Raw genomic sequence first — 554,795 nt, 5'->3', positions numbered from 1 at the left:
CGGCAGCCAGGGACATCCTGGCTTCTTCCAGAGGCAGCTGCCCCATCCTGAGTTCCCTGCCCTCACCCCATCCCAGCAGCCTTTGCCTGGGCTTCGGCCAGCTCCCCAGCCACAGACCCAATCCCCTCATGACTGAAACAGGCCTGATGCAGGTGGACAGGTCTTTTAAGAAACACCTGGAACCACAAGCCTGGCAGTGGGGGTGGAGGGCCCTGCTTTCCAGTAATGCACTGGTGTCCTTTGAGTCAGCTGCCCTGTGCAGGTGACATCGCTTGCCGCCCATACTCACCACCACCCACAGCCCAGCCAAGGTCACGCTAATGCAGTTTCTGCCGGCAGAGTTTGGCAAAAGCAGAGCGTCCATAAAATCTGGTAATGAGACAGGTGGTCACAGGGAGTTAGTCTGCAGTAACAAACTCCACCTGGCAAAGGAGAGGGTGCCACAGTACAGGGCCCACCTTCTCCTGCAACCCATCCCCATGTCTGCCCACTCTCAGCCGGTCGGGGGCGGGGGGCGGGGGGCGGAGCACTCACCGGAGACATCAGTTTCTCATCTCTCTGCTGCCACCTTGTGGCCACATATGAAAGTACTGTCTTCCCCACCCCAAACACACACACACACACACACCTTTCAGTCTTTCCTAAGTCTCCTTGGACCACCCTAGTCAGTCACTGGAAATGCTTATTTAAAATTCAGTTTCCTAGGCTCCATCCCCAAAGAATCCCAATTTAGTAAGATGGCAGAGATAGGGTGCCAGGAATCTGCTTTATTTAAGAAACTCCCCATGTTTCCTTACGGGGTAGGAAGCACTTTTTCTGCCTTACACACTGCTTCCTCACACCGATCCAGCAAAGCAGTTACCTTCGTCCAGAATGTATGAAAGAGGACTCCAGGTCAGGTCCAAGGTCACGTTACTGAGTCCAAGCGCCTTCTGCTCACCTCATGACAGGCCAATAAATCAAGTGACAAATTGTTGGGGCAAGGAATAGCAACTTTATTTGGAAAGCCAGTAGACCAAAAAGATGGTGGACTAGTGTCTCAATGAACTATCTTCCCTGAGTCAGAATTCAGGCTTCTTTTATGCTAAAAGGTGAGGAGGTAGTCCTGGTTCCTGCCAGACTCTGGAGGGGATATGTTAATTTCCTCCCCCCTGGACTTCCCTGGTGGTGCAGTGGTTGGGAGTCCACCTGCCAATGCAGGGCACACGGGTTCAAGCTCTGGTCGGGGAAGATCCAACATGCCGCGGAGCAGCTAAGCCTGTGGGTCACAACTGCTGAAGCCCATGCACCTGGAGCCCGTGCTCCGCAACAAGAGAAGCCACCGCCGTGAGAGGCCCGTGCACCGCAACGAAGAGTAGTCCCCACTCGCTGCAACTGGGGAAAGCCCGTGTGCAGCAACGAAGACCCAACACACAGCCAAGAAAACAAAAAATTTCTTCCTTCCTGCAGCCACTTATAGGTGGACCCTGTCAGGATGTTTCCCGTGAGCTAAACAAAGGTATTTTAGCTTAATGCTCATTACCTGGGAGGCAGGGTTCCCAGAGATGGGCCATTATGTATGATTTAAACAAAGGTATTTTAGCTTCATGCTCATTACCTGGGAGGCAGGGTTCCCAGAGATGGGCCATTATGTATGATTTAAGCTTATAGGCAACATTCTTTTAGTAATTAATGTAATAGAACACAAAGGTTCTTCCCTACTGTCAATGATCCATTCCACAATCCTGTGGGAAAAAGGACAAAGACCGCTCTACTACCTGCTGGACACGGGTGACAAAGAGGTGATTATGGGATGGAACTGATCAGCCTTGGACAGGGACTCCTTAAAATCTTTAGTCAGTTGTACAATTCCCTTTCCTTTTTTATCTACAACTGTTTGAACCTGATGAAACCCCTTAGCCCTTTGTTGTCTAATTTGCAATTTAATTGGGGGTATTGGTTCCAGTTCCCAATACTTATCTATTAATTAACTTGGTGCCAGAATTACACTAAATTCCTGTGCTATTTGGACAAAATTAAACAAATAGGTTGACCCTTCTTCAGCTACAATGAAATTTTTTAAAGTATTAAGATTATAAAGAGCAACCTTAAGTCATCTAAGGGTTCACAAACCCATTACTCTCTAGGCGTCTCAGAAATTGGGTCATGGGCTTCCTTGGTGGCTCAGTGGTTCAGAATCTGCCTGTACCGCAAAAAAAAAAAAAAAAAAAAAAAGGGGGAATGGGGCTTCCCTGGTAGTGCAGTGGTTAAGAATCCGCCTGCCAATGCAGGGTACACGGGTTCGAGCCCTGGTCCGGGAAGATCCCACATGCTGCAGAGCAACTAAGCCCGAGCACCACAACTACTGAAGCCCGTGCTTCACAACAAGAGAAGCCACCACAATGACAAGCCCGCGCACCACAACGAAGAGTTGCCCCCGCTCTCTGCAACTAGAGAAAGACCGCACGCAGCAACGAAGACCCAACGCAGCCAAAAATAAAATAAATAAATTTATATATTAAAAAAATCCTGTGTTAGTTCCTGGGGCACAGGGACCTGGTGTGGTATCACGATCTAAGATGCGACCCAATTGGGGCCAGGAGGCACTCCTGGGGCAGGGCAATTTCCCTTATGCTGTTATCCCATAGGGGCCTGAATGCAAACGGCCAGCAGACTGGGCTTCTACAGATGCAGAGTCCTTTCTCCCCCCTCAGACTTGTTCACAGGGAGGACCCGCTGTATGAAAGGAGAATGGTCGTTAATCAGGCCAGGGAAGCAACTCCACCTAACAGACCCACGAGGTACACCTGAAGCCCACTGGACCCTGATGAGAGAGGAATGCCCTTATCAGAGCACTACCATGAGTGCATCTTGGCAAGGCTTTGAAAAGGGGAATCCAAGCAAGATTTTGAACGAAATTCAGCAAAAACCAAATGAAGATTTATCAGGCCTACAGATGTTACACTGATGCAGATCCTGAGGCCCCTGAAAATACTGGAATGGTAAATTTGATCTTCATTGGGCAAAGCGCCCCAGACATAACAAAATTACGAAAGTTAGATGGTAAATTTGGAACAAACCCTTCTCCGTTGGTAGATCTTGCTTTTAAAGGGTTCAACAACAGAGAACAACAGAAGAAAGAAGATGCAAAAGACAACGCCATTTTTCTGTCAGTGGCACTCGCCAGAAGGTGAGTGACCCAAAGAGAGGTCAGCCACCATTGGGAAAGGGACAAATGCACTTATTGTAAGGAGGAAAGGTACTGGAAAAAAAGGTTGCCATAGGCTAAATAGGAAGGAAACCAATAAAAGTCAGGAGGCTCTCAGATGGTAGAAAGAGAGGAACACCCTGATGAACAAAGAGGCCCGGCGGGGGGGCTCCCTTGGACTTGAGGTGCCCAATTCCAATTTCCCCACAGGAGCACCAGGTAAAATTGACAGTGGGGAATGAGCTGATTAACTTTGTTACAGGTGCAACATACTCTGGTAAACATCAAGGTGGCACAGAAAACATCTCAATCCATCCCAGTCACAGGAGTCCTTGGAGGGGCACAAAATTGCTCATTCTTACAACCTTTAGAATGCCAGGTAGGGAACCTTACCCCGAAATAGTTTCTTATAGATGCCAGAGTATCCAGTCCATCTTCTGGGGCAAGATCTCCTGTGTAGAAAAGGACAAAGAAGGGCCAAAGCGTGGGGTTTCAGACCTCCCCAGATGGGGACTCAGCACAGAGGAACCTGGCAAACAGACTTCACTCAAATCCTCGAGCTGCAGGAAATTTCAGATAACCTGCTAGTATGAGTGGACACTTTGTCACGATGGGTGGAAGCATAGCCCACCTGGACAGAAAAAGCCTCAGGAGTGTTTAAAGCCCTCCTTAAGGAAATAATCTCCCAACTTGGATTAAGGCATTACAAATTAATTGGAAAATATATTTATCCTGGAGACCACAACTAATAGGAAAAACCAAGGAAATGAACGATACATTAAAAAGGAGCATGGCTAAAATACGTCGAGAGACTAATTTAACTCGGGATAAGGCCTTGCCAGTTGCCCTGCAACTCTGGGATCAGAGTGGCTCCCAGAAGCAGGCTTAAATTAAGCCCCTTTGAAATGCTGTACAGTAGGCCATTCAAGGTGTCTGCCCAGACAGGAGAATCTGCAAATGCTCTAAAAGACCCAGCAATTGCCAATTATATTAAAACTTTGGGCACTATACTAACCTCTGTTCATGAGTTTGCCTCCAGCAGGTCTGCCTACCCAACGTAGCCTTAGCCTTACATCCGTTTTGACCTGGGACCGAGTCTTCCTTAAAACCTGGAGAGAACCAGGGCCTGAACTTCAGCTGACTGCAAGGTGAATAGGACCACACATAGTATTACTTACCACACACTTGTCTGTAAAGTTAGCTGGGGTAAAGCCATGGATGCATCGTCACACTCGGATTAAAGCAGCACCACTGTCATCAAAAAATGACCCAATTTCTTTTTTTAATTTGTATTTAAAGTAACTCCTTTATTTATTTATTTATTTTGCGGTATGTGGGCCTCTCACTGTTGTGGCCTCTCCCGTTGCGGAGCACAGGCTCCGGATGCGCAGGCTCAGCGGCCATGGCTCACGGGCCCAGCCGCTCCACGGCAATGTGGGATCTTCCCGGACCGGGGCATGAACCCGCGTCCCCTACATCGGCAGGCGGACTCTCAACCACTGCGCCACCAGGGAAGCCCTATTTATTTATTTTTGACTGTGTTGGGTCTTCGTTGCTGTGCGTGGGCTTTCTCTAGTTGTGGCGAGCGGGGGCCACTCTTCATCGCGGTGCGCGGGCCTCTCACTATCGCAGCCTCTCGTTGCAGAGCACAGGCTCCACACGCGCAGGCTCAGCCGCCATGACTCACGGGCCCAGCCGCTCCGCGGCATGTGGGATCTTCCCGGACCGGGGCACGAACCCGTGTCCCCTGCATCGGCAGGCGGACTCTCAACCACTGCGCCACCAGGGAAGCCCCCCATTTTTTAAAGACATAAATACAAAACAAACAGCGCAGGGACTTCCCTGGTGGTCCAGTGGTTAAGACTCTGCACTCCCAGTGCAGGGGGCCCGGGTTCAATCCCTGGTCGGGGAACCTGCATGGGGCAACTAAGATCCAGCGCAGCCAAAAACAACAACAACAACAACAACAACAGAAACCCCAAAAAACAAAAACACCCAGCACACACAAACCAGCACATCCAAAGAAACGAGCCAGTTCACAAATCGGGTAAAAGTCCACCAACTATTCCCTCTCATCCTCTTTCCAACATGGTACCCCACTCAAATACAAAACAAATTAACTCATTCTAGAGAAAAAAATCCCCAAACAGAGAGGAAATAAAGTTTCCAGCTTTACACACTGGAGTGACTTACCCTACAGTATGGAGCCCATTGGCTCCCAGATGTTGATTCCTTTGTTCCAACTGCCAAGAGCTGGGACAGCCAGTGCAGCTTCCGGGAACTTTAAAAGGAACATCCTCAGGACAAGCGGTCCTAGCAGCTGCTAGGGCCTTACCCAAAAATTCCCCAAGCAGAGCTGGCTGGCTTATACTGCTTGCCATACGACAGGCCAACAGATCGAGGAACAGGTTGCTGGGGCAGGGAATCGTGACTTTATTCAGAAAGCTGGCAGACTGAGAAGATGGCGGACCAGCGTCCCACTGAACCATCTTCCCCGAGTTAGAATTCAGGCTCCTTTTATACTAAGAGGAGGGGATAAAATCCTGGTTCTGGTCAGACTCCAGAAGGGATTTATTCCTTGCGGCAGCTATTCACAGGTGGGCCTGGTCAGGAAGTTTCCTTGTTAGCGAAACAAAGGTATTTTAGCTTCATGCTCATTACCTGGGAGGCAGGGTTCCCAGAGATGGACCATTATGTATGATTTAAACAAAGGTATTTTAGCTTCATGCTCATTACCTGGGGAGGCAGGGTTCCCAGAGATGGGCCATTATGTATGATTTAAGCTTATAGGCAACATTCCTTTAGTGACTAACTTGTAAGAGAATACAAAGTTTCTTCTCCCTATTACAGTCACACAAGTAGATTGGCAACAATGCATGAGACTTACTAATAAGCACCTACTGTATAGCGCAGGGAACTCTACTCAGTACTCTGTAATGACCTATATGGGAAAAGAATCTTAAAAAGAGTGGATACATGTATAGGTATAACTGATTCACTTTGCCGTACACCTGAAACTAACAACATTGTAAATCAACTATACTCTGATAAAAATTTTAAAAAAAAGAAAGCATAGAGATTATCCTGATATTTACACTGAAAAAACAAAAACAAGAAACAAAAACAAAAAAATGCATGAGAATTATAATCAGCTTTTTTTTCTTCCTTTCTTTCTTTTTTCTTTTTCTGGCCATGCCTCGCGGCTTGTGAGATCTCAGTTCGCCAACGGCAGTGAAAGCCTGGAATCCTAACCACTATACCACCGGAGAGCTCCCTGTAATCAGCTTTACTGATCACGGATACCTGTGTTCGTTTCACAGGTCGCAAAACACTTTCAGGTCCACCATTCTGGGATCTCCTTCTTCTACTTCTGAGCTCCTTCATAACCACCCCCCTGTTACAAGCAAGAACACTGAATGTCCACACAGCGTGTCCATTTCGCCACATGTCCTTGAAGCCTTGGCTCCCACTGTTAACTGCCTTTTCATTACTTGTTTTCCACTTCAGACGCCCAGAAAGAATCTCCTTGGCCAAGGTCACCTCCCTGCACATGGCTGATACGGGTACTGAATCTAAAATCTGTGCTGCTGCTTATTCCACAGCCTCTCGGTGAGGGCTGGGCCAAGGCTTGTTGTGATAAATACAGATATGTATTTAAACATTAATAGGCAACTACAACGTTCCCTGCACAGGGCCAGATGCTCTGATTAAACAGATGAATAAGCCATGTCCCCAAGGAGGAGGGAGAGACCTCACAGGGTGAAAAGCAGAAACCACGGAGGCTGTAGGTAGGGTCCCGTGTCACTTAGCTTCTTTGCATTGCAAGAGTCCGATCCACCAGCTAGGTTTCCTGTAGGTTTCCACATGGACTGGGACAACATGGACCAACATCAGAGACCAAGGCAGCCCTGGGGACCCACCAGTCCTGCCTCTGCTCTGTCTGCTCTGGGCTCCTCTCACACCTGCCTTTTCTCTCTACTTTGTATATCCTCTTTCTACTGTGTGGTCTCCGCTTTCTCGTGGCTTCTGCGTCATTTCATCTAAGGTTTTGGCCACAAATTGACCTCGGCTTTTCTCTTCAGGTGCAGCCAATTCAGCCTTTGCTGCCCAACGCCATGAGGCTTCGGGTGCAGGCATGGAAAGGTGCTGGGGTGGGCCTAAGACACCCCGTTTACCGAGGGTGATGTATGTGGCCACTGGACCAGTGCCTTCCATCCCTTACCAACCCAGCCCGCCTCCTACACGTTTAGCTCCCAAAACACCCTGTCATGATTCCATTCTCACTGCCACAACTGAAGATGCACTATATCCTTCCCGGCAGGAATGATACGTGATATCTTGCTGCCAAAAGTGATGGTGGCAGGGGCCCTTCAGAAAAGCTCTCAACCTCCGAGTCCAGTGTCGTCAGATTTACATACAGTTTCCTCCAGGTGTGATTTCTGTCCATTCCCCAAACTACGGGCTAAATCCTCAGTTTAATCACCATCACTACATCATGTATAAACGATACATCACACACACACACACACACACACATCACATCATATAAGATACGATAATGGGAGAAAACCACACTTGGACCAACAACCTGCATGTCAGAGTAGTCTGGGGTGGAGGTACAGTGAGTAGAAATCCTCGTCCCTGATGCCCAAACCCAGGTACCGCAGCCTGGGTCGCTGGCCCCAGGCATCTATCACGTTCTACAGGAGAGCGCTTTGCTGCAGTCCTCGGCCAGGTCTGTAACTCGTGGGTGGAGGTCTTGCTCAGACCAGTGACTCCTGTGGGCATTTCTTGCAGAGTCAGCACATCAGAAAATCTGGGGAGTCTCCAGAAGGGGCTCTGACCTATCCCCCGCCCCTCCCCCACCCCACAGTTGTCCCTTCCTGCCGGTGCTGGGCCCAGAGCTGAGCCAGCATCTTTGCCGTGTTTGCTCAGGATGACCATTGCCTGAGGGCCTGAGACGCCGACACTGGTGGAGTCAAGCACCTGATCTAGGCCCGGGTTCTGTGCGTTATAATGAAAATTCCACAGAACCTCGGTGGGCTGCCTGGCACTTCTGTTTCTGGGGACGCCTTGACTTCCAAGCTGGAGCCAAAGATCTCAGCTCAACAGGAAGCCACTTCCTTCACCTCCTGGCTCTTGGCGGGTAACTCGGAACAGCTGCGCTGCCCCCGGCTGCCAGGCCTGCCGGCTGGGTTCCTTAGCCATCAGCACCTCACAGGGGAAACGTCCCCAAGCTGGCCTGCCGAGGCCCCGCCACAGGCAACAGAGGGGCTCCTCTTTCTTTCATGAACAGGGAGAGTGGGTCTGGCTGAGCCAGGACAGGGCAGTGACTTCTAGGCCGTCTCCCTCACTGGGACCTAAGCTCTTGGATCGCTGAGACTTTGCTGGGTTCCTGTGTTCACGGCACATAGCACAGAGCCCAGGACATAACAGGCTCCATAAACGTTTACTGGATGAATGAGTAAAAATAAATGAATGTGTAATCTTCCCAGCACCCTCCCTTCTACTGAGAAGTGTTCTTCTCAAACAATGTGACCCCAGAGGAACTGCCAGGTACTTAGAGACACCTCCCCCGCCTGGCCCGAGTCATGGGTCCAGGCCAGGACACCTGACCCCAGCCAGACTAAAGAAAGTCCTTCCTGGGAATTTCGTTAAACAGGAACTCAGGAAGTCAGTCTCTCCCTGCTGTAGGAGATCCAAGATGTGAAATTCAGATGCATGAGGCAGCCACGTTCATTCCTTGCATTTTACGTGGAGTAAGAGAGAATGTGGCTGATACTCAAAGACGAGTAGAGACAAGAAAGGGCCTCCGGCATCCCAGCCCCTGGTTCCAGAAATTCCTGAGGCCCAGGTGTGCTTGTCTCCTCCTGCAGGCTGGTTGCCCAACGATTCCTTTGATTGAATGAGGTACCTCAGTATCTTTCCAGTAAATCCCACTTTTCTTGGCTTAAAAATATTAAGATTTAAGAAAAATAAACTGAGGGACTTCCCCGGTGGTGCAGCGGTAAAGACTCCACGCTCCCAATGCAGGTGGCCCGGGTTCAATCCCTGGTCAGGGAACTGGGTCCCACATGCCTACAGATTCTGCATGCCACAACTAAAAAGACCCTGCATTCCACAACGAAGATCCCGCACACAGCAACAAATAGCCCGTGTGCCACAACTAAGACCCAGCGCAACCAATTAAATAAATAAATAAATAATTTTAAAATTTATTAAAAAAAAGAAAGCAAAACAGGTATAAAAGAAAACAAAAATGCCCAGGAAAAACCTCTCTGACAATAAAAAAGCAATACATGCCAACGCTAGAAAAATGCAAGAGTCCAGAAAGAAGCAGTGAAAATCAAAAACTTTCCTCTTCCCAAAGGTTAATAGCTTCCTGTAAATCAAATTCTCCAAGACCAAAGTCAAGCATATGTGTGTGAATATATGTATGTATATATACATACATACATGTTTACTTATTTATTTCACATATACAAGAAGCATCAGAGTATGTTTACTATTTTGTAGCTTTTTCTCACTCAGCGTATTGTAGAGATTGGCTTGTATCATCACACACAAGTCTTCCCCATTCTCCTTAACCGCCGCAGTGTTCTACTGCATGCATGTACCATACATAATTTATGCAGTTCCCAATGGATAGACATTTAAGAAGCTAACCATTTTGGGTTTTGCAATCACATACTATGCAACCATATGCATGCATTTATCTTTGGCAGACCTTTATCCAAAGGGTAAATTTCTAGCAGTGAAATTGCTAGAGCAAAGAGTTCATGCATTAGAAAAAAGCAACTACTGATGCCTTTTCCCATGTTGTTCTCCAAAAAGCATGCACACACTTACATTCACACCGACACAACATGAGGATACCTGTTTCCTCATACCCTCCCCAGGACAGCCTATTACCAAACGTAAAATTTTTTGCCAAACCAACAGGTGAACATTGCTGTCTCATTATTTTGATTTACATGTCTTGATTAAGAAAACTGAGGGTTTTTTCAGCAGTTATCTTGGCCATCTATATGTATATATTAAAAAAAACCCTGCTCATTCATATCAATGAACAAAATAATATTTATTCTAGTATATGAGAATCTGAAATATAATGAAGATAAAATATTACACCAATGTTGAAAACTAGGGGATTTTCCTGGAGGTCCAGTGGTTAAGACTCCATGCGTCCACTGCAGGGGGCGCAGGTTTGATCCCTGGTTGGGGAACTAAGATCCCACATGCCACGGTGTGGCCAAAAAAAAATTTTGTTTTTTGAAAACTAGGTTAATCAAATAAATGCTTTGGGACAACTGGAGAACCAGTCATCAAAATAGCCACCAGACCCTCATCTTTTCTACCAGGTGGATCAGATATTTGAATGTAAATTAAAGCCAAGAAAGTCCTAGAATGAAACAAGGATTGATGTATTCATCATCCTGGAGAGAAGGTCTTTCTTCCCTTCCCTGGAGCCCAAAATCAGAGGCCATAAAGAAAAAGAAAAAAAATGCAGAAAGCTTCTGTAGGGTCAAAAAAATCAAAGGCAAGCAAATAACAAAGTGGGAGAAAATACCTGCAACCAGTGACATCTCCTTTATTAATAAAGTGCTCATAGAAGCCCTTAAAAAGCTGACAAGATGGTGAACTCACTTGGGCTGTTGGCTCTGTTCTCAAATGTAGACGCTCTGCTATAAAACTGTGAGAAACCCCCGGGGAGAGAGGAGGTGGCTGGTCCTGGTGTCGGAGGGAACTGGCAGCCAGAGTGGAAGGGTGGCTGGCTCCATTGGAGAGAGATGAAAAGGGTAAAGAGTCATAATAAATACCTTCAAAAAGGGAGGGCGGAAATGAAGGGGTAGGGGAAAGAGAGGGAGAAAGAGAGGAAGAGGAGGGAGGCAGCACAGCTGTCCCCTTGGGGGACCCTTGAGAAGCTGGGGACGCTGAGCGCACCCAGGGCGCCCAGAGGCCCAGGGTGAAGGGTTTGCTCTCCCAGGGCAGCGCTCTCTGTACCGACTTGGGTAAAGAAGAAAAAAGTCCTTGGGACTTGGTACAGGAAAGAAAGTTCATACTCGTCATCTTGTTAAATGATATCTCCAATCAACTTTTTAGAAATTAATTAACGTTTGGCTGCATTGGGTCTTCGTTGCTGCGCGCGGGCTTTCTCTAGTTGCATTGAGCCAGGAACTCTTCATTGCGGTGCGCGGGCTTCTCATTGCGGTGGCTTCTCTTGTTGTGGAGCACGGGCTCTAGGCATGCAGGCTTCAGTAGTTGTGGCACACGGGCTTCAGTATTTGTGGCTCATGGGGTCTAGAGCACAGGCTCGGTAGTTGTGGCACACGGGCTTAGTTGCTCCGCGGCATGTGGGATCTTCCCAGACCAGGGCTCGAACCCGTGTCCCCTGCATTGGCAGGCGGATTCCTAACCACTGCACGACCAGGGAAGTCCCTCCAATCAACTTTTCACTTCAGGACAGAAGACAAGAAAATGAATCAGGAAGGAAAGTCTCAGTATCAGCCAGGAACCGAGAGCACCTTCACGGGAAATTTCTACACCTCGCGGGCCTGGCTTCAGAGGTGATGCCACCGTAGATGCGTAGATGTGCCACCGGGATTCCGCCAGTTTTGAAGGCCCAGGAGAAAATGATTCAAAGTCAGAGAAAAACAGCTAATAACTCTCAGTTCCTGACAGCCTGATGAAATGGGACTCCTCAAGCCAAGAGGATGCAAAAGGCAATTATAAATGAAGTGTGTTAGATCCAGTGGTTCATGCTCCTAAACTCTCACTATTAACACTCTTAGTATTTATACTATTAATATTAAAAGTAGTGGCGGGACTTCCCTGGTGGTGCAGTGGTTAAGAATCCTCCTGCCAATTCAGGGGACATGGGTTCGAGCCTTGGTCGGGGAAGATCCCACGTGCCGCGGAGCAACTAAGCCCGTGCGCCACAACTGCTGAACCTACGTGCCTAGAGCCGGTGCTCCACAGCAAGAGAAGCCACTGCAATGAGAAGCCTGTGCACCACAACAAAGAGTAGCCTCAACTCGCGGCAACTAGAGAAAGCCTGTGCGCAGCAACAAGACCCAAAGCTGCCCAAAATAAATAAATTTATAAAAGCATGCATTTCCTACCTGACCCAGGAATTCCATTCCTAGGACTTTATCTGAGAGAGAGAAAAGCTTATGTCTGCCAAAGATTTGCACACAAACCAGATCAAGCGTTGCTTGGCTGCGAGGACCAATAGGAAGGGGCACAAGGGAATAGATGAAAATGTTGTCTTTTTTTTTTTCTGCGGTACGCGGGCCTCTCACTGCTGTGGCCTCTCCCGTTGCGGAGCAACAGGCTCCGGACGCGCAGGCTCAGCGGCCATGGCTCACGGGCACAGCCGCTCCGCGGCATGTGGGATCTTCGCGGACCGGGGCATGAACCCGTGTCCCCTGCATCAGCAGGCGGACTCCCAACCACTGCGCCACCAGGGAAGCCCGAAAATGTTGTCTATCTTGATGGGGTGGTGATTACACGGATGGACACATTTGTCAAAACTCATGAAACTGTACACCTCAGATCTGTGTATTTCTCTGCATATATAAATTATTTCTCAATTTTAAAAGGTTATTAGGGAATTCCCTAGCGGTCCAGTGTTTAGGACTCCGCGCCTTCACCACCAAGGGCCTGGGGAACTAAGATCCCACAAGCCACGTGGTGTAGCCAAAAAAAAAAAAAAATTAAAAAGGTTACTAGTTTAAAAAATTAAAGTAAGACATTGTTTAAATGCACAACAGAGGACTACTTATAGAGCACAGACCTCGGTATTATAATTCTAAAAGGCCATTTTAAATACAGTCAGCCCTCTGTATACATGGACACAGTACCTGTGGATACAGAGGGCTGACTGTATATACCCCCAAACGGGGGAAATATCAGTAAACTGAAGCAGAACGAAGAAGTGATAAAGAATAGCTAGTGATGATATGGTGAGAGATCTCTTCTCCCAGCGAACCCACACCCAGGTAGCTTTATGGATGAGTTCTATCAAACTTTCAAGGAACAGATCATCTGTATTTTATATAATTTGTTCTGGAAAATAGAAAAAGAAGGCAAGCCAACGAGTTTTATGAAATTTTTACTCCAGCTAAGGATAGACAAGAAAATAAAAATATAGGCTTCACTCACTTAGGAACATTAAATGTGAAAATCCTATATAAAATACAGGCCAACCAAATCCAAAGTTTATTGGAAAAGAGATTATCCAAACTGATTAAGTCAAGTTTGCCCTGGGAATGCCAGGATGATGTGCCACTCCACATTCTTCCTCCCTGACAGAACCCCATCTTGCTGGGAATAGCATGTGTGCCCCAGACCCCAGGGCTGAGTCACCATTAGTCACAGCCATTCCCAGCTCCCCTGCCAGACACTCAGAATGCAAACCTCTCTTGCAGCCAGAAGCACCGTGATCCGTTTCTGACTAATGACACCAGGACAAGTCAGCTGGGGGAGCAGGAGTCTGTGAAACTTTAACCTTTCTGGTGAAAGGACAGTCACTTATGGTTAGGCAGTTTTGTGCTTCTTTTCCTGCACTTTCCCTTTCACCACCAGATTTATGCCTTTGAATGTGGTAGCCAGCTTGCACTCATGAGGTGACTAGCATGAGGACAAAAAGCCAGTGTGCTGAGGATGGCAAAATAGAACGATGGACCCCTTCTACTGGATGACACCATCAAGCTGCTGGACCAACCTGAGATGGTCCATCTCCAGACTGCTTGTTAAGAAGTTACTGCCCTTTGGGAATTCCCTGGCAGTTCAGTGGTTAGGACTCCGCACTTTCACTGCCAAGGGCCCGGGTTCAATCCCTGGTTGGGAACCCTCAAGCCACAATGAGCGGCCAAAATAAAGAAATAAAATTTAAAAAAAAATTAGAAGAAGTTACTGCCCTTAGGTTTTAAGATACAATTACTGGTATTCTGTTACATGCAGCTGAGACCATTTCTACCGATTCAAATGGTTTATCATCAGAAAATCTACCACTATTATTAATTACATTAGTGGAATAAAGGAGAAAGAGCACATGATTGCATAATTTGAAATAGGAAAAGCTCAGAGTGCAATGCCTGATTTTTTTCTTTCTGTACGTGGGCCTCTCACTGTTGTGGCCTCTCCCATTGTGGAGCACAGGCTCCGGATGCGCAGGCTCAGCGGCCATGGCTCATGGGCCCAGCCGCGCCGCAGCATGTGGGATCTTCCCGGACCGGGGCAAGAACCCGTGTCCCCTGCATTGGCAGGCGGACTCCCAACCACTGCGGCACCAGGGAAGCCTAATTTTAATCTTTAAAACTTCAGAAAACTAGGAATAGAAACAACTTATCTACGTTGAAAGACCATATATTAAAAACGTGTAGGGGGACTTCCCTGGTGGCGCAGTGGTTAAGAATCTGCCTGCTGGGCTTCCCTGGTGGCGCAGTGGTTGAGAGTCTGCCTGCCAATGCAGGAGACACGGGTTCGAGCCCTGGTCCGGGAAGATCCCACATGCTGCGAAACAACTGAGCCTGTGCGCCACAACTGCCGAGTTTGCGCTCTACAACCCACAGGCCACAACTACTGAAGCCCATGTGCCGTAACTACTGAAGCCCGAGCGCCTGGAGGCCGTGCTCCGCAACAGGAGAGGCCACCACAATGAGAGGCCTGAGCGCCACAGCAAAGAGTAGCCCCCGCTCGTCGCAACTGGAGGGAGCCCGCGTGCAGTGGCCAGGACCCAATGCAGCCAGAGATAAATGAATAAAATAAATAAACTTAAAAAAAAATAATCTGCCTGCCAATGCAGGGGACACGGGTTTGAGCCCTGGTCTGGGAAGATCCCATATGCCGCAGAGCAACTAAGCCCGTGCACCACAACTACTGAGCCTGCACTCTAGAGCCTGCAAGCCACAAGTACAGAGCCTGCATGCTGCAACTACTGAAGCCCACACGCCTAGTGCCTGTGCTCCACAACAAGAGAAGCCACCGCAATGAGAAGCCCATGCACCACAACGAAGAGCAGCCCCTGCTCTCCGCAACTAGAGGAAGTCTGTGCACAGCAATAAAGACCCAACGCAGCCAAAAATAAACTGATTAATTAATTTAAAAAACCAAACCTATAGGGGACTTCCCTGGTGGTCCAGTGGTTAAAATTCCATGCTTCCAATGCAGGGGGCATGGGTTCAATCCTTGGTTGGGGAACTAAGACCCCCCACATGCCTTGTGGCATGGCCAAACAAAACAAAACAACCCTATAATTAACATATTTAATGATTCCCTCCCTGTAAACCTGGGTATAAGATGGGATTGCCACTACTGCAACATTGGGGGTCCTGACCCATGTGCTAAGATAAGAAAAAGAAATAAGCAGTATAGAGACAGGAAAGGTAAAGGTAAACCTGTTGTCACCTGTGATGGTATGATCACCTATGTAGAAAATCTATCAGAAACAATAAGCAAACTATTCGAACCAATAGGAGAGTCAGGGATTTTGATGGCTACAGGAAAAATTTAATACTAATAGCTATCCATTACAATTTTAATCAACTAGGAATTATAGAAAACAAAATATCATTCATAACAGTAATAAGATATATAAAGTATTCAGAACTTAATTAAGAATGTCCTTTACATTTACATAAAGCGTTTTTGGAAAAAAATTGAAACTGTTAAAGGACATGAAGTTTCGGTATAAATAGATCAACTATTTGTTTGGATGGGTCAACTCAATATTATAAAGATGTTAATTCTCCCTAAAATAATATACGTTATATTTTCAGGAACTTGACAAACTTATTCCAAAACGTATATGACAGTATAGAGGTACATGAATAGCCACATTGGTTTTGAAAAAGAAGAGAAAAGATGAGTGAATCACCCTGCCAAAGAGTAAAACATATCATGAAAGCCATAGCAAACAAACAACAGCAAACACACACACACACAGTTGGTGTTGCTCAGTAACTGACAAGAGGAGGAAACTGACCAGAGAGTGAAGAAACAGCCCATGTGCCTATGGAAGCTTGATATAGGATAAAGGTCGGATGATGTCAGTGGGATCAAGGTAGGTTAGCGGATAGGGTACGTAGCCACCTCATGCTACGGAGGAAAAAAGAAAAAAAAAAAGCTGTATCCCTACCTCATACCATATACAAAAGTAAACTCCAGAGAGATTAAGGACTTTAAAACATACGGTAAAACTACAAAGCTAACAGAAGAAAATGTAGGAGAGTATCTTTGTGACCTTGAGGTGGAATCTTCTTAAACAAAATACCAAACCCACAAACCATAAAGGGAAACATGGATGGATTTGAATACATTAAAATTGAGAATCTCTGTTCAGGAGCCTGGGGTTTCTTTGGGCCTGAGCCACTCATCTCCTTGCATGGTCCTGCAATAAACCTTTCCCTGCTCCAAAAAAAAAAATAATTTCTGTTCAGACACACAGACATAGAGAACAGACTTGTGGTTGCAGGTGGTCGGGGGAATGGATGGATTGGGAGTTTGGGATTAGCAAACGCAAACTGTTGCATAGAGAATGGATGAACAACAAGGTCCTACTGGGGATTTTCCTGGAGGTCCAGTTGTTAAGAATCCGCCTTCTACTGCAAGGGACACAGGTTCGATCCCTGGTGGAAGAACTAAGATCCCGCATGCCTCTGGACAACTAAGCCCATGTGCCGCAACTACTGAGCCTGTGCAATCTGGAGCCCAGGCGCCACAACTAGAGAGAAGTCCACACGCCGCAACAAAGAGCCCACTGGCCGCAACAAAAGATCCTGCATGATGCAACTAAGACCCGACACAGCCAAATAAATAAATAAATAAATAAATAAAAGAGGTCCTACTGTATAGCACAGGGAACTATATTCAGTATACCGTGATAAACCATAATTGAAAAAAATATGAAAAAGAATGCATATATATAGATACAAAACTGAATTACTTTGCTGTACAGAAATTAACACAACATCCTATATCAACTATACTTCAATAAAATACATTTTTTAAATAAATAAATAAGAAGAGAGTTTCTGTTCAACAAAGGACATCACAGACCCTACCCACTGTTTTCTGCCTCCTCTGCTTACATTCATTCACTATTCGATAAATATTTATTAAACACTATGCCAGGCACTGGAGCTACAACAGTGAACAAAATACACAACAGTGAACATGATCCCTGCAGAAATGTGGCTGGACTGGCATTGTTGAGTGACAGAGCAGGGCCAGTACATTCTCCAAAAACGGCTTCTTTTCAGCAAAATGTGCAGGTAGTATTTTGGCAGGATCATTGTTAAGACTATAATAAAAAGACACTAGAGGAAGCAAATAAAAGTGAGGTATGAGACACAGAGAGACAAGCCAAGGCGGTGTCTTATTTGATGTGGTCATTCCCTTCAATCCATGCAGTAGTTTCTACCCGCTAGACCACGGGCCATGTTTCTGAGTGCCTGCTGTCCCAAAGCTTGCCGTCTAGAGGGGTAGACAGACATTAAAACAAAGTATCATCATAGCTTTGGCAGGGTTGCAGGGAACTTACATGCAGTAACAATCCAGTCTAGGGAGCTCAAAGAACAATTACCCATCCCTCCCAGAAATGATCCAGAGCTAGAGCCACCAAACCACCATAGCCCCCCTGACGGAGCACTCACGCTTAGAGTCCGAGAGGCCCCAGGGGCTGGCCCAGCTAGTGGCTTTACCATACAAACACTGGATAGAAATATTCCATTCCACCTGCTGAAACTCAGGTCCAGTTCCATGAAACCCCACTTCTTTCTTCCTTTCTTCCTCCCTCCCTCCCTCCTTCCTTCCTTCCTTTTGTTCGGCTGAGCCAGGTCTTAGTTGCAGCACACAGGATCTTCGTTGCGGCATGTGGACTTCTTAGTTGCAGCACGTGGACTCCTTAGTTGTAACATGCAAACTCTTAACTTGCAGCATGCACGCGGGATCTAGTTCCCCAACCAGGGATCGAACCGGGCCCCGTGCATTGAGAGTGCAGAGTCTTACCCACTGGACCACCAGGGAAGTCCCGAAACCACACTTCTGATTCTAATTTTTGTTTTAGTTGGGTTCTTTTGGTTACAAGGAAAAGGAATGAAGTTGAATCATTCAACCTTCACAACCTTCACATTTTTCAACCTTCACAGCCATAACTGATTCGTGCAATGGGTGATCCTGGCTAAAGTTTGATTAGGAACCCAATATTTACATGCTGTCAAAGTACCTCCCCACAAAAATGCTTCTTAGTTACAAAAGGAAAAATAGTATCTTGATAATGGAGACTGGGTGGATTCCCCTTCACCAAGCTCTCAAGGTTTTAACATCACCAGTAATGGGTCAAATTGATATAACATATCTCCTGAAATAATTCAATGAGAAAGACACACCACTCTTGTAATATTCCTGCCAGAAAAACAACCCAAATCTAATCGTGAGAAACATCAGATAAATTGAGGGAAACTCTACATAACTGAGGGATATTCTGTATAAGTACTGGATGACAGTTTTCAAAAATGCCAAAGTCATGAAAAATAAAAACAGGTTAAGGAACTAAAGGAAACTAAGAGATATGGTCCTGGATTGGATCCTGGACTGGGGAAAAAAGCTATAAAGGACGTATTTCAGACAATTGGCAAGATGGGAAAATGAACTATGTATTGGATACTAGTATTGTATCAATATTAAATTTCTTGAAATTAATAACTATACTGCAGTTATGTAAGAAAATGTCCTTGTTTTTAGGAAATATGTTAAAATATTAGTGGTAAAGGACATGATGTCTCCAACTTACTCTCAAATGGTTCAGGAAAAAACACATAAGATGGGCTTCCCTGGTGGTGCAGTGGTTGAGAGTCCGCCTGCCGATGCAGAGGACACGGGTTAGTGCCCCGGTCCGGGAAGATCCCACATGCGGCTGGCCCGTGAGCCATGGCCGCTGAGCCTGCGCGTCTGGAGCCTGTGCTCCGCAATGGGAGAGGCCACAACAGTGAGAGGCCCGCGTACCGCAAAAACAAAACAAAACAAAACAAAAACAAAAAACACGTAAGAGAGAAAAAGTGATAAAGCGAACGAGACAAAATGTTAACAAATGGTGAGTCCCAGCCAAGTTGATACATAAAATTAACCATCACAATTTACATGTGATGTTTATTGTCAACTGCAATAAACTTAGAAGTTTGCAATAAAAAGTTAGCCAAATCCACCTGAGAGCTTTCTGTTCCTGGGATGATGGAATAGATTTACTTTTTCCTATTCCACCTGCTGAGTAACAACTAGACATTATATATAAAGCAAACATCAAGAGACAAAGATGGAGAGAGGAAGGCAGAAAGGCTAGGGACCTCAGGATCCACGGAATAGCACGAAGATGGTGAGTTCCCTGGGTTTTCTTTTTGCCTCGAATGTCCCAGACTTGGAGGTAAAGAAATCAGCAACCTGGAATCACCACAGACACAGCCCCAACAAAAGTCTGCTCTCTCTAGCCAAAGGGGCAGGAAAGGGGCAGCCTAATAAGACAGAAAACTTCGAAAATAACCACTCGATTCCAGCCAAATATTACAGAAAAACTTCGGCCCCACCCACACCCAGACCAGCAAAGACCAAGTGATGAGCATAGATTTCCACCCTCCCCAGGCTTGCCATGAGGCACCCCAACATCTCTGCCAGGGTGGTTTCTAAGAAGGCCAAGGAGGGTGAGGGGACTTTCACCCCAGCCCGCTGGTAATGTGGCCTCTCACACCCAGGGTCCATGGAGACTATGTGGGAGCCTGGACTTCATCCAGACTGGCAGTCACAAGGCATCCCTGCTGGGGTGGTGTTCGAGGAGTCCTCCTGGAGAGAAAACTTTCACTCATTTCTGCAGTACTGAGGCCGTTCTCACCCAAGGGGCAGTGGAGACCACATGGGGAACTAGAACTCCCACCCTCATCCATGAGATGTCAACAGAGGCTGAATGGGAAACTTGAACTTCTGCCTCCACCTGGCAGTAAAAGTAAAAAGGCAGCAACACCCTTTTCCCTGCCAGAGCAGCGGCAGAAAAAGCCAGCTGAAACAGAAGGGTTAAATAAGATCCAGCGTCTCATAAAATAACTTTAAGATGTCCATGTTTCATTAAAACTTAGTCATCATGGGGCTTACCTGGTGGTGCAGTGGTTAGGAGTCCGCCTGCCAATGCAGAGGACACGGGTTCGAGCCCTGGTCCGGGAAGATCCCACATGCTGCGGAGCAACTAAGCCCATGTGCCACTACTACCGAGCCTGCGCTCTAGAGCCCGTGAGCCACAGCTACTGAAGCCCGAGTACCTAGAGCCCGTGCTCTGCAACAAGAGAAGCCACCGCAATGAGAAGCCCGCGCACTGCAACAAAGAGTGGTCCCCACTCGCTGCAACTAGAGAAGGCCTGCATGCAGCAACGAAGACCCAACGCAGCCAAAAATAAATAAATAAAAATTTATTTAAAAAAAATTTAGTCATCATACCAAAAACTGGGAAAAGCTCAAACTGAATGAAAAAAGCCAATCCGTAACTGCCACCACACAAAGGACAGAGATGTTAGGACTATCTGAAAAATACTTTAAAGCAGCCACGATAAAATGCTTTAACAAGAAATTATGTATATGCTTGAAACAAATGAAAAAATAGAAAGCTTCAGCAAAGAAACAGAAGATCTAGAGAAGAACCAAATGGAAATTTTAGAGCTGAAAAATATAATAACTGAAACGAAAGGTCAGGGAACAGGCTCAACAATAGAATGGAGGGGACAGAGAAAAGAATCAGTGAGCTGAAAGATTGAATAATAGAAATCACCCATTCTGAATAACAGAGAGAAACAAGACTAAAAAAACATAGTCTCCCATGGGAGCTGTGGGACTATAACAAAAGATCTACTATTGTGTCAACAGAGCCCCAGAAACAGAGGAGAAAGAGGATGAGGCTGAAACAGAGGAGAAAGAGGATGAGGCTGAAACAGTTCTCAAAGAAATAATAGCTGAAAACTACCCAAATTTGGCAAGAAACATAAACTTACACATGTAAGAAGCTGAGCAAACCCCAAACAGGATAAAGTCAAAGAATAACCCAAAGATAAAGCCCCCCCAAATAAACATGCAACTACCACATGACCCAGAAATTGCATTCCTGAGCAATTTTTCCCAGGGAAATGAAGACTTACGTTCACACCCAAATCTGCACATTAATGTTTATAGCAGATCTATTTGTAATAAGCCAATAGCTGGAATCGGTCCACACGTCCTTCCATTGGTAAACAGATAAACTGCAGAACATACATACTAGGGAAGACTACTCAGAAATAAAAAGAAATGGACTCCTGACGCACACAACAGCCTGTACGAATCTCCAGAGAATTATGCTGCGTGGAAAGAAAAAGTTCCAAAAGGTTATATACTGTATGATCCCATTTATATAACATTCTTGAAACGACAAGATTATAGCAATGAAGAACAGATTAGTAGTTGTCAGGGGGTAAGGAGGGGTGGGGAGGTAGAAAGGAAGAGGGTAAGGCTATCAAAGAGCAACACGAGGAAGCCTTATGGTGACGGAAATGTTCTGATAGAACAATGTCAGTATCATGGTTGTGATATTGTATGTACTACAGTTTTTAAAAAATATTTATTTATTTGGCTGTGCCGGGTCTTAGTCGCGGCATGCAGGATCTTTAGTTGCGGCATGTGGGATCTAGTTCCCTGAAGGGGGATCGAACCGGGGCCCCCTGCCTTGGGAGCACAGAGTATTAGCCACTGGACCACCAGGGAAGTCCCTGTACTACAGTTTTGCAAGATATTACCATTAGGGAAAATTGGGTAACGAGTACACGGAATCTCTGTCTTATTTCTTACAACTGCATGTGAATCAATAATTATCTCAAAACAAAAAGTTTAATTTTTAAAAGTCTACCTGAAATTTAAAAAAATATCTTTGTAAGTAATTCTACTTTTAAAAAAAGAAAAGAAAAAATAGAAAATACAATCTGTAAGCCCATTATGTTGCAAGTAACAATTCCAATACCAATCAGTTTAAGGAATAAATAAGAGGAGTTTTGGCTCACTGAACTTCAAAATTGGTTTGACACAGCATTTCAATGATGCCAAGGAGATTGTTTTTTCATTATACCTCTCCTGACATTAGCTTCATCCTAAGGCCAGATCCCCTTGTGATCACAAGATGTGTGCCAACAGCTCACCTGGGGTTACATATTTCCTTGTCTACAGCCAGAGAAAGTATGCATACCTCAAGCATCCAACAGAAGTCTTGGGCTTCGTTATGAAAGGACCAACTTACTTCCTGTGTCTGTGCTTGGACCAATCATTCTGACCATGGACTACCCTGACCAGCTTGTATCAGGGTCCTTGTCAAAGGGGAGGAAGTCTAGTGACTGACTTAGGTTCACTCATGCAGCTGGGATAGAGTCATTCGCACGAAAAATTCTAAGGATGGGGAAGGAGTAATTTCTCAAAAGAAAAAAGAAGAGGAAAAGCTGAATGGGTCTCGAGTAGACCTCCAGCTAACGACTTCTGCTCAAACTGTTTAAAAATGAACCACAACCAGAGCCCTGAATTGGATTTCTTGGGATGCATGCAACAGAAATCAACTCTACCTAACTTAATCCAACACAGACTTCTTGGAAAGATGCAGAAGCTCACGGGGTACAAGTGAACACTGGAAATCCAGGACTGCTCAGGGATTAGGCAGCTGAGGAGTTAGTAGCACAAACTATTCTACAGCTTTTCCTGAGCACTCTGTTGAAATGAATCAAGTCCAGTTCTATTTTCTCTTCTTTTATCACCTCATTCACCATTTGAAATCCTAGGAGAGGGAGTATGGTTGTCCATGATTAGGTCACATCTCTGGGCTGAACTCAGGTGGTAACTGGAAGGGTCTAGTGGAAGGAACTTCCAAGGACACTTTGGTTTCCAAAGCAAGAGGCCAGAATACCTACACCCATCAAGTTTGCACTAATCTGGGGAGGTGTAATCTCTTAAAAGGAAATGGGGGTCCTCTTATTTTAGAGGAATAGATGCTGGATATAAAAATTGCAAATGTTCATCTTGGGTATTAGATGATAAAAAATGTGAGATGGCACAAAGCAGCACTCAAATGAAAAGTATAAATTAAGTGAATTTACCTGAAAAGCAAGAAAGATTGAAAATAAGTCAACGAAGATTTCAACTCAAGAAGGTAGAAAGAGAACATGAAAATAAGCTCATCAGAAACTAACAAAATGTTGTAAATCAACTATACTTCAATAAAATAAATTTTAGGGACTTCCCTGGTAGTCCAGTGGTTAGGACTCTGTGCTCCCAATGCAGGGGGCCCAGGTTCTATCCCTGGTCGGGGAACTATATCCCACACGCCGCAACTAAGAGCCTGCATGCTGCAACTAAAAAAAAAGGTCCCACATTCCCACATGCCACAATGAAGATTCCATGTGCCAAAGCTAAGACCCGGTGCGGCCAAGTAAATAAATAAATAAACAAAAATATTGTTTAAAAAGACAATCCTTTAAAAATAAATTGGTTAAAAAAAGAAAATAAGCTCAAAGTATGAGAAATTATTAAAGATAAAATAGACACCTGTCATCAAATAAAAAACCCCAACAATTGACTAGTAAAATAATAAATCTGGTTCTTTAGTCCAATAAAATAGACCAATCTTTGGCAAGTCTGGTGAATAAAGAAAGAAGGGCAGGGAGGAAGACAGAAAAGAGAAAGAGCAAAAATACAAATAAACAACATTAGGGGTCATAACTACAGATATGGAGATTTTAACAAATGATAGAAGTACAAAATGCTCAAACTTGCAATAATAAATTGAACTGCCACATGAACTAGATATTTTATTAGAAAAATATCAGTTACCAAAATTGACTCAAGATGTAGAAACTTCAATAGACAAACAATCAGAGTAGGAATTGGAAAGGTATTCAAGGAGCTTTCCCCCAAATGTCATCAGGTCCAGACGGTTTCATAGATGAATTCCACCAAAACTGCATGGAAAATCCCTATGATCTCTAACTTTTCCAGAGGCTCTAAAAATTTCCAATTTATTTTACAAGGCCAGTATAACTCTGACAACAAAATAAAAGAACAGAATAAGACAAAGCCCCCTATAAAGAAATCTATGGGCCACTCCTATTTTCTAACTTCGATGTAAAAGTTCTAACTAAAATGTGAGCAAACCAACCTATAATTATATTTAAAGAATAATTCATAATGGCCAAGTAGGGTTACTCCCAAACATTCAAACATGTAATATTAGCAACAATTCAGGATGTCGACATGTGAAGAAAATAAAACATTAGGACCATTTCAGTAGGTCCCAAAGTATATGACTCTCTTCTCTATGTCTGCAAAATCCTTCAACTTAGAAATCTCTGGAGAAGCAGAACCTGCCTCCTATTACAGAAGCTGAAAATGCCAGATACTTGCTTTCCCAGACTCCCTTGCAGCTGGGTCACAGGTACAAGACCAATCAGACTCACACCCAGACTCTGAATCAGGAGTGAGTATCACAACGGGGTAGGGATGATGCAGGATTCTCTCTGTGCAGCCGGGAGGTTGTGGTAACACTGAGTTCCTGGCTCAGCAGCTGCAGTGGAGCAAGCTTCAGCAACCTGGTCTTGCAGCAGGAGCAGAGATTTGCTCACCAGACTGGTTCTGCAGCCTGGTTCTGGGCACTGCTCCTAGCTACACAGTCCCACGTCTGGTTCTGCAGCCCTCACTGAGAAGTCTGTGAAGTAGCCAACATATTTTTATTTTTATTTTGGCCGCACCACGCGGCATGCAGGATCTTAGTTCCCTGACCACTGTCCCCTGCAGTGGAAGCGTGGAGTCTTAACCACTGGACTGCCAGGGAAGTCCAAAATGTATTTTTAATAAATTCCTTTTCAGCCTAAATTAGGCAGAACATTTCCTGTTACTTACAACTAAAAATCCTAATTGGTGCCAAAGCAGCAAAAAAACCAACCGCCTTAGGGGCCTTACTCCAGGTCAGGACCTCTGTGTATGCAGCTCTCCCCCTCACTTCTTGCTGCTTAGTGCCTCATTTCCTCCATGTTTTCAAGTACTTTTTGCAGCCGGCAAATTATATACATGGCAAGTCTATGGATTAACTGCATCTGGCTCAAGTGTCCACCCCTTGTCCAGTCAGCAGATAGGAGCAGGCTCATGCGGCTGCATGGTGCCCCTTCTAGGGACAGTTGATAGGACATTTTCATCATTGGAAGGGGCCATGGACCAACAGATATGATGGCTGACTTTCTGAAACAGGCACCTTACCTGGTCTTGGGAAATCCTGAAAGGCTTTCCAGAGGAAGAAATTCTGGGCTGGAACCTTCCAGATAAGTAAGAGTTAGGCAGAAGGGGATAAGGGGTGAGAAGAAGGGTCCAGGCACAAGAAAGAGAATAACCTAGAGTGAAGGGTGGAGTGTTAAGAGATGGGGCTGGACAGGTGAGCAAGGGTCAGATCACGCAGGACCCCGTAGGCCATGTTAGGGACGTTAGACTCCCTCCTGAGGGCTACAAGGAGCCATTGGTGACTTTCAGGCAGTGGAAGGATATGAGCAAATCTGCATTTCTGAACGACCACTTAGATGGGGAGAAGGAGGGGAGTTAGAAAGTTGGGAGAGCATTGGGGAGGCTGCTGCAGTGAAGTAGTGGAGAGAACATGGCACCCTGGACAAGGAATGGTGGCAGGGGGGATGGGAAGGGGTGGGTTTGAGGGGCATCAGGAGGTAAAATCAGGGACTTCCCTGGCGGTCCAGTGGTTAAGACTCCACGCTCCCAATGCAGGGGGCCTGGGTTCAATCCCTGGACAGAACTAGATCCCGCATGCCACAATGAAGATCCCACATGAGGCAACGAAGATCCCGTGTGCTGCAAATAAGACCCGGCGTAGCCAAATAAATAAACTAATTCATTAAAAAAAAAGAATTCTTAAAAAAAAAAAAAAGGAGGTAAAATCAGCTGGACCTGGTAGCAGGTTGCACGTGGGAGTGGAGGGGGGGAGTTAAAGATGACTATCAGGGATGTTTGTTCTGGCTGAAAGGCTATAGATAAATGAGTGGATGACAGAACCGCTCACCAGGCTGGACAACGCAGGAGGATTAGCTCTTTGGAGACAGATGATGAGCTCAGTTTTGAACATATTGCTTCAGGGCCTTTGGGAGAGCCAAGAAATCCAAAAGGCAGTGGGACATATGTGTTCGGGTCTCAGGAGAGGGGCCTGGGCTAGAGACAAAGGTTTGAGAGTCACTGGGGGACAGGTGGTGGTCGAAGGCAAGGGAATGGACGAGGAGACTCTCAGGTGTTCGTGCAGCATAAGAGAAGAGGAGGGCCAAAGACCGAATTCTGGGGGCATGTTAATTTTTCATGAAGGGCAGGGGAAGAAGAATCCACAAAGGACATTGAGAAGGGTCAGCCAGAGAGGCAAGAGGAAAACCAAGAAAAACTTACTCTCAGATAAACAACAGGGTCCTACTGTGTAGCAGAAGGAACTGTATTCAACACCCTGGGATAAACCATAATGGAAAGGAACATGAAAAAGAATGTGTATATGTGTATAACTGAGTCACTTTGCGGTAACAGCAGAAATGAACACAACATTGTAAATCAATTATACTTCAATAAAAAATAAGCTTAAAAATAAATTTAAAAAGAAAAACCTAAAAAAGGAAAAAATTACTGTCATGAGTCCCAAAGTGGGAGTGGCCACAGGTGTTCAGGCTTCGGAAAACAAGATCAGGTGGGGAGTGCCCAGTGGACGGAGAGGCTTGGGGGGTCAATGGCGACCATGGTAAGAACTGAGTCCATGGAGTGGGGGTGGGGGAGAAACAGCCTAGAGTGGGATGAGGAGGGAGGGGGAGGTGAGGGTAAAAGTTAGGCAGTTCGAAGAATGCCACTGTGGGACTTCCCTGGTGGTCCAGTGGTTAAGACTGCACTCCCAATGCAGAGGGCACAAGTTCGGGGAAGATCCCGCATGCCGTGTGGTGTGGCCAAAACAAAGAAAAAAAAGAAGAAAAAAGAATGCAGCTGTGAAGCGGAAATGACAGGGGCAGCTGGAGAGGTTTTTTTAAAAGCTGGAAGAGAGTGGTGGCTGGAGTCCACCCCCAATCTCCTGGTGTAGGAGGACAGTAGGCAAGAGCAGGACCAAAAGGAGGGCTTGGGGAAAGTTGTGGAAGGAGGTGATAAAGGCCTGTGTCCGGGAGCGAGACCGTTCCCCGGGTCCCAGGAGCCCCTATCAGGCTGGCATTTCCTCCCCATCTCCACCCCCTTCCTGCCGCTGACCAGGCCCTCCCTGGAGCTGGAAGAGAGAAGGCCCAAGTCACACCCTGGAAGAAGCTCTGTGGCTCCGGAGGTCTTTCTGCTGGCCTGTAAGCTGGGGCCGGGGGAGGAGGGGGCCTGAGGGACGGATACCAGCCAAGGACCTGGAGCTAGCAGTTTAGGCTTCAGGGGGCAAGGGGAGGAAAAGGGAGTGGAAGGGGGGAGGTGTGGGAGCTGAGTTTCTGGAAGGGATCTTGGAGGCTGCAGTGGGGGCTAGGGCCTGGAGGAATACTGCCGGGGGGCGGAGGGGTGCCCACTCTCAAGCCCCCCTTGCCCACAGGTCCCCATGCCTCTCTTCCTCTTGCTGCTCCTGCTGCCAAGCCCTTCGCACTCCCACCCCATCTGTGGCATCAGCAAAGTGGCCAGCGAGGTGGAAATGAACTGTGAAAATAAGGGGCTGAAGGCGCCGCCTCCAGATCTGCAAGCAGAAACCAACATCCTCCGCCTGGGTGGGAACCCCCTGGGCACCTTCTCCACGGTGTCCATGGTGAGTCTGACTCACCTCACTCAGCTGCACCTGGAGAAGAGCCAGCTGACCAGCCTGCAGACTGACGCGACACTGCCCCGGCTGGAGACCCTGATTATATCCCACAATACACTGAGAAGCCTGCCCTTGTTGGGACGGGCGCTGCCAGCACTCTATACCCTGGACGTCTCCTTCAACGAGCTGGCCTCATTGTCTCCTGATGCCCTGGATGGCCTGAGCCACCTCCATGAGCTCTACTTGCGTGGCAACAAGCTGAAGACTCTGCCCCCCGGGCTCCTGCAGCCCACGCCCAAGCTGAAGAAGCTCAACCTGGCTGAAAACGGGTTGAGTGAGCTGCCCCCTGGGTTCCTGGATGGGTTGGAGGAACTTGACACCCTCTACCTCCAGCGGAACTTGCTGCGCACGATACCAAAGGGCTTCTTTGGGGACCTCCTCCTGCCTTTTGCTTTTTTCCACGACAACACCTGGTTCTGTGACTGCGGGATCCTCTATTTCAGCCACTGGCTGCAGGACAATGCCAACAACGTGTACATATGGAAGGAGGGTGTGGACGCCAAGGCCATGACCCCCAACGTGACGAGCGTGGGGTGTGTCAATTTGCCCAACACGTTTGTCTACACCTACTCAGGGGAGGGCTGCCACACCCCTGGCGACAGGGACAGCATAGACTACGATGTCTACGAAGAGGATGACAAGGTGCCTACCACAAGGGCTGCGGGCAGCTTCTCTACCCACACCAGTGCCCACACCACCCACTGGGGCCTGCTTTACTCACTGCCGACTGCTCCGCTAGGCCCCCAAGTGTCCTCCTTGCCTCCAACTAAGGAACAGACCACGTTCCGAATTTCTACAGGACCCATCACATTCTCCAAAACTCTAAAACCCACCCCAGAGCCCACAAGCCCGAGCACCCCAGAGCCCACAAGCCCGAGCACCCCAGAGCCCAGAGCCCCGAGCACCCCAGAGCCCAGAGCCCCGAGCACCCCAGAGCCCAGAGCCCCGAGCACCCCAGAGCCCACAGCCCCGAGCACCCCAGAGCCCACAGCCCCGAGCACCCCAGAGCCCACAGCCCTGAGCACCCCAGAGCCCACAAGCAAGACCTCAGAACCCACCGTATCCTTAACCTCCACTGAACCCACTTCACTTCCCACTATCTTAGAATCCACCACAGCCACCATCTCTGAATTTGTCAACCTCCTGAAGGCCCAGGGGGTGGCTCAGTGGAATGTGGAGAGTTCCAGAAACGACCCTTTTCTCAACTCTGACTTTTGCTGCCTCTTCCTGGGCTTCTATATCTTGGGTCTCCTCTGGCTCCTGTTTGCCTCTGTGGTCCTCATCCTGCTGCTGTTCTGGGTCCAGCACGTGAAACCACAGGCCCTGGCCACAGTCACACACACCTCGCATCTAGAGCTGCAGAGGGGAAGGCAAGTGACAGTGGCCCGGGCCTGGCTGCTTTTCCTCCAAGGCTCGCTCCCCACTTTCCGCTCTAGCCTCTTCCTGTGGGTGCGGCCTAATGGCCGTGTGGGGCCTCTGCTGGCAGGACGGCGGCCCTCAGCCCTGAGCATGGGTCGTGGTCAGGACCTGCTGGGGACAGTGGCTGTTAGGTACTCTGGCCACAGCCTCTGAGGGGGGCGGTGGTTTGGGGACCTCGAGAGAGACTCTGATGGGCTTTCCTATTGGGATCTAGCTGGGGGCGGGTGGGTACAGAGTAGAGGGTCGGGGGAGGGCTTCGTTACTGCTTCTTTGTCAGGAGCCTCCTCTGCACACCCCGGGCACACAATCCCAGACCCAGCATATCTGGAGAGGTAGTGAGATGGAGAAGTTGGGTGGGTCACAGAACAAAGAGAGCTCCTAATGCTGCATGGACGGCGGGGTTCCCAGACCACTACACTAGGTTATTACCATCACTTTGGGGAAGTTTTAGGAAAAAGCAAACAACAAACAGAATATAGCACAGTTCTCACATGTATCCGTGTATTGAAGGAAACTTGGGAAGAGATGTCACGATGTGAGCCCTGATTGTCTCTGGGTGGTATAAATACGGGTGGTTTTATTTTCTATTTCTCTGCTTAGCATTTTCTGGTTTTCCACCATCATATATTATTTGTATCATAAAAATAATTTAAAAATAGAATGTTCGTTCTTTTGGAGAGGGAAACGAGGCTGGGGCACCATCACCAGCATTCCCAAGGCCCCAGCTGCCCCACCCTAGTTGCACTGCTCACCCCCAAAAGCTCTAGTCTTGGCCTGCACTTCCCCTGCCTGGGCCGCCTTTTCCCTCCTCCAAGGGTAACCACCCACCAGGCCAACCACAAGCAAGTTCCAGCTCAAGATCCAGAAGTTTCCTGGGAGCTCAGTGGTACTACTGAGGCTATCTGCCTGCAACCTGCAGTACTAGGACAGGTGGGTGCCTCCTGGCACCTGTGGCCTCAGAAACGCAGCTCTCCTGCTTTGCCCAGGGCAGCAGGACAGGGGAGGGGAGGGCCTGGCAGTGAGTACCATCTTGGTGGGTTTTACTGAACTACTCTCAGTTTCCTGCTGTCAAGCCAGGAGGAAGGCAGATGGAGCCCAGTTCTCTCCCCTGGTGCCATGAATTCTGCCATTCACCTGACCACGTTGGGCAGAGCTTTCTCTCCTGCCTCCAGCCCAAGCCAGCACTTAGGGCCCAGAGAATGGGAGTGAGGGCTGAGCCTTTCTGGCTCCATGGAGACCCCTTCCTCCAGATGGTGCAGGAAGAATCCTCCTAACCTGAAACCCTGACCGCATCTTTCTCCTGCTCTGGACTATTTCCGATAGAGGACAACTCCTGAGCTTGGCGATCGAGGATTTCCGTGCACCAACCCACCTAACAGTGCAGCTTCCCCTCCCACAGCAGACACTTCACAGCCTGTGCTCCAGCTATTACAAACTTTGCAGAGATCACCTGCTCCCCCGCGTTTCTCCTCTAAGCCTTTGCTCTCAGTGGGCCAGGAGTGCTGCCCCGCCCCACTTCCCTGGCCAGTTGGGTACTGTGCACTGTCTCCCCTCGCCCAGGCTGGCCCGGGTGCCCCACATCCCCCTGCAGCGGTCTGTTGCTGACTCCCAGTTTCCCTGTGTCATCCTCCCGTCTGGACTTGGCACTCCTTAAGGACAAGGTCCAGGCTTCAAGTGTCTCAAAGCGGCCCCTGTGGCCCAAGCCAGCATGTGCATGGAGAGGGTAAGAAAAGAGGCAGAGGTGGGAGGGCCCGGCTGCACCGCCAGGCTGCTGAGCTCAACTTCTTCTACTGACGAGGTTCTGCCAAGGTGACAGTTCCCACCTGCCGTCTGCCTGTCCCCTGGCCTGCCTGTCCCCTGTCCTGGCTCAGGAGAAACCTTCAGGCCTCGTGCCGCCCAGCCCTCCTTCCAATTGACCTTCCTATGCCCTTTTATGCCCCAAGAGGTTCCTAAGCTCCATGAGGGCAGGGCCTGGGAGTCACACATCTCCTAAAGAAATGGAGAAGGCAGTCACTCTCCCCAGCGTACAGCCCACATCAAGCCTCCAGGCTCTGGGGGCCCGGCTCCATGCCCACTCTGCCCCCGACAGGTCAGCTTTCCCCTCTCAGACTCTATTCCCTCCCTCTTCAGGCTGTAGAAACAGTCACCAGACCCCAGAGATTTTTCCTGGGGATTACATGAGATGACCTGGGCGTCTGTTGTATTCTTGAACGAGGGGCTAGGAAGCAACACACAGGGCCTGGAGCTTGGGTTTTTCTCACCCTTTAGCTGCTGCAACACGACTGACTTACATAACATTTGCATAAAAACAGCGGGTACTTTTTCTTTAATAACTTTTTTTAAAAACTCCAGTTCCTGTTCTCCAGGGGCATCCGCTTCTTTGTCCAGTCTCCTCCCCCTCCTGTGCCCACAGCTCTCCAGATTTGGGGGTGGTGTCATCAATCCAATTTATTGATTACGTCCTCAGTGAGGTGGAGGAAGGAAGGGCCATGTCCTCCCACTGCAGACCTTTGATCATCTTGACAGCTTCGGCTCTCTCCTGTCCCCTCAGCTCTGCCTTGGTTTCCCCACTGAGAAGGGGGGGCCTTCTGCTGTACTATGTGCCCTGAAACTAATACCCAAGAGGAGACCAGGAATCTGCAGGGAGCTTCCCACCTCTGTGCAGGGCACAGGCAGGGACAGAGAGATCATGATGATTAGGGCAAGGAGGGCGAGCTGGAGCAGGGGCAGGACAGACCACAAGTCCCTTATCACAGAGGAGGGAACCATACTGTGGAGGGAAAATAAATAGCGGGGCCCAGGGCAGCAGAGTCTAGGTCCCCCGGGGGGCACACTGACTGTAGGAGCAGCAGGCGAGTGGGAGCCCCGGCACAGCAGCTCCAGGCCCCTCGCTCGCCTCAGCCACTGAGGAAGAGACGCTTGTAGGCCTTGTTCATCTGCTCCAAGAAGATGAAAGTGAGGACAGTGTGGGGACCCAGGCGGGCATAGTATGGTGTAAAGCCCTTCCACAGACTGAAGAAGCCCTCGTAGCGGACGACCTTCACCAGCACATCCTAGACAGCCAGGCAGGCACGGCACTGAGGTTGGGACCTGGCCTCTGGGACCCTCTTCCTCTTACCCAGCTATCCCCCACCCCCACTCCCAGGGCATCCAATCCGGCAGCCCAAGCCCCTAGCCCTTCTTCCTCACCAGCCCGTTCTTGTATTCCGGCTTCCCGTCAATCATTCGCATGTTCTGGATCCTGAAGGAGAGGAGGCAGGGGCATGAGAGACATAAAGAGGGCTCTCCCGTCCTTCTCCAGGCCCAGGTCTGCATACTCACCGGGTCTTGACAATGTCCACAGGCATAGAGGCAGCAGTGGTGACCAGGCCACTGATCATGCTGGCACAGAAGTGGCACAGGATGTTGTCAGAGAAGTAGCCTGGAGGAGGCAGAGCAGGGGGTGGCAGTCAGCTCAGAGCTGGCCCAGGCTAGGCTGGGAGCTGAGGCCCCAGCTCTGGGTCTCACCTGAGTCCAGTAAAAACTGCTTGGACTGGGAGTAGGAGGCGAGCTGGGCAGCATTGACGACGACGGCCCGAGCCATGGTAGGGATGCAGCCCTGGGGTGGGGGGGATGGGGGAGAAGTCAGAAATGCCCAAGACCTGACCCCACATCCCCAGTCTCCAGCCCCTTCACTCACCCTCCATAGTGTAGGGACGCCCTCTTCCCGGGCAATTCGAATCAGGGCATTAAACACGTTTTTGTAGCCACGGCGCTGGTCAGCTGGAAGCCTGGTGGGAAGGTAGGGAGAGGCCAAGTTTGGGATAGACCACCCTGCTCCCACAGGAGCAAAGAAATGGAGGCCAGCATGCTGTGAACAGGTGAATGCTGTGCTCATCTAGAATAAGAAATCAGTTCTTTCATTCTAGATTCCAGGGAATGGGGCTGGGGACAGGCTCAGACCTGGAACTCACCGGCCGTCAGCGGTCATGCGGATAAGAGCCACCTCAGCTGGTGTTCCCACAAAGGCACCAGTTGCACCTGCAGTCATGCCAATCAGGGCCTTCAGCAGAAAGCCAGGGGGTGTACCATCAGCCCCAGTCAGGCGCTCAAATAGCACAGTATAGATACCAAGGCGAGTAGTGGTATAGGTGGCCTGGCGCAGCAGGCCAGCTGACAGCCTGGGGAGCGAAGGAGTCAGTGCATCAAGCCAAAGTCTAGAGCTGTCAACCCACACGCTACCCCCATCCTTTGGCCCCAGTACCCGGTGTAAATGCCCCTCAGCCCTTCTGCCCTCAGAATGCTGGTGAGAGCATGGAAGCTGGTTTTGTACTCTCGTGTCTTGGCTCCTTCCCCACTCAGCTGCATCCGGTTCTTCACTAGGTCCAGGGGCTGCACAAAAACTGTAGCTCCCATCCTGGGGGAAGACAGGGGTGGAGTCAAGAGCTAGGTGTCCCAGATCTACCAAAGCCCCCTGGAGCCCGGCAACAAGAGATCACAAAGGGCAGGGCCTGCCATGCGATTGACTACATGTTCAGGAGGCTGGTGGGCATGTGTACAAGAGTCTCTGCGTGTACCAAGAGCAATGGATCTGAAAAGTCCAGGGGTCCAGTAGGTGCCATGCAATGAGTGTTCCATGCAGCTCCCAGGGTGTCAAGCAGTGACCGAGAGATTGCATGCAGTCCGACCCAAGGAGGAGAGGTGGGCATTCATGACCTGGGACTCCACGTAGTCCAGCAGGAGCCATGCAATGACCTGAAACCCCAAACAGCCCCGCAGAGCCAAGCAATGGGTTGGGAAACTCTGGTGGCCCGGTGGGGGCCGTGTATGCAGCCCAGAAGGGGCCCTGCGATGGGTGAAAAGATCCTAGCAGCCCATCAAGGACCTCGTAATACGATGGGGACAGCAATGACCCCGTGTCACCTCGGTTCACTGCAACACACCCAAAGAACAGGGCCCGGTTCCTGGCACCCGTCCCTGCCTCCTCCTGTCCCATCCCTGGGGCCTGAGCTTACCCGGCCAGGCCCCCAAACAGGAACTTGACGGACTTAGGGGAGGTACGGGGCTTCCCGTTCACCCCACTAGCCCCGGGACTCGCCGTCGCCGCCATCGCCACTCAATGGCCCTCGGCTCCCGGACCCGTGCGCGCGCGGCCCCGCTCGCGCCCAAGGTGACACCGCGCGCGCAACAGGGGCGAGGGCGCGCGCGCACGCCCCGGCGCTCAGGGCCAGCGCCAGCTGGAAGTTGGCGCAGGCGCAGGCGCGAGCGCAAAGGCGTCCGGGAGTAAGGCGGAGCTGAAGGAGGAGCTTCAAGAATGGGTGAGGGGACGGGGTGCAGCTATTTAGGCAGCAAGAGCATAGGTGCAATTTTTATCGAATTGGAGTCGCGGGAAAATCGAGAGGAGGGTATTTGAAGATCTCGCGAGATCGAGTGAGTTAGACTAGCCAGAGTTAGGCGGTTTCTCGCGATAGATACAGGAAGCTGTCAGCAGGTGGGAAGGAGTGTCTCGCGAGACTTGAAGGTGCGGCGGCGGCCAGAGAGAGGAAGAGAGGTTTGTAAACCGGGCAGCTGAGGGATCCCGGGCACTAGCGCGGAGAAGCGACTAAGTCGTCTTCTGGGGCCTCGGTGCTCCTTTCATCTCCACAGGCACTCTCTCCACCTCTAACCTTTCTTTTAATCGGCCTTTTAGGACCGGAAGTCCTTCGTCTTGAGCGTCCATTGCTGGAAGCGGCCTGACTGTCTTTGCCGGAAATCCTCTTCCAGGGGATGGAAAGACGGCCCACCTGGCCGGAAGTCCCACCTCCTTGAGCTCCCCCACCCTTCCAGAAGTTTTTCTGTCACCTGTGCTTGCCTCCGTTCCCTTTCCCCGTATTATTCCTGTACCAGAAAGGGATATTTTTGGTGTCTCCCTCCCAGCTCCATTAAACGGGTTGGCTGTCTCAATCCCCGAGTCGGGGGTCCTTCCCCGCGCCCCCATGTAGCTGGGAAGTGGGACCTGGGGGTGGTTGGACCCCTGGGATCCTGAAGGAGGGCAAGAGAGGGCGCAGAACTCCGTTTCTGCTCCTGTTATCGGGACGCGGCCTCCTCCGCCTCTCCCCTCCCGCTGCCATGCACCCTGCGGCCTTCCCGCTTCCTGTGGTTGTGGCCACTGTGCTGTGGGGAGCGGCCCCCACCCGGGGGCTCATTCGAGCGGTGAGTCTGAGGGGACGTTAGGGGAAGGGCGCTGAAGGGAGAGGTTGCAGGCTGAAGGACAAACATGGACTCTTTTGTCCGCAGATCTCGGACCACAATGCCAGCATGGACTTTGCAGACCTCCCAGCTCTCTTTGGGGCTGCCTTGAGCCAGGAGGGACTTCAGGTGATTTTCTTCCCTCTTTCCTGTTTCCCTGAATTCTCCCTGCTGGGTAGGGGTTGAGGAGCCTTTCTTGGGGGAAGCTGGAGGTAGGAAGAGAGTCAAGTTAGGAACTAAGTGCAAGAACACATCTAGTGTGGTGGAATCCAGAATCTGAAGGGAGAATACAAAGTCTACTTCTAGAACTCTGAGCCTTAGAAGTGAGACTGAAAATGGACTAAGATAAAAGGCAGGACGAGTGGTGCCTATCAATAGGGTCTCTAGAGCCAGTTACTGGTTTTATGACCTTGGGCAAATTACCTGAGCCTTTGTTTGTTTTACTGTAAAATGGGATAATAATAGAAGTTATCAGATGTATTATTGTGAGAATTAGATAAGCAGTTTTGTAGTAGTTTTTCACAAAGACTGCCACATAGCAAGAACTCAGTTGGGCCATAGATATCAGTATAGTTGTTTGTGAGATGAGTAATTGGAAAATTAAAGGAGGTGTTAAAAAAAATTCAACTGAGTAAATTTCAAAGCTCTTACTGGCTTTTATTTAATGACCCATGAATCAGGCAGCATTCCACCTAGCAGATAGAAAGGATCTCTGAAAACTATACAAAATGAAAGACTTATAGCCAGAAGGGGGTTGGGCAAGGAAGTTATACTAGCAAAGATTTGATTGTCTTTGCTAGTAGCAAAGATCTCCTTTCTTTAGGGGACTGCAGGGGTCTACCAGGCAGATTACCTCACTAGTGCTGACCAAGTAATTCCAGATACAGTGGTTTAAGATTCCATTCCTGGGGGAGGCTAAAATTATAATTAAGTATTGAGTTTGGTGACATGGGAGTCAGCACAAGTAACTCCATTTGTGTTTGGTCTTGTGTTTTTTTTAAACAGGGGAATATGTTCCCTAAGAGTATGTATTAGAGCAGGGAATGTGAAACAACTTGAGAAAGTGACGTGGATGAATGGAGAATTGAATTACAATCAGTGGGAAACTGGAAGGCAAAACAATTAGCTAGGAATGTGGAGTATATATTAGCTCATCTGGGAAAGGGAGAGGGATGATGGAGGGTGTGGGAAAGGGATGTTGTTTGATGTGATTGCATCTTCAGGAGGCTAAGAGAAGAGGTAGATGTCCGACTTTGGTGGGATGCTCAGACCCCAGGAATGAGCTCAGACCCCAGTGGGCTCAGACCCCACTGACCTGTGGGGGCCATTGTCCTTGGTGGGACCTGTGGGGAGCAGCACCTAGGGAGATGAAATCCAGCTGTTGTTTGCTTCTCTTCTCCAGGGCTTCCTTGTGGAGGCTCACCCAGACAATGCCTGCAGTCCCATTGCCCCACCACCCCCAGCCCCGGTCAACGGGTCAGTCTTTATTGCACTGCTTCGAAGATTCGACTGCAACTTTGACCTCAAGGTTGCTGAATGTGGAGTGGGAGCTGGGAGGCTGAGGGTAAAAAAGGCACCAGGAATGAAAGGTGGCAAGGCCCATGATGGCTCCTTATCTGCCTTGTCTCCCTAGGTCCTAAATGCTCAGAAGGCTGGGTATGGTGCAGCTGTGGTACACAATGTGAATTCCAATGAACTTCTGAATATGGTGTGGAATAGTGGTAAGGTTGGAGGATCTGGACAGCTGGGTTTTCAGTAGAGCTTAGACTGAGAGATGGCGGGAGGGCTGAAGCCTTAGGGAAAAGAAATCAGTCCTTTAGGTGGAATGGGGCAAGAGAGTCAAATGCCAGAGTTACCAAAGGATTCATGTGGAAGGTTGGGTCCCCAGTGTAATGCCCTAATCCCTGCAGAGGAAATCCAGCAGCAGATCTGGATCCCGTCTGTGTTTATTGGGGAGAGAAGCTCCGAGTACCTGCGTGCCCTCTTTGTCTACGAGAAGGGGTAGGACGTGTCCCTCCTTCCCACTCTTCCTTCAGCACTTCCATGCCAACCTGGAGTCCAAGCCCGTGTCCCAACCATCCAGCCTCAGGCCCATCATGCTCTGCCTCTTGGTACTTTCTTCCCATCCCCTTCCCCCTCCGTGGGCCCTGTCCAGAGCCAGTTACTTTGTCCCTCTTCCTTTGTCCCTTTGCCTTTCCTGCCCCTCTGATATTCGTCTTCCTTTTCCCAGGGCTCGGGTGCTTCTGGTCCCAGACAATAGCTTCCCCTTGGGCTATTACCTCATCCCTTTCACAGGGATCGTGGGACTGCTGGTTTTGGCCATGGGAGCAGTGATGGTGAGTAGTTCAGGGACCAAGACGGGAAGAGCTGAGGCCTCTAAAGCCAGACTGGCTCTGGGGTTGCAAGATAGGGCTGGTTTGTATGGGATTGTCCAGATTTGTTCTCTAAGACTGATCCATCCACCCCCCCCCCCCCCCCGCTTTCACCAGATAGTTCGTTGTATCCAGCACAGGAAACGGCTCCAGAGGAATCGACTGACCAAAGAGCAACTGAAACAGATTCCTACACATGACTATCAGAAGGGTGAGGAGGGTGGAGGAGAGCAGGCCTTTCCCACTATTTCCCTGGTTCTGAAGGAGCTGGAGCCCAGGAGAAAAGAAGCAGAGATGGCAGAGAGGTGTCAGCTTGAGATACCACCTTTGCTCCTCTTTTTACGCATACGTAAAATGAGGACAGGACAGGATTAGAGCAGGAAATGGAAAGCAAAAATGATTAAATGTAATAGTTGGGGTTGGAGGGGGGTGGAGGACCTTGCTCATAAGAGAGAAGGTGGAGAAAGCAGAAAAATGGAAGGAGTGGGGAAGATTCCGCCAGAGAAGGCAGACACAGGTAAGGAGGGGCTGGGTCTTAGGCACTGGAGCCTCCAGTGCCCATATAAGGCTATGGCAGAAGCGCTGCCCCATTTCTGCTCCTCCCACCCCCTCTCTCTCCAGCCTCACACCTCCCCCAAAAAAACCACTTCCCTTCTTACCTCTGTTTCTTTTTATTTGTTCTAACCCCGGATTCCTCACGTTCTACCCTGCTCGTCTCAGCTCTTCCACTGGCTCTGTAGAACCAGAGAAAATAACTTTTGCAGGGTTTAGCTCCACCACAGGCCTCTCACAGTGAGTTCTTGTGGGCCCTGGTCCAGGATGGCTCAGTAAAAGAACTCCGTTCTTCTTCCACCAGGAGACCAGTATGATGTGTGTGCCATCTGCCTGGATGAATATGAGGATGGGGACAAGCTGAGGGTGCTCCCCTGTGCTCACGGTGAGGCCCTCACTTCCTGTGCCCCCCCCCCCGCCACCAGCAGGCACCACGCGCTTCACCTCATTCCTCTTGGCAGCTTATCACATCCGCTGTGTGGACCCCTGGCTCACTCAGACCCGGAAGACCTGCCCCATCTGCAAGCAGCCTGTCCATCGGGGTCCTGGGGATGAGGAGCAGGAGGAAGAAACCCAGGGGCAAGAGGGTGACGAGGAAGGGGAGCCAAGGGACCACCCTGCTTCCGAACGGACCCCACTTCTGGGCTGCACCCCCACCCCTCCCACCTCCTTTGGTTCTTTAGCCCCAGCTCCCCTAGTCCTTCCTGGGTCTTCCACAGATCCCTCACCCTCTACCTCTGCAGCTGCCATCCTGGTCTAGTAGTCCCCTTTCTCCTCCATCTCTGATGACCTATTTGCACAGCTCCTCTTCCTCTCTACTGTCTTCTACGCTGAGGGATAGGAGACGAGGGATAGGAGTCGTTTCCACCCCAGGTTTCTCCCTTACCCAACTCTATCCTCTTGAAGAGGTTGGGGGTACAAAGGGATGGGGTTTTCATTTATTGGGTTAATAAAATTGTTTTTGTGGACTAAGGGTGAGATCATTCTCACACAGGTAAATTTCTTATCCTTTTGGGGTATTGCCCCTTTCTGCCATACATGGGCAAGGGAGTGCTGGGAGGCTAACCTGTAGTTTTTTGTTTTTTCTTTTTTTGCCGTATGCCAGCCTCTCTCGCTGTTGTGGCCTCTCCCGTTGCGGAGCGCAGGCTCAGTGACCATGGCTCACGGGCCCAGCCGCTCTGTGGCATGTGGGACCCTCCCGGACCGGGGCACGAACCCGTGTCCCCTGCATCGGCAGGCGGACTCCCAACCACTGCGCCACCAGGGAAGCCCTAACCTGTAGTCTTAAGGGCAGCCCCAATAGGTATCTGTTGTGACTCTGAGAAGGGGAGCCCCACCCACGTGTGAGGATGACTCAACTGGCCTCTGCCTTGCCCGCAGGCCTGGACCCATTCTCTTGGTCTGGATGGCTCTATTCCATTATCCACCAATTCAGTTAGCACACTGAGGACCTAGGTAGGGCTGGCCCACCTGGCCAGGTAGGCCTGAAGCAGGTTTTAATCCTGGACATGAAAGCAAGCTCAAAACCCTAGACTTTGTAGTGCCTCAACCCTTCTGCTGCTTCTGACCCCAAGCAAGGATGGAGGCAGATCACAGTGGCTGTCCTCCATCCTGACACCCAGGCTAAAACCACACAGCACCTTTTCAGTATAATCTTTTTTATTCAGGAAAAAAAAACAAAAAAAAAAGTTTTCCAACCACACACAGGAGGGGTATGGGTTGGGGGAAGGGCGTCTGTCCATCCAGCCCAGGCCCCCAGCCCATGTGGTTTTGGCAGCAATAAGGGGTGTGGGGGTAATGGCCCAAAAAATAAAAATGGTGTATGTGTGTGTGGGAAGGAGAGGGGTGCAAAAGCAGTGGGGAGTGACAGACGAGGTCAGTACTGGGAACGCCGCAGGTGGGAGGCCATTTCATGACATTTCTTGTTGATCGTACCACCGTGGATACCTTCTTTGCCCATCAGCAGGACTAGCGCTGGAGGAAAGAGAAAGGAGGCTAGGACCCAGGTGTCACAATCCCACCCCCGGCCAGCTGTTCAGCAGCTGTCCAGCCCTGGGGGCTGTAACCCAACCTCATCTCTCCCAACCCCCCCACACACAGGCAGGCTGTCAGTCACCCTGAAACAATAGGGCTTTTCAAAAGAGGAAAATCAAGCTTAAAGGCTGGAAAGGAACACAGTAAAATTTAGGGGTTAAAGGCTTGTGGACAATGTGTTGACTCCTGTGTTCAGGCTAGAAACGGCTGTGGATGAGCCTGCCACCTCCAAGTTTTAAGAAAAGAGCTCAAAACACAAGAGCTAAGTGCTGGCTTATGACTAACAGCCTACCTCCTCCAAGAAAATAAGAAGTTTCTCATGTGAAAAGGCTCAAGGCAAGAAGGAACTTAAGAGGTAATACAGTTCAACTTCTTTACATTGTAAGATGAGGAACTGAGAACTGAAGGGACAATCCAATGTCCCAGCATCCAGCAGGCTGGGAGTAGAAACCTGGTCTGGTCCCTTCATACTGGGTGATCCACACAGAAGAACCCAAAAAATTAATAGATGGAAGTATATTAGAGATTTTGGAGCTAGAGAAAGGGTAAGACTCAAACTCACTCTTGGAAGTCAGGGTGACAGTGATATTGAAGGTGGGGGCTCCGGAGGTGCTCTTGGTACGAAGATCCATGGTAAATTCCCCTTCCTGCATCAGTGAGTCCCGGATCACAGAACATTTCTGGCCCCCAAGCGTTAGCCCATTCACGAAAAAACTTGACCGGTCTTTGCCAACCAGGGTACCAACCTCAGCTGGCTGGAAGGGGAATCAAGCACCCATCAAGTTAGTCAGTACACCAAGGTTCCCACCTTCTTCTCCAAGGACCCACCTGCCTTCCATTTCTCCGGGAAGCTAAACCCCCTTGGGGGGAGATGTGTATGTTATGTGCTTTGTACACATCCGTGAAACTGGAGAGACTCAGGACTGTTGGAAGTTAGTACACAAAAATATCATGATCTTCAAACCTAGAGAACGGTAATAAGAAGGGACAACATATTCCTCTGAAGGCTTAGATGTTGTTTAATAAGGAAAGCAAACCCGGGAAATAAAGGGGGCCAAAAAGCAGTTAAGAGAATGAAGTGGAATGGAGTGGGGAGCCTTTGGATGCTCATAACTCCTTCAGGAAAAGCAGAAGCGAAGAGGGAAAGGGAGGGGGCGGGCAAAGCAGGCGAAGCAACTTTGCCCTTATTTGGTCAAAGGTTCTGCAGGAGTTGTTAGGGGCCCGGACGCCTGGGTCTCCAAGTAACCTAGAGTTTAGATCCAGGTATTTATGCTCTAAGATGAGGAAGCAGATGCCTGGGGGCTTTCCGGGAAAGTTGAAAAACTTTTGGAGGTGCCCTGGGACTAGACCCGGCAAGCCAGCCCTCGGGTCTAGATACCCCAGGGAACGTATCTCCCCCTCCCCCTTAACACCCCAAATCCCCACATCCGGTCCCCTCCCGCCCGGAAATCCCCTTCCCCCCCATTTCGAACTTCCGCTCCCCTCCCCACTTCCGGGCAGTGTGGACAGAGGAGGTGGTGATGGGGACAGCAGTAGTCGTCCCTTATTGCTTCACTTATATACTGTCCTAGAACTTCTCACAAAGTTCCCCTGCTCCAGGCCCCGCCGGATGGCGGGAAAGGAGGGCGAGGAGACTTCCGGGGCTGGCCTCACAGGCATGTTGAGTCCAACGTGCCGACTTGGGGTGGGGGGAGGTCGTGTGGCGGCCTAGCCCTCTCTTACGGAGTTGGGAGGGGCAGGGAGCTCACGGAGGACGGGCATGGGACCCAGGCCATGCGACTGGGGCTCCCTCCCCCAGAAGAAGGAACAATGGTGGAGGGGGCGCGAGCTGGCGGCTGGAAGTAGAGCTAGGGGGTCCAGGGGTCCCCAAGTCCCTTCTCAATCACAGTCCCGAGCGGAAATTGCGGTGCGTGCCCGACCCACCCTGGAGGAGGCGGAAGTGGGCCGCCGCACCGGGCGGTGCGCCCCTCCCCGCCCTGTGTCCCGGATGTAACGCCCCGTCGCGGAAAGCGGAGCGGCGGGCTGGCTGGGCGCCTCCGCCCGGGGCGTAGGACTCAGGAGGCCACGGAGGGACCCGCTCACGTGCAGCCGCCATTCGCGCCACCTCCAGGGCAAGGACCGGGTCACGGCCTTTCGCTGCCCTCCCCAGACCGCGCCCGCCACTACCCAAGTCCCTCCCTCAGGGTGCAAGCCCGGCCAGTCTCCGCGCAGGCCTCGCAGTACCGTGATGTTGACGAAGGTCTTCCCGGGGACGGCGGCCCAGACGGAGGGCGAGTCCTTATAGCCCACGATGGCCGCGTCCTGACACACCCCGTCCGCCATGAGGTTTTCGATGTAGGCGTTCCAGCCGGCCATGGCGCTGCTACTGGGGTGCTCTCGGGGCTGCTGCTGGGGCCACGGGCTGGACTCGGGCTGCCTCGGGCTGGCGGGCGGGGGAAGGCGGAGAGCTTGGGGCACGCGCTGCTGTCCGGACCGCGGCTCTGCTAGCAGTGCATCAGCCCTCGCACCGCCACTTCCTGCTCCTCCCCACCCCCCCTAGATTTTTATTTGCAAAGGGCGGTGGGGGCGGGGCCTGCTCCCCATTCCCTCCCTCTCTCTCCTCGCCTGCCCAGATAGCGAACTTTGCAAGTGCAATTTTAAAAATCCCTCCCCCTACTGCAAAATTTGCAGAGTTCAATGGAAAGCGACGCAAAAAGGATGGGGGGACGGGGGTGGGTTAGGGTTAGGGCTCCCTCCACTTCGCATAGAATATCAGTCAGACTTCGGTGTACGGAAAGGGAGTGAGCCAGAGGGAGGAAGGAAAGTGAAAAGAGAAAGAATTAGCAAACTGCAAATTTAGCAAATTAAAGAGGGTTCGGGTAACTCAGGGTTAAACGGAATGACTCCCCCTTCCCCCACCTCTGCCGGGGGGGGGTGTTGGGGGAAAGGAACGGCGGGCGGCGGCGGCGCCTGCGCCCGCGCCTGCGCCCGGGCCGGGAGGGAAAGCGCGTGGCGCGGTTAGGGTTGGCGGCTGGCTTCGCGGGCGCACGCCCGGGCGCACCGGGCGGGACGGATTTGGGCCCCCTGCGAAGGAAGGCCGGCCGGGGACGTGTCTCCCGCCGGGCGGAAGGGGCGGGGGCGAGGCGTGCGCATTACCGCTTCTGCCCCCCCCCCTTGATTTTATTTATTCAAGAAATAAGGGAGTAAAGGGAAATCTGGCAAAATACCCCGGCCGTTTTCAGAGTTGAAGGCATCCACCAGGGACACTTCTGTCCCCAGCATCTACCCGGTCGGCACAAGTGGCACTGGCTGGAGCCCACCTCGACTCCAGGGGATTATCCCTCGCGCTGGATCAACTCCAGCCTCAGGCCTCACCCCCACGTCACAGCTCCGCCCGTCCCCCGGTCAGCAGTTTGGGTCACCGGCCGTGCCCCTTGGCCCGTCTCTGCAGAGGTCACGGAGCGACCGTGGGGCGAGACGGGCGGGCTTATTTTTCAAGGCGGAAGAATACTAAGCGGTTTCAAGATTGCAACTTTTTCAAGAAGGGGAAAGTCCCTTCTACGTTAGCCCGTTAAGTTTTTTCTCCTTTTTCAGTAAAACTTATGGTAAGAACTTGTGTGCGATTAGTTCACTCACCGCCCACCGGGAAGAGGGTGGGGCAGGACCCGGCGGCCTGCTTAGGTGAACTAGCCCTTGCTGGCCGCCCGGGCAGCTGAGGGGCTTGGCCACTTCCGGTCCCTCGGGGGAGGGGCGCCTCCCGGGCGGGAAGGGGCTCTGCTCCTCTCGGGTCCTCGCCAGCGGACGTGGTGCCCTCGCGGCCACTCCGAACCCCAGGGGCATCCACGCTCCCCGAACCCGTGTTCCTCGACAGCCGCGGTGGCTGAGTCACTGGGCGGCTCGGGCGGGGCCTCATGCGGGCACGTGGCGGCGCTCCCCCCCCCCCGCCGTCTCCTGACCCTTGGCCTGCCGCACCCCCTTCCCCAGGGTGGAAATCTCCGGAGAGGGAGCGGCCAGAGATAAGGGGGGGGAAGGCGAGATGGAAGACCGAGGGTAGGGATCCTGAGGTGGGGGCTGGGAGACACACCGTGGGGCAGGCAGGGCGGGGAGGGGAGCTCGGGAGAGAGCCCGGGGCTGAGTCACTGGGCGCCGGGGCGGCGCCGGCGGGAAGGTCTTCCGAGTCGGGGGCGACGAGCAGGGAAGCCGATGACCGTCGTTCGCCGGCCGGCCGGCCGGCCGGAGCCCGGACGTACCCTCAGCTCCCGGCAAGGGCTGCAGCCAAAGTCGGGGCAGACCTCACTCCCGCCAGGCCCGCCGAGGCGGAGAGAGTCACCGAGTGCAGAGACGCATTTCCCTTCAATGCTGCTAGCCGACCACCTGACTGGCCCCCGGCGGTCAGACGCTCGGAAAGGGCCACCCCCTCCTCTCGTCCATTCATTTTTTTCACTTTTGATTCAGCATCGTTCACTGATGGGCTGGGATCACGACCTGAAGCGCCCGCGGTCGGTGGGGAAAGGGCTCCTGACTCTCCACGCAGGGCGATAAGTGCTGTCCTAGCGCTATCAGTAGGGCGTCGCGCCAACTCTGAGGGCCTGTCTAAATTCGTCAGCCTGTCCCTTCCCCCACTGCCCTTGCTGGCCGAGAGAGGGTAGGGTGGGGTGGAGCCGAGGGATGCCGCAATGGGGACCCTGAGAGGTGAGACTCTCTCACCTTCTGAGTGGGGAGTTCAATTTTAGAGCTCAGAGCTTGCCCAGAACCCCCTGCCCCTGCCCCCATTGAGGACAGAGGCAGCCCCCCGCCCTCCAAGTGAGCTGTGCACGTGTGGATGTCGTTCCTGCAGCCCCTCTTCCAGGCCCCCTCCCCAGTCCTGCAGGACTCAGGTTACCCCTGGCCTTTCCTAAAGGGCACTAGTTCCTCTTTAACCTTTGCAAAAGAGGAATATAATCCTGGGAAGAGGAGAACCCCCCCCACTCTGAAGCCCCTCCCCTGTTTCTACCCAGGAGTGGAATTAAAAATAAGGACTTTTATTGGGGAACAGAAAGGAGGGGGTAGTCATTGATCTTTTGGGAAGGGGGCAGGTGTCTAGGGCCAAAGGCTTCTGTTTTAGGCTATAGTGGGCACTTGGCTGCCAGCTGGGCTGGAGGGGGAAGATGGAGAGGGTGAGAGGCGGGGCTGGCTGGGGTACAGGGTGGCTGGAGGATAAATGCCCAGCCTGAGAGGGGGTGAGCTGACACTGTCCCAGCTGCCACCTAGACTCAGGAGCCCAGCGAAGAAATCCCAGGTCTGGTGAATCTTTCAGTCCCGGGGGATAGGGGTGGTAAAAGGTGAGGGTGCTGCCGCTTGGAGAAGGGGGGGAAATGTCAGCATTCTTTTCCTTCTGGGACTGGGGGTGCTTGAGAAGCCTGGAGGGGTTGGAGCAAGCAGGATGGGGGTGCCCAAGGACAGGGAAACAAACGAGACTGTGAAGAGAGGCAGGCAGAGACGATGGAGAAGCGTGGTTACAGTTGGAGCCAGGTGGGGGAATCTGGGGCCCCTGAGGATTTGGAGAAGGCTGAGGAGCAGGAAAATGAGGTAGACTAACAGGAGAGCATCCGAGGGCTAGGAATCCGTGGAGAACAGAGTACTTGGCCAGAGGGTGGAGGGAGAAGGCAGAAGTGCAGCTTTGCAGGAGGTGGGGTTGAGCAAGTAGTGGAGTTTTAAGAGAGGCCTCCAGATTCTTAAGACGGGAGAGTGGAATGGGAGCTGTTCTGAGTGGGGGAGGGGCTGCGCCTGCCACTTTGGTCTGTGACCTTTTTGTGGGATATTTTTAGCTCCAGCACCTGCCTTCTTGGGGCAGGAAGACTCTTAAAGGGCAAGGGATTTCGGGTTTCTTAAGGGGTCAACGGTCCGCACTCACTCACACCTCTCGCCCTGCAGCCATGGCCATGCAGAAAATCTTTGCCCGAGAAATCCTGGACTCCAGGGGCAACCCCACAGTGGAGGTGGACCTGCACACGGCCAAGGGTAACACAGGCCCATTGAATGGGTTTACCTGGGAAGACCCCAACTCCATCTGCCTTTGCCCCCCAACTCTATGCCACATCCACTCCTTTCTCTGGGATCCCCTCTCCCAGCCTGCTCCCCAGCAGGGAGCAGCACGAGTCTCTCTACGCTGCCTCCTGTCCCTGGGCTCAGAGAGGAGACAATCTGTCCTTTGGGGGGGTGAATGGGACTGACTCTCTGTGATCTTCCAATTCCTCCCACCTCAGGCCGATTCCGAGCAGCTGTGCCCAGTGGAGCTTCCACAGGTATCTATGAAGCTCTGGAACTAAGAGATGGAGACAAATCTCGCTACCTGGGGAAAGGTGAGGAAAGACCAAGGGGGTGGTTTCAGGACGTGGTATGCGATGTCTGCACAGGGTAGAGGACGGGAACCCAAAGCTCTTGAGGAGCTGGGGGCCACGGGAAGAGACCTAATTGAATAGAAGATCTGAACCCCCTGCTTCGGCCTCTAGGGGTCCTGAAGGCCGTGGAACACATCAATAAGACTCTAGGCCCCGCACTGCTGGAAAAGGCAAGTGGAGGACCCTCTCTCCCCCTCACCTGCTACCTAGTCCCAAGCAGCTCAGGCTTGGCCAACCATCCCATCTGCCCCAAATACCTGCACTTCTCTTTCCTCCAGCACATGCCCTGACTCCTGAGAAATCTAACCTCTGTTCTCCCCTCCTCAAACCTGCCCTTCCAGAAACTAAGCGTGGTGGATCAAGAAAAAGTTGACAAATTTATGATTGAGCTGGATGGGACAGAGAATAAGTGTGAGTGAAGGGCTAGGGACAGGGGATGGGATGGGCTGTGGGAGGGGCGGGGGAGAGACCGCGGACTGAGGTCTGGTTAGGATTATTTCTGTGTCTCGCATTTTGGGGCACACTGTAACTGGCTGGATTTGTATTCATCGCACAGGCATTTCCTGATGCCTGCCCTGTGCGAGGCTTGGGCCAGGCTGTGGACACAGCCGTGAAGCCGACACATTCCCCTGGGCTGGGTGTTCCCAGAGCACCTCAGGCTGTTGGGGAGAGATCTGTTAACAAACTCAGTGCCCAGTGGTTTGGAGTTCTGGATTCTTTCTGGGGTGACCAGAAGGGATGTTCTAGGAGCTGACCCTAAACCCTGTGTGAGGCGCTCTCACACTTTCTTTGTACTTGCGTCCTCCAGCCAAGTTTGGGGCCAATGCCATCCTGGGTGTGTCCCTGGCCGTGTGCAAGGCCGGAGCAGCTGAGAAGGGGGTCCCACTCTACCGACACATTGCAGATCTCGCCGGGAACCCAGACCTGATCCTCCCGGTCCCTGTGAGTGCAGCTGCCCTGCCGCATCCCACGGTGACCCCACCCAGCAGGGAGGGCATAAGCAGCCCGTGGCAAGTCCACCTTTCAGACCCAGCTCCAAAGAAATGGTTTTCTGAAATGGAACCTCTCCTGCTGCGGTCCAGCCCTCCCCCTTTCCCACAATCCAAACCTTCCCTTTAACCTCTCTCTGCCTCTTTCCCTTGATGTAACCGGGTTCCTTCACATTCCAATCCCAGGCTCAGTAACTCCAATTTCTCATTCTGCCCTGTGCCCCAACCTCAAATCAGATCGAGAGCTTCTTCATGGCAAAGATCTTGGCATTTTATTTTTGTATCTTCTTTAATACTTATCAAACCAAATTTGCTGTTTATGGAAATCCTTTGAATTTCATTGCAATAATAATGTTACCATTTATTGTTACTTACTGGCTAGATTGTATAAGAGCCTGAGCTCTGGAGACAAGCTGCTGGGTTCGAATGCTGGTTTTGTCCCTTTACTAGTTGTGTGATTTTAGGCAAGTTTATTTAATCTCTCTGTGCCTCAGTTTCCTTGGCTGTAAAGTGAGGGATAATAAATTGTACCTAGTTACAGGGTAGTTTTGAGAATGAAATGAGCCAATAAAATATACGTAAAGCACTTAGAGCAGTGCCTGGCCTGTAATAAGTGCCATATGCCATATCAGCGTTAGCTGCCACACCAGGCACAGGCGAAGAACTTTACATCCAGTTGCTCTAATTTAACACATAAGATCCTGCAGGTAAGCAGGTGGTGTCCCCATGCTATGGAAATGAGGAAGGAGTCTCTGAGGAGTAAAATTATTCATCCTAGACCATTCAGTAAGTAGGGGATCCAAGATTCCACATCGATGCCCAGGTCTAAGCACCCTCTCCCCATCTCAGGCCTTCAATGTGATCAACGGGGGCTCCCATGCTGGAAACAAGCTGGCCATGCAGGAGTTCATGATCCTGCCCGTGGGAGCCCGATCCTTCAGGGAAGCCATGCGCATCGGTGCCGAGGTCTACCACCACCTCAAGGGGGTCATCAAGGCCAAGTATGGGAAGGACGCCACCAATGTGGGTGATGAGGGCGGCTTTGCACCCAACATCCTGGAGAACAATGAAGGTCAGTGTGAGCACTCGGAGGTGCAGAACCCCTGGGTCCCCATGGAGACGGGGTGCACCGGAGCCTCAGGTCCTCTTTCCCTCCCCCAGCCCTGGAGCTGCTGAAGACCGCCATCCAGGCGGCTGGTTACCCCGACAAGGTGGTGATTGGCATGGATGTGGCGGCGTCTGAGTTCTATCGCCACGGAAAGTATGATCTTGACTTCAAGTCACCTGATGACCCCGCACGGCACATCACTGGGGAGAAGCTGGGGGAGCTGTATAAAAGCTTCATCAAGAACTATCCTGGTGAGACCCTGGGTGTTCCATCGCTCCTGCTTGAGTCTCCAGCAGCTGCCCTACACACTGGCTTCGGCATCTCCACTGCCACCAACTCAGTCTTTCCGATCCTTAGTGCCATTGCAATCTCCACCCAAACTCTTCTGACCTGTCACTCCCCTGTGAGGCCCTTCTGACCTTTAACCTGAATCTGCTCCCCTTTCCCACCAGTGGTCTCCATCGAGGACCCTTTTGACCAGGATGACTGGGCTACCTGGACCTCATTCCTCTCGGGGGTCAACATCCAGATCGTGGGGGATGACCTCACAGTCACCAACCCCAAGAGGATTAGCCAGGCCATTGAGAAGAAGGCCTGCAACTGCCTGCTGCTGAAGGTCAACCAGATCGGCTCAGTGACCGAATCCATCCAGGCGTGAGTGCCTCTGGCCCTGGGGCGTCATGGCCTCCCTCCACCCATACCCAGTCCAGCTACAGTATTGCCCACTAACTCCAAGTCTGACTTCCCCTTGGCTCCTGACCCACCCCACCCTTTCGACCTCAAGGCTTTAACTCTTGACCTCACCCCAAGAGCTTTGCCATTGTTGCCTTGCCATGCCTCATCCCCACCCCGACCCTATGCCATCCCTGTCTCCCAGATTCTGCTTCTTCCCACCAGCATTCAGGAGCCCAAATTCAAGATCAAGAATCTCCCCTTCTCTCCTGCTTCCCAAAGAACTTAGTCATCACCCTCCCCTCAAATCTCCCACTCCCCAAAACAGAAGGGAAAAGCCCCACCTAGCGCCTGGCTTTCCCACTGAGGAGGTCCCACCGGACCTTATTGAGTGTCCTCTCCACCTAGCTGCAAACTGGCTCAGTCTAACGGCTGGGGGGTGATGGTGAGCCACCGCTCTGGGGAAACCGAGGACACGTTCATCGCTGACCTCGTGGTTGGGCTCTGCACGGGACAGGTACTCGTGGCCCCCCCTCTGCCGACTGACTGAGTTTTCTTGGGATCTCTGGCCTCCTGCCCTGGAGTTGCATGCCACCACAGGCTGCTCCCTCAGGGCCAGGCCCAATCCCTCGTCCCTGGTCTCACGCAACTCCTGGAATTCCTCTTCCCTCTTCAGATCAAGACTGGTGCCCCCTGCCGCTCAGAGCGTCTGGCCAAATACAATCAGCTCATGAGGTACAGTGGGTGCAGTAGGTCTGGGTGTAAGGAGCTGAGGGCTCTTGGGTTGGAATATCACAGCCCTGACTTTGTCTGCTTTCCAGGATTGAGGAGGCTCTCGGGGACAAGGCTGTTTTTGCTGGACACAAGTTCCGTAACCCAAAGGCCAAGTGAGAAGCTGGAGGCCCCAGGGTTCCACGGGACAGATCTAGGCCTTCAAGCCCTTCCTCCTGAAATAAACACTGGTGCCAACCAAGGCAGTGGCCTGCTCGTTTGTCGGAGGGAGGGAGGAGACGCTGGTCTCTGGGCTGGATGAGACAGGAGGTGAAGAAGTAGGGGCAGGAAGGGAAAACGGACATGGAACCTGCTGGGACAAGGAGGAAGTGAGGGACTGGCCAGAGAGAAAGTTGGGCTGGATCTAGAACCACAAAGCTCACAATATGGAAGGAGGCTGGGGGAAGCAGGTGTATTATGTGAAATGCAGCTGAAGAGGAACTGACAGAACACTGAACCAGCTCCAGAGAAGGGGAGCAGGGTGGGGGGCCAAGGCCTGACATCACCATGAGGGGGAAGCTGGATCAGACCTGCCCATAAGTTGAAGTGCACGGTCTGCAGAGGCCACTGCAGTGTTAAGTCTGAGTGCTCATCCTTATGAAATCGAAGAGCTTGGTGAGGATGAGAGTGTAACCAGAGCAGCTACCATTTCCATGGAGCTTGGAGGATGTGAAACTATTCTAAATATTTGACATATACCGGCCTATGTAATCTTTGAAACAGTCCTATCAGATAGTTACCATTATTATCCCCATTTTACTGGTGAGGAAACTGAGGCACGAAAAGGTAAAATACTTTAACCAAGGTAACAGTAAGTGGCAGAGCCAGGATCCAAACCTAGGCCATTTGGCTGTAGTGACTGTGCTCTTAAAATACTATCTCATAAATTTCTACAAAAGTGCCAATATTTCGCCATCTTTGGCCTACAAAAACAATCTTATACTGTTCAATCTATAATTGTTTCTCTTCCTCTCTAGAACCCACCTTTCTCTGTTCAAACAAACCAAGACATTGGGTCAAACAGTGTTTACTGAATGTAAAGTAACCCCAGCCCCATGGGGAAGAAAATTCCAGGGAGAACAGAGAATAATACAGATTAAATACCCACCTGTACATTCACGCGCACACGCGCGCGCACACACACACACACACACACACACACACACACACACACACACACACACACACACACACACACACACACACACACACACACACACACACACACACACACACACACACACATCCAAGCTCCAACAGTGACAAATCAAACACCTGCTTCCCCCAGCCTGAGTGACAGCTGTTAGGAGGTGCTTCAGAGGTGGGGCTCCAGGATGGGTTCTAATAGCAGCAGCCTCGTCCCTCCCTGCCCTCTGCCCTGCCCCAGGGAGCTGGGGTGTCTAGGAGGTAGGTGGCAACTCTTCCCCGCTCTGCCGCAGACGCTTCTTGGCCCGGATCTCATTCATGGCCTCTTCAATGGAGCGTGTGTCCCTCTTGTTGGCCACAGGCACTGGGGGCAGAGGGGAGGGTGGGAGGGCCTAGGAGCCCTGTGCCTCAGCCTCCCTCCCCTCCCCCCATCCAGTGCTCCTCTGCCCTGCCCTCCCAGCCCCCACTGCGGCCTCACCACAGCCGTAGGTCTTGTTGGCCTGCAGCATGTGGGCCGCATCCTTGGCTGCCCCCTTCCCAATGAGGTGGCTGTACTTGTCCTTGTAGTCGCTGGCAGGGCTCACCACCACAGGTCCCTGCCGGGCTGCCTCCTCCTCCTGCCGCTGGGCCAGCTCCTAGGGGTGCCAAGGTGGGGCACCAGAGCTCAGGGCCTGACCCCAACCCCTCCCAGCTGGGGGGCTGCAGGGCCCCAGGGACTGCCAGGCATAACTCACCTTCAGCCTCCGTTTCTCCTCAGCCTTCTGGGGGTCCCACTCCTCGCCACGACGGTAGGAGTCCAGCTCTTCATCGGAGGGTGCAAACTCCTGGGAAAGAAGGAGATGATGGGGTCAAGGTTCCACATACATGTTTTATCTCATTCCTCTCCCCCAGCGTGGGGCACAGGCTGAAAAGGAGAGAGGAGACAGCGGGGAACTCAGGCCTTTTACTTTTTCTGGGGGGCAGTGCGGCGCGGCACGCAGGATCTTAGTTCCCCGACCAGGGTCGAACCCGTGCCCCCTGCAGTGGAAGCTCAGAGTCCTAACCACTGGATCACCAGGGAGGTCCCCCTTTTACCTTTTTGAAGATCATGACATAGCGACATTCGTCATCTTCCCCAAAGGAGAAGGATGTCAGGCCAGCCACTTCCACCACATCGTGTCTGGGAAGGGGGGAGCGAAGGGGAAAGACTATGTAGAGCCACGAGGGGGCCCAGCGTCCTCCTCTGGAGGGTTCTCCTGTCTGGCCCTTTCATGCCTCCTTGGTCACCCATTTCTTGCCTCCCCAGCCCAGAGACACTCACAGTATGCTCCTCTCTATCTTGTTCATCGGCTGAAACTTTTTCTTGATCTGCCCACTGTCTTGGATGAAATCTGACACCTCTTTCTCCATCTTGGTAAAGGGAAAAGTGAAGAAGGTATGAGATGATGGCCCCACCCAAATATCCCTCTCCCCCGCCAGGCCAACAGGCCTTGGCCTCCCACGCCTTTCCCAGCCGCTGTGCCACTGGCTTCTGGGTTTCACCTCTCTCAAGACAGTTTCCAAACACACTGACTCTTCAACCTTCCAATTCTAACTTATTGGAAGTCCTTTCTGAGGCTGCCTTTGATCTCTCCAGTTGTTCTCACCCTTTTACGAAACTCCACTTTCTGCTGTTTCTCTTGCTCCTGTAGTTTCTTCAGGCGGGCTGCCTGCTCTGGGGGTGAGAAATGGCAGCATGAGGCCAGGGGTGGAAGCATGGGTGAGGAGAGTTTGTAGGGCTTCAAAAGGGATCTCATGTCCACTGGGAGGGTGTCAGGCTAGGAAGGTAGGATTACTGTTTATTTGCCAAGCATTTATTGATAGTTCCTCTATACCTGGCACTGTGCTAGGACCTGGAGTACAAAGAGGATTAAGACATAGCTTTGCCCTTTAGGAGCTCACAGTTTAGTGGGAGTAACAAAGATTAGAATCATGCTCAACCCCATTTCCCAACCCACTGGGGAAACCAACTAACAAACATTTATTTAATGCCTGCGACACACCAAGAACTATAAAGCACTTGGGGTGGTAACGAGAACAAACCGAGCCCTGGCCTCAAGGAGCTTATCACATCATTGTCTGCATAGGGAAGGGGAAATTATTTAACTTCCTATATTGTGTAACACCCCCACTTTTTTTTTTTTCTTTGCGGTACATGGGCCTCTCACTGTTGTGGCCTCTCCTGCTGCGGAGCACAGGTTCCGGACGCGCAGGCCCAGCGGCCATGGCTCACGTACCCCCACTTTTTACTTCTACAGCCAAGATGAAGCTGAAATGGCCAGTCTGACACTCTTCTCCTTTGTGAGTGTAGGTGTCTGAGGTGAGCTGTAAAGGGAACTCCCTACCCTTGGGTCTCACTGTCCCCTCTTCTCTCTTCCGCCATTTCAAATTCTTTATATCCTTAAGGCCCACTTCTTCCACAGGATTGGAATTCCTTCAGCTGCACTGAACCTCTTCCCATTTTCTTAATTACTTCATGTCTTTGCACATATTGTTTCTACTGCTTGAAATGCTCTTCCTCCTCTTGCAAACTTTGAGATCCACCATGAGTCAGTTACTCACTTCCTCCTCTGGGGCCCAAGCACATTCGGTTCTGACACCCACTACAGCATGTGCTGAGAGCTAACAGAGTGTAACTCTTGTCCTCCCTACCCCACTGTGAGCTCCCAGAAGCTACAGACCCTGTTCATCTCCTTCCAGTTACTCTCTGTGGCCCCAGGGCCCCGACAGCTCAGGAGCTCCCCTCTCTCCCACCTCAAGGACTCTGACCATCAGCACACCCTATATTGGTCACTGACTGTTCTCGAACTGGCTTATGAGTCATCTCTCTGCATCTGAGGAGGTGGCGTAAGATTATGGTTAAGAACATAGACTTAAAAGTCACACATGGGTTTGAAACCCCACCACTTAGTAACAGTGTAACGGCAGGCAACTGACTAAACTCTGAACTTCAGCTTCCTAGTCTGTCAACGGCCGCTGGTGAACCCACCTAGTCAGTCATGGTGTTAAATAATTCCAGTTCCCAGGTCCCATTATGCTCCCTCCTTCCTCAGAGCTTTCAAATCTCTGCCTGGAGCACTGTGCTCCCCTCTCACTTACTGACTTACCTATTCTTCACATCTCAGCTCACTGCAGACTAGGTTAGGACCCCTAGGTAGCCCCTCTCATAAGTTATTTTTCTTTCAGAGCACTTATAAAGTTGGTTATTAAACTCCTGTGTGATCGTTTCATCAATGCGCATTTCATCGATACTCCAGACTGTGGGCTCCTTGAGGGTACCCTGGCCCCTAGCAACCATTCAGTAAATATGGATGTTAGTTCGATATTAAGCAGCACTTGAGCCCTCTGAAGGCACCCAGGCTGCCCTGGCCTCCCTCGGACGGGTGGGGAGCCGGTGTCCTCCGCAAGGTAGTCAGTCATTCTGTCAGACTCATTCACACTCCGCAAAGCGAGCAAGAGAGGCCTATACCGCCCGGCGGGCCGCGCCCTAAGCTTGCAGCCCAACTTGAGCCTCCTGCTGGGAAGTTACTCGGAGAACACAGGCGGGGAAACCATGGCCAATCGGACTGGGTAGGGGCATTCTCATCCCTCCAATCAACATTCACGACCCGCCCGGGGAGCTCGGGAATTTAAGGGTACAGATGAGAGAAAGGTTGGAGGGCGGCCCCAAGTAGGCGGGGCATAAGAGCGCCGAAAGCACCCAGCAGCCAGTTAGAGGTGCTGAGGGTAGGGTGGGCTAAGAGGAAGGTCGAACAAAACTTAATAGGTAGACCTTTAAGTTGAGGTGGCCAATAGGGGAGAAAGGACTGCGGATGGGCGTGTCCTGAATCCAATCGGAAGGGGACGAGGCTCAGGGACTCGAGCGCCGGGAGGTGGGCGGGGCCGAGCGGTCGAACTCGCCCCCCCCATCCGAAGGCGGGCCGAGGAAAACCAAGGGGTTGGGTGGGGTTGAAGGCAGCCTACCAATCAGAGCACGCCACCGGCGGACAGGCGGGCCCATCGGCGAATTGAAAACAAGGACTGCGGAAGGCCAAGGTAGAAAGAGCCAGGGGCCTGGCGCTGGGCTTCAGGTAGCCAATCATCGTCCGCTAAGAACAGCGGGCGGGATGGCACCCCTTTTAGGGACTCGGGGGGTCTCTGAAGGAGCCCGTGAGGGGTCTTTCAAGGTTGAGAAGGCGGGGTCGTCCAAAGGGGTAGGAGTGCGGTCCTGAGAACTGGGCGAAGAAAGCCGGTTGTGAATTTGGGATCCTCACCTCGGGCCTTGCGCCGAGTCTCCTGGTCACCGAGGCTGGGTGGCTTCTCCATGGAGCTCAGGATGGAGCCCAGTAGGTCCGCCATCTTGGGAGTGACTGAGAGGGGGGCGGCGCGTCTTAAAGGGAAGGGCAAAATGCCTTTAAGGCCGGAAACACGTCGGAGGCGGTAAACCACGCACCCGCCCCGGCGCGGCTTAGATCCCTGCCCAGCGCGCCCGCAGCCTCCCGCCGGCCGAGGCCCCGCCCCCCGCAGACAGAGGCCGGAGGCTGGCTGGTGCAGCGATGTTTAATGGCAATTCGTAGAAACCAAGCCCATGCACAAGTAGAAAGTGCTTGTGGAGCCGGCAGGAGGCACCCGCCGCGCCTGGAGCCACAAGCCCGGCCGTGCAGGCCTCCCTGCGGCGCCTTAAATAGATTCTTCACTATACTCTGTATGTTACATTATGTACAAGCCCCCTCCCCTCGGGGACGGGGCGGGACTCCGCAACGCGTTCCTATATACACCCCCCTTTGGCCCGGAGGTTGGTGGCCAGAGTCGGTCGGGGTGACTGGGGAAGACGGGGCCAGAAAGGGAGGAAACAGACGCAGACATGCGGAGTCGGGGTGGGGGCACGGTCAGCCCTGAAACACGAGGGGCGTGCGCGTAGCGAAGGCAGAGGTGGGACCGAGGCGGATACATTCAGAGACGCATCGAACAAATAAATAAGGCAAGTCAGGAAGGGGCCGAGGTGGGTACAGGCAGGGAGGGAGCTGTGGAGAAGGGGCAGGCAGGGCTCCGGAGGTCACAGCTGAAGATGCAGGTATGTGGGGCGTGGGTCTTCTGGAGCCAGGGACTGAAAGAGGAGGGGCACGACCCGGAGGGAAGAGGAGAAGGAGCCGGGGGTGGGAAAGGGAGTTCAGCACTTCGGAGGGGGAGGGGGTGGAGACCGAGGACGGGCTCCAAGAGAAGTGACGGGAAAGCTGCCGACAGGGGGCTCCCCCTCCCCCAGAGAGCCCTGTCCCTGTTAAGACTGCAAGAAGCGGCCCCCAGGGTGATGAGAAAGGCAGTGGAGAGGTCAGGTGGCCAGTCCGGGCTGGGGAAGCCCTTCCAGCTCCTGGTTCTGCTTCAATTCCCTCATCCTGCGGAGAAACAAGGAAGGAGTCAGAGGAGACCCGCAGATCGGGGAGGTCGGGTGGGGGAGGTGGCAGGCCCAAATCCAGTGAGGGAAAGGACAGCACCTGTGCCGGCAGCGCCGCAGGAATCTCATGATCTTCCGGGCTGCCTGGTCCTGCTTCTTGGTGAGAAAGGAGCCTCTGGTGGAAGAAAGAAAAGATGAGACCTCACAGGACACTCAGGCATCCTCTGCCCTCCGCCCCTTAGGGACCCTGGCAAGGAAAGGCAGGGGGGCAGGCTGATGAGTCGGGAGTCCACGGACAGTGGGCATGGACACAGTGGGTGGGCAGAGAGGGCCGAAGGGCCAGAGGGCTAACGCCATACTTGTTGCGGGCAGGCAGGGTGCCCGTGGGCCGGTGGGGAGGCCCGGGCCGGCGGCGGTAGGAACGGTAGTGCTGCTGGATGAGCACTGCCGCCCTGCGGCTCTGCTGAAACCGCTTCTGTTCATAGTAGCTTCGGAACTTGCTCTGGATCAGGATGGCCGCCTGGGTCATCTTCTTATAGAGTGCAAACTGCAGGAGTGAGGAGGAGGGGCAGGGGCTGAAATGGACAGAGACCCAAACCCCTGAGGGTCACCCCCAAGTTCAGTTGATGCAACTCTTATTTCTCTAATCCACACACTCATGGAAAGGCTGAATCATCACAGACAACCTCACACCCAGGTCCCACGCCTAATACCTTAAGTGCAATCCAGGTCAGCTTGTGGAGAGAGAAGGGGAGTTAGGGCTCCGGCAGCATTCTGGATGCTCTGGGCTGGAATGGGTGTGTGTGGGTGTGGGTTGGTGGGTATGCTTTCAAGAGAGGACGGTCTCACCTGCTTGTACTTCCGGTAACAGCGCTGGATCACAGCTGCTGCTACCTCCTGCTGCTCCTTCAGCCGCCGGCCCTAAGGGGAGAGAAGGAGGTCTCAGCACTTAGCTGCCCACCTAACAGACATGTGACCTAACCTTCCGACTTGCCTGGGGTCCCCGACCCTTCACCCCATCCCAGGCCTGTGTGGATGACTGTTGTCCCTCCTAAAGTCCTGGGAACCTGTAATCTCCCCACTCAAGATTGTGTAATTCATCCCCTGAAACACCCAGCCCCCTGACCTTGTACTTTCGGAAGGCTGTCTGGATGACTCGGGCTGCCTCGTACAGTTCCCGCTGCTCGTGATCCGATAGGGTCAGCAGGGCAAAATCACTCTCCATCTTGCCACTGGCGGACGCAGAGAGAAACTCTGCCCAGGAAGGTGCCGGAGGGATAGCCAGGCGACCCCGCTCAAAGGGCAGTTCGCTGCAGGGACAGGGAGAAGGGAGGCCATGGGGCCTCTGCAGTCTCTCTTCTCCCACCTGGAGACTGCTGTGAAGGCACAGCCCCAGCAACAGAGCCTGCAGAGTGACTTCAGAACTCAGCAGCCAGTGCCAATCCCCTTTTCAAAGGCCCTGGGGCCTGAGCCAGGATAGAGCTCTGGCCATGAGGAAGTTTCCTCCCTCCCTCCCATGTTCCTCTGAAGAAGGATCTGGAGGCTTTGTCCTGAGCTGGTCACCTGGGAGGGGCTGAGCTGGGGAAATGGTCCACATTCTCCAGGTAGCTGGCCAACCAGGACATGGTCTCGCTGAGCCCCACGGCCCCTGTCCGCTCCCGCATTGGGGCTCCAGCCTCAGGCAGCCCGAGAAAGTCCTCCCGTTTAATCCGCTCTGGTGTGGCTTCGATGATCTGCTTGGCCAGTGAGATCATGTCCACCTGGATGGAGGAGAAGCTGGGTGAGCCTTGAGGAGCCCTGACTACCAGCTGTTCCGGCCTGTTCCGGCCAAGGCCGTAGCGTCAGTCCACTTCCTATCTTGTTCCTCCTCTCAGCACCAGATGATGAGGCCTCAGGGACGGCTGTCCCTGCTAACCCTGTCTTTCTCCGCCAGTGTTCCAGATTCATTTACACTTCTTGAGGTCCCACTCAGGAGTACAGCCCTCTTTGTTGAGGCATGGGAAACATGGGCTAGGAAGGACATATACCACATGGGGATTCAGGAGCTGGGCAAATGAAGGGCTTACCCTTCCAGGCTGGCTGCCCACTGTCCCACCCGGCCTGCCCCATGCCAGCTCCCACAGACCTGGCCATGCCCGCCACCCCATCCCACTCTCCAAGAATCAGCTCAGAGCCTGCCAATCACACGACACCTTATTGAATGGCTCCAGCCTTGCCTTTGCTCCAGGCCTGAAGCCTGCAGCACTTCCTGCTGGCCACACATAAAGCAGCCTACCTTGTGGAGCTGTCTACATTTTTTGTACTCCAGTGCTACCCAGTTAATCCATTAGCCTCTCTAAAGCAGATATGTCCCCAGTCCTAGCAGAGGAGTACGCTGCTGCACTTGAAGATCCACTCTCTCATGTGTTCATTCATTCCACAAGACTCTCTTAGCTCTTACCCTGTGCAAGCCTCCCACCACCCCGCCCCCTTGCCCCAGGTCATTGCCAGATGCTTCCATCTTGCCAACCTCTCTGCTCCTCACTCCTCCCAACTTCCTGCCATTGCTCTCATTCCCCAAGAACCTTGTCCCTTCGTGGATCAACAAGTAACCCCTACAACCTGGCTCTAACTGAAGATATTCCCCAGAATTTTTAACCCCTGATGCCTCATGACTTCTGAGTCACAAGCTCTGACAGGAGCTAAGCAGAGGATAAACTTGCTTGTCCCTAAATGAGAGTAAATGGCCCCTTCTTCCCAAACTGCAGCCAGACTGATTCTGTTTTATGGAATGGTCGGCATCACCCCACCCCGCGCCCCACTCTACTTCGAGCCCTCATAATTCCATCGGCATAAGCGGTACCGGGATCACGTCCACAGCTGGTGGGCTGTCAGTTTCCGCTGGAGCAGCCCTACCATCTGGGGCCGGTGGGAGAGGAGGCGGTGAGGGTGGGGGCCCTTTGGGGTTGGTGGCTTCATAGTCCATGAGGAGTAGGGGGGCCTCTGGAGCACCAGAGGAGAGCTGGCCTGGGACCATCTCCATAGTAGTAATCTCAGAGGTTGGCAGAGGAGCAGGGGGAGGACTCCCATCCGGGGCACTAGAATAGGCTGATGTGACGGAGAAAGTGCCATCCGATAGCTCTGAAGGCGAGGAGACGCTGCTCAGACCTGCGAGGTGAGGGAAGGGGGTGAGGGCAGAAGGCGCCACCTGCCCCCTTGCTGCTCTTACCTCCCCATCCCCGCTGCCTCCTCTCACACTCTGTCTCCCACCCTCTGGCTTTCCCCTGGCGTGTCCTCCCACCCACAGTCCCCTCTTAAACCCTCACCAGTGTCTGGGCTGGAGGAGGGCGGCGACAGGGCAAACGGGGGCTCAGCTGAAGCTTCCTGTCTCTGCAGTTCCTCAAGGCAGCGGGCGAGGCGCACGTGACCCCGGGAATGAGCCACGGACAGGGGCAGGCGGCCCAGAGAGTCGGGAATGCTCAGTGCCTGTCTGTTCCAACGGAAAAGGAGCACGGCAGCCTCCAGGTGGCCCAGGGCACAAGCCCACATCTGAGAAGAAGAGGGTGGAGGTGGAGGTGAGGCCTGGGGCCCGTCCTCACTCCTCCCCTGTATCCCTCAGAGGATCTTCCCTTTGAAGAACCATTCCCGTTTCCCATTGCCCACGTGCACGCAGGAACCCAGCATCCTCACCAGAGGAGTGCAAGAGAAATGGTCCACGTTGAGTGGGTCAACCTCTTGCTCTAAGTCTAAGCTTCCGGTCTCCACACTCCTGGAGGGTTTGGGAAAGGGACAACAGGGTCCAGTCAGGGAGAAAGGGCGCCCGGTAGGAACTTCAGAATCGAAGGGACTGGGAAGCACTAAGGTCAGTGGGATAAGCAGTCAAAGAGATTAATGAATGTAAGGAGGTCAAGAGGTCAGCGTTGTAAGTCAGGGGACATTAAAACTCCGCCAAGTGCAAACCCTCTTCCAGCCCCTCTTCCTTTCCACAGTGACCCCAGCTCCCATGGCAGAGCTCCAGTTCCTCCTCAGTCCCTGGGCACCCCCGCGTGCACCCGCTGGCCCCGGCTCACCGCCACTGGCTCAGGGTCTCGATGAGGCGGGCGTAGCCCTGGGCAGCGGCCAGATGCAGAAGGCTCATGCCCCGGAAGGGGCTTCCATGGGCTAGACGTTCAGGACACCTCCAGGTGGAGCGTGGGATCATGCTCTCTACCAGGACTACCACCCGTGCCTCGAACCCGGGTCCCTGGCCTTCATCCTGTGGTGCACACACCCTTAGGTAGAGACGTGAGCATCCCCAGCCTGGGATGGCCTTAGCCACCCCACGCCTGTCCTCTCAGCTTCCAGTTCTGCCCTCTCCCCACACGTCCCAGTCTAGGTTCCCACCACTCGGATCTCTGATGGCCCATCAGTCCTCCCAGTTCAAGTTCCTGGGTGTCCCCCCCCCCCGGCCCACAGGCAGCTTCCTCCAGGCCAGACCTCACACCCACTTGCCCATGTTGTGCCTTCACTCTGACTCAGATCAGTGCCATATCCACAGATGACTTCCCCCACTCAGAACTCAGAGTTCCCTCCCAGCCTTCTTCCCTCCGAGACCTGGGACCCCCAGAGCACTGAGCCCCAACTCCCTGGATCCCCTCCCCCACCCTCTCCCTCACCTCCACCCTCCTTCAGGCCAGAAATAGTCTGAAGCCTGTCATGCCAAGAGGGTGCCCAGAATAGCCACTCTTGCCGCGGGGCGGGGGTGGGAGCAGGATGGCGTCAGGGACAGGGAGGAGGGCTGGCTGGGGCCGGAGAGCTAGGGGAGTCACACACTAGAGCCTATTTCTAAGGAAGACCCTCCCCCTGCTCCCTACCGTCGAGTGCCCTCCTCGTGGAGGTACCTGAATCGGAGGGGCGTCAGGACCCCGGTAGGGGGCCTGGCCAGCTGCCGCAATCTCTGCCATCCGCTTCTCCATCTGCTCCAGTCGCTCCAGGATGGACATCCGGAACTGGTTGTCTGAGAGGGAGTGGACATGGGGGCTCAGTGGGCAGAGTCTAGGGGATGCCCTGGACACCAAAACTGGACCCTGTTCCAGAGTCTGGGTGGTGAAGACACAATCATATCCTTTCCTCCTCTCCAAACAACGGCCCTTTACCCACCCACCTTCTGAATACAGCCCCCCATGACCAGTCCTCAAACTAGGGGTCTTCATACTATCCATCGACCTAGGACCTGAATCCAGAACCAAGACTGTGTCCTTCAAGACACACAGACAGTAGGACTCCCCATAGGGAATCCAGCCCTAGCTGCACCAGATCTCTCTCACACACACACACACACACACACACACACACACACACACACACACACACACACACACACACACGTTCCCAGCCTTCTCCCAGGTGACGGTTCTGTCCCTTCTTGCTCCAGACACTACCTCTGTAGTGGGCTGGGGCTCAAGGCCTCCAGGGTCCCTCCTCTCTGTTAACCACTGCCCCAAAGAGCTCAGAGACTGTGATTTGAAAAGCACCGCCCCCTCCTCCTGGCCCCCCACAGCTGTCCACAAAGAGGATAGCGGGGAGGGGAGGCGACAGAGATGGATGGTCACATCCATTCCTCCTCCTCCTCCCCCACCCCATGCACAAACGCACATGCACACATCCCAAGCTATATCTGTTCCCTCCTGAGATCACACAAGGACAAGGAGGGGAGGCAGGAGAGGGTCAGAGCCATGGGGAAACAGAGAAACCGGTGCAGGCTGGGGATGTTCTGAGATGCCAGGACAGAAGGGCATGAAGGTAGAGAGGGGACAGTGGGGAGGAGGTGGAGAGGCATGAGCAGAGACTCAGGTGTGACAGGAGAGTGTGGAAAAGATAAACAAGGAAAGGAGAGAAAGCACAAAGGAGATCTGGGGGACGTACCAAACAGGCGATAAGGAAGAGGGGAAGTGAAGACAAGGGTCCTAGGAGAAATGGAAAGAAGAGGGAGGCAGGAGACCCACAGGAGAGATGGTAAAGCACAGATTAGATAGGGACAGGAGGAGACGGAGAAAAGCAAACCTTGAGAAAGAAGCAGATGTGGAGAGAAACAATTCTGAAAGCCACAGGAGGGATAACCAGTAAAAGGGACAAACACAGTTCTGAATTTAAACAAATACACACATGTACACACATACATGTGTATGTATGTGCACCTCTGTATAAAAAAATATATTAAAGGTGCTGTATGTTACTGAGCAATGTTATAGTCAATTTTCATTTTCTACTTTGTGCTTTTCTGTAATTTCAAAATTTCCTATAATAAATGCCTATCTTTATAATTAGAGGGAAAAATGGTAAGAAAGTTTAAACACGTGTTTAGGTACATATATACACTCATGTGTATCCCATGTATGTTGCTCTACACCCTGTCGCTGCCTCTCCCATCCTCTGAGATGCAGAGGACAGGACAAACACTGGGACAAAGCTGGCTCCAAGATTTACAGGGAAGAGGAGATGAAGGAAGCTTGCTGCCTCATTCAGAAATGACCAATGAAGCAGGAGCTGGGAAGAGCAGTAAAGCAGGGGCAAGGCAGTGGCTGCCTGAGTCCTGAGGGGTCTAGGAGCACGACATGCTCAAAGGTGTGGGGTCAGAGGGCTAGGTACTCACCGTCCAGTGACAACCAGTCAAGCTGAGTACTAGGCAGTGACAGGAATCGGCGGGCTCGATACTCAAAGAGCACAGAAGCAGAGAGGGGTCCCTCCCGCCCTGCCACCTGCAAAGACACCAGCCCAACCTCATGGGCTGGGGAGGGCAAGGATCAGCGAGGGGGCTCTCTTTCCTGGGCTCTTTCTCTGACACCCTGTGTCAGGGTCACAGGTGATCATTTCACATCTACCTCCCTACTCCCCCTGCTGTGGGCCCCAGAGGCTCCTGGCTTCAGTGGCCTTGGCACTAACTGGGGAGGGATTCCTTTCATTTGAGAACTTAATACCTACTATAGGCCAGAGACCCCTTGGATTCTAGACCCTGTACTTAAGGATGTTGTTGTGCAGCACCAAGGTATAGAAGCAGAGGATCAAGAAACACCTATACTTATAAACAATTTGATGATGGTGAAATCTCTTGATTCCCCAAGATCAAGGTCCAGAGGTCATAACCCTGTTACTAAGATGCGGGAAAGGAATTAGCTGCTCACCAACAGGGCCTAATAAGAGCTCTTTCCCAGGGTCTCAAAGTTCAATGTCTATAGCCTTGAGAATGAAACCACCAGGCCCTGGCCCCAAGACCAGAAGCTGAGACTCCCAATTCCTAGCTTCTCTGGTCTCAGCCCCTCTCCTGCAATCCACCATTAAACAGGGCTGTTGAGACTGGGGGAGGACACACGCATAGACAGCAAAGCTGTCAACCTGTCACTCTAGTGGTCCTTAGGGTCCCACAGCAACATTGCTGAGTGCCGGATAAGGGGCAAAGTTGGTGGCAAAAGGGCAGAGATGAGCCTTGGCAATGACATCTAGACCGGGGCCGTCCAAAAGAACTTTTCCTCAGTGATAGAAACATTCTGCATCTGCACTGTCCAATAGGGTAGCACTAGCACATGTGGCCACTGAGCACCTAAAATATGGTTAGTGTGATGCAAGAAGTGAATTTTAGGGCTTCCCTGGTGGCACAGTGGTTAAAAATCTACCTACCAATGCAAGGGACAGGTTCGAGCCCTGGCCCGGGAAGGGCATCCCACATGCCACGGAGCAACTAAGCCCGTGCGCCACAACTACCGAGCCTGAGCTCTACAGCCCGCAAGCCACAACTACTGAGCCCACGTGCCACAACTACTGAAGCCTGCGCACCTAGAGTCCGTGCTCCACAACAAGAGAAAGCCATGACAATGAGAAGCCCGCGCACCACAACGAAGAGTAGCCCCCTCTCACCGCAACTAGAGAAAGCCCGCGCACAGCAACGAAGACCCAACACAGCCAAAGGAAAAAAAAAATTAATTAAAAAAAAAAGAAGTGAATTTTAAATTTTATTTAATTTTAATTCATTTCAATAGGCACATGTGGCTAATGGCCACCATATTGGACAGCACAGGTCTAGAAGCCAACGTCCTTCAGTCCCAAGACTGGTTGGAGGAGACCAACATCTCTCCTTTCTCATTCTCCTAAGAACTCCCTGGATTGGAGCCAGAGGGCCTGGACAGACATTAGAGACTCCTTGGGTCAAATGCCTGACCTTATAGGAGGGGAGGCCAAGGACCTAAAAAAGGAACAGACTTACCCAAGGTCACCAGTCAGCTAAGAAGTAGATTTCTTAGACCAGAACTAGACCTTCTGACACCTAAGCTCAGAGTCATCTGCCTGCTGGTGGACCACAGGGCTCAGCCTCAGGACTGGATGAGGTCTTTCCACTCTCAGGAACAACCCAACACATTTGTTCCCAGGTCTTCCTGGAAGTCCTAACTGTCCTATCTTAGTCCCTTCCCCTACCATTCCCAGTCCCCATACCGGGACAGTAGCAGCGTAAGACACCAGGCTGGACAAGTGAGGCTGGCACTGCGATGTGATCGAAGACGCAGGAGTAATGCTCGGCGGCCTCTGTCCAAGGTCCTGTGATGAGCACCTTGACCCCACCCTGCAGACGGAAGTCAGAGAGCAGTGTGACTGGAGCTCTCTCTGTTGATTATCCCTTCACTCAGTCACTCATTCATTCATTCAGACCCTGAGAGAGAGGATCTACTGTCCTCTGTACACCCCTGGGTCTGGGGTGCAGGGATTGGACAGGACCCAGTAGAGTGAACTCAACCCACTGTCCCTTCTCCCCACACTCCTGTCCTCTACCTGAATCTGCCAGAAATGGGGAACTCATTGCCTCTCCCAAGGCTACCAACCCATTTGCAGATAGCTGTCACTGGAAGGAAGTCCTTTTCTCAGGCCCCCTCTGGACCCCCACTGTAGTTCCTGCTTTCCCTCCCTGGAGCAGCAAAAAGCAGAACTTCTCCACTGCTGAACACAATCTTTCAGCTTCCCAAAGTCTGCAATCACATCCCAGTTGTATTTTCTCTTCTCCAGGCTGAGCTGTCCCAGTCCCTCCCCGGCCCCACCCCACGCCATGAAACAGTCACCAAGGAATGAAGTCCCCTGGGGCACTTGAGGGACTCACACAATCACAATTCACAGGTAGAAGGAGGAGGGAGGGAGAAAGGGTTAGTCAGAGGGCCTATGAAAACAGGAAGCGAGCTACACTCTATGAGGTTGGGAAGAGAACTAAGCAGCCGTGGGAACTGAAGGAAACTAGGTCACAGACCACAGGGTAAGAGGGATGCAGGAGGGAGGAGAGAAGCCTGAGACTCACCTCAGGGTAGGACCACTCTGGGGAGAAGTCTGTGATGGTGCTAAGAGCAGGAGAGAGCTGGGGGGCTGGGGCAGGGCCACTCGGAGCTTCGTCACTGATGAGTTCTCCCATGAGCTCAGGGAATGATGAAAGACTGAAGGGCTCCAGTTCACTGGCCCCACCAGCTCCTCCAAACAAGGCCTCTCCTCTTCCTACTCTGCCTGATGGCTCCAAGGGGGCAGGTGAGGGTGTGGGTGAAGGAGGGGGTGAAGGTACAGGTGGGGCAGCCCCCTGGGCCTTGCGCTCCTCCCCACTGTCATCATCTTGAACGAAGAAGCAGTTTCCTCTTCTCCCGCCTGCTCTGGGCTGTGGAGCGGGACCCCGAGCAGCTGCCTGGGGCTCCAGGGCAGCAGCGGGCTCTAGGGCAGGACAAGGGGTATGGGCAGCCTCTGTCTCAGGGAAGTCTGGGCTTACCCCCTGCCCTCCTCCATACGTCTGGCCCCTCTGTGGGCTGTTGAGAAAACGATCCGGGTCAAAGGCAGGGCTGGGAGGAGCTGGCGGGGCAGAGGGCTCAGAGCCTACGACTACAGCCAAGCTCATGGAAGGCCTAGGATCGGCCTGGGAAGCCAAGTGCCTGGTGGGCGTCAAGCCCCCAGTTCGCTGCTCCAGTCCCGTCAGGAGGAGGATAGCGGTGCCTCCTGTCGAAGAACCCCCTCGGGAGGTGGGAGGGCTAGGTCTGATCTCTAGGGGTTCCGCAAAGCCGGAAGAAGAGGAGGAAGAGGAAGAAGAAGATGGGGAGGTATGTGCCTTGGGGAGCTCTGGGGGAAGTGGGGCTATCAGTGGAGGGGGTTCAGGGGGATGGGGATGGGGGACAGAGGTCAGGGTTAAAGCTCGGGGCTCCACTTTGGGAGAGATGATGCGGTGTTTCGTGCTGCTGCATTTGTGGGTAAGGCTCCCAGAACCTGCAGTGGAAGGGGTGGTGGGGAGAGAAGGGATACGACACATCTTTCTCCAGCCTTCCCTTACTGGAAAGCTTTCATGCATTTCCTGAGATGTCACTAAATACCAGAGGTGTCATACTGATTATGGCCACTGGGAGGCGGCAGAAATATTTCTCCTCCCCCTCCCTCCCCCGGAGGAGCACTGCAGGAGAGGATAGAGGGCTTGGCGGAATAGCTGAGAGAAATAAGTAAAGGCATAGAAAAAGGACAAAAGAACAGAACCAAGTGGGTACCAACTAAGAATAAAGCTGAGCCTGTGTGTAAGTGGTAGTGCTGGGGTGGCCAGGAGCTGCTTTATGAAGAAAGCAAATAGAGAGCCTGGGCTGCCAGGAATCAAGTAAAAGGAACTGGGCAGTGTGCAGATGGGAAGGCCTCTGCTCATCTGGCCCATCTTTCTGGAACATGCAAAAGACACGCAAATAAGCATGCAAATCCCAGCTATCCCCCTGGTGTGAGTAAGGGCAGCACACTAGGAGGGAGGAGGGTTCCAAGGTCAGGGGTCACTAACCAAGGCCTCCACTGCAGAGACAGGCGTGAGTTCGGGGTGCAGGCTTGGTCGGGTGGGTGTCCAGGATCTGCTGCACCAGCTGCTCTACAGAGAACTCCTCTGTCCCGTTCCCACAGCTCCACTTGATGCCATAAACTAGAGGAGAGTTGACGGGAAGTGCTATGGGACCCCCATAAAATAGTCACCAGGGAATCCTGATGGCTCTTCCAAGCACCTGAGATGCTCTAAGACTTCTGGCCAGGTGAACAGAGGCCAGCAGCCTCAAGACAGCTCCCATAGCTCACAGCTGCCCTCCATATTCCAACACCTTAGATCACACCAGGGACCCTGGTACCCACCCACCCACCCAGGAAAGACCCCTCCTGGCTTGGGGGGAAATGGTCACCCCACAGACTCCTGAGTATAGAACCCTGGCCCCTTTGGGAGCTCCCTATGTCCACTTTCCCCATTGAGAGCTGTCCTAGCCCTGCTGCCTTACACATGGGCTTCAGTTGTCCCAACAGCTCCTCCCGGGACCACTTGAGCCACTCTCGACGGTCGCTGCTGATGGAACAAAAGATGGGGCTGCAGCCCTTTCCACAATCCTCCAGGGCTGGGACGTTCAGGTAGTGCACAAGGACGATGTCAGGGTTCTGAGAGCACAAGGGTACATGCAGAGTGCTATGGGGGGGGGTCCTGCCGCCCAGGGGTTCAGCCTCCTAGTCCTCACTTTCTTCCCAGGCACCCCCAACCTCACCCCCCAAGTTCTGGCTCTCTCCATCCCCAAACCCCTTTCTCTTCTTCCCAGTCTCCTTTTCCCACTCAGAACCTAGTCATCCTTCCACTTCATTCTTGCAGGCCCCCACCTCCCTCAAAGAGCCAGGTAGACTCTGTCTCCCTGAGCTCTTCCATCCTCACCTGGAGCAGCCAGTAGCAGCGCCGATGGAATGTGGGGACGATGGAAGAGTGAACGTAGCAGCCATAGAGACACTGCCAGGAGACAGGCTGGGGTGGGGGGAGGGCTAGTCTGCTCCCCAACTCTTCCTCTGTTCAGTCCCTTTGCAGGAATCCCAATCTTTCCACCAGTTCCTCTTTCACCCTCACCCACCCCCACCTATTCCCCACACCTTTCAAATCCCAGTACCCCAAGTCACCCCAGGACGGAGAGGAGGGAACAGTGGGGCCAGGGCCTTACAACAAGGACCAGATTTGCCATATGGGACCATCCAAAAATCAGAGGGCATGGCAACAACGCATCCAAGATGAGGAGCAATGATTTGAGGGAAGAGAAACCTGTGCTTAGAGGGTCAGTACTCGGACCCCTGCGGGAAATGCAAGAGAAGTAAGGGGATTGGGCATCTGTGTCCTCCAGAGGGAGGTGTGGCCTAAGTCCTGGAGAATTGGGTCACGGAGGGAAATGGGAAGCAGAGAGTAGGCTAAGCAACCACCTAGCGGATCCAAAGTGAGTGAGAAGGGAAGAGTGACTGGGAGGGTGGTAGACAGAGAATGTCACCAAGCCCTGGCAGGGCTGGAACCCAGCTAGCGGGGAGAAGGAGGACCAGGGCAGGTGAGCTGGAGGCCTCGCTTACCTCCATGCCCTGGACCTTCAGCTTCATGTGGTCCTCTCGGGTGGTCTTCCCGTCCTTCCGCTTCTTCCAGAGGTAACCATCCTTCCGGTATTTCACCTTCTTGCGGTTGTAGAGGATAATAGAGCCATTCTGAGGCCTGAGAAGGGAAGGATTGGCCTCGAGTTCTGTGTACAGAACCCAGGATCCCTGCCACTCCTCACCTTCACAAAATTTCTCACCTTGTCTTGGGTGCACAGGATAGCCACTCATCATGCTTCTCGAAGGTGATCAAGTAGGATGCAATCTCCTGCAGGAGAAGAGGCACTCAGGTGGGTGTCCCCTTTCCAAAGTCTCAGGCTGGCCTCTTGGTCTTTCCCATCTATACCTCGGGGATAACAACAGCGTCTGCTCTACAGCGTCCTTGGAGGACTGAATGAGATAACGCAGGACAAGTACTGAGCACAGTGCTTGGTTTGTAGGAAATACTTTGTAAGTGGTAGATAGTATCTTTACACAGGTGGATATGCCAAGGAGAAGCGAGCTACTACAAGATGCAGGGCTTTATACCTCTCCTATGACCCTCAAAGAGCCTAGAGAATGTCGACAGGCACAGCAAGACCCCCATTCACACTCCTCCAGCCCACCAGGCCCTGCTACGCCCTAATCCCCCAGGCTCCCTAGAAAACCTCATTTGTATTCCACCGGAGCCGCTCTGGAGGCAGCAGCGCACAGCGAGGAAGACACTCCAGCAGCTTCTTGGGTAGAAAGATCTTCAGGTGGTGGCTGTTCTCTAGAGGGGATGAGAAGGGAGGACTTAGGGCGCTGCTCCTGATATCCCTGTGATAATCCAGGGGAAAAGGGCCAAATCCAGAGCATGGGGCGGGGCAGGGTGGGAGGGTGGGATGAAATGATGACAAGGAGAGCAGGGATCCAAGAATTAGGTCACCACCACCTGGGGAGAAAAAAAGGCTGTGCCCAAACTGGGAACCTGGATTGTGAACTCACCAGCAACCTCGGTGGTGTCCTTGGTATTCATGGTGAGGGCTCCAGGGGGCAAGGTCACCCCCGGCCTGAGGGGCCGGGGGGAGGGGGAGTCTGTGCTGGGAAGGGAGAGAACAAGGTCATGGCAGAAGCCTCCACACTATCCAGGATGAGGAGGATGAGGTAGGAGACCAGGTACAGAACTGGGTCATGATATCTAAGAAAGATGAGGAAGCGAGAGGAAGGGGCTGGACTATGATGTCAGAGTACAGCCAGGGAATGAGGAGAGAGCGAACCCAGACATGGTGCCAGGAACCAACACGAGTGGGAGACACAACAGAACAGAGTAATCAGGAAGAGACCGGCAGGGTGGGGGAGGGGAGAAGGCCGGCGGGGCTGGCGTTGGGCTCTTGCGGGTCTGGGGCTACGGTGAGGTCAGGTCCTGGGGCTGGGACTCAGAGCATCCGGTTCTTGGAGGATGCTTTGGCAAATGAGAGCCTGGATGCTGGGGGGAGGGCAGGAGATCTAAGTCCGGGTGGAGAGCTAGGCCTTAGAAGACACACCCTGAGTTACTTCTCTATTTGATTTTTTCGAAGGTGAAGGGCAGATCTGACAACTGATCTTAACCTACACTCTTCCCTCCAGATTGGTCAGGGCCTGGTAGAATGTGGGCTAGACACCAGGACCCAGCTACCCACCCTCAGGACAACCCATCCTCCATCCTGAGGCTGACCGCCCTGTGCACCCCGCCGCACCTCTCTCCCCAAAGCCTCTGCCTCCCTCGGCCTCCAGGCCTACTCTAGCCCATCTACCACTCTGGCTCCAGCCTGAGCCCCCACCCTCCTGGGGGAACAGATGGAGGCTGGAGGATGCTCTCAGCGCGGGCTCCACCAGGTGTCCGGGGATGGGGAGGAGGAAGAGGCCCGTCCGAGCTCGGCTGTGAGCACTGGAGCCTGGGTTGTGGTAAGGACTCCGCCCTAGGGCGCAGGTGCGCAGTCCTGGATGGGGAGCCGGTCAGGGTGCGAAGCGGGCCCGGGGGCGGCCCCCCCACGGCGGGGCGGTGGTCCCCGGAGACGCTCCGAGGTGGGAGGGTCCCGCCTCCCTCCCGCACGGAGGGATGTCCTGCAGGAGATGCGAAGCAAAGTCCGCGGACGCGTGGCGGGCAAGGGACAGTGCGGGTGCCGGGGTGCGGGGGTCCCCGGGACGGTCCTGCCCGGCAGGTCCGCCGTGGGGCCCTGCGCCGAGCTGCGCCCCCTGGCGCGGGGAAGGAGGACGGAAGCGGGGAGTGGGGGCCAACCGGGAGAGGGCCGGTGGTCCCCGGCGCGGCGCGCAACGTCCGGGCCGGTGGAGCTGCGCCCCCTGGCGCGGGGCGGAGAGGCGGGCGAGAGGCCCCGGCTCTTACCTCCCGGGGTCCCGCGGGTGACGGCGGCAGCGGCCATTCTACCCCACACCGACCCCCCCCAGCGCCGGCTGACAGCGGCGTCCGACGTCACTGCGCACGGGGCGGGGCCTCCCAATTAAGGGGATGGGGGTCGGGACGAGAACCTGGGGTCAGCACACGTGGGGCTCTGGGTGGGGCGCTGGCTGGAGGGACTCGTCTTCCAGGGCCCCGAGCCAGGCGGAGGGACGGACTGCCGGGAAGTCCCGGAAGGGGCAGCAGCGCTGAGGGGCAGGATGCGGGGTCCCGGAGGCGGAAGCTGGGCCGATCGACGTGACCTCGGCCGGGGGAGTGGGGCGCGGGCGGCCGACAGCGCTGGGCGGGGGACTCTGGAGCCGGCAGGACTTTTTTCGGGCACAGCTCCTTGAATTTGGGGGACACAGCCCGACTTCATTTTAGCGGGGTCCTCACGAAGGTGAAAGGAGCCCTCCCGCCCCACGAGCCTCTCCATCACTACTTCGCGGAGAGAAAGACAACTCCGGGCTCAACATGCTTGCTTTTTAATAACAGAACAAAAAGAGAACACAGTGGCAGGGAGCCGGCCTGCGGGACGACAGGCCTTGGGGAGCTCCTGTGAGACGGGCGGGTAGAGATGGGAGGCCAAGGGAGCCCTGTTCGTGCCTAGTTCAGAGGATGGGAGAGGAAAGTGAGAAAGGTCAGGGAAAGGGGGAATGCCTTGATGTCAGAAATGCTGGAGATTCCAGCGCCCAGAACTAGTCGTGGGTCCTGGAGCACGCTAGCATCTTGGGCGTGGGCGGTTTCTCCTTACTCCTCAGACTGCCACTCCACCCCCCAGGGATTGTAAAGGGGTTCCCTACTGGCTGTGGCCGTGCTGAAGGAGCCCAGAGAGCTCGGCCGTCCGGAGAGACAAGACCCCTCCTGGCCCAGGGGACTCCAGGGAGACCAAAGCAGCTGTAAGGATGAGAAATTGAAGGGAAAAAAAGGAAGAATCAGAAAATAGGTCTCTCTCCAGATTTCCTAGTCCCCAAACCCAGGCACTCCCAAGTCTCTGGCTCTCGTCTACTTTATTTTTGTTCCTCTCAAATCCAGCTATCCAACGTGCCTCTTGGCTCCCGCTGTCTCTCGATGCAAGACCAGGCATCCGCATCACCCTCCACCGCCCCACCAAGTTCCTGTTCAACCATACCTGGGCCCTGCCAGGAGCGAGGAAGTGCTCCTCTTCCCGTGGAGAGTTTGCCCTCTCCTCTTCCAGACCAGGGTGTTCGGTGGAGTTGGGGAGTCCACAGCTGTCGTCGTCAAGCACCAGGGGCTCAGACGGAGCCCTAGAGCTGCCCCACTGGGCCTTCTTCAGTCTGTGGAGACTTCAGACTTAGGAAAGAGGTGCCTGGAGGCCAGGCTTCCTGTCTCTCCATTCTTCACCTTCCTGCCCTGAAATACTTCCTGCTGGGACCCAGGAGTGTTGTCATCTGACTTCCAACTCTCCACTCCCAACTTTCTGCTCCCCTCAGACTGAAGTATTTTCAGTTCAGGGGCTCAAGAGGTGACCTCTAGCTCTGCACTATCGTCCAGTTGTATGGAGTGCTTTCCTGTCTTCAGTGACCTGGTTTCCACTCCTTTCGGCTCATGTGGCTCATCCCCCATCCCTTAGTTCCCTCCTCCTTCCCATATTATAGAAATTTTGCTTCGATCTCACCAAGACCGTGGCACAAACAACCTCCACAAAATTCCCAAACAACCTCCAATTCCTTCAAAGCTCTCCACCTCTTCTTTAGTTCAAACCGTCCTGTCCCCATACCCCGTTTGGCTCCCAGAGCCCAAATGTCTCTCCTTACTCATTGATGATTCTGTGTCGCCTCCTTAGATCCTCCAGGTGATAAGTGACAGCCCTTACCCGGGCTGGGATGCCCCCAGATCCTTGCTGCATTCCCACCAAATATGGCCTCCTTCTCTTTCTTCTGCAGAGCACCTCAGGGGGTGGGAGCCCCTCAGGGGCCAGGCCAGGCTGGGAGCAACCAGTGGCTCTCTGTGCCAGAGAATGGGGAAAAGGAGCTAGAAGGCAGAACTGAGTCTCTTAGGGGAGCTGGGACTGAAATAGGGAGTCAGGGGTCTTGGGAAGCCCAGATCACAAAAACATAGCTGTGATCTGGAAAACCTGATGACTGATTCATAGGAAGGAGGGCCTGGTCAGTGCACTGGCTGGGGGACACCAGAGGGAAGGGGTAATAAGGAGAGCTGGGGCTAGGATAGCAGTGGGTGCAACTTTAACCAAGAGGTGTCAAAGGGCAGAAAGTTTGTCATACCAGCAGGGGTGGGATGTACTGTTCCTCCATCCAGGTGGGGCTGTGAAGCACAAAAAGGGGGCTAAGTACAGAGAGAACACCCCCATCCATACTGTTTCTCTAACAACCTCTCCCAACCACCTATTTGGCATTAGGAGCTAAAATGTCCATCAGCTGGTGGGGCAATTATCCCCAGACTAAAGCTTATTGCTACCATAAGGCTTTATGGTAGTTTAAAATTGTAGAGCTTCCCCTCCCTACCTCCAGTTAATCCCCATTTTCTCCATTTCTACCCACCTGGGCCTTTGACTAAGGTTCTCCCAGAAGGTGTCTCCATAGCACTGGGGCGTCAGTCTGAGGCTCTGGGAAGGCAAGCTGGGTGGTGGAGATCGGCTGACCACCCTGGAACACCTGAGGTGAGGACAAGGTAGGCTCAGGTCTGGCTCTTCCCTTACAGCATCTACTCACTCCAGGAATTTAGGAGTCTTATCTTACTACGGGACCATACAGCTGCCCAGGCTCCCTCAGGCCTTGTCCTCCCTTATCCATTTTAGCTGAGGAAGGTGGTGAGGCCTTTGATTTGAAAGGAGATTGGAGCTGGAGTGAGCATGGAGATTAGCAACTGTTTGAGCTTCAGATCTCACTGAATCTCAAATAAGTACACCTCACAACCAGGGAACATCATATTGAGCAAGCAGGGCTGTCAAAGACGAAGGCCCCGACTACATAAGTGATGCGACAGGTTCCTTTTAGTCAATGCAAGTATCCAGGAGAGCAGGACCTCTGTTCATCCCTGCTTTATCTCCCCATCTCAGAAATACTAATATCCTTTAGGTAGGGAGGGGTGTGCAAAGCTGTTTGAGAACAGTTCTCATCACTCCTAAAGCCCCCAGACTGACTGATGTCTGCTCTCCTGCTCTCTAGAAGAGTGTCCTAGGGCTTCGTCCTCGGCACTTTATCTTCTTTATCTCCATTCCTCCTTAGGTGATCTCACCCAGGCCATGACTTTATTATCTTTTTTTTTTTCGGTACGCGGGCCTCTCTCTGTTGTGGCCTCTCCCGTTGCGGAGCACAGGCTCCGGACGCGCAGGCTCAGCGGCCATGGCTCACGGGCCCAGCCGCGCCGCGGCATGTGGGATCTTCCCGGACAGGGGCATGAACCCGCATCCCCTGCATCGGCAGGCGGACTCTCAACCACTGCGCCACCAGGGAAGCCCTATTATCATCTTTTTTAATTGAAGTATAATTGATTTACAATGCTGTGCCAATCTCTGCTGCACAGCAAAGTGACTCAGTTATACACATTCTCTTTTTTAAATATTCTTTTCCATTATGGTTTATCACAGGATATTGAATATAGTTCTCTGTGCTACACAGTAGGACCTTGTTGTTTCAGGCCATGATTTTAAACCACCAATGTGCTGACAACTCCCAAATCTGCATTCCTTGCTCTGGCTCCTCCCCTAGACTCCAGACTTGCAGGTTCAACTGTCCACTCAACATCTCCTCCCTAGCCTTCCCCATCTCGCTGAAAAGCACCCCAAATGCCCAGTTGCTAGAGCCAAAAATCTGGTATGCCTTACTTCCCTCACCTCCGATATCCAATCTATCAGCAAGTTCTGTGAGTTCTACATCTAAAATACACTAAAAAAAAAGAAAAAAATCATTTTTTCTTTTGGCTGCTCCACACGGCTTGTGGGATCTCAGTTCCCCAACCAGGGATCAAACCCAGGCCCTTGGCAGTGAAAGCACGGAGTCCTAACCACTGGACTGCCCAGGAATTCCCCCATAAAATACACTTAAATTTGACTACTCCTCACTATTTCCATTCCCACCATCATATTCCAGCTTATCTTCCCCTCTCTGGACTACAGAGATAGCCTCCTCCTCCATTCCCTGCTTCCATCTGAATCCCTCAATAATCTATTCTGCACAGAATAATCTTTTCTTTTAAATTTATTTATATTGGCTGCACAAGATCTTAGTTGCAGCATGTGGGATCTTTAGTTGCGGCATGCATGCAGCATCTAGTTCCCCCACCAGGGATCGAAACCGGGCCCCCTGCATTGGGAGCACGGAGTCTTACCCACTGCAGCACCAGGAAAGTCCCAAGAATAATCTTTTAAAAATGCTTATGTGAAATGATATATGGTTTAAGATTTGCTTCAATATAGTCTGAGTAGCAGGAGGCTGAATGGGTGTATCAATAAAAAGATTATCTATGTAATGATACTTACTGCACCTGACTAAAAAGCATACTCCAGGTTCATGATTACTATTTTCTCTACTTCTGCAGTTGTTTGAAATTTTCCATAATAAAAAAGTTGAAGAAAATAAAAGGTCTGCTTATGTCATTTCCTTACTTAGAACCTTTCTACTGTCCTTAGAATAAAATTCAAACTCTTTTCAATGGCCTATAAGATCCTATAGATCCTATATGATCTGGCCTCTGCCTGTCTGACTTTACTCCACTTTTCCCTTAATCACTAAGTTTCAGTTACGCTAACCTGCTTCCTGGTCCTAGAAGACAGCAAGCTAATTTCTTTCTTGGGCTTTTTTTTTTTAAACCTACTATTCCTACTTTTGCTTCCTGGTTCTTATCAGACTGGCTCCTTCTCATTTTTCAGATCTCAATTCAAACTCACTTCCTCCTCCTCTTCCACAATCACCCTATATAAACTTGTGTCTCCAAGACAGTCTGTTTTACATTATGTTGTACGTCTATTTTATTTTCCTCGTGTACTTATTACTATTTGAAATTATATTTATTTGTATGCACTTTCTATCTCCTCCCCCTAGAAGGTAAGCTCTATGACCAGGACCCCTATGTTCTAATTGCTGAATTCTCAATGCCTAATATACAGTGCCTAGAACATTGTAGTGTTCAAAAGCAATTTGCCGAATAAATTAATAAATCACCAATCCCCTGAGACCAGGCACTGAGCTTCTTGTTCCTTATTTCCTACTCCTCTTAGGGAAGAACCCAGGCATGCAATCTTCCCTCCTCCCCACTGGGTGGAGAGGGCTCACTTGACAAACGGGATAAGGTTTTCTCCATCCTCCTGCGCTTGCATGACTGGACTGGGCTGGGTGGCTGGACTGAGTCTCCTCATTGGTGCTGGGGGGATAATGGAAAATGAATCATTCACTCATGTAATGGCTGTAGGAATGAACCTGTAGCAGGTCTAGAGATTGGAAAGAAGATGTATGGGGCCAGAAAAGAAGAAAGAGAGCTGAAAAGGTATTTCAAGTACCGAACATTTCTATTAGCTGAACATACAATTTCAAGATGGCAGACACAGGAAATGTGGATGTGGTAAAAGAGAAAAGAGAAAAATAAATGTTGTGAAGCCAAACATACAGAGTAAGTGAAATTTACAAATGGCAGTGGAGTGAATTAACTGGCAACATGGGATAATGAAACGAAAAAGGGTGACGGGTGGACTAGATAGGGCAGAGGCATTTGGGGATAGTTGGTACAGAACTGGTGGCTGGGGTCAGAGAATTCAGGGTTGGTAAATAAACCAGGTATGAGGGGTTAATAAAAGGTAAGTGTGGGGCTTCCCTGGTGGCGCAGTGGTTGAGAGTCCGCCTGCCGATGCAGGGGACGCGGGTTCGTGCCCCGGTCCGGGAAGATCCCACATGCTGCGGAGCGGCTGGGCCCGTGGGCCATGGCTGCTGAGCCTGCGCGTCCGGAGCCTGTGCTCCGCAACGGGAGAGGCCACAACAGAGAGAGGCCCGCGTACCGCAAAAAAAAAAAAAAAAAAAGGTAAGTGTGGACAGAGTGGTCAGTTGGTGACAAGGAAGGGGGAGGCAGTGGGGAATGTCTACAGGTGAAGAAGGTGAGCAGAGAGGTCAGTTATACAGAGCCAGAATTCGGGACAGCCAAAGGTGACCTGACAGCCAGTGGGGGGTTGGCAGAAAAGGCAGGTAAGAATGTTAGATGAGTTAGAAGAGTGACTGTAGGCAGCATAAATGTCAGAAAATTGGAAACTGTTGCAGGTGAATAAGTATTTATCCAAAGGCAACTAAGGATGGGCTGAGAAAGGAGTTAGGCGAAGTGAAGAATGGAGAGAGGAGTATTTAGAGCTGAGGTGGCAAATGCCGTAGTTAAAATCTGGCTGAAAGGGCAGATGGGGTCTACATTGGATGTCTTGGGCCAGAGCAGGGGAAGCTGGACTAGAGGGCAGGTGGAAGCTGAGGGGCATTCAGACCTCAGGTCATTGGGTCTAGGTGGGTGACCCAGATCTATGAGGAGAATGGGCCTAAGGAAGCTAGACAGAGGACTGGACAGTTGGCCCGGGGGCAGCCAAGGCTGTGAGGGCAACCGGAGCCTGACGAGGCAGCTGAGGACCTGAGGGGTCCGGCTGGTCTGAGGAGTTGGCCAGAGCCTGGGGGTCTTGGGGGGGTGGGTCCCTGCCTGGAGGGAAGGCCAGGCCTTAGCGGGCTCAGGGGACCCTTGGTAGGTAGACTGGGGCGTGGGGAACAGCTAAGCCCGAAGGCACAATTGGGGCCCTGAGGAGTCGATGTGGCCCCCAGGTGGTGCGCCCGCGCCTGAAGGACTGCCTGAGGACCATGGGGGGCCAGGCTGGGTAGGCAGGGGTGGCCTGGGCCTGAGAAGGCACCCAAGTCTGAGGGGACGACCCGGGCCTGCGGGGTCTGCCGAACGTGAGAGCCAGGCAAGGACCCAGCGCCCGGGTGGCCGTGCCGCCGCCGACTACATTTGGCCACGGTACCTGAGGCAGCTGCGCGGCCAGTTCTAGAACTCTACGCCGGGCCCTGAGGAGGAGCGAGGCAGCGTCGGGAGCCGAGGGCGGAGCCGGCCGGCACCGCGCGCCTGGGGCGGGGCCTGCGCCGAGCCACCTCCTGGGCGGGGCCCTGCGCGCGGGTCCGCCCCCTAAGCGCGCCTCCGACGGCGGCGACGTGCGCGGGTCCGGGTCCTGGGTCTCCTACCGGGGTCGGCCTCAACTCTTCCCGGCTTTCTGGGCGCTGGTCACCCTCCCGAGTGCCTGCGTCCTGCTCGCCCTCCCGTGTCCGCAGCTCGGTTACCCCGTCTCCGCCCGGTGGGCCCCGCAGTTCTGGGGACATTGCCCCTTTAACAGCTGTCCGGGTCGCTGCCTAGCCCTTCTCGGGACGGCGCGCGCCCGCCCGCCCAACCGCGCGCGCGCGCCCGCCGGTCCCCCGCCCCTCGCTCCCGCCCCAGCTCGTGCTGCCCGGGCGGGCGCCGGCCGCTGGCGCCGCTACTGCTGCCGCCCCCGGGGCGCGAGTCCGCCGCCCGCCGCCCGGGGACCCGGCGAGGGGCGGGGGCAGCCCCGAAGCGGCCCCGGATTGCCCCCGCTCCCGCCTCACGCTTCACGGGAAGTTTGTCCCTTTGCACTCTGCCCAGCCGCTCCGGGAGCCCCGCCGCGACGAGGTGAGAGCTGTGGGAGAGGGGGGGTGAGGGAGGGGACGCCCGCGGAGGAATGTGCCGGGCTGGGGGGCGGGGAGCCGGGGTCCCGGTTTGCACCACCCGGCGGGGGCCGGCTGGCCGCGGGAGCCGGGATCATGTGCTATTTGTCCCGCGGAGGCGCAGAGAGGTGCCAGGCCCGGGGCGGCCGTCGGTTGGTTGGACCGGAGGACACTGTCCGCATGGCCGCCCAGAAAGGCCGGGACGGGGGCCTGTGTGAAAACTTCTGGGTGAGCAAGGTGCAGGTGGCCCTAGGCCCCCTTTCGGGTCGCTCGGCCTCACCCCAGCCGCGGCTACTGTCTGTACCCCACTGACCCATTACGCTGCACCAGCCGACCCCTGTACCTCTCTCCTGGCCCATTACCCCGCCATCCACCAGCAGTGCCATCTCATTCCCTGCCCCGTTAGCCATAACGGCGTTACAATTGCGTGTCTCCATCAGTGTCCTTTCCCTCCCCTGATCAGGGTCTGGGGGTCAGGGCTGTTCTTCCTGAGACAGCCTCTGTGGTTTCAGCTACTCCCTTCCTGTCCTGGGACAGACCAGCCCTCTCACCCCTCCCATGCCCTGGCCAGAAAGGCTGGTGTGGTGAGGCCCAGCAGGACAGGGGTTTGAGGCCCTTTGGGGCCACAGAAGGAGGCTCAACACCTCTGATCTCTCTTCACAACCCTCCCACCCTGTTGTCCGTGGGTGTGGGCTGCTCAGCCTCTCCTCCCAGGGTGTGGGCACCGGGTCACCCACATTCCTGGGCTCCAGACTGGCACTTTCCCCAGGGCAGTGGATGCCATAGCATTAGCCCCAGGCTGGAGCTGGGACCTGCCTGCTTCCTCTCCCTTCTCTCCTTCTTCAGGGGGACCCTACTGCTAGCCTCCCTTCCCATAAACACAGGTATTCTGGATCCTCCAACAGAGGACCCTGGTGGTTGGTAGGATGGTTACAGGATGACCCCACCCTCTCCTGCCCATTGTCCTGGATCCTAAGGAGGAAGTGCTGGGGGCTGGTCAAGGGATTTGGGGCTTATAGGCAGGCCCTGTGGATCCCAGTTCTGGGCTGTACCTCCAGCCATTGGATTTTGCCCATCAGCAGTCTCTCCCTCTGTGTGGAGGTTATGGACCCTAGGTGGGAGCTGGTTTCTACTTCTCCCTGGCTGACCCTGTGGGGGAATTTTAGGGCAGGTCTTATGTTTGGGATTTTCTTGGATCTTGTTTCTCTTCTGGGCTTCCAATTTATGCTTTTCCCCTACCTGTTTAACATTTCTGTGTTTGCTGTCCTCTGTGTGTCCCCTTACGTTTCTTCGTAGCATGACCTCAGTCTTCTTGTCTCTCTCATTTTCTTGGTGTTGGGGACTTTCTGCCTCTCCTCTCCCCGCTTCCCACCACCCTCAGTGTCTCTGCCCATGTGTCCCTCTCTCTGAATTGCTCTCTGTCCAGCCTCTTTCTCTCTTCTCTCTCTGAACGTTCAGTGCACTTGTGAGTGACGAGGAATAAAAATATCACCGTCCCTGCCCTTGGATTCACATTGCGTTCGACCACTCCAGAGGAACAGCCATCCTCACCTTTCCTAACATTACCCCCCACCCCTTGTCCTCCAACCCTGGAACCCCAGACACACCTCTGGAGCCACGGGTGCCTCCTAACCACTCTTCCCCCACAACCAGGGTTTCCCCTACAGCCCCAGCTGGCGTGGCCAGGCCCCCAGTGTAGGATGGGGCTCCTCCTACGAGGGCCGGTGGCAGCCAGAACTGATACAGCCCCCCTGGTCTGGGGCCAGGACGCCAGGTAACTCTGGGGTGACATCCCAGGTCCCTGCCTGCTGGGAAAAGGCTGGGGAGAGAGGCAGGAACACCTCCGGGAGTCCCTGAGGAGACTGCCATTGGGGAGGAAGACCAAGGAAACAGAAACTGGGTCCTTGAGGGGCTGGGTCGCCGGGGAAGGGGGTGTGGAGAGACTGGTTCCTCGGAGAAGTTGGGAGGCAATGTCTGGGTCCCCTCCCAACATTGCCTCCCAACAGCTCTGACCTTCTCTTCTATGTGTGTCCTCCAGCTGAGGAGGGTGGGAGTATCTGGAGCCATGGCTGGCGCCTCGGTGAAAGTGGCAGTGAGGGTTCGGCCCTTCAACGCCCGTGAGACCAGCCAGGATGCCAAGTGTGTGGTCAGCATGCAGGGCAGCACCACCTGTGAGTGAGTCCCAGGGGCCCGTCTGGGCACAGGCAGGGCAGCCCGGGCCCACTGTACGGGCCAGTCCTGGCGGGCCGAACCAGGAGGAGGGCTGTGCTGGGCACGGAGCAGGTGCTAATTGTAAGGAAGGAGGCTGGGACAGGCTGGCCTTTCCGTGCTCCCAGTCCCTGGGAGGGGGAATGTTGGCCTGGAGCCCTCCATTGCCCAATCCAGGGAGGCAGCCGGGAGGGGGGCGGGTCCTGGGAAGCCAAAATTAGCTTTGGTGGCTGGAGGGGGTGGGGAGTATTAAAGGGGAGAGATGAACTAGGATAGAGGAGGGGAGTGGGATGCCCGGCTTCTGAGGGCTTGTGGGGAGTGGGCAGCGGTCGGGAGTACCTGACCTTGGCCTTCGTTCCTTTGCTTTCTCAGCCATCATCAATCCCAGACAGAGCAAGGATGCCCCCAAAAGCTTCACTTTCGATTACTCCTACTGGTCACACACTTCGGTGAGGTTGTTAGGTTGGGGGAAGAGCTAAGCAAAGAGGGACGGGGGATTCAGGTCCTGGGGAGGGAGCATTGCTGGGAAATAGGACCTCCAGGGAATTGGTTGGGAGGACCAGGACCCTTGGGTGGGGGTGGGTAGGACCCTGAACTTGTGACTAGGACCAGGAAGGGGGAGGCAGAATCCCTGGGATAATTTAGGGCTGGCAGGAGACTAGATAGGATCCTCAGGGATGATTAGGACCGTGATCGAGGTGGGGGCACACAAGACCTTTGGGCACCTAGATACCAAGGACAAAGTCATCTAGGGTTCCTGCTGTCTTTCTTGCCCCCCTTTTACCTAGGCCGAGGACCCCCAGTTTGCATCTCAGCAACAGGTGTATCGGGATATTGGAGAAGAGATGCTGCTCCATGCCTTTGAAGGCTACAACGTGTGCATCTTTGCCTATGGGCAGACGGGGGCTGGGAAATCCTACACCATGATGGGGCGGCAGGAGCCAGGGCAGCAGGGCATCGTGCCCCAGGTACACTCGGGGCCTGGCAGGGCGGCCAGGGCTGAAGCCTCTTCAGCTGCCCCTAGGGGAGTAGGCTGGGTTCTAAGCGTTGTGGAGCAGAGACCTGGCTCTCTGGTTGTTAGTAATAGGGAAGGTGATGGGGGATGAGGTTGGCTCCAACCTGGACATCAGGGCCAAGAAAGCTCAATGAGAACAGCCACACCTTTGGCGGCAGAGCGCCCAGGGTTTGAACCTTGTTTCTACCACTTGCTGCTGTCTTACCTTGTCTCGTAATTATTTGTGAGTGTAGTTCCCATGTAGGCTTGTGTACCGTAGTCAAGGTGTTTACTGTAGGAAAAGCCAGTTGTGGATAACTGAGAGTTGACCATAATCTCTCTGACTGCAGCATAGTGACCTTGCATACAGGCTCCGGGCTTGCATTTTGGCTCACTGAATACTAGCCTCTGACCCTGGGCAAATGTGAACCTCTCAGAGGTTGCTTTCCCATCTGTAAAATGGGAATGATCCCATCCCTCCCTTGGGGCTGTGGTAAGGGTTAAACAGGGTCACTTGAGACCTGGCCTGGCCTGGGTGCTGGGCGCCACAGGTGTGCCATGAACAGCAGCATCTTTGTGCTTCTCTGTGTCCCCCTCCAGCTCTGTGAGGACCTCTTCTCTCGTGTTAGTAAGAACCAGAGTGCTCAGCTATCCTATTCTGTGGAGGTAAGCCCAGGTCTTGGGAGGGGGCTGGGAGGGGAGCCACAGTGTCCCCTGGGTAGGGAGGAGGTGAGCAGAGCGATTAAGACCAAGTGCAGTCTCTGGAGTCAGGCAGCCTGGGATCTGCTCTAGGCTTTACCAGTTAGTAACTGTGGCTTTGGGCAAACGACTTCTCTCTCGGCTCCAGAGCGTTTTTATCTGAAATGATAATGATCAGGGTTCCCCTTCCTAGGGTTGTTGGAAGGCTCAGTGAGCTTGCACATGTAAAATGCTTAGCGACACATAGTAAACACTCAGCGTAGGTTACCTGTATTGTATTCAGTGGAGTCCAGGTTAAGTTTCCCATTGGGTGTGGTTGTTAGCTTTTTTACTTTTTTAAGAAATTTATTTATTAATTATTTATCTTTGGCTGCATTGGGTCTTTGTTACTGCGCGCGGCTTTCTCTAGTTGCGTCCAGCGGGAGCTATTCTTCGTTGCGGTGCACGGGCTTCTCGTTGCGGTGGCTTCTCTTGTTGAGGAGCTCGGGCTCTAGGCACGCGGGCTTCAGTAGTTGTGGCTCGTGGGCTCCAGAGCGCAGGCTCAGTAGTTGTGGCGCACGGGCTTCGTTGCTCTGTGGCATGTGGGATCTTCCTGGACCAGGGCTCGAACCCGTGTCCCCTGCATTGGCAGGCGGATTCTTAACCACTGCGCCACCAGGGAAGCCCACCTTTATTACTTTTTATTTGCTTCTCCCACTCAGGTGAGCTACATGGAGATCTACTGTGAGAGGGTACGAGACCTCTTGAACCCCAAGAGTCGGGGCTCTCTGAGGGTCCGAGAGCACCCCATCCTGGGCCCCTATGTGCAGGACCTGTCTAAATTGGCTGTGACCTCTTACGCAGACATTGCTGACCTCATGGACTGTGGAAATAAAGCGCGGTGAGGCAGGCTGATGGGGCGGAGGGCAAGGCAGACGGGGTTAGGAAGATGAGGGGCCGGACCCACTGACCATTCCCTCCCCACCAGGACTGTGGCCGCCACCAACATGAATGAGACCAGCAGCCGTTCCCACGCCGTCTTCACCATTGTCTTCACGCAGCGCTGCCACGATCAGCTCACTGGACTGGACTCAGAGAAAGTAGGCCCCCCCCCCCACCCGCTGCAACCCCATCCCACTTGGTAACAGAGACAGAGATGTGATCAGCGGGCCTTGCGTCCTCCCTCCCTGTCCCGGCTTGGTTGAGTGCCTCCTCTGAGCTTCCACAGCCCCCCGTGCTTCCCCTATCAGATCAGTGGCATAGTTTCCTTTTGCATGTTTGTTCTTCTAGCTAGGCTCCTTGGGGCAGGTCTTGGAGCCCACTGTGTGCCTTGTCCCGGCACACAGTGGGCATGTGAATATCTGTGATTGAATAAATGAAGAAAAGGACAACTAACCAAACCCTCACTGTCATCTTATGTATTCCCCTTCCGTCCCCCACTCCTGGCTTTCTCCATCCCTTGCCAACTGCCTAGTCCCCTTGCTGGGTGTTCCCTTGATATGCCTGCCCCGCACTGACCCAGTCACCTCCTGTCTCTTTCCTCTGACCCAGGTCAGTAAGATCAGTTTGGTGGACCTTGCTGGCAGTGAGCGGGCTGACTCCTCAGGGGCCCGGGGCATGCGCCTGAAGGTGAGGGGCTTGGGAGGGTCGGACAGGGCAGTGTTGGGGGCTGTGTTCAGTGGTCTCAAATCATAACTGGGACTCTGGCTGTGGGGGGAGTGGGGGAAGGGGATCGGAGTGGGAGAAGAAGGCGTCATTCCCCACGTTCCTCTTGCCAGGAAGGCGCCAACATCAATAAGTCCCTGACCACTCTAGGGAAGGTGATCTCGGCCCTTGCGGATATGGTAAGACCTGGGCGTGGGAAGAGACGGGGCTCTGGGAAAGCGGACAAAGAGGGTGGCCCACCGTAACCCCCTTCCTCCTTCTGTCCCTCAGCAATCAAAGAAGCGGAAGTCGGATTTTATCCCTTACAGGGACTCTGTGCTCACCTGGCTGCTCAAGGAGAATCTGGGTGAGGGGCTTCTCCTCTCTGTCTCTCTATGGCGACCCTGCCGCCATTCCTGCCAACCCCCTTTTGATACCAGTCCCATTGACACCCCTGGAACCTCAAATCCTCCAGTGGTCCGTTGACTTTCCCCCTGATCCCCAGGGGCATCCTTTGAAAGTGTCCTGATGCTGGGATCAAGGCCACATGCTCCCTGCCGAGCCAAGGGCCTCACTGACTTGGCTCCCCCTGACTGCTCTCTGACCTCACACCCGCCTTTGACTTCATCCTCCGCCCACTGATCGCTGATTGTCCCACAGATGTCTGATGTCTCCCTGACCTCACCCCCACTTCCTCTGACCACCAGATTTCACGATTAGCTCCACAACTCTTAGCTTTACCCTACCTTGGACAGTGACCCTATTGGACCCCTGCCTGAGCAATGAGGCCCCCCGACCCTGTGACCCAGTCTGACTTTTCTTAGGACCCTGCCCAGCTCAAGCTTTCCCCTCCTTTCATTCATAGGTGGGAATTCACGCACAGCAATGATTGCGGCCCTGAGCCCCGCGGACATCAATTACGAGGAGACTCTTAGCACCCTCAGGTGGGGCTCTAGTAGGGGTGGGGTGGGACACGAAAAGTGCCAGGAGCTCAGCGGCTGGTAGCTCAGGACCCTCCCCATGAGATAGGGTTGACCCTCAGCTCTACTGCACTATGATGAAACCTGGGAGGGAGAGGGAATCGGGCAGCAGACCAAGGTCACCCGTGTCTAGGCCTCACCGGTCCCACTCCTCCCTCCTCATCCAGGTACGCCGACCGCACCAAGCAGATTCGCTGCAATGCCATCATCAACGAGGACCCTAATGCCCGGCTGATCCGCGAGCTGCAGGAGGAGGTGGCCCGGCTGCGCGAACTGCTGATGGCCCAGGGGCTCTCCGCCTCTGCCCTGGGAGGTGGGACTCCGGGAGGGTCAGCTCAGGGAGGCTCCTTGGCCCAGCTGCTTGGCCCCTGGCCTGGGACCAGGGAGGGACCACTGCCCAGAAAGCCCAGCAAGTGCCCCTTGACTTAGATGCAGATGTGGAGAGGGGACAGGTCACGCCTTCAGGTATTACAGAGCTGGGAGGGACTGATCCTCCTGGGGAGAGGCAGGCAGGATTCAGAGGGACCTTGACAGGCTCCTGGAACTACCGAAACGACAGGAGCAGGAGTAAATGGCAAGTCATGCGTTTATGGTTTGAACAGTAAGTCATTAAGAATAGGCTGCTGGGCACCTGCCTTGACAGAAGTTCTTGTGAAACATTGGGAATTAAATTGACCGTAAGCTTAATAATAGTCAACAGTGGACTAATTTCTGAAACGTAAGGCTCAGTCTCCTTACTGTGAAATGGCATCTGTATTAGATAGTCTATGATCCGTGTTGGCTGTGTCCAGTGTGGACTGTGCATTCAGTCTTGGGGTCCATCCCATTGAGGAATTGGGGTGCTAAGGGGCACGGTGGGGAGAATAAGGGTTCTTGGGAAGAGAAGGTAGACACGATGTTCACCTCTGTACATTTGAAGGGTAGTCTTGCAAAAGAAAAAAGCAGTGTAGTCTTTCTCATCCCAGAGGGCAGAACTAGAAACAGAGCTACATGTAACATGGGGCAGATTTCAGCTAAGAAAAGTTCTCAGCTAAGAACTTTCTGATGGTACAAGTCATCCTGCAATGGAAGGAACTGGCTACCTTGTTCAGTAATGAGCTTTCCATCCCTGGAGGGGAACAAGCAGAGACTCGGTGTCCATTTGTCAAGGCTGCAGTAGGAGGGCTCCCTACTTTGTGGAGGTGGACCATGGGTCTTCTGCAGTCCTTCCAAGCTGGTCCCCTGTGAGACCTTCTCTGTTTCCGATCAGTTCCATCTTTCCTTGGCCTCCTTCTTTTACCTTCTTCTCCCTCCTAGGCCTGAAGGTGGATGAGGGGAGTCCCGGAGGTGCTCTGCCAGCTGTATCGTCTCCCTCTGCCCCAGCTTCGCCCTCGTCCCCCGCAGCACACAACGGGGAGCTGGAGCCATCGTTCTCCCCCAGTGCCGAGCCCCAGATTGGGCCTGAGGAGGCCATGGAGAGACTGCAGGTGGGAAGCTGGAGCTGGCAAGGGGTGGGGCTCTGGGGGCTGCTGGGAATCACCCCCTGGGAGGTGCTTGTCCCAGTCTGTCCTGACCCCTGCCCGTCTTGTGCCCCCAGGAGACAGAGAAGATTATAGCTGAGCTGAATGAGACCTGGGAGGAGAAGCTACGTAAGACGGAGGCCTTGAGGATGGAGAGGTGTGAGGGTGGGGCCGACAGCTGGAGCCCTTGAAGGAGTGAGGTGGGGAGGGAAGGTCAGGCCCTGCAGGGGAGGGGTTCGTGGGTACCGATGACAAGACCAATATCTGCCTCTCCTTTGCCTACAGAGAAGCGTTGCTGGCTGAGATGGGGGTGGCTGTCCGGGAAGATGGGGGAACCGTGGGCGTCTTCTCTCCGAAGAAGGTGAGTGAGGAGGCCTCAGGGACTCTGGATGCTGAAAGAAGAGGATTGGGGTGGCAGGGTCATGAGTTTTAATTCTGATCTCAGGTCTCTGAATTGTCCCTCCATCACCTCTGTCCCCACTCCTGCTTCTCCCCTCTCTGTTCTCCGGCCGTCCCTGTCTTCTGCCTCCATCTAGGGACCACAGGATGCCAGGGTCCCTGCCCTTAGGGGGATTTCAAGAGCTGCTTAGAATCTAGGTATTTATAAATAGACACCCACACACGTGCGCGTATGAGTTCACGCGTAGAACGTATCTCTGGATTCATAAGAAACTGGTTACGGTGGTTACCCCAGGGGAAAGGGAGAGGACCCTGGGAGATGGCAGGTTGGTTGGGATAGCAACTTGTCCACCGTGTACACTTCTGTATCATTTGGATTTTGTAACTTGTGTATGTGTTAGCTATTCAAAAACAAGCAAACAAATGCAAAAAACCCTAAAAAGTACGTTTCGAAAGGATAACTTGGGAAGACAAGACTGTAAAAGGAATAGAACAGTAAGTACTAACCTGTAGGATGTTGCTTGTAAACGCAGCGAGAGGCTTAAAGATGGAAGCGTCAGTGCGGCCTGGAGGTGTATGGAAACTGGTTTCCTGGAGAAGGTGGTTTGGAAAGTGGAGCCTGAAAGATGGACGGGGGGCGTGGTAGAGAGGAGCAGAGAGAACATCGGGCCGAGCAAACGTGGGGTATTGTCGGCCGAGTGGGGCGCACCAGCACCTGTCACGTGCCCGCTGTGTAGTAAGCGCTCAGTAAGGCTTTGTGGAGAGGAAGGAAGGAAAGAAGCAGGGCAGGAGTGATCAGGCTCAGTTGGAGGCAGGAATGGTATTCAAAACCTTTAGCAACCAGCACAGCACGGGGACCAACCAGTCAGAGTGGACGCTGGCTTCCGACGGCCAGCACAGCTGTAGTGGTGCACACTGGTGAAACGGTGATGCAGAGGCCAGTTTGGGCAAAGCAGGAACTTCCAGTCCCAGCCCTGGAATGGAGCCAGCCACGTCTGTCAGGGCTGTGGTATGAAGCATCATAGCATCAGGCTCTAAGTGAGATACACCTCTTCCAGGCAGTGGGTTACTGGAAGGAGACCCCTCCGATTTTCATACGGATATGGCGTCTGGGTGACTGAGCAAGCAGGGATGATTGAACAGGGATCCAGACAGAGGAGAGGGGTTTGCCTGGCCTGAGGCACGGCCAGGGGCGAGAGAGCTGTCAGTGGGTGATTGAGGGTGGCAGGCAGGGCTGAGGGGTCAGGTCCGGGGCTGGGCACCCAGGGCTTTGGGATCCCCCAGAGGCGCACATCTGGGAGGAGGGACTGCAGGGGGCTCTCGGCATGGCTTGCCAGCCACCTGGGGGTGCCAGGTACCTGTGGAGCTTCTGCCACAGCTGCAGGGCTAGGGAAAGGTAGAAAGGGATGGACAGGCTGATGGATGGGTTTTTCTTTCCTGGAGAGGCTCACACTGTGCAAGGTGCCACCTGCTAGAGCTTGGGACCAACAGGAGGGACTTCTGTTCTGTTTTGTTCTTAGTTGTTCTTGTAAAGGTGGCACGCCCCACCGGGAACGTTGACTTTGTACAGTGAGGTGCAAAGGAAATCTCCTTCCTTCCCACCCTCGGGTTCCCCTCCCAGAGGCGAGTCCTGTTGCTGGCTCCTGATGTGTTCTTCTAGAGGTAGTCTCTGCACGTACAGGCGTGTGTTATAATCATCCACGTACGCATGCACACATCGCCCCTCTTTGCCGTGGTGCTGGTTCCACACTTGACATGTTACTTTTTCACGTATCAGTGTATCGCAGTTCTGTCCGTTTTTTTTTTTTTCCCCCACAGTGTCAGAATATTCTATTGTATAGACGTAGGATAATTTTTTTTAACCAGCTTCCTACTGATGGACATTTAGGTCGTTTCCCATTCTTTGATACTATAAACAACGTTACAGAAGATAGTCTTACTAATGGTCTGCTGTCTGTAGAACATATTCCTAGAAGTGGAGATTTGGGGGCCACCAGTAGCCAGGTAGAACTTTGATCTCTTTTGCCAGCGTGCCTCCAGAGATTTTAACCATGACCACTTACACTCCCAAGAGCATCATACAAGACAGCCCGTGTTCCCTCATCCTCTTCAACTTCTTGATCTTTGCCCATCTGATTGGTAAAAAAAAGCATCTTAGGGGAGGTAACTTCGGCATTTTCTCCAGGTGGCGAGACATTCTCGTAAGTTTAAAAGTCATGTGGATTTCAGAGAGAAAGCTGTTAGGCTCACAGGAGAAACGGGTTTGGTGGGGGTGACTCCAACCTAGGAAACATCGAGTGGAGAATTGGATCCTTGGGGCAGAAGCTCCAGTTTGTCCTGGAGAGAGCCAAGGGCCTTAGGGAAAGCCCCTTCTTTCCTGAGACCTCGCCACCAGGCCTAAGGACTTCCTAAGTCAGTAATTTTCAAACCTGGCTCGGAGCTTCCTTCACAGGGAATGGGGAGGCGGGGGCAGGACTGGACTCTGGGTCCCCTGCCCCCACCTCGGCCTGAGCAGCTCTCTGCTTATCTGCTTGACGTGTTAGGCTTCTAGGTAAGGTTTCCTGTGAACAAAGGGTTCCAGGGCTGAATAAAGATTGAAAAGCACTGCCCTAAATCATGTCCCCTCTCCCGAGGGATAGATCGCTTTCTGCTTCCAGGACCCATCCGTGTTTGCCATTCCCAAGCAGGCCTGACACTGCAGTGTCGGGAGGGGCGTGGTCATCCCTCAGGAGAAGAGGAAGTGTTGCAGAGTCATCGTTGGAGAGGCCGATGCACAAATACACAACGCATCCACTGTGGACGTAGCCTTGGGCTTCCTGTTCGGGGACTCCCACAGAAAGATGGGGCCTTGACTGCTGGCTGTCTTCCCCTACACCCTGTGCTCCCCTGCCTCCGTGCCTTTGTTCAGACTCCTCTTTCACCTGAAACACTCTTCCTTGTTCATGTCCACGTCCTCCTTATCATCAGAGACCAGCTCCCATACTGCCTTTTGCATGAAGCTCCCCTGACCCCCATGAGCTCCCATTGGTCTTCATTTTATTCATTTTTGTGTATGAGCCCCTCCCAGGATACAGTGGGATGAATGAATGAATGAATGAATGAGCTAAGTGAGAGCGTGAAAAGTTCAGGAAGTCTATTATGAGGCATGTGTTTCTTACCTGCAATGGTGTTTCCACGACAAGTCTTATCTCCCCAAGTTGGCTCTGATTTCCTGACCAACGGGGCAGCAGCCTCTAGGTGTGACTCATCTCTGTCCTGCCTGGCACCACAGTGGGGTCTTGCACATAGAAAGGCCACGGTATATCCTCGCAGAACAGAGGCAGGGGATCTTGTGTTCGGGTGGAAGGCCTGGGAAGGCTTTGTGGAAGAAGTGGCGTTTGAGACAGACCTTGAGGGACCGGAAGTGAATGATTTTGACAGGTGGGGGTGGGGCCAGGAGGGAGGCTGTTGCAGGCGAGGGGATGGGCAGGGATGAGCCCGGCTTTTTGGAGTGAGTGCTCAGAGCCCACTGGGTGCGAGCACAGAAGGGGAGAGGGGGCCCCGCAAAGGGGCTTGGATAAGTGGGCTGGGGCCGTGCCGTGGAGGACGCCCAGGAGTACCGGCATGAAAAGCAGACTCAAGTCAGGCAGGCATGCGTTGCATGGGCCAGAGAGGTCTGAGCAGTCCCCTCTCGAAGTGGCAAGATATATTTTTAGGGAAGAAGTGATGAGCCCTGGGGCCAGAGGGAATACAGGGAAAGCAGAGAGAGGGCAGGTGGCTTCTAAGGTTTCGGGTCAGGGAGACTGGAGTGTCCAGGTGCCTCTGAAGAAATGGGGCCTGGGGAGGGGCCGGAAGGGTGGGGGCATCTTGTGTGCCGGGAGGGGGTGGGTCAGGCTGCCCCGAAGGCATTGGGGTGAGTGGGAGCAGGGGGTGGGAGAGCTCGCCCTCCGAGTGAGGGGTAGGGGCGCAGCGGGGAGCCTGCAGGGATGTCTGCCAAGCGCCTTCCCTCCCTCTTGGCCGCACCCCTGGTGGCTCTCCCCTGACTGCCGCCCCTTCCCCCTCAGACTCCACACCTGGTGAACCTGAATGAAGACCCCCTGATGTCTGAATGTCTGCTCTACCACATCAAAGATGGTGTCACCAGGTAGTGTTTGCTTGGGCCCATGGGGCAGCCTCTCCTTTTAGGGTGTGGTTGCAGAGGGAGGGCCACGCTGGCGACTCCCTTCTCTAATGATCTCTTGGGGACACCCCACGTGTCAGGACAGCTCCTCTGCAGCCCTGTTAGCTCCAGGCTTCCTGAGAACTTGCTGAGCCTGCCTCCACCCACCGCTTTGGAGTGGGTGACACCCCTCCTGGGACCAAACCAAACCAGCACTGGCAGGGATAGGTCCTGATCTACTGGGGCAGAGAGTGGGTGGGAGCTTGGACTGCTGCGTTCTTGGCCCCCAGCACCACTGCCTGGGCATCGCTTAGTGGGACCCTCCCTTGGGGTGGGAGAGAGAAGGGAAACATAACCCTGGCCCAATGCTGTTGAGGGCAGTACCTATATGACAGGTAACTTCACTGGCTAATGCTAATGAACCCCTGGGGCTCAGCGCCTCCAAGGTCACCTCCTGGAGTTAAAGGGATGAGGGTGCTCCTTCCTCTGCTGACACAGGCTGTTCAGCTGTCCTTGGTGATCATCATGGGAAGGATGCAGGAACCAAGGCTGAGGGCACCCACCCCACTCCAGGTTCCCTTCCCCCTTTGCTGTATAACAGTGAGGATGTGGGCTTTGGAGCCAGGCAGATCTGGGCTCACATCCCAGCTTCACCACTGCCGGGCTGCATGACCTTGGGCAAGTTACTTACCTCTCTGAGCCTCAGCTTCCTCATCTGTGAAATGGGAATAATTATACTTGGCTTACTGAGTTGGTTGAACTTGTGTTCAGAAGGGGCTTGGTATATGTATGACTGGCACATGCTCAGAAATTGTTGGCCATTGCTTCCCCAGGGTCGGCCAGGTCGATGTGGACATCAAGCTGACTGGGCAGTTCATTCGGGAGCAACACTGTCTGTTCCGGAGCATCCCTCAGCCAGACGGAGAAGGTAATGGCTAAGGGGGCGAGACTGGAGTGACCAGACAGAGAGAGACAGGTCCCTCACTGAATACCGAGCCCTGGCTCGGGCCCTGGGAGTGCAGCCGCCACGTGACAGGATGTGTCCTCGCCCTGAGAGGGGGCTTCGAACTCCTGGTCAGCAGTGGGGGCCCTGCTATCTGCACCTGCCCTCAGGGCGCAGACTCTTGTTATGAGCTGGGAGTGGTGAGGGTCCCCAAGGCAGAAACAGAAGACTGTGGCTTCAGAGGGTGAGGTTTTGGGAAGAGGAGATCCTGCCCTCTTCCTTGATTTTTTAGCCTCAAATAGCACCCTAGTCGTTTTTTATGAAAACCTGTAGGTTTTTCAGTGGGATATCTGAATTTATCTCTGAAAACCTGATTATCTATGTAGCTATGACTACGAAAGTTTCAGGCAGTTAGTCAGCCCATGTCTCCCTGTGGTTCCAAAACTTTCAGAAGTTTTTAGCTGTTTTTGGCCACAGCAGCAAAAGCTTTTAGGAATCACAAGCCCTCAGGGTGTAGGTAGTAGTCTGTCTGACAAGTAACAAAACAATGTTCGTGGTTAAGTACCACTTAGGACATATTCTGAGGTCACCGTTTTGTTCTGGTTGGGTCTTTTTTTAATGTTTATTTATTTGGTTGCATTAGGTCTTAGTTGTGGCAGGTGGGCTCCTTAGTTGTGGCACGTGGGCTCCTTAGTTGCAGCAGGTGGGCTCCTTAGTTGTGGCTCACGGGTGCCTTAGTTGCGGCTTGCTGGTTTCTTAGTTGTGGCACATGGGCTCCTTAGTTGCGGCAGGCAGGCTTCTTAGTTGTGGCTCGCCGGTTTCTTAGTTGTGGCACATGGGCTCCTTAGTTGCAGCAGGCGGGCTCCTTAGTTGTGGCTCAAGGGTTCCTTTAGTTGTGGCTCACCAGCTCCTTAGTTGTGGCACGTGGGCTCCTTAGTTGCAGCAGGCGGCTCCTTAGTTGTGGCTCACGGGCTCCTTAGTTGCGGCTCGCTGGCTCCTTAGTTGTGGCATGCAGACTCTTAGTTGCGGCACGTGGGATCTAGTTCCTGGACCAGGGATCGAACCCAGGTCCCCTGCATTGGGAGCGTGGAGTCTTAACCACTGCGCCACCAGGGAAGTCCAGGTCATTTTTTTTTTTTAATGGACTGATTTGGGTTCAGTTGTGCCCAAGTGAAGTTAAGGTCTGGGAAGTGAGTAGGGCAGGGAGGTTGGCCGTGTCACACCTGAGCTCTCCCTCACCTGGAGCCCGTGCTATGTGCCTCAGGTCTGATGCTTCTGGGGGACAGGAGACAGGGCACCCGTGGTCAGCGTGTGTCTTAAAATAAGAAAAGATGCTCTCGTGTGGCCTGCAGCTCAGGTTGAAGACCTGCCCGGTGGACTTCAGTTCCATTTTCTGGTCAGTGGATTAATGCAGTTGTTCTGGTCTCGTTCAAGTCTCTAGCAGCAGCAAACGCTTCCGGCCCTGTGGGCTGCGAGCTATTGAATCCGTTCAGCCCAGTGAGTTATTACCGAGTTCCTGTTCTGCGGTTCCCTCAAGCCATGTACTGGGGTGATACCAAAACCACACAAGGCCTGTGGAGGCAGCCCACCCTCGGGAGCTCAGGGTGTGTTTGGGGAGGTGACAGGCCCGAATAGGTTACATCACCGTGGAAGCAGCAGATGGTTCTGTGCCCCAAATGATGGGGGCTGTATAAAGGGTTAGTCCATTTGGGCCTTTAAGATTTAATACTTGACCAAAGACACCTAAGAGCAGGCAGCACGGATAGAGGTGTGAACACAGAAAAATAGTTATTACTTACCATCTACTTTGTGCCTTTGCATTTTCACATGTAGCTCACAGGTGAGGGAGCTGAGGTTCCCAGGGGTTAGGGAATTTGCCCGAGACTGCACAGCTAGAGGATGGCAGAACTGGATTGAGACGCAGCATGGCAGACTCTAGGGCCTGTGCTGTGAGTCCTGGGCTGCCTCGGTTCAGATCGCTGTGGGTTCGTGTGGGTTCTCACCTGGCCCCATTTCCCTCCATAACAACTATCCCCGCCTAACCCTGCCTTTAGATTACTTGCTCAATTACTTGTTTATCATCTTTCTTACCAAGTGGAAGTTAGCTCGGTAAGACCAGGCATTTTGGTTTTTCTCTCTCCTGTATTTCCAGGACCTAAAACAGTGCCTGGCGTATCATAGGGGTGCAATATATTTGTGGAATGGATGGATGAATTGGGGGCGTGGTGGGAAATAAGGGCGGGGATAGACTGGTACCCTTCTAGCCACCTCATCCTCTTCTCTGCCACCTTCTTGCATTGCTGGTCACCGGCGTGGTGATGCTTTAGCTGTGTCTGACATCTTCTCCATCGTTTCTGCCCCTTCATCCAAGTTTCCCTTTAGCATCAGCTCAGGAGTTACCACTTTCCCATAATCATTCCCAGTCCTCTGCCCCTAAGCCGAGTTACTCTTTGCTATTTTTGTACTCCTACAGCGTCCGTAGGCTTGTCTCTGCCTTACGTTACCATTCATTCTGGTTTCTCTGTTCCTTGTAAGGTAAATAAGAACTCTCTTTCCCACATCACTTTATTTGAGCCTTTCAGCCACTCTGTAAAGAAAGACTTTGTTACCCCATTTTATAGCTCACAGAAATCGGGTGACTTGCTTAATGTCCCTCAGCTAAGGAGTCATAGAGTCTGGGTCTTTGGAATACGGGGGCCCCTCTGTGACAACGGGGCACTGGTCCTCAAGGACAGGGAAGTGCCTCAGGCATCCTCATGTCCCAGCAAGCAGCAGGCTTGGTGATTTGTACAAGGAGCACCTTGAGAGATGTTTGGGTTGGGTTGGCTTTATCTCCTCCCCTGAAAATAGTGATATTGACTGAAGATAGTTGACTGTGGCTTGAGAAGATTAGTTAGGTCGCAGTGTGCAAGATGCATCAGACAGAAGTGGGGCTAGGAGCCTGCTGTAGGAATCCAGACCTGGCCAGTAGCAGTGTTGTTTGGGAAGGAAGGAGTGGTCATCTGGAAGGCAGAAATGACAGGGCCTGCCGACCACCTGGACCTGCGAGGCCACGCCCTCTGAGGATTCCGGGCTTGCTAAGCCGCTGCTGGGGAGGATGGCACAGGGTGAGAAGGGAGCCCCCTCAGAGGCTCCTGGGAATCGTAGCTGGGGCTCTAACCCTCCTTCTGCTCTTCCTTTCCCGTGCTGCCTGCCACCAGAGGGGCCATGGCACCCCTGACAGGTACTGGGTGGTGGGACTTGGGGGTGTATGTGTGTTTTGGGGGGAATGCAGGGTGGGAATCTGTGACCATACCCCTCCCCACCCCAGGGTCTGATCGCTCCCTCTCCTCTCTCCCTGCCTCAGTGGTGGTCACCCTGGAGCCTTGTGAAGGAGCCGAGACCTATGTCAACGGGAAACTTGTGACTGAGCCTGTGGTGCTGAAGTCAGGTAGAGGAGGGGGCAGTGAGGGTCCTGGGCCCTGGCTGTGCAAGGAGGAGCTTCTTGGGTGACTCCTGGGCAGGACCCAGAAACAAATAGGAAACAGCGTGGGAATGTGAAGACGGAACTGGGAAGGGAAGAGAGAGGGAGTCAGGTTTTGGTTTGTCTCACTGCCTCAGGGCAACAGGAAGAGGATGCCAAGCTCCTGATTTCCTTTGGCTGTCAGGGACAGGGCGGTTCCTGGGGCCAGCTAGGGGAGCCTCAGCTCCAGCCGCTCTTGGATTTGGGGTGATGGAAGAGATTGTGTTGGGGCTCCTGGGATTTGTGGGCAAGGCCCTGTGCACCTCGGGCACGCGGAGGGGTGTGCTGCCGTGGGCGAGTGAGTCCACTTCTCCATCCTCCTATCTCCAGGGAATAGGATTGTGATGGGCAAGAACCACGTTTTCCGCTTCAATCACCCGGAGCAGGCGCGGCTAGAGCGGGAGCGAGGGGTCCCCCCGCCCCCAGGACCGCCCTTCGAGCCCGTCGACTGGAACTTTGCCCAGAAGGAACTGCTGGAGCAGCAAGGCATTGATATCAAGCTGGAGATGGAGAAGAGGTGCGTGGGGAGGGTGCTTGCGCCCCAGGGCCCTGCTGACCGTCCCTCCCAGGTGCCCAGCCCCCAGCACCCTCCTGCTGTCAGACGCCCTATTGAGGTGGCTCCAGAACCTCAGAGCTCTTCCTCCCCTCCTCACCCAACCCCAGGCTGCAGGATCTGGAGAACCAGTACCGCAAAGAAAAGGAGGAGGCTGATCTTCTGTTGGAGCAGCAGCGGCTGGTGAGGGGCTGGCCAGGGGTGCGGTGGGGCAGGCAGAGGCGGGAGGTGGGCTGGTGGGCACTGGAGCAGCCGGCCTGGCAGAGCTTCAGCCTGACTCTGAGCTTGGTCACCCTGCCTGAGCCAGAGTGGGGAGTGGGCCCGGGGCTAGGGGGTAGAGGTGGCATCTAGGAGGAGACAGGAGAGAAATGTGACCCAGGGAGGAACCCATGCAGGGTTCCTCCCAGGTGACTGGGGCTTCCTGGACTCTAGCTGAACCTGTGCCACCTTTATGATTTTTACCAAATCCAAGTACCGCCCGTGTTGTTATTTACTTAAGATTGTTCTTTGGGGACTTCCCTGGTGGTCCAGTGGTTAAGACTCCATGCTCCCAATGCAGGGGGCCTGGGTTCGATCCCTGATCAGGGAACTAGATCCCGCATGCCGCAACTAAGACCCGGCGCAGCCAACCAAATAAATCAATAAATAAATATTAAAACAAAAAAAAAGATTGTTCTTTGAATGGACTTACTTTCAAATCTTTAACCGCATCCTGAGCGATATATACACACGAAACCCATACTTGGTACGGCTACAGCTAATACTCGCTTTCTCTGTGCCACACGCTCTGAGCACATTAATCTCAAAACGTATCTGTGAGGAGGTGCCGTCATTACCTCCACTGTGCAGACGAGCAGAGGTTAAGCCGTGCACCCAGCACCGAGCCGCTCTGACCACGGTGTTTCCATGTCGCTGGGACACATGGCTCTGGGGTGCCCTTAGCCCTCTCCCCGTCTGTCTTCCCTCTCTGTGACCCCAGTACGCGGACTCTGACAGCGGGGACGACTCTGACAAGCGCTCCTGCGAAGAGAGCTGGCGGCTCATCTCGTCCTTGCGTGAGCAGCTGCCGCCCACCACGGTCCAGACTATCGTCAAGCGCTGCGGCCTGCCCAGCAGCGGCAAGCGCAGGGCCCCCCGCAGGGTGTACCAGATCCCCCAGCGACGGCGGCTGCAGGGCAAAGACCCCCGCTGGGCCACCATGGCCGACCTGAAGATGCAGGCAGTGAAGGAGATCTGCTACGAGGTGGCCCTGGCCGACTTCCGCCACGGGCGGGCCGAGATCGAGGCCCTGGCTGCCCTCAAGATGCGGGAGCTGTGCCGCACCTACGGCAAGCCTGAGGGGCCCGGGGACGCCTGGAGGGCCGTGGCCCGGGATGTCTGGGACACGGTGGGCGAGGAGGAAGGCAGCGGAGGTGGAGGTGGCGGCAGTGAGGAGGGAGCCCGCGGCGCAGAGGTGGAGGACCTCCGGGCTCACATCGACAAGCTCACGGGGATCCTGCAGGAGGTGAAGCTGCAGAACAGCAGCAAGGACCGCGAGCTGCAGGCCCTGAGGGACCGCATGCTTCGCATGGAGAGGGTCATCCCCCTGACCCAGGTAGGACGGGCCCGGCCCGGCTTGTCCCCGCCTGCATCTCTCCCCTGTAGCAACCTGAACCTCCCACCTCAGAGTCCAGCCTCCTTCCTCCTCTTCCTTTAAAAAATCTTATCGAAGTTTAACACAGCATAGTTTGTGAATCACCTGCCTCACAATCACCAGGGCACTAACTGAAAACGCAGATTCCTGGGTTCTGCCCCAGACCTACTGAATCAGCATCTTTGGGGACACATCTGCATTTATAGTAAGTACCCCGGGTGGTTCTGAAATACAGTGAAGTTTGAGAACCACTGATATAAAGGGTACAGTCCTTAAGTTACCACTTAATGAGTGTTCCCATAGGTGACCACTCCTAGAACCACCCCTCTCCTGGGTGACCCTTCCTTTGGTAGCCGCTGTGCTGAGTGCTTCTCCTGTGTCACCGTGTAAACCTTCACAGTGGCCCTGCGAGTGGGAGTGTTATCACCTACCCGTTTTCCATGTATTCACTCAACAAGTAAATAGTTGAGTGTTTACTGTGTGCCAGGCATCGTGCTAGCTACTGGGGTTACTCACAACAGACAGAATTTCTGCCGCGCTCCCGCTTACCTTCTAAAGGGGGATGACAGGCAGCCAGTTATAGCAGTAGTCATGGTGTTGAAGGCTTACGGCTCCAAATGCAGCTCTTACGCCTCTCCTCACTCTCCCCTCTCCAGACCCTTGGGCTTCCTTGCTGTTCCTTGAACTTGCTGGGTGCATTCCTGCTTCAAGGCCTTTGCACCTGCTGTTCCTTCTGCCCAGAACGCCCTTCCCTCTCAGAGCCATAGAGCTTGTCCCGCAGTTCCTTTGGGTGTTCCCTAAAATGGTAACTTCTCTGTGAATCTCTTCCTGTCCTTTCACTGCATCTACCCCCACCCTGGCCTCCTGTCCTTTTCCTTGCTCTGGTCTTTTCCATGTGAATATATATTTTTATATGTGTATAAAATATATACACATATATGCATTTATATAAAATATATATAAAATATATAACATGGTACTTACATATAATGTAAATAATATATATTAAATAACTTAAATACATATATTTATATTTAACATTTCATGGAAGTACAGCTTATGTACCATACCATATATTTTTCTTATTATTTATCAACTGTGTCCGTCCACTAAAATGATGGCAGGTATTTTTCTTCCCTCTTTGTTGACTGCTGTATCCCCAGGGCACATCATTTATTCAGCAATATTTGCTGAGTGCCCACTAGGTGAGGCATGGTAGAATTTCTCAGGTAATCTTACAACGGCCCTATGTGATAGGTACTGTCATTGTTGATGTCATCTTACATGTGAGGACACTGAGGCACAGAGGCTACAAGCCGGAGATCCAGACCCACAGCTAGGAGGTGGCACACCTGGACTGCGTCGGCCACCCGACTCTGGGTCCGGGCTCCTAAACCAGTGTCCCTCCAGCTTCCTCATCTCCATGCCTCTCTCTCTCAGGACCCCGGACGTCTAGCTGCTCCAGGGCCTTCCAGCTTGTCCTCCCGAATCTGCTCGTCCTCAGGACTCCACTCTCCTCACGTGCCCCCTTTTCTCTCACCCCCTCTCCCTCCCAGGATCACGAGGATGAGAATGAAGAAGCCGGTGAGGCCACGTGGGCTCAGCCCCAAGGGTCTGAGGCAGCGGAGCAGGAAGCCCCCAGTGACCGAGCACCTCCCGCGCGGCCCTCCTCGCCGCCCTTGTCGAGCTGGGAGCGGGTGTCGAGGCTGATGGAGGAGGACCCCGCCTTCCGTCGGGGGCGCCTTCGCTGGCTCAAGCAGGAGCAGCTGCGGCTGCAGGGACTGCAGGGCTCCGGGGGCCGGGGCGGGGGGCTGCGCAGACCCCCCGCCCGCTTCGTGCCTCCTCACGACTGCAAGCTGCGCTTCCCCTTCAAGAGCAACCCCCAGCACCGCGAGTCCTGGCCGGGGGCGGGGGCCGGGGAGTCCCCAGTGCCACCCCAGCCCCCTGAGGAGCTCACCCCCTCTCTGGCCACCCCTGCCCGCAGGCCCCCAAGTCCCCGCAGGTCCCACCGTCCCCGCAGGAATTCCCTGGACGGAGGGGGCCGGTCCCGGGGAGGGGGTTCTGCACAGCCCGAACCCCAGCACTTCCAGCCCAAAAAGCACAACTATTATCCCCAGCAGCCCCAACCATACCCAGCCCAGAGGCCCCCAGGGCCCCGCTACCCCCCATACACTACGCCCCCGCGGATGAGACGGCAGCGCTCAGCCCCTGACCTCAAGGAGAGTGGGGCGGCCGTGTGAGTCCCACATCTTGGGCAGAGAGGTCCTGGCGGAGCCCCTCGCTGGGAGGAGATGCTGCTTCCCCAGAAGCCCTGGGGCAGGAGGCCCTAGAGACCAGAGAGAAGGTCCGAGTAGGTGATAGAAGATGTAGGGGTAACTGGGCCGGAGGCTGAGGGAGGAAGGAAGAGGGCACGGAGCTGCCAGGAGCGAACCAAAGTGAAGGAGAGTGACGGGAAGCTGCCTCGGGGCTGCCCCTTGTGGGGGGGGTCCCACAAACGCTGCTAGGGTGGGTGGGGGGCTGGGGTGCCGCGTAGTCGGTGTTTGACTTTCTTTTCAAGTGGGGGCAAAGGGGAGAGAACCTAGAGGGGGGTAAGGTCTCCCCGCTCCTGGCCCTGTCTGTCTGTCCGTCTGTGGTGGGTTTCTGTTTCCAGGGAGGTGTGGTGGGATCATAAGTCATTCCTCTCCCCTTTCAGGCCTCCTGCTATATTTGGGGGACCTGTCTGGCGTCTGGTTTGCCTGGGGTCCCTGAGGATGTGGGACCTTTCAATAAAGGACGGAAAACAGAGGGAGCTTGTGGCTGGTGGTCATTTGGTTTTGGTTTTCAATGGAGGTTTAGATTATATGAAAGTAAAGTGTGCAGATCTCAAGTGCGGCTCGGTGAATTTTTGCATAGGTCACCACTCAGGTCAAGGTAGAAGAATGTTTCCATCATGGTTTCTGGAATGTTCAGCATCACGTCTCCTCTTGAGTGTGTAACCCATTCCTTATATCCCTTTCATTTTTGCTTACCCAGTGTCTCCATCTCTGCCCCCAAAACTGCTGTCATTGTCCTGGAGGGAGGTGAGGGAGGGATGAGAGGGGAGGAAGAGGGAGTCTCAGCCTGGCAACGCCCAAGTGGCTGTTCCTAACAGGAAATAGAGGCATTTGGGGGACAGGGCGGTGGGGGGTGGTGTTTCTGCGTCTTTGAATCACTTAGTTATTTGAAAGTTCTCCCAAGCAGCCACGACTTCCCCAGGTTCTGTTCTGTCTTGGGTGTGTTTTACAATGAACGTGTTAATCAAGCTTACTGCACCCACCTGATTATTTCATCCCGTTCGTGTTTCCTGCCTTTTATCAGGGCGCATTCAGTATTCCAAATAGTATTTTGTCTTAAGATTGCTTTCAAGGAGGATGCTGCCTGCTTGTTTTAACGTTCTAGCTTGGAGGAGCCCGTCCATGGCAGTGCCGTATTGTACACGTTTTGCAGGTTAAATTGCAACACTGTTCTGCCTGCACCAGGCCAAACCCCAGAATCCCCATGTTTTCAACCTTAGGAACACACTTCCACCCATTTGAAAATTTGAGCTGCTTGCCCACAGCTTCCTGATGTCAGTCTTGAGGTGCAAGCAGCCAAAACCATAGACATTATCCCAGTTGCAGCCAAACCGCAGCCCTGGGCAAGGCTACAATTGTTTACTCTTGGTTTCTGCACCCTTATGCTGGCTACCTTTATTTTGGCAACTTTGAATGCCAGGTCTTCAGGGATCCGTTGACAGTGACCCAAGATTTGGAATGTAATGGATGGTTCGTCGACTGTGTTTATTTGAGCAGTTTATAATCTGGTCAAAGAGACTAAATGTGAGCAAGAAAATGATAGACTACAAAGTTCTCTGCACGTCAGAGCAAGCTGAGTGGCACAGACAGTTTGTAGGATTTGAGATGGGAGAGATAGCTCACTAATTTAAAATACAGTGGGATTATTTTCCCCTCAAGACTACCTTGTATAAATGTTTTCTACCATTTTTATCCATTTCTCTCTTCCAGCTCAATCTTTTTTTTTTTTTTTTTTTGGCTGTGTTGGGTCTTCGTTGCTGCGTGCGGGCTTTCTCTAGTTGTGGCGAGCGGGGACTACTCTTCGTTGCGGTGCAGGGGCTTCTCATTGCGGTGGCTTCTCTTATTGCAGAGCACGGGCTCTAGGTGTGCGGGCTTCAGTAATTGTGGCATGCAGACTCAGTAGTTTTGGCTTGCGAGCTCTAGAGCGCAAGCTCAGTAGTTGTGGCTCATGGATTAGTTGCTCCGCAGCATGTGGGATCTTCCCGGACCAGGGCTCGAACCCATGTCCCCTGCATTGGCAGGCGGATTCTTAACCACTGTGCTACCAGGGAAGCCCTCAGCTCAGTCTTTTAAAATGTGATGAATTTTAGATTTTATTCAGAGAATTGCCCACTAATCTCTTATCTGTTCTACACATGCTAGCATCCCTTATGCATATCAGCCTTAAAACTGTAAAGGACTCTTTTTGTCTCCATTTTTCAGATGGGAAGACTGAGGTTTGAATAGATTAATGAGTTGCCCAATGTGATACAGTTCCTAAGAGGCAAACTTAGGATTCCAGCTCAGGTCAACTTGACTGAAGCTCAGACTGTCTCATGCCTCTAGGACGATCATCTTTCCTTCTAGAAACCACGTTGCCTTCTCCTCACGTGAGTCTGCCTCTAGTTTCTGGTCTCTTCCAAAGCTGCCCTGAGAAGAAATGAGAACCACTATTTGTAAGCCTCCTCCAGGATCGTGGACAAAAGTCATGGCAGACAACCTGCCAGCTTTCTAGCTCCCTCAATTTTACCCTTGGTTTCCTTGGAAATTCAGGCCAACGGCCTCTGCCTCATTATACACATTCTCACTCCTCCCACCCACTTCTGTCTCTCTTGAAAGGCAAGAGGAGACTGTGGCATCATCTGGATAGTATGTCTCTCCTAAAGATCTGGTCACCAGATGGATGTTGTAGAAGCTGCTTCTCTCATCCCTAAACAATGCAGTGCCCCAATAGCCTCATCAATGAGGATTTCCATCTCGACTCCTCCAGGTCCTTTCTTATGCTCCCTCTGCCCCCGAACCTGGAGAAGGACTGTGTGTTCCGATAACCTGGGAAGGTCTTGCCCTGAGCTCCCGTAGCTCTTAGGCTGCAGCTGGGATCCTGCCTGATGCCCCAGGCACATGGACCAGCCTGAAAAGTTCTCATGCCTAATGAGCTAAGCTTCTTTAAAATGACCATGGAAACGGTTCTGGCTGTCCTTACGGAGTGACTTCTCAGCCAGAGAGGAGAAGCAGGGTCTCGTTCTTTAAGCCCAGGACCCCATCTCCAGAAGGTTAGGGCTGCAGTCAAACTTTGGAGCACACAGACCTGGGTTCCAGACTCATCACTAGTTAGCTGTGTTACTCTGGGTAAGTCACCCCCTCTGGGCCTCAGTTTCCTTCTTTGTAAATAGGACTAATCAGTGGGAAGATTTAATGAGATAATACAGGAAAAGGGTCTGGCACATATTGGGAGCTCAAGGTTGGTGCCTTCCCTTTTCCCTTGTTATGAACTGGAAATGAAGACTGGAAAAAGAAGAGAGGTGTCGCAAAATGAGGTCGGGTCCCCCAAAATGTCAGAGGCGTTCTCCAGCTCAACCCTCCACGATGCCCGATACCCCGTATTCACCAAAGCCTCGCCCCCAAGCCCTGTTGTTCCACTGTTGTCCGCCAGGGGGAGAAAGGGCGCACGTTCGCTTGCGGGTAGCTTTCGCTAGCGCGTTCACAGAGCCTTGAGAGAGCACGGCCTTGCGCGCTCCTGAGTCTCCGGGGGGCGTGCACGCGCAAGAGGCTGGGCGTGACGCGGCGCTAGGTTGGGCTTCGTTTTCCCGCGTGCTTGGAGCTGCCCAAGGTTGAGGCTGGGGGACTCGGGGGCCTGAGGAGAGCGGCATGGGTGTGGAGTGTAGGGCCTGGAGCTCTGCGGGCATTTCTTCTTCCGAGACCAGCTATCATCTTCGTTTTCCAGAGGGAACGACCTGACTCCCTTCAGAGTTAGTATTTTCTTCCCCATCATGGATGATCAGGAATTCCAAAGAAGGGAAAGAGAAGGGACATTCATTGGGCACCCTCTGACATAGGGACGGTGCAAGGGAAGTGGACCAACCTTAGGGGCAACGATGCCCCCATACTAGAGGAACTTTTGGATTGGGGTTTGCTTTGTTCGAAATTTGGTAAGTACAGAAAAGTAGAAGGAAGAAAATGGAAATAATCCACATTTCCTCACCACAAAGGATCTCTTGTTGTCTCCCATAAATGTACCCTAAAACGTTTGTTCAACAAGTATTTATTGAACACCCACCAGCTATGTGCTTAGCATGTTAGGTTGTGTGGGACTGCAGAGGAAAAAGAATGATGACCAGGAAACAGGATTTTCAGAAATCTGCAAATGAGTGTATGTTAGTGTCTTAAAGGGAAATTCCCATAGCAAAAGCGAGGCAGTCACCTTAGGAAGATTTCAGAGAAGAAAACCCACAGAGGGAATTCCCTGGTGGTCCAGTGGTTAGGACTATGTGCTTTAACTGCTGCGGGCATGGGTTCTATCCACTGATCTGGGAACAGATTCTGCAAGCCCTGCAGGGAGGGGTGGGGGAGGGGGGGACAAAAACAAAACAAAGCAGCAACAAAACAAAACAAACCAAACCCCCCCCCCCACACACAAGAAAACCCACAGAAGAGAGAAGCTGTGAAAATGATAAAGGCATTACAACCTGTATTTGAATTGAGTTGCACATGAGAGAATATATATGGGAAAATTATTTAGCCCAATTCTCTGATTTTTTTCTTGTAAGGTTTTTATTTGACTTTAAGTCACAAAATAATGCATGTTAATTGTATACAAAATTGTAAACACTATCAGAATTTTAATACTCATGAGGGAAATGAGGCCCAGAAATTCTAACTAACTTGCTTAGAATCCAGTAAGTCTGGGACCAGATCTCAGATTTCCAGGCTGGTACTATTTCTGTTGTATCATAATAGGCAAATGTGGTTCTGGCTTTAAATGAATTTCTCACATTATTGAGTTTCAGAGAATTCATCCTGGAGGGAAGAAGTCTACAAATTTAATCAAAGCTTGAGTTCTCAGATAATAATTAGTTCTTGGATAATTCTCACTAAGGAGATAGTCTGTAAACATAATGAATAGCTTTTGGCTATATCATAACTTGTAGTAGACAGCAGGAGCTGTATTGGAGAGTAACTAAATACATTTAATAAATATGGTAAAAAGTCAGATGGATTCTTATCCTTGTTAATTTCCAGGGCAGGGCATTCACACTTGAATTAGCTCCTGTGAAAGTTTATGCAGAACCAGGCAGGTGGCTGTCACTCCCATGATGGAGGAACCACCCAGCTTGCTTTCTCTATGATTCAGAACGTCTTGATCATTCTTCAGTCATGAAATGGGCAGGGTGTGGGATTGTGAGACCAGGATCCAGCTAGAAACCCTTACTGCACACTACATGGTAGGGGAAAGAAGGCCTTTGGAAATATCCTTTTGAAAAGATTCTAGACAGAAGATCCAGAGTCAGACCTTTGAGGGGAAATGTTTAGGATGCTATAGAGTTCTTAATTTGGTTGTACATCAGAATCACATATGAAGCTTCTTAGAAGTAAAGCTTCCGGGGCCCAACCTCACAGCCTCTCTCCTCTTTCAAATCTGTGGTTCCCAGGACACTTAGATTGAGAGCCAGTCTCCTTACCATGGCTCATGAGGCCCACAGGATCTGGTCTTCACCCACCTTTCTCACTTTATCTCTGAGTGTCTAAGCACTTTCTTTCCCCATCTTTGTGTATCATTTATGTCTCAACTGAATCGTGTTTTCTCAGAGAACCTTCTTTGATTTCCCATCATGTTACCCAGAGACACCCACACTCTCTAGTGTATTTCACCCTGTTTTATTTTCCACATAGCCTTCCTCTCTCTTTGAAAGGCTACTTTGTACTTCTTCACTTGTTTATTGTCCATCTCAGGGGTCTCTCTGGCCCACCACCTTTTTCTAAAAAAATTTATTTAATTTAATTTTTGGCTGCATTGGGTCTTCCTTGCTGCGCGCAGGCTTTCTCTAGTGGCAGTGAGCAGGGGCTACTCTTCGTTGCAGTGCGCGGGCTTCCTATTGCGGTGTCTTCTCTTGTTGCGGAGTGCGGGCTCTAGGCACACGGGCTTCAGTAGTTGCGGCACACGGGCTTCAGTAGTTGCAGCACGCAGGCTTCAGTAGTTGTGGCAGGAGGGCCCAGTAGTTGTGGCTCACGCGCTCTAGAGCGCAGGCTCAGTAGTTGAGGTGCATGGGCTTTGTTGCTCAGCGGCATGTGGGATCTTCCTGGACCAGGGCTCGAACCCGTGTCCTCTGCATTGGCAGGTGCATTCTTAACCACTGCGCCACCAGGGAAGTCCCCGCTGCTTTTTTTTGTATGGCCAGAGAGCTAAGGGCAGTTTTTACATTTTTAAATGGCTGGAAAAAATGAGAAGAATCACGACAATGTATAGACAAAGTCGCCTATGTGATAGGGGCCTTGCAGAGTGGGGAAAGGAAAATAATTAAGTGCAGATGCTTTTCTGGGAATGAGTTTGGACTAAAGAAACCTCTGTGTCTTAGAAATGAAGCTCTGTAACTGAAGAGAAGCAGATGCTAGAAAGACTACAGGAGAGGCAAGACCCACAAGATGGGGGTCAAGGAGTGGGCTTTGAACAGGTATTATCAGAAATAAGTGTGCCTGGGGACTTCCCTGGTGGCGCAGTGGTTAAGAATCCGCCTGCCAGTGCAAGGGACATGGGTTTGATCCCTGGTCCGGGAAGATCCCACATGCCACGGCACAACTAAGCCCGTGAGCCACAACTACTGAGCCCACGTGCTGCAACTACTGAAGCTCACACGCCTAGAGCCTGTGCTCCGCAACAAGATAAGTCACCGCAATAAGCCCAGGCACCACAACGAAGAGTAGCCCCGCTCGCCGCAACTAGAGAGAAAGCCCGTGTGTAGCAACGAAGACCCAAGGCAGACAAAAATTAAAAAAGAAATAAAAAAAAGAAGTTAAATGTGCCTGGGGTGCTCATGGCTTGTAGGATTATAAGAGCACCTCTTGTTTGGAGCCCAGGGAGGAATGGATACTTGAAGTAGGAAGTGGAATATTCCTTAAGGAAGAATATCACTGGGCACCTGCAGTGAGCCAAATGCAGAGACCCCGAGGTTTACAGCAAAGTGTTATTCACAAGGCAGGCGAGGAGACAGGGGAACAAATCTCAGATCCGCCTCCAGGAATGAGAGGGGTTGGAGTGTTTATGGGATAAAGAAGCAAGGCCGTCTGAGGCCTGGGGAGCGTGGGGAAAGGTGATGGGAATAAGAAAAGGCGAGGTAATCCACGTTCTGTTCTGCGCAGGTGCAGCTAAGCTACAGGGTTCTTCATGCGTCGGGTGTTGAGAAAATGGCGCCATTAGCACGTTCTGAGGGTGGAGTTAGGGGCCCGCTGACGTCAAAAGGTCACCGCGGGGACACTTGCGCATGCCCAGATGGAAGGCCCGCGGTCTCAACCAGTCTTAACCGGCTAGAGCTAAAACTGGACACAGCTGACGGGACGACAGCTCAGGCGAACTTTTTATCGTTTAGGTTACGTGAAGCTTAGAGGACATGGAAGTTTTGTAAAAACAATTAAGGTGAGCCTGATCAGTGAAGGTAGGTTACAGCGTATTATTTATTAAGGAAGTTAGCGTTTCATGGATCTGACTGAAAACCGCCCTCGGTTTCACTTGTTCACGTCTCGGGTGAGAGGGTGGACGTAAACGGAAGGAAGGTCACCGTAGGTCTCAGTGGGAAGTGCTTCAAACCTGGGATTCACCATGAATTTTCACAGAAGAGTAGAAGCTGGGGGACAAGGCATAGGAGTGGTGGCCCTGGGGAGGGGATGGGGGCGGGGGAATGACCAGGGGGAGCAGGGGTCTAACATGCCCATCTCACCTGGAGAATCCCTGTGCTTCTTGGCGGACGGCCTCACGATGCCTAAACAGCCCTAAGGCTCTTACCTGCCAGGCGGAATAGCACTTCTTTCTTTTTTTTCTAGTTTGAAAGATTTTTTTTTTTTTTTGAATAGCACTTCTTAGATAGGGAGTCAGTGAGTTAGGGGGGCGTAACACTGTTTTCATTCTGCAGCCAAGAAAGATGATGGTTCCTTGTGGTCCCTCATAATATCCAGTCCGGATGGCTGGGAGGGGCAAGTGGTAAGGATTCTCCATCCCCTGACTTTTCCTTTCCTGTAATTTCCTTACCTATTAGCCACAAAGTACAGTAAGTCCCCTACATACAAACGAGTTCTGTTCCAAGAGTGTGTTTGTAAGTCCAATTTATTCGTAAGTCCAACAGAGTTAGCCTAGGTACCCAACTAACACAATCGGCTATATAGGACTGTACTGTAATAGGTTTATAATACTTCTCACACAAATAATACATTAAAAACAAACACAAAAAATAAACCATTTTTAATCTTACAGTACAGTACCTTGAAAAGGACAGTAGTACAGTACGACAGCTGGCATTACAGGGGCTGGCATCGAGTGAACAGGCAAGAAGAGTTACTGACTGGAGGAGGGAGAGGAGGTGGGAGACGGTAGAGCTGAAGGATCGTCAGCAACAGGAGACGGAGGGCGAGCTGCAGTTTCACTCATGCCTGAACGCACGTTTGCATCTTTGAAAGTTCACAACTTGAAGGTTCATATGTAGGGGACTTACTGTACCTGGGATCCTAGACAATTGTTAGGGTTCCTATTGTGAAGACCTCACAGCAGCATTTAACATTCTAATATTGTGGGTGGGTAGGAAGGGTGGACACAAAATCCTCATCGCCTTGTGAAGACTGGCCTTGGGGTGGGCACTGTGAAGGCCCTTAATTCGTGCGCCATTGTGCGTGGGGTAAACCCTTCGTACTGATTTTGGTGATTTATCCCACGTCTGAGTCGCGTAAGAAGGAGATCATAGGTGAGTGCTGCCACCTTCCTGCTGTTTGCCTTCTGCTCCGGCAGCACAGCGCCCCCGTCCCCTCCCCTCTATCTCAGGAACACTGGCCTCAGAGGTCAGAGGAGATAAGCCAAAATCAGCCTGATCCTTAAAGAAGATGCGGCACATATATACAATGGAATATTACTCAGCCATAAAAAGAAACGAAATTGAGCTATTTGTAATGAGGTGGATGGACCTAGAGTCTGTCATACAGAGTGAAGTAAGTCAGAAAGAGAAAGACAAATACCGTATGCTAACACATATATATGGAATTATCTTGCTTATTACCTCTGCCTCAACGTGGTGGTTTTAAAGGGTCACAGTTCTTACCCCTCCCGTGTGATTGTCCCCAGTCCAGGGCCTTGTTTTGACAACTCGCCCAAGGGCAGAGCAAACCCAGCAAACAGTATAGCTTACCTTTAAGGTAGGTTTCACATCCTTCCCCCTCACCCACATAGATACTTCTGTGGAGCACACTTTCTGGAAAATAAGCCCATAGATGAGGTTTGATATCTCCCATTAGAAACTCGCAGTCTTTGGAACTCAAATCTCAAAGAGGCCTTGAGCAGCAGCATTGACTTTGGGGGACTGCAAGGAACTTTAGAGAACATTTAATCTGTCATCTTATTGTATTTATTTAAAAAAAAAACTATGGAGGGTCTACTGCTTAGGACGCATTTTCCTATGTGTTTTGGATGACACAAAAGTCATATTAAATATCTCTATCTTCCTCTCCTGCCTTCTTTCTGGAGAGCTCTCTGCCTCCCACCAAATTGTTCTTTACAGACCTCACACTCTTCTGCCTCTTTGTTTTTCCTAGAAGGTCCTCTGCCCCTGATAGCCCCCTTCGACTGGCTTCCTCCTGTCACCCAGGAGTCTCAGCTTAGCTGCTGTCATCTCAGGAAACGTCAATTCCCTCAGTCTGGGTTGGGGATCCTTTTCTTTTCCAGCTTATCCTGGACACATCTCTGTCACTACATGTACCATGTGATGATGCAATTGTGAATTTTGTCATCTCCCCTTGACTGTGGACTCTTTGAGGTTAGGGACTGAACCTGTTTATCTTTGAGTCAGACCCAGATTCTCCTTGAGCAAAGACTGGCAGGAGAGAGAAGCCATCATGAGGCTTATAAAAGGAGTATATCAAGGTGGGCGTGGCAGATATCACGAGAACAGTAACAGAGTAGCATTACATCACTATCGGCTTCTTGGCAGTAGGCCAGAGCTAGAGGTCCACCTCCAGCTGAAGGAAGTAGCCCGGGAAGGAGTCACTTCCTTCTAAACTAAAGACCTTGAGTCCTGGGGAGGTTCTATCAAGCATAGAAGCCCGAGTCATCAACAGGTGAATGCTCTGATTGACAAGGCGGTGAAGAGTAGGGGAAGGAGCCCAAGATGGGGTGTCAGGAGACCTGGTTCTAGTTCATACTTGGTTCCACATGAGAGCCCACTGGCCAAATGGGACTCCCCAACATGTCATATCTTTTTCTTGGCCTAGAACAACTTCTGTCCTTCTGCAACTGTCTTCTGGTCAGGATACTGCTCTCCTTTAAGATCCAGCTCATATCCCGTCTCCTGAGTGAAGCCTTCATCTTCCAAACCAGATATGACATGAGGGTGTCTCCTCTTTGCTCTGAAACCCTATGGAAAAATGTATATACCTCTTTTAGGAAACTTAATCTTGTTCTGCTTCACTATTTACTTATGAACTTCTCTTGTTTCTCCTACTAAATTACCCCCATTAATTTTCCCCTCCTTGAGAGCAAAGATCATATTTGTGGAGCTCCCTTATTTTATTACCTAATTTATGGTAGATGCTCAAATATTTGTCGACTGAGAGAAAGATTCCCTTTTATTCAGTAAAGAATCGTGGCCAGTGGCATGGACTCTGAGCCACTCACAAGCTGTGTGACTCTGGGCAAGTTACTTAAGCTTTCTGTGCATCAGCTTCCCCGACAGTAGATGGGAATAGTAGTACCTACTTCATGAGGCTGTGTTAAGGAGTCAGTGAGCACTTAGCCTGGAATACTGTGTTAAGCATTAGTCCAGTCCTCCTTCGAAGAGTGTCAGAGCAGGAAATGCTGTCACCAGTATGGAAACACCAACAGGTAATTTGAATTTTTCCCTCCCTGACTTAGTGACTTCTTCCCCCATCCGCAAATCTGCTGTGACCGAACCACTGGTGAGTTGTAAAATCCTCCCAGACGGCTTTACATTGTTCTAGATATTTGCATGGATTCCTTGGTTTGGGTGTACAAGTGAGTTTGGGAAAGTAAGATTCTGCATTGTGTTTTCCAGTTAATCTTATAGATTTATTTGTTAATTTGCATTTGTTTTGTTTTTACAAGAAGGAGTGCCTTTAGATAGGTTCCTGAGAACACACAGAGGTTTCTCTATTAGTGGAATTAATTAGAGATAGAGCAGTGATGTCCCAGAGGGTTAATAGTGACCAGGTCCCTGAGCAAAGTCAACGTCTTGTGATGATTAACACAGTTTACATCTTAAGTGAACAAAGACAGCTTTCTATACCAAACACTCAAACAAATGAAGATTCCTGTAACATTCACAGGCTCGAGGCTACAGACAAATGATTCTTAGAATCATGAAAACAACCCTTCTAATATTGATGGAAAAAGCTCTTCGACCCTTTAGAAAAACTAAAGGAAGGACCTACTGTATAGTACAGGGAACTATACTCAGTATTTTGTAATAACATGTAAGGGAAAAGGATCTGAAAAAGAATATATATATATATATATATATATATATAACTGAATCACTTTTTAAAAAATTAATTAGGTTGTGCCTGGTCTTAGTTGTGGCAGGCGGGCTCCTTAGTTGCAGCATGCATGTGGGATCTAGTTCCCTGACCAGGGACCAAACCCAGGCCCCCTGCATTGGGAGCGCAGAGTCTTAATCACTGCCCTACCAGGGAAGTCCTGATAACTGAGTCACTTTGCTGTACACCTGAAACGTTGTAAATAAACTGTACCTCAATTTAAAAAATAAGTAAATAAATAAAATGGGAAGATTAAAAAGAAAAAGAAAACTAAAAGATCCTGAACCCCAGTTTTTGCAGGACAGGATACAGAATAAGTAAAGATTTAACTTACATTTTGTGGTCCCTAGTATGTAAATATTTCCTCACCTATTTCTTATATTTCTGGAAAACCAAGGTTAATGGCTAGCCCAGGGCTTGCCTTTCTTAAGCACTTCTATCTACACCAAAAGTATTTGGTGTTACAGGTTTTTTAATTCCACCGGCTAAGGTTGGATTATCAGATGAAAGAGGTTGAGATGCTACAGGGAGAAGAGGTGAGATAACGTAAGTAGTGGAGTGAAAGGGAAAAGAAACATGTTGCTCTGATTGAGATTCTCTGCTGTTAAGCACGGCGAAGTCCTGCTGGCCCTCAGCCTGTTTTGCTGCCCTCCACCACAAATAACTTGTTTCAGAAGCTTTTCCTGTTGTAAGGCCTGGGTTGGAGCGGTGCTTTTCACAGTACCTGCATCTGGCACCAGGGGGAGGCCTGCAGGGAAAGGGAGCCTTTTCAAGCCCTGCTTTCTTTCAAGGAGGGGACAGACTACAGACACCCTTCTTTGGGATCTGCCCCGGCATGGACCCAAGCTTGTCTGCCTGTCCCCTGCTCCGTACAGGCTGGAGTGGGGAAAGGAGGAGGCTGCCTGGGCGAGCATTGTCCTCCTCTGCAGTAGCTTGTTTCCTTTTAAGGACATTTGTTTTGTCTCTGCTCTGACAAACAAATAATAAGATTTTCCATGGAGGACTGGACAATCAGAGGAACTTCGAGGCAGGGGGCGTGTTCCTGCTTCTGTATAGCTATGCAAGGGGGAACGGAAGGAGAAGGGGGAAGAGACCTTAGAAAGCTTAACTGCATCCTGAGCAGGTTTTATATTTCCATTAAAAGAGCACTGTAGTTTACCGTCATCACGCACTGAGTGCTCCCCTGCAGCTGAGAGGGAGTTCAGGACAGTAACCATGGAGACACGGCACTCCCAAAAGCAGCGTTCCGGTGTTGGAATGCTGAATCCAGATTGAAGAAGACTAACAGCCTCAGGAGGTTCAGAGGTTAGACTTCTTTGAGCTTCAGACGTTGGACTAAATCGTTGAGTCACTGAGGTTATGAGAGGCATAAAGAAGCAATCCCAACATATTCTCTGGTCCCATTTCTATGAACTATTCAGAACAGTTAAATTTCTAGAGACAAAGCCGACCAGTGGATGCCTAGGGCTGGGGCGAGGTATAGGATGGAGAGTGACTGCTAATGGGTACATACAAAGTTTCTTTTGGGGATGAAAAAAATGTTCCAAAATTAGGTTATGATGGTGATTGCACAACTCTGTAAAACCACTGAATTGTACACTTACAGGAGTGAAATTTACGGTATGTGAATTATATCTCAATAAAGCTATTAAATAAAAGCTTCCCTACCCTGTCCCCCAAGAAAAGCAAATTCCAAATCTAACTATAGTTAAGGAGGCACATGTCCCCACCGAGGATGGGGTTATAGATGAAATAAGATTGACTGTGAGCTGATGTTTGCTGAATGAGGGTGATGAGTACTTGGAGGTTCCTTATGTTATTCTCTCGACTTTGGTATGTGTTTGAAAATTTCAATAGTAACAAGTCAAATGAATTTTTAAAAACGAAAACACACACAGACCACCTAAAATGCTGTGAGAAATGAAAGGACAGAAAATGGGCGATGGTAAAAGCTGAATCCCACAGTTACCACCTAAAGAAGGGTTATCTCACGTCAGGGAAACATGAAGAGAGCAGGTTCTGTTGTAGGCATTGAGAACGTGGCCGACCAAAAAAATCTAGAAGGTCCATAGCTGATAATTTGCATCGTCACTAGTTTTTCTTATCTTTATTCAAGTTTTATTTTATAGATACCAAAAAATAGGCTAGAGAATGGCTGGGCAAGAGAATGCCAAAGTGAAAATAATCTGTTACCTTTTTTGAGACGAAATAAAGATTTTAAAACAATCACTCTGAAAACAGCACAGTAAAAAAAAAAAATTCATGTGAATATGAAAGGATATGTATAAGGAAAAGTAGATCTCCTTCCCATGGTGGACCTCAAGTTTTTTTTTTTTTTTTAATCTTTTTTTATTGAAGTATAGTTGATGTAGGGCCTCAAGTTTTATTCCCCAGAGACAATCGCCAAACCACCAGCAGTTCTTATAAATGCAGAATGTGTGTGTTTGTGTGTGTGCTTGTGCACATGCGCATACAGGTATACACATACACACTTACCTTTTTTCTTATATATATGAGTATATGTATATATAAGGCATACCTCGGAGATATTGTGGGTTCAGTTCCAGAACACAGCAGTAAAGCGAATATCACAATAAAGCGAGTCACATGAATTTTTCGGTTTCCCAGTGCATATAAAAGTTGTGTTTACACTATACTGTAGTTTATTTAATGTGCAATAGCATTATGACTAAAAAAAGAATATACATATCTTAATTTTAAAATACTTTATTGCTAAAAAATACTAACCATCATCTGAGCTTTCAATGAGTCATAATCTTTTTGCTGGTGGAAGGTTTAAAATATTGGGAGAATTACCAAAATGTGGCTCAGAGACACAAAGCAAGCAAATGCTCTTGGAAAAAGGTGTCAATAGACTTGCTTGAAGCAGGGTTGCTGCAAGCCTTCAATTTGTAAAAAATGCAAGCACAATAAAGAGAAGCACAATAAAATGAGGTAAACCTCTGTGTGTGTGTGTGTGTGTGTGCGCGCGTATGTATGTATGTATGTATTCTTTTGCACCTAGCTTTTTTTTCACTTAGTTTATTTTAAAGGAAACGATGGTCAAATTTTTTTTTTTTTTTTTGGCTGCACCACGCGGCACGCGGAACTTCCCCAACCAGGTATCAAACCCGTGCCCACTGCAGTGGAAGCACAGAATCTTAACCACTGGACCGCCAGGGAAGTCCCTGGTCACTTTTAAAATATCACTAAAATATCCCCCTTGCACCCCACAAGTTAGATGGTGATTTTCAGTGACCAAAGAGAAGTCTCAGACCTACAGCAAAATAAATCTCTAAGTCAGGCAAAGGACAATTCTCCCTTTGCCTTTCATGAAAGAATCATAGGCCCCCAGTAGGTCTGAAATCAGGTCTGGAGGCAGGACTGGGAGAAGAAAGAAGGAAAGACATCAAGGCGCGTGGGGCAGTCAGATCAGAGTCAGGCTCCGTGCTCTTAGTCTGACTGTCCACAGTCTTGTGTTCTCCCTGCCCAGGCACCTTTGAACCCGTGGGGAAAAGTCCTGATCCATTTCTGAGTGTTGTAGACCCTACTTCTCCTCTATTACTGCAGGAGTTTCCAAACACAACCTGAACGCTGGGGTTTGCCCTGGACCCGAAGGAAGTGCTTGGGTACCCCGGACCGTGTGTGTGCAATGTATATGAGAAGGTTACCTTTGTTGGGAAGGCTTTTCCTTCATTCTGAAATTATTTCCTCCCTTGTTTTCTTCTTTTTCTTTCTTTCTTTTTTTTTGAATAAAATGATGTTGATAGTGTTCCCCTTGCCAAATATCTTTATTGACAAAATTAAAACACAAGTATTTGTATTAGAAAAATGTTCTAAAATATATGTTGGACTCCACAATTTAGATTTCCCGGGTAGTAAAATTGAGAATAAAAATGTTGGGAAGCACCATGTTGTCATACAGTGAGCCCCTTTGTCAACACAGCCTGTCCACCCTGTTCCTACAGACTGCTCTCCTTGCCCATTCCTGTTCGTGGAAATTCTCATCATCCAGGCTCAGCTCAGAATGCCACGCCTGCAAGCACAGAGAGGTTACTAAGAGAAGAGACATACCTCAGAGATATCCCCTAGTAGTATGAGAATGACAAAGGTCGTATTACAAAATTGTGGGAAGGGGGAGAGTGGAAGGATTATTCAATAAATAAATGGGAAGTACAAGTCACCAGTAAGCATATGGAAAAAGTGCTCTCTCTGAATAGGTATCAAAGAAAGACAAAGGAGAACATATTCTATAAGTATTTTTGGTTGCTTTGAATTCAGGGAGAGTCTCAAACCCTGCTGGCATAAATTGGGAGATGAAAGAAGGATATAGTTACCAACAAAAGGAAAAGAAACACTGGGTAGGTAAAAACAGCAAGGGCCCATTGCAAAAGTTTTCAAATTCTGGTCTTTTTTTTTTTTTTTTCTGGGTAAATTCCCAGAAATACAATTATTGGGTGAAAGGGTATGGACACATTTAAGGCTCTTGTTTCTTCCCCAAATGATGCTGATTTATCCTCCCATTAGTACAGGAGAAAACCAAGCTTTGAAAATTAAAGATAAAATAACCTATGAACCAAGTGAAAAAGTGTAACAACTATGACTATATCTAAGCAAACTGTTGAGTGCTTGGGAATCTCAGGGAGTCTAGTCCTGGATTCTGGGCTTGGCTTGGACACCAAACTGAGCTGTGAGCAAAACTCCTGCTTTTTGTGTCTCATCTTGTGCAAGTACTAAAAGAGAGTCTTGGACTAGCTGATTTCAAAAGTCTCTTGCAGCATTAATATTTTATACCTCTAGGGACTTCCCTGGCGGTCCAGTGGTTAAGACTTCACTTTCCAACGCAGGGGGTGTGGGTTTGACCCCTGGTTGGGGAGCTAAGATCCCACATTACTCGTGGCCAAAACACTAAAACATAAAATAGAAGCAATATTGTAACAAATTCAATAAAGACTTTAAAAATGGTCCACATCAAAAAAAAAATCTTTAAAAAATTTTATAACTCTATAATAGCAGTTTCTATACAGCTTTCAAAGGTTTGGAGCATTTAACAGAGGAATAATAGCTGACATTGTTTCTAGGAGCCAGGACAAGTTGATACCCAGTGGAAGGAGTCCTGAGCAGGAGAAGTGCATGAAATGTCTGGTGTCAGTCTGTGGATGACCAGCCTTGTCCATTGGTACATGTAAGACCTCCTTTGGGGACCCCCACAATTACCTGGGGGAGCACTTAGCCTGGATTTGTGGGTCCACATTGTGAGGTAGAGGCAAGATCTGCTACTGAAGACAGAAGAGCAAGCATATTGATTAGGTATGTCCTAACTGTACTTTTAGTCAACAATTATTTATAAAACACTTGTTCTGTGCCAGGCACTGTCCTAGGCTCTAAATATTTAGCAGTAAGAAAAAAAGCCTTTCCCTCAATGGACATTCTCATGGAAGGAAAAAGCAATAAAGAAAGCAAATAATTGAAATAAATAGTATGTCAGATGGTGACAAATTCTATGGAGAAAAAGCAAAGAAAATGAGGGAGCTGTGGGAAAGATCACAATTTTTATTTTTAAAAATTAATTTATTTTTGGCTGCATTGGGTCTTCGTTGCTGCACGTGGGCTTTCTCTAGTTGCAGCGAATGGGGGCTGCTCCTTGCTGTGGTGCGCAGGCTTATTGCGGTGGCTTCTCTTGTTGCGGAGCACGGGCTCTAGGCACACGGGATTCAGTGTTGTGGCATGCAGGCTCAGTAGTTATGGCACGCAGTCTCGGTAGTTATGGCGCACAGGCTTAGTTGCTCTGCAGCATGTGGGATCTTCACGGACCAGGGCTCGAACCCCTGTCCCCTGCATTGGCAGGTGAATTCTTAACCACTGTGCCACCAGGGAAGTACACAATTTAAACATTTTTTAGAGCAGTTATAGGTTAACAGCAAAGTTGAGAAGAAGGTACAGAGATATCTCATGCCAAGCCTCCCACATTAACAGCATCCCCCATCAGCTTGGTACCTTTGTTACAATTGATGAACCTACATTAACACGTCATCAACATGTTCCAAAGTACATAGTTTACATGAGGGCTCACTCTTTTTTTTTTTTTTTTTTTTGAGGTACGCGGGCCTCTCACTGCTGCGGCCCCTCCCGCCGCGGAGCACAGGCCCCGGACACGCAGGCCCAGCGGCCACGGCCCACAGGCCCAGGCGCTCCACGGCACGTGGTATCCTCCCGGACCGGGGCACGAACCCGCGTCCCCCGCATCGGCAGGCGGACCCTCAACCACTGCGCCACCAGGGAAGCCCTGAGGGCTCACTCTTGGTGTTGTATATTCTGTGCATTTGGCCAAATGTATGATGACCTGTATCCACCATAGTATCATACCGACTTGATACAGGGAGGAAGGGGTATTTAATAATATCCTCCAAACTGAGAAGGAACTTTGAGACAGAAAAATGAAGCAGGCAACTCCGAAGTACAATTATGAAGTTTATTGTGGAGAACTTACATATGCGTAGGAAGGCTTGGGCAGATGGACAATCCAGAGGGTACAAGGGGATGTAAAGTGGCCAAAGCTAAAACTAGAATCTGACTACCAAGTGAGAAGCATGGCTGCACAGACTGGAACCTGGGTTTTTCCTCCCCCCGAGGGGTATCATGACCATTAACTATCTGCACCAGCAAAAGACATTCTTCCAGCTGTCATATCAGATGAAGGTAAGGGTGAAAGTTGATAGGGAACTTATCTGGCTTGGGCGCATTCTTTGTGAACACAGAAAGGCGAGGGAATAGAATTGCGGTCCTAAGATGGAGCTGACAGAATGGAGTCAGTGTGGTGTGGTTCAGCCACACAAGAGCATTTTCACTGCCGGAAAAATCCTCTGTGCTCTGCTTATTCATCCCGCCCTTCCTCCTAACCCCTGGCAACCGCTGATCTTTTTACTGCCTCCATAGTTTTGCCTTTTCCAGCCTGTCATAGAGTTGGAATCATACAGTATGTAGCCTTTTCAGATTGGCTTCTTTCACTTAATAATATGCATTTAAGTTTTCCTCATGTCTTTTCATGGCTTGATAGCTCATTTCTTCCTAGCAATAAATAATATTCCATTGTCTGGATGTGCCACAGTTTATCCATTCACCTACTGGAGGACACCTTGGTTGCTTCCAAGTTTTGGCAATTGTTGATAAATTTGTTTTAAGCACCCATGTGCAAGTTTTTGTGTGGACATAAGTTTTCAACTCCTTTGGGTAAATACTGAGAACATGATTGATGGATCATATGGTAAGGGTAGGTTTAGTTCTTCTTTGTTTTTTTGTTTTTTTTTTGTTTAGTTTTGTAAGAACTGCCAACTGCCAACTGTCTTCCAAAGTGGCTGTACCATTTTGCATTCCTATCAACAGTGAGTGAGAATTCCTTTTGCACCACATTCTTGCCAGCATTTGGTGTTGTCAGTGTTCTGGATTTGGGGCATTCTAATATGTATGTTAGTGGTATCTCATTGTTGCTTTAATTTGCATTTCTCTGATGACATATGACATGGAGCATTTTTTCATATGTTTGTCACTTGTGTATATTCTTTGGCGAGGTGTCTGCTAAGCTCTTTAGCCCATTTTTTAATCAGGTCTTATTCTTGAGTTTTAAGAGTTCTTTGTATATTTTAACAGTCCTTTATCACATATATCTTTTGATTTTCTCACATTCTGTCACTTGTTCTTTCAGTCTCTTGACAGTACCTTTCACAGAGCAGAAGATCTTAATTTTAGTAAATTCCAGATAATCAATACTTTCTTTCATGGCTCATGCCTTCAGTGTCATATCTTTAAAATCATGACCAAAGCCAAGGTCATCTAGATTTTCTCCTATGTTACCTTCTAGAAATTTTATAGTTTTGCATTTTATATTTAGGTCTGTGATCTATTTTGAGTTAATTTTTGTGAAGAGTGTAAGGTTTGTAGATTCTAGATTCATTATTTTTTACATGTGCATATCCAATTGTTTGAGCATCACTTGAAAAAAACTATATTTTCTCCATTGTATTCCTTTGCTTCTTTGTCAAAGATTGGTTGACTATATTTATATGGTTCTATCTGGGCACTCTGTTCCATTGATCTATTTGTCTATTCATTTATCAATGCCACAATGTCTTGATTACTTAGCATTATAGTAAGTCTTGAAGTCACGTGGTGTCGGTCCTCCAAATTTTTTCTTCTCCTTCAATATTTATTGGTTCTTCTGGGCCTTTTGCCTCTTTAGAATCAGCTTGTCAATCTTTATAAAATAACTTGCTGGGATTTTGATCAGGTTTGCATTGAATCTATAGATCAAGTTGAGAAGAACTGACATCTTGACTATATTGTCTTCTTATCCAGGATCATGGAATACCTCTCTGATTATTTAGTTTTTCCTTGACTTCTTTGAACAGTATGTATGCAGTTTTCCTCATACAGATCTTGTATGTATATTTTTAGATTTATATCTAAGTATTTAATTTTTGAGGTGCTAATGTAAATGGTATTGTGCTTTTAATTTCAAATTCTGCTTGTTCATTGCTGGTATATAGGAAAGTGATTGACTTTTGTATGTTAACCTTGTATCTGGCAACCTTGCAATAATAACTTATTAGTTCCAGGAGCTTTTTTTGTCAATTCTTTCAGATTTTTCTACATTAAAAGATCATGTCATCTGTGAATAAGGACAGTTTTATTTCTTCCTTCCCAAGTGGTATATGTTTTATTTCCTTTTCTTGTCTTATTGCATTAGATTTCCATTACAATGTTGAAAAGGAGTAGTGAGAGAGGACATCTTTGCCTTGTTCCTGATCTTAGTGGGAAAGCTTCAAGTTTCTCTCCATTAAGTATGATGTTAGCTGCAGGGTTGTTGTTGTTGTTTAGATATATATTTTTTAAATTAATTAATTAAATAATTTTTAAATTTTTGGCTGCACTGGGTCTTCCTTGCTGTGCACGGGCTTTCTCTAGTTGTGGTGAACGGGGACTATTCTTTGTTGTGGTGCATGGGTTTCTCACTGCGGTGGCTTCTCTTGTTGCAGAGTGTGGGCTCTAGGCGTGCAGGCTTCAGTAGTTGTGGCACGCGGGCTTCAGTAGTTGTGGCTCACAGGCTCTAGAGTGCAGACTCAGTAGTTGTGGCGCACGGGCTTAGTTGCTCTGCAGCATGTGGGATCTTCCCAGACCAGGGCTCGAACCCCTGTCCCCTGCACTGGCAGTTGGATTCTTAACCACTGCACTACCAGGGAAGTCCCAGGTATTCTTTATTAAGTAGAGGAAGTTCCCTCTATTTCTAGTTTGCTGAGGGTTTTTTTTTTTTTATCATGAATGCATGTTGGATTTTGTCAAATGCTTTTTCTGAATTTGATATTAATATGATCATGTGATTTTTCTTCCTTAACCTGCTCATGTGATGGATTATATTAATTGATTTTCAAATGTTGAACCAGATTTGCATACTGGAATAAACCCACTTAGTCATGGCATATGATTCTTTCTATACATTGTTGGATTCTATTTGCTAATATTTTGTTGAGGATTTTTGCATCTATGTTTATGAGAAAAATTGGTCTGTAGTTCTCTTTTCTTTGTCTGTTTTTGCTATTAACGTGGTTCTGGCCTCATAGAATGAGATAGGAAGTATTCCCTCTGCTTCTATCTTTTGAAAGAAATTGTGGGGAACTGGTGTAAGTTCTTCCTTAAATATTTGGTAGAATTCACCAATGAACCCAAACTACTTTCTGTTTTGGAAGGTTATTAATTATTGATTCAATTTCTTTAATAGAAACAGGCCTATTTCTGTTCTTCTTGGGTGAGTTTTGGCATATTGTGCCTTTCAAGAAATTGATTCATTTTATCTAAGTTATCAAATTTGTGGGAATAGGGTTGTACATAGTATTCCTTTCTTATCCTTTTAATATCCATAAGCTTTGTAGTGATGTCCCCTCTTTTACTTCTGTTATTAGCAGAACACTCTTTTTTTCTTAGTCAGCCTGGCTAGAGCCTTGTCAATTTTATTGATCTTTTTACTGTTTTTTATTTTTTACTTTTTAATTTTTTTTGGCTGTGCCACGTGGCATGCAGAATCATAGTACCCTGACCGGAGGTAGAACCTATGCCCCCTGCAGTGGAAGTGCAGAGCCCTAACCACTGGACCACCAGGGATTTCCCTTTATTGATCTTTTTAAAGAATCAGGGGCTTCCCTGGTGGTGCAGTGGTTAAGAATCCACCTGCCAATGCAGGGGACACGGGTTCGAGCCCTGGTCTGGGAAGATCCCACATGCCACAGATCAACTAAGCCTATGTGCAACAACTACTGGGCCTGTGCTCTAGAGCCCGCGAGCCACAACTACTGAGCCCTTGTGCCACAACTACTGAAGCCCGCATACCTAGAGCCTGTGCACCACAATGAAGAGTAGCCCCTGCTTGCCACAACTAGAGAAAAGCCCGGGTGCAGCAATGAAGACGCAAAGCAGCCAAAATAAATAAGTAAATTAATTAATTAATTAAATTAAAAAAAAGAATCAGCTTTTGTTTCATTGATTTCCTCTATTGATTTCCTGTTTTCAATTTTATTGATATCTGCTCTAATTTTTTTTTTTTTGACTGTGTTGGGCCTTTGTTGTTGCATGTGGGCTTTCTCTAGTTGTGGCCAGCGGGGGCTATTCTTCGTTGTGGTGCGTGGGCTTCTCATTGTGGTGACTTCTCTTGTTGCAGAGCATGGGCTCTAGGCACGTGGACTCAGTAGCTGTGGTGCACAGGCTTAGTTGCTTCATGGCATGTGGGATCTTCCCTGATCAGGGATTGAACCCATGTCCCCTGCACTGGCAGGTGGATTCTTAAACACTGCACCACCAGGGAAGTCCCTCTGCTCTAATTTTTAAAAAAATATTTAATTAATTAATTTATTTATGGCTGCATCAGGTCTTAGTTGCATCATTTGGGATCTTCGTTCAGCAGGCAGGCTCTTTGTTGCGGTGTGCAAGCTTCTGTCTAGTTGTGGTGCACAGGCTCCAGAGCATGTGGGCTCTGTAGTTTGTGGCACGCGGGCTTAGTTGCCCCAAGGTATGTGGGATCTTAGTTCCCCGACCAGGGATTGAACCCATGTCCCCTGCATTGGAAGGCAGATTCTTAACCACGGGACCACCAAGGAAGTCCCTCCGCTCTAATTTTTATTAGTTCGTTTCTTCTCTTACTTTAGATTTAATTTGCTCTTCTTTTTGTAGTTACCTAAGGTGGAAGCTTAGATGATTGATTTTAGATCTTCTTTTCTAATATATTCGTTCAATGCTATAAATTTCCCTCTAAGCACTGCTTTCACTGCATCCTATAAATTTTGATAAGTTGTGTTTTAATTTTCATTCAGTTCAAAATATTTTTAAAATTCTCTTGAGACTTTTTCTTTCTTTTTTTTAAAAATTTATTAATTTTATTTATTTACTTTTGGCTGTGTTGAGTCTTCGTTGCTGTGTGCAGGCTTTCTCTAGTTGCGATGAGCAGGGGCTACTCTTTGTTGCGGTGCACGGGCTTCTCATTGCAGTGGCTTCTCTTGTTGCAGAACATAGGTTCTGGACGCGTGGGCTTCAGTAGTTGTGGTGCAGGCTCAGCAGTTGTGTGCTCCGCGGCATGTGGGATTTTCCTGGACCAGGGCTTGAACCCATGTCCCCTGCATTGGCAAGCGGATTCTTAACCACTGCGCCATCAGGGAAGTCCCACCCCTAGAGTTTTTAACTCTTAAGACTTGTTCACACTCTCAGAATTGCCTCCAGTAATTCATTAATTTCAGTTGCGGCTTCCCTAGCCCAGCAATGGTTCCAGTGGAGGTTTCTGCTCCAGTATGTTTTGATTCTCTGTATTTGCCTGTCTCTCCAATTTTGGGGGGCAGTTGTTTGCCCTGTGAACTCACTTCTCTTATGGATCTTAGGAGAGTTTTTGATTTTTCAGCTTGTTTAGCTTTTTACTTGTTGTTAGGATGGAGTGGCAATTTCCAAGCTTTGTACATGTGGAACTAGAAACTGCAACAGATTACAGTTTTAAATAATGAACTCTCTTGACTTCCTTGCTCTGTCATAACCTTATCGCCCGCCTGAATTCACATCTCTTTATCTGTCTCTTTTCTAGATTCCAGGGTTTTTTCAATTTAATTTTTAAAATAACCAGTACATTTGTGTGGTACAGAAAACAAAACAAAAGGGCATCAGAATGAAATTTTTCTCCCTAGAATAAGGATCTCCATCCTTTTAGAGATAGGCTGTGCGTATACAATCAGGTTTGTGGGGTTTTCCTTCCTTTGTTTTTTTTTTGTTTTTTTTTGTTTTTTGCGGTACGAGGGCCTCTCACTGCTGTGGCCTCTCCCGTTGCGGAGCACAGGCTCCAGACGTGCAGGCTCAGCGGCCATGGCTCACGGGCCCAGCTGCTCCGTGGCATGTGGGATCTTCCCGGACTGGGGCACGAACCCGCGTCCCCTGCATCGACAGGCGGACCCTCAACCACTGCACCACCAGGGAAGCCTCCTTCCTTTGTTTTTGTTTGTGTGTTTTTGGTTACACAAATGGTAATGTTCAGTAAAGACTATTCGGAACCTTATTTTTATTTTTAAGATAGTTTCATATTGGTTTATAAAGAGCTTCCTCATTCTTAGTCGTGGCTACAAGGTATCCCATTTTATGTATGTATCATAATTTGTTTAACCACTTCCCTGTGGATCCATTTAGACTGTTTCAAACCATTTGCTATTATGAACAATGTTGCACTAAATAACTTTGTACAATTGTGATTTTACACACAATAAAGCCTATCTGTAGAACACATTCTTAGAATTGTTCAGTCAAAGGTGCATGCATTTTTCATTTGGGAAAATTTGCTCTCCCTGGAATTTATACCAGTTGGCATTCTTCCAGCAGTGAACAAGGGCTCATGTCCCCACCCCGCCTCACCAACAAAGTTTTATGAGGGTTTTGTTTTTAATCTTTACCAATGAGTTAGGTGAAAATGTGACATGAGTGGCTGAAAAATGTACACCATACTCCATATAGAGTAATTCATACTGGAGAAAAATCATATAAGCCTAATGAATACCAGAGTTTTCAAAGGGAAAATGGAATTCGTTAGGTATTATTGAATTCATAGTGGAAAAAACCTTAGGAATGTAAGGAATGTGGGGAAACTTTTTAAGGTGGCTATCTTGACTTGCTCAACATCAAGAGAATTCACAGTGGAAATACGCCATAGGAATGTAGTGAGTGTGGGGAAAGTTTCTGGAAGAGTTCATACATTGTTCATCATCAGAAAATTCATTTGAGAGAAACCCCTCTGAGTACACTGAGTGTGGAAGAACCCTCAGCTACAGCTTAGGTCTCATTGAACATCAATGAATTCACACTGGAAAAAAATCTTACGAATGTAAGGAGTGTGGGGAAACATTTAGATATAATTCAGCCCTACCAGTTCAGAGACTTCATGTTAGGAGAGAAACCTTGTAAATGTAATGACTGCAGGAAAGCCATTCCTCAGAGCCCACATCTTATTCTGCATCACTGAGTCTACTCATGAGAGAAACCCTATAATTTATTGAATGTGGTAAAACCTTTAATCAGCTCTTGAGTCTTATTCAACATCAAAGAATTCATTCTGGAGAGAAACCCTGTGAATAACATCATAAGTGCTGGAAGGCCTTTGGTTATAGTTGAAACCCGGAGAATTCATATGGGAGAGAAACTGGCTGTAATAAATGTGGAAATGTTCTCTGACCTAGGTCAAGCTTTACAGCAACATCAAAGAATTCATTTCAGGGAAGAATCCTATGAATGTAATGAATGTGAGGATACCCTCAGCTAGACTTGTACCTGAGAATCTGCTTTGTGAAAAAAAGAGATGATAAAAACTTGAGCAATTGGAATGTCTCTGTGTATTTATTTTGTGACACGAAGCTGCTAGCTGATTTCTGTATGCACTGCCTTGGTTCATGTATTTCTTATGCGAATAATGGATCAAACGGTAAACCTGGAAGTAAGTTTGTCTACAGTTCCTCTTTCTATATCATCAGAAGTGCCACATCAGTTGGAAAAGCACTGGTTGCAATTCTTGGAAATTAATGGAAACATTCTGACTTGTCATGCCATGTAAGTAGCTCAGACGTCCTTGTCAATAAGGGTCAAAGCTCCTGATAGCTCTTGTAGTAATTTCCTACCTGGAATCAGGGAAATGCAAGAAGGCCTTGAATTGAAGGGTCCTGGCAAATTTTCTCCTACCAAGTAGTTTATACTGGGAAGAAAGATTCCAGGGTGCTGTGGTAAAAGAGCCCTTATGCCTTTGAAACTGTTGAAGAGTAGAGGGGCCCTGGTAAAGATGAGACAAGTGGATACTGGCATTAAAGTTATTTTCTGGTATTTAATGTTGATTGAATTACCCATTGGGATGGTGTATATTAAAGAGGAGGAAATGAAGATGCATTCATGCTCATATGAATTAATGCTTGACTCTTTCCCAGGGCCTGGCTTCTGTGTTTCTTCTCATACCTGCCCACACAAAACTGAGGGATACAGGTTCCCGTGCAGAGACTCTTTCAAGACAAAATGTGGTACCAGGACGAGAGTGAATGCCTGGGGTACAGAATTTACAAAGGCACTTGCTCTCTTGCATGACCCTAAGAGTGATGCCACCTTAAATACTGTGGCCTTGTGCCTCACTTGCCTCAGCCTACTCCTGGCCCTGGAGGGAAGCCCTAGAACCTGGATGCGTTGGTTGGAGGGGACTGAATGGAAATCTGGATCTTGGGGGTCTTGGAACAGCTGGAGGAGAGAGAAAGGGATGGAAGGAAAAATGAAGGAAACACTTGGGAGGAAGCTAGCCAAGGGAAAGAGCTGTAGGAGTGGGCTTAGGCACAGAGCCACAGCTGGAAAAACTGGGCAGCTCTAAGACACAGATCTCACATCTCCAGAGGCACCGGTATTGGCCCTCCCTATATTCATTGACTCACTTACTGAGTGCTGCCACGCTAGACACATTGCTGTTAGAAATATGCTTTGATTGGTCTCTTTCCAAGGAGGTTTTCAGAAGCTAGCTCATGTAATGGTTCTTTATTATAAAGATGTTAGGTGGATTATTATTATTATTATTAATTTTTATGGCTTTATTGTAAAAATAGAGGGAGAACTCAGCAGATCTGGGCTGCACAAACTCTGCACATTCCCAAGATTTTCACGACTGACCCTTAACCAGCTCCTGGGGAGATAACCTTTGAGCCTGGAATATCTTGCCTGCTAAAAGTATCTTTGTATATCTGAGGCCTTGGGCCATACCAGATAGTTTATGCTAACAATGTGATGCATGGTGAACACCTGTTTTTGTATGCCTAGGGGCTTTGGGCCACATCTCGGCTGGAGACTGAACAGCTAAGGTCAGTCACATAGGCTTTCCATGCTTACATGACTGACCCCCCAACAGAAATCCTGAACTCCAGTGCTTGGGTGAGCTTCCCTGGTTGGCAACACTTTGTATGGGTTGTCACACATTGTTGCTGGGAGAATTAATGTGATTCCCCAGGAAAAGGAGAAACAAGTTTGTGTCCGCTCTCTCCTGAACTCCACCCTATGCCCTTTTCCTCTTTGCTAATTTTAATCTGCATCCTTTCCCTGTAATAAACCAGCTTTCTGAGTTTGGTGAGTCATTCTAGCAAATCATCAAATCTGAAGGTGGTCTTGGGGACTCCTAACATAGATATTCTTGTAGGAGAACCCAGGAAGAGCAGAACAGGAAGACTTCAGATTGTTTTGGATCCAAGGCAGCTTGAAGGACTTCTACTTTTTCAAAAAAATTCCCAGGGACTTCCCCGGTGGCTCAGTGGTTAATACTCCATGCTTCCACTGCAGGGGGCGCAGGATCGATCCCTGGTCTGGGAAATAAGATCCCGCATGGTGCGTTGCCAAAAAAACAAAAACAACTCAGTCACAGAACTTTATTTTTAAACCAATTATAAGTACCCAAAGATAAAGGTTCCAAAAAAAAAAAAAGCAAATCAAAAAGAGCACAAACAGCTATAGTTGTCTATATGTTGCTAAATCTAGCAGCCCAAGACGAATTCCACCAAATATCAAACAAAAGATGTCTCTGGACTAGAGGCAAGGCAACGGGCCTTGTTTGTTTTTGACTATCTGGAGGAACCCATCTGTGACTTCTCTATTTAATGGGCTTCTGGTCTTTACTCTCAAAGCATGCCTTTTCCCAGGGGAAATGACTACTACTAAATATGTAAGTACGGTGTATTATCTAATAGTCCTTACCACCATCCCAGAAAGTCTCTGTAAATATATATTTTCCAACTACTTGTTGGAAAAGTGCCTGTCCATGGTGACTCAATAAGGATTTATTGAGTGATTAGTACCTTAAACTTCACCTCCACTTGTTACTCTCTCATCTCAGAAACCTTTGGCCTTGATTAAGCCCCACTGGTTACTAGTTTGGTGACTAATTCAAACAGCTAGTGGGAGAGCCCAGCTGTTTCAACAGCAGGAGCTTTGCGGGTCTTCACTTAGTCTTCCCACTCTGGATTTTCCCTTCTCCTTCTCAGACTGCACTGAAAGAAGACTCAAATCAGTGATATTTGTTACTTTATTATTGTCCACATTGCCCCTTCTCTTTCTCAGTCTTAAAAGTTTGAGAGTTGTCTTCACATCTCTGTCACCATCTTCTCCATTCATCTTCCATTCTTTTTATCCATATATATATATATATTTTATGCTAGGTTGTTCCCCCATCTTTTGTTTGCTTATTTATTTATTTATGGCTGCATTGGGTCTTCGTTGCTGCATGCAGTCTTTATTCTCTAGTTGTGGTGAGCGGGGGCTACTCTTCGTTGAGGTGCGCAGGCTTCTCCTTGCGGTGGCTTCTCTTGTTGTGCAGTGTGGGCTCTAAGGTGCGCGGGCTTCAGTAGTTGTGACTCATGGGCTCTAGAGCGCAGGCTCAGCAGTTGTGGCACACGGGCTTAGTTGCTCCACGGCATGTGGGATCTTCCCAGACCAGAGATCGAACCTGTGTCCCCTATATTGGCAGGCGGATTCTTAACCACTGCGCCACGAGGGAAGTCCCTTATCCATATATTTTTAAAATACGAAAGTATTCTTTAAAAACAAAACCAGGGTTCTTACATGGAGTATCAGTTGGATGGTGTTTGGCTATGAGTACCAAAGACCCCAAATAAAATGGCTTACTCGTGATTTAAATTTATTTTTCTCACACATAAAAGGCCAGAGGTAGACAATTCAGAGTTCCTATGGAGCCCTCATAATCTCTTGGGATCATCCGTAGGGTGCAGCCCCAGCCTTCAGGTACAAGGTGGAGTTGCTGGCATCAAAACCATGTTGCAGGCAGGGAATGGAGGAAGGTACTTGCCATCTGTCTCAAGGAAATTTCCTACAAGCTGCCCTTCCCATTCACGTCCCACAGGCCAGGGCTTAGCCACACGTCCACACCAGCTCAAGGAGAACTAGGAATTGTACTCTTTATTGCAAGAAGCTATGCGCCCCGCTAAATCTCCGGGATTCTAGGAGGGGTGGGTGATATTGGGATAGGCAACCTCCCATCTCCGCCACAGTTGTCACGAATGTTTGTTACATTCTCCTCTTTTCTTTCTCCACCAGGGCCATTGTTTCAATGCCATATTTGCCAACAGAAATGGCTTGTCTTGTTTGGGATGCCGGTTATGATATTACTTTTATATTAAGTAATATACATACAGTAATGCATGTTTCAACATGTCCCTTGATATAGGAATAACTAGAAAGAATCTGGATGAGGGGAACGGTCTATGTTTTGAATTTTATGGGTCCATTAAAATGTTAACACCTGACTTAAGACACCACATCTATTCAAAGTGGCAGCTATGTCAGGTTGACAGGTGCTCTGAGATTCAACTTTTTCACTCATCTACTTTCCCAGGCACGGCTGGACTTGGTTTTTAGGCTTGTGGCGCCACCTGACGCCCATTGAGGACACTGCGTCTTCATCCCCGAAAATCTCTCCTTTCTTTATTTGCACCAGCAGTTGCTGCATTGGTAACTGCCATTGCATACATTCTAGTGCCTGGCATATGCTAAGTGTTTTTTGTGCATTATCTCACTTAATTCTCCCAAGAGCCCTATGTACTAATATTATCCCATTTTACAGGTGAGGTCACTGAGGTGCAAAGCTGAAGTCATTTTCCCAAGTATGCAGAGCCAGTAAGTAGAGTGCAGGGCTCTCTCTAAGTCCATGCTTTACCAGTCGTTCTCAACCCTGGAAAGCACTTTTTTTTTTTTTTTTTTTTTTTTTGCGGTACGCGGGCCTCTCACCGTTGTGGCCTCTCCCGCTGGGGAGCAGAGGCTCCGGACGCGCAGGCTCAGCGGCCATGGCTTACGGGCCCAGCCGCTCCGCGGCATGTGGAATCCTCCCAGACCGGGGCACGAACCCATGTCCCCTGCGTCGGCAGGCGGACTCTCAGCCACTGCGCCACCAGGGAAGCCCTGGAAAGCACTTTTAATATTTATTTATTTAATTTATTTGGTTGCACTGGGTCTTAGTTTCAGCAGGCTGGCTCCTTAGTTGTGGCTCGCGGGCTCCTTAGTTGCAGCATGCGGGCTCCTTAGTTGTGGTATGTGGGGTCTAGTTCCCTGACCAGCAATTGAACCCAGGCCCCCTGCACTGGGAGTGTGGAGTCTTATCCACTGAGCCACCAGGGAAGTCCCTGGAAAGCACTTTTAAATGTATCATTGTGTTAATGGATAAATACATTTTTGTGGGTTGTTAGGAAAACTTATCCAATAGTCATAACAATGTTCTGAAGGTAAATAAATGTATTTCTGGTTTCAATAACTAATCTAAAAATGAAATTTAGGAGCAGCTCCTGCATGTAGGCTGAAGGATGCCTGTATACTTATGTGTCTTGGCACATGTTCACTGAAATATTCATCATTCATTCTCTTGAGTGTGAATTTTAGCGTCCAGGCTGGCTGTGTTACTCGGATACTGAATTTAAATTGAAAGGCTGGGAATTCCCTGGCACGGGTTTGATCCCTGGTCGGGGAACCAAGATCCCACAAGCGCGCGATGCAGCCAAAAAAAAAAAATCGAAAGGATGTTCCTTAGGATTAAGGTGACTTTTTTTTTCTTTTTCTTTTTCTTTTTTTTTTTGTCCATGAGGCATGTGCGATCTTAGCTCCCTAACTAGGGATTGAACCCGAGCCCCCTACGTTGGGAACGTGGAGACTTAACCACCTTGGAATTAAAATACAGATAGCTCTGACCCCGTCCTAGGCGTTCAAAAGCACAGTCTCCTGAGGTGGGCCCCACAATATGGAATCTGTCTTCTGCTCAGTAAGGGAACTGCCTTATATCTGTGTGGTGTTATTGGATGCATTTTATGAGATGTTGAGTAATTTGAAAGCATGTGATATAAAATCCATTTAATACACAAAGAGCAAAATAAAGCCAATCCCCTCCAATTAAAACAAAATTTTGGGATTCACAATTTGAAAGCTCATGAAGGAAATTGGATACTGTTCACACTAATGAACCGGTAAACAAATGACCGCCTCCTTTGTGAGTATTATGAGAACTTGGCAGTTGTTTTGATTTGCTTCTGCACCTCCTGTGGTGATGTGGATTGAGCTGTTATTTTTAAATGTACTGCACAGCCAAGAGGAGCCTACAGAGGCATGATAAATAAAAGCAATGTGGTGTTCTGGATGGGATCCTGGCATGGGAAAAGGACGTTAGGTAAAAACTAGGGAAATATGAATAAGATATGGATGTTAGTTAATAACAGTGGCTCAACTGGTTCCTTAATTGTAACATATGTACCATTCTCAGGTAAGATGTTAATGTGGGAGGACTTCCCTGGTGGTGCACTGGTTAAGAATCTTCCTGCCAATGTGGGGACATGGGTTCAAGCCCTGGTCCAGGAAGATCCCACATGCTGTGGAGCAACTAAGCCCGTGTGCCACAACTACTGAGCCCACGTGCCTAGAGCCTGTGCTCCTCAACAAGAGAAGCCACAGCAGTGAGAAGCCCGAGCACCGCAACGAAGAGTAGCCCCTGCTCGCCGCAACTAGAGAAAAGGCCCAGTGCAGCAACGAAGACCCAACACAGCCAAAAATAAATAAATGAATAAATAAATAATACATAAAAAGATGTTAATATGGGAACTTGGGTGTGGGGCATATGGGACTCTCTGTAATACCTCTGCAATTTTTCTATAAATCTAAAACTGTTCTAAAGTTAAAAGTTTATTTAAGTGCTTCCCTGGTGGCGCAGTGGTTAAGAATCCACCTGCCGATGCAGGGGACACCGGTTGGAGCCCTGGTCCGGGAATATCCCATATGCCGCGGAGCAACTAAGTCCGTGTGCCACAACTACTGAGCCCACGCGCCACAACCACTGAAGCTCGCATGCCTAGAGACCGTGCTCCACAACAAGAGAAGCCACCGCAATGAGAAGCCTGCACACTGCAACAAAAAGTAGCCCCCGCTCGTCGCAACTAGAGAAAGCCCACGCACAGCAACGAAGATCCAACACAGCCAAAAATAAATAAATTTATATTTTAAAAAGTTTATTTAAAATAAATAAAACAAAGAAATTCCCTAGTGGTCCAGTGGTTAGGACTTGCTGCTTTCACTGTGGGGGCCTGGGTTCGATCCTTGGTCTGGGAAATAAGATACCTGCAAGCCACACAGTGCGGCCAAAAAAAAAAAAAAAAAGGTAAAACAAAGAATTACAAAGGTGGCAAAAATGTACTGTTATAATTTTAAATGTTTTTGCATTCTATAACCTCATCCTTGTACTTATTGTGTAATGGTGCTAATGTTAGCATTGAAAAATGAAAGTGAGATGTAATAAAACTCCGTAGAAAAGTTTCAAGAACTGCTATGCCACTTGATCCTATATGTTTAGGAGAGAGTACCTTGTGAAATTGTATACATCATAAACATAGCCTTAAAGCAAAACATATTCATTGATTATAGGTTTATGAGCTACGTGATGACACCAGCTCACTTTATCTTTATTCCTTTTGGGGAAATTGCCTTAAATTATGTGATGTCTCCAGAAACTAATTTCTTGCCTAAAACTGTCAGCTCTGTACTTGGTGGTTTTCTCATCAGGCATATCATGGGCAAACGTGGCACGTCTGCCCATTTTCAGATAAGGAATCCAAGAGGTTAAGTCACTTATTAAGGTCCCAGAAATGCTAAATGGCAGAGCCAGAACCGGAATCCAGGTCTTGTGATGCTTAATCCAATACTCTTTTCACCTCTCCAAAGCAGGAGCTGGGACCTAACCCTTTAAAGGGCATGCCTGCCCCTCTTCCTCCTTCCTGTCAGGAGGCCACTTTCACTCAGGTATCTACACCTGCCTGGAGCACCTGAACTCCAGAGAAGCCAACTTGGTCCCAGATCCAGGTGGCTCCCCAATAGTCTAACCAGGGATTCTTAAGTTGGGGCACTTTGGAATCCCCCTAAGGGAACTTTGCTGACGTTTCCACCTCACCTCCAGAAATTCTGAAATATTTGGTCTACAGAGCAGCCTGGGATTTTTTTTTATTCCCTAAAATTATGACATTTTGTGGTTTAATGTTGCTACCAAAGAGTAGGAAAGGATCTGCTCATTAAACCTGCTTCAAAGGAGGTCATGGAGCTTTGCATGGATGTGGTTTCTGCTGCTGATCTCAGAAGTCAGAACACCTCCCCCTTTGAAGCAAATGCCTGGCTTTAGGCAAAGCTCTTTGGCTCTCCTCCCCACAAGGTAGACGTTCTATATCTCAGGATATAAAACAGAATTCATCTGTTGGATGGTGTTAGGGTGGAAGGCTAGTCCCACAAGCTGAGGGCTGAAACAAATGTAGCCATACCTGGACATTGCGCACTGTTGTTGAGCGTGCTATTCTAAAGGAGCAGGATAGACCTTTGACTGGTCTCTGAGGGGTTGAAATGTACATTGTCTCACGTAATTTCACACTTAGGCCTTGTCAAGGGAAGGGAATCCCCCGATTTTGACGAGACCTAATATAATCATTTATGTCCCTCTCCATGAATCCCAGTCTCCTCCAGGTTCAGCCCCTTTCTTCTTTCATCCTAACAACCCACATCTCATATTAAGCGGTATTTGTTAGGATGATGGGAGGTGTGACGTATTTGCCTAATTTAAGGTTGTTTGTCCATCTCCTCCAGGGATGCTGCTTTTCCCTCTGGGCTCTGGAGACTTTCAACAGTTGCCCTCTAGTGCTGGAAACAATTCCAGATTCTTTCAACATCTTGGCACCAAAGATACTGCCTGAATCAGTGTGTCCTCCCTTGGGGTCCAGCACGGTAGGTCAAATTACATACTCAATCATGATTAAGGAAAGGTCTAGTTTGACTATCTAGAATGTATAATTTTATAAGATTGATTGTTGCTTATCCAGGGGTGGCCCTATCCAAAATTAAAGAATGAAATTAACAAAGCTTTATGGTTGATCCATCTGGTTGCTACATTTTGGTTCACTGACCCTCCTATATTCGGTAGAACTTGTGGACGCTAGGGTCAGCTAATGTTCCTTATCACCCTGTGATAAGTTACCAATCCCATGATAACTACTGATCTAGTGGGATATAAGGAGCTTTGCAAAGCCAGCTGGCTATATTTGCTCTTGTAACCAGCTTTATCCTGTGCCCCCAGTTCCTGCCATTACTCTTCTGGGTTAAGGTACTGCTCCTTGAGGCCATTGTTAAAATTCAGTTTAATCACAGAAGACTTTTCCAGGTAAACATTTCTCAGTCAACATGTACAGACTGTCTCTGCTCAGCGCTGTGCTCTGGGCAAAATCCCAGAGGGCAGGTTGGGTTTTTATCACTAGGTGGGGAGATGACAAATAGTCTTACAAGAGAATACAAGATCCAAAAGGTCAAATTAGCCCAAATGCCAGGGGTCAGGAGGACAGTGGAGGAGCGACTGAAATGAGAAGAGAGGAATCAGGGAAGTCTTTGTGGATGTGATTTTTTGGAACCGGGTCTTGAAGTAGGGAAGCCAGATAAGTAACCCAAACACCCTCATCATGCAGGATTTTATTCCAGTAGATGGGAGATACTTTGTGTACATGTAAGGCAGATGTGGATTTTTCTGGATGTCACATTTGAAATTTCCTCTCTGCAGCTGACTCTTGGTCAAAATAGTGCCAAAACAGGCCTGGACAAAACCGAGCCCCATGAAGAGATGGAGGTAGATGTGTATTCAGTGGGACTTTAGGAGGGCAGCCAGATTGGAGTGAGGAGAGTCTGAAGATGTGGGTGCTAATCTAGTCTCCCCTCGTCTTTTTTTTTTTTTAATTTATTTATTTTTGGCTGCGTTGGGTCTTCGTTGCTGAGTGCGTGTGGGCTTTCTCTAGTTGCGTGGCCAGCAGGGGCTACTCTTCGTTGCAGCGCACGGGCTTCTCATTGCAGTGGCTGCTCATTGCGGAGTAGGGGCTCGTTGCGGAGCATGGGCTCTAGGCACATGGGCTCAGTAGTTGTGGCTCACGGGCCCTAGAGCGCAGGCTCAGTAGTTGTGGCACATGGGCTTAGTTGCTGCGCGGCATGTGGGATCTTCCTGGACCAGGGCTCAAACCCATGTCCCCTGCATTGGCAGGCGGATTCTTAACCACTGTGCCACCAGGGAAGCCCCCTCCCCTCTTCTGACCTGAGTAAACCTGGACAAGTCGCTGAATCCTTTGGGTCACCATCACCTGTGAAAGACTTTTCTACAGTTGCCATAGATAGCCTAAGCTTCCAGAGACCCTGATCATGGCTAGTTTATATGAGAGGGCTTTGTAAACTGCTAGGTATTTGTAAGGTTTGGATTTATCGTTCTTTTAAACCATGCCTCAAAGCTTGTATTTTGCCCACTTGAATAAGATCTGTACACCATGATATCATATACGGATGGCATTAATGTAGTGAGGTTAAGGATCATTTGAATGACTCACTACTGCAGAGAGAGTTTGAACGAGGGAGGAAGGCAACAAGCCCGAGATAAATCTAGAGAGAAGACGTGTGGGTGTTGGCAGCAGAATTAAGCCTCAGAGACAGAGGGATCCTTTTGCTTGAGAAAGACCCTGAGGTGTCATCACAGCTATGGATTTCAGTGGCAGTGGACCCAAGGGCAGCATTGTGGGCAGGCATGTGGCGTAAGAGAAAATACACTATGAACAGCAAATAAACAGAGCATGGGAGATGGCAAATGGATTGCATTAGCCTGAGAGAAAGGTTGCATCATAGAGAAGGGATCTTGCTGAAGGACTGAATATTGCATCCAAGATTTTGTTAAAATTGAAGTATAGTTGGTTTACAGTGTTGTGTTAGTTTCCAGTGTACAGCAAAGTGATTCAGATATATATATATATATATATTCTCTTTCAAATTTGTTTCCATTATAGATTATGACAAGATACTAAATATAGTTCCCTGTGCTATACAGTAGGTCCTTTTTGTTTATTTTATATATAGCAGTATGTATCTGTGAATCCTAAACTCCTAATTTATCCCTCCCCACCCACCTTCCCCCTTTGGTAACCATAAGTTGTTTCCTGTGTCTGTGAGCCTTTCCGTTTTGTAAATAAGTTCATTTATATCATGTTTTTAGATTCCACATATAAGTGATATCATATGAGATTTGTCTTTCTCTGACTTACTTCACTTAGAATGATAATCTCGAGGTCCATCCATGTTGCTGCAAATGGCATTATTTCATTCTTTTTTATGACTGAGTAGTATTCCAATGTCTCTTATACACCACATCTTCTTTACCCATTCATCTGTTGATGGACATTTAGGTTGCTTCCATGTCTTGGCTATTGCAAATAGTGTTGCTATGAACGTTGGGGTGCATGTATCTTTTCGAGTTAGAGTTTTCATCTTTTCCGAATATCATCCATGATTTTTAGGGGTTGTATCTTGAGCTGGGAAAACAAAACCATGAAGACAGAGTGAGGAGTCATTCTGGCCTCCTTCAGGTTCACTAGTCACATTGGAAACTTATATGTCCCTGTGATGGTGGGAGACACTTGGACTTGATTTTCCTCCCATGTTGTTTCTCAAAATAGAGCCTCAGAAATATTCATGTAGGACTGCCTTGGCCTGGATGGCAAATAATTTCTACTCATATGGGAATTCAGACTACTTAGTAGCAGTTTCCTGAAGTGTTGTGATAAGCAGGCTCTAGGCAGGCTCGGTGGGCAGGGGCACTGTCAGGGCTCAGTCATGTCTTAGCCCTGGTGGCAGTGGGCTCATTATCTTGCTGACCTTGTGAAGACTCCAGAGCCCTGGGGAGGAACCTTGTACCCTGGGGCTCCTGGTTTGTCCTCTGATCACTTGCTCCCTTGTACATTCTGCTGTTGTCTATTTCCAGTGCATCCCCTCCCACCACCTCCGGCTTGCCTTCCTCAAAGCCCAGCACTGACCCCTCTGCCAGGGCAGGCTTCTCTTCTCTGTCTCTCCACCTGGCACTGAACCATGGAGCAGGTACTGGGAGAGTAAGGTTTTCAGGTGTTGCTGCATTTTATCCCATGTGAAAGGGGCCATGGTTTCACCTGAGAGAGAGACATGGACCTTACAAGGACCCTGGAGGACGCTCTTAGGTTTAGAACTTGCCCAAGAAGGATCTGCTATCTTGGCTCAGTGATAACATGACCTTGCTGGATCAGGCTCAGAATCGGTTGCCCTGAGCTCCTTGGGGTAATTGTAACTCTAGAAAAGGAAGTTGCCTTTTTGTTTTACTTCCTTGCAGCTTCATAGCTGGAGGTGCAAGGGGAACACTGAAGACTTTGTGTTTTTTTTGTCTTGCTGCAAAGCTTGAGGGATCTTAGTTCCCCCACCAGGGATCTAACCTGTGCCTCCTGCAGTGGAAGCGTGGAGTCCGAACCGCTGGACTGCCAGGGGATTCCCTGAAGACTTAACTGAGCCTCGACTCAGCTTCAGCCAGTTGCTTTAGTGTGTGGAGGTGAGATATGAATATTTCAGGTCAGCCTGTTTCTACTAAACATGGGCCCAGCACAGCCAGCACCTCTCTGGGACATGTAACAGAGTGCTGGCTCTCAAGGAACGCTCTGTCTATATGGGGGGAAAGGTATGTTTGTAGGAAATGGTTAAGTCACATAAGGCTAGATGCATTTGTGTCATGCTGAGTGAGATTTTGGTCTGTAGGATGTACTATGAGGTTGGTGCAGTTGAAAGGAAAGGAAGGCAGGATCAAGGAGAGAGGTGATAGTGATAAAAGAAGTGGATGTGGGGAGTTGGTAAGAGAAGTTTACAGGAAGAGAAAGCTATCCAAGCCAGTGTCCTTGTGTCCTGGCCCAGGGTTATTCACCTGGGAGAGAAGGGTTTTGAAAGACCTGAAAGTTTGCAGGGTTGGTGCTTTTGGTCATTTCTTCCAGAATCCTAACAATGACTTACATTCACAATGTTATTTAAATCTCAGGGGACACTGAGTGCTGTTACTAATATTTTGGTAGTAGTTTGGAATATGGTCCATAGACAATAGAAAATATAATTATGATCAGTACTTAGGTCCACATCAGAGCTGTAAACTAATCTGAGAAATGACACGGTTTTGAAGTATAAGATAGGAGAGTAGCCAGTACTGGTAGCCCTCCTTCCCACATCTTCCACGGATAGAAGGGACAAGGTCGAGCAAGAGCAGTATGGCTTTTATTTTCCATGTACCTGTCTCTGTGTGAATTCAAGAGGGCGGCCAACGTTCCTACCTGCCATTTTTTTCAAAAGGAGCAAAACTTCTCATACTTAACTGTAATAAGACTCAATTCGATGGAAGTCCTGAACCTGTTAGGAGACAGTGAAACATCAGCCCCTACCTAGTCATACACATCCTCATACACACTGGGCATGAGAATGGTATTTGTGGACCATATGCCTTGGCCTCCTTCCCTTGGTAGGTCCCCATTACTCCAGATGGCCCCTAAATTGGCTAGTGTAATGAAGCAGATGGTAGGCAGGGGAATATCCAGGAGGATACAGCCTATCTTTTTCCTGTTTAACCCACGTACAGGGGCTGATCAAATGAAGCACTGTTAATGTCTGCACCAGTGATACCCAAACTTTAGAGTGCATTAGAACTCCTGAAATGCTTGTTAAAACACAGATTGTTCAGCTCTAATTCCAGAGTTTCTCATTCAGGAGATCTGTGGGTGGGGCCTGAGAATTTGCATTTCTAACCATCATTCCAGATGCTGCTGATTCAGACACCACACTTTTTGAATCACTGACCTAAGCTATTGGTTTCCAACCTTGCTGCCTGCATATTGGAATTGCTTGGGAAATAAACAAAACAATAAAGCCCAGACTATATCTCATATCATTTTCAACAGAATCTATGTGGGTGGCACCAGACATCAATATTTTTAAAGATCCCCAGGTGAATTAGTCAGTAAGGAAACACAAAGTAAAACCACTATAAGAGGCCACTAGATCTCTATTGTAATGCTCAATTTAAAAAGAAAAAGAAAAAAAGAACTGATCAGATCAAGTGTTGGCGAGGATGTGGAGGAAAAAGACTCATACACTGCTGGTGAAAATGTAAAATGTGCATCCACTTTAGAAAATGGTTTGCTGGATTCTTTAAGAGTTAAATACGTGCTTACCATATGATACAGCCATTCCACTCCTAGGCAGCTATCCAAGAGAAATAAAAGCTTATGCATCTGTGCATATAAAGAAGTGTACATGAATGTTCTTAGCAACTTTGTAATAGCCATAAACAAGAAACCACCTGAACATTAATAAGTGAATAGATTAAAAAAATGTGGTGTATTCAAATAATTGAATACTGCTCACTAATAAAAACATACTTAAAAAAAATCTCCCCAGGTGATTCCAATGTGCAGCCAAGATTGAGAATTACTGATCTAGGTTCTTGAGACAGAAGACTGTTAATGTAGGTGTACTAGATAAATACAGTAGAACCAAATGTCTCCCATTCTTGGTCTGTGGCAGGATACTCTCGTAGTATGGACATCTTTCCTTGGGATGAATGCAGGTGGCAGTGATTGTGATGGTGGGTCATGGCTTGGACAGAGGTTCAAGCAGAATGAAGAAGGTTGAAACAGCAATCATGAAAATGGTAGACAAGCTGACTAGGGAAACAAGATGATTTCTAGGCAGAAGTGAAAGACCTCTGGGAAGTGGAGACCATACATTTATTTTGGGGTTCTTCTCCAAAATGTACGATTTTCCCCACCAGCTGTCAGCGGCCTGGGCAAGGAAAATGGACATTTCAACTGATCCAGGGTTAACAAACTTCCAATGCAGTTGCAGACAGTAGGGCAAAGGAGTTAAGGATATTGGTGTGAGAATGGCTAAAGTGATGGACCCTATAGTCTAGGGCCTAATCCCATGAACTCAAGCAAAAGCTTTCTTTTCCCCTTTCTTTCTTTTTTCTTTTTTTTCCTGATAGGTGGTGTACTAGATATATACATAATATCACTTTCTGTGAGTAGTCACTCCCTTCCCTGTTCCATAGGATTATGGTGAGGCAAACACAGAAGACTGCCCCCACAATTGAGGCAGACAAGTGACCCAGATTTGGCTAAACCTACTATCCCTTTCCCCTGAATACAATGATTAGTCCAGGGGTGAGCACCAGACCTAAACAAGGCCAATCATAGTCCTTCCCTGTAACTGATATTTGGGAGGGGTATCATAGTTTGAGGCAACATTAGATAGGATGGAAGGCTTCTCCTATGGAGTTACCTTTGAAGTGAGACCTGAATAACAAGAAGCAGAGGAAGTAACAAGCACAAAGATGCTGAGTTGAGAAGGGTCAAGCTGTTCAAGAAATAAGGAGGCTAGGGGAGAATGCCGTTCCCATTGCCGGAACCGCTGTCCCCTTCACTCTTGACCCGGGTAATTCCCGGTCAACCTTCAGATTTCAGCCCAGACATCACTCCCTCCAGTAAGCCCTCCTTGACTTCAAGAGCGGGTCTCCCTTCGCCCCCAGCAGATGACTGGCCTGTTCCTAGGATGTAGGGGTCTGTGTTTACCAGACTCGTGTAGTTCAAGGGAGGGAGTGACGGGATAAGGGATGCAGGGGGGCGCGTGATCTCTGCCCGGTGAGAAAGCAAAGCCAACTTTCAATTTCTCAAGTACAGATCAATGCTTGGGGAGCGACAGCAGCGCGCAGAGCGGCCGATCCCAGGGCGGAAGTGCGTCCTTGGAGCCTTTCTAGGAAACTCGGAGGACCTAGCTCGTCAGTGATCCTGGGGCTGAAGTGGGGCATCGCCAGGCGCGCAGGGCCACTTCAGAGAGGTGGTGTGGCAGGGCAGCGGCGAGATGGGGCTAGGGTGAGCGCGAGAACCGGCGCAAAGCAAGCCTGGAAAGGGTGAGGAGACCCCGGCCTGCCGACCACCTGTTCCTCCTGGGAGTGCGGCGCGCGTTGATTGGCTGGTGTGCCGCCCGGGTACCGGAAGTGGCTGATGCCCATAGCCAGTGAAACCCAGACAACAGCTGCGGGTTCTGAGGCAGCGGGCGGAGCAGCGCGGGGAGCCCGAGGGGAGCGTGTGTGGGGCGGTAGCTGCCTGAGGTGAGACCTCATTCTGTCCCGGCCGGGGGTGGAGGGTGCTGCGCTCCCGAACCCCTGGCCCACGAGCCCCGCGAAAACCCGACATTTAGGCCCGTGCCTGACTCGGGTTCGCTCTGTGACCTTGGACTTTATGGTCTCCCCACTCCGCACCGGGTCCCCACCGGCACATACCCTGGACGCGACCAGGGTCCGTCTCCGTCCTGGTTCCCTGCCTGTCAGCCGCGGGCACAGGAGCAGCAGGGACACCCCCTTCCGCGGGGGTGTCCTTACGTGGGGGATGATGGGAGCTGTGGTTTCCTCTGACATTTCATCCCCAAGTAAGCTGCGGGGACGAAATGGCGGGCAGTGTCATAAACTTCAGGCCTCCTGGCAGACTGTGCCCAGGGCCGGATATTGGTTTAAGAGGGTTAGTTACGGAAAGGAGACAGATTTCAGTGCAGAGTTAATAGAGCCTTTTGATTGTGGAAACCAGGAGGACAGAGGAAAAGAGGATAACAGTGCTTTAAATTAAGTGTCATCCAGATTGGCAGAAGGAACTTATTTTTACAAATAGTTATTGACGTCAGCTATGTGTCAGACACCGATCTAGGCTCTTTAGATACAAAATGAATGAACTATCCAGATAGTCCTCAAGGGTGTCACAGATTAGTTATGTAAATAAGATATTTACACAAATTCATTTAACAGATATTTAGCAGGTACCCGAAATGTGCTTGGCGCTGGGAATATCAAGATGAATAGAACATCATCCTTGTTCATGGTCTGAAGAAGGAAGCAGAGATGAAAATAGAGTAACAGTACAATGAGGTAGCTGCAACAAGGTGAAGGAGTCTTAGGGACAGAGAAGAAGACAGAGAGGACTCTCTGTGTCTGAGCTGAGTCTTGTAGATGTTTGTTAAGTGTAAAAGGTGGGCAGTAGTATTCCAGGAAGTGGGAATAACCTGTTCTCAAAGGCAGAGAAGCTTTAAAGAATAAGAAGTGTTTGAACTGCAGCACCCTGAGCATGACTGCAGCTCCCACCTGTCATTGGAGAGCATGGGACAGGAGATGGGAAGGGAGACAGGGACCTGACCAGGAAGGCATGATGAGCCATGTTAAGAAGTTTTTATTCTGTAGCCATTGGAGAGCAGTGAACAGGAAGCGACATGATAACTGTAGTACAAAGAAAGAGGTGAGTGAAATGCTGATTCAGAGGACCAAGAGATAACCTCCTTCCTGCAGGTGTAAGTGAAGACTTTGGGGAGGAGGTGATCCTTGTACTGGATACTGAGTATTTAGTAGGATCTGACCTTTCAGAAGTTAAGGGAAAGTATTTTTATGAATTAAGATGCTTTTGTCTATAAGTCACAGGATACAATTCAAGCTGGCCTAAAAAATACTAGTGTATAAGCTCTCATAATTGGAAGTCAAGAGGTAAAGTGGTTTCAGGAATGACTGAATCTAGTGGCCCTGCTGGCTCCATTTCCCCTCAATTGTCTCAGCTTGTCCTGCCTTCATCCACAGCTGGTAGTGAAATGGCAGCAGCGGTTCCAGGCAACAATATGTAGAAGTCTCTACTGTGGTTCTCTCAGGACGGCAGGAAACTATTCCCAGAAGTTCCCAGCAAACTTCCTCAGAGTATCATTGACCCAGATGAAGGCATTTGTCCATTCCTGAAACAATCCCTACTGTTCTGAAGAGTTACTGGCAAGGGGAATGGTATTAACTTAACTGGGTTAACTCATTTGGAGCTCACTCCTGGAGCTCTTGGGTGAGGTCAGATCTCCTGCAAAGAGTGCGAGGCCACTGCAAACTTTTTTGCTCAAATATCCCATAAAATAATTTGAAAAGCTTTGTGTATCCCCTTACGTGTTTGTAAGTTGACATCCAAAATGTTTCATCATTTTTTCATCATGAATTTGAATAGTTGCAAAGGATGTTACTTTTGGTATGTTATAAATTTTGACATTTCAAAATTAAACGTCATGCCAGTTGGCAGGATTCCTGCCCTTGGATCCGTATGCTCACCACATCCTTCACCCTGTCTGTAACCTCCACTCTTCCCTCCTTCCCCCACTTCATTTGTCTCCTTGTCTCACTTGGTCATCTCAACTGTGTCCTGGCTAACATCCTCAAGTCCCTCACTTTCTCATTCTTCCACCACACGTGTCCCCAGATTCCCAGCCTGCTCTGGGGCTGTCAAAAGTGTTGATGGAGAAAGTCAGGAAAGCACTCCGATGGGCTGATTTCACTCCTCTCTACACTGATGCCTCCAGCATACTTGTCTCAGCAAGAGGTTGTAAGGGTGTAACAAGAGAATGTGTGTAAGTTGCTTGGCACATAGTAAGAGCTTTCATTACTCCCCAGAAGTTTAGTGCGTCCTCACTTATCTTCTCTCCTTCTTTACCCCAACTCTGCACATGCTACATTGAGGTCAGAATGTTCTTTCTGTTCCTTTTCTTATTCCTCCTGTACTTCCTAAGTCTCTGAGGCTTTGCTCACCCCATGCTCTGCCCAGAATGCTGTTAAGTGCAGTAGTCTTCAAATGACATATATTGAGGGAGTCCACAAACATTTTCTGTAACATCTGTAAGTGCATGGATTGTTGAAAGGACATCAGTCTCTAGATCCTTGACTTAAGTCTGTACCCTTGCCTACCACCAGTGTGCTTGAGAGTGGACCTGTGGCCTATAGATTTCTCTTTTCCACCTCCTTTTTCACAATTGCTCTTTTCCTCCTTTACAGAAGAAAGACATACCTCTCACCCATGCCCTCCTTAATTTACTATAGCATATCACTCTGGGGTGGAAAAACCTCTGGAGTGCCACACAGGGGGACAATTTACTGAGGGAGTAAATGATTCTTGGACCTTTTATACCTCAAGTCCCAATCTTTGCTTTTTTAAAATTTTTTAATTCTTTCCAATCTTTGCTTTTAACAACATTTAAAAAAGACCTAATCAGGCTGTCAGCTGATAGATTATTCAATGATTTTTTACTAAAAATCACAATATGTTTTTGGCAGATAAGTTTAGAGGACTAAGTGATATTGCTATCCTAAGAGATTGCTGTAAACTCTGATTTAGGCAGTTTGGGCAAACTCAGGTCCAGTCACAGTAACTAGGGTCAGTCTGATAAGCGTAATGGAAATGTGACCTAATCAGTTGTATTATATTCCCTGTCTGCTCCCAGAAGTTTAGGGTAGGGTTGGGGGAGGGGTCAAGTTGGAGGGCAGGAGAAAAGAATGCAGAGCAAGAACTGACAGTGTTATCTGTAATCCTGCTGCTTTGCACATGTGTTGATCTGCTTGGTGGACCAGACCTTGGTAGAGATGGATGCATCAGACTGAGAGTTAGATAACTCCAGTCACTCAGACTGTCTAACACAGTGGTTCCCAAACCTGATAGGGCATCAGAATCACCTGGGCACTTGTTAAAAATACGCATTCCTTTGCCTACTCCTGGAGATTCTGACTCTGAGAGGTCTGATGTGGGACCTGGAAGTTAGTATTTTTAGAGATTTTCCAGTTGACGTTTCTTCATCTAACCTAATTCCAGGCCAAGAATCATTATTTAAGCATTGTTCATTAAAAAAAAAAAAATCTTCCTGCTGTGATTGTAAGCCAACTAAACAATTTTTAGGGTTTTATGTGGTGGCTTCTCATGTAGACAGTATGGTCCTTTTGAAGTTTTATTTCTCATGGTTAATTAATAGGTGGGTATTTGGTTTATGCATCAGTATTTTGTGAATGAGGATTTCTGAGTGCATTGAAAAAAAAAATTCCAGATCTGCAGAGTTGAAGACCCTATTCTGAACTATGGAGACCCAGTAGATGCTTGTCATCCCCCAGACTGAGGACCAAGAGTGGTCCTGCTCCTAAGATGGCACATCCATCTTATCTCTCTCCAGAAACAACTAATTTCAAATTTAGAAAAGTGAAGAAGAAATTATGTTTGGAAATAAGAAATTTGGAATAAGAAATTATGTTTGGAAATTTAAATTTATGCTATGAGTAATAGAGTGTTTCCATATGAGGACGAGGTCTAATGTGTATCTGTGCCTCTGGAAAATCAACCAAAAGGAGAATGGCTTTGGGACTTCCCTGGTGGTCCAGTGGTTAGAACTCTGTGCTTCCACTGTAGGGGGCATGGGTTTGATCTCTGGTCAGGGAACTAAGATCCTGCATGCCGCACAGTGCATCCAAAGAAAATAAAAAGGAGGATGGCATTGATTTGTGTATGAGAAGGTGTCTATTAAACAAAACAATATTTAACAAATGGCATTAATATCGTGTCACTGGTGGAATGCAAAGTAAAAGAATAGTCAGAGGGGGCAAATTTTAGTTGGGGAAGACTTTCTGGACTAGAATTTTGAACCAGGTGTTGAAGTTGGGGATAGATATACATACCTAACTTCTATGTCTTGCATCTTGTTTTACTGTGGACACGTGATTTTCCATATGGTGTGGGACAGATGTGGGTTTTATGAAGGCTGACTTTGTATGGAGCTTGATGTTGGAAAAGAAGTAACTATAGGAGAGATGCTGGTGAAAAGGAAAGGCCAGCGAGGGGGTCAGAAGTAGATAGGGACTGAAGTACCAGCTTGTAGAACTTGTTCCTGGCTGAGCATTAGAGAGAAATTTATTTAAGACAGTGCTTTCTAACTCAAATAGTACAATGGATGAAGATAGCTAAATTCTCTACAATGGATTCTTACATTTACATAGGTACACATTACCTATAATTTTCAAAAATTTCAGTGAAAAGGAGAAATGCAGTTTTTGTGTGCCTGCCCTTATTCCAGGGGAAAATTAGAGAAGGCGCTGAGTGGGGGAAAGTTGAAGAAGATTCCAGGTCATTTTTAGGGGTAGCGCAAAGAGCTTCCAACACTTCAGGATTTCAGTAGGAGATCAGGTTCCTTCCAGGTGTCAGGAAAGAGGGCTTACCAGGGCTGCACCCCTGAGTGATTAGGGAGGCCAGAGGGTATGATCCTGTGGATGACTGGAGGCTGGGCAGAGAAAAGGGGCAGTACAAAGGGCACCCCAAAATCACCCCTTTCCCCTTCCCTCACCACTTGACCCCAGTCTCTCCTGCCTCTCAGGATCTTCATTTCTTCAGTAATCTCATCTTTTCTTCCCTCTTAACCTTTCTCTCTACTGGCACCATCCTTTCTAATATAAACATGTTCAAATCTCTACCATCAGAGAAAATTCTTCTTTGACTTTCTTTGACCTTTTACACTACTGCCCATCTTGGTCCTCTCCTTTCACCCAGATTTTTTAAAAGAAGCAGCAAATTAATTAATCAGTCCACTGCTACCTGGCTTCTGCTTCTGTCATTCCATTGACTCTGTTTTTACATGTCATCTGTGACCATCTAATTGTCCCAGCAGATGTTTTCCAGTTCTTATCCTACTGGATCTATCAACTGTGTGTGACGCTTTGTAATTCCCTCTGCCATTGCCTTGGTGACTTATATGACACTTTTTCTGATTCTTCTCCTACTTCACTAACCATTCTTTCTCTTCTTGGCAGGCTTCTCTTCCTCTACCTACCCCTTTATCATTAGGGTCCTAATAGGAAACAGGTACTTCGCTCAAATTAGGATAATTTGAGAAGGGTTTATTTGCAAAGAAGTTAATATAAAAGATGTAGGTGTAGGCAGGATACTGAGGAAAGCTGGGATTGGCAATAGCAGAGTAGTCACCAGCCCTAGGCCAGAAGAGGCAAGAGGTAGGGGAGGGCCTGGAGCCCACAGAGACAACTGGGTAGGATGATTCCTTGAGAGGAGTAATGAACTTCAATTGAGGGACACCATGAACCCAAGGTGATCTCATAGGAAGGAACCAGGAGGATAAATACTCTGACCTCACTGTCCTCCCTCCTTCCAGCCTCCTGCTAGGGCTCCCCGTTGGTGGAACACAACTGGAAGCCAGAGGGCCCCTTGATGAGTGCTATATAGGTTACCTTCTGGGGCAGAGAACAGGGTGAAGAAAAGTTGAAAGATCTGGAGGGGAACATGGAAGTTAACTGGAGTACTCTTCAATGTTGGCCTTGGCTTTCTAGGTTTCTGTCTTCAGTATCTGACAGTTGTCACAACTATACTCATTATTGTCTATGCTGAGTACTCTCAAGTCTGTATCTTTAGTCCTGACTGCTCTAAGCTTTAGACCAATATATTTTGACTGATTCCTTGGTACTTCTGTATGGATGTGTTGAAACTCATCTTGTCCAAAACACGGCTCATTTATCATCTTCCCCCCTAACGTAGCTGCTCCTCAATATTCCCAACCTTGGTGGTATCACTATCCATCTAATTACACCTTCCTTACACCTATATCCAATCATACCCCAAGTCTTAGAGAATTTGTCCTTTCAAGCACTTCTCTAGTCTGTTTCCTCTTCATTCACACTACCACTATTACCCTAGTTAGATCTCATCACCCTTTGCCTTGATGACTGCATCAGACTTCTAACTGATCTCCTTTATGTCCTTGTCTGCTGCTTTCTGGTTCAGCCACTAAATGGCCACTTGTGTATATCTACCTGAAATGCTAATCTGACCATGAACTGTGTCATTCCTTGGCTTAAAAACCATTCCATGACCCTGCAATATAAGGATGAAGTCCCATAGCTGCCCCATCCCCCCTTGAGAATCACCTTCTGCAATTAACACTTTTATCGATGGGAGGATTGTGTTGCTCAGATTTGCTGTGGTGCACAGATGCACTGCTCTAGGCAAAGGGCCTCTCCTCTTCAATATTAGCTCCCGGTTGCTTAATACCTGAACAGAAGCTGGGCTCATTTCCCCAGCATTTGGATCTTCTGTGAGGGGACAGCTAAATCCTTGGGGCCATTGTACCAATTAGGAGCAAGTTTGGCTTCATAAATTAAAAAAACCATAATAGCTTAAGCAAGGAAAAAGCTTGTTTCTCTGTTAGATAAAAGAAGTCCAGAGGCAGGCGTTCCAGGGCAAGTATGGCAGCTCCACAGAGTCATCAGGGACCCAGGTGCCTTCCTGTTCTTGTCCCACTGTAAGGTATGCTGGTGAACTCATGGTCCAGGATGGCACTTCAGCTATCACTTCATGCCCCAGGCACAGCACAGAAGAGGGTGAAGAAATGTATCCCCTTACTTTTAAGGAGATATCCCAGAAGTCCCTTGTGCTGTCATTTGCATTTTACTGTCTCATTGGCCAGAAGCTAGTTACATGGCCAAATCTAGCTGTAAAGAAGTCTGAGAATATATTTCTTTAGGCAGCCTCATTGCTACAAAAATAAATTCATTATTCTGTTGCTGATGAGGTGGGGAAGAGTGGAGATTGGGATAGACAACTAAAAATCCTTGCCACAGCCTTTTAGAAGTTTTAAAAAAGTATAGGCTTTAAGATTTATAAAAGTGCTAAGAGGGGCTTCCTTGGTGGTGCAGTGGTTAAGAATCCGCCTGCCAATGCAGGGGACACGGGTTCGAGCCCTGGTCCAGGAAGATCCCACATGCCGCGGAGCAACTAAGCCGTGCACCACAACTACTGAGCCTGTGCTCTAGAGCCTGCGAGCCACAACTACTGAGCCCACGTGCCACAACTACTGAAGCCTGCACACCTAGAGCCTGTGCTCTGCAACAAGAGAAGCCACTGCATTGAGAAGGCTGCGCACCACAGCGAAGAGTAGCCCCCGCTCGCCGCAACTAGAGAAAGCCCACGCACAGCAACGAAGTCCCAGTGCAGCCAAAAATAAATTTTTAAAAAACTAAAAAAAAAAAGTGCTAAGAAAATTGTATAAAGGGACCAATTAGAATATTAGTAAGTAAAAATCAACAGCATTGCTATATGTATGTATATATATATGTGTATACACACACACACACACATACACACACACACACACACACATATATAATAACAACCAGTTAGAAAATATAAGAAAAACTCACTAAAAGAGAAGACATACAGAAACGTGATGGATATAAAAACATCAGGGTAAGTTTGGAAATGTTACAAAATTATACTAAAATTTATTTGGAAAAATAGAATAGACAGGAATATTTGAAAAAGAAGACTAACAAGTGAGCACTTTCTCTAACATATTAAAAAATTTAAAGCTACAGTAGGTTGAACAGTTTGGTGTTAGAGAGGGAATAGATCAATAGAACTGAATGGAGCCTGGAAATTGACCCAGATATATATGGAACTTTAGACTATGGTATAGGAGGCATTTCAAATTAGTAGGGAAAATTAGATATTGATACAATTTAGTAACCATCTGGAGAAAATTAAGCTAGAACCATACTTTATCCAAATATATGGGAGCCAAGGGTGGTTCCTTCTGTCCCTGTTATAGCTAAGTCACATTAACCTTTTGAATAGGTAATGTCTACAACATATACAATCCCCTATTCTCTAGAGTTGGTGAGCGCCACAGAACTGGGCTAAAGATATTTCTTCTTGCTACTCATTTCTGGTTTCTTCCTCTATAAACCCAAAGGTTATATTAGTCATTTTTGTCCCTTTCCCAACCTTTTCCATATACCATCTATTAATATGGCCACAATTTTCCTTAAATGTTTTTATTACCAACCTCAGTTTCTGCCTCAATTCACTGTTAATATTATGGAACTTTTATCAGCATCTTCTTACCATCCATTTCCTATTCTCTCCTTAAATCTTTTCCTCTGATAATTTCCCTCACTCTTCTCAGTCAGCGTCTGCTCTTTGTGTAGCATGTCCACCATAATCCTAAATCTTTCTCTTCTCTTCAACAGCGTCCTGTAATCTCACCAGATACAGAGAGTGCTTTTGGGTGCTGTCAGAACCATGTCAAGCTCCATACTCCCTAGTATTGGCTTCATTTAGCTGTGATACAGCCACTTCACAGACTTACCCTCTCTCATTTCAGATTGTGAGATGGGGACTGAGAACAAGGAGGTAATTCCCAAGGAAGAAATTTCTGAAGAATCTGAACCACATGGGGCAATATTAGAAAAACTTCCAAAGGTGGTTTATCAGGGTCACGAGTTTGGAGCAGCATGTGAAGAAGACATATTGGAGGAGCATTCCAGAGAGTCCACAGAAGAGGTTCTGGAGCAGGTGTCCCCTGAGGAGAGAGACTTTGCATCAGGGTTGATTGTCTTTAAGAAATCACCCTCAAGTGAGAAAGACCATGAGAATAATGAAAGTGAGCGAGCCTACAATCCTAGCTCAAACCTGATCACGTACCAGGGAGATACTACAGCAGAGGCAGTTAGCACATTTGCTGCTTCTGGCCAAAACTTCATAGAGAATTTAGGACCTAATAAAACACATAGAAATTCTCTGGGAGAAAAGGCTCATACATGTAAAGAATGTGGGAAAGCCTTTAATCAAAACTCACATCTTATTCAGCATATGAGAGTTCATAGTGGAGAGAAACCCTTTGAATGCAAAGAATGTGGAAAAACATTTGGAACTAACTCAAGCCTTCGAAGGCACCTGAGAATTCATGCTGGAGAGAAGCCCTTTGCTTGTAATGAATGTGGAAAGGCCTTCATTCAGAGTTCACATCTCATCCACCATCACAGAATTCATACTGGAGAGAGACCTTATAAATGTGAAGAATGTGGTAAAGCCTTCAGTCAGAATTCAGCCCTTATTCTACATCAGAGAATCCACACTGGGGAGAAACCATATGAATGTAATGAATGTGGGAAGACCTTTAGGGTTAGCTCACAGCTTATTCAGCATCAGAGAATTCATACTGAAGAAAGATATCATGAATGCAATGAGTGTGGCAAAGCCTTCAAGCATAGCTCAGGCCTCATTAGACACCAGAAAATTCATACTGGAGAAAAACCCTATCTGTGTAATGAATGTGGGAAAGGCTTCGGTCAGAGTTCTGAGCTCATCCGGCATCAAAGAATTCATACAGGAGACAAACCGTATGAATGTAATGAATGTGGGAAAACTTTTGGCCAGAACTCAGAGATTATTAGACATATTAGAATTCATACTGGTGAGAAGCCCTACGTATGTAAGGAATGCGGGAAGGCCTTTAGGGGAAACTCAGAACTTCTTAGACATGAGAGAATTCACACTGGAGAGAAACCCTATGAATGCTTTGAGTGTGGAAAGGCTTTTAGGCGGACCTCTCACCTTATTGTCCACCAGAGAATTCATACTGGAGAGAAACCTCATCAGTGTAATGAATGTGCCAGAACCTTTTGGGATAACTCTGAGCTGCTTCTCCACCAGAAAATTCACATTGGAGAGAAACCTTATGAATGTAATGAGTGTGAGAAAACATTCAGCCAGCATTCCCAACTTATCATACATCAGAGAATTCACACTGGAGAGAAGCCTTACGAGTGCCAAGAATGTCAGAAGACCTTTAGTCGGAGTTCTCACCTCCTCCGACATCAAAGTGTTCACTGTATGGAATGATCTGCAAAGCATGAAAGCCTTCTGTGGAAAAGCTAAAGTCAGACTTATTGTTCTCAGTCTGTACCCCAAGTTCTCAGATCAAATGAATGGACAGAACCTCCTCTGTCCTTTTACTGATTTTTATTTAAACAGTTGGTCAAAAAGGTTGAGGCACTTTTATGAACTATTCATTGAGAAGTTTCAGTGTACTGAGTTAAATCATAAAAGCTGTTTCAGGCCTTAATTCTCCACTATCCCTTTTTCCTTTCCTTCCTCCCTCCCCACTAGTGGATCACATAACATTAGGGGTCTTTACTGGCCATCTAGCCCAAATTGTTACTGTTCAGGAAAAATGGAGGAACATGATTCCACCACTTCCTAGGAATGACAGAGTTGACCCCTCGAATATTACCCCTGAAATGTTAAAGTCATGGCCTAGAAGACACACCTCTCTCTTTCCCACTGTTTAGCATTGGAATTTAGTAAGCTTTTATTAGCTTCAAAATCTTCCAAACTTGCTATCAAGTTCCCTTGGAAGATGGCAGCATTAATGAAGAAGCGGGAAGCTTGGGTCATTTCCCATCTCCTGCTAGGCTTCCTTAGTCATCTGAGAGGGTGCCATGATAGAGGAAACTGACAAGCAATTTATAGGATTGTAAGTGAAGGCCCTCAGAATCCAGAGGGGCTGATTAGCAAGGCCAGGGGATAAACAAGTGGGGCCAGACTACTCAGCATGGGCAGAAGCAGCTCTTTTGCAGCTCTTTCTCATTTCAGGGCCGTTCAGACTGAGTGCTCCCAAGAACTCTGGGCCTCTGCATTTACTTTGGGCCCCAGCTTGTGTTGCTGCTGACAGATCCTGTGTCAGGAAATAACAAAGAGGACTGCAGCTTCATTGTCACTAGGCACCTGGCCACGGTGATGAGCTGGTTCACCTGACTGACCAGGACCCTGCCTTGCCAAAGCACTTAAGCTCATGACCTGGGCCCCACTGCTGGGGTCCCTGGCTAATAGGCCAGGATATGACAGCCTCTTCTCAATTTGCCCTTGGCTTTGGAATTCTCTTTCTTCAGCATTTCTACATGTGTTTTCTGTGTTCTCTTACGTGTTTTTTTTTTTTTTTTCTTCAAGGAAACACATCCTCAATTTTTCATGTGTCAATGTTTCTGAGGCAGTGAATGGTAGTGGGAATTGCACTAATGGGGATCCAGCTTGCTTGGGGTCTGGTCTTAGAACTAGACCTAGAATAAGGCACTTCACCTGCTGATCCCTAATTTCCTCATCTGTAAAATGAGGGGAGTTGAACTAAGTGATCTCAAGTTTCAACTGGCCCAATAATTCCTTTTTTCTTTAAAAAAAATTTAACTTTATATATCTTCAGTGTTTTATTCTTTAATCTCTTTATTACAGTAATACTAATCACTAGTATTTATTGAATTTTTACTATGTGCCAGGCAGAGTGCCAGACAGTTTACATTTTTGTTTTCACAGCCTCCCTATGGTGTGAGTACTCTTTTTTTAAAAACAAACAAAACGGCTTTATTGAGGTATAATTTACATACCATAAAATTCACCTGTTTAAGTGTTCAGTTGAATGCTTTTTAGTTAATTTACAGAGTTGCACAACCATCAGTGATGTGGGTTCTCTTACACCAATTTGAAAGGTGAGGGGCAGGGGAGAAGTCAAGTAACTTGCCCATGATCACACAGCTGGTAAGTGCTAGAGCCAAGACTCCAGCCCTGAGCTGTGCTCCTAAGCACTGTGTTGTACTGTGAATAGGTGCATGCATTACTGCCTTATTCGAAATTCTTTGTACATTTTCTTATTCATTATTAATTACTACATGAATTTGAATATAATGGATTTAAATCATGTCCTTGGAAACATAATTGGTCATAGCCAAAACCCATCAAGTGGGTTTATTCTGTACCCCAATATGTGCCCCCACCCCCGGGCTCATGCTCTTGGCTTGAGAAAAGGGCTGTACAAGTAAAACAGTTGATGGGGACTTCCTTGGCAGTTCAGTTGTTAAGACTTTGCCTTCCAATGCAGGGGTGTGGGTTCGATCCCTGGTCGGGGCGCTAAGATCCCACATGCATCAAGTCCAAAAAACCAAAACATAAGGCAGAAGCAATATTGTAACAAATACAGTAAAGACAAAAAAAAGTCCATATCAAAACAAACAGAAAAAAGTTGATTACACAGTTTCCACATCCTTCCAGGTACCTCTGTCTCTAGTAGTTAGACGTTAGTAGAAGTTCTTTAACTCATCTCTTTCCATAGGGTGTTTACAAGTGCAGTGTGCTCTCATTCCTTTTTTCATCACTCAAGCTCAAATTGAATTATACCCAAACATATCTTTCTCATGTGAAACCTGGATGTTACTTATTCCCTTAAATTCTTATTCCTGTGTTTGAATATTTTATTTGCACATTCACCCCTTGCCAGCCCTTAATATAGAACTCAGCACCTCTTCAAACTCCCCAGAAAGGATCCCCTCACAGAAACATATCCATGAGTAATACGGACTCTACTCAAGATTCTGGTGTGTAAGAGGTGGAGAAGGGGGTTTATATCCTACTAGACATCTCGTTCTCAGCAGTCCCTTCTTTGCCAAACTGCCACTGAAGGTTTTTCTCTTTGTCCTCCCCTCTCAGGGCTGTCACCTCAGCTCCTTTTTAGGCCCTTCAGTAACAGACCGCTCATTGGAACACTAGAAGACAATTTAGTGACCAATTTTTGTTGTGCCTGATCATATTAAGGGAAGAAGTTCTCACCTCTCATTCTAAGAAGAATTTTCCAACATATATTAATTCTTTCCCAAGAGAAATTCTGGTGAGTGAAATTATTTCCACCTTTTATATACACTACACACACATCCTGTAACCTCACTACCTGCCCTTATCCACCTTACACCCAGCTAGCTCAGAAATATTTCTCTCTTTTCCTTGTTTGCCCCCTCCCCCTCAATTTTCTTAGGAGCCAAAATCTAACCATAATATAATTGACTGGTAGTCATAATCTAGTGCAAGTAGAATTCTATCAAGGAAAGAAAAGATGTGAATTTTCTTAATTTTAGACCCATTAAAAATACCAGGCCTCACAATCTCAAAAACCTACCAAAATACCCAGAAATACCCTTCAGAATTTTTGCAGACCTAACCATGTACATTTTCATCCTTCCCTAATTAAACAGTTTTACTGGTATATTAACACTTTATGTAAATAAAGTATTTCTTTACAATTTTACTGATTTGATGCCTTTCTAAGTATATTCCAAAGTACATTGTTTCATTATGGTCTTAATATGACTTTGTATGCCATTTTCCTGCCATCCTATAAATTTCACCTTAGTACCCCCAATGTGCTCTGGTAGCTTCTGGTTTTACGTAAGCTGTTCTCTGTCCTTTTATTTATTTTTTTAAAAAAATTAATTATTTTTGGCTGTGTTGGGTTCTCATTGCTGCGTGAGGGCTTTCTCCAGTTGCAGTGAGCAGGGGCTACTCTTCGTTGCGATGCGTAGGCTTCATTGCTTGGCTTCTCGTTGCGGAGCATGGGCTCTAGGTTCGTGGGCTTCAGTAGTTGTGGCATGCAGGCTCAGTAGTTGTGGCACACAGGCTTACTTGCTCCACGGCATGTGGGATCTCCCTGAACCAGGGCTCGAACCCATGTCCCCTGCATTGGCAGGCGGATTCTTAACCACTGCGCTACCAGGGAAGTCCTGTTTACTCGGTCCTTGATCTTCTGTTTTGCTTGGTGAGGTCTTTTATCTTTCATGACAGGGAAAATGTTACCTACTTTGTTTATCTAGATAGATAGTTTTTCAGGATTATCAACTTAATGTAAGGTATTCTGGATCTGGAATTTCTTGGTGTCCAGTGGTTAGGACACCGTGCTTTCACTGCTGAGGGCCCGATCCCTGGTCAGGGAACTAAGTTCCCACAAGCCTTGCGGTGCAGGGGGAAAAAAAAAAAGATATTCTGGATTTAAAAAAAATGTTACTGAGATTTCTGTGCTGGTGTTTATTATTGTTTTGTTTTGACATGTTCTCCTGTGTGACTCCTGGTCTGAGGCAGTTTCCTTAGGTTGTTAGGTACAGGGTCTTTGAGACTCAGGAAAGCTCTATCTAGAAAAATGTGCATGCAAATTCAGGGAACTCATGGACCATCTGAAACTCATCTTTGGACCTCTGTAGTCCTTTACACGGTCCTGAAATCAAACTTTTACCTATAAAACAAATTACCAAGTAACCCGCAATAACCTCTACCTCATCACATCCCTCAGCTTTGGGGATGAAGCTATGCCAAGACTATCCGCCTGGGTGAACCCCTGAAAGTGAACGGGAGTTGGAGCCTCAGTAAAATCCAGTGGGAAGCGGGACGTGGTGATTCTGGTGATAACCTGAGGAGAGGAGCCTCAATAACGGGGCCCCTGCACATTCATCAACCACCTGCTGAGCCCCTACAACGCGTTGGGACCTGTGCAACGCGCGGGGGGCTAAGCGCTAAGAGGCTGGTGGGGACTTGAGCTATGCAGGAGAGGTCAGCGCTGCGGAGTGGGGAGTAGGCGAGAAGGCTTCGATTCTCCCACGGAGCAGGAAGCCCGCCTCCTCCCTGAGAGCTGGGGAGCGGTGGCCGACGAGGCAGGCGCGGCCCCCTCCTCGAGACCCAGGACGCGAGCTCACCCCTCTGCACCCACTGGCCGTCCCTGCCACGTCCTTTTCTCCAGCCCGGGCCTCGCACTGGGGCTCGGCCGCGACTCGCATCTCTCCTGCGGTGCCGCTGACGAGAATGCTGATGTTTATTTGTACTACGCTTTGCAGACAGTGTTTTCATCGGTGGACCCAACTTTGCCGGCACCGACGAACCTCTAAGTCATCGAAATCGCTCGTCATCGAAATCGCTCGGCCACCACTGCCTCCGGGACCAAGAGGTACTGATAAGAGCCTCATCGAGCCCTGAGGCTGGGGCCGCTCTTGGAAGCCTGGGGACCCTTGTCCGTGCGCCACCTGGCGGGCGGGGGCGGGCCGGGGCGGTGCGCGGCGTGATTGGTCGAGGCCCGGGGTGCCTTTTTGCTGGTGACCGGTGGGGGCCGGAGGCTGAGGTGCGAGGGCCCCGAGAGTGGGCTACTGCGCGCTGCTGACCCCGAAGTCAAGTACTGGGGCGCCCGCCGGACGGGACCTGGGCTGGCGTCTCTCAGGCCGCCGTGATTTGTCGTTTGTGAGGACGTTTCACATCCCAGGGTGGGATCTATTCCGCCGTTCCCTGATGTTCATGGAGTCCTTGCCGCGGCCCAGGTTCTTTCGAATTTCCAACCAGGCCAATTAAGATACTTATCTAATAACTAATTATTAAAATTTAATTTAGTGGCAGTGGGAAAGGACATACTCAAGGTACAGAAGGCAGGTTTGGCTTCAGAAAGAAGGAAGAAAGCACTATCCTCTGAGGCTGCTGGAGGAACTGAGACGACAGATGTGGAGGGAATGAGCACAGGGTGGCCAGCAGAGTTGATTATTTGAGGCCTTTTGCTAAGAAGGGTGATTAAGCATTGGAGTGGGCAGATTACCCAAAACATCATCTAGAAAGGAGAAAAATGCTTCTGTGCCCCTGATCTGCTGGTTATGTCGGCATTCTCTGAGCTGGGTTGTGGTGGGGACAGGGCGGAACTTTAGTCACAGGACTATAATCCACACTCCACTCCATTGACTCCCAAGTGGGAGGAATCCCAGGAGTGCAGCGAATGTGGGAGAGGCCCGAGGGGTCTTCATGCGGTCGGGTGGAGCTGAGATTCTCTGCATCAGAGAGTTCACACTGGTGAGCAACACTGCTAATGTAATGAATTCCACCTTCAGACAGAATTCCCACCTTGGAATTCATCAGAAAACTTGTACTGGAGAGGCCCTTGGAATACCAATGCGGAAAAGCCTCTGATCAGAACTCTCACCAGTTTCAGCATCAGAGCATCCACAGTGCACAGCGATCTGGGGATTTACTCACTGTAGGACACTTTCATTCCGACCTGAAACTTTGCTCTGATCTTTCCTCTTCTCTACCGATGTCACTAGACTGGAAATGCCCTTTGTGCCAGCTAATTTTGTCCTGCTCCTTGAGGACAGGGCTACCTTGTTGTAGAAGAGCGTATCGCATTCAGCCCAGGGTTGCCACTCAAATATTAACCAATGAATGACTTAAATAAATAAGAGGCCATAAATGATGAATTGGACATTTCAAATTTAATTAACTGAATGTAGAATCATAATGCCTTTGCTGTCCTTTATTTTTCTATGCAGATCCTTTATCCCCTAAAATGATGGCCATGGCATTAAAGGTCTATATCACCCATCTAATATAAATTATATCTCTTTATGTGATATGGGGACACGTAAAATGTTAAACATTGAACCAAAACCTTTCTTTAGCTGAGGGAATTGATCCACTATACGATTTACTCAAATACAAGATAGCCACAGATTGCTTTAAACACACCTCTTCTCCTTGCAACTTTCAGCACTGAAACAAAACAAAACCCAAATCAGATACTTCACCTGTACCATCCTCAAAATCTTTCTTTCATAAGAGGCTTTGTTTACTTCTTGATCTCGTTTCTGTTTTTATACATTATTTCCATCTTCTTGGATATATTATATTTTTTTCTTCATGTGAGCTATATCTTAAATGTATTTGCTGGGATTCAGTATTCTTACTTTTGCAGCTGCTTCAGCATCATCACAGGCTTATGTTTTCTTCATATGTAGTAGTATGCTCAGGATAATCTTGAAAATTAGTTGTTCTTGTGTGTTTTGTTTTGTTTTGTTGGCTGAGCCACACAGCTTGTGGGATCTTAGTTCCCTGAGCAGGGGTTGAACCTGGGCCCTCAGCAGTGAAAGCGTGGAGTCCTAACCACTGGATGGCCAGGGAATTCCTTGAAAATTAGTTTTTAAATGACTTGTTATTGAAAGGATTAGAATCTATTGCAGGACAAACCATATGTTGGGAGCCTCACTATCTACAGCAGAACCCTGCCAGGCTGGATGTTCTGTCCGTTGAATACAGGCAACGCCTCTTTAACTCCTTTCTTTCTTTCTTCCTTCCTTTCTCCCTTCCTTCCTCCTTCCTCCTTTCTTCTTTCCTTCCTTCCTTCCTTTCTCTTTCTTTCCTTCTTTCTTTCTTCCTTCCTTCCCTCCTTCCTTCCCCTCTCTCTCTCTCTCTCTCTCTTTCCTTCCTTCATTCCTTTCTACAGAAATTTATTTTCTCACTGTTCTGGAGGCTACAAATCCCAGATTGAGATGCCAGCCAATTTGGTTCCTACTGAGAGCTCTCTTCCTGGCTGTGGGTGACCATGTTCTCATTATGTCCTCACATGGTGGAGGGAGAGGGAGGGAAAGAGGAAAGAAGGAAGAGAGGGAGAGCGGGAGAGCTTCTTTTTCTCTTAAAATGTTTTCTCAGGTACCTTGGGGAAAAGTGTCCCTTTTTTCTCTCTATGCCACGTGGACCCGTTCATTAGCTAGAAATAAATTCCAATTAAGCAAAGAAACAGCAGTAATGCAGGAAATGCAAGTGAATCAAGGAAAAAGTAGCCATTTGTTTTTAAGGCAAACAACCAAATAACCAGTGCCACCAGCCTGTAAAGACCCCAAACACACCCAGAAATCCCTTCAGAATTCATCATGGATTGTCTAATCTTGGTTATTCCCTGAATTTCAATTTCCTCATCCATAAAGTGGGGAAAATACCCACGCTTCAAGTTTGTGGGAGTATAGTACAAAATGGTATATCTGACAGTCCACTGCTTTGTGTATAGTAGGAGCCCAATAAATGCAGTTTCTTTTTCTCTTTTACCCACTTTCTTTCTCCTCTGATTTACCCCGAGTTAAAGATGCTTTCCCACAAGCGTTAGAATTCAAAGAGAATAAAAATTGCATCTTAACCACTACATTGTACTTATTTTTATTTCCTGTTTTTTTTTTCTTTCTGTGTTTTGTCTTAAATGTACATTATTTCATCTACCTTAAGGACACTAAGTAGCCCTTGTGAGTTGACATGGGAATCTAATTACCATTATAACACTGTTTCTTTGTCAGGGCCAATGTATTATGTTTGCAGGTCTACCACAGAAGATTTCTTCCTTTACAAGTGGGAATTCCATTGTGAAGTGCTTATAGGAAAAGTCAAAACTTCTTTCTACTGCTTATAAGTTTTAGTTCTTGTTTCTAAAATGAAATTCCATATCTCAGCCAATTCTGCTGCCTATGTATTTATTACTGGCTTTAAGCAATTCGATTTTGATAGTACCTTGGTGTGTCTGTCTTCACGTTTCTTCTGCTTTGTGTTTGTTGAAATTCTTGGATCTGTAGATTTATAGTTTACAGCAAATTTGGAAAGTTGTTAGCTGTTACTTCTTCAAATGTTTTTCTGCTTTCCTCTTTCTTCCCCTTGGGACTCTAATTACACATGTATTAGGTTGATTAAAGTTGTCTCACAACTTACTGATTGATGCTTTGTTCATCTATTTTTTTTAAAATGTATTTTTTAATCTCTGTATTTCATTTTGGATAGTTTCTATCCAGTACATTTTTCATCTCAGACATATCTTTCATCTCTAGAATTCAGTCTGGGTCTTGTTAATATCTCTTCTCTGTCTTTCTCCGTGCTCATGTTTTCCTTTACCTTTTTGAACATACGGAGTAAAATAGCTGCATTCAGTGTCCTTGTCTAATAATTATCATCTGTGTCATTGCTGGATCTGTTTCTATCGATTTTTTCTCCTCATTATGGATCATGTTTTCCTTTTTCTTGCATGCCTTTTTGATTGGGTGCCAGGCATTGTAAATTGTATGTTGTTGGGTACTTTTTTTTTTTTTTTTAATTCCTTTAAATATTTTTGACCTGGGAAGCCCTAAGCTAACATTTTTTAATGTAACCTGTTCCGGTCACTGGGCTAGGTGTTATTGAATTTAATCCCTATCACGACCTATGGATGGGTACTATTATTTCCCCCATTTTACAGAAGAGAAAGCTGAGACTAGGAGAGTGATTTACCCAAGGCTGAGTTATGTGTCCCACAGAATTCATGTTGAAGTCCTAATCCCCAGTACCTCAGAATGTGTCTGCATTTGGAGATAGGGTCTATAAAGAGGTAGTGAGGGCTTCCCTGGTGGCGCAGTGGTTGAGAGTCCGCCTGCCGATGCAGGGGACACGGGTTCGTGCCCCGGTCCGGGAAGATCCCACATGCCGCGGAGCGGCTGGGCCCGTGAGCCATGGCCGCTGAGCCTGTGCATCCGGAGCCTGTGCTCCGCAACGGGAGAGGCCACAACAGTGAGAGGCCCGCGTACGTAAAAAAAAAAAAAAAAGAGGTAGTGAAGTTAAAATGAGGTTATTAGGGTGGGCCCTAACCCACGATGACTGGTGCTCTTATAAGAGGAATTTAGGCCACAGATATGCAGAGAGGGAAGACCATGTGAAGACACAGGGAGATGGTGGTCATCTGCAAGCCAAAGGGAGAGACCTCAGAAGAAACCAACCCTACCAACACTTTGATCTTGGACTTCTAGCTTCCGGAATCTTAAGAAAATAAATTTCTATTGTTTCAGCCACCCAGTCTATTGTACTTTGTTCGGGCAGCCCTCATGAACTCACAGGATCACCACAGCTAGTGAGTCCTGAGCTTTGGGATCTGTACTGGCTGCCTGCCTGCAGAGCCCACCACTGCTGAACTGACCACTGCTGCTGAAAGGGTTCTCTCAACTACAGGCTGCCTATCAGCTTCCTGAGAGGGGGAACAATCTGTTTCTTCCTCTATCTCCTGCTGTGGACAAAAGACCACACTCGTTAGCAGGTACAAGTTCTTTTGTTTATTCAGCTGCGCAGCTAGGGGAACTTTCTGCTATCAGTGAATTCCAAAATGCACATGTGAGCAGGGCACTCATACATAGAAACACGAACAGATTATGATTGGACCAGTATGGCACCTTTAAATCCCAGGAGCCCCTCTTGGATACGGAACTAGTTCCTGTAATACAACCAAACTAAGTATACAGAACCTCTGCTGTTGGAATAGCTTCTTTTGCACTAACGAAGTCAGAAGAGATGGCCTCAGGTCAACATTTTGCCTACAAAATATTCTGGTTTCAGCTCTTTTCAGTGATGAATACAGGGTGCTGCAGTCAAAATGATGGCTATTTCTGGAGTGACCACCACCAAGACCAGAGCTCTAATCCATACCCTTGACGTCTTGACCACATCATCTGCCTCCCAGATCCTGCTCTGCCCTTTCAGGGACCAGGACTCTCCTTCGCCAGTCAGTCCGCAGCACCAGGCTGCAGAAGTGGGGAGATGTTCCATGGGGTGGAGCACGCTCATGGTCTTCCCAAATTTGTTCTCTCCTTCTCCAGTTTTAATTGGGCAAATTGTCACCCTGCTAGAGGTGTTTTCCAGCCTCCCTGGTAGGTAGATGTGGCTGTGTAGTTGAATCTTCACCAAAGGATTGGGTCCCCTTCTGCGACACCTGCTGAAAAGGAAATTGCCAGTCCTTGAGACCATTACTTCACTCTTCCTGGGAAATGGAATGTGGATACGGTAAGGATCCAGCATCAACCATGCAGACAAACACATCCTAATCCAGGGGACAGAGGAGCAAGGTGGGTCCCTGACGTACCTGGTGAAATTAAACTGAGCTGTCCCTTAGACCAGGGCTTGAAAAAAATTTCCTGTAAGGGGCCAGAAGTAAATATTTTAGGCTATGTGAGCCACAGTCTGTCACTTAACTCTTCTTTCCTGCTTTTTACACTTAAAAAAATGCAAAAACCATTCTTAGCTTGTGGGCTTTAAAAAAACAGGCCGCAAGATGGATTTGGCCTGTGGGCTGTTTGCTGACCACCTGCTCATGTCTGGACATTTATGTGAGAGAGAAATAAAACTTGTATCTCAGAGTCAGGGAAGGCCTCTCTCAAGAGGTGACACTTAAGTGGAGATCTAGACAAAGTAAAATGTGACTTATGTAACTATCTGGGAGGAGAGCATGGAGTTAGGGAATGGAGAATGAGGACAGAGGTCCTGAGGTGGAAAGGAGTTTATAACACGGGCCAGTTAGCAAGTAATCACCTCCTCACTCCAAGTCTGCCGTCCCCTGCCGTACTCTATGAGACTGGAGCTGGAACTGTCGACATCTCCCCTTTGCCAGCTGGCACAGTGTCAGGCTTTGCCAGTAAAGGGCACTGGAGGGACAAAGCAAAGAGGAAGGGGCTTGTCCTTCTGGTAGTTTTCCTTCTTGTCCTTACAGTGCAGCACCCGTCCTCTGGTGAGTTTGCGGGCACCTCGACCAGTGGCTTCCTGCTCTGACCTGCAGCGCCTTGATGAACTTCACCAGCCAGTGTCAATATTTAACAACTAGTTAAAAAAGAAAAGCCCTGATTTGTAGCATTCCTGATTTCCACGGCATGAATACTCTCACCATGACCAATTTCAGTGCAGGCTGGCGAAAAGAAGTGCAGAACTGGCTGTTGCAAGCCTGTACAGACCAGCTCGCACATACCCCTGGGGCAGCCACACCTGTCCAGTCAGGCCTGAATTTCACCTGTCCAGTCTTGGGCTGGGGGTGCGGGGGAGGGTTGGCTCTCCTAGGTCTGCTTCTTCCTCTGATGCTCTCCCTCAGTCCTAGAGGTAGTAGCTGTTCCCCATGCTGCTATTCCTATATTAAGATCTCGTTACCTCCTTTAACAGATAATCCCCCTTTACTAGCTAGCACTTCTTTGTATTAAACGTTTCCTGCTCAAAGAACAAGTGTGGTTTCTGTCTCATGCCTGGACACTTGTAGATGTGACCCTGTCCCAAGAGGCAGCTCAGTATGGGGCCGAGGAAGGGCCAGGACCAAAGGCCCATTCACAATAATACTAATATAGGATAGCCACTGCCTGCACAGCTGCTCTGTGCCAGGCCCAGAACCCTAATGAAGTCGGCATCTTGGCTGTTACTCGCAGCCAAAGGCATGCTAGTTGATACAGTCATCTCAAACAGAGGGCATGAGGCGATGAGCTGAAGGTGGGACTAGGTAAACATTTTTTCCTAAATCAAGAAAGACACAGGAAAAATCTTAAGGTGCTTATAACTTTTATGGAATATAGTCCTAAAACTGATCAGACAAAAGTACAATTCTGTCTGGAGACTTTCTCACCCACAGTCCATTGGGAAGGCTCTTTTCTGGCATGAACTCTCTGATGTCTGATAAGCTCAGAACTCCATCTGTAGGCCTTCCCACATTCTTTACATAGGAAAGGTTTCTCTCCACTGTGGATTCTCAGATGCTGACTTAGATATGAGCTTTGACTGAAGGCCTTCCCACACTCATTACACTCGTAGGGCTTCTCCCCTGAATGAACCCTCTGATGTTGAACAAGGTGAGCACTCCACCTGAAGGACTTCCCACACACATGACATTCGTAGGGTTTCTCTCCTGTATGAATTCTCTGATGCTGAATGAGGTTTGAGCTCTGGTTGAAAGTTTTCCCACAGTCACTGCACTTATAGGGTTTCTCTCCAGAATGGATTCTCTGGTGGATTATAAGGTGTGAGTTATAAATGAAGGCTTTACCACATTCACTGCATTCATGGTCTTTCTTCCCTGTGGGAGTTGTCTTAAGGGTGACGACCATCTGCCTGAAGCTTTTCCCCTGAGCGGGGGACTGCTTCAGCCTTTCCCCTTTGAGATTTCTCTGCTGCTGCTCTAAAGGGGCCTCAACTTCAGAGGCAGCTTCAAATGTAGAGGTGCTGGTGGTGAGTTTTTCTCTGAGCACCTGTGATTCCACGTCAGTAATGGGTGGTTCTGGCAACGACCCTTTGTCCTTGGGCTCTGCATCATCTTCTGCAACAACTGATGGAAAATGTAAATATACCTGTTCTGGATGTATAGAGAAATGACACTTGGATTAGGATTTCTGGCATGAAAATAAAAGCTTAAAAAATATTCAATATACACACACGAGAAAATTCAGAAGGAAAGTCATTTAAATATGAACACTGGTCATCTGTTGGTGATGGGATTTTGTAGGGGAGAAGGTTTCTCCTTTTTTCTCACCCCTCCCCCTTATCTGTTTTTTCTAAATTTTCCTTAACGGAACACTGCAAAAATGTTATTTGAAAAATAAATTTCAAGGCAGGACCTTCTTTTTTAGGATTTACTCTTAAAAAATATGAGCAAAAATAATATTTTCAAGAAACTGGGGAGTGATGTTGTGTGGGAAGGGGAAAATGAGAATCACAGGTTGAGGGAAAAGGGACGTTCCTAAACGCGCAAAGACCCTGCTCCTCCTGACTCCGTGACCTTCACCTCTTCCCTGTCATTCCCTGCCCCACAAATCTCTAGCCACAGAAAAGGATCCCCAAGCAGCTGGCTCCTTTACTGAAGGGACGACTGCCTTCTTGGTGCTTTCTGCCTTTCCCTTTGACCTGCTCCTTAAAAAACGAAGAGAAGAGTGCTTTGCGTTTTGGTTTTTAAAACATCTCTAATGCTTTTTGTCTTTTAATTGTAATGCTTTCTGTAGTCTAAAGAGGACAAAAAGCAATTGCTATAAGGTAATGCAAGACTTTAAAAATACATTTTTTTTTCAGGTTAAATGCTTGTGGTTAAAGAAATCTGAAACATGCTTGCTGAAAAAAAAAGTCAAACAGTAGTTAGCTTTGAAGAGAGACTTACAAAACAGAAGTAAAGGAGACAAGGAGAACTCTGCAAGAAAGGCAAGGAAGTGCTGGGAAATAAAAACATACTTATGGAGCAGACACTAAGATTAATCTCCATTTCTAGTTTTTCCCATTTTGTTGCCAACAAGAATTTGAATTTTCATAGGCTTTTGTCTGATGGTGGTGGGGTTGTGGTGTAAAATGAAGTATTTAAATAGAGTCTTCTTGATTAGCAAAATATTCATGTCACGTTCCCGATGGTTCATGAGGTTATACAGCACTCAGCAAGGCCAGTGTGTGGTCCTGAGGCTCTCCCTCTAGAGTTTGCCGTAGGAAGGAGGAGAGGATGTTTGTGGGGATGAAGGCAGGCCGGAAAGGAAGTTTTTGTGGTGAATCTGAAGGGCAGAAGTGTAGATAGAAGAGAGTATCAAATAGGGTTTTTAGGTGGGGCGTAGGTGGTAGATAAAGGTGATGACAGGCTGTGTCTCACGCAGAGTGTGTTATGGCTTAAAAAGTATGTTTTGGGAGTCATGAGAAAGTTGAAAAAGATTTCCAGGCTGGCCTGTAGCCCAGGGCAGTGGAGATGATGAGGCAGGAAGTGAATGAAGTATTTTCTGGTCCTGTTTTAGGGCCCTCTAAAGCCCGGAGATGCTGGTGAGGCTGTACAGCCAGGTTATGATTGAAATTTAATCCTTACAGCTACTACATGAGGTAGGTTATCGTTATTCCTAATTTTGTGAGTGATGAAACAGGCTACGTCTCTCACCTAAGAGGTAAGAATAGTAAGGGCAAGATGAGGATAGCCAACTCTTGACCACCTCCTCTGTGCCCTTTATACCCTCTCCTCCTCCTCTCCCTCCCCACAGAATCCTGCTCCTCACCACGCTCTGGGAAAGCCTGGGTCTCCTTAGGCTGGAGCTGGATGCTTGGTTTCTCCTGGGCTGCTCCCACAGGCTCCTTCTCCTCCCACGGCTCTTCCTGTGCAGGTCCGTGTACCGGGCCTGGGACCTGGAGGTGATCAGGCACCACTCGGTTTCTGTGGAGCCAAAGCTTCCAAGGAGACTTTGGAGAGCCTCCTCAGAGTCAGCACAGGGGTAGGAAGAGGAGCTAGAGTCTTATTCAGGACTTGAGGGCAGAAAAAACACACAGAAACACGCACTCACTGCTCTGCCTGGCCCAAAAGAGTTTTGAACTTGGCAACTCCCCCTACTGCTGCCCCTCTGTCCAGCCTGAAGGTCATTGATCTGGCTCCCACAACAGATCGTATGTTCCCCTTCCCACCTGCAGTCCTGGTTCATCAAGTCCTTTCTCTAAATCCTCCAGCACAGTCACAGCCTCCTCTCCACTCTCAGGGTGATGTCCCCGCACCCAGGACTGGAGCTTCTCCGGTAGGATGGTCAGGAATTGTTCCAGCACCAGCAACTCCAGGATCTGCTCCTTGGTGTGCCTCTCGGGCCTTAGCCACTCACAGCAGAGCACCCTTAGTCGGCTCAGGGCCTCCCGGGGACCAGGAGTCTCCTGGTAGCAGAGCTGCCTGAAGCGTTGGCGGAAGATCTCCTGACTGGGAGAGCGGTTCCCATGTTGCCTGGTCTCACACTCCCAAGACTGTTCCTCTTCCTTTGGCTCCATCATCATAATCTTCTCTTGACCCTGTGTATCCTGAAGGGCCAGAGTTTCAGCTGCTGTTAGTGATCCAGCCATCCTAGCCTGGACTGGCTCTGTAGAAGGCCCATACTAGCAGGAGTCTTTCAGGGACACCCTGTAACATAAGTAGAAATCATTCTTTTTTTTTTTCTGTACGTGGGCCTCTCACTGTTGTGGCCTCTCCCGTTGCGGAGCACAGGCGCCGGACGCGCAGGCTCAGCGGCCATGGCTCACGGGCCCAGCCGCTCCGCGGCATGTGGGATCTTCCCGGACCGGGGCACGAACCGGCGTCCCCTGCATCGGCAGGCGGACTCTCAACCACTGTGCCACCAGGGAAGTCCCGTTCTTTTTTTTTTTTTTTTTTTTTAATTCATTAACACACACTCAGAATCTACCAAGAGTCAAACCCTGTACTATACCCTTTAATACTTTTTTCTCCATTCCTCTCCAGATTCTTATTCCAGTAAGAGTCATTGCCTTTGAGATACTTACAATCTGGTAGACAGATATGTAAAGAGTTTGCTACACTAGATAATACAACTAGATAAATGCTATAGCAGGAGAAAACAGCAGGAAAAAAAAAAGTGTTCCGGGATCCCACTGGAAGAAACAAGTCTTAAGCAAAACCCAAGTTTCCAGAGCTCAGAGCTGAGAAACGTTTCAGTGCAAGGTGACTGACTCTCAGAGGTATTGAAGAGGCAGCCTCCTCCCAGATGGCCTCTCCACTCTTTCTCAAGTTTCTGTAGTGGCCACAACAAAAGAAAAATTTAAAATTCCTATGAGGCAATCTTATTCAAACGCCCAGGATCTGTAGTAGGGTCCTGAGATGCGGCTGCTATGGGCAAGACGTGGTCTCGGGTAAGGTGTCCAGCGTCAGGAAAATCTAAAGGGAAGGAGGTGGGACGCACCCAGAGGCCATTAAAGGCACACAAACAGGGGCGCTGGCCGAGGACAAAGGAAGCACGGAAGACGAGCGCAGAAGGCTGTTTCTCGGGGTGATGTTCCGGCGGCGCCAGCCCGCAGCTGAACTCCTGCGCACGGCACTGGGCAGGGGACCGCCCGATCGCCTGGGGAGGGGGCTGTCCTCCATACCAGTTACAATTCCCCACCCTTCACTTTAACCCCTGGGATCTCCAGAGAAGAGAAGAGGCGCACCGGGCCAGCCACCGCCCTCCACAACACGTGACGTAATCCGTGCAACCGGGCGCGGGAACCGTGGAGACCCGGACCCCGTTCCGCGCGGTCTGGCCTCGGCTCCTCACAGGGTTGCCTGCGGGGTGTGCTCACTGCAGAAACCGCCGCTGCCTTCCGGGACTGGCCATAGCAGCGCGGGCCAAAGAGCGACACCCGGGGCGCCGCCGCTAAGACTCACCTCGCAGGTCCCGGAGCTCCCATCTGACCACTTCTGCGTAGCGCGGTTCCAGCCCACCCGCGGGGGCAGGTGTGCGCCTGCGCACCCGCGGCCGCGACCTCTCCGGTCGCGGAGGGCTCTGGGAATCGCAGTCCTTGGACAGGGGAGCGGGGCCGGTGTGAGCGGGCCTTTTGGCTTAATGGCTGGAGGGCCTCGCTTTTCTGTTCAGTTGTAGGCCCAGGGGCCGTCCAAGCCGATTTAAACGGCAGGGAAATTCCAGCCTGTGCGTGGCCTCTTTGCAGCGTTTCCTCCTCTGCGTTCTGTTTTCTCGTTACATCTTCCCAGACCTGATTAAAGGGTCACAGCCGAGGAGGAAGTTACCCCTAGGGAGAAAATATTCCCAACCACCGGCCTATGCGTGTCCGTTAGTAAATAAAAAACAATTCCTGCGGAGGAGTAAAAAGAAATGTAAGGTTGCAGTTTACTGGGGTAGGGGAAAAAGGACTTGTTGATAGAGGAAATCACTGCCATCTTCTTTTCCAATAATGAGAGAAATATGCGTCTGATTATGAGTTCTAGGGGAGGTAACCATTATGAGAATGGAAAAGTACAGTAGAACGTCCAAATTAACAAGGGAAAAAATAGGATGCACTAGAACTTGAGCAAACTAGTAAAAATAAGAAAGAAAAGAATCCAACTGGATCAAAAGAGGAAATCAAAAGCGAAATTACAAACTCTTGAATTCTGCAGGGGGGATCAGGAAAGCCTGAGATAAGAATTTGGACAATTCATTAGCTGTTTAGGGACAGGCAATAAACAGAACACTTCGTGGTAAAATCTATAGGACCTAGAAACAGCCATGCTTGAAAATGTATAACCTTAACTACCTCACTTGTTAATGAAAATAGATATAAAACAATTTAAGTCACCTTAAGAAACTTTTTTTTTTTAAGCTAAATTTTCTTTTTTTTAAAATTAATTAATTTATTTTTGACTGTGTTGGGTCTTTGTTGCTGCTCCCGGGCTTTTTCTAGTTGCAGCGAGTGGGGGTTACTCTTCGTTGCAGTGCATGGGCTTCTTATTGCGGTGGCTTCTTTTGTTGCAGAGCACGGGCTCTAGGCGCGTGGGCTTCAGTAGTTGTGTCTCGCGGGCTCTAGAGTGCAGGCTCAGTAGTTGTGGCGCACGGGCTTAGTTGCTCCGTGGCCAGTGGGATCTTCCCGGACCAGGGCTCGAACCCGTGTCCCCTGCATTGGCAGGCAGATTCTTAACCACTGTGCCACCAGGGAAGTCCCAAGAAACTTTAAAATCATAGTAAAATAAACCCAAAGAAGCAAAGAAGAGTGAATCAGTAAAGATAAAAGCTAATTAATGGGGACTTCCCTGGTGGCACAGTGGCTAAGACTCCGCGCTCCCAATGCAGGGAGACTAGATCCCACATGCTGCAACTAAGAGTTCACAGGCTGCAACTAAAAAAAAGATCCCCCATGCTGCAACTAAGACCCAGTGCAGCCAAATAAATAAGTAAATAAATACTTTAAAAAAACATGGAAAAATTAAAAAGAAGAGATAAATTCAAATGCTAATTTCTTTGAAATAAGCAATAAAGCCGATAAACTTGTTTAAAACCTTATTAAGAAAAAGAAAAATTAACCAGAATGGGAATGAGAAATAGAACATAACCATAGAATCAGAAGAGATGAAAAGAATTAGAGACCATTTCATTAGGGTAGGACTTTAGGGTAGGATATTGGAAAACCTAGATGAAATGGATGATCTTCTGGCAAAATATAAATTACCAAAATTGTGTGCACCAGCCAAATGTATATAAAACAACCCTGACTGGGGGTGGCAGGGGGTGGCAGGGGGTGGGTAAGAAGACCCCAAGAAAGTGCTAGAGAGCAATTACATTTAGATGTAACATGAAGCACCACTTTCTGGCAAACAACTGAGTTTTAAATGGGAATCATTAAAATACTTAACTAGAGGGAATTCCCTGGAGGTCCAGTGGTTAGAACTCTGGCACTTTCACTTCCGGGCCCGGGTTTGATCTCTAGTCAGGGAACTAAGATCCCACAAGCTGCGTGGCACAGCCAAAACAACAAAAACACTCAACTAGAAACCAGTCACCAAGTTTAATTTGAAATAAATGGATACTTTGACCAAGCAAGCAAAATATAATTTAACCTGAATTTTTTTCTGCAGTGACTAGTTTATGGTTACATCTGGAATGGAAAGAAAAGAAAGGAAATTACACATACTGTGCTCCTGTGATGACTATAGTTTTCAACAACTGCCACAAAACTAGAAAATTATAAACTCGGACATTCATTCAAACATTTATTGAACAAAAATATATATGTAAATCTAGGTCTGTGTTGGAGGAGAGGGGATACAAAAACGTAGTTCCAAAAAAAAAAAAAAAAAAAAAACGTAGTTCCCTGCTTTCAAAAAGCTAAATGTGGGGCTTCCCTGGTGGCGCAGCGGTTGCGAGTCCGCCTGCCAATGCAGGGGCCGCGGGTTCGTGCCCAGGTCTGAGAAGATCCCACATGCCGCGGAGCGGCTGGGCCTGCGCGTCCGGAGCCTGTGCTCTGCAACGGGAGAGGCCACAACAGTGAGAGGCCCGCGTACCGCAAAAAAAAAAAAAAAAAAAAAAAATGGCTTCCTGTAAGCTGTGAGACTGGAGAAACAAAGGACTTTGGTTTGTTCATTCAAACAAGTCATGCTTCAGTGTTTGAATTTTTCTTACAATGAACAATGTAAAAAAAAAAAAAAGCGACAAGGCATTTTCCTTTAAAGAATTGAGTGTGTGCCAGAACCTGTCAGACACGTTGCCTGTGTTTAAAGAAAAAGTTAGTTTAAGCGGTGGGGACTCTGAATGCCGCAGGGGATCAGGAGAGCCTGAGATAAGAGTCAGGACAATGCATTAGCTGTTTAGGGACAGTAATTAGACCAGACCTCAAACTAAATGCCAAGCCAAGAACTTTTACTTTAGGTAATGGGCACCCACTGGCTACTTTCTGAATGTGAGTTTGCATGTCTGTGTGTGAGATAATAAAAGCAGTATTTCAAGAAAATCAAATAGTGGTGTGTATGATGGATTAAACAGGTGAACAGTTCTGAGGCAAGTAGAACAGCAATGGAAGACCAAGGCTCAGAGAAGCCAAGTTCACTTTCACTCTCAGGATCTCAAGGTGCTGCCAGATCTGATCCAGATTCTTTATGCTAAGAGGAAAGAAAGCACATGGGGGTACAGTCTCCTTGATCACACATCCAAAAAATGGTCATGGATACCCTTCAGAGGTAATGAGGAAAAATCATTTTACCCAAGATTCTAATAAAACTCCAGAGACAGAGAAACCAGTCCTTCCAAGCTCGTCCCCAGCTGTTCAAGGCCCTCTTCACCATAGGCTTAACTCATGCCCAACCATACAAGACATGGGCATAGTGTCACATGACTGACCAGAATTTTAGGTCTTCTAATCTCATAAACATCAGAGGTAGGGAGAAATTTCCTCCAAATCTTTATTTCATGAGAGATTCAGAAGCTGAAAGGAGAAATTATTCGTACTCTAGCTGCAGCCAAAGGACATCAACATATTTACCTGCTCTATTTTCAACATCCTCAACTGCTACATTCAAACCCATCCTGCTTCAGGGAAGAAATGGTTTGGAGGAAAGGAGCCAGCTCAAGAGGAGATTTAGTGACCAATGTCACTGGTGTGCTTGGTAAAGACAGATTTGATAGTGTGTTGGGAGAGAGACCTCAATGGGTTGAGGAAGAGAGTTAAGAATTGGAGACAATGTGGGAATCCCCTGGTGGTCCAGTGGTTAGGACTCTGTGCTTTCACTGCGGTTTTGATCCCTGGTTGGGGAACTAAGATCCTGCAAAAACTGGCTACAAAGGGAGATGATATAGGGAAAAAATGGGTTGGGGTTGAATTTTGTTTGGTTTTTAGGATGCAAGATACTTGAACATATTTGTACACAGCTGGGAAGGGGCAGTGGAGAAGAGAGGTGAAGATACAGGAAGAAGATGGGATAATGGGATGTGGTGAGGTCCCAGAGGGAGTGGAATAGAAAGCACAGACAGAAAGGTGACCCCCTAGATATGAGAAAAGGCAGTTCTATTAAGAAGGGAGCAAAGTTGGGTACAGTATATGAGAGATGTGTGAGGGAAAGGAATGGAAGCAGAAAGTTGAAAATGTTTCTGTGCAAAGGTCTCTACTTTCTTTGTGAAGAGATCACGTGCTAAGAAGGGCGGTGGGTGGGTGGTTAGATGTGCAAAGAGAGGGGGAGGTGTTTAGTGGTATTACAGACAATGGGAGAGAGTGCCGACTAGAATTGTATTAGTGTTGAGTGCCCAAAGGCCTATGTCTCCCTAGGTTTGTGATTTTCTTCCTCAACCCAGGTGCAGGCTCAGGGAAGGACAATTAGGACTGTCCATGGTAGTTTTCTTTTGGCCAGGTACACGTGACTGAAGAATGAGGCAAAAAGGATATTGGTAAAAGAGTGGCTGAAGTGTTGGACAGAGGTATCTAATAAGAAAGGGTAAAAACCAGGGAGGGACAATGGATAGAAAGGTCACTGGACTGGAGACCCGATGAGTTATAAGAACACAAAAATTAAACCATACAACAGTGCCTTGACTCCTTTGAAATAGTTCAGATGGTCGAAAGAGCCTTTCCAACTCACTACAATTTGCCTTTTATGATATGGCATGTAATTTGCTCCCTTCCATCTTTCTTTCTTCCTTCCCTTCCCTTTCCTTTCTTCCTTTCCTTCTTTCTTTCTTTCTCTCTCTCTCTCCCTCCCCCTTCCTTCCTTCCTTTCTTTCTTTGATATCTTTGTCTGGTTTTGGTGTCAGGGTTTTGTTAACTCTTCTCTAAACGTTTGATAGAATTTGCCTGTGAAGCCATCTGGTCCTGGACTTTTGTTTGTTGCCTTCTACCATGTGAAAAAGTTGAGACCTCCTTATTTTCTCTGATTATTACTGTCTCAAAACCAGTTAAGCCACCTACAGGAATTAAAGTTCACTATCATATTTGCAAGATACTTATTGATTTGACCTCTTAATACTTTCAGCTTAACGCTAGCCTCTCCAAGAAAAATCTTAATTCAACTCTATAGTGCTATATAACTTTTCTCAGATTCACTGCTAACTTTATTATTCCAAGATATAGCATCCTACAGAAGGACAAATACTGCATGATTCCACTTATACGAAGTACCTAAAATAGTCAAAGTCACAGAAGCAAAGCGTAGGATAGTGGTTGCCAGGGGTTGGGGGGAGGGAGAAATAGGGAGTTGCTGTTTGGCAGGTGCAGTTTCAGTTATGGAAGATAAGTAAGTTCTAGGGGTCTGCTGTTCAACACTGTGCCTATAGTTAAAAGACTGTGTCATACACTTAAAAATTTGTTAAGAGGGTTAATCTCATGTTGAGTGTTCTTACCACAAAAAAAATAAATAAATAAAAGAAGAAAAAAGATACAGCATCCTTGAAAATTTGTATAAATCCGCCCCACCCCCACTTTCCCCAATCCTTACCATTTACTTACACTAAGCCAAGCCCCTTCTGACTTCAAGTAGGATCAGGAAATGCAGAATCATGTAATTTTCCAGAAGGCTTTAGCCTGGGAGAATATGTTGTCTCCTTTCCTTCAAAATGCCTTAGATAATCACTGCCCATAGGAACTACTGACAAAAACATCTATCATTTGTTGTATACTATGTGTCTAGAACTTTGCTAAATGCTTAACAAAACTGTCTCATTTAATCTTCACGATAGCCCAAGGGAGGTATTGTTATCTTGATTTTACATATGAGAAAACCAAGGCTCAGAAACATAAAAAAAAATTGCCTAAGATTACATAGATTAAAAGTGACAGAACCTGGATTTCAGTATGTCAGATTCCAAAGTGCCATTATACTTTAAAATCCTACAGAAGAGATTTCATCACAACTTCTACCCTTATATGAAAGAAGGTAACTGTCCTATGATTTACTAGTCACTTCCTTTTCCTAATTAAACTAGCTGCTTCTGTATCTGATTTTACTAGGAATGGAAGAACAAGCTCAAACTCTCTAATCTACTCTATTTATTGACATTTATTCTAATGAGAAAACATCAGGACCATTTTCAGACTTTTGGATTAGACTCTGTCCCAGGAAGAGCCATTCATTCTAGAGTTCAGGATATCACACCTATCTTATATTCCCTTGGTACAGTTCATATTATGGATAAAAAGATGGGAAAAGTTATTAGATTCCTGGTGCTGCTGAAGAAGACACACAAGGACACAATTTTGTGATGATGTAGGTGCTTTACAAGCAAGTTCTTCCATTTGCAAGATTTCCCTGTGGTGTGGAACCTCTGATGATAAAGTAAGGAGTGAAAATGTAATTAAAGGCTTACCCCATCAAGGTCTTTGTGGAAAGTGTTTAGGAAGGACAAATCTGCACACAGCCTGAGGCTGAACACTCTAAACTGAATCAGATGAAAATCACTCTTAAGAAGCTTAGAATTTTCCAAGTATTATAGTTACGATGGCTAAAGGTAGACACAACAGTATTTAAAAACAAATATATATATATATATATATATAGACATTTTATCATTACTGTCTTCCTAGGATTCTGTGTGGTGTCTCTGATGCTAAGACCTGAGCTCTGACTGAAAGTTTCTCCATACTCATTACATTCATGAACTTTCTCTCCGGTGTGAATTTTCTGATGCCTAACAAGGTCTGAGCTCCATCTGAAGGCTTTTCCACATTTATTACATTCATAGGGCTTTTCTCCACTATGAATCCTGTGATGTCAAATAAGGTCTGAGCTCTGATTAAAAGTCTTGCAACATTCATTGCATTCATAGGGTTTCTTTCCACTGTGAATTCTTTGATGCTGAATAAGTTGAGAGCTCCCCCTAAACGCTTTCCCACATTCACTGCATTTATAAGGCCTCTCACCAGTATGGATTCTCTGATGTTCTATAAGGACTGAGTTCCTGCCGAAGGCCTTTCCACATTCACTGCATTCAAAAGGTTTTTCTCCAGTGTGAATTGTTTGATATCTAATAAGATCTGAGCTGCCTAGGAAGGTTTTTCCACATTCATTATATTCATAAGATTTCTTTTCCTTGTGAATTCTCTCCTGTCCATTAAGTTCTGAATCTGAACTGAAAGCTTTCTCATATTCAAGTTTTTCTCCAATATGAAGTCTCTGATGTTTAAGAGAAACTGTGCACCCACAGAAGGCTTTTCCACATTCAGGGCATTTGTAGGGTTTCTCTCCACTATGGATTCTTTGATGCTGAATAAGAAGGGAACTCTGCCGGAGGGCTTTTCCACATTCGCTGCATTCATAGGGTTTCTCCCCAGTATGAATTCTCTGGTGGTTAACAAGATGGGAGCTCTGATTGAATGCTTTCCCACAGTCATTACATTCATAGGGTTTCTCTCCACTGTGAATGCTGTGATGGATAATAAGATCTGAGCTTTGATTGAAGGCCTTCCCACATTCATTACATACATATGGCTTCCCTCCACTATGAATTCTCTGGTGCAGGATAAGATTTGAGCTTTCCCTGAAAGCTCTTCCACACTGATTACATTCATAGGGATTCTCCTTGGTATGAATTCGTGGATGTCACATGAGATTGGAGCTCAGCTAAAATCTTTGCCTTAGTCACCACCAACATAAGGCTTCCTTCCCGTGTGAATTCTCTGACGTATAACCAAGTTAGAGCTCCTGGTGAAGACCTTTCCGCATTCATTGCACTAACAGCTTCTTTTTACGGTATGGATTTTCTGATGCTGAGTAAGTCCTGACTTCTGTTTGAAGTTCTGGCCACATGCCTTGCACCTATAGGTTCTTTCCTCTGTTGAAACTCTCTGATGTGTAACAGTTGGGGTCAGATCACAAATTCTCAGTTTCTTATCAATGTCAAGCTTTCCTTTCTTAAGGGTAATGCTCACTTGGCTGAACCCCTTTTCCTCAAAAGAAGAGTGTAGCAGTCCAGCCTCTGCTGAGTTTACCTGTTGCCTCTCCAAGCTGTTCTCACTTTCCCTGGGTCCTAAGAATTTAGATCCATGGGGTATTTGTACTGGGTGTCCTGATCCTGTTTCTTCAGAAATTTCCTGCTTTAGCTTCCATTCCTCCTTCTCGGTTTTCTTTTCATTATCTGAAACATAAGTTAAAAGTGTAAATGCTGTGATGGATAATCAGATCTGAGCTTTGATTTAAGGCCTTTCCCACATTCGTTACATATATATGGCTTCCCTCCACTATGCTAGGAGAAAAGAAATTCTTATAAGGGGAAACAAATGTTCAAAGTAAAACATTTCTATGATTGGGTTATGCTTCTAGATTCTCAAAAATGGTGTTATAATCTGGGAAAGAGAAAGGCTTCTAAACCTAACTTTGGTCTCTATGGTCTATAAAAGCAGTTCCCAAACTCGGCTGATTGTCAGAAACACACGGGAGAGCTACTGAATCAGACTTTGAGTCCACATCATTCTCTCGGCAAACTGTCTTTTTCCTTTAGTACCTTAGCTCCTGGATCTTAAAATTTCCTTTATGCAAAAGACCAGCCCTGTATTAACTAGATTTCTTTAGTTCCACTTCCAAAATCTTAGAAAAGAGAATCAGTTATCCCAGTTTAGGTCAAGTGTTGACTTTGACTGTAATCGGTGGTGGTAGGGGCTAGGGGGTATCACACAGGATAAACTTGGTTGCTGGGAGCCCACCTCTGGAGGTGAGAAGGGCAGTTAGGTGGATCATGGTGAGCAACCTTGATACTTCAAGAGTTGTTTATGACATATTTTTGCCTGAGAGGTGAGACCCTTAGTTACAGTTTCATCTTCTTGGCCATTTAGTGGATATACCCAATAAATAGGGAGAAGAATGGCAAGTAGTTTTATCTCAACTGTCAACCATGAAGGACTGAAAAGTAATTGCCTCAAAGCACCACTTTAAATGCAGAGGCTGTCTCTGGGCCCAGTAAGAACACAGCACTGTGCCGGATTACATAAGTCTGTGGGGAAGTATAGAGAGTAGTGGAGGTAAAGGAAGGATGGGTGGGCTTGCTATCCCTTCAAAGGAGCGAAGTAAAGATGCCAATAGAACTTGGAAGAGATTACTCTTTAATAATAAACCAGCAAGTATCAACATATAATGGCTGAAATTATCCACATGCAGAAATAACTCAAAGAGGTAAGGAAATCCTGGAATTCCTAAGTCCAATCACAGTTACCAGGACCTGGTTTCAGAGGAGCACTGGATGGAGTATGATTATAATAATCAAGACAGGGGAACTTAATCAATTGTCTTAAACCTGACATGAAGAAACACTAGGTTTCTACATCTAGAAAAGATGGACTCAGAGAGCAAAAATGTGCCTGTGCCTCCAGCACTGGTTCAGGGGAGGGTGCTCACTCCACCTCATGGGGGTATTCTCTGTCCCCTTGGCAGACACCTGCCCTCCTCCCAAGAGCACGTAGATATACCAAGTGATCAGAGCAGGATGACATCTGCATTAATATTACCTGACAATGCCCTTGCTTTGTTTCCATGCCCACTAAGCAAACTTTTCTTTCTTTCTTTTTTTTTTTGGCTGCCTTGGATCTTTGTTGCTGCGTGTGGGCTTTTCTCTAGTTGCGGCGAGCGGGGCCTACTCTTCGTTGTGGTGTGTGGGCCTCTCATTGGGTAGCTTCTCTTGTTGCCGAGCACGGGTTCTAGGCACATGGGCTTCAGAAGCTGTGGCGTGCGGGCTCAGTAGTTGTGCCTCGCGGGCTCTAGAGCGCAGGCTCAGTAGTTGTGGCACATGGGCTTACTTGCTCTGTGGCATGTGGGATCTTCCTGGACCAGGGCTCAAACCTGTGTCCCCTGCTTTGGCAGGAGGATTTCCAACCACTGTGCCACCAGGGAAGCCCTAAGCAAACTTCTAATTAGAATTTACCTTCCTCTATAGGTTTTCCTAGATAGAAAATGTGTTGACAGCCCACTCAATTTCTGATCAGGCAGTTGTATTTTCCCCTGTTTTTTATACCACTTTCTTGTGGTTTGGGTAGGTCTATTTCCCTGGCCTGAATAATTCTGGATAGGTACACTGACAAAGTAAAATTTCTGGACCTGGATAGTGTAGGACCAGACCCTGAAATCTGGTGATCAGAGCGTAAGGCCCAGCTAAAGAGCCAGCTGGACTTCCTGAACAAAATCTATATCTCACAACCAAATGAAATGGTGAATATTTTCTCTTGGAAAACAGATTATTTCTAAATTTACAATTCTGAAACTGACATGTTTTTCTAATATTCTTGTCTCTGGTAATGCCCTGCCCCAAGCTCCTAATCTTACATTATTCTTGAATAATTTTTCCCTACTGTGCTGCATTAAATGGTGTCCCCCTAAAATTCATGTCTACCTGGCACCTATGGATGTGACCTTATTTGGATATAGGGTCTTTGAAGATGTAATCAAGTTAAGATGATGTCATTAGGGTGGGCCCTGAATCCAATATGACTGGTGTCATTATAAGAAGAGGGAGGGCTTCCCTGGTGGCGCAGTGGTTGGGAGTCTGCCTGCCGATGCAGGGGACGCGGGTTTGTGCCCTGGTCCGGGAGGATCCCACATGCCGCAGAGCGGCTTTGCCCGTGAGCCATGGCTGCTGAGCCTGCGCGTCCGGAGCCTGTGCTCCGCGGCGGGAGAGGCCGCAGCGGTGAGAGGCCCACGTACCGCAAAAAAAAAAAAAAAAAAAGGGAAATTTGGACAGAGAACCGGAAGTAAGACAACCATATGAAGATGGAGGCAGATATTAGAATTATGCTGCCACAAACCAAGGAACTCCTAGGGCTACCAGAAGTTGGAAGAGGCATGAAAGGATCCTTCCCTAGAGGCTTCAGAGGGAGCATGGCCCAGCCAACAGTTTGATTTTGGACTTGTAGCCTCCGTAACAGTGAGGGAATAAATTTCTGTTGTTTTAAGCCACTCAGTTTGTGGTAATTAGGAAACTAATACGCTTACTATGAAGTCCAGTTAATTTTCCAGAAAAAAATGTCATTCTTTCCATTCCCGTAATTTCCCCCTGGCACCACTCATGGCTTTCCAGATTTCAGTAGATTACCATAAGAGACTGGAGCATAGTCATTAGGAACATGGGCTCTGGACATAGGCTGCCTTGTCTGCCTCTACCATTTATTTGCCGTGTGACCTTCAGTTACTTAACATTTCTGTGCCTTTGTCTCCTCATCTGTCAAATGTGGACAGTAATAGCATTTAAAAGAGGTTTTGTGGGGATTAAATACATGTAAAGTGCTTAAAATGACACCTGGCAGAGTTAGCGCTCAATAAATAATGGATAGTTTAAATTTTGTTACTTGGTTAATGATCTTGACACCCAGATTTTCCCGCTTCAGTTCAGACTGGACAATGCTGTTAGTTATGCATCACTTTCGTCATGTTAATCACTGTTCAGAAACCTTTAATTCTGTTTATTACTGTACCAAATCTAACTTACTTTAGTTGAGTGCAGGAATTACTGCAAGGCATCAGGATGTCTCATTTTATTTGCTAGAGGCATTTTTGGGGGGTGGGGGTGGGAGGGACGAGCACTGGCGCAGTGAGCCTCACTTTCTAGATAATAGTTCAAAACGGAACAGAGACAGTTCTGTATCCCAGAGGGATTCAGAGGTCTGTGATGCTTGTTCCAAATCCAAGAAGCCACCAACCTGACCCTCATCCAACCCAGAAGAAACTTTGTTTTGCGAAGGTCACAAGGTCCCCATAAATAACTCTTGGAGTCACTGAAGAAGCTCCTTACCCAGCATGACCTTGTCCCCTTCAATCTCCCGCACTCGGTTCTCGCGGAGACCGCCTTGTGCGTGGACTGGCAGCGCACCCGGCCTGGCCGCATCCCGTACGGTCTCTGCTCCCGTAGATAACAGCCCTGGAGGCACTGAGCCAGGAAGGGCCATCCTCCCTACCTGGGCTGGGTGGGCCGCCCGGAGGACCTCAAAGCTGCGGGCTGGGGCTGCAAGCGGGAGACCACGGGATGAGACCGTGACTGACTGGGGCCCTGGCGGCTGGGCCAGACCGTCGGAGCCAGAGACCTGAGCCCAGGAGCCCAGCGCCGCACGCACCGCCACTACGGGGCCTCGCCGCCGGGCCACCCTCAGTGTCCCCATCACTTAATGCTACCTCTGCTGCTTCGGCCATTGTGTCCCCCCCACCCCCACCAGCAACTTGTCACGGGTGGAGCCGCGGCCAGCCAGGGGAGGCTCGGGGTCAGGCCAGCCCGCCCCTCGCCCCGCACCCCCGGGGCGCAAGAACCGGATGGCCACCAAGTCCAGTCCTCCGGTCTTCCTAGACAAGCCCGAGGAGTGGGGATGCCGCACTTCCACCCACGTGAGCTGCAGTCTCCTCCCCAGTCACTGAGCTTGCAAAGATGCAGATCCGGTCTTTGTCTAGGGTGTGCTCCGTCTAGTGTGGTGACTAGAAAGTTAAAATTACTGTGTTGTGGTGGCTGTGGCCAGTGGGAACAGGGTGGAAGCGCTCAACTCCGACTGGGTGTGTGTCAGGGAAGGCGACCGGGGAGAATGAGGTGAACGTGAAGGAGTTGGGAGACACAGTACTTCAGTGCCTAAGAAAATGGGCTTTGGAGTCAGGCAGTCCTGGGCTTGAATCCCAGTTTCTTCACTTACTAGTTTCGGGTCTCTGGGCAAATTACGTCGCCTTCTTGACCTTAATTTCCTGTGTAGAAAACGGGGATAACAGTAGTACCCACCAATTAAGACTGAGCCAAAGAATGCAAGAGGAAATTGGTGGTAAGTCCTTGTCACAGTACCCAACACGTGGGAAGTACTAAAAAAATAGTGGAGCTAGGTAAGGAGGGAGAGAGCCCTCCTAGCAGAGGGAACAGCTCGTGGAAAGGCAAGAGGGTAGTGCCTAGGTGCTTGGGGAACTGCAGATAGTTCAGGGGTAAATGTTGGGTTTAGAAAGGTGAGCACTTTGCAGAAAGGTCCCCACTGCAGTATCATGCCTCTCCTTTGTGCCAGTTCCAATGGTTGTAATTTAACTTAAGATTCTAATTAGGGCTTCCCTGGTGGCGCAGGGGTGGAGAGCCCGCCTGCCGATGCAGGGGACACGGGTTCGTGCCCCGGTCCGGGAAGATCCCACATGCCGCGGAGCGGCTAGGCCCGTGAGCCATGGCCGCTGAGCCTGCGCGTCCGGAGCCTGTGCTCTCCCCAACGGGAGAGGCCACAATGGTGAGAGGCCCGCATACCGCAAAAAAAAAAAAAAAAAAAAAAAAGATTCTAATTAATCTCTCCTCTGCTATTATAAATAAGCTCCAGGACAGAGACTGTTGTCTGTTTCTGCTCTTCATACCCCCCAGTGCTTGTGGTATATTAGAAGCTCAATAAATATTTATCGAAGGAGTGGGTGAATGGGGCCAGATCAGGACATGTGTCCCCGCTAAGGGCTGGGCTTCAGGCTTAGGTTAGTGGGAAACCACTGCAGAAGTCCGGAGAGGGGTGGCACTATCAGATTTATTCTAAAGAACGATCATTCAGGCTGCTCTGTACAGAAATGGAAGCAGGGAGGCTGTGGTAATAACACGAGATGAAGATGGTGGCTTCTTTAAGTAAGGGCATCAAAAATTAAGAAAAGTGGACTAAATTGTTACATTATTGGGTAACATTCCCTTCCTCTACTATATTCACACACTCTCTCTCCCCAGGTTGTAGCAATCTTGTTTCCTATGAAATCTTTACATGGAGCCAACGCTTAACCCACGTTCCAATCACCCCTGTTCCTCAAAGAGATTTGATGCTCTCTCAGCTTTGGTCCTGAGTTTAGTTCTTTAGCTTTTTAAGGTCTCATGAAGGTAAATTTTCATCCTTCAGGCTCTTTTCCCAAAGTTCCAGTGTAGGCTACTCCCTAACAGGTAGATCTTATTCTGTGGCACTCAGGTTTACGAATTGGACAGGAATTTTAATACTTAAGTCTGGTTATGTCATACCAATCAGAAGTATGATTAGTGGTTATACATGAATTTGAATAGCAAAAAATAAAAGAATTATTCTTTAATAAATGCAGTTTGGCAAACAAAAGCTTTTGAAACACAGGGCACAAGGGAGTAAAAAAGAGGGCTTTGGTGTTTAAAAGTCAGAAACCACTGCATTAAATTACCTTCAAGTCCATTTTCAATATCCTGCTTATCCTAAAAAACATCACTCTCACTGTACAGCACTATAAATACAGGTAAAGGAGACGGGGAAAGTCTTTTCAGAATTAATTTCCAATTCCTTTCTTTTATAAAAATAGAATGCAAATATGTTCTGGTTAGCTAAAGGTTTTGAATAGAGTCTGGGATAACTCAAAAAATTTAAGTATCTTTAATTTTTAATCCAAGTGTATCACTGAGGATAGCTATTTTGAATTCCTTTTGCATCTCAAATATACTTAAAGATATTCTGATATAAAAAGACCATTCAGTAATTTATGTGAAGTTGCTAAAGAGCTTAAACCTTTGAGGCAGGTGATGGGGGCAGGCAGGCTCCTGGACCCCTCGTGCCACACATCATCCACAGGCAGGCAGCCAGCTTTCTTTCTTTCTTTTTATTTTGGCTGCACCACACGGCCTGCGGAGATCTTAGTTCCCCAATCAGGAATCGAACCTGGGCCCAGGGCAGTGAAAGCACTGAGTCTTAACCACTGGACTGCCAGGGAATTCCCCAGGAGCCAGCTTTCAGGGATGATGTGGATGGGCTTCTCCACTTCAAGACATCCCACTACTGTTCAGGATGCCCCTCTGGGGAAGCCATAGCCCCCAGTGCTTTGAACTTTAAGGGGTCATATTCTTTTTTTTTTTTTAATAAATTTAATTATTTATTCATTTATTTTAGGCTGCGTTGGGTCTTTGTTGCTGCGCGCGGGCTTTCTCTAGTTGTGGCGAGCGGGGGCTACTCTTCGTTGTGGTGCGTAGGCTTCTCATTGCGGTGGCTTCTCTTGTTGCGGAGCACAGCTTCTAGATGCACAGGCTTCAGTAGTTGTGGCACGTGGGCTCAGTGATTGTGGCTCTTGGGCTCTAGAGCTCAGGTTCAGTAGTTGTGGCGCACAGGCTTAGTTGCTCCACAGCATGTGGGATATTCCCGGACCAGGACTCGAATCCACGTCCCCTGCATTGGCAGGCGGATTCTTAACCACTGTGCCACCAGGGAAGTCCCAGGGGGTCATATTCTTTACACCAGCCATGGGACTCCACTGTATCTTACACATTATATATTTTGCTTGTAAATACTTCATCTTCTATTTTAACATGATTGAAGCTCTAGATGTCCTTCTATGTGTCAACAGTAATTTCAGTTTTCTCATTTAAACCTCACAATTACACCATGAGGTAGATAATTTTATCACCATTTTATTAGGAAAATAAGGATCAGGGTTACATAATTTGTTCCAGGTCCTGAAGCCAATATGTCATACTGGGATTCAAACCCACATCTGTGCTCCCTTCACTACACCACGTTGCTTCTCCTGAAACAGTTCATCAAACTACAGTTTTCTATCAGACTCTGGGTTCCCCTTGGGATGCACTGCCACCACCCACATCACACTGAAGTGCTTGCTTAGGTGGCCCCAGGTGACGTGTTCTAAATATCCAAGGGCATGGTTTCTCAACCATGGTACTATTGACACTTAGGGCCAGATAATTCTTTGTTGGGGAGGACCTATTTATTGTAAGATATTTAGCAACATTCCTGGTCTTTAGATGCCAATATTTTCTTCTCAGTTGCGACAACCAAAATGTCTCTGGACATTGCCAAATGTCCTCTCGGAGGCAAAATCACCCCCGCTGAGAACCACTGATCCCCTCTGTGCATCTCACAAGCCACTCCCACTGAGGAAAGATATGAGCTCGAAATTCTTGCCTTACACTGTCCCATTCAGTAACTTTCTTATCTGCTGATTTGTGTAAGTTCATATACAATCTACCAGTAGCTCAGGGTACAAGAAATATTTGACGATTGAGTTTGATAGCACAGATATGCAATGCACAGATATAAATGCAGAGCCTAATTACCAATATCAGTTATCAGGTTAAAGATGACTCATCTCTTTTTTCTTTTTACATTTTCACAAGCTTTTTATTTTTTTAATTTATTTTTTATTTAAATTTTTTTAGTTCTTGATATTTTTTAACATCTTCATTGGTGTATAATTGCTTTACAATGGTGTGTTTCTGCTTTATAACAAAGTGAATCAGCTATAAATATAGATATATCCCCATATCTCCTCCCTCTTGCGTCTCCCTCCCACCCTCCCTACCCCACCCCTCTAGGTGGTCACAAAGCACCAAGCTTATCTCCCTGTGCTATGTGGCTGCTTCCCACTAGCTATCTATTTTACATTTGGTAGTGTATATATGTCCATGCCACTCTCTCAGTTCGTCCCAGCTTACACTTTCCCCTCCCTGTGTCCTCAAGTCCATTCTCTATGTCTGCGTCTTTATTCCTGTCCTGCCCCTAGGTTCTTCAGAACCATTTTTTTTTTTTAGATTCCATATATATGTGTTAGCATACAGTATTTGTTTTTCTCTTTCTGACTTCCCTCTGTATGACAGTCTCTAGGTCTATCCACCTCACTACAAATAACTCAGTTTCGTTTCTTTATATGGCTGAGTAATATTCCATTGTATATATGTGCCACATCTTCTTTATCCATTCATCTGTTGATGGACACGTAGGTTGCTTCCATGTCCTGGCGATTGTAAATAGAGCTGCAATGAACATTGTGGTATGTGACTATTTTTGAATTATGGTTTTCTCAGGGTATATGCCCAGTAGTGGGATTGCTGGGTCATATGGTAGTTCTATTTTTAGTTTTTTAAGGAACCTCCATACTGTTCTCCATAGTGGCTGTATCAATTTACATTCCCACCAACAGTGCAAGAGGGTTTCCTTTTCTCCACACCCTCTCCAGCATTTATTGTTTGTAGATTTTTTGATGATGGCTATTCTGACTGGTGTGAGATGATATCTCACTGTAGTTTTGATTTGCATTTCTCTAATGATTAGTGATGTTGAGCATCCTTTCATGTGTTTGTTGGCAATCTGTATATCTTCTTTGGAGAAATGTCTATTTAGGTCTTCTGCCCATTTATGGATTGGGTTTTTTGTTTTTTTGATATTGAGCTGCATGAGCTGCTTGTATATTTTGGAGATTAATCCTTTGTCAGTTGCTTCGTTTGAAAATACTTTCTCCCATTCTGAGGGTTGTGTTTTCATCTTGTTTATGGTTTCCTTTGCTGTGCAAAAGCTTTTAAGTTTCATTAGGTCCCATTTGTTTATTTTTGTTTTTATTTCCATTTCTCTAGGAGATGGGTCAAAAAGGATATGGCTGTGATTTATGTCATGGAATGTTCTGCCTATGTTTTCCTCTAAGAGTTTTAGTGTCTGGCCTTACATTTAGGTCTTTAATCCATTTTGAGTTTATTTTTGTGTATGGTGTTAGGGGGTGTTCTAATTTCATTCTTTTACATGTAGCTGTCCAGTTTTCCCAGCACCACTTATTGAAGAGGCTGTCTTTTCTCCATTGTATATTCTTGCCTCCTTTATCAAAGATAAGGTGACCATATGTGGTGGGTTTATCTCTGGGCTTTCCATCCTGTTCCATTGATCTATATTTCTGTTTTTGTGCCAGTACCATACTGTCTTGATTTGTAGTATAGTCTGAAGTCAGGGAGCCTGATTCCTCCAGCTCCGTTTTAGTTTCTCAAGATTGCTTTGGCTAGTCAGGGTCTTTTGTGTTTCCATACAAATTGTGAAATTTTTTGTTCTAGTTCTGTGAACAATGCCATTGGTAGTTTGATAGGGATTGCACTGAATCTGTAGATTGCTTTGGGCAGTATAGTCATTTTCACAATGTTGATTCTTCCAATCCAAGAACATGGTATATCTCTCCATCTGTTTGTATCATCTTTAATTTTTTTCAACAGTGTCTCATGGTTTTCTGCATACAGGTCTTTTGTCTCCTTAGGTAGGTTTATTCCTAGGTATTTTATTCTTTTTGTTGCAATGGTAAATGGGAATGTTTCCTTAATTTCTCTTTCAGAGTTTTCATCATTAGTGTATAGGAATGCAAGAGATTTCTGTGCGAGCTTCCCTGGTGGCGCAGTGGTTGAGAGTCTGCCTGCCAATGCAGGGGATGCGGGTTTGTGCCCCGGTCCGGGAAGATCCCACATGCTGTGGAGTGGCTAGGCCCGTAAGCCATGGCTGCTGAGCCTGCGTGTCTGGAGCCTGTGCTCTGCAACAGGGGAGGCCACAACAGTGAGAGGCCCGCATACCGCAAAAAAAAAAAAAAAGATTAATTTTGTATCCTGCAACTTTACCAAATTCATTGATTACCTCTAGTAGTTTTCTGGTAGCATCTTTAAGATTCTCTATGTATAGTATCATGTCATCTGCAAACAGTGACAGTTTTACTTCTTCTTTTCCGATTTGGATTCCTTTTATTTCTTTTTTTTCTCTGATTGCTGTGGCTAAAACTTCCAAAACTATGTTGAATAATAGTGGTGAGAGTGGGCAACCTTATCTTGTTCCTGATCTTAGTGGAAATGGTTTCAGTTTTTCACCATTGAGAATGATGTTGGCTGTGGGTTTGTCATATATGGCCTTTATTATGCTGAGGTAAGTTCCCTCTATGCCTACTTTCTGGAGAGTTTTTTTATCATAAATAGGTGTTGAACTTCGTCAAAAGCTTTTTCTGCATCTGTTGAGATGATCACATGGTTTTTCTCCTTCAATTTGTTAATATGGTTTACCACATTGATTTGCGTATACTGAAGAATCCTTGCATTCCTGGGATAAACCCCACTTGATCATGGTGTATGATCCTTTTAAAGTGCCGTTGGATTCTTTTTGCTAGTATTTTGTTGAGGATTTTTGCATCTATGTTCATCAGTGATATTGGCCTGTAGTTTTCTTTTATTGTGGCATCTTTGTCTGGTTTTGGTATCAGGGTGATTGATGGTGGCCTCATAGAATGAGTTTGGGAGTGTTCCTCCCTCTGCTATATTTTGGAAGAGTTTGAGAAGGATAGGTGTTAGCTCTTCTCTAAGTGTTTGATAGAATTTGCCTGTGAAGCCATGTGGTCCTGGGCTTTTGTTTGTTGGAAGATTTTTTTTTCTTTTTTTTTTTTTTGGCGGTATGCGGGCCTCTCACTGCTGGGGCCCCTCCCGCTGTGGAGCACAGGCTCCGGACGCGCAGGCTCAGTGGCCACGGCTCACGGGCCCAGCCGCTCCGCGGCATGTGGGATCCTCCCAGACGGGGGCACGAACCCGTGTCCCCTGCATCGGCAGGCGGACTCTCAACCACTGCGCCACCAGGGAAGCCCCTGTTGGAAGATTTTTAATCACAGTTTCAATTTCAGTGCTTGTGATTGGTCTGTTTATATTTTCTATTTCTTCCTGGTTCAGTCTCAGAAGGTTGTGCCTTTCTAAGAATTTGTCCATTTCTTCCAGGTTGTCCATTTTATTGGCATAGAGTTGCTTGTAGTAATCTCTCATGATCTTTCATATTTCTGCAGTGTCAGTTGTTACTTCTCTTTTTTCATTTCTAATTCTATTGATTTGAGTCTTCTCCCTTTTTTTCCTGATGAGTCTGGCTAATGGTTTATCAATTTTGTTTATCTTCTCAAAGAACCATCTTTTAGTTTTATTGATCTTTGCTATCATTTCCTTCATTTCTTTTTCATTTATTTCTGATCTGATCTTTATGATTTCTTTCCTTCTGCTAACTTTGGGTTTTTTTAATTCTTTCTCTAGTTCCTTTAGGTGTAAGGTTAGGTTGTTTGAGATGTTTCTTGTTTCTTGAGGTAGGACTGTATTGCTATAAACTTCCCTCTTAGAACTGCTTTTGCTGCATCCCATAGGTTTTGGGTCATTGTGTTTTCATTGTCATTTGTTTCTGGGTAGTTTTAATTTCCTCTTTGGTTTCTTCAGTGATCTCTTGGTTATTTAGTAGTGTATTTTTTAGCCTCCATGTGCTTGTATTTTTTACAGACTTTTTCCTGTAATTGATATCTAGTCTCATAGCATTGTGGTCAGAAAAGATACTTGATACGATTTCAGTTTTCTTAAATTTACCAAGGTTTGATTTGTGACCCAAGATATGATCTATCCAGGAGAATGTTCCTTGCGTACTTGAGAAGAAAGTATAATCTGCTGTTTTTGGATGGAATGTCCTATAAATATCAATTAAGTCCATCTTGTTTAATGTATCATTTAAAGCTTGTGTTTCCTTATTTATTTTCATTTTGGATGATCTGTCCTTGGTGAAAGTGGGGTGTTAAAGTCCCCTACTATGATTGTGTTACTGTCAGTTTCCTCTTTTATAGCTGTTAGCATTTGCCTTATGTATTGAGGTGCTCCTATGTTGGGTGCATAAATATTTACAATTGTTATATCTTCTTCTTGGATTCCCTTGATCATTATGTAGTGTCCTTCTTTGTCTCTTGTAATAGTCTTTATTTTAAAGTCTGTTTTGTCTGATATGAGAATTGCTACTCCAGCTTTCTTTTGATTTCCATTTGCATGGAATAACTTTTTCCATCCCTTCACTTTCAGTCTGTATGTGTCCGTAGGTCTGAAGTGGGTCTCTTGTAGACAGCATATATACGGGTCTTGTTTTTGTATCCATTCATCCAGTCTGTGTCTTTGGTTGGAGCATTTAATCCATTTATATTTAAGGTAGTTATTGATATGTATGTTCCTGTTACCATTTTCTTAATTGTTTTGGGTTTGTTATTGTAGGTCTTTTCCTTCTCTCGTGTTTCCTGCCTAGAGAGGTTCCTTTAGCATTTGTTGTAAAGCTGGTTTGGTGGTGCTGAATTCTCTTAGCTTTTGCTTGTCTGTAAAGGTTTTAATTTCTCTATTGAATGTGAATGAGATCCCTGCTGGGTAGAGTAATCTTGGTTGTAGGTTTTTCCCTTTCATCACTTTAAATATGTCCTGCCACTCCCTTCTGGCTTGCAGAGTTTCTGCTGAAAGATCAGCTGTTAACCTTATGGGGATTACTTTGTATGTTAATTGTTGCTTTTCCCTTGCTGTTTTTAATATTTTTTCTTTGTATTTAATTTTTGATAGTTTGATTAATATGTGTCTTGGCGTGTTTCTCCTTGGATTTATCCTGTATGGTACTCTCTGTGCTTCCTGGACTTGATTGACTATTTCCTTACCCATAGTAGGGAAGTTTTCAACTATAATCTCTTCAAATATTTTCTCAGTCCCTTTTTTTTTCTCTTCTTCTTCTGGGACCTCTCTAAATCAAATGTTGGTGAGTTTTATGTTGTCCCAGAGGTCTTTGAGATCGTCCTCATTTCTTTTCATTCATTTTTCTCTATTCTGCTCTGCATTCGTTATTTCCACTAGTTTATCTTCCAGGTCACTTATCCGTTCTTCTGCCTCAGTTATTCTCCTATTGATTCCTTCTAGAGAATTTTAAATTTCATTTATTGTGTTGTTCATCATTGTTTGTTTCCTCTTTAGTTCTTCTAGGTCCTTGTTAAACGTTTCTTGTATTTTCTCCATTCTATTTCCAAGATTTTGGATCATCTTTACTATCATTACTCTGAATTCTTTTTCAGGTAGACTGCCTATTTCCTCTTCATTTGTTTGGTCTGGTGGGTTTTTACCTTGCTCCTTCATCTGCTGTGTATTTCTCTCTCTTCTCATTTTGCTTAACTTACTGTGTTTGGGGTCTCCGTTTCACAGGCTGCAGGTTCGTAGTTCCCATTGTTTTTGGTTTCTGCTCCCAGTGGGTAAGGTTGGTTCAGTGGGTTGTGTAGTCTTCCTGGTGGAGGGGACTGGTGCCTGTGTTCTGGTGGATGTGGCTGGATCTTGTCTTTCTGGTGGGCAGGACCACGTCTGGTCATGTGTTTTGGGGTGTCTGTGAACTTATTATGATTTTAGGCAGCCTCACTGCTAATGAGTGGGGCTGTGTTCCTGTCTTGCTAGTTGTTTGGCATAGGGTGTCCAGCACTGTAGCTTGCTGGTCGTTGAGTGGAGCTGGGTCTTAGCGTTGAGATGGAGATCTCTGGGAGAGCTTTTGCCATTTGCTATTATGTAGGGGCTGGAGGTCTCTGGTGGACCAATGTCCTGAACTTGGCTCTCCCACCTCTGAGGCTCAAGCCTGACACCTGGCCAGAGCACCAAGACCCTGTCAGCCACATAGCTCAGAAGAAAAGGGAGAAAAAGAAAGAAAGGAAGGAAGGAAGGGAGGGAGGGAGGAAGGGGAGGAAGGGAGGGAGGAAAGAAGGAAGGAAGGATAAAATAAAGTTATTAAAATAGAAAAAATTATTAAAAATAAAAAATTTAAAAAGTAATAAAAAAAAGAGAAGGAAAGAAGAGAACAACCAAACCAAAAAACAAATCCACCAATGATAAAAAGTGCTAAAAACTATACAAAAGAAACAAAACAAAATAAGAAAACCCAGACAGTCAGAACTCTAAGACCCTAGGACAAATGGCAAAAGCAAAGCTATAGAGACAAAATCACACAAAGAAGCATACATATACACACTCACAAAAAGAGAAAAAGGAAAAATATATATATATATGTAAAATAAAAAAGGAAGAGGGCAACCAAATCAATAAACAAATGTACCAATAATAATAAGCTCTAAATACTAAACTAAGATTAACATAAAACCAGAAACAAATTAGATGCAGAAAGCAAACCCCAAGTCTACAGTTGCTCCCAAAGTCTACCACCTCAATTTTGGGATGATTTGTTGTCTATTCAGATATTCCAGAGATGCAGGGTACATCAATTTGATTGTGGAGATTTAATCCGCTGCTCCTGAAGCTGCTGGGAGGGATTTCCCTTTCTCTTCTTTGTTCGCACAACTCCTGGGGTTCAGCTTTGGATTTGGCCCCACCTCTGTGTTCAGGTCACCTGAGGGCGTCTTTTGGGAAGTCTGAGGTCTTCTGCCAGCGTTCAGTAGATGTTCTGTAGGAGTTGTTCCACATGTAGATGTAGTTTTGATGTAGTTGTGGGGAGGAAGGTGATCTCCACGTCTTACTTCTCTGCCATCTTGAAGGCAACCCCCACTGATCTCTTTCAGAGTTCTACTTAGACTCTCCAGTTCTCAAATAATTACAAAGCTCTGGTTCAAGATAAAACTACTCTCCTCTAATCACCTGACCTTTCACAGTTGTTGCTTTCTTCTAATTCCCAGCAACTCAGGTCACCTAAATGCTCTTCCCTGGTGCTCAGTCTAATCCTATTCCCAACACACACTGTCCTTTCTTTGCTTTTTCATTTCCTGATACTCCTAATCATCACCATTCTTTTTCTGGGGAATACCTCACTTGGCTCTTGTGTCCTGGCCTTCAGCTCTCCTGTTGTCAAGTCATTTCTATTATTTTTTTGTTTCCTCTAAATTAATGCGGTGGTCCCCAACCTTCTTGGCACTAGGGACCGTTTTGTGGAAAACAGTTTATCCATGGATCAGGGGTGGAGGGGGAGGAGGATGGTTCAGGAGGTAATGCGAGTGATGGGGAGCAGCAGATGAAGCTTTGATTGCTCGCCCGATGCTCACCTCCTGCTGTGCAGTCTGGTTCCTTACAGGCCTCAGCCCAGTACCCGTCCATTGCCTGGAGGTTGGAGACCCCTGAATTAATGGATCATTCTAATTAGTATTATCACATATGCATAAGCATATTTTTATAAGGAGATAAAAGGGGAATATGTATAAAATATATATCTAACGGGAAGAACTCATCCCAGACAAAGATTTAATCACTCTAAAGTACCTAAAACAGATTTATACTTGTCACTGGACTAGGTAGTCGAGATTGAAATGGCTCCTTCCATGAAGAATTTAGTTTGGGGGTTGGTGACAAAGTGATTTCTAATGATTTTATTAACAATGGAAGTCCCCTAAAACATTCTCAATTAATTTTATCCTGGGGACCATACTCCAGTGTCAACTCTGAGGCAGAAAAAAGGTGATTATGTCCAAGAGCTTTCCCACATTACACTTATATGTTTTCCATCCAGTAGGCTCTTCTAATGTTTTCCTACCTTCAAAGAGTTTTCAGCAATAAAAGCCTTCTATTGTGCAATATGATGTGGTCTCCATCAGGCTTTTCCTACGTTCATTAGGTCTCTGTTACCTATTAGAATAAGTCCTGTTTGTGGACTCTCTTGTGTTCCCCAAGCTCCTTTCCAGTATGAAGTTTCTGATGTTTAAGAAAAGCTGTGTGCCCACTGAAGGCCTTCCCACAGTTGCTACATTCAGAGGTTTTCTCTCCAGTGTGAATTCTCTGGTGACTAACAAGGTGTGAGTTCTGACTGAAGGCCTTCCCACATTCAGGGCATTCATAGGGTTTCTTTCCAGTATGAACACGGTGGTGTTTAATGAGATCTGAGCTGCCCCTGAAAGATTTCCCACATTTATTGCACATATAAGGTTTTTCTCCACTATGAATTCTGTGATGTCTCATAAGGTCTGAGCTCTGATTGAAAGTTTTCCCACATTCTTTACATTCATAGGGTTTCTCTCCTGAATGAGTTACCTGATGTTGGATGAGGTCTGAGCTGCCTCGGAAAGTTCTACCACACTGATTGCACTGATAAGCTTTCACTTCTTGGCGAATTCTCCACTCTTCTCTAAGCAACTCTTCCTTGCTAAATGTTTTCTCACCTTCCACAAGTTTCTCTCCAGTATGAAGTCTTTGATGTTTGAGAAAAGCCGTTCGCCAGATGAAGGCTTTTCCGCATTCCTTACATTCATAGGGTTTCTCACCACTGTGGATTCTGTGATGCTGGACAAGGAGTGAACGCTGCCGGAAGGCTTTCCCACATTCATTGCACTGATAGGGTTTCTCTCCAGTGTGAATTTTCTGATGTGTAACAAGGTGTGACCTCTGGCTAAAGGCTTTCCCACATTCATTACATTCATAGGGTTTCTCTCCAGTGTGAGTTATCCAATGCCGAATTAGATCTGAACTTCCCCGGAAAGTTTTTCCACACTCAGTACATTCATAAGGTTTTTCTCCCCTGTGAATTCTCTGTTGTTGGATAAGAGCTAAGTCAGAAGTGCAGGCTTTTTCACATTCAAGTTCCTTTACAGTATGTAGTCTCTGATGTTTAAGAAAGGCTGTGCGCCCACTGAAGGATTTCCCACATTTGTGACATTCGTGGGGTCTCTCCCCACTGTGGAGTCTCTGGTGTTCTGTGAGGCGTGAACGCTGCCTGAAGGCCTTTTCACAGGTGTTGCACTTGAAGGGTTTCTCTCCAGTATGAATTCTCTGATGTGTGACAAGGTGTGAACTCTGACTGAAGGTTTGTCCACATTCATAACATTCATAGGGTTTCTCTCCAGTGTGAATTCTGTGATGGATAATAAGATCTGAACTTTGATTGAAGGCCTTCCCGCACTCATTACATACATATGGCTTCCCTCCACTGTGAATTCTCTGGTGCAGGACAAGGTTCGAGCTTCCCTTGAAGGCCTTTCCACAGTCTTTACATTCATAGGGATTCTCGTCGTTATGTATTCTCTTATGTCGGGCCAGGTTAGAGCTCTGATTGAAGTCTTTTCCACATTCATGACATATATAAGGTTTCTTTCCTGTATGAATTCTCTGATGTATAATAAGATTTGAACTTTGATTAAAGTCTTTTCCACATTCACTACATACATATGGTTTCTTCCCTGTATGAATTCTCTGATGTACAATCAGGTTTGAGCTCCGATTGAAAGTTTTTCCACATTCCTTACATTCATAGGTTTTCTTTATATTACCAGTTTTCTGATGTTGAGTTACTTCTGACTTCTGTTTGAAGCTCTGGCCACAGACTTCATATCTGTGGGGTTTTTCTCCTGCAGAAAGTATTTTTTCTCTTTCCTTACATCCATGGACTCTCTCTCCTGCAATGGCTTTCTTGGGGATCAGATTCACTTCCCTGATACCTCTCTCTTGGGAAGGGGGATATCCCACTGCATCCTCTAAGGGGCTTACCCAATACCTCAATAATCTGTCCTCAGGATCACCAGTTTCAACTAACCCCCATTCCTGGGAGATCTGTTTTTGGAGTCTTTCTGATACAGCCCTTGCTGAATCTTTTTCTTCAGAAATTTCCATCTTTGTCTTCCAGTCTTTCATCTTATTTTTGGTCTCAGAATCTGAAATAATAAGTAGAACATTCTATAATTCCTAAAATACAAATTTTCACCTCTTTCCTACACTGGGAAGTCTCAGTGGGAGGAACAAGGAACTTGGAAGAAGACTCTTCCCTTCTGGAGCTGAGATTCAGACGTTTTTCAGAGGGTTTATGGCTACCACAGGAACACACACCCCATTGGTGGAGAAGAAACTTGCCAGGGTGCAGGCTGGAGCTGGTGTGTGTGGGTGGCCTGCAGGGTGGTGGAAGAATTCACTGGAGGTGGGCAGTCTGGAGCTGGAAGTGGCCTGTTTGATGGGGTAGGAACCTGCTGGGCTCTGAGGCCAGGCCAGAATGGGTTCACAGGAAGCAACTCACTAGGGTGATTGCCACCAGGCCTCCCACAAGTTGATCTGCTGGCAGCCACACCAATAAATAAGATAAAACAGCACACCAGCACCAGGAAAAGAAGTTCCTTCCTTTTCCTATGGCCTTGTATTTCCCTCCAGCATCCTCTATTGACAAAATCTAAATGTTGTACCAGCTGGCAAAGGAGAAATCGTCCAGATCCAGTAACTTAAGCAAAGCAAAGAAGGGTAGATTTGGAGTTGAGATATGATAAATTAATAACTGATCCACTAACCATTCCTCCCAATATATCATGACAGTTAAACAAATATGAAACTATGCCTCAGAATAAAAATGCTTGGCTGCCATTTTAATAGAAATCAATTCTCCCTTTCTCAGACCTGGCATTTTTCTTTCTGGTATTCTGGTGGAACTGCCTCCTTTGTATGGCAATTTTGTATCCTCCTGTAACTGGAAGACAGATGAGTTTATTGCTTTTGAGTGTTCATATCATCAAATCCCTGACCTTGCCCAGTCACAAAAACACATTTCTGAGCTCCTTGAGAGAGCCATTTCACCTTGGCCCAGGGGATTGGAATGCTCTAGTCAGTAATCTTTTTGCAATGAATAAGAGGAAACACAGCATAGAGATTAAGAGTGTGGATTCTTAACTGACTGTCGGACAAAATGCCCGGGTTTGAATCCTATCTCCATCACTTACTGACTGTGTGACGTTAGGCAAGTTGCTGCAACTCTCTGTGCCTGTTTCCTCATCTCTAAAATGGAGATAATAATAGTATTTACCTCATAGAGTTGTTATGAGAATTAAATATATGTAAAACATTTAGAACCATGCTTGGCATATAGAAAGCACTATGTAAGTGTCAGCTGCTGTTACTATTACTACTATTATCATTAATCATTACCCTTTATGCCCAAGAATTATCATTAAGTAATATGTCCTTAGCACAAACCTCCATATCTAGGCTGGATTTTATTTATTTAACATTCAAATAAAATACTGGAAAGAATTGGCTTTGTCATAATTTTCCCTTAAAGTGATTTTTTGGGGGGTTTGTTTGATATATAGTGTTCAAAATTTAGAAACAGTTTAAAAGATGGAAAAGGCATTTCTCAAAACCCACTGAAAACAGTTAAAAGAATGACAAATGACGTAAACTCCATCTTCAAAAAAAGGGTCATATACAGATGTCTCCCAAAGTCTCATATCCTGAAAGGTATGGTCAGTGATCTTCTAATTAGAGTGAAGAGATCTAGAGCCATGGCGAGAAGGCAGGTGACAGAAGCAGGGACTGTCCCATAGAGATCTAGTCTGACATATCAGAGTGGCAGGGGAAGATGCTAAAGAAGAAACGGTGCCGGCAGATCATTTAGGTTGTCTTCCACCTGGTACCTGGCTGAGGAACACTGGCAGCCGTGGAGCAAGATGAAGAAAGGAGATGAGTGTGACTGTCAGACTGTGCTACGAAAGTCCAGTGATCTACAGGGCTTTTTCTGTGCCATGTTGATCTCCTGGAAACCAAAAGCTGAAGGGAGATAATGCCTGTAGATTTGATAAGAAGGTGTTTGTGGCAGCAGATCTGTATGAAGGCTTTGAGGTGCCCTTGCTCAATTCCCTCTGCCTCTTCCCTCTTTCATAGAGAACCTGCTTCATGCACTGTTGAGTAGTAATCATTCAGGTAACTTTGTGGGATGTGTGCTTGAAAACAGGGGGTTGTTGCTTTAGGAAAGAAAGCAACATGAGTAACAGAGGGATTAGGAGCATACACCCAAGAGGAACAGCAAAAGAATTAATAGGACGCATCCAGCAGAGCTCTCCACTATCTCAAAGAAATTATAGACAAAACCGCTGTTTAAATGAAAACTCAAAGAAGACATATAAGAGCTCAAAATAGAGTGTAGATTATAAAAGAATAAAAAGAAGTGAGAAGTAATCTGGCAGAGCTGAAGGAAAAAAGTGGAAGGGAAAACTAAATGCATTACGTAGATGAAACTCATCAAAGAAAAAAGAAAAATAATCACTACAGGGACATGATGAGGCCTGGAGAGATGACACAGAATGCAGTGGATATAAATATGATTATAGAGAAAACAAGTTGCTACAGAAAGATATTCAAATATATATATAATTAGTGTTCCTAAAGAAGAGAAAAGAACAAACAGAAGGAAAAAAAAACCATTCAAACATAACAGAAGGAAATGTGGCTGAAATAAAGACTTGAATCTATTGGAAGGATACAGTGTAGTCCATAGAAAGTTGATATAGAACAGTCCACACCAAGGCATAGCCTGGTGAAGTAACTAAATTTCAGGAATAAATGAACATATGAAGATCTGAGGCAGAGGAGCAAGTGATGGGCAAGAGGGAATTTCAGGCTGAGTTTATACTCCTCCATGTTACACTCATGCCAGAGTACAGTAATGCTTGTAAAGTTCTGAAGAGACACAAAGTGTGACTTGATCATTTTTTACCTGGCAAGCTGTTCCCTCATATTAAAACAGGCAAATGTTCTCAAGTAGGTAGAAACTCAGGGAGTATGACAGGCAGCCCTTTTTGAAAAGAACTGCTGGGCAATGAGATATAGCCAGTGAAGAAGTGAGTGAGAATAAACACTCAGGACCTCAGAGCACATTGTAAAACAATGGATGAGGAGTGTTGAATAAATTTAAATATGGAACTGACATTAAACAATTGGAAATTATTTTTGTAGAATAGAGGAGGAGAGGTAGTGGGCGTTAAGTATAAATTGTGCTAATTTGCTTGTCTGTCATGACAGGGATCAAGAGATAGCATCTCAAGTAGAAATACATAATTTTAAAAGAAGATCCAAACCTTAATATGTTTCATGATCAGTTTTCCCCCATAATTTTAAAGGAATAATATTTCAAAATTACAGAGAAACAGACTTCCCTGCTGGTCCCGTGGTTAAGACTCTAGCAGTGGTTAAGACTCTGCGCTTCCACTGCGGTGGGTGCAGGTTTGATCCCTGGTCGGGGAACTAAGATCCCACATATCACACATAGCACAGCCAAAAATAAAATAAAATAAAACAGAGAAACACTTTTTTTTTTTTTGGCTGTGCCTCGTGGCATGCAGGATCCTAATTCTCCGACCAGGGATCAAACCTGTGCCCCCGGAACAACTCCTACAGAGCATCTACTGAACGCTGGCAGAAGACCTCAGACCTCCCAAAAGGCAAGAAACCCCCCACGTACCTGGGTAGGGCAAAAGAAAAAACTAAACAGAGACAAAAGGATAGGGACGGGTCCTGCACCAGCGGGAGAGAGCTGTGAAGGAGGAAAAGTGTCCACACACTAGGAAGCCCCTTCGCGGGTGGAGGCTTCGGGAGGCGGAGTGGGGGAGCTTGGGAGCCGCGGAGGAGAGCACAGCAACAGGGGTGCGGAGGACAAAGCGGACAGATTCCAGCGCAGAGCATCGGGCCGACCGGAACTCGCCAGCCGAGAGGCTTGTCTGCTCGCCCGCCGGGGCGGGCGGGACTGGGAGCTGAGGCTCCGGCTTTTGTCGGAGCGCGGGAGAGGACTGAGGTTGGCGGCGTGAACACAGCCTGCAGGGCGTTAGTGCGCCGCGGCTGGCCGGGAGAGAGTCCGGGGAGAAGTCTGGAACTGCCGAAGAGGCAAGAGACTTTTACGTCCCTCTTTGTTTCCTGGTGCACGAGGAGAGGGGATTAAGAACGCTGCTTGAGAGAGCTCCAGGGACGGGCGCGAGCCGCGGCTAAAAGTGCGGAGCCCAGAGACAGACATGAGACGCTAGGGCCGCTGCTGCCGCCACCGGGAGGCCTGTGTGCGAACACAGGTCACTAGCCACAAGCCCTTCCGGGGAGCCTGTGCAGCCCGCCACTGCCAGGGTCCCGGGATCCAGGGACAACTCCCCCGGGAGAACGCACAGGCGCGCCTCAGGCTGCAACTTCTCGCCGGCCTCTGCCGCCGCAGGCCCGCCCCACACTCCGTGCCCCTCCCTACCCCCGGGCCTGAGTGACCCAGAGCCTCCGAATCAGCGGCTCCTTTAACCCCGTCCTGTCTGAGCAAAGAACAGACGCCCTCCGGCGACCTACACGCACAGGCGGGGCTAAATCCAAAGCTGAGCCCCTGGGAGCTGTGAGAACAAAGAAGAGAAAGGGAAATCTCTCCCAGCAGCCTCAGAAGCAGCGGATTAAAGCTCCACAATCAACTTGATGTACCCTGCATCTGTGGAATACCTGAATAGACAACGAATCATCCCAAATTAAGGAGCCCTGTGGATGAAAGGCTCTTGGTGCTGCAGCCAGGAGTCAGTGCTGTGCCTCTGAGGTGGGAGAGCCAACTTCAGGACACTGATCCACAAGAGACCTCCCAGCTGCACATAATATCAAACAGCAAAAATTTCCGAGAGATCTCCATCTCAACGCCAGCACCCAGCTTCACTCAACGACCAGCAAGCTACAGTGCTGGACATCCTATGCCAAACAACTAGCAAGACAGGAACACAACCCCACCCATTAGCAGAGAGGCGGCCCAAAATCATAATAAGTCTACAGACACCCCAAAACACACCACCAGACGTGGACCTGCCCACCAGAAAGACAAGGTCCAGCCTCATCCACCAGAACACAGGCACTAGTCCCCTCCACCAGGAAGCCTACACAACCCACTGAACCAACCTTAGCCACTGGGGACAGACACAAAAAACAACAGGAACTACGAACCTTCAGCCTGCAAAAAAGGAGACCCCAAACACAGTAGGATAAGCAAAATGAAAAGACAGAAAAACACACCGCAGATGAAGGAGCAAGATAAAAACCCATCAGACCTAACAAATGAAGAGGAAATAGGCAGTCTACCTGAAAAAGAATTCAAAATAATGATAGTAAGGTTGATCCGAAATCTTGGAGATAGAATGGACAATAGAATGGACAAAATGCAAGAATCAGTTAACAAGGACCTAGAAGAACTAAAGATGAAACAAGCAACGATGAACAACACAATAAATGAAATTAAAAGTACTCTAGATGGGATCAATAGCAGAATAACTGAGGCAGAAGAACGGATAAGTGACCTGGAAGATAAAATAGTGGAAATAACTACTGCAGAGCAGAATAAAGAAAAAAGAATGAAAAGAACTGAGAACAGTCTCAGAGACCTCTGGGACAACATTAAACGTACCAACATTCGAATTATAGGGGTTCCAGAAGAAGAAGAGAAAAAGAAAGGGACTGAGAAAATATTTGAAGAGATTATAGTTGAAAACTTCCCTAATATGGGAAAGGAAATAGTTAATCAAGTCCAGGAAGCACAGAGAGTCCCATACAGGATAAATCCAAGGAGAAATACGCCAAGACACATATTAATCAAACTGTCAAAAATTAAATACAAAGAAAACATATTAAAAGCAGCAAGGGAAAAACAACAAATAACACACAAGGGAATCCCCATAAGGTTAACAGCTGATCTTTCAGCAGAAACTCTGCAAGCCAGAAGGGAGTGGCAGGACATATTGAAAGTGTTGAAGGAGAAAAACCTGCAACCAAGATTACTCTACCCAGCAAGGATCTCATTCAGATTTGATGGAGAAATTAAAACCTTTAGAGACAAGCAAAAGCTGAGAGAGTTCAGCACCACCAAACCAGCTCTACAACAACTGCTAAAGGAACTTCTCTAGGCAAGAAACACAAAAGAAGGAAAAGACCTACAATAACAAACCCAAAACAATTAAGAAAATGGGAATGGGAACACACATATCGATAATTACCTTAAATGTAAATGGACTAAATGCTCCCACCAAAAGACACAGATTGGCTGAATGGATACAAAAACAAGACCCATATATTTGCTGTCTGCAAGAGACCCGTATGCTAACACATATATATGGAATTTAAGAAAAAAAAAAAATGTCATGAAAAACCTAGGGGTGAAACAGGAATAAAGACACAGACTTACTAGAGAATGGACTTGAGGCTATGGGGAGGGGGAAGGGTAAACGGTGACAAAGCAATAAAGAGGCATGGACATGTATACACTACCAAACGTAAGGTAGATAGCTAGTGGGAAGCAGCCGCATAGCACAGGGAGATCAGCTCGGTGCTGTGTGACCGCCTGGAGGGGTGGGATAGGGAGGGTGGGAGGGAGGGTGACGCAAGCGGGAAGAGATATGGGAACATATGTATATATATAACTGATTCATTTTGTTGTGAAGCTGAAACTAACATACCATTGTAAAGCAATTATGCTCCAATAAAGATGTTTAAAAAAAAAAAAAAAAAAAAAAAAAGAAAATGATCCTTATAAAGCAATTGACAAGTGTTCTCTCTCTCCACTCTCCTATGATCTCATTGCAAAGTTTAAAAGCCATTTGCACTATCATATGATCCAGCAATTCTACTCCCGGGTATATATCCGAAGAAAATGGAATGAAAACACTAATTCAAAAAGACACATGCACCCCAATGTTCATAGCAACATTATTTACAGCAGCCAAGATGTGGAAGCAACCTAAGTGTCCATCAACAGAGGAATGGATAAAGAAGATGTGGTACAAATACACAGTGGAATACTACTCAGCCATTAAACAGAACAAAATAATGCCATTTGCAGCAACATGGATGGACCGAGAGGGTATTAAACTTAATGAAGTGAGACAGACAAATACTGTATGTTTTCATCTATATGTGGACTATAAAAACTAAAACAAATGAATGACTATAACAAAAAAAAAAAAAAAAAAAAAAAAAAAACCTGTGCCCCCTGCAACCCACGCCCCCTGCATTGGAAGTGCAGAGTCAACCACTGGACTGCCAGGGGAGTTCCCACTTTTTCTATTTTTGATCATAAAAATACTACATGCTCATTATAGGAAAAACCAAGAGTAGAGAAGAGCACAGAGAAGAAACTAAAGATACCCAATATTTTGTTGTATATTCTCCCAGTCTTATTTCTGGGCATAAATTTTTTTCTGATACAAAAATGGGATCACAGTATACATGCCCTTATTGTCCTCTTTGCCCTACTTGTGATACTGGAGCTGGACCCTGGAAACAGTTCCCTTTTGTTGGCTGGCTTTGTCAATAGAGGGTGCTGGAGGAACACTGTAAGCCACACAAAGAGAAAGGGGTTTCTCTTGGTACTTTTGAGTTGTTTTGTCTTTTGGTGGGGCCCCCAAATCAACATAAGGGAGGCTTGATGGGGTAGACCAACCAGCTCTGGCCTACCCAACCCTCCAGTGAGTTTTTCCACTACCCAGCGGGCCTTTCCTATGGATTACCTCTAGCCTGCCTGCACCCTTCAGTGAATTTCTCTGTCATTTGGCAGGCCGTGCCGACAGACATGCCCTCTGACAAATTTCTTTACACCAGCAGGCTGTGTTTCTTTGGCAACCACACCCCATCCAAAAAAGTCTGAATCTCTGCTTTGGGGTGGGGGGGAGCCCTCTTCTAAATTTGTGGTTCCTTCCTTATTTACTTCTCCTTAGTCCTAGAGGTAAGACGGCTTCCTGCATTATCTATTTCCATACTCCTTAGTGTTTTCTTTAGATCCTTTTAGTAGTTAGCTACCTTTACCGGTTTTAAATATTCTTTATATTAAATGTCCCTTGTTTAAACTACTGGTATAGTTTTTGTCTCCTGACTGGATCCTGACCAATACAGATACATATTATCATTTCATTTTAGATCTAGAACAAAGTGAAGATGATACAAGAAGAATAGGAAGGGGGCTAAGAAAGAGGAAACAAAAATTTGTTTAGAAAGTGCTAAAAGGACTCCTCTCTGTAAGAGTCATTAGGGTCAACCTTTACCACAAGCATAGGTATGGTAAAGTACCCAGTCCTTAGTCCCACACAGCATTCCCTGCAGAGATGAATGGCATTCTCTGCTCAACATTTTCATCCAATTCCATAGGTGAAAGGAATAGGGAATAATTTAAGGAACTCTTTGCCTCAGAGGATGTCTGAAGAAGGGTACAGTATCTGAAACATAGGCTTGATCAGAGATGAGTCCTCCTCTACAATCCAATCCAGCTGAACTCAGAGCTTCTGGGAAAAGGGCATTGTTATTTCATATCATTCACTGATGTGGTCACCTAACTTACGTTAACTAAGCACCCACCATATTCCAGACACTGTACTAGGTACTGGCAATACAAAGGTGAACATCTCTGCCCTCAAGGAACTTACAGTTCAATGAAGGAAGATATATGTGTAAATGGACAAGAAGATAGTGTGGCCAGTGCTGGAATAAGGTGAGCACTGTCCAGTATCGGAGAACCTGAATCAACGAAACATGGTAACTGCAAGTGGGGGAAGAAAGGAGTCAAGAATGACTTTCAGTTTTCTGGCTTAGGCAATGGGTGGGATATGGTGCTGTTTATGAAGACAGGGGTCAGAGAAGGAAGAGTAGGTTTGGAGGGTGGGATACTAGGTCCAAAGACCTGAAGATGAGTTGAGTTTTTTGTCATCTCTTTGTTTCTAACAGGAACCGAGCTCAGGGAGAGGCAAGGAGTTGTCAACTCCACAGATTAGGCTAGACGCCACAAAGAGCAGAAGCATCTTATCTTGTCTCCAAGAGTCAAAGCCATTGGGAATCCTTAATCCTCCAATTCCACTGAGCTCTTTAAAACCTTTTCTTGTTTTTTGCTTTTCAACCGAAACTCAGCGAATTCGGGGTGTATAGAGTCTAAGTTAGAGGACAGAGCCCCTACTCGGTGAGACCAGCTCTGTCTGGACCTCTAGTATCTCTGCCATGCAGGGATTCCACTGAGTGTGGACCTGAGGCCCAGCATCCTTTTGCGATTCATTCACAGCCACATCCTGCAACATCTTGAATTCCTGAAACAGAAGTTCCTGTTCTGCAACTACCCAATAAGGAGTTGGCAGCAGATACTCCATAGCTTCCCTTTCCTTTTTAAATCTCTACTACTTCCTGCATTCCCTTGGTCTCAGTAGATAATCTTGCCCCTCGCTTTAAAAATATGTGAGACGATGTGGTAAAAATCACCTCACGTTCCTCTCTCTTTTCAATGACTCCTCATCTTTACTGTATTTTGTCTCTTCCATTCTCTAGTATTTATTGCTCTTTAGCTGAGCCTCTATGATGGGCCAAGCACCACGCTAGGTGGTTAGAATATAATAATGAGGACAGAGTCCCTGCCCTTGACTAGTGTGTGGTGTCAATTAAACGTGTTAAATACACAATAAGGGTAAGTGTGGGTGCCGTGGGACCTCATGAGAAGAGCACAACCTGAGGGGGGTGGGATGGGTAAGGAAACTTCCTGAAGGAAGCAGCTTCTAAGGTGAGGCCCGAAAGACAATTTGAGATAACTAGACTAAAAGAAGAAGGAAGGGCTTTTCAGATTGAGGCTGAAGCATGTGCAAAGGCCAGGAGGTGAGAGAAGCTACGATGTGTTCATGGATGCACCGTATGACTGAAGCCCAGAATACAGACAGTAAACGATGAAGCTGGGGAAGCAGTGGTCAAACCACGGGGGGCCATGTATCCCAGGCTAAGAAGCTTGGACTTTCTCCTGAAGGCAGTGGGGAACCCCGGAAGGGGTTAAAGCAGGAGAATGACATAATTAGCTTTATCTTTTTAAAAGACTGCTCTGACAGCTTTATGGAGAACAGACTAAAGGGTGCAAGGCTGAAAGCTGGGATATTGCTTAGGAGACTACAGCAGAATCTATGATGGAGACAGTGAGGGCCTCATCACTGACAGTGAGTTACTGGGACTGGAGACATTTTAAAGTATATTAAAGAAGCAAAAACAGGGAGAATCGGTGCTGTCCTGAATGGAAGGTGTGAGGGAAAACAGAAGGCATTAAGGATGACACCCAAGTTTCTAGCTCGGACAACTGCCTAAGCTGGGTAGTGGGACCGAAAGAGTGGCGGTGAGGGGGAGGAGGTGGTGAATTCCACTTCAGACACGTTATATTTGACGTACCTGTGTGGCATCCAGGAGAAAACTTCTGAGAAGCCAATGAATCAGTGGGTCAGGAACCCAGGAGGAAAATCTAGAATGGACACACAGATTTTGGAATCATCAGCATATAATTAGTATCTAAAGCAGAAAAGTGGCGATTACAGCTGGCGATTACAGCTCGGAGGCAGCTTAGAGTTCTGAACACAACAGGGCTTTGGAAGCAAGCAGAACCAAATTAGAATCCCAGCTTCTTAATCTCCCCCAACTATCATTTCTGCAAATGTAAAGCAGAAATACCACTGATTCCAAAGTGTTATTGTACACATTTTAAAAAACCCACCCCGGGAATTCCCTGGTGGTCCAGTGGTTAGCACTCGGCACTTCCACTGCCGTGGCCTGGGCTGGGGAGCTAAGATCCGAAAGCCACGCGGCACGGCAAAAACAAACAACAACAACAAAAAACAACCCCCCCAAAAAAAACCCCACCCCAATGTATATAAAGCCACACACCTCTACAGTGTAAGCCTCCCAAGAGTGTAAGCTCTGTGGGGATGGGGGTCTTTGTTCTGTACAGTGTTGGAACAGTACCTGGACCATAGTGGGTGCTCAATTAAAAATCATTGAATAGGGGCTTTCCTGGTGGCACAGTGGTTAAGAATCCGCCTGCCAGTGCAGGGGACATGGGTTCGAGTCCTGGTCCATGAAGATCCCACATGCTGCGGAGCAACTAAGCCTGTGCGCCACAACTACTGAGCCCGAGCTCTAGAGCCCACGAGCCACAACTACTGAAGCCCGCATGCCTAGAGCCCATGCTCCGCAACAAGAGAAGCCACCGCAATGAGAAGCCTGCGCACCGCAACAGAGTAGCCCCTGCTCACCGCAACTAGCGAAAGCCTGCACATAGCAACAAAGACCCAACTCAGCCATAAGTAAATAAATAAATAAGTTTATTTTTTTTTAAAAATCATTGAATAAATGAATAGTAGGTTAACTCTCTTCCCTCTTTCCCTTGACTAATCCCTGAAATTCTTTTCTCCCTTGGCTTCCATAATGCTTGATACTCCACCCACTCTACTTTTTTTATTGTCTTTACCCTTTCAGCTTTTCCTTCCTTCTAGTCCTCTCCTTTTATATTCAGTATCTCAGTGACCATATCACCTCTGGCTTCAGTGATCACCTTTGTCCAGAATGAACCATAAATTTAAAACTCCTATTCCTCACCTACATTGTAGTCTATATTCACAATGCATCTCCAGTCCACTGTCTTATTGACAGTCAAGAAGGATCAAATGCATGAAAATGAACTCAACATTTTGCTTCTAAATGTATTCTCCCTTCTTACTATCTGTTTCTGCCCAAATGATCAGTTTTCATTGAACAAATATTTAACATGAGCCTATAGTGTCCAGGCACTGTTTTAGGCCCTGGGATACTCTGGTGAAGAAGCCCCTAATGGGGCTTGTATTCTAGGGCTTTCTAAGCCAGAAATGCAGTAGTTTTGTTTTGTTTTGTTTTTAATTTAAAATACTTTACTGCTAAAAAATTCTAACCATCATCTGAGTCTTTAGTTAGTCATTATCTTTTTTCAACAGTAACATCAAAGATCACCAGTCACCATAACAAATATAATCATAATGAAATAGCTTGAAATATTGCAAGAATTGCCAAAATGTGACACAAACATGAAGTGAGCAAGTGGTGTTGGAAAAATGACACTGATAGACATGCTCAACGCAGGCTTGCTGCAAACCTTCAATTTGTAAAAAATGCAATATCCATGAAGCACAATAAAGCAAAACACAATAAATTGAGGTATGCCTATACTATTGTAGAATTATCTATTTCTCCTTTCAGTTCTGTCAACTTTTGCTTCATATACTTTGCAGTTCTGTTGTTAGATGTGTATACATTTATAAGTCTTACATTTTCTGGTTACTGCCACCTAAAATGTGATCCACACACCGGCCACAGTAGCCTCACCGAGGAGCCTGGTGAAATGCAAATTCTCAAGCACCACCCAGACCTACTGAGTCAGTCTGCGTGGGAGGGGCCCAGCAATCTGTGCTTACCCAGCTCACGCTCCAGGTGATTCTCAGCTTGCTACAATCTGAGAAGCACCGCTCTGGGAGGCAAGTCATCTTGGACTCCTCTCTCTCTATCCCTTCTATCCGTACCTACTAACTCTGAAAACGGTTCCAACTCCATCATAACCTAGAACCTTCTCACCCCATGCTTGGATTCTCATAAAATCTCTAAACGTTTTCTGGCTCCAATCAATGCTGATAACACTGTCGGATGAAATAATTTTCTAAAGCACCGCTGACACCAATGATCAAAAATCTACCATGGGGCTTCCCTGGTGGTGCAGTGGTTGAGAGTCCGCCTGCCGATGCAGGAGACACGGGTTCATGCCCCGGTCCGGGAAGATCCCACATGCCTCAGAGCGGCTGGGCCCATGAGCCATGGCCGCTAAGCCTGCGCGTCCGGAGCCTGTGCTCCGCAATGGGAGAGGCCACAACAGTGAGAGGCCAGCGTACCGCAAAAAAAAAAAAAAAATCTACCATGACTTTTCTATCACCCATTAAAGGAAATAATAGCTTCTTTTTGACTCACAGAACTGTAATATATCCTAGGGCTGCCATGACAAAATACCACAAACTGGGTGACTTAAAACAACAGGAATTTATTCTCTCACAGTTCTGGAGGTTAGAAGTCTGAAATGAAGGTGTTGGCTGGGTGGCTTCCTTCTGCAGGCTCCTAGGGATAACTGTTCCATGCCTCTCTCCTAGCTTCTGGTGACATCTGGCAATCCTTGTGTTCCTTGCTTTGTAGATGCAGTACTTCAGCCTCTGCCTCCACCTTCACATGGCATTCTCACTGTCTCTGCCTCTTCACCTGGCCATCTTCTTATAAGGACACCAGTCATATTGAATTAGGGGCCCATTCTACTCCAGTATGACCTCATCTTACCTAGTTACATCTGCAATGACCCTATTTCCAAATAAGGTCACATTCTGAGGCACTGGGGGCTAAGACCTCAACATATCCTTGTTGGGGGACAAATTCAACCCATAACAATAGCCCCATTCTATGATTCACGAAAGAGCAAACCTATGCTCTCGGATTCTCCCTAAATTCCCATATACTAGGCTTCTTCCCATTCTGTCCCTTTGCCCATGACTCTCCTACTTGTGATGTCCTTCCTACTCTCCTTCATCTACATCAATATCAAATGCAGCAAGAGGCCAGGCAGTTAATCAGAATGGGTGAAGCAAACAAGGTGATAAATGACAACTGATACTTTGCTGCAGTGTCCGGGAGGCAATGATTACTGGGGACTGGGGACCTGCAAATTTTGTACTGAGTCTAAAGGAGGGAGCTGCTACTCAGTTCCTCCCAACTGCACCATGCAGACATGTGTGCCCTATTTGGCCACATCTTCTGATTGTCCAAGAGATGCTGAAAATCCAGATTTTTGAGTGAGTGGACGTGAATGAAATTTTCTGATTTTAAAATGTTGGCCACTAATTCAAGTAAAAACAAACAGCACGAGTCAGGAAAATGTGTCTACAGGGACTTCCCTGGCAGTCCAGTGGTTAGTTAGGACTCTGCGCTTTCACTGCGGTGGCGGGGTTCAATCCCTGGTTAGGGAACTAAGATCCCTAGAAGCTGCAGGGAGCGGCCAAAAAAAAAAAAAGAAAAAGTGTCTACAGTCTACTCTGGCCCAGGGGCCATACTTTTACAACCTCTGGCTTACACAAATTCCTCCCACTGTTTCAGGCTCACCTTAGTTAGTACCTTCTAACTATTTCAATCCTTTTAATTCATATTCATGTGCATGCATTAGTTGATGCTACACAAGATGGAGTCCCTGCCTAGGGGCCTGGAAGACTTAGATAAACAGACAGACACGGAACCAGGTAGTAAGTGTTTGTGAAATAGACGCCAAACAAGCTAAAAAAAGATGAAAAGCTTAAAGAGGGAGGGAGGGAGGTGGCAATCCTGGAAGGCTTCCCAAAGAAAATGACTTTAGAAGCTACCCCTAAAAGAATATGCAGACGTTTACAAAGAAGAGACCAGCCCAAATCCCTCCCTCCTCCGAACTCCCAACAGTACGAACATTCAGATGAGGTATTACAACATGTCTGAACCATACAGTTCATTCCTGTGGTTCAGTCTAGTCTTCCCAAAGGGTCTGTCAGTTACTCCTGGAGCGTTCTACGCGCCTGACACGGCATTGTGCAAGGAACAGGGTCAATTCATGCCCGGGGTTTGATTCTGGGCCTGGGGGAGATGCGGTTTGCAGTACTCACAGGAGGGAACTGGAACAGACTGGAAAAGGGGGACGCGGCGCCGGGGGGGGGGGTTGGGGGTAGGGGTGTGTGGTGTGTGTGGAGATGGGCGGGGTACGCCGAGAACCAGGAGAGGGCCAAGGGCATAGAAGGCCTGGCCGCGCGCACCCGGCGCCTAAGTCCCGGAGGCCGCAGCCTCTCCCCGTTCGGAGAAATGAGGGGTCAGCGCCCACCTCCGAAGATCTGTTCTCCACCCGGCTTCCCCAAGGGACCCAGGCGCTGGGGCCCCCAGTTCTGCGATCGCAGCGGGGTCTCACCTCCAGGCCACCCCTAGCCTCCCGCTCGACCGTGGCCCCCTGCACGGCCGCCAGCGCTCAGCCCCAGCTCCTCCCTCGGGCGCGGCGCCACCACCCTGGACATCGTGCCCGCAGCGGCCGGCCACTTCCGGCGTGCTCCCCCAGGCGGCCGTCCCCCGCCCCGACGCCGGACCCGGCTGTGCCCGCCAATCCGCAGGCGCGCCCCCAAGCCTCCTCCCACCCGCTCAAGGGTCTTCCCTGCGCAGGTTCGGCGTCGTTCTCTCGGTCTCGCGCGAGCAGAGTCCTGAGGGTACAGCGCCGCGCAGGTTGGTGCACCTGCAGGCGCCAAGTAACGTATGCGAGGCCACCACCGAGACGCAAGTCCTCCGGCGGGTCCTAGACTCGCCCACGGCTGGCTTCTGGCCAGTCGGCCTGGGTGGGGGACCCTGTCAGATAACCACGCTTTTGTTCTAATTTTTAATTTTTTTTTTTCCCTGCGTGCTTTTGTGGTCTCATTCATTGATGCCTTCTGTTTGCAGTGCCCTCTCAAAGGCTTGGTAGTACAGAGATGAACAAGGATAGCGAAATGTTTAAAAGGGCAGGTTCTGAAGTGAGAACATCAAGACACTCAGAAAGTCAGACAAAATCGCTGACCCACCATTTATGGGCTGTGTGACTTTGGGCAAATTACCTAACCTCTCTGAGTCCAATTTAATGGATTATCCTACTTTTCCTCACTGATTTTTGTTTATTTTAATTTTATCTATTTTTGGCTGCACTGTGTCTTTGTTGCTGGCTGTGGGCTTTCTCTAGTTGCTGGGAGCGGGAGCTACTCTTCCTTGCGGTGCACGGGCTTCTCATTGAGGTGGCTTTGGCTTCTCATTGCGGTGGCTTCTCTTGTTGCAGAGCACGGGCTGTAGGCACACAGGCTCAGTAGTTGTGGCTCGCAGGCTCTAGAGCGCAGGCTCAGTAGTTGTGGCACAAGGGCTTAGTTGCTCCGCGGCATGTGGGATCTTCCCGGGCCAGGGCTCGAACCTGTGTCCCCTAAGGCGGATTCTTAACCACCGTGCCACCAGGAGGTCCCTCCTCACTGATTTTTAAATGCTGTTTTTATCATTAACTAAATTCACACATGTACTTGGTTATGTATTTGAAGTACTTTCTGTCTGCTTATCTGTTTCTCTCTCTCTGCTTTGATAATAAACTGTTATAATTATTGTGAGCTTTTAAATATGTTTTAAAATCTGGTAGGAGTAGTCCTCTCTTCATTTACTCTTCTTTTTTCAGAAAAAAATTGTAACCCTGAATGTTTTCTTGTATTTCTTATATTACTTTTAAAAGAACAAAATAGTGTTTTTGTTTTTTTGTTTTGTTTCAAGAACCAAAATCTGCTTAAGCCAGAAGAATGAAAATGGAGGAGAGAGGGAAGAACAGTAGCTACATTTTTGTTGTGAAATGTAAAGTCGTTGAGGGTGGTTTGCTTTGGCTTTTTAGTCATTTTTTAAAAAGAACAAAAAACGTCTGATCTCATCTGGGTTTAACACGCTGCGCCTGTCAGCAGTGTGAATTCATTATGTAATTCATTTGCTCTACAAATACGTATGGCGTGCTCGCTCTCTGCCAGACGCTGGTGATGCAATGAATGTTGAGCCGACCCAAGGCTGTCTCATGGAACTTAACGTCATGAAGAGGAGATATTTAAACAACTCCATGAATAAATATAAAATGTTAACTGTAGTGAGTGCTATTCTGGAGAGTACAAAGTGCTGTAAGTGTTTATAAAAGAAGATTTGACATACACAGGAAGGTCTGTGAAAGCTTCCTGGAATCAGGCTCTCCCTGAAGAGTTAGGCAGATGAAGGACAAGAAAGTAACAGAAACCCACCTCTACTTAAACATATGTGACAGGAAAAAACAAAAAAACACACCAAAAAAACCATATGTGACAGGAAAGTCTAGGGGGTTGACTGGCTTCCACAAAGGCCAGAATTCAAGGATTTAAGCACTGTCATCAGGACTCTTTTCTCTCTCTCTATTTCTTGATTTCACTTTTCTCTCTGTTAACTTCACAGATTTTTTCCCCCCACATGGAGATAGGTTTCAGTGCCCAGGATTGCAGAAGGGCATCTATAGAAATTACAGAAAAAGGACTCTGATAGGTTCTTCTTGGATCACATGTCCAACACTGGATCAGTCACTGTATCCAGTAGATAAGGTACTTTGGTGGATCAGCTTGGGTTACACGTTGGGATAGGGAAAGGGAGCCATGTTACTGCTAGACCCATCGGGGGATGGAAAGAAAATCAGTTTTTTGGTTTCTTTTTGTTTTTACCAGAAAAATGAGACAGTTCTTAAGACAGGCAAAGTAGCAGATGTCTACTATGGGAGGCTGCAGGGGAGAGCATTACAGGCAGCAGGAACTATCTATGTAAGGCCCTGTGGCAGTGTCTGAGAAGCTGGAGGCCAGTGAGTGGATGGTGAGAATGAGATGAGCTTGGAAAGGTTGGGCCACAGAGTGTCTGGAAAGCCACATGTAGGCTTCTTGGCTTTATCCTAAGGGTAACAGAGACCTATTAGGCGTTCAACAGGGCAGGGTACCTGGGTGTGAGATGGGGGAGCCACCACCCCACTGCACCTGCATGAAAGACCTGGAGCGGGAACTACCTAGCCCAGCCCAGCCCCTTATGAATTCCTGACCATAGAAACTGCGAGAGAGAATGAGAGGTTGTTGTTGTTTTAAGCCAGAATTTGGGCGCGATTTGTTAAGCAGCAATAGATAACCAGAATGTGAAGCATCTGTCACTATCATGTAATTTTCTTTGTATCAATTTTCTTTGCCATATTCTCATTCGTCAGTGGTGTTGCTTGTGATTCAAGTCATTTCCCCCATCACTCTTATGTACTTTGTGCAATGCTTCTTCTTTTATTTGTTTGGTTTTGGTTTTGGTTTTGCGGTACGCGGGCCTCTCACTGTTGTGGCCTCTCCCGTTGCGGCGCACAGGCTCCGGACGCGCAGGCTCAGCGGCCATGGTTCACGGGCCCAGCCACTCCGTGGCATGTGGGATCCTCCAGGACCAGGGCACGAACCCGTGTCCCCCGCATCGGCAGGCGGACTCTCAACCACTGCGCCACCAGGGAAGCCCAATGCTTCTTCTTTTGTTGGAAGATTTGTAATTTTACTTTGTAATAAATTTTCATTGTACAGTATTTTAATTTTATTATACAATGTTTACATCACCTGAGGGACAAGATGTTAACTAGATAGGTGGGAACAGACATGGATATTAAGTCAGGAGGGATGTTTGCAAGGGGACTAACTGGAAGTTGGGTGAATATTTTCCTGTTTTGACGAATTTTCCCTACCCAGATTCATAACTGTGGATATTTAGATAGTGAGTATTTGAAAAATTAGGACTCCCTGGTTATCATCTTTGGGGCAGGGCTGTTTCGTTGGTGATGAAGGGTAAGGACCCCTGAATCCCTATATTGGAATGATTTTTGGTTGCCTTTGAAATCTTCGTAATTCACCATGACTTCTTTGACATAGTTACTAACGTTCAAGAATCATAGAAATGGAAGACACTCTGGAGATTATAGCCTTCTATCTCTTTTTTTGAGCATAATCAACCTTCCTTCCTCCCTTTCATCTCTCCTTCCCTCCCCACCTTCCTTCCACAATATTTATTGAGATCCCTTATGTGCTAGCCATTGAGGATACAAAAGTGAACAAAAACGGGTATTGAAAAAAGGCCATGGGACTTCCTTGGTGGGACGGTGGTTAAGAATCTGCCTGCCAATGCAGGGCACACGGGTTCGAGCCCTGGTCTGGGAAGATCCCACATGCCACAGAGCAACTAAGCCCATGCACCACAACTACTGAGTCTGCACACTAGAGCCCATGAGCCACAACTACTGAAGCCCGGACGCCTAGAGCCCGTGCTCTGCAACAAGAGAAGCCACCGCAATGAGAAGCCTGTGCACAAGGAAGAGTAGCCCCTGCGCGCCGTAACTAGAGAAAGCCCCTGCACAGTGACGAAGACCCAACGCAGCCAAAAATAAATAAATAAATTTATTTAAAAAAGAAAAAAAGGCCATGGATGTTTGTGTTTTCTTTATCATGAGCAAACGTTTATTGGGCCGTTACTATGGACTGCTGTTTTTTTTCTGCATGCAGTTTAAAAGAATCTCTCACTATGTAAATCAGAGACCAAGTAAAAGCAAGAAAAGAGGAGAGAAAGGAAGATATCTTTAAGTGAAGACAATAACCTATTAATTTGTTTTAACCATTGATTTTGCTGTTTGGTCTGAGAAATGTTAACAAATTTATCTAAATTATCTTAAGAAATTCCTCCAATGTACATGCAAATTACAGGGGTAACAAAGAGATCTACATTAATTGTCTCATTTCTAAAAAGATATTTAAGTAAATAATTCAATTTTCTGTCTGAATTACAGAATACCTCCAAACAAAATCTGGGCAAAATATTCAGTTATTTTTTTCTTAACAGCAAAGGTCATTTTGCCCATAACGTGTGGACTTCTTAATGCACCAGTAGGTGGCAGTAGTTTGCAGCCCGTGGTTATTAACAGATAAAAACACCTTAAATACACTTTTATTTTTAGACAATAGAAAGCCTCCTAGTCTCCTACAAGAATCATATGGCTTTTGGCTATTCCTACCCTGTGAACTAAAAGTCCACATCGGTGAAAAATGTCCACGAAATACAGTACAGTTAAATTTTAAAGCAAGTACCACGGTTAGGACTGAGTGCTTTCACTGAGGAGGGCACAGATAATATTTGCACTTTCTCCCTCAGTATCTCTGTCACTTCCTTCACTCCTTACACAAATACTTACTGAGCACCCACCATGTGGGTCACTGGAAATACGGGGGTGAGTAAAGCAGCAATAGTGCAGCCCCCATGGACCTTGTAGTCCCCTGCAGATGGACAGATATGTAAATTCCACTTTCATATTGCAACAAACAATACTAGAAAGGACATTTTTATACATGTTCTTGAGTTTCTCTTGGGCAGTGGTTCTCAAAGTGTGATCTGAGCCATGAGAGCGAAACTATCTTTTTTTTTTTTTTTTTTAATTTATTTTTGGCTGTGTTGGGTCTTCGTTGCTGCATACGGGCTTTCTCTAGTTGCGGTGAGCGGGGGCTACTCTTCGTTGCAGTGCGTGGGCTTCCCATTGCAGTGACTTCTCTTGCTGCGAAGCACGGGCTCTAGGTGTATGGGCTTCAGTAGTTGCAGCTCGCAGGCTCTAGAGCACAGGGTCAGTAGTTGTGGCACATGGGCTTAGTTGCTCCGCGGCATGTGGGATCTTCCTGGGCCAGGGCTCAAACCCGTGTTCCCGGCATTGGCAGGTGGATTCTTAACCACTGCGCCACCAGGGAAGCCCAAGAGAGCGAAACTATCTTTATAAATAATATTAAGATGTTATTTGCCCTCACTCATGCTTGCTGTCTCATGAATGTACCATGGAGCCTTCCAGAGGATACGTGATGTTGATTTGCAACACACTGACTAAAGAATCAGATATGAGAATCTGGATATTTTTTATTAAGCCAGACATTAAAGAGATTCACAAAAAACATAACACAATGCCACTCTTCTCACTAATTTTTTTTTGGTTTGGGAAAATGTAATTATTTTAATTAAATTTTATTTACATTAATATGAAAGAATTGTTATTTTAAACGAATTTATAAGTATCTGAAGTCTTTCTCGCTTTTACTTTCCAATAAGGTAAATATCAATAGGTATCTTCCGCATAAATGGAATCTCTTTGGTGTCCTCTGTCATTTTATTTATTTATTTATTTATTTTGCGCGGGCCTCTCACTGTTGTGGCCTCTCCTGTTGCGGAGCACAGGCTCCGGACACACAGGCCCAGCGGCCATGGCTCACGGGCCCAGCCGCTCTGCGGCATGTGGGATCTTCCCGGACCGGGGCACGAACCCGTGTCCCCTGCATCGGCAGGCGGACTCTCAACCACTGCACCACCAGGGAAGCCCCCTCAATCATTTTTAAGAGTATGAGGGAGACCTGGTACCAAAAAGTTCAAAAGCCACCGTTCTAGGGTGTGTATTCTGAAGTAGGGTTGCTGGGTCATATAGGATGTCCACAATTTCAATTTTGCTAGATGTTGCCAAATTGCTCTCCAAAGTGGCTAAAGCTGACCTTTTTAAAAAATCCGTATACAGTTGTTGTTTTTGTTTTCAGGCAAATATGAAACTGTAAAGAATTATTGTTATTGAGCTAGGCTAATGATACAATAGAGATTTGATATATGAAATATTGAATATTTTTTCTAAACAACAGTGAGAGATTCAGGGTAATTTTATTTTTAGTGTACTTAGAGGAAGAAGCTTTTCTTGGCCACTGAGAATAGTGTTGTAGAGTGCCAACATTAAAAGTATCGAAAATTTATTTTTGTTTGGCACCTCATGGGAGGTAGATGTGTACAAGTTATGCAAATAAACCTTTTTTTTTTTTTTTACCATCAGGGGAATTTCAATTTTCTTAAATACTACCTTCTGCAGTTTTAGTTAAAACCTAAGCCATATTCCACTGACACTCAATTTGTAAAAAAAATGCTGAGGCATCTAATATTAGAAAAGTAATAATTCAAAAGCTGTTAGTTCATGGGTCATTTTGTGAGAGTTTATTTTAAGCAATTCAGGGTGCTTTTTGATATAGAATATTCAAATTGTACAAGCATAGTTGATCTAATACTTTAACTGCCTTAAATTTTGGCAATGAGATGTGGATAAATATACAAACTGACTTTTACAGTTGAAGGACCAAGATGCAACAATATTAATTGGCTGTTTCTTACAATGGTTTTGCAGGTAGTGATTTGTACACTCCACTCTAGTAAAATGCACTGTGACCACAGTCAGCTGCTACCTACCTGTCTATTTATGATGGAAGGTTTTCAGCAACCAAGAGTTAACCTAGGTGAGATTTCATTCTGCCACACGGCCATGACAGAGCATACAGAGAAGGTGGATGGGCTAGGTTAGAAACTGAAGCACAATTCAGGAGACATGTCTGAGCAATAATAATACTGTTGATGCAATGCACATCACAAGAGCAAATGGAAATTGGTTTTTTGTCTGTTGTTAGGAGATTATCCAGCTACTAGTGCGGCTACCTGAGGGTACTGTGTCTTCAGCTGAGAAGAAGATCTGCTGTATCTATTTGTGTCAATAGCCAGACTCACAGCAGGTAATGGTCTCTAGAGTTGTTGATCCAGGTGTGAATATGTTTGAAGGTGTAATTCTATGTGGCGTGTCCTTTCGAGGGGAAGATAAACTAAATCTGCTGGTTTTAGACTTTTGGATTACTGACTTTATCTGAATGACTGCAAGCAGTAAAGAACTTAGAAATCATCTAATTCAGCTATTTTTCTGATAGAAGAAAATGAGACCTAGGGAGGGTTGCACATTCATTTGAAAGATGTCTTTTTAACACTCACTCTGTTGAGGGCAGACACTGACCTGATCATGAATAAGTAGAGTGAATGTATAATTTATCATCCAAGCCAGGACCCTTTTTTTTTTTTTTTTTTTTGCGGTACGCGGGCCTCTCACTGTTGTGGCCTCTCCTGTTGTGGAGCACAGGCTCTGGATGCGCAGGCACAGCGGCCATGGCTCACGGGCCCAGCCGCTCCACGGCATGTGGGATCTTCCCGGACCGGGCACGAACCCGTGTCCCCTGCATCGGCAGGTGGACTCCCAACCACTGCGCCACCAGGGAAGCCCCAACCAGGACACTTTTGAGAGTGAAATGGGGTGCTATTAATAATTATGGCAAGGCATTAAACAAAAGCCAAAACTCCTGGGCAGGGTCTTCCCTGGTGGCGCAGTGGTTAAGAATCCGCCTGCCAATGCAGCCCTGGTTCGGGAAGATCCCACATGCCACGGAGCAACTAAGCCCGTGTGCTGCAACTACCGAGCCTATGCTCTACAGCCTGCGAGCCACAACTACTGAGCCCGTGTGCCACAACTACTGAAGCCCACGTGCCTAGAGCCCATGCTCCGAAACAAGAGAAGCCACCACAATTAGAAGCCTGCGCACCGGGATGAAGAGTAGCTCCTGCTCGCCGCAACTAGAGAAAGCCCATGCACAGCAACAAAGACCCAATGTGGCCAAAAATAAAAATAAATAAATTTATTAAAAAAAAAAAACAAACGGGTTCAATCCCTAGTCAGGGAACTAGATCCCACATGCATGACACAACTAAGAACATGCCACAACTAAGGAGCCGGTGAGCCACAACTAAGGAGCCCTGGAGCCGCAACTAAGGAGGCTGTGTGATGCAACTAAGACCTGGTGCAACCAAATAAATAACTAAATAAATATTAAAAAAGAAAGATCCTGTGAAATCCTGATATATCTAATTATATCATCCAAACTGGAAACAACTTTGTTGGCAGAAAACATGGTTTTATTACAGGGGCCCTGTAAAAAATCGCAACCAAGTTACACACACCCAGAGGAAAATAATTTGTTTTCGTCAGACTGGTAGGTTTTCCATTAATGATAAACATTCAGTAAATATTTATTAAGTGCCTACTATGTACTAGGGTTTGAGATGGACACTGGGAATATAGCAGTGAGCCAGATAGCTTCCACCCCAAAGAACCCCCAGATTAGGAAGGAGGATGGAAAAGTAACTAGGCAATTATAATGCAGAGCTAGAAGTGTTTCTTTAGGGCCAAGTACAGGGGGAGCAGTGGGATCCCAGAGGAGTTCATTCATTCATTCAGTTAATCATCATTCAGCATATTTATTGAGCATCTACAATGTTCCTGGGCACTGTGCTAGGAACAGAGAAACAGTGGGGAAAAGAGAGACACAGTCCCTGTCCTCATGTTGCTTTCAGTCTGGTGGAGAGAAAAGACAGGTAAACAGGTAGCTACAGCTAATGCTATGAGAAGGGAGCCTCTAAGAGGGCACTAAACCCAAATTCGGGGTGGTGAGGTAAGGCTCTAAGCAGAGATGGGAAGGATCATAAGGTGGGGAAGAATGTTCCAGACCAAAGGGACAGTACTGTGCATAGTCACAGGGGCAAGAGAGGCCACGGACAAAGTCATTTTAAGTGGATGGAGCAAAAAACTGGTGGAGTGCAGTTGCAAGGTGGTGGGAAAGGAGAGCGTTGGCAGGAAATAACCAGTGACCAGAGCCTGACAAATCTGGTAACCCAAGAGTTAAGGAGTTTGGGCTTTTTCTGATGATAATGTGTAAAGAAGAGATTTAAGCAGGGGAATGAAGTGGTCAGATGTTCACTTAAGAAAGTCACTGGCTGCCATGTAGAAAGGGGATTGGAGGGTGAGACGCCAGGGGCAGGAGACCAATTGGGAGGCTGTTGAAGTTCATTGGCAAATGCTGGCAATGACCTAGGAACATCCAAGGAGAACGTGGACTGATCAGAGAGCTATTGAGAGGCACAATCAACAGAAAGTGGGGAACACTGGAGAGAAGGACTCCAGACATATGCTAGTTTCTGACGTCAACAATGAAGAAGATAGCAGAGCACCAGAAGTTTGGAAGTGGGGATAGGTAGTCAGTTCTTTTCAACGTATGTTGACTGTGCAGGGCCTATGGGAGAGGCATCCGGAGATGTCCTGGGGGCGACTTGGTCTGGAACTGAGGAGAGAGCGCAGCTGGAGCCTGCGACTGGAAGTCTTCATGATAGAGGGGAAACTGAGCCCCTGGGTGTCAGTGAGGTCACTCATGAATGTGTGGAGCGAGATGGGGGTGGGGACAGGGACAGGACCCTGAGAAAGACTGGCATTGAAGAGAGGCTTCAGAGGAAGCAGGCTCGCAAATAAGGCGGAGACAGGCCAGTCAGGCAGGAGGAGAACCAGGTGATGGCGGTGGCCAGAAACCAAGAAGGAATTAACACGTATCTGGTATTTACTTTTAACTTTTGGCAGAGATGTGGATGGTTTACAGACAATTTACAAGGGGAAAGCATACATGGGAAACCCTTTTATCCTTTAGCCTTTTTTTTTTTTCCTGTAATTTAAGAAACGAGTCCTCTCTTTGGCTCACGGAATACCAGAGTTCCCTAAGGCCATAGTTAGAGAACCACTGACCTGAAAGGAGGTATTATAAGAGGCTGGAAGTTTCCTTGGAGTCTAGAAAGAGAGAACTGGGGAGGAAGGACACGTTCCCACTGCTCCTGCAGTGGTTGAGGGCGGAAGCTTAAACATGGCAGGAACATACTTTCCATCTCTTGAGGAGGAGCTCAGTCCAAGGGTCACCTTTTCACCATTCATGGTGCTCTCCCTGCAAGCCTGTTAGCTGGATTTCCCAGGGGTCGCTTAGAAGTCAGCATCTTGTGAGTTTGGTTAGAAAGAAGTGTCAAGTCCTCGGGCTCTAGCAGATCAACCTGAAGGGACCGATGATGTTCAGGGCCTCCAAAGCTGACATGGGCCTTGGCGACCCCTTAGGACGCTTGTTTAACAGGATAACAGCCCAGCTCCCCGGGCATGTCATTAGCTGCAGCATATTGTATTGGAGTTTCTGCCTCCCGGCCACTTGGGGACAGGGATCTGGCAGGGAGGGGCTTGACACTGTTTGCCTTGAACTCTACACAAGGGAGGAAACAGTAATGAGAATATCGGAGGAGGGTATTTAGCCCCCTGAACTCTCATCTTGAATCTGCCACGTAATCACCCCTTTCTTTCCTGTTCCCCATGATTTTTCCTGGGGAAACCTACTTTCCCTGTAGCTCCCCCAATATACAAAATGAACACCTCTATGGGTAACTTCTGTCCTGTGGTCTGGAAGGTGACTTCTGTTCTTTGTTGATTGTTATGGTGCAGCTGGCAAGCAGTGGAAAAACGCTGGCTGGGAACTTGGGTCTCTGTGGTCAGTTTGGCTGACATCATAGCAAGGCCCTGGGGTTTGGGATTGTGTAGGTGGAGAGGGTCCACAAGAACAAAAACACTCCCCCACCCTTGAAGGACACACAAGGCGTGACGGGTGGCTTGCGCGCAAGAGCGCTTAGCTGTAACTACCACCCGTAGCCGCTCAGTGTGGGAGATGGGGCGTGGGGGGCAAGACGTGTGCTTGGTGAGGGCTGTGCTGGGGCTAGGAGCCTGGGAGGCTCTGTACAATCAAACACCAAGTTTTAAGATCACTTAGAACCACACAAACAGGGGAAGAGTGCCGGGAATTGAGTGTCTCCTCACGGGTGGGGACGGCGGAACCCAGTGGTCCCCCGCCTGGAACCTCACTCAGCAGAAGCTCAAGGACTGACTCCTCAGAGCTGAGCATGGGCGTCTTTCCTCTGGCTGCGATTATCTGATCACTGATGCTTCTTCATCTACGATTCAGGAAGTGCTTATCTTACAGAGCTCGTACCATTACCACTGGCTTTCGGACCTGGATACCTACTGAAGTTCGACCATTCTTGACGGTTTAAAATAAGCTGTGTGAACGAACCCTCTTCTGCTTGTCAAAAAGAAGAAGCGGTTGTTTCAAGATGATGGTTTTCCATATGTGCAGGGTTATCAACGTCATCATAGTCATCTTCAGGCTCAATATAGCTTGGGACGGCCATTGTCTTCTTATTTCTAACTTTAGGTACTGATGCGTATGCAGCTGGTGGCCGACTTGGGGTTTCCTGTGGGGCTAGAATACACAAAAAGGTATTAAATGCAAAGCTATTGTGTGTTTATATATTTTTGACCAAGTGGCTCTGCATGATTTTCATGGGTTTCGGTGATCCTCCCACTTCTTGGTGGACCAGATCCCCATTTTACAGAGAAAACTAAAGCCCAGACATGACACAGTCTCAGGCTCACCCAAGTGAGTAAGTGGCAAATATTGGTCAGACATCTTGACTCCCGTGTCTCTTTGCCTGACTGCACTGCAGTAGGAACCATGAAACAAGTTTAGACAAGAAGCTGACCAGAGCTAGTAGCCAAATGAGTAGTGTTGTGTTTATAGATACTAGTTCTCATAAGGAAGTGATACAAACCGTATTTCCTTTTGGGCACATCCCTCACAGTGACTTACACTGCTTTCCATAACTATCTATAATTGCTCATGTCCACAATCCCTCTGCTAAGAAGGAGGTGGGCAGTGGTGTTTTCAAAAGGTGGAATTAGTGGAGGATGGGTACATAGCAAATGGACTGAAGTGGTAGGAAAAAGATAGTGAAACAGCTCAGCTCCACCTTTGGTGGGGCCTGGAACTGCCTCACCGCAATCTCATCTTTTCCTAAGAGAACCTGAAAAACAAGCACCATTTCATTTCACACAAAGTTCTGCAGTTAGATCCAAGTTCATCTTCAGGGTCCAGCAGTCACTAGCTTTGTGGCCGTGAGTAGGTCGCTTAACTTCTCTGTGCCTCAGTGTCCTCTTCTGTCAGAGGGACATAATAATGTACCTGCCTCATAGAGGTGTTGAGAGGATTAAATGAGATAGTACCTATAAAGTGCCTAGCATGGGACCTGACACACAGTGCCTGATCAATAAATGTTAGCTAATATTATTATTTATCCATTCAGTTAAAACATTTTCATCCATTATCTACTAAGCTCCAGGCACTGTTCTTAGTGGTGGGTAAACAGTGGTGAACAAGACAAGAAAGGCACCTATTTCCTAGAGTTTATATTATAATGGAGGAGATAGATAATGAACAAATGAAGGATAACTAAATAAGCCCATTTAGGATTATTGCCATAAGCCTCATAAGGAGAATTAGCAGGATTTCTTTATATAGGGTGGTCAGGAATGGCCTCTCTGAGGTGGTGACATTTGAACTGACACCTGAAAGGTGTGGTAAAGCCAGCTCTGTATACAGCTTAAGGAAGAACACTCCAGTCAAGGGAACCAGGCAGAGTTTTTCTGATAGGACATCTGAGAGGCCCAGTGTTCCTTTATACCCATGCTGCAGGCTGGAATTTGAATATGAACTCACACATTGAATACTGGAAGCATTGGTACTTATTCTGCCCCCTTAAAACTTAGTTCATCCCTTTAAAACAGGTTGCTGCCATCTGCAAATTCCAGTGTTATAGACTGAATGTGTGTGTCCCCACAAAATTCATATGGTGAAGCTCTAACCACCAGTGTGGTTGTATTTAGAGATGGGGCCTCTAAGGAAGTAATTAAGGTTAAATAAGGTCATAAGGGTGTGGCCCTGATCCAATAGTATTAGTGTCCTTATAAGAAGAGACACCAGAGAGCTCTCTCCCCTCCATGTGAGGACACAGGGAGAAGGCAGCCATCTGCAAGCCTGGAAGAGTCCTCACCAGAAGCCAGATTGGCTGGCACCTTGATCTTGGACTTCTAGCCTCCAGAACTGTGAGAAAATTACTGCTGTTTAAGCCACATTGTCCACGTTATTGTTTTATGGGCAGCCCAAGCTGACTAAACATCAAGATAAATTTATTATTCTACCCTGAATGAGACTGTTATCAGCAAAATACACTCACAGGCAACTTCTGGAGAAAGCACACCCCTGGGTGGCAGAGGGGGTAATTGAACTGAGAATTGATTGGTAACATTCCTGGAAGAGAGGAAGAAGAGGAGTCAGTGTTTGGTTTTGATCACGCCTACTGATTTAAAAGAAAACGTCAAGGAAAGTGGATAGAGTTGAACATTCAAATCTTGGTCCCTGAAAACTGGAAGCATTTCCTTCCCTTTCTAGGTCTTGTATCCCATTTGTAACTGGCACTCTAAAGAAACCATTTCCTTTAGCCCAGGGACCAGCTGGATTTGAGGGAAGGGAGTTGAAGTACTATAACTTAGAGCTCATCTTCCTGTGTTCATCTGAGCTGGATTAGAAGGGGGAGGTAAGCACCAGGTGTATTTTGATTTGAAAAACAAATGTACTCCTAACGCTAAATGTACACATACCATGTGACAGCAATAATGGGTATATATCCTGCTGATCACCAAAAGATACATTATAGAATGTTCATCGCAGCGTTATTCATAACAGCCCCAAACTGCACGCTACCCAAATGCCCATCAGCAGTAGAATGGATAAATTCATCATGGTTCACTCCCACAGTGGAATACTCTATGGCAATAAGAATGAACAATCTAGGGCTTCCCTGGTGGCGCAGTGGTTGAGAGTCCGCCTGCCGATCCAGGGGACACGGGTTCGTGCCCCGGTCCGGGAAGATCCCACATGCAGTGGCACGGCTGGGCCCGTGAGCCATGGCCGCTGAGCCTGCGCGTCCGGAGCCTGTGCTCCGCGACGGGAGAGGCCACAGCAGTGAGAGGCCTGCGTACCACACAAAAAAAAAAAAAAAAAAAAGGAACAATCTGCGACTACACACAATGAATCTCACAAAAAAAGGCTGAGCAGAAGAAGCTAAACACCAATAACACATACTGTCTAATTCCATGTATATGAAGCATAAAAAACAAGGAAAAACGAGGCTATACTATTTCAGGTAGTGGTTATCCTTGGGGTTTAATGGCTGAAAGGGAATATATGGGGCTGAGGAGCTGGTAATTTTGTTTCTTGATCTGGGTGTCACCTACCGGCTCTGTTCAGTTTGTGGAAATTCACTGAGTTGTACCCTTACCATGTGTACTTTTCTGTTTATATTATACTTCAGTAAGAAGTTTTAATAAAAAGATAGATTCCAAGAAAGTTTCCTTACCCAGACCCCCCATCCCCTCTGTGTACTCTGATTTCCAAACTGGTACTAGATTCTTCTGAGCTGAGTTTTGGCCTCCTGTATGTGCTTAAGTCCCCTGGAATGCAGAAGCGTTGCTGGGGTGAGTGGAGAAGGGGACATGTGGCTAGAGTGCCATCAGTGACCTCACTCCATCAGTGACCTCACTCAGCCCCTCTGTGGCTCTTCCTGGGAGAGGAGGGACATTTACCTGACTTGGGGAAAAATCTAGCTTCTCCCACTTTCTCCTCTAGAGCCGGCCTGACTGCCTAAAGTATATATTCTGCTTGAGTCTTTGCCATTCAGAGAAAGGGCCCTGCCCTGTAGGGGAGACCTGAGGCTGTCCAGGGCTGCCTATGTACCATGCAGGATAGTTTGCCTGGTTTTGAATTAGGAAGCAATCTTGGCCATGGAGAAGAGCCACATTCTGCAATGTCAGTTTTATCCTCAATAAAGGCAATACTTTGGTTACCTAACTGCAGGATACATTTGTCTGACTCCTCAAGGGGATCAGAATTGGAGGGGAAGAGATCTGTTATATGCTGAATCCCTTGAGCCCCAACGAAAGTCACTTTAGAATGACTTCATATTTTTGTTTTTTAATTTATTTGTATTTTTAAGAAACATTATTTATTTATTTTAATTTTTACTTAAAATTTTTTTTGGCCACACCATGTGGCTTGCAGGATCTTAGTTCCCTGACCAGAGATTGAATCCAGGCCCTCGGCAGTGAACGCGCAGAGTCCCAACCACTGGACCGCCATCGAATTCCCTATGCCTATGTTTTAAAGGAAGGACTGGCCCTTGACCAGCTTCTGGGAGATAATCTCTAAACCCTTGGAATATCCTGCCTGATAAGAGTGTCTTTGTATTAAGGGGCCTTGGGCTAGCCAGATAGTTTATGCTAACAATGTGACTGATGGTGAATGCCTGCTGTGTTTGCCAGGGGCCCTGGGTCTTTCTGTATCAGTTTGGCCTCAGGAGACTGAATTAGCCAGAACACAGCGCCGGACCTGTGACCTCTATCAAACTAGACGAGACTTGGGAGGACTTGGAGAGCAGAGAGAGCCAGGTGGTGCCCTGCACCCCCAAAGCCCTGAGGTCTCTCCCCTTACAGTGGGGAGAGTTGGCAGACACGATATTTCCCTGGAATTTAAGGCACACATTCTTAGCGCGGGCGCAAGAATGGAAGTGAACAGGTGGTTCTTGAAATTAAAAAGCAGAAGTGTTCCCCCCCACTTACTCATACATCGTTTCTTCATCTCTCTGCTTTTGTTTCAAGGGCTTGGCAATTTCGAGTTTCTTGCCTAAGGAAACAAATAAGCATATTCATTTAGGAAGAATTATCAAAAGTTGTGGTTTTTAGAGTTTAGAAGAGATCAGAGACCCGGCAGGTTCAGGACATGTGGGAGAAGAACCATCCAGAGGAAACAGACTTAGGGACACAGAGCTCATAAGTGATAGAGCCAGAATTTTTTTTTATAGATGTAGTTACATTTTGTTTTATTTTATTTTATTTTGGCTGCGCTGGGTCTTCGTTGCTGCATGCGGGCTTTCTCTAGTTGCGACAAGGGGGAGCTACTCTTTGTTGTAGTGCGTGGGCTTCTCTTCGTGGTGGCTTCTCTTTTGGCGGAGCGCAGGCTCTAGGCGTGCAGGCTTCAGTAGTTGCAGCATGCGGGCTCAGTAGTTGTGGCTCGCGGGCTTAGTTGCCCACAGCATGTGGGATCTTCCCGGAACAGGGATCAAACCTGTGTCCCCTGCAAATGGCAGGTGGATTCTTAACCACTGGACCACCAGGGAAGTCCTAGAGCCAGAATTTTACCCAGGCCGTCTGACCACAGAGTCTAGGTACTATCCATTGTGGGCTGTGCCTGTTTCCTCATTGCCTAGTATTATATCTACCTAGCGCATAGCTGGCATTCAGAAATACTGGTCGAGTGAATAGCCAAAAGTATGGTTGGGAGGAAATGAGATAAAGAATGGGAAAAGCAGTTTGTAAACTGTGATATGCTGGACATGTAAGTTATTATTAATTATAACCTGCTTGTTAATAGGAGTGGGTCAAGTTAAAAGAGAATAGGTAAAGATTTTGTTCAGGATCATATTTTTGTCCATATCTAAAAATGAAATGTTTAAAAAATGTATAGAGAACAATAGGGGCTAGAATACACTTTTTGTATTAAAAAAGACTGATTACCATCAAGGGGTGGAGGGGAAAGGACATTGAACAGGCAGCCCAGTGAACCTGCGTTCTGGTTCCAACTCTGCTACCAATTCCTAGGAGACCTCAACCAAGGTTCTGCCTGTCTCTGAACCTTAATTTTCTTATCTCTAAAAAGAGATTGAGAAGAATGACAAAAAGTTTTCACTTCTTGAACAGCCCTGACCTTTCAGCACTGGTTCCGCAGGATTCTGAGGCTGTGCCCAGATGCAATGGGAGGACAGTGCCTTGATCATGGAGGGGTGCCTGCCCAGGTTGCCCCAGGGCAAGATGGCTGTACCTCTCAGTGTATTTACCATCCCCAGGTATACTCCAGGCCTAGGTCATTATGTAAAGGGATAGGATCTCAAGAAAACACACCATTGAATCAAGGGTTTCATGTTTCTGGAGATGAATGGTAAAGTAGAAACCCACTTGTAGATCATCTAAAGTTACATTTATCCTCCAATAAGCTGCTTATTTATGTCCAAGAATGCTAAGAACCTCTATCCGAGGCAGATGTAATACCAGAAAATTCAGAGTATGGTCTTAGAGTAGGCAATCATAGTGGTCAAACGTGTTGATCATGGAATGAGTCCATTTTTCATGCCTCAAGACATTTTTTTAGACCACTTTATTGGGGAATGATTGCCATACAAAAAGCTGTACGTATTTCACGTATGCAACATGTATACAACTTGACGTGGTTGGACTCAAGACAGTTTTTGACATTCCATGGACTTGTACTCCCTTTCAAGTCCCAGAGGTAGGATGCTGTGATTGGCAGCCACACCGAAGAGAGATAGCATTAGTGCACAGTGTGCCCTGAAACAGATTCTGCTTTCACCCAAACCGATGGAGCTGGAAGAGTTCTTGGGGATTAGGTAACCTCCCTCCCTTCACTATGCAGAGGGGGAAACTGAGGCCCAGAGACACAAATTAGTGGCAGGGCTAGGACTCAAACCCAGAATGCATGATGCTAAATCCAGAGTTCAGCCTATGCAGGCCCAGAACTAATCTTTTGCCCTGAAGAAGCCCTAATACGCTGATAATCACCCCTCCCCTCCCCTACCTCCACCTGCCCAAATGAGATGGTCATTACCTTGTCTAAACAGACACCTACAGACACAGAACAGGAAGATGCTCAGGCCCACGCAGACAACGATGATGGCCACAGCCAAGATGATCCAGAAATTGTCCCTCCACCAATCCATTGCCATGGGATCCTGAGAAGAATGGAGAGAGAGGAATGAGGCATGAGTGAAAGGCTTCCTGGGGTGGTGGGGGCAGTTATCTACCATGTTGTGCAGCTGCATCTGCTTAGGGGCCAGGCAGGCACTGGTTCACAGTCAAACCCTGATGATTAGCAGCTGGGAGACCTCAGGCAAGTGACTTAACCTTCTCCAAGCTTCAGGGTCCTCATCTGAAATATGGGAGTGATATTGTCTACTACCTTGCAGGGAATTTACAAAGATTAGAGGTAAGACATGTACTTATTAGTTACTCTAGAAACTGTAGACATATTCACTGTTCTTTCTTATACTGTTAAACATGCAGCAGGAAGGGAAATGCCATTTAAAGCAATAACTCTCTGCAGTTGTTTTTATATTGAAGGGGCAACATAGACTTAATTCATAACAGGGGAGATAGGATTTTGAGAGCTTTTTTGTTTTTTGAGGTGGGGGTTAGAAAAATAACCTTGATGGGTCTCTTTGAGTGAGGTACGGTCAGAGGGAGAAGGTAAAGATGCAAAGCAAACTGAATTAGTAACAGGAACTTGGGGGCTAAAGCCTGACTGACTAGAGAGGAGGAGAGACTGGGAAGAGGGTCAGAGCAGAGGGAGAGGTCACGAAGAGAGTAGGTCTTAAATGTTCTCCCCACAAGAAAGAAAGAGTAATTGTGTGATGTGATGGAGGTGTTGGCTATAACACTATGGGGGTAATCATTATACAATATGTAAGTGTATCAAATCAACAGGTAGTACGCCTTCAAGTTATGCAATGTTATGTGTCAATTGGAGGTGTTAGCTAACACTATGGGGGTAATCATTATACAGCATGTAAGTGTATCAAATCAACAGGTAGTACACCTTTAAGTTATGCAATGTTATGTGTCAATTACATCTCAATAAAGCTAGGGAAAAAAAAAGAAGAGAGCAGAAAGTTGGAGCATCAGTAGAAAATCCCCTTGGTGGAAAATGACCCATGCGTTTGTAGGAAAGTTACATCTAATATTCAGTCTTCAATTGTTGCCTGTAAAATGCTGTGCTGTAATTGTCTTTTCCCATCAAATCTTCAATAAAATTGGACAACAGAAGCTTGTATGAACAGAACCTGGGGAGAAATGACATGTGTGCAGTGGTTTTTCAAGCCAGGGGTGACACACGGGCAAGTAGAACAGCAGCTGCCAGGCTCCGAGTGACGGTGGGGAGCAGGCTGCAGGATGGACTCCTAGGAGGGACCTCCAGGAATTCAGGGAGAGCTGGGGGCGGGGCTGGGCTCTGCTCATCTGTGGAATGGACACTTTGCTAGTGCATGTGGATGTTAAAATAAAAATGATTCTTGGGGCTTCCCTGGTGGTGCAGTGGTTAAGAATCCTCCTGCCAATGCAGGGGACATGGGTTCGAGCCCTGGTCCGGGAAGATCCCACGTGCCGCGGAACAACTAAGCTCGTGTGCCACAACTACTGAGCCTGCGCTCTAGAGACCGCGAGCCACAACTACTGAGCCCACGAGCCACAACTACTGAAGCCCAGGCACCTAGAGCCCGTGCTCCGCAACAGGAGAAGCCACTGCAATGAGAAGCCCGCGCATAGCAACGAAGACCCAACACAGACAAAAAAAAAAAAAAGAAGATTCTTGAGGCCTGGGAGATATCCAGACGTGTCCTGGTTAAATGAGAATCACCTTCCTGTGTCACCATTTAGCCAATGGAAACTCACCCATGCATGTTCATGTACTGCCATTTCTGATTCATGCTTTTGAGCTATTATTAACATCAGTGGGGATCCAGGCAGGGGGCCAAGGAACAGGGGCCAAATTAGGCTGCTGCTAAAGCCATTATTACTACAAAGACCTAATGACTTGGCTTACTATTTAAACATGTGTTTGTATTCCTGGCATAGTGTTTTCATTTATTAAGTTGCTATATAACGATTTGGATTTTTAGTTGCAAACATCATTTCTTTTGTGAAGGTTTGGTTTGATCAATATAATGTTCTTTGGCTATTCAGAAAGTTATATGTGGCAAACCAATCACATGTAACTAGTACTCTTCTATAAACATGATTCAGCAGCTTACTTTTTTGTTCAACATTATGTTTTTGTCATTTATTGATGTTGGTAGACGTGCTGGGGATTCACTCTTAAGGGAGTGAAGTGTCATCTGCCCCACAAAGCATGCACTCAGCAGATGTTTTCTTGTAGATCACCTTCTCAGGGTGCACAAAAGAAAGGAAGAGAGGAAGAAGACCAAAGGGAAAAAGGAAGACCATGGAGAATGGAACCTTGGCTCTCAGCACGGGCCTGTGAAATTTGGTTGTGCAGAGCCCAGTGTGATTAAAGGGCACTGGACTTAAGAAGATGCCACATATCAGAAGGCAGCCTCTTTGTTCTTCAAACCTAAATTGGAATCTCACCTTCTTTAGCTCTAGGGAACCAGTTAGATAAATAGATACATAGAGGGCTTCCCTGGTGGCGCAGTGGGTGAGAGTCTGCCTGCCGATGCAGGGGACACAGGTTCGTGCCCCGGTCCGGGAAGATCCCACGTGCCGTGGAGCGGCTGGGCCCGTGAGCCATGGCTGCTGGGCCTGCGCGTCCGGAGCCTGTGCTCTGCTACGGGAGAGGCCACAGCAGTGAGAGGCCCGCGTACCACAAAAAAAAAAGATACATAGATACATGGAATGATGGATGGATGGATGGATGGATGGATAGATAGACAGATGGACAGAAATTTCTTCCCTCCGTTTTCTCCTTATCTTATTTATTTATTTTTATTGAACTATAGTTGATTTACAATACTGTGTTAGTTTCAGGTATACAGCAAAGTGATTCAGTTATATATATATATATACATACATTCTTTTTCATATTCTTTTCCATTATAGGCTATTAGAAGATGTTGAATATAGGTCCCTGTGCTATACAGTAAATCCTTGTTGTTTATCTACTTTATATATAGTAGTATGCATCTGTTAATCCCATACTTCTAATTTATCCCTCTCCTCCTTCCCCTTTGGTAGCCATAAGTTTGTTTTCTATGTCTGTGAGTTTGTTTCTGTTTTGTAAATAAGTTCATTTGTATTATTTTTTTAGATTCTGCATATAAGTGATATCATATAATATTTGTCTTTCTCTGTATGACTTCCTTCACTCAGTATGATAATCTCTAGGTCCATTCATGTTGCTGCAAATGGTGATATTTCATTCATTTTTATGGCTGAGTAACATTCCATTGTGTATATATATCACATCATCTTTATCCATTCATCTGTTGATGGACACTCATTCTCTTTTCTCTTATTTAAATGTCTCCTCGTTCTTCGTCTAATTTTCCCCTCATATTTTCTATCTCTTCATCTTTTTCTTTTACTCTTGAAGGATTTCTCCAACAAGAAACATAAACATACTCTTTAGAGCTATAGAAACCAGACATAGAGTTAAAAACTGTGCATCTGAAGAGTATGACTGGACGGGAGGAGGGAAGTGGGAGACCAGGCAGCTGTGACTTTTCACTATAAACCCTCTGAATTCCTTGATTTTTTTAACTTTTGCATTTACTTTGATAACATTGAAAAAAGGGCCAGTTAACCATATAGCGTAGCTTCCCATTGTTCATATTTCAAGTTCAAAGAAATGTTATTCTCATCAGATTCTTGGGGAAGAAAGAGGAAGTAGGATGGTGTCAGAAAGTGAAACAATGGGTCACTTTTCAGAACTATGCAGAATGGTAAGCATTCTGCAGTTTTCTGCTTACAAATCGAATGGATTTGAATTGCCATCAGGTGTTTCGCAAGTGTTCGGTGCGCCAAGCATTCTGCAAGAGCTTTCTCGTTGCTCACCTCATTTCATCCTCACCACCATAGGCTTTTCTAGACAGGGGCCTGAGACAGAGGTGAAATGACCTGCCCCAGGTAGGAGGGAGGGCGGAACGCCTTCTCTCTGTGTCACAGGGCCTTCCTCTGTTGATGTTAGTCATGATGCCTCCAAATCATCAAGGAAAGGCCAAATGGGGGTCAAGATACCTTACTTTGAAAGGAGCACTGATGTGGTAGTGATATGGTGGGGTGAGGGCCCAAGGGATTCCCTAGAATGAATGATCAGGGCCCACAGCTGAGAATGAAACTCCCAAGTTCCCCACAATCTACGATCAGAGAAATAGCACTCTTCCCCATGGACTGCTGACAGAGGCCTTTTCAACAGAACCAAGAAGAGCTTGTCTTCTTGGAAGAATGCAGCTGAGAGAGGGGGCCCACGAGAACCACATCCCGTTCCCAGTTAGATGTTCTCTGGACTACCAGGCTAGTTTAATAGCCAGGGTGTCCCCAGAGAGGGGAAAAGAGCTCTGGGGAGAGATGGCAGGGAGTACAGCCAGTGGGGAGTGTGTCACAGCTGCATGGTCAAGTTCAGGTCCTGTAAAGGTATGGAAGCTGAATCCCACCTGTGTTGCCAGGCCTGGAGTAGATAAGGTTGTGGGGTGCAGACCTCCTGAGTGCTACTGAAGCATGGGGCAAAGAGGTGTTTGCATGAGAGGATGCTGGCAGCCAGCCCAAAGATGCAGCTGAATCTCTCAAGGGACCACAAGGGACCTCTCAAGGGCCAGTGGTTGAGTCTCCACCCAACACCACAAACTTGATCGGCAGCAATGGTCCAGTGAGGGGAGACTTCCTGGGGAAAACTGTCTGTCCCTGTCTTTCCTCCTCAATCTCATACCAGGGAAGTAGATGCGGGGAAGCTAAGGAGCTGAGACAGCCCTCACTCCTCTCTCTACTCCCCTCCTTGGGCAAAGGGGGGAGATTTGAGTCAAGGATAAGAGGGAAGTTTTCATTTTTATTTATTTGGCTGCACTGGGTCCTAGTTATGGCACGTGGGCACTTAGCTGCAGCATGTGGGATCTAGTTCCCTGACCAGGGATCGAACCTGGGCCCCCTGCATTGGGAGCGTGGAGTCTTAACTGCTGGACCATCGGGAAGTCCCAAGACGGAAGATTTTAAATGAGCATGACTAAATTTTTAAAACTGAAATGAGTCTGCTTAGTAATCAAAAGTAACTAAAAAGTTTTGGAATTGGACTGAAATGTCACTGGGGGAGGCGGGAGCCCAGGCAGCAGTGGTCATTAGAAACAAAGTGTATTTGTTTGCTATGGCTGCTCCAACAAATTACCACAGATGCAGTGGCTTAAAACAACACACAAGTATTATCTTACAGCTCTGGAGGACAGAAGGCCAGCATGATGCCACTGGGCTAAAACCAAACTATGGGCAGGGTTGGGTCCCTCCTGGAGGCTCCACTAGAGAAGCCGTTTCCTTGCTCTTTTCAGCTCCTGGAGGCCACCTTGTGTTCCTTGGCTTATGGCCCCTTCCTCCATATTCAAAGCCAGCAATATTGCATCTCTCTAACAGTTCTCCCCTGGCCACATGTGACCTCCCTTGCCTCCTTCTCCCACTTACAAGAACTCTTGTGATTACATTAGGCTCACCTGGATAACCCAGGATCATCACCCCATCTCCAGGTCAGCTGATTAGCAACCTCAATTGCACCTACAACCTTAGTTCCCTTTTGCTATGTAATCTGACATATTCACAGGTTGCAGGAATTGGGATGTGGACATCTTGGGGTGAGTGGGGCACCACATGAACCACTTCATCCTCATACGGCAATAAGATTCTAGTTAAAGTTGTTCCATGGGTTTATACATTTTAAATTTTCATTTTTTTTGCCTTCTACTGATGTCTCCAGAAGGAAAAAAGGTCAGTGATAATTCTGCCATCTTTGACCAGAAGTCCACCACAGAGCGCCCGTTGTTGCTGACCCAGTGAAGAAGCAGTGGAGACCTGCCACAAGGCTGGGGACAGACAGGGGTCTCTTATGAAAAGAAACATTTATGAGCTTGGTGTCAGCCTGGCAGAGTAAAAAGAGCACAAACTTTGGCATCAGACAGAGCTGAGCTACAATCTTAGATTAGTCAATCTAGACTTAGACTAGTCTAGTTAACTAGACTAGTTAAATCTAGTCTTAGACTAGCTGTGTTGCCTTTAGCAAATTGCTTAATCTCTCTGAATTCTCTCTTTTTATCTGTAAAATGGGGGTAATAAGAACACCCGCAGTACCAGGTTATAATAAGGATTAAGTGATAACTTAATCCTTAAGTTATCATTGGTTCTCAACATTGGCCTCCCATTAGAATCATCTGGAGAACTTTACTAAAACAAACAAAACCCCAGTGGCCAGGCCGCAGGTTGGGAACTTCAGATATTCCTCAAGCCCTCGCCCTGGGGTCTGACACATCAAGGCCCTCGATAGCTAATAACTAAAAGCAGCTCCCATAGTTCTCTTACTCTTCCTTCTTCCATTTATGGTGTCCACCAGATGCTCCCCCAGTTGACAAGACTGAGGTCAGGCCCTGAAGCTCCCTGACCTCCTCCCGGCAGCCAGGACACCTCACCTGTACTGTGGACTCAGGTCCTCACCCTCCCATGGCCTGGGACCTGCTGACCTATGGTTCAGGGTTGGACCAGCTCTGGCCACACCGCCCCCCCCAAAAAAAGTCTGAGGTCATATGAAGGTTCTCAAGGGTGGACTTGGACTCAGAGATAAGACAGGGCCCTGTGAGCCAGAGTGGGGGCCCATGGTACAGTATAGACCAGAAGAGGGTAGGATCCAGTGTGGCACCAAAGCTGGGGCAAGAACTTGAGGAATGTCGGAAGTTCCCAACCTGCGGCCTGGCCATTGGGATTTTGTTTGTTTGTTTTAGTCAAGTTCTCCAGATGATTCTAATGGGAGGCCAATGTTGAGAACCAGTGACATACATGTTATCATTTAATCCTTATTATAACCTGGTGTTGGGGGGTGTTCTTATCACTCCCATTTTACCATAACGGAACTGAAAGCAGAACCCTCGGTCAAAAAATTCCAATATTGGCAAGACCTCAGCTTTTAGCTGTGACTTGTTCCAAATCATAAGAACCTCAATATGAAAATGCATTTTAGAAAAGTAACGTACATTATGTGCTACTTTACCATGAGTTCAACCACTCTATAAGGCAGGTCATAATTATTTATCCCATTTTACAGATAAGAGAATAGAAACTTAGAAGAGCTCAATTAACTTGCCTAAGGTTGCAGATCTAGTAAGTGGAAAAATCAGAAGCCAAACCCAGGGCCCTAAATTGTGACCACCAAGCCAGACCTTTGGGAAATGTATTAAAATGCAGATACCAGAGTCCTATGTCCCTACTCTATCTACTCCCAGTTCTGATTTGTAGGTCTGTTGTGGGACTCGGGAATCAGCATTGTTAACAAACACTCCAACTGGTTCTCAGACCTCGGGGAGGAACACAGCATCCAGCCAGCCTGCAAAGCCCCCAGCTGGGGCAGGTGAGGAAGCTGGAGGCTTGTTCCCTGCAACATTCATAGGCAGTAGCAACAGCAGTCGAGTAGAATGAAAGCACTGAAAAAGACTCCTTGGGCTTCCCTGGTGGTGCAGTGGTTAAGAATCTGCGGGGGACACGGGTTCGATCCCTGGTCTGGGAAGATCCCACATGCCACGGAGCAACTAAGCCCCTGCGCCACAACTACTGAGCCTGAGCTCTACAGCCCGCGAGCCACAACTACTGAGGCTGCATGCCACAACTACTGAAGCCCACGCGCCTAGAGCCCGTGCTCCACAAGAAGAGAAGCCACCGCAATGAGAAGCCCATGCACCACAACAAAGAGTAGCCCCCGCTCGCCGCAACCAGAGGAGAGCCCGCAGGTAGAAATGAAGACCCAACGCAGCCAAAAATAAAATAAATAATTAAAAAAAAAAAAAACTCCTTGAACCCAAAGACCTCTCCTGTTTGCTTGTCACAGTGATGATGGAATTCCATCATTAAATCACTCTCTTCAGAGCAAAGTTCCACACTACCTCCTCTCCCCACTTCCCATTTGCCTGGGTGTGCCAGACACTGAGGAAGAGGAACTGATTTTTACTAGGGTATGAATGACTTCAGTGGAGCCTCAGGATTTCCCCAGGGCGCTGGCAGGAGCAGGAGCATCCTAGAATCCTATCCAGAGTCCTTAGAGGATAGTCATAACCGAATATGACATAAGAATGAAGTTCCTGCCGGACTAACAAGACCCAGGAAGACCCTGTAGTCTGGCCATAGTCCTCCCTGCTTGTCGGGCCCCTCCCTGCTTCACAGATGCTCCCCGCTCCAGAGCTAGTGTCCTGCACTCTCTCCCCCGCTTTCTCTTCAATCATCCTGTCCTCAGGACAGACTCTGCATCTCATTCCCTCCTCTGATAACAGCTTAAAGGGAGCTCTGGTCAGCCTGATGAAAGCCCAGAAGGAAAGGGAAGCCTGAATTTCAAGAAGGGAGGAAAGTGAGCTTGTTTGTTTAAAATGCAGAGTCAGCGTGTTTATATACTGTGAAGGTGTCAGGAAAGAGGACAAAATGAGATACAGGGATAGAAGAGAGAGCAGGAGCTACCTTCAGGGGCCCAGATGGAAGAATCCACTTTTAAAAGGGAACAAGGGTGGAGAGAGGGCTGTGCTGCTCAGGGGAACCAGACTGGGTTGGGGGCAGGAAGCTGAGAGCTCATACCGAAAGCTCCCATTCTCTCTGAATTAGGAAGAGTCAACAGGCGGGGTGCCGGGTTGGGGGAGGGGCAGACATCCCTGCCTCCCCGCAATATGTTATGATCAGTATGCTAAATGCATTTTTCCTCCATCTGAGCCTGCCTACTCTTACTGTAACAGCTGTCTGTTGGCTTATTTGATGTTCATTGTCTGTCTCCCACACTGGCCTGTGAGCTCCAGGAGAGCAAGGGCCTGGCTGCTTCCTTTTCCACTCTTTCTAGTGCCTAGAACATCACCTGGAGCACGGTAGGCGCACCATACGTCTCTGAGAAAAGGAGTTCAGCCTCTCTTCTATACGACTGAATGACTGATGCCCCGGCCTCTTCCCCTCTTTCCTCCACCGTTGGCAGACTTCCCCTCTAATGATGCAGAGCAGTAGGCGGTTTGGATCCAGGGTCTGAAATTCAAGTACTGGGCATCCTGATTCTAAGGCACCTCACCTGGACACGCGACCTTGGGCAGGCTCCCTGCTCTCCTCCTGCCTTTGGCCGTGGGCGTCAAGCAGCTGGCTGGGAAGCAGAGGCCAGGCAGACGTTGCAGGGTGGAGTGGCAGCTTCTTTCTTGTCTCTGCTTGTACTCCAGTAGCCTAAAGCACTCGATTTTGGGTAGTGTCAGGGTAGGAGACAAGGCTAAAAGCAAACCACCCCCCCAACTCTGACTCTCACTTCCCCAAAAGGCATTTCCGGGGACTCAGTGACAGAAATCACATTCACTGTCCATCACAGGGAATTCTGGAGACTTTGGGTTTATTCAGGAATCTGCTTTTTTTTTTTTTTTTCCTTTAACCAGGTTCCTCTAAGATGTAGAATTTACAGTGTGACAGCTACACATATATTCACATAAATAAAACGCATTTAAGGGCTTCCCTGGTGGCGCAGTGGTTAAGAATCCGCCTGCCAATGCAGGGCACATGAGTTCAATCCCTGACCAGGAAGATCCCACATGCTGTGAGCAACTAATCCCGTGCACCACAACTACTGAGCCCACGTGCCACAACTACTGAGCCTGAGTGCCACAACTACTGAGGCTGCATGCCATAACTACTGAAGCCCGTGTGCCTAGGGCCTGTTCTCCGCAACAAGAGAAGCCACCGCAATGAGAAGCCTGAGCACTGCCACGAAGAGTAGCCCCTACTCGCCGCAACTAGAGAAAGCCCGCGCACAGCAACGAAGACCCAACACAGCCAAAAAGAAAAAAAAACCCAAAAAACAAAAACATGTTTCGCAAAATGTCTTTAGGACACGCAATGCACTCCAACTAACATTTTCTCACCTATACTAGCCCATTTCATGAGAAAAAGTCCTGAGTGTAAACCTCTCAATTTATTTCAAAATGGTCATGCCCTGTGTATTAAAAAACTCGAGTTTTTCTCATGAAAAAGAAATGATCTGAAATAGCCATGAGTCCCAAAAGGTGTGGGTAGAATGCATGTGTTGGGGGTGAATTAGAATTTCAGAAAGTTGGAGTTGGAAGAAGTCTCTGTGGGAAGAGGCAGACTTGTAAACAGCTTAGCAGGAAGACGGGGAGACCTGAATATGAATCCAGCTCCTCACTCCCTGCCATTAAGGGCTTCGTGGACTTGGACACAAATCCCTCTGCCCGAGGCCTGCACTGTCCAAGACAGCAGCCACTGGCCCTGTGCGGCTATTCCACTGAGCACTGGCTAGATGGCTAGTCGAGGCCGGGATGTGCTATAAGTGTGAAATACACACTGGTAAAAAACAATAAAAAAAAATAAAGAAAATAAAAATATTTTTAAAAAATTTAAAAAAATAAAAAAATAATAATAAAAATAAATAAATATATAAAAGAAATACACACTGGATTTCAAATATTTGGTACAGAAAGAAGAACATAAAAGATCTTACTAATAAAGAACCTGCTGTATAAAAAAATAAATAAAATTATTTTTAAAATCTCATTAATAAATGCTTATCTCAATTACATGTTGAAATGATAATATTTTGGATATAGTGGGTTAAGCAAAATGTATTATTAAAATTAATTTCAGCTTCCCCCCGTTTCTAATTTTTCCCCCCAGTTGAAAATCCCCCACTCGACCCTCCTGCTCATGCTCAAATTCTTAGGGTTACCATCTGGGCATTACTATACTTACTGGTGTCAGCTCAAACATTGTAACACTGTAAAAACAGAATGGAATTCCACAGCAGAATGGATAAATAAGCTGGTATAGTCATACAATGAAATGCTACCCAGAAATTTAAAAAAATGAATTCCTGATACACACAGCAGCATAGATGAATCCTGACAACATTACAGTACGTGAAAGAAGCCACATTTGAAAGAGTACAACCTGTATAAGTCTCTGTGTATGAAGTTCAAGAACAGGCTAAACTACTGTGATAGAAATCAGAATAGTGGTTTCAATGGGGGCAGAAAGGATCTGGTTGGAAAGGGCACAAGGGGATGGAAATGTTTACATCTTGTTATGCAATTGTCAGATGTACTGAACGGTACATTTAAGACCTAGGCACTTTATTGATAATTATACATCATCAAAAAATAAAAATAAAAAATAGAATGAGCTGCCTTTCAAGCACTTAGCTGGCTGGGCAGGGAATGAAGTTTGCTGGTAGGAACTGGTTGGAGACTGTTGAATTCCTCTGGGTACTGGGGCAGGTGGGGGTCTGGAGTTCTGGGGGAAAATGGGAGGAGGAGAGGAAGGGGAGCCAGTTGGATGGTTGGAAAGTGGGAGAAGCATCTGGTGGAAGATGATCAGGAATGGAGTGGCCAAAGGGCCAATGGCATTTTTTTTTTTTTTTTTTTGCAGTACGCGGGCCTCTCAGTGTTGCAGCCTCTCCCGTTGCGGAGCACAGGCTCCGGACGTGCAGGGTCAGCGGCCATGGCTCAGGGGCCCAGCCGCTCCGCGGCATGTGGGATCTTCCCAGACCGGGGCACGAACCCGTGTCCCCTGCATCGGCAGGGAGACTCTCAACCACTGCGCCACCAGGGAAGCCCAGGTCAATGGCATTTTAAGAACAGGGCTGGATTATGTCAGTTTGCAGTGGTTTGCATTGCTGCAGTAGAAACTTCCCCTATGGCCCCCCTCCAATCTTTAGTAAAGTCTACTGCGTCTGCCCATGCGTTGGTACACAGTTTTGTTTTGGTGATGTGGGGAGTGAGGGAATGACTGAGTTTCATCCCTGGGTCAGTGCAGTATGGAACAGAGGCTCACCCACAGAGGCTCGGAGCCGGACTGGCCATGTGAAAGTGGAGGCCTCCTGGGGAGCCCACAGAAATCTGTAGGAGGGCTTTGGACTTCGCAGGGCATAGAATGAGGGTTTGAGCTGCTCTCCACATAGATCTCAAGTGTCTGGGAGATTGTAGGTAATACTAAGGCTACACTTGCAAGTCAGCTTGAGCAGTGCTTGCCCGAATTCGCCTCTTGTTCCCAGGCTCAGTGAGGTCAAGTTCCCCCCTGGCCACTTTGCTGTTGTCAGCACCAGAAATGGCCATGTGGTCAGTTGATGGCCACTTAAAATCCAACTGTGGCTGCGGAAGGGCAGGGCAGTGTAGTAAAAGGAGTTCAGCCTCTCTTCTCCCTCTCTCTATCCTTCCATTTCTGTGAAAGGCTAAATATAAGGCCTAGAGAACTAAGAAGGAGAAGGCAAGCCAAACATCCTTTTTTGCACAAGTGGCCTTCAGTATGACAGCTTATCACACCAGCTCTCAGACTAATCTTGTCATCTGGTTTATTTCATTACAGGGCTTGACTCTGTTTCACACTGAACTATTGACACATTCACCCATCATAGTCTATTGCTCCCCTGGCCACAGTTAGAAACTACATCTATTTGCTAGCAAAAAATGAAAGATAATCACAAAATCCTATCCTGGCAAAGCTGTAGTGAAACGGACCCTCCCACAGGGCCAGTGGTACTATACATTGATTTCTTTTTTAAAAAAAATTATTTAATTAATTAATTTATTTTTGGCTGCGTTGGGTCTTCGTTGCTGTGCGCAGGCTTTCTCTAATTGCGGAGAGCAGGGGCTACTGTTCGATGCAGTGCACGGGCTTCTCATTACGGTGGCTTCTCTTGTTGTGGAGCACGGGCTCTAGAGCGCAGGCTCAGTAGTTGTGGCACACGGGCTTAGGTGCTCCGTGGCATGTGGGATCTTCCAGGACCGGGGATCAAACCCATGTCCCCTGCATTGGTAGGCGGATTCTTAACCACTGCGCCACCAGGGAAGCCCTATACATTGATTTTTATAAATTTATTTATTTAATTTTTGTCTGCCTTGGGTCTTCATTGCTGTGTGCGGGCTTTCTCTAGTTGCGGTGAGCAGGGGCTACTCTTCGTCGCAGTGCGTGGGCTTCTCACTGCAGTGGCTTCTCTTGCTGTGGAGCACGGGCGCTAGGCTCGTGGGCTTCAGTAGTTGTGGCACACGGGCTCAGTAGTTGTGGCTCGCAGGCTCTAGAGCGCAGGCTCAGTAGTTGTGGTGCACAGGCTCAGTTGCTCCATGGCATGTGGGATCTTCCCAGACCAGGGCTCGAACCCGTGTCCCCTGCATTGGCAGGCGGATTCTTAACCACTGCGCCACCAGGGAAGTCCCTACATTGAATTTTTAAAAATTTTTTGGAAAGAAAATAGTAATACATTTGAAAATGGGCTTCCCTCCATCTTATAACATTACTGGAGGATGTGGCTGGAGACGGCTGGGAGAAAGCACAGAAAAGCGAATTTTGATTGTTTAGTGTGTGAGAGTAGGATCCTTCTTTCTTTCCCTGCTACCCAGCCTTGCTGTGAGGCATAAAGCAAACACAGTTTCAAAAATTTAGGTATCACATTTTATAAGAGCTTCTGCTCCCTGCTCCCGAATAGGTTGATATTCTAGTATCTTTGAGATGTTCTAGGTGATGTGAGCCTTCCAGAGCTGCAGATCATTCAGGCTTCTTAGTAAGTTTATCCCAGAATTTCTACAACCCAGGAGTCCTTTCCTGGGTCCAACCAAATCGCCTCTTGCTGTTGCTTACTTTTTCTTATTTGTTTGGCTCTAAGAATGCGGAGGGAAACTTGAACCAGTCGCTTAGGGGCTCTTTGGCAGGAATGCTGGTGTCATGTTAAGTAGATGGAGGGGGTCAGGGATGCTGGTGCCTGATGACAGCGATGACGCCTGTATGTCTATGTCTAGAATGTACTTACCTCAAAATAAAACATAGATAACTTTCCGAAACAGCTACACCTGAGGAAAAAAAGACTGGCAGACAAGACAGCAAACCCTTTACTGTGATTATTGTGAGGTGGTGGGATTTTGGGTCATCGTTTCCCCTATTGCTCGGCAGTTTTCTCATTTTCAGAAAGGGAAAAAAAGATGCTAAAAAAAAAAAAATTAAAAAGAAGCTCCCAGGCTTTGTATTCTCCAGGCTCAACAATCCCCACTTTCGATGCCTCCTCAGAGGTCCACCCATGCAAAGGGACCAGGAAAGGGAGTGGCTGTAGGGACAACTGATGCATGAGAAGGTGGAAGTGAAAAGGACGAAGCCGAGCCCAGGTCTCCTCCGCAGTCATTTTTTCCAGGGGTCAAGAGCAGACTGCTCAATTGAGATCTGACCCCAGCCCAACACACCTTGACCTTGAGGCCTCTGAAAGGCAAGATGCCTTAAAGATAAATCCCTGAATGCCAGAGACACAGTGACAAAGACACCAAGGCTGGTGGTGTTCATCCATGGGTTTTGAGATGTAGCCCAAAGTTCACATAGTCAATGCCTCAACTCCCACCCCGCCTCCAGCACAGACCAATTAGTGTCCTCTCACAGGTCAGTTACCCCAACTCGCCGTCAGAATCCAGAGAACGATAACAGACCTCTCGCAGTACACACCTCTCACTCTCGGTCATTATGTCATTTCATCCTGAGAAGTAGGCCTCTTCATGGCCCCACCATACACACAAGGAGATGGAGGCCCAAGGAGGTGAAGTGATCCCGAGGTCACCCAGCCAGACACCAGCAGGGTGGGCTCTTCAAGGCCAGTGTTTCTCCAGCCCCACCCAGCGGTCGTACCAAGGCCCTAGGCTACAATCCCTCAGCCCAAGCCCAGGTGGTCACTCGCACTGACACAGGCCCAGGTGCTTACTAAGTTGCAGGAGGTCCAGCTGTGAGCAGCTGAGGGACCAGCAGTGCTCTGAGTCATGGCCAGCGCAGCTGGGGAGAAGTGGTTCCTCGCCCACAGGCTTTCCACCCACCCGAGCAATGACTGCCAGCCTGACCACACTTCCCCTTTCTGCTCAGCCCACCGGGGAGAGGCCCAGGCACCGTCAACAGGCAACCAATCCCTCTTCCAAGAAAGCTGACTCCTGAGGCCTTCCAGAATCTTCTTGCTGCCCCTGTGCTCCTGTAAGTCCCACTGGTGGACCGTCCTGGGGTGGAGGGATCAGGCCCCAGGGCGGAGGGGGTTAGGGTGGGGGGGTCCCCACAGATGTATCTGCCCTGAGCAGCCCGGAGCTCCAGAAAAGCTAAAGGAGCCTGACTCCCACCCAGGCTCAGAGACAGACCTGGGTGAGAGACCAGTTCACGTGTACCAACGCCGTCCCACAAGGAAAACAGCTCTCACAAGCCCCGGGAGCCCTGGCACTGCTGACCCAGCTTCTGCTCAGGGAGGCGAGGGGAGCCTCCTGTTTCTGAGGGTGTGTGACAGGCTGCATCAAGAAATGGGTCCAGTTGACCCCTGGACTCAGTTGCCTTCCCACAGCACCACCTCTGAAATGGGGGCCGGCGGTGGGGAAGCCAACCGACCGCTTGGTGGACTTGACTGTGCTGACTGAAATGAGTGGTCACGTCAGTAAAAAGAGCCAAGCTGGCGTGCACTGCGTCTGCCCGGGGTGAACAACTTATGCTTATTCTCAGCCATAATGATGATACCCTGGGATGTCTGGTAAACGTTTAACAACAGGCTCTCGGGAGACAGAAAGATTCCTGGTTTGTAGTGTTTGCTCATTTCCATGATGTAAATATCCCCACGGAGGCCAATTTCAAGCTACCAACAGGAGTCGCTGGACTTGGCATTGGGAGGGGACGCACACAATTGGCTGCTCACCACAGAACTGATAAATCCCATTAGGGAGCAGCTGCTGGGGACTAGGGCCCGAAACCGGTGCCCTTATCTCACCCCATCTTCACTTACCTGGAAGATTATTGTCTCCATTTTACAGGTGAGAATATCGAGGCTCTGGGAGGTTACATCATGAATCAACACTGCACAGCCCGGGAAGGACCTTCAACCCAGATCTGTCCATTTGCAAAGGCTAGGTTCTTTCTTATTAGGGTCGATCCAAAGCTTAGCGGCTCAAAAACCTCTCTAAGAGCAAATCGTCAATGATCTTTTGAGAAGTGCATAAATGCTTCTGTGGGTACAAGTCATCTTCTGCTACCAAGGTGGTCACTCCTTGGTTTGTGTTTCACTGACTCATCCAATAAGCCATTTTGCTAAGGCTTCGGGACGGCCGTGTTCAGCTGTGATGCAGTGAACTTGATAAACCTACTGCTTCTCACAATGCACTTGTCACAGCACGTCCGAGTGGGGCTGTTAGGAGATCCAAATGCCAGACTCAGTCTGCCAACAACTTCCTATGTGAACCCCTCCCCTCCCTGAGCCTCAGTTTCCTTGTTTGTAAAATAAAAGAGTTTGATAAACATGAAGGTGCTTCAGAGATTTTACCATAAATCACTCTTCCGTTATTGTCTGCTCTCCGCCGCTGGGACAGGGCACCTCCTCAACTATCCTCCGCAACCCGGGTACCCAGCACGGTCCTGGGCACAACAGAAAATGCCTGATAGATACGTGTCGACTGAAAACAGAAGCCAAGTAGTCTACAGGGAAAAGAAGTGAGTTACATACTCCAAAGGAGGCAACTTCATTCTAGCAAACTTGAGGGCCTACTTTGCCATGTCCTGTGCTGGGTGGTATGAGGGCCAGAGAGAATAATCAGACCTAGTGCCTGTCCTCAGGGAAGCCTCTCAAGGTGTAGGAAGAAGGTGGAAACATAATATAATGCTGGCGAGGTTCAATGCCCTTCGCTTTGTGCCAGGCCCTATGCTCACATGTCTCTGCTCAGAGCTGAGCAAGTTGTCCCTGGGGGAACCCATGTTCTTCAGGACAGAAGGGCATGTAACTAATTACTATTGAAAGCAATGAATACTGGTGCCATGGGAGCACAAAATGGGAGGGCTGAGAGGGCATTCGAACTGGGCCTTGAAGGATGTGTAGGAGCTCACCAAGCGGAGATAATATGGAGAGACCAACCCAGAGTGTTTGGACAGCAGCAGGGGATTGTGTGTCTGGTGGGGAGTGAACGTGTTGGCACAGGGAGGCTGAAAGCAAAGTTTAGGGCCCCCACCAGGTCATTTGGACCTACCCACTTCCTTGCCGTCCACACTCTTCCCCTGGCTCCACCACTGTCTTCCCACAACAGGAGGAGGACAGGAAGTCGGGGTGGTCTGTTTGGCCTTCCTTGCGCACATCTGAAATGCTGCCTGCTGGCCTGGGTAGCTAAAGACATCCCTGCGGGGGTTGAGGCACCCTCTGGTGGTCATCTGTGGAGCTTTCCTCTCCTCAGGATTCAGCTTCACCCTGTGGTTCAAAGTATCAAACTACCTTAAACTGAAAGAAAGGAAAAAAAAAGCACCAGTTCTTTTTTTTTTTTTAATTTATTAATTAATTAATTAATTTTTGGTGCATTGGGTCTTTGTTGCTGTGTGCAGGCTTTCTCTAGTTGTGGCGAACGGGGGCTACTCTTTGCTGCGGTGCGCCGGCTTCTCATTGCGGTGGCTTCTCTTGTTGCAGCACGGGCTCTAGGTGCGTGGGCTTCAGTAGTTGTGGCATGTGGGCTCAGTAGTAAGCAATAGTTCTTATTTTGGTCAGGCTGGACCATACCTTGGAGGTCAGGGTGGACAGATAAGATGTTCACCACTTAAAGCCATAGAACCGGAGACCATCAGACTAGAGGAGACTCAGAAGGGAATCTAATCCATTCCTCGCCCCACGATTCAGTGTCCTTGTCAACATCCTGCCAGGTAGCACACAGCTTCTGCTGTGTTGTTTCTCTCCCTAAGGCATCCAAGCCATGTATAAAATGAAGGTCTTACCCCTTGTACCACTTCACAAGTGTCAGTTAACCCCTGCCATGAGCAACAACTGAGGTCAAGTATGTATGGGGTCATATGGACAGAAATAACGTATCTAGAGGCTGTGATTTCTGCCTTCTGATCGCTTAAGTGCTGACACAGGGAAGAAGTTTCCACTTGTATTGTGTGGCATCAAAACAGAATCAGAACCAATGGGTGGAAGCTCTCACTGCGGAAGCAAGCCCTCGTGGTGTCAACTGGCACCTTGGAAGGAGTGGTCACTGAAGGGTGAAGGCCCCGAAGCTTAATAGTGTTTGATACCTTGAACCATAGGGCATAGTTGGGCAACCTGGTACAGTGGAAAAAGCACTCAATTTGGCAAACTCAGATTTGAGTGAGATCCTCCCCAATACAACTTGAGTGGCTTTTTCCACTGAACCAGGATGCTGGTGTCCTGAAACAGGGTGGCATGACTTGGATAGAAAAACTCTTTTATTTATGGTTTTAACCCTTTCTCCTTCCTACATTTTTTTTTTTTTTTAACAGTGGTTAGATGCCACGAAGTAAGTGGCAATGCCTTAACCGTATGCGTGTTGTTAGGCCCGAAGGCCTCTTCCATCCTTGTCAAGGGGAGTGCTAACCTTCTCTCCTTTCATACAACACCCTACATTCTTATTGAGCCCAACAACTTCATCACCCTATGGTTCAAAGTATCAAACTACCTTAAAGATTTAGTTTTTAATTTATTTTTGGCTGTGTTGGGTCTTTATTGCTGCACGGTAGCTTTCTCTAGCTGCGGTGAGTGGAGGCTACTCTTCGTTGCGGTGCGCGGGTTTCTCATTGCGGTGGCTTCTCTTGTTGCAGCACGGGCCCTAGGCGTGTGGGCTTCAGTAGTTGTGGCTCACAGGCTTAGTTGCTCCGAGGCATGTGGGATCTTCTCAGACTAGGGATCAAACCCGTGTCCCCTGCACTGGCAGGCGGATTCTTATCCACTGCGCCACCAGGGAAGTCCCTCAAACTACCTTAGACTGAGAGAATGGGGAAAAAAAAAAAGCAACAGTTCTTATTTTGGACTAGACTCTAGTGTTTTCCCATGAAGACTTATAAACATTGTCCAGTCCATGCAATGACTAAACAATCTGCGTAAGGCCTTGCTGCACGTACCCTGCCTCTCGGGTAGCTTTCTTGGGAACTCCCCCAGCCTGAAATGCAAACAAGTGTTGGTCACTGGAGCAGGGGCCTCCCTTGAGGTGTCTAACTGCCTCTGAGGTTGCACCTCCGTGTGCCCATCCTCCATGTGAGATGAGAGGTGATTGTGCATCTGCACTCCGGGGGTGGGGGATAGGACCTCCGGAGAAAAGCAGCAATGATGCTGCATGACACCATGTGTTAGTACTCATTTATTTGACCAAATATTTATCAAGCGTCTCCTATGTGCCGGGCACTGAGTACAAGGGTGAACAGACCTAGTTCCCATCTTCTGGTGACTTACAGTCTAGTGGGGATAAAGACAAGTGGGTAGATTATTACAGTCCGGATAACTGTGCCAGTGACACACACTCTCACAATAGAGAGTCCTGACGCTTGGGAATTTAGGATATAACGGTGGCATTTCAAATTATCACGGGAAAGAAGCGTTATTCATTTCATGGTACTGGCTAGCCACTTTGAGAAACTACCTAGCTAGATTCCAATCTCACTTCTCCCAGGAGAACACATTCCAGGGTGTTCCAGCAAAGATTTAACTTTAAAACATGAACTTATAGGAGTGCCAGAAGGAAATACGGATCATTTTCTTTTTAAAATTATCAAGAGCGGGGAAAGACTTTCTAAGTTTGCTACAAAGCCAGAAGCCATAAAAGAAAAGTGATAAATTGGATTATATTCTTAAAAGGTTTCTGAAGGATAAGAGAAACCAGACAGATGACTGAACAGGAAAAAATATTTGTTACATAAATAGGGAAGGATCGATGTTTCCAATTGAAAAACGTCTTTTATAAGCTAAGAAGATGTAAAATAAACATGTCAATAGAAAAATGGGCAAAAGGCAATTCATGGAAGAAATACAAATAGTTGGCAAACATATGAAAAATGATTACATCTCACCAATAATAAAAGAAATGTGTACAACCATAGTTTATTATGATGAGAATTTAAACCGGTACAGCCTTTCTGAAGGGCAGTTTGGCAACATGCATCTGTATTAGTTTTCAAGGGCTGCTGTAACAAAGTATCACAAACTGGGTGGCTTAAAATGAAATTTATTGGGGCTTCCCTGGTGGCGCAGTGGTTGAGAGTCCGCCTGCCGATGCAGGGGACACGGGTTCGTGCCCCCGTCCGGGAGGATCCCACATGCCACGGAGCAGCTGGGCCCGTGAGCCATGGCCGCTGAGCCTGCGCGTCCGGAGCCTGTGCTCCGCAACGGGAGAGGCCCCAGCAGTGAGAGGCCCGCATACCGCAAAAAAAAAAACCAAAAAAAAAAAAAGAAATGTATTGTCTCATAGTTCTGGAGGCTAGAAGTCCAAAATCATGGTGTCAGCAGGACCACGCTCCCTCTGAGATTCTGGGTAGAACGTTTCCTTGCCTCTTCCAGCTTCTGGTGATGCCTGGCAACCCTTGGCTTACAGATGCATCCATCCAATCTCTGCCTTTGTCATCCCACGGCCATCTTCACTTTGTCTTCTCTTTCTGTGTGTCAGTGTCTGTGTCCAAATTTCTCCTTTATATCAGGACACCAGTCAGATTGGTTTAGGATCCAACCTAACGACCTCATCTTAACTTGATCATCTGCAAAGACCCTATTTCCAAATTAGGTCATTCACAGATGTTAGGGGTCAGGAAATTGACATACGTTTTTGTAGGGGGCCTCGCCACGCGACGTGTGGGATTCTTAGTCCCTGACCAGGGATTGAACCTGCGCCCTCGGCAGTGAAAGCGTGGAGTCCTAACCACTGCACCGCCAGGGAATTCCCTGGCATACCTTTTTGAGGAACACAGTTTAACCCATAATAGTATCCAAATGTAAAATGAACATACCTGTGACGCAGCAATCCCATATTTAGAAATCTACTCTCAGGAGATACCTAGACGAAAAGCAAAGAGGTTCAGGATAGTATTGTTTATAATACTGAAAAATTACAAGCAATCTAGTAGTCAGTTGCGTATTGGTTAAAAATGTTATTCTATACAATAGTATGAAACCAATAGAAATGGAGATGTAATTCTATATTTATGGCCATAGATAAGCAATCACAACATATTGCATGAATGAAGCAGATTATAAAGCAGCATGTGTATTGACTTTGTAAACTTGTACACTTAAATCTAAGTCAAGAGAGATGTACCCCAGTATAACAGTGGCTCCCTCTGAGTTGGTGGGATTCTTAGAGATTGAAATTGTCTTCTTTCCATTGTCTGAGGATGTTTGGATACGTTTCTAAGTCACAAAAACAAGAACTCCTCTTTAAAGGGCTCTTACCCGGGGTATGGGAGGCCAGAGCATGTGGGTGGAGCGGGGAGTCGTCTTGAAGCCCACCGTGTTGCTCTGTTCTCCCCCAACAACAACAGCCATGCAGGCCTTGCACCTTCTCCCCAGCCCCCATGCCTTCTCTGAGGTCACTGAGGGGAGATCTTCCCGGCCCAGATGGAAGGCCAGCGTGTAGATATTTGGGGGGTGTGGTGGGCAGGGAGCAAATGAAAGGGGTCCCTGCCCACTTCTCTCCATTTCTAGAGGCGAAGAGCCCCATGAGAGAACCCTTGAATATGTTGCCTTATATGGGCAAAGGAACTTTGCAGATGTGGTTAAGTTAAGGACTTGGAGGTGGCGAGAGTACCCTGGATGATCTAGGTGGGCCCCAGGTAATCACCAGGGTCCTTCCAAGAGGGAGGCAGGGGGCCAGAGTCAACAGTAGGAGATATGACCATGCAAGGAAGAGGTTGGAGTGATGGAGGAAGGGCCCGAGCCCAGGAAGGCAGGTGGCCTGTAGGAGCTGAAAGAGGCAAGGGAATGGATGCTCCCCTGGGACAGCTATGTGGAGACAGCAGTGATTTCAGTTCTCACCCTTGAACTTTACTCCTTCTCTTGATTCCCAAATGCTAGTTCATGAGCCCTGCTACCACTCAACTCTGACTGGGGCTCAGGTTGGTCCTGCTCTGTTCATAATACCTAGAAATTGTATGTGTCCTGTCAATTCAACGTGGTTATCTCTCTACTGGGCATCCTCCCCTAGATATACTTTGCAGTGGTTTTAAAACACGACCACAGATTCTTTTTTTGGGTGGGGGGGCAGTTCGTGGGCCTCTCACTGCTGTGGCCTCTCCCGTTGCGGAGCACAGGCTCCGGACGCGCAGGCTCAGCGGCCATGGCTCACGGGCCCAGCCGCTCCGTGGCATGTGGGATCTTCCCGAACCGGGGCACGAACCCGTGTCCCCTGCATCGGCAGGTGGACTCCCAACCACTGCGCCACCAGGGAAGCCCAACCACAGATTCTTTGACACTCCTCCCACTGAGAAGGGGTCTCTGTCCCCTCTACTTGAAACTGGGTGACCTTAGTGACTCATGTGTCAAACACAGCATGTAATGAAAGTGAAGTTGCGTAACTTAGGAGGCCAGGTCAGAATAGGTTTGCAGCTTCTGCCCCATCGTTTTCCGGACACTCACTCTGGGGAAAGCCAGGTCCCCACCCCCTCCGCCCGCTGCCCCCATGCCTCCAGGGGGAAAAGATAACTCTCCACTTTGTGCAAACATTGTACCTGTCCATCTCTCTATCACAGCTATAGTGGATGCCTGTTATTTTGTCTTCCCAGGCCTTCACCCCTTCTTCTGTGACTAACAACCCTTTCTTTTGGAAAGTGTCCCCCTCTGCCCCTGTCCCCTACATCAACCATGTTTTTCCAGTCAGAGCTGCTCTTGTTTCCTGCTCCAACTGTTGGTTCCTGGACCAACTGCCATGATTGTTTGGTCCAGGGGTGAGCACCTGGCACAAGGTGTCTTAGATTAAGATGCCCCAGAAGCAGACCCTGAGTAAGGATGTGAGTGCGAGTAGTTTATCTGGAGGCACCAACAGGGGCATGGGAAAGTGAGATGGGCGGGGAAAGAAGTTAACACAGGGAGCAGCAAAGAGTGGGTTTCCACTGTGAGTAACTGGGACTCAGTCCTGCTGGGAACCATGTGGGGAGCACTGTAGACATTTCCTACCCAGGGGGCAAGGGAGCTCAGGTGTCTACCAAGTCCAGTGAGCCATCGGTTGAGAGCTGGTCTCCTAGACTTGAACTACCCAAGGTTAACTTCCCAGCATTTCCAGCCTGAGGCAGAGCTCACTCTGGTGGCCAGAGAAAGGCCAGGCCAAGAGTCACAAGCTGTGGGCAGGAAGCTTGTTGGGTCTGCAGGGGAACTGTGAGTGCCGAGCAGAGGGCTGGGGGCGGGGCACCAACAGCATCTGCCGTACAAGGCGAGCCAATCACAGCACTTCCCTGGGACTTTGGAAACTGGGCCAGAGAGAGAGAAGCAATCTTCCTCCACTGGAATGTGAGGTTCAGGAGTTGTAGGTGGATCTGCAACGAGAGAAGAATAAGCAACCACACACAGAGAAACAGAGTTGCACCTGTCACACATCTGTCTTTCCATTTCTTCATCCATTCTTTTCTGTCCTGGTAGCATTTGCATCCCTGGCTCAGTTGTCCCTAAGGCCCAGTGGCCTTCCTTCCCTTCCCAAGGCTTGGTCCTTTAACTCTTCAAAGATCTAATTGTATGAGATCCTCCACATATTCCCCAGTCCTTGGGTTACACATCAGCACATGAAGATGAATGGTTTACTTAGTTTCAAGGATATGGACATAGAGATGTATCAAAGGGGCACAGAAAGGGCATAATAATGACTAGAAAGACCTTTGTCGCAACATCCCAAGGAGCAAGGATGAAAGGATGGTACAAAGCACACAGGAAGCCCAGAAGGAGCCAGAGACACCCCTCCCCAGGCAGGCTGTGTGGAGGAATATGGGGTGTATGTTTAGCAGTTCAGGATCACTGAGCATTCCTGCCCTGATGGGGATGTCCAGGCACGTCCACATGAGCCTCACTAAGCCGTCTACAGTAAGCTGAATGAAGACGTCCCAATCCCCAGAACGTGTGAATATGTTCTTTACACGGTAAGAGGACTAAGTTAAGGATTTTGAGATTGAGAGATGATCCTGGGTTATCCAGGTGGGCCCAGTACAATCACAGAGGTCTTCCCAAGAGGGAGGCAGGAAGGTCAGAGTCAGTGGTAGGAGAAAGGGCCATGGAAGCAAGCGGGTGGAGTGACAGAAGAAGGGTCACGAGCCAAGGAAGGCCAGCAACCCCTAGGAGCAAAAAAAGGCAAGGAAAAAAATTCTCCCTGAGAGCGTCCAGAAGGAACCAACCCTGCCAACCCATTCTAGACACCTACGTCCAGAACTATAAGAGATTAAATTTGTGTTGTTTTAAGCCACTAAATTTGTGGTAATTTGGTACAGCAGCAACAGGAAAGTAATATTCCTCCAGCATCCCCAGAATCCTACCAAGCCTTCTTGTTTATGTCTAAGCCAGTTCAAGGATGGTTTCAAGGTCATTTGCTACCCAAACAATCCTGTCAGAACGTCGGCAAGCATCACCCGGACAGATGCCTCCCCCTCACACTGTCAGCTCCTTCTTTTTACCTCCTCCATTCTGTTCCACAGAACCTTCTAGGTGGTGGCTTACAGCTGTTGTTTGTTGTTTGGTTGAGAACTAAGGGGGTTTGGTGGGAGGAGGAAGGTTTATTTTTAAAAATCACACACGCACATACACCGAAGTTCAGTCTCTGAGAAGCTGTGAAATCTTGTCCAATTTCAGCTTTACCCACAGGAACCCACCCAGAAAAGTATTCAAATTAGCAACTCTTTCCTTTTCTTTTTTTTTTTAGATTTAGATAAAATGTAAATAACATAAAAATTTTTAACCATTTTTAAGTGTACAGTTCAGTGACATCAAGTACATTTACACTGTTGTGCAACCATCACCACCATCCTGCTCCAGAACTTTCTCATCATCTCAGAGTGAAACTCTGTCCCTGTTAAACATGAACTTGATGCCGAAAACTCAGCCTCTGTGCACTGGTGCCGAACCAAATCTCGGAGACAGAGTTTTGCATGAAGTAGAAAAGAATAGCTTTATTGCTTTGCCAGGCAAAGGGGGACACAGTGGCTCATGCCCTGAAAAACTGTACGTCCCAACCCGGGAGGATTTGGTGAGGAGGTTTAAGTTTTATAGCAATGGTTCAAGGGTGGGGTTTGCTGATAAGGATCAGGGTGTGTGCAGGGCCTGCATTCCTTTAATCTGTTCTCAGGTAGTCTCTTGATGAGCTTCTCTGGTTCTTTTAATCTGGCCTCAGGTGGTCTTCTCTGGAATGAAGAATGCTAACATCTTCCATTTGTTGGGGGTTTTAGTTCTGTAAAGAGCTCAAAGGGAAAAAAAAAAAAAAAGAGCTCAAAGATATTGTTAAGAGTATCCCCTGGGGAGGACCCAGGACCCTGCCCCAAGGCTGCACCATTGTTTCCTGGCTGCTCCTCCCTTGTCTCTGCATCCCCCTCCCTTCCCTGATTAGCAACTGTTTGAAAGGCTTTTGTGCCCAGGAGCCCCATAGGGTCCAGCTTGGTTTCAAACTCCCCATTCCCCTTCCCCCTCAGCCCCTGGTAGCAACTTTTTCTTGAAAAAGGCTAAAGAATGTTAAAACCGTCAAAAGCCAACCATTTTACCTGGCAAGCCAGGCTCTGGAACTGTTTTAGGGCAAAACTACACAGAAACCTTCAAGGCAAGCCTCCTCCCACGACTCCAGAAACTTTGCCTTCAAGACAAGATCACCAACCACTTGTGCTGCTGCACATGGGGAGCAGGACACAGAAGTGAGATCTCCACCAGAGGCCAGAGGGCAATTGAAGGGGAAACAGGTCACTCTGGTTGTTCCCCCTGATAGGGTACCCCTCCAGGTCTCAATGCCAGAGATCTGGGCTTTTCTGGGTACAGGGCCTACCCATTTTAGTGTTAAAAGATGATTTTCAATGAAAGATAAAATCATGAATCTCATGCAGATATAAAAATGAGCACCTGTTCAAGTTTTTATTCTACTAATTAATCAATGAGGCAGCCAGGCAGATGTTCGAGTAGGTTTAAAAGAAAATCCAAAGGACAGATTTATAGATTAAGAGTGTTGAAATAAATGTGCAAATGGGAGCCAAACTGGTTTTTCCATAGAGAGGGTCAGGTGGGAGGAAAGTCGTTCCAACCTCTACAGGATAGGACAGAATTTCCATATCCGTAGATATGAATTATTTTTGTCTTGCTATCAATTATCTCTACACTTTACAGAGAACCGGGATCAGAAAACTCACAGGGATAGCCTCTAGAGTTTAGACAGTGCATAGTTTCCCACTGAAACAATTTTTTTCTCTACTTGAGAGGCGAAGGAATTAAAAAGAAGAGCAGATCAGTGGAGCTTCTGAGAGAAGAAGGGCCTCAGGAGTAGAGAAAAAAGTCCACATACTTCTGGAAGATACTAGAGCTTCAGTTGTTAAGTTGTTACCCATTGCCTGGGACACCGCTGAATTTTGCAGTGAAACTCTGAAGTCAAAGAGCTGAGGGTTTGCTTCAGCGACAGCCAGGAAGGGGAAACCACAAAGCAAGGCTGGACCCCAGAGCCTTCATGGGCAGGGGACCCGCAGTGTTGAAATGAAGGCAAAGCTGCAGGGGAATGGCACTAGGGCCACACAGGCAGTCTGACCAAGGCTGGTCCTCTCAGACCAGGTGCAGCCTTGGGTGTTCTCCATGCCAGACTGGCCCTGAGGCCCGGGCCTGAATGGAGGGGTGTGCATTCCAGAAGTGGGAAGGGCAAGGTTACCCCTAAAGGTGGAATTTTGAGAATGTGAGGGAATTCCTGCCTGTGGGCATGGAACAGTCCGGAGTCTCTATGAACACAACATAGGGAACTCTGCTTGTGATTGCTGCCCTGGCACCCCCAAAGCTGAGTGGGGGGAAGGAACCACGTCAGCACCCACTGAACTTAAGAGATTCTCAAGAAATTAAATCCTGGCTGGTCTGGCTAAACCCTTCCTCTTCCTCCATCCAGCCTCTTCCTGAGATTCTCAATGGAAATGATAAATTGCTGAAAGTCTGGAAACATTCTCATCTCTACCACCAGATGGCGCCACTCACCACTACACTGGCTAATTGTTAAACCAGGTAAGAGGTTCTCACACTTACAGAGGAGCTTGGCGGGAACCCAACCCAACCTGCTCCCCTGGCGCAGCACAGAAACCATGGGAATTTCTAGTCTTTGGGCTCACGGGAGAAGCAGAGGAAAGCAGATACTGCCTGGAGAGCTGAGAACCCAGACAGGAAAAGAAGATCCTGATGAGAACTCTCTCTCCTATCCTCCTCACCACACACTGCTCTTATTTTTTCTATTGTTTCACTTCACTTTCCACAAAGTTTGAAATTCCACCCATTAAAAATTCATTGGTTCGGGGCTTCCCTGGTGGCGCAGTGGTTGAGAATCTGCCTGCCAATGCAGGGGACACAGGTTCAAGCCCTGGTCTGGGAAGATCCCACGTGCCGCAGAGCAACTAAGCCCGTGCACCACAACTGCTGAGCCTGCGCTCTAGAGCCCATGCTCTGCAACAAGAGAAGCCACCGCAATGAGAAGCCGGTGCACCGCAATGAAGAGTAGCCCCCACTCGCCACAATTAGAGAAAGCCCACGTGCGGCAACAAAGACCCAACGCAGCCAAAAATAAAGAAATTAATTAATGAAAAAATAAAGATGTGGTATATATATATACAATGGAATACTACTCAGCCATAAAAAAGTATGAAATAATGCCTTTTGGAGCAACATGGATGGGCCTAGAGATTATCCTGCTAAGGGAAGTAAGTCAGAAAGAGAAAGGCAAATTTCATATGATATCACCTACATTTGGAATCTAAAATATGACACAAATGAACTTATCCACGAAACAGAAACAGACTCACAGACATAGAAAACAGACTTGTAGTTGCCAAGGGAGAGGGGGGATGGAAGAGGGATGGACTGGAATTTTGGAATTAGCAGATTCAAACTGTTACATATAGAACAGATAAACAACAAGGTCCTACTGTATAACACAGGGAAATATATTCAATATCCTGTAATAAACCATAATGGAAAATAAAATAACATCCCTTGATGAAAAATGACCAAGCATTCAATGAATCAGGAAACTACAACCCATAATGGGAAGAAGCATCAGTCAATCAAAACAGACCCAGAAATGACAGAGATGATGGAATTAGTGGACAAGAGCATGTTAAGTAGAAATGTAGAAGATATATATGATTCAAATCAAACTTCTTGAGATGAAAAATACACTGAATGGCATTTACAGCAGATTAGACACTGCGGAAGACAAGATTAGTGAACTTGTTACAGTAAGAGAAACTATCCACAAAGAAACAAGGAGGAAAAAAGGCTAAAAGTAAAGGAACATCGGGTGTGAGATAACTTCAAGAAGGCTAATATACACGAGTCCTAAAAGGAGGAGGTGCAGAAAAAATATTCAAAGAAATAATAGGCACCTTTTTTTTCAAATTTGATGAAAACTATAAACCCACAGATCCAAGAAGCTCAATGAACCAAAAGCACAAGAAAAATGAAGAAAACGACACCAAAGTACATCACAATTTAAACTAGCAATAAAGAGAAAATCTAAAAGCAGCCAGAGGAAAAAAGGGCACAATACGGCTAGAGAAACACATACTTCAGCAATCTTCTCGTTGGAATCAAGGTGATCTAAAAAATAGGGAAAAACATTTTAAAAGTACTAATAGTAAACAAAACAAAACAAAACAAAACACAAAAAACCCCCTATCAATCTAGAATTCTATAGAATGACAAAACAAATGCTAGAATTAATAAGTGGGTTTAATAACGTTGTAGGATACAATACAAAACTAAATAGTATTTTTATATTATAGCAATGATCAATCAGATATTGAAAATTTCCAAAACACCATAAAAATATTAAATACTTGAGGAGACATCTGACAAGGACCAAGGACATGTAAGACCTGCACATTGAAGACTACAGAAAAATTAAAAGAAATCCTAAATAGAGAGCTATATTATATTCATGGGTCAAAAGACTCAATATTGGTAAGTGTCAATTCTCCACAAATTGATCTACAAAATCAACACGGTTCCAATCAAAATCTCAGTGGACTTTTTTAGTAGAACAAGCTGATTCTAAAATTTATATGGCAATGCAAAGGATGTAGAATGGCCAAAATAACACAGAAGAAGAACAAAGTTGGAATTACTTAATACTACCTGATTCAAGACATAATAAATCTCGAGTAATAAAAACAATGTGTTATCAGTACAAATACGTCAAATATACAAACAGATCTGTGGAACAGAATACAGAGTCAAGAAATAGACTTGCATGTATATGGTCAGTTGTTTTTTAACAAGATGCAAAGGCAATTCACTGGAGAAAGGTAGTTTTTCAATTTCTTAAATAGGTCATGGAACAGAATAGAGTGTTCAGAAATAGATGTACACATATACAGTCAATTGATTTTCAACAAAGGTCCAAAGGCAATTCAGCGGAGAAAGAAAGAATAGTCTTTTCAAAAAATAGTGCTGAAACCAGGGGACATCCATAGGCAAACAAAACAAAACAAAACAACCTAAAACCAAAACAAACAAAGCAAAACCAAAACACACAAAATGAATCATAGAACTAAATGTAAAACTTAAAATTATACAACTTCTAGAGGAAACATAGGAGAAAAATCTCTCTGACCTTAGGTTTAGCAAAGATTTCTTAGATACTACATCAAAAGCACTATCCATAAAAGAAAAAAAAAATCGATAAATTGGGCTTCATCAAAATTAGAAACTTCTCTTCAAAGGATAGTGTTGAGATAATAAAAAGATAAGCCAGAGACTGGAAGACAATATTTGAAAATCATATATCTCATAAAGACTTGAGTACAGATTATATAAAGGACTCTCAAGACTTAATGATAAGAAAACAAACCATCCAATTTAAAAATGGGGGACTTCCCTGGTGGTGCAGTGGTTAAGAATCCACCTGCCAATGCATGGGACACGGGTTCGAGCCCTGGTCTGGGAAGATCCCGCATGCCGTGGAGCAACTAAGCCCATGCGCCACAACTACCGAGCCCGCATGCTGCAATTACTGAAGCCCGAGAGACTACAGCCCGTGCTCTGCAACGAGAAGCCACCATAATGAGAAGCCTGCGCACCGCAACGAAGAGTAGCCCCCGCTTGCCGCAACTAGAGAAAGCTCGTGCACAGCAACGAAGACCCAACGCAGCCAAAATTCAATAAATAAAAAATAAATAAATTTATAAAAATGGGGAAAATAATATTTGAACAGACACTTCATCAAAGAAGATACACACATGGCAACTAAACAATTGAAAACATCTCCAACATCTTTAGTGGTTAGGGAAATGCAAATTGAAATCTCAATGAGATACCTACACACCTATCAGAATGACAACAATGAAAAACACTCACCATTCAAGTCTTGGTGAGGACGTGGTCGATCTGGAACTCTCATACACTGCTGGTGGGAACGTAAAATGAAGCAACCACTTTGGAAAATAGTTTGGTAGTTTCTGAAAAAGTTAAACATGCACTTACCCTATGACACCCCCTCCCTGCATGAATCCCCTAGGTATTTACCTGAGAGGAATGAAAGTATATGTCCAGGCAAAGATTTGTACACAAGCGCTCAGAGCTGCTTTATTTGAGAGTCAAAAACTGCGGGCAACCCAAATGTTTGTCCACAGGTAAATGGGGAAACAATACAGTACCTTCATACTATGGAAGGTATTAAACTCAGCAATAAAGAGAAATGCCCTGTTGATCCATGCTATGGCAGGGATGACTCTCAGAATACTTGTGCTGAGTGAAAGACTCCAGGCAAGAAGGAATGTGTACTATCTGAGTCCATTTATGCATAAGACACCCACAATTGCAAGCTATTCTACAGCGACAGAAAGTGTGTCAGCGGTTGTTGCGTGGGGATGGGGGGAGAAGTGGGAAGAAGGGATGAAAAAGGACAGGAGAAATTTTGGGGGGTGATAAATATATTCATTATTTTGATTCTGATGTTGGTTTCTGGGATATATATTTGTGTATATGTCAAAAACTTAACCAAATTGTACACTTTTTTTTTTGACCGCGCTGTGAGGCTTGTGGGATCTTAGTTCCCCCACCAGCGATTGAAGCTGGGCCCTCAGCAGTGAAAGCGCTGAGTCCTAACCACTGGACTGCCTGGGAATTCCCCAAATTGTACACTTGAAATATGCAGTGTCGTTTATGTCACTAATACCTCAGGACAGCTGTTGCAAAAAGAAAAATCTGGGGGGAAGGCTGAGTGTCAGAACACGGTGGACTTTGGAAGCCAGACTGAGGAGTGTGGGTGACCCTGAGGTGATGGGCAGCATTGAGTGTTTCAGATGGACTTTGGTTGTAGGAAGCCAACCCTTGTGGGCAGGGTCTGGAATAGCCCGGAGGGGTCAAAGCCAGGGCAGGAGATCCTTGTACAGTAAAGGCCCCCACCAGAGGGGTGGGGACGGATTCTAAAGATAAAAGGAAGGAGAAGCAACTGGATCAATGATGATTTAGGGCTCATTCCCTGGCTCCCAGGGCAGTCATTTAATAAACCAAATCTGGGCAAGAAAGGCCTCTGGGACTTGAAAAAAAAAAATCCTGCATGTCTGCTTCTTTCCGGTTTCTCCCTCATGGATGGCGTCCGGTGACCGCAGCTCTCTCTGCTGACCACAGCTGGACGTTACTGCCTGTCAGACACTCACTCAGCCACAGCTCACCCGGCAGGAAGGGGCCCAAGATCCTGCCCTCCAGGCCAGTGAAGGAGCCGATCAACTGAGCCACTCTTCCTACTGATCTCCCAGGCGCTGCCTTTCCCCTGCCTAAGCCAGGCACTGATTTCTCCCTCAAGTCCTGGTCCCTCTTGGGTCTGACCTCCATCTTTCCAGCTTTCATGTAAGCCACACATTTTCTTTTCTGCCCTACGTCTTGCTTGAATGAATCCTGGGTCAATGCCCAGACTTCCTGCCCCCTTCCTCACTGCCCCCCGTCCCACCTCAGTTTACTCCCAAAATGCCACAGCTGCCACTGTGCCCTGATTAATGGATGACCCCATCAGGTGACAGAAATCTAAATATAACTGTGGCTGGCTGCCTGGCTGGCTCACTCGCTATGTGTGTTCAGGGCAAAAGACCAAGACGTGAGCCTTCCCCAAGCCTGCAGATCCAGGCTCTTGCTGCAGGGAGCGCGCTGAGGGCACAAGTTTGCAATCCGATGACAGGGAGGGAAAGAGCAGGTGTGAGTGTAGAAGATAGCGTGGTCCAGAGAAAGGTGGGGGTCGAACTCAAACCTCGAGGCAAGGTGAAGAGCCTTGAAGAGTGACTAACATCCCTAAGGGATGGATTCCTGCAAGGTTCATCCTCCCCAGTGGGGAATCTGCAGGAAGCCTTCGACTGACATCCTAATAGTAAAGGCTGTCTGAACACCCTCCCCAAAGCAAGTGTTTCATCCTTTCATCTAGTTATCCTTGCAGCAAATATTCATGGAAGCCTCTTCTTTGAAGCTCTGGTTGTGGACCTACATCCTGCTTTCAAGAAGTGGAGACCAAAAAACAAACCCAGAAAGAGCAAACACTGTGATAAGGGCCCTAAGAGGCCTGGTCTTCAGCCCAGATCTAGGACGGGATGAGTCAGGGAAAGTTTGCTGGAAGAGATCGTATTTAGACTCAATCCAAAGGGTTAGAAGGAATAAACGGAGAGAAATGTGTGAGGTGGGACCGATGACCTTGGAGATACCTTCAAGGAACTATACGTACTGATAGTTTGGCTATTGGGCGCTTGGTGAGATGGGATGAGGTGTTGAGACGAGGTGAGGTGAGGTGAGGTGAGGCAAAGTTGGGATCCTGTTCTTGAAGGCCTTGTATGAAATGTAGGTTGTATCCAGCTGGCAGCAGGGAGCCACCCAAGGTTTTAGGCATGTTGGAAGGATCATTCAGAGTCAGAGTGGAATGGAGGTAAGTAAGTTGGGGGGAGGTGGGGAAATCAGCAAGGAGGTTATGCAGGCATACCAGGTGTCAGAGGTGAGGCCTGAGCTGGGCACTTGTGGTGAGAATAAGAGGAGAGACATGAAGTGGGTAGAATTTGATCTGGACATCAGCCCCAGGGCCCTAGGAAGGGCAGGTATGATCATCCCCATTTTATAGGCAGAAAACTGATTCTCCTCCATCAAATATCTTTGAACATATATTTTTTTGGGGCACCTATTTTGGGTCAGACATTGTGCTGAGGGATTAAGAACAGTCCTGGATCTACTGAGAAATTTGCTGTCATGAAATGATCTCCAGATTTAGGTGATCCTACCATTAACAACACATCTTTGAGCACATGCTACCAATTATTCCATTATTTATAATTACTCAAACCACTGTTATTATTTTTTCAAAACTGACCATACACTCAGGGTCAAAGGCATTAATTATTGTGGATATAAACATGTACTTCAAATATCCTTTTTGATAATTTCTCTCTCTCTTGTTAATTTGCCAGATTTTTGTCAGATCTGATGAGTTGATCGTTGTTTTCGCTTCGTAACATGGCCGTAGAAGGACTTCTGCCAGGAGTAGGAGAGGTGTTGGGTCTGCTGTTTCCTTGTTTGAGGCTTGTACTGGTTTTATTGGTTTATCTCCAATCTGTGTATCTTTGCAAGGCACGTGTCCAGTCTTGGAGAGCTGGTTTAGTGCAGAGTGGATAATATCAGAAAACCTGTTTCACTGGGCCCACTTAAGCTGCAACACATCACAATAAACTGGAAGCAAAGACTGTAGTTGCCACTCTGCTCCCCCTCCCCCGGCCCCCAGAAGCTGCAGGTGGGCCTGCCCACTTCTTTTATTTTTTTTAATATTTTATTTGAGGGTTTCCCTGGTGGCGCAGTGGTTAAGAATCCACCTGCCAACGCAGGGGACACGGGTTCGAGCCCTGGTCTGGGAAGATCCCACATGCCGCAGAGCAACTAGGCCCGTGAGCCACAACTACTGAGCCTGCGTGTCTGGAGCCTGTGCTCCGCAACAAGAGAGGCCGCGACAGTGAGAGGCCCGCGCACCGCGATGAAGAGGGGGCCCCCTGCTCGCTGCAACTAGAGAAAGCCCACGCGCAGAGACGAAGACCCAACACAAACAAAAATAAATAAATATTTTATTCGAGTATAGTTTATTTATTTATTTTTAAAGTTTTTATTTATTTATATCTTTTCTGCTGCGTTGGGTCTTCGTTGCTGAGCGCGGGCGTTCTCTAGTTGCGGCGAGCGGGGGCTACTCTTCGTTGCGGTGTGCGGACTTCTTACTGCGGTGGCTTCTCTTGTTGTGGAGCATGGGCTCCAGGCGCACGGGCTTCAGTAGTTGTGCGGCTCGCGAGCTCGGGCTCGCGGGCTCAATAGTTGTGGCACATGGGCTTGGGTGCTCCGGCATATGGGAGCTTCCCAGACCAGGGATGGAGCCCGTGTGCCCTGCATTGGCAGGCGGAGTCTTAACCACTGCGCCAGCAGGGAAGTCCCCTCCCCCCTTCTACCAGGACACCTGGTGTATCCTGCCGGACTTGTGGGGATCTTATCTATGCACCAAGAAGCCAGGGCCAAGTTGCATATGTTAGCCATGTGTGATGTATTTCAAACTTTTCAGGTTTGATACAAAATCACACTCAGATCAGTTTGAAGGTCCCTGGAAATAGAAGCCAGGTCCATAGCAGCTGTTCTTTCTTTCTTCAAAAGAGGAAAAAGCTCCGATGTAGCCTACAGGAAATATCCAGTCCCTAAAGGGGTCCTTGATTCTCCTGCTGAAAACCCTCCAATGGCTTCTCACTGCATTGAGAAAATATCCAAATCCTTCACTGTGGCCCTCAAGTAAGGGCAACTGTATTATTTGTTGTCCAAACCCAAACACTGTTGGGAGTGAAAAAGGCCGGACAAACTTTAAAGGGGCCAGGCAATAGGAAAACTGGGATGAAAGGCCTCTCTGGAACATGACCCCAAGCTCTCCATCTGCATGTCCTGCAGCTCCCCGTCCTTTACGAAGCTCCAGTCACTCTGGTCTTCTTTCTGGTCCTGTGCCAAGGTTTTCTTTTTTTCAGGGTCTACATACTTGCTGGTCCCTCCAGCGTTTTACATGGCTGAGTCCCTCTCATCGTTCCTTTCATTTGTTTATTTATTTATTTGTTTATTTTTGGCTGCGTTGGGTCTTGCTGCGCTTGGGCTCTCTCTACTTGCGGTGAGTGGGGGCTACTCTTCGTTGCGGTGCTCGGGCTTCTCATTGCGGTGGCTTCTCTTGTTGCGGAGCACGGGCTCTAGAGCGCAGGCTCGGTAGTTGTGGTGCATGGGCCTAGTTGCTCCGTGGCATGTGGGATCTTCCTGGACCAGGGCTCGAACCCGTGTCCCCTGCACTGGCAGGCAGATTCTTCACCCCGGCGCCACCAGGGAAGCCCATCATTCCTTTCTTAGTTCAAATATCACCTCCTCAGAGAAAATTTCCCCAACCACCCTAAGTAGCATCCTCACCCTGTTCCAGCCTCCCACCATGCCACACGTTCCCACTGTATCCTCATGCTGTTTTTAAAAATAGCACTTGTCATTGAGTGAAATTGCCTTTTAGTTTACTTGCTTATATATCATATCTTCTCTGCTAGACGGTGAGCTCTGTGAGAGCAGGAACATTGTCTCTTTCATCAGGGTATCCTCAGTACCTAAAACAGAGCTTGGTAGGCAATAGTCACTTTTTAAATATTGGATGGATGGATGGATGGTTGGATGGATGGATGGATTAATGAATGGATATGTGACATAAAACCATTCTGGTATGTCTTGGTGACTTGGCCAAGGTAATCCACCCAGTGAGGGCAGATCTAAGGCTCAAGCTAAGTCATTTTCCTTCTGTTTCTCTGCCCTGCAGTTCCACAGCAGGGTACTTGGAGCCCAGCACTGACAGTCACATGGCCCTGGGGCAGAAATGAGGCAATCTGGAAGGAAGCCAGCCTAGGGAAGTGAGCCAACGGCACATCTCTGTGGGCTTGCTTTTCTGGTCTCTCTATCTGGAATGCTCTTCCTTGCCTTCACTTGCCTAACTTCTACTCACGATTTAAGACTGAGCTCAATTTAATTGAACTGCAGAATACAGAACAAATTTATAAAGACTAGAAGCCATATGCAAAATATTTACCAGCCTGACTCTCTATATATTAAGAAACAAAATCTTCCATACAAGGGTAGACATTCTAAAGTTGAAAGATAAGCGTGAGTCTGGGAAAAAATATTTGTAACACGTAAAAAGAGACACAGGATTACTGTCTATAATATATGGAGAGCTCCTATTAATAAAAAGACAAACCAATTAAAGAAACTCAGGCAGAATGTATAAACAAACTGTGGTACATCCATTCAATAAAATATTATTCAGTGATAAAGATAGATAAAAGGATATGAATAGGCAATTGCAGAATAGAAATAAAAATAAGCAGTTAACTTCCGAATAAACCAGTAACAAGAGAAATGCAAAATAAAACTTCGTATCATTTTTTACTTACCAGATTGCCAAGAATTTAAAAGACTGATGATAAACAGTGGTGATGAGGGTGTGGGGAAATGGGTACTCGTATATACACTGTTGGTGGAAATGTAAGTTGGCCAAATATTTTTGGAGAAAAAATTGGCAATTTGTATGAAAAATATTTTAAAAAACACCCCCGCTTTTTAAGTACACCTCACTTACAGGGATCTAGTTTATTGAAATTCACTGGCCAAAGCTCTATTTATGAAGCTACTATTCATTACTGCAGCATTGGTTTAAATTGAAGCAAGTCAAATATTCATCAACGGGGTAATGGATAAAAAAATTATTATTTATATATTAAAATGTTACAAAAATGAGTTAGACCCATAACTACTGAAATGAAAAAATGTCCAATATATGTTAAATTAAAAATTTTATTTGTTTATTTATTTAGGTTACTCTGGGTCTTAGCTGCAGCAGGCGGGATCTTCATTGTGGCATGTTTAATTGCAGCATATGTGGGCTTCTTAGTTGCGGTATGCATGTGGGATCTAGTTCCCCAACCAAGGATCGAACCCGGGCCCCCTGCACTGGGAGCTCAGAGTCTTACCCACTGGACCACCAGGGAAGTTCCCAATATATGTTAAATTAAAAGCATCTTGCTGAGCAGCGTGTAAAGCATATTCCCATTTCTCTGGATGATATGATGATTTTAGAGCATTCTTACAGTCTTAGCTGTTCATTTTTATGATATTTGAATCTTTTACCAAAATAAACATTTTTGTATAAGTGAGGAAAAGTTATTCTACAAAGCATCAGTGTTTTTAAAAACTCAATCAAAAACTTTTTCTTAACTAATTTTATTATTGAATTTAATTGAATGTCCTCATTGGCTAAGTGATTTACATGATATAAACATAGAAAAAGACAATTACTATCTTCTAGGAACTTAAATTAGAACAAAAACCAAACTCAAAGAATTCAGCAGCTGTGGAATACCCAGAAAAGGGATTGGACTTGTTGTCCCAAAAATCTGAGCGTCAACTTGGCAGTCACTAATTAACTGTGTGTCTTCAGACTCAAACCCTTGGAGCCTCCCATTCCTCATTTGCAAAATGAGGATTAACAGGAAAACTGATGTAGGAGATCTGAGAAGCAAACGTGGGACTACCGGGACTTCCATGGTGGTCCCGTGGTAAAGAATCCCCCTATCCAATGCAGAGGACGCGGGTTCGATCCCTGGTCTGGGACTAAGATCCCACATGCCGCGGGACAACTAAGCCCGCGTGCCGCAAACTACAGAGCCCATGAGCTCTGGAGCCCGTGCGCCACAACTAGAGAGAGAAAAAACCTGCAGGCCACGACTGGAGAGAAGCCTGCGCACCACAACGGAAGATCCCACGTGCTGCAACTAAGACCCAATGCAGCCAAAAAAATAGAGAAAAAAAAGAAAAGTGGGATTACCGTAGGCAGAAGGAAAAATAAAGAGCCATGAAAAGTAAAATGAGAGATTAGACTGAGATATACACATCAGATTCCCATCTTACCTCCTCCCAAAGTCTGGAGTTATAGCTACGCTGGAGAATTGATTTACACTGGTCGCCTGCATGATTGAAAAAATAACCACAATCATCTCACCTCTACTACTTAATAATGATTTGAGAGTTTTAGCCAATGTAATGAGACCAAAATAAGACACAAAAGGTACAATTGCTAGAAACATATAGTCAAAATTATAAAACAGAAAACTTGAATCTAGCCTTAGTTAAAATCAAAAGAAACAATTGGTCACAAGGGTATTTGAGGGGAGGCTGAAAAGGAAATATATTTTTGCCAAAATTATTTGAGAATGCAGGTGCTGTGCTGGTTATTGCCATCTTAGCAAGAGAAGGAAGAAAAAGTTAGCACTGTTGGGGACCAGCCAGGTGTCATCGAAGATCTAATTTATGATTAAACTGTACATGCTTGCTTCCTTGTCATCATAACAGTTCTTTGCAATGCACTTACTGGTATTTAAAAAGAAGGAACTAAAGACTTTCCATGAGATAGTCATCTATTGGAGTATAAGAGTTTTTTTGTTTCGGTTTAATCTAACAGGAATGTAACCTTTAACCACAAGGCTTGGGATAACGATAAAACTTGTAAAGTATATTTATTATGCCACATTGTACTTGTTCATTTAGGCCACAGAATATGCTTGCTATAGGAAACTGAATTTGCTCCCTTAATCCGCAAATGAGCTTAATGGTTTTATGATAATTAATGTACTATTTTATAAATGAAGTAATTTGTGTTACATACACGTTGATTGGCTCAAAGAGTTGCTGGGAGGGCTGGAGAACCAGGTTTGAGGTTATGTGCTAAGATCCACAACCAAAATTTTGGCGTAGAACCAGTCTGGAGAGGGCACTTCTGCTGCCATCCCAGAGGGGTAAATGGGCAGTGTCATTGCTGATGGCACTGGGAACTGGAGGCTACCACTGGTATTGTTGCCACTGCTGATGCCAGAAGCTGGATGTTGCTGCCACCATCTCTGTTACTGTCAGTGATGATGCTCCACCGTCTCTGTTTATTCCTTAGCTCCCAATTTGAAATTCAGGACAGGGCATTTGATTGGCAGTACCTAGGTCATGTGCTCAGTCCCATCTGCAAAGGAGACTGGGAAACTAAGTATCTGGCAGTTTCAGCTTCTATGCTGGGAGAAGGGTATACCATTCACCAAGACCGTTAAGATGGGGAAAAGGGTTCCAAATATAGGAATAGGATTCCGATATAGGAAAGGGGTTCAGATTCTGAGCAGTCATTACAAAATATATAATCACATGTTTTTAAAAATTAATTAATTTATTTATTTATTATTTTTGGCTGCGTTGGGTCTTTGTTGCTGTGTGGGGGCTTTTTCTAGTTGCGGCGAGTGGGGGCTACTCTTTGTTGTGGTGCACCAGCTTCTCATTGTGGTGGCTTCTCTTGTTGTGGAGAATGGGCTCTAGGTGCGCGGGCTTCAGTAGTTGTGGCACACCGGCTTAGTTGCTCCACCGCATGTGGGATCTTCCAAGACCAGGGCTTGAACCCATGTCCCCTGCATTGGCAGGTGAGTTCTTAACCACTGCGCCACCAGGGAAGTCCCCACTAAAAACTACAAAGTCCATCATAACTGGTTAACTTCAACTCTCCTCTTACTTTGCACCTGTGCCCAAACAAGTGCATGTTGTGAGAGCATCACCTCCCCATATTGATTGAACTCACTTTCAACGTATGGCCACTGGATCAAATGAGTGTGCAACGCTGCCAGACTATTCTGCTTTAGTTTCTTAGCACATTCATTTTTCTGCTTTCTGACACACTATCTCACATTTCTGTCCTCAAATCTGCGGCATCTCCCCCTCAGCCCAGCAGTGTCTCTGCTCAGTGATCCCTTGAGAGAACAGACCCATTAGAGGAGCGCTATCTTCTCTCCCACCAACCCAAACCCTTCCCCTTTGTCCTCTGGCTCCTACCCCCTCTCACCCACTCAACTCCTTTGCTCTTGAACTCTCCCCTTTTTCACAGTCTACTGGATCGTTCCCACTGACATGGAAACGTGTATTCACATACCCTATCTTCAAAATCATGCTAAGCAAAACAAAAACCTGCTCCAACCCCATGTCCCCTTCCAACTTCTGCCTCGTGTCTCTGTCCTTTTTCTTAAACAAACCTCATCATCAGAATTGTCTATCCTTGCTCTCACTCTTCCTCAAATCCAGTTTTCTGCAAACTACTTCAGTCAGGCTCTGTCCTCACTATTTTACCAAGGTCACCAATGACCTACTTCTTGCCGAAGCCCATGTTTGTTTGTTGGATTTTTCTGTTGGCATCTTATTGAACTTCTCAGCAGCATGGGATACTGTTGAACACTCTGTCCTTTTTAAAACACTTTTTTCTTGAGCTTCCAGGACTTCACACTGGTTTTTCTCCTCCTTCTCAACCTGCTTTGTTTCCCTAGGACTCCTCTCCTTCGTAGTCTCCTCTCCTCCATCTAATTCTCTCCCTCAGTGATTTTTCCAGTCTCTTTACCTAATTTTTTTTTTAAAGCTCAAGAGTATTTATGGGAATTCAAAAATATACAGCATCCAACAAGATAAAATTAATAAAGTCTAATAAAAAATTATCAGCATGCAAAAAGGGAAGATATTATGATCCATAAAAGGGAGAAAATAATCAATTAATCAAAACCAGTCCAGATGGGACACAGAAGATAGAATTTTGTAAACCAGGAAAGTTAACAATTACTGTAACTATATTCCCTAAGTTTAAGAAGCTAGAGTGGGCTTCCCTGGTGACACAGTGGTTAAGAATTCGCCTGCCAATGCAGGGGGACGGGTTTAAGCCCTGGTCTGGGAAGATCACACATGCCACGGAGCAACTAAGCCCGTGCACCACAACTACTGAGCCTGCGCTCTAGAGCCCTTGAGCCACGACTACTGAGCCCATGTGCCACAACTACTGAAACCCACACATCTAGAGCCTGTGCTCCGTAACGAGAGAAGCCACCTTAATGAGAGGCCTGCGCACTGCAACACTGAGTAGTCCCCGCTCGCCGCAACTAGAAAGAAAGCCCACTTGCAGCAATGAAGACCTAAAACAGTCATAAATAAATAAATTAATTAATTAATTAAAAAAAAAAAGCTAGAGTAAATATTGCACATGTTAAGTAAAGACAGAAAATGTTTTAAAAAACCCCAATTGGACTTCCAGGGATGAAAACTGCAACGTGTGAAATGAAAAACATACCGGGTAGGATTGATGATGGATTAGACTGGAGAAGAAATGATTATTGAACTTGAAAACATAGTAATCGAAACTATACAAATGAAACACAGAAAAATGAATGGAATAAACCACGAAGCATTCATGAGTATTTAATATTTCTTTTTTTAAAAATTATTTATTTTGGGCTTCCCTGGTGGCGCAGTGGTTGAGAGTCCGCCTGCCGATGCAGGGGACACGGGTTCGTGGCCTGGTCCGGGAGGATCCCACATGCCGCGGAGCGGCTGGGCCCGTGAGCCATGGCCGCTGAGCCTGCACGTCTGGAGCCTGTGCTCCGCAGCGGGAGAGGCCACGACGGTGAGAGGCCCGCGTACTGCAAAAAAAAAAAAAAAAAAAATTATAAAAAAAATGATTTATTTTATTTTTGTCTGCATTGCGTCTTAGTTGCTGCGTGCAGGCTTTCTCTAGTTGCAGTGAGCGGGTGCTACTCTTCCTTGCGGTACGGGTGTTTCTCATCGCAGTGGCTTCTCTCTTTTTTTTGCGGTACGCGGGCCTCTCACTGTTGGGGCCTCTCCCGTTGCGGAGCACAGGCTCCGGACACGCAGGCTCAGCCGCCGTGGCTCACCGGCCCAGCCGCTCCGTGGCATGTGGGATCCTCCCGGACCGGGGCACGAATCCGTGTCCCCTGCATCGGCAGGCGGACTCTCAACCACTGCGCCACCAGGTAAGCCCTGCAGTGGCTTCTCTTGTTGCAGAGCACAGGCCCTAGAGTGCACGGGCTTCAGTAGTTGTGGCACACGGGCTTAGTTGCTCCACCGCGTGTGGGATCTTCCAAGACCAGGGCTTGAACTCGTGTTCCCTGCATTGGCAGGCGGATTCTTAACCACTGAGCCATCATGGAAGTCCCTTAATATTTCTTACAGTGCAGCTCTACCAGAGATGAGAGGAATCCTTTCAGTTTTTTCCTGAACCTATTTTGTTTCTCCACGAATTTTACCATATTTCCACTCAACTTGTTATTTGAAAAATTTCAAGCTTAATTAAAAGTTAAGGGACATCCCTGGTGGTCCAGTAGTTAAGAATCCACCTTCCAATGCAGGGGACATGGGTTCAAGCCCTGGTCTGGGAAGATCCCACATGCCGCAGAGCAACTAAGCCCATGCGCCACAACTACTGAGCCTGTGTGCCACAACTAACGAAGAGCCTGTGTGGCAACTAAGACTGGATGCAGCCAAAAATAAATAAATTTAAAATAAATAAATAAATAAAAGTTGGAACAATAGTAACTATGAACTCTTCCATGAAGCCCATCAGTTGCTAACATTTTGCCAACATTTATGTGTGAACTCTCTCTCTTCCTCTCTCCCTCACCTCTCCCCCTGCCCCACACACTTTATTTTTTTGCTGAACCATTTGGAAGCAAGTTTCAATCAACATGATACTTCTCCCTTAAATATTTTAGCATGCATACCCCTAGACTGGAATAAAGATTTTCCTACGTAACTATAGTACTATCATTACATCTAAGAAAATTAAGAATAAATTAATATCACCTAATATGCAGTGCATATTCAAAGTTCCCCCAAATCTCTGATACATAACTTTTATAGAAGTTTTTCTTTTAAGTCCAAGATCCAATCAAGATTTACCTATTACATGTGGTCATTAATATTGTGACCAAAAGTGGGGTCCGGCTGCTCGCTGCTCAAAAGCCATTAAAGAGGTCAGCCTGGTGGAAAGGAAAGTTTGCTTTATTTCAGATGCTGGCAACCGAGGGGGTGGGAGGGTGGAGGGCAGACACCTGTCCAAAGGCCAACCCTCCGCCCCCCCCCACCAGCCACAACAATCAGGCGGCAAGAGCTTTTATAGACGGAGGGAGGGGGCTACATGCAGAAACAGCACAGTCAGCTCTGACAGTCATCTTGAAATTGATCATCGGTGGTCTGACCAGAGTCATCTTGATTGTTTTAGGAACAGCTAATCTTCAGTTCCATGATCGGTTTGTTCCCATTTCCTTGAGCCCAATTCTTGGAATTGTGGGAGCTTATGTCATAGCTACAGTCTGGCCATCGTGTAGTTAACTTCTTCCACCTGCTGGGGGTTTCAGAATCTGTAAGACTGCTCACAGGATGCGGCTCAGAATATTATTTATAGCCCTTGAGTAGGAACTAAAGAACCTTGACTATGCTCAATGACTAAACTATTATGACTTACTCTTGTTGGACTACTTTTCTTTGCTTCTGCATTTTCTCTCTTCTCTGATTAAACTTATTCTTTGGGTAAAGTTTTTCCACAGACAAAAGGCAGGCTGAGGACATTGTGGGGCATAGACCATAGGGCCCTGCTCAATTTCAGTATCTCTAGTCTCTTTTATAGTAAAACAGACACCCCCTTCCCTGCCTCTCCCCTACCCGCCTGCCATTGTTGACTTTTTGGAAGAGCCCTCTCTTGGAGAATGCATTCTAGATCAGTGTTTCTCAGCTTGGGTGATTTTTACCCCCAAGGGAAAATTGGCAATGTCTGGAGACGTTTTTGACTGTCACAACTTGGGAGGTGTATCTTAATCCTTTTGGGCTGCTATAACAAAATAACATAGACTGGGTGGTTTATAAACAACAGAAATTTATTTATCACAGGTCTAGAGGCTGGGAATTCCAAGATCAAGGTGCCAGCAGGTTCGTGTCTGGTGAAGGCCCACTTCCTGGTTCATAGACTTTTTTTTTTTTGCTATAATCTCAAATGGTGAAAGGAGGAAGGGAGATTTCTTGGGCTTCTTCTTCTTCTTCTTCTTTTTTTTTTTTTTAAATCCATGTGGCTTGTGGGATTTTAGTTCCCTGACCAGGGATTGCACCCGGGTTGGACCTCTTTTATAAGGATACTAATTCCATTCATGAGGGCTCTACCTTCACAACCTAATCACCTCCCAAAGGTCCCACCTCCTAATGCTATCACTTTGGGGATTAGGATATCAACGTATGAACTGTGTGGTGGGGGGCACAAACATTCAATCTATAGCAAGGTGCTACTGGAATGTAGTGGGTAGGGGACAGGGATGCTTCTAAACATCCTACAATGCACAGAGCAGTTCCCACAAGAAAGAATTCGCATCCTAAAATGTCAGTAGTGCCAAGGTTGAGAAACCCTGGTCCAGATTTATCTGATTGTTTACTTATGGTTAGGTTCAGGTTTGACACTTTTTTAGTGAGAAACCTACACAGATGATATTGTGGCTTTTTAGTGAATCTCATCAGGAGGCACTTCTTGTCAAATTGTCCCTCTTGGTGGTCCCTAAGTCTGATCATTTGGTTAGAGGGGAGACTGCTGAATCTCTCCACTGAAAAGCTACCTTTCCTGCTTTGTAGTTAGTAAAAACTACAAAGGGATAGTTTGTAGTTTGGGGTGATACTTGGAGATCTTGTGAATATTCTATTGTCTCCAAATATTTTACCCAATAATTTAGCATCCATTGATAATCCTTGCCGGGACCAACTATTACACGGGGGATTTCAGAATGGTTGTTTTCTTTTATTCTATCATTCCTTCTATGATTTTTAGCTGGGATCCTTCTGTAAAGAAGAGCTTTTCATTTCTATTTTTCTTTTTCATTGTACTATTACTGTGGACTAATGGAAATTTTAATTTAACATATTATAAACAATTATCATCGTTAACGCATTTCGATGCGCAAATTGCCACTAATTTGGCCAATGGGAGTCACTTTAAGCTGTCTCCTATGTCCTTTTGACATTTCCCTTAGTCTTTGAGCTTTCTTTAGTCTTCTTTTTTTTAAAAAAGATGCTTTATTATTTTAATTTTTACTTTTCATAGTTATTGGCCACATTCTCCACACTGTACATCTCATACCCATGACTCATTTACTTTGCAACTGGAAGTTTGAACCTCTTAGTCTCTCTCACTTATTTCTTTCCTCCCCCACACTTTTTCTTAGCCTTCTTAGTCTTCTTTGCTTTCTGGCACAAAATACGTCCCATGCTCACCTTCTACTTTCCCAGCCCCTGCCCTGGAATCATCTGTTTCTCCAAATATTCCTTTTTTTAAAAAAAATTTTTTAATGGGGCATAGGGTTTAGAACCAAGAACTGGGTGTCAGATATGTTCATTGCTACTAGAGTATCATTGCTTCTAAGCCCTTTCAGTTGACAGAGCAAAAATCATGAACTCTTGAAAAACGTATGCATTTGAAAAAATCCTAACACCACCAATTCAAATTCAACAAATACCACTAGATCTCTGTCCTTCTATATTTGTATCTTCCTTCTCGCACAGTGAGAATCCTAGTTCTCAACGAAAGCAATACATACTTGTGCATTTGTTCTACCCTATAATATATCCAAAATTGTTTGCGGATTACTCCCCAATAATGATTTTTATTAGCCTGTGGTTTATCCCTTCCTTTTGCGAAAAAATTAATACAGATAGAAGCACTTCCAGAAAGGCGTAATAAAGGTCTCTGAAAATCTGGTCCTCCATTAGAGCAACAAAAATACAGGCAAAAAGGTGAAAATCAACTTTTTCAGAACTCTGGAAATTAACCAAAGTCTTGCTAAAATTAGAGAAGGATTTATTCAAGAAAAATAGCTAAAACTAGGTAAGAACAGAAAGCTTTCTGGAATTTTAACTTACTCTATTCTCCTCCCCTTCTCCTTAGCTTTGCAGTAGACATGAAACTAGTAGCTATGAAAACAAGCAGCCTAGAAGCCCCTGGAGGGGACAGAGTAGGTTTGAATCTTCCTGCAAAATCCCCAAGTCAGAGAACTATCACTATCTGATCTGTCTGGTAGCTCTCTAAGAATCTCCACTCTTAGGGCTTGTTTTCATTTGAACTGACTCAGAGCTCACTCCATGCAAACAGCCCTATCATCAGGGGATTTGTTGAAAAAAAAAAATCAGCAGTAATTGTTTAACATCACAGCTGCCAGAGGTGGTAATACCAGTTGGGGCTAACAAGGGGCTGACTAAAGAACTTGAAAGGAAAAGCTGGGGAATGAGATGTCCATAGAGGGCTTTGATAATATCTGACTTTTTCTTGGAACTCTAGAAGGACACCTGCATGTGCAGGGCTGTGCACATGTCCAAGAAAGACCTGAGAGGCCGCAACCTATCACTTCTGGCCAATCTTGAGGCTCTGCACAAGCAGGAAGTGAAGGATAAGGCAGAGTTGTAAACTACCTGCTGAAGCATTGATGTCATGACCAAACGCACATACAGAGCCCCTTGGCAAAGGCTGGGAATCTCTGTCCAATTATTAGCTGATTGTTAAACTAATTGAGTAGAGACTTCAGTGGCTGCATAGACCAGAAATACAGACTTTACAGAATTATTCCAGGAGAGTCATTAAACAACAAATAGCAACAGCATTAACGACAAACTGGAACAATAAATTCTGGGGAGTTGGGAATCTGATTTCCAGAGTTGCCACATTATATTATTTACTATGTTCAGTTTTCAAGAAAAAACTTATAATTCATAATGAGGCATTATTCATTTCTGGACATAAAAGAATGGCCCATACATAGGAAAAAAAAGCAGTCAATAAGACCTGTCCCTGTGAAAGTCCAGACATTGGACTTACTAGATAAAGATTTTATTTTATTTTATTTTATTATTTATTTATTTTTTTGCGGTACGCGGGCCTCTCACTGTTGTGGCCTCTCCCGTTGCGGAGCACAGGCTCCGGACGTGCAGGCTCAGTGGCCATGGCTCACGGGCCCAGCCGCTCCGTGGCATGTGGGATCTTCCCGGACCGGGGCACGAACCCGCGTCCCCTGCATCGGCAGGCGGACTCTCAACCACTGTGCCACCAGGGAAGCCCTAGATAAAGATTTTAAATCAGCTATTATAAATGTGTTCAAAGAACTAAAGGAAACCATATCTAAAAAACTAAATTAAAGTATGAGAACAATGCTGCACCAGATAGAGAATATCAGTAAAGAAATGGAAATTATAAAAGGGGACCAAGTAGAAATTCAGGAGTTGAAAAGTATAATAACTGAAATGAAAAATTCACTAGAGGGAGCTAAACAGAAGCTTTGAGCCGGAAGAAAGAATCAGCAAACTTGAAAACAGGTCATTTGATATCATCCAGTCTGAGAAACAGAAAGACAAAAGAATGAAGAAAAATGAACAGAGCCTAAGAGACCTGTGGGACACACATGGTCAAGCATACTAACTTATGAATAATGGGAGTCCCAGAAGGAGAGGAGAGAGAAAAAGAATAAAGAAATAATAGCAGAAAAATTCCCGAATCTGATGAAAAACATTCATTTGCACATTCAGGAAACTCAACTAATTCCAAGTATGATATGCTCAAGTGATGCATACCTAGCTGCATCAAACTGTTGAAAACAAAAACCAACTAGCATATCTTGAAAGCAGCCAGAGGAAAGTGACTCATCACATAAAAGAAAATAATAACATTAACAGCTGACTTCTCATCAGAAACCATGGAGACCAGAAGGCAGTGGGATGACATATTCAAAGTGCTGAAGGAAAAAGATTGTCAACAAGCATTTCCATATCCAGCAAAATTATCCTTCAAAATGAAGGAGAAATGAAGACCTTCCCATATAAACAAAAACCAATAGAATTCATTGCTAGCAGACTTGCCCTAAAAACAATACTAAAGGGAGCCTTTCAGGCTGAAATGAAAGACTCAAATCCACACAAAGAAATAAAGAATAGCAATAAGTACATGAAAAGATATTCAACGTTATTAGCTGTCAGGGAAATGCAATTCCAAACCTCTATGTGGTACTACTTCACACTCACTAGGATAGCTAAAATAAAAAATGTAGACAATCAACAAGTGTTGGCAAAGATGTAGGGAATTTGGAACCCTCATACAGTGCTGGTAGAACTATAAAATGGTGTGGCCACTTTGGAAGACAGCTTGACAGTTCCTCAAAATTCTAGAGTGTCCATATGAGCCAGCAATTCAGTTACACAAGTGAAATGAAAACATGTGTCCACACAATTTGTGCATGTATATTACAGCAGTGTTGTATGGAAATCACCCACATGTCCCTCAACTGATAAATGGATAAACAAAATGTGGTGTATGCATACAGTGGAATATTATTTGGCCACAAAAGGAAACCAAATATGGATACATGTTACAAGATGGATGAATCTTGGAAATGTTATGCTTAGTGAACAAAGCCAGAACCAAAAGATAACATGCTGTACAATTCCATTTATATGAAATGCCCATAAATCCATATTCATGGAAAATAGATAAATGTTTGCCAGAAGCTGCGGGAAAAGGGGGATAGGGAGTGACTGTAATGAGCAAAGGGTTTCTTTTGGTGTTAATGAAAATGTTCTAAAGTTGGTTGTGGTGATGATTGCATATCTTCATGAATATACTAAAAACCAGGAAACGTGTACTTTAAAAGGGTGAATTTTACATTATATGGATTATTTCTCAATAACACTGTAATAAAAATTAGGAAATAGAGACAATATAGGCTTATTTCCCCACTTTCTTCTTAACAAAATATACCATACTATACTTTTGAACTCTGCTTTTTTTTTCACTTAACACTATATCTTGGCATTCTCTTCATACTAGTACTTAGAACTCTTCATTCTCTTTTATGGCTATGTAGTACTCAATTGTGTAGCTGTACTATCTTTAATTCAACAAGTTTCTTATGTAGGTGGCATTTGGGTTGTTTTTAATGTTTTGATATTAAAAATAATGCCACAATTAATAACCTTGTGCATTTGTTGTTTTATTTTTTGCAGATGTATCCCCTGGGTAAATTCCTTTAAAAGGGATTACTGAGTCAAGAGGTAAATGCCTATGAATATACAGTTTTGTTAAATATTGCCAAATTTTCCTTCCATAGCATTTGTTCCATTTTGTTCTTCCAATAGCAGTGTAAGACAGCGCCTATTTTCCTCACAGCCTCACTAAAAGGGTAGGTTGTCAACCTGTTGAATTTTTGTCAATCAATGAGTGATAAACAGTATCTCTATAGTTTCATTTTGAATTCTACTTTGAGTGAAATTGAACATCTTTTGAGATGTTTAAAGAACTTTCTATGTCTTTTTTATTTGTTTGTTTGTTTTTGCGGTACGCGGGCCTCTCACTGCCGTGGCCTCTCCCGTCGCGGAGCACAGGCTCCGGACGCGCAGGCTCAGCGGCCATGGTTCACACGCCCAGCTGCTCCGCGGCATGTGGGATCTTCCCGGACCGGGGCACGAACCCGCGTCCCCTGCATCGGCAGGCAGACTCCCAACCACTGCGCCACCAGGGAAGCCCTCTATGTCTTTTTTAATGAACTGCCATGTCCTTTGCCCATTTGGGCTTGTTTTTCTAGATTTTTACAGAGCTCTTTATATATTCTAGCTATTGACTATAAATATCATATAAACTGGTGACTCCTAAACCGTATGCTCATGCCTGAGCTCCAAATTTGCATATCCAACTATCTACTTTTTTTTTCCAACTATCTACTTCACACTTCCACTCAGATAACCAATAGGCATCTTACATGTACCATGGCAAAAACAGAACTCTGTATTTTCCCCCTCAGTACATCCTCACTTCAATAAATAAATATATCTCAATACCCAACATCTGACCATTTTTCTGTATCTTCTCTGATATAACCCCGACCAAGCCACCATCATTTATCTCTCTGACTATGACAGCACTTCCTAGCGGTCCTCCCCACTTCCATCTTTATCTCTCCCCTCCCCCATAATCCATTTTCCCAAATTGTGAGCAGGATGATCTCTTTTTTTAAAAACTTTTCCATTTAAATTAATTAATTAATTAATTAATTTTGGCTGTGCCGGGTCTTAGTTGTGGTATGCGGGATCTTTGTTGTGGCACGCGGGATCTTTTAGTTTTGGTATGTGGACTTCTTTTTTTTTTTTTTTTTTTTCCCCCGGTATGCGGGCTTCTCACTGTTGTGGCCTCTCCCGTTGCGGAGCACAGGCTCCGAACGCGCAGGCACAGCGGCCATGGCTCACGGGCCCAGCCGCTCCGCGGCATGTGGGATCTTCCCGGACCGGGGCACGAACCCGTGTCCCCTGCATCGGCAGGCGGACTCTCAACCACTGCGCCACCAGGGAAGCCCGGCATGTGGACTTCTTAGTTGCAGCATGTGGACTTCTTAGTTGTGGCATGCAGACTCTTAGTTGTGGCATGTGGGATCTAGTTCCCTGACCAGATATTAAACCCGGGCCCCCTGCACTGGGAGTGCAGAGTCTCACCCACTGGACCACCAGGGAAGTCCCCAGGAAGAGCTCTTTTAAGAGTGTAAATCAAATCCTGTAGCTCTTCTCTTTAAAACTCTCCAGTGGATTCCCACAGTAGAAGGAATAAAATAGAATAGAATTCAATCCTTGTTGTGGCTTCAGTGTCTTACAGGATTTGACCCTTGCCTACCTCTCCAGGTGTTTCCCACTACTCTGGCCTTCATTCACCTTGCTCCACTCAACATGGCTTTCTTTTGTCTCCTGAATGTTACAAGTTTGTTACACTCTTAAGACTTTTATACTTTTCTCCTCTTTTTGCAAGAATATTCTTCCTCTCCTCATCTTCCTATGGCTGCCTCCATCTTCCCACTCAGGTCTCCTCCAAAGTAGCCTCATCCTCTATTGCTCTAGTTAGTTTTATTTGAAACTTCTTCCAAAACCAGTTGCTGCTCTGGACATTTCAGTTATATAAGCAATCAAATTCCCTGTCTTTTATAAAACCTATTTGAAGTTTTTTTACCCTCTTGCAACAAAAATAAGTCTGGTTAATATATTTATAGAAATTTATCAACAATAAAGGTAGGGAAATAATGATTTGGGTACAGTTGCCTATTTATCTGAAAAAATTAAGTCAGATCCCCTACCTCTTATGATATAAAAAGTTATTCCTAGTAGATTAAAAAACTAAACATGAAAAACCGAAACTAGGGACTTCCCTGGTGGTCCAGTGCTTAAGACTTCACCTTCCAATGCAGGAGGTGCGGGTTCGATCCCTGGTTGGGGAGCTAAGATCCCATGCGCCTTGCAGCCAAAAAACCAAAACATAAAACAGAAACAATATTGTAACAAATTCAATAAAGACTTAAAAAAAAAGAAAAAAAAGAAAAACCAAAACCATAAAAATATTAGGGAAATATTGGAAAACTATTGAGAATACATTTATGAATTTGGAGGTGAGAAAGGCCTTCTTGGACAAGATAAAAAATCCAGAAGCTCTGAAAAGATATATAGGTTGACCATTAAAATGTAAAGCTTCTGTAAGTAAATAACACTATTAGTGTTATTAAAATTAAAAGACAAATAAATAACAAACTGGAAGAAAATACACCATATATAACATACAAAAAATTACTATCCAGAACACTTAAGAGCACCTGCAAATCAATAATAAAAGACAAACAGCCAATGACAAATGGGCAGAAGATATATAAAATTTATTGTAGATGAAATACAAACAGCTAATAAAAATATGAAAAGATTCCTAACCTCACTGATATTCAGGGAAATGCTTATTAAAATGACATTAGGGACTTCCCTGGTGGTGCAATTGTTAAGAATCCACCTGCCAGGGGCTTCCCTGGTGGTGCAGTGGTTAAGAATCTGACTGCCAATGCAGGAGACACGGGTTCAAGCCCTGGTCCGGGAAGATCCCACATGCCATGGAGCAACTAAGCCCGTGAGCCACAACTACTGAGCCCGTGTGCCACAACTACTGAAGCCTGTGTGCCTAGAGACTGTGCTCTGCAACAAGAGAAGCCACTGCAATGAGAAGCCTGCGAGCTGCAACCAGAGAAAGCCCGCCTGCAACAACAAAGACCCAATGCTGCCAAAATAAATAAATAAATAAATTTATTTAAAAAAATAAAAAATAAAATGACATTAATATACTATAATCTTTTGTCCATCAGATTAGCAGACATAAAGAAGATTGATAAAAACCAGTGTTGGCACAGATGTACAGAAACAAATGTGTTCATACACTGTTGGTATATCATTGGTGTGATACTTTTTGAGAGTAATTTGTCAATATCTATTAAATGAAAAAGTGTTCATGACTTTTGATCTAGTAATTCTAAGGGGGTAGGTAAGTCTCCTGAAAAATCACTCATATAAGTGCCTAGATAGGTATGCATGCTCCTTGCAGCATTGCTTGTAAGTAATGAAAAACTTTAATTAACCTAACCATTTACCAAAATGGAAAACTATGTGGGAGTTAAAAAGAATGAAGTAAAGCCATAGGTACTGACTATACTATTAAGGAAAAAGGCAAGTTCAGAATAAATGTACAATATGATCATATCTATGTGAGGAAGATAAAACAGAGGTACATGTTTCTGCATGTTCATAGATGCATAAAAAAATGTCCGAAAGGATTCATACAAAGCTGGTAACAGTAGTTTGCCCTGGAGAGGGGTGTGGGATTGCGTGAGTGTTGGGAGGAGGAGAGGTTGAGGGATTACCTTTGCTTTATCTGCATCTTTGAAAAATTATAACTAGAATTTTAATCCAGTAATCTGAAAAAAATAAACGAGAAATAAAAAGAAGCATAACTTTTGGAGATATTGAAAATTCTAAAAATGCATTCAGTTGATAATAACATAGAAATGTAGGGGTATTTGCTGATATCTGATAGACACGGTTAGCCAGCACTGACAGCAAAAAGGCATACACTTTGGAGTGAGACAGACTTGGATTTGAATTCTAGTTCTTCCATTTACTGTGTGACATGGACACGTCATTTAACGTCTCTGAGTTCTAGGATAATAAATGGAACCTATTGCAAGGGGGTGTTATGAGGATCGAGGAGAAAACACAGGTAGAATCTCTAGCACATAGTAGGTGCTCAGTTAAGTGGTGGGTATTATTATTATTGATGGTTAAAATATGGTCTGTAAGCCAATGAGAAGTGAGAAGAAGATGAATGGTGATCAAATAGAATTGAATCACACAGGTTTAATCTGCAGACTAGACCATCTCACCATCAAGGATTCTTCATTATTTGCTCCATATATTCCTATTGTTATTCATTTGTTCATCCATCCATTCACTCATTCATCCAATAGGTATTTATTGAGCACTTCTTTTGTTAGGCTCTAGATATACATTAGAAATAAATGACTGTCCCTATTTTCTGGGAGTTGACATCTTCCCCCAATGGGAGGAAGAGACACATAGCTAGTTGGCAACAGAGCTTGGGAGTTACCCACCTGGGCATTGGACCAGACAATCTGGGTCTGATTTCCAGCTCTATCACTTACTGCTCTATGACTTTAGACGAATTATTTAACCTGTTTAGTCCCACCATCTATAAAATGACTTGACAATTGTTCCTGCCAGTTTAGAGGATTAAACGAGTTGATCCAAAGTAAAGCACTTTGTCCAGTGCCTGGCACATGGTATACACTAGTAAATGTTAGCCATTTTTATTTCCAGGCAATTATACCACTGTGCAGTCAATGTTATCACAGGTGAATTCTGAGAGAAGGGAGTAACTACCAGATCTAAACATACTTGTCTATCTAGCAAAATACATACATTAAATAATAATGGATCACTCTGTATTATTAAAATTTTTTTTTTTTGGTATTTATTTGGCTGTGTCAGGTCTTAATTGCGGCACACGGGATTTTCGTTGTGGCATGCAGAATCTTTTGTTGCAGTGTGCGGGCTTCTCTCTAGCTGTGGCGCTCAGGCTCCAGAGTGCGTGGGCTCAAGTTGCCCTGCAGCCCGTGGGATCTTAGGTCCCTGACCAGGGATCGAACCCGCGTCCCCTGCATCGGAAGGTGGATTCTTAACCACTGGACCACTAGGGAAGTCCCAATCCCTCTACATTATTAATCACCAGTTAATATAGAACTGGAATAAGAACTGCTAGTCAGCATGAGATAAGCAATGTGATATAATTTCTGTGCAAAGCAAAGAAACTTCACATTTTAGTCTTGGGACATTATCTAGTATGAATGGAACAGTTCTGTTAGGCTTTGAAAATATTGGGAATTTCTGCCCTGGATCTCCAGGAATACCTTCATGGACTGAATTCTAAGTTCCAGGGACCTGTCTTCCCCAGGATGGAAACTACTGATCTAGGAAAAAAAGGAAGGAAAGGAGAGAAGGAGAAGAGGAAGTAGACATTTACAGAGCAACTACCATATATATATGTTAGGGGTTAGGTGCTTTATCTCTTTAGCCTTGCTGATGTGCCATAAGGCTGGTCTACTATCCCCATTTTAGAGATAAGTGAACAAGGGCTCGAAGAGGTTAAATAATGTGTTCCCTGGTGGTCCAGTGGTTAAGACTTCACCTTCCAGTGCAGGGGGTGTGGGTTCGATCCCTAGCTGGGGAGCTAAGATCCCACATGCCTCATGGCCAAAACATAAAAAGAAGCAATATTGTAAGAAATTCAAAAAAGACTTTAAAAATGGTCCACATCAAAAAAAAAAAAAAAAAAAAAAGTGTTCTGGGTCAGCAGCTAATCTGTGCCAGAATTCCAGGTCTTCTGATTCTATGCCTGGACCTCTTCCCTGGACATCAACCTGCATCTCCTTAGAGTATGAGAGAGAAGTCATCCTTCTGTTTGTGGCACTCTCCCATATGTTTCTCAGTTGGGAGAGGGATTGGGGCAAAGACCAACTGCAGCGATGATCACTGACCACCGTCTTCCCACTCCAGATCCTAGAAGGGGAGCTCGGCTTTTTTTTTTTTTTTTTTTTTTTGGCCATGCTGTGTGATCTTAGTTCCCCGACTAGGGATTGAACCTGGGCCCTCGGCAGTGAGAGTGTGGAGTCCTAACCTTTGGACTGCCAGGGAATTCCCTCATTGTCTGCTTTCTACGTCAGCTAAAATTTCATTTTACACCTAATCACCACTTTGGGTTCAAAGCTACTGCCTGACACTGACATGTTGTAGATGTAGTATGACTATTCCTGTATGTCTCTATCTATTGATGAGGATCCTGTTCTTGCAGTATTACAAGCTAGTACCAAAAGGGAATAATCAGTGAGAGAGGGACCAGGCTGGGGGATTGTGGCTGAGGATATAATGGTGTCTGTCCCTGGTGGACTCTTCCTGGGGAACTCTTAGTGAGGAAGCCAGCATCCAGGTTGGGAATTTCCAAGTCTCCATGTGCCTGTGGGGAGACAGGGCCCCTGGGGTAGAGGCCTCTTGAGTCTTGTCCTTCCCCCACCACCTGCACTGAAGTTATCTATTATTGAAAGTCAGAGAAGTATGGTGCCATAACCCTACTCTTTGGTCCCTTTCTGCCCTTGAGGATCTGGGTCCTAGAGAGACAGAACCCCAACACTCCTGTGTACTATCAGCTGATTGCCAAGTTGGGACACCTGGTCTGATAGATATGCCTGCACTAGCTAGAAACCACAGGATAGAATTTTGACATGGAATTTATCTAGGAAAATTTGGTTTATCTACTCTGTGCCTACTGTCCACCTTCTGGGTTCTTGTGAGGAGTAAAATGAAATAATAAATGAGAAAGTGCCTAGTAAACTTTAAAATGCAGCAAACTTATTATTGTCATTAGTATTATAGAATCGTGAGGCTGGAAATGACTGTAAAGATGATCTAGTCTAGTTCCCCAGATGTAGCAGGAATCCTTCTATACCACCTCTGACCAATTGTTAGCCAGCTTTTTTTTTTTTTTTTTGTTAGCCAGCTTTAATTGTACACTTGCAGTGACAGGGATCTCATTCCCTGAAAGGTAGCCCCTTCTCTCTGGTCAACTCTGAAAAAAGTTCTTCTTTAGTACCCACTGACCTCCAGGATTTAAGGACAGTCTTCACAGCTCAAGTCATTTTTTTTTTTTTTTTACCCCCAGAGTACTTTTGCCTGATATTTCCATCAGAGAATAATTTTCAGATTCTTCATTCCCTGGGACTCTGCCCACGCCAGCCGGCAGCGTATAATGGTGCCCAGAACAAACACAGCTAGCACTGCTGATGTGACCTAATCAGGGCAAAGTGCAGGACGGGCATCACCTCCTGTAATTTACACACTGTGACTCTTTTTTTTTCTTTTTTTCCAATGGTGAATTCTACCAAGAGTCTCTGTGGCTCTATTAATGAAGCACGGAATGAGTGCTTTTCAGCAGTTGCATCGAATTTGCTCGTTTTAAGTTTGTAAGTGGCAAATATTCCCAAATCTTTCTCACCTAAACGACATCAGCTTCCCAGATTTACAATTAGTTTAAATGGACCCAGGTTAAGAAATATGATATTGTCAGCACCATAGAAGATAGGCTTTTAGGTACTATCCTTTATGCCATGCACTTCCCTCCCTGGTTCAGGAATCACTGTCACGGCTTCTGCGACAGTGGTTCTCTTTCCATCTTTACAGTTTACCAACTATGTATGCATGAGGTTTAGTTTTGCCTGTTTTGGAACTTTATATAAATGGAATCATGCTGTATGTATTATTTTATAATTTACTTCTTTTTCTCAAAGTTATGTTTGTGAGGTTCATCTCCATTGAATACGTAGCTGTAGTTTGTTCATTATTATTGCTGTAGCATATTCCATTGTATGAATATTTTAAAATTTATTTATCTATTCTGTTGATGAACACTTGGGTTATTTATTTATTGTATTATAAACTATGCCACCTTAGATATTCTTGTGTCTCCTATGGCACATGTACAATGTAATTGATAAGCAATCATTACATGTGTTTAAATCTTATCTCCCAATTTCTTTCAAAATATAAGAATCATGTCTTTTACACTTAATAAAGGCTTTGAGCACACACTAATTTTCTTTAAAACATATGCCTAGGGGGTGGAATTCCTGGGTCTTAGAGTTTACCTAAAAATATGAAAATGTACATAACTCCTGCGTGCTCCTATGTGATTTCCAAATTGCTTTTTCAACCACCTCCTTTGCATGGGGAGCTCTACGTGTTTAGATCTACGTGTTTAGATCAGCAACCTGAGCCTTTCTGAGTGACCTTGATCTTGAGGGCATGGCTTCAAGTCCCAGATTATCAATGGCAATAAACATGCCTCTTGCTCACTAGGAGGAGCCCCTTTTGTGGAGGGCATCAGCATCTGCTATCTTTATGGTTCCTGCCTTGTGCTGGTCATCACCAGAGAGAGGGTGCACTGGGCTGTCCTATCCTGGACAAAGGTCTCCATGTTCAGCATGGATCTGCTTATCCAGGAAAGTCATTTAATGGGGGATTGGGGAAGCCACCCTGCTTGCTCTATAAAAGGCATACCAGCCATTCGAATATATTAACTGCTTAAAAAACTCAAGTCTATATATAGGTCCTTCCCTAATGTTAGCAGGGTTTGGGGCAAAAGTACAAACAGATGTAACACGTCTACCTAAATTATTTAAAATTATAAATCGCTCCAACTGTTAATCTTAATATATTCTATTCTATCTTGACAAATATGCATCTTCAATGACATGGAAGACCAGGTTCAAATTTAGAATTCCTGGACTCCTCAGGCTTATGCATTTGAATGAGGTGCTGGTGGGAGCCCTGGCCCTGGGCCACCTGCCATCTTTTTCCATCTCTCTCTCCTGCACTAGGGATCTGTGTACACAGAAGCTCAAATGTCCAAGTGATGTGCCCCCTGCCCCAAACACAGCTGCCCCTTAGCCACTTCTAGGGATCCACAGACTCTGCCTTAGAGAAGATGGACCTGGGAAGAGCCCAGCCATTTGGGGAGGGAATTCTGGGGTCACAAGTTCCCAGAACTTGGTCCTGAAGGAGAGACACAGACACCATGTGGGCATGTCCCCTAGAACCTGTAGAAGGAATGTGGACAGAGCTGGGGTAGAGGTGCGCCTCTAATGTATGGTGCCTATGCACAGGTGTAAGGGCGGTATTGTCTGCCTATCTCCCCTCTCCCCTCACGGGTGCAGGAACTGTGTCTGGCAGTATCCCCAGCACCTATCACGGTACCTGGATCTTAAAAGTCACATCCTATATAGGTGCTTAATGGAAAGGACGTCAGACACAGTTCCGCACACTTCACTTCATTTAAACTTTTAATAGCCATTATTGCAGACGAAGGCTGTGAGGTTCAAAGAGGTTAAATGACTCGCCCAAGGTCACACAGCTACAACAGACAGTGGCTGGATTTGCCAGCCACTACTAGCCTACTCTCTCGCCCTTCTTTTCATTAGTATTCTTTCTTTGCCTCTGTGCTGGGGCGGAGGGCCCGGAGCGGCCCCTGCACAAGGCCGGGCCTTCCCCGCCGCCACTCTCCTTCTCTTCCCTCTCCCCCTCCTTCCCTATTCAGCCTCCCCCTCCCCCACCCCCCCTACCCGCCGCGCTCCCACAGCCCGCTCCGCTCCTCCTTCAGCCTCCCCCTCGCGCCGCGCTCCCCAACCCCTCGCGAAGCCCCGCCCCTTCCCTCAGGGGGACGTCACGTGCCGCCCCATCCCCCCGCGCCTGCGCGCTGCTTATTTCCCGCTGTCAGGATGAGGAGGCGGAGGTCGGCGCTCGGGTCCGTCTCTGCCCGCGGCTGTGGCGGCGCCGGCGGCTCCAGCCTTAGCGGTTTCTCCCTGGGCGGCGGCGGCGGCGGCTCGGTCGACGCCTCCTCCGCCAGCTGAGCCTGTGGGAGCCCGGGACGCCGCTTCCCCGCCCATCCCCGCTCCCCGAGGCCGGCCGCCCGGCCATGGCGCAGCCGGGCCCGGCTCCTCAGCCTGACGGTGAGTCGCCCACCATGGCAGGCGCGGCGGGCGCGGCCTTCCCGGCGCCGGCGTCGCGGGGAGACCTCCGGGCGGCGGGAAGGGCGCGCGCAGGCCCCGGGGGTGACCCTGCCGGGCGGAGGCGGGAGCGCGCGGGTTCCGGCGCTGGCTGCGCGCGAGGGCGGTGCGGGGGCCTGGGCGGCAGTCGCTGGGGAGGGGGCGGGAGGTGCCGGCTTTAGCCCTGGCTGGGGTGGGGGTGGAGGGAGGGGCGTGAGGGGGCTGCTGGGGACCAGGCAGAAGCTGGGGAGCGTGGAGAGGGAGCTGCTGTGGGTAGCGGTGGGGCCGGCACGTGGGTTCTGCCCGTGGGGAGGATGGAAATCAGGAACATGTGCTATATTCGTTAAAGAAAAAAAAATTGCTTAGGTAGTGGTGATGTGCCCTCCCCACGCCCCGCCCCCCATCCATGCCACTGAGCGCTTTGAGCTCAGTTTTGTGGCGTGAAACTGGTTGGGATCAGTAGCTGGATTTAGTAGCGTTCCTTGAGAGGCATTGTGGCTTAATGGTAAGTGCTGGGGCCTGGGCGTCTGCAGGACCTGGAGCCTTCACTAACAAGCACTATGCAGGTTTCTTAGCCTTTTTGAACTTGAGTATTCTCATGAAAAGAGGTTAATTCGAGCCTTTATATTTTACTTAGAAAGGAGGCAACATGTATTATGTAAACCGGTTAGTATTATTAAGGCGTTTTTTGGAAATAATGAGGAGAATGGTGAAGTCGAGGAAGCGTGTCTTTTATAGCACTTATATCCAAGGAAGGAAAAAGAGCCCCATCCTAATTAGTCCCAGGTGGTTGTCAGTCCTTCATGACCTTCTGGGAAATTGGCTTAAGCTCTGCTTCGGAGATTGACCACGTGGTTCCAGGTTTTACTACCTGGAGTTGTGTTTGGAAAGACTGTGCCTGGTCCTTGGCAAGGTACTGCTGTGTCTGGGCGAGAGAGTTCTTTCAGGTGTATTTCTGTAATCAGCGTGTGTGCTTAGAATCTTGTGTGAGTGGAATGTCGGGATTTGGTGCTGGGCCCATGGTAGGTCCTTAAAAACCTGCCTTTGCCTAGGATTGTCTCTTAAAATAATCTTTCATGAAGACCTTACTCTCTTTTGTTGCCTTTGAGGAACCTGAAACAATGTTATCAGATTTTAATGCTAGCTGCTTTCTTGGAAGTGTGTTCCAAAGCCTTTTTGCCTCTAGTTTTAGGTTTTGTTAGTTGCCTAAGGAGACATGTCTGGTACCCACATCTGGAGTTGTGTAAGAATCTGGTTGCTGTTTCTGTTTCAGTAGAACAGAAGGGAGGCATTTCTGGTCGACTGTTAGAGGAAACAGGGATGTTTTCAGGCTACATTTTAATCCTCACCTTTTGCATTTGGTGTCAGGGAAGAAAACTTCCCGTTTCCACAAACACCTCTTTGTTTTTGCAGACAGAGGCAGAATAGAGAGAGCCCCAGTGGCTTCTGGTTCTGATCTGGAGGGGTAGGTATGCTTAGCTGGCAGCTGCCTTCTCTTGAGTTGCATGGAAACAAACGTCTAGGACGGCTCAGGTGACATGACAGTCTGGAATCAAAATTCCCTGCCTCTTTCTAGATGTGAAATGGTCTTCCTTGTAAATAGGCAGAAGTGACTAAGCACTTGAAAGAGGCTAGGAAAAATTAGCTTTAGGAAATCTTGTATTCTTAGTACAGGTTTATTCCCTGTTTTTCAAATCCTGTGACCGTGGGATGAGATTTAGTTTGCATAGATTGCAGTATTTATTTTCAGTTAATGTAGTAAATGAGCAGCCACAGCTACTGTTTACAGAAGGAGAGAGAATTCGGTGTATTTGAACGCTTTGTATCAGTGTCTTAGAAGTTCATCTTGGGGATTTAATTTTTCTCTTTGGCTGAACTTAACATAGATCACTTCTTAACACTTTAGCTTTAAGCATGCTTGAATTTCCTAGCCCTGCTGATATCAAAAAAAAACAAAAACAAAAAAACCAAACAGTTGCAGAATTCTTTTGAGTTAAACTGGCAGTAAAAGATAACTTTACTTTTTGACTTTAATCTAGCTTTTATCCCATTTTATTTATTTATTTGGCTGCACTGCGTGGCTTGTGTGCTCTTAGTTCCCTGACCAGGGATTGAACCCAGGCCCTCGGCAGTTAGAGCGCAGAGTCCTAACCACTGGACCTCCAGGGAATTCCCAGGTATCCCATTTTAGAGGCAGTTTTATTTTACATTGACATTGTTTTCTTTTCCTTCTTTGACATAGGTTTATTTTTCATGGAGATATCGTAGATTAAGAAAAGAATTCATTTGTGTGTAAATCGACAGGGTAAAACGTAATAATTTTCTTTTAATTCTCTTTAATTTTTTCTTTTGTAAGTTTTTCGAAAACTATTTTTTTGATCATGCATCTTAGTTTACTCGTTCAGAACAAAGGTAACTTTAATAGTCAAAAAAATTTCAGCTTATTATTTCATTTTACCTTGATAATTCAAAGACTATATAGAATGTAAAATTTTTAAAATTTTAATATTTTTAAATCTAAGTTAAACTCTATCTTAGAAGCATTTGCTCTGATTTTACTTCATTTCTTTTTTATTTAAAAACACTGTATTCTAAAATCCTTCCATTAAAAAAGTATGGCTATTAAGAAGTGTGTCTCCTCCCATCTCCCAAAAGAAACCAGTATTAAGTTTTCTATCCTTCTTGACTTTTTTCTATAGTTAACACAGACATGCTACCTTTTTCCCCTGAAATGGACATGCTTTACATACATAGGTCTGCAACTTGTCTATTTTGCTTATAAGTGTTAGCTATAATTATCATATACTTGTAAATGGTTATGTGGCCATATAATGTGCTATAGACACTGCATGCATTATTTCAGGAAATCTTCTTATCAGTGAGGTGGGTACTATTATAATATTGTTCCTGTTTTATTGATGAGGAAACTGAAGCACAGAGAAGTTGAAAGTGCCTAGAGTTACATAGCTAGAAGTGAGGGGAGCCAGGATTCAAATCCAGGTCACCTGATGCCAGAGCCCTCGATCTGTTTACTAGATTGTGGACTACTTTCCAGTTCAATGTTATAGATCTATCTCATTCTTGTTAAAGAATGTTCTGTCATACGCATGTACCACACATGATTTATTTGCCTATATCTTTATTGATGTTTTAATTTTTTCATTATAAGCAGTTCTGTAATAAATATTCTTGTACATATTTTTCAGGTACTTTTGCTTTTACTTCTGTAAGACTGTGAATTAAAGGGCATGAGCTCTGAGTGAATTAAATTTTAATAACCATTGCTAGCTTACTCTCAAAAAGTATCAATTTACATACCTGCCAATAGTATATGAGAGGGTGGATTTCCTCTACACTTTTACAAACCCTGGATAATGTCAGTTGTTTTAAGTTTGTATCTTGTGATAGACAAAAAAAAAAAAAGGTATTCTTCAGTTAACAAATGTTTGTGTGCCCAGTCTAGACCAAGCCTTATGCTAGGCCCTAGGAAATAAAATGACGAAGAAACCCAAACCCAGTCCCTGTTCCTAGGTGGTGAATCAGAAGGCCGTTAATTAGATAATCCCACAGACAAGTACAAAACTGCTCAACAAATATGAGCGTGTACTACTGGCCAGGCACAATTCTAGATATTTGAAATACATCACTGGGCAACACAGATAATAAATAACCCTGCCCTAGTGTGGGAGAAACAGATATTAAACAACAAACATAAGCAAAACATATGGATTGTTAGGTGATAAGTGCTATGGAAAAAAGAAAAAATAGAGCAGGGTAAAAGGAATGGGGATAGGCTGGTTTTAAATAGGGTGGTCAGAGTAGCCTTATTGCATAGATGACATTTGACCAGAGACTTGAAGGTGATAGAAGAGGTAATATGAGGATATCTGGAGGAAGAGTGTTCCAGACATAGGGATCAATTCTTGCGAATGCCTTAGGGAAGGAATGTGTGTGGCATGTTTGAGGGATGGCATGGAGGTCAGTGTGGCTAGAATGAAATTATTGGGGCAGTGGGTGGAAGGAGGTGGGAGAGGAAGGGAGACGAGAGTAGTAGAATATGAGGTGAAAGGTAATGGGGTGGTGGCAGGTCTTCTGGGCTCTAGAAGCATTGCAAAGATTGGCTTTCACTATGGGGAATCATTAAAAATGTTTTGAGCAGAGGAGTGATGTGATCTGACATAACATTTAAAAAAAAAAAAAACCACTCTGGTTGGTAGATTGGCAGTAGAGTAAAGGAAGGCAAGGGAGGCATTAATCCAGGAAAAAGATGATGAGGCTGAGACCAGGGTGCATTGGTGGAGGTTATATTTCGAAGGCATGGCCAACAGTATTTAGATTAGGTATGGGATGCAAAAGAGAGAGGTAGTCGAGGATCATTAGGAGGTTTTTGGGCTGAGCAGCTGTGAGAGGTACACAATGCTGTAATTGAGGAATTTGACCCATTTAGTTAGTCCAGGAAAGGTTTCTGAGGATGTGGTCCTAGAGCTGAGATCCAGTGGATGAGCAGGAGTCCCTTTTTGGAAGAAGCAGGATGAGTAAGATGACTGAAGAAAGGTCAGTGTGCCTGGGTAGAGATGATGAGAGGGTCAAATAGGTATAGGCTGGCCTGAGTGGGCTTTACTGTTAGAGCTCTAAGGGAAGCCACTGAACGGTTTTAAGTAGGTAAAATGATGGCTTTTTAATTTGTACTTTCCTGATAGTAATTATATATATTTATTTTTTCTTTTGTTGTGCAGAAAGCTTTAATTTTTATGTAGACCTGATCACTTTTTAAAAAAACATTTATTTTTATTTGGTTGTTCCAGGTCTTAGTTGTGGCATGTGGGCTCCTTAGTTGCAGCTCGTGGGCTCCTTAGTTGCGGCATGCATGTGGGATCTAGTTCCTCAGCCAGGGATTGAACCCGGGCCCCCTGCATTGGGAGCATGGAGTCTTAACCAGTGCGCCACCAGGGAAGTCCTTTGACCATTTTAAAAAATTAATGGTTTCTGGGTTTCTTAGGAAGACCTCTTTTTATTAAAAAAACAAACAACCAAAAAAACCCCAACAACAACGAAAACATCTCATTTTCACCACTTTCATAGCTTCATCTCTTATATTTAGTACTTTAGACCATCTGGAATTTATTTTTAAATTTAACAGGTAAAGTTTAATATAAAGAATTATTAACTAAACAGGAGATTACCTAAGAGAAAAAAAAAAACCCTAAAGAATACAGGAATAGTAGATACAGGGAGCAGCTACTGCCTCAAGGCTAAGGCAGAGCACCTAGGGAAGGAACAAATCTTCAAGAGGCTGCTCCCAGAACTGAAATCCAGACTTTGTTGGAGAGGGTACAGCTGTGGCCCTCTGAAGGGCAGTGATCATTGAGGGACCACGTCTGTAGAACTTCCTGGAAAGCTGCTTTCTGGCTTGCTGGGGGAAGCTGCCTGCATCTGGAATTTATTTTTGATGTGATACAGTGTTCTAACTTTATTTTTCTTCCAAGTGGATAAAGCCAATTTTTTTAAAAAAAATATTTATTTTATTTATTTATTTTTGGCCGTGTTGGGTCTTCGTTGCTGTGCACGGGCTTTCTCTAGTTGAGGCGAGTGGGGGCTACTCTTCGTTGCGGTGCGCGGGCTCCTCATTGCGGTGGCTTCTCGTTGTGGAAAACGGGCTCTAGGCACTCCGGCTTCAGTAGTTGTGGCTCGCGGGCTCTAGAGCGCAGGCTCAGTAGTTGTGCTGCACGGGCGTAGTTGCTCCGCGGCATGTGGGATCTTCCCGGATCAGAGCTCGAACCCGTGTCCCCTGCATTGGCAGGTGGATTCTTAGACACTGTGCCACCAGGGAAGCCCAAGCCAATTGTTTTAATACCATTTATTCAATAATCCATATATTTGGTTTGTTTATTATTACTTGATAAATCTCCCAACTACTAAACTTGATCAGAAACACAAAAGCCCTGAGCTTACCCCACAGTCTGACTAACACAGTCTCACTAACACAGACTGACACAGTCTGCCCCAGCACACAGTAGCCTGGGATTGTGTAATAATCCTTTAATTTGTATGTCTTACCTGACTACCTGTGGATGGAACTGCCTTTGACTCTTAAGGGCTCTGATTTCTAAAATATCTTGAGTACATCATATACTAGGTTTTTATTCAGTGAAATTTCATGTGCTCTTTTTGTATAATCAGTCATTACATTGAGTTTAGTCTTCATAGGAATATTTAGTAAACAATTCTGTTTATTTTTGTGTAGGACAGCTGTGCCAGGTAATGCGGAAGGGCTGTGGAAATGAACGAGATATAGTTCTGATTTCAGGAATTTTATGATCTAGTGGAGGGAATGGGCTTTAGGCACACTAATGTGAAATGAGGAGGCGCCTAGTGACAGTAGATAGTTCTCTGTTGGATCACAGGGGAAACTTACTACAAGTAGAACAGGGAGAGCTATGAAGGAAGGTGCCTTTGTTCAGTTTTCTCATTAGATACTTGAATCTCTTCCAAGTGGTAGACTAATTTCTGTTTGAATGCCTCTGGAGAGAGAAGGAACTCACGACATCCTAGTTTTGACTAGTTCTAATGTTTTGGTTATCCTTTAATTAAGTGGAAATTTGCCTCACCATTACTTTTACTCACTGCAGATGTATTTAACCTATAGAGAGTAGTAGATATAGAGACATATCCCTGAAAAGAATCTTAAAGACTATCTTCCCTCATTTTAGAGATCAGGAAGTTAAGGACTAAAGAAGCAGAAGTGATGTGCATTGTAGCAGAGCCAACAGTAGAATTTAGTAGTAGAGTGGGGTTGTCACCTGTCTTCTGGTTACTGCTTCTGTTTATGTAGAATGAACTTTCTCTAGCTGCATCATTATGACATTGCTAAAAAGGAATCATAGAATGGATGTAACTTGATTACAGTCAGAACGCATGAGACTTTTTCTTTTTTTTTTTTAATATTTATTTACTTATTTGGCTGCGCTGGGTGTTCGTTGTGGCACGTGGGATCTTGGTTGCCGCATGCGGGATTTTTTAGTTGTGGCATGTGGGCTCTTAGTTGTGGCATGTGGGATCCAATTCCATGACCAGTGATCGAACCCGGGCCCCCTGCATTGGGAGCCTGGAGTCTTAACCACTGGACCACCAGGGAAATCCTGAGACTTCCTTGATAATTATTTATTTTTCAATAATTGTAGATGCTGGAGGAACTGCCCCTGAGAAGGGAGAACCTGAAGTTATCAAGGAGAAAATAAATATGGACTAGATCTCTGAGGAATTAAGAGCAGATAAGATGCATCAAGAGCTTGAGTGTCAGGAGGAGAGACAGGGATCTCATCCTCCAAAACAGAAGGGAAAAAGGAAAGGATGTGTGAGAAAGAAAGGTAGAGAAAACTCTTGAGGTAGAAGAGAAACTGACTAAATATAAGTGTAGTCTCCATTCATTTATTCAACATATATGATTTGAGTATGAACTACGAACAGGGTAGACAAGGTGCCTGTCCTCATGGAAGTTGTTGTTTTGCAACCTTTATTACAGATGAGATTGTTTATACTTGGCTGGGTTCCTCATCTTAAGCACAGAACACAGAAAATAATTTGGCTATGTTCCCAGTTATCCTAAAGGTGATATAACCAGTACCATTTTAGATGCACAGGAGAGAAGTTAATTCATTATGTACATTGAATACCTTGGGCATTAGGATTTAACTCTGTCATGGAACCTGGGTTGAGAAAGGCTGTTAGAATAATAAGTACAGGGTATGATTGGGTCCTTATTGTGGGAAATCCAATGGGGTGGGGGTGGGGGAACCATGATGTGGGTTACTATTCCATTGGTTAAGTGTATGAAAAATCAATACAAACTTGATAGTTACCATTTAGTCCCAAATTGATGTCTACTTGATTGCTTTCTCTAAGCTCCTGCTATATTTATTATTTATAAATAAACTGCTGCTGCCCACCTGGCCTCCCCCCCTCCCCCATCTAGATATTATATTCTCAGCTTTCTTAGCTACTATGGAATAGAGTCTGCCTGACACTACTTCTGTCTTTCATTTTATTGTGAACCTAGTAAGCCTCAGTAGACAGTTACAGAAGGGCCATTAACAGGTTAGATCCATCTCTATTGCAAAAATTTGTTCTGCATTTACTCCTGACAGATGAAATCCAGTCTTCCTAGAACATGGCCACTTTTTGTGGTAACTGTATTAGTAAATTCTTAACTTTGTTGGGCTGAAATCACTTCCCTACAACTTCTACACCATGGTTCTGGCCTCGTGAATGAGTCAAAATTAGTCTCTATTTTCTCTTCCACACAAAGGGTCTTCAGATACTTAAAAGAGCTTGCTTCCATCTTGGCAGTTCCTCATGTGAGGATTCTGTACCCTCTCCATTCTTTGCAGCTTCTTTTGCTTGGCTAGCCAGATGTCCTAATACCATGTAGTTTGCTAGTGCTCTTCCTAAAATGGTGTCCCTAATATTAGTGGAATATTCCAGACATGGAATCTATGTGACTCGTGCAACAAACAGCAAAGATTTTTTGATCAAAACTCTCAACTCTTTTTGATGTATGCTAACGTTCCCTCAAATTTGTTTGATTTCTCTGTATCATATGAGTTCATAATAAAATGGAAGCTGTGATTTATTGAGGTGTTCTGTGCCTTGCACTGTGTTGTGTTTTTTTTAAAATTAGAGTAGTTTTATTTTCATAGCAAAATTGAACAGAAAGTACAGAGAGTTTTCTTATACCCCCTCCCTGTCAGACTCCCTGACCATCAACATTCCACACCAGTGTGGTACATTTTTAAACAATCGAACCTGCACATCATTATCATCCAAAGTCCATCACTTACATTAGTGTTCACTCTTGGTGTTGTACATTCTGTGGGTTTGGACAAACATGCAATGCATCTATCCATTGACCGTTGTAATATCATATAGAACAGTTTCACTGCCTTAGAAATGCCGTGTTCTACCTCCTCATCCCTCTTTTCCCCTGAATGCTTGGTAAACACTGATCTTTTTACTGTCTCCATGGTTTCTCCCTTTTACAGAATGTTATATAGTTGGAATCTTACAGTTATGTAGCCTTTTTCATATTGGCTTCTTTCACTTAGTAATATACATTTAAGGTTTCTTCATGTCTTTTTGTGGCTTGGTAGCCCAATTCTTTTTTTAGCACTGATTAATATTTCATTGTCTAGATGTACCAGTTATTCAGTTATTGAAGGACTTCATGATTGCTTCCAAGTTTTAGCCGTTATGAATAAATTACTATAATGCAGATTTCTGTGTGGATCTAAGTTTTCCACTCATTTGGCTAAATATTAAGGAGTGTGATTGCTGAATTATATGGTAAGAGTATGTTGAAGTGGCTGTACCATTTTGCATTCCCACCAGCCACAAATGAGCATTCCTGTTGTTCCACTTTTTCCAGCATTTGGCAAGTGTCTGTGTTTTGGATTTTAGCCATTCTAGTAGATGTGTAGTGGTATCTCATTGTTTTAATTTGCGGTTCCCTAAAGACAGATGATGTTGAGGTTATTCACTATCTGTATATCTTCTTTTGTGAGGTGTCTGTTCAGAATTTTTGCTTAACTTTTAATGAGGTTGTTAATTTTCTTATTGTTTAGTTTTAAGAGTGCATTGTGTATTTTGGATAACTGGACTTTATCAGATATGTCTTTTGCAAGTATTTTCTCCAAATCTGTGGCTTGTCTTTGCCCTTGACAGTGTTTTTCACAAACAGAAGTTTTAAATTTAATGAAATCCAACTTATAATTATTTCTTTCATAGATCATGCCTTTGGTGCAGTATCTAAAAAGTCATTGCCATAACCCAAGGTCATCTAGATTTTCTACTATGTTTCACTCTAGGAGTTTCATAGTTTTGCATTTTACATTTAGGTCTGTGACTCATTTTGAGTTATTTTTTTTGTAAAGGGTGTAAAGTCTGTAGCTAGATTTTTTTCTTTCATTTTTGCATGTGGATATCCAGTTGTTCCAGCACCATCATTTGTTGAAAAGACTGTCCTTTCTCCATTGAATTGCCTGTCCTTCTTTGTCACAGATCAGTCTGCTATATTCGTGGATCTATTCCTAGGCTCACCATTCTGTTCCATTTATATATTTGTGTATTCTTTCATAGATGTGATTTTAAATTTCTTAATTAAAAGATTTTTTGTGTCAAAAATAACAAATGTTTGTTAAAAATTTATAAATGTATAATATGAAGGGAAAAGTCCATATAAGCTCATAAGCTCACCCCTCAGAGATAAACACTGATAAGGGTCTGGTAGGTATTTTTCTGGTTTTTTAAAAAGAAATGTGTATTCTGATGATTTAAAAGTGGAATCCTGCTATATACGCTCTTCTCAACCTTCCTTTTTCTTTATTTGTTTTTGATATAGATAATGTCATCATTTTTGAAATAGATCATTTTTGTGGCTGTATAATACAGATACACTATAATTTTTTAAAGTAAGTCCCCATTAATGAATATTTCTGCCGTTATTATAAAACTTCAGCTAATATCCTTGTACCTGTCTTCACAGGCTCATGTGAGTGTTTTTGTGTTATAAGTTCCTTGAACCAAAATTACTGAGTCAAAGAATATGAACGTTTAAAAATTTAATGGCAGGACTTCTCTGGTGGTCCAGTGGCTAAGACTCCCCTCTCCCAATGTAGGGGGTCTGGCTTCGATCCCTGCTCAGGGAACTAGATCCTGCGTGCATGCCTCAACCAAGAGTCCAAATGCCATAACTAAAGATCTCATGTGCTGCAACTAAGACCCGGCGCAGCCAAAATAAATAAGTAAACATTTAAAAATTTAATGGCAAATGTCAAATTCTTTTTCAGAAAGGTTGGACAATTTACAGGCTCACCATCAGGGTATAAGAGAACTTATAGCTCCTTAATTTAAGAAATTATTTGCATATGGGGAAGTTGACCTCTTTATCATGTGTGTAGCAAATGTAGCAAAAATTTCCCCCATTTTGTTTTTTAATTTTGAGATGTTTTGGCATATGGGTTTTATCAGTTTTTTCCTTAATGGCTTCTAGGTTTCCTTCTACCTCTTTGTCTGTGTTACCTTCTAGTATTTACTTTTAAATGTTTGATCACTTTGGAATTTATTTTGATGTAAAGGCTGAGATAGGAATCTAGCTTTTACTCCTGTTTATTTTCAAATGGCTAGCCAGATAATATTGCACCATGTAGTGTTTAATCCATTTTTCTCAATTGATTTTGAAATGCCACCATTTATTATATGCTAAATATCCAGGAATACCTGAGTCCGTTTCTGAATAGTATTGTGTTTGATTGATTTATCTGTTCTGGTGTTATACCCATAGTTAAAATGACTTTTTTCCCTACTTTCTAATGTTTTAGTATTTTAAAGAGCCAGGAACCCTTCATTATTTATTTTCTAGAATTTTCCTGAACTATTCTTAGGTATTTACTAATTCAGATAAAATTTGAAATGATCACATTAAGTCTGCCCACCATGCTCCCCTCTACTGCCCCCTTCCCCCCCGCCCCCCAAAAAAAGACCTTAAAAAAACCCTCATTGATTTAGTTATAAACTAAGGAGAAAGGTGTATCTTTTTTTTTTTTTTTGCGGGCCTCTCACTGTTGTGGCCTCTCCCATTGCGGAGCACAGGCTCCGGACGCGCAGGCTCAGCAGCCATGGCTCACGGGCCCAGCCGCTCTGCGGCATGTGGGATCTTCCCGGCCCGGGGCATGAACCCGTATCCCCTGCATTGGCAGGCGGACTCTCAACCACCGCGCCACCAGGGAAGCCCATAGAAAGGTGTATCTTTAACAAGCATCTTTAGAGTGCCATAAAGCACTTTAAGTGCATTAATTATTTAATCCTCTGAATTCTTTAAGGTTGGTATTATCCGTATTTCACAATGAGGAAATGAAAGTTTAGTAAATTGCTCAGGATCCAGGTTCCCATGACTTTTTTTTACTATTTAAATTCCACCCACTATCTCTCAGGTTAGTTTTATTTAAGTAAACTCTCAGATCATTAAAAAAGGGGCAAAGTTAAAACAAAAACCCAAGTTGTGTGTGTGTGTGTGTGCTTTTTAAACCATAAAGTACAAAGAAAGTATAAAGAAAACTGGACTTATAATTCTATCCTTTGGAATATTTTGTCATTTTAGTGTATTTCTGGCCATGTTTTATATCAACAAATAAAATTTTTAACCAGCTGATCATATTGCACATGTGGTTTTGTATTCTGCTATTTTTATTTTAATTATGATGTAAAATATTTCTGTGTTGTAAGCTTTTCAAAAAACGTTGGTTTTAAAAGTCTAATTTATCATATATTTGTTATACATTAAGTTATAAAAATAACTTAATTATTTTCCTATTACTGCCTATTTGATTATTTGTAAGGTCTTGCTATTAGTAAATAATTCTACAGGAGACATCTTTGGACATTAGTCTTTGATGTCATCTTTGATTATTTCCCAGAGAGTTCTGGGTCAAAAAATATGAGGTTTTGATATATTTATATATTGCTAAATTGCTTTCCAGATATCTCGTTCTAGTTTACATTTCTGCCATTAGTGCTGATGTCTTTTAGTGTCACCTCACCCTTGTTAACATTAAGTATAGACTTAATTATTACCAATAGCATAGGCAAAGTGGTATCTTATTTCTGTTTTAAGTTTCTAAATGCAACCTATAACAGCAATAAGATACCATTTTGGTGGGTGTGATTAGGCTTTAAAAAATGTATTGACCATTTGTTTTCTTTGTGCATTGCCTCTTCATGTCCTTTGCCATTTTCTTATTAATTTATAAATATCTTTATTTCATGGACATTGGCCTTTGTCTTTTATTTGTTACAGATATTGTCCAAGTTTATTCTTTCTCTTATTGCTAATGCATGGTATAGAGAAGCCTAAGAATTCTTTTGAACAAACTTGATAATGCTTTGATACCTTCAAAGGCCTGCTTTATCTCAGTATCAATTAGATATCCACTTATACTTTCTTCGTATTTTGTTTTTTCTGAAATTGTTGGCCTTTTTTTTTTTTTTCAATATCATTTGAATTTTTAAGTTGTTTCTGTATGAGCTGTTTGTCAGGTTAGGACTTCCACATCTTTTATTAAGTCGTTAATTTTCTGTAAGCAGTTATTTTATAATTTTAGATAAAATTAATACTACCTATTGTAAACAATTTAGAAAATGCAGAAAAGCGTAAAAAAATTACTCAAAGATAATATCCATTCACTTATTGATATGTTATCTTTCCAGGGTTTTTATATGTATATTTATTTTTTATTTTTTGGGTTGCATTGGGTCTTAGCTGCAGCATGCGGGATCTTCGTTGAGGTATGCGGGATCTTTCGTTGCAGTGTGCAGGCTTCTCTAGTTGTGGTGTGTGGGTTTTCTCTTCTCTAGTTGTGCGTGGCCTCCAGAGCATGTGGGCTCTGTAGTTTGTGGCACGTGGGCTCTCTAGCGAAGGTGTGTGAGCTCAGTAGTTGTGGCGCGTGAGCTTAGTTGCCCCACGGTGTGTGGGATCCTAGCTCCCTGACCAGGGATTGAACCCGCGTCCCCTGCATTGGAAGGTGGATTCTTTACCACTGGGCCACCAGGGAAGTCACTATATGTATATTAAAATATATGAAAAAAACGCTTTTAAAAGTTTAATGAAAATTCTAATATTTTTATAGGGTGTTGTTTCCACTTAAATTAAGTAATAAATGTTATTGTTAATGACTGCATAGTAATCCATTGTATGGATTCCATAACATGATTAACTAGGTCTCTCTTGGTATATATTTAAATTTTTTTTCCCATTGCAGTTAACACTGTAGTAAACATCCTGCTACATATATCTCTAAATATTTATGCAAATACTTATCTTAATAACCTTTGAAACAACTAATAAGGATTTATGTACATTAAAATTTTGATACTTGTGATATATATACATTTTGATGTATTATTTTGTATCAGGAATACCTCTCATAGCAATTGGAAATCCAATCCCTAGTGGCTTAAACAAGTAAAGGGTTTTTTTGTGTGTAGCAAGTTTAGAAGTAAAGCATTCCAAGGTTGGTTCAGTTGTTCAAGGATGTCCAAGTTCCTTCTATTTTTTTTCTTTCTTTTTTAAAAATATTTATTTATTTGGCTGCGCTGGGTCTTAGTTGCAGCATGCGGGATCTTTAGTTGTGGCACACGGGATCTTTAGTTTGTGGCATGCGGATCTAGTTCCCTGACCAGGGCTCAAACCTGGGCGCCCTGCATTGGGAGCACAGAGTCTTAACTGCTGGATCACCAGGGAAGTCCTCCTTCTATTTTCTGTTTTCCTCCAATGTGAGCCTGTTTGCTCACATCTTTATTATTTTTTACTTGCAGATTCACTTCTGATTTCCTCTTGGGAGTATTTATTCCTTTAAATCTTTTAGTGTTTTTTTTTTCTTTTTTCTTTTAGTATTTTCTTAGTTCTCTTTGTTGGGTTTTCTGTTTTAGGCACATGGATCATCCATATATTGGGCATTCTTTGTTTCTCATAGCTGTTTCCTTTTTCATTGCTTTACTTTTTTCCTTTACTTTGTAATTCATTGAGATTATTTCAGGTCTTTTTGATCTCTAACAGAATTGATTAATGGATTTCCTAATGTTGGGACAGATTTTGTATACCTGAGGTAAACTCAGCTTGTTTGTGATGGATTGTTCTAGTATGTATCTAGGTTAGGTTTGCTAATGTTTTAACTTTTTTTTTTGCAAAATTACGTTCATAACTGAGATTGGCCTATAGTTTTACATTTTGGTACTACCTTGGGTTTTGGTGCCTTGATTATACTAGTCTAGTAAAATAAATTCGGAAACATTCCATCTTTTATTATGCTGAAGACAGGTTAAATAGCATAGGATATATTTATTCCTTGTAGATTTGATAGAATTTGTTACGGTCTCTTTCGAAAAGGTTTCATCTTGAAACTTGTATAGATACCTCATAATTTGGGGGGTCATTTTTCTGTTGTTAGACATTTGCTTTTTTTGACGTTTTGGAATTCTGATGCTTTAAAGAAGTCAACATTCTTGCAATTAAATCTTTTTTTTTTTTTGGCTGTGTTGGGTCTTCGTTGCTGCACGTGGGCTTTCTCTAGTTGCGGTGAGCAGGGGCTACTCTTTCACTGAGGTGCACAGGTTTCTCATTTGCGGTGCTTTCTCTTGTTGCGGAGCATGGGCTCTGGGGGTGTGAGGTTCAGTAGTTGCAGCACGTGGGCTCAGTAGTTGTGGCATGCGGGCTTAGTTGCTCTGTGGCATGTGGGATCTTCCTGGACCAGGGATCAATCCTGTGTCCCCTGCATTGGCAGGCGGATTCTTAACCACAGCGCCACCAGGGAGTTCCTGCAATTAAATCTTCATGCATACTCATCATTATTACTTCTTTAGGATATATTTTTGGCAGTGAAATTGCTTGGTTGAAAAGTATACAGAATTTTAAGACTTTTGCTGTCGATTACTGCATAGTTATCTGTCTTGAAACATACCCTGGATTTGTTTTAATCAGGTATGGTAAGGGGACAGAATTTTAGGATTAGAAGGGACTTTTTTTTTTAATTGAAGTATAGTTGATTTACAGTGTTGTGTCAATTTCTGCTGTACAGCAAAGTGATTCATATATATATATTCTTTTTCATATTCTTTCCCATTATGGTTTTTTAAAAAATATTTATTTATTTATTTGGTTGCATTGGGTCTTAGTTGTGATAGGCGGGCTCTTTAGTTGTGGCTCGCCAGCTCCTTAGTTGCCACACGTGGGCTCCTTAGTTGTGGCTCACGGGCTCCTTAGCTGTGGCATGCGAACTCTTAGTTGTGGCATGCGTATGGGATCTAGTTCCCTGACCAGGGATCAAACCTGGGCCCCTGCATTGGGAGCACAGAGTCTTAACCATTGTGCCACCAGGGAAGTCCTCCATTATGGTTTATCACAGGATATTGAATATAGTTCCTTGTACTCTACAGTGGGACCTTGTTGTTTATCAGTTCTATATATGATAGTTTGCATCTGCTAACCCCAAACTCCCAATCCATGCATCTCCCACCCTGCTTCCCCTTGGCAACCACAAGTCTGTTCTCTATGTCTGTGAGTCTGTTTCTGTTTCATAGGTAAGTTCATTTGTGTCATGTTTTAGTTTCCATGTGTAAGTGATATCATATGGTATTTGTCTTTCTCTTTCTGACTTAACTTCACTTAGCATGATAATCTATAGTTGCATCCATGTTGCTGCAAATAGCATTATTTTATTTTTGTTAATGGCTGAGTAGTATTCCATTGTATATGTACCACATCTTGGTCCATTCATCTGTTGATGGACATTTAGGTTGTTTCCATGCTTTGGCTATTGTGAAAAGTGCTGCTATGAACATAGGGGTGTATGTATTTTTTTGAATTTTAGTTTTGTCCGGATATATGCCCAGGAGTGGGATTGCTGGATCATATGGAAGCTTTGTTTTTATTTAATTAATTAATTTATCTATTTTATTTTTGGGTCTTTGTTGCTGCATGTGGGCTTTCTTTAGTGGCGGTGAGTGGGCTTCTCATTGCAGTGGCTTGTTGCGGAGCATAGGCTCTAGGCTCACAGCCTTCGGTAGTTGTGGCTCGTGGGCTCTAGAGTGCAGTCTCAGTAGTTGTGGCACATGGGCTTAGTTGCTCCACGGCATGTGGGATCTTCCTGGACCAGGGCTTGAACCCATGACCCCTGCATTGGTGGGCGGATTCTTAACCACTGCGCCACCAGGGAAGCCCCTGATGTTTTTAGTTTTTTGAGGAACCTCCATACTGTTTTCCATAGTGGCCTCACCAACTTACATTCCCACCAACAGTAGGAGGGTTCCCTTTTCTCCACACCCTCTCCAGCATTTGTTATTTGTGGACTTTTTAATGATGGCTATTCTGACCAGTGTGAGGTGGTACCTCATTGTAGGTTTGATTTGTGTTTCTCTAATAATTAGTGATGTTGAGCATCTTTTCATGTGCCTTTTGGCCATCTGTATGTCTTCTTTGGAGAAATAACTATTTAGTTCTTTTGCCCATTTTTCGATTGGGTTGTTCGTTTTTTGTTGTTGAGTTGTATGAGCTGTTTGTATATTTTGGAAACTAAGCCCTTGTCAGTTGTATCGTTTGCAAATATTTACTCCCATTCCATAGGTTGTCTTTTCGTTTTGTTTATGGTTTCCTTTTGGAAGGGACTTTTTACCTGTCTTCTGGTGTTTCACTTTGTATCTGAAGTTCTCAACCCTTCCTATCAGTTTATAACAGATTTCTTACCTTTGTCACTATTGACATTTTGCGCTGTATTATTCTTTGTTGTGTATGACTGTCCTGTACATTGTAGGATGTTAAATAAGCAGCATCTTTGGCCCCTACCCACTAGATGCCAGTACCCTTACCTATGCACCCCCCCCCCCAACCCCACCCCTGGTTGTGACAACCAAAAATGTCTCCAGACATTGTCAAATATCCTCTGGGAAGCAAAATCACCTCCAGTTGAGAACCACTGGTTTATAACAAAATGCTTTAGAATGCACTGTTACCATTCTGATAAAGTTATACAAATGACTTAAAAAAAACAAACCCTAACAGTATAATGCCTTTAGTGTGAAGGAAAATAACTTATAATTAAGTATATATATTTCAACATGTAAATTAATATGTGACTAAATAAAAGAGCCACCCCTAGAAGGTGGTATTACACTTGTTTATAAGTCCTATATTAATCACTATTAAATACTTACAGTCACAGGGAAATCTTTCTAGGCCATGGCAGGTCAGTGTTTGAACCCAGCTCTGCCACTTCCTAGCGGTGCAACAATAGGCATTTTACTTAATTTCTCAGAATGTTTTCTCACCTATAACTGGGGATGGTATGCCTACTTTATGGTTTGTTTTGAAAGTTTAATGAGCCAGTGTATAAAATAACTTGCCTAAGAGCTATATGTAAATTATATAATCCTTGCTACAACCCTAGAAGGTAGTACTATTCTAGTCCCCATTTTTACAGGTAGAGAGAAGGAACCAGTTTATAAGTGGCAGAGCTGGGATTCAAACATTAATTCCAGAGCCTGTGCTTTCAACTATTATGCTGTACGGCTTCCCATATAATACCTGATGAATAAGGGATACTTAACTGTTAGTTCCTGTTATTTAATTCTTTTTTCTAGCTTTGAGAGACACCCCCTCACCCTCCTCCCCATGTCATTAACATCAGCACTCTCTCCTGGAAATTTTTTTACCTACTGGTTTCTCATTTCCCCTTCAGGGACATATAATTAATCTTCTTCATCCACACTTAGGATAACTATTTATCAAAATTCTGATGCCTTTCTATGTATGACTTTGATATTTCTGAAAGGCTCATAAATAATGCATTCAACTTCCCTTATAAATAAAATATAATGCTTGTCTTTTTATTATTTATTTATGAAGAACTTCTTTTCTGATAAATAACTTCTAATATCAACTGTGTGGTTATATTGTAGCCTTTTTATAACACAAGTGTAGGGAGATAAGAAATTACATCTACATTTTAGGTTTTCCATGTTACAATGAAGGACAGTATGTACATAGGGAATTTGATTTGTTTTACAGTATAATCATATATGGTTCCAAGAGGTATCATATGTTGTGTTAGGCTTGACTTGTTCCTATGTAAACGATAAAAAAAAAAAAATCTTCAGAATATTCTGAGCAAATTTTCATTTTATATTAAAGGAATTTGGTAACCAGAAGTAATTAAATTTTTAATTAATAGTTCTCCACTGTGAATTGTATGTGTGAATATGTATAATGCCCCTTTATATGGAATGGTGGAGGGATGGTTTTATGGGCACATTATTTTTCAGCTGATTTAGACTTAAGCCCTCAAACACAGAAATGGTAAGACTTTTAAAAAAAAAAAGCAAACTTAGTCTTTTATATGGAATTTTTTAAACACTTGAAAAGTAAAGAGTTTAGTATGTAGACCCACCACCCTCTCTCTGTGTATCATGATTATCAATGCATGGCGGGTCTTGTTTCACCTATAGCCCTCCCCACCTTCCCTCCTGGATTTTTTGTTGTTGTTGTTTTTTTGTTTTTTAATTAATTAATTTATTATGGCTGCATTGGGTCTTCGTTGCTGCACGTGGGCTTTCTCTAGTTGGTTGAGCAGGGGCTACTCTTCGTTGCAGTGCACGGGCTCTAGGTGTGCAGGCTTCAGTAGTTGTGGCTTGCGGGCTCCAGTAGTTGTGGCTTACAGGCTTAGCTGCTCTGTGGCATGTGGGATCTTCCCGGACCAGGGATTGAACACGGGTTCCCTCCATTGCAGTGGTTAAGAATCTGCCTGCCAATGGAGGGGACCCGTGTTCAATCCCTGGTCCGGGAAGATCTGTGGCACGTGGGACACGGGTCCCCTGCATTGGCAGGCAGATTCTTAACCACTGCACCACCAGGGAGGTCCCCCCTCCTGGATTTTTTAATAGCAAAACTCAGACATTAGATGATTTCATTTGGAAACATTTTAGTATATATGTAAACATAAAATGCAATACTACTATATCACCTAAAAACAGTAACTAATTCTTTAGTGTTTCTGAATATCTAGTCAGTGTTGAAATTTCCTCAATTGTCTCAACTTAAAAAAAAAAATTGTTCAAATCAGGATCCAAAATAAAAGCTATCCTTAAGATTGGTTGGTGTGTCCTGTCTGTTTTTTTCCCTTACAATTTGTCTGTTGAAGAAATCCACCCTGTAGATTGTTCACACCTGGAATTTCCTAATTGCATCCATGTTGTGTTGGTCTCCATATTCTTGTGCCTTCTGTGTTTCCTCTAAATCGGTAGTTTGATCTAAAGTAGTGATTAGGTCCAGGTTTTTGTTTGTTTGAAATACGGTTTTATGTGTTATATTTTTTGGTGGTGGTTTTGTTGTGCTTTTTAAAAGAATATTTCAAAGTGGTAGCGTGTACCTCTATCAGGAGGCTCATAATGTCTGGTTGTCTCTTTGAGATGTTAGGACTGTTGATCATTGCCTAGATTTCTCCATTCATTAGGATTTGTAAAATAGCAAGTTATTAGCTGGAATAGTTCTGTAAAGAAAAATTCTCCTTGTATATTTTGCTACCTTATGGTGTAGGAAATGGAGAATAAATGCTTACTACTTTTCTCTTTGGTTACCAGTTTTCAAAATAATGACTTGGTTGCCTAGAACCCTTCAAAGGTAACTAATCAGGGTTTTTTTTTCCTTCGTATATCATCAAGAACACATGGATTTAAATAATGTATATGTTTTGGGCTTCCCTGGTGGCGCAGTGGTTGAGAGTCCGCCTGCCGATGCAGGGGACACGGGTTCGTGCCCCGGTCCGGGAAGATCCCACATGCCACGGAGCGGCTGGGCCCGTGAGCCATGGCCGCTGAGCCTGCGCGTCCGGAGCCTGTGCTCCGCAACGGGAGAGGCCACAGCAGTGAGAGGCCCGCGTACAGCAAAAAAAAAAAAATGTATATGTTTGTACTTCATTGTAGTTACTGATTATATTAGTTTACTATGGCTGCTCCAACAAATTACCATAACTGGGTGGCTTAAAACAACAGAAGTTTATTCTCTCACAGTTGAGGAGGCCAGACGTCCAGAATCAGAATCACTGGGCTGAAATCAAGTGTCAGCAGGTCTGTAGTCCTTCCAGAGGTTCTAGGGGAGCATCTGTTCCTTGCCTCTTCCTGCTTCTGGTGGCTGCTGGCATTCCTTGGCTTCCTCACTCCAGTTTCTGCTTCTGTTATCACATTACATAGTCCTCTTTGTGTCTGCTGAGGAACTCCTGTTTCTTATAAGGGTAGATATGATTGCATTTATGGCTCACTGGATAGTCCAGGGTAAACTACTCTTTTCAAGATCCTTAACTTAATTATATCTTTTACTGTATAACGTAATATTTATACGTTTGGTGATTAGGAAATTAATACATCTGAGGGGAAGGGTTGGTTCAACCTACCACACTGATGCTCAGATTATCTCATCTTTGGCCATTAAATCCTTTAAGTCGACTCCTTTGTTACAAAGGGAAGTCCTTTGATAAAACCCCAGTAGGTGCCAAGATGTTCCACATTTATCTTGTATATTTCCTGCCCCAGGCCGGGACTCAGAGTTTTTCCAAGGAACCCTGGTTACTTTTTGTGGGAAACAGTGTTTAGAGACCACATTCTAGGTGCTAGGGGCATAGCATGTATTTTTCTTAGCAATTTTTCTGAAATAAATTACGCTTTTACTTTGTTTTCTTAAACAGAGTACACTGGATATCACTGAATCTTTTATCAATGACTTAGTATGAACATTAGTTTTGGGACCAAGCTATATACTGGTGACTTCCCCAAGTGCTGCTGAATTTTTAAAAATTAGGTTTGTTTGCTTTTACTTTAAATGTAACCAAATTCCAGTTCAGTTCTAGTCATTGTTTTATTTTTTCTCTGTGACCCAGTCATCCAGTCTGTGGGACTTGTTTCTCACCTATGGGGCTTTTCAACGAACTGCACTAATCTCTAAACTCTGCTTTTTCTATATCCTTTGTTCTCTGACTCTAAGCAAAACTAAGTTTGTTAGGAGATAAAATTGGATCTTATAGAGTATAATAGTAAGTCAGATGGGAAGGGAAGTCTACTCAGCTAAGCATTCGAATGCATGAGGTTTTCATTTCTATTAAGCTTGAAGGCTCTTTTGGAGGTGGAGCAGTGTGGTGGGGGAGGGCTAGTTGCTCTTTGATGCGTGGTGAACAGTGCCAGACCTCTGGTAACAGCTTTAGTAAAGGTATTCATTTATTTGAATTTGAAAACGATTCAGAGTTTAACCAATAGCTTAAAAAAAAAACACTTTATTTTAAAATGGTTTTAGACTTATGGAAAAGTTGGAAAGATAGGACAAAGTTTTCATATACTGCACATGCAGGATCCCTTGTTAAAAACATGATGTATTAGTATAGTACGTTTGTCAGTATTAATGAACTAATATTGACACATTACTCTTAACTGAAGTCCCTGCTTTATTCAGATTTCCTTAGCTTTTTCTTTTTTGGCAGAAAAGTAGAATTTATTGGTGGGCGTGAGTAAGGAGGGGACAGTGCCAAGGCTCTCATGAGTCCAGGGCCCGCTATTTGTCCAGGGGCCACGATTAGGGATGTATTTGACCCCACAGCCATCTGGGATGAGCCGCTTTTCTGCCACCATATTTTCAAATTCATCTGTATTAAACTTAGTAAATCCCCACTTCTTGGAGATGTGGATCTTCTGGTAGCCAGAGAACTTCAGCTTGGCCCTGCGTAGGGCATCAGTCACATGCTCCTTGTTCTGCAGCTTGGTGTGGGTGGACATTATGACTTGGCCTATGTGGACCCTGGCCGCTGTGCCCTGGGGCTTTCCAAAGGCACCATGCATACCTGTCTGGAGCCTACATTGGGGACGGCACGCCAGTCACAAACGTTCACTGGAAAGGGCTGTTTCCAGGCTCTCTTAGGGCAACCCATTACAGGCAACAGGCTGCATACACTATGGAGGAGGCTGCTGTTTGCAGCCGTTGCACACCGGGCCCCCACGGAGAAAAGAGCATGTTTGGCTTAATTGGCTGCAAAGCCTTAGTTTTTTCTTAATAACCTTTTTCTGTTTCTAGATACTATCTAGACACCACATTACATTTAGTCGCCATGTGTACTTTGGCTCCTCTGGACTGTGACAGTTTCTCTGACTTTTTGATGACCTAGTCAGTTTTAAGAAGCACTGATCCGGTATTTTTAGACTGTCCGTCGGTTGGGATCTGGCTTATGTTTTTCTCATGAATAGACTGGAATTGTGGGTTTTGGGGAGGAGACCACACAGGTAGAGTGCCACTTTTGTTGCATCATATCAAGGATGCATACTATCAGCGTGGCTTATCAGTGTTATCTGTGTTGATGCTAGCCTTGATCATCCCTGCTGGGTAGTGTTTGTTACAGTTTCAAGAAACTGAAGTTTCTCTCCCTCCCTCCCTGGCCTTTCCATACTGGTATCCTTCGGAAGGAAGTCAGTATGTGCCTCCACGTACTGTCATGAAATAAATCAACCGGGTTGATTATAAGCAGATTTTCTAGAGTTTTTTCTATCTTCTAACCAATGTTAACCTTTGTGGATTTTTTCTTTTAATCAGTGTCTAGAATTCTATGAGCAGTTTTTAAGAGAATGGTGATGGGAGTGACAATATGGTATGTTTCACTTAGTGTTTTTTGTTGCAGACAAAACATTTTGTCTGGTTTAAGCATAAAAGGAATTTTTGAGAAGATGTGAAGTAGTTTACAGAGTCATTGAGAAAGCGGGGAGACATAGATTGTAGGCCGTTGGTTCTCAAACTCTAGCATGCATCTCAAGAGCTTATTAAAGCACATTTCTGGGCCCCACACCCAGAATTTCTGAATCAAGATGGTCTGGGATGGGGTCTGAGAATTTGCACTTTTAACATGTTCCCAGGTGATAGTGATTCTGTGGTCTCAGAAGCACACTTTGAGAATCACTGCTGTCTCTGGCTAAAAGCTGCCACAGAACTGGCCTGACAGGCAAGACTGTTTTCTCTGGTGCTGAGGAGCGTATGAAGCTCCATTATAATACAGTTGCTATTGCTACTTTCACTGATGCTGTTTCTGCTTCAGGAACTGGACTAACCGCTGGGAAGCTACTGAAAGCCTTACAGCAGCAAGAATGGAACCTTGTTTCTTTACACTGCTCAATTCTGAACTGAAGTTGCAATTGTGTGTGTCTGATTGGAGAGCCTTAGGTGACATGCTTGCATTCTGGTTTCAAGCGAGACTGGGAATTTGTGTTTGAATTCTGTTTTGGAGAGCTGAAACTCATAAAATGGAATGTCTTTAAATGTAGAAAGACTAAAAAATGATGGGCAGCCGTGGATATGACAGTTGTCTACTATAGCAGTGCTCTGCAAGGGGAGAAAGAACTTGCACCAGAATGTAAATTAGTGTACTGCTTCCTTCATCAGAAAATGCCCGATGAACTGAGCAATGTGCTTAGGGTCTTAGTTGATTTTATGTTCTTACACAAACTCCTTATCTTATTAGACCAGCAACAATCTGCATACTATAGTAGAGTAACACTGTGCTAACTGTAAAAGCACAGGGGAAAAGGGAATCTAGTGTTTTAAGATGACTGATCTTAGTGTATAAGTTGGCCCTGAAGTATGGTGATACTTGAAGCAGGCTGGCAAATTGGGAAAAATGGAGAGTGTAAGAAAAATAGAGGTAAAACTGAGAGCTCAAAATATCCAGGGTATCACCCCCCACCATAAGCTCTCTAGGACAGTGCTGTCCAGTAGAGATGTAGTGTGAGCCAAAGGGTGTAACTTAAGTTTTTTCTAGCAGCCACATTAAAAAAGTAAAAAAAATCAAAACAAACACTTCCAAATACAGAAACAGGTGAAATAAATTTAAAAAAATAACAGCTTTATTCAGATTTAATTCATATAGCAAAATAATTTTAATTAAATTAAAACCATTAAAACCATTTAATTTAATTAAAACCATTAATTAATTAGTGGTTTTAACTCAAAACCACTAATCTTTTAGTTGCTATGGATTTTCCTTTTCTGGACATTACATATAAATGGAATCATACAATATGTAGCCTTTGGTGTCTGGCTTCTTTCACTTAACATAATGTTTTGAAGGGTCATCCATCTTGTAACTTGTCTTGTAACTTCATTCCTTTTTTGGACATATAATAGTCCGTTGTCTGAATATACCAAATTTTGTTTAGCCATTCATCAGTTGATTGACATTTGGGTTTCCTTTTTTTTTTCTTTCTTTAACTTTTATTTTCCCAGATAATTTTTATGCACACTAAAGTTTTTAAAGCCTGACAGAATTTTCAAGTAAATTAAAACTCACACAAACCCTCAGCTTGTTGGGAGAGTTTCTGGGCACAGGCCTATGGTTAGTGGTCATTGAGTCATCTACCCGAAGCTCATTGGGTTTCCTTTTTTTAGCTATTATGAATAATGCTTCTCTGAACATTTGTGTATAACTTTCTGTGGAGATTAATAATGTATTTTATTTACCCAGTATATTCCAGATGTTACAGTTTCTACATGTGATCACTATAGAAAGTATTAATGAGATAATAAAATTTTTTTTGTACTAAAGTCTTCAAAATTCCATATATATTTCATACTTAACACATATCTTAATTTAGATAGCCACATTTCAGGTGTTCAGTAGACTCATGTAGCTAGTGGCTGCCATATTGGAAAGCCAAGAAGTAACTCATTGGGACTTACGTGCAAAGTGGGGAAAGTCGCAGTTTTCCCCGTGTCAGAGATGTTTGCTTGCTGGCTCCTAGACAGATATGCATTACTGTCTTGCTCCCTTTGCCTTTGATTGTTCCCAGTTGAATACTCTTCTCTCCTTTGCTTCTTTAGATCCTTGCTATCTTTTAAAATCCTGACTTATGTTCCTCTTCATCAGTGGGTTTTAGTTATTCCAGCTCACTTTTTCATTTACTTATTTATTTAGTAAATGTTTATTGAACACCTTCCGTGTGCTAGTCACAGTTCTAGGTGTTAGAAATGTAGCAACGAGCAGAATACATAAAGTCTCCATTTTCGCTGAGGGTCTGCTTGAGTATGGAGCAATATTTAAACAGTCAGATATTTAGAGAAATAATTTCAGATAGTGATAAGTGCTATGAGGATAATAAAACTGGCTATGAGGATAGCATTTAGGCTGTTACCAAGCACTGATTTATTCTTGTGATTGTAAACACATACCACAATAAAGCTGATTAAAAAATAATTTATGCTAAAATTTACTAGTTTTAACTATATAGATTCATGAGTTTTCACAAACCTATATAGTTTGTAACCATCACCATAATTGTTTTATAGAACGTTTTACCCCAAAAAGTTCTTTCATGACACTTTGTGGTTAAATTCCCCCCCCCCCCACTTCTGGGCAAATGCTGATCTGCTTTCTGTCATTATAGTTTGTCTTTTCTAGAATTCATATCAGTGGGATCATACTTTTTGTATCTGATTTCTTTCACTGAGCGTGATGTTATTGAGATTTAGCCGTGTTGTGTGATTAGTAATGCATTCCTTTTTGTTGCTGTCTAATATTCCATTGTATGGATACACTATTATTGGTCCATTTATAGTGGGCATTTGGGTTATTTCCAGTTTTTGGCTATTATAAGTAAAGCTGCTGCAAGCATTTGTGTACAAATCTTTGTGTGGAAATATGTTTTCATTTGTAGGATTTCTGTATCATATGGTAGGTATGTGTTTGTAAGGAACAGCCAAACTGTTTTCCAAAGTGGTTGTACTATTTTGCATTCCCACCAGCAACCTTACTGACAGTTGGTTAATTCAAGCACAAAGTAAGGATTAAATGCAACTTCACTGATAGTGAATTCTCAGAGTTCCAAGCCAGGTCCTGAAGTGGCATGATGTAGTTCTACTTGTGAATGCCAGTAGAGTTAACAGGCATTCAGTTTTTCAGAAAACTGAATTCTTTCGGCTGTTTCCTTAAGTAAGCCTTCTTTAAGTTTTAAACTTAAGATATTTAAGTTTTGAATAGCTTTCTTTGTCTTGTAAGTGGGGCTCTAAAATATTTAAATATCCAATATTATCTGATAATAATATAAGCAGACTGATATCTGCTTATCAGTCCAGTGAGAGTCATGCTTTTTCTTTTTTTTGTCCAGTTTTTTTTTTGTTTAATTTTTATTGGAGTATAGTTGCTTTACAATGTTGTGTTAGTGTCTGCTGTACAGCAAAGTGAATCAGCTATACATATACATATATCCCCTCTTTTTTGGATTTCCTTCCCATTTACATCACCACAGAGCATTGAGTGGAACTCCCTGTGCTATACAGTAGGTTCTCATTAGTTATCTATTTTATACATAGTATCAATAGTGTATATATGTCAATCCCAGTCTTCCAATTCATCCCACACCCCCTGCCCTTCCCCTTTGTATGCATATGTTTATTCTCTACCTCTGTGTCTCTATTTCTGCTTTGCAAATAAGATCATCTGTACCATTTTTCTAGATACCACATATGTGTTAATATACGATATTTGTTTTTCTGACTGACTTCACTCTGTATGACAGTCTCTAGGTCCATCCATGTCTCTGCAAATGACACAATCATGCTTTTTCATCTGGCTTGGCATTTGGTATTTGAAATAGTTGAGAAGTAGAATAATACCAGTTTATACAAATTGAATAGGTAACTATCCATTTTTATCCATGCGTATTTGTATCAGCTGTTGAACACAGGCTTTTGACAGTTATGGTAATTGGGCTAAATGTAATCAGAAATTCAGGTGATTTAAAAATTATCTGGTAAAATGAATGTAATTGTGGTTGAACTGTATTGTATATCTTGACCAGTATTAAAAAATGTCCATAGTTTATTTCAACCATATAGTTAGCTTTTTTTTAAAATTGAAGTACAGTTGATTTACAATGTCGTGTTAGTTTCAGGTATACAGCACAGTGATTCAGTTATGTGTGTGCATATATTCTTTTTCAGATTCTTTTCCTTTACAGGTTATTACAAAATATTGAGTATAGTCCACTGTGCTATACAGTAGGTCTTTGTTGGTTCGTTATCTATTTAATATATAGTAGTGTGTATAGTTAATTTTTCAAGTTATCTTTATTTGTTTCAGACTTTGCGTGGTTCACATTGTCAATATATATTCCATATGGGAGTATATGGTGGAATATAGCTTTATAGCCTTTAAAAATACAGGAATAGAGCCTGGAATATAGTTTATACTGCATTGTTTGTCTACTGAACATTCCCTGAAATCCCCATTCCTTTGCTCACAGTTGCTTCTTTTCTCTGTTTTTGACTTTTTTCAAAACTTTGTTTACCTGCTTGTCTTAATTGATAACTTTGCTTAAATACAATTTCTGGAACACTTAAAAAGGAATTGATTATTAAGTAAGTGATTTATGAACATTTTAGAAAATAAAATGATTTTGTAGTTATCAATAGGAAGAATCTCTAGAACAAGTTGAGCCTAATGTACATCTCCATTTTTTTTAAGGACAGTTGTCAACCTGAAATTATTTAAATTCTGAAGTTGTTAATAGTAACTATCGTTTGAGTGCCTCTTATATGTGAGTTGCTTTTATATGATGGTATATTTAATCCTCATTGCATGTGATACTCTGCAAAATGGGTATCATCTTTACTTTAATGAAATCTTGGAAAGGTTAAACTTGTTTTCCCCAGTTCATATAATGAAAGTGCTTGGGTTTGGGTTGAAGCACAAGCCTCTCTGAGTCTGAAATTGTAGATGGCTTATTTTTGAATTTTAATAAGGCATTTGACTATACTGGTATGAAATCATGGATGAGATGAAATGTGATTTGATACTGAGGATGGTTGGAATGAATTTGTAACTAATAGAGCAATCTAATATATCAGTATCAACCTCTCCTGAGATCTCGGGTGATGCACCAAAGGGCTCTATCTCTAGCTTTAACTTAAAACTTTGTTTTCAAACGAAACTCTGCAGTATGGCTGAACCGCACTAGTATAGGTTGGAGGAAGCCTTGGCTTAAGTCTAAGTGAAAAGGATTTAAGAACAGTGTTAGATTAACATTAATCTTCTGGGCTAACAATGACAATGTGAAGTCATGGCCAAAAAAAGCTAGGGTAAATTTACAGTACATTATTAAGCATATAGCCCCCAGATATAATGTTTCTACTAAGCTGGTATTGAGTTAGGATCAGTGTGTCCTATTTTATGTAGAATTTTGACTAACTGTAGTGTTCAGAGAGAGCAACTTGAGATAATGAAGAATTTAGAAGTTATTAAAGGGTTAGGAGATGTTTCATCTGGAGAAGAAAGGAGAGGGCAAGTATAGGTGTTAGATATTAGAAATTTTCCTTGCTAATTCTGTAGGCCAAAACTAAGATCTCTCAGGAAGATGATTTAGGGTCCTGTTACTAAAAACAGATATTTATAACAGATGACCAATTGTCCAAGTAAAGGGGGAAGGATAATCTAAAATTTCTTAATGGTGGAATTGGCTACCCCATGAGGCAGTGAACTGAGTTATTAGATTTATGTTCATGTGTAAGCCATATGATCACATGTCTGTGTCGTTACAGAAATGGATTCCTACATGAGTTAGGAATTGGTGGTTTTCAAACTATTTTAACCTCTCTCCACAGTAAGAAACACTTTTTCCATTGCAACCCAGTTATGAAATAACACATACCCATATTAAATGTGTTGCTGATATTTCCTATTATATTTTATTAGCTTTAAAAGGCAGACTGGGGCTTCCCTGGTGGCGCAGTGGTTGAGAGTCCGCCTGCCGATGCAGGGGACATGGGTTCGTGCCCCGGTCCGGGAAGATCCCACATGCCGCGGAGCGGCTAGGCCCGTGAGCCATGACCGCTGAGCCTGCGAGTCCGGAGCCTGTGCTCCGCTGGGAGAGGCCCGCGTACCGCAAAGAAAAAAAAAAAAGGGCAGACTGCTGGTGGTATAGTGCTTAAGAAGCCGCCTGCCAATGCAGGGGACACGGGTTCGAGCCCTGGCCCAGGAAAATCCCACATGCCGCGGAGCAGCGAAGCCTGTGTGCTACAACTACTAAGCCCGCGTGCCGCAATTACTGAAGCCTGGGCGCCTAGAGCCCGTGCTCCGCAACGAGAAGCCACAGCAATGAGAAGAAGCCTGCACACCGCAACGAAGAGCAGCCCCTGCTCGCCGCAGCTAGAGAAAGCCCGCGCTCAGCAACGAAGACCCAATGCAGCCCCCCCCAATAAGTAAAATAAATAATAAATAAATAAATAAAAGGCAGATTGCTAATCACTGAATTGATGTAACAACTCACTAATGGATTGGCATTTAGTTTGAAATACACTGGACTAGAATAATCTCTAAAATCCTTGCAACACTATGATCCTAATTATTCCCACTCAATAATGTAAACTAAAAATTAGACCCAGAAAATTCCACACTGCAAATGCCTAGAGGTTATTAGTTAATTTTGATCATTAACATCTCTAGGGAGGCTGAAAATTAGAAAATATTCTTGTATCTTTTGATTCTTCCCACCTTTATCCTTGCCACCCCTGCTACCCCTCGCCCAAATCAGTCTTTTCCATCTTTAATTCTGCTTTTGCCCTTTTTAAGACTTCTTAATTAGTTTTTCAATTATCTCATTTTCCACCTGAATTAAAATTTGGTGCCAGTTCTTCATTTAATATTTTTCCTAGATTTATAACAACATTTTCAAGTCGTTTACATAAACACCTAATCTTTACATGAGAAATAATTGACTTTCTTATTTGAAACCCATTATTTAAAAAGTATTATTATCTTTTATCTGAAATATTATGACGCATAATTATTTAAGAGAGTTGCAAAAAAGAATAAAGAAAATAAGGATTTTCACTTTGGTTCACATAATGAAGGCTAAGAAGACGTTTTGTGTAAACTTCATCACCAGATGTTTTTTTGTTTCAGAATGGTTCATCTGAGTAAATGGACAAGGTAAAAGGATGCAGTTTCTTAAAGTTGCTAAAGTCAGAGTTTGGAGGATTATATGAAGTGAATTGACAACTTTCTGTTACACTAAAGAACTTATGATTATCTTTAGTATTATGGAAAAAGTGATTCCCAAGTGCCATATCTGTTTCCTCTAATATTGTGAAGTGATTGGTAATGTTAACCCAGTCACCTGCTTGTGGACTGCTTTACTTTACTTTCTCTTTTCCCCTTCCTTCTTGAGGCATGCTAAGTAATTGTGGATTTACTTAATATTCTCTAAACAAAGCACAATTCAGTGGGTAGATTTACTGCAAATTATAATCATTTTTAGTAATTCCTCAAAGAGGCTGGACATGATTAGTTTTCAGAGTACAGGGAGAAGGTAGTTTCCTAGCTGGAAGGCCACTTTTGAAACAGAAGAGATTATTTTTTTAGAAAATTTATCTGTTTTAGCAAATTGTTTGTCCTGGGAAAATGTAAGTGTAGTTTTAAAAAATGACTATATAGTGTGTTAAAATATTTTAAGACCACTGAAGTAAGTTATATGCACTTTTTATGAGCAAAGAGATTGAGATGGAGCAATAAGATAAAATTATAATCAGTAAAACTAAAAAAAAAGATGAAGCACCTTATTATCTTTTAATTTAAACCCAATCAATGTAATTTATCCCTTTTTAAAGAAAATTATTTATTTTTGGCTGCATTGAATCTTCGTTGCTGCTTGTGGGCTTTTTCTCTGGTTGCGGCGAACGGGGGCTACTCTTCGTTGCAGTGCACGGGCTTCTCATTGCGGTAGCTTTTCTTATTGTGGGGCATGGGCTCTAGACGCGCGGGCTTCAGTAGTTGTGGCTCATGGGCTCTAGAGGGCAAGCTCAGTAGTTGTGGCGCATGGGCTTAAGTTGCTCTGTGGCATGTGGGATCTTCCTGGAGCAGTGATGGAACCCGTGTCCCCTGCTTTGGCAGGCAGCTTCTTAACCACTGCACCATCAGGGAAGTCCCTAATTTATCCTTTTAATTATGCTTTGATTCAGAAAGGCAACCACTCTGAATATAATTTGGCATATTCTTGCCAGTCTTTTTTTAATACATATATTTTCCAAAGATCATATTATATCTAATTTTGTGTCTTAATCGTTTAATGTAATTTTTCCGACTTGATATTATTCCATTGGATGGGTGTACATACCTACCATACTTAACAGTTTCATTTTACTTTGTTTTTTTTTGTTTTTGTTTTTTTTGCGATACGCGGGCCTCTCACTGTTGTGGCCTCTCCCGTTGCGGAGCACAGGCTCCGGACGCGCAGGCTTAGCGGCCATGGCTCACGGGCCCAGCCACTCCGCGGCATGTGGGATCTTCCTGGACCGGGGCACGAACCCGTGTCCCCTGCATCGGCAGGCGGACTCTCAACCACTGCGCCACCAGGGAAGCCCAACAGTTTCATTTTAAAAGCCAGTGATACACAGGTTAAGACTTCTGAGTTTCAGGAACTGTTCAGATTCTTTTGTTCCACTGGAGTTATGCTTTTTTCCTTGAAATAGGTGTTTTCTTGGATCTTGAACATTTTTAAACAAAAAGATTCTGATTGTAGTAGTATTTGATCTAGACTGTATTTTTTTTCTTTTCCCATTGATAGTGTCTCATCAAATTTAGTACACTCTTAGAGGAATGTAATAGTAGGACACAGCTTGAGGCTTAAAGATATTTTTAAGTTATTACATATTCTCCCATTCATATCAAAATTAGGGAAGGAGATATACCTAAGAATTATTGAATATTTCCTTCATTTATTTGCCATATTATTCTTTCCTTTCTGTATTGCTTAATTCAGACATTTTGGAAGGCACCTATACCTATGCTCACCCCTATACCACCAATGCAGACATTTTGAATAAATGATGTAATAATTTTTCCCTTTGGATATCAAGCATTAAAAGAAGCCATTGCAGGGCTTCCCTGGTGGCGCAGTGGTTGAGAGGCCGCCTGCCGATGCAGGGGACATGGGTTCGTGCCCCGGTCCGGGAAGATCCCACATGCCGCGGAGCGGCTAGGCCCGTGAGCCATGGCCGCTGAGCCTTCGCGTCCGGAGCCTGTGCTCTGCGACGGGAGAGGCCACAACAGTGAGAGGCCCGCATATGGGGGGTGGGGGAAGAAAAAAAAAAAAAGGAAGCTATTGCATAACATAGTGTCCCACCTTTTTTTATTACTCAAACGAAGGTAGCAATATACGGAATGTGTGGAATGTTTAACAAAGGCTGATATACTAATAACTGTCAGCTGTGAGTTACAGCAGGCTTAATATTGTTGAAGTTGGTGTTAACAATTTGTCCATGTTGATACATGGTAGTAGGGAAGGATATGAGCTGGAAGTCTAAGCATGGAACTGAGTCAGAATCATGAGGCTGGAAGTGACTTTTGGTCTTTTGTCAAAGCCAGTTGATCACTCTGCTGTTTTCCCTTATTCATTAAAAAATATATATATTTATTTATTTGGCTGCACCAGGTCTTAATTGTGGCACACGGGATCTTTAGCTGTGGCACGTGGGATCTAGTTCCCTGACCAGGGATCGAATCCTGGCCCCCTGCATTGGGAGAGTGGAGTCTTAACCTCTGGACCACCGTGGAAGTCTCTCCTTATTCATTTAATATCAGTAAATCTCACTAGTTTACAGCTAACGTCCTTTTTTTTCTATATGCCAGGCTAAGTGGTTTTTTACATGAACTATTAGCTAGTTATTGTGAACTGCTCGTCACCATGTTAGAAAAATAATAAAGTATTTTGTGTGATGAGATCTGTTTTCAGTTTGATTTGTGGTTGGTTGCTCATGCATTATGATATAGGATATGCCTGTTTGTAAACTTTCTGTCTCATGCAAGGTGAATTGATTTTTCTACATATAGCAGTAGAGGCATTCTTGTAAAAAGCAGTTGTTTTGGCCTTTGTGTTGTAGAATTGCAGTATGTTAGAAGTACTTGAGCTGGATTTAAAAAAAATTTGGGGGGGAGATTTTAAGTTTTTTTATTAAGAAAACAAATAAGGGAGTTACTTGGTGTATCCTCAATGGGATCATGACTCCTGGAGTTGAAATTTGTTCTGAATCGTGAGAGAGGCAGCCAGACCTGTGGGTGTGGATGGCGCCTGAACTGTGGGTCAGAGCCAGGACAGCGTTGGGAGTAGTGGAAACACGCTTAATCTTTATTGGCTGTAATTTTAAAGGCTGCATTTTAGTTTTTATTGATTCATTAGCCTTCGCTCCTAAATATAAATATAATGTTGAAAGGTATGGACATTTTGTGTGTGTGTGTATGTGAGTGTGTTTTAGTAGAAGGTAGTAGTGGGTGGGAATGTAGTTGTTAGGGAAAAGTAAGAACAGAGGGATCCTGCTTTTTCTTCTTTATTTTCCAGTGCCCTTCCTTAACCCGTGTATTAATCAGTAGGTACCAGTAACTTTAAAATGTTAAGTGGAAAATTTGCTTAGTTTATTTAACAATTGGAATTGGACAATAAAAATACCAAGACAGGTAAATAGCACAGAGAACCCATTTCCTTCATGATTTCAAATGGTAAATATGAAATAACTGCACGGTCCTCCTTCCAGTGGATTCTCCATCCTTGTCTTTCTCTGAAGGTTAGCACATGTTCAGATGACCAGATGTCATTCTTTGCTTTGACCTAAAGATCCTAGATGTTTGCTCCTCAAAATGACTCCTTATCTTTAATGACATGGAACTCAAAGCAGCTGTCATTTCCTTTTTTTGCCATGGATTACATCGATGCTGTTAGATCTGTAGTGAAGCTAGTCTGAAGATGTCATGGGAATGAGCAAATAGTGGTTTTAGTTAATTGTTTATTATCAAAGGAGTTGTAGAGAACTTTGCAAAGCACATGGAAGAAATTAATGAGCCATAATTCTATTTCTCATAGACAAATCATTGGTGCATTTTTTCCAGTCTTTTTTCTGTGTGTTACAAAATTATAATCTCAGTTAAATTGAGTAATAGGTTGTGGGGGAAGACCTTCAGAGATAATCTCAGATCATGGTTAAAATTTTAGTAAATCATGATTATCTGGGAGTGGTTCGTTGTAGGGAACTGAGACCTCTGCTGACCTAGGTAATCAGGCAGAGGTGTTAGTACTGATAAGTATCCCCTGGAGTGATTAGGGTCATAGCTTTGTGGCTAGGTTGCTGTTGGGGAAAAGGAGGAGGTCAGGGGTTTGGACTCCTGAATTCCCTCTCCTTGCTTGAACCAAAAGACCCTCTGGGTTTGGTCAGAATAGGTGTTTATATAATTAGCTGTGGCCAAATTATAGAGCCCCTAAAGTAAAAATGTGTCCCAATCCCTGCCATACCACAATCAAGTTAATCTAAAAACCAGATAATCTCCCAGTCATTGAGAGTTCATACAGAATGTACGATTCTGTATCCTTTCTATATGAAAGGTTTCTTGATTATGATTTCAGTATAATGGTAATGAATCATCTTGAAATTGGGAGAGTAGTTCAGGCTGGTATGGCTGTCCGAATCAGGGTGCCCTTTAGATTTTGCTCATAACACTTGAGAGAGACAGAAGCTAGCAAGATTGGTAGTGGGTTCATTTGTGAGGTAAATAGCCCAAATAATCCAAAATTTAACAATTCGTAAGTGGATTGACATTCTGTCAGTTATACAAAGGAATTTAGAAGCTTTCTTTTGGGAAATTTGCCTTATGCGATTCTCCATATATGTGTTGTTTCACTTTACATGATTCATTCACAATGTGTGTATTAAGTCTAGGAGAAGTGTCTTTTTTGAAAAATTAGAATTTCCTAGAATATATTAGATCTTTGGAAGAGGGTTGACCACTTGTTTCATTATACAAATGTGTAGCCACAATACTAATTTATTCTTGTAACTTAATTTATGAATAAAAGTTATTACTTGTTAACTAGTATTTTTCTTTCCAGTTTCTCTTCAGCAACGGGTAGCAGAATTGGAAAAAATTAATGCAGAATTTTTACGTGCAAAGCAGCAGCTTGAGCAAGAATTTAATCAAAAGAGAGCAAAATTTAAAGAGTTGTATTTGGCTAAAGAGGGTAAGTTTATAAGTCTTCCCCTAACCCCCATACTAAAACTGCCTTAAAATGTCAAGTTTCTTGGTAGTACAATGTTAATTTTACCATTGAATAAATCTTGATTTTATTTCTACTTGCATAGTATAATAGAAGCCTATTTAGAGGCTAGGGTTAATAATGAAATTGAAAAACAAGTTGAATAATGCATTATTCAGATAGTCCTTTGTCTTTTGCCCTTGATGATATTTAAGATGGTAGGCTAGATAGTCCTGGGACACAGGACTTTCAGTCCCCTTAGCACTTGGGAGATAGCCCCGGGCAAATCAGGACTGTTGGCATTCTAATAATAGCCTTAGCTGTGTTATAGTAAAACTGACATTTCATGTAATTTATTCAACAATGTTAATTATCAGTTAATATGTTTAATACCTACTATGAGGTGGGCATTGTGCCTAAGTGCTGGGTATACAGAAGGGGCAAGATTCATGTGGCTTTTTTACTCATAGGAGTTGAACTCTACTGAGGAAAACAGATTAAGTAATAGTGAGTTGTTTAAAAAAAAGCAAAGTGTATAAGGCCAATGTATGAGATCATATCACGAGGGAGATCTACTCTGAAGGATGAGGGAAAGGGTTTACATTTTGGGTATTGACATAGGAAAGTATAGATATGATTTCCACAGCCCTCTAGACCAGTGAGTGATTCTCAAAGTGTGATTGCGGAATAGCAGCATCAGCATTATTATCTCCTGGGAAACTTGTTAGAAATGCAAAATGTTGGCTCCTACCCCAGACTTATTGAGCCAGACACTCTGGGATTAGGGTCTAGCAGTCAGTGTTCTAAGACGCTCACCAGGTAATTCAGATGCACACCAGATTTTGGGAACCACTGCTCTAGTATAGACCAGCAGCTCTCAAACTTTAAAGTGGATGAAAATCACCTGGAGAACTTGTTGGAACATGGTATGTTGGGCTGGAGCCTGAGAATTTGCATTTCTAATAAACTTGTAGGCGACTGCAGTATGGTCAGTCCAAGGGCCACAGTTTGAGGACCACTACTCTCGACCAGTGATCCTTCAACTTTTAAGTTTATATACTCTGTAAAATGATTATAAACATCCCTCACACCTTAAAAATTTTTTAATTTTAAACATAAAAAATTCAAAGGATGTAAATTCTATCGTATTGTTAACACTGACAATTTAAATTAAAACTTCATGCTTTTAAACATGGAATCAATCATAGTGATTTAATATCCGTCACCATCCATTTAATAAAAAATACGTGAATAAATTCTTCAGGAATTTTACATTTTTCTCCTCCTTGTGTTAGGTGTTTTTTTTTTTTTAATGTCTCCCTCAGAATTTTATTCTAAAAAGTGTTTTTTAGCACACAGACCTGAGTGTGCATCAGAATTTTACCTATAGGGTTTGTTAAAACAAAGATTGCTGGGCCGCACCCCCAGAGTTTCTGATTCACTAGGTCTGTGGGATCCTAGAATTTGCATTTCTAGAAAGTTACCAGGTGATGCTGATATTGTTGGTTCAGCGGCCACACTTTGAGAACCACTGGCCTAAAGTAATATTTTGTGCTTGGAAGCCATTAAAAAAAATTGGTCAGACGTCTCTGCAATAAAAATATGCATGTAAATTTCTTTTGTATTGAGATATCATTACAGTTTAAGTAGACAATTGATTACATAAATATTGTACACACTTAAAAAATAATTGTTAAGTTGTAAAAATTATTGGAAATGCAGGTCTTATGAGATATATTGCTTCTCCCTCCCAATTAAGTCATTAACCTCTGGTGAATATTATTAATGTCTAGAAAAAGGTATGTTTCAGTTTTTTTTTTTAATGGATATAAGTTGGGAGTTCCCTGGTGGCCTAGTGGTTAGGATTCTGGGCTTTCACTGCTACGGCCCAGGTTCAATCCCTGGTCAGGGAACTGAGATCCCACAAGCCGCACAGTGTGGCCAAAAAAAAAAAAGATATAAGTTAAGCCCTTGATCTCATAAATAAGTAGATGGAAATAGAAGTGGGTTTTTTTTTTAAATAGTGACTGTTATTCTTTTAACTCTTTCTGAATTACGTGTTAAATCACATAGTGCTCTAGCTTCAAAAATATTTTTATTCTATAGGTTGACAACTCAAATAGATCTTCTTTCAGTTTTGTTGAAATAGACTTTGCAACCCACATGACCTGCCAAAAGATTCATTACCCAGTTATTAGTCATTCACTTTTTAAAAATAAGTTTATTTATTCATTTATTTCTGGCTGTGTTGGGTCTTAGTTGCTGCACGCGCGCTTTCTCTAGTTGCGGCGAGCGCGGGCTACTCTTCATTGCGGTGTGCAGGCTTCTCATTGCGGTGGCTTCTCTTGTTGTGGAGCACGGGGTCTAGGCGCGTGGGCCTCAGTAATTGTGGCATGTGGGCTCAGTAGTTGTGGCTCGCGGGCTCTAGAGCGCAGGCTCAGTAGTTGTGACACAGGCTTAGTTGCTCTGCGGCATGTGGGATCTTCCCGGACCAGGGCTTGAACCTGTGTCCCCTGCATTGGCAGGCGGATTCTTAACCACTGAGGCACCAGGGAAGCCCAGTCATTCACTTTTTTGTTACTGACATTGATATTTTAAATTGTTCCTCTGGTTTGATATCACAGAGAAGTTTTTACACAGTAAGGTAGTGAACCATAGTAAAACTCAGGATGGGTGAAAGCCTTTCATTTGTTAAGTAGGGAGAAGGGTGTTAAGAAAAGGAAGGTGGCCAAAGAGAATCTACACATAAATAGCTCTCTGTTTTAGGAAAGATTATTTATGGAAGTTGAGGATCTAGAGTCTGATTCCTTTAAAACAACATGTGCCTATGAATCCCTTGGAAAGTCTTTACGTACCCCCTCGGGTGTACCCCACTTTGAAGACCACTGTCCTGAAGTGGTGTTATTCAGACTATATGTTGTAACTCATTGATGGATAGCAAAATTGAGTGCGTTGTGACCAGCAAGTTTTAAAAAGAAATGCAGTGGAAAGTAACAGCACGTTATTTACTTGGTAAGGTTAAGTAAGTATAATTGAACAAAATTTTTTGTTTCAGTTACATATACACACGTATGTATAGAGTTGTGTGATAAAATAAATTTTTTGCTGTGAATTATGGTAAAAGCAGTTTGAAAGCCACTGTTCAATAAGATGGAAGATTCCTAGGCCTCACAGAATTCAGCCCGTGGCTTGGAAAGGTTTACTGACTGTAGTGTGGGATGGGATTCTGTTTTCTCGTGGGTTGCAGGAAGGCTGGCTGTTCCCTATTAATTTTGTTCCTCCATAGGATGATAAGGAGATGGGAAAGCTGGTGTTCCTGTCTAGGCATGGTGGCAGTCTGCAAGGCACTGTGGAGGTTGGGATGAATGAAATATGGTTTTCATCTTCAAGAAAGATATGTATTATCTACTGGGGTAGATAATACATTTTGCACACTATCATTGTTATTTGAATATATGTTGTTGTCCTGAGAAATGAGTTCTGTCCAGTTCTTCAGTATGTTCATGTGAATTTTTTAACATCTTCCTTTTAAATTTTGTTTTAACCTTGAATTGATGAAATACTACTTTAAACTCTGTGCAATGGTATGTTCTTGTCAGGGTGAGTGTAATACATTTTAGTGTGTATATATGAGGCCGTGGCAGTATTTCCTCTGATGACCAATTCAAACTCACTGTGATACTAGCTAGTGGCATTCTCTTTTCTCTTTACTTCTCACAACCAATAATTCTGACGCTTGATCATCCTCTCTACACTTTTTTTCTTTCAGTCTTTGCTTATCCAATAAATTCAAGTTTATCTTGTCCAAAGTTTGTTCATTTTGCTTTCTGTTTTTCTCTGTCCCCAAATAAAGATGCTAGGGTTTCCTTTGTTTGCTTATCTTCTTTTTTTAAATTATAAAATTGACTTTTCTGTAAAATTCTGAAGAAATGAAAATGACTAAGAACCTCTCATTTCTGAAATACATTATCAATTGCAGTTTTATATCTCTAAGCAGCTTGTAATATGGGTTTGTTCAAAAACATGCCTGCTATGTTAAATTGCTTTGACTGCATCTAGACCCAATAAATAATATGTATGTGTACTATTGTATCTTTACTATCTGAAGTTCTCAATGAACTTAAACTGGCCATAAAGAACAGGTGAGGTAACTTATTACAAAATTTCAAAGGGAATACTGTGATCATTTTTAAGAGTTTTTGGTGTCATTTCTAAAGAAATTGCACAGTGTGTAAAAGGTAAATGTTGATTTAGTTTATGGCTTGGCTGATTGCCTATATCATAATAAAAAACAAATTGAAAGATGTCCTCTAAAGCAGCAGCTTATGTTATTGCATGAAGTATATATCTAGTCTTCTGTGATTGTCACAGGTGATAACAGTATAAGCCATGGTTTTGATGTGTTCAGTAGTCTTTGTTTTATCTTTCAGCAAACCAGGTCACAGTAACCCCAGAAGTCCAAACACTGGTGTTTTTCCCAATAAGAATAACTTTTGCTTTGGCGTTGTAATAGCTGTGCTTTCATTTATTTGGAGAGTGGCTGAAATATAAGTGCAAATAGTAATGAGGAGTGCTAATAAAAGGGATTATTACCTCTTGACTCCTCTTACTGTCTGTTCCTGCCTTAGTACCCATTCTTTTCCCAGCTTCTTCAACTGGGAATGTTATAACTATTTCTGAAAGTTTTGCTGGTTTTCTGTTGAACTTGAAAAAGGGATTTAGCTTTCAAAAAAATGTTTTTGATTTAGCTTTCTGCTTTAACCAATTTCAGTACAAAGCTTGGCACTGCAACAGTGTTTGTGTTTTGGAAATCCTCAATCTTGGGCAATGAGTAAGAGCCTGTTACACAAGGGAGCAAACAAAAGGCCATAGAGTTCTCAATTTGAAGGAGAATAGTAGAAATAGAGCTCATGTTAGTCACCAGAAGACAGTGGAATTTTCTAGTGGTGTTCAAAAGGATTTTGTACATGGTTATAACATATATAAAGCTCTGATGCTAACTAACCAGAACAATAGTTAAAAGCTAGGTTTAGGAAGATATTTATGGTTCAGATGCCTTAAGTTGGTACTTAGATATGGAAATAAAACTAGAGTATATTTAAAAAATTGAAAACCATTAGAAATCTTGGAAACAATAAATAAATTGAAATAAGATAAGTAGATGGTTTAAATGGTAGACACAGATTTTAAAAATTAGAAAATGGTGTTGAGGAGTTCTCCCTCCCAGTGAGACAGAGAAATATCAAAGAGCAATTGACACAGAGGATGAGTTGAGTCTCCAACACACATCAAAAAGTATTCCAGGAGAAGATAATGGAGGGAGTAGTAGAGAATATTTGAGGAGATAATAACTGAGATTTTTTCAAGCATTAAGAAACAGTAGTGAGTCCTCAACATAAATACTGAGTACCAGGTAGGGTAAATAATAGTAAATTCATACTTTGACGCATCTTAAACCGTGGAACCTCAAGAATGAAAAGAAAATATTGAAAGCTACCAGAGGGAAGTAATAATTATGCTGACAGGAGATACCACATAAGCAGAATAGATGCCTGGAGACAATGAAATAAGATCTTCAGAGTGCAGAGAAAAAGCAGTTGTCAACCTAAAATTTTATGTACAGCTAAATTATTTAAGAGGGAGAGCAAATAAGATATTTCAGGCATACAAAAACTGAGAGCATTTATCGCCCACATAAATCACCAGAAGAACTAGTAAAGATAACATTTACAAGAAAAGTAAACATAGAGGGAACATATAGGATATAAGAAACAGTACCAACCATAGAAACTAATAAATCTGACTATAAAAAACAAAACCAAAAAACTTCTGAGTTCATTTTAATTTTTTAAAAGAAGAAAATAAAACAAATGAGGCAATAATAACAAAATTGGAACTTATGGCCAACAGCATTGCGGGGACATAGAAGGGTATTTCACAATGAATGAAACAGTCTACAAAGAGAATGTAATAATCATGAACTTGTCTGTACCTAACAAAATAGCCATGGCATGTCATAAAGAAACAAAAGGCGATAGAATTACAAGAAGTTGATAACTGCACACATATGAGATGTTCAACATTATATCAATTGCTAGATCAAGCAGTAGGTAGATATAACAACTTTGAGCAACAGAATTTTAAAAAGTTTGATTCCTAGGAATGATGTACCCAAGAAACTGAAAATATACATCCTTTTATATTCATAAGGAGCACTTAAAATACTGTGTATATCTCAAAGGAATACTCAACATATTTTAAAAGTCAAGCTACTTACCATGTTTTGTTACCTAGTGCAGTTAGAAAGATTTTAAGCAACAATGTAAATGTTTTTTAAAGTTTGGAAACCAAGAATGCATTCCTGTTGCTCATGAGTTCAAGAGGAAGTCATAATGAAGATTGCAAAATATTTAGAATACAATGAATATACTTGTGGGATGCAGCTAAAACAATACTTTGAAAATAAGCTTATAACTTTAAAAACATTTATTAAAATTAATTTATTAAAAGACATGAGAGGGGCTTCCCTGGTGGCGCAGTGGTTGAGAGTCCGCCTGCTGATGCAGGGGACATGGGTTCGTGCCCCGGTCTGGGAAGATCCCACATGCCGCGGAACGGTTGGGACCGTGAGCCATGGCCGCTGAGCCCGCGCGTCCGGAGCCTGTGCTCCACAATGGGAGAGGCCAAAACAGAGAGAGGCCCGTATACTGCAAAACAAACAAAAACAAAAACAAGACAAAACAAAAAAAACCATGAGAAATTGAAACTAAATGATCTAAATGTTTAACTCCAGAAGCTAGAAAAAATAGTGAACCCAAAGGAAATAGAAGAAATAAAATAATAATAGAAATCAATGAAATAGAAAGCAAAGTTAAGAGTTAAGCTCAATAAAATCAAAAGCACATGTTTTGGATGAAAACTCTAATTTGAAAAGATACAAGTGTTCATAGCAGCACTATATTTTTAAAAATTAAAAAAAATTTAAGTAGTTGATTTATAGTGTTACAAATACCACATAGTGTTTGTCTTTATGTATCTGACTTACTTCACTTAATATGATAACCCTATTTATAATAGCCAAGACATGGAAACAACCCAAGTGCCCATTAACTGATGATTGGTTTGAGAAGATGTGATATATAGAGATACACACACATACACACGCACGCGCACAATGGAATACTATTCAGCCATAAAAAAGAATGAACTATTGCCATTTGCAGCAACATAGATGGACCTAGAGAATATCATACTAAGTGAAGTAGGTTAGAGAAAGACAAATATATGATACCACTTATATGTAGAATCTAAAAAATAATACAAACGAATCTGTATACAAAACAGAAACAGAGTCACAGACATAGAAAACACACTTAAGGTTACCAAAGGGGAAAGGGAGATGGGGAGGGATACATTAGGCATATGGGATTAACAGATAACAAACTACTATACATAAGAAGATAAACATTAAGAAATTACTATATAAAACAGGAAACTGTATTCAATATCTTATAATAACCTATAATGGAAAATAATATTAAAAAATATGTAACTGAATCAATTTGCTGTATACCTGAGACTAACACAATATTGTAAATCAACTATACTTAACTTAAAAAAACCCCACATCTTTTGGTTAAAAAAACTAATAAAAAGACACAATTACTGGTACAGTAGAGATGTGAAAACATAGGAGTACTGTGCATGTATGTCTATGCCAAAAAAAAATTGTAAATTTAGATGAATAATTTTCTAGGAAATACGAGTTACCAGAATTACCTCAAATAGAAACTGAATAAACCATAACCATAAGAGAAACGGAATCAATAAACAGAATTCTTACTCACAAAAGGATGTCACAGGCATAAGTTTTATAGGCAAATTTTAAAAAATCTTCAAGGAAAATTTGTTCCTATCTTTTATATACTGTGTTAGTAACAAGAAAAAACTAGAGAGCTATCCACTTCGTTTTGTGGGATTAGTACAACGGAAGCAGTAATACTAGTGTACCAATAAACCAGTCTTGTTTATGACCATAGACTTTAAAATCCTAAATAAAATTGACTTCAGGGACTTCCCTGGTGGTCCAGTGGTTAGGACACTGTGCTTTCAGTGCAGGGGGTGTGGGTTCGATCCCTGGTCAGGGAACTAAGATCCCACATGCCACACGGTGCAGTTAAAAAATTGTTTTTAAAAAATTGATTTCAGCGGAGTATTAAAACATAGTATATACCGTGACCATGCATACTAGGAGCACAAGGATAGTTTAACATTGCAACATCTGTTGATGTAACTCACTGCATTAACAAATGAGAAAAACCAGAAAGCACATTCAATAAAAGTTAATACACTTCAGTAATACGAGTTCATACTAGTTCCTAGCAAATGAGGAATTGAGGGGGCCTCTCTGTTTCTATTAGAAACTAATAGAATATATTATACTTCATGATAAAACAAGATAAGAAGGCCTATTGTCAGTACTTTAATTCATTTTAATACTGTAGGTCCTCCTAGCCAATGCAATAAAATAGAAAGAAATTAGTTATAAAATTTGGGAAGTTAATGATAATTTTGTCTCTGTGGAGTCCATATGATTAACAAAATAGAGGAACCAAGAGAATCCACACTATTAGAACTAAAGAGAGTTATCAGCATTGTTGGTATGAAGATCAATATAGAAGAATCAATAATGTTTCTCCATATCAGTAACAACTAGAGAAGTAAAAGAAGAAAAAGCAACCCTGAAGTAAATAAAAAAAAGAAAAAGAATCATAATCCTTAGTCACTTGGGAATAAGTCTAAACAAAGGTGTGCAAAACTTTTATAGAGGAAAGTTATAAAACAGAGTTAAAGGACATAAAAGAAAGCCTGAATAAATGGAATGAGATACCATGTTCATAGGTGGAAAGACTTAGTGTTGTAAAGATGCTAACTTTCACTTCAGTCTATAAGTTCAGAGCAATTCCAGTGAAAATCTAGTTTATTCCCTTTGGGATCTTCCAGACTGTCTTCAGATTTACAAGGAAGAACAGGCTCAAGAAGATGGTGACCCACTATAGGTAACTGCCAATTTATAGGAAATGCAAAGAAAAAAGGAACAAGTTCATCTATGTTATAGGTATGCAGTTAGCAAATCCAGACTGTGCGAAGTTCTACGAGACAACCTAGTTTCCTCAACAAATAAAGTACAAGGAGAAAAGAGATGGAGGGAGAAACCTATAGATTAATAGAGACTTAAGATATATATCAACTAGCTGTAGTATATGGACATTTTTGGATTCTGATTCAAAGAGCTGAACTGTTTTAAAAACATTAGACAAGTGGAAATTTCAACACTGGTTTGATGATATTCAGGTATTGTTAATTTTTTTCAGGTGTGAAAATGGTCCTTATAAAGTGAAATAAGGCAGTCAGAAAAAGACAGTATGATTTCACTTATATGAGGTGCCTAGAAAAATTAAACTTAGAGAAAGAAAGTAGAATGTGGTTGCCAGGGGCTTAGAGGAGGCAGGGAAATAGGGAGTTGCTGTTTAGTGGGTATAGTTTTAGTTTTGTAAGATGACAAGTTTTGGAGATTGGTTGCACAACAAGGTGAATAACTTAACACCACTGAACTGTACACTTAAAAATGATGAAAATGGTAAATTTTATGTTACATGTACTTTAAAAAATGGCCTTTATCTTTTAAGGTTACATACTGAAATATTTATGGGTAAATGATAAGTTTGAGAGGTCCATTTCTAGAATGGTAATATGAGGAGCTCCACAGACCCACTGCCCAGCAAAACTTGGGAAAATTATTTTAAAGAACAACCATTTAAAGTCTCTAGAAGTAGTCCTAAGGCATATAGCAAATGAAACATTTTTCCCAGAAAATCTGTTAAATCTTGGTAAAAACAGAGTCTGGGACATTTGATCCATGAACCACTTCTTCCTTCTTCTCTCCCAGCCTGGTGTGATGGAAACTGCACTCCAGGCAGGTGATGCTGGGAACACAGGTTTCCCTCTCTCCTGAGTTCACAGTTGAGGACCATAGAACTCCCCCTACCCCAGCCACTTGTTGTAGAGGATAAGTATCAGTTGAGTGTGGCCAAGAGATCTGGAACTCCTTTCTTCCCTCTGGCCCCTATTCCTTAGGATGCAGGCTCTAACTTGGGTGCTACATACTGAGAATATTGGGGCCCTGATAGCCTTTGCTCTAACTTGTTTGTTGGGTGGAAGTTCGATGCTGGGAGAAGCAAGCCAAGGACATCAGAGGCTACCACTTCATCTCCCGCCACTCAGTGCCCTGTTCCTAAAGCAGATATATCACTCAGAAGAGCACCAGCAGGTGAGTATAGAGTTTGACGGATGTGGATCAGGGAAAGAGATACTCAGAAGGGAGCCCTGCGAAAACTGTTGTCATCCCAGAGTGACTGCACATGTCCAAATCTGTACCTTCTGAGGAGCAACATCAGAGGTTTCACACTGCAGGAGTTGGAGGAAGTGGGAGAGAAGAAATAGACTTTACTAAAATCCAGTCAACCACTAAACAAACAAACAGCAGACGACAGTAACAAGCTGGTACGGGAGTAGGGCTGAACCAGTACCAGAGTTATTGCAGTGTATTACCAAAAATGTTTTCAAACAAAAAAAAATTAGGAGAAACTGTGGCCCGTACAAAGGAAAAAAAACATGCAGTGCGTATGAGGGTGACCAGATGTCAGATTTAACAGACAGAGACTTCAAGGAAGTCATAAGTACGTTTAAAGAGCTGAAGAAAACTATGCTTAAAGAAGTAAAGTGTGACAGTGTTTCATCAAATAGAGAATATCAATAAGGAGAAATTGTAACAAAGAACCCAATGGAAATTCTGGGGTTGAAAATTATAATAACTAAAATGAAAAATTCACTATAGAAGCTCAACAGTAGATTGAACTGGCAGAAGAAAGAATTTATTAACTTAAAGATAGGTCAGTTAAGATTATCCAGTCTGAAGTACAGAAAGAAAAGAGAAAAATGAAGAGCATTGTAGAAATGTGGGACATCATTAAATATGTCAGTAAACACATAATGGGAGTGCTAGAAAGAGAAAAGAGAGGAAAAGAAAAAATAATTGAAGAGGAAATGGATGAAAAATTTCCAAATTTGATGAAAAGCAGTAAACTGCACATCTAAGAAGCTCATTGAACTCCAAGTAGTATAGAGGTGTGCAAAGAGATCCACACAGAGACACATCATAAGATTAACAGCCGACTTCTCATTAGAAACAATGGAAGCAAGGCAGTGGGATTACATTTAATGCTCAAAGGGGGGGAAAAAAAACTGTTAACCAAGAAGCCTATATATAGCAAAAGCATCTTTCTAACATGAAGATGAAATAAAGATATTCTCAGATTAATAATAAAAAAAAAACGGCTTCCCTGGTGGCGCAGTGGTTGAGAGTCTGCCTGCCGATGCAGGGGACATGGGTTCGTGCCCCGGTCTGGGAAGATCCCACATACCGCAGAGTGGCTAGGCCCGTGAGCCATGGCCGCTGAGCCTGCGTGTCCGGAGCCTGTGCTCTGCAACAGGAGAGGCCACAACAGTGAGAGGCCTGCATACCACAAAAAAACAACAACAACAAAAACCCAAAAAACGGAGAGAATTTTTTTCTTAGCAGACTGCCTTATAAAAAATACTAAAGGAAGTTCTTCAGTTGAAAGCAAGTAATTATAGACAGTAATTTGAATTCACATGAGAAAAACAGAGTCCCCAGTAAAGGTAATTGTGTATTTTTTATATGTATATATATACACATAAAATACATATACACATATATTTATATTTGCTTTATTGAGCCCATAGCAAATGGAAATTTAGTATATTTGCCAATATCAGCACAAAGGAGTTGGATGGGAGGAAAGCTATATTGGACTAAGGAAATGACACTAGATAGTAATTCCAACCCACAACATCAAGTGGAGAAAGCCAGAAATGGTATATAAGAAGGGCGATATAACAGATGGTATAAATATATACTTGGTCTCCTTTCTTTTCTCAGATTTTTAAAGACAATTATATGAAGCAATAAGTATAACAGTGTATCACTGGGTGTATAACATATGTAGGTGGCAGTGTATATAGCAATAATAGCATAGACATGGAGAAAGGGAAGAGAGCTATAGAGGAGTAACATTTCTATGTTTCATGGGTATTAGGGTTATACAAATCTGAAGTAGATTCTATTAAGATGTATATGGTAATAAGACTTACCTGGTGGTCCAGTGGGTAAGACTCTGTGCTTCCAATGCAGTGGGCCCGGGTTCGATCCCTGGTCGGGGAACTAGATCCCGCATGCCTGCTGCAGCTGAGAGTTTGCATGCTGCCACTAAGAGGTCCACATGCTGCAACTAAAAAGATCTTGCATGCCACAATGAAGATCCCATGTGCTGCAACTAAGACCCGGTGCAGCCTAAATAAATAAATAAATATTAAAAAAAATAGATGTACATGGTAAGCCCTAGAGCATCCACTAAAGAAATAACACAAGAAAATATAATGAAACAATTTTGAAAGGAATTAATATGTTACATTAGAAATTATTCACTTAAGTCAAAAGAAAGCAATGAAAGAAGAACAGGAGCAAAAGGACATAAGATACAGTAAACAAAAGTTGCAAACTTAAATCCAACAATATTGTGATATTAATAATATTAAATGTGAATGGATTAAAGAATCCAAACAAAAGGCAGAGAGTTTCAGAGTGGTTAATAAAACAAGATCCAACTATATGCTGTCTAGTTGATACATTTTAGATTCAAAGATACAAATAGAGTGAAAGTGAAAGTCTGAAAAAAATGTATTTTGCCTACAGCAACAATAAGAAAGCTGGAAAGACCATACTAATATCAGGGAAAATAGATTTTAAACCAAAAATGGTAGTAAAGAATGACATTTTATAGTGACAAAGGACCGATCCATCAGGAAGACAAAATAGTTACATACACATCTAACTACAGAGTCCCACAATAGAAGAAGCAAACTGACAGAAATGAAGGGAGAAATACACAGTTTGACAATAAGAGTTGTATTTTTCAGTATTCCACGGAGAAGATCAACAAGGAAGTAGAAGATTTGAGTGTAAAAGGAGTGATAATACAATGTTTGTTCTCTGACCACAATGGAATGAAATTTGGGAAACTCACAAATATGTGGAAATTAGGTAATACACTCCTGAGTAGTCAGTAGCTGGAAGAGAAATCACAAAGAAAATTAGAAAATGCTTTGAGATAAATGGAATTGTAGACATACCATTCCAGTCCTTATGTGATGCAGCTACATCAGTTCTTAGACATATATAACTATAAATGCCTGTATCAAAAATGAAATATTTCAAATCACTAATCTTTTACCTTAAGACACTGGAAAAAGTGTTAATGAAACCTACAGCAAGTAGAAAGAAGGAATTAATAAGATTAAAGTAAAAAATCAGTGAAGCACAGAATAGAAAAATCAGTGATGAAAATCAATGAAACTGATAGTGCTTTCTTTGGAAAGACCAACAAATTGACAAATCTTTAGCTAGATTGACCAAGAAATGAATACAGGGCCATTACGACTGACCTTACAGAAATTAAAAAGAACTGTAAGGGAATACTGTGAATGAGGAAGTGGACAAATTCCTAGAAAGATACAAATACCAAAACTGACTAAAGAAGTAGAAGATCTGAATTAGACCCATAGCAAATAAAGAGATTGAATTTGTAATTAAAAAACTACCCACAAAATATGAAAAGAAAAGCCTAGGTTCAGATGGCTTAAGTAGTGAATTTTACCATATGTTCAAAGAATTAACACTAATTCTTCTCAAACTCTTCTAAAGAGTAGACAGGAGGATGCACTTCCATACTCATTTTATGAAGCTAGTATTATTACCCTATATCAAAACAACATGGACATCACAAGCAAAAAACAAAACCAAAAAATTACAGACCAATATTCCTTATGGATATAGATGCAAAAATCCTCAGCAAAATACTAGCAAGAAAGTCAGCAACACATAAGAAGAATGATATACCATGACTAAATTGGATTTATCCTAACAATGCAAGGTTGGTTCAATACCTCAAAAATCAGTTAATGTAATGCACCACATTAATAGGATGAAAAACAAAAACTTAACGATCGTCTCTAAAGACACAGAAAACGCATTTGACAAAATTCAACACCCTTTTATGATAAAAACACTAACCGAACTAGGAACAGAAGGAAACTTCAACCTGATAAAGGGCATCTACAAAAAGCCCGAAGCTAACGTTATCACACTTAATGGTTAAAGACTGAATGCTTTCTCCGTAAGATTGGAACAAGACAGTGATGTCCACTTTCACCACTTCTATTCATCCAGAGCAATTAGGCCAAAAGGAAACGGGGCGGGTGGGGGAATAAAAAGGAATCCAGATTGGAAGGGAGAAATAAAACTATTTCTATTCTTAGATAACCTCTTTTATATAAAAATCATAGGGAATCCACTAAAAAAACATTTGTAGTAATATATGAATTCAGCAGGGTTGCAGGATACAAGATGAATATACAAAAACCAGTTGTATTTCCATACACTTGCAACGAGTAACCTGAAAATGAAATTAAGGAAACAATTTCGGTTACAATAGCATCAAAAATGAATAATAGAACTTGCCTGGCAGTCCAGTGGTTAAGAGTCCACGCTTCCACTGCACCACTGCAGGGGGCACAGGTTCAATCCCTGGTCCGGGAAGATCCCACATGCTGTGTGGTGTGGCCAAAAAAAAAAAAAAGAATAATAAAGAAATTTAACAAGTGTACTTATTGTACACTTACACTCTGGGAAGTTCAAAAACATTGGTGAAAAAAAACTTAGAGGTCTAAATAACTGGAAAGACATCCCATGTTCATACATCAAAAGATTTAGCATTAGCAATACTCCCCTGATATACAGATGTAATGCAGTGCCTTTCAGTATCTCAGTTGCTTTCTTTGTAGAAGTTGACAGTTTGACCCTAAAATTTGTGTGAAAATGCTAGGGATCCAGAACAGCCAAATATTCTTGGAAAACAAAGTTGGAGGAATCACAAAACTTACTACAAAGCAACGGTAATCAAGATAGTGTGTGGTTCTGATATAAGGATAGGAGTAATTCAGTGTAATAGAATTGTGAATCCAGAAATATATACGAAAAATTGATTTCCTGCAAGGTGCCAAAACAATTTAGCAGGGCAGGAGTCGTCTTTTAAATGAAGTGTATTGAGACATCTGCATGTCTACATGCTATAGAAGGACATTGGATCCCTGGCATCTACAAAAGTGTCAAGGACCTAGGTTTAAAAAGTAAGCTATAAAACTCTTAGGAGAAAATGTAGGGGTAAATCTTTGTGACTTTGGATTCAGCAGTGATTTCTTAGATATGATACTACAAGCAGAAACAAACAATGAAAAATTAGATAAGTTGGACTTTGTGAAAAATTAAAAAATTTTGTGCTCCCAAGTACACTATCCAAAAAGTGAAAAGACAATCCACCAAATGGGAGAAAAGTTTGCAAATATTTTATCAGATAAGGGACTTTTATCTAGCTTATATAAAGAACTCTTACAATTCAATAATAAAAGACAGCCCAATTAAAAATGGTGAACAGTTCTGGATAGACATTTATCCAGAGAAGATACATAAATGGTCAGTAAGCACATGTTAAGATGCTCAATGTCATTATCTACCAGGGAAGCACAAAATTACAATGAGATGCCACTTCACACCCATTAAGATGGCTATATCCAAGTCGGTTAATAACAAGAGTTGGCAAAGATGTGGAAAATCAAAACCCTCATACATTGCTGACAGGAATGTTAAATGGTCTAGTAACTTTATAAAACAGCCTTTCAGTTCCTCAAATGGTTAATCATAGAGTTACCATTTGACCCAGCAGTTCCACTTCTAAGTATATACAAGAGAAAAGAAAACATGTCCATGTTTTCGTAAGAAAACATGTCCATACATAAATTTCTATGTGAATTTTCATAGCAGCAGCATTCATAGTAGTCAAAAAAGTGACGAACAACCAAATATACGTCAACTGATACATGAATAAACAAATTGTTTTTGTTATTCCTCCATAAAAGGGAATGACATACTGATAGTACAACATAGATGAACCTTGAAAGAACTATGGTAAGTGACAAAAGCCAGTCACAAAGTATGTATGATTCCATTTATATGAAATGTCCAGAATAGGTGATAGGGATAGAAAGTAGATTAGTGGTTGCCTAAGACTGCCAGGTTAGAGGGTTGGGGGGTGATAAAAAGTATTGGATTTCTTTCTGGGGTGATTAAAATGTTCCAAAGTTGATTGTGGTGATGGTTGCACCAGTCTGTGAATACGTTAAAACAATGAGCAATCACTACACACCTATTAAAATGGCTCAAATCTAAAACACCAAAAGCTGCTGATGATGTGGAGCAACAGGTACTTTCATTCATTGCTGGTGGGAATGCAAAATGGTACAGCCACTTTGGAAGGCAGTTTGGCAGTTTCTTACAAAAGTAAATATACTCTTAGCATATGATTCAGCAATTTTGATCCTTGGTATTTACCTGAATGAATTGAAAATGTATGTCCATGCAAAAACCTGCACATGGATGTTTATAGCAACTTTATTCATAATTGCCAAAACTTGGAAGCAACCAAGATGTCCTTCAGTAGATGAGCAGGTGAACTGTGGTACAGTGGAATATTATTCAGTGTGAAAAGGAAATGAGCTCTCAAGTCATGAAAAGTCATAGAGGAAACAGATGTGTATTATGAAGTGAAAGAAGCCAATCTGAAAAGAATCTGTGTGATTCTAACTATGACTTTCTGGAAAAGGCAAAACTATCGAGACAGTGAAAAAGCTAAGTGGTTGCCAGGGGTTAGGAGGATAGGAGGAATGACTAAGCAAAGCAGAGAGGATTTTTAGGGCAGTGAAACTTCTCTGCATAAGATTGGTGGACACACATCATTATACGTTATCCTGATGTAAACTGTGGACTGCGACTAATAAGGATGTGTCACTGTAAGTTCAGAGATGGTGACAGAGGTACTGCTGTGGTGGGGGATGTCAGCAGTAGAGGAGGTTGTGCGTGGGGAGGCAGGGAGTTTATGGGAACTCTGTACTTTCTGCTCAGTTTTGCTGTGAACCCAACATTGCTCTAAAAAGTAAGGTTTATTAATTTAAAAAAATGTCTGGGACTTATCTCAAAGCAATAAGTTGTAGAATGCAAACTGGTGGATGGGACAAGATTGCCTGCGGGGGTATGGTTGCTGGATCTGAGTGATTGGTGCATGAGGCTTATAATAATTTTTGATATCTGGGAGGCCAAGTCCCCCCACTTTATTCAAAACTATCATGGGCTTTTAAAATTATTTACTATGGAAAATTTTAAACATACACAAGATTATGCTAAATATTATAAATAATGCTATACTAGTCTAGACAATATAGTATTGGCATGAATTGAATAGACAAATAGACCATATTTATAGCATAGAGGTTTCATAATCAGATCCACATATATGTAGAAATTTGATATATGACATAGATGACATTATAAACATGGGAAGACTGGGGCAAGAGTTTAGAACAAGGGGAACATCTGTATAGAAAAAGTAGATTCCTAGCTCACACGTGAATGCCCCTGAACTATAATAGCTGATCTATTGGTACTCTGGTATTGCAGTTAACGAATGAGGTAGTTGCATGTATTAGCAATCTCAAAAACTGATGGATGTGAGGTAATTGCAGAAGAATACTATGCTACGAGAGCCTTAAGGTTTAAAAACCTGTAACATAAAGGTGTGAAATATGCATGGTAATGATAACTCCAAATTCCTGATAGTTGTTACTCTGAAGAAAGTAGTGTATTTGTAATGTTTCATTTCTTAAGGTTAAAAAGAAATTGAAGCTGATGTAGCAATAATGTTAAAAATTATTAAGCCAGGTGATAGGTAATAGGTGTCCATTACAGAATTCTTTATATTTGTTTCTGTGAAATATTTTATAAAGTATGAGTATCACCAAATGAAGTGTCTTGTTTGGATCCTAATTCAAACAAATCTTCAAGAAGACATTTTAGTGGCAATTGGGGAAATTTCACTAAGATTGAGTATTAGATTATATCAAACAATTATTAGTTAGGTGTGACAGTGGCACTGTGTATATGTAAGAAAATATCCATGTTTTCAGAGATGAATATGTAGTGCATTAGATACTGTAATACAGTTTCTGGGACTTCCTTTTAAAAAAGAATAGTTGAAGTAAATGGCAAAATCATTATAATTGGTGATAGGTATGTGGAAGATTGTTGTAATATAATGCTCTCAACTTTTGAGTTTGTAAATCTTCATAATTACATATGCAAAAACAAAAAAATTGTTCTTTAATAATAATTTGTACTATTGGCTACCATGTTTGAAATGCTTTGTTACAAAATTTTTTTAAGTTCTGTTTGTTTCCTGGTTTAAATATACACATATACATATATTTAACATATATACTATATATCATGTATAATAAATAATGTGTATTATGTCTTATGTAAATATTTATAAAGTGAGTCAGGAATAAAATTTGATCCACTCTTCCTCCAGGATCTCTATACTGCTTTTAACTGTGAGGAAGCATGCCAAAATTAGTATTTAGGTTTATTATTTATTTGCAGTTTTTCTTTTCATGGTGACAATGTGGTAGTGAATAGCTCTGGGTGATTTCCAAGAAGTCAAAAGTAGCAGGGATAATTAGCATGAGGTGGTGTTAAGTATATAAACTTGAGCCTTGACAGAATTGTATTAATTTCTCAGAAATTAATAAAGTATTCCAGAAATAATGCTTTGTCTTTTATTTCACATTTTATGAAATAGCACTTAGAATATAGAGTTGATAAACACACACACTTTTGTGGTTTCACGTGTTTATGTCTTTACTCAGTTTCTGGGTCATTCCCAGTCACACACCTACCACTATTTATTAGATAGCCATCTTGCCTTCAGGATACTTTAGATAGTTACTTTCTGCAACTAATGCTTATAACTGTCTGGCTAGTGTTTCAGAATATTTTAATAGTGGGGACAAAATGATGTGAAACTGACGTTGAGAGAGTAAAGATTTCTTAAATGACTTCACTTAAAATTAGTATGACTAGGTTTTTTCCTGTTATTTGAACTACCAAATTGTTAATTCCTGTGATTGTTTGATAATGATGAATATCTTTACAACTTTTAAAAGTTCTTTCATTGATACTATCTCTTTGACGTTTTTCAAGTACTTAGAAGTTTATACAGAAAAGTGTTGCCATTATTCTGGCTTGATGGCCTTGTGATGCCATTAAAGTTACACAGCTGTTAGTAGTAGCATTAGAACTTAAATTGTTTTCATGACTGGTCGAGGTAGTTATTGTGCTCCGTAAAGGAAATTGATGACTTTGCAAAGATGAACAGTTCTTCTGCATAAATATTTTTTAAAAAGGAAGTTGAGGGCTTCCCTGGTGGCGCAGTGGTCGAGAGTCCGCCTGCCGATGCAGGGGACACAGGTTCGTGCCCCGGTCCGGGAAGATCCCACATTCTGTGGAGCGGCTAGGCCCGTGAGCCATGGCCGCTGAGCCTGTGTGTCCGGAGCCTGTGCTCCGCAGCGGGAGAGGCCACAACAGTGAGAGGCCTGCGTACCGCAAAAAAAAACAAGGAAGTTGAGACAAACAGCAGCAGACTGGGAACAGTTTTGTAAGATAAAATAGTATTAATATCCAGTATGTATAAAATATTCTCCCAAATTAGAAGAAAAACAATTCATTGGAAATCACAGGTAAAAGATATCACCAAAGAGGAAATACTGGTCGCTAATAAATGTATGAAAAGATACTCAACCTCTCTATTAATAGGGAAATATAGATTTTAAAACTCACCATTTTCTACCCATGATGTTGGCAAGGACTTAAAAAAATGGAAAATAGTGACTGTTGGTAAGGGTGTGAGAAAACAGACACACCCCTATATACTGTTGGTAGGTTCATCTTTTTTGGAAGTCAATTTGGCCGAACAGATATCCTACTTAGGCTTAAATCATGTAGTAGGCACATCAGATCAATTTAATATTTAAGAGATGGTAAAGGGGTGCCGAGAAATTAATCCCAACTTTAAAAAAGCCTAGACCTAGTTATCTGCCATGTACTCTGGCTTTCTTTCTTCTTTTATTAACCATTTCTTGAATTGTGTTTCAATAACTTGTTTTATCATTAAAACAACTTTCTGAGGTGGGTATTTTTATTCTAATTTTGTAGATGTGGAAACTGAGGCCAGAGAGGTTAAATAAGTTAGCCAGTGGGTGAAAGAGCCTGAATTTAGTTCTAAAACTATGTGGCCTTAATCACTCTTTGGTTAGATAGTTAATAATTGATTCGTGATACCCAGCATACGTTAAATCTTACCTTTATTAAAATGATTTTCTAAGTTAACATATAAAAATGTAATGCTTAATTTTTTCATTAGAATGTCAGCCTGATAAAGGTAAACTTTTCATTAATGGAAAGTCTTTTACTTTTTTTCCTAGAGGATCTGAAGAGGCAAAATGCAGTTTTACAAGCTGCACAAGATGATTTGGGACATCTTCGGACACAGCTGTGGGAAGCCCAAGCAGAGATGGAAAATATCAAGGCCATTGCCACGGTGTCTGAGAATACCAAGCAAGAAGCTATAGATGAAGTGAAAAGACAGTGGAGAGAAGAAGTTGCTTCACTTCAGGCTGTTATGAAAGGTAAAGATAAAAACAGATCTATTTTATGATTTTCTAAGATAACTGATTCTGATGATTGAGAACATTTTCAGAAGGTCTTAAAATATATCCTGAGTTTCATTTATGTTTCATTTGTGGCTTTATGTATTACCATCTTCAAGATGTACTGTCATATTCAAAATAAAAGGGAAGCCAATGGGTATATCATCTGTATCTTTAACAAATTTAATAATGGAGAATTATGATGAGAGTGTTACAGAGATACTGCATTAAATGAAAACTATAGTTCATTATAAGGTTTAAAGCAGGGCTTCATAATGGATTTTCTTATAGGAGAGGCAGGCCAGTAATGTCAATGAATGAAGCTGTGTGTGGGCACAGGAAGTGTGCAGAACTGGAGAGACCTCCCATGCAAAGAGTGAAGTTACTATTTACACTTATTAGTTCCAGCTAATTATTGCCCATCCAGGCCAGTGTTGCCATAATTTTACATTGTAAAGAAAAATTTGGATTTTTATGTGAAATCTTCACTCAGTCTATGAGGTAGAGTGGCCTGTAGGTTAGAATAGGCTTTATGAGCTACCAGCTGGTGACCCTTGGTCCAAAGGAAGAGTAGCAGTTTAGTCTCTATCAACTTTTAGGACTAGTGCTTATTAATTCCTGCATTTCTGAAAAAATGATAATGAAATAAGCTGCCCCCTGAATCTTTGGGTTTCCAGAATTAGTTTTGTTAATAATATAAATGTGAAATAGTGATGACACTTTTTCCCGTCTTCGCAGTTATGTGTCACTTTTGCCTTAGTACTCTGTGAGAAGGCAGGTAAGACAAGCACTGTTTTCTGAGTTTGTGGCCATCACCTAGGGATTACTCTAAGCCTCATGTTACATTCCTGACCATAACAGCTTACCCAAATAAGAATTCATTTTTTTCACATGAGAAATCCAGAGGTAGGTAACCTAGGGCTGGGTACAGTGGTTCCTGATGTCATCACTGTCCTAGGCTCCTTCAGCTTTTCTTTTCCTTCACCCTTAGCATGTGGTTTTCATCTTCATTTTGCCTTGTGGCTGAAAAAAATGACTGCTCTTCCTCCAGTCCGCCTGAGTAAAGCAAAAACTTTCTAGAAATCTCCAGCATATTTCCCCCCGCCCCACTCCCTCACACACACTTTATAGAGGTTTCTGATTACACATAACTACCAAGGCATCTAGAAACTCTAGTTTTAAAATTGGGCCGTTGACTTCCTAAACAAAATTGGGGTTTTGTTAGTAAGAAAGAAGAAAGAGTGGAAATTAATGGACAACCAGCAGTGTTTATCACATGTTTTAAGATTGTATTAAAGATAAAGTCATTTTATAAAGACTTTATAGAATTTGTCTCAAGTTAGAATCTTGGGTTATAGTAAAAACATTCTGAAAATATATCCCTTTTCTCACCCTTTCAGGCATATAGTTGTATTGGGGTGACACGTTATATTTGTCTTAGGAGTCATAGTGTTGTATCTAAGAACATAGGGTTTAGAGTTGGCCTTAGGTTTGAATTCTAGCTCTGTTTCTTTCTGGTTATGAAATATTGGCCAGAGTATTTAACCTCTCCTAAGCTTTCCTCATCTGTAAAATAATATGTGGCACAGATTTATTGTGAAGATTAGAGATGATTTAAGGTCCTTAGCAAAATTTCTACGTGTAGTAAGAACTAGAAATGTTAGTTTAGTGCTTTTGGTTTTAGTGAATTAAAAGATTTCCAGAAACTAGGCTTAAATTCTTTATATAACTACTTATAAAATTTTAGTGTGCCAGGACATTTTTTCCAGAACGCTTAGAAATATTTGGTGATGTTTTGTAGAAACAGTTCGTGACTATGAACATCAGTTCCACCTTAGGCTGGAGCAGGAGCGGACACAGTGGGCACAGTATCGAGAATCCGCAGAGAGGGAAATAGCTGATTTAAGGAGAAGGCTGTCTGAAGGTCAAGAGGAGGAAAATTTAGAAAATGAAATGAAAAAGGTATGAAGGAATGTATTCATCTATAGAAATATTTCAATCCAAATATTTTTGTTGTAATGCTTCAACTAATATCATTATGGTAATAGAAGTTGTACGTTTTTGTTTTCTGTTAGAGAAATTATTTGGACACAGACTTAAATACAGTACTAAACAATTTGATGACCTTCCCCCAGATATATGTTTGGCTGAGTCCCTCATCTTCAAATCTTTGACCAATTGCCTCCACCTCATGAGACCTATCCTGACCACCCCATTTAACATTGCAACCTGCCCACCTCCCTCCCCCACCTACCACAACTTGTTCTTATCCTGTTCTCATTTTTCTTTTTCCATAACATTTATTTCCTTATAATGTACATAGAGTTCACCTATTTATTATGTTTAGTAATGTTTGCTGCCTTTTCCTCCTTACTAGAATGCAAGCTTCACGAGGGCAGAAGTCTTGTTTGTTGTGTATCCTAAATGCTTAAGAGTAGTGTCTCGCGCATAGGTGCTTAGTAAATATTTGTTGAATGAGTGTTGTTGCTTGGTGTTTGTGTCTAAACTGAAGCCTGAGAACAGATTTTAGTTTTCCTTCTTTCTCAGTATACCTTGGTTCCTGTGTGACGAATGTACTGCATATTATGCTTGAACATTTTACCGTAAGATGCCTGACCATAGAACAACTAAATATAAGATGAAATATTTTATCATTGAGAAAATTTAAAAAGCTTTTTGGCCAGTTTGATTATGTAAGCTTTTACTTTATTTTTTAATTTTAATTTAAAAAATTTTTATTGGAGTATAGTTGATTTACAATGTTGTGTTAGTTTTAGGTGTACAGCAAAGTGAATCAGTTATACATATACATATATCCACTCTTTTTTCTTTTCTTTTTTAAGATTCTTTCCCCACGTAGGCCATTACAGAAACTTTTTTTTTTTTTTTTTGCGGTACACGGGCCTCTCACTGTTGTGGCCTCTCCCGTGGCGCAGCACAGGCTCCGGACGCACAGGCTCAGCGGCCATGGCTCACGGGCCTAGCCGCTCTGCGGCATGTGGGATCTTCCTGGACCGGGGCACGAACCCGTGTCCCCTGCATCGGCAGGCGAACTCTCAACCACTGCGCCACCAGGGAAGCCCCAGAAACTTTTAATTTATTAATTTATATACATACATATATTTGAAATCACATATAAAATAATAATTAGAGTTTGATTTTTCTTTTCAGTTGAATTAATCATAATCTTGGTTCATACAAGGACTACTTTTATATATTTAGAAGTTTATTTAATTTTTTTTTATAGTGTAAAAATCATATGAGAACTCAACACCCAAAACAAAAGCTTGAACCTTGAGGAATAGTTAGTTACATTGTCTTATTTCAGGAAAAGATTGTAATTCAGCTTCTTCATGAGGATCTGACAATGTCTTCATGATCACTAGTCACTTAGTCATCTACCATAGTTAGCCAAAGTAGGTAGTCTTCAATTCTGTCAGGTCGTTTCAGAGTAATTCATAGTTGATGCTATCATTAGACATTTTATTCAGAGCCACAGTACCATTCACATGAGGATATTCTTATATATTCATAGTCATAATTTCTGCAGTCTGCCACTTTTTATCCTTTTTAAAATTTTTATTTTTTAAAGTTAACTTTATTTTTTAGAACAGTTTTTGATTTACAGAAAAATTGTGAAGATACTACACAGTTCCCATATACTCCACTCCCAGTTTCCCCTATTAACGTCTTAATGTTAGTATGGTACATTTGTCACAATTAATAAGTCAATATTGATTATTGTTAACTAAAGTCCTTTCTTTGTATTCAGATTTCATTAGTTTTTACCCAAGTCCTTTTTTCTGTTCCAAAATCCCATCCAGGATACCACATTACATTTAGTCATGTCTCTTAGGCTTCTCTTGGCTGTGATAGTGTCTCAGCTTTTCCTTGTTTTTAGTGACCTTTCTGTTATTTAAAAAAATCATCTTTAAAAGTTTTGTTATGATATGCATCACTTGGAATTGTGAGGTCATCGTTGCATTAATAAATAACTCAATCTGTATTAAATTCTTTGCTTCTTCTCTCCTTTTTTTTCCCTGATGATTTTAATCAGCAGACCTCTATAAGCGTCCCAAATTAGCCTTGGCTGAAGATATTTTAAGCTCACATGTCTTTTCCAAACAGGACTTAGTTCAAAATAAAATAAATGATGAAATGACTTTGCAAGCACTGGAAAACAAAGTGTGTCTCTCTTTTCTGAGAGATATCATTTTTTTTTAAAATCTCCACTCACATTTTGGCATAGAAAATGTTTTCCCTATCTTGAACACTTCAGGAGAAGCTTGGACTGTTTTAAATTCAGTGAATAAGATTAATTTTCATTTTCACTAGAAGGAAAAAAGCTAACTTTTTGAGTCTGCCTTTGTTTCTGTGTGAATATACGTGTGTGTATATAAAATAAAATTAAGTTTCTTACCAACTTACTAGTTTATGGATGTTTCCTTTTAATCCATGTTTTTGAGAATGAAGGATGGAAAGCAGCATGGTTTTAAGGGTTATTTTTTGGGTTTGTTTCATGTAGATATCAAAAGTAAAATGATAAATACCCTGTTTAAATAATTAGATGGAAGCCCTTTTATAGAAACATAATTTTCTAATATTTTAGGAAATAAATGTTTTATTTTTTTATGTTAAAAAACTAATTAGTCCTTTCAGTATTTGTAAGAGATTATGGTTTCATTAATTTAGTAACCAGAATTATAAAAATTATTTATTATATGCATTTCCTTTTATATATAGATATTTTCCAACTCAGTTACTCAACTAATTAAAAAGTCAAATTTGTGGCTGCTTTCACTTTCTGAGACAGACTGCATTCTGTCTGTGGAATGTGTATCTCTCTAAATAAACCTGCTTTCACTTAAAAAAAAAAAAAGTCAAATTTGTCGTAGTGGATCCATTTTCCTACTTATTCCCAAGTTCTAAACGGAATATTTGGGAAAGCTGTGATTATGACTTGACATTCAAAGTAATGCAGCATTTAAAAGCTAGACGTGGTTCAATCTTGTGAGTGCTAATACAGTGCCTGCTAGACTTATTTATTATACTAATTTTAATAAGTGGAGAGGTCAGAGTTTTTTAGAAAAGCAATAAATCAGTAAGTTGTAGCATTTAATTCTTTTTAACCGTAGGCCCAAGAGGATGCTGAAAAACTTCGGTCTGTTGTGATGCCTATGGAGAAGGAAATTGCAGCTTTGAAAGATAAACTGACAGAGGCTGAAGACAAGATTAAAGAGCTGGAGGCCTCAAAGGTTGTGAAACATTGTAATCCATTTGCTTGAAACCAAGGTTTTGCCCTAATGCTATGAGCAAAATTAGAATACTAAGGGAGTAAACTGTAATTTAAACTATGCATCTTAAGACTCTTGCTTTCTTGAAAATGCAAGAAAATGTTTGGAGATGATTTCTCCTTATGGATATTTAAAATAATGACAGTAGTGATGCTTGTGCTGCTTTGTTACAAAGTCAGTGTTTATTTTCTTATCAAAATGAGACCTGATCTCTCTTGTTTTGTTATGAAGGAAAATAAAGTTTTCAAAGGTGACTTTGTTTTCTGACATCAGCCCCAGAATTGATCTTTGACATAGCTATAGTGTGGCTGGATTTGTTGGCTATAAAGACGCAACAGAAAAAAATACAAGGGGATGTCAAACCATTTTAATAATTAAAGTAGGAAAGAAAGAAAAAAAATTTAGAGGTAGTAAACAGAAACACAACATAGGAATGTAGAAATACATATAGGAGTGTAGAAATGGGCATGTATCAATAATCCTAGTAAGTGATAATTACCTACTAAAAGAGACTAGATTTTAAAAATCTAAATTTATATTGCTTATAAGACGTATACCTAAAATAAAATGTAAAGTAGGATTGGAAAAAAAAGAGACTTAAAGCAATGCCTTGTAAATTCTAATCAAAAGAAACTTGGTTTAGCAATTGTAATATGAAACAGATAGGATGAAAGGAAAACAGAATTAATAGAGATAAAGAGGGACCCCTTCTAATTTATAATTCATCAATGAGATATGACAGTCATGCACTTGAATGCATCTTACATAGCCTTGAAATATGTGAACTAAAAAGTGACAATTATGAGGGGAAATTGACATTCACAATTATAGTAGGAGATTTAAACTGTCCTTTAGCAAATGATAGTGCAAGCAGAAAAAACATTAGTAGGGATATAGGGGTTTTGAGCAACTTGATTAATAATTTAGATGTAATAGACATAGAATCCTGTCACTAAGAGAGTGAGAGAGAGATTATATTTCATACACTAGTAGAGCATAGTAGTTAAGAGCTCAACATTTATTAGATGGATGACCTTGGGCAAATTAATTAATCTTACTGTGCTTTGGTTTGCCCAACCGTAAAATGGGGATAATACTACCTCCTTCATAAGGCTGTTATGAGGATTATATAAGTTAACACATAAGGCACTTAGGATAGTGCATGGAATAAATATTGTTATTTTTAGGTACATTATACTTTTCATAATGTCACAAAGGAAATGTCATCAGATTTTGAAGATTTGATGTTATACACACCCAAATCTCTGACCACAGGTTATTAAATTATTTACAATAAAATATAACTGAGATGAAATGTCTGGAAAATGAAAAAAATTTAACTCATATGGAAAAAAGAATTGTAAAATATTTAGAGTGATTTGAATTTTTTACTCAAGAATCTAAAAATAGAACAATAGTACAAACAGTATGAATGGAAGGAAATAATGCAGGTAAGAGCAGAAATTAGTGAAATAGAAAAGCAAAAGGAAAATTGTGAATATAATGAAAAAAATGAAAAAAGTAGTAAGATAGGCAAACCTGATAAGACTAATTAGGAAAAAAGAAAAAAGACTTAAACCATTATAAATGAAAGAGGGAAATAACTACAAATCAGTAGAGACTTAAAAATAATAAATACTATGGACAATGTCACAGCAATAAGTTTGAAATGAAGTAAGTTTGATGAAATGAAAAAATTTCTGATAGGAAATAATTAGCCAATATTGTCTCAAGATAAAATAGGAGAGCCGATGTAGTTAGTAACTATTAAAGAAAGTGAATTTATAGTCAGAATCTCCTTTTCTCCTGTCTCCTATCCTCCAAAAGACATTAGACTCAGTTAGTTTTGCAGACAGGTTTTTCCAAAGCTCTTGGAAAGAGGTAATCCTTATATTTTACAAACTGTTAGAGAACAGAAAAAGAGGGAAAGCTCTCCAACTCATTTTATGAGACATAACTTCATTACAAACAAACTCACAAAAAGGTATTAAAAGAAAATTTTAGATCTATCTCATTTAGGAATACAGAAACAAAAATTTTCAGCTGTGTAGTTAAAAAAAAGGAAAAGAAAAAGCAAAAAAGACATCATGATCAAAAAGGGATATTCCCAGGAATTTAGGATGGTATATCACCAGAAAACCTATTATTTTTATGTACCACATAAAAAGATTATAGGAGAAGAGTAGTAAATTCATCTTAGATTCAGAAAGGCATTTGATAAATTTAAATACCCAATAACTTACTAAAGGGCTATTTATCAAACCTTCAGCAAACATCATACTTAATGATGAATGTTTAGCAGCCTCACCATTAATGATGGGAACATATGAGGAGGCCCGTGCTCAGTGATTTTGCTCAGATTGTTTATGTGGTCCTAGGTGATAAGATAAGCCAAGGTAAAGAAATGAGGCATAATAACTGGAAAGAAAGTGGTGAAACTGATTTTCTGTATAGGAAGGCAAGAGAATATTCAGACATACAATTAGGAAAGTTGTTTCCAGCAAGATCAACATGCAAAAATAGTAGTGTTTGTGTACCCCAGTAATATCCAACTTACAAATGCAATGGGGAAAAATTCCTGTTCACAATAGCAAACAAACAAAACCTATATTAGTTACCTGAGAATATATCTAAATAAAAATGAGTAAGATCTTTATGGAACACATTATAAATGAAAATTTGAATACATGTGTGCTCCTGAGTGAGAAAATACTGTATTGTAAAGCAGGCAGTATATCCCCAAATTAATCTGTAAATTCAAAATTCCCCTCAAAATCCAGCAGGGTTTAATAAGGAACTCGATAAGTAGATCCTAGAATTCATATGGACAAGCAAAGGATCAGAAATACACCCAGCAAAATTTTTTTTAATTAATTAATTGAATTTATTTATTTTTGGCTGTGTTGGGTCTTCATTGCTGCACGCGGGCTTTCTCTAGTTGCAGCAAGCGGGGGCTACTCCTCGTTGCAGTGCACGGGCTTGCTCATTGCGGTGGCTTCTCTTGTTGTGGAGCACAGGCTCTAGGAGCGTGGGCTTCAGTAGTTGTGGCACGCGGGCTCAGTAGTTGTGGCTTGTGGGCTCTAGAGCACAGGCTCAGTAGTTGTGGTGCACGGGCTTAGTTGCTCTGTGGCATGTGGGATTTTCCCGGACCAGGGCTCAAACCCATGTCCCCTGCATTGGCAGGCAGATTCTTAACCATTGCACCAGCAGGGAAGCCCCGACACCCAGCAAAATTTTGAAGAAGGCAAGGTATGGAGACTTGCCCTACCTACCAGTATTAAGACTTAGAGTAGCTTTACTGTTACTGTAGCTACTGTAATTAAGATAGTTTGTTGCTGGTTTAAAGATAAACAAATGGACCAGTGGAACAGATAGAGAGCCCAGAAATATATCCATATATATATGGAAATTTGATATTTGACAGGTGGCATTACAAGTCAGTGGGAAAAGTATGGATTATTTAAAAATAGGCTTTTAAAATAGTTATAAATATGGATTAAAGTGAGGTTAGCTTTCTACCTCACACTTTTCAAAACTTAATTTCAGTGAAATGTTTAAAAAGGAGAATATGTTATGTGAGATACAAAAACATTTCTTAAATAAGGTAAAAATACTATGAAAGAAGAGATTGACAAATTTGCCTACATTAGAATATAAAACTTCCTTATTAAAAGATACCACAAAAAGTTGAAAAGAAAATTATAGACTGTTAAAAGTTATCTATACCTGACAAAAAATTAGTGTCCAAAATTAATAAAAATTGCCATGTCCATAAGTGACAAATGGCCCAACAGAGAAACAAGCAAAGAATATGAACGAGCAGTTCACAAAAGAGGAAGTTAAGGAATGTGAAAAGATATTCAGTCTCACTAGAAATCAAGGAAATGTAAGTGAAAATCAAATGCCGTTTTATTCTAACCAGATTTAAGCCTTACAACATAAATTTGTTGTGTTTATCCACGATTGGAGTGTGTGAAACTCTTCCCACTTTTCAGCTGCTGTTGTGAAGTTGGAATCCCTGTTGAATATTTTGGGAGTTCTCCGGCCCTTGTTACTTGCCTTTACTTTCTCCTGCACAGATGCTGATACCATGTAATTCCATATAGATAGCTTTCAGTGGTTTGTCCCCACCCTCTAATTATTGCTTTTTTTTCTTTTTGGTAGATGTTCATGTATTCTGAGTTCTGTTATCTTATTAGTTCTGTTGTTAGGGTGTGTGGAATTCAAGAAAATCCGTGTACCACACATTCACTGTCACCATCTTCCCAGAGTTCTGCTCAGTAGCTTTTGAATGTTAGAAATTAATTCGTTATTTATAGAGTCAAATATTTATTCTAAGAAGTAATAGCTGATAGAGTTAGTGGTTATATACCACCATTTTATATCTGACATATTGACTTTCCTTTATCATTAACTGAATTACCACCTCTCCAGGTGATAGGGAAAGTGCCTGACAACAGTCAGCACTTTGTCATGCTTGGTTAGTGTATAGTACGTTTCTGGTTGGCTGACAGCCTCCAGTGAAGCATCAGATGGCAGCTTAAATAATCATTTTAGTCCATGACCAGTGCTAATGTATTGTATTAATGGTCTAGGAGTAAAGATAACTGAAAACAGATCAGCCAGCTATTTCAAGTTGAAGAAATGGGAAGATAAAAGGCATAAATATAACCTTGAAAGTGAAATTAGACATAACCATTTGAAAAAGTTGAAAGTTAGTTTAAATGGCCACAATTTATGATGGGCAATTTGTAAGGAAGGGTAGAGCAAGTGATTCTTTAATCACTTTCTGGGGCAAGATTGCATTTTATTTTGGTTGGAACTATTTCAGATATTAGACTATATTGTTAATATTTGAAAATTATAGTTAATTGTTCAACAGAAATAAGACATTAAAAAAAAGATGTGATTTTAAAAAGTATTCTGCACTTGGCTTCAAGTTTATGTTCATTACAGTATGAGACAGGTTGTTTTTTCCATCATGGCTTCCTCTTTTTTCCTTCCATGAATTTATGTCTATGAAAATGTCTCCTTTTTGTAAATTTAAGGCATTTGGAATTACCTCACCAGAAATCAAAGAAAAGCAAACTTGAAAGAGTATGATACCATTTTTATCTTTAGAAAATACTGTTTAAAAAACAACAAAAATAAGGGGCTTCCTTGGTGGCGCAGTGGTTGAGAGTCCGCCTGCCGATGTAGGGGACACGGGTTCGTGCCCCGGTTTGGGAAGATCCCACATGCCGCGGAGCAGCTGGGCCCGTGAGCCATGGCTGCTGAGCCTGTGCGTCCGGAGCCTGTGCTCTGCAACGGGAGAGGCCACAACAGTGAGAGGCCCGCGTACCGCAGAAAGAAAGAAAGAAACAAACAAACAAAAAAACAACAAAAATAAAAAACAAAAAACAACAACAACCTGGGTTCACTGAGTATGTGATAAAATGAGCACATGTGTATGTTGCTCTGGGAATACAAATTGGAACCACGTTATTAAAAGCAAGGTACAAAACTGTTACGTGTAATCTCAATTGTATATTTACTCTGGTGATGATTATGGATAATTCTTACTATTAATTATTGTCAATTATGTTATTTTCCCAGTTTTCTTTAGTAAGTATATGTTTGTTTTGTAATTAAAAATTATAAATGTTAATTTGGGGGTAAATTTAAATTTACATAAATATAAATGTAAACTTTTTTCAAGGTACCTCCAGAACTTACCATCATACCTAAGGTAGACACTGTTGGAAATTTTAGTTTAATCGAATTGCATCTTTTTCAGGTTAAAGAACTGAATCATTATCTGGAAGCTGAGAAATCTTGTAGGACTGATCTGGAGATGTACGTGGCTGTTTTGAATACTCAGAAATCTGTTTTACAGGAAGATGCTGAGAAACTTCGGAAAGAATTGCATGAAGGTAAAAATATATTTATATTTTTAATCTCAGTCTGTAAGAGAACTATGTAAGTAAAAGTGATATTGATTAATAACAGTAACAAATTCCAAAATGCCAATCTAACATGTTAGTGATTCAGTTTAAGCTTTGCAGTTGGTTTGAAAAGATATTTGGATTGTTAATGGTTTCTGTTTCCTCCAGGACCCCAGTAAGAATTCATAGGGCACAAACTCTGGGCAGAAAGATAATAGGAAGTTGCTGCTTAAACTGCTTTTGCTTCAGACCTATTTTGGTGGAGGTGAATTAGCAAAAGTGAAAATGGGACAGAGAGGGCAGATGGTAGATTCTAGTGTTCTTAAGTAGCACCCCTGTTTGTAAGAGATAATTTTGATTTCGCTAGTCTGGTAGCAGAGTGATGCAGAAATTGACTCTGTTTTCTCAGGATAGGGGAAATAGGCTCATCCTTTCCCATTAAAATATATGTTTGTCTTTAATTCTTTTAGTGAATCTTGTATACCTGAGATTCGTAACCTTTTTGTGTCACAGACTCCTTTGGCAGTCTTGTGAAGCCCTCTCAGAATAATGTTTTTAATACATAAAATACATAGAATTATAAAATATATCAATTATATTATAAAACAGTTATCAAAATATAAATAACTGCAAACTTATAGTAATAAATGTGCTATTTTATCAATGCATTAAATAACAAGGTCTAGTACCAGGTCTAATAACTACTGTAATTTTGAAGTATGATGAGCATAAATAATATATTAAGATATCTGCAACAACTGTACTGAGATACAAAAGTATCTATGACTCCTGTTAGTGACCAAGTCATGGGTATTGTTATACTTACTGTGGTTTGTTGTCTATATTTTATAATTGAAGGAAATGATAAATTTCAGTTAGAGTTAGTGAAAATAAAGATCTAAATTTTTACCTCATCTAAATGCATGGACCTCTTGAAATCTTATATTCGTTGCAGGTTATACTAGTAACATGTTTTAATATGAAAATTTAGGACTGTGGTCATGGAAAATATAGCTCTTCCATAGATAACTCAGGTTTGCATAGGAGTTAGGTTTTTATCCCAAATAGTGGGAAGTTGAAATTATATAAGCCTACAGAATTACTTTATAAAATGTTATTAAAGTAATCCAGTGTTTGAGTCTTTGGCTCTCAGGAAATGCTTTTCAAAAGTGCTGTTGCAGTCAAAAAGACACTCAAACTCTGAAAGGATGTCCAGAAGAAAAAGGACTTTCTGTTTAACCTATGTGTCCCAACCCTTCCAGACATAGTGCAAGACTACCAGACCTTCCTAATATACCTGGAGAAGTATCTGAGAAGTTTCACTAAAATGAGTAAGGGGGTAGAGTAATTTCTACTGAAACATTCACACCAAAAAAGTAGTATTTACGTGAAAAGAAGGTAGTTAAAAATTGAGCAGCAGTGTAAATTAGAGCCTAAATTGGGGAAATTAGATATGCAACCAAGTGCAGTGCAGTTTCATATCATATGTGCTAGGAAGTGTGTTAGGAGGCAACGGTGCCATGAATAGGCTTCTTAAAAGAGGTTGTTAAGTGGAGTTTTGAAAGATAGGTAGGTGTTTGTCAGGTCGTCAGAGAGGAGCATGGCATTCAACGCCATTTGCATGTGGTCCAACAAGGTAGCGAAACTGTAAGAAATATAGTTCAGCAAGATTAAAATGCAATAGGCGTTGGAGCAAAATGTGAGACAGGAGAGGTAGACATGGGCCAGATCCTGGAGACCTTATGCTAAGGATTCTGGATTTTATCGTATTGGTAATAAGGAGGCTCTGAAGGATTTAGAAGTATTTTTTGTCCTAAATAACAGCTTTACCGAGATAAGGTACCTGTTCAGTGATGTTTAATATATTCACAAAGTCGTACACCATCAGCACTACCTGCCTCCAGAACATTTTCATTACTCCAAAAAGAAATTTTGTACCCATTCCCCGTCATTCCCTATTCTCTTCTTCCCCCCAGCCCCTGGCTACCACTAATCTACTTTCTGTCTCTATAGATTTGCCTATTCTGGACTTCTGTATAAATGGGATTGGGATTATATAGTATGTGGCCTTTTGTGACTGGCTTCTCTGAAGGGTTTTAAGCTTGAGAGTGGTAATGTTTTACCTTCTAGAGAGTTTAGTTTTACAGCAGTGTGGAGGATAGAATACAGAGGGCCAGACGAATGGCAGGAAGGGTTATGAAGAGACTCCTGTTGTAGTTGTCTAAGTCCTAAATCTAAGGCAGAAGGCAGAAGATGGAGTGTCATATCACACAGGAAGTAGCATTAGTAGGCCTCTGTCACAGTTGAATGTGTTGGGTGAGGAAAAGTCAGAAGTATGAGTTGTCTCTCAGGTTTCTGGCTTGGGTAACTGGGTAGATGGGCTGATAGATGATACCATCTATTCTTTTTTTCCCAAAGAAGATGGCTGAGCTGATGAATATCAGTAACACAAGCATTTACAAAGATTCTTTGACTTATCCTGAGAGGTCAAAACTAAATGGACTCAAGAAGGATTCCTGGATAACAAGATTTATTCAGAGTGTATTAAAGACAATTAGGAGTGGTTACTGTGTGTTTTCCCTTTAGAGCAATGTTTCCCAAATTGTATTCCCTAGAACATTTGTTACGTGAGTGGCACTGTGGAAAGGATTTTTTTGTCAAATATATTTGGGAGGTATTGTATTATATATCAACTTACAAGAGAACATAGACATACTTAAGACCCTGAGTTCAAAGTCCTGCAGTAAAGAAATCTTTAAAAAAAAGTTTTTAACCCAAGGTTTCTGAAACTCACTGAGCACAGAAATCTTTTTTTCACATGTTGCTCTTCCTAGGAACACACTTTGGGAGACTCTGCTTAGACAGGTGGTGTGGGGACAGCTGCCTTGTCCTATGGCAGGTTGCCCCTGGGTTCTTGTCAGAGGCAGAATCCCAGACCGGATGGACCTTTGGTCAGGTCTAGTCTAGTTAGTCCTATGTTAAAGAAATTGCCTACCATTAAAATTCAGTGTTTTTGATTGGGGGATTCCTAAACAGTATGCCATCTCTTGGAGCAAGAGCGACAGCAGCACAACCAGTTGAAACACACGTGGCAGAAGGCCAATGACCAGTTCCTGGAATCTCAGCGTTTGCTGATGAGGGACATGCAGCGAATGGAAATTGTGCTAACTTCAGAACAGCTCCGACAAGTTGAAGAACTGAAGAAGAAAGATCAGGTGAATACCAGTTTTGTAGGACTTGTTTGCCTTGTTAATAAACCACTCCACCCCGACACATGATCATATTTCTTTATGTATATTATAGATTGACTTAAGCCTGAAACAAAGTTGATGCATGCCATTTCAAAAAACATAATAGCTACATTTGAGGGATTTTGCTTTTCAACTTTAGAAATGGCCTTGTCTGGGGGGAAGGGGGAAGAACTGATTTAGAAATGATCCTCTTCAGTCTGCAGGATGCAGTAGTGCATATTTCTGAGAAAATCTTTCTCTGCAGTTCTGTCCAGTTCTCCTAGGGCTCCTGAATTGTGTTAATCCAGGCCATGTCTTTTGTGACATTGCTCTAAAAGCCTTATTAGACAGTGATGGGTGGGGATGGAGAGGCTGAGTGATATGAAAAGGCAGGTGTCTAGAGGGCTGCATACCCAGGATCCTGTTTTCTCCTTATCTTAAAAAACAATTATTTAAATTATATGAGTAATGCATGAATACATTCTCATGTTAAAATATTTTGGTTTAAATACAAAGTGAAAAAATAAAGTGATAAAGTGAAAATCTCCCTTGACATCTCACATACTTCCTTCGCGGAAATAACCACTTTTGTAATCAGGAATAATCAGTTTGGAAGGTAGTATTCCACACCACTTATATGTGTTTATAAGTGTATATTCAGGTTTTTTTTCCCCCATACAACTGAAATCATAGTATAAGTATTTATTCTGTAGCTCATTTTTCTCATAAGCATCATCTTGGATATATTTTCACTTTAGAGATCTATCTCATTCTTGTTAGCTGGTAACATGGATGTACTATATTTGATTTAATCCTTCTCTTTGTAGTGGGCATCTAGATGGTTTCTTCTTCTTTTTTTTTTTTTGTCATTTTAAATAGTTTTGCAGCTAATATCCTATACTATGTTGTGTATGTGTGCAAATATTTCCCTAGGATAGCTGTGTAGAAGCTTTTGTAGGTACTGTAAGAAATATTTTAAATTATCTTCTGTAACTTAGGTTAGATTTTGTTTTTCAGAAGTTTCTTCCTTTTTAAATTTCTTTTCTCTTAATTGATTCATTCATCTTGTGTGTAGACACAGTCAACTTGAGGATTTAGATTCTAAAGTACAGATACAATCATGCTTTTCCTGCTTCCCATTAGAATAGTCTAAATTCCAGAACTGGTCATTTAAGGCCTATGTGCCAGCGTTGTGCTAAGGCTTTATATGTAAAGCTTTATCTCATGTGGTTCTCAAAACAGAAAAACACACAACAAAAGTTCCCATATGAGATAGGGACTAATGGCCTATCTGAGGGTTGACTAATCTCTGATTCCAGAGTCTAAGCACTTAATCACCACCCCCTTCTCCATGTACCTCACTGCTCATGTGCCTGCCCTCTTTTTAGTCACATGAGATTATTCAGTATTCCCCACATGCCTGCTCTTCCTTGCCCCTCTCCCTTTTACATACTTTTCTCCCTGGAACCCTTGCTTGTCTCCTCTCACACAATTGGCACTCATCTTACTGATTCTTCAAGATCCAGCTCAAGTGTTACCTTCTTTCGGCCCCCCTTTCTAGCTCCCTCAGATGAAATCTTTGTTTTCTCTCCTATAGAACCTTGTACATGCTTATATAGTGATGTAATCGTGTATTTGTCCCTCCCCACTAGAGTGTTTTGCGGGGGGGGGCATTGAAGGTATCTTTGATCTTTGTTGAGTGAATTATTACATCAGCTTCAATCATTCATTGGTATTTCATATAAGTTTGTACATGTTTCAGATGGATGTATAATGCTGTAACTTTTTCCTATTTGTTTTACATAATAAGCCGAAGGAACATTCTATGTAAATTTTCTTTCTCAAATCACTTGAAGAAGAGGTGGGTGATTTGCTCTCTTTTGTTTTGCCTTTCATGTAGTATACTTGTATATTTGTTTTGAGTGGTTAAAGAACTGTGGGAATCATTAAGTATAGATTACCTGGGTAATATGTATTTTTTCTTCCTAACTTTTAGGAGGAAGATGAACAACAAAGACTTAATAAGAGAAAGGATCATAAAAAAACAAATGTTGAGGAAGAAGTAAAAATACCAGTAGTGTGTGCTTTAACTCATGAAGAATCTTCAGCCCAGTTATCAAATGAGGAGGTATAATGAATCTATAATTAAAATCATCGTATACTCAGCGTTAACCATTTTTAGCTTCTCATACATCAGTTAGTTACATTGTTCATATGGGAAGTGGGTAGTAGCTACTAGCTGAAAATTAGATAAAGTGATAATACTTTATTTTCAACTGTTTTTACAGTATTATAGGTAGTACACTTTGAAACACGCAGTTTCTCTCATGGTCTGCGAAACAATTAGACGTTCTTTTTTCTAGCGGTTCCAAAATTAAAACGTTAGAAGAAAATTTAAATAATATCTGCAAAATCTTTTTTGATATGAATAAATGTTTCTAATACTTCGAGCTTTTGTTTAAAAGAGATTTTATCTAAAGTATTGAAACACTTAATTCTCTATGGCCTGTATTTGAGTATTATCAAGTATTAGATCTTAAGCCCTGAGAAGAGTGTGTGGGGTTTGGCAGATTGTGATGGAGTAGGGTAGAACATTTCAGGTATTGGGAATGGGCAGAGTAGAGAGACCTGGAGGTGGAAAGTGTAAAGTGGTGTTCCTATGGCCTCATCGCCTCTCACCCACATGTGGCAAGGGCCTCCTCATTACATTTTCTGTCTTCAGCCTGTCCCATTCCACTGTACCCTCAGCATTACTGTCAGATTTATTTTTCTTAAGTGCAGCTGTAGTCAGGCTACTCCCCTAGTCAGAACCACCACTCACTCCCATTACCTACATAATTAAGTGCAACTTCCTCACTCAGACAGTCAAGACCCTTCATAATATGCACTCTCTTTTAGCCACATTGCTCATCTTGTTGTGCTATACTCTCTGCCTTGCACATTGGTTCCTTTACCTGGAATGCTTACCTCCCTCTGCCTTTCTGAGTTCTGGAATTCTTCTATTCATCCTTCAAGACTCAAGCTGATATCTCTTCTTCAGGGAAGGAAATGCTTCTGTTAATTGACTTTAGGGTAAAAACTAAGTTCCCCAGCTTGCCATACAAGGGCCTTTGGAGTTGAATTGACCCTTCCAGCCTTAGCATACTCTCCACTTCATCACAGCCAGACGTTTCTACTAGCTGTCCATGCTCATGTGCATTGTTTATACTGTCCCTGCTGTTTAGAGATTCATACTTACTCCCCCACCACTACCTCCTTTCCCTGCCTGGTGAACCAGTTTCAGGTAAATTGGATAAGGGTCTTTTCTCACTTTCAAAGGTATTATGTTTCTGTTTAGTTTGCAGATTTACGCTGAGCCATGTAAAATCTACTTGCTGGTGGCTCATATTTCCATGTTTATGGATTATTTGACATTGAAAAAATGCTTTAAAAAATCCTAGTGGACACTGAAAAGTATGATGTAATTGTTTTTGTACATTCTTTCTCTTGGCTCATACACTGAGAACCTTGCCCTGATTCTGCTTTGTCTTTTTTTTTAAATAGACTTCCAAGAGAATGTCTCAATTTTTGCGTACTGCCAAATATTATGTGGTTTCTGCATCATGCAGTCCTGTGTCCAGGAATGTTTGGCAAAGTTTCAAACTTAAAAAAAAATATTTTAGCAGGAAAACAGGAAAAGGAAATTTGTTGTGATTTACAGTGAAGCACTTAAAATTTTTTAATAGTGTTTTAACAGATTTATACTGTATATTGTGCATAACATTTTCTGACATTGAAATATAGCCTTTCAGATCTGATGTTTTGCAGTTTGAATGTTGAATGTACTTGTTTTGTATTGAGAGGCAGTGACAGTTTACTTTAGCCTGTTGATTTAAAGTTAATATGGAATGCTTTGGAGACTTAGATATATTGCTAAAGCCACTTAAAATTTGTAGGACCCTATATCTTCTTTAACCTAAATGCTTAGAATATGCTTTTCTCACCACAAAAGTAATATGTATTCATTATGGAAAATCTGGAAAGTACAGAAAGTCATACAAAATAAAAATAACTAATAAATTCTACTAGCCAGAGATACCACCACTAACATTTTGGTATGTACCTCTCCTTTCCCTCTTTTTCCATTTCCAAAGGTAACATATGTGTGTTTCTATTTGTACTTTTTAAACATAATACAGATTGTAACTGTACATGATGTTTTATGTACATTTTTTCCCCCACTTAAATCTGTCTTTAAAGGTTTTGGCACATCAGTAAGTGTTTTCCCCCACAATGATATTTAATGACTAACAGTATTTCGGCATGTAAATGTACCATAATTCCTTAGTCTCCTACAAATTGATTTGTGCCCAGGTTTTAATTTATAAAGGTGACCAAGTGGTGACATAGAGAGGTTAATGCCGTTGAACAAAAAGTTTAATGTTATAGTCCCTCTAGAAATGAGAGTCATGGTACACTGTGCAGAGTCACATGGAGAAGCACCAGAGTTGGTCATGAAGTAAAAGCAGGAGCAAGGGGAAAGCATGGACCACAGCCATTATTGGGAGTTTTGAGGGAAAGGTAGGGCAGGGTAAATAGCATAGGACTGGCTAGTTTGAATAAATCCAGTGGGCTTTGGGGCATAGAGTCTATCTTCAGTTTTCTGGTACCTGGCCCTGGGTTGATTTAGAGCAGGGGAAATACTGGCTTGGTGTGTAAGAGTTAGATAAAGGAGTTGGTTGGGAGTATCGACTTGAGATTGGCTGATTTAGATGTGAAAGACATATTCATAGGTAAGTTGTTTATTATTTCTAGGAATTAGCTAGTTTGGAAGAGGCAGTCTCTCCTCAGCCAGCAAGGCCTTCAAAAGGTCAAAAACATCATAAAATATAGAAAAGAAGCATGATTAACACACTAACGGATAGTCAATTGTTTCATTTTTCACTAGTAAAAAAATTTTCATTATTATGAGTAATGCCATAATGCTATTATATATAATTCTTCTTTGTATAAAAGTCATGGACTTACCTGATTACTTCCTTCATGTAAGTTCTTGGGAAGAGAACTGCTGAGTTTAAGAGCATAAGCAAACATATTGTTGAATCATCTTTCAGAAACAGTGTAACAGTTTACATACCCCTACAAGTATATGTTCCTTATAAGTATTGTTATCAGCATGGTAGTCTGGTGTTTTTTAAATGGCCCTCACAACTTTCTTGCCCCTATCCCCTTCCTTCTTTGGTGTCACAGTAGCATTGTGTTAATATATGATAGCATTAGATGTCGTGTTCCTTTATAAGCTAACAGAATGCTCTCTCTCCAATTTTTATTAGGGTGCTTATTTGGGACCTTTGCCATAGCTAGCTCAGTATATACTAGATTTGTGTTCCTCAGCCATCGGAATTTCACAGATTAAAAAATCTTAAAAAAAAAATTTAAAAAGAAGTAAATGGAGGAATTAACATAAAAGTTGTCAACTTTTTATTATACCAAGTAAGGATATTTTTAAAACATTGAAAAATAATCTGTATTTTAGTCTTTTCCAGTTCATAAAAAGAAGGACATTTAACAACAAAACGTAGAAAGGATAGTATCTTAAAATAAAAGCCAGTTCTTTAAATTGAATAAATTTAGTTTCAAGAAAAACTTGCTACATTTTCCTTGCTTTCTGATTTTCCTACAAACTGTGCTAGAATGGTACTGGTGTGCTTTTTTGACTTTGGGAGTGTGCTGCACCACATTAAAAAAAAATTGAAATGGAATTCACATAACAAAAAATTAACCATTTAAAATGTGCAATTCAATGGCCTTTAGTACATTTACAATGTTGTGCAACCATTACCTGTCTAGTTTCAGAAGATTGTCATTGCCCCCAAAAGAGACGAGACCCCTTATATCACTAAGGAGTCACTCCCTACTCTCCTTTCCCTTTAACCTCTGGCAATCACTAATTTGTTTTTGGTCCCGGTGGATTTACCTATTCTGGATATTTCATAGAGATGGAATCGTACAGTGTGTGACCATTTTCGTCTGGCTTCTTTCACTTGATGCAGCCTTATTTAACATGTTGATTACACCTTGCTTGAAACTTAGTTTCTAGCGTACAACATTATCCTCATTTCCCTTCTGTTCTGGGTACTCCTTCCTCTGTCCCCAAAATGGACAAAATTGATGTTTCTCAGGGCCTTGCCCTTGGCTTTCTTCGTATCCTACAGACTCATCCTAAGTGTTCTGATTTGCTGCCGTGGCTTTAATTATTACTGTATAGTGGTTACTCCCAAGTCTCTATCTAAAGACTTCTTTGTCCCTCTATTGGGTGGACGTCTCTACTTGGATATACAGCAGGCACCGCGTGTTCCATATACCCAATACTGAATTTCAGGAGACCTTCCCTGATTCTTATGTCTGGGCTGAATTCCTCTCCTTGAGCTCCCAGAGCATTCAGTACATAGCTGTAGCCTGTCATTTTATTGAATATGATATTCTAATAGCCTGTTTACTTGGTTCACTTGTTTATTTTTTTCATGAAACTAAGCATTTTGAAGTCAGAGATTGTTCACATTTGTATCCTGAGTGCTTGGTTTAGTGCCCAGGATATAGAAGACACTCAATAAATGTTTGTTCAATGAATATATGAAGGCAGCACACTAAAGATTGTCATGTGTAACGTGTGGCAAAATACTTTATAAAATATGGTAGTTTTTCTCTTTGAAAATATCAGGAATTGTCTAACTGGCAATGTATTTTCACATTTCAGGAGCATTTAGATAGCACCCATGGTTCAGTCCATTCTTTAGATGCAGACTTACTGTTGCCATCTGGGGATCCGTTCAGTAAATCAGACAATGACATGTTTAAAGATGGACTCAGGAGAGCACAGTCTACAGACAGCTTGGGAACCTCAGGCTCACTGCAATCCAAAGCTTTAGGCTACAACTACAAAGCAAAATCTGCTGGGAACCTGGACGAATCAGATTTTGGACCGTTAGTAGGAGCAGATTCGGTGACTGAGAACTTTGATACCGCCTCCCTTGGGTCACTGCAAATGCCAAGTGGGTTTATGTTAACCAAAGATCAGGAAAGAGCAATCAAGGCGATGACACCAGAACAAGAAGAAACAGCATCCCTCCTGTCTAGTGTCACACAGGGTATGGAAAGTGCTTATGTGTCTCCCAGTGGTTACCGCTTAGTCAGTGAGACAGAATGGAATCTCCTGCAGAAAGAGGTGAGTTATCTTCCTGGCTTCTCCTCTGCTTACTTTGAGGGATACTGGGTAGCTCTGGATTTATTGTTCATTCAAGAGATGGTCCCTGGCGTCAATGCTCGCACTTGTTGCCAGCAAATGAGTGTTAACCTGTATTGTCTGAGCCTTATCATTGTCTGCTTTGGCTGTTCCTGGTGATTATGACAGAGAAGGGAACTGACTAGCTGATTGTGTTAAGTGTGAACTTCTCCACCTGAAGTCACATCTCTTAAGTTGGAGCGATCTGCTTGAATAGCATAGCTAACTTTGTGTAGCCCGAATTTGGTTTCCTTGCAGTTTTCTATAATCTCAGTGTATTCCAAGATGCATATTCTTTCATCTTTCCTTGAGGTCTAAAGTACAAATGCTTTTCAGCAGTTGATGCTTAGAATGAGTTTAAGGAGGGGGTGGAAAATATGGGAGAGAAGGGAAGGCAACCTTTAATGAGGTTAATTTTCCCTCTAATAATATTTGCAAACTCAGAAGTAGGATTAGGAGATAAAAACTTAAATATGTATTTGCATAGTGCTTTACAGATTACAAAGCCTTTTCACATACCCCTTCTCTTTGAGCTTCTTGATAATAATGAGACAATCAGGGCATGATTTTCTCCAACTTATCTGGCTCAGAAAGGTCAAATGAGTTGCTCAAGTTTCCCCTTCGACTTAGTAGCAAAACCTGGGTTAGGATACAGGTTTCATGACTTCCAGTGCTTTCTTTTACTCAGGGCTACTTCTCTTTAAAGAAGCTGTTGATTAGCAAGTGGTACAGCTTATTAAGCCTGAAAGAAACTGTTCTCCTTGGTCTCATGCAGAACGTTTGGGAAGGTGCTATTTAATTGTTTCATACCTCCTTTGTGCTTGGAGCTGGTGAAATGGTTAATTTGCACTCCACCCTTCCCCATCCCCTCCCTTGTTGGGTAGTATTGATTTAAATTGTGAGTGCCATGGTGTAGTACCTTGTGCTTTCCTTGTGTTTCCCTCAAATGCGGTGTTTTGTGACCCTTAGCCTCTTGATGATAAAGTTGTGTCCCTTGTTTTCCTGTCATACTTATATTGAACTTATGATTTTTTAAAATCCAGCTCTCTATTGTAACTACTTGCCATAAGTCCCTGAATAACTTGTTTACTCCATTTTCTACTTTGAGTAACATAGGTAAGACTGCACGTGTTCCTCAAGTATGTGATGTAGACTTGTTTTGTTCTGCCTGATAAGAGGTAATTTTGGTGCCCTTCAGGTACATAATGCTGGAAATAAACTTGGTCGACGTTGTGATATGTGTTCCAATTATGAAAAACAGTTACAAGGAATTCAGATTCAAGAGGCTGAAACAAGAGACCAGGTGAGTTTCTTTTGGGGTGTGCGAAATTGGTGAGCTGTTGTAGTTTTCATTGGAGGTGTTGAATTAATTGCCCTTCACCCCTCCCAATTTGCTTTATGAAGTATATTCATCTTGTTAAGTCTGAAATAATCTGGTACGTGCAACGTCAGTTACATTTCCAGTGGGAGCACACTATAGAATTTTTGCTTTTGTGTGTCTTTGCTTCATTAGCTTGACCAATACCACACAGGTCAGCTCAGCTGGCATATCTCCTCTCCCAACCTGTTCCTTCTGTCCAAGGCCTAGAAGTGTTATTGTCAGGAATGCATGCACACGGAAAGTGCTTTATGATACAGAGATTTAGGGAGATAAGGGGTTGGGTTGACTGTTGCTTCTAATTGGATAAAACTTAATTGGATATTACATTAATCAGTATTTGTACTCTTCATTGCTTATTGCCTAATTCTTGTCATAAATTTGTTGAAGTAAGTTTAATTTGCAGGGTCACAGAAATTAAGATTTGGTAGATTAGGTATGCTGAAACTGACAAGTACCTTTCCAAATACAGTGCCTAATAATGGGTTCCCTGATAACATTTAGGAAATGATGTAGAACTTCATGAGAGTAAACTTGTGAAAGTATAGGTAAGGAAAAAATAACTTTTTTCTTATATTTCCAAATTGTTCTTTGGTTATTATGGAGAGTGTTACCCTAGTCTTCAAAATAAGCTTAAGCAGGTTAGAATGATAGTTTAATATTTTCAGATGCCTTTGGCATTAATTTTCTCCATATATGCTTTATTTTTTAGATGGCTTAGAGGTAAATTTCTAAAGCTATTTGTGAAACCTCTATATCAGTAGTTGGTCTCTGATAGTGTGGTATAGGAATGTGGGGTATCTTGGATTCCATAGTCGTGTCAATAGACATTTTACTCTTGCTTCATCTGTGCAGGCACTTCGCTGGGTTCTGAGTATTCAGATACAGAGGGAACACCGTACTGCCCATAGGGAGCTTTCAGTGTTGCAATCCAAGCCATCAGTTCAATATGGTTTGTTCCTGTACATGTACAAGTAGAACTAGAGGATGAGCAGAGGCATCTAAATTAACTGTGGGCTGTTAACTAGGGAAGGTAACAGTTCAGCTAAGTTTGTTTTAGAGCTAGAGTAAAAATTAATTAGGAAAAGAAGTGGAGAAAGGGTGTTCAAGGAGAGGAAATGTATACAAAGGAACAGTTATGAAGGAAAATTGTGTGTTCTAGGAAGTATGAATAGTTTATGTGGCTGGGCATAAGGGGGGGTTGTGTGTGAGAGAGAGAGAAAGAGAGAGTGGAGAGAGAGTGGGGGGAAAATAGTGGGAGAGGAGGCTACAAACGGAAGGCCATGATGAGATCATGGAGGGAGGGGTGTGATGACTGAAGGGATTTAAATTTTACCCTGAAGACTTTGGGAGGCATTTAAGGATTTTAAGTAGGGAAATGATATGATTTGACTTTCATTTTAGAAATATTTATTGTGGTAGAGTGGATTATAGATTGGCAGCAGAAAATAGAGTCAGGGAGGCCAGTGCCCTAGCCTAGAAGACCCAGGAGGAAAAGCAGATATTTTCTAATGAGATAATGGATATGAAGAATGTTTTGTTAACTGTAAAGCACAGTATAGTTGTCGAATGAGGTAATTCATCTCAATTTTTTCCCAAATTGACAAATTTGTTTCTCAGGAAAAAAGATTAGGTTTAAAAAAATTTTCTGGAAGTAGGGATTTTTTTTTAAACTTATGAAAATTCTGGTACTTCCTTCTAATTGACGTTTAAAATTGCATAGGTGAAAAAGCTACAGGTGATGCTAAGGCAAGCAAATGACCAGTTAGAGAAGACAATGAGAGATAAACAGGAGCTGGAAGACTTCATAAAGCAGAGCACTGAAGATTCAAGTCACCAGGTAAGTGAGGGTTTTAGAATGTGGCCCCTGGGAGATGACTGAGTTGTTTAAATAAAAGCGTTTTGAAAACCTAGTAAGGTTTCTTTCTTGCCCTGAAGATCTGGCAGTTCTGTTTTCCCTCAGATAAGAATATCTCAAACTGATCTTTCTCTGGTGTCTGTTTTACAGATTTAAGGAAAGTAACTTTTGCAATAACTCGTTAGTAAATATCAGGAGGCTCTGGTTCTCTTTTCCCCTTTGACTTTTATTAGGTTTTTCTGCTGCACAAGAAACCTGCTGACAAGAAAGATGCTAGTTATCTTCTTTTTGACTTTTTGAAAAATACCATGCATAGGAAAAAATGTGACCGTATACAGATGTACCAAACACATCTGAACTAACATCTGTGTAACCACCAAGATCGAGTAATAGAAAATTAGCTAGTACCCCAGAAGCCCTCACTTTCCCCCTCCACTTACTACTTCCTCCCTAGAGGTAATTACAGTCCTAACATGGAACACCATTAGATTAGCTTTGTCTGCTTTCTTATTTTAACAAATGAATCATATAGTCCGTATTCAATGAATGACACAATCATTCATTGTGTTTGTCTTCCTCCATTCAACATTGTGAGGTTCCTACTCACAAATGTGTGTGGTAGTTGTTATTTTCATTGTTGTATACTCGTACCATTGTATAGATATAATTTATCCATCTTAATGTTATGAGCATTTGGGTTGTTTCCAGTTGTGGGATATTATGAATAATTCTACTTTGAAATTTCTGTATAGGGCTTGTTGCACATGTTGCTGCTGGGTATGTGCTTAGGAGTAGAATGCCTGGGTCAAAATGTATGTCAACTTTTGGAGATAACAGTGCCAGAAAGTGGTTGTATGAATTTATACTCTCCCCAGCAATGTATGAGAAGAATTCCTGTGGGTCCGCAGTCTCGACAGACTTCATTTTGTGTTATTTTAATTATAGCCATTTTGGTGGGTGTGTAATGGCATTTCATGGTGGCTTAGTTTGTGTTTCTCTTACGACCATTGAGGTTATTTAGCATTTTTCATGTCTGTTAGCCATTGGGATATCATTGTGTGTGTGTGTGTGTGTGTGTGTGTGTGTGTGTGTGTGTGTTTGTGTGTTTGAAATTACTTTTCAAGTCTTATGCTTGATATTTTATTGGGTTGTCTTTTTTTTTTTCCCCCACTTTTCTGATAGGAGTTCTTTATATAATCTTATTAGAGCCTTTTGGTGATGTGTCCCAAATGTCTTCTACTCAGTACCTTAGATTTTCATTATTTTAATGGTGTCTTTTGATGAACAGAAGTTCTTAATTTTAATGTAGTCAAATTTACTGATCTTATCTTTATGATGAGTGATTTTTATCCTGGTTTTTAGAAGAATATTTTCTTACCCTGGGGTTATATGAAGATATTTTCATGTATTTTGTAGAAGCTTCATTGTTTATAGCCACTCACATTTATATCTAAAATCCATCTAGAACTGACTTTTATGTATAAGCTGTAGATATGGGTAAATTTTTATTTTATTTTTTTCATATGGAGAGTCAGTTCCTGTACCATTTAGTGAAAAGGTCACCTTTTTCTCACTGCTCTGCAAGATCATCTTTGTTAACTATCAAGTGAATGTACATGTGTGGGTCAGTTTGAGGACTCTTTTATTTGGTCTGTTTGCCTATTTTTGTGCCAGATTCTGTGCTGTAATTTATAGTAAATTTTTCATTTGTTTCTTTAAATGAAACATAAAGTTAGAAACTTTACAGTTTAGAAACATATAGTTTCTAAAAACTATAAAAGTTTTTCTCTGCTGAGAACTATGTTTTCATTCGTTTCAACAGTATTTACCTTGACACCAGGCAGCATAGTTACAATAGCTACTTTAAAGTCTTTGATGAGTCCAACCTTGGTCATCATGGGGTTGGCATGTGTTTTCTTTCCTCTTGAGAATTGGCCACATTTTCCTGATTGTTTCTATGTCAAGTACTTTTAGATTGATCTTGGAGATTATGAATATTTTATTGTGAGACTCTCAGTTCTGTTAACCTGATTAGGTTCGTTCATAAGTTCTGTCTTGCCTTCTGTAGTAGGTAGTTCTAATGTCAGTTCATTTTTAAAAGCCTTTGCAGTGCTCTTTTGGATGTGTCCATGTATGTATACAGCTCAGGGGTCAGTGTGAGACTTGTGCTGGTTCATGCACAGAATTAGGGGATCCTTTTTCAAGCTCTTTTCTCTCAGTACCACTCTACTTGTCAGCTCATGGGGACCCTGTCGTGGCCCTGTGATCAGAAAAACAGTTGTTTGTCCTGTGCTGCTGCATCTGTTGTGGCTTCACAACTGGGGCAGCTCTTAGATTCATGCTGGCAGAAAATAGGAAAAAAACCCCAAATAAGTAGTAAACTGCAGTATGAATTGTTTCTTCCCGTTTTGATTTCCCTCCCTAAACTGTCTGCTTTTGCTTATGTTTTAGAGTCCTCAGGTAGTTGCTTTTTGTATTTTTTCCAGAGTTTTTAGTTGTAATAAGGGGAGAGAATGGCCTTGGTGGGCTTAGTCCATCTTGGACAGTGCCAAAAGTCTCCGTTCTCTCATATTTTTGTTTATTAGACATATCTTTTTCTTTCCACCTTTATTCAAAAAGGATACTCTGTGGTCAGGTATAGAATTCTGAGTATTTATGATATTTTCTTTCAGCACTTTGAAGTTCTTATTTCATTGCTTCTGGCTTCCATGTTTCTGATGAGAAGTCAGCTGTAAGTCTTATTGTTGTTCCTTTGAAGGTGAAATGTTATTTTTTCCGTGGCTGTTGTAAAGATGTTCATTTTGGCTTTTGTTATTAACAGTTTCACTGTGTTATATAGCTAGGTGCGTCTTTCTTCATATTTCTGCTGTTTGGAGTTCACAGGGTTTCTTGGATCTCCGAGTTAATGTCTTATATCGTGATTGGAATATTCTCAGCCATATGTCTCTTTAAAAATTTGTTTTTATTGAGATAAACATAAAGTGCATAAATCTCAAGTGTACAATTTGGTGAATTTTAATGCGTGAAAAATTTTACGAGGGTAATAAATCATCATCTGCATCAAGATACTGAACATTTCTAATACGCTCATGTTCTTTACTAATAAGTAAATACCCCACCTGCCTATTCTTAGAGGTAGCCAGTATTCTAACTTTTAACACTGTTTTAGAATTGCTTGTTGCTGGACTTCATATAAATGGAATCATATAGTATGTAGCCTTTTGCATCTGGTCTGTTGGGTCATTATGTCTGTGAGACTTATCCATATTGTTCTGTGTGTAAGTAGTTAGATTTTAATGTTGTGTATATTCTGTAACATGAGTATACCATAATTCATTTATCCATTCTACAGTTGAGAGATATTTGGATTGTGTCTGGTTTTTGGATATTGTGAATGAATACACTTTTTAACATTCTTGTACATGTCTTTTAGTGGACATGTGGACTTATTTCTCTCAAGTATACATAGTAGTGAAATTACGGAATTTTTGAGTTTTTGCACAGGTATATTTTTAGCTCTACCAGCTATTTCCATTGGCTGTTACTTCTTCAAATATTTGTATATGTTAGATGTTCGCATTGCATCTGCATGGCTTCTTTAATCTCTCTTCTGTATTTCCCATCATTTTTGTTTATTATCTTCATATCACTAATTTTCTCTTCAAATAGGTCTAATCTGTTAAACTCATCCATTTTATTTTTAATTTGGATAATTGATTTTTTTAGTTTATTTCCATTTGGTTATTTTTCATCGTTTCCATTTCTCTGGTGGTTCTAAATTTCTGAACAGATCAAATATAGTTATTTTAAAGTCTGTTTCTAATAACATATCTGGATTCATTGTAGCTCTCTTTTTGTTATCTGTTTTGTTTTTTATCATTTCCTTTTGTTTTTTATCAGAGTCTTTTATTTATTTTTAATTAATTTTTGGCTGTGTTGGGTCTTCGTTGCTGGGCACGGGCTTTCTCTAGTTGCAGCAGGTGGGGGCTACTCTTTGTTGTGGTGCGCAGGCTTCTCATTGCGGTGGCTTCTTGTTGTGGAGCATGGGCTACAGTAGTGTGGCTTGCAGGCTCTAGAGCACACACTCAGTAATTGTGGCACATGAGCTTAGTTGCTTCGCGGCATGTGGGACCTTCCCAGACCAGGGCTCAAACCTGTGTCCCCTGTATTGGCAGGTGGCTTCTTAAACACTGCGCCACCAGGGAAGTCCCTATCACAGTCTTTCCTTGTGCATTCTTAACTTGAGGTACTAGACATTATATGTGAAAATTGTTGAAATAAAGCCATTTTTCTTATGAGAGGCAGGCAACTAGTTGTACTAACAATCCTGGATCACCTTAATACATTTATGGGAATTGAGATTATATGAAGTTGTGAAGGTTGGATTATTTTAACTTCTTCCCTTACTGTAGGGTGTGTCCCTTTGGAGACCCAGTCCAAAGTGCAGGGTGTTTACCAGGGATCCCTTTGTGTATTGGGTCTTGGACTCTTAACTTTTGCCACCCTGTGCTGGGGTTTTCAGACGCTCTGCTCAGCTTCTCAGTGCTGCCTCTGCTTCTTTTGGAGTTGGCTCATGCTTCTGGAGAAGAGCTGTTCCAGATGCTGCACCCAGTTCTCCATGTGTCTTCATTCTGGTCCTTGGCTCTGTGATTCTTTTTTGCCTTGTTCTCCCATGGCTTCATGTAGGTGTCTTTCATATTTTTGTCTGGTTTTCTTAATTAGCAGGAAGGTTGGTTCACATCACCTATTCTGCCACTACTGGAAACAAAATTCTGACAATAATCATTTTTTAAATGTCTAAACAAATTTATTTTGGTTTATTTTGTAACTCTTATGTATGAGTCATCAACTTTCACATAAACCCCTCATCAGGAACACTAAAACTAATTCAAGAGAGTTTATCATGTGTCTTTTGCTCTTAAGTAAACCACCTTAGAATACTGCAGCTAGTTCAGGGAAGATTCATTTATCCTTTAAACTGGGGTTTTTTTGTGGACAGAGTTTCAAATTTTTTATTGATTTTTAATTAGCTCCTTTAAGAATAATATTTATAACTGTGTCACATGGATTAGTATCTATGTCTAGAGACGCATATAATGCTGTTGTTCATGTATGGCAGCGTATGACCCCTGGGGACTTTGGGTACTGCTTTGTGTCATCTGAAAGGCTGAGGCTTTGTACACAGTAGATGCACACATATCTGTTGAATGATAGATGAGTGGGGTTTGATGAGCTAATAAAATCAGTTCTGGACATTAAATAAGCAGGAGATGGAAGAGTTAGTTTCAGAATAACCAGATTCCTAACTAAATTCTCTGTGTATGAATTTTTTTTTTCTTTCAAGATCTCTGCACTTGTCCTAAGAGCCCAAGCATCTGAGATCTTACTTGAAGAGTTACAACAGGGGTTTTCCCAGGCAAAGAGGGATGTTCAGGAACAGATGGTAAGTTAACATTTAAATAAACATTAACTATGTTAAATATATTCTATCTTGAAATAATCTTTGATGTGACTTTATCTTCCTGGCCAAAGTGGTTACCATTATCTTCTCCAGAGCCTATAGAACGTTAGTAATAGACAAGATTATGTAAAGACATTATTCTCTTTTTAAACCTACCTCTTGACCAAAAAAATTATCACCTTTAACTTAATTTTTCTTTGATTTGAGAAACCTAAATAAAATAAACTATGGACCAGCATTTAATTTTTAGCTCTAAATACAAGCTAAAAGTTGAAATCTCTCAAAGCCCTAGGAGGTACAGCTTTTGAGCAGTCACTGTGCTTTTCCTGGACAGCTAATATATTTAAAACAACCTCAGTAATTTCATAGGGTTTATGATAAAACATGTACCATAACTGCTGTGGCACTGGAAAACTTCCAGAAGGCTGTCAATTTTGAGAGGAATAGGAACAGAGAGCTTCTTAATAAGAGCTGCATTGAACCTCTGCAGAATTGTTCTCCAGCTTTGGGCCTCTTCCTCAGCAGTCAGGCTCCACTTGCCTTGCTCTTCCTTTTTCTCAAAGTTGGAACCCTGCATCTGATGGCCCTTCATAAACTATAGCAGAGTTGGTCCTGCTGGGGTGATCCTACAGAGTTGCCTCTTGTCCAGCTCTTGCAGGGTTGACAGAAAAACAAACTCCAAGTTGTATGGTAATGGTTTGTTTTTGATTGGCATTGGGTCAGTATCTGAATGGCCTTTGAGCTGATCCCTAAATGCTGATCCCTCAACATGTCTGTTGAGAAACATCTCACTAATCAATGGCCAGAGAGAGTTTCATATCTTTTCATTAATTAGAGAATATGAAATAATAATTGTTGATCTCAAGGACACTGTTAAATGCTGACAAAGTTTCATAGTGTTTAGCCTCCTTACAATCCCTGTCCCTTCTCATCTTCCTTCTCATCTTTTAAAACTCACCTGCTTTTGCTAACATTTTTCAAGTTGATTCCACTTAAAATGAACATATTGCAGGTGACATTGAAGAATTGTTGAAATTAAGGTTGAGGTCTTGTGAACTTTAATATCTTACCATTTTCTTGAAATTAAGGTTGAGGTCTTGTGAACTTTAATATCTTACCATTTTCTTGAAATTACCTTTAAATGTTCTTACACTGAGAAAGATAAACTCAATTTCTTAGGCCCCTTCAAAGAAGAGTAGCTGTGGTAGTGGTTGGGATCTTGATATTTCCCCCGAACTATTTATTTTGAAAAATTTCAAACTTAGAGTTGTTTATGGAGTGAACATTCATAAAATCTTCACTTAGGTTTACCAGTTAATATTTTGCCACATTTTTACTGCTTGCAATTGTTTCTCAGTCTCTCTCTTTCATGTATGTGTATGTTATATTACATATGTATTTGTTTATTTTTTTGAGCCATTTGGAAATAAGTTGTAGACATAATGACACTCCTAAATATTTCAGTATGTGTGTCCTAACAACAAAGAAGTTTTTCTGCATAATCACAATACTGTTATTATATGCTTAAAATGTAACCATTGACCCTGAAAGTCCTTGATTGCTTTCTAGTGGAGGTTTTACTTTTTGATCAAGGAACTAGTCAAGGATCACATATTGTATTTTGTTGTCATGTCACTTTAGTCTCCTTTAATCTAGAACAGTCACCCACTTTTTGTTTTTGGCTTTTATGACATTAACATTTTTGAAGCGTCCAGACCATTTGCCTTGTAGAATGCATGTGTCTGATTATTTCCACATGGTTCAAGTTAGACATTTTTGGCAAGAATACTACATGGATGAAATGATTCAATGGAAAGTTCATAACAAGAGGCATGTTATGATGGGTGGTTCCATTGTTGGTGATGTTAAGTTTGATCACTTGGTGAAGGCGATCACAATCGTTTTAGAATGACTACATTAATATTGCTACCAACAGCAAACTTACTAAGTGAAGTTCAGCATTTCTTTGTTGGCCCTCCATATCCACGGTTTCCACATCTGTGGATACAGAGGGCTGACTGGAAGTGACTTGAGCATCTCAGTTTTTGGTATGGGAGTGTGTCTTGGAACCAGTCCTCTGTGGATACCAAGAGACACCTGTAGTTCTTTTTACCCTTAGAATGTTATGCCAGGTAAAGGTTTACAGTCTGGGTGCTGTGTTCAAAAATTACTTGAAATGATTTTTCTCTCTGTGGTTGTGTTATCAATTTGATACAAACAGAAACAAATGGAGCTATGTATTACATTTTTGGATTTTCTTCTTTCTTAATTGACTTTTTTGTTTTTTGAACATGCAACATGGTTCATAAGTCAGAACTATAAAAGTATATAAACACTCAGAAGTTTCACTTCCATTCCCTGTCCCTTTCACCCTGTTCCCACCAACTCCTATACATGCTCATTTAAATTTATTTTTGGTTTATCCTTGGTTTTCTCTTTACAAAAATAAACAAATATAAACATATTCTTCTTTCCCTTCTTTTATATCCAAAATGTAGTGGGATGCTAATATTTTGTTGTAAATGGGTTGAAAGTGAGCATAAAGCAACAATTGATTCTGGTCTGAAATAAATAAGAGCCAGTAGAATTAACCAAAACTTATGCATGACCTTGCCTGCCTACCAGCAGTCTATTTGTCCTTCAGGATGCAGCAGTCACCTTTTGTGGGAAATGTTCTTGAACCCTCTCCACTAATTAGGTACGCTTTGTCCTTTTATCACTGCTGTACCCATTGTCACCCATTGTAACCGAGTGTTACAGCACTCGTAGTATGGTTGGGTAATTTTTGGTTTACTTATCTTTCCCTCCACTGTACCATGTGCTTCTCTAGGGCAAAGTCTATCTTTTATCCCTGTATTCTCCATGGGCAGCAAATCGCCTAGTGTAGAGTAGTAGCTGCTGAACAAATGTTGGATGTGGAGTAATCTACACTTACGTATATGTTCAATGGTTAGTAGTAAAAATTAGCAGAAATACTTTTGCAGAATTTTATCTTATACTCAAATTAGCTGGACGTTTATATTGATATAAATTCATATGAAATACCTAAAATTGTTGTAAACATCAGCAAGTGGAAGAAGGAACGTGTTCCATTTTAAGAATGAGCCGCTCAAATGTCCTGCATTTCCTAAGCATAAAGCCTCTTGATGGCGTCTAATATTTGGGGTTCTTGGGCCATTCACAGTGATCCTGAGCCTGAACGTATGTATATGTAATGAAAGATGAAGATACTGCTTTTTGTTTATCCCTGCCTCCTGTGGAACGCATGCTGTGAGGAAATAGGAGTTGTCTTGGAGTACACACTTTTTTTGATATAAGTCTTGATTACGTCCACCTCTTCCATTGAGCTAGAGATGCTGGTCCTAGGGATATGGGGGAAGAAATTCATTACTTTTAAGCTGTTGGTAGAAACAGTGGAGAATAAGCTCAGATACTTGCTTCATTTCCTGTCCCCCTGAATATATGTAAGGGCTGTAAACCAATAAATCTCTGAGCTGCTTTTTTTAAGTCTTACAGAGCTTTATCACGTACTGTCCATCCTCAGCCCTTATTTCATTTGGCCTTTGTTTTTCTCTGGTGCAGTTATCAGCAGATAGGATTTACCTTTCTGGCTGTGATTAGTATCTTTTTCTATTTTAGGCAGTGCTGATGCAGTCACGGGAACAGGTTTCAGAAGAGCTGGTGAGGTTACAGAAAGACAATGACAGTCTTCAGGGAAAGCATAGCTTGCATGTGTCATTACAACAAGCAGAAGACTTCATTCTCCCAGACACTATAGAGGTAACTTATTTTCTGTAAGATCAAAAATGTAAACAAGTACATTTTCTGAAATGGCTACAAATTCTTTTTAAAAAAGTCTACAAATAACAAATGCTGGAGAGGGTGTGGAGAAAAGGGAACCCTCCTACATTGTTGTTGGGAATGTAAGTTGGTGCAGTCACTATGGAAAACAATATGGAGGTTCCTCAGAAAACTAAATAGAGTTGCCTTATGATCCAGCAGTCCCACTCTTGGGCATATATCCAGACAAAACTATAATTCAAAAAGATACATGCACCCCTATGTTCATAGAAGCACTATTCATAATAGCCAAGACATGGAAACAACCCAAATGTCCCTCAGCAGATGATTGGGGGCTTCTCTGGTGGTGCAATGGTTAAGAATCCGCCTGCCAATGCAGGGAACGTGGGTTCAATCCCCAGTCTGGGAAAACCTGCATGCCGTGGACCACCTAAGCCCATGTGCCACAACTACTGAGCCTGCGTGCCACAACTACTGAAGCCTGTGCGCCGCAACTACTGAAGCCCACATGCTCTAGGACCTGTGTGTCACAACTACTGAGCCTGTGTGCTGCAACTACTGAAGCCCGCGTGCCTAAAGCCCGTGCTCCACAACAAGAGAAGCCACCGCAATGAGAAGACAATGCACCACGACGAAGAGTAGCCCCCGCTCACCACAACTAGAGAAAGCCTGTGTGCAGCAACGAAGACCCAATGCAGCCCCCCCCCCAAAAAAAAGATGAATGGATAAAGAAGGTGTGGTACATAGTATACAATGGAATACTACTCAGCCATAAAAAAGAACAAAATAATGCCATTTGCAGCAACATGGATGCAACTAGAGATTATCATACTCAGTGAAGTTAAGTCAGAAAGAGGAATTCCATATGATATCACTTATATATGGAATCTAAATATGACACAAATTTATGAAACAGACTCACAGACATAGGGAACAGAATTGTGGTTGCCAAGGGGGAGGGAGGGTGGCGGAGGGATGGACTGGGAGTTTGGGGTTAGTAGATGCAAACTATTGCATATAGAATGGATAAACAACAAGGACCTACCATATAGCACAGGGAACTATATTCAGTATCTTGAGATTAACCATAATGGAAAAGAATGTATGTTTATGTATGTATAACTGAGTCACTTTGCTGTACAGCATATATTAACACAATATTGTAAATCAGCTATACTTCAATTTGAGTGAAGTAAGTGAGAAAGAGAAAAACAAATACTGTATGCTAATGCATATATATGGAATCCAAAAAAATGGTACTGATGAACCTAGTGGCAGGGCAGGAATAAAGACACAGATGTAGAGAACGGACTTGAGGACACGGTGGGAAGGGGAAGCTGGGACGAAGTGAGAGATTAGCACTGACATACATACACTACCAAATGTAAAATGGATGGCTAGTGGGAAGCATAAGGAGATCAGCTCCGTGCTTTGTGACGACCTAGAGGGGTGGGATAGGGAGGGTGGGAGGGAGGCTCAGGAGGGTGGGGATATGGGAATATATGTATATACATAGAGCTGATTTCACTTTGTTGTATAGCAGAAACTAACAGAACAGTGTAAAGCAATTATACTCCAATAAAGATGAAGAAAAAAAAAAGGATTCCCTGGCGGTCCAGTGGTTAGGACTCTGTACTTTCACTGCTGAGGGCTCAGGTTCAATCCCTGGTCAGGGAACTAAGACCCCTGCAAGCCACGTGACGTGGCAAGCAAACAAACACATACATACATACATACAGGCTTTATTGGGATGTAATTCACATACCAAATAATTCAGCCATTTAAAGTGTACAATTCAGTGGTTTTTAATATATTCTCAGATGTGTAGCCCTCACCACAGTATTTTCATCACCTCAAAGACAAACCCCTTACCTTTTATTCAGCCCTTCCTCCCCAAGGCTTAAGCAACTACTAATCTTTCTGTGTATAGGTTGTCCTGTCTTTCTTTCCTATGAATGGAATCATACAATTTGTGGTCTTTTGTGTCTGGCTTCTTTCACATATCTTAGTGTTTTCAATGTTCATCCATGTCATACCATGTATAAGTACTTCTTTGATTTTTATGACCAAAAAATTATACTCCACTATATGGATATTTTGTTTATCCATTTGTCTGTTGATAGATATTTGGGTTGTTTCCACTTTGGACTATGAATAATGTTGCTATAAACATTCATGTATAGGTTTTGGTGTGGACATATGTTTTCATTTCTCTTGGGTAGAAACCTAGGAGTGGACTTGCTGGGTCATATGAGAACCCTGTTTTATCATTTGAGGATTTCTCCACATCCTCACTAACACTCATCGTTATCTCACATTGTGATTATAGCTATCCTGGTGGGTGTGAAATGGTATCTTATTGTAGTCTTGATTCGCATCTCCCTAATGGTTAATGATATTGAGCATCTTTTCATGTGTTTATTGGCCATTTTTATATCTTCCTTGGAGAAACGTCTATTCAGATCCTTTGCTTACTATTTTATTTATTTTTTTGCGGTACGCGGGCCTCTCACTGTTGTGGCCTCTCCCACTGCAGAGCACAGACTCCGGAAGCGCAGGCTCAGTGGCCATGGCTCACGGGCCCAGCCGCTCCGTGGCATGTGGGATCTTCCCGGACCGGGGCACGAACTCATGTCCCCTGCAGGCGCACTCTCAACCACTGCGCCACCAGGGAAGCCCTGCTTACTCTTAAATTGGGTTATTTGCTTTTTATTTCTTTGAGTTATAAGAGTTCTTTATATATTCTAGATACAAGTCCCTTATCAGGTAGATGATTTACAGATATTTTCTCCCATTCTGTGGATTGTCTTTTTCATTTTTTTTTTTCATTTTCTTGATGGTGTCCTTTGAAGCACAAAAGTTTTTAATTTTGATAAAGTCCAGTTTATTTTTTTCTTCTGTTGCTCATGCTTTCAGTGTCATATCTAAGAATCCTTTGCCAAATCGAAGGTCTGTATTATTCTTGTAGGACAAGATTGAGAGTACACCAGAAATTAAATATTTGAAGGGGGTCACCATGCTGGCTCCTTGTGATATCTGTTTTTCTATATAGCACTTAGGGCACAGCACACTCAGCCTCCTGTCTACCGATAATTTTTATGGCATTTGCTCACTTCCATTCTTTTGTGGTTGGGAGAATCAGGGCTGCAAACCCAGACGTTTCCTGAGACATTCATAAGTATCTCCTTAACTTTTTCCAGACTTTATATTCATACGTTTTATTTTTTTATTTTTATAAATTTATTTATCTTTGGCCGAGTTCGGTCTTTGTTGCTGTGCGCGGGCTTTCTCTGGTTGCGGCGAGTGGGGGCTACTCCCCTTTGTGGTGCATGGTCTTCTTATTGTGGTGGCGTCTCTTGTTGCGGAGCATGGGCTCTAGGCACACGGGCTTCAGTAGTTGTGGCACGTGGGCTCAGTAGTTGTGGCTTGCAGGCTCTAGAGCTCTCAGGCTCAGTAGTTGTGGCTCACGGGCTTAGTTACTCCGCGGCATGTGGGATCTTCCTGGACCAGGGCTCGAACCTGTGTCCCCTGCATTGGCAGGTGGATCTTAACCACTGCACCACCAGGGAAGTCCCTCATACATTTTAAAACCTTTCAACATCATGAAAAATACCATCTTAGGCTAAACCCAAGTAAACACTACAAACAGTATAGGCAAAGATGAGATTTCATAGAGCAACTCTCAAAACGAAATAGAAAATATATTTCCTGTAAGATCCTTCGGTTCTTTTTTTTTAAAAGAAATTTATAATTGTTAAATTTTTAAAAGTCAGACATTACAGAGATTTATAGTTTTGTAAGTAACAGTTTTTCCTAATCCTACCCTGAAGATTCAACCCCTACTGTTTGGACCTCGTTCTTTTTTCCCATATAGATTTTAACATGACTCTTAGTTTTTGTTTTTATTTGCTCATTTACACAGGCTCCGTTGCCTACCCTGCCATTAGCTCCTTGCTCTCCCTCTCCTTTCCCTGTCCTCCCCCAGCTTGTGGTCTCAGCTCAGGTTACTGACACTCTGGAGAGCTCTCTCTCCTTTCTGAACTGGTGACTGATCTCATCAAGGAGAAGGTGTTGGGGACCTGTCTGTTTTTGCTGTCAGCATACCACTTCCCACCTCTGTTAAACTTTTCACTTGGCAGGAAAGGTTCCTCTCTTCCATGTTCTATAAGGACTTTTTGTACCTAGATTTAAAAAAAAGTCCACGAATCCTTGAAGGTTATAACCAGTCTAGCCTGTAAACCTTGATTCTGTAATAAATCTTATGAAATTTTTCTTGATACAGTTTTTCAAGAAAAACTGCCTTTTTTTTTCCCTGCTGTTCTTTAATTTATATATACATTTGGTAGTTATCTAAGAATCCCAGTTTTTACTTTAGAGTTGCTTTAGGATATAATTGGGAGGATATTTGCGGGGGTGGGTGGAGGAGGAATTTTAAAAGAAGACAACAACAATTTAGGGAAAAAATAAAATAAGATTTAAACTGAATTTATTACAGAAAAACAGCTGATCACCTTAGAAAGCCTCTTTTTGCCATACCTGCCTCTGGCCTAACAGTACTTTGCTTTTGTGGTAGGTGTTCAACAGGTGTTTGTTTGAATGAATAAATGAATAAGTAAGTACATTTTGTCCTCTTGGAGTTCATACTTGCTTCTGAGTTTCAGTCTTTTTGGTCCTCATTCACTAACTCCCTTCAAATTTAAGCGGGTAATAGTGGAAGTGTCTAAGCTATTCATAGTGAATCCCACATTGTAAGTCACTTCAAATTTTAATTTTTCCATTTATGAAACAGTTTTGAGGGAAAAATATGTAGTTCACCCATACACGTTTTTTGGTTAGTAATGTTATTTCTTTAACATACTGAATAATAACATGGCATAACACCTGCCCCTTGAAGCCAAGAGTGGGTTGGAGTTCAAAGTCCTAAAGTTTGAACCGTCTAAAACAACATCTGAAATTCTGGTTGCAGAAAATCTTTAGCTTTTTTTGTTTATTTTCTTTCACCCTTATAAACCATAAACCCAATATCCATTTGTTTCTTGAATCTAGGCGCTCCGGGAGTTGGTATTAAAATACCGTGAGAACATCATTAATGTGCGGACAGCAGCAGATCACGTGGAAGAAAAGCTGAAGGCTGAAATACTTTTCCTGAAAGAGCAGATTCAAGCAGAACAGTGTTTAAAAGAAAACCTCGAAGAAACTCTGCAGCTAGAAATAGAAAACTGCAAGGAAGAAATAGGTGAAGATAAAAGTGATGTAGTTTAGAATTGAAGGCACTAAATAAAACTTTTTCTCTGGTTATAACAGTCTTAGAATGTAGAAAACAAAAAAGTATAGGAAAGAACTAAGTAAGGACTCAGTCCTTTTCTCTGGATGTTGATATATCCAGTGATTAGGAGTTAAAAAAAAAAACACCCAAAACTCATCTTTTTAGGGGCTCTGGTGGCCTCTCTGGCAATTACTAATAGATAGGAAATTCAGGACTTGAACCCAGACACTGGGGAATATGAGTAGATGGGTGGCATTTCCTTGCAGAACTCAGAAGTGTTAACAGACTCCTGCTGGGATTAGCTCCCCCACCCCCCCACCCCCGAGCTAGGTGTAGGTATTTGATGCAGAGACAGTTTATGCCATGGTGTTCTCGTGTGGACTCTCACTTTTCCTGAGCTTGATTATGATGCTGATTGGTTGGGGATAATTTTGAGAAAGGGGTGTTGGTCCCTCACCCCCATTCTGCCCACTGTGTTCAGTACAGCATTTGACTTTCATTGCATGAGATTGAGCTTATGGGGGAAAGGGGTGTTTTAAGAAAAAATTTAAATGCAAAATAATGAATAAATGCTAACATGTCTCCTCCTTTTTTCCTCCTAGCTTCCATTTCTAGCCTAAAAGCTGAATTAGAAAGAATAAAAGTAGAAAAAGGACAGGTGAGTTTCATGAGTTTCAGATTGACTCTGTCAGCAGCCAGTATTTATTTATTGAATCCTACTGTGCTAGACTCAAGGAATGAAATATAGTTAGGACATAGTCCCTGCCTTCAAGCAACTCCTGGGAAAAATACAGTGGAATATGGGCGTGATGATGGTAGAGACCATTTAATGAGAGCCTGCTCTGTGTTGACTGGAGGAGGTACAGGGAAGACTACGATGTGACTTAGCCTGGAGCTTCCACTGTGGTGGAAGGACAGGCAAGCTGTGGTCTTGACATGATAGATACTTAAAGCTACAAAATCTTTTACAAACAGGAGGTGATGTTTTCTAGTTGGCTTAGAGTCTCCTTCTCTTAGACACCATGAACACCTTTTGGTAGATGACCCCATTCAGCTTACTGGCCTCGTTATTCATTGACTCAATGACCTTTGCTGCTGTGCTGCCCTGCCTTACCACACTCCTGCCTGCACCTTGCCCCACTTCTGACATCTCACTCCACGCTCATGCCCCTGACCCCTGTCTACCATCTTTCCAGCCCTTAATCCCATAGGTTCATCTGTCTGAGTACCTCATTCAGACCTTCACTTCCTTAAACTTTTCCTTTTCCGCTGGTTTCAGCAACTTCTTTCTTTCTTTCCTTCTAAGCAGCATCTGACATGGCTTGCCTCTTCAACTAGTCTCCCACTAACTCCTGCAAGCCCCCGATTCCTTGTTCTTGTGCTACCCTCACTTGATACTGCCTAACCCTGGATTAATCCTGGTGTCCACCTTCTATGCCTCTGCCCCCAGCTGCTGGTTCCACTGGAATGAGGAACACTGCGTGGTCTTGCTTCCAGGTGCTGCTCAGTAGCCTTTCATTTGCTCTTTTTTAAAATTGTGTTTATTTTATTTATTTATTTATTTTATTTATTTATGGGTGGATGGCTGGCTGGCTGGCTGTGTTGGGTCTTCGTTTCTGTGCGAGGGCTTTCTCTAGTTGTGGCGAGCGCGGGCCTCTCACTGTCGCGGCCTCTCGTTGCGGAGCACAGGCTCCAGACGCGCAGGCTCAGTAGTTGTGGCTCACGGGTCCAGTTGCTCCGCGGCATGTGGGATCTTCCCAGACCAGGGCTCGAACCCGTGTCCCCTGCATTGGCAGGTAGATTCTCAACCACTGTGCCACCAGGGAAGCCCCTCTCCTTTCCATTCCTCACAGTGGACGTTTCAGTCGCCGCTCAGCTCGCCCCCTTGTGACAGCGCGTGGCGGCCTTGTGCCCCCGTCGTGAGCAGGGCCCACCTTCAGCTCCTCGGTCGCATGCTCTCCTGCTTTGCTTCCCAGCCTTCTCGCTTCTTCAGAGGAAAGGGTGACCTGTTCTGACTAGTCTTATGTCACTGCACATGTGCTTTGACTGGGTCGTGATGTCACATCTTTTCCTGGCATCCTCTCCATCTTCCCCTTCCAGTGTGGGCCTTGAACTTCTGCCTCTTTATTTGTCTTTTCCATTATGCATAACCAATCTCAGAGGTCTCCTGGTAAGAGGGGAGAAGTTTCTCTTTGGATTGTACTTCTTTCTACAGCTACCAGTCCTTCTTCCTTTTATACCCAGAGTTCTTGAAAGAGTCATCTCCACTGCCTGACCTCCCAGTCACTCCTCAGCCCACTACAATCAGGCTTTGGCTCCCACTGTGCTATCAGGTTACACTGGCAAAAGTCGCCAGCGTTCCAACGTGTCCCACCTTTCCCACTCCCTCTGCCACTGTTTGGGTTGACTTCAGTGCTCACCTGGCTCATTGTAACAGCCTAACTTCTTTCCCTGCCTCCAAAATTGATCCCCTTCAAATTGCATTTTCATATTCATTTCATATTCATTCATTTCATTTCATTTTCATATTGAAACTGCTCACTTGACTGTGAGCAGTCTAGTTTAAAACCCTTCAGTAGTTCCCTTTATCTATAGCCCAGCTGGGATCTCCTGCCTCACCACTGCCTCTCCGGCCTCAGCCTCCAGGGCCCCAGAACTCTGTGCTGTAATGTAGCAAGAGCTCACCTCAGTTCTTTAACGCATTTTTTTATACGTCAACTCCCTCTTTTTGGAGTATCTCCCTCCGCCTCCCGCTTACCACCCTTTAAGGGTCAGATGTCATCTCTTCAAGGAAGCCCTTCCCAACTTTTCTGGCAGAATTAAGTGCTTCTTCATCCATGTTCACATGGCATAGTTAACTTACATGTCTGTCTCTCCTGATTTTTCCATCCCCAGGCCTTAGAACATAGGAGGTGCCTAATAAATGTTTAATAAGAGAAAGAGTAGGTCTTGAAGAATCAATAGAAGATCCACAGATATCAAAGGGTAAGAAGAGCATTCCAAGCATAGCCAGTATCCAGGGCCTAGGAGGATGTGAGCTTGGGTGCATTTCTCCAGGCTGCAGGCTCCTCCAGGCAGATGTGCTGTGACCTGTAGGGAGTTTCTGTGTGTTTCAGCTTTTCCCTTTTTCACAGTTGGAGTCCACATTAAGAGAGAAGTCTCAACAGCTTGAGAGCCTTCAGGAGATGAAGATCACTTTGGAAGAACAGTTAAAGAAAGAAACTGCTGCTAAGGTGACATTTTTGTTGGTAGTTTCGTAAAAAAGCAGTGTGAAGAATGTAGAATCACATCTTCGCTGTTTAAAAAACAAAGCCTTGCTGCTTTGAAATAGTGCCACCTTCTGAAAGTTGGCAAGACTCTCCGCTTGCAGAAAGACAATGGAATGACTTTATCTCAGTTGGGTTAGATGTGCACACTGCCAGCTCTGGAGGTCTGTGTCACAGGCTTAACTGGCTTTTTAGGCGTTGAGCTAAAGGCCATGAACCAAACTTGGCGCTGCCATAGCCAGAAGCATTGCTGTGGAAGTGCCATTCCATTCGATTGGTTTCTGGAATACTGTACTGAACCATATTTGCTGCCTAAATTCTGATTAGTCCTGTCAGAATAAAAATGCATGGGGCCAACTGGGGGGGAAGTTTGGTTTTGGTGGGCTGTTATCTAACCTTTAAGTGTAAAAATGTTGTGTATGTGTTATTTAATAGTTCTCTGTTTTTAGAAAGGCTCCTGCACAGGGGGTCCTCCTGAAGAGTTTCCCTGTAAGGAAGACTGGGGGATAGCTGGGGCTGCCTAAGGCATATTCATTGAGAATTTTCCTGGCAGATGCTTGACTGTTGTGGTTGTCAGAGGAAATCCCTAAAGATCCTGTCCTGTTGCTGTGACAGCTACTGATCATACAGCAGCTGCTTTTTTTTTTTTTTTTGCAGTACACGGGCCTCTCACTGCCGTGGCCTCTCCCGTTGCGGAGCGCAGGCTCAGCGGCCATGGCTCACGGGTCAAGCCGCTCCGCGGCATGTGGGATCTTCCCGGACCGGGGCACGAACCCGTGTCCCCTGCATCGGCAGGCGGACTCTCAACCACTGCGCCACCAGGGAAGCCCCGTGCAGCTGCTTTTTGATGATTAATCATTGTCACCAGGCTGCTGGGGTTGAGGGGTGGAGTGCGGCGCTTTCATTCATTTTTAATTTGGCTCTCATACTCAGTTCATTTTAGGACCTAGAACAAGTACCTTAGGCAATGTGCACCCTTGCCCTGTAAAGATAGAGTCAAAGGGAGACTAACAGGATACAGGAATATGATGGGCACCCACCTTTCCTCTCTAGTAGTAGGAAACGACAAGTGCCTAGATTTCCTGAGTGATTTGACGTATGGCTCTCCAGCATTAATCCTCATTCAAACCTTGTATTTTTTTAGGTTACTGTTGAACAACTAATGTTTGAAGAGAAGAACAAAGCTCAGAGGTTGCAGACAGAACTAGATGTCAGTGAACAAGTCCAGAGAGATTTTGTAAAGCTTTCTCAGACCCTTCAGGTGAGGCATTTGGGGAACCCCTAGACAGAACGCTGAGGAGGCACTTTTGGGGTTCTTGGTACCCAGGAGAATTTGCTAATCCCTGACTGGCCCACTGACAATAGCTAGAGGATTAGAAATTATGGCTGCCCCTGCCCCAGCTCCAAATGCCGGCCTGGTCATTTAAGCTGGAAACCCTTTTCTTCTTCCTTGCTGGCCCTTAAGGGTAAAATATAAAGTCCTTAGCGTAGCATGTGAGACTCTTCCCAGCCAGGCCTATCCCTACGTTTTGTCCATCTCTCTGCCTTACATTTTATATTCTATGTTCTAATTTTTAAAAACTACTTGTGGTTCCTTGCCCACAGCACGTGTTCCCTCTGGAAGCATGGCCCCCTTGCTCCTTTCTTCCAGGGCCCTGCTTAGCTTTGTCCTCCCTGTGGAACCCTCTTTAGGTCCCCAAGCTGGTATAGTGACATTTAGTATATTGTGCTAAAACTCTATATAAGCTTGTTCTTTTCCCCCAGCTGAACTGTGGGTTCTCAGAGGTCAAGGATCAGGTCTCATTCATCTCCATAGTCCCAGCACCTTATACTGGGTCTGTTACACAGCAGCTTTGGGGAATTGTTTTTTGGATTTAATTGTTCTTGCTGCCTCTTTTCTTTGAAGTGAGTAGTTTCTGTTGAGTTAATCTCCATTTCAGCTAAACCAGTCAGAGTAAACCAGAAGGTCTAGGCAGGAGCCGTCTGCACTTACCTCGCTGCATTATTTCTCTAGGTGCAGTTAGAGCGGATCCGGCAAGCAGACTCCTTGGAGAGAATCCGGGCAATTCTGAACGATACCAAACTGACAGACATTAACCAGCTCCCTGAGACATGACACCCTCATGGCAGGACTCTAGCCTGCACTTTGGGTTTTTAACTCATCTTTAGAGCAACATTAATTATTATTTAACTCTTAACTGAAGAAGAAGTCACACACAGAAAAAGGAAGACTGGAGAAATGCTTAATTCTAGTGGGGAGACTGTGCGGCACGGAGCAGCAAACAGCCAGGGTAATTTGCAGTAAAAAAGACCTTTCAACTGGGAACGCTAGCCAGACTCCAGACCTGATTCCAGGGAGTGTGGGATCAGATTTGGTGATGGAGGAAGTGCTGTTTCCTTGCCTGCTTTAGTCAACATTTCCCTGCCCTTCAGCACCGTCCCAGTAGTGTTTGAAATGGCATTTCCTGTTCATAGCTGTTGCAAGAGAGAATTTGTTTCTGTTGTCTAGAGTTCATCAGTAACAGTATTCAGCTAGCAGACAGAGGTGGAGTATGCCGTATGAATATTTTATATTAAAATATGAAGTTTGAGAGCAGCCCACTGGCTAGTGACTGTATTTCCTAGCTCAGTGTATTTTTTTTTTTAACCATTTTATCTTGCATTGGAGGACCTTAAATGCTACTGAAACTTGCCTGAGAACCATAAGGCGGTGGCAGACAACCAATTCAATGGAATTGGAACCGAATTAATTATGAGGACTTGCAAACTTGGCTGGGGCTATTGGAAGTTGAGGTTAAAGGAAAAGCACAAGAAACTGTTTGGAAGCACTTTTCCTGCTACCTGGGTAAGTTTCGTGGACTCACAGGTACCAGGGTCAAGGTGAACTGGCACCATCTACTCTCCTGAAAACTGTTTTAGTTTAGTTACTGGATCAGTGGAAAAAATATTAATAAAACAAGCTATGTCTGACAACATCTAGTATAAATTTATAAGTCTGCTGCTTATTTTATTTTCAACTCGAGTCAGTGGGCCTGAGTACATACTTGTTTCAAAAGTGTCAAATACAAAAATGGTGATAACTAGGTTTGGCAGATACCCATTTTGTATTTTTCTTTTATATTTTAGACCTGGAGTGTGATAATGCTTATGGTGAAGTTGGGGAAAACCCAGTTAGTTGATCAGTTTGGAAATCTGCTTTGTCATTTCTATGAGATTAGATTCCTTTCCTGTGTGGATAAAGTTTCAATGAACAGGTTGTCTTTGCCGTAGCCTTATGAAGTGTTGCAGAAAGCACAGAATGGATTTATATTCACTGTTTACCTGCAGTACTGTTAGCCAGTGGAAGACTACACCGTTTAATTCATCATACAGATGGTTCAAAAGTAAAACTGTTGTTTTCAAATTTTTGTGATTGGTGTTGTGTAACGGCAGAGTACTTGAAGGAACCATATGGAAATTAAGTGGATTGAGTAGCTTGTTTGGCTCACATAAAGCTACAACTTTAATTGTTATAAATGACGTCATAATGGACTAGCCCTAAAGATCTTTATTTCTGTCTTCCATAGGACAGGACAAGGTAAGGCCTACATACCTCATTCCTTGGGCTATTGCTGTAGTCTTACATTCATGATTATGAATTTTGAAGTAAACACTAATTATGGAACTAGTGCTATAGGCTTGCATGCATGAAACATTATTTTAATTGGTCTAAAGTCCCTTTGTATAAAGTACTACTCTGTTTCCTTTAAAGGAAACATGTATCCTCATTGAGTTACAGGGAATTTTATTAATTCCAAAAATGCAGTCACTTTAAATTATATTAGTGTCAGACTAGTCCCTTGGATAAACTCCAAGCTAATTTGTTTCAGATTATTAAAATTGGCACCATAAATCAAGATGATGGATAATTCATAACCTTCCTGAACGAACTGAACTACAACTCCCAGGGAACTGCTTGGCTGAGACGGGGTACCTTGCTGATGCTGATGTTTTTCTCCATAAGATGGTACTGGGCCAATAAAATTCATGATTAGGAAACTGTTAGCAGTCTCTACAGTGGCAGATGCAAATTGTTGGAACCCAGTTTTTTGAGAAAAATATGCTAGAAAAACCCAAACTGAGACTAGGTTTTGTTAACAGTCTCTACTTCTGGTATGAAACACTTCTTTAAACTGGGTTTTCTTTATAAATGGGAAACTGATTTAGAAGGTAGTATTTAGCCCTTCAAGACAAAAGAAAAGGTCAGCTGGGTTTCACGAGTGTTCCTGTGCTTGTATTCAGTCTGTGTACACGTGTTCTCATGCATGTCTAACCTGATTTACCTCTTACCTGTAACCTACCTTACCATGTGGCTTTTAATTGGCAGTCACTCAGCCATTTCTAGGCAGGTACAGTATTACCTTTCAGAACTCATTGGCAGGTATAAAAATATTACCTAATGCTAAAAGACAAAATCATATACTGTATACCAAGCTATTTGTTTCTCCATTTGAGATCCTACATGTGCACCTCATACCCACTCAGTGACATGTACTGGGACACAGAGCGCAGCCGAACTCAGCTCTGAAAGGAAATACTGCCTGTCGAGGAAGTGAGCCAGCAGTGGCCTTGCAATTGTGGTTACCGAGTTCTGCTGTGAGCAGATTTCAGGTATAACCATTTGTTAACTGTACTGAAGGCGTGTCCTTAAGAAGAAAGTGTTCAAATTAAAAAAGCTGCTGTCTAGTATACTGTGTGGCCTTTTCCTTTGAGTTCTAGGGTTCTGTCCCTCTTCAGAGTCATATTTCTGGTGCTGCTACGTTAAAATGCAGCTTTTATTCTTGTTCAAATATCAAGAAAACTCAGTAGGGTTCACGGAGGTCTGGCAGTGTGCAGCTGAAAGTCTTGGGCGCTTTTTTTTTTCCTTTTAAATCCTAGGCCCTTGCTGAATACAATCATATACTTGAGCTTGTATATAAACCACATTCCAATTTTTAAATAAAAGCATTTATTCAGTCATTATAAAACAAGTATAAAAAGTGATGAACAACCACACCAAAGTTCATCCTTTAAAATGCCTCTTTATAAATTAGATAATGCTACCTGTTCGTTTTACAATGAGTTTAAGCCTTCACTTGTGTTAATTTCAGGTGTGAATCTGTTCCTGGTGGTGTCAGAAGTTTACATGATTTCGGATATCGTTAATTTGCTTCACCATTTCTCTTATGTGCTCACCCCTGTAAAATCATAAAGTTACTCACTTTGGGTAATACAACAAATGAATAAACCATTAATATTGATTCGTAAGACCTCACTAATACTGAAGTATCTTAGAAGTGCTCTGCTAGAATTAACGGCTTAAGGTTTCAGATGGATAGTAATGGTAATTCGTTTAAGGCTAGAGGTAGCAAATATAGTAGTGGAACTGCTGGAAATATTTTTGAACATATTCACTGGGGAATACCTTGACCACACAGCAAAATTATAAAGAAAGACATCCTTTTTAACCCTCTCAACTTTTAAGTCCTTATCTATCAGCATCATACACTTCCTGTCCTGGTAATTACTTGACATGCAAATGTCAAGTGGTCTTATCTGGGCAAAGAAAGGTTGATTTTGGCATTTTGCAAAGGAAAAACTACCTCGCACTAACAGCTGATTGGTACTTACTCCTCCTTCAGGATGGACTGAATGCATTTTCGCTGGTAGGCGCTGAGAGTAATGGTGGGCTTCTGAGGACTTAGTACCTTTTCCATCTTTCGTTGTTGATAGTCTTTTTTCATAGTAACCTTGAGTATCAAACAGAACACAGACACTTTAGCTATGGTTTGCTATACATTTTTCATAGTATCTGTTTCAGTATGTTCTTTTTACATTTTATAAAATTATTTTCTGTAGAAGGAACACTTTAAAAAGTACCAGAGGTAGCCACCTTGTGTCCATTCCTACCTGTTTGATGGCATTGCCCAAATGTCGAAGTTGATCAGGTATCAGCTGTAATTCTTTCTTCATGTCTCTCTCACTGTCAGAGAGAACTGGGAGCTGAGAGTGAAAACTGTGAAGTACTTTTTTCATCCTGTAGAAGAGGTAAGCAAACATCTCAGCTCCTTAGGAGGAACACAATCCTAACTAAAGCTCCTAATTTAGGAATCTGGTGTCTGTGAAGGAGGCCTCCACAGGATGGGTTTGGGGAAAGCATCACTGCACTGTCTTCCGTAGAATACACCTCAGAGGGGTATCTAGCACCCGAGAACTTAATAACACTAGCAGTACCTGACCTGAGTAGGGAACTGAATGTTATACAGTTACACGGCCCACTGACCTGGTCATGATATCTTCTTGTTTTTCCTTGGCTTCCTCATATTTGTCAGCTAAGCGCTCGGCCACTTCCCGCAGACTTTTCCTAATGGCATAAAAAGCAAGAGTCTCTAGGAGTGCACCTTGATGGTGAAGCCAGCTAATGTGGTTCAGTATCTTAGGGTGAGACACAGTTCCAGTCTAGCTGAACTATTTTTTTTCCTCCCTTGTCTTGGCACTTACTTACCTCTCCTCTCGACAATAATTGAGATCTTCTAGTTGTTTCTTTTTTTGGTCACATAACAATTTGACCCTTCAAGAACAAAAAGAAATTTAATCAAAAGCCAGGTCTAGGCCATTATACAGTGTCAGCTCCCAGCCAGGGACTGACTGGTATGTGAACAGAGGCCATCCTACCTCCGCTGAATCTCCTCCTTTGCCAGGTCCTGTTTAAGAATGTACTGTTCTCTGAACACCTGGGTGGCTCTGCTGATGAGCTGAAGGCATTCTTCGGGAGGAGGAGCCGTATCTTTTTCAGATGATCTTAAAAACAAAAAAAAGTTTCTGTCATTACTTTGCTCAGCTGGGTAAAACAACTGAAGACAGACTCACGTCTTTTTACACTTCCTGTTTGTCTTTCTCAAATGCTTCCACATCTGTGTATTCTCTCTCTATTCTCACTAGCTGATTAAATATGCCCTGTGTTTCTTCCAACTCCAACATAGTAAAAAGTATACGAAAAGAAATAGCTGAGGACAGGCTGAAGAGTAATTACAAAACAGAGAAGGGAGCCAGTTTTTAAAACTGATACGCCCTAAATTACATACTTCAAAAATGCTGGATTTGCAACACTACGTTGCAGAATGCTTCTAATATGTTTTTCAAAGGAATCCGGGGTTTCAGCCAGAATACGGAGGGGAGACTCTGCCACTTCAACATCCTCTCGGGTACAAAGCAGGGGAGGAGACACTGGATGGACTGTGCTTCTGCAAAATAAAAGAAAAATAAAATTTACCATGGAGTTACTTGCTGTAAGTATAGGAAAACCTAAATCACACTTATCCAGAATTCTGAGGATACAAGAAACTATGAAGTGTTGCAAATACTCTCAATGGCAATTTCAGAAAGCTTGAAAGACTGCAGACGTTAACAGCGTGGCCAGTGACTGACTGTGCAATGATTCAGATCTGGGCGTTTGTTAATAACATTACTTCATAGACAACTTGTATTTCAGAGAGTTGGCAGAAACATGATTTGAAGGTATCTAGGTCACTAATATTTAGAAGTTTTTTTCGCCTTTGGGATTCATGTTTTTATTCTGAAGTATCCTAGTATGACTAGGTCTTATTTTACTAAAGGTAGGGTAGGATTTTAAAAACATGCTGAGGCAACAGGCAAAAAGGCAGTTTTTTGTAGTGATTTTATTACTTTTGTTCAGTCTTGCTAGTTTTTAGTCTCTTGTAATATAAATATCACAAAATTGATAGTGAATTATTTTCTTTTCCAAATGATGTCACTTCTCAAAGAGTATGGAAATCCTTCTAAGGACAGTAAATTAATGCCAGTGTTTTGAACTACGTCAATATCTAGAAGCACATGCCTTCAAATGACACCAAGAGACTGGGGGGAAAGGGGTCTAGTGTTCCAGTACTCCAGTGGCTTGTTAGACACTCCTATAACTGCATTTATAAAACTCAGAATGACCTTCCAGAGCTGTTGAAAACGGTACTTATAGCTTAATATGGGTTCCTTAAGGGGAACAAAGGTTATGAGTTCAGCTATATACCACCTTTCTTCCAGCGTCTACATATTCTGTGATGTGCCTATGAGTCTGGCAGAGATGGAGAAACTGGACTTTGAAGTCAGAAAGCCCGGTCTTTGCAGCCCAGTTCTCTGTGTTCCCTGTGACTCTGGCCAATGTACATAACCTCTCTGTCCCTGATCCCTCCTCTACAAAATGAGGATAACGGTGCTGTCTTTAGTGCAGGGTTGCTCTGATTGCCGGAGGCTTACTTCTGAGCCTGGCACATAAAGTTTAAAATCATTAAATCAGGGACCTCCCTGGCAGTCCAGTGGTTAAGACTCTGCGCTCCCACTGCAGGGGGCGAGGGTTCAATCCCTGGTCCGGGAGCTAAGATCCCGCATGCCATGTGGCGTGGTTAAAAAAAGAAAAAGATCATTAAATCTAACTCATATTAATGATGGAGTTCAGTATCTTAGTATTCTTTCCACACTTGGGTAAAGTTCTTAACCGTCCGCTAGCTAAAGGAGATGCCAGAAATTATGCCTTAAATAAATCCTTCCAGAGATGGCAGGAGCAACAGAAATAACCCTCCCTCCAACCCTCAAGTCAGAAACCAAAGCATAAACCATGTATCTTCAGTCCGGTTACTAAGGACATCTTCCCAGCTTAGATTCTGCAGAATTAATGAGAGCTGCGTGGGAATACAAAGGGGGACGTACAGTAAAGGCCTTATGAGGCATTCGTAGTTACTGGTGATGCAGATCATCGTAGGCCCCAGAATGTCAGGGACAATCCAAAATCCTCGGATCGGAGCTGGCTGCCTGAAAAAAAAAAAACACACACAGCCATAGTTAACTACAAAACAGCAAGAGCAGTGGATCCAAAAGCAACGATATGGCTGAGGTTTGTGGCCTTCTCAGGGCTGGGTCGACAGTTGGGTGGGACATGGTATCAGTGCAGTAACCTCAGAGGTGGTGACTTGGAAACCTGTATTACTTACATCTCTGATCGGTTTGAATCAAGCTGTCACTCAGCAGCCAGACGTCGCTTGACTTACAGGTCACTCAGGAACCCACAGCCTCATGGTGCTCACTGTAATCTCGGCAGTTAGCATGATACGATGAAGCCAACTCTTTACGTCTCTGTCTCTTTCTCCCAACTCGCACATAAGCTCCAGCTACCTCTGCATGCCTAGCCGAGCGCCCAACCCAGATTAGGTGCTCAGAAACTGTTGACTGAATAGTGTCTTTCTCACCTTAAAAATTCAGTGCAGGCCAGCATCTACATCACAGGACTTAATTTACTGTGCACAGCACGCAGCTCCCTCTCAGTCTTGGTCTACTTCACTGAAGAAAGTGAAAACTGGACCTCGGACAGGAACTGTCTTTCCTGCCAACACGCTCACCCCACCCCCACGGCTCACTTCTGCCCCAGACTGTCGACGCCATCTCTGCTCGCGTCTTCTGAGATTTGCTCCGTCAGCTCTGCAATCACAAAATCTTCCTACTGTCCATTTACCCTCAGCTTATAAACAAGCTGACATCTCTTCCATTCAAAACATTCTGCACTGTAGTTTCAAGCTCTCCTTAACCTATTCCCTCTTCCTTTCCCTTTAGAGCCAGCAGTCTTTCAACAGTAGCCTGCAGTATTATTTCTCCTTCCACATCTCTCATTTGCCTTTTTTGCAGGGGAGGGGAATGGTGGTGAGGGAGTCTGGGAGGTTAGAAAAAATTTTTCTTCTGTATTTCTAGTGTGAAATCTCCATACAGAAGAGTGCATATAGACACTCTGTGACCACTATCCAGGCCAAGAATGACAGCAGTATAGGGGCCTGAGACCTCCCGTATGAACCTCCTGATCACAACCTTCCACTTGATTTTTATGATACTCATGTTTTCGTTTTGCTCCATAGCTTTCCTATCTATGTATGTATTCATTCCTAAGCAATACAGTTTTACCTGTTTTTGAAATGTATATATTATATATACGTATATATTATAAATGAGATTTTATTATCTATTTTCCTCATTCACTTTTCACCTGTGCTATCCGCTCCCACCCACAAAAGCGTTTCTCCATGGTTCTCGATGAACCCCCATGTTGCCAAATCTGGACACTTGAGCGCTCTTCACTGCTTTGCTGTACTTATTTGATGCTGCTCCCCCTGCCTCCTCTCTGAAACATCCCCCTCCCTGGCACCCTTCCCCCGGGTTCTCCTTCAGTCTCTCTGGCCGCCTTTTACTTGTTTCCTGCCTGGGCTGGGCTCCTCGCCCTCCACTCACTGCTTGTAAGAAAGTGTTGCTCAAGACTCTATACTCAGGTGTCCTCTACTCTAGGCCCCTTCCTGGGGAACCTTCATGCTGACATTTCCCACATCCATACCGTCCTAGCCCAGACCTACGTGTCCAACTGCCTATGGGCTCCTCCACTTGGATGTCCTTTGGAACAGAAGACTCCAAGTGCCCCCATTAACCCATCTTGAGTCTTCCCACATCCGCTTTCTCCTACGTCCAATTTTTCTGAAGGGTACCGCATCTACCGTTATCCCGGGTAGAAACCTGGGAGTCACTCTAGATGTCTCCCTTTATTCTATTAATCAAATATTTACTGAATATCTACTAGGCACCCTGTCAGACACTGAGTGTACAGACATAAGGCGATGGTATAAAGTATGAAACAGACAGACATGGTCTCTGCCTTCGTGAAACATTTATATTCTAGTAGTGGTGACAGACATTAAACAAACAAAAATATCAATTTAAGTATGTGCTACAAAGAAAAAGAATAATAGGAGAACCCAAAGGGGTTCTGGGAAATCAAGGGAACCCTTTATGAACTGACATTAAGATCAGAAAAGAATCAGCAAGTGAAGACTGACAGGGGTTATGACTGGGGATATACCTCCCAGACAGAGGACACAAAACGTGGAATGGCTGTGGGCAGAGGAGAGCTTCTGATGCACAGATACTCTTGGGGTGAAGTATCATGTCTGCATGGGAGTGTAATATACATATATACCTGAATTACTGAAACAACAATTGTTATCTGTGTTTAGAAGGGAGAGAAAGTCCTTACCTGCATGGCAAGGGCTTCGTACAAAGAATGTGTTCTACAAAGCATTTCTGTTCTGTAGCTAGTTCCTGTAAACTGTCCTTATCTTCTTCATCTACAAAAGAACACATATATAAGTTAAATAACAAAAGTCTCCAAATTAAAATGCTGACGATATTAGTTAAATGCGGTTAAGTTCTTGTCTCAGACCATTGCTTCTTAAAGGCTATGCCTCTCTGACATAGAAATCTCCTTTCCACAGGGGTCTAGATTTCTGCCTCAAGAAGGAAAGTGGATTTTCCTTGGTCAGAAATGCAGAAACGTTTCATTCAGGAGAACAATCCCAGAAATCATTCCCTTCCATTCTCTTCCTCACCCACACCAATTTTACTTCTATAACAGCTTTTTGAAACGTAATTCACAATACCACACAGCTCAACCGTTTAAACTGTACCATTCAATGGGTTTTTAGTATATTAAAGAATTGTACAACCATCACCACAAAAAATTTAGAATATTTTCGTTACCCAAAAAGAAACCCCCATGATACCCATTGGCAATCGCTCCCTAGTTTCTGCCAATTGCCCCAGACCTATGCAACAACCACTAGTCTACTTTCTGTCTCTGTGGACTTGCCTATTCTGGACACTTTATATAAATGGAATCACACAACATGTAGTTATCTGTGACTGGCTTCTTTCACTTAGCATGATGTTTTCAAGGTTCATCCATGTTGGAGCAGTTACCAGTACCTCCTCTTTCTGTAGCTGAATAATATTCCATTGTATGGCCATACCACATTTTATTTATCTAATCATCAGTTGATGGACACTTAGCTATTTGGCTATTATGAATAATGCTGCTATGAACATTCGTTTAGAAATTTTATCCAAGTATGAACATGTTTTCATTCCTCTTGGGTATATACTCTGGAGTAGAACTGCTGGGTCATATGATAACTCTGTTTAATCATTTGAGGAACTGCCAGACTGTTTTCCCAAAGTGGCTGGACCATTTTACATTTCCATAAGCAATGCATGAGTGTCCCTATTTTTTCCAACACTTGTAATTGTCTTTTTAAATACTAGCCATTTTAGTGGGTGTGAAGTGGTATCTTGTGGTTTTGTGGTATCTCATTTCCATGACTGAACATGTTTCCATGTGCTTATTAGTTATTTGTATATGATCAATGGAACAATGTCTATTAAAATCCTTTGTCTGTTTAAAACATTGGGTTTTCCTTTTATTATTGAGTTCTAAGAATTCTTTATATACTCTAGACACAAGTCCATTATCAGATACACGATTTGGAAATATTTACTCCCATTCTGTGGGTTGTCTTTAGTGTTTCCTTCTAAGCGTTCTATAGTTTTAGTTCTTATATTTTAGTCTTTGATCAATTTTGAGTTCATTTTTTGTGTATGGTGTGAGGTATAGTCCAATTTCTTTCTTTTGCATGTAGATGTACACTTGTCCCAGCACCATTTGTTGAAACCAACTTACTGTAAATGTAAAGGTATATTTCTGGACTCTCAATTCTATTCATTGACCTATATGTGTATCCTTATGCCAATATCACGCTGTCCTGATTACCATAACTTCGTAAGTTTTGAAGCTGGGAAGTGTGGGTCCTCCTACTTTGTTCCTGTTTTTCAAGATTGTTTTCGCTATTCTAGATCATTTGCAATTCCATATGAATTTTAGGATCAACTTGTCAATTTTTGCAAAGAAGCCAGCTAGGATACTGATAGGAATTACACTGAATTTATATATCAATCTGGGGAGTATTGCCATCTAACAATATAAAGTTTTCTGATCCATGGGATCAGATGTTTTTGATCTTCCTGTTTATCTTTCTCAAAGATCACATGGGATGTTTTTCATTTATTTAGGGTCTTACTTCTTTAAACGTTTTATAGTTTTTTTTTTTAATGACTTAATTAATTAATTAATTGGCCACCCCATGCAGCATGCAGGATCTTAGTTCCCGGACCAGGGATCGAACCCGTGCCCCCTGCAGTGGAAGCACACAGTCCTAACCACTGGACTACCATGCCACGGAATTCCCTGTTTTGTAGTTTTAAGAGTGTGTTTTGCATTTCTTTTGTTAAATTCATTCCTAAGTATTTTATTCATTTTAATGCTATTGTAAATGGAATAGTTTTAATTTCTTTTTAGATTGTTCACTGCTAGTGCACCGAAATAGACCCAATACGTGTTTACTGATCTTGTATCCTGCAACCTCTCTGAACTCATTTATTAGTTTAAATAGTTTTTCAATGGGCCCCTATAATTAACTGTGTAAAAGATCGTGTCATTGGAGAATATAGTTTTACTTCTTCCTTTCTCATCTGGATACGTTTTATTTTCTTTCCTTGGCTAACTTCCCTGTCTAGAACCCCCATTATAATGTTGAATAGAAGTAGCTAGAACAGACATCCTTTTGTTCCTGATCTTAAGGGGAAAGTGTGGAAGGCAGAACTTGTATAACAATTAAATCAGACATTTAGCTGAAGACATTTCTAAGCAAAGTGTTGAAGATGTGGTCTGATTTCTTCTTGCTGATTACAGTATAATGTGAGGAAAATATAACTGAGGGAAGAACTGTTAAACAAAATGGAACAAGGACTTGATGATCTAGGAAATTCTCAGCCTATGTGGATGGCAAAAGATGCTAAAATTAAGAGTCACCTTCCGGAAACATGTTTTAGAGAAAAAGCCACTGGTGTGACTGTTCAGTCTTTTGCTAATACCTCAGAAAGATCAAAAGTTCAGAATATTCAGTCACACAAAAGGCTCTTTGACGAGATTAAGAGCATGACTTAGATCCTTCAGGTCTCAGCAGAAGCCAAAAATAGAAGTGTGATTATATAGGGAAGATAGTGGATGAAACTCTACTATAGTGTCATGATACACACAGGAGACCCAAAAAGTTCCTGAGAATTTTATACCCACAGAAATACCACTGGCTTGAACTGAAAGGGTCAGAGGATGAGAGAAGGCTATTCCACCCTCAAAATTCTATAGGCAGAAAACAGGCTAATAAAACTACTCAACTACAAACAAATACAATCTTTCCTGAAAAATGAAAGATTACTCAGAGGGCAGAGCTACAAGCCCAGAGGATCATCCCCAGGCCTTGAAACACAATGGAATTTAGATTTTTAAATTTCTTGGAACCTATGGTTCCTTTTTCCATTCCATTTTCTCCCCTTTTGAACTAGAGTATCTATAAGTGATAGCTATGCCTGCCCCACATTGTGTTCTGGGAGCAGACAACTGTTTTCTAGTTTCACAGGTCCACAGATAGAGAGTAATTTTGCCCCAGGGTATATTATACTTAGAGTCTAACTATAATTGATTTAAATGATTTAGATGATGACATTGCAGTACTTTTTTTTTTTTGCGGTACGCAGGCCCCTCACTGCTGCGGCCTCTCCCGTCGCGGAGCACAGGCTCCGGATGCGCAGGCTCAGCGGCCATGGCCCACGGGCCCAGCCGCTCCGCGGCATGTGGGATCTTCCCGGACCAGGGCACGAACCTGTGTCCCCTGCATCGGCAGGTGGACTCTCAACCACTGCGCCACGAGGGAAGCCCTACATTGCAGTACTTTTGAGCTCAGGACTTTTAGATGAGATTATGAACTTTTTGTGGCTATAGGGACGATGTATTTTGTCAGATGTGAACGTTTAGGGGCCCCAGGTGGAACGGAGTAGGCAAAACGATGGACTCCCCAAAGATGTCTGTGTTTTAATCCCTAGAACCGGGATAATATGCTAGACTACATGCTAAAGGGGAATAAAGATTGCAGATGGAACTAAAGTTGTCTATCAGGGCTTCCCTGGTGGCTCAGTGGTTAAGAATTTGCCTGCCAATGCAGGGGACACAGGTTCGAGTCCTGGTCCAGGAAGATCCCACATGCTGCAGAGCAACTAAGCCCGTGCGCCACAACTAATGAGCCTGCGCTCTAGAGCCTGCGGGCCACAGCTACTGAGCCTGCGTGCCACAACCACTAACACCTGTGCGCCTAGAGCCTGTGCTCTGCAATAAGAGAAGCCACCACAATGAGAAGCTCACACACCGCAACAAAGAGTAGCCCCCACTTGCCGCAACTAGAGAAAGCCCGTGCGCAGCAATAAAGACCCAACACAGCCAAAAATAAATTAATTATTAAATAAATTTTTAAAAAGTTGTCTATCAGATGTCTTTGAAATAGGAAGATTAGCCTGGATTATCTGGGTGGGCCCAGTGTTATCACAAATTTCCTTAAAACTGAAAGAGGAGAGGGGCTTCCCTGGTGGTCCAGTGGGTAAGACTCAATGCTCCCAATGCAGGGGGCCTGGGTTTGATCCCTGGTCGGGGAACTAGATCCCGCATGCATGCCGCAACTGAGAGTTCGCATGCTGCAACTAAAGATCCCGCATGCCACAAGGAAGATCCCACGTGCCTGCAACTAAGACCCGGCATAGCCAAAATAAATAAATATTTTAAAAAAAAAGTGAAAGAGGAAAGCAGAAAAGAAAGTCAGGGTTATACAAGGTGAGAAAGATTCAACTTTGTCCCACATAGCTGGCTTTGAAGATGGAGGAAGGGGACTAGAAGCAAAGGAAGGCAGAAGCTGGAAAAGGCTAGGAAATGGATTTTCCCTTAGAGCCTCCAGAAAGGAACACTGCTTTGTCTAGTGCGATCATTCTAGGACTTCAAACCTAGAGAACTATAAGATAATAGATTTGTGGTGTTTAAAGACACTAAGTTTGTAGTAATTTACTACAGCTGCAATATTCTAGTACAGAAAGCACTTGGTCTTTTTCTGTTAAGTGTAGTATTAGCTGTGAGTTTTTCATAGATACCCTTTTTCAGTCTGAGGAAGTTCTTTTCTATTACTAGTTTATTTAGTGTTTTTAACATGAAAGGCTGTTGGATTTCCCTAAATGCTTTTTCTGTATCTGTTGAGATGATCATATAGTTTTTGTCCTTTATTCTATTTTTTTTTGGTGGGGGGGTGGGGGTGGGGCGTGGCCCTGCCGTGCGGCTTGCAGGATCTTAGTTCCCGGCCCAGGGATTGAGAACCCGGGCCCCGGCAGTGAAAGTGCTGGAGTCCTAACCACTGGACTGCCAGGGAACTCCCCTTTGTTCTGTTGATGTGGTATAATATTGATATATCAATTGATATCTCAATGTTAAAGTAATCTCGCACCCCTTGGATAAATCCCACTTAGTAGTGGTGTATAATCCTTTTTATATGTTGCTGGGTTTGGTTTGCTAGTATTCTGTTGAGGATTTTTTACATCTATATTCATAAGAGATATTCGTCTCTAGTTTTCCTTTCTTGGATGTCCTTGTCTGGTTTTGGTATTGTGGTAATACTATCTTCATAGAGTGATCAGGGAAGTGTTTTCTATTTTTTGTAAGAGTTTATGAAGAATTGGTATTAATGCTTCAAATATGAAGCCATGTTGTCTGATTCAATCTCTTTACTTGTTATATATATGTCTATTCAAATTTTCTATCTGTTTTTGAGTCAGTTTTGGTAATTTGTGTCTTTCTAGGAATCTGTCCATTTCATCTGCGTTATCTAATTTGGCATACAATTGTTCTTGACATTCCCTTATAATCTTATTCTTGGTATATCTTTATAATCTTGTATTTCTGTAAGGTCAGCAGGAATATCCCCACTTTCATTTCTAATTAATTTGAGTCTTTTTTATTTCTTGGTCAGTTTACCTATAGGTTTGTCAATTTTGTTAATCTTTTCAAAGAACTATCTTTTGGTATCATTTATTTTCTCTGTAATTTTTCTGTTCCAAACTACTTTTTATAGAATCTGTGAAACATACTGAAAAGTGCAAAAACTCACCTGATCCAAGAAATCTGTGAAGTTTATGAATCCAAGTTAGCCCAACACTATGTACACCAGCTTCATGAGTACAGTGATATCTTGAGGGACACTTGGGATCTGCAAATGGAATCATTAATGATATAAAGGAAGCCATTAGAAAACAGAGTTCACCTGAGCAGGCTGCAAACATATCTGTTGATGGAAGTGATGCAAGGTCTACAGGACCTTCATACCGTGGCACTATGTCAGGGGTTTGGGAATTTAAAAATCTGACTTCAGTTTCCAAATACATTTTAAAAGTATAATAATTAACAAACACAATTCAAATACATTATTTTCTAAATATTAATACAGAGTTCACCAAACATTAACACTTGCTGTCAGGTAACTCACTTATGCCTTTCTGTCCTCCTCTGTGCATTTATTTACAGTTCTTCAAAATAAAATGGTAAGAAAGGCTGTAGTTCTGTAGGAAACCTATGCTTGCACGCATCTACTTACATGAAACTGCTGAAGCTACTGCACTCCTACAGCACAGGTACTAGAAAGACTTCAGCACAGCTGCTTAGTGAACAGTCTTGTCATAGATGGTAAGTCAGGTGTAAAACGTGAAGTTCTACTTGATAATGCTGACTTACAGATAATTGTTTAAGTTTTAGATAGAATTTTTGTATTTATATTTATACCAAGAATTATGAGCAGCTGTTACATAATTTTAATGAAAATTTCTGTATTTCCATGGAGTCCTAGTTATCAGTAGTAAGACTATTGTGAAACTAAAAGATGAACTCTTGAATACTTAATTTATAAATATTTATCTCTGCGACTCACGATTTTTAAAACATTAAACAACCAAAACAAGATACAGAAATAATGTCTATGCTAAAGCTGATTTAAGATGGCAACTGTCATCCATAAGCCCCTAAACCCAATTTTTCTTTTATCCAACAGCCTCACTTTCTTACTGCTGACTTTATAGTAAGTAAATATTGTAAAGTGAATATTATAGTATTTTCATCAGTTTTATATGTTGGGGTTCTGCATAACACCTCGGAAAATAGCATTATGCTATAAAAAGTTAAAAAAAACAAACTCCTGGCAATCTCCATGGTAATCATCTCTCTGAACAATAAAGTACTAAACAGTTTCTTTTCATTTGCCCACACCTGAGACTTAATTTAAGGCTCAAATCATCTCATTAGATCTCCCAGTGTTTAAAATAGCTTTTAAAAATGTGTCTGTGGTGCTGAAGTCAACAGAAAAACCTTAATATTGGGATGAGACAGAAATCTGTTATGAAAAAGGCAACATTAGTAACTGAAGTAGGAAATTTGCTAGACACCCCTGACAAGTTATATGGTAGCCATTCACTTATGTCATTAAAAATCTGGGTATGTTTCAGGTATTGTAATATGCCTTAAGTATAAATATGAATCAGTCAAAAATTTATTAGTTTCACATATGAAAATGTTATCTTTTTTTTTTTTTTTAATAAATTTATTTATTTATTTTTGGCTGTGTTGGGTCTTCGTTTCTGTGCGAGGGCTTTCTCTAGTTGCGGCAAGCGGGGGCCACTCTTCATCGCCATGCGCGGGCCGCTCACTGTCGCGGCCTCTCCCGTTGCCGAGCACAGGCTCCGGACACGCAGGCTCAGCGGCCATGGCTCACGGGCCTAGTTGCTCCGCGGCATGTGGGATCTTCCCAGACCAGGGCTCGAACCCGTGTCCCCTGCATTGGCAGGCAGATTCTCAACCACTGCGCCACCAGGGAAGCTCCTGAAAATGTTATCTCTTATTCAAAGAATCAAGATAAAAAAGCCTACAATTAAGATTTCCGAAAAACGTATGTATCTTTATAAGGAAACCAATTAGTTTATGTCACTTTACCTCACTAGGTCTCAATTTCCTCATATATAAAGCAAAGTTCTGAGACTTAATATTTAGACTATATCTGTCCAAACCCTGTTCAATTAGACATGCCCAATGAATCCTCTTTGCTGGTTTATTATATAAGGACTACTATGCCCTTAAATGTTCTGACTACACTTTAGTACAGAGTTGAAGCCATTATTACCAAACCCAGGCAAACTGGCTAATAGGACTGTAGGCAGATTAAGTCAGGCTGCTACAAGATTGAACTCCCTTTCTCTGGACTGGAGAGACGAAAACTATGAAAGGTACACCCAATTATTCCAGACTGAGTGAGCTTTTGTTCCTCATTCTTCACAGGGAGGAAGACTAGATCCTAGAGGAGACTGAGAAACTGTTGAGGGGCAAATAGGATTATAGGATTTTTATGTCAGAAGGGACCTTAGAGATCATCTGATGTTATCTCTATTATCTTTATGTGAGAAGTTGAATAAATGTCCGATACTACAGAGCCTATTAATGTTAGAGCTCTAACGAAAACCTAGGACACTCCAGACTCCTAGTTACAAACTCCTTCCACTGAGCCATGCTGAGTCTGGACAACACACAGAACACATTCTTTGATAGTCTCAGCAGTTTATCCAAGAGCGCCCTAGATGAACAGATATAAGTTGCCAGAAGGATCTGGTGCCAACCCAGGTAAGTTAAAGCAAAAGGAAAAAAGAAAAAAAGGAAACATTCAAATGGGCCTGGGTATAACAATATGTTCTAAAATGAAGAAAGATATTTTAAAGAGATACCTTAATACCAGTATAATTTTATTTTTAAAGTTATTTTAAAAGTTTATTAAAGTTTGCATACATTTAAGAATTTGAATCATGAAATCTCCTTTTGATTGGACCAGGAAAAAGTCACTATTATAAATCTGAGTGGATCCAGACTGAAGACCACTATCCTAAAACTTAGGGAATTTGCTTAGTCTTTCTTGGACCTACAGTGCAATGTTGTAACTGAAAGGCCAAAAGAACCCAGTCAACTTTTTAAAGGCTGGAACTACAGAAAAAATAAATTACACAGGAATACCCTGTGATAATCTTAGTACAAATATAATGAAATAAAAGAACTAATTTTAGTGAAAACTTTACCTCTGTGAAGTTTGATTGGACAAGAAAAGTCAGAATCAAAGGGCTCGTCCTCTCCAGATGCCAGTTTCAGGGCAAGCTCCAACTCCACACACTCAAACACATACAGAGAAGGAATGAGGTCTGCCCTGGAATCCCAGGACTTCTCTGACTGAAAAAAAAGCACTGTAATTTTAGTGTTTCATGTTGCTTTGAAAATGTACACAACTAAAAACAGAAGCAAAAAGCTGAATCAAATAGTGCTTTCAAACTCTTAATTCCACCCTCTATTCCAACAGTGCCTTGTTATTCTTAAAAGTGAAAAAAAGGCCTCTCTTCTTTTAGGAAGTTGTAAATAAACAAGTTTAGAGAAGAGCCAATTCAGTGATTCAAAGGTTCTTTATACCTATCACCAAAGGTGGCAATATAGAGTTCAGAAAGAAATATATAGGTCGCTGGACCAAGTAACCTGGGTGCATTTTAACTTCCTTCAATTTAAGTTTTTAAAGTGGGCTTCAATTACTTTTAAGTGTTAAGTAAGTTTTCAAAATACACATAAGTGCCAAATAGAAACTATAAAATTCCTCATATACGAAACATTCATAGTGGTCCAGGAACTATCCCTGGTGTTGGAGATACAAATATGCCCACAGCAGCCCGACTTACTGTTTGGTCGTCTTCTTCTTCCCCTTCCAGCACAACACAGTGATACAGCATTCCTGATTCAGTAGCAATCACTAAGATGTTGGGGACACATGGTAAGCAGAGTACAGCACACGCATCATAACCATAGTTATCTTCAGCTGCAGGATGCATGGGCAGTGGGCCTAACAGCTTTCCCACACTCCCAGGGCTAAAGAAAGAGTGAAAACATACTTGGAAAATGTTGATAGCAGACAACCATGCTCATCACTTAAGAACTTTTTTTGACTTTTCTTTCCCCAGCTATCATACACTAATTCAAAATATAGTATATTCCCAATGTCTCCACTTTTTCATTTTCCCACTCAATTCCCACCTCTTTGGTACTTCTCAACTGGACATAATTTTGCCCCCAAGGGGACACTGGCATGTGTCTGACGACATTTTTGGTTGCCACCACTGGGAGGAGGGGGAGAAGTTACTGGTGTCTAGAGGCCAGAGATGCTGCTAAACACTGCCCCACAGGGCAGGCCCCTACAACAAAGAATGATTCGGCTCAAAATGTCAATAGTGCACAGTTTGAAAGATCCTGCCCTAAATTTACTGTGGTTTATGCCTTCACCACTCCAGTAGAAGCTACTCTCTGGCAGAGGTCACCATTGCGATTCTAGTTGCTAAATGCAAAAAAGGCCCTTATCTCGAGCTGGTGCAGCATTTATAACTGGTTAACAATGATTGCTTCGTAATACCCTTAACATCTGTACATTCTTTCTCCTAGTTTTCTCTTCCTACCTCTCTGAACACACCTTTCTAATACCCTTTCCTAATTTCTGCCTCTTAAATATTTGCGCTTTCCCGGATTCCATTGTAAACCCTCTTCTCTTTTCAAAATACACACTTATATAAGAGCATATCAGGACTTCCCTGGTGGTGCAGTGGTTAAGAATCCACTTGCCAATGCAGGGGGCACGGGTTGGAGCCCTGGTCTGGGAAGATCCCACATGCCACAGAGCAAGCAACTAAGCCCATGCGCCACAACTACTGAGCCTGCGCTCTAGAGCCCGTGAGCCACAATTACTGAGGCCATGCGCCACAACTACTGAAGCCCGCGTGCCTAGAGCCCACGCTCCGCAACAAGAGAAGCCACTGCAATGAGAAGCCCGCGCACCACAACGAAGAGTAGCCCCCGCTCGCCACAACTAGAGAAAGCCCATGCACAGCAACGAAGACCCAACACATCCAAAAATAAATAAATAAATTTATTTTTTAAAAAAAGAGCCTATTAACTATGCCTGGTTTTAACCATTACCTGTATTCTGATGACTCCCAAAAACTTTTATTCTGAAGTGCAGCTTATCTTCAGACCCACTATTTAATTGGATTAGACAAATACACTTACTGAGTGCTGGATAACACCCCCAAGGAAGTAATGGTTTAGCTGGGGAAGCAGACATTTAACTAGAATTACTATAACATCTGTAACAATGCAAGGATTTACAGGGTACAAAGCAACACTGAAAGGTACAAAGCAAGTGAGATATGTAAGAAAGGTATCCAAAATAAGTAAGATCGGGCTTCCCTGGTGGCGCAGTGGTTGAGAGTCCGCCTGCCAATGCAGGGGACGCGGGTTCGTGCCCCGGTCTGGGAGGATCCCACATGCCACAGAGAGGCTGGGCCCGTGAGCCATGGCCGCTGAGCCTGCGCGTTCGGAGCCTGTGCTCCGCAACGGGAGAGGCCACAACAGTGAGAGGCCCACGTACCGCAAAAAGAAAAAAAAAAAAAAAAAAAATCAATGGGAACAGCATATTCTGGGAAGGGATGGTGAGCATTCCAAGCTAGGGAGCAGCATATATCCAGTTCTGGAGGAATGAAAGGCGAGGAATTGACAGGAAGGAAACTTAGCTTGGTATAATGGGAGGCGAAGTGCAAAGTCTAAGGCAACAGAACAGTAGCTGGGCTGGCTTTTGAAGCAGACAGTCTCATATGCCATGTTAACGTGCTCAGAGTCTCTCCGCTGGGTGACAGTGTGTCACTAGAGGTTTAAATCAAGAGTGATAGAGTTTCACTTTACTAAGATTAATCAGATGGTAGTGAGGAGGATGACAAAGAGGGGACCAAAACGGGATTCAAGGCAACTAGTTAAGAGAAGAATGATCCAGGCAGAAGATGATGAGGGTCTGAAGCAAGGACAGGGGAATAGAGAGATGGGTATATACATTCAAGAAATTTTCATGGTAAAATCAATAGAATTTTGGGACCAGACTGGACTTATGAGGATGTAGAAGATGACTTTCAGGTTGTGGGCTAAGGTTACTAGGTAGATAATGTGGGCAAATAAGGGCCAAGCAGTTTGGGGAGGAAGGGTAAGGGAGGGTAATAATGTTACCACAAAAGCCTCCCGAGAGAGACCATGTGTGAAAGGCAGAGAACATTTCTGTCCAGGAGAACAGGACTGACAGCGAATCCTCATCATTCTGCCATCTATAAAGCTCTTTCATCTTTCTTAATTATCTTTTTCATTTTGCATCCTCTCTTCTCTCTCCTGGGTTCACTTCCACTCCCATTTCTACCTAGTGAATCCTTCAGGTCCAAGCTTCTGTGTTACCATCTTCTGAGTCCTCCGAGACAGGCAGCCTAAGCACTTACTCTGTCCCACTCCCAGAGCACCCTGTGATGCCTTCAGCACATCACGTTGTACTACAGTTTTGGTTTGTCATAGGCCTTTCTGGTAGACAAGGAACCACATAGCAGGGACTCTGCCTTCAACCTTGTATTCCCATATTTTGCCACAGAGTGAGTCCTGAATAAATATCTGTTGATTTATAAATAAATAAATTACAATGTTCAGATTCGGGCCGTATGCCTCTCTAGTTACAAACTTTCCCAAAATTCTTATCCTCTATTGATTCTAACTCTCACCATAACAGATGATTCTTATTTCTTCATTTTACCTGTATTTTCTCTCTAGTCCTGTATTTCCAAATGTCCATGGAATATTTCCAAATTAGTTGCCCTTCCTGACCTCATTATTTCTGTTAATGGCTCACTCCCTTAACCAAACAGCAACAAAGTCTTATTGATCCTTCCTTTGTAGTATGTACTATGTTCATTTCTCCCTTGTATTACCACCCTAGTTCAAACTCTTACAGACCTTAAACTAAAATTTGGAAGTTACTTTAAAAGTCTCTCTGCTCCAGTCCCTTTCCTAACCAATTGTTTTATCCTTCTCCTGTTTAGAAACCATCACTGGATTCCTACTAACCTATTCCTACAGAAAAGACTCCACATCCCTTAACTAGGTATCTAACTCCACCACATTTTCCCTGGACAGGAGCTTCCAGCTTTATCATTAGACGCTCCCTACCTGAATCTTCTGCTCCAGCCCCAAGTGTCTAATCATTGGACCTTAAACAACATTTGCACTTGCCTGTTTTCATACTTGACTTCATGCTGCTCTTGTGACTAAAATGGTCTTACCCTTCCTTGATGCTTCATTTAATCCTGCTTTAAAGCCTTAAGTCTCATATGACATCAGTCCTTCTCTATGAAAATTTCCTTAACTTCTTCAGTCAGAATCATCTCTCCTTCCTCTGGGTTCTTATTATGCGCCACTAATGCAGTACGAGTCATTATCTTTCCATGGTTATGTATGTCTTTTCCCCACAACTGGGACATAAGATACCAGATAACCATGTCTAACCATCCCCATGGTGCCTTGTTCACATAAGATACATGATACAAATCTTCCTTGACTTACAGCGGGGTTACGTCCCAATAAACCCATTGTTAAGTTGACAATATTTTAAGTTGAAAATACATTTAATACAACTTACCTACCAAACATCATAGCTTAGCCTAGCTTACCTTAAATGTGCTCAGAACACTTACATTAGCCTACAGTTGGGCAAAATCATCTAACACAAAGCCTATTTTATAATAAAGTGTTGAATATCTCATGGAAGTTATTGAATACTGTACTGAAAGTGAAAAACAGAATGGCTGTAAGTATATCAGTTGTTTACCCTTGTGATCGTGTGGCTGACTGGAAGCTGTGCTAACTGCCCAGCATCACAAGACAGTATCAACTGAATATCACTAGCGCAGGAAAAGATCAAAATTAAAAATTTAAAGTACAGTTTCTACTGAATGCATACTGGTTTTGCACCATCGTAAAATCATAAGTCTGACTAAGTTGGGGACCATCTGTAAATACTTTTTTGATTGACTATCCTTTGTGAACACAAATCCAGTCTTATCTTAAGTGATTATCCACGAATTCTATAGAACTTACCCAAATAATACGAGGAAATGAAAAGTCAAATGATCTGTATCAACTTTCTCTTCAAAATATGCAAGCCAGCCTTGAAAGGCTGCAATACTTCCAGAAACTCAAAAACACGGACCCCAAGTGCAACCATGACAATCTATACTGGAGCACAAGCTGGGCTTTCATTTCAGGTGGGTTACCTCCTCAGCTTACCTGTGCAACAGACTAACATATGTAAGGAAAGTCTCCCCATTCTCATACAAGATGTACAGGGGGTAAGCCAATACTTCATCTTTGCCTTTTTGTCCAAATATGTTCTTCGGGACTGCTGACAACGGCCCAAAGTCAAATGCAACTGCTGTCTCTCCTAGAGATGCGGTGTAGGCCCTTCTGAAAAGAGATTTTAAAACCAACTGGTTGGAAACGAAAACAGAAATAAAATGTCCAATAACAGCAGGTGGGGATTGAATTTGTATTCAATGGAGTGATAAGACAAAAAATTGTGATAATGAAGAATGTTAAACAACATTGGAAAATTCTCATAAAATTCAATGAAAGTAGGCCATAAAATTATGTAAAGTTGAAATATACAATCACACAAACAGTAAAAATACACACATACAGACATGCATAAACACAGAAAAGAAACAGGAAGAAAACACATAAAGATATCAAGTTATCTCTAAGCAATAGGAGGCATTCAGTCCACGAATATCTACTAAATATTACTAAGCGCTCAGTGCCTGTGGTTCTGGGAAACATCAGTGACTTGAACAAAGGCCCCCCTCTAACGAGAGAGACGTCCACAGAGAAGCCAACCACATAACACAGAGCCAGAATATGACGTTATGAAGAAAAATAAAGCAGGGGAAGAGAGTACTGATGGAGGTGCTGCTTTAGGTGATCTGGGAAAGACTCTGATAAGGTGCTATTTGAGCAAAGATTTGAAAGAAGTAAGGGAGCGAGTCTGTGGTCACGTAGAGAAGGAGCAGTTCAGGCAGAAGGAAGGACACAGGCAAAGACCAAGGAGGGCGGTGGCAGGAGTGTCTGAGGAATGGCAAGGAGGCTGAGTGGCTGGAGCTCAGAGCCTGGGAGGACTGAGCTGGAGGGCTGCAGTCAGCAGGCAGAAATCAATGGAGTGCGGAGAGCAGGGAAGCAGAATGAGCTGATTTATACCGAAAAGTGGCACTCTGATTGCTATGCTGAGGACAGACTACAGGAAATTTTAAAATACTTCATTTTCTTCTTAATACTTTTCTTAGTTTTCCCAATTTTCCGCAACAAATTTACATTACCCTTATAATCAGGAAAGACAAATGATAAAACATGCTGTTTTGTATTTTAAAATTTAGTTTGTTATTCAAAAAGATTCCAGTTTAACACAAGGTTAATGAATATGGTTAAAATAAAACCACAGTTTCATATAGCTGAGAAAGTCAGCATCATTCCAAGCTGTTATAGGTACCATATATCTTAGTTTCTTTATCACATGGAAAGGTATATGGTTTCAGGAGGCAAAAAATGAGGAATCCCAAAATCCAGAATAAAAGAACTGCCTGAGTTAAACTAAAAAATTAAGACAATGAATGGAAACAAAAAGACAAAGCAGTTATTTCAAAGAGACTTAAATACCAAGCCATCCAAACTTAACTGGAACTTAATAAATATAGTAATATTTCTAATAATGGTAGTAGGTATCAATTAATGAGTACTTACTCTGTGCCATTCTAAGCACTTTTTATGCATGATCTCATTTATTCTGTACAATAATCCAATTAAGTGGTCACTACTTTTCATATTCATGGAATATACAGTCATGGAAATGACGCTTAGTGCAACTGAATAACCTGCGCAGACGCCACAGCTGACAAGCGGCAGAGCTGAGACTGGAACCCGCCAGGTGTTGACGCCAGAGTCAAAGCTCTTAACTACTGCGTTTGCTCTACGGCCTCTCATCTGGACAGGGTGCCTGGCAAAGGAGGTTGGAAAGCAATGGAAACTCACTGCCGACACCAGACCAGGACCTATCAACTCGCAGAGGCAGGTATTGCCCCACTGTGGAGATGGCTGGATGCGAGGTTAAAGAGCTGGTGCTGTAAGACATTAAAATCATTTGACTGAAACTTTCAGTTGTGGGACTATTAAAGAGAATTAAAGTGGTCTCCAGGCTGGTGGCAACCTCTGACTCCTAGCAGAAGCAGATGAAATTTCTCTCTGGAGGAACACACCCCCAACTCAGGCTCTCAACATTTCAAAACATTAAGATCAAGTAAACATAAATTCACAACGAGAGATCAGCAATCACAGGACGAAGCGACCATGATCATGGGGCAGGAGGAAGAACACACAGATTTAGATCCCCACCTCCCCAGGGCTTCAGATATTGAAACTCTCACATACAGAATAGCTGTATATAAAATATTCAAAGGAATAACGGTTAGAAAAACAAAAATAAAGATTATTAGATATGACCATCGTGGAGACGTGAAAAGAACTAAATGGAACTTCCAGACATACTGCTACTAAAGGCTTCTCTCTACATGCACACACTGTGGGTGATCATGTGTGGTAATCACCGGAAAGACTGATCAAGAGGCCAGAGGAATGGGGTTTGTAAGTTCAAAGGGTGATTCTGTTAGTGGTCAAAGTAGCCAGGAGCTTGCCCCTGTAGTGGGTAAGAAAACATAAAAGCAGCCAGGGTCACAGGAGAATCAGAAGGGCTCTCTACGTTCTGCTCCAGCTTCTGGGGTACTAGGTGCTGGGGGTCCAGCAATCTGCCCATCCACACTGAGTGAACAGCTGGCAGGCCTCCAGCCCAACACTCTCACCTTCCACCTTTGCTGTAACTTTGCAATATTATAATTCATTCTCTTATTCAAGATACAACAGGGAATAAATTTCAGCTATTCACATTTTTGAACTTTCTTGAAAAAAGACCAAGTTAGTAGTTATAGTGACATTCAGATTTGTAACTTCTCGTTACCTATTCATATCGCCTATTTTTGCTTATTTCTCACATTACCAGAAAGCATGCTAAAGGCACCTTTGGAAAATCTTGCAATCTGCTAAAATTGCATTTATAATCCCGATAAACTAATTTTTAAAAATTTCATGACACAAATAAAAACTTACCCTTTATTGAGTATTAGACTTTCCTCTTCTGCTTCTGAAAGTACAATGACCTTAGTGGGTGTCTGGGGCTCACGTAGAGAGTAAATCCTAGCAATCAAAAGAGAAGAAAGCCAGTACTTAAAATTCTTTTTCATTTCCCAAAGTTCCTCTTTCCTTTCCATCTAGTCAGTTTCTGAGAATTTTCCTACCAGTTATCACCACCATCTGCCAAAGATCTTGCTGTTACTGACAAAGTAGCCTACTTCATTTGTTCCATAACAACATAAGAGGAAGGTTTCCCTGGGGCATGAAGAAATGTTCTCTACTCTAAGCAAAATGCCTCATCAGCCTTCCCCAACCACCACACCTCAGTCCTTAGCCATATTCACCTTGTCTAGTCATCTCACTACTGCCTCTAAGTTTGCCAGCTTCCCTCCAGTTATACCCATCTGTCTCTGCCTATGAGGAACCCAATCTCATCAGGGAAGAAACCATTTCTCACTGGCCAGCTGGTATGACCGTGGGTGACTTTTAGCCTGCAATTTGTACATATTTGTGTTATATAAAGACACAATGTCTTCCCTCCTTTCTCAAGAGGTTAGTATAAAACTAAAAGAATTTTTTTTACCAAAATCATTTTAATTTAAAATAAATTTGGGGGGAATTCCCTGGTGGTCCAGTGGCTAGCACTCTGCATTCTCACTGCCAGGGACCCGGGTTCGATCCCTGGCCAGGGAACTAAGATCCCGCAAGCCACACAGCGTGGCTAAAATAATAATAATAATAATAAAAATTTTTCACAGCATATATGGCTATTGTTAAAAGGAGAAAAAAAATTTTAAAGGCCAGTAATATCATTATTAGAAATCCAAATCCCTCTTAAAGTCTTTATCAAGTTAATCACTTATTTTGTCTGATCCCACAAAGAATTTTTAAACTTAGTTTGTTCCATTATCAATAGAATGTCATTTAATAAATGTTTTCAATGAAAATTCGATCCAATTGAACACACCATTCATTGTGGTCTTCCTAGCTGCCTACAAGCATTACTGACTTCAAAATACAAATAAGTCCTATAAATTGTAATGCAGAACAGTGAAAGGAAAAGTAAATGCAACAGGGCACTGAGTGGGAATTTCTTGTTGCCCTGAAACTGTCAATAGGGTCAAAGCTTAGGAAAAGAGAAGTGTTAAATACCCAATATTTTAAAAGGAATCTTTAATAACTGAGGCCAGATACCTCCTTTAGGGCTTAATGTGAGGAAGACCTAGACCTACACTATCCCCTCACAATCTCCTTTTCCAGCTTACAAAAGACAGAAGGTGTCAAGAGTCCTTAAGAGTATGGTACGATGTCTGGAATGTGAGGGTCCTCCTTCTTTCTTTACCCCCAACTGCAGAACCAAATGGGTGGATAGGAAAGGCCCTAAAAGAACCAGCCAGATTTAGGGGTACCTGTAATAAGGGGAAACGGGTATCTCATTTTCTAGCTGAATGCCAGATGTGTTGTCAAAAACTACAGGCCACCAAGGCAAGGGAATTCTTGGGTGATTCTGACATGTCATATCCTAGGGTTGGGGGCATGAGAACACTCTATGGTATCTACTCCAAGTATGGAAATTTCTGAAGGAGGTAGGCTGGGACAACATAAGAAAGGACTATAGTGTAGTATGCCCAGTTCTGTAGCCCTTGGAGGGCAGGGAAGAAGACCTTGGCAGTTACCATGGCTCCATACGAAAAACCACAACGGTTAGGTCGAGAAGGCAGGAGACACCAAGTTTAGGGATATTCCATCTTGACAGAGGGTTCAGGGCATGGACAGTTGGTAGAGCCAATGGGAAACAGAGCTCCTGAGTGATGGAGGGAGCTGAAGGCCAAACACTGCCCCTGAAAAAACCACACACCCATCTATGCAGAGACTATCACATCAATGGAGGCCACTAGCAGCTGAGGGAACTAGATTAAACCAGGAGGGATATGCCCCCTGCCCTTCACTGATGGACAACCAGTTAGGTAAGATGTATGCCTCAGCTAGCACACTCTCTTTACCCCACCATTGAGGAGTCAGACCCAGAGGAAGGAGGAACAGCTCTCCGCCTTACACTTCACCCCCTACCTCAAGGTGCTTGGGTAGAAAGAAGAGTCAAAGAGCAGATCATGCCCTCTCCACTCATTTCAGATCCCTCAAGGTCTGACCTGTGATAGGACCAGGATATAGTTTTGAAGTGGATTTGAGATCAGAGTTTTAAACTGAACAGACTAAGTTTTAATAACTAAAAGTAACCAGAAATCTACGAGATCTGTGTAAGAAGCCCTTAAAGGATCAACCATTCAGCAGTAAAAGAAGATTTGGTAGAGCACAGTCAAAGCAGTGATTAGAAAAAATAAAACTGCAGGTATCTGTACATCAGTCAGTCTCCCCAACAAACTTTTTACATAAGGCAGATCCAGAAAGTTAACTGATAATAGAGATCTCTGTAGGATTAGGGCATTTAATCATACAATGCAAAACCTGGAAGGGGCTTTAGTAAATGATCAGATGAAACCTGCTCATTTGACAAACTGGAAATTGAGGTGCCCAAGTTTTTAACATCCCAAAGACAGAAGTGGCACTGGGACAAGAACTCAAATCTCTCAATTCCCAATTAAATTATCTTTCCCCTATGCTACATTACCTCCAAAAGAGTGACACAGTGAAAACAGCTTTAGGGAGATTATCTTAATAGGTCAGATTGGGAAAGTAGAGACTGGAGGTAGGACCAGTTGAGAGGGAATAACAGTAATTAAGGCACGTAAGTTAGGGCAGCTGGACGATTCTTACACGATTGAGAATGGGTAACAACAGCCATCAGATAAAGCTTTCCAACATCTACTGACCCATTTAGTGGTACTCTGAGCTATTAACTGGCAACCAGAAAGAGAATCTTCCCACTCACAAAGCTGTAAGAAAAAAATGTACCTTATTACATTGTCTGATGTTAACAGCACTATGTGGGGGTCCAGCATCTCACTCGGATACCAGGCAGCATGCTTTAGAGTCAGAGAGGTAGAACTGGTGAAAAATCTCTCAGCAACGGGAGTGGTGCTAAAATAAAGACAGCAATTTCCCAAAACCTGGATGAAAAAGCTTCTAAAGGAAAACCTATCTTAACACTCTGTGCTCTTCTTTCCTTCAAATTCCTTTCTTATAAATCTTGCTGAGACAGCATTTAAAGCATCTACCAACCAACATCAAAGAATCAAATTTAAAATATTTTCTAAATTGTAGAGTATATTATACTGTACTTTACAAGTGATTTTACATACAGTATCTTACTTGATCCTTTTAGTAACTTTGTAAGGAAACTACAAGGGCAGCTATTATCACTCCTATTGTGGAAATGAGGAAACAGATTTAAAAAGGAAACATTTTTAAGGAGGCCCAACCTATGAGTTGTGGAGCTAAAGATGGGTTTCTACCTTATATTCTTTTCAGATGTTTCAGACTCTCATTTTTCAGGATTAATTGGAAAAGAAAAAAATACAACAATAAAACTTAGTTACACTTATGAGAAAACTGTCTGGCTCACAGTTAATAACTGCTTTTAAAACATCTTATTTCAACCTACTTGAAAAAACAGCCTGACTTCCAATGAGACAGCAATGTGATAATTTAGGCAGAATAAAAGTACAACCCCACATATACTGTAAACACTGTTATCACAAGAAGCCAGTGTGCAGACCATCCGGAGTATGATGTTTCAATAGTAGCAGAGTAAACATACCTTAAGAACCACTGGTCTTAAGCAATTTTTTGCATGTATTACAAAATTATACAGATAAACACTAAATGGAAATACAACTTACCTACAATTCACTGTTGATTTTCCACCTTCAAATTCAGAATTCTTCCCCCACCTCTTAGGTAATTCTAATATCATAAGTCCTTTTATTCCTATAAGCGCTACATGATGTTGTGCTGGACTTAACAAGACTTGATAGATTTCAAACAGGGGTGGATTTATGCAAAGCAATCTCTGAAAATTAAAGCAAACTAGTCAAAATAGTTAATTTTAATGCAAATATATATGGCAGTTACTTGAAAGCACAGCTCCACTTTAGTTTTCTATAACTGTAGTTTAATGAAACATTCTGGGTAAGTACTAACACCTCAGCCATTACCTGATGAAATATTTTTTAACTATTTAGATTGGAATATTATATAAAATGCACCAGGTTTTCCTACTTTGACAAATACTACATATAATTCCCTTTTTACAATCAAACTCCAGACTACCACTTCAGCGTCAAATCTCCACCATTCCCCACCTGTACTTTATACTCCAATCAGATTAACTTGTATTTCTGGGAAATCATCATACTTTGTTATGTCTCTGTGTCTCTGTACAACTATTCTTCCTGCAATGCCCTCATTTTTCTTTTTTAGCTGGCTAAAACATTCTTGGAGACTCAGTTCCTATGCACTTTCCTCCCAAGAAGATATCCCTGACCTTCTGGCTAGGAACTAATGCATCTTTTCTGTACTCCTAGAGCACACCCTAGATAATTCTATAATAGTACTTATCACCCTGCATTCTAATTATCCTTTTACCTGCTCATCCCACACAACTATGAATTACCTGAGCTCTGTGTCTTTCCTCTCTGTATCTTTGGCATAGTTTATGGCATGTTGCTAACTAACTCTCAATATATGTTTTAATGACCAGACAAATGAAGAACTCGTAAGTACTAGTAAATGATAATTACTGTTATAAATAGTACAATAAGATAGAGAATGGCTTCAAGAGCTTCTGCAACTAAAATACTGCTTTACTGAAGCAGATTTGACATTGAACAGTGATATTTTCAGGGGATTCTGTTAAGCTGTTTGTCTCATATGCCCTCAAAAAAAAAAAAGTACTTCTATTTCTTCTCTCATGAGTGTCTCGAATTCCCATTTTCTTTTCTTTCTATTTTCAGTAATAAACCATGAGATTACCAATGTATTGCTTATCCTTATGTATAGAGAATCACCCTAAATCAAAATCTTTTTAGACAAGACTGTTGAATATAATATGATTTCAATTGTTCCTGATGTAAGTCTGAAGTTTCTTTGTTTTTGTTCTTAGCTGCCCTTTGCTGATTCTAATCAAACTGTTTTTCCTCCAGTCAGTGGTTCTTCCCTTCTTTTCCCATCTTCTTCCTATTTATTCTAATGATCTACCTCAAATCAAGACCACCTTTCTCCTGTTATGCATACAATCTAACCTAATTACCTAGGTCACCTGTGATAATCACATAATTTACGTGGGCTTTTTTGGTTTGGTTTGTTTTTTTGTTTGGTTTGTTTTTTTGTTTGATTTGGTTTGGTTTTCAAGGTTACTATTCATGTTTTCATTTCACTGAAAGTTGCAATTCAGGCTAAGCTGCTTCCTTGTCTAGCTCTGAGTTTTTGACATTTGGGGGACTGCAGGTCATTCAGACAGTTATCAATGTGCACTGAGGGTTTATATGTTCCAAGCACACTGAAGTACTGGGGATACAAAACTAAGTAAGGCGGACACAACCCCTGCCTTGGTGCTTGCGCTCCAGAAAAGAAGTCAGACAATAAATTAACAAGTATAAATAATTTAATCATGACTGTGCTAAATTCTGCAGAGCAATATAGGGTGCTATTGTTAATACTGTGTGCCGAGCATCTAACACTTACTCTTAGAAGCTAAAATTTTACAGTCAGTAGTTTGTGGGCTTGTGACCTGTTTTCAAAACTGCAGAAACAATGCCAGCACCTTATTCAAATCATTTCTCATCAGCAAGAATCAAACAATGGCACACGACATATGTATGCCATATGTTAGAATGGGGGCCAAGTTTTCTTATTTTGTAATCTTTAAAAGACGCGAATCGGCTTATTACAAATAACCGCTTCCATAAAGCAATGTTTAATCACAAGAAGTCCGTAGTACTTTCTGATCACACCTACTTTCACATGCTGTTGGCTTCTCAAGAAGCCAGCAAAAATCCCTTTCAGCTCTGGAGATGGCCCAATTTTTTGAAAGAGCTAGCAGGGGATTCCTCCTCCATGTCAGGCAAGAAGCTCGTTGCTTTCAAATCAACGACCCGACGTAATGCTCTCAACAACCCCAAGAGAAAGTTAGGACTGTCCCTATTATTTTATGAGCGTGACGTCATGACATCGGATTCTCGGAACCAACCTCCTAAAAAGAGCGAGTGCACCCACACTCTTAAGCCTCTTACCCCTGCTTTGTTTTTCTTCAGAGCACCTGCGCCACAGATGTTTTACTGTTACTCCACGGTCTCTCCCTTCCTCCCAGACCCCGCGAATTTAAGCATCTGGAGCGCAGGCGTTCCTATAACAGTATCCGGCGCAGTGTCAGTCAACGAACATATGTGGAAGGAGTGAAAGATGCGTAGGGAGGGTTCAAAAGGTTCTGCGGCCACGCTACAGCGAATGAAAATGACTTTTCCAGTCGCAGCTGGACGCCCCCCAAAAGGACGTCTGCTCACCCTCGCACAGCACCCCTCCCAGCAGACGAAAACCAGCCAGGATGGGAAGGGGACGTAAAGGCTCCTTCAGATCCCAGCTGAGGGTCATTTTCCAGATCAGCCTGGCCGTACCTGGTACTGGGAGAGGGAGGACTCCTCACCGGCGCCGCTGGGGTCCCGAAGGCGCACGACTAAGAAGGAGCTGCCTTCTCCGTCCCATAGGAAGAGCTCTCCGCCGAGGCCCAAGACCAGGTTTCTCGTCAGCAAGTGCGGCGGCAGGGGCGGCGGCGAAGGCAAAGAAGCCGGCTTCTCGGCTGCGGCTGGGCTCTGGTTTTTCCGTCCTTCCCGGAGCCGCAAGAACACGGCATGGTCAGGGAGCCAGGCCTGCCACAGCTCACCGTCTCCCGCGGCTCCTTCGGCGGCCGCCATCTTGGCCCAACAGCTCTCGTCAGCCCAGTTGCTCAGCCCGCCGCTGAGGGCAGCCAATTCGCTTCCAGCCGTCCACTGCTTCGGCCAGTCATCGAGCAGGGAGCCCGGAAGCCCGAGCAGGGCTAGGGGAGGGGCGGGGCGAAGGTGAGGCCAGCCCATCAGGTAGCGTCATTGCCAAAGCAAAGCCAATCACCAGTCAAGCCTATTCTGAAGCCAAAGGGGGCGGGACGAGAAGTTCAACATGCCAGTGCCTGCTTAGAGAAAGCTTTGGGGTTGCGGGAAGTCTAGTAGCTGGGGGTAAAGCGCCTGAGACCTGTGTATCAGATTGCTTATAGGACACCTCCACCTGGATAAACCTAAACATCTAAAACCTTCCCTCAAGACTTACCTCCCTCAATCCAGGTTGGGCAGACCTCACAAATGTCACTTCTTTTTGTTTGTTTGTTTTTTGCGGTACGCGGGCCTCTCACTGTTGTGGCCTCTCCTGTTGTGGAGCACAGGCTCCGAACGCGCAGGCTCAGCGGCCATGGCTCACGGGCCCAGCCGCTCCGCGGCATGTGGGATCCTCCCAGACCGGGGCACGAACCCGTGTCCCCTGCATCGGCAGGCGGACTCTCAACCACTGCGCCACCAGGGAAGCCCATAAATGGCACTTCTTTAGTCACCCATTCTGGGATTGTCCAAGCCTGTCTCCGAGTGGGGCCGGCCGGAAGGACAACGCTTCCCACAATTCCCTACGATCTGGTGCGACCAGCACCCAGGAACTACAACTCCCAGGATTCTGCACGCGCCCCGGGGGCGGGGCCTTCTGGCGGCGACTCCCACGAAAAGGAGATGGCAGAGGGGTCAGGGTCTCGGCATCGCTCGCTGTATAAACTGATGGGCTCGCCGCCTTGGAAAGAGGCTTTCAGGCAGGTGAGTGTGGGGTTTGGAAAGCCTTGGCCGGGCTGTCGTCACTCCCCTAGTCCGTCCCGGCAACCGCTCTCCTCCGTGCTTTTCTCTCAGCCCCGCCGGGTGAAGCAGGTGTCCGTGGAGGTGGACCTGGAACCCGAGCCTCTCGCCTGTAGGTCCGGGCCTCGGCCACCGCCCGGCCACTTCCTGGAGTTTCTGTTTCTCTGGGTGTGGCATTGCCCGGGCCGGGCCGGGCCCAGGAAGCCTTCCTTTTGGACTCGGGTTTGCTTTCCGTGTGATGTGTGATCGCGACCGCACCGCTACATCTCTACGGTGGCACCACCATCACCCGCTGATGGCGGGTTGGTGGACACCAGAGAGGCACCTTGTACACTCACCGCAAGCGAGAGAGACGTTATGTCTATTCCACAGAGGAATAGAATAATTAGACATTATTTCTAATCCCGGAAATTATTTCTCTTCCTATTCCAAACTATTTCTTCTGAGCCTCCGTCACTAAGTCTTAGCAGGGTTGTAGCCTACGGTCAGTTCTGACCTATCCTGAGCTCAGTCTGGTTCCTGTAAGTACTATAGCCTGTCTTTCTAGTAATCTCTGAAGTAGTGGATATATCCCAGGAAAATAATCTGATGCTAGAAATGACTGTCGACAGCACGATTTCTCAATCCTGGTTCTTGACATTTTGAAGACGATAGTTCTTTGTTGTGGGGTGCTGTTCTAGGATTGCAGAATGTTTAGCAGCCTCCCTGGCCCCTACTTACTAGATGTCAATAATCCTACAGCTAGAGCTGTGACAACCAAAAATGTCTCCAGTCATTGCCACATGTCCCCTAGGGGACAAGATTGCCTGAAGTTGAGAAACATCGTACAGGATGGCGGCTACCAGCATCATATCGAGAGTAGCAAGAATTAGGAAGCGGGACTTCCTGGTGGCGCAGTGGTTAAGAATCTGCCTGCCACTGCAGGGGACATGGGTTCAAGCCCTGGTCCTGGAAGATCCCACATGCCACAGAGCAGCTAAGCCCGTGGACCACAACTACTGAGCAGACGTGCCACAACTACTGAAGCCCATGTGCCTAGAGCCCATGCTCTGCAACAAGAGAAGCCACCACAATGGGAAGCCCATGCACCGCAACGAAGAGTAGCCTCCGCTCACCACAACTAGAGAAAGCCAGTGTGCAGCAATGAAGACCCAATGCAGCCAAAAATAAATAAATTAAATAAATAAATTTATTTAAAAACAAAACACAAAAAAAAAGAATTAGGAAGCAAACTAAGTGTCCTGTTAGCACAGTGGATGCTGCGCTATTATCAGCCAACCATTAAGCAAGCTAGCATTAAAGATAGACTATGAAATATGTCAATCTGGAAATACGTGACCCAAGCATTGTAATTTCACCCATCTACACGTGGATAAGGGCTGGAGAGGAAGGTGCCAAAATGACAATAGTTGGGATTAGAGTTGAAATTCTGTGTCTATAAAATTCCTTTAATGTTTTAACAACTAATCTAAGAGGTGTTTTTTGTTTGTTTGTTTTTGACGGAATTGCCTTTTCTGCCCCCTCACCTCTTTCTCCTTCTTCCAAGGGATGCCTGGAGAGAATGAGAAACAGCCGGGACAGGCTCCTAAACAAATATCGCCAGGCTGGAGGCAATATGTCAGGAGGAGCTCAGAACACCTTTCTAGTGCAGGAGGTGATGGAAGAAGAGTGGAATGCTTTGCAGTCGGCGGAGAGCCGGCCAGAGGCCTTGGCTCAGGTCAGGCTGGGATATGTGTTTTTAGCACCAAGGATGCCAGTGTCCTCTCTCTGCCTATTTCCCCAAGTCCTCTAAACCCATCCACCCTCCAGCCCCCGATCAGGATTCTAACGGCCTTTCACCCAGGTTCTTCTACCTTTAACGTTAGACTCTTCTAGATTAATTAATGGTTCATAAATACCGGGCTGTCGACCTGCTGCATCATTGCATCATAATCACTTCTGAAACTGAAAAGAAAGAAATTTCACTCATTGGCTGCCCCCCTGGAGCTTTTGATTCAGTAGGCCTGAGCCAGGAATCTCTCTTTAAAAAGGTCTCCAGGAACTTTCTTGTTCTAATCTCAGGCAGGGTTAGGAACTGGGTGTGGATAGGAGACCATTTACCATGTATCAGGAAGAGCACTGGATCGGAAGTCAGTAGTTCTGGAATTCTGATCCTGGTTTTGCTGTTGACTCTTAACTCTGCCTCTTTGAGCTTCGGTTTTCCCATTTGTAAGATGAAGAAGATAATGTTGTCGGTGTTGTGAGGACAGTATAAGAAACATGTGGGAAACTGCTCTGAGAACATCAAGGCTCTCTGTAATAAAGAGGCGTTCTTTGGTGCCTTCTACGCGTCCTACATTGTGCCAAATATCTGAGTTACATAATCACAATGAGTGCGCACAATAACCCTCTCAGGTGGGTTTTATTCCCACTTTACAGAGGCCTGAAATGAGGTTGACAGAGGTTAGGAAGTTTCTAATGGTCACAGAGCTTTAGCAGAGCCATATACTTAGCTGCTACCCTATACTGTCTCCCCCAAATGTGGTACCATTATTTTGTCACTGGCTGGTTTCATCATCTGTTGATGCCCTTCTCAGCATGGCCACATTACCGCATTGTCGGCACATTCTACAGAAGGACTGGGTTGATTTCCTCAGTTAAATCTGTATTCTTCAAGCCAGCCTCCAAGTGTGAATCATTGTGGGTCTTGCCAGCTGATCATAACTTCAAACCTCTGCTGACCCTACTTTCTCTTGCAGTTGGAGGAGCCGCTGGACCTGGCCGTGCTGGAGGAAATCCAACAGGAGCTGATTGATCAAGGTGAAGTCTAAGAATAGTTCTTCCTGCCTATATCTCTAGCTGCTCTAATGCTGATGCATTTTTCTGAACAGAATGTTTTTAACTCATTATTTCCATCTTCAGTCGAGTGTCTAGAAGTCTCTGTTTTTCCTCTAAGGTCTTGGCTGTCTGTCTTCCCAATAATAATAGTCATTGTTTCCAGGCCTTGTGCTCAGACCTCTCCTTCCATGCTATGGTTCTCTCCTTATGATGCCCCTACCAGGTAGCGTGAGACAGAAGAGAGTGGTGTCTAACACAGGTTGCACAGCTGGTGGTGGAGTTGGGAAGTAAAGTCAGTGTTGTGAATCCAGTTCCCGTGTCTATTCTATGCGACAGTACCTCTCTGTTAATAGATTGGTAGTAATCCTGTCACCTTACAGGATAGTGCATGATCAGATCTCTTGCGCTACCTCATTTAAGTACCTTCTCTTGTATCTTTTCTTTACTGACTCCCCAGGGTCTTGTGAGCGTCCCCTTCCTGCGGAATCATAGCACCACAGAGTGCATAAGTTAGCACCTTATATAATTAAGTCATTTATCTCACATAGCCCTATCTTGATTAGGCTTAGTTTTTATCATCTGTTAGAGATAACAGACTTGACTCTGTAAAACTACAAAACTATTTGTAGGCTTAAATAATACGTGTAGACTTCGAGCAGTGCCTGGCATATAGGAAGTTTTCAATACACAATAGCTATTATCTTGAGGACGCAAGAGCATGAACTCTTGGCCTAGACTGCTAAGATTCACTTCTCAGCTTTACCACTTCAACTTGTGTGGCGCCGGGCAAAGCACTTAATCTCCCTGTGCCTGTTTCTTCATCTTTAAAATAAGGAAGTAGTAGTGAAGAAGTTAATATATATAAAGAACTTAAAACAGCATTTGACACATAGTGCTATGCAAACGTTAGTTATTATGATTGGTGTGTTGACTCCAGTTAGACTGTATATTCCTTGATTTTAATTCTTTTTTCTTTTTGATTGATTTTCTCTTTACCCTCACCTGCAAAACCTATCTTAGTGGTGAAACACAGGACTCACTAAATATTTCTCTTGGGGTATATTTAATTTAAAAACCTGCAGTGATAAGAATTTGCTGTGTTCTGCCATACTCAGTCCTAAGGAACCCTCTAGAATAGAGGTTGGCAAACTTTCTGTGAGGGGCCAGATAGTAAACATTCAGGCTATTGCAGCTACTTGGTTCTGCTGTTGTAGTGTGAAAACAGCTATAGCCCACACATAAACCAAATGAGTGTGGCTGTTCCATTACAACTTTACTTAAAAAATGGAAGGTGGGGGACTTCCCTGGCGGTCCAGTGGTTAAGACGCCACGCTTCCACTGCAGGGGCACGGGTTCAATCCCTGGTCGGGAAACTAAGATCCTGCATGCCCTGTGACATGGCCAGAAATGTTTTAAAAATTAAAAACGTTAGGTGGGCTGGAATGGCCTGTGGGCTGTGGTTTGCTGACCCCTGCTCCGAAGCCTAGATGGTGAGCTCATCAAGAGCAGGGACCAGCCTTCTTCATCTTTGTACCCCAGGCCTACTAAGTACTAGGGCTTGTTGCATGTTTGCTACATACGTTCTGAACAACACAGAGCCTGAGTCTGTGGACACTGGCGAACATCTCACCTTAGACTCAGCCAGGTGGGCCTGGCGTCTGAAGCCGTCAGCGTCCGCGTTCTCCAGCCGCCCCTGGGACCCTGCCACTCTTCATCTCTGCCACTGTGGCCTCTGGAGATGGGTGTGAAAGTTGTCTCTTTGTCTCTTAGCCTCATCACTTCACAAGGAGAGGACAGACAGGAGGGGAAAGATCCAACAAGATGAAGCCTGAGCAGTAAATATCTAGTGATTGGTAGTGTGATTTTGCCCGCATTTTTCTCTTGTGTGGATGGTGCCTTTGAAAGTGAAGCTTAGCACTCAGGACAGGGTGACCCAGGTGACGTGCGGTGAAACACGCCAGCTGTCCTTTGCCTTGCAGAACAGTCCATCATCAGTGAGTACGAGAAGAGCTTGCAGTTTGATGAAAAGTGTCTCAGCGTCATGCTGGCTGAGTGGGAAGCAAACTCCCTCATCTGTCCTGTGTGTGCAAAGTAAGAGTTTTCACAACCTTTTCAGCATTATTTGTTCCCACCCCACACACTCCAAGGTGAGTGGAATTTCCCCCCAAATCTATTATCTGGGAAGGTTGGGGGATCCAGGTCTGCTGGCCGTAATGCTCTGGGATCCCAATTCTGCTTCCAGGTACAATCTGAGAATAGCAAGCGGTGTGGTCATGTGTCAGTGTGGCCTGTACATCCCATCTCATGTGAGTGTTCCTCACACAGATCGTGTCACCTCTGCACACACCTCTTCCCAACTTCATGTTCAGTTCACACTGGTAGCTTGCAGTCATCCATGGTGAGAATACAGACAGCATATCTGTGAGGTACTTATTAATGTACCGCTGCTTAAGAGCTTTATAGAAAGCCCAGTTTAGAACTGGAAACACTTGTATCTGATTTACATAAAAATTTTCCATGTATGAAGACACAGCTGTATGTCAGTGGTCTTAAAATATAGGAGCCCTCTTATCTGACATGATGTGGCTAAAAGTCTGCCAGTTCATTGAAGTGGTAAGTTATACAAATGAAACATTTTATAGGAAGTTTTAAACGTACTTATTTGCCAGTTCTTGAGCGAGGCTCTGATTGGAGAGCTGAGGGTTTTTTTTTGTTTTTTATAAACTGCTCTTAAAGCGCATAGTCTAGCATTTCCTGTTTTGTTTCTGTAAGTGCATCAAGAAGCTGAGTGCACTTCAGGATTTTTCCTCCCCATCTTTTACCTAATTCAACACCTTTTTTTTTTTAGGGACTCATCTTTTTGACTGTTCCTTCAATATTCCACTTATCACAAAAACATAACTTTGTTTCATTCTCTTATTTCATTGGTTTACATAGTAGATAATTAAGTCAGTCAGTTACAATAGCAAGTTCAGTTAGCACAGAGGTAGGACCAAGCAGCACTGGCTCTTGGTAAGGATACACTTGGCTGGTAGAGGCAGAAACACAGGGAGGCTGGGAAGCCTCCCAGCCCTGGACGTTCCTGGTGCGGTGAGCATGAGTGTTCAGGGCAGGAGTGGAGAGCGCTGGTCCATCTGGAGAGGCGGTCAGATGGACGTTATTTAAGAGATCCTCTCAGCATGATCGTGAGCGTTTCTAAAGGTCCGAGGAATCAGGCCATCACAGCAAGCCAGTTACAGGATGGTGTGAGGAATCGGGATTTTCAGCCTGTTGACTATGAGACGACTGAGGTTAGCTTGTAGTTTAACTTTTCTGCTTTTCAGTCTCCAGGGGTGACAGAGCAAAAGTTTCGCGCCTGTTTAGAAGACAGCGTGAATGAGCACAGTGCATGTTGTCCCCACACGCCGGCATTTTCCGTCACTGAAGGAACAGAGGAAAAGCCCAGTCTTCTCATGAGCTGTCTGGTACGCCTCCCACAGGACCCAGTGGTAAAAGCGGGTCGGTGGTTGGTTTTATTCCCACCCTGGTAGAAATAGCTTACAAAGAGGTAAATGTTTAAAAATGCAGTTTATTCTCTGAGGAACTTTACTTGCATAGAAAAGTGAAGTCACTTCAGTTAAAAAGGCCAGTCATTCCCCGAAAGGGGAGGGACAGAGGCAGCCCAGCTCGTGGAAGGAGCAGCATAAATGTCATTACTGGTTGCAACTTTTAACCACATATTGACATTGCTTTTGTAACTGGAATATAATTCAAGCTAACTTTTTTCTGTTTAAATTCAGGCTTGTGATACTTGGACTGTGATCCTCTAGAGCCAGCCCTGATGCACACGATCTACTGGGTTGGAAACAAGTTGTGTCTTGAGAAGGGGCCTTGTAAATACAAATCTGTCATTTATAACTTATTTTGTATTAAAACGTTTCAAAGTTTTCTCTGCTTTGTGTTTCGTAATGCAGGTTGAAAGGGAAGGAGTAGAAATAGAAAAGACCAATCACCTTGGAGATTTTATTGTCCATCATTTTGTTATACAAAAATCTAGAAATAACAGGTTTGTAGAGAATAAATGGTAAATCAGTGGCAACAGAAATAAGTTAATATTGAATTACTTTCCATGATATTGGGATGAAAACCATGTCAAAGCACGTGGGTCTGGCTTCACTGGCCAAAGCCTGCCGTAAAATTAAGGTGTTTGGCAGCTCGTCTTCTCTATTGGCTTTTGACAAAACCTTTGAGGTCTTCGAGAAACGTAATGTACTCCTGGTGCTCCAAGGCTGTGCTGAGCTCTACCAACTCATCAGCGAAAGTGTTGTCCACCCCTCGGTCCGCAAGGAAATCCATTAGGTGGTCGTATAAGCCCTAAAAGGAGAAACATTGGTTAAAAAAAAAAAAGAAGGCGGCACCCGAGACACTTATTAAGATGCTTCTTTGAGTGGCCTTGGACTAGACCCTCCCCTGCAAGGCCCAAGGGCACCATCACCTTATCGAGCACTCACCCAGTCCAGGGAATCTGTGCTGAGCGTGTAATTCGTGTCCTTCCAGTCAGAATCGCCAGTGGACTGAAAGCTCACTTCCTTGATGGAGAAAATGTCACTCTGGTCCTCCTCTTCTTGTCCAATCTGACAAGAGACAATATTTGGGGAAAACTGAAAGGTTTCCCAGGACAAGCCAGACTCGTGCAAAGAAAAGGGACTATTTATAGCTTGAAACTCAGATTTTAACCATGCTCCCTCACCACCCCCACCTCAGTCTTCCCAGTTTTGCTGGTCTAAGCTAGAGAATGTTAGTATCAGCTAAATGGGACCAGGAAGGTCCCCGGAGGCCCTCCTTGTCCCCAGGGCTGCCAGCACTCCAGTCTACATACCTCATCTTCTGGAAAGTGACAGTCCAGCACAAGGGCCTTGTTGCTACCATCCTTTACAACTTCAACCACAAAATTGGGAGTGGACGTCAATTCAGGCTGGGGAAACAAGAACGAGTCAGTAAATGTCTCTGTTGGCAGGGGTCTGGACCGAAGGTCTCAGTTCAGGGGGTCTGATGGCCACTGCTACGCTATGGTGTTCCCAAATAAGGAGCCTAGGATCTTTTAACACAGAGTATTAAAGCCATGTACCAGCTTGTTCAGACAGAGTGGGCTGAACCCACCCTGTGGATCCTTTCTAGAGTTGTAGACTATGTTTTGGACGGCAGAGTATCATATATTTAGTACAGCATTTCACTTCTATTAGCCACGCTACTTGTTTAAAGAACGTACAAGGTTACATATTAGAACCTAATACGTACGAGGTTCTAACCTAATTCTACAAGGTTAGAATCAGGAACTCTGAAATCCAGCCCCAGCGAGAGTGGCCTTTTTCTACATCCATACACTACAAAGCTGGCCTAAAGCTCCAAAATCCCTTCCCAGCTGCTTCGGGATCTGCCTCTATTACAGCCCAGGACCGGAGGCTGGTGCCTCTGGCTAAAGCACAGCAACCCCCCCTTTGAGGGTGAGCCAGCCAGTGTGTGTGTGTTGGGGGCGGGGCGGTCCTAGTGCTGGGCCAGCGCTCCAGGGAGCTGAGCTGGGTCGTGAGACAATACCATGCCAACCCAGCCAGAAAGACTGGGGACCCTGTGGCCCTCACACTGGCTGGTTTCTAGGCTGGGCACACTGCTTCCTAAAATGTTTGCAGACTGAGCACCATCCAGGTCCAAGCAAGAAGGGCAGCACCTTAAGGCGAAGTCTCTGACGCCCCTGCCTGGGACGTGTGAGAGCACTCCTCACTTGGAAACACTCCAAATGATAATTTCCCTCCTGATCATGGGAAGGGTTAAGACAGTTTCAACTCCTCTCTATTAAGTGAACACAGGGCAAATTATAAAGCCTAAGCCTAAAGGTAACAATTTACTTCGCCCTGGGAAAGAAAAGGGGCCACACAGTCTGGTGCTCTACAAGAAAAGGCCCAAGGATGGCTGTCCTTTGCCTTCTCTCCTAGTGCTAAGAGAATTTAAAAAAAACAAAAACCAATGCTCCTTCTGCAAGCCCCCAGAACAGCCCGTGGGAAGGCGGCGGCACAGGCTGGTCACAGTGTTACAGACTTGCCTCCTGTTCTTCAACCTTCTGCCCTTCAGAGGGCCCCTCCTCCCCATCATATGCGGGTGGGATGCTGTTGTTAATGTTGAAAGTGACGGTGACCCTAGAAAGGCAAGAGAAAACACAACAGAGGATGTCCTCTTAACTGAGGAGTAGATACTGAGGCTTGCTACAGTTAAAACTGCTGAAACAATGCACCTCTGATCTGCAGAACTTCCAAAATGCGGGTGCCTGCATCCCACCCACAGATAGATTCAGCAGGTCTGAAGTGGGCCTACTATGTGTTGGCTGCTGGAAGTCAATTAGGCACTTGTTCCTCAGCCAAATACAGTCATGTGGGGGCTCCTGTCACCAGGCCGGCATCCAGGGCTCACTGCCAACCTGTGTCCACTGGCCACCTCCTGGCCACAGCCACCTGACACTGCCACCCTCGTCTTTCCAGGGCACCTTCCAGTGCTGAGCAGCTGAGAAGCTGGGGGCAGGGGGCAGAAGCCTCCTTTAAAAGCTTTTCTCCATTAGAAGAAAATCTGCCCGAGAGGAAGGGAAGAAGGAGCGCTGGAGGGCTGTGGCATCAGCTGAGGATGGAGAGCAGCCCCGGCCCCATGGAGGGGGGCCTCACAAAGAGCAACACTTGCTGGGGAGCTCCCTGGTGGTCCGGTGGTTAGGACTCAGCGCTTTCCCTGCCGTGGCCTGGGTTCAATCCCTGGATGGGGAACTAGGATCCTGCAAGACACAGGGCACCGCCAAAAAAATAAAAGAACATGCTGCAGGACAGGCTCATTCCTCAGAGCAGTTGTGGGAAGTTTTATAATCACAAAGCAGGCCACAAACACCAACTAATGACGATCTTCAGTTGCAAGAACCTTCACCTGACGTATCACGTTCCAAAATTTGAATCTAAAGTTGAGAGATCTGGAACGAGCACTGCTGGGTTGCAGACAACAGTGCACTGTAGCCACTCCCCTCTGGAGCTGTGCTAACTGGCTGCCTTGCCGGTTTGAGGTTTGAGGTTCAGCCACAAAATCTGTCTAATCTGCAACAGTGCAGACCAAGCTGACGCCTGGGCACAGAAATGCAGTTATGTTCATTAGCACATTACTTATAATGGCCCCAAACTGCCTATGACTTACCCCAGGAAAGTGGTTTAGGTCACATTACAGAATACATGATTGACCTATGAAGGGAAAAACACACCACCACCAAAACAAAACAAAAAACCCAGAACCCTACTTCACAGCATATACAAAAATTCACTCAAAGTAGATCACAAACAGCTTATGCAGGTCAAAGTCTTCCCATCTTTCTCACGGTGACCCTTACTACACCTTACTACACGGCAACCCCACCCTTATCTTGCTTTCTCAACTATAAACAGAGTAGGAGCTTTGTGTTCCTCAGCCAGAGCCTGTAGTATAGTAAGTCAGCATTGCAAATCTGAGATTCTGTCGGTGCTGTGAGAATTTCTGAATTTGCGTGCATAGATTTAGGCAAGGCATAGCCTCCCTCACCAGCAAGGGTTTAGCGACTGACGCCTCTACTGGTCCAGTAGGCTCCCAGCGACTTAGCTTCGGTGCTACTTGCTTACCATCTCTGTGTTAACTACCACAGCACATAAGTGTGCAGTGAAGGAACGACCTGGAGCTTACGAAATTATCCAAATGAATCCTACAATCTCTCGGAAACCACATGTCTGTTAAGTACCTACCTTAACTAAAGGCTGTTGTGGATAAGTCAGGGCAGGTCCTGCAGGGTCATGGATTTGGTTCCCTGGAGTCCATAGGCCCCTGGTACTTACCTTTCTCCAGCAACTTTCTGCACTAATTTGGCTTCTGTCCCATTCACTTCCAGCGCCCAACCTCCAGACATCTTGGGAAGAGACTTATACTTCTGTATCTTCTTTTCCTCCTTAATCTCATCATTGAGGAATTCAACAAAAGCTTTGTCCCCTACAATGGAAATAAGTTACAGAAAGAGCCAATCAGTCTAAAACGGAAAATGACCCAGGTTACTACAACCAGAGACCTGTATTTGGGCTGTTTCTAATACTTCTGCTATTAACGGTGGCTCTGGGAACTTAACCCAACTCATATCCATTAAGCCTCAGTTTCCTCATCTGTAAAAATGCCGTAAGCTATCAGTGGGAAGCTGAGCTCGCATTCTGGTAAAGTGATTCCCAACAATGAACTCCTTACCACGTTTCAAAATAAAGTAAGAAAAATTCGCCATTACCCTCTTTCACTTGCCAACAGACAACACCACACTACTCCCAACCGCGACCTTGGGCTTTCGCAAAGTTCCATTTTCGAGAGACTGAGAATAGAGTCGGCCTCCAGGGCTTCTTTACAGCATCTCTCCCCGCAGAGTAAAACAGAGGTGGGGGAAGACGGGAAACGCGATCACGCGTGGGTTTAACCCGCTGGTCACCGATCAGTGGGAGAATGTTCTGGACTTCAGGGGCGGTTCCGGGCTGTCCACGCGTGGTCTACACCTCCTCGTCCCGGATTCCCCACCCCACCCAGGCCCTGGCCCCTCACGCCCTCGGCCCACGTGCACGAGTCTTACCTTCGGTGTGCAGTCCGCCGCAGCCGCAGCCGCAGCCGCAGGGCCCCCAAGGCCGCAGGAGACCGGGCAACTGCACCGACCCCGCGCGCACGCTCAGCAGCCCAAAGGGCCGGGCGCACGGCCTAGACGCGGGCTGCAGCAGCGGCAGGGAGGGCGCGGCGGCGCGGATGCCAGCGACAGCGGTGCCCAGGACGCGGGGCACGCAGCGCAGCAGCGGCAGCATTTCTGCAGCGGAGGCAGAGGCGGTGGCGGACACGTGCGGCTACGAAAGACGACTCTCGGCAAGAGCGACGACTCTTCGCCACGGCGCCCTCTGGATCTAGGGCCGTCGCCGGAAGTCCCGCCCCCTCCCCGGGAAGTGCTTCCGCGCCGCCGCTTTGCAGACCGAAGGCACAGCGGGCGGGAATGCGCCCTCTGCTGGTGGCCTCCGGTGTGGCCTCGCGGGGAGGCCTGGAATCCGATTCCTGAACTTCTTTAGCTGAGTCGGCTTGAGTCTGGCGTCCCAGGCTTGCTGTTTAATTGGCCAAAATCCGTTCTCTCCAGTGGCTGCTTACACTCTCCAGATTTCCATCTCCTGTTCTCAAGCACGGCCAGGCTTTCTATGACTTCGTGGAATGCACTCTTGCCACCACCAACTCCCAAAGACCAGCCTCCGGGATCACCTCCCATAAGAGGCCTTCCTGGAACTTCCTCCTCTCTTCCCTGAAAAACAGACTCATGCCTGTGCGACCCGGTCCCTGTGCTTCATTCTTTTCTCAGCAGAAACCTCCTGGCACTGCTGGCTTACCTGGCAGCTGACCCTCACCCCCACCAGACCCGGAGCTCCTAAAGGCAAGAGCCCTGGTTAATTCCTGCAACCCTCCAAACTTACACCCAGGTTCTGATGGGATATTATTTTTCTGGGAGCAAGAAGCCACAGCTTACATTAAATTTAGGTTAAGAACTAATGTTCCTACCTTACCAGGACACATACGATATATAAGGTAGCAAGAAAGTAAGTCTTCCCAAATCAAGTGGCAAAGATATACTTAATATATTCTAAACAGCATTCTGTGAATAAGGGAAAGGAGACCCAAGAAAGAAGCCTCACACATGTACAAGATTCACTTTTAATGGACTTGATAGTCATGTGCAAATCTGAGCATTATATGCAAGAGCCAGTGCTTCTTTAGAGCTATCTCTGTTTGAACAAGAACAGACTCTCAAAATACAACATAAACCTGAACCAACTAGATTTTTTTTTGCTGCAAGTTATAATATTCTGATCAAATAAAATATAATAAAATTCTTGCTTCCCCACAGGTGCAGTGTTTCCTTCTATGCACAAGGAATGGTATCTTAGATGCCTGGCCACAGTTCTAAGCATTTCTTCACAGCTGGATTAAATGGATTTATGCATCACAGTACATAACCTGTCTTATCCACAGAGCAAAAACCTGTCTCCATTCTGGCATCTCTTTACCAAAGGTTTTTACCAAGAACTGGGTGTTGGCAGTTCTTAGATCTATGCTGCTCTGGGGGTTTCACACTCCATGATTACTAGAAGCAGAAGACAAACATCTGAGGCATGGGATCTGCTTGGAGTGCATCTATTTACATGAAGCTGCTCAAGGGAGCTAGTGATTCACCTAGATATGGATTTCACAGGTTGGAAAAAAGGTGGCACACCACTGGAGATTGTAGGATTGAAAAGAGAAGCTCAAGGTTAGATTGCAACATCACTGTGAAACATTTAACTTTCTTAAGAAAGTTTAAAGTGTACTTATCTATCCCCTGCAGCTCAATGTAAACAACCACGGATTTCTTTGTAGTAATACGGAGAGTCAGACCGGCTTTTCCAATCTGATTTAATCCCTGAGCAGCTATGTTAAAAGTTAACTTTTTAAAAAGCCCAATAAAAAACTACTGTATGAAAACTCTACCAGAATGTTAGTGACAAACATATTTCTGTACAGAAACATAGACGCTATTTACCCCTTAATTGCTGCCAGAAAAAATATACATTTCCTGAAACGGTTCAGGTACTTGAGCTGGACATAAATGATTAAAAGCTAAATTTTACTTGCCCCAGAGAATACCTCTATATAATTTGCTGAGGAACATAGTAAATTACCCCACTCCTAATTTTTTACCAGCAGGATGAACGTTTTATTAAAAATACAATATTTTCTTTTACCAATACCTTTTGAACATTTTATTAAAAATTGTATTTTCTTTTACCAATACCTTTTGAACCCTAAACATCCTAGGCCTCTATTAAGTAAAGGAATAACCAAAACACTGCACATGTGTGTTCTGACCAATTAAGCACAATAAAAGGGCTAAATCTTGGCATCTTCTAGGGCATAGCATTCTCTGGGGAAAGATTATTTGCTTTTGATAATTAAATAGCTAAGAAGGACTTTTGGTGTCTTTTCCCTCCTCAAAATATGAAAACAGGAAGAGACTGTGGAGACCCTCTAATCCCCTCTGACAAATATGGAAAATGAGGGCTAGAGAGGGGCGAGTGGCAAAGCCAGGCTGTCCCCAGGTCCCTAAGAAGGAAAAAATGACCGTAGGAAATAAATAAGATAAAAGAACATAAACACTAGATGAGGTGATGGATGAGCCAAAGCTGCCTGTGTTCTCACCTCCGCCCACCGCAGGGCCAGAGGAGAAATGCCGTAAGCTCAGCTCAGAGACGCACCTTAGGCTCAAGTGTTTATGGCCCCAAAGCACCTCCCTCCTGAAACAGAAGTTAATCTCTTGCGTTTTCTGTTATAAAAGTCCATATGCAGATAGAAGTTAAAACAGATCCCAGGTCAACAGCTCTGTGACATCTGGTGGTCCCCTTTCCAGATGATCCCCCTCACTCTTGGGAACTCAGCGGGGTTTGTTGTACCTGCTTCACATCATGTAGAAAAGCAGTAACAGCAACCAAGCTCCACGGCTCACGATCCACGGCGTGTTTACCGTGGGCAGGCACAGCTCTGGGTACTTTCCTTTCATTTGCTCTAAACCTCATGACCCCAACCCTGTAAGTATTATTATTATCACCCCCACTTGGCAGATAGGGAAACTGAGGCTCAGAAGTTAACTAAGTCACCCAAAGTCGCCCAGCAAGAACTGAAAGCATCATTTTGAAGTCTCCAAGGTCGCTGCATGTCTGTGTGGTTCAGTTTGAGGAGTTTAGACAAAGATGCTTTCAAGCTCCCAGAGGCCGGGCATAATCCGCCCGATACGACCGCGGCCTCTCTGGGTGCCAGCCTGAGAGTCCGCGGCGAGGCCAGCTGCAGCCCAGCTCCCGCCCCGGGCGGCTCAGTTCCTGGAGGCCCTCAGCTTCCTCCTGAAGAAGTCGGGGGCAGCCTCGTACAGCCACTCGGCGTCCACCACGCACAGGTCGCGCATGTAGCACTTGTTGGTGAAGAGCAGCTCCGTGTATACGACGCAGGCCGGCTTGCAGTGGAAGAGGACGGACGAGGGGTGGATGGCCACGGGCTGGTGGGTGTCCGTGGTGGCATAGGACCCGTCGGGCTGCAGCTCGGCGGTGCTCATGAAGAGGCTGTGCGCCAGGCAGCGGCGGACGCTCTCTGTGTCCCCTCGCGACGACAGGATCGGCATGGACATCTGGTTCGGGAGGAAGCGAGACATGGAGAAGACCCCAGACCTGAGTACTGTGCCGCCACCCGTGGTGGATGGAGCCACGTGCCCCCAGCGCAGTCCAGGGTGCACGGCCCACGGTGGAGGCTGACACCCGGGCGGCTGCCTGCAACACCTGAGATCAGTGCTGCTGGAGGAGCACCACGTCTACTGTCAATAGAAAATGAGGGAACTCATGCAGCCAAGGGATGGTGTGGCAGGAGAGCTGTTCAAGTACAAGAAGGGTTCGAAAATGGTATAATGCAGAACACAGCACGCTACTATGAGAAGAAGTCACTCTAGTGCTAACAATGGGCCGCTGGCATCAGGCACAGGCCTGGGTAAGGGTGACAACTGTCCCCTAGGGACGTGCGGATGGTCCGCGACGTGGGCTGTCTCAAAAGACGCCTTACACACGAAGACAGTCACCACAGAGTTGCTCACAGCAGCAAAAAGTAGACACTCTCTCAGTGCTCAACACAGGAGAACGCGAACACAGACAAGCCCACCTTTGAGGTAAAATGTGGCGCGTCATAGCCATTGAATATATAAACATTATGTCCTCTAAGAGGGAATATAAGCTCGTAGGAAACTTGTTGGTTGATGATTTGGCAATGTCTATGAAAATCTAAACTCCCCATCTAAAAGTTCATTCTATGTGTACTAGAGCACAGACATTTATGTAGGAAGATGATGATTACAGCATAACCTAAATCATCACCATTAGGGGCTTGGCTAAATAAACTGTAGTGAATACAGTGAAATGCTATGAAGTCACTAAAAAGAACGAGATTGACATATGCAGGCACTGCAAGACAGCCTAGACACAAAGTATTCAAGAAGTACTCCAAGTGGAAAAAAGCAAATTGCAAAACACAGTGTTATACATTTTGTTTTAAAAAGAAAATTTTATCATGGTGTATGATCCTTTTAACATGTTGGTGGATTCTGTTTGTTAGTATTTTGTTCAGGATTTTTGCATCTATGTTCATCAGTGATATTGGATTATAATTTTCTTTTTTTGTGATATCTTTTTCTGGTTTTGGTATCAGGGTGATGGTGGCTTCGTAGAATGAATTTGGGAGTGTTCCTCCCTCTGCAATTTTTTGGAAGAGTTTGAGAAGGATTGGTGTTAGCTCTTCTCTAAATGTTCGATAGAATTCACCTGTGAAGCCATCTGGTCCTGAACTTTTGTTTGTTGGAAGAGTTTTAATTACAGTTTCAATTGGCATATAGTAATCCTTTGCATTTCTGTGGTGTCAGTTGTGATTTCTCCTTATTCATTTCTAATTTTATTGATTTGTGTCCTCTCCCTTTTTTTCTTGATGAATCTGGCTAAGGGTTTATCAATTTTGTTTATCTACTCAAAGAACCAGCTTTTAGTTTTATTGATCTTTGCTACTGTTTTCTTCATTTTTTTTCTTTGCGGTACGTGGGCCTCTCACTGTTGTGGCCTCTCCCATTGCGGAGCACAGGCTCTGGACGCGCAGGCTCAGCAGCCATGGCTCACGGGCCCAGCCGCTCCGCGGTATGTGGGATCTTCTCAGACCGGGGCACGAACCCGTGTCCCCTGCATCGGCAGGCGGACTCTCAACCACTGCGCCACCAGGGAAGCCCTGTTTTCTTCATTCTTATTTCATTTATTTCCCCTCTGATTGTAATGATTTCTTTCCTTCTACTGACTTTGGGTTTTCTTCGTTCTCCTTTCTCTAGTTGTTTTAAGTGTAGGGTTAGATTGCTTATTTGAGATTTTTCTTGTTTCTTGAGGTGAGATTGAATTGCTATAAACTTCCCTCTTAGAAGTGCTTTTGCTTCATCCCATAGGATTCTTCACTATATGCAAATCAATCAATGTGATACACCACGTTAACAAATTAAGGAATAAAAACCATATGATCATCTCAATAGACACAGAAAAAGCTTTTGACAAAATTCAACACCTGTTTATGACAAAAACTCTCCAGAAAATGGGCATAGAGGGAACCTACCTCAACATAATAAAGGCTCTATATAGGACAAACCCACAGCAAGCATCATACTCAATGGTGAAAAACTGAAAGCATTTCCACTAAGATCAGCAACAAGACAAGGATGTCCACTCTTATTCAACATAGTTTTGGAAGCCCTAGCCACGGCAATACATAGAAACTATAGATACTATAGATACTATACATAGAAAATCCTAAAGATGCTACCAGAAAATTACAACTAATCAATGAATTTGGTAAGGTTGCAAGATGCAAAATTAATGCACAGAAATCTCTGGCATTCCTATACACTAACAACAAAAAATCAGAGAGAGAAATTAAGGAAACAATCCCATTTACCATCGCAACAAAAAGAATAAAATACCCAGGAATAAACCTGCCTAAGGAGGGGAAAGACTTGTACTCAGAAAACTATAAAACACTGATGAAAGAAATCAAAGATGACATAAACAGATGGAGAAATATACCATGTTCTTGGATTGGAGGAACAAATATCGTGAAAATGACTATATTACCCAAAGCAATCTACATATTCAATGCAATCCCTATCGAACTACCAATGGCATTCTTCACAGAATTAGAACAAAAAATTTTACAATTCGTATGGAAACACAAAAGACCCTGAATAGCCAAAGCAATCTTGAGAAAGAAAAATGGAGCTGGAGGAATCAGGCCCCCTGACTTCAAACTATATCACAAAGCTACAGTAATTAAGACTGTATGGTACTGGTACAGAAACAGAAATATATATCAATGGAACAGGATAGAAAGCCCAGAGATAAAATCATGCACATATGGTCACCTAATTTAAGACAAAGAAGGCAAGAACATAAAATGGAGAAAAGATAGCCTCTTCAATAGGTGGTGCTGGGAAAACTGGACAGCTACATGTAAAAGAATGAATTTAGAACACTCCCTAACACCATACACAAAAATAAACTCCAAGTGGAAAAGACCTAAATGTAATATCAGACACTATAAAACTCTTAGAGGAAAAGATAGGAAAAACACTCTTTGACATAAATCACAGCAAGATCTTTTTTGATGTACCTCCTAGAGTAACGGAAATAAAAACAAAAATAAACAAATGGGACTTAATTAAACATAAAAGCTTTTGCACAGCAAAGGAAACCATAAACAAGACAAAAAGACAACCCTCAGAATGGGAGAAAATATTTTCAAATGAAACAACAAAGGATTAATCTCCAAAATATACAAACAGCTCATGGAGCTCAATATCAAAAAACCAAACAACCCAATTAAAAAATGGGCAGAAGGACTTCCCTGGTGGCTCAGTGGTAAAGAATCCACCTGCCAATGCAGGGGATATGGGTTCGAGCCCTGGTCCAGGAAGATCCCACATGCAGTGGAGCAACTAAGCCCTTGCGCCACAACTACTGAGCCTGAGCTCTAGAGCCTGCATTCCACAACTACTGAGCCCACGCGCCTAGAGCCTGTGCTCTGCAACAAAGACAAGTCACCGCAATGAGAAGCCTGCGCACCGCAACGAAGAGTAGCCCCCGCTCGCAGCAACTAGAGAAAGCCCGCACGCAGCAACGAAGACTCAATGCAGCCAAAAATAAATAAATAGATAAATTAAAAAAAAAAAAAAAAGGGCAGAAGACCTAAATGGACATTTCACCAAGGAAGACATACAGATGGCCAAGAGACACATGAAAAGGTGCTCAACATCACTAATTATTAGAGAAATGCAAATCAAAACTACAATGAGGTATCACCTCACACCGGTTAGAATGGCCATTATCAAAAACTCTAGAAACAATAAATGCTGGAAAGGGTGTGGTGAAAAGGGAACCCTTCTGCACTGTTGGTGGGAATGTAAATTGATGCAACCACTATGGAAAACAGTACGGAGTTTCCTTAAAAAACTAAAAATAGAACTACCATATGACCCAGCAATCCCACTACTGGGCATATACCCTGAGAAAACCATAATTCAAAAAGAGACATGTACCACAATGTTCACTGCAGCACTATTTACAATAGCCAGGACACAGAACCAACCTAAATGTCCATCGACAGATGAATGGATAAGAAGATGTGGTATGATATATACAATGGAATATTACTCAGCTATAAAAGAAATGAAATTGAGTTATTTGTAGTGAGATGGATGGACCTAGAGTCTGTCATAGAGAGTGAAGTAAGTCAGAAAGAGAAAGACAAATACCGTATGCTAACATATATATATGGAATCTAAAAACAATGGTACTGATGAACCTATCTGCAGGGCAGGAATAAAGATGTAGACCTAGAGAATGGACTTGGGGACACGGGGTGGGAGGGCGAAGCTGGGGTGATTTAGAGTAGCATCGACATATTTACACTACCAGATGTAAAACAGACAGCTAGTGGGAAGCAGCAGAATAGCACAGGGAGATCACCTTGGTGCTTTGCAATGACCTAGAGGGGTGGGATAGAGAGGATGGGAGGAAGGCTCAAGAGGGAGAGGATATGGGGCTATATGTATGCATATGGCTGATCCACTTTGGTGTACAACAGAAACTAACACAGTATTGTGAAGCAATTATACGCCAATAAAAATCTATTAAAATAAAGAAAAAAAAAAGAAAATTTTATATATGTATCCACGTATATGTGTATACCCACACATATATAAAAACATACATACACAGGAAAAAATTCTAGAAGGATCTACACCAGACTATTATTTATCTTTGGAGGGGCAGGATTAAGGAGACTTTTACACTTTCTGCATTATATATCACTATTTTCTGCACTGTATCAATCTGTAACAATTATGCACGGTTTTTGTAATCTGAATAAAAATAACAAAGATATTTCCACTAAAAAAACAAACCTTAAGAAGAATTCTAATAACATTGGAAAACACTTTTAAAGTTTATAAAAGCTGAATATAAATTATACATACAATGTAACTAATGATGTAAAAAATTCATTTAAAAACAGGGCTATGGGCTTCCCTGGTGGCGCAGTGGTTGAGAGTCCGCCTGCCGATGCAGGCGACACGGGTTCGTGCCCCGGTCCGGGAAGATCCCACATGCCACAGAGTGGCTAGGCCCGTGAGCCATGGCCGCTGAGCCTGCGTGTCCGGAGCCTGTGTTCCACAACGGGAGAGGCCACAGCAGTGAGAGGCCTGCGTACCGCCAAAAAATAAATAAATAAATAAAAAAAAATAAAATAAAAACAGGGCTATGAAAAAACAGACCAAACTGGGGAGAGGTGGAGCTGTGGGTAAGTTTTACTTTCTTCCTTATTTAAAAATTTTCCTACAATGAGAGGGGTTTTTTGCAATCACTTGCAATAAGCAACCTGAAATTTTTCACCTAGAAAAAGTGACAGCTTAGCCCCCCAGTGAACACCAGGAGGAAGAATACCTTTAGGCAGATATCCCTCAGCTGTGATCTGACTTCAGCTACCAGCATCATATTCTTGCTGTGGACAAAATTCTCTTTGCACCAATCCTGAATAGGAGAAAAAAGAGATATCACAGTCCTCTCATTTCTATAAAGAAAATAACATAGCACAATTTTTATTTTTAATTAAAAAAAAATTTTGGGCCGCACCACACGGCATGCGGGATCTTAGCTCCCCAACCAGGAATCAAACCCGTGCCCCCTGCAGTGGAAGCACGGAGTCTTAACCGCTGGACTGCCAGGGAAGTCCCAGCATAATTTTTAGAACACTGTTCTAATTCAGACGGAAAACTTCAGTTGCCAAAAATAAATACAGGAAAATATGTTTATAGCAAAAAGCATGAACCATAAAGGAAAACAGTAAAAATTTAAACTAAAGTAGAACCAAAAAATTCCATAGGTAAGTCACGATGAAAAAAGCTAATGACTGGGATGTCTGCATCACTACACCCAGTAAAGAATGATTACCTCCAGAATATATTAATAAATAAATAAATAAACTCCTACAAATCAGTGAGAAAATGACCAATACTCCAGTAGAAAAACGACAAAGGACATGGATGGACCACTCACAGAAGATTAACTACAAATGACAATAAACTTAAGCAAAGGTTCTCGGTCTCTTGAGGAATCAAGGCAGTGCAGCTTCAAATAACTCAGATAGTACTTCATATCCCTCAACGTGGCAAAAACGAAAAGTCCTTTCAACTAAGTGCTGGAGAGGCTGGTGGAAATCGAAACTCCTCTACACTACTCCGGGGAGGATAAAGAGGTGCTGACAGCTCTGTGGACGCACATGCCAGCTGGGAAAGCTTGATGCAGCTGCCTGAAGACCGGCAGGTCCACTCCTGGGTGTTGACCCCAGAGCAACTCTCCCCCTTGTGCACAAGAGACCAGGACGGGATGGGCACTACAGGTGAAGAGACGGAAACAAGTTGCAAAAAGGTAGCGTGAAGAAGCATTTACAGCATACAACGCCTGCGCATCCAAAGTGAAAGCACTTTGCTGCCCACCAGGACCCAGACAGACGTGACTGGGGTTACAGAAGGGAGGAAGGACTGCAAAAGGGGCAGCTCAGGGCTCTTGTTGTGTCCAGATCATTTTATTTCCTTAAAAATAAATTGAGGCAAATACAGCAAAATGTTTATAACTACCAAAACTGGATGGTGGCTATTTTTTTTGCATTAAAGCACAGATAAAGCATGCATGCTATATATAGCACAATTACTGGTTTTTTTTTTTTTTTTTGGTGGGCCGCGCCACCCGGCTTGTGGGATCTCAGTTCCCTGACCAAGGATTGAACCTGGGCCATGGCAGTGAGCCCGGAATCCTAACCACTGGGCCACCAGGGAACTCCCTCCAATGACTGATTTTATTCTGTTTTATTTTACTGATAAGTGAAAGAAAATACAGCCATTTTCCATCTTGGTCCAGGGAACTGAAATACAAGCAAAATCTGCTATGAAGAAAGTTAGGGGCAGGTGGGGAAACAAATCATTTTGTAGCTAAGAAACTGGGTCAACAAATACTTAACGAACTGGCCAACGTTAGGTATGAGTTAAACATAAGCAGAGGGAAAGACGGGAATCATGCCTTCCCTGGTAACCTCCCTGCGCGCAGACATTTCTGAAATGACATCTGCCATTCACAGGCCCAAAAGGAGGCATCGTTTGAGAAGGGGAAAGAGACAAGGCCTACCTTGTTTCCGCCTGTGTTCTTGAAGGCCCGGTAGATGTTAAGCAGGGTGATGTGATCGCCCTCGCTGGATATGAACTTCTTCCGCACAGCCTGCACTTCATCCCGCCGGGAGGGGGGGTTGTAGAGAACGCTGTCCACTGACAGCAGGGAGATGATGGTCAGTATCTCCTCCGTGCAGTGGAATTTGGGGGACAGGAGGATGGTCTGCAAATCACAATTAAAAACTGTGTAAGCCTAGTTTTCTCCTGGCTTCTGAATAAAGTATTTCCACATATTGCTTTTGCAGCTTCCCTTGTAAAGCCTTAAGGGGCAGATGTTTCTAAAACCATGACTACGTATGTTATTCTACTTTCTGTAAAACAGAGGGCTGCCTTCCCCGCATGATTCCATGTGGGTAGGGCTCATGACTTAATATGGCTTGAATCCCACACTGAGCGTAAGTCAGAGTTAGGCGTTAATAAGTAGGCGTTAATAATTATTTAAGAGAAAAAGTGAAGATTAATCTAGAAGCACTGGGTTAAGGAGTCTCCTTTGGGATGGCTGACCCGTAACACACAGAAAGGGGACTGAGGAGAGGATATCATTTACTTTGGCAAATTTGGGTTCTAACGGGAAAGCCGCCATCTTTCTTCCTATTGGAGTCAGGGTAAGCTGGCCGTCCTTGTTTTCAAGGGCACCCAACAGCTCCAGCTGGGCGATGGCTGCCTGAACGTGATCTAAAGAAAGACATAAAAAGGAGTCGAACATTCAGAACAGGACGAAGCTGGAGCTAGTTCATTACTTCAGGGCACTTCTGAGAAGCCTACGTCAAACCACAGCAAAGACCACAGCCACACTGTCCCCATGAGGTGCTTTTCAAAGCTGTTAAGCACAACATTGTCTTCAGCTCAACTCTCTTTAAATAGTGGCCTGCAATTTGGCAATATGTGTGTAAATCTGAAACCCAGCAAAGTTACACTTATGAATTTCACCCCCAGATACACTCGGACATCGTACAGGGACCTGCATCTCCAGACGCACACACACAGCAATGGAAATACCAGGTGCCTCAGAGGCCCCTGGTGAGAAGGACACTATTTACTATCTTATTCTTTTTAAATTTGAACCATGAAAATGCATTGCCTATTAAAGAATAAAGATGCAATCCTAAGAATGTAATAAATATCTACACAGAGGGAAAATGATCTGTAAAATACATTAAGTGAAAAAAGCAATGTACCACACACCTATGGTCAACTTAATCTATGACAAAGGAGGCAAGGATATACAATGGAGAAGACAGTCTCTTCAATAAGTGTGCTGGGAAAACTGGACAGCTACATGTAAAAGAATGAAATTAGAACACTCCCTAACACCATACACAAAAATAAACTCAAAATGGATTAAAGACCTAAATGTAAGACCAGACATTATAAAACTCTTAGAGGAAAACATAGGAAGAACACTCTTTGACATAAATCACAGAAAGATCTTTTTTGACCCACCTCCTACAGTAATGGAAATAAAACCAAAAATAAACAAATGGGACACTTAAAAGCTTTTGTACAGCAAAGGAAACTATAAACAAGATGAAAAGACAACCCTCAGAATGGGAGCAACTATTTGCAAATGAAACAATGGACAAAGGATTAATCTCTAAAATATATAAACAGCTCAATATTAAAAAAACAAACAACCTAATAAAAAAATGGGCAGAAGAACTAAATAGACATTTCTCCAAAGAAGACATACAGATGGCCAAGAGGCACATGAAAAGCTGCTCAACATTGCTAATTATTAGAGAAATGCAAATCAAAACTACAATGAGGTATCACCTCACACCAGTTAGAATGGGCGTCATCAGAAAATCTACAAACAACAAATGCTGGAGAGGGTGTGGAGAAAAGGGAACCCTCTTGTACTGTTGGTGGGAATGTAAACTGATACAGCCACTATGGAGAACAGAATGCAGGTTCCTTAAAAAACTAAAAATAGAACTACCATATGACCCAGCAATCCCACTACTGGGCATATACCCTGAGAAAACCATAATTCAAAAAGACACATGCACCCCAATGTTCATTGCAGTACTATTTACAATAGCCCAGGACATGGAAGCAACCTAAATGCCCATGCCAGATGAATGGATACAGAAGATGTGGTACATATATACAATGGAATATTACTCAGCCATAAAAAGGAATGAAATTGGGTCATTTGCAGAGACGTGGATGGACCTAGAGACTGTCATACAGAGCGAAGTAAGTCAGAAAGAGAAAAACAAATATCGTGTATTAATGCATATATGTGGAATGTAGAAAAATGGTACAGATGAACAGGTTTGCAGGGCAGAAATAGAGACACAGATGTAGAGAACAAACACATGGACACCAAGGGGGGAAAGAGGCAGGGGATAGTGGTGGTGGGACAAAAAAAAAAAAGAAAAAGCAATGTGCCAATGTCTATCGGTAGAAGGATAAATGCATTTTGGTTTATTCATAGACTAGAACAGTATTTAGTAATGAAAATGCATCAGACATAAACTTTATAAAACATGATGAATGAAAAGGGAAGGTCACTGGGAAATCGAGGCATAAACATGCCAACCGAAACAATGCACGTGCATGGAATAAAATATTCAAGAAAAGTGAGGGATTCACGGACAAAACCTGGGAGGTGGTTAACTTGAGGTGGGGAGTGTGGCAGCCTCCGGAGGCTTTGCAGCCCTGGTAACGGATGCACAGGTGTGGCTTCGATATTTCCACCTGACAGGAATGTGCCTCGTTTGTATGTAGAGATTTAGCAAGAGAAAGAAAAAAAAGTGTAGAACAGTGCACAATGTGTGTTGCTATTTGTGTTTTAAAAAGAGACTATATGGAATTCCCTGGCGGTCCAGTGGTTAGGACTACATGCTCTCACTGCGGAGGGCTGGGGTTCGATCCCCAGTCAGGGAAATAAAATTCCGCAAGCTGTACAGCCAAAAAAAAAAAAAAAGCAAAGTTGATCTCAGTCTTGAAGGCTGGTGCCTTTGCTCTTGGCCTGTTTCTGGAAGAAGTGCTGGAAAGCTGCGTGAATGGCCCATAAGTGCTGTTGCACCTGGGGCTGGAGACGCCCGATCACAACCCTTTCTGCAGGCACCCCGGTCTGGGAGGAGGATGGAATATACGTGCCCAAGGACTGATGAAATAAAATTCATATGATAAATAAATAAAAGACTATATGTACTTGAAAAGATTTTCTCTAGAAGACACTGGGAAATGTTCACAGTGGTTGCTGTAGAGGAGGGAAACTGAGATCACAGAGGGGCCCTGTATACCCATCGACTGTTTACTTTTTTAACCAGTTGCGCTTCTTTACTTAAAAAAAAGAAGACAGGAAAAAAAAAGAAAATGGTATATGTTGAAGAGATGCCAAGTACTAAGCTACCATCATTAGAACTCCCCATTATTTTTTTTTTCCAACATGGAGAGATTATCAGTGAAGGGCAGGGGCCCATCAAATTCCGGTCAAAAGCAAAGAAACTTAATCTTTTCAGTGCTTTTGCTGGCAAAAGTACGATTTCGTTAGGTTTGCAGTATCCTGTGGACCCCCTCGAGCACCTTCACTGGTTCCTGTGGTCTCGGAACCCGCCCGTGATGCCTACATGAAGCCGCTGATTCTGCACCGCGATGGTGCTGACGGCACCGCATCTTTCCTTTCATGATTTGAGTTTCTTCTCTGAGAGTTAAGGTTGTTATCCACCAAATTATACTAAACAAAAGGAGACCGCTGGAAGACCTGGTTGGTTTTTTTTGGAGTCCACTGGTTGCTTTTGTCCATTTTGTACACCTTCCCAAAGACCCCACTTACCTGGAGATGGTTTGGACATGAAGTCAAAGGTGAGCACGTTTGGGACTTTCATTGCGAGGAGCTGCAGCATCACGCTCGCCAGGTTACACCTGCAAGTGTGAGAGACGCAGGTGGTTCACGCAGGTGTTCCTGACCCCCCAGCCGGCGAGGCAAGAGCCGCCCACCAAGGAGAGTCAGTTGGAGGATACGGGCCACAGGGACAGAAGCCTCGGGACAAAGGGCAGGTGTGGGAGCCCCTTGGGCCTGCCTTTGGATCTCTGGCACCGTCATCTTCTCAAACTTCTCAAACTCATCCTCCGTGTAGAGCCGGTAACAGATACCACTGTCCTCTCTGCCAGCCCGTCCTGTGCGTTGCCAGGCCTGAGTCTTTGACACCCGCTGCACAGCTAACACCTCCAGGCCACTGTCTGGTGGGAGAATGGCCTGTGTTAGTGCTTTGCTCGTCACATGAACAAACTCTGCAGCGTGGGCAATGAGAGGCACTGCTCAGACCGCCGGGGACCCTCTCTGTGACACACGGGGACCCTCTCTGTGACACACGAGTCCAGAAGAGCTCCAGCCTGCATCAGAAAGCACGAAACCAGACCGGTCTGTGGTGAAGCAAGGCCTTTGCTGTGAACACCGTGTGAAACCTGTGACTAAAACATCAGAAGGACCTCGTGCTTGGGGCAGGGACCCAGGAGAGTAGATCTCAGAGGCCTTGGCTTCGATCACAGGTGACCACAACCCCGTTTGCCCAGGACTGAGGGGGTCTCCCAGGACTTGGGACTCTCGGTGCTAAAACTGAGACAGTTTCCAGCAAACCAGGATGGTTGGCCCACATCAAACGATGACCCCAAAATGAAACGCCTCCAGTCCCCTGTGTGTTGCATCCTCCCTCCTGCCCTATTATAAAAGAGAGACAATGTAATGCTGTTACGCCTAGGAGTGAATGAGACCGATTTTCTTATAAAGGTGTATTTTGTGCCAGGCACTAGAGAACCAAGCCCTTTCACATACGTGGTCCCCAGAGACACACATGAATGACAGCACCCTTGAAGGCTTAGCAGTGCATTTCAATTAAACGTTCGGGAGCCATAATTTCAGTTGCCTCAAATCCTGTGTGGAGTAAAGCAAGGTAGAAAACAGACCTGAATAAAAATGACTTCAAGCAAGCTGCCCACTGCACACACTCAGGAAACAGCTAGTGCCTCGCCCCAGCCTGCGGGGGTCTGCTTCCTTCCTGGGAGACTGGAGGTCAAACCAGCCTAGCTCAGATGTCATTTCCGAGGAAGCCTCTGATGTGGTATCAGGCTGTCCCTGGCCTGAGAGCCAGCATCCTCGCCTACCTTCTGACGGGGTTGCATGCCCTCTGCCCAGGTCCCTGATCATCTGTCCCCAGGTGTGCCACTTCTGGGCTCTTCTTTCCTGCCTCACGTGCCTTTCTGGCCCTGACTGCTAGACTGTGGTGCTGCCACCCGAATCTCAGGTAGTTACGGACATGAGACAATCATCTGGGGGAAACTGGGACACAGGCTGCTCACTACACAGAGAAGAGACATCAGGAGCTACAAATTCTCACCGGGATTATACTTCTTTGCTTTAACCATGCCCGTGTCAACTACATATTTTATTCCTGTAATGGTTATGGAGGTTTCAGCGATGTTGGTTGAAAGGATCACTTTGCGACAGCCCTAAAAGGAGGAAGAAAACCAAAGAGCCATATGACACACATATGATTCAGAAGTTTTAAAACACATTCCTCACCGTGAATTGTCACAACTCACTCATGAGCAAGAAGAGATGACTTTTTTATTATGACAGTCATTAATATTGATGGCTGGTCACTAAATTGGGCGGGGCGGGGCGGGGCGGGGTAGGGTGTGGGGAATGCTTCGGCCTTAAAAGTTTATTTTGAGGCAATGAGATGTGGTGGGAGAGGCACACGATTCAGAAGCAGGTAGATGTGGGCTGGAGTCCTGGCCCTGCCAGCTACCTCCTGTGCCCCTTGGGCAACCGTCACTTCACCCCTTGGGGCCTCGGAACTGGGATGGTGGCCCACCTTGCGGTTCTCGAGAGGATGAGAGACAGTATGTGTCAAGCGCTGGCACAGTGCCTGGCACAGCATGGGCACCCAAGGAACGTACTGTGGACACAGGCTCTGTTAACGGTGGACCTTGGAAGAGTCACTCACTGAGCCCCTGGCTTCTGCCTTTGCCTCTCCCTCACCCCCAGACAGCTGTCTCCCTGTTCTGACCATGGGAGGGCTGTGTCTGCAGCCCCGCATTACCCTCCTGCGTCTTTCCAGTTCATGTGTGTGGTCCCTGCACATCCCGTCCCACACAACTTATCTGGAGCCTGCTGACAGGAGCACAGGCCCCACTGGTGCATCCGTCTGGGTACCCAGGGATGGGGCTGGGCAGAAGAAGGGGTGCACTCACCTTCGGGGCCCCCTGGAAGACGCGCAGCTGCTGGGCGTAGGGCAGGGAGGCATAGAGAGGAAGGACCAGCATGGAGGGGCAGCCGTCGGGGAGGTGTTTGGCAATGTCCCGGCAGGTCTTGCTCATGGCTTCGATCTCCTCCTGCCCAGTGAGGAACACCAGGATGTCCTGAGAGGAGGGGGCTTCCTACAGAAAAGGCAGAGTGGGATTACTAGGCCTTGACAGGAGCACAGGTTGCACAGAACAATGGTCACGGATGAACTTTCCCAGTTATTTTTCTTAACTCTGGAGACATAAATGAGCCTAAACATTGGTGTCTCCCCTGGGAGAAAACCCACACCGAGAATGCACGGCTGCAACGTACTCGAGTTAGCCAGCTATGTTTAAAAACGAATTAAGGAGATTTTGAAGAAAGATGGCCAGATTGCTTTTGCAGCGAGAACAATGCCATGAAAAGCACAATCAGGCAAGCAAATAAAATCTGCATGAAGCTGCCTTCCTTTCATAATCATCTTGAAAGATGGAGCTGACAAAAGAGACAACTTGGGGAAATCCTGATCCACGGAAATGGCCGGAAGCACTCATGCTGGAAGAGGAGCCCTAACTGAATGAGGCCATCAAGTGTACTTTCATAAACCCCCAAAGCACGCTGAACGTGGACAAGGGATTGAGAGCCCAGGCTTAACTGGATCCTTCACCTCACAAAGAGAAGAACATGTAAGTGTTAATTGCACACCCACTGATCCAATCTTTCTTTGACGTCTGTTCAGGTACATTAATTTGTAGAGTACTTGTTTGGCAAAATAACTGAAAAATGTTTAATAATTATCTATATGTTGTGCGTGTGTATGTGTCTATATATATATATATGTCTATGCATGAATACATATATCTGTTATCTATGTATTTATATGTGTGCATGTAGTTTTTTAGCCTGGTATTAATAGGACAAATGTTCAGAGGTGCGCACACACAGAAAGGATAAAATCTTTTTTTTTTTGGTGGCATGGCTTGTAGGATCTTAGTTCCCTGACCAGGGATTGAACCCGGGCCCCAGTAGTAAAAAGCACCGAGTCCTAACTGCCAGGGAATTCCCAGGATAAAATCTACAACAGTCAAAGCTTCAACAAGGGGAGGACTCATCAGAGCTACCATGTAACCTGAGGGCACTGCAGGCACTATTCATGAAAAATCCTCACCTCAAATTTGCTTTTAGCAGCTAAACAAGGCACCCTGACCTTCTCCAAATACTATCAAAATGACAGTGAAGGTGTAAGCCCAGGAAGACAGGGTTTCAACCCATTTTTGAAAGATGAAGAGACGGGGTGGGAAGTGAGTGACTTGGCCGGGCAGAGGGAGTCCTGACGGGGGAGCGTACAGACGGGGTGGTAGGAAAGTGGTGTGCCCACTTCCCTGGAGAAGCCACAAAGGCTCGGGCTCAGAGCGAGCCTCGGGGGCTTGTGCCGGCATGAGGACCCAAGTGTCCGCTGGAAGTCTGAGTACAGTGTGGTTGAACCCCCCAGTCCCCTCCTCCACCCGATGCAGCCAGGAGGCTGGGCAGACACGGGGTGCTGTCGTGGGATTCGACACAGGAGGGTGGCAGAGGGAAGAGCCAAGAGGACAGCTGTGCGGAGGCCTAGGAGAGCAACCTGTTTGGAGCAGAAAAGCAGCATAAATAAAGGACCCGGGAAAAAGTGGATTGTGTTTCAACACATAAAAAATATTCATGATTGGCATGTGATAGATGTTAGAACCCTTGGGGAAAAATTGGCTGTACGTACATAGAAAACTTGTACGACTGTGTGGAACAAGGCACTGCGATGGTGCACAACGTAGGGTTGTAATATTGTAAAGACTGATATTTGATTTAAAAAGACATCCTGGGGCTTCCCTGGTGGCGCAGTGGTTAAGAATACGCCTGCCAATGCAGGGAACACGGGTTCGAGCCCTGGTCTGGGAAGATCCCACATGCCACAGAGCAACTAAGCCCGTGCACCACAACTACTGAGCCTGCGCTCTGGAGCCCACGAGCCACAACTACTGAAGCCCGTGCGCCTAGAGCCCGCGCTCCGCAGCAAGAGAAGCCACCGCAGTAAGCCCGCGCACTGCAATGAAGAGTAGCCCCCGCTCGCCGCAACTAGAGAAAGCCCACGTGCAACAACAAAGACCCAACGCAGCCAAAAATAAATTAATTAATTAAAAAAAAAAAGACATCCTGATATGATCTTTTTTTTTTTTTTTTTTGGCAGTACGAGGGCCTCTCACTGTTGTGGCCTCTCCCGTTGTGGAGCACAGGCTCTGGACGTGCAGGCTCAGCGGCCATGGCTCACGGGCCCAGCTGCTCCGCGGCACGTGGGATCTTCCCGGACCGGAGCACGAACCTGCGTCCCCTGCTTTGGCAGGCGGACTCTCAACCACTGCGCCACCAAGGAAGCCCCTGATATGATCATTTGAGAGGATGTTTCAGAAACAGGAAAGTAACATCCAAGGGAAACAGTTAAGAAATTGAAGGTGTACCTTCAAGAGCAGGATCTGGGCTGGGAAAGTGAAAGCAGTTCCTGTTTTTTTTTATGAGCTTTTTAGAACTAAGTACTTGACTTCTTAAACTTTAAACTATATACCCATCACTGAGCTTAAAATAAAAATTAGCTTTCAAAAGTCGGCTTCTAGATTTTTTCAGAAACTTAATGGAAAGGTAAAAACAGTCGATTTTATACAAATTAAACCAAAAAATGAGATTTAATCACTCGAATTTTTAAGTAAACGTTTAATAAAATGAAAAAAATATTTGAAATGTTTCTCTGTACAGTTTTTTGTTTTTTTTAAGAAAACTCTAAATTGCAACCCATTATTGGTTAATACACCAACTTTTTGGTTTTTTTCAATGAGACAGCAAATACCAGAGGACATCACATGTAGTAAAAGGAGACTGTGTTTCCTAAGACTCACTTCAGTTCTACACATTGTGTCCTGGGTTGCAATATAAAATGTGTGTCTTATTGGGGGTTCCAATCAAAATATGCCTGCAAGCCACTGCTTTAACATATGGACGTTTTCTGGCTCAGCTGAGGAAAGATGCTGGTCAGGGTTGAATTATTTTTTTTAGAGAAAAAAAAAAAAGACACTGAGAAAAAGGATAAAAATATGGACATGGCAAACGAACTCCATATTCAACTTCAGGACACAGCTCACAGAATGGTTTCGTTCGGCAGCTTTCCTGTTCAAGGCTGAATGCTCGAGGTCAAACAGGCCTTCCCAGGAATCTGCACCCCGGTGCCTACCTGGTGGATCTGGAAGACAGAGACCAGGGCCGCGTGCAGGTAATCGTGCTGGGGCTGCTTGGTGTAGAAAATCTGGATCGGGTGCTGCCGGCCCTCCAGGTAGAGGACGGGGGCTCCGCTGAAATACTGGGAGAACAGGTCCACGTCCATCGTGGCCGACATCACAATCACCTGTGTGCGAGACAGGGGCGGAGGATGGGGACAAGCTTGGACCAGCCTTTTTGTGCCCCTGCTGAGACCTGAAGGCTGCCGAGGAGGCCCGCGCCCCCCCATGCCCACTGCCCTGGGTCCCTCAGCAGCACAGGCTGCACCTACTTTGAGAGGCAGCTTCCCCAGCTCCTTTCGCCTCTTCTGGGCAGCTTTCACCACCCCAAAGAGCACATCCGTGTGGATAGTCCGTTCATGGGCTTCATCCAAAATGACGCAGCTGTACTTCCGAAGCAGGGAGTCTGAAATGGCCTCGCGCAGAAGCATGCCATCCGTCAGGAACTTGATCTTGGTGTCCTCCGAGGTGACATCGTCGAAGCGCACCGTGTAGCCAACCTGTGTGGAGAGATCACTCATTCACTCAGCAAACGTGTGTTCAGCACCCAGTGTATCCAGCACGGTGCCAGGCACTGGTGCTATCGCAGCGAACAGGACCAACTCCGACCCTGCCCTGCTCCCAAGGCAATGGACACACGCCTTCAACTGCAATGATGATAAACACTACAAAGAATTTAAAACTAGCCTCCTCCTCCCAGCAACTTCATAGTTTCAAGTGAAGCTATGTACACACATGAAAAGATGTCCAAGACGTTTTTAAGTCAAATGGGTAGAGACCCACACAAACACGAATAAATCTGACTTATATACAGTTCTGGGACTCATTCTCAATACCCACCTATATACTAGAAAAATGCTTACAAGTTTGTAGAAAGAAATGTAGATAAAAGACTTAGCAGATGTTACCGAAGCCTTGAAAGTGCTCAGGAAGGGCTTCCCTGGTGGCGCAGTGGTTGAGAGTCCACCTGCCGATGCAGGGGACACGGGTTCGTGCCCCGGTCCGGGAAGACCCCACATGCCGCGGAGCGGCTGGACCCGTGAGCCATGGCCGTTGAGCCTGCGTGTCCGGAGCCTGTGCTCCGCAACGGGAGAGGCCACAACAGTGAGAGGCCCGCGTACCGCAAAAAAAAAAAAAAAAAAAAAAAGTGCTCAGGAAAAAAACAGCTAATTTATCCAAGTTGCCAACAGATTTTGAAAGCAAAGCAAGTGAGACTGACAGACCCTCTGATCTCTTAGGAACTGGTAAAGAACTCTGAGAGAGGCTGAAACAATTGTGGCAAGAAAGAAGCTTGAGATGTATAAGTAGTCTTGTTCAGAAAAATAAAAGTCAGGGGGCCGGGAGTGGGGGTTAGGGGACCAAGAACTGTCAGTAAAGAAGGAAGTTAGGTACCAGCTTCCCGAGTTCGGTTCTCTTCTCGTCTGAGACTCTGGTAGCCAGAGAGATAGCAGCCACTCGACGAGGCTGGGTCACGGCAATGATGGCCTGGCGGCCAATCCCCCCTTCATACAGGTACTGAGGGATCTGCGTTGTCTTCCCAGAGCCGGTTTCCCCTAGGAAAGAAAAAAGTCTCATTTAAATGCAAATTGACGTGCCCCAGAGCCCACGAGCCACAACTACTGAGCCTGCATGCCACAACTACTGACACCCCCGCGCCTACAGCCCGTGCTCCGCAACAAGAGAAGCCACCGCAATGAGAAGCCCAAGCACCTCAAAGAAGACCCAATGCGGTCTAAAAAAAAAAATGGTCCACATCAAAATTAAAAATGCAAACTGAAACATACTTCACAAAACAGATCAAAGTCAGAAGGAAAAGATAAGAAAATACTCTAAGCTGATAAAGCCACGGGAAAATGTGTACCCACATGTACTGCCAGCAGAGTGTTAATTGGGATTGTTTCTTGGAGGGCCACATTATACTAGGAAAATCTTTAAAATGTTGTACTCTCTGACCCACAATTCCACTTGCAGGAACTGATTCTAAGGAAATAAAGATGTGTATAAAAATACAGCTTCAAAAGAGTTTTAGTCAACTTTGCTCATGACACCCAAAAATTAGAAACAACGTAAGTGGTCAGCAACAGTAACCAGTATAGTAAGAACATACAATGGAATACAAACGTTATATAAAAATGTCCTACTTTTCAAAGGGATAAACGAGATGTAAATGCACTGCCATGAAGAGAGACATCTGCTCCTACACTGCAGCCACAGCTAACTCCTCACCATTCCCCAGCCAGCCGCCTCCTTTCAAACCCTCTGACTTTGCCCACACTATTATGAAATATCTGCCCCCACGCTGCCTGCGTGACAAACTGTACATGCGTTAGACCTCAAACTCTCCCCCCAGGGGCTGCGCTGCCTCCTCTGTGTTCCTTAGAGCCTTGTTCATCTCGTCCATCACTGATCACCCTACACTGTGTGAAAGCATTTAAACGTTTCTGTCCCCCTCCAATATCAGAGGCCTCTGGGGGGCAGAGATGGCCTGTCCGTCTCTTCCATGTACTTGAGCATCTGCATACAGTAAGCACCCAACCTTATTTTCTACCCTCCTGTGTTCCCTTCCCAGTGCCCAGTCACAACAAAGAACTGTAAACCTGTGCATCCCTCCCCCCACAGCTACCAGTACCCCTCCCTGACCTCACAGAGTCCTACAGTCCTGTGGTTCTTCCATTTTCTCCCCTCTGACTGCTCATCCTTCCTGACCCAGACACAAATCACGGACGAAGAATTTGATTATTCTACACTCCTCCTGCTGAGTTCATCAGGCAAAACCCAAACCGGGATCAATGTCTCCCTGTCCATCTTTTTTGCTCCTACACCAAGAAACTGAGCGTTGCTATAGTAACCTAACCCAACTGTGCTGACACTGACCTGAGTTTGCCGTGGGGCTAAATGCACCTGAGCACCAGCACCACCGCTGATCCTTGTTCTTGTTTCTGCAGCCCTTCTTTTGCCCCCGTCCTCCCCAAGGACCCTGTAACGCCCATCCTCATCAGAGCTCCCGTGCCTACTTCATAGGAAAGTGAAGTCCTCAAAGGTGATCTCCCGCCACTTCCCCCTGCAAGCTTTTCTGCAGTCACCCCCATTCTTACCTCCTTTCTCCAGCCCCCCAGCCTCTTGGATATCCATCCTCCTCTTGGATATCCAGGCCCGCTCTGCATCTAGCCCTTGTTGCCAAGGGCCCCCGTTCCCCATGCCCTCTGTCTCTGCTCTATTAGTGCCCGCTTTGCATCTTCAACCTCCTTCTCTACTGAGTTCTTCCCCTGAACCTATGAATATCTGGAAGTTCCTCTAGGTCCCCCTCCTTTTTGTCAAAACAGAAGCCTGCTCCCACTGCCTTCATGCCCTCACCTCCTACCTACTCCTCGGCCCAGTGACAAATCAGCTCCCAGAGCTCTGCCGAAACAGCGCTCAACTCGATCCCCAATTGATACCTCGCATCCAATCCAGTGGGCACTTTTTGGGTCCCCATTTTCATTGTTGCATCTGTTCACTCCCTTCCTCTTACAACTCTGTTCCTTAGGTTATCAGCTCTCCTGGATCTCCTTCACCTCTTTGGAGGCTCATCCTCTCGGTCCTTCAGGAGCTCCTCTTACTTAAACGTTGGGGATCAAAGCCCCTTGTAACTGGTCCCCGGCCCTCAACTCTGCTTCTTAATTCATGCACCAGAAACTGCTACTTCCGTCAGACCGGACCGTCTCTCGCCTCCACTTTGTCTCTTATGCTGCAGGCTCTCTCCTCTGCGTCCAACGCCTCCCTCCCCGACTGGCTCAGATCCACTCTTCCAAGCTCCCAAAGTTCCCGCTGCGTCCCTCTACCCTTCCGCACAGAAGGCGAGTCTTTGCCGAAGGCGCGAGTCACTCGCACCGGCTGTGAGCACCTCCAGAACGGGCTTGTCTGACTCCTCCGAGGCCCCTCTCCTGGCCCCGAACAGAAAAGGCAGTCAGGTTTGTTGTAGAAACGAGTGAAAGACGGGGAGAAACACCTAAGAAAAGCTGTTCTCGCGGAGCTCGAACGGGGAGAGAGGAAGGACGCGCCGGCGCGGTCACTCACCGAGGAGGACGGCGCTGTCGAGGTTTCGGAGCTGGGCCAACAGCTGCCCCCGCGCCTGGAAGATGGGCAGACTCCGGCGCTGCAGCTCCACGGCCTCACGGTAGGGGCTGACCGAGGGCTGGGCCAGGGGTGGCTGCTGCCTCCGGCCACCTCCGCCGCCGCCGCCGCCGCCCGCGGTCAGCAGCATCACCATTCGCCGCCCGTGAGGGCAGGACCCGGCGCGCCTCAAAGGCCCGGCGCCCGGCCGGAATCTCTTGCCCGGCGGGAAGCCCGCCTCCTCGGGCATGTCGGGAGGGCAACACGACTGGAGGCGCGAAAGCGGGCAGCTCCTGCCGCTCCCGGGAGCCGACAGCTAGCGCGCGCCGCCCCTTCCCGCCACGTGCTGGCGGCTCCCGGCGACGCCGCTGATATCACCGCCACCCGCAGCCTTTAGAAAGGGGACTCCAACTCCCAGCATGCACTGGCAGCGTGATCAGGATTTCATTTCCCGAGGGCGGGGAGAGCAGGGTCCGAGGTACAACCGGAAAAAGGTCCGGAGCGACAACAGTGAAGGACTGGGTGTACGGTTCCGTCGGTCCTTAACTTTGGCTAACAACCATGGTTTTCTTGTCCTGCTAACAGTATTTCCTTCCAGTAAACACGCGTTTCCCTTTCTCTGCCACAATAATAGTCGCTCTTCAAGGAAAGTATTTCATTTTTTAAAATTAATGAGGTGCACACAAATATTGGTTATTTAATCCTCCAAATAACTGATGTTATACAGTAGATACTGATATCATCCCCAATTTACAGATGAAGAAACTGAGCCTCTGAGATGAGTCATTCAGATGTCACAAAATCTGAATGTTGAGAAGGATACTGGTGATCATCTTGTGTCACAGAAAAAGAAAGATATATATTCTATGACAATCATACATTCTCCTCAGAAAGTTGCTATCCCAAAGGACATGGTCTGCTCCTGTAATACAAGCAGGGAAAGAGGGAGTCTGATGGAACTAAAATTGTCTTTTATCCTTCCTTTCCCAAAATATTCGTGCCAGACTCTCAAGTTCTTTTCGGGGCTCCCAGCCCCATCATACACACGCCAATCAGTGAAAAGATTCAGAACTCCAGCAGGAAAGTAGGATATTAGTTCCTCCTTCCCCTCCTAAATTCAAAGCTCTTAGAGAATTTGCTAATTCGCCACAGAAAGACCAGCAAGCAGCTGTTTGCTCTGCATACAGGAAAAGTGATTTCCAGAGAATTCATCATAAGCTTCAACCCATGTGAAGGACATCAGGCATCTTCTGTAGTTCATTTCCATGAGACTTGCCCTATTCATGAACCTATTAAAAATCCTCCTTCCCCTTTCCTCCAGGTCAGAGGTAATTTTTCTCCAGTTGCTGGTAGTATAGAGACCAGGGTTTACTGAAAATGTGCATGTTGAACTAATAGCAGATACATATTTAAGAATAACTGACAAAATTTTACTTCCTTCTAAGTATTAATTTAGAAAGTCAACCCAAAATTAAATGGAAACAACTGTTTTAGTCTTTTCAGGCTGCTATGATACCACAGACTGAGTGGCTTATCAACAACAGAAAGTTATTGCTTACAGTTCTGGAGGTGCCAGCATGATTACTTTCTGGCGAGGGCCCTCTTCCTGGTTCATAGCTGCTGCCTTCTTGCTGCGTCCTCACGTGATGGAAGGGGTTAGGAATCTCTCTGGAGCTATTTTATAAGGATTAATCCCATTCATGAGGCTTCCACTTCATGACTTAAGCACTTCCCAAAGGCGTCACTTCCTAAATACCATCACATCAGGCATTGGGATTTCAGCATGAATTTTAGGGGGACACAGACATTCAGACCATAGCAATATGTTAGCTCTCAAATTACGGATTCTGAGTATGTAAAAGACAGACCTCAGTCCTTCTTCCCCGTGTGCTTTCCAGAGTAACCTATTGGAGGGGACATAGGCTCCAAATGATTACAAGAGTACCAGGTAGGTAATATAAATGAGTGAAAGAATCTCTTGATAGAGCAAGTGCCGTCTCTAGAAACAGCCACTAGTTATCTCTCGGCAGCAGGTGCCACGCAGGCCTGGTATTGCCAGATCTTCCGGTTTTTTGCTTTTTCAAGAAGAGCCCCAAATGAAGATTTTCATGTGAAATCTGTCAATTTAAAACACTGGCTCAAAAAACAAAAACCCCCACAAAAACCATGGTGCAGGCAAAAGTAACCACATGCATAGGTAATTCATTCATAATCTCTAGCCTAATGACCCAACGATTCCGCAGCTTCAAAGCTAAGTGGAACAAACAGTTGAAAAATAAAATCCTGTATTGGCATTAAGCAGTGTTACACATTGCCCCCTCCCCCCAATCCCTCATATTAGTAGTCTGAAATCTGCTGTCCCCTCTTGTGGTTAAGTGGCTTTCATATGCAGATGGTCATAAGCTAATAGCTATTCAAGAAATATCTGGGCTCTTCTTCTAAAAGGTGAATTGTCAGACACATCTCATTCTTAACTGCTCTGCAAGGGCCCATGGGTTTAGCTATCTGTTCTTACCATGACCATACCAGCTGGTGGTCATCGTTGTTGGCTGGCTGGTCGGACCACCAAACCCCTGCCGTTGATCATGTTGTTTTGCTCCATCCCACTTTGAGACAGTCATAAGCTTCAGCAACTAGGTACAAGCTTGCATGCACATACATTAATCCCTCTATAATTAAAAATACCAGATAATAGTTTGCTGATCAATAAACAAAGTATTTATTCAGCACCCATGTGCCAAGCACTATGCTAGGCACTGTGGTGGATACAAAAATTTAAGACATGGTTCCTGCTCTTAAGGAGCTTTTACATTCTCATGAAGGAGACAAGACTCATTTACATGTACCAGCTAAGAACAATACAGTAATTTGATGTAAGAGTATGTTGTACAGACTCAAAGTGTCATAGGGATTCAAAGAACACAGGCAATGAAATAGGCCCTAGAGTCAAGGTATCTTGAGGAGCCAGGAATGGGGCAAGGCCTTGAAGAACTGAAGAGAATTAAGTTGAGGTCCCTGTTAGGTAGAAGTGGGAGTAACGTTCAGAGGAAGACAGAACGTATGCATTTGATATGGGGGCTTACTAAGAAGTTACTGTGCATTTCTGAGCGGAGAAGTGACTTGATTATACAAAGTTCAACAAATTTAATGCAAACGTGTAAAATATATAAGTAGCTTAGGGGACAGCCTACAGAACACTGAAAACAACGGCAGTATCATGACTCGCAACACAGAGTTACCTGTCAAAGGAAAACACAGCCACAATATAAAATGCAGGCTGTGAAGGACAGATGGCAATTCTAGGAAGCCCTTTACCCAACAAGCCAATAGCGCCAATATTTCCTAATTTCATAGGCCCCACAGACAGAGTGAGGGTTTCGTTACCAAGAATCCAGGACTTGGGTGGTCTCTGCTTAGAGACGACACAAGAGGTATGAAAGATACTAGGACATACAACAGTGACACAGAGAAAGAACAAGTGGAAGAGAGAAACAAAGAGAAATCCATAGTGGAAAAAAACAGCAAAATGTATGAAGTGTTATCTCCTATGGAGATGCAATTTGCATGTCCTTTTTTTTTTTTTAATGAACATATACTGTATTTCTACAACAAAAAAGCTATGCCTTAGGTGTGCTTTTCAGCATTACTGGTGGAATTCAGGAATCTTTTAAATTCTATGTATGTCAGGAAAATTGGTCACAAGATTCCATGTATGAAATCTCGCTTTTCAGTTGACTTGCATTAAGAAAAAGAAGTGTGTTCTGGAAGAACCAAGATTGAGAGGTAAACTGGGGAAGAAGTGAGGACTTTTCCTTACGTCCAGGTGAGCCAAAGTATCCGGATGTACAACACCGGGCCAGGGATGGTGGTAGTGGGACTGGCCACTCAAATTAAGAGGTCAGTGCTTGGAATGCCAACTGCATAGGACACAATGTAGTAGCACAGCATGGCATCCTGCCACTAGGAATTTTCATCTCATAAAATCGGAGAGACCAAAATCCCATAACTGACTGCGTTTAGGCCATAAACTCAAAATGTTTCCTGTCTTACCCAGTCATCAGTATGTTTAGACATTCCCTACTTAAATGAACACTCAGTGGACAGATTTTAGAATTAAAATTTCACCACAGATATTAGTTAACCTTAGTTAACCACAGTTAACTAAGGGAGAACAAATTTAACTAGAGAAACCTATTTCTAGCCCCAAAACAATGAAAAACAAAACAAAACCAACCTTCTAATTAAAAGCTTTCTTGAACAAAGACAAAATTTAAGAATCCCATAAGGACTCTACATTCTAAGATTGGCATTTAAAGATTTTTTTAAAGCCACTCAGGAAAAAAAGCAGTCCCATTAACCCACGTTCCATAAAATTGCAACAATCAAGGTTACTAACTAGCAGCATGTAAAGTACTTATATTAAATTCCATTACTTATGTATATTCCATTTAAAGATATTAAAATACTTTTCACTTCGCAAATGATCTGCAAATTCCCATTTAAGACGTTTATTATGTTTAATCTAAACCTCATATTCATCCTTCTGAGGGACATCTCACACTCTAGAAAGCAACCACTTAGCCAAGCTGGAAATATCTGGGAAATGTTCCCTGGCCTACATGCCATTTATTAGAATGATTTGAATTAATCTCTTTCCTGGGGGTATTCATTCTATTTCTCCCGGTTCTCTGAATTACTTAGGCAGTGTGATAGTCAACCTGCTGAGCCCCCAGGAAGTGAACATCTTGGCTAAGTACTTATTGAACCACTGGCTTTAAGTGCCAACTTCTGTGGACCTGTCTGGTTTCTACCTGGTTGGGAAGGTAAACCAGGTACTTGTCTCTGAAAGCTTCTTGGCTTTTCATGAAGCAAATGATAAATGTTCACCAGCCAAAGACCCAGGAGAAATGTATCCCTGCCTAACTGGTACCCGCTCATCTCAAGTTAGAGTCAACATTCTAACCTGTCTCCCAGGTGTAAAGAAGATCTTTCTGTTGTTTTCTAAAAATGTGGCCACGACCTGCCTTTCCCTGGATATTTCCGAGCAGAGAAATGCAGAGTAAATAAACGAGACGGTACGTTAGCTTCGCGCCTACCTGACTCTCTACAACAGAGCTCCTGCTGCTACTTGATCCACCCTACCCTTTTTCTCCACCACGCTGTCTGACAACTTGAAGTTTTGTAAAACCCAAACGGAGAACAAACTATCTGGACAACAGAAACAAATCTCCCCGCTGGAGCTGGCATTCTGGGTTAGTAAGTTGTGTACACAGCCATGGTGTCTCAGCCATGTATCTCCCATCTTGAAATGAAATCCAGGCGAAAGCCGTGAAGACACAGGAAGAGCGGGCACGTAAACTGCTCTGAGTGCAGACCTATGCAGGAGAGCTAGAAGACATGGTGATAATTTAAAAGATCACACACAAAAGCTTTAATTCAGTGAGAGAGAGAGAGCGAGATGGAATTCAGTTTTATTTTGTCCTCTCTGAAACTTCCATTTACACCATGGCCTCGTCTATCAAAGAGGAGGAGGAAGAGGAAGAACTCTGCCCGTCACCACAGAACTCAAGTACTCAGGTACTTGCTCCTTAGAGGCAGCAGGGTATTTGTTTCTCCAGTTGTTTGGCTCCAAGAGATTACACTTTCAGTACCAGTGTAGTGAGGAACCACTGGCAAACTGCTGGAAATGTCTTCTGGATTAATCAGTGTGTCATTTCATAAAGTGCTTCTGGAGTCAAAATCTTGTCAAGCTGTCAAAAGTGTCCATACTTTTGCAACACAAAGGATAAAAGAATCCCAATGGGTATGTCACTGAGTCCTTCCCAGCTGGGTCTCGTTATTGGCACTGCCACTTTAGCCACCGAGGCGCTGGCCCTCACCCCAGGCAAAGCCTCCTGGCCGCTCTTCAGGTAGTGGATTGTAATTTGGATCTTCATCTGGTGTATCAAAAATAGCCTTCCTAAAAGACAGCCAACGGATATAATTTAGTCCCAGAGTCATCTTAGGTCCTCGATACTACTCCAAGATCAAAAAGATCCCATGGGGTTTCCACCAATGGACAAGCAGTACGTCTGCCTACCAGTGAAACAGTTACCATATTTTGAAGGGATTCATAATTATTTCGCATTTACATTAACTTTTACCTCCTTTACTAATTTTTACTACAAAAGCAGTACATGTAATTGTAGCGAAAACAGGAAATATATACGAGCAAAACATCCTAAATCACCAGAGGTATTGACACTTTCAATATTCCTCCAGAACTTTTATATATGTAATTTTACAAAAGTTAGACACTACTTCTGTTTTGTAACCTTTCCCTAAATCTATCATGAATGTCTCCCCACAACCAAGGTATCACCCAATATCCACTGATAGATGAATAGGCAAACAAAATGGTATATACATACAATGGAATATTATTCAGTCTTAAAAAGAAAGGAAATTCTGACACATGCTACAACATGGATGAACCTTGAAGACACTGTGCTAAGTGAAATCAGCCAGTCAGAAAAGGACAAGTACTGTACGTTTCCAATTATATGAGATACCTAGAGTTGTCAAATTCATGGAGCTAGAAAGTAGAATGGTGGTTGTCAAGGACTCGGGGGAAAGAAGGAATGGGGAGTTAATGTTTAATGGACACAGAGTTTCACTTTTGTAATATGAAGAGTTCTATAGATGGAAGGTGTTGATAGAAGCACAACGTGAATGTACTTAATGCGACTGAACAGTACACTCAAAATGTATAGGATGACAAATTTTATGTATACTTTATTGTAATTAAACTTTAAAAAAAACCTAACAAGTTATTCCAAGAAAAATCACACGGAGCATAAGAAGGGATAGCAAATGTCCAAAAGACTTTTAAAATACTACTATATGGTCATTCAAAATTTCCTTAAAGAATTAACCATTAAAGAAGCATCCTCTATTTGCATTCATGTTTTTAATTGTACTTGCCCACAGCTGATGAAATTAGATTATCTGAAAACTCCTGTTTTATACTGGGGTCAGAAAAAGCGTCTATATTTCAATATGAGCTCCTTTAATTCTTACAAATTAACAATAAACAGGCACTAAAAGAAAAATAAAGAGCTGAACAAGCAATTCAAAAAGGAAATCCAAATGGTTAAAAAACATGAAAATGTTTGCTCTCACAAGAATTAAAGGAAAGCATGTTAAAAACTGAGCCCCCCACCATCTACTTCCCAAACATTAGGTAGGGCAGAACAAAGCAGGTGTCCATGCGGGGAGGATGGGGGTGGGGAGGGGTGGAGCCATGGTGGCCCAGAGCAGGATGGGGGTTAGGGGAGCAGCCTTGCATAGGGAGTCAAGAGCCCAACTGGGGCATGCACACATGGAGCTGGCCTGCTGCAGGGTGTCAAGAGCCTGAGTAGGGTAAGGAGGGCACCCCCATAAGAGGGCAGCCTGACATAGGGAGTCTGAGGCAGAGCAGGGTGAGCAAGGCATCCATATGGAACAGGGGGACACAGTGACGAGAGACTGGCTACATATGGGGGTATTAATTAAATAAGTAAAAACATTAATGATAACAGGAATTGGGTTTCTCACTGTCAGTGAGAATGGGTAAATATGGAAAGGGGTGGATTGTCATAAAATAGAATACTACTCAGCAAAAAAGGGAACAAATTACTGTTACAAGAAAAACAATGTGAGTTTCAAAAACATTATGTTGAATGAAAGAGCCCTTATACAAAGGAGTACATACATACTATATGATTCCACTCATGAAGCTGTAGAACATGCAAAACTAATCTGTGGAGCGACAAAATCAGCATAGTGATTGTTTCTTGGGGGAAGGGGGCAGGGTTGACAGGAAAGGGGCTTGAGAGAACTTTCTGGGTAATGGTAATTTTCTCTTGATAGGAATTTGGGTTACATAGGTATGTGCGTTTATGAAAACCCGTTAGTCGAAACCCTTGCGATGTGTGTATTTTGTTGTATATAAACAAAGAACTCTAGTTAGGGACTTCCCTGGTGGCACAGTGGTTAAGACTCCGCACTCCCAAAGCAAGCAGCCCGGGTTTGATCCTTGGTCAGGGAACTAGATCCCACATGCATGCTGCAACTAAGAGTTCGCATGCCACAACTAAGGAGCCCGCCTGCTGCAACTAAGACCTGGTGCAACCAAATAAATAAATAAATTTAAAAAAAGAATTCTAGTTAGTGATAGAGATTCTAAAATATTTAGAGAATTAAGTATACTGGAATGGAAAGATGGATGGAGAGGTAGATAGATGTACAAAAAGCAAGAATAGTAAACTGTTAATTGTAGAATCTATGTGGTAGGTAAATGTGACTGTATAATTTTTTCCACTTTTCTGTAAGTTTGGAAATTTTCATAATAAAATATTGGAGGAAAAATATAGAAAGGAAAAAAAAATGAATGAATCACGTGGAGTTGTACCAGAACTGCGAGTATCCGCATAAACCCATGTTTAAAAAACACACAGATCTGAAAACATACATGTATATACACTCATATGCATATGTATATAATTCCCTTGCTCTGTTCACTGAGAGGACTTGGGAGTAGTAATACTCCAAAAGCAATAAGCACATCTGCCGCCCAGACCTTGGTCTCTAAATACCATTCTCTACTAAAAAGGAACTAGGCCTCCTTAAAGAAATAGCTGATTCTACAATTGGGTCAAGAAGAGCACAAGATGAGCCTGGGATATCTTGCTAGGCCAGAAAGTAATAAATTGGTTTTAAAAAAAAAAAAAAGATGGGAGCACATTGAATAGTACTTCAAAGCCAGTTTAAGGAGGCTCCCCTTGGCCAAATCTGGGACAATATAAGCATCAAAATAAACAACAATAAGGGATTATAATTCATGAATAAAACATGAAACCATGGATTCTTGCAGATATAAATGAATTGAAATTCGATATGAAAAAGGATGTTTACGTAGTCTCAAAGTACCTCCCCACAAAACACTTAATTACAAAGGGGAAAAAAAGTAACTTTGGCAATGGAAAAGCCCTGCAGATACCTTAATCAAGTAATCAAAGTGATTACTACCACTCTGGCAAATTCAACCAATTGAAATCCTGTGCCAATAGGCTGCAATCAGAAGAACGCAGTATCACTTCTCTGATATTCCTGCCACAGATGCAAAACCTGAACCTAAATGTGAGGGAACATCAGACAAACCCAAATTGAGAGACATTCTACAAAATGGGGTTATAATCTTCAAAAACATCAATGTCACGAAAGACAAGGTAAAGCTGAGGAGCTGCTCCACACTGAAAGGGACTAAAGAGACATGGTAACGAAGCGAAACACCTGAATCTGAACTGCATTCTTCTGCTATATTCTGAGGACAACTGCCAAAAGTGGAATTGGGTCTGAGAATTAATGTTTATTTCCAGATTTTGACTATGTAAAAGACTGTCCTTGTTTACAGAAAGTGGACATTAAAGGGGGTCATGGGGCTCTCCCACATTTGATGAAGATGTGGGGAAATGGACACATACGTTGCTGGTGGAAATGTAAACCTGAATATCCATTCTGCATGGCGGTTTGGCAAGAAACTGAACAGCTATTCTACTTGTAGGAATTTATCCTTTGAAAATAATCATGGATGTGCGCAAAGGATGTGCTGCTACACATGCTATATGGATGGGTAGCTACAGGAATGTTCACCACTCCAATTATGGAAGGAAGAGCAAGAAGGATGTCAGTGTCCATTGCTAAGAGACTTGTAAATCGTGCTCCATTCGTATCGGGGGTATCATGCAGCTGTTACAATTCTATCGGACATTTATGATGGAAAAATGATTATGATATATTACATTAGAAAGAAGCTTATGAAACAGCATTTTTTAAAGAGTACACAGACAGTAAAAGGCTCATGAATACACATTAAAAAGTTAACAGTGGTAGCCACTGTTATATCTAAATGGTGGGATTATGGAAGACTTTACTTTCTTGATTTTGCTTATTCTACAGTCAACATTTAATAATAAAAACTCACATTTTATTCCTCAAGTGAACCCTTTTTAATGCAGTACGTCCCAAGGACACAAAATTCTGGCATAGAAGGAGGTCCTATAAATCAAAGCTCTACCCTCAGGAAACTGACATGTGAAAAAGCAGAAGGGACTTGCTTAAAATCACATGGCTGGTTGGCAGAACAAACAGCCTGTATCTGGTTTCCAGCCCAAAGCTATTTCCACTCTACTTCACTGCTTATCTCTATCACCTGTTTGGAAGACCAGACATTCCACCTTTAGAAACCTCCCTCTAGTCAGTTTTGCCCATTTCGCTACTTCACCTCTCTAAACTCAGACAGCATCCTTCATGAAACCAACAGGCTCCTCCCTGGGACAGGAGGTGCTGGTGGTCAGCTGGGACAGCAATTACCACATCACCCTCAGGACACCTTGAGCCTCCTGCCACAACTCTGGCATGGTCTGTTCCTACCCAATCCAATTGCTCCTCAACGGCAGCCCGATTGCTCAATCTCCAAATATTTACTGGCCTGAACGATGTGTGCTGGGAGCCCCGGTTTACCTGCAAGGAACATGTAACCTGGTGTTAAATACTCACAGAATAGATGGTGTTTTCAAAATTCTTATTCCACCAGGTTGATTGGGAAATACATCTTCCAAGAAAAAATATATGTGTCCAACTGCAATACCTAGAGTCAACCAGAAATAAAGGATGAGGGAGAGGATTAGAAATTTGATGGCAGGAGGCTCTACCAACAAAAATTTCTTCTCTTTAGGAAGAAATGTCAATATACTTATTAACATCTTGAAAACTAATATTGTAGTCTTTGAGCATATAACTATCAGATAATCCTGTAAGAGCTGTATATGAAGGCCAGGCAGGATTAACATGAAAAATAGTGACAAAATAAGTTTGCAAGTAAAATAATAGAAAAAGTAGTGCTAAGAATCTTACCCAAGAGGTCCACAATGATTGAGTTCCCCAACAACAAGGAAAAGCCCATGAGCACCCAGGGTAGAAAGGGGGCCTGGAAATTGAGAAGGCCGAAGAAGTTCATGCGGACATACGGGTTCCTTCGGCTCCACACGTAGACAAGCATTATTGTAAAGGCCTGGCCCAAGAAAACTAAGCTCACAAACAAACCGAAAAGCTAGCGGTTGGCATTAAGGAAAACAGCAACATTAAGTATAATAGGGAAGACTGGGCAAGGGAACTAAGGATTGTGTTCTAACATACATTTGAATTAGGAAAGGCGAGCAGTAGTTACATCTTTAGGAAAAAAAAAAAAAAGCCTGAAAATAATTACCCAGAGCCATCAGGCAAAAACCTGCTTAGGCGACATCATCTGAAGTGTTGCTAATTCAAATTAATATTCTGCTTTCATGAAGTTCTTGCCTCTTTGGAGTATGTGTTAATTCCTTGGTCAGTGATCACCATGAGGACCTTTACAAACGTGAATCAAGCCAGCTGGAGCAAAACCATCTTGTCAGACAGGGCTACATTCAAGTCTGGTACTCAGTTGACAATTCTTTTTTCAAAAAAGTAATTTATTTAACTAATAAGAAACTACTGTATAGCACAAGGAACTCTACTCAATGCTCTGTGGTGACCTAAAAAATGGGAAGGAAATCCAAAAAAGAGGGGCTATATGCATACGTATAGCTGATTCACTTTGCTGTACAGCAGAAACTAACACAACATTGTAAAGCAACTATACTCCAATAAAAATTTTAAAAAAAGTTTTGATGTTGACCAAATAAACGTCTTACCAACTTAGCTTAAAAGTAAAGTACACCCACCAACAAGAATACATCTAAGATACTTAATAGTAACCCACCTGGGTTAACAGTTCCTCTGACTTGCTCACAGTAGAAAAGCATCCTGTCCAACCTCTAGGCTTAGAAAAGCTGCCACATAAAGTACGCTGTAAAATAAATAGGAGCCTGAAGCTAATATGTGGGGGGTCTACTTTTATCTGTTCATTCCGAGTATCTAGTGAATTTTGGGAGACAGATGAAAAGCTTTAGGAAGAGAGAGGGAGTTCTTTAGTATTTTCCTGTATTTGTTCTATTTGTCGAAGGATACAGTCATTAAGAATCCACCAAAAAGGAACATAAATACAAAGTCTGCTGTCCGACCTCGGAAAGAGCCTTCTTCTAGCATTCGACAGTAACGATATCTTAAGTTCCAAGTTAAGAAAATGTTAAGCACACAAATATGAAGAAAGTAAATTTCTTTTTTTAAAATTTTTTTTTGCGGTACACGGGCCTCTCACTGTTGTGGCCTCTCCCATTGCGGAGCACAGGCTCCGGACGCGCAGGCTCAGCGGCCATGGCTCACGGGCCCAGCCGCTCCGCGGCATGTGGGATCCTCCCGGACCGGGGCACGAACCCGTGTCCCCTGCATCGGCAGGCGGACTCTCAACCACTGTGCCACCAGGGAAGCCCAAGGAAGTAAAATTTAATGTACCACTTAAGTACACTTGGACTCCACTTTATGTGTAAGAAGTCAGCCTTTGTTCCTGTAAGAATATTTATGAGTGGTAGTATGGTTGCGTCTCTTTTACCAGGCATTTTAGGCAAGGTGAAGAGAAGACCAGCTCCATGTTTTACAAAAACTGTTCCTGACTGGGGAACTAGGCCAGACACCACATAAACATGCTTCCCGTCACCGACTACACCTTTTCAAATTTGTCCTGTCTTTCCCGTGTTCAGCCACAGCATAATCTACACCATCCTTGCTTTTTCACAACCTAATTTGGAGGAAATCCCCATCAAGAAGCTTCATGTAAAAATCTGCTTTTTCAGGCCAGGGAGTTAAGCATTGCTATACCTCAGTCAATAAGGAGGCATTACAATGAAAAAATTTAATTATTAGAAACTTACCAGAATGATACACCATACAGAAGACACAGGAATCCATCCTAGGGCAGGAATCCTGTCACCCCTAAAAGGCCCTTTGTCTACTGCAGATGAGCTGAGCTGTAACTCCCCTCTTAATCCAGAGGGTCGGGGTGCAGGAGAAATGCCCTGCTCAATGGCCCCAATTACCATCTGATCAGAGCACAACTCTTCCTCTCTTTCAACAAACTGGAACATGGCGAGCCCAGGAGACACGGCACTGTCTTTCCAACCAGTGGAACTAGCAACCAAGATCCAAGGAGATCTCAAGTTCTCCATCCCCCATGAACCCACTCCCAGGTTGTGTTTTATCACTTGGGGCCCGCCAGTGTTATTTTGTAAGTACGCCTCAATTAAATCACTTCTGCTCTCCTTTGGTCAGATCTGTAAGTGGCTTATGGGCAGAAATGTAAACATTTTACGGTTAAATACCTCCCATTTGAATAAACAGTGACCTATAAACACCCTCAAAACATTACTAACTGACCAACTATTCTGTGTATCACTGAGCCAGTAGCCAGAAGTTACAGCTAAGATGGTAACAAAAATAACAGGATTAATAGTTTCAAACAATATTGTATTTCCTAAGTAAACCTAAAGTTTTTATGCTAACCCCACTTAGTAAAGGATACAGAAAAATCATGTTAAATAAAAAATTGAATCCAACTGGCCCAAAAAATAAGAAATTGGTGATTAGCCTCCATATCTGTTAAAAGAAAAACATCAAGAGAAAGATAGATTAAGTAAAATATACCAGAAAACATTTTTATATTAAGATGAAGGAGATATCCTATGACTACAAGGGTTGGAAGGCCATGAATAGGTGATACTGTCTGAACTCAAAAGTGAGGCACACAATCTGACACTGAATTTTTGTGCTGCTTCAGTGAAAGATGTCACTTGCCCCAGGAATTTCTAAGGATAGTAGGACAGAAAACTTGAAATTGTGATTCTTTTTTTTTTTTAAAACCCATACTATATGGTCAGGCAAATTATGGGAAAAGTTTGATGGAAAGACTAGGTTAATTTGCAGAATAGTGCTTTCATATATGTAGTATCACAATCTAATGAATAGTCTCAAGATATGAAAGGAAAATTGCTGGATCTAATTATCAATTGCTAAGAAATGTTTCTATATCAGTTGTCAGAAACATCCAGAGTGAAGAGTAACTCTAAAGCAAATACTCAAGTTCTAGTCTGAACAAAGAGCCAACTCCCTGTAAGTAAAGACCTAATACTTTAACAATTAGAGTCTAATTGGTAGATACACAGACGCTCATTTTCAAACCCTGATATACTCTTACCCACCCAAACCATCCACACCTGCAATAAAAACAACTACTCACAATGACAGAACACTTAACATTTAAAGTGTTTTAAAATATTCTGTTCTCTCATGTGATCTTAATTATCCTGTGAGATGAGCAGGTTGGCACTACCATCCCCATTTCACATATGAGGAAAGTAAGAGACCTGGATGATTTTAAAACGGCCTGCCCAAGGACACACAGTTTGTATAGGGAGACTGAACTCAAACGGAGAAATCCTAATTCCAACTGCAGATACTGGTGTCAAGAGTTTAACCTCAGGGGATTCCTTGGTGGTCCAGTGGTTAAGACTCCATGCTTCTACTGTAGAGGATGCAGGTTTGATTCCCTAGTTGGGGAACTAAGATCCCGCATGCCACATGGCTGGCCAAAAAACCCCCCCAAAAAAACAAAAAAACAAGAGTTTAACCCCAGGCAAAATCAAATCTCGTTTGTTTGGATGGAGCTATAGCTCCCAGCAAAGGCCATGTGAGTAGAGGAGGAAGAATGCAGTTATAAGGGCCCACAGGTCTGCTTTATGCATCATTTAATTCTTAAGAATTGGTAACTTTTTTTTTTTTTGCGGTACACGGGCCTCTCACTGTTGTGGCCTCTCCCGTTGCGGAGCACAGGCTCCGGACACGCAGGCTCAGCGGCCATGGCTCACGGGCCCAGCCGCTCCGCGGCACGTGGGATCTTCCTGGACCGGGGCACGAACCCGTGTCCCCTGCATCGGCAGGCGGACTCTCAACCACTGCGCCACCAGGGAAGCCCCAAGAATTTGTAACTATTAAAGTTGAAACAATTCAGGATTGTTTACTACATACTAACTGCATCCAGGATTTTAGAGTCCTCAACCTAGTGAGGAGACAAGCATATAAATAAGTGCAAGTATGAGATGAGAGATATAAAAAAAGTATTTACAGATACCCTAAGGACACAAGGGAGGATGAATCTGAGAAGGCTACACAAAAGCTGCATCTTGAAAGACAAGCTGGAGTTCAGTGGGTATACAGTGAATGAAACACATTTGGGACAGAGGCAACAGCAGGTGTAGAAACAGAATTACTGGTTTTGGGGTCTCTCTCTTACTCCAACTATAGCCTATATGATCATTCTAGAACAGGAAAACACATCTCTCTTTTAGCACTCAAATTACTGGAAAGGACCATCTCTCACTGTAATCTAATACACTGCCATGTTGTCTTCGATGTCAGTCTTCTGGAGTTCTGTTAGGATGATGTGATCCCTGGAAGATGGATCAGAACACTAACTGAACTGAGTTTCTGAACAGGACCATAGCAGTAACACCAAGGTGGCAGGTGTGGTACATGGTGGTGAGTGCACAAAATAAGGGCATCCTGTGAGACTCTCCCTGGACAGCCAGCTGATCAGTCTCCTCTCAATCTGTAACATTAACTTTGAACCAGTGATTCCTAAATACAGGAACTGGACACATCAAATCAAAACCATGCAGGGAACTTTAAAAATAAAATACAGATTCTTAATTCCTACACTTGGCGATTCTGATTTGGTACATGATGAGGAGCTTGAGAGTCTCTTAAAAGTTCCAGACTGCAAGAATCACTGCTTTGTACCCCGCCCCCCCACCTCCATAAGCCTTATAATCAAGTATTCCCACTGAATTCTTTGAGACAGTATATGACAGGATTAGCTACTAAAATGTAAGAAAAACAAGTTTAAAAACTGAGGCATTAATGGCGGTTGTGATGGACCACTTACTTGAAAGTGTTTAAAGATTAATTCGGGATTGAAGTACAACTGAAAAGGTGTGATCAATTCCAACTGCTGAAATAGAAAAAGAATTTCTTCAAGCAAGTCAATCAAGAAACAAAATATCATCATTTACAACAAAAGATTAATAGGGCCAGCAATTTCCCACTCTCAGTCACTTAGACTGAATCATTTAAGGCTTTCTTCTTAGGCTGGAGGAAAAGGATGGTAAAGAACTGTGTAGAATTGATACAATTCTTTGTATTCCCCAATACCTAACACAAAGTAAAAGTCTGTTTGATGTTTCAATAGTTAAGGGTAATGTGAAGGTATGGAAGGCAGGTGGTGATATCTTCGATACAGGGCAAGTAAGAGCAGCTGCTACGAATCTGTCCAACACATGGGCACCACCTGAAACAACTGTGTGAAGCAACAGAATTCACTCAAAAGAACCAAGACTCAATACCCTGCCACTGTGAGGGCTGGGTGCTTCCAGCCAACCTCTATTACAGACTCTCTGTATTTCAAGACTTTTCCGCTCGACAACTTCCAGCTTTCTATCCTCAATATTTACGTTTCTCCAGTAAGCGGACCCTCCTTCCACTAGTCACCACATTATCATCTGGCCACCGCAGGAGTTCTCAGACACGTTTCCTGGGTGGGCGGCTCCCACCCAAGCCCTGACTTGGTACAGATCCTGCCTTTATTTCTCAAAAACTGACCCTCAGTCCTGATCCCCCAGCCCTCTTGGAGCAGCACTCCCTTCTAGGGTCACCGGGTAAGCACTCACGGGGCCACTCCGAACCCCAAAGTGAACCCTGTACGCCTCCACCCACCCTTGAGACCAACCCCTCTGAGCTTCCCGGAGGCCCAAACCCCAGTTTCCCGAGGACCCGGTTATATCCAGCACGGATAATGAGAAGCTGGCACTGCAGCTGCTCACCACAGCGGCGGTGGTGAGGACGCAGGCGGTGGTGTAGGCGCGGCTGACCGGTGGGATCTGCAGGTACTCCAACCGGAGGCTCTGGTACGCCATTTTCCCCGCCGCCGCCGGCCCCCCCCCACTTCCCCTTCCGCCAGTCTGTCCCAGAGGCGGGGCGGGATCAGGGCGGGGCCCTCCCCTTTACGCTGCTGCCCAATCAGCGCTGCTCAGTTGGTCAGCCACCAATCGCTAGAGCCCGAATGAAAGAACACCCGCCAATCACGAGTTGTGTCTCCGCGGCGGCCCAGCCTCGCTTCTCCACCCACCTACGTCGCGGGAAAGAGGGTGAGTACCGCTTCCTTCCGCCAATCCCCGCAAGCCACAGCTAGCTTTCCCGCTCGCCCTCTTTCCGTCAGCAATATAGGTTGCCCCCGGACAGCCAGCCAATCAGGAGCGCGGTAGCATCTTGCCCTCGCTCTAAGGCAGCTAGCGGTCGGAATTTGAGGGAGTTAGCGGTGCTGCCTATCTCTGGCAGCCGGCGGTGGTTTAAAGAAGGTGGCGGGAAGCCAGTGTTTGGTCGAATTCGTCACTCTCATGGTCGCTTGGGTAAGTGCCACGGGGCTGCATTTTCTCTGAAGAGGAGCGAGAAGGGGTGGCACTGGCTGAGGCCTCATCGCCGGGCGCTGGAGCGGCCCGATGGAGCAAAGTCTCCGGTGGGCCGCGAACCTCCACTCTTAAGGTTCCGGCATGCAGCGGGGGCGCGGGGCCTGCCGGGAGCCAGTGCTCAGGCCGGAAGTGGTTCCTACTCCGCGGTTTCTGGAGCTCCCGGTGCTCTACTCGCTGAGGTGTCCTGGGCACCTCCCGCGTTTCACCTGTAAATATCTATTGAAACCGTACTCATCCTGCCCTCAGGAAATCTAAGGCTTGCGGAGAAGATAGGCCCGTGATAATAATATCCTAAAGTAGGAGTTGGCCAGTGCCCGAAGAGAGGTCCTGATGGGAATTCAGAGGAGGGGGTGGGTCCGCAGGGAAGTGTATTTAAACTGACCCTTGGAAGATATTTGGCCAGGCATCTTCTCTTGAGGGAAAGACATCACAGGGAAAGGCCATAGCTTGGTTTGGTTGGAACAAAGAGTAGTCAGATCATGGCAGGCAAAGTTAAGAATATTATACTTTATTCGGTGGGTTATAAGGAAGCACTAAAGGTTGTTGGAACAGGGAGTGGCCTCGTCTGGTAGTATATAAGGAAGGAATTAAGTAAAAGGCTGGAGAGAGTGGTTTTTAAAAAGGATATGAATGGGTAATTTACAGAAGGAGAAACCTTAAGAGTTAATACGTTTCAGGTGGTGCTCAACTTTACTGGCAGTTGGAGAAACGCACATTAAAATACTTTTACCTGCACCCCAAACATCACCCTCACAGCCTATTGATAAAACAGTGCTGAGTGTTTTGCCTACCCTGGTAAGCAAAACACCTTGACAGAGCTTTGGCAATGTCTTGTAGGGATGACAGGCAAGATTGGAGTTTTTTGAGAATCGCAAATTTGGTTTAAGGTGGATTTTTCAATTTGGAGGCTTGATTAGGATTGGGTAGAGCTCATGAAAAGCAGTCCAGCATTGGGAGAAACAGCTGAGGCAAGGGTTTCAGAGAATCTTGCTGTACAGATTGTTGGTGCTTAGCATTTCAGAGTTGATCAGTCTTTCCGGGGGCTCATAATGAATAGTCAAGCCGTTTGGACAATGAAAATATTACTCAGGTCTCCTAGAATAGTAGAGTCATGCTAATGTAAACAGTAAGCTGTTTGGGGAGGCAAGGAGACTGTCGATAGTTGCAGTCCTCTGTGTCCAGCCTGTGTGGGGGTTAGATGGTTTTGGTTTTCAAAAAGCAACACTGTAAAACAATTTTACAAGATTGGCAAAAATAAGAATTTTGAGTAATATCAAGTGAAGGCAAAGACATGAGAAAGAAATTCTCATATACTGCAAATGGGAGGGTAAACCAGCCTAGCTGTACTCCCACCCCTAGTGTTCTGGAGAACATTTTAGTGGTATTTAGTGAAATTATGTATGGGTAAACTCTGTGGCCCAGCAACTATGGACAGTGGACACATGAAGTACGGTATACGCATATGGTAAAATTAATGGAATACTTCGGTTAGAACCAATGAAGTGGGGCTTCCCTGGAGGCGCAGTGGTTAAGAATCCACTTGCCAATGCAAGGGACACAGGTTCAATCCCTGGTGCAGGAAGATCCCACATGCCGCAGAGCAGCTAAGCCCGTGCGCCACAACTACTGAGCCTGCGCTCTAGAGCCTGTGAGCCACAACTACTGAAGCCCACGCGCCTAGAGCCCGAGCTCCACAACAAGAGAAGCCATTTCAGTGAGAAACCCGTGCACGTCAACGAAGAGTAGGCCCTGCTTGCTGCAACTAGAGAAAGCCGCGCACGCAGCAATGAAGACCCAGTGCAACCAAAAATAAAAAAAGAACCAATGAAGTAAAATGACAATGAAGTGTAATAACATGAAGTGATTGCAAACATAATGTAAAGCAAACCACACATAAAGAAAACTGTATTTTTCAAGACTATACAGTTGACCCTTGAACAACGTGGGGATTAGGGGTGCCAATCCACCCAGCAGTCAAAAATCCTTGTGTAATTTAGAGTTGGCTCTCCATATATGCAGTTCTACATTCACAGTTTCAAGCACCTGTGGGTTATGTAGTACTTTAGTATTTACTACTGAAAAATATCCACGTATAACTGGACCTGGGCAGTTCAAACCCATGTTGTTCAAAGGTCAACTGTATGTCTAAAACCTGTTAAAGATGAATTAAAATTAAAGATGAACTGAAAAGGCATACATTAAAACACTGGAGTAGGTTCCTATGGGCGATGAAAGAAAATAAATAAGAGAGGACCTAGCATGGACCAAATATAGAGTGCTATGAAATAGGAAGTATTATCACTTCAATTATGCATATGTGAGGTCCTTAAAAAGGAGGACAGGGTGGTTAGTAAAGGTCAGATGATGAAGGTCCTTGTAAGCCATGAGAAAGAGTTTGAAATTGATCCTGAAGGCATAGGGTAATGTTGAAATTAAAATCCTGTTAATCCACAGAATCCTCTCCACAAGATATAGAAGAGAAAGCAGTTTTATTACTGAATAAGCATATCTGTATTACAATGCATTATAGGTAATCTGTGAATGAGATGACAAAGACAGAAAGAAATTCTACCCTATTTTATACAGCTAAACCATTACAACCATTCTATTTTTAGCCATTACATAAATTCTCAAGATTAACAGCATCTTGTCCCATAGAAAGATTTGACTGCACCACTTGCTGCAAATTATTTCATAAGGTTCATCCTAAATTCACCTGGTAATTGAGGTAGCCATTTTTTTTAGCTAATTACTTTGCAGGAATAATGAAACTATCAATACTTTTATTTCTATGACAAGTATATGGTTACAGCTCAGAAAAAGGTCCCTAGGTTAAACACCCACATTGACAGGGAGATAGGAGTGCTATTTTCCTAGATGTTTACATTTGAAAGGAATGTCTCCCAGACCCTTGAGAAAACATCAGGCTTGCTCAGCTTCTAATGGGATATTTTTCAGATGGCAAGGTTGGAAGGACAGGGGAGTTGAGGACCTTGGCAAGGGAGCCGTTGAAGTGATGGATCATGGAGCTTAAAATGGAGAGAGGAAGAAGTGAGGTGGGAGAGACTGAGCGCTAGAAAAAGAAGATCAGAGGGCTGAAAGTCTTGACGATTAAGGTATAATATGAATATGCGAATGAGCGTTGGAAGACCAGCATATGAGGTTGTGGTCAAAAAGTAGGAGCAGCTAGGGAAAGAAGTTACAAATATCAATCGCCATGTGGCTAAAAGAGTGGAGATGAAGATCATCGAAACTCAAGGAACTGAGTCTCTAGGGCATTGGTAAGATCATCCATGTAAACTTGAAAGTTGTCTGGGATGATAGGATTCCGAAGGCTGATCCATAGGCCAGAAGCCTCAGTAACTGAGAGGTGAGGGAAATGGACAATGAGGAGGAAGAGGGAGGTTACAGGCTGATGGAAAGAGCCTCAGCGAGGCGGCGTTTGTATCCTGCTGCGGATGAGTGAGGCTGGAAGTAGCATCAGGTATCAAGGAACATAAACTTCATATTTTTTTGTCTGCTTTGTTTTGTTTTTGTTTGCTTGCTATCTGTAATGTCATTTGTTACTTTCATCAGATGATTTTTTTGAACACAAATGAAATTTTTTCTTATTACATTTGCAGATTTTTCACATTCAAAATAAACAAAGCAAAATAAGCCAAGATGTCTGTTGATCCGATGACCTATGAGGCCCAGTTCTTTGGCTTCACACCGCAAACTTGCATGCTTAGGATCTACATTGCATTTCAAGACTACCTATTTGAAGTGATGCAGGCTGTTGAACAGGTTATTCTGAAGAAGCTGGATGGCATCCCAGACTGTGCGATTAGCCCAGTCCAGATTCGTAAGTGCACGGAAAAGTTTCTTTGCTTCATGAAAGGACGTTTTGATAACCTTTTTGGCAAAATGGAGCAGCTGTTTTTACAGTTGATCTTGCGTATTCCCCCAAACGTCTTGCTTCCGGAAGATAAACCTCAGGAGACGCATCCTTACAGTGAGGAAGAATTCCAGCTTCTCCAAAAAGAAATTGAACAGTTACAGGAGAAGTATAAGACTGAATTATGCACTAAGCAGGCCCTTCTTGCAGAATTAGAAGAGCAAAAAATTGTTCAGGCCAAACTCAAACAGACATTGTCTTTGTTTGATGAGCTTGAAAATGTTGGCAGAGACCACGGGACTAGTGATTTTAGGGAGAGCTTGCTGTTCCTGGTTCAGAACTCCAGAAAACTACACAATATTAGAGACAATGTGGAAAAGGAAGGCAAAAGACTGAAAATATGTTAATGTCTAAATAATAAAAGGGGTTTGTCAGAAGGTGGAATGATAAGGGGTTTATATCAATGACCATTCTGATCCTAGTGAACTGCGTACTTTGGGGGCGTCTTCTTTGTTCACTCTTTCCTGTATTCCACGGCCTCCTCATTTTTGGTCCACTCTCCTGAAGCATCTATGCACTACCTTGAACTAATCTTTGAAGCATCTGTGCTTAGCAGCCTCTGATGGGTGGCAAGGGATTCTTGGTTCAATAACGACTCATTTGGGGGCATGACTGAAGAAGTAAAGCTTTCCCTGGCCATTTAAAGATATTTGTAAAAGTTGTACCTGGGTCATCAGTCCTCTGTAACCTTGATCCTTTTGCCTTACTCTTTGGATGAGACCAAATGAGAAAAAGGTTAAGTGGACATCTTTTTTTTATTATTATTATTGTTATTTTTTTGTGTGGTACGTGGGCCTCTCACAGCTGTGGCCTCTCCCGTTGTGGAGCACAGGCTCCGGACGCGCAGGCTCAGCGGCCATGGCTCGTGGGCCCAGCCGCTCCGCGGCATGTGGGATCTTCCCGGACCGGGGCACGAACCTGTGTCCCCTGCATCGGCAGGCGGACTCTCAACCACTGCGCCGCCAGGGAAGCCCGGACATCTTCTTTATTAACCAGCCACTGCACTGTGGGACAGCCAACACAGACTGCTTGTTCTTGCCCAGTAACTTTTCTCACACGGGGACTTTAATAGCTCGTTGAAGGAAGCAAGTAGCAGAAAAAACAGCTATGACCTTTAGAAAGAAGAAAGAAGTTATTTTGTTTCTAAAATAAATCCTTTCCATGACCAAGGCCTTGGTGTGGTTAAAGAGTTTACTGTCATGGAGCCCAGCAATGGAAGACATTGGACAAAAAGGAAGCAGATTTCACTGACATAGAAAAGGAAGCCTGGAACATATCCAATAGCAAAATTTATATTAACTGACTATTAGGTATTTATACCTTTTTTTTTCATGCTTCAGTTAGTTTTGGAATCTGCCTTGTACCTAATATTTAATTATTTATTCACACTCATAAGCATCAAATATTTAGTACTCTCAGTGATAAATTTTAGCCGTGTCTTGTGCTTAAATTCAATGGAATCTAATATTTCCTTTTGTAACTAATCCATGTAAAATGTTAGATCACCCAAGGAAAGGGGAGAGATAGCAATAGTTGCTCTTAAGGTATTACTTGCCTTCCATGTCTTCCTAAAGAACAGGATTTGGAGTTTCTCCTTTACATAGAAGTGTAACTTAGGGTGTTAATATTTGCAATTAAATATTCATCAGTTTAGGAAGCCTGTGTTTACCTGGAATATGTTTATTATCAAAGAGTCCTTTTTTCCAATCCTGTACATTAAATATATATGTTTTTAAAGCATTGATTTGTGATTTTCTGCTGTATATAATGTCATGGTATGCGTCCTTCAGTATGACTTTTTACCCAAATGATCATTTATTTTTATTTTTTATTTTTGCATTTGGAGCTTATTTAAAATCTCCTAGTGTAGTGGGTTGAATGGTGATCCCCCAAAAGGTATGTCCATGTCCTGATTCCTAGAATCTGTGATTGTGCCTTATTTGGAAAAATGGTTTTGCAGGTAAAATTATGTTAAGGATCTGGAGATAAGGAAGTCATCCTGATTTATCTGGCTGGGCCCTAAATCCAATGACAGGTGACTTTATAGAGGGAGATTTGAGACAGACAAGGAGGAGGCCTTGTGACCACAGAGGGAGATTGGAGTGATGCAGCCACAAGTCAAGGAATGCCAAGAGCCACCGTAAGCTGGAAGAGGCAAAGAACAGGTTCTTCCCTAGAGCCTCCAGAGGGAGTGTGGCCCTGCTGACCCCCTTCTTTTAAATTTCTGGCTTCCAAAACTGTGAGAGAATACATTGCTGCTGTTTTAAGTCACTAAGTTTGTTACAGTAGCTGCAGGAAACTAACATACCTAGTGAAATTAGAAATTAAAGTATTCATAAGGATGTAGGCTGCTTATTTATTTTTTTAAATTTATTTATTTAATTTATTTTTAGCTGCATTGGGTCTTCATTGCTGCACGCCGGCTTTCTCTAGTTGCGGCGAGCGGGGGCTACTCTTTGTTGTGGTGCACGGGATTCTCATTGCGGTGGCTTCTCTTGTTGCGGAGCACAGGCTCTAGGCGCGTGGGCTTCAGTAGTTGTGGCACGTGGGCTCAGTAGTTGTGGCGCACGGGCTTCGTTGCTCTGCGGCATGTGGGATCCTCCCGGAGCAGGCCTCGAACTCGTGTCCCCTGCATTGGCAGGCGGATTCTTAACCACTGCGCCACCAGGGAAGCCCCCTAGGCTGCTTATTAAGGAAACAACAGCTGAGATCTGCTTGGCCTCATTATATATGCAATAATATGGTTTGTTTGGATACGGTTAAAATATGGACCTGACTTGGATAGAAGGGTGAAATCCACAGTATTTAGAACTCGAGTCCATTACATGTTGAGTAAGTGCTTAATACTTGTTGGATATTAATACTGTGACTATTTGTCATAGTAGTGTCTCTGCAGGAATAAATTTAATATACTTGGCCCCATTGTCCTCTAATAATTAAATTCCTCCCTCAAAACTTCAGAAATAAATCAGGATAACAAATACTTGGTTACCCACTCTGCTTCATTGCCTCATCTCCCATCCAGCATCAGTCTTATCCAATTTCCTACTTCCTTCTACATTACATCCTATGATTCTGTAATATCAAACCTTCAATTTCCCGGGACTTCCCTGGTGTTCCAGTGGCTAAGACTCTGTGCTCCCAGTGCAGGGGGCCTGGGTTCAGTCCCTGCTCAGGGAACTAGATCCCACATGCTACAACTAAGAGTTCACATGCCCCAACGAAGATTCCATGTGTGGCAACCAAGACCTGGCGCAGCCAAATAAATAAATAAATATTTTAAAAAAACACAGCAGTCTCCCTAGATGCCAATTCCCAAGCTTTCCCTTGCATTTATTTATTCTCTGTCATTATCATGCCTGCTCCCCACTGTATACTCCCAAATAGACTTTTCTCATCCTGCTGCTGCAGTGACAGGGTTTGGGATGGTATTAATAGAAAGTAAAGAGTGGACACACTACCACACTACCTTACAGAAGTAAAAAGAATGATAAGGAAATACTATTTAAGACATTCTGCACTCAGTTCTGATGTTGGGAAGGGGACGGTGTTTCCCCATACCACCAAGCACTTTTCATCACCAGGTCAGTGTCCTGCAATTCAACTCAATTCTGACACTACCTGGAGATAGCATCAGATTGCACAGATTAAGGGTTCAGTCCCACAAGACCATCCTCCACTTCAGATGCCAATCAGAAGCCTAGGCTACCTGTGCTTCTGACTGACTGGCTATAAATCAGAGGTTCCCAAGACCCCCTCCTAGAGTACAATTAATTTTCTAGAGCAGCTCACAGAACTCAGGAGGCCCGTTTACTCACTGGGTTACTGCTTTATTATAAAGGATATATGAGTCAAGAACCAGATGAAGAGATATACGGTAAGGTCCTGAACAAAGGAGCTTTTGTCCCTGTGGACTTTGGGTCTGGCATGGTGGCACATGTAAACGTTCTGATTCCCCAACCTGGAAGCTTTCCAAACCCTCTCTTTTTGGGTTTTAAGCAAGCTTCATTACATAAATCACTGGCCATTGGTGATTGAAATTGGATCTCTAACTCAAACCGTGTATAAAAATGAAACTCAAAAATGGATCAGAGAGCTAAATATAAGCATTAAAACTATAAAACTCTTAGAAGAAAACATAGGCTTAAACCTTTGTGTTCTTGAATTAAGCAACAATTTCTTAGAGATGACACCAAAAACATAAGGAACAAAGGAAAAAATAGATAAGATGGACATCATCAAAATTAAAAACTTTTGAACTTCCAAGATACCATCATGAAAGTGAAAAGACAAACCACAGAATGAGGACATTTTTGCAAATTATATCTGATAATAGCCATGCTTAGAACATATAAAGAACCCATAGAATTCAAGACAAACAGCCCAATTCAAAAATGGGTAAAGGATCTGAATAGACATTTCTTTAAAGAATATATACACTTGGCTAAGCAAATGAAAAGATAATCCAACATCATCAGCCATCAGGGAAATGCAAATCAAAAGCACAATGAGATACCACTTCATACTCACTAAGACGACTATAACTTTTTTTTTTTAAGGTAAGTTTTGGCAAAGAAGTGGAGAAATTGGAACCATACAGTGTGGTGGGAATGTAGAATGGTGTAGCCACTTTGGGAAGCCAGTACATAATAGGACAAATGTCCAAAATAATTGTTTCTCCCTTTAGCATTTGTGATCTGCTAAAAGTCAGTTTACTAGATGTCTATTATTTTTGCCTGCCCAGTATCCATGGTCTTGATAACTTCAGTTTTCCTTTGAGAAGCTGTCTCTTTCCTATATTGTGCTATTTTCATGGGGGCTTCTCATTAGGATGTTTCTTTTGCCTTCTGGCCAAAAGTGGGCATGTGAGCTTAGCTAGGTCAATAAGACTCTCTAGAATTTGATCTTTTTTTTTTTTTTTTTTTAAGAATTTGATTCTTGGGGCTTCCCTGGTGGCACAGTGGCTAAGAATCCGCCTGCCAATGCAGGGGACACGGGCTCGAGCCCTGGTCCGGGAAGATCCCACATGCCGTGGAGCAACTAAGCCCGTGCACCACAGCTACTGAGCTTGCGCTCTGGAGCCCGCGAGCCACAACTACTGAAGCCCATGCGCCTAGAGCCCGTGCTCTGCAACAAGAGAAGCCACCACAATGAGAAGCCCACGCACCACAACAAAGAGTAGGCCCCGCTCACCGCAGCTAAAGAAAGCCCGCGCGCAGCAACGAATACCCAACACAGCCAAAAAAATAAATAAAAATAATTTGATTCTTGAGCAGCATGGCACAAAGACCAAAAAATTGTGCCCTTTTGTTTTTATAGTTAAACTCTGGAAAGGCTGTCCATTAGTACTTGCGTGGAGAGGCTGGATATTTTGGATATATTGGAATTCCAGAAACTGGGGGACAATTGAGAGCTCTATATCGGGAGGCAGTGGAGGGGATATGTGACCAAATATCCTGGGACACTTAAACTATAGAAAAGGAAAATTGGCCAGGTTAGACATATGGGGATGCTAAAGGGACACATGGATGGTGTGAGGGTAGTGAAAATTTAATTTAGTTAGAAAGTATGGGCCAAGCATTGGAGTTCAATGAAATCAGGAATTTCAAGGAGATATGGAGAATTTCAGGTATTTCAGGAATGTCAAGGTATGGGGCTGGGGGGAAGGATGGGCAGGGAACTTCCCTGGTGGCACAGTGGTTAAGAATCGCCTGCCAATGCAGGGGACACGGGTTCGAGCCCTGGTCTGGGAAGATCCCACATGTGGCGGAGCAACTAAGCCCGTGCGCCACAACTACTGAGCCCGTGTGCCACAACTACTGAAGCCCGTGTGCCTAGAGCCCGTTCTCCACAACAAGAGAAGCCACCGCAATGAGAAGCCCGCACACTGCACTGAAGGGTGGCCCCTGCTCTCCACAACTAGAGAAAGCCCATGCAGCAACGAAGACCCAAAGCAGCCAAAAATAAATTTAAAAAAAATTGTAGCCATGCTAAAAACAACAACAACAAAAACAAGGTAGGGGGAAAAGGAAGGGCTAATAGGGGAGAATATGGGGGTATGAGAAGAGAGGTTGATTTTGGGGCTGGGGTGAGCTTAACATCAGGGATAGCAATGACGAGGTGAATGTTAAGGAAGACTGGAGCACAATATTGAGGAGACAGTAATAATCCAAATATTTGAGGAACAATACAGTGAATCCTGAAATAAAGGGATCAAATGGGGCTGGATATTTAGGAGAATATTGGAGTCATCGTTCAAAGTGTAGAGCAATAGGATCTAATGGTATAATCATGGGAACCAGATATTGGAATTTGGGGAAGAAAATGGAGGCCTAGATTTGGTGGCCCAGAAAGGGTCATGATATTTGTGGAACAATGTGTCAAATATCAAGGAACAGAGAAATTTGGTTTTGGGAATGGGGGCGGCGTTCTATCAGGGGATTAACTGAGGGCAAAATATTGGGGAATCATATCCTGAGTAGTCACTGAAGGACTGTGTGAGGGATAAGAGGGGTTGTGTGAGGGACTTCCCTGGTGGTCCAGTGGTTAAGACTCCAAGCTTCCACTGCAGGGGGTGCGGTGGGAAACTAAGATCCCACATGCCCTGTGGTGCGGCCAAAAAAAAAAAAAAAGAGGGGATGTGTGACTGGGAAACAATGGGACCAAATGTTTGGAGAGCACTGGGCCATGTATTGGGATTCAGTGGTTAGTCAATATTAAAGGACAGTAAAGATCCAATATCCAAGATTGAAAACTGGAAAAACAGAGAGGTACATACTGTGGTAACTTGGAGACTTAATTTTGGGGAATAGTGCCTTTTATTGGGGGAAAATTATTGTAGTAAACTGTGGCTGCACAGCACAGGCTGACATTGGGAAATGGTGGATGTCATGCTTTTGGCACTGAAATAAAGAGGCAAGATATAAAGGCATGTAGTGATATGGGATTACGGGAAAACAGAACTGGGAAAATGACAAGGCCCTGACATTAGCAAACACTGAGCTTATAAAGATACAAGCTGGGTGAATTAGGGGGCAAATTGTAGAGCTTAGTGGGAGGACTGTCCAGGGGCAGAAGTGTCCTGATAATGGAGGCAAGTGGGGACTAAATACTGAGGGGCAGTGGATAATGCTGCAATGGGATAGTGACAGACCTGCTGTTAGGGGACAGTAGAACTGGACACCGGTATGCTATTGGGACGTGATATGGAGAAGATGTCATTTAGAGGCCTGTATAGCTATTTAGTGGAGAGAGATGCTGTATCTTGGAATGCTGGATAATAGGATGAAATTTGTTTTGGAGGGACAGTAGAGATGTTGTGAAGATTATGGGATGAAACTTGGAGCAGACTAGGAAGTCTGGTGGGCCCACTGCATAGTTGGAAATTAATAAAGAACAGAATATAAAGGAGACTGGAAAAGGAGCATTTATTCCATCAGAGGTACCATAATTACAGATATTTCCAAGTAAAGTATATGCAGTATTAGAGCGTTATGTTCTGATATTTAACATTCATGTTTAAACAGAGATGGCAGGTGGGTAAATAGCCTGCCAAGGTGCGTTTTGGTATTAGGTCTTTTGGGTATGAGACGACAAACCCCTTGGGGTTGGGTAGTTTCCTAGCACGAATTCTTATCAATGAGAGACTCCCTCACCCCCTTCATCTTGGGCCCCATAGCTCTGGAAGGGCTCTGGGCCAGGATGAAGCCCCCCCAGGTCCCCAAAGACAGCAATGACAGCCCCCTGTAGGCCCCAGCGCCTCATCCCGCGCAGCGTACAAACTCTGGGCGTGCGTCTCTGGAGGTCTACAGCCGTTGGTCCCAAGCCGTCCAGGACACGACGAGACTGTGGCTTCCTGGCAGGACAGCTCCTTCGGCTGTGTCTCGGCTCGGCCCGACATCGGTAGTGGCATCAAACCCTAAGGCAGGGAAACGCACAGTCTGGGTGGGCTCAAGCCTCTGGGCGGGTGGCGCGCTACCCCGACAAACTCACTGTGTCCTGCGCTCTCAGGTCCGCTGGTTCCCACGCTCCGGGCTCTGCGCCAGCTCGGGGGTCACTGCTGGCTCCTCCGGGGGCGATGCAGCATCACAGGGCTTCGGCTTATCCCAGGCCAGGGCGCCGACCCCCACCCCGCGGGGCCCTGTCTCTGGAAGGCGGCGGCGCCGGGTCTGGCTCATCCCTTAAAGAACAGAAGGTTGGGCTCGCTGTGCGCGCCCCAGCCACAAAATGACAGGCTTCCTTTGCGTGCCCCCACCTCACAAAGCGGTAGGGTCCAAGGACATTATCCTCATTATAAATGGGGTTCAGTCGCACCGCGAGATTCTAAACGTTGGAGTCTGTCTGTGTTCCCGCCCCTAATCCCCAGGTGCTTATTTCATTAGCGGTAGCTGCTTTGGACGTTCCTACTGATGGATAGTTAGACAAAGGTAGTGACAAGCAGAGAAGAAAAGAAGCATCAAAAGCTAGATGAAGGGGGTGCGGCGCGTCTCCAGACACAAAATGCTAAGCCCTTCTTTTCCCTTCCCTCCCACCTCAGCCCTGAGCCCATCCCCAGCAAATCAGGCTAGCTGTAAATGGATATAGGTAAAGATGCAGGAGGTGATGGAGAAGGCGATGGCCGCGTAGATAAAGATGGAGAGGTGCGGAAAATGGTCGAGATAGCAGCCCTCGTGCAGTGGAGGCGCCTCCTCCTGGGGCTGGGGGCGCGCCGCGGCCTTGGGGGGCTGCCCAGGGCGGGCCCCCTGCGCCCTCCCACCAGTGCGCCGACCGGCCTTCCTGCCCGCGGCCCCCGCCGACTTGGGCCGGCGGACAGCGGGGGGCTCTTCTGGAGGAGGCTTGTCAAACAGGCCTTCGGAGTCAGAGTCGGGGTCCGGGCGAAGCTGCTCGTGGTCCCGGGGTTTGCGCTGGAAGAGTTGGTCAGCCATTGGCGAGAAGCGCGGCGAGGCGTGTCTGCCTGTTCCGGGTGGTCAGATCCGGGCAGGGTCGAGGCGCAGCGGGCGGTGGCGGGGCTGCGGCTGTATTTCTAGTACCGGGGAGGGGGCGGTGTGGGGAGGAGCCAGGGAGGGGGCGGGGGCTCTGCAGGGTCTGCGCAGCGTTTGTCTCAGTCGAGGCGCCTCTTGCTCCTCGCTCCCGCTTCAGCCCCCCGCTTGTTGCAGAGGTTGGCTGTACAGGTTCACAGGTTCAATCTCCAGGACGCTCCAGGGCTGGCGCCTCAGGAGTCTGTGTGCAACCTGCCCCGTTTCCATGGCAACCTGACGCGGGGCGCAGGAAGGAGGGGGTGCGAGCTGCTAACTGGAACCCAGGGGCGCGAAAAGGGGACTTGGGGCCAAAGAAGCGGAAGTGCAGACGGCCAGGATCCCAGCTCCGCGCGGGGCTTCCCCGAGGAGTTATTTCTCCTCTTAAAAGAAATATTGTTTTTTTTTTTTTTTTTTTTTTTTTGCGGTACGCGGGCCTCTCACTGCTGTGGCCTCTCCCGTTGCGGAGCACAGGCTCCGGACACGCAGGCTCGGCGGCCATGGCTCACGGGCCCAGCCGCTCCGCGGCACGTGGGATCTTCCCGGACCGGGGCACGAACCCGCGTCCCCTGCATCAGCAGGCGGACTCCCAACCACTGCGCCACAAGGGAAGCCCTGTGGGGTCTTTTTTAAATTTTAATACATGAAAAATCTAATACATAATCTTTGTAGAAAACGTGAAAGTTAGAAAGCACTATGGCAAAACGAGTAGCAAAATAAAGGCGCCCACAATCCCGAAGCCCAGAGGTAGCACGGTTAACGGTGGTGCGTTTCCTCCTGCTCCTCTCCCACGAATGCAGTATCCCGGCCTTTTGGGCGTCTCACATATGGTTAGATTAGGAACAAGTACTTTCAAAGGTTGCCATACCTGAGCCGGTTCCTCCCCCCCCCAGCCCCCATCCCCAGGCTCCTCTTGGCATTCCCAAGGCCCTTCCATGGCTTCCACTGGTACTGCCACAGACTGCTGGGTACCACAATCTCCTGGCACCTCTGTTGCACCCAAGATTCCAAGGCTGGTTGGTGTTCCCTTGTGGAATGTGGGGAGAACAGCCACTAGGACTTACTTGGGTCCCAGTGGTTTGGAGGGGCACACCGGCCGACCAAACTCAAACTGTCATCAGGGAACTCATTCCCTCCTGCAACTGAAAGGTCCAGGGGGAACCAGGACCAGTGTGCTGAAACAATGTCACCAGGGTGCTGTCTCTCCATCTTACAGATTGTCAGGGACTTCTTGCAGGGCAAGACCCTACTACATAGTGGTAGGTACTCAGATAAAATCTGTTGAATGAATCGTAATGATTGAATGGCTGTTAGCAGCAGCAGGATCACATGCTCACAGTCTAGCCGGCCGGAGAATGGAACCCACATACACTGTTGTTGGGAATGTAAAATGGTGCAGCAACTTTGGAGAACAGTGCCCTTCTGAATGCCAGCCTCCTCCCTCTCTGGCCCTCTGAGCACTCCTCCCAGGCCCTGTGAGGACCACATGGGGTCCTAGGAATACACTTGGCTAGAAGAGGAATCCAGCAGGCCCCCCACCTCCCGCCCCCAGCAATCCTCTTAGCTGCAGGCTGGCCTAGGCCTGGATCCCCCTCCGACAGGGCAGTCCCAAGTCACCGCCCAGAGGAAGGTCTAGGGGGGTTCCCTGGTGGGAGGCCAGGAGATTGACAGTGGGCAGAGGGAGCTTTGTACTCACCTGACATCAAGGCTACCTCTGCGCACGCCTGGGCGCACAGCCTGCTCAGGCCCGTCTGGTCCCAGGTGTGGATGGCCAGGTCCCAGGCCTGCTGCTCCCCGTACCGAGCCACCAGGCATGAGGCCACCTCCATGCCACTCGCCTTCTCTGGCTGAGCCAGGGCCACCCCAGGAGAGTGCCCACAGGGCTCCTCAACAGGCAGCCGAAGCTGAAACCCCTTCAGCCGCTCCTTCTTTTCCTCCAAGTATCCAGCCATCGCTGCCCGGCTCTGGGGGCCTTGGGGATGTTGATGGGGGAGGGGGTGGATGTTGGGTGGTGAGGGGGTCAGGCAGGCAGAGAATAGCCATCTCCCTTGACCCCTACCAATGCAGGACTCATGGGGGATCATTGCTCTTCGCCTGGTAAACTCCTATTCAGCATTTATTTATTTATTATTATTTTTAAAATTTATTTATTTATGGCTGTGTTGGGTCTTCGTTTCTGTGCGAGGGCTTTCTCTAGTTGTGGCAAGCAGGAGCCACTCTTCATCGCCGTGCGCGGGCCTCTCACTATCGCGGCTTCTCTTGTTGTGGAGCACAGGCTCCAGACGCGTAGGCTCAGTAGTTGTGGCTCACAGGCCCAGTTGCTCCGTGGCATGTGGGATCTTCCCAGACCAGGGCTCAAACCCGTGTCCCCTGCATTGGCAGGCAGATTCTCAACCACTGCGCCACCAGGGAAGCCCCATATTCAGCATTTAGAATCCAGTTTTGTAAACCCCAGGGCATCTGCTGATGGGTGGTGTTGGGAGAAGGGAGGGAAAAGGGAGTGGGAGGAAAAGCCATCGGAAGGAGGGGCCCAGAGGAGACTGGGAGACACTGGAAGAGGTCAGGTTCCTGGGGGTGCCGGGATGGGCACGAGGCCAGTCAGGAGAGTGAAGGGGCTGGGATGGGAGGGTGGTGGGTGAGATGGGCGGGGTACCCACTGCTCTGTGTCCCTCACAGTCTTCCTTCTCCTGGGACCTGAACTCCTGGGACCAAGCCTTGAGGTGTGAGGTGGACAGGAGGTGGGGTCGGGGGTGAGGCAGAGCGGAGGGGGGCTTTCAGAGCCAAGGGGTGAGCACACAGCTGTCCATCCCTAGGTCTCTTCAGCTCTCTCCTGGCCCTGGGTTACTGACTGGGGAGAGCAGCCCTGGCTCAGACAGAGCAGGAACAAAAGTTACCAAGAGGAACCCTGTGTGTGTGTAGCCAGGGAGGGAGGGGCCAGGACAGGCATCTTTTGCAGCCTCTCAGTTTTCGGTGCTTCCCAAGCCCCAGTGCACATCCTGCTATGCTAGGAGGGGCACTGGGGTGTGTGTTCCAGGCCGAGGGAGCTGTCTGCTTCGTGGGCGGCACATTTGAAGCATTCTTGTCTGAAAGCGGAACAGCCCTGCTTCATCACCCGCAAATCCAGGCCTCTGGGGAGTAGGCGCAGGCTTTCTTCCTCTTCTGTAGAATCGGCAGAGGTTGGGGACTCCAGGTGGAGAAGTGACATTACCTAACTCATTTCCTGTTGTGTGATAGTTTCTGGAGATGCCTTGATTTGACCCAGGCTGGAGGGGCCCAGGCCTAAGGAGCTTCAGGCCCCTGGACACTGACTCCTGTGCGGCTGATTCATTTCTCTGAGCCTCAGTTTGTTCATCTATCAAATGGGACATTGTAGGTTTGCAAAGAGGGTTGAATTAAATAAAGGCTGTTAGTAACCTTTAAAAATGTTTTATAAATGTTAGTTTTGTTTTAATGCCCAAAAAGCACAGTGGAGGGACTTCCCCGGTGGTGCAGTGGTTAAGAATCTGCCTGCCAATGTGGGGGACACGGGTTCGAGCCCTGGTCCAGGAAGATCCCACATGCCGTGGAGCAACTAAGCCTGTGTGCCACAACTACTGAGCCTGCGCTCTAGAGCCCGTGCTCCACAGCAAAAGAAGCCACTGCAATAAGGAGTCCGCGCACCGCAATGAAGAGTAGCCCCCGCTCACCACAACTAGAGAAAGCCCGCATGCAGCAACAAAGACCCAATGCAGCCAAAAAAAAAAAAAAAAGGCACAGTGGAGGACCTTGAGACCCTGTGTGGGGAGAGGTATAGCCTGGAAGAAGGGTGTTTTGGTTTTTTTCCCTCTCCTGACACCAACTCTCTGGACACCAGCTGGGGGCCCTACAACTCAATTCACTTCTGACACTAAGTACCCGGAGTGAGTGAAGACCCCGTGGTTGAAGGGGCTCAGTCCCACAAGGCCGCCGCCACTTCAGATGTCAGCTGCAAATGGGGTGCCCGGGTTCTCTACCCTTCTGTCTGGAGAGGTCCCCAGGACACCCCCTCAGGTTTGATCATTTGTGGGAACAACTCATAGGACTGAATAAAACAATTTACTTACTGGTTTCTTACAAAAGATACAGCTGAGGAACAGCCAAACGGAAGCGACACACAGGGCAAGGCTGACAGCTTTTTAGGGAGGTTTCATTATGTAGGCATGATTGATTAAATCATTGGCCTTGGTGATTAACTTAATCTTCAGCCTTTATCCCTGGAGACTGGGACCATTCTGGGACCAGCCCGCATTCTGAAGTGATCTAGGGTTCCCCAGCCCTGTCACCTCACTAGCATACAAAACACTTATCACACAGAAGTTCCAAGGTTTTAGGAGCTGTGTGCCAGGAACCGGGGACAAACACCAAATATTTATTCATTTATTTTTCAATTTCTTAAAAAAAATTTTTTTTTTACTGGAGTGTAGTTGATTTATAATGTTGTGTTAGTCTCAGTGTACAGCAAAGTGAATGTTACGTATACATATATCCACTCTTTTTTAGATTCTTTTCCCATATAGGCCATTACGGAGTATTGAGTAGACTTCCCTGCGCTATATAGTAGGTCCTTATTAGTTATCTATTTTTTAAAAAAATGCTTGGCTTTGTTTGTGTGTTTGTTTATTTATTTATTTATTTTTGGCTGTTTGGGTCTTCATTTCTGTGTGAGGGCTTTCTCTAGTTGTGGCAAGTGGGGGGCCACTCTTCATCGCGGTGTGCGGACCTCTCACTGTCGCGGCCTCTCTTGTTGCGGAGCACAGGCTCCAGACGCGCAGGCTCAGTAGTTGTGGCTCACGGGCCCAGCCGCTCCGCGGCATGTGGGATCTTCCTAGACCAGGGCTCGAACCCGTGTCCCCTGTATTAGCAGGCAGATTCTCAACCACTGCGCCACCAGGGAAGCCCTATTTTTTTTTTAATTGTATTACAAGGGGGCTTCTAGAATTCTGGGTAACATGGGAGACCCCAGGTCTCGGAGGCCAAGGCCAGGCAGGGGGAGGCTGACAGAGCAGAACAGGAGCAGGGCAATGTGTCCCCTCATTGCTCATCTCCCCCCACTGCTCCAGCCACTTCCCCTCGGCTGCCAGGTCACCTGTGCTGGGGTGTGAGCATGTGAGCTTTAGTGCCCCTAAGCCATCAGACACGAAGTTGGGAGTCCTGGACTAATCTTGAAATTCCAGCATGTCGACAAGGCCAGCAAGAAGAGGGCGTGGAGGCCTGGGGAAGGAAGGCCTCAAATCACACAGCAGGTCAGTGGCTAAGCTGGGGTGGGAGCCAGGTCTCTGGATTCCCAGGGTAAGGATTTTTCCTCTTCCAGTGCATTCTGGGTCTGGATTCTGAGGCTGGCTCTGCCACTAGCTGACTGTGACCTTGGGCAATACCTGTCTCTGTATCTTGTCTGTAAAGTGAGTAAATGGCAGCCAAATCCCAACATACTTGGTGATGGTTAAATGAAAAATCATGAACATGCCCAGCACAGGACCTGGGACAGCAGAGGGCAGAGAACCCTGTTACCTTCTCGTTCTCTTTAAGGTCGTGGGTTCCTTGGAGGTGGGTAACTGAGTCTTGTCTTTTTTGTATCTAGAAAAGCAGCTCGATGCTTTGCATAGCATTGGTATTCAGATCATATATTTAATGGAGAAGTAATTTAAAATATTAATTTAATTTAATTTTACAAGCAGTGTATGAATACAGTTTCATCGTGAAAACTTTAAGCAATGCAGATATTGCTTCGTAGAGGTTGCCACTGTTCCCAGTATGCTGTGTCCTTTCAGAGAGGCAGACACAGACAGACAGACACACATGTATCTACATAAAATATATAGCTTTGTTTTGTAAGACAACATGTGTTTTATTGTACAACATGCTTCAGTTTTTTGTTATGTAATACTTGCGGCATACAAAAGGATTCTGCTGTGAACATCCTTGCACGTGCCTTTTGGAATAGCTAATGTGCCTTGGGATCGAGGCCCAGAAGCAGAATCCAGAGGTTACGCACCCTTCACATTTTAACAGAAACCATCAAACCACCCTTCTAAGTGGCTGTGACCACACTCACGTCAAGCCGTTAAGGGAGCACTTCTCCCCCACACCTTAGCTGATGCAGAGGAAGCGCAGTTTCCCTATGCCAATCTCCCACACCGGGAAAAGAGCCTTCCTGGTGTTTGAACCTGGATTTCCCTGATGAGAGGGAGAGAGGTAGCACTGAACGTGGGTTTGGATGGTGGGTGGTGCCCGGGATGCTCCTGTTCTAGGACCCCTCCCCTCCTCTAGCTGCACTCACTCCCCTGGTGGCCTCATCCCGGCTCATGACTTTAAATGTCTGCTGTGGGCTGATGACTCCTGCATTTGCATCTTCAGCCCTGACCCTTCCTCTGAATGGCAGACCCTTTATCCAGCGGCTTCCTTAGCCCCTCCACTCAGCTGTATCACAGCCGTCTCCAACTGAGCACCTCAGGCTGGAGCTCCTGACTTCACCGCCTCCCATCCTCACCTCGCCTTCCCTGTCCACTGGTTCTTTTTTTAAAAAAATATTTTATTTTATTTATTTAGTTTCTTTTAGTTTTTTAGCTGCGTGGGGTCTTCATTGCGGCGCATGGGCTTCTCTCTAGTTGTGGCGCACGGGCTCCAGAGCATGTGGACTCTGTAGTTTGCAGTACGCGGGCTCTCTTGTTGAGGCGCACAAGCTCAGTAGTTGTGGCACGTGGGCTTAGTTGCCCTGCGGCATGTGGGATCTTAGTTTCCCGACCAGGGATTGAACCTGAGTCCCCTGCATTGGAAGATGGATTCTTTATCACTGGACCACCAGGGAAGTCCTCCTGCCCACTGGTTCTTCATCTCAGTAAATGACTGCTTGGGATAAAACACTGGTGTCCTCTTTGACTCTCTTTCTCTCAAAACATGCATCGAATCTGTCATCAAGCCCTGCTGATACCACCCTGGTCCAGCCCACCGTCATCTCATACCCAGATCACTGTGTAGCCTCCTAACGCCCCCTACTCCCTGACTCTGGCGTTACCCCTTTACTGTCTACTCTCAGTCAAAACCAGCCAGGGACTTCCCTGGTGGTCCACTGGTTAGGACTCCACGCTTTCTCTGCGCAGAACTTTCCAGTACTCACCATTTCACTCTGAGTAAAAGCCAGAGATCCCCCCATGACTCATGAGGCCTCAGATGATCTGGGCTCTGATATCTCTCTGGCTTTATCTCCTACCTCTGTCCCCTTTCCTCCCTCTGTCTTAGCCCCGTCTAGTCTCCTTTCTGTTCCTTGAACGCACGGAGTACACTCTCACCACAGGCCCTTTGCACTGGCTTTTCCATCCTCTTGGAATGATTTCCCCCAGAGAACCAGAGGCTAATGTTTCCTCACCTCCTATAAAGCAGCACCTACCTTGTCCCCGATCCCTTACCCAGCTTTATTTTTCTGCACAACACTTTTCACCACCTGACCTCATAGATTTTTTTTTAATGCTTTTATTTATTTATTATTTTATTTATTTATTTTTTGGCTGCATTGGGTCTTCGTTGCTGCGTGCGGGCTTTCTCTAGTTGTGGCGAGCGGGGGGCTACTCTTTGTTGTGGTGCGTGGGCTTCTCATTACAGTGGCTTCTATTGTTGCGGAGCATGGGCTCTAGGCGCACGGGCTTCAGTAGTTGTGGCACGTGGGCTCTAGAGCGCAGGCTCAGTAATTTGGCACACGGGCTTAGTTGCTCTGTGGCATGTGGGATCTCCCCGGACGAGGGATTGAACCCGTGTCCCCTGCATTGGCAGGCAGACTCCCAACAACTGCGCCACCAGGGAAGTCCCGTAGATTTGTTTATTTGCTTATTTTCTGGCACCCTCACCTGCCGATAGACTGTTAACCCCCCGAAGACAGACTCAGACTACTTTGTTCACTTTTGTGCCTAAGAAAGTGCCTGGTCCACTCTGTCAGCGCACTAAAGGCTGCATGTATGGAATGCTTATCTATTGATAGTTCCTCTTTATCTTTCTAAGCAGCTGCTCACTCTGGCCATTAGATGGCGCTCAAATACTTTCTGTGCATTGAGACACAGTCCTGTTTGGTTAACAGAGGACCCAGAGGTGCTCTCCCTCTGAGGTCTGAATTTTCAGTTATCTGTTTCTGCTGCTTTGGGTCTTTGCTCCTTCCTGATGCTTCAGGGCCTTTTAGGAGCACGTTAAAAATCACCACTTTATTAAAATAATGCTAGTTTCTATTAAAACTTAACATGTGAGGGCAATGATATGTCTCACACCCCACTAGGGTAAAGTGATGTTTCTTTTTTATATTCAAATGATTATGACTTGAACCCAAACCCAGATAACTTCTGGAAATTGGCCTCCCTAAAATTTCCCAGCTCCCAGCTATGTCTGAGAGTGTTCCAGGTGTTGCCTCACAAGGGATTGTGAAATTGGCCCTCAGTTTCCTTCCTGACCTCCTGTCTTACTACCCTGTGTTGCTTCTGTGGTCTGAGATGCTGTCTCTGTTCCCCTGAGATGCTGGGCCCAGGTGTCTTCTCTGATCCGTCAATTCTGGGGGCGCTGCTCTTTTCCTGGCCTCTCTTGAAATGTGGGACAGGCCCTCCCCAATTCTCCCTGGCACAGCCAAGACCAAGATTGGAAGATATGACTTTGAGCGAGACCCTCCTGAAGGATCAGGATAAAGGCAAGTAACTACAGCAGTGGGTCACTTACAGTGACAGCTGCTGACATTGTTCCCAGAACCTGCAGGTTAGGGCTGCCTTTGGTGCCCCTTTCCCAGCTGGCAGCCTTTGTAGCTCTGGTTGGTCTCCATCTGACACTGGCAGACTCTTCTCCACCCTAAAATTCTCCAGTTACCTTCATACCAGGTCGATCTGGCTTCAGACCCACAGAAAGAGAACAAATTCCCCCCTCCCTCCCCAAGTCCACTCCCCTCCCAACACAGGCCCCAGGATTAACCTCCTTCCAGGATGATTGATATGGAAATCCTCTTCCCTTCAGATGTGTGGTTGGTCCAATAAGGCCATCCCAACAGTCTGACAATTCATTTCCCAAAAGTCTGAGTATTACAGGCTTAGATAAAACTGGGCACTGAACACCAATCACTAAAATCGTTTGTTAAAAAATATAATCTAGTCCATCAGGTTTCCCTCCTGACCCTCCTTCTTCTAATCTTTCCCTCAATGTGAAGTGAAGAGAATATCAGGACTTGGTGTCCATCCTACCATGGTCTGCTTTTAATTTCCCGTGAACTTTGACAAGAATACATACAGTAAGTCCCCTACATGCGAACCTTCAAGTTGCGAACTTTCCAAGATCGAACGTGCATTCGAATGTCGAGTCACGTAAATTAGTTCACGTGTCTGGCGTACACTGTCACGTGCGTGCATCCTCTACAAGTGGTTGTGCAGCTCGTCCTCCATCTCCATTGCTGACGATCCTTCGGCTCTACCATCTCCCACCTCCTCTCCCTCCTCCAGTCAGTAACTCTTCTTGCCTGTTCACGCGATGCCAGCCCCTGTATGCCAGCTGTCGTACTGTACTACTGTCCTTTTCAAGGTACTGTGCTGTAAGATTAAAAATGTTTTCTTTATTTTTTGTGTTTGTTTTTTATGTATTATTTGTGTGAGAAGGATTATAAACCTATTACAGTACAGTACTATATAGCCGATTGTGTTAGTTGGATACCTAGGCTAACTTTGTTGGACTTTGAAACAAATTGGACTGACAAACACGCTCACAAACAAATTGGACTTACAAACACGCTCTTGGAACTGAACTCATTCGTATGTGGGGCACTTACTGTACACCCCCATTGCCATCTTCAAAGAGCCAACAATATAGGTACAAGGTATTCTTATTACAGATTTAGATTTAGGAAAAAAATCCAACCCACTTCTCTAAGGTAACCTGCAGGCATAGTTCTTCAAAGGACACAGTCTACTTACATCATTTACAAAGAACACACTCTCTCACTCTGAGTAACTCATTTGACTTAACTGTATTTAAGGCTCAGCCAGGGGTGATGATTCGTGCCTGTCTTACACGTGTGAAAGAATCCACAATGGGATCCTCATAGAACCCAGGCAAGACACATCAAAGTCTCCACCCTGGAAGGAAGAAACCATGCATAACTTTCTAGGGACACTTTTTACTTTGAAAACATTTCAAACTTACAGAAAAATTGCAAGACTAGTACAGTGAAATCCCCTATAACCTTTAGCTAGATTCCCCTAGTGATTAACTTTATGCCATATTGCCTTTCTAACTCTCTCTGTACACTTACTATTATTTTATTTTTTAATTATTTTTAACTGATTATTTATGAATAAGTTGCAGATGTCATGGCCTTTTACCTCAAACGACTTCAGCAAGTGTCTGCTAAGAATAAGCAAAGGACATTTTCTTATATAACCATAGTATGATGATCAAATTCAGGAAATTTAACATTGATATAATACTGATATCTAATTACCTGTAACTTCAAAAATGGCATTTCCCCCTTTTTCTTTAAGTTAAACTATTAAGATTACAAAAAGAAAATGTGGAAATACGTAGAGTTAAAAAGTAAAAATGTCCTTGTAACTTTCCCCATCATCCCATCTACTCCCCAGGGGTAACCAGTGTTAGCATCTTGACATGAGTGAAGATACACTTCTCTACCAACTACATATATAGGACATAATTTGTTTGCTAGTTGATTCTTTTTCTCTTAAACTATTTTGCAGTTCCTTCCATGTTAGGACATATGGATCTGTCATTCTTTTTCTGTTTCGTAGTTGGTTTGGAATAATTGATTTAATCAGTCCAATGTGATGGAAATTTAGTTCGTTTTCATTTGCATTTTGCTTTGTACACATGTATGTTTTTGTGCACCCCTGTGAGTACCTCTAAGGGATAGATTGCTAGAAAAGAAATTTCTGGATTGAAGGGAATACATATTTTAAAATTTTGGTTCAGAAATGTGCTTTTCTTGGGAACTCACTTATTTTTCTCTTTCAAGCACTTCATCTAGCAACTGGCCATAGTGCCTCTTTGGTTTGTCCTCCGGGAAGTTTTTTTTTTTTTTTTTTTTTGCGGTACGCGGGCCTCTCACTGTTGTGGCCTCTCCCATTGTGGAGCACAGGCTCCGGACGCGCAGGCTCAGCGGCCATGGCTCACGGGCCCAGCCGCTCCGCGGCATGTGGGATCTTCCCGGACCGGGGCACGAACCCGCGTCCCCTGCATCGGCAGGCGGACTCTCAACCACTGCGCCACCAGGGAAGCCCCTGAATTGAGGTTTTTAACGACTGTCCTGGGAGTGGGGAGCGGGGCCAATGACAGTATCTATTGAGTGGGATCCGCTTCACGCCAGGCACTTTGCGGAGCCAGGTCACTTCATCTTCCCAGCAATTTTCTAAGATAGGGGTCATTGTCCTTGTTTTGCAGATGAGACCAGACCTGAGAGACTCCAAAATCCACGTCCTTATCCCTGTGCCACCTGCTGCCTCCGCCGATGTGTTGAAAGGTGACGGGTGAGTGTATTCACCTCCAACAAGCTTATTGGCTCATCACTCCCAAGGCTGCTTTGAAAAGGCAGGTGGGATGCGGGTTAGCTTATTCTGGTCCTCACCACTGGGGGAGGCCTCAGCCTCTCAGAACACACCTGTGTCCATTACATTAAGTGGACTGTCACTTCCTCCCTCCCCCTGGAGGCTTTGAGCTGGGAAATACAGAGGTTAGATGATGACCTCTGAGTGTATGTATCCAGCTCCTTGGATGTCAATCAAAGCAAAGGGGCTTTAACTGGGGCAGGAGGATCTGGGATGAGCTCTGGGGTAGGACTTCTGCCCAGTGAGAGGTGCTAAGTGCGGGAACAAGTTATGGAAGGTAAGTGTGGAATTCCCTTCTAGGAGCCTTTAAGAACAGGCCAAATCCTCTGCCATCTGAGGCTAAGCGTAGAGAATTGATAAGGCCCCTTGTGATGGCCTCGCTAAGCCTCCTTAGAAAACTACAAATCTGCTATGTCAACTTGTCATTAAACTCCATTACTCAAGGCTCTCTTTTCCTGACAGAATTTTCCTTGGCCATCAGGTGGTGATAGTTCAACAGAAATAAGACTGTACAGGACTTCTTAGAGCCACGAGAGAAAGCATTAAGAGTTTAAGAGGCTGTGGTACCGAGACAGGGAGACCTTTCTGGATCTCCTGGGCTCCTACTCTGATCACTGTTGGTCAGATCACAGGGCAGGGCCCCGCTGCCCAGTGAATCCTGGGCGGATGAGGTGGGTGCACTTTCTCAAGGAGGCATGGCCTGGAGCAGTCAGACCAAGGCCTTTTGATCTGCAGCGTTTCTCCCAGACTAGGGAGGTCTATCACTCCAGGGGTAAAAGACCTATAGGGAGAAGCCACTGATCTTTTATTTTGCTTGTCTACTCCCTGGACTGTTACTTTTTCAAGGGCAGGGATTATGTCTATCTTGTACACAGCCATACTTCCAGCACCTAATACAGTGAATTAGTTGTATGTACTAGAAGCTCAATATATATTTGTTGAACAGAGGAATGAATGAATAGTAAGCCAGTCCCTGGCTTCTTGGGGCTTTACCAGTACTTGGCTTCCTTGAGCAAATTGGTACTTGACCTTCTTGCCTTTTTCCTCAGGGTTTTGTCAAAAAACTTGCGCAAGACCTGTGGCTAACACATATTTGCTGAATTATGGACTCCCTTGACAGTATAACTGTGCCTCTGGTGGACACCAGGGATCCTGCTGAGTTTGGTCCAGAAGAGTGGACCCAAATGCACTAAACGCCTCAGTCCTCATCTGTATCTATTGAGGTTATTTGGTTTTGATTATTTTTTCATCTTATACATTTTGTTTTTGTTTTAAATTTTTATTGGAGTATAGTTGATTTACAATGTTGTGTTAGTTTCAGGTGTACAGCAAAGTGAATCAGTTATACATATAATCCACTCTTTTTTAGATTCTTTTCCCATAGAGGCCATTACAGAGTATTAAGTAGAGTTCCCTGTGCTATACAGTAGGTCCTTATTAATTATCTATTTTATATATAGTAGTGTGTATATGTCAATACCAATCTCCCAGTTTATCCCTCCCCGCCTTATTCCCGGTAACCGTAAGTTTGTTTTCTACGTCTGTGACTCTATTTCTATGGAGTTTTAAGTTCTGAATTCCAGTCCCTCCCATGTCACTACAGTGAAGGGTGTGTGGTGGGAAAGTGGCAAGAGGTGGTGCTGGAGAAGCAAGTTGGGGCCAGACTGTGAAGGGCTTACCGTGTGAATTCATTCGGCAGGCAGTGTGTTTGGTCAATTTCTAACAGTGTTCTGCGCAACTCCAGGCACAAAGTACGTGCTCAGTAAAAGATGCATGATTTCTAATTGTGCAGGACTGTGCAGAAGGGATGGAAAATGTAGACCTGGCTCTAAGCTCAGCCCCCTGGAATGGCTCGATTAATACTCTCTGAGGGGTAGAAGAGAAAGAATCCCTATTTCCATTGGTTTCTTATCTGTATTTGTTTACCCACATCTGGACTAACTAAAGGAGCCGGTTCTGGGTTCTTCCATGTTGCTTTGCACTATCTCAGAGGAAAATGGCTCAAACCCTGTAAGCTCTGGTATGATGCAGAGAGCTCTGATGTCAGTGCCCAAAGTGCGTCAGCAGCAAAAGGCGTCCCCAAGGTCAGGCCCCACCAGGCAGGGAACCGGGCATCAAAGGCAGGCCCCCCTCTCTCTCTCCAGACTCTGGGGCACCCACTCTCGGGACTCTGGTCTCTGCACCACCTTGGGAAAATGCTGAAACTGCAGAGGCCCATTGAAAGGCTCTGTGTCAGGTGACCTGCCTCTCTCCTTCATCCTTCGCATTAATCTGCCCCTGAGCCATGGCCTGCATCTGCCCCTTCTCTCCATCCCCTCTGCTTCTCATCATTTCTCCTCTGGATTCCTGTGATAATCACGTCTCAAAACTTTACTCCCTGCCTCTGATCTCACCACTTCCAGCCCATCCTCCACATAGGCAGCCAGAGAGATCCTTCTAGAACACAAACCTATTCATGCCACACCCCTGGATAAACCTCTCTGATCGCTCCCCATTGCTGTGTGGCGTTCCAGGTCGTCTGACCTCCGTCCACACTTCAGGTCTTACCTGTATCCTCTCCCCGTGCGCTCCCCACTCCAGCCTCATCTTGTCACTGTCCCTCAAGCCACCATGTTCCATGCTCCACTTGGCACCTTTGGTCAGACTCTTCATCCACCTGAGATGCCTTTCTCCTACTTGGTGAAATTCTCATCTAAGGACCAGTTCAGATGTCACTTCTTCCTGGAAGGCTTCTTCCATTGTCCCAAGCACAGTTTCTTCTTAGGCCTCACATAAATTATTTTCTATGACAGAGGGCTGTGCTCTTGTCTGTCTCCCCTCCTTCAGACCATGAGCTCCTTGAGAATAAGAATTGCACCCTATTTCTTTCTGTATTCCGTTCCTCTCACTGCCCTGCAGAGTGCTTGGCACATGTTAGGTGCATAATAAGTATCTGGAGAATTGTAAAATTAATTGAGCCCATAGGATGGACACAGAGACTGCCTCGTGGGGACAGCCTTTTCAGTCTAGAAGGGCAGACAGAAGTTGAGAAGGGACACGATTGAAAGCAATGAAACTCTGGGAACAGAGGGGGTGGTACATGAACTCCTGGGGTGTGTCTGTCCCTTGGTGCCTGGACCGGTCATTGTCTCTTGCTCTCAGATCCATGCCTGCCCTTCTCCTGCAGCTGTTTTTCAGGCCCCCTGGCACTGCCTTCTATTTTTGGCAGGAGATTGGAGCCTGGCGGGAAGGGAGAAGTCAGGGCATTTCCCCTTCTCTCTGCTGTGGGCAGAGGAGGGCATTTCTGGCCGTGGCTGAATCTGCATGGCTGTCCCAGATCCCTGCTGGACATACCTCCCTCCGTGGTCTCACTTCCTGCTACGCAGCCTCTGCTGTGGTCCTAGCTCGGGCTGGATGGTCCTGGCTTCTGGGTTTTGGTAACACCATCATCCCCCTGTGTCCTGCAGCCCTTGGAGGACGCTGGCCTCCTGCTGTTGTTAATTTTGGGGTTGCTTCATCATTCCTGTTTGGCTTTTGAGCTCTTTCATCCCCATTGTGGCCCATCATCTGTATTAAATTCCCTGTGTTTGAAATACTAGAATGGTTTCAGTTTTCTTGACTGTCCATTGCAGTCTTGCTGAGACCAGATGGAGCTTCAGCCCTGGGGTTCCTGGACTAGCCTCTGTCCTTGCTTCTACTCACAGGGGTCCCTTGCCTTGACCAGAGTGTTCCTGCCAGGCAGCCATTAGAGGTCAATATAAGAGCCAGAGTGGTGCCCTGTCGTCATGTGCCTTATGATTCCCTTTGGGTGATCTTGGAGATCTGATCCTCGGCTGAACCAATTTTTCCATGCCTTTTGGTTCCTGTGAAGGAGGATCTTAGATCCTGGAAGGACGAGGTAGGGGTGGTGGTGCAAGACCACAAGCCACACGTAGCCACTACTTTCAGGAAGCTAATCTCCTTCTGTGCCTCGACACTTAGAAGAAAACTGTTTGAAATACATTCAGAGGGTAGTAAACTTCTGGAATTCATTATGTCAAGAGCTGGTGTTGATAGGATATATAAAATCCTTCCTGAGAGGCCTGGCTGAACTCAACAATTGATCTGTGTAGGATTACTAAGGGGAATGAGTCTGTCATGTGGCCATCCTCACCGTAGAACAGTGATAACGTATCTTAGGGGACCCCACTGGAGCCAGGACCTGGGCTGGGTGGCCCCAAGGATGACCCCATGGGTGGTTCCCACACTCCTTTGCAGGATGGCAGGAGGTGAAGAGACTCTTCCAACTTCTGGTGGAGTTAAAGATGTGTGGATTGAGATGAGAAGAGTGAGGCTGGAGAGGAGTTAGATGGGACACTTGAAGCAAGTGGATGGGACCAGGTGCAAGCTTCCCTTGGAGTGGAGAAATGCAAATATTGAAAGCTTCAGTTTAAGTCAACATGACTCTTATTGGGCAAGGAGATGGGAAAAGAGGAAGAGCACAGACAGGGTGAGGAAAAGAGATCTGGAGACCAGAAAAGAGAAGGCCATTTCCGCAAGGGTCATTGTGGAGAGAGTATGCCAGCAAAGACAGGAACTCAACACAGATGACCATGCTATAAGATAGAAACTTTTGGGACCTCCATGGGCCAGGTATGTGGGAACGCAGAGGTGAAAGTGACATAGTTCCTCACTCACGCTCTAGTTGTGGAGACAGGTAATAAAAAAGACGGTCATGATTCCATGTGGTAAGTATTCTCACGCGTGGTGTGCCCATTGCTACGGAAGTTTGAAGAACTACCCAGGCATCCACCAAGGCCAACTTGGGAGGTCAGGGAAAGCTTCCAGGAGGAAGGGACTTCTGGGTGGAGTCTTGAAGGATGAGTTTCAGTTATCCAGGACAAGAGGAAGCAGTGAAGGTGTGGAAGGGTGTTGAGGGCATCCGGAGGGTGGTACTCAAAGGCCTGAAGTGAGTGAGAGAGTAGGGCCAGTCTTGGGAGCTGGAGTGTGGAGTAGGGAGCTACGTGGCAGAGTGGTGATGGGGATCCTGTGAAGTGAAGAGGTGAGTGATGGTGGAGTGTGTCTTGAAAAGCCTGATGCTACTCTAGGAGTTTGGGGACTGTTCTCCTGTGAGCAGTGGGGAGCTGAGAAAGGAATATGGCAGAAGAGTGATATACTCAGATTTGTGGTTTAGAGAGAGGACCCTGACTGCAAAAGTTCAGACTGAGGCGGGGAGACTGCACGGGTGCTTGTGATGGTTCATCTGAGACTCCAGTCTAGCCGATAGTTAGATCTGGTCCCGCCTCTGACCAGGATCCGTGGGACTCCAACGGGGGCAGAAGTGAGAGAAATGTCAGGGCTGGCCAGGCTCTGAGATGGGCATCCAATCTCGTGCACAGAGTGCTCTGTCCTCCACAGCCGACGTGGGTCTGACCTCCTGTGACTCAGTGGGGCGAGTACTTTGCAGGTGGAGGCGAAGGTTTAATAGCTGCTGATGAGTTGTGAGAGTGCGGGTTTTTCGGGAATGGATGTGAAGGAGGCAACTGTATACAGCTCAATTCCTTTATTAACTTAATGAGTTTGGCTGCTTTCCTGGAAATGCAAGCGCCATTTGGCACCATCACTGCTGCTTCAGAAAGGGTGTCATTAAACTGAGAATCTGTAGGAATGCACAATGGTGATAAACGAAGCTGCTTGGGAGATTACAGAGCATCATGCAGACTTTGCAAGGACCTTCAAAACGGAGAACACTCTCGCTCTGAGGTCAGTATGCAGCTAGGGGCTGGGGGTGGGGTGGTGGGAACCAGAACAATTATCTGGATAACCCAATCCAAGCAGGTAGTAATGAGGAATATTTGAAGGACTAATATTAAAGTTATACCAAAGTAAAGCTGAAGCAGAGACTTCAAAGGGGCCAGACCACCTCTCAGCCCCCCATTCACTAATGCAACCCCTAGTCCGTGTTTCTAAAGGCAGGACCTAAGTGTGGGGGATTTATTCTCTCCATAACCTGGCTCTGCATCAGGTTGTCCTCGTGGTTCCCAGACCCACCGGGAGAACCTTGAGATAAATTACTTCTTCCAAACATGAGACCAGACTTGGAAAACCAAGGACTGGGACCAGATCATTGGGCAAGATGGGAACAGAAATCTCTCTTCCTGTTTCTTTTGTTCTTTGGACTGGGTGGGGACTTGAAATTAGGGGGAGACTGGGGCAGTCATTGGGCTTTTGACTTCATCATATTGTTGTGAAACTCTTTCTTTCTGAATTGAGTCTGAACCCGAGAGTTGCATGTGGACACCATGGGACAATAAAACTTTCCCAGATGACGTCAGCCAAAAGACTTTGTCATAACTTACATTGTGCCAGGTTCCCAGGAGCCACAGCTGCAGGGAGTGTGGGACGATGCGGTCCCGGCAACCCCCTCTTACGCTCTCTCTGGCCCTCCCAGCAAGCCTGTAAAGGTGGTAGTGGTCAGTACTTTGCAGGTGAGAAGCGGAGGCTCAGAGAGGTAAAGATGCTTGGTAAAGTCCACTTAGTTGGATTGAACTCAGATTGTCTTATGCTGAAGTTCGTCCCTCCAAACCTGTATCCGTCCTTGCTGATGAGGAAGGTGTATATATGGTTAGGGGGAAGGGTAAGCTGTGACAAAGCGAGAGAGTGGCGTGGACATATATACACTACCAAACGTAAAACAGATAGCTAGTGGGAAGCAGCCGCATAGCACAGGGAGATCAGCTCGGTGCTTTGTGACCACCTAGAGGGGTGGGATAGGGAGGGTGGGAGGGAGATGCAAGAGGGAAGAGATATGGGAACACATGTTTATGTATAGCTGATTCACTTTGTTATAAAGCAGAAACTAACACACCATTGTAAAGCAATTATACTCCAATAAAGATGTTAAAAAAAAAAAAGTCCACGTAAAGTCAGGGCGTTTTTTTTTGTTCATTAAAAGAAAAATTTTTTTTTTGCCACGCGGCATGCAGGATCTTAGTTCCCTGACCAGGGATTGAAGCCGTGCCCCCTGCAGTGGGAGCGCAGACTCTTAACCCCTGGGCCACCACGGAAGTCCCTTAAAGTCAGGTTAGAGCTCAACCCAGCCTGAGAAGAGTGTCTGTGATTCCCTCCATCCATCCCCTCTTGGCTCCCATCCCAGGCAAGGATTCCACATGGTTGGGCGCTTTTATAAAATTTTTAATTTTTCAATTACATGCTCATTGTAACAAATCCAAACAACACAAAAGTGGATAAAACAGGTGGAGAAAGGCCCCTCCTCCTTCTCCCAGTTTGAGAACTTTTTTATGCTTATGACACATTGAGTAGTGGTTGAAGGTGCCTCTCAGGGATCAGACGGCCAGGCTGGACACTGGGCTTCACCCCTTTCTAAATTCACAGCCCTGGGAAAATTACGTAACTTCCTGATGCCTCAGTTTCTTTTTCTGAAAAATGGTATAAGAGTACTCATCTCATCAGGTTGTTGTAAGGATTAAATATTTAGATAAGTGCCTGGCAAAGAATACGTATTCAATAAATCATTAGCTATTTTTATTATATATGGCTTTTAAAATCCAAAATGAGTATTAACACTATACATATTGTGCTGCAACTTCCCTTTTCACTTTACAATATGTTGTAGATTTCGTTCCAAGCCTGTACATATGGCACTTTTAAAAATGGTGGTGTAGAATTTTATTTGTAGGGAGGTACTATAATTTATTCATTCAGATACGGACAGACATTTAAATCATTTCCACTTTTTCTTTGTTTTTATAAACAATGTTACAACATTGTGCTTTTGTAAGATACACATTCTCTAGAGTTGGGATCACAGGATTTTAGGATATATATATATATTTATATTTATGTAGATAGATTTAAAAATTGATTACATATTTACAAATTGTTGCCAAAATATGTTGCCCATTATATTCTCACTGACAGCGTAAGAAAACCTGTTTACTCAACCTTAACCAGCACTGAATTTACTCATAACTACTGGATTAAAGACATATCCAACTAACTTTGTCCATGATAAAGATGTTCATCCAAAAGTAAGCTAGGTCCCTACTTTACACCATTGAAATGCTCAAATGGTATAAACGAAACCAGCAACCCACAGAAAAGGATGGCAGAGGACATAAAGCCTTTTTAGCACAATTTTGAACTAAAGATGACTATGCCCAGGGAGCGCTATTCAAACATTCTCTAATCCTTATGACACCTACTCATTACTACCCCTCCCCCCATTTTAGAGATTAGAAAACTGAGGCATTGAGAGATCAAGTATCTCGGGGTTCTAAGAGCAGAAGCCCCAGGGCACAAACACTTTTCACTCTTGCCTCACTTTTGCAATTATACCATTAACCGGAACAAGTCACATGTCGAGTTCAGGATCAGGTGGGGGGAAGAAAACTCAGTGGGGTGGATACAAGAAGGAGTGAGCAAATTTGGAGCCATAAATGCAACAATATACCACAGCAAGGGGACGTGATGTTGGGAAAGAGCTACGATTTATTTCTACAAAGCGTGCAAAAGGAAAAGGGGGTTCTAGAGACAGTGCAGGATGTAGGATAGTTTGATTTCAATACAACAGGGGCTAAATTGGACATATTGGAGGAAATTTGGAGAGAAGCGTTAGTTAAGCCCATTAGGCAGGGAGAAAAGGGTTAGCATTTAGGACTGCAAATAAGGATCAAGGGACCTTACTATCTGTTTAACTTTTAATCAGTGCCCGGCTCTGGACTAGGCATGTTGTATGCATTGTCTCATTTAATCCTTAGAGATGCAGGTGAGAAAACAGGCTCAGAGAGGTTAAGCAACTTGCCCAAGGTCACACAGTGAGTAAGTGTAGATTTGAGCCTAATTCCCTCCGGCTCCCAGGCCTGAGGGAACCAGGGATTGGCAGGATGGCAGTGAGAGAGGAGGAGAGGAGGAGAGAAAGGAGTGCTGAATCGCAGAGATCTGTAGCATCAAGTCACTTCCGTGCTGGGCAGAATGAGCCTGGATGAAGACGCCTCCTGACAGCACAGAGGCTTAGATGGTGAGTTCCTGGGGACAGCAGCCACTTTCTACTGCAGCCCTCCTGCCTGGCAGCATCTGGCAGAGTAATAACACCTAGCGCCGAGGGAGAGAGTCCCGTGTGCCAGGTGCCACGCTGAGGCTTTACAGCCCTCGTCTCAGTCCCCACAACAGTACAGAAGTGGTAGATCTGCTATTACCCCCATTCTATACATGGGACAACGGCAGTCAGAGGATTAGGTACCACGTTCATATTCACAAAGTGAGAGGAGAAGCAGGGCTGGGAGGCAGGGTTGTGGGGCCCTAGGTTCACGCTCTGAAACGCTCAGCGACACTGCCTCACGGAGAGAGCAGGTGCGCCAAAGGTGACAGTAGTGGGAGATGGAGCATCTGAATATGGAAACTCTCACGGTGAGGAGTTTGAAGCTTCACCATCGTAAACATGTGGGGGCTTATTACTACCAGCCGAGAATTGGACTAAGTGTTTTATGTATTTCAATTAATCCTCAAAACGTACTTGGGTTCGCCCATTTTAGAGACGAGGAAACTGAGGACCATTTGCTAAAAACCATACCACGCCCCTAACATGTGCTAAAGCTGTCGGCAAACCTGGTCCTGGCTGACCTCAAAGCCTGTGCTTACCCGCTGTGCTCTCCATTACGGCATTACCCATCGTACTGTGGCTCCTCCTGGCTGAGCCTGACAGTTACGCCCAAACACCCTTCAAGTGCGCAGAAAAGGAGCGAGGCCCCGGATCTCCAAGGACTGGGGACTTAGTTCAGGTAGAGGAAGTCTGGATGTGGATTCTCTGTGGGAGGGGCACAGAGCTCCAGACCTCCCCATCCTGGGAGGAGAGTTCCTATGAGCTGGAATAAACCAGATCAGGTCCTTTTGCCGTACTCGAAATCTCCGGTGCTGGGCCAGCCATGCAGGCAGGAGTTGAGCAGGAAACGTGTCTTCCCTCTACATCCGATACTTCCCACAACCTTTTCCTCCCCAAAGTCATTAATAACAATCTTCATCACCACAGCATATGCTAACGATTTATTATTACACGGGTAGTAGAACATTTTCATATACACAACATTTTTCATCCCAGGTTGAGTTAATTACAAATGACTCACAAGCAAGGAGCATTTCCTCCAGCAATCCATTGCAAACAATGGTGTCTTGTGCTCCCTTCTCCACCTGCAGCAGGGATTTGCTGCCTTTCTTCAGCTTCTGCAACCTTCCCTCATGTGTCTCACCATTGCTCTAAATGAGTCACATAAACCAACGGAAAAGCACTCTGAGACTTTTGACTCAGTAACTTCTTCCTGCTAAAAGCAAGTTCAAAAAATATGGGAGCCCATTTTGAAAACTGAGTCCAAAAGTTTCTCATCGAATGGATCAAGAACCCCAGGGATTGCTCTCACCACCTACGTCCATAAGGTGTACAAGAAATCATGGTGTTTTGGAGGTGACTGAGGGACCTTAAAGTTCATTTAGGCAGTGAGGTGACAGAATGCTGCTGGGTGGGAGCAGGGCTGCACTGAGCATAGCTTTCCAAATTGGTGCATTTTCCACAATTTCAAGGTAATAAAATAGTGATTGCAAATACCTAATGTTTATATAGTTCTACTATGTGCCAGGCATGGTTCTAAGTCATATATATCTATATAGGTATATTACACAGCATCTCACAACCCTTCTGAAGTAACAACTATTAGTATTCCCATTTTACAGATGAGGAAACTGAGGCACCAATTACTAAGTGACTTGTAACTTGCCCAACATCCTACAGCTGATAAGGGGTGGAGTCAGGATTCAGATCCAGGTGGTCCCACTCTAGTCTGAACTCTTATCTACTCTGCTGTCCAGACTTTCTGTAGCATGTAACCTAAATGTTTTCATATTTTGATATGGTGATTCTGAAGACTATAAATAAAGACATTGTGTGAACAAAGACCGTGAGTTTTATAGAAAAGGCAGTCAAAGGATTACACCTTTTTTAGGGCTCTCTACCCCCACCAGACAATGGGAACCTCCTGTCTTCTCACTCAGTGGAATCACCTCCCTCAGTCCTGTCTCTGTGAGGGATCCTAGTGGAGAGGACCTTCTTGGATTTGGAGAACCTGGATTTGAGGTCTGGTGTCATCCCTTTCTGGCTAAGTGGTGGGAAAGGACACCAGTCTGGGTCTGGGCGTGGTCTTCCACTAACAAGTTATGTGCCCTCGGGCATGTTGCTTTTCTCTCTTGGTCTTAATTTCTGCATTTGCAGAATGAAGGGATTGAACTGGATGATTACCAATGTCACATCTTGCTCCATCAGAGCGATTCTAGTGCAGGTGACAAAAATCATTCATCTGGTGAACGAACTTCAGATCATTTTGGTGGTGGCCATCTTCTGGAGAGCAATTTTGAATTCAAATGCAGGCTCAGAGGAAAAGAATCTGCCCCAGACCCTGCAGGAGGTCTGGGGACTGTTCTTACGGATATTTGACACTCCAGTCCTGCTAACCCCACTTTTCAGATGAGGAAGCCAAGGCTAAGTGGTTTTCCTAAGGCCCTACAGTGTGGCAATGATGGAATTGGGGCCAGAAGCCAGTTCTTCTACATATTTATTATTTAACAGTCACTGTATTAGGAGCTGGCGTATTAGCTAATAATGGCTGACATTTACTGAAAGTTCACTATGTCCTCACCATGTGTGATACATTAAATTATTGTTGAGCACATCTTCCTTTCTCCTCAATCTCCAATCCAGAGAAAAGTGAGTGAGAAATATGTGCTTGTTGTCATATGACCCTGAGATTGTATGGTTGTTATGCAGCAATAGCTAACTGATACAGACATTGGTTCCTAAAGTAGAATCCTCCTATAACAAAACCCTGAAATATGTGGCTTTGAGACATAGTGAGGAAAGTGTTTTAGGAGGTTGGTAAAATAGCACTCGTGTTATTTAATAGTGAAACATTTGGTAAAGCTGTCCCTTGCAATAACCTACAAGGTAGAAAAATCTGCCTAAAGCATTTGTCAAGTTTGGTAAAGAGATTTTCAGGCAAGATGTTGGAAGTATGACCTGGCTGCTGCTAGATGCATTTGAAAGAGATAAGTTCAAAAAGGAATTGGTCAGTTTGCAAGCAGAATTTCAAGGGACTGTAGAGAGCCCAGAGATTGCCAGGTTGGAAAATAAAATGATTTTCAAATCAAAAGTGTGGCCGTTACAACACAGCCTTGGGGAGAAGACCAAATTTAGGACTTTGTATGTAAGACTTTGTGGGTTGCACAATAGCCGGCTGATAGGTACTCTAGCAATCACTTTGCATGTATTATCTCATATAATACTTATAATAACCCTATGATATAATAATCACATAAAACGTAGTTTATTATTCAGGTATGGTGAGGCCAACTGACAGATCAGGAGTTAGTTACCATTGAAAAGATAGTCTGTTACTCACAGTTGAGAAGAGGAGGGGCCGTGCCATGCCATGCAGGGTCACATGGGGAAGCACCAGTGTTGCCTTAGAGGCAGAGGGAATAAAGTGGATAAGAGTCTTTATTGTGGTTTCTGGGAAGGGACAGGCAAGACAAAGTAAGCAGGAGATTTAGGATTGGCTAGTTTGGATAATTTCAGCAGGCTCTGGGGTATAGGGACTGTCCTGAGTTTTCAGGTGTTCAGGCATGTCTGGTGAACAGGCATGGTGTTCATGTATGTCTATGTACAAGGCACACGAGGACACACACGTATACCTCTACATGATAGGTGTGTGTGGGGATTTCAGGCCTGAAATTAGAACCCTTAGAACCCATCCAGCCGGCTCCTTCCTGAGCCAGGCCCTGGGCAGAGAGGTAGCACAGGAGCCCCCGACAGGAACCATTAATTTGCTCTTTTCTCGCTGGGCCTGGAGTAAAATGAAGCTTGTTTTCCCTGTCTACACGAGGAGAAGAAGTGTATCGATTTTTCCTCACTTCTGATTGCTCACATTAGAGGCTTGTTTCTAGGTAATTGACATGCAGATCATTCGTTTTACAGCACAAACATATTTTACGGGTCTCTTTCCCCTTTGAGACATAGTCCTGGGTGGACCTGAAACAAGTCCATTTTGTAGCTAGGTGCTTCCTTGCATAGAGAACATCCCTCAAAGAGCAAGTTCAGCTGCTCTGGTGGCCCCCTTTCAATTGCTTCTTTGTTCGCCCATCGACGTGTCCAAAACATTGTGTTGAGTGCCAGTGATTTGTGGACAGAATCCAAGGGGTGGGCCAGGCCGCGGTTGAGGGGCACCAGGCAGTCCTCACTTGCAGAACCATCAGTCCAAGATTGTCATGTCAGCCTAGAGGAGGCCTTCCTCCCATCCTCCTTAGGAAGCAGTGAGGAAATTCAGGGATGAGAGAAAAGGAAGAGGAAGGGGAGAGGACAGGGTCAAGATTCGAAACACAAGGCCAGCAGTGTTCCTTTTCCTAGCCTTGGCTCACTTGCGTTAACATGGCAAAGGGTGCGGCCCATCTTCCACATCCAATCATCCTCATTCTCAAAAAGAATTAGTCTTCTCCGAGCCTGTGAACTAGGAGGATGCCTCCTTCCTCTGGTCCCCTCCTCCCCAGGTCAGCATCTGACCCCTTTCTTACATTTTGACCTAGGTATCAATACACATTCATTGTGATGTAATTTCTTTGAAGGCACGAACCATTCCTGACTCTGTCCCCAGCTTCCCCAGGAAGGACATCTAATACCACCACCTGTGCACTGGGTTCACCCTCATTCCTTGGTGTAAATCCTGAGAGCTCCCTGGGATGGAAAATGGTAGCCACCACTTCCAGATGATGCTGACATTTGTCTAGACACCTAGCATGGACCCCCATCCCAACCCCTGGTTTGTTGTCATCTCCCTGAGGTCTTCTTAGCTTGATTCAAGGCTAATTTCCCTCCTTCAAGGCGGAGTGAAGAGCAGTAACTTCTTCTCACCTTTCCGTGGAAAGCTCAGGTCCCCAAGCATTAGTGTCACCTCGTGCCAGGAGGAGGAGGTGAGAGAGGGAGGAGGGAAGATCTAGGCTCAAAGGCAATAAAGGGTTATAGCTTTTCACCACCTCGCAGAGGGGTAGACATCTTTCTGGCAGCCTGTGGGCCCTGGAGGAACTGGGGTGCCTTGTGTGCTCATGGGAGGATCTGGGATTCTTCCAGGAGCCTCAGCTTGGCAACAATAGCGGTAGGGATTGTGGTGGTGGGGATCTTTTATCACTTTAGATGGCCCCAGAGAGTCACAGAACTTTTTTTTTTTTTGGCCCCAGGATCTTAGTTCCCTGACCAGGGATTGAACCCGGGCCCATGGCAGTGAAAGCCTAGAGTCCTAACCATTGGACCGCCAGGGAATTCCTCATGGAACTTTCTCACATGGGGCAAACCAAGGACTGCTTCTTGCCTCCCCAATATCCATCCCCCTCTTTGTCCTTCATAGCAGAACCCCAATTCTATTCCATGTGCAATGGGCCTGAACTAGCTAAAGGACTAAGCTTTCTGGCAGCTACTGGTGCCCAGTTGATTGGGAAGAGAAGTGGGTGAGTAGAGCTTCCGAGACAGTGTGTTAATGGAGGGACAGAGTGTTCATGTGACTTCTCCCTCTTTCCTCTCCTTCTGCCTGATTTCTGCTTGGAACTCACGTGTGGCTAAAGCTCCAGCAGACATCCTGGGTCATGAGTGGCCTTGAGGGCGGAGGTCACGGTCTAAGGATAGTGGAGCAGAAAGAGTGAAGATCTTAACTCCTAATTACTGTGGAAAACTTTCTACTGCCCATCTTGGGGCTTCTTGTATGTGAGAGGGAAATGAATGGTTATTTGCAGTTTCTGTAACTACTTTCTGAATGTAACTTCTGATGTATCAGGCTATCCAGTCGCAGCTCTTACCGAGAGCAGCCAGGTATTCAGGGGCTGGGCAACCGTGCACATGTAATCGACCCATCTTTTAAAATTCTATTACTAAAACCCAAACATGCTCTTTCATCTCCAGCAGAGCTTGGGGTCTAAATTTAGACTGGTGCCTCACGATGAGGCTGCGTCAGTCTGCTCTTAATTATAGGCATCTCAGTAAATTGGGGATGGTCAGGTCACCAAAGGGAGAAAGCATTGTTAAAGAGTGGCAGGTGCAGGGGAGCTGAAGATCCCGGGGGATTTTTCCAGAGACTTCTCCAATATAGGTCTTCAGAGTAAAGTCGCAACTTACATGGGCTAAAGGTGCCAGGAGTGCCAAGCAGCCAGGCTGTATAGCCCAGCAGAGCTCACTGCCCTTCACCTAGGCTGTGTGTGAACATGTGCAGGCCTGGCTCTCAGTACCTGTTTACCTGGATGGGTTATTAAGGTCAGTGCTGCTTCTGAATGGTTGGTGCCTGTGCCATGCTAGTTAACTATTTTTTTTTTTTTTTTGGCCGCACCGCGCCGCTTGTGGGATCTCAGTTCCCTGACCAGCGATTGAACCCGGGCAGTGGCAGTGAAAGCCCAGAATCCTAACCACTAGGTCACCAGGGAACTCCTTAGTTAACCATTTTGAATGTCACTCCTGCGTAGCACAAGGCTTTTAAATCTGACAATCTCCTCCCTTGATGATGTACTACTTCATCCTCAGGTCCGTCCTGAACCCATGGCATCCAATCAGAGTTCAAACTCTACGTTCATATTAATGATTTATTCTACACTTGTGCATCTCTCCACAATATGGAGAGGAGGGTAATGGGCTGAGCGGGTGTCTTAAAGTGTATAATTCCCAGACTCCTTCTGTGGTTTTAATTCCCTATTTGTCTCTTGATCAGTACAGGTATGCTTTGATTGGGAACTCATTATATCCCACCTGTACAGCCATCTTTTTCTCTGTGGCAAAAATGATGAGCTCTTTATCTTCAAACATATAGACAGCCACCTAGTGTACAGTGTTGTGTCCTTCAGACAACGTTCTGCCTTCTGAAATAGACATCCGCTCAGCATGTGCAAGTACCAACCCCAAATCTACTTGGAGACGGGGCCTCTCCAAGCCTGTCGTATTAGCTGAAGCGGGACACTTAGAGCTGATCACCGCATTACCGTGGTACTGATGTATAGCCCGGACCCCCGAGTTAGACGGCACAACACTGAGAAAGTGAGCGCTTCAGAAGAAGTTCTCTGCAGCATTAGGGATGCTCCATCGTCAACAGCGTTTCAATATTCTCTCCAGAGGAGCTAACAACACTGACAAAATACATCACGCTGCCTTTCCCTTCCACACATCCAGATAAAAGACACCGCGTCTTGATGTGGGACACATCACGTGGTGATGACAAAACATTATCTTTTCTTTATGAATAACAGAAGACATTTGGCTTGCTCATAATCTTTTAAAAACTGTAGTCATAGTCATATGTGTATTGCCCGTTAATATGAGATTTTTTTTCCCTCTCAAAGACAATAGCCTATTTTACAATGTGTTGTTAGCCCTCCAACTGTGCAATATCCATTAGATTTGAGACTCAACCAAAGCCAGAGATAGAAAAAAAAAATTGTCTTTGCTAATGGTGAGATTCTTGGCTATTACCCCTGTGGGGTGACATAAAAGCCAGATGCTTTTTGGCCAAAATTTGTAGTTTAGAACAAAAGAGAAAAGTCTCTGATGGAAAGAATCATCAGTGATTGTACACAACTTGGGAGGTGGTCTGCCTACGTTGGCCATTTTCCTAAGGAAATAACTCAGGTTTTAAAAGAAGGAATGAAGATGGAGGAGAAACTCCGTGTGTATCCAAGCTCGGGGGTGTTCTGGCCTCTAGCATCAATGTGGCATTGCTGTGTGCTTGTGGTGGGAGGGAAAGGGTGTTCCACAGACACGGCACAGAGTTTCTCTTTTTGTGGCTGACACACTTCACTGAGGGTATGGGGAATTTGTAAGAGCAGGCAGGAAGATGTGGGTGCTCAGTGCAGAACAGATGAAAGAAGTGGGGTCGATAAGCCTGGAGAGGGTAGCGGGAGGCTTTCAGGTAAATGATGGCTAATTTCTTTCATTTTATCAGCTTTATTAAGATGCAACTGACAAATAAAATCGTAAGATACTTAAAATGTACATTGTGATGATTTGATATATGTATACATTGTGAAAGGATTGCTCTCGTCTAGTTAATCGATGATGATGTCCAATTTCAAATATCTGAGAGGCTATTTGGGAGGAGAGGGATTTGACTTGTTTTGTGTGGTCCTAAGAGAAGGTCCTGGTACCTGTTGGTGGGAGGACACCAAAGGGAAGAATATTTTAGTCAGTCTGAGGAAGAGCTTTCTCCTTGCTGCCCAAAGATGGCATGGGATGCATGAGCAGCTGTGGTGCCTTGGGCCGGATACCCTGGGACATGACTCTGAGATGAATTCATGAATGTCGGAAGTTTAGAGGGAGTGTCCTTGTCATCAGTATCTGGGGGGAGAGGCAAAGGAAGTGTGACTGGGCACAGAGAAGAGCTGAGCTGTGATGAGCTGTGATGAGGCTTCAGCTGATCCCGTAGGGAGCCTTAGGGCAGGGATGGCCCTTTAGCACTGTCCTGGATTGAGGCAAGGGAGCTGACCATTGGGAACCTTACACTGACCAGTCATTGGATGCAGTTATCCTCTGGGGAGGCAGGGGTGACCTTGTATAAGGCTGCTCTCTTCAGCTGAGGGCAATTCCAGGAGAACAACTCAGCTGAGGGTCATCAACCGCCAACATTCCTGGAAGCTGGGGAAATGAATGCCTTGGGCCTGAAGCGGGGGAGCTGGGCAGTGCAACATCACTAGTGGGATATAGTGGATTCACCACAGCATCCACTAGAGATGCCTGCTTGATGGAGACGTTGTGATTTCTCCATCATGTGACTTCTGATGGTCCTTCCAGTGTTCACGTTCTATAATAAAATATAGAAGATCTATAGAAGGTCCCATTCATCCCCCATGTGGCCTCCAGCATGGGTCTTGGATGAAATCAGGAGTACCGTTTGCTTAGCTTCTAGCTTAAAACTCTTAGCTCCTAGGCAACATCTGATCGATAGTCTTTGGTTTCAGAAAGAACAGTTCATTCATTCAACTTTCCTTAAAACAATATTCGGAGTTCCCTCGTGGTCTAGTGGTTAGTACTGGTGCTTTCACTGCAGAGGCCTGGGTTCAATCCCTGGTCAGGAAACTGAGATTTCCTCAAGCTGTGCAGCGTGGCCAACCCTGCCCCGCCTCTGCCCCAAACCCCTAAAACCCCAACGATATTAATTTTTTTTTTTTGCGATACTCAGGCCTCTCACTGCTGTGGCCTCTCCCGCGCAGGCTCAGCGGCCATGGCTCACGGGCCCAGCCGCTCCGCGGCATGTGGGATCTTCCTGGACCGGGCCACGAACCCGCATCCCCTGCATCGGCAGGCGGACTCTCAACCACTGTGCCACCAGGGAAGCCCCCAACAATATTAATTGAGTGTCTTCCTCTAGGAGCTAGAAACACAAATATGAACAGAGTCTCCACCTTCTAATGGGAGACACAGAAAACAATAAACAAATAAGATAATCCTGGTGAGGAGATATAGAATGATTGTGCACAGGTACTCAAAGAGCGAAGTAGTGATACTGGAATTTTGAGTGGTGTTACTGAAACAATATGAAATGCTATGAAGGAGTTTTGTTAATAAGCCCTGGGGAACGGAGTTCTAGGCAAGAAGAATAGCAAGTGCAAAGGTCCTGAGGCAGGAACAATCTTGGTGTCTTTAGGACTTGTTTAGCTAAGTAGAGTAGGGGAAGATGAACCTGACTTTTCTGTAAGCCAGCTGCTTCATAGATACATTAAGGATGTAGAAGGCATTTTCAATGGTAGTAGTCAAAAACCATGCATGGCTCTCATGAGACAAAACCCTAGTTCTATCGCAGAGTGTTGACATGAGACTGTCCTTGAACGTGGAATCCCAGTTGGCGTGGTTTGTTTCCTCATCTGAAAAGCTGGGACAATTTCAGTACTCATCTTATTGTTGTGAAGATCAAAGGCTGTGATGCATGGAAGTGCTTAACTTAGTGCCTGGCCCATAGTTTAAGTCCTCAATAAATGCTAGCTCTTATTTGTGATGTTTAATTAAGAACTGGGGCTTAAACCTAAGATTTAAAATTCTATCCAAGTCCTCACTCTATGTGACCTGCCCCCCACATCTCCATCTCCACCTCCACCTCCATCCCCACCCTCACCTCCATCTCCATCTCTCCCAGTTTGTTGGGTTTTTTTTGGCCACACGTGGCACGCGGGATCTTAGTTCCCCGACCAGGGATTGAACCCACGCCCCCTACAGTGGAAGCGCAGAGTCTTAACCACTGGACTGCCAGGGAAGTCCTGCTATCTCTCCCAGTCTTAATCTTGGTCTCTCTCAGTGTCTACCTCTGTCTCTCTTTCCCTGTGTATGTCTCTTGGTCTATCTTTATGACTCATACTCTACCTCTGTTTGTCTGTCTGTCTCTGTCCCTCACTGCCTTTTGTTTTTTCTTTCTAACTCTCTGTTTCTTTGCCTTTCACTCGGTTTTTTTCTTTCTCTAACTCTACCTCTGTCTCTTTCCTTCCTTCTGCCAGACTGAGAGCGCAGCTGCCCTCCTATAGACCCAGGAGTAGGCAGCTCTCCACGGAACTGACCAGAGCGGTAGGTCCAGGCCTCCATTCCTCGTTGGGGAACAGAGATGGCTGGCAGTGGTTTACCTTGAGCAGCCCCTCAGCAGGGACTCTCCAGCTGCTGGTGCAGGTAGAGGAACTGCCCTTAGTGGCACTAGCTTCCCTAGAGCACACACAAGACCCCCTTTGACCATGAGAGCAGCTGCCTTTCTACCTCCTTCCCACAGACACACTTAATCCTGCCTTGTACATTCTCATACAGCCTCCAAGGGGGGCTGCGGCAGCAGGTCCTTCCTGGTCTCCGCTGCGGAGAAGCAGACTGGAAGCGGATTTATTTCTCTTGCTCTAGTGGTGCATAGCAGCTCCCCGGTGTGGGAGCTGGGGGCAGGCCTTTCGGAAACAGAGGAGCTTTCTCTATGGAAACCTTTCTCAAGGGAAATGGTGGCAAAAAGCTCTGCCACTTTATCCCTCAAAGCGGCTTTCTTTCATATCACCTAAAATGAATTAAATGATGAGCGCCTTGGGATTTCATCTCTCTTGATCCCTTTCAGCCGGTGATGGGTGGAGGGAGGGCTCAGGGCTTGGGGGGAGGGAAGAAGTGCCCTGAGAAGGGGAAACGTGATCACATAATTTAAAGCGGCCATGGGTAGATTTCAGTCCTGGCCCCATCACTAACTCTGTGTGATCTCAGGCACAGGACTGATCAGTTTCCCTGTCTAAAACTGGGGGCAAAATATATACTCAGCTTCCTCATAGAATCGCTGTGAAGATCAAGCAGAAAATGGGATGAGAGAATTTGGAAACTAAGTGTTGTGCACATTCCAATGGCTCGCAGTTTTTGAGTGCTTTCTAAGGCCAGATTCTGCTAAATGCACTTTATGTGCATTTTCATATGTAATCCTTAACATTTTAATGAGGTAGTTACTATTACTGTCCCATTTTAGGTATGAGGAAACTGAGGCCCTTGAGGAGTTATGTGTCCTGCCCAATGTCACTGAGCTAGTGAGAGAGAGAGTTGGGAAATGAATTCAGGTCTGTTTGACTCCAAAGTTCTTGTCTCTTTCCTTGTGTCCTTCCTCCATCCCTATCTTGGAGGATAAGCTGTGGCTGATGTCCCTGCAGCCCCGTGGTCCTGATGGATTAACTGAGACGCAGGCAGATGGCAGGGCTTGAGTTGGCAGATCCATTCTGGGATGTCCAAGAGGCTGACCTTGGACAGACCAGAGGGCACTTGGAGGAAGAAGGTTTGGAGTTCCTTGCCTCAGGGAGGCCACCATCTGCTCTGTGCTCTTTCAGACCAATTACCTTCAGAATCTGTGACTTTCACTGACACTTCTGGGCAGCAGAGGTTAAGAAGACCAGGTGTCTGCTGCCTTATTTGTCTGGAAAGAGCAGAGCTGTGCCTGAGAAAGATGCTTCTGAAAGTCCAGGAGGCACCTCTCCATGGCAACAAGGACCCAGCCTGAGGATTCTGCAAACACTGGAGCCCTTCCTCCACCTTCCTTGATCTGCAGCCTCGCCTTCCACCTCTAAGCGACAGTCATCAACTGATGGCCCTGGTTTCTATTTTGAAGAAAACAAATATGCTTTTAAAGTCTTGGGTTCAAAACTTGAAGCCAGCCCTTCTGGGATAGATGAAGACGTTGGACCTAGCAGAGACTAATCAAGGAAGTGAGTTGAGATGAGTCTCTACAACTGAGATGCTCAGCTTCATAAGTGTGGGTGGGAATTTGGTCACATTTCATACTTTTAACTAAAAATGGGTTTAGCCCGCCGCTTGACATATCTAAAAAAATCTTAGCAAATATCTCAGGGCTTTTGGATTATAATAGAAATCTCAGGGTACACTCTGTCCAAAATGGTCAGTCCAGTTTCTGTATGCTTGTGCTGGTAGAACTGGGAAATGCAATCAGTCCACCAGCAGACAGGCTGGTTTCAGCTGCCGTTGCTGCTGTTGCAGCACAGGGCGGTTGTCGGGAATTGGTCCAGCACAAGGCAGTGTTCTCCTGTCCTTGCTAGCGATGCTCCACTTGCTGGTTCAGATCCCCGCACTGATCAAGCCATTCTCGAGGATGTTGGTCCTCCTTCCTTCACGTTCCTCTGGGTTCAAGGCGCTCCACAGTGGGACTCCTGAGCCAACCGTTCTCTGGTTCGCCCTTGTGTTCTCAGCCACATCCTTGTCACACGGTGGGCTGGCAGTGGGGATTCTCTTAGCTTCAGACAAACACGGTGCCAAGACCAACACTCTCCTACATTAGCTTGGGTCGCCTCTCCAGGCTGCCCCATCCCCTTAGGGTGGCTCTCAGCCCCGCAGTGTCACTTCCTGATGATTGATCTCAGCAGCTTCAAAATCTCTCAGAGATTCCAATAGGTTTGCACTTCACAATGGAAGAGCACAACGTTGGCATATCTGCTGAGAAGCTACCCCAGGAGCCAAGCTCCAAGACACCTTCTACTTGCCAAGGAGTGTTGGCAGGCGCAGCCAATATGTTAGCCAGAAAAGTGTCCGGTTGCAACTGTCCCTTGAAAGGCAATGGGTTTTATACAGGGACCAGGGGGATTTTCCCAGAACAATCCGCCTCCTTGAAGAAGTAACTGCAACGTTTAAATTTCACTCCCTAGAAATATTTCAGTTCTGCCTCACCAGGTATCCCGGTGCACTTACCAGAAACCAAGAAGAGGCTCTGACCCGTCAAGTCTCCATTTTCCTCCTCTGACCAGTTCCTGAGCCCGGCGCCCGAGTCTTCATTCAAGCTCTGGGCTTGGTTTCTGCTCTAAGTTAGCTGAGTCCTCCGCCGCCTTCCTAGAAGGGAAGCCTTGCCTTAGTCTGGCCTGTTTTCCATCTGTTTGTCCCTGGCCTTGGTGGGAGGGTGGAGGGGTTGTCTATTTTTTTTTCACATTTTAAAATATAACTTATTTTGGAGTAATTCTAGGTTTACATAAAAGTTGCAGAGATAGCACACCTACCGTATCCCCTTCACCCACTTCCTCTGATGCTAGCATATTACATAACTAGGTACTTTTGGCAAAACTAAGACACTGACATAGGTACAATGCTATTAACTGAACTATAGACTTCATTTGGATTTCATCGCTTTTTCTGCTAATGCCACTTTTCTGTCCCAGAATCCATCCCAGGGTACCATACTGTATTTAGGAAAAGCATCTGTTTTTACCACTGTGCCCCCAGGGTTCAGCCCAAAGCTTGGCACCAAACAGGCAGTGTGTGAATGAATGAACGAATGAATGAACGAATGAATGAGTGAACAAGTGCTAAACAAGGAGAGCCCTTCCACCCTGATTAGTTGCTACAAGGATTCATGGCTGTGTCCCCCACACATCCTGGGAGACCCCAGGGGTTCCCTGAGGCCCAACCACCTGAGGCCTGGTCGACTCTGCTGCTGGGATGGCCCCTCAGGGCTCGTCTTAATCATCCTGTCCCTAATGCCTTGGTTGCTCTGCCGGGCTGAGGATAACGGTCCAAGGCCTGATTCTGCATCTTTCCATCCCATGCCTGTAGGGAGAGTATGTGCATTCTTGTGGATGTGTGGGTGTGTCTGATCTAGGAGCAGCTTGGAAGATGGGTACATCCTTGCAGTATTGAGAAATGGTCGCAGATCCCTGGAGGTTGCTTCAGGGGTGGCCAGCATCCTATTTGGCTTCATGAATTCTCATTTCTGTATCAATCAGGGCTCAATCATAGAAGCAGAAACACGTTGGGTTTTCTAGAATAAGGGATATATGATAGGAGGTAGCCTTTATGCAGTTGCGGGATCCAGTTAAGACCTCCATGTAAGGGACTGCCCCGGCGGTCCAGGGGTTAAGACTCCGGGCTTCCACTGCAGGGTGCATGGGTTCGATTCCTGGTTGGAGAACTAAGATTCGCACAAGACGCATAGCGCGGCCAAAAAGAAACCAGAGGTGGTAGGGAGTAAAGAATCAAACGGGTGTGACTCAGTTGGGATAAAGCAGTAAGGAGTCTGAAGCAATAAACAGTCCTAAGACCTCCATGTAAGGTTGTTGCTTCTGTGTCTGGCATTGGGTCTGAAGTCACTTGGATTCAGCAGAGCCGACTGGTGGAAAGGAAAGCTGGATGTGAACTTCGGGAAAGCAAAGGCAAGCTGGAAACCATGAAGACAACTGGAACTAGGGATGTGCCAAAGCTGGCTGAAACTGTCTTGTGAGAGCTGATTACTAAGTTTTTAGGCATTCTGTGATCCAGCTGTTAAACACAGCCATTATAAAAATTAAATTATATAAACTTACAATTAAATAAATTGCATTTAAAACAACTTGTTACTTCTTAATTATTCTGCTATGTCTTATTACCTATGCCCTTGGGGTTATTTATATCGACTTTTTCTCTGTGGTGGGAATACTATACAGTGGTATGCTACCGCACCCCTCTTCCCAGCTTCACGTTCAGGGATGTCACGTTAGTAGCTTGAAATTAGCCCCTGTGGGAGTATTTGTACCACTGAAATCCACAAATGCTCAAATCAGGCCTTGATTAATTATTTTGTTAGTTGTCTAGACGTAAGAAGGTGATGGACAGAATGTTAATAAAGCAAATTAAACTTAAAAATGTCTAATATTTGAAGCAGTTATACTGTGGATAAAAGAAATACTCTTTTGGTATTCAAAACTACTTTTCTTTTTTTTTTTTTGGCCACGCTGCATGGCATGTGGCATCCTTAGTCCCCTGACCACGGATTGAACCCGCACCCCTTGCTTTGGAAGCGTGGAGTCTTAACCACTGGACCGCCAGGGAAGTCCCCCAAACAACTTTCAGCTTAGCAAAGAAGTAGCTTACAACACTGACGAACAGGTGAAATTCTTCACACATCTTCATTGTTTCACTTTTGTCTTACTTGTTATAGTAAACAAGATCAACCAAGATTCACATTGGACCCGCGCCTGGAGAGCTGGTTGTCAGACACTTACCAGCGCACTGTTGACCGTGTCTGTTTCGCGTGGCCTCCAATCTCGATGACACAGGTGACCTGGAGAAGAAGCTGGCATCTTTTACTGCCGAGTTGAGCAGACACCTGGCCCAAGACATGGAAAGATAAAAGGAAGAGACCCAGGAGGAGCTGGAAGAGGTAAGCCAGGTGTTCCGCCACATTGGCAAGTGAGCCAGCAGCTGAGAGATGCTGTGTGAGAGCGGCAGCCCTGCCTGGAGTCTTTCTGCCTCCCAAATCTCATGCCTATTTCTCTGAGGCCACCCTGAATTTGGAAGCATGCAGGAAAGGGAATTCTGAGAACTATAGTTCCAGTTGAGCCAAGGTGATTAGCCCCATACCTTTTCTGACACTAAGACATGATGTGAGGCTGGGGTGGGGACTTCACTGGGGGACACAGCTATCCCTGGGCCTGGTGGCTTCCAGCACTGGCTGTCGGCAGTGTGCAGGTGGGTTCCTACACCCGTCCCACACCAGGACCAGGATTGCGTGGAATGGACCTGCTGTGCCCACGCTCTGCCTGTATTATCAATCCAGAACCTGGGGCTGGGCCATTCTGGGAGCCGGGCTTCTAAAAGAGTAAATGGAATGACTCAGATTAAGGGGCATCTAAACAAGTGTTTTGGGGGGCACTCCGTGTTAGTGACCGTGGTAGGCATGACAAAGCGTGGAGGGGCTGGGAAGGAGAAACCATGAAGAACTTCCGCCAGTGGAGAGCTCTGGGATGAGCGAGTGCCCCCCCGCCCCGCCCCCATGGGCCAGCTGAGTACCATTCATCAGGGGCGAGGCAGGGGCTCATAGAAGTACATCTATACTGTGGCCTTGTGAGCAGGCGCCCTGAATCCTCTCGATGCGTTGGCTTCCGGGCTGCTTGTCGGCACCTGCCAGCGCTTCCGTGGACCCCGCCTGCCTTGCCAAGCAGGAGGGTATCGGCTTCAGGGCTGCAGGGGCCAGGACTGCTTTTGCTTGACTGTGAACATAGTCAGATGGGCCAATGTTGGCTCCAGTGTCTAAGTCGGGGGCTGAGCTGGGAGGCTTCAGTGAAGCATGACCTTGGCCAGCTGGTCCCCTCGCAGGGGCCAAGTCATGAGTGGGTGAGATGCTTCCGCGGGGAGGGGCCCCGGAAGGGCTGAAAGGGGACAGGAAGGGTTGGTTCAGCCAACCAACATGATCGTGTCACTTTCCTCCTCATTGAGTGTGAATTAGAACCCCACCCCTGGTGCTCCTTGAGCCCTGTGTCACACCTAGTGGTGATGTGGGTAACACGGGACCTTGCCGCTTGCCCATGACAGGTGTTTCTTCACCGCCATGGCCATGTGGGCCAGGCAAAGCGGGGCTGCTGGAGGGGGCGCAGAGGCACTGCCTGCAGCCCACAAAGCCCACTCCTCTGAGACCCTGCGCTCCGGCACCTGCCACTTGCCTGTGACGCATGTCTCTGGGTGGCTCGACTTCCAACCCATTGTAATCCTCTTGTCCTGACCCTCACTCTGGGCCTCCAGCAATCGTGTTCTTTCCCTAATGGGCTCTGGGCTTGGCATTGCCTGCTCTGTGCACAGAGCTCCAGCTGAGGGTTCTGGACCAGGCTGCCAGCACTCTCAGGCCTGCTTGGCTTTGCCACTGGAGGACGGTCCTCAGAACGCAAAGATCTTCCCGACAATCCCGGTGCTGCTGTCTGACCAAGCTGACCTTGTCATTAGGGCAGTCAGAGACTCATTTGTCACACAAGGGTGGGTGAGTACCCTTTAGGAAGGCACAGCTATTTGGGGCTGTGATCCTCTCTGCTCCCTTCCTTCCTTCCTCCTGTCATCTCCTCTTCTCCATGATGCAAAGATGGTGAGATTGGAATGCCACAAGATGGTACTATGATCAGAGGACCCAGGGACATCATCCCGTCCTTAAGATTCCCAAGGTCGGGACTTCGCTGGTATCCAGTGCTTAGCACCCTGCACTCTCCATGCAGGGGGCGGGGGTTCGATCCCTGGTCAGGGAACTAAGATCCCATGTACTGCAACTAGAGAGCCCGCACATCCCAACGAAGACCCAGCACAGCCTAAATAAATAAATAAAGTGCAACAATTCCAAAGGCTCATTCATTCACATGCTGCTGGCCATTGGCTGGGGGACTCAGTTCCTCTCCCTGTGGGCTAGTTTGAGCTTCCTGACAACATGATGGCTGACTTCTCCAGAGTGAACGTTCCCCAAACAGCACCAACTAGGTGGAAGCTCTATCCTTCCTATGACCCAGCCTCAGAAGTCACATGGCATCACTTCCACTGAACTCTATGGGTTGGAGCTGTCCCTAAACCTGATCCGTTTCAAAGGGAGGGAAGCGTAGATCCTGCCTGTCAGCAGGAGGTCTACTGAAGTCACATTGCATGAGGCGCATGTCAGATGAGAGACCGCTGCACTATTTAGGATACACCTCTGCCACTGAGGGAAACTAACCCACTTTTTTTTTTTTTTTTTTTGCGGTACGCGGGCCTCTCACCGCTGTGGCCTCTCCCGTTGTGGAGCACAGGCTCCAGACGCACAGGCTCAGCAGCCATGGCTCACGGGCCCAGCCGCTTCGCGGTATGTGGGATCTTCCCAGACCAGGGCACGAACCCGTGTCCCCTGCATCGGCAGGCGGACTCTCAACCACGGCGCCACCAGGGAAGCCCTAACCCACTTTTAAGTACCGAGGTTTTGGTACCCAAACCTCGATGCAGATTTCAGGTGAACTGGTTGCACCCCATGGGCGGTTTTCTTTCTTCTAAGCTTCTTATGTCTGAACAGCCTCAGACCCAGGAGGGTCACACTGTTTCACCCCTTAATTCTCAAACCCAAATCTTAAAATCTTATTGCTACCATGCAAGGAAGAGCCAACATCAGGGAGAGTGGGTCTGGAGAGTTAAGAGAAAGAGAAGATCTCCTCTAAGTCCAAGGGCATAAGTGTCCCAGGCTGTCCTCCCCCACCCTTCTAGTCCCGGGCAGTGGCCCTGGCCTGACTGCCCATATTCATTAGGGTTCTCCAGAGAAACAGAACCAGTAGTATATATATATACACATACATATATAGTATGTATACTTTATATATACATATGCACACACAGTGGTCTATATATACAGTATACACACACTCATACACACACTTCCTAATATTACTATAAGGAATTGGCTCACGTGATTATGGACGGAGGCTGACAAGTCCCACAGTCTGCAGGGTGAGTCACCCAGCTGGGGAGCCCAGGGAGCCTGGTGGGTTAGTTCCAGTCTGGGTCTGAAGGCCTGAGACCCAGGAAGAACCAATGTTTCAGTTTGAGTCTGAAGGCAGTCAGCTAGGAGGAGTTCTCTCTTCCTCGGGGGAGGGTCAGCCTTTTGTTCTATTCAGGCCCAACTGACCGGATGAGACGCACCCACGTGGGGAGGATTACCTGCTTGACTCAGTCTGCTGATTTAAATGTTCATCTCATCCAAAAACGCCACAGAGACATGCAGAAGGATGTTTGACCAAATATCTAGGCACCCCTGGCCCAGCCAAGCTGCTACATAAAGTGAACCATCACACTGCTGTGCAGGAGAGAGGGCTTCACGAGCAGAACCACGCTGGCCAACAGGAAAGAGAAGCTTCTCAAGCTTTCTCAATGTTGAAAATCCTGCCTCAGGGACTATCAGACCGGGCTTCCCTGGTGGCGCAGTGGTTGAGAGTCTGCCTGCCGATGCAAGGGACGCGGGTTCGTGCCCCGGTCCGGGAGGGTCCCGTGTACCGCAGGGCGGCTGGGCCCGTGAGCTGTGGCCTCTGGGCCTGCGCGTCCGGAGCCTGTGCTCCGCAACGGGAGAGGCCACAGCAGTGAGAGGCCCGCGTACCGCAAAAAAAAAAAAAAAAAAAAAAAAGAAATATCAGGCCCATTGGTGTTCTGAAATCCAATTAACCAGACCATGCCTCCTCCCCCTTAGCGAGTGAACTTTCTTTCATCTTGCATTCGATTTGGATCCATTCTTGTGGGGAGCGAGGGATCAGGGGAGAGGTGCTTTAGGCCTTCTGGAAGCCGGTCTCCATTCATTCGCTGAGCACTGAGTGGGGTCACATGCTGGGCAGTGGGGACCATGAGATGGATCTGACCAGTGTCTGCCTTCCGGGAGCTCACGATCTAAGGAGGAAGAGAGGTGTGGCTGGGAAGTAAGAGAGGCTCCCATCTAGACAGCCCTCCAAGCGGCCACCAGATCATCTCCCGGCACCGTATTTCTCCAGAACGGCATTGGCTGCCCGCTGCACCTCCAGCTCCTTGGCATGGCTTTGTAAGCCCCTCACTTGACCCTCAGCCACTGGTCTAACCACTCACCAGTGTCCCTCCACTTTACCGTGCTCCACTCTGCCCTCTGAGGTCCAAACAGGCTCACGTGCTCCCTCAGCCTACCGTGTCCTTTCCGGCCCCCCTCTGCCTGCCGGGTCCTCTCATTTTCCCAGACCCTGTTCTGGTGCTGCCTCTTCCATAAAACCCTCCTCAGCAAAACAACGGCCCCTCTTGTTTCCCTCCCACATCATAGGGCTTGCATCTTTATTTAACACCGTTGATGACATATTTGTTGCTGGCAAGAGCCACCATTCACAGCAAACAGCACGTGGCCAAGCACTTTATGGGCATTATCTCCATTTAATCCTTTCACGAACCCTGGAAGCGGGTGTTCGGATCTCCTTTTCCCAGATGAGGAAACGGAAGCTCCGAAAAGTTCAGCGTCTGGTTGCCAAGGTCACACAGCTAGTCAGCGGCAGAGCCGGAGTTTGAAAGGAGGCTGCTCGAGTCTCAAGATCTGCTGCCTCCCTCTTTAGCATAAGTAAGGGCTCCAGGAATGTCAGTTTCCTGGGCTAAGATTGGAGGGGATGTAGGAGAGTCGGGTGCTCTGTGGGTCTGTGTGAATGCAGCTGTTTTTCAGAAGGTGGTAGGATGGTAGTCCTGTGGGCTGTGGTCCCCAGGAGAGAGCTGGGTCCTTTGGAGAAGGCTGCTCAGCTGAACAGACAAAAGCGTCTGCCCCAGCTGGAGAAAGAAACCAGCCCCCTTGCATTTGGTGTGAAATTGGCTCCCAGGCACAACTCCACCCCCCACCTCCTCAGACTCAGACAGGAAGGCTGTCAGCCTTGTCTTGGCACGTCTGAATGGCTGAATGACAGCACTGACACGTGTGTGGGAGGCACTGAAGCAGGGGATCCCTTAATAGATCTGGTACCTCTCAGCCCCAAAGCTTAATATCCACTGGTTGGGTGGTGGGGCAGCGTCAATGCGTGAGGACCCGTCAGCCTCTGCAGGGACCAGGGTGAGGGGAGTGAGACACTCCCCGAATTTAAGGGGGCACCGAAAAACTCGGTAACCGAGATAAATGATATTTCAATGCAATATTTGGAAAGCAAAATTAATGCAAAATATCTACGATCGAGAGGCTTTTCCTGATTTCGGAGGGGCAGAGCTATGTGATCTAATGAGCAGGGCAGCTGGCCTCCCAAGGCTCTGACTTTCCAGGGATCTGGAAGGTTTCCTGTTTCTCTCTGATCCGGGGGAACCAAACTGCATTCATTCATTCCTTCACTCACTCACTCACTCACTCAGTGAGCATTTATGGAGTATTTCGCTGTGCAAATAAGCATATCATTTGCAAATAATGACAAATTTATGTTTATAGCTTCCATTCTAGTTCCGTCTCTCTATCCCTGTCTCTATCTCTGTCTCTCCAGCATTAGCTAGACTTCCAGTACAATTTTGAATAGTGCTGCCAATAGCAGGCACCCTTATCCTTTTCCTGATTTCATTGGGAAGGAGCCTCAAATTTCATCATAGAGTATAAAGTTTACTGGAAGTTTTTGGTATGTACGTTTAATAAGGTTGTGGAGGACTTCCCTGGTGGCGCAGTGGTTGAGAGTCCACCTGCCGATGCAGGGGACACGGGTTCGTGCCCCGGTCCGGGAAGATCCCACATGCCGCGGAGCGGCTGTGCCGGTGAGCCATGGCCGCTCAGCCTGCGCGTCCGGAGCCTGTTGCTCCGCAACGGGAGAGGCCGCAACAGTGAGAGGCCCGCGTACCGCAAACAAACAAAAACAACAACAAAAAAAATAAGGTTGTGGAAATTATATTCCATTTGAATTTTGCTAAGACTTTTCTTCCTTTTTTAAAATCTCAGATGGGTGTTGAATGTTATTGAATGCTTTTTGTGCATCTTTTGGTATGATCGTATAATATTTTCTCCTTAATCTGCTAATATGTTGAATTATATCAACAGATTTCCTAATACCGAGCTGCCTTTGCCTTCCTGGGATAGCTCTCTTTGGTCATATTATATTTTATATACAGCTGGAATGGAATTGTCACTATTTTATTTAGGATTTAAAAAAATCCATATTAACAACTAAATTTGAATTGTGATATTTTTGTCCAGTTTTGGTAGTAAGATCACACAAGCCTTATGAAATGAGAAGGTCAGTCCCCCCTCCCCATCCCCCAATTCTCTGAAGGGGTTTGTGTAAAATAGAAATTACCTATCTCTTGAGGGTTTTCCAAAATTTGCTTCTGTAACAGGCTAGGTATCTTTGGGAAGAGGGAGAAGCTTTTGACTACCTATTATATTTTAAAAATGTTATTGTTTATTCAGGTTTTCTATTTCTTTTTGGTCAGTTTTTGTAATTTCTCTTTTTATAGAAAATTGCCCATGTCATCATTGTCTTGACGTTGTACGTAGCTTTTTTTTTTTTTCCAATGATTTCAAATCTTTCTTGTATTTTTTTTTTTTTTTTTTTTGCGGTACGTGGGCCTCTCACTGTTGTGGCCTCTCCCGTTGCGGAGCACAGGCTCCGGACGCGCAGGCCCAGCGGCCATGGCTCACGGGCCTAGCCGCTCCGCAGCATGTGGGATCTTCCCGGACCGGGACACAAACCCGTGTCCCCTGCATCAGCAGGAGGACTCTCAACCACTGCGCCACCAGGGAAGCCCCTCTTGGTTTTTAATAAATACATTGAAAGCTAGATTTTTTCCTTCAGGTATGAATTTAATCATGTCCCACAAATTTTACATGAAGTATAGTGATTGTGATTGGCTTCTAAATATTTCATAAATTTATACTGTGAATTTCTTTTTAATTCATGTTGTTCAGGAGTGTGTTTAGTAATTATATTGTAATTAAATAGCATTATTTACCAATTAATTAAATTTATGAACATATGTTACCAATTTCCAAGTTCACCTTGTTTCTTGCATGACACTTTTTCCTCTTGATTTCTCTTTTCTTCTCGTTAAAGTAAAATCTTTTTTACTTCTCTGAGTTAGATTCCTTGGGTGGTAAACATTTAGTCTTTTATGTTTGAAAATGTCAATTTCACTTTCAGTCTTGAATGATAGTTTAGCAGGGGATATAATTCTAGACTGCCTCTTATTTTTGCTCAGTCCTTTGAAGATTTAGCTCCCTTGCCCTCTGTCCTCTATTGTGGTGATGAGAAGCCTCAGGTCTTTATATTTTTAAATTTTTGTATCTGATCATTTTTTTAGAATAACTTTTTATTTATCCTCGATGTTCTTTAGTTTCACAAGGGTATATAGTTAGATGTGGTCTAAAAAAATGTATTCTATTTAGCCCTCAGTATACATGTTCAATTTGAGGACCCACATTTTTCTTCAATTCTGGAAAATCCTTACCCTTTATTATCTCTTTGAAAATTGCTTCCTCACAATGCCCTCTATTCTCTTCTTCTGGCACTCTCATTAGACACATGTTTGAGCCAGAGTTTTCTTTTTTTTTAATAGCTCCTTAATATTTTTATTTATTTCTCTGTATTGTGGTCTGAGTTATTATTACAGCAGCATCATCCAATGTATTCATTCTCTCTTTAACTTTATCCTCTAGCATTTATCACTCTTATTGAAAAAAATGTAAATTAAGTGCATACCTATTTTGTGTCCAGCATTTCCAACAGGTTCTTCTTTTAAAAATACCTCTGACCTTGTTTCATTTCTGTTTGTTCTTATTTCACAATACGTTAATGTTATGATTCATGTTATTTCTTCCTTTGTGGGTCTTGAATAAGAACAATGATCTTCTGGTTGTTCTATTATTCTGCTTTGGTCTGGGGTGAATTAGCCTCCTGCATATTGGTTTTGCTGGCTGTCTTTCTTAGTGCTAGACTTCCTCATGTGTTTTGGAACTTGGCTTTGTAGGAATATCTTGAATGGGAATCCCCTCCACTCCCCCAATGCCACATTCCCCTTCTGTAGTCATCTCCAACCCTGTCACTGAGGCCCCCATCCAAGGGCCTGCTCTCATTTGGGTGGTCGATGCTCCAATTCTTTGAGGAGGTAGAAGGGGCTGCAGATCCACGAGTCTGGCTGGCTTGCCCAGGTCCTGACTGGAAGGCTGCACCTCCCTACTCCCGTCTTCCTAATCACAGACCTCCATGCAAACCCCAAACATGGGCTGGAGTACGTTGCAGTTTGTTTTTAACTCTTTTCTCTGGTAGGAAAATCCCATGCCAGGCCAGTGAGTCTAGATCAGAATCCCTGCCTCCTGCATTTTTGTCCCTCGTACCCAGTGAGATAGATCTCCTGGCCACCTCTGCCTGCCTCTTGGCCCCAATCCCAGCAGATCTGCAACTTCACCAGCCTTTTCTCTTTGCTCTTTTCTACCATATCTAGTCCAGAAAGATACGTATCTTGCTTTTGAAAGTGGCTCTGCCTCTTTAGTTCTCACTATTTATATTTTATCTATGAGTGCCATGTGTTGGGATCAGAGGGGGAGCTCACAGCATGAACTTTAAGTGCCGTCTTGGCTGGCAGGCTCCTTTAGTGTTGAAACCAGTTTGTTTGTTTTTTTTTAAACAAAATATTATTACTTGCAACCTAAAACATCCTAACTGATAGAAACACCTGTCTTGTGAGATTGGAAGATTACATTAGATTTTCCAATGTAAACCCTCTGAACAGTGGCCAACCTAGAGAAAAGCTTGAGAAAAGGCAGCTTTACTTTAATTGTTTTATTGTCTGCCTTTTCCCCACATGCTTCTTCTCACTTTGGGTTCAGCCCAGCAGAACCTGTGAGGGAGGATTTCTGTTGGGCTGTATCTGCCCTTGATCATATGTACAGTCATCCTTCGTCAAACATACTGGTTTTCTGGTTATTTCTTCCACTCTCCTTAATAAAATATTTCACGTTTGCTCCTTCAGAATTAAAATTTCCCCCAATTTCTAAATGACAGTTTGGAAAAAACTTGACTAAGCGTCCCACATCATTGCTTTAAGTCCCACCGTGCCGTTAGTGGCAGGACCTTGGGGAAATCACTCATCTCTAAGCCCCCCATTCCCTCACAGCCACATAGGGGTGATTACGGTTCAGTGCGAGATTTCCCTGAGATAACGGAGGTACAGCTCTTTGCAAACCGTGAAATGCTGTGCAAATTTGAGGAAAAATAATTATGGTCACATTTATTAAACATTGCATCATATTCTTGAACTCTTACAACACTCTACCTAATGCATGGTGGTGACCTAAATGGGAGGGAAGTCCAGAAGGGAGGGGATCTCTGTGTGTGTATGGCTGATTCATTCTGCTGTGCAGTGGAGGCTAACACAACATTGTAAAGCAACCATACTCCAAGAAAAATTAATTTAAAAAAAAGAAAGAATAGTGACGTGATGAGGCAATTCTCTGTCTATATTTTCCGATGTAAAGTATAAATAAGATTTTAAGATTCCTCTCCCAAACTGTCGCAGACCCTGCAGAGAGGGTGTGAGGGATTCCGAGTGGGATGTTTGCTCGGATTCAGGGTCTGAGGACTGGGGGCTTTGGAGTGGGAGCTGGTTCCCCGAGCGATGGGGGTGCTGTATGACCCACGGCGGAACGAGGTGATTGCCGGATGCCATCTCTGAATTCTGCCTGCACGTGCTCTTCCTGCTTCTCCCGGGATTGCTATGGAAACCTGGACAGAGGCATTCTCTCCATGTTCAGTCTTTACTGGGTGTTTTCCCTCCTGGCCTCAAAGCTTACCAATCATTCTTTCCTGCGTGCAAATCAGGTGATTCTCCTGGGCCCTGTCTGGGCAGAGTGACTGACAAGCCAGTTTGGTCAGACAGTTGCTTGTGCTGTTTTCCTGTTGAACTGAGCTCCTTATTTGGCTCCTGGTAAACTGAGTTTGAGCTGAGGCTGGGAGCTGGAGGTTGGGGGATCAGGAAGGCTGGAGCAGGGATCCCCAGTAGGCCTTCTCTTTTCCAGGAGGGGCTGAGAGAAAAAAGTGGGAATCTAAAGCCCCAGGTCTGAAGCATGTTGAGATGGGGATAATGGTGGTGGCATCATTCCCATTTTACAGATGACCCAGTTACGGAGCTGAGCTGCTTTATCCAAAGCCACACGACTTGCGTGGCAGAGCCAGGAATCTACTACATGAAGGCTTGGCCCTGAGCACGGGGCTCTTTCTGCTGCTTAAGTCAAGGGAGAAATGAAAGAGGCCTTTGCCCGATTTGGGGTGTTTTTCCCTCCTTGTGACGGGGAAGGAAAAGTGGCTAATGTTGTAGGTCTGTGGCTGATGCTGTTCAAAGAACAAACTGTGATTTCTTCTCAAGAGGAGTCGTGACAAATCTGCGTATGGATTGACCCCGGACTTTGAGCCGTCCCCAAGTGCCGCCTCCCGAGAAGGCCCCGCCACAGCCTCAGCTTGCCCCTCCAACTGACGGGGAGCTCGCTCCTTGAAAGGTAAAGCTGAGGCAGAGAGGAGAGAGCATGCTCCTCGAGGCTGAAGTCCCGGTTTCTGTCTCACTTCTGGTACTTCCTGGCTGTGTGACCTCGTGCAAGTCGCTAAGCCTCTCTGAGCTTCAGCTTCACAGTTTGGGCAAAGCGGAGGACCAGTATTGCCCTGGCCGCTTATCAGGGTTGTTGTGAGGATTTAATGAGATTGGAGATGTGGACACGCTTTGTAAGCCCATAGGGCTATACAGGTGTCTATACAGAAGCAATGTGACTCTGAGGTTCCCGGAGTCCCAGGCCCAGAGGCAAGGCTGCCGTCCCAGCGATTGTTCCTTTAAGGAGTCCTCTGGTCCCTGGCGTCAGCCAGGGGTTAGGGATTTGTGTCTGGTGATGTCTCAGCCATCATACCTGCTGTCTGCTGAGTGGCAGGAGAGACTGGCCGCTGTGACACAGCGGACCCAGCAGAGTGTGGCTGCCAAGGGAGGGAGTGGTGATGCACACCTGGGTGGAGCTAAAAGGTGACTTGACTTCTTTCTCTGGCCACGGCCAAGCTCCTGTGCTTCCAGAGTCACGTAGGTCCTCAGCTAATAGCTGCTCGGAGAGCAGGGCTAGGTGGTGATGAAAGTGGCCAAGTGTGGAAGGTCACGTTCCCATCTATCATGGGCAGAAGTGGGAACGGGGATGTGGCACACAGCACTTACCCCCTTCCCCTCCCTGCAAAACCCTCCTCTCTCTTCACTGGGGCCTTCGGATCCAGCAGTAAGCTTGGCTGGAGGCCAGGTGACGGGATCAAGCCTGAGTGGAGGCTGGAGATGTCCCGTAGTTCCAGGCTCCCCCGTGGGCTCAGCATTGATCTTGCTGTCAGCTTATCAGACCCTGATGCTGGGACCGACTTATGCAAACAGACCTTTGTCTCCATCCAGAGCCCCAGCCCTTCCCCTCTCTTCCCCGTGGCTGTCAATGTTCCCATTTCTAACACCTGGGGCCATTCCCAACTCTTTCTCTTTGGTCAATGTAGGGCCCCATTTCCCTCCTTGCCCTTGCTGGCTGCCGCCATCCTTGGACCCTCGCCCCATGTTGGTGCCTATAGGCTCAAGGGCAGGAAGCAAAGTCAAGGGCACTGGGGGCCTGTTTTGCTCCTGGCCCTTTAAACTTTACAACACACTGATGAAGTGGGTTCTAATTATTCCCATTTTACAGAAGAGGAAACTGAGGCTCAGAAAGTCTAAGTATCATGAGTGGTGGAGACAAGATTCAAACCCACATCCATGGGGCTCCAAAGGTCATGCTGAGTCTTGGTGGATTTACCAACCTGCCCTTATTCCCAGGGCGTGGTCTTGTCCCCGGGCGGTGCATTTCCTGTCCTGGACATCTCCCATTAGTGCTGTCTGCCTGAGATCTTGATGTTCAGTGCATGGCAGGATCAGCCACGTGGATCCACTTCAGGCCAGTTCTGTGACCAGGTTTTAGATGTTCCTTATGGACGCTTAACCTTGAATCTGTTTCTCTGCCCCGCTCAGTCATTCAGTGCAGTCATAATGTGAAAAGAAGACCCAGAGACAAAGAATTTAGAAAAGAATAAGCTGCCTTTGTAAAGAAGTTCAAGGGAGTCAGACTTCATAAGGAGAAAGACAACAGGAATTTAAAGAAAAAACCCAGGGCAAAGCTATCAAGGTTGCTGAGTTAGACTGAGTCCATTCATGGTGGAAGTAGCCATTTGCATGCGTTATCCTCAAAGATTGTGATAACTTTTCAAGTATCAGCATTGCAAAAGTCAGGGATAAAGGTTTTTTGTTTTTTTGTTTGTTTGTTTCGTTTTGTTTTGTTATGGGCTTAGCCAATAATGGGAAAGGCTTGAGATTCTGTTTGTTTTGGGGGCCAGAACTAGATGGAACACTCCTCTTATTTTTGGTTCCTTTTTTCTGGTTGGGAGACGTGGTTCACTCACTTACTCAAAATGGTGGCAGGAACTGGGGTGAGTTTTGTCTCCATGCTAATAAATCCCTTCTCTGCTGAAACTATCCAGAAAGCAGATTTCATTGTTTGCAGCTGATTGAAGAAGCCTGAAGGATCAGTGGGTCTAGGTCCTCTATTTACAGGTGAGGGAGCAGTGGCCCACCAGGGAGGCTGGTGTGCGCCCAAGGCCATGCTGACCTCCCTGTTCCTCCTGGTCTGGGGTCCAGTGCCCTCTGTCCACTCAGGTCTGACCAGGAGGCCCAGACTAAGCTGGTGTGTTCCAGCCTGCAATTAGCGCTTACCAGCTTCATTTAGAGAGAGAGACCCTGCCGCTGTCCTGGACAGGGTCTCTTGGTCCTGGGTGACCTAGACCTTCATTTTGCCATGGGAGTGACATGCTGGATGCCCTGCTTGGCTCACCTCCCCACAGGTAGGGCCTTTTGAGCCCCAGCTCAGATTCAGTCCCAGGCCAGGCCCTAGGACCCCCCAGACACAGGCAGGGAGGGTTGAGGCCATTCCCATGTCACCCTGCGGAATCCATGTCAGATCTTCCGGGTTGCTTGTCTGGTTCTGCCCTCGTGTGCTAAACGTTACAAATATTAATAATAATAATCATTAGAGGCCAAGCATTGTGCTGATTGCTTTGCACAGTGTCACATTAATTACTCTAGCAACTGTAAGAGGTAGGTTTTATTTTATGGATGAGTAAACCGAGGAACAGAGAGGCTAAATGACTTGCCTAAGATCCCAAACTAGGGAGTGCTTATGGAGCTAGGAGTTGAGGCTCATTTTGTCTGAAATCAGAATTTGTTCTCTGGACCAGGCACATGCTGCCTTATTCACTGAGTTCAGTTCACTTACTCGGCTGCAGCTCTGTGGTAGCTCCTTGGCCAAAGTGCCCCCCGCTCCTGCCCCTGGAGCTCCTGGTGGCGTGGGGGATGGGACGGGGCAGCACTTAAGGTCCAGTCACCTGTTGATGTCAATTGTCATGCTCGTGACAGTCTCAACTTACAAGCATCCTCAGACTCTTGGTCCCCTGGAGTTAGGATCCAGGCTTTTGGTGCCCATTTGTCTCCTGACAGGTGGTGTTGCCTGTTCAAATCCTCGGACCTCTCTGGGCTGAATGAACTCCCGGCCCCTTCTCAGCACTGATGGTCTGATTCTAAGATTCTGAGTCGCAGAGTCCCCTGGCCTAACTAGATGGGTTACACAGAAAGCTTGCAGGGGGATAGTCTCTGCACGTTAGCACACTAAGAATGATACCTTCCCAGAAAGGAGAACATCTCTTATTTTCTTCCAGTAAATCAAGGCTGGGAGGTGCATTTGTTTAATGGGCTCTGTCCACAGCTAATCCAATTTGGTAAGTGACCTGGGGGGTGGGGAAAGATGCTGGCCTGACACTTCAGAGCGTGGACTCAGAGTAAGGGGCTTAGGCAGCAATACCTGCGGGACTGGAAGCAGGAGAAGGGGTGGAGAACCTACCTGTGGTCCAGGGTTTCCTGCCCCTCCCACTGTGAGACACACAAACACACCCATATGCACAGGCACACCCACACGTAATGTGTTAGTGCTGTGTTGTCTTTCCCTCCTGGCTTGTGGTCTGAATGTCTGCTACGTGTCTTTCTGCTTGTCCATGGAACCACAGCTGGAGGAGAGCCAGAGGCCAGACGCACGTACCATGGTGGACAAGTGATGAGCACTTTGGGATGGGCAGGTATTCAGATTGAAGGAGAGGTGTATGGTGGACAGAATAATGTTCCCCCCAGCAAATGTCTACATCCTAATCCCTAGAACCTGTATACATGGCCGAGGAGACTTTTTCAATGTGAGTAAGTTAAGGATCTAGAAATGAGATTACCCTGGATTATTCAGATGGGCCCCATGTATCACGTGGGTCACTGTAAGAGGGAGGCGGAGGGTGAGAATCAGGAAGGAGATGTAACGTGGGAGGGAGTGGCCGCGCGACGTGCTTTGAAGAGGGAGGAAGGAGGCCATGAGCCAAGGTACGCAGCAGCCTCTAGAGGTGGACAAGTCAAGAAAATAGATTCTCTTCTAGAATCTTCAGGCAGAATGCAGCTCTGCCGACACCTTGATTTCAGCCCCTTAAGGTCCGTTTGGGACTCCTGACCTCCGGAACTGTAAGATAATATGTTTGTGTGGTTTTAAGCCACGAAGTCTGTGGTAATTTGTTACAGCAGCCACAGGGAAGGAGCACGAGGGTCAGGAAGGCCCAGGACGGGGGCAGGTGGACCCTTGGCTGTCCAGGTTCACTGGCAGGCCCACGCGGCGGGCAGAACACGGAGGCGGATCCGGCAGCAGGAAAGGGCCTGCCGGGGGCTGGGATCGGGGTCAGGCTGAGCATCCTTGCAGGGCAGAGCTCAACAGTGTCTTAGAGGTGCTGAGATCCTCGGCACAAAGATGGGGGTTCGGGTGTGAGGGATCAAGGTAGACATTTGGGGACTGGGTACAGGGTGTGGCTGGAGAAAGGAACAAAGCAAGGGCCAGTCCCAACAAGGTTACCTTGGTGCTGAGCTATGTGCTCTGACCTCCACTCTCTTCACTTGTAAAACAGGGTCAGGGTTCTCCAGAGAAACAGATTACCTATCTACCTATCTATCTATCTATGTAATGAGGAATTGGCTCATGTGATTTTGGAGGCTGAGAAGTCCCACAGTCTGCTGTCTTTAAGCTGGAGACCCAGGAACACACATGTACATGCACACACCCACACACGCACTCATGCGTGTAGACACATGGTGTAGTTCAGTCTGAGTATGAAGGCTGAGATCCAGGGGAGCCGATGGTGTAAATCCCAGTCCAAGGGCAGGAGAGGATGAGATGAGATGTCCCAGCTCGAGCCAGGGAGGCAGGAAAAAAGGGGCGTTTGCTTCCTTCCTCTGCCTTGTTTTTTCTACTCAGGCCTTCAACAGATTAGACGAGGCCCACCCACACTGGAGGTGGGGGGCATCTGCATAACTCAGTCCATGGATTCAAATGCTGATCTCATCCAGAAACACCCTCACCGTCACGCTCAGCAATAACGTTTAATCTGGGTGCCCAGGGCCAGTCAAGGTGACACGTGACATCAGCCGTCACAGAGGACTTGGTTAGATAGAAGTCACAGAGTGAGGCTGCAGGCTTGATCCAGTCCATAGAGGCATTTGACCTGTACTGAGTTTTTAAGAACATTTGGAACAGCATTTAAAAATCATTAGATTTCACATGTAAATCTGAAGTTCTCAGTTCTCTGAACATCTGAGGTGGTCTGGCAGCATTGGACCTGCACCCCTGCCATTGCAGAGTATCCCAGTCAATTCCAGCTGGAGGTGGGACATTCCTGGGGGCGTGGAGCCTACAGCCATGGAGATGGGGCCACAGTCAGCCGAAAGGGAAAGCATAGGCTTTTTAGACCTGGGTTGAAGGGAACCCCCAGGGAAGTGTGTGAGTCAGCTCCTGACAGTGCCTGGGCTCCAGATACGGCTTGACAAGTGCCGACTGCAGCGGGACTCTTAGCCACATCGATCCAGACACTAAACTCCTATTAATGTAGTCAGAGAAGGCAATTGTCTTCTTGGCAGCCATGTGGCTGACGGCTGCACAGACCTTACTGTCAGACGGAGATACTCGGGCCGCCCACAGGAGCAGCTGCGAATCTGAGACGCCCGTGCCTGGGTGTTAAACCTTCCAGCAGGCTTTGCACTCTGACCCTGTCAGCGTGGGCTGTCACTTCAGCTGCCCGTCAGTGCTGTTGCCTCTGCACTGCACCTAGCCCACATGAAAGGGCGGCAGGACCCCAGGTGGTGGGTTGAGGGCCTGCCTTCCCCCTGCCAGGCTCACTTCCCTGGTTTCCTGACCCTTCTGGCCTCTTCCTTCCTGGGCACATCCTGGGTCCCCGTGGTGACCTGGTTTGATGTCTTCCTGATTTGCCCTCCTCAGACTTGCTCAAATGGACATGATCTTGGTTCTGACCTCTGGATCTATGCATCTTGACTGGGGCTAAAAGCCACCCCTTTGTTCTTGCTATTTGGGGTCTGATGCTGGCCAGGACTTTCCCCAGCCCCAGCAGTACCCTCTCGCATCACCAACATCTGTCTATTCTACTTCTCTGATATCTCTTGAGTTTACTCATTTCTCTCATCCCAGTACCACTACTCTGGTCCAAACCATCACCTTCTCTCACCTGGACGGTTACCTGGGACCCTACTTGGGCTCTCTGCCTCCAGGTTTGACTCTTTTGACCCGTTCTCTAACAGCAACCAGAGAATTCTCTTCAAAGGTGAACCTGACCATGATAACTCTGTTCGGAATCCTTCAATGGATCACCCTGATTTCTGGATAAAGCCTGGGTGCCGGGCGCTTCACGATTTGGTCTCTGTCCCTTCCTCCAGCCTCATGGCTCAGCAGACCCCCACCTACCAGCCCATGCTCTAGCTAAACTGGTCTATTTGCATCATCCCTCGTTCTCTCTGAAATTTGGACTTTTGTACCTGTTATTCCCTTTGGTTGGAACCTGCTTCTGCCCCACCCTGTTCACCTGGGTACCTCACCTTTCCCATGTCAACGTGGGTGCCACTCACTCCCCACACACCCCCAGGCTGGGGCCCCCAGCCCAGTGCTGCTGGGAGATCTTGCCTTCCTGTCGTGGCACTTGCCACCCTCAATGGTTACTGCTTCCCAAGTTTTCTGTTTTCCCCACCAGGCTGTAAACTCCATCAAGTCGGGGACCATGTCTGCTGTGCCCTCCTTGATGTTTCCACCACCTGCCCTAAGCCCAGGACATAGCAGGTGCTTGACGGGTGATATATCGAATGAAGGAATGAATGAATGATGATGAGGACAAAGCCAAGAGCAGGGAAAATCCATGTGGGTAAATAGAGACCTTCCTCTATGTTGATCCAGAGTCATCTTTCATTGACACCCTCTGGGCAGCCCCCTGAAAGGGAGTTCTCCAGGTGAGGGGGGAGGGCCGAGGAGCAGGTCATAGGAATCTTCTCAACTGTAATAACAGCTTGTCCCCGCTTTTCCACCTTGTCCATGGAGGGAGCACAGGAGATGTTGACAACTGCCTTGTGGAATCAAGTGACATTCCCACTCATCAAAACAGGAAATGATCTCAACTGGCATAACTACTGTCAGGAAGAACTGAGAATTCCAGAGCTCAGCTTTCTTAACCACTGTACCATCCTACCTGAAATCAGGCTGGGGCTTAGTTCCTGTAGGATGAGCTAAAGAGCAGTGAGGGAATAGGTAGAAATCTGAGCTCCACCATGTGCAGCTGTGTGACTTGGGGCAAATTTCTTACCCTCTCTGGGTTTTCGTTTCATGTTACCTAATCCCCAGGGCTGTTGTAAGGACTCATCTCTCATTACTTTGAAGCTCCTAAGGGGCAGGGACCAGGCTTCTCCATGGGGGGTTGCTGACTGCTCAGCACTGGCCCGGCCCGTCCATAATAGCCCTGAAAGCGTGATCATTGAATTCAAAATCTCTTTGCAGACCTCCTAGATTCCAGACTTTCTAAAATCCTTCATGAGTTAGGCATTTGAGCAGAGCAGTGAAATCCACTCTATCCTCACGAACTGGACAGTTGCCTCATGTCACTGATGTGTATTATTATTTCCTCTGCTATGATGCATGTCTTTTTAAAAGAAAATTAGTATCTGTCAAGCATCATTACACAATGAACCCTGCCAAGGGGCAGCCAACGGCCGCGTATCAAGCATCCGTCCCAGCAGAGGCAGCAGTGGTGAGGGTTTGTCTGGGGCCAGGTCATCATGGACGCTCTGGTGAACAGCTCCAAGCCAATGTTTCTCCTCTCTGGGATGTCTCTCCCACTCCCCCAGGCCCCTGTCAGCTGTCCTAGGCTGTGGAGTGGGAAGGACTCGATACAACTATCTGGCCTGAGGAGCGAAAGCCACTTCTGAAAGGGCTCAGAATCCGCACAGCTGCAGAAACGTGCAAATGAGGAAGACGGAAGAACAGCGGGGGCGCCATGCTGGAGACGGCTCCTTCGGCCCCATAATTTTATGCCTGGTGATGCTATGGCCTCACCGCTCAACCTTTAAGAGGGGAGCCCCTTTCAGAGATGAGGAACCTGAGGCTTGGAAAGGGTCCAGCCTGGAACTGGTCTGACCCCAAAGCTTCATAGGCTGTGCTGCCTCCCTGCCTTCTGAGGGTCTGTGAAATGTGCATGGGGGAAGGCCAGCGGCGGGGGGGTGTTTGGGCTTTAATCTACGTAGGGCGGAGGCCAGCCTAGGGCTCCCGTGGGATCGGCCAGGCACTCAGACATATTTTTGATTTCTCATTGTGCCGGCTGGTTGCTGGCAAGAGCCACCCTTGCCTTGGCCTGAATGGAAGTGACCTAGGACAGCCCTCTGGTGGTGGGTAGAAGATGTCCCACTGGGCCTCCTAAGTGGCCAGGAGATCCCATAAAACCCACTGTGGTCCAGGGTGGGCCCTGCCCTGCGCTCTTCTCTTCTTCCCCCAACGTGTCCTCCTTCATTTTCATCTCCGTCCTTCTCCTCTGCTTCCCCCAGACAGCCCTCACTAGCTTCTCACCAGCCAGCACGTGGAACTGGGAGAAAAAAGAGCCAGCCTCACATGTGAGGGAATAAATGCTGAGCTGTGACAATCCTGTCTGCCTCAGAAAGAGAGGTTTTATGTAGTTTCTGGCATTTACAAATCCTTTGTGAAAAGGTCACCCTGTTCTTGGAATCTTTTATTAATGCTGAAGACTGGCCCTGGAAATGTCATGTCTTTTTACCATGATATTTACTCAAAAAAGTATGACTAAACATCTGAAATTCTATCAGCAGCTTGACCTGGACCAGGATGAGGAATCCACATGGGACAAATGGGTGCTGATCTCGCCTGAGAGGAGGAAAGTGGAGGGAAGCAGGGGTGGACCAAGGCCACACCCCCTGGGGTCTGCTGTCACTTCTCCCTGTTGTCTGAGCTCCTTAGCGTCTCCTGAGTGTCAGAGCTGGAAGGGATCTTGGTGTGTGTGCAGTTCAGCACCCTCATTTTACAGATGTGGAGACTGAGGCCCAGACAGGGGAAGGTACCTTCAGGGACCCCCGGGAAGTCGGGGGCAAAGCGGAGACTTAAGACCAGGTGTCCCGACTCCTGGGTCACTGCTCTCTCTCCCACACTGAGCTGTCGTCCAGTCTCACCCTCGCACTGAGCCTGGGAAGGGGAAAGAAAGTGAGCTTCTCTCGCTGGGTCTGAGGTTCCACTTCCTGCATCCAGGGTCCAAGACAATGCGGTATGGGGGGAGATATGGGCAAGGATGGCCCTACCCAGTGCCCTTTTTCTCCTCCCTGTGACACACGAGGACAAGATGTGTAGACCAGTTGTTCTCACATGTCAGTAGGCATCAGAATCACTTAGGGGGCTTGTGAAACTGTGGATGGCTGGACCCCACTCCCGGAGGTTCTGACTCAGTAGGTCTGGGATAGGACCCGACAACCAGTGCTTCTAAGACACTCCTGCTGCTGCTCAGAGGAACACACCTTGCCATCCGTTGGCTTAGACATTGCCTGCTGCTGTTGTCCACCTTGTAGATGCTCACTCTAAGTCTTCAGCCACAGCTCCGTCCACCTGCGTTCTACGTGGATTTGGTCTGAGGAGATGGATGGAGAGTATCAGTAGGGGCTGGGTGGTTGGTTAGAGCGGAATCCCCCAGATTTGGACCAGGCACGCCCATGTGGCCAATTCCCCCACTCCCCCAGGTGGCAAGGGACACCCCTTCGAAGATGGGAAGAAGGAGTCTTGCTATATGGTAGTAACCGAAGAATGCCTGCACCAAGGGTGCTGAGGTTTGGGGAGGGGTGTCAGAGTGGGGAGCAGCCTGGCGACAGAGCCTTCTTGATCTGGAGCTTGGTATCACAGCTAAAGTTCACATCTCGCCTCACCTTCCTCCGCTGTGTGACCTTGGGGAGCACTTTACCTATGAAGCCCTGGTCTTCTCATCTGTAAAATGGGATTGAAGAAAATGCCTTCCCTACCACCACTGGGATTGTTTTGGAAGGAGGAGGCAGTAGATGTGAAATCAATAGGTAAACTGTAAGTTGTGTACCTATGCATATTAGTTCTAATTATTATTTTAACTTTGAAAGGAAGCCAGGGGAGAAAGGTGGAACCATAGAGAGTTACTGCCTTCCATGGGGTTGGTTTAGGTTTCTTTTCTTTTTATCCTTGTGTTCAGAGAACTCAGATCAAAAAAAAAAAAAAAAAGAATTACATGAGGCAAAGTCCAAACTTCACCTGTCACACCAACTTTGTTTATTTGGGATTATTTATTTTGTCCAGCTTAACTGAGGTATATATGACAAATGAAAATTGTCTGTGTTTACAGTGTGCAACATGATGTTTTGATATACATATATATTGTGAAATGTTTACCACAATCAAGCTAATTAACATATCCATCACCTCACATAGTTACTTTTTTTTGGTAAAAACAATCAAGATCTACTCTCCTAGCAACCATCAAGTATACACTACAGTATTGTGAACTATGGTGACCATGCTGTACGTTAGATCTCCAGAACTTATCCGTCCTACTATCTGATACTTTGTATCCTTTGACCAAAATCTACCCCATTTCCCTGGCCTCTTAGACCTTCTAACCACCATTCTACTCTCTGCTTCTAAGAGTTGAACTTTTTTTAGATTCCATGTACAAGTGAGATCATGCAGTATTTGTCTGTCTGTGTCTGGCTTATTTCAGTTAGCATAAAAGATCTATCCATGTTGTCACAAATGGCAACTTTTCCTTCTTTGTTAAGGCCAGATGATATTCTATTGTATATGTACACCACGTTTCTTTATTCATCTGCTAATGGACACTTAGGTTTTTTCCATGTCTTGGCTATTATGAATAAAACTGCAGTGAACATGGGAGTACAGATATCTTTTTGAGACAGTGATTTTATTTCCTTTGGATATATGCCGAGAAGTGGAATTGCTGGATCACATGGAAGTTGTATTTTTAGTGTTTTGAGGAAGCTCCATACTGTTTTCCATAAAGACTGTACCAATTTACATCCCCACCCACAGTACACAAGGGTTTCCTTTTCTCCATGTCCTGGTCAACACTTGCTTTTCTTTGTCTTTTTGATAAAAGTCATTCTAACAGGTGTCACACCAACTTTAGCCAAGACTCCAATCAACATGAAAGATCGGGGTTAATTCATTATTTTAGGTTTTAGGAATGTTGACACTGCTTTGGGACAATGCAGCCCACATTCCCTTTTCTGAGGCCGAACGTTAATCGATAATTTCTCATGAATGTTTTACATTCGTCAGAGCTGGACTTTGTAAACCTCGCTCAGATACACAATTAACTGGCACAGTGTGAGCTGCACTTTATTGCGTGCCTGCTGTGTCATGGGAGCTTCATGAGCAGGATTCTAACTTTGAAGGCAGGCACCCTTGTTCCTTTGGAGGTGAGGAAACTGAGGCCCACGGATGTTAAGTTACTTGATGAGGGACAGGATTTAGTAAGTGGCAGAGTCCTTGCCCTTGGCTTCTTATAAGGGCCATGTAAATACATTGTAAACTGTGCAGCACTGAACAACTGTAAGGGACTATAATTACATTATCCCACCATTGATTTTTAGTGCTCAGAGTAATTTTCTTGAGATTTTAGTTTTCCTCGTTGAACAAACATTTAGCCACTTGTTCATATCGACAGCAGCAGCTTTGCCTACGTGGCCCCTGCAGCATCCTGCAGTGCTCGTAACAGATCCTCACCACCAGTGACCACAGGCAAGTCGCGGACAAAGAAAAGGGGGTTTTATGAGCCTTCTCCATCCTTTTTCCATTAGCCTATTGCCTGGGAAAATTCCAAGCTTGTTTCCCACCCCCCACCCCCGCCAACTCAAAACCACTTTGTCACACCAGCATAATTTCTTACAATAACATTAACATATCATTGGCTCTCATTACCTTTGGTGTAATAGTTCCCTATTGGACTGTGTCAGACTAATTATGTCAGTTCCTTTTCATTCCAGTTTAGTGCTTCTCCAGAGAGTCGCAGCACAGCACCGGTAATAATGATTAAACTGCTGTCTAATGCTCCACTGGACATCCAAACCAAACAGGGGAAAATACCTTGCTGAAGATGGGACTCGCAGCAGCCCTTGTACTTGATGCAATTTGATGTTTTAAGAGCCATTACCAGGTGGACATTTCCACAGGACGGTGGAGGGCTGGTAGTGTTTCTTGGGGGTGGGGGAAGAAAATGCAAATCAGGGAAGGAAATAGCTCAGCAAGGCAAGCAGCGGCAGAGAGGCAACCCAGAGGCTTTCCGGTCCCTGCTGAGCCCTTAGGTTCTGATTGGGTCCAACTGGAGCCCAGCGTTGCCACTCAGCTGGCAGAAGTGGGTGTGCAGAGAGAGCCCAGGGTAATGAATCAGGACAAGCCAATATCAAAGGCTTAAAGCTCTGTTGCCAGTGTCAGACGAAAGAGCCCAGGGAAGATGAATGAAAATGAAGTCACCTTCACCTTCCCGGTGTCGTCTCACACAAAGCTCTTTGCTCCAGCCAAAATCGAACGTGCCTTTGTCTTTTTGCATGGCAGGACGGCAGTCTCCTGTTCCCACAAGAACGGAGGCAGAGGTCGATGCTCCTCATTGCTTAATGGGATGCGAACTTGTTCTGTTCTGAACACCCATTCTTTTTTTAAAAAAAAAAGTTATTGAAGTATCGTTAATTTACAGTGTTGTGTTAATTTCTGCCGTACAGCCAAGTGATTCAGTTATACGTGTATATACTTTATCATATTCTTTCCCATTATGGTTTATCACAGGATATCGAATATAGTTCCCTTTGAGTACCTGTTTTTTTTTTTTAAAGCAATACTATGTAGTATTTGGTTTTGTGCTGTGTAATATGTTTTTCTTCTTTTTTAAAGATGTTGGGGGTAGGAGTTTATTAATTATATTATTTATTTTTGCTGTGTTGGGTCTTCGCTTCTGTGCGAGGGCTTTCTCTAGTTGTGGCAAGCAGGGGCCACTCTTCATCGCGGTGCGCAGGCCTCTCACTATCGCGGCCTCTCTTGTTGCGGAGCACAGGCTCCAGACGCGCAGGCTCAGTAGTTGTGGCTCATGGGCCTAGTTGCTCCACGGCATGTGGGATCCTCCCAGACCAGGGCTCGAACCCATGTCCCCTGCATTAGCAGGCAGATTCTCAACCACTGCGCCACCAGGGAAGCCCGAGTACCTGTTCTTGATGATTCTTAATGATCCTAATAATAATAACTAGCCACCAGCTGAACGATTACCTTATGCCAGGCATTGTGTTAAGGGTTTCACATCTGCTGGCTCGTTTAATCTGTAAAAGAACCCTATGAGGTGAGAAACCGGGATGCAGGGAGAATAAGTAACTTGCTTAAGGTCATTCACCAGAACCCCCATATCTGACTCCAAAGCCTGTTCATTCAGTCAATTCCTATGATTAGGGTTGACTCCAGCCTTCAACTGTGTCCCTCAGACATGTTTTGAGCGTCATCGACGGTCTTGGCTTTCTTGGGGCTGAGAGGCCAAGGTTCAATTTAAGTCCAGGGTGATCTGTTCTATGACTGGGAAAAGGCAGAGGGCTGTGAGAACACCTTCATTCACTGGCTCACAAGTATTTATTTGAGTGCCTTTATGTGCCAGGCTCTGCTGGGTACTAGGATGCCAGGGTCCGCAGAGTTGCTACAGACTCTGCTTTCATGGAGGCTTCAGTCCAGAAGGGAAAATATAATCTTTATTTAGCATTTATTAAGCTCTTCCTATGGGCCAAACTCTGTGCTAAGTGCTTTTAAATAACTCAATTTATTTAATCCTCATAGTAGCCCTCTTTCACTCCTAGAGATGAGAAAATGAAGCCTTAGAGAGTTATGCAATTGGGTCAAGGTCACAGCTTCTAACCACCACGTTCAACCGTAGGCAGACCTGACCTATTCTTGGGGATTAGTATAATGGGGTGTATAGAATTTTCCCCTTAAGCGCACCTTATTCCAAGAGGAACAGGCCCTTGAGACTGTCAAGCCTGGTTCTACACCCCTCCTATGGGCCTATTGGCCTGGAGCCAGCTGACCACATTATATCCATATGGGCCGTGCTGCCACATTGGCTGAAGATGGAGGGAAGACACAGAAGCTCTGGCTCAGCCACCATGAGAGGACAGCAGAGGGACCTGTGATGTCTGCCCAGCATGGCTTTGGCTTGAGGAAGGGCATACGTGCCATGCCCTGTCCCAGTGGGCCATGTGGCATGCCACTGCTGCTCGAGATATACCAGCGGGTGCTCACGGACCTTTGGGGATGTGGGTGCAATGGAATGCTTGAGCAGCCAGCTCCGCCCCCTGAGTGTGCACACAGCTTCTTGCTGGACACTTAGACAAAAGCTGTCTCTTTTGATCTTGACATCAGCCAGCAAGGTAGGTATTACTATCAGTATTTGTGGATGAGGAAACCGAGGCTGGAGAAGTTAGCAGCTTGACCAAAAGTCAAAGAACCAGTAAGTGGCAGAGTACAGATTTGAACTTGGGTCTGACTTCAAAGCTCAAACTAAGCCCTGTCCCCTCCCTCACGATGCTGTCTCACGAAGCAAGGCCTCCATTCTTTGTGCTGTGTCTCCAGCCATCTTTACCTTTCCATCCTTCAAATCCCAACGCTGCCCCGATTATTCATTCATATCTACTCAAGAAAAATGAAAACATACATCCACAAAAAGACTTGCATGCAAACGTTCACAGCAGCATTGTTCATAATGGCCAAACATATGGCAACAACCCCAACGTCCATCAACTCGTAAATGGATAAGCAAAATGTGGTGTATCCATGCGCTAGCATACCATGACAATAAAAAGAAATAAAGCACTGATACATGCTATAACATGCATGAACTTCAAGCGTGTTTTGCTAAGTGAAAGAAACCAGACAGAAAACCCTACATACTGTATGATACTATTTACATGAAATGTTCAGAATAGGCAAATCCACAGAGTTAGAAAGTAGATCAGTGGTTGTCTAGGATGGAAGGGACATGGGAATGACTGATAATTCACACAGTTGTTGATCTTTGCAGTGATGGCAAGAGTCTAAAATTAGATTTTGATCATGGCTGCACAACTCTGTAAATAAACTAATAGTCAGTGAATCGTACCCTTAGAAAGGTGAATTTTTAAAAATGTTTTATTCATATATTCCACAGCTAGACTTTCCCATAACCTTTTTGAAAAAAATTTTTTAATTGAAGTGTAGTTGATTTACAGTGTTGTGTTAGTTTCAGGTATACAACAAAGTGACTCAGTTATATATATATATATATATATATAATTTTTCAGATTCTTTTCCATGATAGGTTATTACAAAATATTGAATATAGTTCCCTGTGCTATACAGTAGGACCTTGTTGTTTATCTATTTTATATATAGTGTTTTGTATTTATTAATTCCAAACTCCTAATTTATCCCTCCCTCTGCTTTCCCCTTTGGTAACCATAAGTTTGTTTTCTGTGTCTGTGAGACTGTTTCTGTTTTGTAAATAAGTTCATTTGTATCATTTTTTTAGATTCCACATATAAGTTATATGATATTTGTCAGAAAGGTGAATTTTCTGGTATGTATGTTATACCTCCATAAAGCTTAAAAAATGAAAGAGAATTATACCTTGAAATTTCTGGACAAGGTGAACTGAAGGGCCCATCCAGTGCTCACTGACTGAGCTTCCTGGGGCAAGGCCCTCTCCCTCCTGACTCCCTGGTGGGTGCTCTTCCCACGAAGAGAGGCCCCAGACCCTGAGCTGACCTGTTTTCTTTTTCTCCCGGATCTAAGTGAGCCATTTGCAGAGCTTAAGTCTCTGGGGGTAAAGTCCATCTTCTTACTCACCATCAAAGGCACAGAATCTGGGTCAGCAGAAAATGTGCTTTTTTCCCACGGAGCGGGGTCAAGGAGCAGGTGTCAGGCTGGCAAATTAGAAAGGAGGTCGGGAGGGGCCACGACACAACATCTGCCTCCAGACTTGGGGCTGGGAAGGCGCTCCTGTTCAGAACCTGTGCAGGTCAAGTAGGTGAGCACTTACTGAGAACAGGTGAGAGGGCTGAGCTGAGAGCAGGAACATTTGCAAACCTGGGGCAGTGGAGGTGACCCTGAGATGGGGGCTGAGCCCAGGTCAGGGCTGGGGCTGCCGAGGGTTGGGGCAAGGCAGAGCAGAAGCTGGGGTGGGGCTGTCAGAAGGCAGAAGAGAGGAGAGTCACTGATTTTACCTAGATTGGTTGAGGATGACTTTGTTTTCTCCCAGAAGGAATTACTCCCCTACCGCCCACTCCCTGAAAACTTTTAATTGCAGCATAACTTACAGAAAGTTGTGCAAACCATTAGTGTAGAGCTCCATGGAGTCCACACAATGACTTAGTCAGCTTGGGCTGCCAAAGTACCACAGACTGGGTGACTTAAACAACAGACATTGATTTCTCACAGTCTGGAGGCTGGAAATCTGAGATCAGGGTGCTAACATGGTTGGATGCTGGTGAGATCCTCTTCCTGGCTTGTAGATGGCCACCTTCTCATGGTGTCCTTATATGGCAGAGAGGCACCGAGAGCAAGCTCCTAGCTGTCTCTTCTTATAAGGGCACTAATCCCATTATGAGGGCCCCACCCACATGACCTCCTCTAAACCCAATTACGTCCCAAAGGCCCCATCTCCAAATATCATCACATTGGGGGTTAGGACTTCAACATATGAATTTGGGATGGGGGTTATACAATTTAGTCCATAGTACATAGGTATAATCAGCTCCCAGATCAAGAAATGGAACATTTTCAGCACCAAGAAGGCCCCCTACATTGTCCCCTTTTGGTCCCTACTCGCCCCCACCCCCCAAGGGTAAACATTGTCTGGACTTTTGGTGTCATGTGTATCCATTCCTGAATTTTGCCTATTTGTAAGCCTTGTATACACTAAATAAAAAGCATGTGCTTTTCTGTGTCCAGCTTCTTTTGCTCAGTATTATGCTTGTGAGTTTCACAAGGTTGTTGTGTATGATTGTATTCCCTTCGTTCTCACTGCAGTGGACTGTTCCATTGCATGAAAACAGCACATATTATTTATCTATTCAACTGTTGGTGGGTGATTGGGTAGCTCCCAGATTGTGGCTATTATGAACGGTGCTGCCATGAACATGCTGGTACCTGTCTTTGGGCGAACATGTGGATGCATATCTGGTGGGGGTGGAATTGCTGCATCATAAGGTATGTGCCTGTTCCTCTTGAGTAGATGTTGCCAAATAATGCCCCCAAATGGTTGGACAAGTTTGCATCCCCATTGGCAGTGTGTGAGAGACAGAGTTCCACTCCAGCTCTCCCTATAAGAACTAATATGCATTGACTAAGGTTATGGGCTCAAGTATGACCACCCCCCTCCCAGTTCATAAGTTGAAACCCTAACCCCCAGGATCTCAGAATGTGACTGTATTTGGAGATAGTGTCTTTAAAAATGTAATTAAGTTAAAAGGAGGCCATATGGGTGGGCCCTGATCCAATCTGGCTGGTGTTCTTAAAAGCAGAGGAGATTAGGACCTACAGAGAGATACCAGGTGTGCAGAGAGGGGAGATGGAGTGAGGACAGTGAGAGGGGAGCCACCTGCCTGCCACGGAGAGAGGTCTCAGGAGAAACCAAACCCTGCTGACACCTTGACCTCAGCCTCCCAGCCTCCAGAACTGTGAGCAAATACATTTCTGTTGTTTAATCCACTCAGGCCATGGATTTTGTTATGGTAGCCAGAGCAAACTGATACAATTACTCTCTTGTGCTCAGTTCTCACATTATCTCACTTAATCCCCACATCAACCCTGCAGACTAGGAGCAATTATGGCCTCCATGTCACAGATGAAGGACTGGGACTTGGAGATTAATGACTTCTCCCAGGTCGTAACACAGGTGTTTACCTGAGCTTTTTCCATTTTCTGAAGATGCTCAGAGAGGCAGGTTTTGCTATTATACCCATTTTACAGATGGGGAGACTCAAGCTCAGAGACTTGCCCAAAGTCGCTTAACCAGCCAGTTGTAGGACCCAGTGCTGAAATGGAAGGCCTCTGGCTTAGGCACTGTTGATTGCACTGCATCAGTCTGGATAGGCCAGGTTAAACGGCAGTAACAACAATGAAACCCAAACCTTTGTGGCTCATGGCAACAAAAGCTTTTTTTCTTGCTCATCCTCTGTGTCTAGCAATACTGCTCTTGCCTCTTCACTCGGAATCCAGGCTGATAGTGGCTCCAATATTGCTGGAATTCAGGAGGGTCTCTCATTGGCAATTAAATATTCTAACCCCAAAGTGACATTCATCGTTTCTGCTCAAACTCATTGGCCAGAATTAGTCACATGGTCCCTACCAAATACAAGGCCAGGGTGTTCATCCTACATGAGCCCGGAAGACAGAGAGGGGGAAGAGATTACTGAACAGCACAAAATGAGTGAATGAACGAATGCATGCATGCAATTAGAATTCCCATCTGAGACTGGCGGATGTGGATGAGCCTGGGAAAGGTATATACTTGAAACCAGCCCCGCGTAAGGGCACTGGGGCTCTTTGGGCGCTAATGATACATTTAAAAATTGTGAAAATGTACTAGCATTCTGTCCCTCTCCATCGTTTACAGCCCCCCGTGCCTACACGTTCTTTCTTTCATCAAATCTCTTTGCCTTTGACTGTGGGCGGCCAATCCACCCTACCCACACAGGCCCCATTCCGGGGGTGATTGATGACCACTGGACACACACAGATGGATACAGACAGAAATGTCTACCTCTTCCAAGAGCCTTGGGCAGCTGTGCGGACAGCAATTTTTCATGTGAGTGTTAGCTCGGAGTCTTTCTCAGGCTCTCAAGCATAACCAAGCCCAGACAGGCTCTGTGAGATGAAAAGTAAAGCGTTGTTTTTATGACGCTATGAAAATCTTTCTTTTTCCCCCTAAAAAAGAAACTTGTCTATTTTCACGTGTGTATGGGTTTGTAGTGAGTGCGGAAGAATTAAGCCTTTGAAACTGTCGATTTATAGCCATGAGTGATGTGAAGTCTTTGTCTTGGGGAGGAGAGAACCTTCCAAATCAGGAAAGAAAAAGGCCCCTTCGCTCATGCACTTAGTGGCTCATTTGTTAAAGTGTTACTGAGCACCTATTGCCCGGGGTTTGGGGTCAGGCGACCCAGCTTCAAGGCTGTGCTGGATCACTTTTTAGCTGTGTGCCCTGGTCACTTCACTTAATATCTCTGAGTCTATTTCCTTCCCTATAAAGTGGGGTTTCACACGAGGACAAAGATGTGAAATGTATTCATTCATTCATTCAAGCCTAAAATTGAGTGGCCACATGGCCAGTGCTGTTCTAAGCACTGGGGATTACTCCAGAGTGTAGGGAAAGTAAAGGCCCCCTGAGGCATGAGAAACACAGATATAAGTGCTATGAAGGAAAATCAAGCAGGGTAGGGGCTAAAGTGTGGCAGGTCCACTGGGGTGGGGGTTATATTGGAGAGTCATGGAAGGCTTCTCAGAGGCAGTGACATTTGAGCAACGGATACAAGGGAGCAAGCTGTGTGGGATGCAAGGGAAATGATCATTACAGACGATCTTTCTGTAGATGTACTAAGTGTCAGGCAGTGTTCTGAGGGCTTTGTCTGGACTCATTCGTTGAATCCTCACTGCACCCTGAGAGATGAGCCCTATCGTCATCACACCCCATTTACAGAAGGCAAAACTGAGGCACAGAATGAAGTGAGTCGCTCAGGTCCCAGCATCTGAACGCAGGCGGCCGTCCGAATCACCAAG

The 554,795-nt window shown here is 45.1% G+C and overlaps 21 protein-coding genes, 1 long non-coding RNA gene, 2 other non-coding genes and 1 pseudogene across 50 annotated transcripts; 8 read left to right on the top strand and 17 right to left on the bottom strand.

Moving 5' to 3' along the window:
* Nucleotides 1-11,568: 11,568 nt before the first annotated feature.
* On the bottom strand, nucleotides 11,569-35,442 carry SLC25A11 (solute carrier family 25 member 11). 3 transcript variants are annotated; one of them, XM_060290454.2, is made up of 8 exons: nucleotides 34,481-34,686; nucleotides 33,730-33,882; nucleotides 33,440-33,646; nucleotides 33,166-33,256; nucleotides 32,994-33,084; nucleotides 32,808-32,907; nucleotides 32,676-32,727; nucleotides 11,569-11,643 (listed from the first exon to the last, which is right to left on the bottom strand). In XM_060290454.2, exons 1-8 carry the CDS (start codon nucleotides 34,573-34,575, stop codon nucleotides 11,641-11,643), a joined length of 792 nt encoding a protein of 263 aa, XP_060146437.1. In that variant the 5' UTR covers nucleotides 34,576-34,686; the 3' UTR covers nucleotides 11,569-11,640. The 3 variants fall into 3 exon arrangements, with proteins under 3 accessions (XP_060146437.1, XP_030717464.1, XP_030717465.1); XM_030861604.2 differs by lacking the exons at nucleotides 11,569-11,643; nucleotides 34,481-34,686 and adding exons at nucleotides 29,966-32,539; nucleotides 35,132-35,442; XM_030861605.3 differs by lacking the exon at nucleotides 11,569-11,643 and adding an exon at nucleotides 29,966-32,539 and having other exon boundaries at nucleotides 34,481-34,684.
* On the top strand, nucleotides 27,813-29,639 carry GP1BA (glycoprotein Ib platelet subunit alpha). Its single transcript, XM_030861603.2, has one exon. The coding sequence runs from the start codon at nucleotides 27,813-27,815 to the stop codon at nucleotides 29,637-29,639; it is 1,827 nt and encodes a 608-aa protein (XP_030717463.2).
* On the top strand, nucleotides 34,763-39,585 carry RNF167 (ring finger protein 167). 3 transcript variants are annotated; one of them, XM_060290453.1, is made up of 10 exons: nucleotides 34,763-34,783; nucleotides 35,155-35,657; nucleotides 35,742-35,822; nucleotides 37,096-37,221; nucleotides 37,327-37,414; nucleotides 37,604-37,694; nucleotides 37,924-38,029; nucleotides 38,183-38,276; nucleotides 38,922-39,002; nucleotides 39,079-39,585. In XM_060290453.1, exons 2-10 carry the CDS (start codon nucleotides 35,574-35,576, stop codon nucleotides 39,375-39,377), a joined length of 1,050 nt encoding a protein of 349 aa, XP_060146436.1. In that variant the 5' UTR covers nucleotides 34,763-34,783; nucleotides 35,155-35,573; the 3' UTR covers nucleotides 39,378-39,585. The 3 variants fall into 3 exon arrangements, with proteins under 3 accessions (XP_060146436.1, XP_030717466.1, XP_030717467.1); XM_030861606.2 differs by lacking the exon at nucleotides 34,763-34,783 and adding an exon at nucleotides 34,794-35,016; XM_030861607.2 differs by lacking the exons at nucleotides 34,763-34,783; nucleotides 37,096-37,221 and adding an exon at nucleotides 34,794-35,016.
* Nucleotides 39,586-40,258: 673 nt separating this feature from the next.
* PFN1 (profilin 1) lies at nucleotides 40,259-43,183 on the bottom strand. Its single transcript, XM_030861632.3, has 3 exons — nucleotides 42,875-43,183; nucleotides 41,214-41,406; nucleotides 40,259-40,591 (listed from the first exon to the last, which is right to left on the bottom strand). Exons 1-3 carry the CDS (start codon nucleotides 43,004-43,006, stop codon nucleotides 40,494-40,496), a joined length of 423 nt encoding a protein of 140 aa, XP_030717492.1. The 5' UTR covers nucleotides 43,007-43,183; the 3' UTR covers nucleotides 40,259-40,493.
* A 236-nt stretch (nucleotides 43,184-43,419) lies between these two features.
* Nucleotides 43,420-50,761, top strand: ENO3 (enolase 3). 5 transcript variants are annotated; one of them, XM_030861626.3, is made up of 12 exons: nucleotides 43,420-44,235; nucleotides 46,544-46,630; nucleotides 46,876-46,971; nucleotides 47,122-47,180; nucleotides 47,352-47,421; nucleotides 47,819-47,952; nucleotides 48,849-49,071; nucleotides 49,161-49,358; nucleotides 49,560-49,761; nucleotides 50,188-50,296; nucleotides 50,456-50,514; nucleotides 50,601-50,761. In XM_030861626.3, the coding sequence occupies exons 2-12, from the start codon at nucleotides 46,546-46,548 to the stop codon at nucleotides 50,668-50,670; spliced, it is 1,305 nt and encodes a 434-aa protein (XP_030717486.1). In that variant the 5' UTR covers nucleotides 43,420-44,235; nucleotides 46,544-46,545; the 3' UTR covers nucleotides 50,671-50,761. The 5 variants fall into 5 exon arrangements, with proteins under 5 accessions (XP_030717486.1, XP_060146572.1, XP_060146573.1 ...); XM_060290589.2 differs by lacking the exon at nucleotides 43,420-44,235 and adding an exon at nucleotides 44,366-44,680; XM_060290590.2 differs by lacking the exon at nucleotides 43,420-44,235 and adding an exon at nucleotides 44,613-44,694.
* Nucleotides 50,762-51,561: 800 nt separating this feature from the next.
* Nucleotides 51,562-56,581, bottom strand: SPAG7 (sperm associated antigen 7). Its single transcript, XM_030861631.3, has 7 exons — nucleotides 55,968-56,581; nucleotides 53,322-53,389; nucleotides 52,997-53,085; nucleotides 52,771-52,855; nucleotides 52,431-52,520; nucleotides 52,175-52,331; nucleotides 51,562-52,060 (listed from the first exon to the last, which is right to left on the bottom strand). Exons 1-7 carry the CDS (start codon nucleotides 56,050-56,052, stop codon nucleotides 51,951-51,953), a joined length of 684 nt encoding a protein of 227 aa, XP_030717491.1. The 5' UTR covers nucleotides 56,053-56,581; the 3' UTR covers nucleotides 51,562-51,950.
* Nucleotides 56,582-56,887: 306 nt separating this feature from the next.
* CAMTA2 (calmodulin binding transcription activator 2) lies at nucleotides 56,888-71,956 on the bottom strand. Of its 10 annotated transcripts, none has more exons than XM_060290746.1 (23): nucleotides 71,793-71,954; nucleotides 70,415-70,509; nucleotides 70,096-70,199; nucleotides 69,649-69,716; nucleotides 69,431-69,566; nucleotides 68,760-68,846; nucleotides 68,341-68,494; nucleotides 67,863-67,997; nucleotides 66,375-67,315; nucleotides 65,528-65,654; nucleotides 63,696-63,830; nucleotides 61,945-62,060; nucleotides 61,135-61,319; nucleotides 60,755-60,833; nucleotides 60,391-60,613; nucleotides 59,928-60,232; nucleotides 58,649-58,845; nucleotides 58,212-58,395; nucleotides 57,935-58,006; nucleotides 57,799-57,819; nucleotides 57,445-57,632; nucleotides 57,186-57,260; nucleotides 56,888-57,086 (listed from the first exon to the last, which is right to left on the bottom strand). In XM_060290746.1, exons 2-23 carry the CDS (start codon nucleotides 70,443-70,445, stop codon nucleotides 57,023-57,025), a joined length of 3,627 nt encoding a protein of 1,208 aa, XP_060146729.1. In that variant the 5' UTR covers nucleotides 70,446-70,509; nucleotides 71,793-71,954; the 3' UTR covers nucleotides 56,888-57,022. The 10 variants fall into 10 exon arrangements, with proteins under 10 accessions (XP_060146729.1, XP_060146730.1, XP_030717468.2 ...); XM_060290747.1 differs by having other exon boundaries at nucleotides 68,760-68,831; nucleotides 71,793-71,950; XM_030861608.3 differs by lacking the exon at nucleotides 57,799-57,819 and having other exon boundaries at nucleotides 71,793-71,956.
* A 212-nt stretch (nucleotides 71,957-72,168) lies between these two features.
* Nucleotides 72,169-78,878, bottom strand: INCA1 (inhibitor of CDK, cyclin A1 interacting protein 1). Its single transcript, XM_060290754.1, has 7 exons — nucleotides 78,805-78,878; nucleotides 77,099-77,186; nucleotides 74,366-74,479; nucleotides 74,090-74,129; nucleotides 73,622-73,812; nucleotides 72,976-73,141; nucleotides 72,169-72,740 (listed from the first exon to the last, which is right to left on the bottom strand). The coding sequence occupies exons 2-7, from the start codon at nucleotides 77,179-77,181 to the stop codon at nucleotides 72,594-72,596; spliced, it is 741 nt and encodes a 246-aa protein (XP_060146737.1). The 5' UTR covers nucleotides 77,182-77,186; nucleotides 78,805-78,878; the 3' UTR covers nucleotides 72,169-72,593.
* A 398-nt stretch (nucleotides 78,879-79,276) lies between these two features.
* On the top strand, nucleotides 79,277-101,475 carry KIF1C (kinesin family member 1C). The gene is made up of 23 exons (XM_030861620.3): nucleotides 79,277-79,481; nucleotides 81,170-81,290; nucleotides 81,555-81,687; nucleotides 82,097-82,173; nucleotides 82,513-82,692; nucleotides 83,319-83,384; nucleotides 84,119-84,297; nucleotides 84,385-84,496; nucleotides 84,948-85,025; nucleotides 85,175-85,240; nucleotides 85,332-85,407; nucleotides 85,906-85,984; nucleotides 86,188-86,333; nucleotides 87,317-87,486; nucleotides 87,597-87,676; nucleotides 87,805-87,880; nucleotides 91,962-92,041; nucleotides 92,890-92,984; nucleotides 96,346-96,429; nucleotides 96,832-97,018; nucleotides 97,165-97,237; nucleotides 98,034-98,648; nucleotides 100,244-101,475. The coding sequence occupies exons 3-23, from the start codon at nucleotides 81,582-81,584 to the stop codon at nucleotides 100,925-100,927; spliced, it is 3,309 nt and encodes a 1,102-aa protein (XP_030717480.1). The 5' UTR covers nucleotides 79,277-79,481; nucleotides 81,170-81,290; nucleotides 81,555-81,581; the 3' UTR covers nucleotides 100,928-101,475.
* A 31,584-nt stretch (nucleotides 101,476-133,059) lies between these two features.
* Nucleotides 133,060-142,328, bottom strand: LOC115855908 (uncharacterized). Its single transcript, XR_009560334.1, has 3 exons — nucleotides 142,230-142,328; nucleotides 137,158-137,424; nucleotides 133,060-133,177 (listed from the first exon to the last, which is right to left on the bottom strand). It is a non-coding gene; the product is annotated as an uncharacterized lncRNA (long non-coding RNA).
* RABEP1 (rabaptin, RAB GTPase binding effector protein 1) lies at nucleotides 141,921-390,889 on the top strand. Of its 2 annotated transcripts, XM_060290445.2 has the most exons (19): nucleotides 141,921-142,058; nucleotides 157,248-157,357; nucleotides 322,486-322,614; nucleotides 343,198-343,401; nucleotides 345,224-345,384; nucleotides 348,558-348,677; nucleotides 354,493-354,628; nucleotides 357,677-357,855; nucleotides 359,867-359,998; nucleotides 364,607-365,074; nucleotides 366,330-366,434; nucleotides 368,233-368,349; nucleotides 373,712-373,810; nucleotides 377,468-377,608; nucleotides 382,676-382,865; nucleotides 383,498-383,553; nucleotides 386,030-386,128; nucleotides 387,306-387,422; nucleotides 388,176-390,889. In XM_060290445.2, exons 1-19 carry the CDS (start codon nucleotides 141,952-141,954, stop codon nucleotides 388,275-388,277), a joined length of 2,772 nt encoding a protein of 923 aa, XP_060146428.1. In that variant the 5' UTR covers nucleotides 141,921-141,951; the 3' UTR covers nucleotides 388,278-390,889. The 2 variants fall into 2 exon arrangements, with proteins under 2 accessions (XP_060146428.1, XP_030717503.2); XM_030861643.2 differs by lacking the exons at nucleotides 141,921-142,058; nucleotides 157,248-157,357 and adding an exon at nucleotides 286,731-286,968.
* On the top strand, nucleotides 141,954-160,910 carry ZFP3 (ZFP3 zinc finger protein). Its single transcript, XM_070044550.1, has 4 exons — nucleotides 141,954-142,058; nucleotides 150,929-155,260; nucleotides 157,248-157,357; nucleotides 158,277-160,910. Exon 2 carries the CDS (start codon nucleotides 150,937-150,939, stop codon nucleotides 152,446-152,448), a length of 1,512 nt encoding a protein of 503 aa, XP_069900651.1. The 5' UTR covers nucleotides 141,954-142,058; nucleotides 150,929-150,936; the 3' UTR covers nucleotides 152,449-155,260; nucleotides 157,248-157,357; nucleotides 158,277-160,910.
* On the bottom strand, nucleotides 162,259-169,399 carry ZNF232 (zinc finger protein 232). 3 transcript variants are annotated; one of them, XR_009560331.2, is made up of 5 exons: nucleotides 169,112-169,399; nucleotides 167,377-167,854; nucleotides 166,977-167,103; nucleotides 163,525-165,316; nucleotides 162,259-162,931 (listed from the first exon to the last, which is right to left on the bottom strand). XR_009560331.2 is itself a non-coding variant. In XM_030861638.3 (4 exons), exons 2-4 carry the CDS (start codon nucleotides 167,794-167,796, stop codon nucleotides 164,556-164,558), a joined length of 1,308 nt encoding a protein of 435 aa, XP_030717498.1. In that variant the 5' UTR covers nucleotides 167,797-167,854; nucleotides 169,112-169,399; the 3' UTR covers nucleotides 162,259-164,555. The 3 variants fall into 3 exon arrangements, 1 of the variants encoding a protein (XP_030717498.1); XR_009560332.2 differs by having other exon boundaries at nucleotides 162,259-162,928; XM_030861638.3 differs by having other exon boundaries at nucleotides 162,259-165,316.
* LOC115856205 (zinc finger protein 345-like) lies at nucleotides 174,708-181,306 on the bottom strand (annotated as a pseudogene).
* ZNF594 (zinc finger protein 594) lies at nucleotides 187,420-210,260 on the bottom strand. Its single transcript, XM_060290447.2, is given in 4 exon segments — nucleotides 187,420-193,290; nucleotides 193,293-195,277; nucleotides 205,551-205,620; nucleotides 210,139-210,260. Coding segments are annotated over 2 exon segments (2,028 nt in total). The 5' UTR covers nucleotides 195,258-195,277; nucleotides 205,551-205,620; nucleotides 210,139-210,260; the 3' UTR covers nucleotides 187,420-193,227.
* SCIMP (SLP adaptor and CSK interacting membrane protein) lies at nucleotides 218,594-237,397 on the bottom strand. The gene is made up of 5 exons (XM_030861640.3): nucleotides 237,257-237,397; nucleotides 228,083-228,206; nucleotides 226,024-226,087; nucleotides 223,584-223,657; nucleotides 218,594-221,773 (listed from the first exon to the last, which is right to left on the bottom strand). The coding sequence occupies exons 2-5, from the start codon at nucleotides 228,198-228,200 to the stop codon at nucleotides 221,598-221,600; spliced, it is 432 nt and encodes a 143-aa protein (XP_030717500.1). The 5' UTR covers nucleotides 228,201-228,206; nucleotides 237,257-237,397; the 3' UTR covers nucleotides 218,594-221,597.
* Nucleotides 246,436-246,561, bottom strand: LOC115856232 (U6atac minor spliceosomal RNA). The gene has a single exon (XR_004040754.1). It is a non-coding gene; the product is annotated as a U6atac minor spliceosomal RNA (small nuclear RNA).
* Nucleotides 309,478-309,613, bottom strand: LOC115856215 (small nucleolar RNA SNORA70). The gene has a single exon (XR_004040738.1). It is a non-coding gene; the product is annotated as a small nucleolar RNA SNORA70 (small nucleolar RNA).
* Nucleotides 388,779-421,702, bottom strand: NUP88 (nucleoporin 88). 2 transcript variants are annotated; one of them, XM_030861642.2, is made up of 17 exons: nucleotides 421,383-421,702; nucleotides 417,926-418,095; nucleotides 417,039-417,164; nucleotides 414,102-414,188; nucleotides 411,183-411,359; nucleotides 406,727-406,913; nucleotides 406,085-406,232; nucleotides 403,090-403,188; nucleotides 397,257-397,347; nucleotides 394,901-395,002; nucleotides 393,265-393,423; nucleotides 392,855-392,980; nucleotides 392,685-392,750; nucleotides 392,463-392,543; nucleotides 392,090-392,216; nucleotides 391,811-391,929; nucleotides 388,779-391,377 (listed from the first exon to the last, which is right to left on the bottom strand). In XM_030861642.2, the coding sequence occupies exons 2-17, from the start codon at nucleotides 417,997-417,999 to the stop codon at nucleotides 391,314-391,316; spliced, it is 1,833 nt and encodes a 610-aa protein (XP_030717502.1). In that variant the 5' UTR covers nucleotides 418,000-418,095; nucleotides 421,383-421,702; the 3' UTR covers nucleotides 388,779-391,313. The 2 variants fall into 2 exon arrangements, with proteins under 2 accessions (XP_030717502.1, XP_060146429.1); XM_060290446.1 differs by lacking the exon at nucleotides 421,383-421,702 and adding an exon at nucleotides 420,698-421,133.
* RPAIN (RPA interacting protein) lies at nucleotides 421,034-428,689 on the top strand. 4 transcript variants are annotated; one of them, XM_030861650.3, is made up of 7 exons: nucleotides 421,108-421,909; nucleotides 423,492-423,662; nucleotides 424,684-424,744; nucleotides 426,742-426,853; nucleotides 427,005-427,068; nucleotides 428,086-428,226; nucleotides 428,542-428,689. In XM_030861650.3, the coding sequence occupies exons 1-7, from the start codon at nucleotides 421,415-421,417 to the stop codon at nucleotides 428,569-428,571; spliced, it is 1,074 nt and encodes a 357-aa protein (XP_030717510.2). In that variant the 5' UTR covers nucleotides 421,108-421,414; the 3' UTR covers nucleotides 428,572-428,689. The 4 variants fall into 4 exon arrangements, 2 of the variants coding, with proteins under 2 accessions (XP_060146435.1, XP_030717510.2); XM_060290452.2 differs by having other exon boundaries at nucleotides 421,034-421,909; nucleotides 428,086-428,689; XR_009560333.2 differs by lacking the exon at nucleotides 427,005-427,068 and having other exon boundaries at nucleotides 421,115-421,909.
* Nucleotides 428,690-428,750: 61 nt separating this feature from the next.
* Nucleotides 428,751-433,726, bottom strand: C1QBP (complement C1q binding protein). Its single transcript, XM_030861653.2, has 6 exons — nucleotides 433,392-433,726; nucleotides 432,625-432,775; nucleotides 430,839-430,932; nucleotides 429,621-429,716; nucleotides 429,253-429,375; nucleotides 428,751-429,115 (listed from the first exon to the last, which is right to left on the bottom strand). The coding sequence occupies exons 1-6, from the start codon at nucleotides 433,612-433,614 to the stop codon at nucleotides 428,966-428,968; spliced, it is 837 nt and encodes a 278-aa protein (XP_030717513.1). The 5' UTR covers nucleotides 433,615-433,726; the 3' UTR covers nucleotides 428,751-428,965.
* Nucleotides 433,727-434,494: 768 nt separating this feature from the next.
* Nucleotides 434,495-458,217, bottom strand: DHX33 (DEAH-box helicase 33). Of its 2 annotated transcripts, none has more exons than XM_030861647.3 (12): nucleotides 457,743-458,217; nucleotides 455,079-455,239; nucleotides 453,959-454,186; nucleotides 453,644-453,814; nucleotides 450,363-450,548; nucleotides 449,504-449,615; nucleotides 448,190-448,349; nucleotides 447,943-448,031; nucleotides 444,703-444,830; nucleotides 444,115-444,318; nucleotides 442,378-442,464; nucleotides 434,495-436,997 (listed from the first exon to the last, which is right to left on the bottom strand). In XM_030861647.3, the coding sequence occupies exons 1-12, from the start codon at nucleotides 458,026-458,028 to the stop codon at nucleotides 436,689-436,691; spliced, it is 2,121 nt and encodes a 706-aa protein (XP_030717507.2). In that variant the 5' UTR covers nucleotides 458,029-458,217; the 3' UTR covers nucleotides 434,495-436,688. The 2 variants fall into 2 exon arrangements, with proteins under 2 accessions (XP_030717507.2, XP_030717508.2); XM_030861648.3 differs by lacking the exon at nucleotides 457,743-458,217 and adding an exon at nucleotides 457,124-457,696.
* A 2,277-nt stretch (nucleotides 458,218-460,494) lies between these two features.
* On the bottom strand, nucleotides 460,495-474,752 carry DERL2 (derlin 2). 2 transcript variants are annotated; one of them, XM_030861654.3, is made up of 7 exons: nucleotides 474,644-474,752; nucleotides 473,710-473,775; nucleotides 471,292-471,365; nucleotides 469,845-469,938; nucleotides 468,714-468,909; nucleotides 468,357-468,447; nucleotides 460,495-463,737 (listed from the first exon to the last, which is right to left on the bottom strand). In XM_030861654.3, exons 1-7 carry the CDS (start codon nucleotides 474,734-474,736, stop codon nucleotides 463,632-463,634), a joined length of 720 nt encoding a protein of 239 aa, XP_030717514.1. In that variant the 5' UTR covers nucleotides 474,737-474,752; the 3' UTR covers nucleotides 460,495-463,631. The 2 variants fall into 2 exon arrangements, with proteins under 2 accessions (XP_030717514.1, XP_060146781.1); XM_060290798.2 differs by lacking the exons at nucleotides 460,495-463,737; nucleotides 468,714-468,909; nucleotides 469,845-469,938; nucleotides 471,292-471,365 and having other exon boundaries at nucleotides 468,382-468,447.
* Nucleotides 474,753-475,000: 248 nt separating this feature from the next.
* MIS12 (MIS12 kinetochore complex component) lies at nucleotides 475,001-480,965 on the top strand. Its single transcript, XM_030861659.3, has 2 exons — nucleotides 475,001-475,228; nucleotides 478,912-480,965. The coding sequence occupies exon 2, from the start codon at nucleotides 478,952-478,954 to the stop codon at nucleotides 479,570-479,572; it is 621 nt and encodes a 206-aa protein (XP_030717519.2). The 5' UTR covers nucleotides 475,001-475,228; nucleotides 478,912-478,951; the 3' UTR covers nucleotides 479,573-480,965.
* A 6,258-nt stretch (nucleotides 480,966-487,223) lies between these two features.
* LOC115855917 (uncharacterized) lies at nucleotides 487,224-488,414 on the bottom strand. Its single transcript, XM_030861660.2, has one exon. The coding sequence runs from the start codon at nucleotides 488,147-488,149 to the stop codon at nucleotides 487,784-487,786; it is 366 nt and encodes a 121-aa protein (XP_030717520.1). The 5' UTR covers nucleotides 488,150-488,414; the 3' UTR covers nucleotides 487,224-487,783.
* Between the last annotated feature and the right edge of the window lie 66,381 nt (nucleotides 488,415-554,795).

The sequence above is a fragment of the Globicephala melas genome, chromosome 20, assembly GCF_963455315.2.
Source record: "Globicephala melas chromosome 20, mGloMel1.2, whole genome shotgun sequence".
Classification (NCBI taxonomy): Eukaryota; Metazoa; Chordata; class Mammalia; order Artiodactyla; family Delphinidae; genus Globicephala; species Globicephala melas.
This window is presented reverse-complemented; position numbering and strand designations above follow the sequence as displayed.

Bases quoted from the DNA above. Each gene is read 5' to 3' on its own strand.
- GP1BA (XM_030861603.2), top strand. From the start codon at position 27,813: ATGCCTCTCTTCCTCTTGCTGCTCCTGCTGCCAAGCCCTTCGCACTCC.
- SLC25A11 (XM_030861604.2), bottom strand. From the start codon at position 35,442: ATGGGGGCGCGGGGAAGGACCCCCGACTCGGGGATTGAGACAGCCAAC. The intron at 33,647-33,729 runs GTACTGGGGCCA...TTCGCTCCCCAG, and splicing joins CTGAGGGGCATTTACACCGG to GCTGTCAGCTGGCCTGCTGC. The intron at 33,085-33,165 runs GTGAGTGAAGGG...CCCCCACCCCAG, and splicing joins GCGTCCCTACACTATGGAGG to GGCTGCATCCCTACCATGGC.
- RNF167 (XM_060290453.1), top strand. From the start codon at position 35,574: ATGCACCCTGCGGCCTTCCCGCTTCCTGTGGTTGTGGCCACTGTGCTG. The intron at 35,658-35,741 runs GTGAGTCTGAGG...TTTTGTCCGCAG, and splicing joins CCCGGGGGCTCATTCGAGCG to ATCTCGGACCACAATGCCAG. The intron at 35,823-37,095 runs GTGATTTTCTTC...TCTCTTCTCCAG, and splicing joins TGAGCCAGGAGGGACTTCAG to GGCTTCCTTGTGGAGGCTCA.
- PFN1 (XM_030861632.3), bottom strand. From the start codon at position 43,006: ATGGCCGGCTGGAACGCCTACATCGAAAACCTCATGGCGGACGGGGTG. The intron at 41,407-42,874 runs GTACTGCGAGGC...TTCCCCTTCCAG, and splicing joins AGACCTTCGTCAACATCACG to CCAGCTGAGGTTGGTACCCT. The intron at 40,592-41,213 runs GTGAGTTTGAGT...TCTTTCCTCCAG, and splicing joins TGTCACCCTGACTTCCAAGA to CGCTAGTCCTGCTGATGGGC.
- ENO3 (XM_060290589.2), top strand. From the start codon at position 44,542: ATGCGGGCACGTGGCGGCGCTCCCCCCCCCCCGCCGTCTCCTGACCCT. The intron at 46,631-46,875 runs GTAACACAGGCC...CTCCCACCTCAG, and splicing joins GGACCTGCACACGGCCAAGG to GCCGATTCCGAGCAGCTGTG. The intron at 49,072-49,160 runs GTCAGTGTGAGC...TCCCTCCCCCAG, and splicing joins CATCCTGGAGAACAATGAAG to CCCTGGAGCTGCTGAAGACC.
- SPAG7 (XM_030861631.3), bottom strand. From the start codon at position 56,052: ATGGCGGACCTACTGGGCTCCATCCTGAGCTCCATGGAGAAGCCACCC. The intron at 52,856-52,996 runs GTGAGTGTCTCT...CCCCCTTCCCAG, and splicing joins AAGATAGAGAGGAGCATACT to ACACGATGTGGTGGAAGTGG. The intron at 52,521-52,770 runs GTAAAAGGGGGA...CTTCTTTCCCAG, and splicing joins ATGTCATGATCTTCAAAAAG to GAGTTTGCACCCTCCGATGA.
- CAMTA2 (XM_060290746.1), bottom strand. From the start codon at position 70,445: ATGAATACCAAGGACACCACCGAGGTTGCTG. The intron at 60,233-60,390 runs GTGAGGGTTTAA...CTCACCTCGCAG, and splicing joins CTCCTCCAGCCCAGACACTG to GTCTGAGCAGCGTCTCCTCG. The intron at 58,846-59,927 runs GTACCGCTTATG...TCCTCCATCCAG, and splicing joins CAGCTGTGGACGTGATCCCG to GTGGACATGATCTCACTGGC.
- INCA1 (XM_060290754.1), bottom strand. From the start codon at position 77,181: ATGAGGAGACTCAGTCCAGCCACCCAGCCCAGTCCAGTCATGCAAGCG. The intron at 73,813-74,089 runs GTATGACAAACT...TCTCTGGCACAG, and splicing joins AGTACATCCCACCCCTGCTG to AGAGCCACTGGTTGCTCCCA. The intron at 73,142-73,621 runs GTAAGGAGAGAC...AAGTCTCCACAG, and splicing joins CGACACAGAATCATCAATGA to ACTGAAGAAGGCCCAGTGGG.
- KIF1C (XM_030861620.3), top strand. From the start codon at position 81,582: ATGGCTGGCGCCTCGGTGAAAGTGGCAGTGAGGGTTCGGCCCTTCAAC. The intron at 84,298-84,384 runs GTGAGGCAGGCT...CCTCCCCACCAG, and splicing joins GACTGTGGAAATAAAGCGCG to GACTGTGGCCGCCACCAACA. The intron at 97,238-98,033 runs GTGAGGGGCTGG...CTGTGACCCCAG, and splicing joins TGTTGGAGCAGCAGCGGCTG to TACGCGGACTCTGACAGCGG.
- RABEP1 (XM_060290445.2), top strand. From the start codon at position 141,952: ATGCCCATAGCCAGTGAAACCCAGACAACAGCTGCGGGTTCTGAGGCA. The intron at 348,678-354,492 runs GTTGTGAAACAT...CATCTTTTTCAG, and splicing joins AAGAGCTGGAGGCCTCAAAG to GTTAAAGAACTGAATCATTA. The intron at 366,435-368,232 runs GTGAGTTTCTTT...AAAATTGCATAG, and splicing joins AGGCTGAAACAAGAGACCAG to GTGAAAAAGCTACAGGTGAT.
- ZFP3 (XM_070044550.1), top strand. From the start codon at position 150,937: ATGGGGACTGAGAACAAGGAGGTAATTCCCAAGGAAGAAATTTCTGAA.
- ZNF232 (XM_030861638.3), bottom strand. From the start codon at position 167,796: ATGGCTGGATCACTAACAGCAGCTGAAACTCTGGCCCTTCAGGATACA. The intron at 167,104-167,376 runs GTGGGAAGGGGA...GATCACCTCCAG, and splicing joins TTGATGAACCAGGACTGCAG to GTCCCAGGCCCGGTACACGG. The intron at 165,317-166,976 runs GTGAGGAGCAGG...CTATACATCCAG, and splicing joins CCAGGCTTTCCCAGAGCGTG to AACAGGTATATTTACATTTT.
- SCIMP (XM_030861640.3), bottom strand. From the start codon at position 228,200: ATGGCAATGGATTGGTGGAGGGACAATTTCTGGATCATCTTGGCTGTG. The intron at 223,658-226,023 runs GTAAGTGGGGGG...CCTCTCTTCCAG, and splicing joins GATGAAGAAACGATGTATGA to GAATGTTACCAATCAATTCT. The intron at 221,774-223,583 runs GTGAGTGTATTT...TGTGTATTCTAG, and splicing joins GCTTTCTCCAGAAGTTGCCT to CCCCACAGGAAACCCCAAGT.
- NUP88 (XM_060290446.1), bottom strand. From the start codon at position 420,994: ATGGCGGCCGCCGAAGGAGCCGCGGGAGACGGTGAGCTGTGGCAGGCC. The intron at 417,165-417,925 runs GTAAGTTGTATT...TCTTTATTTTAG, and splicing joins AAATCAACAGTGAATTGTAG to CACCACTCCCGTTGCTGAGA. The intron at 391,378-391,810 runs GTAAGTACCAAT...ATGATTTTACAG, and splicing joins CAGTCCATCCTGAAGGAGGA to GGGTGAGCACATAAGAGAAA.
- RPAIN (XM_060290452.2), top strand. From the start codon at position 421,415: ATGTCACTTCTTTTTGTTTGTTTGTTTTTTGCGGTACGCGGGCCTCTC. The intron at 421,910-423,491 runs GTGAGTGTGGGG...CCTTCTTCCAAG, and splicing joins GGAAAGAGGCTTTCAGGCAG to GGATGCCTGGAGAGAATGAG. The intron at 427,069-428,085 runs GTGAGTGTTCCT...TCTGCTTTTCAG, and splicing joins GCCTGTACATCCCATCTCAT to TCTCCAGGGGTGACAGAGCA.
- C1QBP (XM_030861653.2), bottom strand. From the start codon at position 433,614: ATGCTGCCGCTGCTGCGCTGCGTGCCCCGCGTCCTGGGCACCGCTGTC. The intron at 432,776-433,391 runs GTAAGACTCGTG...TTTCCATTGTAG, and splicing joins CGGCGGACTGCACACCGAAG to GGGACAAAGCTTTTGTTGAA. The intron at 430,933-432,624 runs GTAAGTACCAGG...TTGCCTTTCTAG, and splicing joins CAGAAAGTTGCTGGAGAAAG to GGTCACCGTCACTTTCAACA.
- DHX33 (XM_030861647.3), bottom strand. From the start codon at position 458,028: ATGCCCGAGGAGGCGGGCTTCCCGCCGGGCAAGAGATTCCGGCCGGGC. The intron at 444,319-444,702 runs GTAAATGATATC...TGTGATTTGCAG, and splicing joins TAGAACCCAAATTTGCCAAA to ACCATCCTCCTGTCCCCCAA. The intron at 442,465-444,114 runs GTAGGCCTTGTC...TCTCCTATTCAG, and splicing joins AGAACACAGGCGGAAACAAG to GATTGGTGCAAAGAGAATTT.
- DERL2 (XM_030861654.3), bottom strand. From the start codon at position 474,736: ATGGCGTACCAGAGCCTCCGGTTGGAGTACCTGCAGATCCCACCGGTC. The intron at 468,910-469,844 runs GTATCCTTCGAC...GCCAACCGCTAG, and splicing joins TTGGTGGATTCTTAATGACT to CTTTTCGGTTTGTTTGTGAG. The intron at 463,738-468,356 runs GTGAGTATTTAA...GCTGTCTTTTAG, and splicing joins TTGAAAACACCATCTATTCT to GAAGGCTATTTTTGATACAC.
- MIS12 (XM_030861659.3), top strand. From the start codon at position 478,952: ATGTCTGTTGATCCGATGACCTATGAGGCCCAGTTCTTTGGCTTCACA.
- LOC115855917 (XM_030861660.2), bottom strand. From the start codon at position 488,149: ATGGCTGACCAACTCTTCCAGCGCAAACCCCGGGACCACGAGCAGCTT.